The sequence below is a fragment of the Equus quagga genome, chromosome 9 (genome assembly GCF_021613505.1).
Source record: "Equus quagga isolate Etosha38 chromosome 9, UCLA_HA_Equagga_1.0, whole genome shotgun sequence".
NCBI lineage: Eukaryota > Metazoa > Chordata > Mammalia > Perissodactyla > Equidae > Equus > Equus quagga.
Window position 1 is genome coordinate 58,152,841 of NC_060275.1, and position 576,716 is coordinate 58,729,556.

The following is a 576,716-nucleotide window of genomic DNA, read 5'->3' on the forward strand; positions in this document are numbered from 1 at the left end:
AGCTTCAGGAAAAATACTCAATAGTGAGTCTGAAGAGCTTTCATTCTTCTGACTCGTTTGCCTCATGCAAATATAGCTGTTAGAATCACACAATTTCAAAGTGCTCTGCACATTTTGCTCTTGATCCTAGCCACAAACTTAGCTAACATTCATTAAGGGCTTAGCGTGCGGCAGGCTCTTACCTAAGCACTTAACGTGAAGTAGTCCATCTAACTAGCAGGATAACACAAACACACAGGTGCTATCAATATCCTCGTCCCGTGATGAGGAAGCTAGTAAGTGGCAGGCCAGGAGCCACCCAGGCCATCTGACGGCAGGCCCGTGCTCTTGATCGCTGCACTGTACTGTCTCCTCAAATACGCAGCAAGCAAGTTTTCTGGGCCAGGCACTCTGCTGGGAATTGGGTATGAAGGATGAAGAAAATGCACATTTGCAGTCCTCATGGGGCTTTCAGTGTAGAGCGAAAGACAGATGTGAATAAACACACGTGCACACACACACATACAATTTCAAATAGCGGGAAGTGTTACGAAGGAAAAGAACAGGGCGCTGAGAAACAGGATAATGGGAGATCAGGGAGTGGGCACGGAGGCGGCCCACTAGCGGTCAGGGAAAGATTGTCTCAGGTGGTGAGCTGAAGCCAACACTGAAGAATGAAAAGAAGACCTTCACAAGAAGACAGGGAACATGAGCCTTCTGGAGAGAGAAACCAGATGTGTGAAGCCGTAAAAAAAGAACTTGGTCTTTTCATGTAGAAGGAAATCAAAACCATTTTCCAACTATATGTCCAAGGCATTCAGCCAATATCAATGCCCACTTCTAATCATTTTTAATCTGGAAAGTATATTATAAACAATACACGTTGTCCTGGCCTGGATTCATGACTACTCTGTCAAACCACATTTGGGCCACCTTGTGGGACAGGATTGGCCACAACACATTCAATCAGAATGGCCCAACTCCTGGCATCTGTGTGAATCTTGCAGAGCAGCACAGTAGACCTAATTGGAGACTATCCACCTGCTCAAGGAGAGAGCTGCTGTGAGGATTCTCAGGAAATGCACCAAGTCAAAGAAGAGAGAACACTGGCTTTGTGACCCAACACTTTTTGTGCGGGGCCTGGAAGCAAGCCAGGTGAGGTGACCTTTTAAAGGTTCACACTGGACTGGACATAGGGACAGAGACTCCATGGTTCACCACTGTGCGCCCAGAGCCAAGGACAGTGCCTGAAATATAGCAAATGCTCAAAAGATGTTGCATAAGTTGATGGATAGGACTTAGACTAGTGGAGAGAAGGAGGGAGAGTTGTTCAGCCATTGTGCTTTGAGAATAGTGGGAATTTTGTAGCTTTTATTGAATACCTTGTTTCCCATGACTGACTGATTTATTACCTTGTTTTCTGAGTTTGTTTATTGGTAGCCTCTTCTTATTAGAAGAGAAGGGAAGAAGCTCTGGTGAGGAAAGAACAAGCCCCCTGAAATGCACGTTCTGAAAGAGACCACCAGTGCTTTCGGTTGCAGGTCACTGGGCAGGGCAAAAGGTAGCACAGGGGTGTTCCTGGCCCCTCGCCTTTATCCCCTCGGCAGGTGTGCTGTGAATATTGGCTGTTAGTGGTTGCAGCTGCCCCTTGCCACAGCAGGGCCCTGGGCTGAATGAGGGCCACCTCGCCAGGGAGGTTATGATCCCACCACACGCCCTAGACAATGCATGGCTGGTGACAAACAGACAAGGAGGTACAAGAGCAGCCCCCTTTCTTAAAGCAGGACCATCTCTGTGCTCTAATTTGCTTTTCTGAGTGCTCCCTGCGACCAGACTGATACTAGTCTCCACCAGAGTCACCATCTTTCCTTAGCTTTTCTCCCCCACCCACCTGCTTCCCTCACCCTCTTCTGGTAGCGCCCTTCAATCAAGCACTTGCACCGAAACCCCTGCTCAGGCTCTGCTTCTAGGGAACCTGACTAAGGCAGCCAGGGGTCATCATTCTTCTTGACAAGGCTTTGCTCTCTGCCTGGCCTGACCCCCCCAGCTGGAGGTCCGTCTCCCAAACTCTGTGAGTCTGGGCACCTCATCTTTACCACTTTATCCTTGTGCCAAAAACAGCTGTCAAGGGAAACATCACCTCTAGGAATGGTCTTGCTAATGCGACCAAATATTGGCGGTGTATTCCTCAAGTCTCCTTTGCTATTGCAGAGTGTTCATTTTGTCAATGGAAAATATTGCTTCCCGTTCTCCATACTTCTCTATTCTTTTTAACTGGCATATACCCTCTTTAGATCTATTAATCTCTGATGGGTAATCAGACCATGTTGTCTTGTGCCTTATTTTGTGTATTTAAGGTGTCTTTGCATATTTCTGACCTCATCAGTTTTGTGTTGATTGTATAGTTAGCTCTTGAAGGGAATCAGACTCTAATAATTGCCATGTGTTGGGGGAGAAAGCTCACTTTTATGTATATTAAATATGTTATTGGGTTTGAATTTCACTGGTTTTCCATTTCACCTTTGGGAGCAAAACTTCATAAACACTTTCATTTATCAAGAAATCAACGGAGAAGACTTTTGTTACAGTAACGTATCTTCTGAAAGGTATGCGTTATTTTAAAGATAATAAGAACCTGCGAATTGATCCCCCCTGTGTATGATTGGTGTCCCAGTACAGGTACGCACAGAGAAGCTGCCCACTTGCACAGAGAGAATGTTACAATCTTTGGCTTTTAGTAAGTGGTAAGTTAGAAACTTTCATTTGGCTTCATTCCTACCTAACTCCCAGGAATGATTTGCAAAGTAATGAGATAATGTCTGAGAAGCACTCTGAGCTCTTAAGAGAAAGGACCCAGATAAATGCAAGGGCTCCTCATTATAGACCCTATATTCTGCCTAACTTTCTCACTTCTGGGAAAATAATTAAGCTGCTTCTTCCTTACCAGCAGTTTTTTACCCAAGTGGCCAGATCCTGCTTTCCAGGCAGATTGTGAGTTTACTGCTCTCTCTGGCCACAACCCACCTTCGTCATTTTAAGGGAAACAAAAATAGAAAATTTTAAGTAACTTATCCTAGGTCGTGCAGCTTCTAAGTGCACAAGCTAGGATTTGAACATAGATCTGTTTAACCTCAAATCTCTTCCACCCTCCCCGCTTTTGTTTTTCTACTGTCAAGGATGAGAAATAGCTCCTTGGACTCCCCGAGTTCATTATGAGGAGAAACTGGAAGAAAGCTAATGAGGTTGAATAACACTGGGTAGCGATTCCAGCATGGCCAGCATTTTCACCTGGTAGTGAGGGCTGGAGGCAGGGCGTTTCATCTCACAATGTGGGTTCAGTTCTTCTCAATGAATTCTTTAGTCCGTTTAAATCTCTGTCTTCAAGAACTGCGGTATTTATGGTGATGCCGAGATGTATGCTGTGATGGATGCAAAGATGTATGCTCTGGGGGATTTGGAAACATATGCTGTGGGGGATCGCAAAGGTCAATCCGAGATCATGGGTGCTGAGGCTGGGGCGCACAGCCCATGGCCCCTACAGAATTCAGTCAGTGCCTGCTATCCCGGAGCCACTGTGGGGCAGTGGAAAGAACTCTGGTCCAGTCTGCCGAACTGGCTGCTGGTCCTAACTCTGCCCCATGCTAGCGAGGAAACCTTGAGCAAGTCACAAACCTCTGTGCAGCTCAGGTGCCACATAAGTTGGGAAGGAGGCGAAAGTACAGTTTGGAAGCAAGGGAAAGGAAGACGGAGTCACCACCTCTTAAGCTTTTTCCTCAAAACGCACCTGGAACACACAAAATGCTCAGGGAATATTCAGCTTCCTTGTCACTATTCCCTTCTTCCAGCCTGGCAAGGAGACTGGGACCAGAGGTGGAGCTGCCATCTTGCACACATGAAAGTCACCAGAAAGAAGAAAATCAGTGGCTACGATGACAGGAGGGAAGGGCCAAGGTAACCTGAGGTGCTGAGACGCCGGCGCTGCCTTGCCAGCCCGGGACCCCCGTCTCAGGACACCTGGTTTGCAAGAAAATTAACTCTTGTTTGGTTAAGCCACTCTTGTAGGGTTAAAAGCAATTATCATTTAATCAGATCGAACAAGAATTGGACAAAAACATTCAACACTGTCGAGAAATGTTTGAATTATGTCTCATTAGTGATGACCCTCTGCATTTATAGTGTGCCTTGATTTATGACGTAATAATAGAGATATATGTATGTATATATATATACATACACATATTACACATATGCAAATATATATAACATATTACTAAATATAGATACCATATATAATGACTTACATATACTACTACATATAGTTAACACATAATATTTATATATAATTTATAACTTACAAGTATTTAATTACTTATAGTTGAGGCATATGTACAAACCTTTTTCTGATGACTGTGTGTGATCCAAAAAGCATGGGGACCATTTTTCATAAAGTGTCTAAGCTCTGTGGTGCTAGTTACAGACAGCTTTGTGGTATATAGTGCATTCGACCTTCATAACAACTCTGAGAAATCAGGATTATTAATTGTATTGCTTAGTTTTTGTAGCTGCTGAAGCCCTAATTCAGAACGTTTCTGTGGCTTGTTCCGTGTTTCTTGGCAAGGAAGCTGTGAAGGCAGCCCCGCACCCAGACTTTCTGGGTTTCCAGCTCCGCTCCTGTCCGCTCGGCTGTGCTATTGTTCCATTCTGAATCAGAGCTTCTTCCTGACATTGCTAACAACGCTGAGCTGTCTTGGAGACGGGCTGAGGAAACATGTTGCTCACTGCACAAGGAAAAGAACACCCTAAAGGCTCCTCTCCCACATCTAACCTGGTTCCGCCATCTTGTCGAGTCCCGTAGGATTTGCTCTTCCAGTGCATATAATAAATGAAATGAAGACTCATGCAGAAAAATATCTTTGATGCATCTTGTTTGTTAGAGAATTCTTCTCAAAGTGGTAACTTAAAGTAAACAACAATTATAGTAATGATGATAACGATATTACATATTGGTTTACATTCCATAGTTTGTAGCTTATTATGTTCAAATGTGTTTCCTCGCTTTATTTTTACAACAACCTTGCATGTTAAGTTGGGCTTGCTTATGCCAAGTCACAAATCAGTGTCACCACATAATTCCTGAGAAAATCAAATGAGGTATCAACTTAATCACAATAAAAAAATTGTGATTGCCCAAGAAACACCACAGAATGTTGCTGCAAACCAAGATAAAGGGGGGAAATGCTACAGTCTGTCATTGAATGAATCAAACTGTGTTAATTTGTTCTGTTGTTTAGCACACTTCATTTTATACACTGAAATCATAGCTTAGCTGGGATTTTGAGTTTTCTAACATAACAGAAATGTCTTGCAACTGATTTTTTTATAATTAAAATATTTCAATACTATTCTATGAATAACCTATAAATGAAATTTATTAATCCATTTCCTTAATGATAGATAATCAGGTTATTTCCAGTCTTTCAACTATTATCAAAGAATACATATATTTTTTCCTTTGTGAGGAAGATTAGCCCAGAGCTAACATCTCCCATCAATCCTCTTTTTGCTGAAGAAGACTGGCTCTGAGCTAACATCTGTGCCCATCTGTCTCTGCTTTATATGTGGGATGCCTGCCACAGCATGGCTTGCCAAGCGGTGCATATGTCCACACCCAGGATCCAAACCAATGAACCCTGGGTTGCCGAAGTGGAACATGCAAACCTAACCACTGTGCCACAGGGCCAGCCCCAAAGAGTATTTTTTTTTTATGCATTAAAAAAAATTTTTTTATGCTTTTTGGTGAGGAAAATTGGCCTGAGCTAACATCTCTTGCTAATCTTCCTCTTCTTTTTTTTTTTTTGCTCCCCAAAGCCCCAGCACATAGTTGTATATCCTAGCTGTAAGTCATTTTGGTTCTTCTATGTGGGACGCCACCACAGCATGGCTTGATGAGCAATGTGTAGATCCACACCCAGGATCCAGGAACCAGTGAACTCTGGGCCACCCAAGCCGAGTGCATGAACTTAACCACTTGGCCACGGGGCCAGCCTCTCAAACGATGTTTTAATGAATATTTTATAATGAAAATTTCTTCCTTGTTTTGGACTAGTCCTTTTGGATAAGTTTATGGGATTTATGTGGGTTATATATTCCCACATTCCTTTATAAAAAGAGTCTTCAAATTTACATTGGATTAAACAAGAAACAAACATTTCCGTTTCACCATAATTTTGCCAACACTGGTTACTACGTTTTAAAGTTAATCATTTGTTTCATGGGTGAAAAGTTTTGCTTCATTTTGGTTTTTATTTCTCTAATCTTAGTTTTAGTGAAGTTGAGTATCATCTTCCCATGTGTTAGTTTATTTTTCTCCTAGGTGAATTTTGTGAATGATTTAAACAGCATGGAGAACAACTGCAACTCATTGTCATACATGTGGAGATTCTCCTGAGTCTGTTGTTTTCTTGCAGTTCATATTTTCATGAGGCTAATTCTTCTTATATACTCATTTTTGTCATTGAATGGTTAAAGTCTAATAATATGGAAACACTTTGTGAGTAGGTTTCTGCAAGCCTAGCTTCTTGCCGGTGTATGTGGAGGGATAATGCAGAGACTGGAGCTCTTGGGTGAGAACTATGATGGGGAGAGCATTTCCTGGGCCCAGGCATGCTATCAGGGACCCCGTGAAACATACATCTTTATCTTGGCCGGTTATTTAGAGCAGAACCTGGAACTACGTAGCTGAGCCCTAAGGGGAACAAGCAGGTGGACTCTGAGCAGTTTCCATCATATGAGTGGGTGGAAGTCTCCTTGGAATGTAGCGTGATGTCCGGGTGAACCAACAGCAAGGACCACACATGGGCACACAGCGGGGGAGGAGGAGCTGACTGAGGGGCCAGGGAAGGAGGGTGCCTCCTCACTCATCCAGGGCTGGCTGCATGGCTGTGCCACCTGACAGGTCACACGGCCACTCCCCATCATCCCCCAGGAGGGCCCAGTGCTTGGTTTAATGCTGTTTTTCCTGTCTCAAAATTTTAAATAATTTTATCTTTGAACCTGTGTTTTGCAAGTCACAACGGAGCATGATGTGAGCAGAGGAGATACATACAATATGCATGTCCACTGTTCCTTGCCCCTGCATCCGCATTTGACATTCCTGATCCCTTGAGCACAGAACTCCAGTGGCCCCACGATGCGTGGGAGGCCAAGGGAGTATGATACAGATGACTGAGGAAGGCAGGAGCACTGGCAGCCCCCAGAGGCCACCCTTTCTGCTTGAACCAGAATCTGCAGTGGCAGACCGTGAGAACCACCATTGCCCATGAACACTATGGATCCTGTCCTTTCTCATATGACTCCCGTGTCAGCTATCCACTTACACTGACAGTGATGACAGAGGGAAGGAGGAAAAAGCCAGCCCCCGGTTCCTTCTCCTTCTAGTCCTTTCTCACTCATCAGCAAACAAAAAGTAGAGAGGGTTGGTAGCATGTGAGTGTACCAAGAAGTGAAATGAAAAGAGTTGAGTTAGTTTTGTGCAGCCTGTCAACAGTTTGCTAAGAACAAAAATACGAAAACATGTACAAGCTACAGAACAGGAATTGTATGATTTCATTGGTTCTGCAGGTGAGTTACAAGCTCTTGTATTTGCACTTCAAACTGGCACTGCAGAATATAAAGATTTATGGTTAAATTCATACTGATAATTTAATATTTTAACTTTTCTTTGCATAGAATAACATTAAATGGCAAATAAAAGATGCTGCGGCCGTTTGAGAGAAAGATGCGGAAGAAAGGAAAAAGCTTTATATTTCAGTCCGCTTAGCAGCCCTTCTTCCTTGCTTTTCGAACAAGGAGTCCACTTTTAATTCTGCACTTGGGCTCGCAAATTGTGTGGCTGGCTCTGGACTCGTCTGAGGGGAGAGCAATTGTCTTGGGGCGTCTCAGAAGGCTGCATTGTTTTGAGATGCACAACATCAGAAACTCATATTTAGGAAAAGACACTTTATACCATTGGTGGTTCATTCATCTTTATTTTGTGGCATGTTTTGTTTTTAAAATGTCTACTTTTCTCAGCTTTTTAAACAGAATACAAAAAGAGGCATGCTCCCCCCACTGGAAAGGGCCGGCAAATGAGCCCCAGAGCTGGCTGTGTGGTGGTGAGGTGACGGCCCTCTCCACGGAGGCTCTGCCTGGAGCTCTTGCTTCAGACGCAGGGAAAGGGGACTGCTTCTTACGTTTATGTTAGTAAGAGGGCCGTTTCCTTACATCCCAAAACAAATAAGCACAACACTTGTTTGAAGGACCTAAAAGAATCTTGGAAAAGCCCCTGATGTTTACCCCATCTCCAGGCAAGCCGGTGGAAGTGTCGCACTGATCTGTGGAGAAAGCTCACAAGACTCTTCAGAGTCAGGACGCTCAGCAGCAGCGTCTGCTTGGCTGGTTTGGTGAGTGAGGTGAGGTATCGCTCAGAACCGCCAATGCCTCCCACCCACTGAAAAGTAAAGGGCAACGTGAATAAGTTCTGGACCCAAAGAGTAGCATCTCATAGGCTACAGTATTGCCACAGGCCCAGAGAACACATATAAATATGCTCTCTCTGCATAGAGATTTAAAGGAAAGTGGCTTAGACACACACAAACCGCAAAGTGGGGAAAACCCCACAAAATCCAGAAGGATCAACTGACTTATTTGGCATCGTTTCAGCAAGACATTGCTGGAGCTGCAGTGACCCAAGACTGGAGACTTCCAGCATCAGTCTCTGGCTGAGTCAGGTCTGCGGTGAACAGGAGCAGCGCAGAGATGGGCCGACATGGACTGGTAACCTCCCCAGGTTTCCACGGTGACTGCCCCTGTTCCCGTAATGTACCTGGCTGTGTCCATTATTTTACTTGTGCCTAATAGGTGTTTATTACTGTTACAATTGAATTAAAAAGGAGATAGAAAGGATGTGAAATGGAAACCATATGATCTAGAAAATTGTTTAAGCCACAACGGACGCTTAGTTGTTAGAATGCGGAAATTTACCGTGAGTGTCTCATAATTCCTCTACCACATCGTGCTCCCCTCTGCCTCCAGGGCGCTGGCTGTTCTTCCTGCCTCATGACGTTATTCCTTCTCCACTCACCTGGGGGACTCATGGAGCTTGCACTCTGGAGCCTCCATGGTCACCCTTCCAATCGCAATAAACACCACCTTCTGGAGGAATCTGTCCATCTGGGACTCCCCGGGAGTGAGTTAGGGTCACCGTTCACCCTCTCCCACAAGGCCTACCGCTTCTGTTTAGTCCTCTGCACGTGTTTATTGATAATTACTTGATTAACATCTTTACCGGACGGCGACTTCATGAAGGCAGGCTGTGCTGTATTTCTGAGCCTATCAGCATGTCTTGGCTGCAGGAGGAGACATTTGTTGATTGCGCCTAATTGCTTGCTTTTTACTGTCTTTGTATTTTTTCAACACACTTTCAGCCAAAAGGTGGCACTGCAGGAGAATAAGTGAAGGAAGCTTCAACCTAGCTGACTCAACGGTCATTGGATGGGTCCACAAGTCCCAGTAATAGGCTAATGTTAAAAATCAGAAATAGCCAGTTCAAAACTTCTACACACCCACATGCATACACACATCTGAAATCTCTTAAGACCAATGAAGGAAAATCACTCAGGCTTACTAAGCATATTAAGATGTCCATGGCCATTGAAGAGCCCCTGATGGAGTTACAACAGACACAAGTGAAATCATTCCGAAATGTGCATTTATTAGCTAGTAAATAGCTATTAGGATACAGACAAGGAGGCTTTTCCTATTTTGGTAGCTAGACGTAAAGAGAAAAACTTGTAATTTTTTGCTTAGTAACTTGCTTTGAATTTCTACATTTCACTATTAAATTGTTCCCTCCTTAAAACTCTTCCCAGAGTTTGATAAGCCTTTCTGGATGAAGTGATGTTAAAACCAGCAGCCTCTTCAAAGGCTCCCAGAGCAAACACACAGCTGTACAACCCCTGAGATAAAAGTCTGCTCATGGTGTTGGCTGTGAATAATGAATGGCGGTTTCCATATTTTAGTGTCAGCCATCTGGGTGCCTGTGCGCCCACGGCAAATCACCAATGTCAACAGAGCAGCCTCCCGTAAGTTCATCATCTCTTCCTTTATGTGTCAACCTCACCACAAAACAAACAAAATGTTACATGCTGCTTTATTTCCATGTGAGATCTTTCTGTGGTGTAAACCTTATGTCCACCCAGCAGGAAGACTTCGTGGAAGGGCCAGACGTCAGAGACGGTGAGCGGGGAACACAAACAGGGTTTTGTGCCTTTCACTGTGGATGACTGTGGAAGTACGGCAGGGGGCGAACCTCCCTAGCAAGATATTGTCTCCTACATATTATCAGGAGTCATCTAGATTTTTAGAATTTGGAGAACTAGAAAATATTTCTGCTGTAAACATTAAATTGACAGCTTAAAAAAAGTTGCAGCCACAATATATGAGCAAAAAGAAGAAAGGCTTCCATTCTGTTTCCAAGTTTTCTCAAGTATAAGACCCAAAAGTTATGTGGCTCCTAAGTAAGATAACTTCTAAACAACGATTGTGATTTATAGACGCATATAGAAATGTATATATCTAAACATGTCATTCAGCGCGTGTGTAAGGAGAGCACGTCCCCAAGGCTGGGGACATCTGCAAGCCGGCGAGAGACACCACCTTCTCCACAGGCTGGAGGGCGCCCGCGGGCTTGACAGATTTCACTTGGAGAAGACACTGCCAGGTTGACAACGTCCATAATCCTCTGGGAAATACCGTTTGGTAAAGTTACCATTTGAGACGAGATCCACCCCTGAGATCTTCCAAAAGAAGCCAACCAAGTATTTGAGGAAATAATAATCGACATAGGACAAAACATGACATGGGACTGAAAAAGGTTATTAACTCTGTGTTTGCATATTAAGCATGGGAGAGAAAATGCACCGGGGACAGAGATGGTGTTTCTGAATGATTTTGTCCATCAGTGTAGCATTAAACCAAGTTCAGAAGAGGTAAAAGCTAAACCAGTGGGATGAAACCCACACAAGAACAAAGTGACATATGCTTTAGGGCTAAACATAAACACTTAGGAGAAGGCCTATCGCTCGACTCTGCCACGGTTTCGAACAGGTTGCTAAGAGCCAGTGCTCCTTTCTCAGCATCGCAGCAGGCTGCTGTGTCTCAGCGTGACAGTTTCAGAAACGTGGGACCAGCCCTTGTTTTCCAGTAATGACAATAAAACAGTAATAATAGTGGTAATAATGGCAGCTGATATTCACTGAGTGACGACCACGCACAGGCACATGTCTAAGCACTCTATAAATTGCCTCTGTCTGCACAGCACTCCACGTTAGGTCGTTTTATTACTCCCTCAACTCACAGATGAGGAATCCGACGCGCTAAAGTCCCAGTAACGATGGAAAGAAGCCGGCGATTGTCCGTGCAGAGAGGCGGGGGGTGGGGGGGGAGGGGCGGGGCGGAGGGCTGGTGCTTAACTCATTACCTGCGCTAAACTTGTGGTCCTCTGCTTTAGGTACTCACCAAGTATCGAAATAATATGTTTATGAGTGTTCTAGGTAGTTGATTTTCTCCCCAAAGCATTTTCTATCTCCTGCCAGGCTTTAGGCAAGATCATGCTCACATGGAGAATAAAGCTCTCTAGGCAAGCAGGGCTTCTGACCAATGGGATCAATCACCCGATGGGCTGGAGAGTCCTTAAAAACGAGCCCGTCTAGCTATCAGATACCGCTCCTCAGATTAGGAGAAGCTTAGGGTAAAACAGCCCCTGTAAAGACAAAGCCACTGGCTGCTGATATGCACGCACATGTAACCCGGTGTGAAAACACAGCCCCAGAAAGGGGGATTTGTCTCGGCGGCCCTAGTTGTGAAAAGTGATGGCACTTTTCCCAAGTTCTGCCATGTGAAGGAGGACAGTGGATCTCCACTGCGGCAGCACACCTGAGAATTCCCCGCGGGCTTTCACAGAACCACAGGCATCGGTGTGGGGAGTGGATCAGAATCTCTGCGTGTGCAGACCGAGCATTAGATGTTATGAAAGCTCCCCGGGGGTTGCAACATGCAGCCAGGCTGGACAGCACCTTAGAGCTGTAGTCTAGACGACTGAAACGCCTTGAGTGTGTGCTCGTAAGACTAAGAAGTGGGATCCAGGTCTTAAAATCTCTAAGACATGAACAGCCAAACGGGCAAACGATGTGGCAGAGAAAGCAAGAAGCGTACTTGGTAAGACTGGCTGTCTGCTGGGAGTCTTGTGTCTCCTGACTTAAGCGTCCAAGACGGTTATTCTGAAGAAATCTAGACAGTTGTTAATATGGGCAGCCTACCAAGAACAGGACAAAATATTCATAGAAAACTGAGGCTTCCTGTGGTGACACAATATTATTTAAAATTCAGGAGGGCTTGTGGTCTCTCCAGTAGCTCCCAAGAACAAGTTGTACCAGAGAGAGAGAGAGAGAGAGAGAGAGAGGATGCCACCAAGGAATGTCCAAACGCTGGACTTGTAGGAAACGGGTACCGGTTTATGTCAGGCTTCTACAGACACAAAGCATCCCTTGGTAGCAGTCAATGATTTGCAGATAATTTAAGTTCCGACGGTCTCCTCCACCCTCTAGCCCTACTGTTGGGCTGGTGACTATATTGGGGATTTAGATATCTAGGCTTCTTGAGGGCTCCAGAGCACACAGATGGTCTAAGTTTCAGGATGTCTTCACACTATTTTGCTGCCTCCAGTTTTCACAAAAAAGCAATGATTCAGAGGCCACCAGTGGCACATATGGCTTAAGTTTGGTGCCCTCCACTTTGGGACCCTGGGGTTCACGGGTTTGGATTCCTGGGGGGAACCTACACCCTTCATCCAGCCAAGCTGTGGTGGCAACCGGCACACAAAATAGAGGAAGATTACTGCAGATGTTAGCTCATGGCCAGTCTTCCAGACGTTAGCTCAGGGCCAATCTTCCCTACCCAAAAAAAAAAAAAAAAAAAAAGAAGAAGGAGAAGAAGAAGAAAGAATGGTTCTCAGTTAATTTTTCATTCTTAGAGAACTTGTGAAGGCATCAGAGCTCAAAACACAAACTTACTAACTTACTGTACCTTAAAAAAGGGAAGTTAACAAAGAGAACCAAGGGTTACATAATTTTCCTCAGTAGACTTTTCCGTCTCCAGCCAGTTCAAGCCCACAATGCTGGTGCAGGATGGAAGGCGGTTCCTCCCTCTCTGTCCTCTTGATGGAAACACCACTTCTGAATGGTCCTCCCCGCAGATGGAAGACCGTCTGCCTTCTGGTCAGCGTTCCAGCAGACCTCCCTCACACCCGGATAACCGTGAAATGAGAGACCCAGACACACGGGCGTCTCCCAGGCAGCATCACATTTCTCTAGATCTTACCTAGAGAACAAGAAAAAAGCAGATTATTAGGAGAAAAGGGGAACAATATACTCTCTTTCCCAGGAGCCATGACAAGCAATAAACTGAGGTGAAAACAAGAGTTCTCCAGAATGCACAAAGTGGATGCATATCTGAAGGAAGATGCTCATTCTTGGAAAGAACCCGGGATTTCCCAGAGCCCATTCTGAGTTGAAACTTCTCACAAGGGTGAATACGGACAGGGTCACTGGTCTGGGTTAATTCCGGTTCTAGTCTTCCTGACCAATGGAAGCGGGTACCTGTGGATTTAGCACTAGTGACGACCCCACAAAGTTGGTCAAGCCCCTGACTCCTCTCATGCTGCGTCTGCGCAGTTTTCCTCGAACAGTAAACGATTCCCTGGGTTTGGGTAAGCTCAGGGGCACGCCATGTGCACAGGATGCCAGGAGGTGTGCATTCTGTGTCTGCGGAATGACAGGACCCAGCAGGGCTGCCGGTCTGCGAGAGCGAGCCGCGGTGGAGGGCGCAGAGCCGGGGCGAACTAATGCGTAAAGCGCACGGGGTTGGAGAGGCCCAGCTTCTCCCTGCGCGCGGGCGCCGCGGGTGGGGGCTCGCGCCCGCGCCGACCCGGAGCCGCCGTCCCATTGGCCCAGAGACACGCCCGTCCCCGAGTGGGGCTTCCAAAGTTTCATTGAAGGTGGAGGAGTGCGCGCCCGCCCGGGAGCCGGGGCTGCGCGCAGGGGCGAGGCTGCACCGCGGCGGGCGGGGGGCGCGCTGGCATCTGCACCGCGTTCGGTTTTCATTTTATTTTTTTAAATTGAGGCCGTGGAGGAGGGAGTTGGAGCCTGACGCACTGCTTGTGCGCTTTCCTCTCGATTTCTGCCCACGCTCGCACGGTTCCTCCTAGTGAGGGAGGGACTCGCAGCGCCACCCGCGGACCAAGAGCGCGAGCCCCGGGCTGTGGGGGATGGTTCTGCGCGCCTGGCCGCTCCCGCCCGGGTCCCTCCGGCCCGAAGCCGGGGGGTGCAGAAGCTGAGCTGCACCGCCGCTCGGGGACCCGCCGCGGGGCCGCTCGGGGCGCGCGGGTGGCTGCGAGAGCCCGGGCCGAGGGCGGAGGGCGGGACGGGCAGCCGAGGCACGTCGGCTTCAGAGGGGCTTCCGCGGAGGAAACTCCTTCAGCGCCCGGAGCGACGCCCCAGGAGCCAGGCGAGAGGACAGCACGCCCTTCTCGCCCCCGTTCCTCGCCGCGCCGCCCCGCAGGACCCTCCCGAGTGCCCCCTCCACGGCTCCCGCCCCGGCCGCCCGCGGAAGAAGCCTCTGCCGCGGGACTGGGGATTCTGCGCTGCATGGGCCGGCCGCGGCGGGTCGGGCGCCTGGCGAGGGGACTGCCGAGAGCCTGGTGAGGGGCTGCGGAGAGCTGGGTGAGCGTGCCCTCGGGGCGGACAGCGCGGCGGCCCTTGGCGAGGCGATGCCCCGGCGGCTGCGAGCCGCCGGCCGCAGGAGGCCCTAGGCGGGCATGGGCCTTGCGCCCCAGCCCTAACGACCCTCGAGCCTCGCCCCTCTGCTCGGACTTGTCGGACCGACGCGATGGCCTCGGAAGTGGTGTGCGGACTCATCTTCAGGCTGCTGCTCCCCATCTGCCTGGCAGTAGGTGAGTGTGGTCCTCTCCCCTAGGTTACTTGGGAATGGTGGAGGGGGCTCCTGGCGGGGGAGGGGGGGTCCGAGCAAACCAAAGTTAAGGGCTCTGGGATCGGTTCGGGAAGCCCGCGCCGCGGTCCGGGTGCCAGCGGCGTTAGACGCGCGCTGTCCCAAGCTCCACAGCCTGGCGATCTCACTTCCCGCGCTGGGGCGCACCATGGGGGCTCTCTTAGCCGTCTAGTGGCAGAGTCTGGGTGACCTGGGGGGGGGGGGGGGGGGATCGGCATGTGCTGGAGGCTGTGATGAATTTGCTCACACGTGGATTTTCTTTCGTGGAGTATTGACTTGTGCACAATGGATGCAAATCTGCTGCAAGGCGGTTGTAGGTGCAGGGCAGGACCATACTAGAACCCCCCCCCTCCCTCGTCGGTCCCCAGACGCACAGCGCGCTGTGCATCCAGAAGGTACTGAAGCCCTCTCTCCCCCTCCCCCTATCCCAGCAAGTGTCATGGAAGAAGTGGGGGACTGGCCGCTGTAAAGAGTAGAGGAGGGAATGGGTACAGGGAAACAGTGCTTTCAAGTTTGTTTGTTTCTTTCTTTCACCTCCACAAAAGCCCTGCAACCAAAGCGCCGCACGCTGAGGCTCTAGACCACCTAGACCGGTCCCGCCCCCCAGGCGCCGCCTTTCCAGATCTTTAAAGGGCTGGAGAGCGGGACTGGGGCTCCCTGGGACTGGCGAGAGTTAGGGGCGGGCCGGAAGGGAGCCTCTGACAGCTGCTCCAGGATCTCTATTTCTGCAGGGCTGGCAGAGCGGTAGAAGCAACTGGGTGTCAGGTCTGAAGACACTGGCAGCCGCTTGGAGGGAGGGAATTTCTGAGTTCCTCTCTTCAAAATAGGCGGTGCGAGTAGCATTGCGTTTAGAAAGAGAGCGTGGTCTTCGAAGAAACCACCTTTTTGCATTTTGCCTGAGGTTGAGGACTCAAGATCACACTTAAGCGGAATGTTTTGAGGTGCGAGTGATCCAAAGGGGGCCCTGGACTGTTTCGTGAGGGTGGATCCCAGCTACCGGGAGGATTTTGTAGTCAGCATGAACACGCAAGAAACTTCCGCGGAAAACCCGAGAAAGCTCTCAGAATGGAAACAGTCTGTACGTCGCAGGGTCCTGGGGCAGCAGGAGGGGCCAGCGCGCGCGTGCTGGCCTCGTCCTCTACGTCACCGTTTGTCTTGAGGCAGGACCACTTTTGCAGGGATCTTTGTCCTTAATATCAGGTAGATGAGGAGCACAGCTTCCACGAAGCTGACGTGGATCTCTCTCCGCTTGTTTAAGTTTGAAAAGAAAAAAGGTTTCGGGAAAGCGATTTGGTTGAAACAGCGCCGGGCTGCTTCTGGGGCGTTACCCTTAGGTCGTGTCACGGTCTGGGACCGTCTCAGTGCCTGGAGCGCCTGCCATCCTGCCTGGCACATTGGCTATTTGCCGAATGGAAGCTAGTGCTTGCTTAACAAGGGGATTTCAGCGTGAGGACCTGTTTGTGGTTGGCAGTGCTGATGGCGGAGGAGGGCTAGGCAGTGGCACTGGGTCAGGAGGCACTGTTTCCTCTCCCGCAGCCCCTCCACGCCCCACGTCACCTGCCCCCGCAGTCCCTTTCTCCCTCCACCTCCACCGCACTTCTTCCCCTCCCTCCCCTCTCCGCGGGGTGGCAGCCTGCCGTGACAGTCGGAAGTTCGGCAGGTGATCGCCTGTGCCAGCTTGGGCCACTCTGTGACTTGCACAGCTGACTGAGCGACAGGCTGACCGCCAGAGACCTCGCCTGAGCTTCAGCTCTTGCAGGACCCAAGCCCACCTGGGGTTGGGGCCGTGTGGTGCCGACTGGTTAGGGTTGGCGGTGTGCTCCGCAACGCCCTTCCCTGGAGCTGTGGGGCTCTGCCCTCCTGACGGGCGGGACGGGGCTCCCGGGAGGCGCGATGGCTTCAGAGCGGCCGGGAGGCTCCCAGGGGCGCAGGGCGGGGCAGGGACCACTGTCCCGCGGATGGAGTCCGGACACAGCCTAGCCCCTCTCCCCCCGCCCCCTGCCCCCTAGCTTCTTCCTCCAAGCCCCGCGGGCCCCATGCAGTGTTCCCCGCCCGCAGGCAGGGGCCCGGGGGTAGGCTCCGCTCAGGGTCCAGGACGCGCGCCGCAGCCCCGACCTTCCTGGAAGGAGAGCTGCTTCCAGGGACTCAAAGATGTCTGCCCAGCCCGCCCGCCCGCCCGCTCGCGGTCCTGCTTCCTGGCTCCTGGAGCAGCCCGAGTTGGCCTAGAGGAACCTTGGCCGCTTTCCCTTTCCAGCTTATTCCCCTGGATTCCCACATGTCTTCTGGGCACAGGGAGGCCAACCCGGGTGTGAGTGTGAGTGTGTGTGAGTGCATGTGTTTGTGTGCGCGGGGTGGGGTGGTATTATCTGTGATCTGGCCAGAGGGCGGTGGAGGCCCCCAGTTAGGTCTAGAGCCTGTTGCTTCACCTACCCTTGTGGAAGGCTGACCTAGGGGAAGGGGAGGAACATGGCCTTGGACCTACCCCTGCCTGGAAGAGATCCAGAGCTCCTGGGAAGACCAGAGGTCCGACCCCTTAACGGAGCCCCTTACTTGTTGGCCACTGCTTAGGAAAGGCCACCCGCTTCCAAGGGTTACCATTGCCGTTGCCTTCTAATCATTGTGATTGTAGGGACAAGAGGGGGCTGAGTAGGTGTCCCTTGATTTGAGCATTCAATTCTCTTCTACAGGAAGTGGATATTTTCAAGGTTATTGGAGGGTTTTCAGATCCGCCTATTTCCAAAGTGCTACTATATCAAATATTAAGGTTTCCTTAACATCCTGGGCATGGGAGTCAATGATCTGGTTGCCATTAGAATCGATTTTTACATTTTAGCCATCTATTTTTATATCTGGGCGAGGCAGCCTTCAAGGCCAGGTCTTTGCAGAAGCTCGTGTGTTCTGTTTAAGCCCATTTCTCTAACATTGATGTGCACATTATTTTTCACAGAGATGCCCCAGCCTTTTCACCTAAAGATGGATGTTAAAAATTAACTGCCATTGTGTTTAATCTGATGCTTAAGGTTTTTCTTTTTCGCTGTAAAAGAAGTTCACAGAGAAGTGATAAGTGAAATCAAGCCTCTTATGTGCAGGTGTTCTGTGGCTCTTGTGTGTTAAAACAAAACCATAATATAATATATTGTTTGCTGTCCAAAGTGAACATCTAGTAACAGATATTCCCACATCAATAGAAACTGGAAATTTTAAGGATCTCCAAAATTGTCCCTGACCACTTGGGTAGTCATTCCGATTTTTTTTTTCATACAAATAATGTGTGAAAAAAGACAAAACCTTCCATAATATTATGCAGTCTTTAATGATTGATTATAAAAATATCTGATAATTGTTGAGCACATTAGAAATATTTGTATATTTATTTTCTTTTAGCATGATTCTACTGTATATAATACAGTATACGGATATGATTGAAGTTTATGTTTTGAATTTACTCCTGGCTCGGCAATGGATTGGTGTATTTCTATTCACATGCTCCTGACCCATTCATTCCATCTTGCCTCATGTTGCTTGGAGTTCTAGAAGAGCTGACTTACCCATTTTCAGGAGGAGAGGAGGGAGCCTGGTGTGGACAGACAGACTGTGGGAGTATCACCGGTTTCTGCTTCTCCCAATAAAGTGAGTGGGGCTTAGGAAAGAACAGAGCAGAACAGGAAGCTGTGTTGCACGCAAAAAGAATCAACCAACCAACTAATGCTCTGAGGGAAATCACCCTAGGGTAATAGTGCACATCCAAGAAGAATCTCTAAAATTCCCTGTAGAGATAGTTGGCTTAAAATCTGAGCAGAAATATGAAGTCACTTTTGAAATATGTTTGGTATCGCTATCTAAACATTATTTTCTTTTACATAGTTTCTTTTCCGTGTGTAGCATATGTCATTTTGAAATCACACTTACACACACCCGAGAATTACAAATGAAGCCTAATCAGAGGTCAGAGGCTCCCAGCAGTGGGGCTTTCAGCTGCTGAAGAAGGCGTTGACAGCAGTCACTTCTGTTTCTGTCGCACCTTCTCAGGCTTGTATAGGTAGATCATATTTATCACTTTCAGAAAGGAAAAAAGTAATAGTGAAAAGCATTAGAAATTTAGAGTTTAATTCTAAAATAAAATAGTCTGTAAACACAGATGGGCTTGATCATTTTGTCCCCTGGGCTGTGGAAGCTGGAGCTGGGTGTATACCCTGTGGGTGGTCAGCGGGCGTGTCGCTTTGCAGGCACTGTGCACTTGCTAGTGGCCAGAGATAAGCAGAGGTATTGGGTTCACCTCTGGGAGAGGAGGCTGATGTGACTTGGCAATTTAAGAGCCCTCAATTCATATCCTCTCTCTGCCCTTGGCCGTGTGGTCCTAGTGGGTTCTCTGTGTGTGTGTTTGTGGGGGGGATTTGTTTTTTTGGATAGTTGTGAATAGTGTGCACTACACACCTTGTCACGCCTGCCGCACTACAGGTGCTCAGAAAGGGAGGTCTTATTACTGCATTTATGAAGATGATGAGAAGAGCAGAGATGTTTGAGGAGTGTCTTAATAGAAATTAACAGACTAACAGGTAGTAACATGAGTCATAAGGAGACTGAACAGGTACGTGGGATTCATATGAAAGCATTGTAGTACCTTCCTAGGGCCAAATTATGCAACTGAAATTTGGTATGTGTGTGTGGCAGAAGGATTTTTAATTATCAAGATTTTCCCACCAATTTTACTCAATATTCTATATATCTGCAGTTATATTCCAGTTAAATGATATGTTCTCCCTAGAACTATACTGACAGTGTTTACGTCTGTCTTTCTGACACTACACCATAATTTTCAGAGTCTTTATTAATGTGATTTTATTTATCTATTTTTATGCGGCATTTTCCTTTTAGATTCTATGCTACTTACAGTTAATTGTATATGAAGTTACATAGTATACTTTTTTCCATAAATGTTCAGGAGAACTTGCAATAGTGTAAGCACACCTGGATATTTAAGAGCAATTGATTGAGAACACTATGATGATACAATGTATATAATGTAAAACATTAAGTTTCATAAGAATTGTAGGTTTAAACAGTTGTTTTGAGGACGTGGAATCCGGTAAACAAAATAAAGCAAATATCCCATTGAATTGAAGGTAAACACAAAGTTGTATTAGAAAAACATTTGAAAAATATTTGGCTGTAAGAGGTAAGCCCGTATGAAGCCTATCCCATCCATCAGACCCTCCGAGTGGTCTTTCCGACCCGTTGGGGACATGGCAGCATCAGGAAGGATGGGGAGACAGGAAGCCACATACGAAATAGCTGTGAAGAGAGCATCAGACATATAGTTTTTAACATCTTCATGATTTCTGAAGTGACCAATAATTATCTAATGGGCTTAGAGGTTTTAGCTAAGTCATTTTTAAAATTTAAGAGTGATAAACAATTTTTAATTTTGTTTATTGGTGGGGTTTTTTAAAAAAACTATGTATAATAGCAATTAAAAAAATGTTTTTCCAGGATCCTGCAGAATATACGATTTTTGTTTGCCTTGTTTTATCAGATAGGATGGTGATGTTTTCTGATTAATAACCTGCTATTTTTGAATTCTCCTTTCTTGCTCTATTGGTAGGCACAATTCTGTATTAAACTAGGATATTATGGATGGATGCATTTAAACTTTTTTGTATATGAACTTCAAATTTTAAATACATTTTATAAAAAAGAATGGATTTGGTGTATCTGTGTGGTTAGTTCTAGCTTTCTGTTGCAATTTCATTAGTCATCTGGGGGTGACGGTTTTGCTAAGACTATAGTTGCTCTCTTAGGGAGTTATTCATTCCATTGCCCAAACTCAAATGATTCTCCCGTCAGTATTTTTCCCAACTCTGAGCTCTCCCCCCCCCCCCCCCCCCCCCCCCCCCCAACCCCGTTTAGACCTGACTCGGTCGACACCAAGCATTTTATCTTTCTCTGCAGCCCTCTCTGGTGTGCTTGGTGCTCCATATCAGTCCACCCCTCCTCTCCTTAACCCACACATGAACAACAGTGTTGCCGCTGCCGCTCAGGTGCAGGTGCTGTGCAAATCGAGTGCCTGCTTTTAGATGTTTCTCTAGTTTTGTCTGTGCTTCTTCATCTTGGTCAACAGAATTGTTGGCTTGGGCTCACATTCTGTGTGTCCTACAGTGCTGGAGAACCTCAAGCCTCCACCTTGGCATCTTGCCCCAGTTCCTCTTTCCCATGTGCTGAGCCGCATGTGCCTTCCACGGCTCAAAGTCCCCCAGAATCTGGTCTGCACTTCAGAGTACTTGGTGCATTTCTCATTCCAGCCTCCCCTCAGTCAGATCAGGCAAACCATCCTTGCCATCCCCACCTTCAGTACCGTGCTTGGCCGTCAGCACAGCACATTTGTATTACTGTCCTGGTAGCAAGTTAATTCTCTTCTCCAGGTGATAGATGGTCCTCTCAGTCAGTTCTAAGCAAAGATGATTCTGTTCTTCACAAGTCCTCTTTTCAATATAGGTCAGGGTAATGATGCTTAGATACGAAAACTTTCTTTCTCTTACATGATAGTCAAGATGTAGGTGATCCAAAATTGGTATGCGAACTGTGCTCTGTGAGGTTGCCCAGGGATGCTGTCATTGCTCTGCTGTCTTGCATGTATTGCCTTCATCCCCGTGGTTCAACATTGCCTGTTCCCATGTCCCCATCAAGCTGAAGGATGGACGAAGCAAACACAGAATGGGCACTCCTTCCTCACCCTCTAAAAACACAACCTGGAAGTTGCATGACTCATTTCTGCTCACATCCCATTAGTCTGAATTTAATAATATTATTCACTTACCTAAATGCAAGGGAAACTGGGAAACGTCATCTTTATTTTGGCTGGCTATGTGCTCAGCTACAAATGGGGGGAGCGGTTCTGTTGCAGTGATAGAGAACAGATACTAGCATACAAATGTCAGTCTAGGCCTCGTGTAGATGAAGGTAGCTTAATGTGCCTTGCAGAGACTCTTGATTTTTCTACCCCACGAGCCCCACTTTGCTTCTAGACCTATAACTAGGCTCAAGTCCCAGCAGGCTCCTAAGTATGAGGTACAAAGTGTGGTCCATGAGGAGGTGTGCTACACTTCAAAAGAACGGCTTGATTTTCTCAATTTATACAGAGAGAAATCTGAGAAATGTGTGGGAAGGGGTATTAAGGGTGTGGGATAATGGTGGAAGGAGCGTAAAGTTGGATCTGGCCAAATTTACTGATATGGAACCACTATGCAGAGATTCTGGAGTCAGTGTTGTTACTCCAGGGCTTAGAAAGGGCTCTAACTGGTTGGTTGGCTGGAACATGGACCAAAAGGTGACCTACGCCAAATGAAGTTGAAGTGTCAGACCTACCTGGCTATACTGTAGAGGAAGGGATCCGAAAGTGGAGGGAGATTGGAATGGCAGAGTGGATTTCTCAGGTAAGACCAGCTCGCCCACCTTGGGAGGGCCCACAGGACACACCCTTCTCCACAATCGTGAGATATTGGTTTGGGAGGGGAGCCCCAACATCCTTGAAGAACTCTGTAGGTCAGAAATTACAGTGGGAACTCCTGCCACTAAACTGGGGATCCTTAAATATAATGAGGATATTTGGATCCCATGCACCAAGTGGCCCACTTAATTGCCAAAGGCGAGGTGGGTATAGTTACCATCATGGACAGCAGAGTCAAAGCAATACTCAGAATAGTCTGACTCGCAGAGACCTAGGGCATTGGCTTGTTGTTCATGGCGTTATGAGAAGCGAAATAGATCAGCAGTCTACTAAATTCTGACTTGATCTGTGTAAGTGGAAGAGTTCTACGTCAAGTGAACAAAAGTCTGATTTGAATCCCCAACACAGAGAGTCGTGCCCTCTCAATCAACTCCCAGACTTGCTCCAGTTTACAGACTTAGAACCCCTTGAGCGAACGGGAGACTAGGTCCTCCTGAGGAAGGACCTGCTACGCTGCCGGTTACACTTTCATTTCACTTTTCCCTCCCCATTTCTGTGAGTAACAAATCTCTTCTTTTAAAGTGTAAATATTTGTGGAAGGGTGACTACCTGTCATCTGTATGCCAGTGTAAGTTAGTTCACATAGCTTATTTTCCTCCTATCACCTGGTTGAGATGGAATAGACATTTTAACTGGGTGGGGACAGAGAGTTGTTCAGTGGTGAATGCAAATATGGTTTGGATTCCGGGGATATTTTTTAGGGACTCATAACATCACTGGGCATTTAAGGGCTTACCAAGAAGAGTTCCAATACCAAAAGTAACACATCTTTCCTAAGGCTAGCTCTGGACACAGGAAGAAGAACATACAAATTCTTTCTCTTCCTCCTTTTATTTATATTGGGGTGTGTGTGTGTGTGTGTGTGTGTATGACTTCTGACATCCAAGGGGACACATACTGTTTCAATTAAGAGCCCAAGCTCTAAAACCTGGTTGTTTAAGTACAGATCTTGGCCTGTCATACTAGCTGTGAGACCTCGATCAGGTTATTTGACCTCTCTGTTCTTCAGTTATTTCACCTGTAAAATGAGTTGATAACAGTACCTAGGTAGGGTTGTCGCAAGTCTCAGATGGCAGTGCTTGTAACATGGTTGGCAAAGTGCCTGACACATGGTAAGTACTCAATAAATCTTAGGTTTAATTATTAATTCTAGACTCAGAATTTAGGCATTATTATTAGTCAAAGGTTAGTTTGAGCACCTGCTCGTCAGGAGCAACGGTTTCCACGGGTGGATAATTCAGAATCCCAGTCAACTTCCAAGGAAGCTTTGGGACACAGCCTTTTGTTCTAAGTTGTGGACTGTCTGGTCCTTCCCAGCCCTGCCCCCACGCCATTGGCTGTGCTGGAAGGCCTGTGTGCTTTGTTCATTGTTACCTTTGAAACAGCGTGGCATCTTCTCACCTTCTTCATTCTCCTTCCCAGGCAGAATGAATGCTTTCCTCTGTTGTTCTAGGGCACTTGGTTCAGAGTATCACAGGGTTTTGTATTAGTTACATGATCACTCTCTTCCCTTTTATGCATCTGCAAGCTCAGGGACCCTGTGTAATCCGTTTTGATTTCCCCAGCACTAACTTACTGCCTAACATTTAGCAGATGCTTAAGTTATATATATATAGCTGTAGGTTTTCTAGCTGCAAAGATTGTGTCCGATTGTTACACTTCAGCAGTCCAGCAAGGGCTATGACACAGTGAACACTGGAGAAGTATTTGCCCGTTGTTTAATTAGCGAATTCATGGACAAAATTTTTTCTCTTGAATAGCACAGAAGTCTGAAAATAGGGAAATAGAGTTAGGTCTAGCTCTTATAGCGATTGGTTTTTCTGTCTTTGAATGTGAAATTCCTAACAGTCTAATTTACGCACGGTGCAACCTTCAGAAATGTGAATTTTACAGTATGGTAATTCATACCTTTACTTGCTTTGCGGTGAACAGAGAAGGAAAACCCATCTGATGATGGTAAAGCTTGACTGGAGCGTCGTCCTTGAAGTGCATATTATTTTTTAAAATGTTTTCAGCTCTCCTGGAACCACACAAATCGATCTGTTTTCTGTTGTGGTCAAATCTACTAGGTCAGCAACTTTGCCTACAGGAGTAGAAAAGGAGGAAGAATGTAGAACCTTAACAACCTGATAATTTTGAACCAAAGTTCCGTGGAAATGAATTGTATATCTGTGCAGAACTGAGTCGTCCCTGCTTCTGCCATTTCTTCCCTTCTTCTGCCATTTCTTCCCTCCTTCTGCGTTCCACAGACTGGACCTGCCTGCCTGCAGTGTTCTGCCTCAGCCTTGCCTCAGGAATATGTGCCCCTGCTAAGAATCTGGGCAGTGAATATTCTGGAAAGGGCCTTGGTCTGAAGGTCTAAGAAACACGTCTTGATCCTGTTAATAATGAGCTGTGTGACTTTGCCACGTCGTGAAACTCTGTATTCCTCAGTTACATCATCTATGAGATGAGGTGTTCAAGGCTAAGAAATATTTTCATGATTCTCCAGGAATATTTGCACATGTGCCTTTTTTTCAATATTAGAAAGTATTACTGTAAAGCACTGCGTTTTTGCCAACACACCAGAATTTTTATATCTAAATTGTTCTGTTCTCTTATTAACTATCGTATTTACATTGTTTCACATTTGACCTCAAAGAAATGTTAGCAACTGCTAAGGAAACTAATTTAGTATCACGTTTGGTATTTGACTGAGGATTTTCAGCCCAGTGGTATGAAGGAGAGACAATCTAGTTAGGTTTTATAATCCTCATATTTCGGTGATAATCCCTCTCTTGCTCCAAACACAGAACCACACACACCACGCATCATCGGTGGTGATCATAACGAGAACAGCAAAATGCCTGGTCAAATTTCCCTTAGAATTGGCTGGATGTGGCTTTGCAGAAATAAAGGAATTTTACCACCCATACTTTATGATCAGACATGCCTAAAAGGAAAAGCAAACCACTTAGAATTATTTATTGAAACTAAATGAAATGGTAGGGACATAGAAATATAAGCAAGATTTAATTCAGAAAAAGATGTTTTGAGTAAAATATTCATTTTTATCACAAGGTATAGCATTTCAATGACATTGTCAATCTGATCAGTTCTTAGCTGGACAATTCTATTATCCAGAAAGCGACTAGGAGGAGCACAAAATCTACAGATGTGTAGGTCAGAGTCACAGCTGAGGGCAGGGGCCAGTTCCCACATGCAGGTGCCGCTATCACCTGGCTTCAGAGGTAGCTATGGGAGTGGGAGCTTCCTGCACTTCCTCGCCTCCACTCACTCCTCCTCTTCCTCCTCCTCCGCCTCTTCCTCCTCCTCCGCCCCTTCCTCCTCCTCCTTCTCCTCCTCCCATTCCTCCTCCTCCTCTGTCTTATTTAAACTAAAGACTAGAGTTTGCCCAGCCAGGCTAATCCTGACTCTTGTTGGCCCTGGGGCCTGAAGTCAGTGCAACTGGTAAGCAATGAAGGTTCTTAGCTAGAGCCAGGCCCCCCAGCCCTGTGCCAGACAGAGTTGCTATGGTACACGGCCCCTGGTGGGTCATCTTCAGGCAGGAGAGAGGATTAAAGATCAGACGACAGGCTATGGGAAGAGGGATAGTCATAAAATGGGATTTGTTTCTGGGGAGCCAGTATTTTCAGAAACCTCCAGCTCCCTGGAGTTTTTCATGAACAACCACAAACTTCTTTAGCAGTAATTTTCAAAGCATCATCGTTTTTGCTCTTGCATTTCCTTAGAGTCACATTGCAGTTTTGATCCATGTTGGCATTGCCTAACAACTCTACCTCATTCGTGGGGCTCAGCTTATAATTACTTTGGGCTGTGTTCAAGCATTAAAACCACCTTCAACATGCAACAATTTCCCACCATCAAGGTTATTTAAAAGGGATGTGGCACAGGTCCCAAAGCATTTCTTAAATTGGGTATCAAAAAGTTTTGAGCAGGGGCTGGCCTGGTGGTGCAGTGGTTAAGTTCACATGTTCCACTTTGGCGGCCCGGGGTTCGCTGGTTCAGATCCCGGGAGCAGACATTGCACCACTTGGCAAGCCATGCTGTGGTAGGCATCCTACATATAAAGTAGAGGAAGATGGACACCAATGTTAGTTCAGGGCCAGTCTTCCTCAGCAAAAAAAAGAGGAGGATTGGCAGCAGATGTTAGTTCAGGGCTAATCTTCCTAAAAAAAAAATTTAAGCAATTATCTTTAGAATAGAATACATCTTCCCACGGTTATTACCTAGAAGGAAACAACTCTCAGATATTATCTTGCCCTTATGACACTGTTGAGTTCCGATATTCCGATATATCCATACTTCAATTTGCATATTAGATCCACTCCTGGAAAGTATATTCTAATGTAGTTCTGGCCGTCAATGAGGGAGCAGAGTACTATGTCAGATAAAATCTGTTTAGAATATAAATTTGAATATGCACATAATGTATTTGCTTGAGAAGAACACATTTCAGGTGTAGTTTTAATTGTCCATTGGTGACTTTGTTTCTTTCAAACACTGTTTTTTTATTATCCTCTGATTTTGAGCGGCTTTTCTTGTTCCCACCTGCCATGAGATCCATATACATTTTCCAGAATTCACTAAAAGAATACTGTAACCCAAGACTGTTCCATAATGTGCCCAGCTTTTCCTATCTTAAAATAGCACTGACTTTTTGTTTACTCCAATGTCAAAGAAAACTCATGTCTGGTTTTTTGTTGATTCACATCTCTTTATCACTTTTGACATTATTGCTTTCTAGGTTTCTTTTTTGGCTATTGTCCAAGAGGAGTCTGACAGTTTTTAAAAATCTCATCTTGAAGTTCTCTATGATCATTTATATCTTCCCATCTGTGTATTTCTGGCTCAATTATTGGCTTTCATCTCCATCTCAATTCTCAATAAAAACATGAGAAGATTTTTTTTGGTTACCTAATTTCTTCTGTCTCCTTAAAAATTAAGCAACACGGTGACAATGTCAAGGAGAGACTTAGAAGTTACTCGTGGTGTCTGAGCTCAGTGCTGGCCCCTGGGCACTGGTTTTCCTTGCTTCTTTCCTTACAAGATCACTCTGCACTCCGCACTGCGTGCCATGTGAGGGGTCTCAGCTCTTAGGATTCTTGTTTCCACACTAACAATAAGCTATTAGATGTTTGTTAAAGGTCTTTGTCATTTATTCATTCATTCTCGTGTGTGTATTTCGAGCAAAAGTAATTAAATTGCATTGCTTCGTAAACACTCATCATTTAGCACCACGGTTCTTCTGTCTTCTTGATGTTGTTCCTTGAATGAGTCCAGAATGAACACGTGTTTTGGTTTGTTGTCAGCAGTTTTCTCTAGAGAGCGCCACAGATGTCTGTCTGATGTGTGGCTATGTAAATACGGGGAATGGCTGTCTTTTATCAGGTGGAGGTTAAGGTTTATAGACGCTCGACCCAGAGCCGATCCTGGGCACAGATGTGACATGCACACACACAGTTCAGCACCATCCCACCACCCCTTCCTTGCCCTTCAGTAACAGCTGCTTCCCCAGCTCCTCTTTCCTTTCCCTTCCTCCGCAGGCTTCCAGGGCTTTTCCAGGGAGGTTGAGGGGTGAGGGGAAGAACCTAGGCTTTTGGGTTAAGCAGAGAGGGTTTCAAACCTTTTTTGACTGCTCATTAGTGATAAGATCAAGACAAGTTGAAGTTGTAGCTTCTCTGAGCCTCAGTTTCCCCATCTAAAAAATGGCAAAAATTGCATCTATCTCAAAAATAACAGTAAGGAGTAAATGAAATGATGTTCGTCAGGCGCCTAGCACAGTGCTGACAAATTAAGGGCTAACGGAATGTTCTTTTGCTTCTCGTCCTTTCTCTTCTGCTGCCTGGGCCCCTCTACCCACCTGTCTTCTGGACACTGTACCCTGACTGTAGCCTTGGCTCTCTGGTTTGGAGCCTTGGGGATTCATAAGGCAGCGAAGGAATGTGTTACTGGCTCCATATGTTTGCCTCCCAGGAGCACCTGGTGTTTAACAAGGCAACAAGTTGTTACCAGAAAGAGAGTACTCCTGAGGATGGAGTTCAGTGACTGATGAGGACAAAGAAAGGCCAGTTCTGTTTCCATCCATGGTGGTAAAGTTTTCTGAGGTACTTTAATTCAGTTATAATTCTGTAAAGAGATTAGTTGGTAAAAATATACAAGGATAGGAACTAAGGTGGTTCTGTCTTAAATAGTGGTGGGCTGTGGATGAAGGTTATGGAACAGTATCTCAGGTTTGCTATGTTAGGTCAGTGGTAATACAATATGTAGTAAAGAAAACCTATTTTCATGGCTCATTAAATAACAGAGCTGTATATATAATGCTTGAGTTGTATTTCTTTTTTTTCTTTTAAAGATTGGCACCTGAGCTAACAACTGTTGCCAATCTTTTTTTTTTTTTTTTCTGTTTTTTCTCCGCAAAGCCCCCTAGTACGTAGTTGCATATTTTAGTTGTGGGTCCTTCTAGTTGTGGCATGTGGGACGCCGCCTCAGTGTGGCCAGACAAGCAGTGCCATGTCCTCACCTAGGATCCCAACGAGTGAAACCCTGGGCCGCCGAAGCGGAGTGCGTGAATTCAACCACTCGGCCACGGGGCTGACCCCCTGAGTTATATTTCTTGGTTGATTTTTTTTTTCTTATTTTATTTCGGACACTGAACTTAATAGTCATAAAACGTCTTATATTTTAAGTTTTAGAAATCTTATTTTTCCTACCTGATTGTAATTCTTCTGATATTTGAATTTAGTAAACATATTTCCAATTTGAGATTTAAATAACAATCAGGTAATTTCATTAAAAAACTGGGTGAAGTTGAATAGTTTTCTTTGCCTTTTGAACCTGGTTTAAACTGAGTATGTTAGGTGTCAGACTAGCTCCAAAGAGTATTTTTTACAATTCCTTTGAAGATGGCTTGTTTAGTTGGATAGATTTAATAATTATAGTTCTCTGATTTAAGCATTTTTAAAGAACTATTTAAGAATGAATGATTTTATAATAAAGTGAGCCAAATATTGAGAATTCTAAAACAGTATAAAAAACTATTATATTTTGCACAATTAAAAAAAAGGAAAACTTTGAAGACATGATACAAATTTGATTCTCTGTTTATCTATAAATATAAAAATTAATAATTTTGTAATAAGTGGAAAGACATTAAACAGAGTAAATAGTTTTCAGTGTTTAATTATTTAATCTTATTTTCTGAAGATATTTTAAATACTTTGGGGGTGCAAAAACTTTTTCCTCATAATAAGGTCAAAATTCCTGCAAAGAAGAACGTTTTCTGTTATGTGTCAGATTTCTAGTCCCTGTGGGCAGTGGGCTCTGCTTGTCCAGCTCCACTCCTCATACAGTTAGAATGAGCTGTGTAATCAAGACTCCTATGAAGTTCTAATACAGTAATTGCCCCCAAGTTTGAAGCTGCATTTGCAATTCCACTAGGTATCTCGTACAACCTTCTTGTCAGTTCCATGGTGGAACCTGCAGGCACATTACAGATGTAGGATCCTGTGAATTTCCAGCAAGGGATGTTAAGGGGTCATAAGTCCCATCACAGATCTCCTGTGAGGTATTAAAATCAGTGGACAGACTCACTGAGTGCACAGGTTGTTCTGAATTTGTTTATTAACATTTGCATATGTAATAGTTATCTACCAGATATTAGCTAATTTCTCTATGTGGGAAAATAATGAGCAAATAAATGAAGCAGAACTTTGAATATTTAATCAGTGTGAACGAAAAGAATTTGTTAATTCAGACTTGATGCCTTAATTACAGTAATTGATTGACACAATCAGGAAATGCGAACATCCTTGCCAAAGTTACCTATTTTTATAAAATCATGGCCATTGATCTAGGTGGTTCCCAAATGGGTCACATCAAGGCAGACTTTGATTCTGCTTAAGAAAGAAAGTGACTCACCTGTGCTTCTCACACTCTACTGCACTATTTTTCTAATTTTTCCTCTTTATTGTCAATTTCATACAATGCCATGGAAAGTCACCACACAGAATTAAATAGTCACCATTTTAATGGCAGTAGAGCATCTGGTATGGGGCCAGCCTGCCTTGATCTGATCCCAGCTCTGCAGCATGGAATCTGTGTGATGTAGGGCGAGCCACTGTCCTCTCTGCAGGTCAGATTTCCCATATGTAAAATGGGGAAAATTATAGGACCTATCTGATAGGATTGTTAAGAGGATAAAACTTAGAAGTGCCTGGCATATTTTAAACCTAAATGTGTAAAATGCCCACAATTTATTGTATGCTTATTCTGTGGAAAATTTGAAGAACCTGAAATAGGGAAATTGCTTGGACTAGTTGACTGATTTATTCAATCTTCTAAAAAATTTACTAAGTGACTGCTTTGTGCATATGACTGTGCTAGGACTGTGAGGAATGCCAAGGAAACAAGTGGGCTCAGGTAGAAACCGCCTGGCACACGCCAGGGGGTAACTGCAGTGGAAGGTGGCCACAGTAGTGTTTCCATGGGTTTTGTAGACCAGCTGGATTCCAGGCATCATCCTGTCACATACTAACTTTATGATCTTGGGCAAGTCTGGTCTTGAACTCGTAGCCAATAGAATATGGGGGTTTGGCTGTCGACCCCAACTCTAGTGGCCTGTGACTCAACTGTTCACACGGAGAGTGGGAAATGCCACCCTAGCCATTTCAGGGGTGACCTTGTGGCTCGGAGAGAAGGATGCTCATGAAATCATCTACTGTTTTTCCTTCCCCAAGGGGCTCTTTGAATTTTATGATGTGTTTCCTGTTGGGAAATATTTCCATTTTGCATAGACTTTTAATATTTTAATCCAGCATTTTATGGCAGTGAGATATTAAGAAAGAATTTTACGATTAGATATTTTTGAGAAATGCTGAGCTAAATAAATGTAAATGTTATTTGTGGCACGACTATACAGAGCTTAGTATTTAATGCAAATTGTGACTTTCTAAGAGTTTGGTATAACATGCAGTGTTTCCCAGACCTAGTTGACCAGAGGACCCCTGCTTGCTTCCCTCGGCACTGGTGTTCTGGGGAGCGTACACTGGAAAATTCTGTAGGAATTTTGAACTAAATGGTAGACCAGGGAAAGAGAGTACTTTGGGATAAGGGACCTTTCAGAAGACCCCAAATCTATTTTTAGGTGTGGACATGAAACCAGCCCTGACTGGTGGTCACTGTCAAACCTACTAGGGGATAGAATACACCTGATTATCCTCTTCTTCATATGTTTGCTGACTTATCTTTGTCCCATCATTTATTTTAAAAGCAAAGTGGTCAAAAGGAGAGAAGCTGTTTTAGAGACTAGATATTCCAGTGTTTGTTGAATACCTGCAAATTATAAGGCTATCAACATTTCCAGTCCAGCAGCAGCATAGTGAAACAGCAGTGAGGGCGTTAAGATGAGCAGGACCGCTCTTGCAGCATGCCCGGCGTCCTCTCTGGTCTGCCCACTGCAGCAGCCTCCGAGAGGCTTCCTGCTTCGGAGGCCTCTGTGCGGTCCCTCCTCCACAAGCTGTCGCCTTGATATTTTTAACATTTATGTCAGAGGTCATCCCTCTGCTTTAAAACCTCCAGCGCTTTCTCATTGCATATGAAAAGCAGACACTAAATCACTAAGGTGGCATAGAAGGCCCATGGTGCCTGCACCCTCTAACCACACTCCGAGTTATTCGGGTTCCTCAGAAACAGCTATTTTTGCTTTAAGGCCTTTGCCCTTGCTGTTTGCTCTGATGTGCAGTCTTCCTTTAAATGTCACTCGTCAGGGACGTCTTTCCACACCACCTAAACATCCCCCCGCTCACTCACTGCCACATCACACTTGTGTAGTTGTCTCCACGGTGCTTATGACGGTCTGATTCCTTTCATGTGAGTGAGTTTGTTCATCATTATCTGCTTCCTACCCCTTCAGTTCCCTTCCATGCTCCCATTTCAGCATCTTTAACAGGCCCTGCCTGAAGTAAGAACACAGTTCAATACATTACATTGATGTTTACACAACAACCTGGGAAGTGGCGTCACCACCTTCATTCATTCCTTCATTTATGTCCCAGTTTCCTCTCTGTAAAATGGAGATAATAATGGGACCTACCTCAGAGGTGACTTGTAAATTAAAAAATTAATGTATTTAAAGTGCTGTCAACACAGCATCTGATGTAGTAAAAATTTAATAAATATAAATAATTATTATGATGCTGATCTTTTATTGGTTCATTCAACAGTCATTTATTGGTCAACCAATTTGGCTAGATTCTGCACATACAGAAAATGTACAAGGAATGGTTTCTGTTCTTGAGATTCTCCTTAAACTTTAGGTAGTCCACATTCGCTGTGGTCCCCGGAATGGGAAATTGCTAATGGTGTCCATCTGATTGTGTAATGCCATTAAATATTTTGAATAATGGTGAGAGGTGACCAAGAAACTGAACCAAAGGCAGGAAAAGGAGTTCCTGGTGTGTGAACAGTGGCTCTTTCCTCAGCCTGGCGACACTAAGATGAAAAAGTCAGAGTACTTGCCAGTGGGAGCTCGTAGTCCGGTACGTGCACTGAGATGCGTCCTAGAGTGAGTTAGAGGACGAGGGGAACAGAGGATGGAGGGGAGTCTGCTTGACTAATCACCACCAAGACCCACTTTCAGAAAATGGTATAATATAATGATATAATAGAACTGTAACTAAAAAAACTTTGTGTTGACGCTTCTGGAAATTTTTACTTTAAAACAGGGGAGTAAAGACTTTAAGCCAGAGTCTCACTCTGGACTTTTACGTCCGGTTATTTTGCTGTAGGCCTTCTGTGGGCAGGACAGAGAGGAGGAGGCAGGGTCTCCCAGCTGCTCCTGGTGTCGTAAGGGCTCGGCTGCCCAGCTGTTCCACTTGTAAGGCAGGCCCAGGGGTAAGTAGAGACTGAAAGCTGGCATACTTGGGAAAATAACAGAGTTACACATACTTTGATTTGGGGTGAGGACAGCACTCCATGGATAAAACCATTGGCACTTCTTGCCTGTCCATCTTTTGGTAGGCTGTCTCTCTCCTCTAAAGTTGTACAGCAGACCTGCGCTGAGAGTCCCTGCGTTAGGGGATGTAAATTACTCTCTCTCTATTTCTCTTGGCTTATTTTATCTCAGACATGCTTAGCCACTTCATGCAATCAAGTTGATGAAGAGCCAGTGCTGGCAAGGACATCTAAACACTTCAGAAAAATTGGCACTGCTCAAAGAGAGAATCTGAAGTTGCTGTGAGCCAGGGCTAGAAGGTTGTCCTGTCTGGGGCTAGAGTCTCGCTCTCTCTCTCTTTTTTTTTTATTTTGGCATAGAGCTACTTGATACTGGCTTTGAAGTTTCTTTCTTTCTTTCCTTGTGGTTACAACAGGACTTCATAAAACCAGAAGGCTCTTCCCTGAAGGGTAATCTTTTATTTAGAATGAACTGTGTCTTGGTTTCCTCACAAATGTTGCGGAAACGATGCAACAACTTAATGAAGTGTGCGGGTCTTTTAGCACTAAACACGAGTTTTGTCAACGAAATAGAGTGATGTCGTTGTATGTGTGGTAAGAATGACTTATTTCCTTCCTCACGTATTTTAAGATAATGGCAAAAGTTGGATTTTAAAATTGTTGAAAGGCCTCATTCATTATTGCAAGTGCCGTAACACTGCTGACGACTCAGTAACAACGTCTTTTACCTGCCGATACATTGCAGTTTATAAAACACGTGGGTGTACTATTTGCAGTATAAGCTCAAGGAGGACAGGGATTGTGGTTTTCCTGTTCATTCCAGTATCCATCCCATTGCCCAGTCTGGATGCCTGGCAGATACAGGGCTTTCTGTGTATGTGTGTGCGCCGACGTATGTATGCCCAAATACTTAAAGATAGGGGTTCTTTCTCTCATTAAAACTTGCAAATGCTCTGTGAAATAGGTATTACCATCTTGAATTGACACACAAGGAAATAGAAGGAGGAAGTAGGTTTTACATGAGAAAATGAAATGTTTAGCCACAGAAAAAGTGATTCTCAAAAAGTACTGACTCTTGTAAGTGTTCCTAATCTGGATCTTTCCATCTCTCTTCTCCATTCTGCCAGAGTGGTCTGTGTAAGCGCACGTGCAGTCCGATGCATACCATGTCACATTAGCTTTTAGCCTGGCGTGCATGGTTCTTCTGAGGGGCAGGTAGAGGGGCCAGGGCTGCCTGCTGGATCTTTCCTTACTCCACCAACAGGAAGGGCAGTGCTGGTGTCTCTCTGAGGGTCTTTTCCTGGGGCTTGACCCTCCTAGAGTCAGGTTTCTGTCACCGCACTGGCCTTGTGCTGGCCACTGTCTAGAGGGGCAGATGGTGTGAGGTCATGATACTCCCGCTTTAATAACTGTCAGCATTCAGAACCTTTGGCTTTAACTGCTAAGTTTAAGGTGTTCGGCGTTCTGTGCATTTCTTCAGGGGACGTCTGTACACTAACTTGTGTCCTATAGGTGTTTTCAACTAGCATTTTTGGATTGTTTTTGTCTGTTGCACGTTGCTGTTATATTTCTATGGCCTAACACAATAAATGATTACTTGAGTATCACAGCAAAGGCTGGGAGGAACTAGGAGTTAATTTCATTAATTCATTGTCTTCATTCAACTTGGGTCCGTATATGGTAGCTGTTGTGATCCTAGAGGAGTAGAAAGTCGCAGAATGATCTCCTCTCACGTGGCTCAGTCTACTAGGCAAATATTGAGTAACTTTCCCATGTTCACCTGCAGTTAGCCTGAAATGAACCTTATTAGACTGTTGCTCATTCATTGATTCAACAAATACATGTTGAAGATATCTGTCTGCCAGGCACAGTACTGCTCTGCTAGATATATCTACGCTCTGATGGTTTTCCTTTACAGTGAATGAGACTGTGTGGATCTCTGCATTGTGTAGGCCTTAACTTAGATCTGTTTGTATGCTTGAAAATGAAAGGATTTGTTCCTAAGTATTCCGTGGTCAGGCTTTATGCTAATACTGAGTGGTCGCTATTAATTAACCTAATTTAGTGAAGTTTTACTTGTCTACAATATTAGCCAGCTTTAATTTTCAGGGAATTAAATGATTAAGACTTGTTAGCTTTAAAACCCCAATATCGAAGGATTTTATAGAATTAAACTGTCAGCATATTAGAGTGACCATTCTGGCTGATCTTGGATGGATCAAATTTTCTCCAAGTGTCTTGTAGAAAAAATCTTGTTGAATTTAGGGGCAAGGTCTCTGAGACTTTCCCTCCTCATTAATGTAACTAATAAGTTTCCCCTCATTTTTATTAATAGAAAAATCTATTTGTGAATAATTATTTTAAAAGTTTTACTTCAGAAATTTGGCTTGTTTTCTATACAGTAAAGCTGCTAATTCCCATGATGTTAGAGCTCAGATACAAGGGCTGGCCATATGAGATGGAAGCTATGTGTGAATGTTTGCTCTTAGGCCAGCGTTTCAAGAAAGGAAAATTATGATTTTAGTTTTTCAGATGACATTTGTGAAGTAAAGTCATTAGTGAGGGCATTCATTGCCATTTGCGTCTACTGTAGGAGGCTACCAAGCGATTCTTGGCTAATTGTCTAAATCGAGACTTTTGGAAGGTAAATCTTGACAATATCTGTCAGTGCTACTGGAAAAGTTGAAAAGTTCTAAATGATATTGAAAGAAGTCTTATTAGTTGAATGATTGTAGAGTGAAGTTTATACATTCATTTTACATTATAATTGAAATCGGTAATTGAACAGAACAATGAGAACATGTCTACAGATCAATGAGAGGTTCCTTACATCTATATTTTGGTTATGGGAATATGTATAAATATGTCTTCTCATTGCTGGATCTAATACTATAACAGAGATCATTTTCACTGCCTAACCACATTTGGTATCAGAGAAGGCCTTAACTTTTCAGACTGTAAAATCTTTTGGAATTCAAAGGAGAGACTTTCCAAGAGATATTTGAGTATGTTGGGGAGCATGAGCAATTATTGAGCAAGCTGAATTCCTGAGATGTGTGCGAATAACATAATACTCCATCAACTTTATTGATTAATGGAAAAATAGAGTTGACATGATGTTTTGCTGAATTTTGTGTTTTTTTTGTGCTGAGGAAAATTAGCTCTGAGCTAACATCTGTTTCCAATCTTCCTCTTTTTTTTTTGTTTGAGGAGGATTTCCCCTGAGCTAATAACTGTGCCAGTCTTCCTCTATTTTGTATGTTGGTCCCTGCCACAGCATGACTGACAAGTCGTGTAGGTCTGTGCCCAGGATCCAAACCCATGAACCTGGGCCACCAAAGCAGAGTGTGCTGAACTTAACCACTATCCAATGGGGCCAGCCCCTGAATTTTGTATTTTTAATATAACTTTATATTTCTTTATAAAGGTGAGTTGTTCAAATTAATATGTGCTTTAATTTGCATATATTCATCATTTAAAAAATATATAAATAAATTATGAACTGAAAAGATATATTTCCTCTCAGACCACAGGTCCCAAGACTATAGATACAGCAGAAATAGGAACGTCGTGGCCTTACAGAGTTAGGTATTTGATTCCTGTTTACATAAACATCCTCCAAGCCCTGTAGTTAGGATTATAGAGAAGTTTCCTTAGATTCAGATTTCATTTGGGTAACTACAGTTTCCATAAATTGCTGCCTCTTTTTTGAAGTCTTCTTTTTGTATTTTATCCTTTTCTGGGTTTGGAGTTACAGACTGCTTAGCAGTCTTCCAAGCCGCTGGCGGGTGGAGTCAGCAGCCTACTTTCCTACCTGGTGGCCTTCCTGGCCCCCTGGCCCCCTGGCCCTGAGCACTTACACGGTAGGTGTTCAGTACAACCTGTTGCATTGTTTTCTTTCTGCCAGGTTCCTAGTTGGGAACCAGAAAGCGGGCGAGCATTTGTCCTGTTAAATGCTGCGGTGCCTAACTCTCCTCAGGATGTGAAGAATGCACCCAAGAAAATTTAGCTAACAATGTCAAGCAACAAAGCATGTCTTTTTGAGGAGAAGCTATTTTGTGGTAAATATCCTTCATTAAAAAGATGCCCCTGAATGTTCGCCCGCTCGGGTCCTGGTGATGGGGTCTTGCTGGTGCTTTGGAAGAGATGTGAAGTTAACCACAAGGGACTTGGTGCGCTCTGGATTGCTAGTGACTGTGGCTGGTGGTCGTTTTCAGCACAGAAGGTCTGGAACACTGATGGGCAGCGGGACTGGAGCACGGCCGTGTGGATGGGAGGCTCGTGCCCCAGGCAGTCCTGACTGGTTCTCTTGGACGTAGTCTGACTGTCTTAAAATAATTACAAATTAGAATACGGAGCAAACCCCACCCCTAAACTCGCATGTTGATTATCAAAACCACCACAATTTTAAGAAATACCAACTCGTTAGTAATTCCAGGCTGTGCTTGATCTTTCCTTGCAGTCACATTCATGCAATTGTTTATTTACTGTAAGAAACTGATGGTTTAGTGTATTTTAAGCCGCAGAAAGGAAAGTTGTTTTGAAACAGTCCCTCCTACATTCATTCCCTGGCATGATCGTTCTCTGTGTTTGTATCAGGGAGCTAGACTCAGTGCCTGCAGGGGTCCGGATGCTGCATTTACGTCTGAGAACCACGCTTCTTTGCCTTCTCCCTACTCTGCAACTCTGCTACCTTCGTACTTCGTTGTTAATGTAAACCAGAGAGACCAAATTAGCTTTTAGCAGAGAAAGCCGCAAATACAGTTCTTTTAAAACATAATTAGGCAAAGAGTTATCAGTTATCATGTTGATGAGTTTTTAATTGAGCCATAATAACTTGGTTTTATTTGTAATCAAATGCTAGTGTTTGTTCTATTGCTTTTTCCCACATCCACCCAAAGAACTATTCTTTTTATATTTTCCATATTGTTATAATCCATGAGAGTGTGGATTGGACTGGCCTAGCTTCCTCTTCACTCCCAAATCATGGCACTTTAGAGGTTTTACAAGAAACTGCAGTTATGCCGGGCTGGCCCTGGTCGCCTAGTTTTTAAGTTCAGCGTGCTCTGCTTTGGTGGCCCAGGTTTGATTGCTGGGTGCGGACCTATACCACTCATCTGTCAGTGGCCATGCTGTCTGTAATGGAAGCTCACAAACAAAAAGAGGAAGATTGGCAGTGGATGTTAGCTCAGGGCAAATCTTCTTCAGCAAAAGAAAAAAAAAAGAAAAAGAAAAGGAAAGAAAGAAACTGGACTTATGTATATATGACTACATGACAGGATGCAAGTTTCCCTAGCCATAGATTTATGTGCTTCAGTTGTTCTCAAGGTGAAGAATTTAAAACTCTCCTGTGGATTAGTATTGATAAAATTTCTTGCTCTGAGTCTTACTCTTGTCTGTAATCACATCTAAGATGTTTACTTGAACTACAGATTCTTCTAACAGGGGTAGGTGCTTAAGTCTCTTTTTGGTATAACTAACCTCATCTGATGGATGAGTGATTTTTATTTGACTAGTTCTTTAAGTTGAAAACTCACTGTGAAACAGTATACCCAACCAGAATTTGTATGAGTGCTTTTTCCTTAGGAAACTATTTTAACATAAAATGAGAGCATGTAAGGCATTTCTCCTACTTCTCATTCCACTTCTTGGTGGTATTTTTTTCTTTTTATGTTATTTCTATTATGAAACATTCTGGCATTGTTTGGCGTTTGAATGAGATCCAAAGGTTAGGTGCAATCGATCGTGCCTGACTGCTTTGTCTAATGTTCTAACGCTGTTTGGAATAGTTTGTTCTCATCTTAGGCCAGTTGGAAATGAATGATGCTAACACAACTCGGAGTTCTCACTCCAGGCATCTCAACCAGTTGTGAAATGAAATAAAAAGGAAACAGATATGAAAGAGGACAAGCCTTGGACAGTACCTGTGGCCCAGAGCCCCTCCTGGGCACAACCTCAGAGAGTCGCATGGTGCAGTAGTTAGGATCATGCACTGTGAAAAGAGAGCACTCGAGTCACGTCTGGCTGTCGGTTGTGGGCACTTTGTCTGGCTGTGCCTCAGATGTGCCCATTTGTAGTGACTACAGTACCCCAGGAAATAATTTACACAAGTAGAATGAGTAGATGGTGTAATTAACAGGGGTAAAAGTAAATGTCAGTTCTGTGGAATGTGTCAAGAATTTTATGGGGATTGGAGGAAATATAAAAGCTGTTACATGTGTGCTGACAACATAAACTTTTAGCCATCCAACTAGTAAATAAACAGAGAGCTTAGTATTCTGGGTCAAAGGAAGAGAAGCAGAGGTGTACCTCTTCGGACTGTCCTTGAATGCAACCTCTGTATCCACTGGCATTGGAGCGGCTGTCTTTGAGCAGGAAGATCCTTATGGAATTCAGTCTTGGAAGCAGAGGGCACTGACTTCATGTCCCTCTCTTGGACCTGGTGATGCTCCTAGTGAAGACTGACACCTAAAGAAGAACCCCATTGATTCCACAGCCTCTTCCCACTCAATCTTTTTTTGAGGATTAATTGGGTCTTTCAAGTAGTTGCCACATTTTGATCTCATAGACAAACATCCAAGGTAAATTTTCTGTCTCAACTACAAATATTTAAATTCTTAGACTTTGGAAAAAATTTTAAGACTTACTAATGTAGGTGGAGAGTAAAATGTAGGGAAAACATTCTAAACAAACTTGCATTATTTGAGGGTTCTGAAAGACTAAAACATATGCTCGCCAACCAGTCAGACAAGTCCTTTGTGTTGGCTCTTTACAAATCAACTTGTGAAATCTGTATCCTGGAATAATTTTTTATAGTGTCCTTAGATGGTAATGTAAACATTTTTTTCTAGGTCCTCAATAAAATAATGTAACTTCAGCCATATCGAATCTTTCAATCCATTTAGCTTATCAGCATCTGTTGCTTCTTGAATTCTGAAGATTTTCAGGTTTGAAGACTTCCTTGGGATTTAACCAGAGCTCTTTTAACTCTGGGTATCATATTTTCTTCCACACAGGAAGTAATTTTCAACTCAGTACCATGGGGCAGGAAAGTAAGTTTGCAAATTTTATTCATTCACACCCAAGGGACGAATCAACCAGCATTATGGGAGTGTATTTTCATGCCTTCTGGAAGCCACCTTCTCAAAGTTCCTGTGTACGTCTTCCATCAGTATCTCTGGGGCTCAGAGAAACTCTGCCCGTCTTGGGAGCCCCACACTCTTCGAAGTTTCCAAAGTCCAATCCCAAACAGGATATGTACGGCCAGATGTGGAAGCATCGGCACACTTTGAACATTGGTCATTTTTTCACTTTTATAAATCTTTTAAAATCTGTTATGCTAAATGTTGGAAAATAGCAATTATTACAGCTACTGTATTTTTACAGGGTACTTTCTCAAGCTTATTATTATGTTTATTATTCAGCTCTAAACATGGTGAAAATACTTTTTCTTTCAAGTCCTTATCCTTGTTCCTAAGATAACTCTGAGAAGGTCTTCCCAAATGAATGACAAAGTAAAAATATCTATTGATATTTAAATTTTCTTTTCAAAATGTCCATAAATGTTTGTATTTCGTCATTTTGAGGAATAAAGCTTCTTTTTCTAGGCTATGATGCTCTTCTTTACCCTTACCCTCTCCACTAGGACACAACCTTGTTTAAATATAGCACTTAAAATAATTAGATTGCTTGTAATTTAGTGCAAGCATTTTGTCTAGTATTAGAGCTGCCAAATAAAATACAAGATTCTCAATTAAATTTGAATTTCAGATAAGCAATGCCTATTTTTTTAGTATAGTATGCTCCTTGTTTTTCTCCATATTCGTATATTTTGTGCATATTTGTTACATTATATATATGTAAATTTTACATTCTTCTCTTAGTCTTATGTCATAATATTTCTATTTTGTTGCATAGTTTTTATAGTTAGTATTTGGATGGCTGTAAACTGTTAACCTGAGTGAAATCACATGCCTGTTTATATAAGTTCCCTATTTTGGACAATTAGGATGTCTCAGCTGTTTTCACTTGGAGCAGTAATCGAAACTTTCTTGACCTCAAAGAGGTTTAAAAAGTGCGGCATGGGCAGGAATAAACACAAACATGGATTTTCATTCTTTTTTTGGTGACATTTTCTTAAGATACTTTGTAGACTCTTTTAAACTTAACTATTCATAAAAGTTGCTTTTCAGTTACCAAGTGTGTGATAAGTGAACATACTTTTTAAAACAATCTCAAGCACTTAAAATATGAGCATTTCTTTCTGAGTTCTATGTTTCCAAGAGCAGACATTTAACTGTCTGTAACGAAACCATCAGTCCTAAGTAGGCGAGTCTGTGTGTACCCCAAAGTTCAGAACTCGTAAATGTTATGTAGAAAGCAATTGAGTAACCTGTAAGACATTATTTTTGGGGAAAGATAGAAGAGTAAAAGGAAAATAAAAGACCTTAGTAGTTATGAGTTTTTGTGTTTGCCCTTATCTATAGCTAGATTACGTGATATCAAATCTCCTGACCTGTTTAGTTCTGAGTCAAACTAATTGCTCCTCTGTTGTTGACTAAATAGCTAAATTGATCAAAGCTTTGACAGGTTTAGAAATGGTCTGTGAACTTCTTTGGGTTTCTTTGATTGCTTTGAAATCCACCAACCTTACTTGGTGATAATTTACGATAATTCATTACATTTTTTACGTTCAGGAGGGAACAGGATAGCCTAGCTAGCGTTGGCTGCCAGCTGCCTCTTTCAGTTAAGTGGGGAAGAAAAAAACAACTCCGTCCAGACTGACATTTGACAAAAAACCTGACAAAGCCTTAAGTGGAATGGATGTTTACCTATTGTAAGCAACAGGAAATACCATGAAGACTTGTAACAGGATTTTATCTTATATAATTATATAAAATATATGTTCCATACATATGTATGAGTATATACATAAATAAAATATAGATACATATATGTGCGCATATATATTCAGAATTTTGCTGAAGTATGTGTTTCAGAATTTTGCTGTCCATATATTAAAAAAAACTCCTGGAGTTTCCTGATATCTATGAAGACAGAGGGTCTCAACTTCTGAACCAGCAGCATCAGCATCACCTCAAATTAGATAGAAATGCAAATTCCCAGGCTCCACTCCGGACCCACTGACTCAGACACCTGAGAGTAGGGTCAGGTGCCTGTGTTTTGCCAGGTGCCCCAGGTGATTTGAGAAGCATTGCACTAAGGTAAGCTTTGCCAAATTTTTCTTATCTCAGTTGAGAACTTTTAGGACAAGAAAAACACTTTTTTTTTTTAATTGAGGGATAACTGACATAGAACATTATATTAGTTTCAGGTGTACAACATAATGATTCAATGTTTCTATATATTGCAAAATGATCACCATAATAAGTCTAGTTAATATCCATCACCACACATAGTTACAATTTTTTTCTTGTGATGAGAACTATTAAGATCTGCTCTTTTAGCAGCTTCCAAATATACAATACTGTATTGTTAACTACAGTCACCGTGCTGTCCATTCCATCCCAGGACTTATGTATTTTATAACTGGAAGGTTGTACCTTTTGACCCCCTTCACCCATTTTGCCTACCTCTCATCCCCGGCCTCTGGGCCACCAGTCTGTTCTCTGTTTCTGTGAGTTTGGTTTTTTTCTTTGTTTAGATTCCACATACAAGTGAGATCATACGAGGTTTGAGAAAAACGCTTCTAAACTCATTGTTACATCTTAGCTTTGCAGGATTTAATCCATGTCAGGGCGTTCAAACTGTTACTCAACTTTCCGACTAGAGGAGGAAGGAATTTGGGGGAGGAATTCGCGTAGCTGAGGTAGAATAACTTTAGGCAGGCACTTTTTGCCTGGAATTTGGGATTTGGGGCTGTAATTGGCACAAAAAGATACTGGAAGATGATTTAATATCTACTCAGATACCTGTTTTTCATAATAGTACATCAAAAATTTGTTTCCTTTTCAGTAGACTTTAGTTTTTAGAGTAGTTTTAGGTTCACAGCAAAAGGGAGCAGAAAGTAGAGAGTTCCCGCATCCACCTCACCCTCACAGCTGCCAGCCCCGCTATCCACATCTCCACCAGATGGGACATTTGTTGCAGTTGATGACCCTACACTGACACATCGTTATCACCTAACTGGCCCACCACAGCGGGCCGTTTGTTACAATTGATGACTCTACATTGACACATTGTTATCACTTAAAGTCCACAGTTTACATTAGGTCAAATTTTAAGAAATTGTAAATAATATATTAACTATTAGAATGAATCTTTCTTTATTGTTACTGTATAACATGGTTTTTTTATATAAACTATATGTATTTTTCCCTAGGGAAAACATTTAATCAAGTTTTTGTAAAATTATTTAGAAAGTAAATCTCCTGAGACCGTATAAAAGTTTGATAAATTTACCCTCCACAACTAGAGTTTTAAAACATCTTTATACCAGATAGAAAATTTTTAGGTCTGAAATATGACTCACATTTCAATTTGTTAGGGAAGAATCTGAAAATTTGAAGTTGTCATGAATCAAGATTTAGATTTATTTGCCTAAACTTTATAAGCAAAAGGTCTGAGTTGTCTCTTATTCAGATGCATAAACTTTGTCTTAATTTGAAATGGTGTTCTGATATATTTTTGTGCCCTATATTTAGAAGGATTAAGTTCTTTGAAATACATTTCAACTATATATTAAATATTTTCTGTGCTTCTATGAAAATTAATTTTAACAATGAATTTTATAATGTCATCTTATTCCTAATTTAACTTAGTTCTTTCAATATTGAATGTCCTTTAGTCATTTCGTTTTCTTCTCATGGAATTTATGAAGAATAATTAGAACTGAGCCTTCATTCAACACAGGACATCATAACTTGATAGCATTTCATACTGTATGAGTGGGTAACTGCAAATTTACTAAAATGCTTTTTTCTTTCCAGAGTGTTGTTACAGCACGTTTCTCCCCATTCCAGAATTACTTCAACAGTACAAAATATTTCTATCGTGATGTGCTTTTTTCCCCGACAGCCTTCCCTTTGCATTAATTATACTAAAATGATTGATGAACATGTAGATCCGGCGGTGGTCTAGTGGTTAAGATTCGGCACTCTCCCCACCACAGCCCAGGTTCATTTCCTGGTCAGGGAACCACACCCCCATCTATCCGTTGTCATACTATGGTGGCTGCATGTAGCTGTGATGCTGAAAGCTATGCCACCGGTGTTTCAAATACCAGCAAGATCACCCATGGTGGACAGGTTTCAGCAGAGCTTCCAGACTAAGACAGACTGGGAAGAAGGACACAGCCACCCACTTCTGAAATAATTGGCCATCAAAACCCTACGAATAGCATCAGAGTATTATTTGAGGTCGCACCAGAAAGTGAGAGAGTGGCAGAAAAAGATGAGGCAGGGTTCCACTTTGCTGCACACAGAGGCACTAGGTCGGAATCGACTCGACTGTGCTAATGACAACAAAACTACCTGCAGTGTTTTCTTCTTCATTTCTGGCCATTCTTGTATATAATGTTGAAAATATGCTCCTATATTGCTCCCTTGAATCTTTTCAGGAGAAAGGCAAGATGTATATAAAGAAGCAAGTAATTGAAAGATAGTTGGTGAAGTGAGAGAGCTCCATAACTGAAGGATGATACACATGAGGCGGCACCAGCTGGTGTCCACAGCGTGACGCAGGGGTTGGGGAAGTCGCGGGGCTCGAGGCGGCAGAGAAGCAGACCCTGGCTCCTCTGGCATCGGGGCTGGGTTTAGGGGTGGAAAGCAAGGCAGGCACAGGAGGCAGGACTTCTCCCTGAATCCATCGTCTGTTCAGGAAGTTTCTCCCCGAGGTCAGTCTGTTTCAGGAGGCCGCTTGGCGAGGGCAGCTCTGCTCACGGTGAGTCAAGTGTAGGCCTGTGTGGGGAGGTCTGACTAAAGTTTGGTCAAGTCAATTAAGTAAGTGGGTGTTTTGCCTGGTTGGTTAATGGGGACAAACAGTTCAGCTAATAATTTATGAGGTAAAGAATGGGAATGTGGAGGGTCTGTGCCTGGCCTTGGCATAGGTAGGCGGGGGCCCTCTGTGAGTCTCGTATAAGTTATAGGGAGAAGGGTCCTTCTTTCCAGTGAGCCGTTTCCTGGAACACAAAAGGGTGGGGGGAATTCTTCTTCTTTTGGATAATAAATCTATTTTAATAACAGCACTTTGACTACTATTTGTACATGTCTTTAAAGGTAGCTGGCTCCGTTTCCAATGAGGTATTGAAACGTCCTTGCCAAGGAGTGAGAAAAGCTGTTCGCATCAAACTTTGCAAATCCCACTGTCAGAGAAGGGCTGTTTTACAGTGTGTTGCGAAAAATAAGCATTTAAAATTTTCATTGTATACTTCTACGTTGGCATAGATCAAATGGCTCAAATTAAATAAATACAGAGCGATTTCGTATATACAAAGATTATATCATGTATGGGTATATCATATCTATTGTAAAAGGATAAAATTTTGAAGTTTGATTTTGCGTGCATGACCCAAATTTTCATCTCACCCCATTAATCCCAAAGTGTGAGTAGGCTCCCAGCGCCCTGGCGGATGGAGGGTTTCTTAACTGTTGCTGGTTTCCAGGAGCACAGGGCTCGGGTGAGGTGGAACACTGTCACTTTGTTTATACCACAGGTGTACTTTGGCATGTCACAGGTCAGCCAGTTCAAGCCAGCAGTTTTTGAGCGCCTCGACTGTGTGGGGCATGGGGTAAGGTGCAAAAACGAGTAAACAAACCATGGTCTCTATGTCCAGTCTAAACCTGGAGACGAGACTGACTCTGAGGAGGCCCTGGGGAGGTGGTTGTAGGTGCATGGGCCCAGCATCTGAGATTGAGAGTCTCCAAGGATCAGGATGCTTGAGCTCTGGGCAGCCTGGCCTGTTCCTCCTCCTCTGTCCTGCCCCTTTCTTCCTTTATAGGCTCTGTCTAAAGAAGACGAGACAGAGTCACATTTCCAGTCCAACCCTGGGCATGATGCATTTTCACAATAGATAGTAGAATACGATATGCCCTTTGCAAAATTCTCAGAAAGTTGTTTAGGTTTTCTTTGGTACCTAATTTGGAAAATGTTGGCTTACGACTAAATGTGTAACCCATGTTCACAACCATAGGAAGACCCTGACTAATATGAAATATTTATGTGGTTTCAGTCGCCATGGTGAGGCTGAGCTGTGAGTACCTTGTCCATGGACAGTAGACTCTGATCGGTGCCTGATTTGGAGACTCGAATCCCGGTAATACCATGTAAATAAGTGATGGCGCTGGGGGCCTGTTTGGATCGTGACATGTAGATGCTGAGCTTGGAGGCCTCTTTCAGTCTCGTGGTGATTGCAGTGTTGAGGACTTGCCGTCAGTGTCGACATGCTTGTGCCCTTAGTTGGGTGGACGGATCAGGAAGTCTCAAATCGACCAAACCAGTCCTTTCAAACAACTGTTTTAACCTATTTTAAACTCAAACGATCTTCCTGATACCAAAGAAAAAAAAAACCCCTGTTTATTTAGAGTTTAAAAAGTCAACTTTATCTTTACAAATATTCAAATATCTGATCCTTAGATGCTAAGATCCTGTAGAACATAAATATAAATATGTGCATAAATATAAATATCTGGATATTCATAGGAATTCATCATAATCCCAGAAATCCTATCTCCAGAGTTGAATTCCTTTTAGTCTGTTTTAATCCTTTCGGTTGTGAAGAGCTCTGTATTCACACAGCTACTGTCAGGAGTGTGAAGCGTTCAGCCTGGCTTCTCAGACTCAGTGAACAGCTTCACCCTTCAGTGACAACAGCTGAGGGCAGCTTGTGAGGATCCATGAAGCGGCCAGCCTAAGATAAAAATTTCCCTGACATATGGTGTTTTATCCTAAAAGAAATATACTTTTAATTCTACTTTATAATTTATCCATAGTTGTTTTGATATAAAAATATTCTTTTAAGTTACTTCTCATCAAGAATAATAAAATAGTCCAGAAGCCTCAGGCTTGGTGGCCACGCTTACCCTGTGGCTTTGAGTGCACAGTGGGACCCGGTTCAAGACGCTGTGTGAACTTCCAGTCTAAGTAGGGATTTGACGTCATCTGAGAACAGGGGCGAGGAAGTGGGGCTGGCAGAAGAACTGGATGAGGACTCTCAAGTTCAGGTGGCTGTAGGGACCAGGCAGGTGAAGGTGGTGCCGAACGTGGCCTCAGTGTCACAGATTTGGGGGATGCTGGCCCCTGGAGGATCCATACTTCTCCAAAAGGGCAAGTTCTGGAGACATGACTGCCATGTGGCATATGAGCCTAGTTCTGCCAGATGATATAATTTAAAAAAAAGAAATTGGAAAACTAAGTTTTTATAAGAAATCTTCTTATGTCAGCTCAAGATTTGCCAGGAAAACAGAAGCCACTGTATCTGTTTAATTAACAGAATTGCAGGTTTATACCACTTGGGAAGGATGTGAATGCAGGAAGTTCTCACAGACACTGCAGGTCTCTCTCTGTGGTACCAAGATGCAGCCAGGCATCCTCGGCTGATCTCAGAACCCTCTGGGCAACTCTGGGTTGGCAGCCCCAACACTTCATGAGCCTGAAGAAGCATTTGTAGGCCGTCTCAATGCCTACAGCACTGAAGTGGTCATTCCCTGGGTCCTCAGGGTGGCTGCCAAGTCCTTCATGTTTGTCCTCTGACCTGTCTGCCCACGTGTCTGTTTGCAGCTGCTCTGGAAGCATCTAAGCTTCTCCTCCCTTCCAAATTCGTGCAGGGCCTCTCATGGCAGACTCCAACAGGAAACCACATGGAGTGGAGGGTTCTGGGCAGAGCAGTCCTGGACTCACCTCGGTGGGCAGAGAGGGCCTTAGAAGGGGGTGGTGCTGACGGCAACTGGACCACAGACAGTCCAGCCCACTCCCAGACTTTGTGTTTGGCAAATAGTTTGAATTTAAAACACTGTACTGGACAGCACTGTGTGTTCCAAAGAAAATGCATGTGTGGGCCAGAACTGCCTGTGGTCAGCTAGACAGGAGGAATGGCAGGAACACAGGACCCAGGACGGGGCAAGAAAGCATTAGGAGGCAGACCAGTTCAGAAGAGATGGCAAGGCTCCAAGTCAACTTGATTGATTGAGGACTGGGCCATGGGCTGTCCTTTTGAATCCATTTTGCTCCCCTCTCCCCAACTCCCAGTATCTCTGAGAAATTGTGGAGCAACTATCATTTTTCCCACATCTGTGATTTGTTTTATTTGAAGAAAGGCCCAGATACTTAATAGGTCCAATGTGTGTTTTTTCCATCACCACCAAGCAATTAACTCAATTCTGACACTATCTACCTGGAGTAGTGTGCCAGAAACAGGAACAAAGACCAATATACATTTCTTATTATAAATCACAATATCACCATAGGGTAAGTGATTGGACTAAAGTCGCATGGGAAACCATTAAATTTGTGAGGATTCGAGTCTTCAGTGCCCATCAGAAAGGCCTCTCAACTAGAATGTGGCAAAAGGCAAGCTCTTAGCACAGAATGATGGCTTTCCTATTTTCTTCTTAAGTAAAATAATTACTTTTGTAGAAGAAGAAACAGAATTGAGATTTACCTTTGAAGACATTTCATGTGTACGTTTATTAGAAGAGTGGGGATGGAAGGCAGAAATTCCGGAACTGTAGTCTTAGGAAAATGAGGAGCTTCCAGTGACTCCCACACTTGCCGTGCTCCGACCCACGGCGGTGCCAATGCACGGAGAAGGAGCACAGTTTCAGGACTTACGTTGTAAAAGGGGTAATTTTCTCTCAATTCTAGCCATCTACTTTTCTTTCCAACTTCTGATTTTAAAAAAAAATTGCTTTGTTCCAATTTAGATGCCTATAAAGTCAAACCTAACTAGAAGTTTTAGCAAAAGAAATACAAGAAAGGAAGAATCTGTAAACCAAGATTTCAGCATCTCACTTGTATCAAGAATTGACAAATGCACACAACTTTTTACTTCTTGGCATTAAATTTGCTGTCTCTAGCTCCGTATTGAACTAGAGATAGCCTCCCTCCCTCATAAACCTGCCAAATAAATAGCCAAAGGAGCAAGGCCATTAAAATACATGCTGAGAACAGTGATTTTCATCTCACACAGACTTGCTAACACTGATTAATTCAGCAATACTGTTACCCTACCAGGTTCGTTTTTGCCTATCGCCCAGAAAGGCAAACACTGAGACGATGAGATTGCAGCAGAGGGAGGGTTTAATCACAAGGCAGCCACGTGAAGGAGCAAGAGCGTGAGTCTTAAGTCTGCTTCCCCGAAAACAGGGGCTCAGGGATGTTTATGGGATGGGGGCAAGGTGGTCTGAAATGTGGAGAGAGGTGATTGGAGGTGAGGAGAGGTGAGGTAATTGATGATCTGCATAAGCATAGTCAGACTCCATGCCTCTTCATAGGACCCACGTTCACAAAATGGTGGAGCATGATCTGAGAGTGGAGCTTTTAGCCTCTTGACGTCAAAAGGTCACTTATCAGACATCCGCATGGGCCCAGTTGATGAGTTGGGATCTCACCCAGCCTAAAGTGGACAAGGGGTTCTAATTCCTGAAAAACAGTTCAAACATCCACTACCATGATGACCCAGGCTCCAGAGAGATGTTATCTATAGGAGCCTAGTGGGAGTCAGATAGCATATTGCCTGAACAGCACAGTTAACAATGGGGAGGGAACAACTAAAAGCTATGATCACTAATTGTAAAAAGGAAAAAGACCTTTAGTTCCTAGCTAGTTAGTCTTCAATGGTTGACTGTTTGCCAGTTTCAATCCCTCCTATTCTTTGGTATTCCTCATTCCTGAGTGATTCGGGCCAACAACTGATCTCGCTACTTCCTGCTGAGTTGGGGCATAGATCTGGGTTAGAGGAATGAAACTGTTTAGTACTCATTTGGAAATATTCCCTTGTTCCCAGCTTCAGGTTGATATTTTGCATTATTGGAATTCTTGTCTCTTGCTCAACAGTTTTGGAACACCATCTAAAGACACATTTTATAATCAAGTATTGGACTGGAAGGATAAGAATTTTATAGACAACCTGAATTTTAACAGTCCCTGAAAAATAGACCTAATCCCAGTGGGGCCTCCATCTGATCCCCAGGTGGGGGCAGACATCTGATCTTAGTTCCTGATGGTCTTCTATCACACTGGATGTACATCAGAGACGGGAGTGATGCCTTATACCCTGATCTTTCATTTGTCATTGATGATGGCTATCAACATAGACTCTCTGCTTGGGGGTCATCACATTCCCAAGGAGCTCAAGAGAACAAAGTTATCAATTTATAGCAGCTGGGAACATCCATAAAATCTACAGAGCATGTCTGGGTTAATTAGAGTTCATTCAAAGTTACAGTATGGTTTCTTTTCTACAATATAGCTTCCCTTATGTCAACCTTGTGTTGAGCCAGTATCAATAGCTCTGGCCAAAGAAGACTTTGACCCTCCTTAAAGGATTGTGTGGACCATAAGGTGCTAATGAAACCTCCAGCTGCTCTGGTGTGAGGTTGTTGCCTCAGTGGAGTGGGGAGAGGTGGTTTGTGAGCCCCGCAGACTGTTTATTCAGTGTCATTACTATTCCCTTACATAATGTCACCTTTCCTAGAGTTCCTGGTGCCAGGATGCCTGTGGCAGCTGCAGATGTGGTGGGCTGGTGGGTCACCCCACATTGGTGCCGGCCATGCTCTGTCCAAGGGAGGGCACCTTGTTCTGTTGAAAATCTCTTGGAAAGAGTTCCTGTGCAGGATGAGATCCACATGACGCTGTAACACTTCTGCAGGTGGTATTTATCTTTTTGCCAATGTGTTGGAGGGCAGTGTGGTACAGTAGAGAGAGCTGGTCTTTAGCTGGTCTTCAGCTTCCTGGCCTTGTGTTCCACTGAGCCCCTGGGATGTGGACGTTAACCCTTGACGCCTGAGCCTGGGACAAACCTGCCTAAAACAGGACAGACAAGACCGACCCCACAGGGCTGTTGTGAGAATAAAATCAGGTGATATATATGAAAATATGTTATAAACTGTAAAACTAAATGTCACCTGTTACTCTCGCTGTTTTCGTTTAACGACTTTTCCTGGTCAGCACTTTGTACTGTGATGTTTTTCCCTTCTGAAATTCTGCAGGTAGAATCTGGCTATTTTTTAGAATCAAAATATCGTGATTTTTATTTCAGGCCACAGATCTTAATGTATATGTTGAATATGCAATATTCTGTTCTGTATTTCCCTTGAACAAATGCAGAGCACGCTGAAACAGTGGGCATGGAGTTTGAATGAGAACTTTACATAAGTAATTTCAGTGGCAGAGAAGTGGCCCCAAGTGTTTTATTAATAGTATAATAGAATAAATACCAGTAGATGTGAATACTTATGGCTTCTTTGTTTTTGTGGAACCCAGTTGACTTAGATTTTCTCCCAAATCTACTCTACTTGTAGGTTAAGACAGAGTAGGTAATATAACAGATATAGTTTCAGTGATGTATTTTGTGTACTTGAAGCCACTGTCAGACGAAAGGTGTGTCTTTTGGATTTACACCGTTTGAAGAAACTCGGAGGGAGAGGGGTTTGTTTTCCATTGCTGCTGGCTTCAGTGTTAACTTTCATAATTAAACAACGCTTCTAGCCTTCCCCATCCAAACAAAAAATTACCTTATGATTTATCTAACTATAACATGAAATCGAAGGGACTTTGAGTGACGTCCTCAAAACATAGGCAGGCCAAGCTTTCAGACTTACTAGAGTTTGGCGTCCAAGGTTTTGATTGCTCTCTAATGCCACAGTGCAGAAGGATGTCTGTGAAAAGACTCCACCAACTATTGCCCAGTAAATCACATACTATTGCACATAAAATTTTACAGATTTCTAACTGGACAGCCACATGTAAAAGAATGAAAATCAACCATTCTTTTTCACCATTTACTAAAATAAACTCAAAATGGATCAAAGACCTAAAGATTAGGCCTGAAACAATAAGTCTTCTAGAAGAGAATATCGGCAGTACACTCTTTGACATCAGCTTCAAAAGAATCTTTTCGGACACCATAACCCCTCACATGAGGGAAACAATAGAAAGAAGAAACAAATGGGACTTCATCAGACTAAAGAGCTTCTTTAAGGCAAGGGAAAACAGGATTCAAACAAAAAAACAGCCCACTAATTGGGAAAAAATATTTACAAATTATTTATCCGACAAAGGGTTAATCTCCATAATATACAAAGAACTCACACAACTCAACAATAAAAAATCAAACAACCCAATTACAAAATGGGCAGGAGACATGAACAGACATTTCTCCAAAGAAGATATACAGATGGCCAATAGACACATGAAAAGATGCTCATCATCACTAATCATCAGGGAAATGCAAATCAAAACTATACTAAGATATCACCTTACACCTGTTAGAATGGCAAAAATGTCCAAAACCAAGAGTGACAAATGTTGGAGAGGCTGTGGAGAAAAAGGAACCCTCATACACTGTTGGTGGGAATGCAAACTGGTGCAGCCACTATGGAAAACAGTATGGAGATTCCTCAAAAAGTTAAGAATAGAAATACCTTATGACCCAGCCATCCCACTACTGGGTATCTATCCTAAGAACCTGAAATCAGCAATTCCAAAACTCCCATGCACCCCTATGTTCATCACAGCATTATTCACAATAGCCAAGACATGGAACCAACCTAAGTGCCCAGCAACTGATGATTGGATAAAGAAGATATGGTATATATATACAATGGAATACTACTCAGCCATAAAAAAGGACAAAGTTGTCCCATTCACAACAACATGGATAGACCTGGAGGGTATTATGTTGAGTGAAATAAGCCAGACAGAGAAAGACGAACTCTGTATGACTCCACTCATAGGTGGTAGTTAACATATGGACAAAGAGAACTGATCGGTGGTTGCCAGGGGAAAGGGGGGTGGGGAGAGGGCACTAGGGGTGAAGTGGTGTACCTACAACATGACTAATAATGATGTACAACTGTCATTTCACAAGGATGTTAACTATCATAACCTTAATAAAAAAAATTTAGAGATTTCTTTTGAAAAACTGACTCAACTGAGTTTTTGAATGTTTTACTTTGGAGAAACAGAAAAATCCTCTCTTACCCACTAGATTCTTATATATTATTTTATTCAAATACTTAAATTTTATGTTTATTTTCCATTGATTGTTCCCCCCCAGAATTCCTGATGGTTGATAATCTAATAAGGTTTCCTGGTGTAATTTCTCACACTTTGAGGACAAAGTAAGCTTCTAACGATATGTTGAAGTCTGATGATAGCAGACACCTCTGCTGTGCGTATTGTGGGCTAGCTCTGTTCTAAGCCCTTCCATGCGCTTAGCCTCACGACAGCCCATGGGGCGCATCCTATTGACGCACCTCTCCTCTCCCCTAGAAATGGGATCTATCTTTAAAATAATTCAGATGGCATTTTTATCCACCCTCTGCTCAAAAACAAAAAAAATTGCACGGAGTTACAGCAGTTGAGTTCAGAGGCCAGTCCACTGGGAAGTCAGCCAAAAATGGTTTGTGCAGCTTTCCTTGGTTCCTAGACCGCTCCCCAGTGCCCCGTCTTTCAGGGTCCATTTCTGAGCAGCGTTGCGTGAACCATTCCCAGCCCCAGGACGCACAGCCGGCCCCGAACAGTGTGGAGAAGAGCCCACTCTGGAAGCCGTTTCTTCCCTGGCCTCTCGGGGAAGGCTGCTTTGACGTCACCTCCCAACCTACTTGTGAAGGCGTCCTCTGCGTGTCACCCCTCCTGACAGCTTACTTCCCAGAGACAGGAAGGCTGAGTGGGGCCCCCTGGTTGAAGGGTCATGAGGAGATAGCCTGTTGATAAAAACAGCTGCCACGTGAGTTTGGGTCTAAAGTGGCATTTTCAGATTTTAGGCATGATGACCAAAAGATATTTTTAACATTTATTCATGAATGATTTTTCCTCCTGCGTGTCAAAAAATGAAGCTTAGACTTTTCAAGTAAACAGAAGGGTTTGGTGCTGTTGAGAAGCCCTTGGGATGACCTCTTCAGTCCGATAAGCCTATAGCAGAGGCATAGACGTTCGGGAATGCGTGTGGTCCATTAGGCCGCTGATGCTTCCGGGTGAGTCTTGCCTGGAGGGAAGATCAATCTAAATGTGTTGCTGGTTGTTGTCCAACATAATTTTGATTATATTTTATAGCACAATTTTTATGCAGTTGTGGAGCTTTTGTAGTCAAACCTCAAGAAGCACTGGCATTTGATGACATATTCCCCAGTTCGGGCTGTCGCAGGATGCTCAATGCTGTAATACTGTTTTGTGGCTGCTTTCAGACTTCTGTGGGAGCGTGTGAGTCAGATGCAAGCACTGTGCGAATGACTATGTCTATTTTGTTGAAGCTGCTCACCTAAGGCTTCCTAAGCTTATAAGAAGCTGAAGAAACTGTGATCAACCAGGCTAGAGCCACTTGCCGGGTGGTGGTTCTAAGCGTGGAGCACGTTGCGATGATGACGTGAAGTGCGGGAATGAGTTTCTGAGTCAAGCTCTTTATTACCTATCTCTAGAAACACTTTACAAATGGGGCATAGTCTTATCAATTTAGAATAGCTTAGTCCCTGTCTGGTCCACAGGCTAGAGGAGGAAGTCTGGTTTGCAAGTTCCCTTCCACCTAGACACTGATTGTCAGACAGGGTATGTGAGTCTGTTTTGGTTTGCAATGTTTTGGCTCAGAACTATAGTTTTGGGTTGCGAGTTTCAGAAACAAACAAAATCTTGATTAAAGAAAGTGAGTGATTTATTGGCACTTCCTCAGTCATGGCAAGGCCTGGGGTCCGAATCTGTCTTCCTTTTCTCCATTTCCTGGCCTCGCTTTCTTCGGTATTGGTGTTATTCATAGGCTGTTTCTTGCCGAATGATGGCAAGTGGCAGGTCTAACTCTAATAGACTTGGAACTGACGATTCCCATGAAAAGGAAGTATCTCTTTTCCACTAGCTCTAAAGAAAGTTCAGAGCTGATGCTTAATGGTCCTGCTGGGATCCCGGTATGGATCATTGTGTCCGGGTGGCCCTCCTCTCTCATACAGCTGGTTAAGCAGGTCACAAGGTCAAGCTTGGTGTCAGTGAAATGGGTCATGTGATCCTCCTGCAGTGGGACACTTTGTGGCTGCAGCTACGACTGTGAACAATAATACAGTCTACTAGAAAGGCCGTCAAAAACTGGCACCTAGAAGTGCCCAGACATCTGAGAGAAGCTCCCCAACACGCCCTGGGGTGAATGGCACAGGTATACAGCAGGCTCTGCTGCAGTGGACTCTCCTGCCACAGTCGGTCCTGAGGCCCACTCTTGACGAGCTTGTAGACCAAGTGAGGTGCGGGGAGCCAGGAAGAGTGAGAGTACCTGGGGTCTTGTAAGGTAAGTTGTAGCCTCTGGAAGGGCATATCTAGCCATGGAAAAGACCGTGAGCATTGCTTCTCAACATCTGAAGGGCTCTCAGAATGAGACGGAGTGGACGTGCCTTCTGAGACCTGTGGGTTAGAATTAGGACCAGGTGATTGGAAAGAGGCTCCAAAGGGATTTTGGCTCAATGCAAGGAGGAACTTCTTACCATTTAAAGCTATTTGAGATGGAATGTTATCTGGGCAGATCTGAAGTTCCCTTTTCCTAGAGAAGTCTGGTAGAGTGGAAGGATCCCACCAGAGGCCGGGAAGTTAAGCTCGATGCATTTTTTTTTTTTTTTTAAGATTTTAATTTTTTTCCTTTTTCTCCCCAAAGCCCCCAGGTACATAGTTGTGGGTCCTTCTAGTTGTGGCACGTGGGACGCTGCCTCAGCATGGCTTGATGAGCAGTGCCATGTCCGCACCCAGGATTCAAACCAACGAAACACTGGGCTGCCTGCAGCGGAGCTCGCGAACTTAACCACTTGGCCACGGGGCCAGCCCCAAAGCTGGATGCATTTTAGGGTCAGTTCCATACTGAGAACTTTGTTTCAGGTCCGTGGCGTTGGATTAGTTTTTAAACTTCATGCGCACTTGGCCAGTACTTTGAAAGGCTGAAAAAAGAATTTTTGTAACGCATTTCAGGTACTGTGAAGTCTATTTCCTGTGACTTTGGCAACTTATCTCCCAATGCGCTCACTTGCCTTTCCCCAAGACTGTTCTTCCTGAAGCTACTCTGCTGTGAGTCCCCAGAGCCTCCTGCCGTGGAAGGACAGGTGGGAGAAGGGAGGAAATGGCATTTTCTGTGTGGCGTTTCCCGGATTCAGAGCAGGTACATGGCTCCCTCGAAGTCACACAGCCAGCATGAATGTTTGGTTTACTTAGACTCTTCTTTTTAATATCCAGAACTCCTGTCAGTCATTGTTCTCAGAAAATGACTGTTTGAAGAAAGAGAATTCTCTAAATAGGTGTTGTGGGAGCTAAAAAGAACTGGCAGAATGGGAGATTGCCCATTCAGGTTTGCATATTATAGATGAGGACACAGAGGTTCTCAGAGGTGAGCAGGCCTGCAGAGTTCCTCCCAGCTGGCCAGTTCAGGGGTGAAACTGGATCCTTGGCTGACTGACATAGCTGTTGCTGTTCTAACCATCATCTGTGAGTAACCACTCAGAGATGTTAGGTCTGGGTCTGGTGTGTGAATGACCACATCAAGAGTGACCTCTTTTCACTGCTTGCTTTCATGAGTCTTAATTACTTTTATAGTTCAGTAGGAATGTTCTAGATGTCAATATAGTGGTGTGGTAACTAGACATAATTTGAACTCAATCCCGCCTTACTATTTAGAACAAGAAGAATGTACAGTTCAGTTTTGCCACACAGAAGTCCATAAATCCTCTTGGTTCCAAGTCACAGCTGTATAACCCAGGCTACTTTAGACAAAGAGAAGAGAATTCTGGAATATGTGTGTGATTGCAGGGAGATCAGGAATACAGTTGGCATGGGGGAAATTGGGGCCAGGAATTCCACTGCCGCCAGGATTCTCCTTTTACTTTTTGCATCTCTCCTTCCCTCTCTGGGTAAACTCTGCTATCTCAGATTGTTTGTAAATCCAGAAACTTGGCTGATCCCGCCCCAGGGCACTGCACTTCCCAGTTTTTCCCCTGGAAAGGGATTGAACCTGTTTTCCCAGCGATAATTAAAAAGAGAAAAACCCAGGGAAAGACTCACTGGTGTTCTGTGGGTCAGGGCTCTGCCCCTGGACTAATCATCCTTGGCCAGGGCCAGAGTGTACGAGCATTGAGGCCAGCACTAGGAAGAAATGTTTGGGGAGGGGTCTCAGGGGATGTGCCCCCAATAAAAGGTGCTGATTCTAGAAGATGAGAAGGGAGACGTAGAAGCAAACTATGGATTTCTACTACATGACGTCATGGGATTGTTCAACTCTGTGCTTTTGGAAATAGAGGTTATATGTTCTGTAAACTTTAAATTTAGTAATTGATGCTTAAATTAATTCAACATACAACCCATAAAATTCACTTACTTTTGATGGCTTTTTATATATGATTCATGCCCTTGAAAACAATTTTATTTTAATTATCAGAGAGGTTTTCATTTGTCAAGAGTGATGGAGACATGACTTGCAAGGTCCATTCACGCAGAATCCACCGAACAGGCTCAACCGTGGGTTTCTGCTGCTAAGCCGTTTAGAATGTGAAACTTTAAAAAGTCTGTTTTATAAAGAACATTGTTCTGGGTGAGCTAGGCCTAAACCAAATGGAGAATACATGCTGTAAAATGAAAAGCTTAACTCTTTTATGTTTATTCCTTTATAGCAATTGATAAAACTTCACTTTTTACTGAAAATTTCCAGTGTGACAATGATCAGGACAGGTCATAGGACAACCACAATCCCTCCCTCAGTTTTGTGCCATGGGTCTAGAACACATACTGAACAGAAGTAAGGAAAGCAAAGGATGAGTGTCAAAGAATTGTAAAAAGATGTGGCTTTCATTGAAAAAGACAGGTGCTTGACATATGTTTTCCTCACTTTCAAAACATTGATGTATGGTTTTACGTTTGATAGCCTATAATTAGGATACTAAGTATGAGAGTTTGTGTGTCCTAGAGAATTAGCTCTGGAGTACCAGAGGCCTTCTGTCCCATGGGTATCTGCATGGAGGGTTCCTCAGGGTAGTATCAATGTAGCATTTTTTACAGTGACCTAAGAGGAAAATGACCAACACAACTTACCTTAAATAATTTAGGAAATTCTTTGTGAGGATATGAACACTGAACATCATCATCATTTTTTTTTTGGTGCCAAATTGACAGATGAGAAATATAATTTTGTGGGGAAAATATCACATATTTTTCGTTTAAAAGATTTCAACTCTAGTTATAATGTGTTTTTTAAATTATTGATATGTTAACATTTTTGGCAGCTTTTTTGTTTTCTTACTGGTACATAAAAATGATATTGTGCTTTACAGTTGATGGTTTCTTGTATAAAATGGTCTAAGAAAGTGAGAATTTGCTGAAGACAGGCATTTTTACATTTTCTTAGAATTTCAACAGAACCACTTCCATTTCTATTATCAGGGCCCTCTGAGAGAGGTCCTGGGGCCAGCAACGGGTGCATGGAGAGGTGCACGCCGCTGCTCCCAGAGCCTCTGGATTGACTCGGTCAAGTCCCTGGACTCCAGAGGGGATTTAGAGGTCTCGAGAGATTTTTTTGAGAATTAGGGAAGGTCAGTAGAGGGCTTGAGTTGGCTCAGTTGGGAGGAACCCAGTTGGGCTTGAGTAGGACAAAGCAAGAGTGGGGACTCCACTTGGCCTTGGGGAAGTTTGTGAAAAGTGTGAACCAAACCCAGACCCTAATGAACTCCTAGACTCTTGGGGAGGCCACTATCATTAAACACTCTCTAAAGTGTGTCATAGGCCATGCCATCCCATCCCAAATGAACTCTTGAGTTCACTGTGGCCACTTGAAATTAAGTTGGTCCTCTCTGCCCACCTTCCTATGACCCAGGATTCCCATGCCACTTGTTGGAGCATTACAAAAGTGAAAATGTGGCGAGCATGACCCCGGAAAGAATCAAAGGGGATGTTATATAGAGTATAAGGAAACACCTTTTGACACGATGCAAGTTGAAATTCTCAATGGGCGGGACGGACTTTTAAAATGCTGTTGTCCTTGGCATTTAGGATGGAAGCCAGCTAAGTTCCAGCCAGCTGATCATCTAAATCATCACTTTAGTTTCCATGACATTTGACTGTATTACATGAGTATTTGTGTGATAATTAATTCTATTTCTTTTTAAAAAGCATTCAAATGGGAGGAAAAATCAAAGGGAGCAATCATTTGAAATATCCGTTGTTTTAGCAAGACAATCAAGTGATTGTAGATTTAGGGCAATGGGTGTATTCAATTAAAAACCTCATTCTTTTTCAATAAATACGGAAATCTCTTCCAAGTCTAAACTTTTAAATCTTGCCTGCAGAGCAAGAAGCAAGTTAATACATAGATCAGTGAGGAAAAAAATTTTTGGTCTACGTATTGATGTTTCAACTTTCCGTTTTATGCATATCTATTGAAAGCCTTATTTACATTGATCCATTTTAAAATACCCTTAATTTTCTTAAAGTAAGAATAATAATTAAGAGGTTTTTTTAATAGTGAAAGACCTCATAAAGAAAGTATAAAGGCAAATGATAAACTAGGAGAAAACATTCGTAATGTATATAACTACGAAGTTTGGCTGTCTATAATATATAGGAGGATGTAACAATTTAGCTGGAATAAAACAAATAGCCTACAAAAAATGGAAAATGATATTTATCTACAACTTATGAAAGGAGTACAAATTATGAATGTCATACAAATATAAAATCAAACTCATAAATAATAAAAATGTATATTAAAATGATAAGATCTCGCAGCTCACCTATTGAAAAAATAAATGGACTGATTTGGTATTTCTGAGGGTACATTTAACAAGGACCTTCTATATGAACCATATGTTTTTCATCTGTTTTTGGAGGAAATTTTGGTATGATGTATTGAAATTTAAAATATGCCCATTTTATCTTCCAATAGTTTGTTAACCTACGGAAATACTGGCACAAATGAGCAGAAATAGGTTTGTAAGATTGTCGAATGCAGGACGGAAACCTAAAGTCTAGTCGTAGGGGATTGATTCCATAAATCATGGGAACTATGGAACTATGCAGTCTTAAAAAAGGAATACAGTACATCTATATGTACTGACATAGTAGATTGTTTACTTATAAAGGCAAGTTATAGAACATTGTTAATAATATAGTCTTGCTTTTGTAAAAAAGAAATTGGTTTGGAACAATACACATTGAAAGTTAATAATGAGTTCTTGTGAGGAAAAGAATTCAAAATAGGCAGTGGGGAGCTTTCTTTTTATTTTACGAGCTTTTTAATGTTGGAAAATTTTATAAAGAGCACATTACTTTGTAAGAAAAACTAGAAAATAAGGAAACATAGGAAGAGAAAAAGATCACCCATAGTTTCACTGCCTACATGTAACCATTATTAACGTTTGAAATAATAACTCTCATGTTTGCATTTCCACACATGTGTGTGCAAGTATCTTGTTTTCTAATTTTCCCATGGATCAATAGTTTCGGAAAATCATGTTTGATAGTGGTTTCATGATGTCCTCAAGAGCAATGTCATAATTAATTTAGTTATTCCACATTGTTGGATATTGACTTGTTTCTAATTTTTAAATTTTACAAATAATACTAGAATTACCATCATGACACATAAATTTCTGCCTGCAGCTCTGATTATTTCCTTAAAATAAATTCCTGGAAGTAAGCCTACTGGATTAAACTATATGAGTGAGCATTTGTTTAATTACTAATTCATTTTATAATATAATTAGTGTATTTTAATTTTAAAAATCATAGAACAGAGGACTAGGAGGTGAAAAATAAAAGGCTCACATTTTTCCTCTGTTGCCAACATGTAGCATTTTAAATAAGGGCAAAACGGAGAAGTCCACAGATATCTTTAGAAAACAGCTGAGTGGACAGACTATTTCGGACCAAGAAGTATTCTTCTACTGTGCAACAGTATTTCCAAACATTTAATAACAAAATAATCTTTCTAATGGGTAGACAAAGCTGTTGAAAATAGAGCTAACACATTTATGTTTTAATGAGCTGAAGGGGACTTGGAATGAAAGTAACAGGCAGGGAGGAGAGGTCAGGCGAAGACCGACTTTGGTGGTGGGTGGGCTGTTTTCCTCTTGTATATCTCCTGCTCTCCTCAGACTGTAAAGCAGTTCTGGCTGAGCCTGTGTTTCCTTGTCAGAGGGCCCCCAAGCTCAGTGCTTGCTCTGTACTAAATTCTGGACTTGATCCCTCCACGTCTGGGATCGACACACCTTTTCTGTGAAGGGCTGGGCAGTAAATATTTCAGCTTTACCCACCACACAGGCTCTATTGCAACCACTCTCTTCTGCCATCGTAGCAGAAAAGCTGCTGTGGGCAGTATTGAAAAGAATGAGTGTGGCTGTGTTGCCCTCAAGGTTTATTTATGGACGCTGAAATTTGAATTTCATATAATTTTCACATTTCATGAAATACTCTTCTTTTGACTTTTTTCCAATCATTTAAAAATATAAAAACCATTCTCCGCTTGTGGGGCGGGGTTTGGCCCCAGGGACGTAGTTTGCTGACACCTGTTTGCAGAAAATGAAGTGGAGCTGGAGCGGGAACCATTTCCAAGGAAGGGATGAAATTGTCTCATATACAAAAGAAATGTCCTGCCCTGTGACAGACTTAACTCATTAGCTATTTTTGTCTGACAGTTTCCTAGAGGAAAAATCTTGTTGACTTTAGATGTTAAATCTTTCTTAGACAAAAGCAAGTGAAAATCTGCCAGCGGCTCTCATCTCCAGGGCTGGGGATTGGAAGGAGGGCAGAAGCAAGTCTCCAGTTTTGCCGGCAATGGGCAGCCTGACACAGGAGAATGAACGCTCCTTATGTCACTTTGTTGTTCCTGAGATGTGTAGGTGACTGTCCTTGCTTTTCTTCTAATGTCTTCCTCTTCACTTTTCAGTCAGCCTTTGTTGGAGTGATAAGAGGTAGCCGTGAGGGGATGCGGGTAAAGGGCAGGAAAGAAGGCGTCCATTTGAGAAGTTACGTGTAAAGATATTCTGCTTTCTGTTCTCCTTGGAAATCTTGCTGACGAGAACTGGAAATGGGCACATGGATGCTTAGGAGAGCTTCTGCATTTTATCGATGAGGAAATGGAAACAGCGGGGTGTGTGTCTCAGGCTGCCCCTCTCTCTGTGGCAGAAGCAGGGCTTGAACTCAGAATTCAGGCCCCTGCATTCCTGCTCTGCGCCTCCACCCCTTTGGACCGGGTTCAGCATTAAAAACCAAGCAAATATCACAGAAGCCAGTGAAATGGTGTTTGGTAGCAGACCTGGAACCTAGTGCCTGGAGCCCACAGGGGCTGTCTGGTGGACAGGCTTGGTTGGACAGAGGGCGCCGTGGCCCCTCTCCCGCGGCTGCTTCACTCAGGCCATGCCCATGTCCAAGAAGACCGGGAGCCTGGGGGCGCCTCAGCGCTGAGCTGCTTCTCAGATCTGCCGCTGCCCAGGTACCTTGGGGATTCAAACAAGGGACTGAGCCGGCTTGCTGGCTCAGAGATGCGAACCATTTTAGGACAGCTCCACTTTTCCTGGGCTCTTCATGCCTGGAGTCAGTGGGGCGCTGGGTCAAAGCTCTGTTGCTCGCATGGTCTTCCATTCAGCGCAAAAACAAGAGAGGCTTTTCAGTGTTGCATTTGGAAGGACGGACATTTCTCCCTCATGGCATCTGAGTTTAATTTATAGTCTTCTACTTCAACTAACTACAAATAAACCGAAGGCCTTACCGAACAGCTGGACCAGAGTATTATTTTTGGAAGTCATGGGGACTAGTGAAAGGAAAAGGAGACCGATTCATGTCTCTCTCCCTAATCTGCTGCAGGGGATTTCAGGGCTATTTAGCCCAAATCTTCCAGATTGGTTGACGTCCTGATTTAGGATCCAGGAATCACATGAAAGGGGTTCATGTTGAGGTTATTAACTTTTTTTAACCACAAAACAGGATATGCCTATTTCTTTCCCACTCCCATTTGATTCTCGCTCGGTATGAATAAAATAATTTTCACTAGTGTTATATGAGTTTGTTATGTTTTCTGTATTGTTCAGAAATGTCTTTGACCACATACTGAATTTTTTAAAAATGGAAGGAGGCGCGCAGGGGTGGATGGAGTCAGTGGGCGCTGGGTGATATTGACCTGGGTTCTGGTTGAGTTCTGACCTGGGGCAAGTCACTTCCCTCACTGCGCCTCAGTTTCCTCGCTTTTAAAGTGAAAGCCACCTCTTAGTTCAAAGACGCCTTGATTCCAAAGTGCAGAGTCAGGGCATTTTCCTTTGTAAGTAGCCTGTATCTTCTGTCATGGCAAGGAGGGAGAATACTGTTTTTTCCTCTTTGGGCCCCAGGAGAAAAGGGAAGGAGGCCAGCGTCTAGACTCCCGCTCCAAGGGCTGATTAGGTTTATATTTTTCGTATTGATCTACAGGTGGGAGAGGAATGGCTACTCGTCCATGAGTCTCTGCAGTTAACAGCCTTGTCAACTTACCATGTAGCAAACTTTGGAGTCTCTCTCCCAGTCTGAAGTCCCTTTGTGGAGGTGGGGGCATGGGCAGTGGCTGGGGAGTGGAGCAGGCTCCCCTGCAGCCCGAGTGTGAGGCCACACAGCTGCGTGTCCAGTTGGGCCTTGGACTCCATTTCAGTGGATGTTTTTCAGGTTGCTAGGAAGAGCTGATGAAGCCGATGAGAAAGCTTTCAGTCAAGCCATCCCTGTGACGATTCACTTGACATTTTATTAAGTGCTTCTAAATTTGCAGACTAACGTTTACAAAGGGACTTTTTTATGAGAACTGGAAAAAGATCCCAAGCGATGTTTAAAGATATTTTATAATTTATGCAGAATAATCAGCTCTTCCTCCCGTTCCTATTTTTCTTTCCTGTTTAGAATCTGTAGAGAAAAATTGAGAAGGAATGTCTTCACTTTATGAAGAGAAGCAAAGGACCAGCTGGAGTTAGGTAGGGGCGGGCTGGGGTGCCCGCGGCAGTGGCTGATTGTGTCTGTTTTGCGAAGGTGAACAGCAGGGCTCCCGAGCACCTGCAGAAGTTAATTGATTTTGGAGAGTTGCAGGAATGCTGCTGCTACCCCAGCACCTGTGGCTGTGCGGGGCTCCTGGGGTGGGGCTCTGGGTCTTTAAGAGAACGAAGTTGCTTTGCCGACTGAGGCAGCTGAAAATGGTGGAAAAGTCATCAGTTTGGAGTCGAAGGCCTGGGTTTGCCGCTTACTGATGCTACTTTTTCTTTGTGTGACTTTACAAAAGTCACTTGCCCACAGATTCCTCAGTTGTAAAATTTTAATGGTAAATGGATACGCTGGTGGTTTGGGAGGGTTAAATGTTACATGCCTGTGAACAGCTGAACACAAAAGATCTGATCAAATTATTAGAGTGGAAAAGTTGAATTATTTCAGCCATCCAATCCACTAAACAGCTGTACATTTAGCATTCCGTCACTTAATACCCATTTATTGAGTGTTTACAATGCACTAGGCTCTGTGCCAGGTGCTGAGTGTATGGGGGGGACAAAAAAGGTGTATTACATACCGTCATGGTACTTAGAGGCAGAGAGAAGCCTTTTATTTAGCCCACTAATGCTAAGGATTTAAAACTTTTTAAGTTTCTTTTAAGGTGGTTCAAGATGTTGAGTGAACAGATGTTATACCAAAGAGAAATCCATCTTTTGGCACCTACCCAGAATCTGTAAAGGGAGAATCTTGCAGAAGAGAGTATCTGGTGCCCCAAAATTAAGTTGACTGTAATCATCTGGTTACATCATCAGAACAAGCCTGTTTTCTTCTTGGTAAATTTCTATGAAGTCTTAGAAAGTTAAATATAAAAACAACCCATATTCAGTTATCATTTGTTTACTAAATTGTATACATTAAAATGAAGTGATTTTAGAACTGTTTCAGGATCTTCAAATTGGATCAACAGTGTTGCCATGGAGGGTGTTGGTTGAAAACCAGCTTGATTGGTGAGGTTGGGCCACTGTCCCAAAATGGCAGCTCTGCTTAATTCAGGCTACATAGTACTTCTGGAGATGGCAAATCTTCTTATAGACCAGAGAGAAAAGATGTTTTCCTCTAGGATACCTAACAATCTAGTCCATATTATTTTTTCTATCTATCACTAGTAAGCAAAGCTACTGAAGTTAGAATGTTTCCAGAAATCATTCTTTGATTTGCAATCTTCGGAACCAAATGGTCCTGACCTCAAACACATTCAATAACGTAAGCGCTTGGGCTTGTCAGGCCTTAGGGTAAGTGAGAATGATGTGGGTTTAAAGAACACCTCAGACACATATTAAGCCAATTTTTCTGAGAACAAGTTTTGACAGGGAAAGGCAATAGAAAATGTGACATCTGTTACTTGCTCCGAAGATAGGTATGGGGATATTGTGGGGTTGGAAGAGGTGGGCTGAGGAGCTCCACACGTGTGATTTTCTCAGTTCCAACCTTGATGACGCATGCTCAACTAGTAAAAGGCAAAGACTGAACCTCATCCGTGAGTCTCTCTCCTGGTTTTACAAAACGCTTTCTGTTCAAATCTCTTCAAGATCCAAAGTTGAATCCCGATTGCCCTGCCCAGTAAAGTTTATTCTTGGTTGTAAAAAAATTGTGTCTAGGATTTTTCCATTGGAATTAAAAAAACTTTAAAATTAATAACTTCTTGGTCACAAGAATAATCTATATTAATTCTAGAAAATGTAAAAACAGACTGAAATCTGTAAATACAGAATGCAAATCAATTGTGATTGTCCTACTGAGTGATGATGACCGCTGCTCTTCTTCATGTCCCCTCACCCCAGCTTTGATCAAGTGAATATTTAGATGTCGCTTCATATGATGTCTTCATAAAATTGAATCATATGCTGTATATTTTTGATAATTTGCTCTAATTATTTAACAGTCTCTTGGTAAATATTCACTGTCAACATGATTTCAAGTGGATGAGCAGTATTCCACAATATGACTTTCCTTAGTATTTTTAACCATTTTACTATTGTTAATTCCAGTTCTTTGCTTTTGTCAGTAGGGCTTGAGATGATGTGTTTTTGATCTTGGACCAGAATATATTCCATTAATCTTCATTCTCAAATCTCTTTCTCTAGTCAAGGTATCAGACAACCTCTTGGAAGCTGACTTTTTAGCCACCTCTCTGAGTGAAATTAAGCCTGTGTCAAAGACTGTATTTGCTACAGACTCCAAAGGGTCCTTTATTGAAATAATGTTTCACTCATAGCATGGGGAAACCCACTGGTCTACCCTTTATAGAACTGGACAGCAGAACACGCTCTGTTTTAGGAGGTTGTTCAAGTGGAAGAAGGACTTCTGACTCTGTCTGAGCAGTGACTGACGAGTGAGACCTGCTTTGTGTTTGAGTTGGGTCTGCTGCCATTGGGAGCTGTGTTCAGTTACTAATCCCTGATTCTGGGAGCTGAATCAAGGATTGGCAGTTAACAAATCTTTATCCCAGTGACCAGCTTGAGTGTTGGGAGGAGATTTCCAATAACAACCAGGGCATTATGAAAAAGAGCTAACACTTTCGTAGTGCTCACGGTGGGCCAGCCCTTTCTAGGTGTGCTCATGTCTTATTCAGCCCCTCCGTTGTCATCCATGAAATAGGGAGTCTTCTTATCCCAGTATTTTAGATGAGATAACAGAACCAAAGGTTCATGCCACAAGAGCTGTTAGTTACTAAATTACTTGTTAGTTAAACCATGTTTGTCTTGGAATAAGTTTTCAGTAGGAGCATCGCTTATTAATGCCAGTGCTCCAAACCTGCCGTTCTTGTAATTTTTCTCCACTATACCTAAAAATTTATTAGGGGATATTTCTTGTTTAATTTTAACCAGAGGTTAGACAGTTAACATTTCACGTACGCTAACACAGGGATCCCTCATGTTAACAAATTTAACTTAACAAATTTATCTTCTCCATGCAAGTGTACTGTCTTTTGAAGTGCTGTCTCTTGAAGAGAAATGTGCCCTGTGCAGACTCCTAAAGAAAGTAGGGGATGTGGTTGTGAAACTCTGATTGGAAAGATAAAATGATTGTGAGTCTATTTTTACCTTGTATTTATACTTTAAGCTTCTTGGGCAGTTTGCCTAGAGGTAATTGACTTCCCCTGCCCTCTCCCTCTGCTCTGACCTCCCCCCGCACCCTTCAGGTCCAAAGTAGGTTTCCACAGTGTTTGGTCCAGCCAGTCAGTGGATGCTGTGAAGCCATTAGACTGTGTCAGATTCGGTGCGTCCCTCATTGAGTGGTTTCACATTCACTTCCATTTCCAAGCTTAAAGCCATATATAAATGCTTATTTTTCAGTTTGTTTTTTGTAGGGCAGTTTGTGTTTCTCCCTCTCCTCTCTCTCTCTCCCTCATACCTCCCACTCTCTTCTTCCTTCCTTGCCATTTAATCTGGTAGGCCAAATTTGGCAGCCAGCTTATCAAAGGTCAGAGGGGACTTCTGCAGTCTGTTCCAGGAAAAGGGCACCGTTAAAGATGCCCTGTAATGGAGAATCGATAGAACAGAAAAACCTTGGCAAGCTGAACTGAACACGAGGCACAACGGACAGAATCTCAGCATCAGGACTTCAGGTTTCCTGCTTGTCTTCCCATCCTTCTTCTCTCAGAAGAGCTCTGCCTGGCTGCTCAATACCTTGAGGCCCATCTTAGGACTTCAAACTAAACTCTTTTGTACACTTCCCTTCCCTGTGATGAGAAGAGGAATTGGAGAATTTTTGTCACCTTTTGTCATGATTTTATGATTCCTTTTGAGACCCTAGCTCATGAGATCAGTAAGTTCTCTTCATAGGACTTGACATTGTATGGGTTTCTATCAGAGCTTTCATGCTGGCTGCAGTGAAGAGCTAGGACAGGAAGTGCTCCTTGCACAGAGCTTGGAGAGATCCGTGTTTGGAACACTGCTCACCTCCTGAGGCCCTGTAGACATAGAGAGGAAAGTCTCCCCCTCCCACCTAGGACCTCTGTGGTCAGATCCCATGGTCAGATGGGCTATTTGAGGAGATAGATGTACCTTCCACCTGTCAACATTCATGTGCTGTCAGGTCAATAAACCATGTGCCAGTTAGAAAGTTCTGTGAGGAAGTTTATAGGGTCTTGACAGGGCACCTAGGGCACAGCTGGTGTTCCAAAACACTAGATGTGGCTATTATTCCTTGGAAGAGGAATGGTTCCCCCACCCCCATCATTTGACCTGAAATTCGCTTACACAAGCTTGTCTCTTAAAAGGAATTTCAAGAGTTTAGGGAATCAAACTATTGTACATACATCCTTTCCTTCTTGTTTTCAGAGTCCTGGGATGAAGGCATTTTGTAGCTTTTAGAGACCATCAGTAGTTGCATACAGAGTCACCTGTCATCCCTGCTTTGGATTCTTATCTCTTGACGAAGTAATTGATTTCTTGAACTCAATTATGTCTTTTCTATTGAAAATACTTGATTATACGTTGTGTTCTCCTGTTTTTGCTCAATTCAACAACAGGTTTTAAGTCTTAGTAGGTAGGTCCTCAGTGTATCCTATTAAGCATTCTATTGTCAAGATAAGCTAAGATGAATTAATCTCTGAGAGCTTAGAGGGGTGGTTATCAACCATTATGTGCATTTAAATTGCCTGGAATGCTTTGGAAAAATTTAGTTATTGAGGGACTACTCCTGAGGATTTGGACTCAGAGAGTATGGATGGGACTGCCCAGAAGATTCTGCCATGTAGCCAGTTGTAAGAGCCACTGACCGGTGAAGAGGATACACACCTGTCATTAACACTAGACATACTGATAATTGCTATAATTGATTCATAAACAGTACACTAGGAAAGCAGTTTCTATGATAACTCAGTAAAACTAAATGTTATTTGTGTAGTCACCTGCTAATTCTCATGCACTGTGCATTTCTCTGCACTTGCTGGTCTCTGTGGAGATTAGTCACAGTGTTGGATATTTTCCATTTGCTCCTCCAGACCAGTGGCCCCCTTATGTGCACTGGGAGGCTGCCCTGCATTAAGAAGCTTTTCTGCTCTTGCACTTCTGGATGATTTGGCCAGTGAGAGGTGCAGGCAAGAGATTGAAGGGCAGGAGGAGAGAGGTCAGGTGCAAGTGGCTCCCCACTGTTGATAGCCCTCTGGTTCTGTGCTATGCTTTCTCGTACCTTTTTGTAACCCAGACTATACCCTTGCATATAGTGCCTTCATTACACTCTCTTCAGTTACCTAGTTTGAGTGGACTACCTGCGTTCTGCTAGGATCCTGGTTGACATGGTTTTCTTTATCTGTAGCTAAGAAATGGCACATATGGTAAAGAAAGCAATTACTAAATTGATTATGCTAGGGCTCAAAGAAGATAAAAATCAGAACATAGCAAAACCTATCAACATAATTCACTCAGAGTCTGCCAGAACCTTGAAGGGTTCTCATCTGAACATTCCTTATTTCTGCACTGTAGAAATGAAGAAGTGTTGGCTAATGTAGGAATCCAATAAATAGAAAGTCAAAGAATTTTCTGGACTTCTCATTTAAGGAAATGTGTTGTAGTACTTCCAGGTTTCCTCAACCAAGCAGTTATTAGCAGAGTGTCAAGATGGGAGTTCGTTATTCTGACTGACATGGAATTCTATTCCGTGTGTTCATTTCAGGACCTTCTCTGTGTTAAGTTCCTGGGGATGCAGGAATGAATAGGACACAGTTGATGTCTCCAGGCACTTACACTTTTGTGGGGGAAAAGACTTGTAACTAGAAAGTCCCAGTGTTGTGAATACACATAGAGGTCTGTACAGGGCCTGGTGGGAACACAGCCAAGGAAGTGCCTCACTCAGCATCAGGCGTTCAAGAGATGACTTCCTGAAGGCCGCTCTTGAACCGATCACGGAGGAAACACAGGAAGCAGTATGTTCTAGTTCAAAGGCAAAGAGAACCAGAAAAGAAGCCACAGCAATGGGGGCTGCCAGCAGCGGTTGTGCCGGAGGTTCTGAGTGCGCTCGGAAGGCGGTTGGGTGGAGAGGCAGGAGGGACAAGTCTCGGGGCTGCATGCGAAGCCCTCATACTGCCACATCTGCTTCAGACCCGGAGTAGCTCGCCTCAGAGGAAGATGGAAGCTTGATGTAGGTGGCAGAAGCACAAATGAAAACCTGATGTGGGGTTTTATGTGCTCTTGATGAAAAGTTGTGGAAAGAGTGAGGAAGAGAAGGTGAGCATAGTATGATTATGGGATATGAAGAGGTACATGGACAAAATGTGGAATAAAATTACCTGTGCCCATAGAAAGCACCAGAGCATAAAGCTGATCTCTTCTCACTGTACATCGAGGTCATAAATTCCTTGAGTGGCAGCACCATGTTCTTATTAATTTGCAGAGGAAAAACACTTTCGTTATCTAGAGTCAGATAAATATGTTTAGATTGAAATGAAGAAAGAACAAGTGTATTGCTTGGGAGGGAGAGTGCTTGTGTCCTCAGGACTCTGCCCACGGAGAAGGTGGATTGGCCCTGTGCTAATGTAATCCCAACTCTGACGCTGCCCAGGGCTGAAAGTGACACTAAAGGTGGATTTGGCCAATGTCCTGACATGCCACAGACAGGAGTGGCCATCTTTATTCAAAACATACAAGACTTACTTTATTCCCTGAAAAAAAACCTTGGGGTTTGAGGTACAATTTTAAATTAAAAATCTTATTTCGCTGAGATATGACATTTTCAGCTCTTTCACCTCTTCCCATTAAAAAAAAAAAAACTTGAATTATTTATTTGCCTCATTTTTTTGATTATAAGAAAGTTTGGCTGGAGAAGCAAGGATCCATTATCACCACATAATTGTGTTTTTTGTATCTATCACTTCCTTTAGAATAGTTACTGGCAAATTTGTAGATTTGTTCATATTGTTTGGATATCCTATAATAACATCATTTTCCTCCTATTTATTTTTTCCACTTACTTATTGGTCTCATTAACTTGTTATTAAGACTTCCGTGTTGAATTTTCGTATCATTAGAATAAGCAAGATGATGCTTTTAAAAGTCAGCTTCACATTAATTAGTTTTTATGGCAACTGATAATTTTAATATTTCCCACTATTGACATTTTATCAATTTTTAAAATCTGTGTATATCATAATGAATATTATTTTCTTGCGTGTGATGTCAGTCCAGTTCAGTACAACATACCTTTTTTGACACCTCCTTCCACGCCAGGACGATGTACTGGATGCTGGGAATGCACGGGGATACTTGATGGTCTCTGTCCGGGGTAGTTCACAGGGCTTCAGAGCACCACATACACCACTGGGGTTTTCATGATGGGAGGTATGCCTCTTCCTCCCTCCCTTTCTCCTTTCCTTTCTTCCTTCCTTCCCAAAGCAGTATTTTTTGTGTGCCAGAAAGCATTAAAATTCAAGTAAGTTTTTAAAAAACATTTTCCTTTATTTTCATAGTGATATCTGCTGTTCCATATTTAGCCTCCTGTTCATGTCTAGGAAATTACAGCCTTAATAGAGACGGGAGGAGAGGACTCAGGAAGAAGGAGGGGTAAGAGATTCATTTCATAATTTATCAAGATAGGAGTACTGGCTCATAGTTTACGACCAATAAACAGTTTAAAAGCAAAACCTGCATGCACTAAGAGCCCCCAAGTCATGGGGGCGGGGGGGAAGTGGGAGGGAGGCTGGGCTGGAGAAGCTTAGTCAGCAAATGGGCTTGGAGCTGGACCCATTGAAGGGGCAGGATGAGGAGGGGCATTCCAGGAAATTGGACAGCGCGTCAAAAGGAAAGGAGGAGTGAAAAGTCGTGGAGTATTTTGAGGAAGCAAGTGAGTGTCTGGAGTTTGTGGTGTGGTGAGGCCTGAGGCTGTGAGATGGGTTGTCCAGATTTTAAAGGGTGTGGAATGTGGATGAGAGTTGGTGTGAGGAAGTGGAAGGAGTCTGAAATTGAGAGCTTGATCTAGTTTGATTCTTGTCCTCTTGTCTCCCAGCTACTGACATGACTTAGGGCAAAATATTTATCCTTTCAGAGTCTCATTATGTTCATCTTCAAAATACAAATGACAATACCTCGTGAAGATGAAAAAATATTTTCATGTGTTAGTTCATTCTGTTTTCCACTCTTTTACTTAACAACTGCTATGTGGCAGCCTCATCTAGAGGAAGGAGATAAAGCAGATAAACTAAAGAGCCAGAAAATGTGAAGTCTCTAACATAAGGGCAACTAATAGATGATGCACTGTGTATGCTAATAATTTTGATTACTGTTACTCTCCCACAACTAGTTGAAGGCAAAGGAGAGAGGTGATCACATTTGTATTCTAGAAAGATGATTCTGGGAGCATCTAAATCCATTCCACCTCAAACCTGAGTTCTTGAAACTCAGAATCGAGAAGCTTAAATTTGCCAGTGGCGTGATGTCTAGTGGAGTTTCCACCATCTCAGATTATTAGAATGGAATTCTTGGTAGAGAAAATAGCCAACAAAAGTAGAGTCAGATTTGCTAAGGGGAAGTAAAATTAAATCACTCAAAGACCAAAACTCAAGCCAACTATGTGCACTCAAGAGCAAGGGATGAGAAAGGAGGAAGCCAGCAGGACCAGGTCGCTGTGGTTGGGTCTCCATGGCAATGGGCAACCAGTGTGAGAGAAGGAAAGCTTCTGGAATCCAAGGTTTGAGTTCTGGCTTTCCATCCTAATCTTTGTATGATCCTGGGCCCTGTGAAAGGGGAGTGATGACAACTCCTACTTCACAGGACTCTAGTGTATCAGTGAGATAAAGGCTCTGTAGCCTGAACAGTGCTGGCAAGTTATTTTTCCTAGCACCTGGCATGCGCTCTGTAAGATTTGATTGATTCAACAAAGGATTATGAAGAGAAAAGTAACTCTATCAGATATCAAATAAGGGTTCCCTTTCCAACCTCTCCTTTCTTCTCATTGAATTGACTTTTTAGTCAAAATGGACTACATAGACTGCTTGTTTTGGTGTCAAACACATATACAATGGCTGTCCTACGGAGCTTTCCTCTTCCCCTCCCCTCAGTCCCAGTTGCACGGCCTGTGAGAGCCCAGAGCCCTCTAAGGATAATTTCTGTAAATTCCCCAAGTCTTCCTGCCTTGGAGCTTCCTACATCTGTGTCCAGCTTCGGTTCTGCCTCACATCACGTTGGACGCAAAGTGCAGCCCTTTCAGGCACTTGCACCAAACCTCCCATGAGTCCTGTGTGTCCCAGGAAGAGGCCTCGGCATGTCCTACGGGACCTGCACGTCTGAGTGGCTTCGCCTCCATGCTCAGTCTTCTCTGTTTCCTCTCCGCTTTGAAGCCCAGACAGCATTACCCTGTCTGGCAGAGCATTGCCCTTAGCTGGACTCCTCGGATCTCTCATTCTACCCCAAGAATTGATCACGGAAAATGTCCAAACAAATATGGTTCTCTTACTAAGAGAAATTCTGTTCCTAGCTACTAAATGAATCAAAATATTTCCGTCTTGTAATAAAACACAACAAATCAGCTTTCTAGAGTAGCTGGACATGGCATAAAGTTAAAACGTGTAAGTCATTCTGCCTTAGAGTCTTCATCTGTGGAGTGAACGTATTCACACTTACCTAAGTGAAAAGACTGACCTTATACCAGCTGCTGGTTCAGAATGAGAAGGAAGGAAAAAGATGATGTGGGCTCGATGTCAGACGGTGAATCTTGTGGGCTGGCAGGAGGAGTGGGCGACCGGGCCAACCCTGAGTGAATCTACAGAATAAAGGAGGTAATGGCCACTAAAGGTAACTTCTGTGACAGACAGGGTCACCTCTGCTTCATAGGGAGCTACAGCTCGATTCAGTCCAGCGTGTTTGACATTCCTCCATCCTAGTACATGTGTTTCATAGAATTTTCTAGGACCACGTTGTGGTCTTCTTTCCTTTGATGTGCCCTCCGTTATTGCAGCCTCAAAGAGGCCTGAGGGAGGAGCTTTGGGCCCCAAATGTATTTCTAAAGAAAAGGAGGAAGAAGAAGAAGAAGCCTGGAGTTCGCTTTCCTTTACCCTCCGGGCTGTCTTTCTAGGCAATCTGCTACAAAAATTAACAGGTTCCAGATGATCGCTGAGAAAAAATAACTTTAGTTCTTTTTCTTAGAAAAAAAAAAAAAAGCAATGAATTGTTTGCTCTTCAGGATTCATTCGTGCCAAGGAAGGGCAAAGAAAACTACCTCAAGTGGTGTCCATCCAAATAGAAGATGATTTGTGATCTCTCTTTCCCTCCCTCGCCCTCAGGAATTCAGTTATTCCTGTGAAGTTTTAACTGGATTTACTTCATTAGTTCTTACTGGTGAAGGGGTTGGATGTTACCAGTGGATTGTTGGCCATTGTGTAATTTGCCCCCATCGTTTAAGTTTGGTTTGGAGAGGCTCCTCTCCATTTTCACCTGAAGGGGTCACCTCTGGCTCCCGGCACTCCCGCTCTGGCCTTCCTCTCCTCAAGAGCAGTTCAACTCCAACCCGTAAGTTGGGCTCTGAGCCTCGCTCCTGGATCACCCCGGCTGGCACTGTCCCAGCTGGGAACTCAGTCCCGCCAGCAGAGAAGTGGTCTGAGGACGGCTCAGGGAGGTCTGTAAAGTCCTTGCAACTCATCTCATGTGTAATTTAAGCACTTCCGATTGAACTAGCCTCCAGTGGCATTAAAAAATTACTCCTGGCATAATTCCATTTTGCAAAGGGAAGTGGAGTCTTGGAGTTTTCATGGCTTTGCTTCTCACAGCTCTCCTGGGCTGACTGTTTTGGTTTCCTCTTCTAATTGCCACAAATTAGGAGTCATACTGTGGCATTCAGTGTGCTCAAGATGGACAGTGGAAGACATATTTCCCCACTTTCTTTGTGTAGCATGTAAGCTTAATAAATGTCGCATCACTCCTGAAAGCTGACCAAAGCCTTATAGAATCTCTTGTGATAAAGTAAAATTTTGCCTTGACTCCATTTATAAGAAAAAAGTGGTTAAGATTTGGAGTTTCACTTTATACACCTTTTTCTTCCAAGAGGAGCTCCCTGGAGCTTAACTTCTTTGTGACAGAAAAGGTTCATGATTCAAGAGGCTGTCTTGTTTCTTGTCTCTTCCTGGATGCCTAAGTGGAAATTATTACCCAAATATTATTTTTCCAACAGACTCTTTCATCTCAGTTCTTTTTAATGTTGCTGTAGCCGTGTCATTGTGTTAGCCAGACGGAGTATTGCAGAATAATCTATTTGGTGAAAGTTATTGAACATTTACACCACTAGTCAGATATGAAAGCTTTCCTAATGACTTTTCTGTTTTTAAGGGCAATGGGAGTTCAACTTTCATTCCTTTATTCATTCTGCACAGTCATCACATGCTTCTGATGTGTGAGGTATTATACCGGGTTCCTGAAGACACAGCGATGGCAAAGCCCTACTCTTAAGGGGCTTATAGTCTAATCAAGACAGGAACATGTTTGCATGGTGAAATGCTACACAGCCATACGTTGTCAAGTCATAAGAATGATAAAGCCAAAATGTTATGGGTATTCAGAAATGGAAGAGACTACTTTTTCTTAGATTTAATTTTATTTTAAAATGCAAACTATACACATATACATTATGAGAAACTTTAACATTGTAAGATAAAAAGCCGCTTTCTCCCTCCTTCAATACCTCTTCCCAAAGGTGACTGCTGTTAATAGTCTGATACATTCTTAAATATGTTTCCTGTGTGCAGAAGAAGGTAGCAGAGGGGAGTGGTTAAGAGTAAGACTCTGGAGACAGCCTGACTGGGATCAAATTCCAGTTTCACCTTGACCTGGGACAGGTTTATCCTTTCTTTTTTTTTGAGGAAGATTAGCCTTGAGCTAACATCTGCCGCCCATCCTCTTCTTTTTGCTGAGGAAGACTGGCCCTGAGCTAACATCCATGCCCCTCTTCCTCTACTTTATATGAGGGATGCCTGGCACAGCATGGTTTGACAAGTGGTGTGTAGGTCAACACCCTGGATCCAAACTGACTAACCCCAGGCCACCAAAGCAGAACATGCAAACTTAACTACTGCGCTACTGGCCCGGCCCTCCGGGTTTATCCTTTCTGAACCTTAGTTTCCTGAAAATGTAGAATACTATCTCATAGACCTGTCATATACTATACAGTTTTTTAAACTAGTTTTTTTTTTTAACCTTTTGTATTGTGCATATCTGTCAGTGTTCATTCACATGTGCACCAGTCATTCTTTGTGGCTCTTGCATAGAGTTCCACGGTGTGGCAATCTTTATTGAATTATTCCCTTATTGCTAGACATATATGCTTCTTTATTCAGAAAAGATACTTTTTATGGAATGGTGAGGGCATTCTCTGGGAGGAGACGAACATTTGAGCCAGGTTGAAGGATGCTTAGGAATCTGCAATACACTGTTGGGCAGAGGGCATTACAGGTTGGCAAAGAAAGAGGCAGGAATTTATTTACTCTTTTAGTAAATATTTACTGAATGCTTACTATGTTTAGAAATAGAAACTAGAAATAGAGTGAGGAACAGGAAGAAGCCCCTGTTCCAGAGTGGCCTCGGCCTGGTGATACTCATGTTTGATGAACTGGCTAAGAGGAGAGTTTGGTTGGAATGGAGTGTATTTAAGGAAGTGCATTGTTGCTTGAACCTTTTCAGGGGATGGGCCAAGAGTGGCAGGCTTCTGCAACCTCCCTGTCCCCAACGAAAATTTACAATGTGACCTAGCAAGGACATTTGTGGAGGTAACCCAACTGCTACAGAATTTTGATATGAACCATCCAGCTTAGCCTCATAAGCTTCATAAATCATATCTACTTTTTGGAGATAGACTAGGATGCCAAAACAGTCTCACTTTTGGGGAGTTTGGGGAAAGTTCTGACACATTAGGCATCATGTGGTAAATACAGGGTAGAGCAACAGGTCGGGAAAAGTGAAACATCAGCTATGCCTGGAAATCCAAGACTTCTTTATCTGTTCACCAAAAGTCAGATGCCCTCTCAGTCGAGGCCGTGAACTGATGAAAAAACCTATAGTAAGCTCAAACGTGTTCCTGGAGTTGTTACTCTAATGCTCCGAACAGAGCATCCCACCAGCAATTTTGAAACTTCCTTAATTTTATAAGGCAGGAGGATGTGGTATTGAAAAGAAGCGCAGTGAGAGGGCACAGAAGGCTGAGGCAGCCTGGGGAGGGCATGAGGTGGGTGCGCAAGCCTGAAAGCCTCTTTAGTTTGCTCACTGCGAGGATTCTTTTGTGCCTGCTCCATGCTAGTAACACAGACTCTGTGTGTGAGTAGCATTCGCAGTGGGGAGAAAAAGAGTGAACACAAGGTCGAAGACTGAGTAGTTAGAGACCAAGCAGAGAGATCTGCGGAAGAGCTAATTTGGGGGCATTAGTCCAATTCATTGCTATTTTGGATGCTGTTCTGGGAGCAAGGATTTCACACTGTGGTTGGAGGCTGTTCCTCATTAGTGTGGTATCATAAGCATAAACCCCAGACACAGTCGAGGGCTGAATTCATGCCATAAAAGGTGTGTCTACTTCTCTAGCAACTGAAATATTTGAAAGCAATAGGATAGCTCCATAGATGCTGGGGAGAAGGGTGTTCCCAGGAAGAAGCAGGCAGGATGTAAATTAATCAGGATCAAAAACATCATTTTTAATCAACCTTCAGCCGTGTTAGTTGTTAAACAAGATGCAGTGTTGGGCAGCATCGTGTGCTGAAGACGGAAGGTATATGCCCTCATCATAGTTAGCTGAACTGATTTCTTTTCATGCTAATGTGCGCATCAGTCCAGGGAGGATGTGCTGCCAAGAATAATGTAGAATATTCTAAAGCCTACAAAAAAAGTCTCATCTTACTAAGTTCTTGAAAGAAGGAAACTGTGGCAGGCAGTAAATTAATCCTGTTGTTAAAAAGCCACTGCCTCTACACAAAGCCCACAGACCTACCTGCATGCACATATATATTCCAGCCCTCGCCGCCCCGCTTCCCCATAACTGCCTCAGCTGCTTAGGGATGAGGATGGGGGAGGCACTTGAACATCAGGGGATAGAACAGCATTGCAGCTGATTTCTCTTATTTCTGAAATGGAAGTGACGTTTATTCTCCACTTGTAACAGTCCTGTAAGCCAGTCCCAATTTATTTCAGGTTGAATCATATGGACTTGCTCATATTTAACCAGTTTGGCATATGAAGCTGTCAATTTCAATGGTCCAACCTAATACTTTAGAGATACTGATATCAACATGATGGAGGGTAACTTTCCAAATTTGAAATCTTGTTGAGTCTCTACAGACTGTGGCCTTAACACATTTAAGGAAGCAGAAGTCCAGGAAGCAAATCTGCTGTATTACTGGGGTCTGAAGCACTTCTCTTAGGTTTCTCAGAAGACCAGTGATGTAAAAATCAAACCACAGTGAATGTGTAATATAGTAGAATTCATATATATTAAGAAGACAACCTCTGGGAAAATTACAGAAAAGTAACATTAATTAAAAATAAGATAGAGTTAATAAAGAAAGTTAAAAATAAAGAACTGGAATTAAAAAGTTAGTAGAAAATTAAATGTGAGTGATAATCAGCTCTGCTACTTTAAAAATAATGTTTTTACTGAGGAAAATGTTTTAAATTCTTAAAGATTAATAGCTCTTTACAGATTAAGGCTTAATTGTAATGAATAATTAAAGACCTAACAGATGACCTGCATTCTGCTAATAATAGACTACTAGCGAGTTTTGTAAGTTGTTGAATTATGTACAAGTGAGTGAAGACTGAGTTAAAGGTGCCTTCGTCACATGAGCATAAATGTGTGTATGAAGGATGACGCGCAATTTCTCAGTCAGTCAACACCGTGACACAAGCCTAAGGAGCCAGCGAGGTCTTAACTTTCAGTCTCCCAGTCTACAAATACTGACTTCCCTCTTCAGTGGATACAACAGCTCCTACATTGGTGGGTGCATAGACGATTTTCCTGCTTGACTTTTCTCAGCATTCGCTCACCCTCCCTTATTGCTTCTTGATCTCAGTGGTGAGAGAGCAAGTTTCATGTTGGGCAGGCTTAGGAACTGTGGATTTCAATGCAGGGCTGTTCCTACTCGTAATGAAATAGATCTCATTTCTAATAGAATTTTTCGGATAGCTTAAGGAATTATCTGTTAGTATAAAAGCTTCATTTCCTCATTTGCAATCAGGAGAGAGAATCCGTGCTGTTATTCTCTCAGATCATGTAGCATGAGTGTGGTCAAGCTGGAGCAGAAGGATTTGCAGTTTTAATATGACAACTTTGTATAGGCAAACTTGTAAAATGGTGAATACATATTAAAAGATTCTTTTTTTGAGGAAGATTAGCCCTAAGCTAACATCTGCCACCAATCCTCTTTTTGCTGAGGAAAGCTGGCCCTAAACTAACATCCCTGCCCATCTTTCTCTACTTTATATGTGGGACTCCTGCCACAGCATGGCATGCCAAGCGGTGCCATGTCCGCACCCGGGATCTGAACCAGCGAACCCAAGGCCGCTGAAGCCGAATGTGCATACTTAACTGCTGTGCCACCAGGCCGGCCCTTAAAAGATATTTTTAAAGGAGGAAAAAGTTAGCGCTGTATACTTTCTTTAAAGTTTATTTTATGCAAACTGTACAATCAGTCAGGATAAGTTTAGAGGACTCAGTTAAACTTTTAATACTGTTAGTAGTATTCAATTTGATAGATATTAAATAAATTAAAATTAAAGGCAGAATCATACCTTTTTATAATAATTAAAAAGGCAATGAATTTTTAGAATCACAGGCTGAAAAATCGAACTAAGATTTTAGTGATCACCTGGGTCAACTCGTATTGTACAGACAACCCCCAGGTTGTTTGGGAAAAGTGGGAAACTCAGACCAAAGGCTTTTGTCCTTTATGATAAAGAGATGCTTTCACCCAATTTTTCCTTAGATTGGCTTAAAAGTTTTAGTAAACTGAGTGGTAGTTATGATTTTCTGCTAATATAATTTGATTCTAAGTCTTTTTAAGCTCTTACCCTAAAAGTATTGTTTTCCTTGAGGCTTTACTCTAAAAGTACATTCTTTTAACCAACTTAATAAAATTAACATATTATATAATATTTCTCTTTCTTTTTTTCCCAGCTTTATTGAGATGTAGTTGACATACCATTGGGTAAGTTTAACGGGTACACATGTTGATTTGATACAATTACATGTTGCAAAATGAGCCCATTGTCATTAACACTCCATCACGTCACATAATTACCATTTCTTTTCTATGGTGAGATCTTTCTATGTCTTGAAGTGTGAGAAATACATGACTGATGGATTCAGTTTGTGTTGACAAACTTCCTGGAACCAAGTCGGCTTTCATACATCTCTGGATAAAAATGTAATGTTAAAATATAGGGACTGTCCCTAAATGTGTAGCATATTTTCTTTCGTGTCACAAATGTGTGGAATCCATGTGGGATGCATGAAGAATACAGTGCAGGTGCTACATGATAAGAGTAAGTGTGCAAGCTTGTGTCTTGCCTTTCTGAACTGTAGTGGGAGAGACTTTCTGGTATCATCTTTCTTGCAGAAATAATTATTGTAACTTTCTGAAGGAAGCACATGGCGCAAGACCTCAGGGGCATGTGGAGGTCAAAGGTAAAGGAAAAGGGAAGAGAGCACTTTTGTCTTGACTGTCAGCTGTTCTGAAGCACCACCACTTGAGACATTTATAGCTTTAACCGGATGTAAAACACAGGAGTATATAATGAGGGAAAGAATTCTACACAAATAGACAATGAATCAGTGACATAGCAGCCTTTTTCCTGTCTCTCTCTTCTTTGATGGTTTTGCTTCCTTAGGAAAAATCTGCGATTGTTTAATTTTTTTCTGCTCCATTGTACTTTGCAGCTTTTTATTTTGTTATTTTTTTTAATATAAAATAATCAGAATTTTGAGAGGGCATCCTTTCAAAAGCAGTTGATTGCTTCAGAGTACATAAGGAAAATATTAAAAGTAGAAACCAACCCAAAATTTCCAGAATCACTGAATAGACACAATCATTTTGTCACTTGGTATTGAAGTGGCTTACTTTGAATAATGTGTGTCTACTGCTCTGGCAACTGTTAAAATAAACAAAGCTCCTTGAGGCTATAAAGAGCATTTAGAATGTACTTAGTTGAAATTTCTAAACATCTCGGGCACTGTCTTCCCGGCCATTAACAGCGAGATGTTGCTTGGCCTTGCTAAAGGGTAGGAAGGAAGTAGGAGGCCACATCTTGCTAAAAATTCAGCTCTAAAAGCACTTACCTTTAATAATATAATCTAAAATTATTACCTTCAACTAACATGGAAGGGTAAATTAAAGTGTGCATAAACCTCTCCATGATCGCCTTGTAGTAATAGGGAAATTTTTATACATGTATTGCAACTTAAGTATTCTTATAAATGTTATGTGGCCATCCTAACAATTTCATACTTGCAAAAGACTTTCTCCCTTTCTGTATTGATAAACTCTAAGTTGTCAAGGTCAAATCTTATCATTTTTCCTGCTTGGAGAGTTTTTCCAAAACTTCGTGCCAACTTTCATCTTTAGAAAATGAAATGCGTTAATGAAAAGAGTCCAATTGTTACAATTCAAATGGCAGTATTAATGTGTACAGACCTCTTCTCTTGATGACTTGTTATCTCAGAGTTTGTAATTGTGAGCTCTCTGGGCCTGGCAGGATCTTTTGTTTGGGAAATTCCTGTCAACTGTTGTCATCCTTTTGGGGAAATTACCATATAATTTTAGATGACTAAAACCAGGTAGGAATAGTGGAAACTACCGTGCATTCTTAGCTGAAGGAAAGAATCTTTTTCCTTTGAATACCTTGATCTGCATTTTGGAAACTGCTCTGTCAACAGCAAAGTTCTTGAGGCAGAGGACAGACAGCAGTCCAGGTGACTGATGGTCCGTGAGAGATGTGGGATGTCAGGGGAACATGGTGCAGCCAGAGTGTGGCAACTCATAATGGAGAGTAGTGAGTGTGCTCTGAGTGTCTCCAGGTCCTGAGCACAGGCAATGCCACGCTTGACAAAGGAGCATTTGCAGTGTGCCTTCTGGGCTTTTCTAGCTTGAATGTGCCTTACTGATAAGTTCAAAGGCAGATTCTGCCCTAGATGGGGATAAATCACTTAGATATGGCTTTCAAAGTCCCCATAAGGTGGGTGATTCCTGGGTAGCAGCTTCACACATGTAAAGGAAAAGCAGAGAATTCAGCAATCTGGCTACTGTCATCAGTCAAGTGGGATAATTTCAGACAAAAATAAATGAAGTTGGATTTTTAGAGGTTGCTTGATGTTGTTTAAAGTTTGGGTATTACTCATGTGTTGCTGCATACAAATTACCAAACATTTAGCAGCTTAAAGCAACAAACACTATCTCAGAGTTTCTGGGAGTCAGGAATCCAGGTGGCTCAGTGGGTGCCTCTGGCTCAGGCCCGCTCACAAGGCTGCAGTTGAGGAGTCATTCAGGGGACGCAGTCTTAGGAGGACCTGCTTCTGAGCTAACTCGTGTGGCTGTTGGCTGGTGAGGGCTGGCTGCTGGCTGCAGACCTCAGTTCCTTGCCACGTGGGTCTCTCCATGGGACAATTCACAGCCTGGCAGCTGGCTTCCTTCAGAGTGAGAGCGAGACAGGAGGCAGAGGGGCCCCCATGATGGAAGCCATCCGGTGGTATCCTGATACTTTTACTCTCTCTGTTCACTGGAAGAGAGTCATCACGTCCAGGCCACACTCAAGAGCAGTGGATTACACACGAGCGTGACAACCAGGAGGCAGCCTTTACTAGGGACCATTTAGAGGCTGCCTACCAACCCGGATTGTCTTTAACCTCCTCTTAAGCTCTTTGGACTTTACTATAAATAATGGTAACTCAAGGTTGTGATGTGGGAAACCGAGACCAGGCCCCTCTCTCCCTCCTCCAGAGTTCATCTTCGGGAATTTCCTCAGTGTATGCATTTCCGCTGTGCATTGTACAAAACCTTACAGAACAAGGTGATAAAAATGAAGCAGCCGAACACGTGCAGAGTGTTTCGCCACCCTGTGGAAGGAAGGCTCTGGTCCGCGAGCCCTTGGCAGTTAACTGGGGGACAGGCAGACAGGTTAGGATGTGGAGCAGCGCTCAGGCCTCGGAGCTTCCTGGCAGCGGCACAGACTCAGGAACTGGAGTCCCAGCTCAAACCGCAGCCCAGCTACTTAGCTGTGCTTCCTGCTCGTGCCTGCTTTTTCATGGGTAGAAAGAAAATAATGACAGTATCTATAGAAGGGGCTAGTAATAGTATGAGTTAATATGTGTGATGTGCATAGTCAGGGCCTGACACATAGTAAGCATACCAGTGTAAGCTATTACTGATGTAAATTAACAGTGGATAAGTACACTGTGGAGGCTCAGTAAAGTGATACAGTCATACAAGTGAGCTCTGTTTTTCTCTTTACCCAGAAATATACAGAATTAGATAATTTTACTGCACAATACACATTAACGTTAAAAAAAAAAAAAAAAAAAAACCTAAGGCTGAAAACAAAGAAACATTCCAGGTTACTAAATGTTTATCTTGGACAGTGTCAATTGTGATGTTTCTGTGCTACCAGAAATGCTGTACACCTCTGAGACCCTGATTTCCTTTTCAGATGCCCTCACGTCTTGTTTGTTCCATTTCATTTGTTCACTCACGGTTCATTCCTTTTGTGAGCATGAACACCTCCTGTGCACTGGCCACTGGAGACGACAGAGATGGTCACAGACACGTAAACAGATGCATGTGACATGAATGAGAAGTGCTCTGGAGGAGGCACCAGGAATGAGTGCACCTCCATCTGTGGGAGGTCGTGGTCATGGACAGCTTCCCAGAGGAGGAAACGTGTAAACTGTGTGGGAATATGTCTGATGTAGAAAGTACAGGAGGGTGTTCTAGCCGGGGGAATGGTGCTTGTGAGGCTAGAGGCAGGAAGCAGAGAGCATGTGGAAGGTGCTGGCTGTTTAGTTGGGCGGCAGTGGCACAGAAGGCAGGGTGCATATTGGGAAATGGAGCTGCAAGCAAAGGCAGGAGCCAGGCCTGCAACCTTGATCCAGCTGTCGGTAACAGACCTCTCACAGTGAAATCCAAGTCCTCTGATCTCTTGCAAGGCCCCCATGATCCGGCCCCCTCCTGGACTCTGCTGGTGTGCTGGGCTCCCCGTGGGGTGGCCTGGGGCAGGTCAGACAGGCCCGGCCTGCTTCTGCTTCTGCTTCTGCTCTCGCGCCTCAGCATGAGCCACTGACCCGCTGGGACGCTCTTCCACGGGATGCCTGGGTCAGCTCGCTCACCTCCTGGCTCACATCTCCCCTTCTCTTTGAGGTCTACCTTCAGTGCTCTGCATGAATGCTGCAGCTGGCCTTCCCTGTCGCAGGGGCCCCTTTCCTGCTGACTTCTTGTTTATACAGCACTTACCTTCCAACATACCTTGTATTTGAGCTTCTACTACAGTTTGTTGTTCCTCATACACCTCCCCACCAAAATGTATGCTCCCAGAGTCAAGAAGGGCTCTTTGTCAGTCCCAGCACATAGTACATGCTCAATAAATATTTATCGAATGGATGAATAAACAAATGTCTTTGGATTGTTTTTAAGGAACTTCAGTTCTGGATGAGAAATAAGAAGCAGAAGGAAAAATGTACTACAAAGACAATTTAAGCCTCTGTTCTTGTTCTTTGATATTGCTTCGTTCATATGTTTTCCTGCTGGTCCAATTGATAGTGTGAAAGTTTCTTCCTGCTTTGGATCTTTCATAAAGGAGATTGGGAATGTCGGTGGTGTTGTATAAAGCTACAATTATGTGTACAACCCTTTGGGATAAAGAAACACTTTTTGTCAATTCCTTCCTCCCTACCACACCATCCTTACTTGCCCCATCTTACCTCTTTCACTGCTGGTTTCTGGAGTAAGCCACCGAAGCTGGGCACCCTGCGCTTGCATGTGCCATATGTCTGTTGTTCAAATTCTATCTAGGGATTAGCGCTTCTTGATCTGGTCTCCCTGTCTGGGTACCCTGTCTCTTATTCCTGATTGCGTCCCACACTGGACCATGCCCAGGTCCCAGACCCTCCACACTGTGCGACCAGGAGCAGCCAGGCTTTGCCCATGCCACGTCTTCCCTGCTCAGCCCTCTCCGTGGGCTCTGGACTCCTCGGAACCCCCTGGACTCTTGCTTCCTGCTCCTGGTTATGATAGCGCCTCCCTTCTGTTTCCATCCCTTGACTTCCATCCTTCCTCTGGGCTGAACCCTTGCCTTGAGGCCCTTGAGGACATCCTTACTGACGATGACAGACAAGTGCCGCTCTCTGTTATAGTGAACTTCTCTCATGAAAACTTTTCCTCTTGTGAAACTGCGCTTCCCTGCTTTTTCTCATGTGAGTACCTAAATTTTCAGCTGCCTTTTTCTTTCGTGCCTGCCAGCTTTTCCTCCCCACCCCACCCCCCCGCCTCATATGTGGGCAACAGCCAAGGCAGATGCTTCCATCTTTCTGCTTCTCTTTATTGCTCCTGCCTTTGGAGAGTTCATCCCTTGTTGTTCTCTCAGCTAACTCCTCTGCTCAGGACTCGTCTCCATTCCCTCTAGAGTCACGGAGCACAGACACTGTCCTCACTCTCTACTCACTGTTTTCTCAGACCTGAGGCCCATGATTTGGTTCCATGAATGTGTCTAAACTTACCACTTTCTTCTTAAGTGTCTTTATTCCATCTACTTCTGTTTAAAGTTACCGTCATTAACGCGCCATCTCCAGTCCTCATTTATACCCCAACTACTCGGACATTTAAGCTTCACTTCCCGCCGGTCCAGCTCATGCACGAGCACCAGGTTCATCTTTCTGAGGTGTTTTCTCCTGATCAGAATTGTCAGTGACTAGTTATTTTTTAACATGTTGACTCCATATTCCCTGCCCTCCATTTTCTCTCCTACTAACTAACTTTTATTCTAGCCTTTCTCCATCCTGTGACATCCATCAAATTGATCTCCTCACCCTGCAAACTCATACTTACTCCCTCTCATCTTTGGTCTTTCTTTATTCATCCAGTGAATTTATTTTTAATAGCTGTATGTGCTCATTTTCTTTCTACGTGGAGTACTGCACACTTTCGCCTCCCTGTCTAAGAATGAGGATGCTTATGATAATTGCTATGTTTTTGAGGGCTTCCTGTGTATAAGGACTCTGAGCCAAGTGTTTTAAGCATATTATTACAGTTATTCCTCAAGTTAAGTCTATGAGGTAGAGCCAATTATTATACCCATTTCAGAGGAGGAGATGGGAACCTGGAGAGGTAAGGCATCTCTGGGTTCTGTGCTACCCATAAGATGCCTGATACAGAGGAAGGAACGTGGCCTTGGGAGCTGGCAGAATGAGTTCCACTCTGACTGGGTCAGATCCTAGCTGGGGGAATTCAGGAAGTGATTGAGTCTCTCTGAGCCTGAGTGTCCTTACTTATAAAATAAAGATTAAACGAGATGATTAGTGGAAAGCCCTGTCATAGAGCATTTAGCAAATATTTTTCTTCTCTTGACTTTCTCTTCAGTCTCATTTCTCCCACTGACAGCCTTACCTGACTATCTCAAACCCCTCCAGTCCCATTGCCCTTTGTATTTCTGTAGTAATTTTCATCTGCTCAGCTTAATTTAGGGCTAAATTATGGCCTGCCTTCATTCAGATATATTGGTGTTGCCTTCCTGGTTGAATTTTAAGAGGAGGAACCATGTGTTTTAACTCTCTGTTTCTCATCATGCTCAATATAGTGATGAACACAGAATAAGTGTTCAGTTTTTACTTTGTAAATTGCCATGTCTACTTAGGCAGTGATACCATTTGATCCAGCAATCCCTGATGCCGTCACCCACGCAGCCGTGTGCACCCTCCCAGTCAGCCTGCCATTATTAATGATTGTCCCTCTCTTCTCTCTTCCCAACCACAGCGTGTGCATTCCGATACAATGGGCTCTCCTTTGTCTACCTCATCTACCTCTTGCTCATCCCTCTGTTCTCAGAACCAACAAAAGCGACGATGCAAGGTAAGAGACGTTTACTCTTCTGTACCAAGTCTGAATGCGTTTCGTTGGGCTCCCTGGATTTGTCTTTATCTGATAGGAGAGATGCTGTCTGTGCAGTATGCTGGTTGGTGGGGAGCGAGTGTCAAACATTGGAACAGCTGCATCAGGCAGAGCAGTGTGCAACCTGTTGGTGACTCGTGTTCTTGTCAGTTACACAGCTGTTCTCTTCATACAAGTTCCCGGCGGGTCGTTCTCAGTGGGCTTGCCGTGTCTCTGGAATGTTTTGGCTAGTTAAGATGAATCAGTGTGATTGCCAATGAAATAAGGCAGACGGTTGACAACATTGACAGCTGATCTGCATGTTGGATTTCTGGGGAGAACTTGGTGACAAGTGGAAACAATACAGAGCAGTGTCTTACATTTATTAGCCACATAGCAGGAGAACTAAGTCGGAAGCCGGGTCCCAGTCACGGCTTGTTCAAACATCAGTTGAGAAACCTTACATATGCCTTAATCAGGTCCTGAAAGAGAGGAGTCTCAGTGAGGGGTGGTTGCTGCAGGGCATTACTGCAGAACTTGAGATCTTTTTCCCGTTGCTCTACAAGAAGCTGGGGGCCTAGAGAGGAATGGTGACTCCATTTTCTGAGGCTCTAATTAGGAAGCATGGTCTGGTTTGTTAATTTATCTACTTGACGTTCTCCTACAAGTATAAAAATTAAACCACACTGAGATAATTTAATAAATTCTTTTTCAAAACAGTACCATTACAAGAAATAAGCACCGTGCCAAATGTGTCAGGTGAGCCTGATGGCTGTATGTTTACATGAAGGGGACAGGGAGCTGTGTTTAACGCAACGCAAGGAGAGATACGGGAAAGGCCGTTGGTGCATGCTGCCGACTCACGGTGGTGACTCTTCAGGAAAAGAAGTAAAGATCTGGTGTATACAGAGCAGCAAATAATGACTCTACCTTTCCCGTTCTCGGCCTCGACTACTAAATTCGTAGTGCGGTTATGATCATTCATCCTAAGGGTTGTGACTGCAGATGCCATGTTGGTTTTCCTCCCTCAGGAAGAATCCACATATAGCTCTTCTAAGTCTCTTAGATCTTTAACGTAATGTTAAGAAGGGTTAGAGAAATGTGAATTTATGCAAATCCTCATCAAACCAACAATAGGCCTTTTATGGGACCCCACCCACCCTATCCTCATTCCTAGCGTTCAACATGAACAAAACCATTTAAACAGAATAGCTTCTGGCCTCAGAACCAAGATCATAACATACAGGCAGCCCGTATTTCATAGCTCGGAGCTCATGTTTCACAGAAAGACGATTTCATGCACATTCAGAATAAAGTGCTTTGAAAGTGAGTACTTGTGTATATTCAATTAACTTATCTATTGCTTTTATATCAAAGTATCCTCTTATTGTTTTATCTGGAAATTAGGTAACTGGGATTTCCCTTTTCATACTCATGTGACAATGGCTGGCTTTGCCTTCTTCCGAGACTAACCAGCCCGGCTCTCTGTCAGGTTGCCTCAGTCCTGTATGGGTGGCACGTGCAGCTCTGTCAGAAGGGCATGCTAGTGGGTCCATCATTTCGGCCCAGGTGCACCAGGGACCGACACCGTCAGGAAGCTCATGGGGGAAGCATAAAATCAAAAGCAAAGAGCGTCTCCTCTCCATGTAAAGGAATATCCTGAATTAACAAAATGTGCAAGGTGAGAATGTGGGAAGCGCACAGATGCCTGCTGGTGCTGCTGCTGACGGGAGAGGACGGAAGGGGCCCACGGACGTCTTTCCGGTTACTCTCTGGAAGCAGCCTTGTGATTATGTGTCTTCCTCTTTCCTGCGTTTCAGTGCCAAGCAGCAGGACTGACATTCAGCATAACTCATTTATTTGTTTATGGAAATGCAGAGGGACTCTAGGAAACGACGACCCACGTATTTTTTCTGAACGTGTAGGATTCACAGTCTAGGTGTTTCTAAAGTCTGCATTTTACGATATCCCATGTTACGCATTTCTAGCAGTGTGTGGTCCCGAGACGTGCCCCCCATGTGGGGTAGATGCACACGGGTCTGGAGGAGTGACTGCACGGGGCCGTTCAGGGACACTCAGGCTCAGACACACTTAGACTTTCAAATTTATCTTCACACACGTTTCTCAGAAGTCAATGAGAAAGTACACTGGCAAACTGAAGGAAACTCAGCGCCCTCTGCACCGCCTGCTCGCAGGCAGTCTCCCAAAACAGCACGTGAATCCGAATGGCCTCCGGCACCAGTGAGGCCTCTGTGTGTGCTGCCGGGACCAGGTGATGGTGTGGACTCCCCTGAACCGGGAGTATGGTGCACACATCTGAGAGCTGCTCCACGACCCTCTGCCCTCCGTTTGGTCTGTTGGATTTTCTTTTCTCGGTTGATTCTGTTTCCTAGGAGTGTACCTGTAGAGGGGCCCGGTACGTGGAGAATTTCGTGTCGTCACTTACAGGATGGTTCTTTGGCGTGGTTCTGGGATAGCGCTAAGTGTAAAATCCCACTGTCTCCACCGTACTTGTAGGCCAAGGATAGCCACTTATTTTGGTCACAGTGCCATCATCAGGACACAGAACATCTGGGTGTCGTTGAGGCTTTCCCCCTGCCTGTGATAAACAAAACTGTGCTGTGAGGCCAGGAACGACTGTGTTGTAGAGGAAGGAAGATGGGCAGCAGTTAGTGATATGCTGAAACGTCATCAAGTTAAAAAGAAAGAGAATTAGAGGGAGGGCAATTGCTTGGGGGCTCAATGCACTTCACTTAGGTGTGGGGTCATCTGATGGCAGGAGTTGGAGGAGCTCTGGGAGTTATCTAGCATATTCCAGCAACCAGTGGTGGAGTCCCTTCTACAACGTCCATGTGGTCTCTTCTTAAGTACTAATGGTGCCGGGGAGCTCTCCATCTCTCCAGGAAGTCCTAGGCGGTTCTTTCCCAAATAGACTTGAAGTCCACCTCCCTGCAAACCCAAACCATTGTTTCCAACCCAGAGCGCTGACGGAAGATGAACAGAGACGAGAGGATTGCTTTACAATAATATCGTGGAGGGATTCATCAAAGATAGGGGACTTGACTAAATGACTTTGTAAGTCTTTTATAAGTCTAGGATTTTAGAATTCTCATTTTTTCTATTAAAGAACTTCAAATGTAGTAGGATTGTATCAATCAGGATCCAACCAGAAATCAAGAGCCACTCCAGGTGTTTTAAAAGGAGGAGATACAGTAGAGGGGATTGGTTACTAGAGGTGATGGAAGAGTTATGTTGAGGTGACCTCAATACCACCAAAGCAAGAAGGCTGGGGAGGAGCCGGAGGTGTCATGAGCAAAACTCAGAAACAAGGGCCATCTGTGAGTTTCTGGAACCACGGGAGGAAGTCAGGGAATGGATCTGTGCAGACAGGCATTGACTGGCACTCTTAACTGCTAGTTATGTCCACCAGTGACACAGTTTCACGTTCATTGTCCATAAACTACCCATTGCTTTTCAAATGTCAGTGGGGAGGAGGTGGTCATCTTTCCCTTCACGCTGTTTTTCACCAGATAGAACATCCCTACTTACTCAATGGTGTGATTTTTCAACGGTTGCATCCAGACAGACTTCCTCTGGAGGCACTTCAGTCTGTCAGAACGTCTTCTACAATGCTGTATGCAGGATGCTGAGGTGTAAATTTGGAATCTGCTTCCACGACTGAGGCTCCATTCCCCAGCTGTCAGGGGGCTTTGTCTGTGACAGCTTACAGCTGTATCCCCCCCCGACAGGAGCTCCCACACACAAACACACACACACACACACACTTTCTCTCTCTCTCTGGAGGAAGCTGGTACCCAGTGATTATTCAGCATGGGGTGCAGAGGCCTCCAGTCTGGAAAGTCTCTGCAGGGCCATGCCAACTCCAGAGCACCCATCGGCTGAGGCTCCCATTGTGAGCACATCACAATTTTCTCTCTCCCTCCGAGGAGTTCTGCTGCCCTCACTCCCTGACAGGCGTTGCTGCTCAGAGCACTACCCACAGAACCTCCTGCTGGGCGTATCCACCTCAGCATCTGCTTCTAGGGAACCAGACCTGGAATGGTCCCTGAAAAACAGCTGGGACCACTGCCTCAGACGTCTGATCAGTTGGGAGAACATGTGTTTGTGGAAGGCTAGGAGCTCAGGTGGCAGAGGAGTTGAGCACGGGAGATGAGACTGCCATCCAGAAACAGAGTTCACACTCCTGTGTGAGGGTATGAATACCCTGCCGAGGGCCACTGCCAAGGCCAGTGTGGCTGCGAGTCCTAGCCTGCAACTAACTTGACCCGGATGTCACTTCTTTTGGCCAGGTTTCCTCTTTTACAAATGGGGACTCATCTTCTGCACAGTTCCTAGACCGAGTGGAAGTCACAGGAGCAGCTATGAGTTTTAAACATGACATAAGATTATTGCACAAGCAGTAGCTGTTATTGGTTGTAGAATTAACATAGTTTGAATTGGCATGTGTGTCCCTCCACGGTTCCCTCTGCCTGGAGTGCTCTCCCCAGATTTCGAATGCGTGGCCTTTCCTCAGAATTCAGATTTCTCTCAAATGGCACCTCTGTAGAGGCGACCTCCCTAACTAAAGCTGTCCTACCCCATTCCCACCTTATTTTTCATACTATGAACCAGTTTTGTTTTTCTCCATATTTATAGCTACCCGAAATTATGTGTGTAGCTAATGTGTAGCAAGACTCTGAGGTCCCAGCCGTGCAGCTCTCCTGTTTCTTCCGTGTGACATTCCTGCAATCTGCTTTGGGGGGCGGATCCTCCCCACCCCTGGGTGAGATTCTGAGCAGGCCACAGAGCTCACCTGCTAACACTTAGGTGGTAAATTGTCTTCTGTCACTCATGTGCCCCAGGCAGTCTTTGTTCAGTAATTATGTCCCCAGGCCAGTGTAAAATTAAAGCCATAAAACATTATATAAAATGTTATTGAAAACTCTGCCAGTGTGTGCCCACTGCCTGCAGAAGCCTGGAGAGGGAACAGGGGTCCTGGAGGCTCCTCTCTGGACCGCAGCTTGGGCCTCTGGCCCTCCCCACCGTGGCTGCCCCCCCCCTGAGCTGGGCTGAATCTCCCTGGCGTGTGCTCACCAGTAGGTCCCAGACAGGTGGGGCGCTCTCCCCACAGGTTCGGACTCCCTTGGGTCTCCTGGGTCTTGACCACTTTTTCCTTTCCCATTGTCCTTTGGGAACAAAGTGACTTTGAGTTGGCTCCAAGAGGGTCAATTCTCTGTGTCTCTCTCTTTCCTGTGTCTGTCTGCCTCTCTGTCTCTGTCTCTGTTTCTCTCTCTCTCTCTGTCTCTCTCTCTCTCACACACACACACACACACACAAACACACACACACACTGGCGTGTGCACTCAGGGCATGGACCATAGGCACCTTTTACCTCCCATTTCTCAGTCTGCAATGACTTCTTCAGTGGGACCCTCACCTCAGCTGTTAGAGCCGCTTCGGCCAACCTCTCCTGTTCCTCCTTCAGCTTCCCAGGCCAGAGTCATATTTCAGTCTGGTATGTCCCCCAAGCTCACAGTGTGGTCTCATTGAAGCCTCTCTCACTAGGCTTGGATTCTCTCTACAATATCCAACTCTCTCAGCTTCTCCAACGTTCTCTTTCATATCCTCCATAGGGCAAGAAACCATGGGTTGAAAACAAACATCCTTTGCCACAGTGCTCACTGGAGAGTGAGGGAGTGTTTGGCACTAAGGTTTGGTCCCTCAGTCTCTTAGAGTCTCACCTCAAACTGACCCAGAGCCCCCTTTTTTTGCTGAGGAAGATTAGCCTTGAGCTAACATCTGTTGCCAATCCTACTCTTTTTCTGCTTAAGGAAGATTAGCCCTTACCTACCATCTGTGCCAATCTTCCTCTGTTTTTTTGTACGTGGGACACCTCCACAGCATGGCTGGTGAGTGGAGTAGGTCCACAGCTGGGATCTGAACCCACAAACCTGGGCCACCAAAGTGGAGTGTGAGGAACTTTAACCATTCAGCCACAGGGCTGGGCCCCAGGGCCCCATTTTAATCCATTTATTTATTGAGTCTCTTTCTCTTCTGATATGTAAACTTCAGGATGGCAAGGATTTTGCTGTTTTGTTTACTGCTGTGTTTCCAAGACCCAGAACAATGTCTGGTGTATAGCAGGCATTCAGTAAATATTTATGGAATGAATGAATGAATGTATTTCCAGAGCCTGCAGTTCTAGAAGCATTTATGAACACGGCTTCAGTCCTGTGCTTACTGCGGTCTCCATAGCAGCAAACAGCATACGATAGTTTATTGCATATGCCCGGCTTCTGGAGACAGAAGCTTGGGGTATAATAGGCCATGGGCTTTTGCTATTTTTGATTTAATTGGCAACAGAGGATCATGATTAATTGAAGAAATCAAAATGTTTTGTTCTTTTACTTACAATGATAGGCATTTTATTTCAGCATATAATTCTACAGGAAGAAAATAAATCTTTTCTTGCTGTTCACTTAACAGTGTTCTTTGCAGTCTGGCTGAGACCGCACTCCATTAAATTCGTTAACTAATATATAATTAACTTTAGGTGGCCCAAATGTTCCCAACTGATGAGAGAAGAGGGTCACATCCTCGGGTCCCTATACCTGATGGTGTACGGAGTACAGCACACTGCTCAATATGGTGGAAGACTTTGTATTTTGTTTGGATGGAATATAAGTAATAAAATGGATGTGATGTGGAGGAAAGCTGCACCAAGCGCTCAGGATATATTGGTTGATAATAGTATTATTATTATTTGGAAGTACAGCATTATTAGTTTGAAAACCGGAGTGAGCTAGATTTAGAAATCTCCATCTCCTGTGTATGACCATAGCCAGCCTTCCCCTCAGGACTTTTCCTAGAGCTCTCTAAATATCAGCTCAGAATTATGTGGTTTCCAGGGTTTCTTGTTAAATAATATTTAGGTTAAGTAACCTATTAATAGAGAGCCAGTGGCACTGCCTACTAAGTACATATTATTATTTACATGCATCAACATATATTAATTCTTACAATGACCTTTTGAGGGAGCTCCTATCATTATTAAAAACTATTATCAAAATCCTCATTTTACACTTGGAGACTGAGTTCCAACTGGGTTAAGAACACACCCTAGGATGCACATGTGGTGGTGCTGTGTGCGTGGGCCACATGCTTCGCTACTGTGTTGTTCTGACTCATGACGAGGACAGAACAAAGTTCTCTGGGGATTTGCTAGGGAGGAGAGAAACCTAGCCACTTGTTGGCTGATAGATTACCAGGCCCCCGGGCACAAGGGTCTGGAGAGAGAATTTGAGTATAAAGAAAGGAGATATTTTAATTTGCATTGGTGCAGATTGATGACATGTGTATGCTACGTGGAAAACACCTCCTATTAAGGGTGACTGGTTATTTCTTTCAACAAATATTAATTGAAAGACTACCCTTCGCAAAGCACTGTATTTGGATTTGTGGAGAATAAAAAGGAGAAAACATAGTTCTTCACGGAAGGGCCTCTCAAATACGTCAATCTTATGTATCCCCTTGAGTGGTAAGCTCTCTCTAAGAGGTTGCCTTTTGGGAGCCACATGCTTATTCCAGCGATGCCATCATTTCTCTGAACTGACCTCAGATTCCTCCTTTACGTTCACCTTAAGAGCTTGCCTTGAAGAGGCCCAATGGTGGCAAATCATTATCCTTCTAAGGTGGGTCTGATTTGTGTAGAATCTGGAGTCAAACTCAATGAGAAAAAAAAACAACCTGGCGATGAAATTAGTTGTATCAATTTTAGAAAAGAAAAAAGACAAAACCTAGAGTATTTAGTATAAGACAAAGTGTCTGAAGGTCACTCCTCACTATAAATGATGAGGTTTAAAGTTTGTTTGAGTGAGAACACCATAGTTGGCACACATGAATGACAAATACACATGGAACATCTTTCCATGGTGGAGATATATACACCCATATGGGTATAAGTGATCTAGGATGTTATGAAATGAAATACCCAGATGAGAGGGCAGCATCCTGAAGGAAGTATTGATTAACTAGATTTACCCTGAAGTCTTGACTATAATAGTCAGGCAGTGCCTACTTGACCCACCAGAGATCCAGATGTAATATCTGAAGGGGCTTGAGCTGAGGATGTTGATGATAATAAAAGTTGCCAGCTTTGATGTCCCATTTCCTGTTGGAAGCGCTCCCTCTACACTAACTCATTTAATTAGAGGACAGAAAAAGGATTTATTGAAAAGACAGAACCTCCGTTCTGGAATGAAAAAAACCGCATTTATTATAAAGTTAACTGGGTTATAAATCCATTTAATAAACTAGGAATACTCCATAGAGAGGTACTGATTTTCATGCTCTCTCCTCCTCTTAAGGAATTGGTGAGAAATCTACGTTAGTGAGACTTAGTTGCATTTCGGCCAGTCTGGACTCCCGTTCTCCTTTTGTCATCCCACTTCACCAGGCCTTTCCATGCGTCCATGGAGCTCCTTCCCCATAAAGCTGGGATAGACTGCCTCCTATCATGTACCTGATCGTAAATTCTTAGCTTTTGATTCTGTAATTGTTCTGAATCTAGTCTTTTTCAGTCGGTTTCAACAGAAAGTTTTACATCGTTCCATGTACTCCTGATAAATGATAGTTCTAATATTATCAGTAAAGTGCCCGTGGTTTGGGATGAGAGAGACACACATTTAGCTACAGTGTGAAATTTGCTATTTGCTGAAAATTGCTTCCGTCAGCTTGCTTGGTCCCGCCAGCAAATATCTTTGTTAATGTGTTCTCTTACAGGCTAGGGTGCATCAGGGGGTGTTATCCGTTCTTGTGGGGGTAGAGTCGTTTACTTATTGGGGGCTTCTTGAAAAGGAATTCTCCAAATTACAAGACTACAACACTTCCTGGCAACATTGGCCGTTGAACTATGCAAGAATATCTTAGAATCATCATCATCTAATCAGTTCACCTGTGAAGTGTTTATGTTACACGCACATGCTCAGGGATACAGAGAGAATTGTCAAAATGTGTGATTATTTCCAATGACAAAATTGTCTTCTTGTCCAAGGAGCCATACTCATTCTGAGAGCCTTCATTCCAAATGTTCTCTAAGATTGGACGACGCTGTAGGGGATGAGAACAAGCTCCCAGTGGGAGAGGGGAGGGAAGGGCTTTGGGTGCCTGTGTGAGTCTTTCTGAAGTCTTCTCTTTTCAGTTATGACAGCAGCTCCTCCTAGAGTAGGGGAAACGCAGACGGCGGGCCAGTCAGATCGCCAAAGGAGTATCAGCAGAACCGCACACTGCCAATCCTTTCAGCCTTTTCCCTCAAAATATTTTTCAACACGTGGTTTTGTGGAGAAAATTTCCTCCTTCCTGTTATGAAAGGAGTGGGTCTCGGGAATATCTTCATTTTTTTCCTAATCAACTTCACTTTGATATTTTGAGCAAGGTAGAAATTCCTCCAATATGTTTGCTTGTGTTTACATTTTAAAGTTACTAAGAATTTATTTTTTCTGGCTATTGGGATTCTTGCAACATTTGAAGGGGTTTAGAATTAGAAAGGGGTAGTAAAGGAGAGGCTTAATTGTGCTTCGGTATCAATAGTGAGCAAGTGAAATTTTTGGCAGGCCAAGTTAACTTTGTAAATTGTTGTCAAAATTATTGTAAATGATAGGGATAAAAAAGATGCTTTACTCTCTCCAGCTCTGAACAAGGGTCCTAGTTTAAGAAGAAGTTGTACTTATGTAGCCATAAGTAATCGTAGCGTGTGGTATGTGTGTGCGAAATAATCACCAAAAGGGCCTTGTCCGGAGGTTGTGACCCGGGCTACCCTGTACCAGAATCACTGAAGGCACCCTGAGAAAAGCAAAAACGTGTTCAATTTGCTCCATGAAGAGGCAAGGAGGTCTGTAACTTGTAAAGGTGTGTTTAGACATCAGGGAGGAAATAGTAGCAGACCTTTAAAACTGCTTACATCTGGTTTTCGTTAAAAACACTGTTAGCTTTTATACCATTAAGCTTATTATTACTGTGTTTTATTATGTCATAATAAAGCAAAAAGCAAGAAAATATTCTATTGAGTAAATTATTAGGTAAATGTTTTATTATCAATATCAGCTTACCACCAAAAGAAATGCTAGCAATAATAATTACATGCTTGTTTCCTGAACTTTTGAATAAATTAATTATAGGTCTTCTAGGTTATTTTATCTGTCCCTTTTTTCGGGTGGTACAATGTAATGTTCTGTTGTTTTAAATTTGGTAAACACTATTCAGTCAGACAGAGGGGGTTTCAGGCAACATATATAATTCTCAGCTCAGGAAATATTGAGTCATATTGTATGACGAAGGAAAGGTTTTCAGAAGTCCCTAACTGTTTGCTTTATTTGGCTGTGATAAACCAAATCTTCAGTGTGACCTCACCTGTTATTTAAATGCTGCCCTGTCATTAGAGTGAGGTAGTGCACCTAAACTGATATTAGTTTGTTGATCTACTCTTCAAATTACTATTCTTTTGTTTATTCATTTGACAAACATTTACGGTGACTGCCCTGTCGGACATCCCGAGGTGAATGGGACAGGCTCTCTGTCCTCAGGATGGGAGCCCAGCTCTGCTGTTGATTGGCTGCGCGGTCTTGGGCAAGTTCCTTAGATGCTCAGAGTCCTGGTTTCCTCATGTGTCAGTCCTTGGCCTTGGTCCTGGGCAGAGCATTAAGAAATCTGCGTGTGGGCTTCCATCACGGGTACCTCGTCGCGTGATCCATGCTGAACAGATGGAGAAAGGGCTCCAGAGGAGATCACAGCTCCTTTCTTCCTTTCTACATTCATTTTCCCTTTGAAAGTATTCGACTGACTTGTGCTTATGTGTGTATTTTGAGTCAATTTATTTCAGTTTTGAAACTGGCTTACTTCAAAGGCTGGACAAGACTAATTTCTAATCGATTCATTTGTTAGAGTCTGGGCTTTACTTCATGTGTGACTGTTTCTCTTAAATAGATCTGTATGTATTTGCACAGATTCCTGCAAAACAACCTTTGAATGAAAACTTACATTCAACTTTCAAACAGTGTTAATTATTGATTATAAGAAAGGTAAGTAGGTAACACATACATTGCTTGCGATATATATGCCAGGCCAATCTCTCAAGCCTTCTACACGGTAACTCGTTTAATCCTTACGCCACCCCTCTGAGATAGCTATTACTACTCTTTATGTTTCATAGATAAGGAAACTGAGAAACACACAGAGGTTAATGAATAATTCCTGAAACAAATAATTTTTAGAATTGATTCAATGAGTAAAAGCTTCTAATACAACTAATTCAGTTATTTACATAAACATTTCCCTCATTTGACTGTGTTTTATTATAAAATTAATATAGAGTGAAAATAAGTGTAGAAATTATGCATGTTGTCCAAGTGCCTTATGATCATAGAAGTAGACAATTTTTGTACTTTAAACCACTTTTTAGTATATTTCTTCAGCTTGAAGAGGAAAGAGAAATAGTGAGTACACTGAGGATACTGACACGAAATTTGCATTCATTTTCCCCTGTTCACTGAATAAGCGTTGCTGAGTGGCTGAGGTGCACCAGGCAATCCACTTGGTGCTACAAGTAACCGTGACTTGTCCTCTCAGTCTTGTAGCCCACCATTTAGTCCTCCTGCCCTCCTCCCTCCCTCTCTCCTTCCTTCTTCCTTTCTACACTCATTCTATTTATTTCTCTTAATTAATTCTGCATTTCAACTTCTCAATACGATGTCCACTTAAGGACTATTTGGGGAAAGTCATTAACAGCCTCTTCAGGCAGCTGGGGCCAGAGGCACTGAGCTGTGAGAGGTGGCGCATGATGCTGGTGATCTGGCCTCTGCAGTTGGCACAGGGTGGGCTGGCCTGGTGCCCCGTCCAGAGCCCCGGCCTGGCAGGAGGAAGGCCTGGGGTCTGTGGGCATGTATGTGTCAAGGATTGCATATGTATGTTCTGAGTGGTTTCAAGTCATCAGGATAGCTTCTTTCTTCTTCCCCTGCAACCTGGCTAGCCATGATCTGTGTTAGAGGATCCCTTTGCCTTTGGGTACAAAGGAATGTCACCCTCAGTATTAGCCCTTCATGATTATAGCACGTTCCTTTGGATTTAATGGAATCTGCAAAATGAAAATTTCTCTTTTAAAATGCAAGGAGGCCTGGCAAGGTAGTCCTCCAGTAGTCAGTGGGGAATGCCTTAACTCTCTTTGTAGTGGATCTGTAGTGCTCTGTGCAGATTCTGTACCCCCAAGCATACATACCTCTGTGGGACCAAGGCACTGATTCCCACTGTTGACTGGTGTGGTGGTGGCCGAGGGCTCACAGCCATGTCTGTCCATCTCTGAGAACTGTCTTAAGCTGAAAGGATCTGATCCAAGGTTTGCCCCCTCCTGGTGGTGGGTGTGGCCCTGATTTCTGTGAGTGGTCATTGTTGGGGTGTAAAGGCCCTGCCCCCTTATCTTGCTCTTGGCAACTCTGCAGTGCTGTCTCAGCTCCAAAGCTTCCCATGGGGAGCCTGGAACCTGTGCTGTAACTGCATGGCGCCCCGGTGGGCCCTCTATCCACCCTGCGGCCCGCACTCCCTCACACCCCGCTCTTGAAGGCACTCCTGGGTGGAGTCTCCTCCAGTAACCTCTGAGCCATTTGTGTCGCCTGCCCTTGGAGGCCAAGGATGGTAATCATGAGAGGCCCCACAGAGCATGGCGGGACCCCCAGATAGGCCTGCTGAGGGGACACGTGCTGGGAAATGGGGCAGCTCAGAGAGCTCCAACAGGCCACATTCCTCACGGGGCCCTGGCTGAGAGGGTACGTGAAGGCTAAATTCTGGCCCCTGTTTTGCTTACCCAGAAAATAATATTCCAGGGGGCCAGCCTGGTGGCATAGCTGTTAAGTTCATGCTCTCCACTTCGGCAGCCTGGGGTTCACCAGTTCAGATCCCAGGCATGGCCCTACATGCCCGCTCATCAAGCCATGCTGTGGTGGCATCCCACATACAAAATAGAGGAAGATTGGCACAGATGTTAGCTCAGGGCCAATCTTTTTCACCAAAAAAAAAAAAAAAAAAAACCCAAAAAATCACTCCAGCACAGAATCACATGCTTCCAGAGGACAGAGGGAAGGAGTCCCCTGGGTGGTCTAGCAGTGGCCCTGCAGGAAAAAATAGTGGAGAGCACGCCAAGGACACATTTTGGAGCAATATACAATTTTCCTAAAGACGAGTAGTCCTATCTTGCTCAAAATGACCCTGTGAATTCCCCTCCTAACTGCCTCAACATTCGTGAGAAATGCCATGCGTTGATTACAGGGCAGGCTCAGCCATCAGTCAGTCTGTAAGATTCCTGCCTGAGGCTCCTTAGAGCGATCTTGCCACGCACAGCTAAATGGTTGAAATGACCCCTCCCTGCTTTCTCACGTGTTGAGCGTTAAAAAGCAGTCAGGTTGTTAAGAGCATGACAGCGAGCAGAGGAGTGGCTAATGGTACAGCAAGGTCCTTGAGGAGCTGAGAAATGGCCACAAAGCTGCAGAGGAGGCCTTCCAGGTCATATGATGTGTTACGACCGTCCCCTCTTTCTTTGTTACACAATTACTTGCTAGGGGACCCTGCCATAGATGAGGCTTAATTACCTGTTTACTTCCAGGATCATTCAACACGCAGGTTATAAAGGCCTGATCATGGACCCTGCTGGCTACTTTTTCATAAAAACGAATGTTTATAAAACACTTGTCTATCTGAGTGAGTTGACAGCTGTGACAAGGCGCTGACTGGGCTGCATCTGTCTTTGAATAGCAGTAACTGGTTCTATCGTTCAGCCACATGTTGCTCATCAAATATGCAGCACTGAGAGCTTTTACGAAGGCTTTTTGTGGGCTTGTGCACATGCCGCAGGGAAGAGGGAGACCCAGCTTCTGAAAGCTGTGTTTGGCTGGCTTTTTTGTTTGGAGATGGGACACAAGCTAGCTGAAAGGAAGGAGAAGACTGGGGAATTGTTACTTGGGAAATTTAAAAACATTTGTGGTCCAGAGTTTTGCAGATTTTGTCAATTTGGGTCTAACTCCCTAACAGAACCTGAATGAACAAGTCTCCTACATTTATTCATGGGACAACTTATCATAAGAAGATGTAACTACTTTGAGTGACAGGACTGCCTGAAGTGTTGATTCATTCATTCATTCATTCATCTGAGAAATATGTATGAGGTATTTACTCTTGCAAGTAATGTGTTAAGAACTGATAATACAACAGTAAGCAAAATTAAACATAGCCCTACAATCCAGAAATTTACTAACTGGTTGGTAATACGAAAGTGTAAGTTTAATTCTTTAGAATACTTTCTAAAGTCAAGTCTAATTACAGTAGGTCCTCATTATTTGCAGATTCTGCGTTTGTGAATTCACCTACCTGCTGAGATTTATTTGTAACTCCAAACTAATGCTCACGGTGCTTTCGGGGTCGTTTGCAAACACGTGTCGAGTGGCAAACGTTGGAGTTCCCAGTTGAGGAAGAACAAGATGACACCCTGCCTTCCTGTTTCAGCTCTCAGGCTGTAAACAAGTGTCCTTTCCACAGTCTCTTTAGTGCCACCTTCTCCACATTTTTGTTCTCTTTTTTGGCGATTTTGCTGTTTAAAATGGCCCCCAGTGTAGTGCGCCCTACGGAGAAGACACAGGTATCAGAGAAGTGTCGTCTGTGTGTGGTCACAGTGCTGTGGCCCTGACGTCTTTGTTAATGAATCAACAACACCTGTTGAATAAGGTGTCTAACAGACGTGCACATAAAACAAGCTTGAGTATTGATCTGTTGAAGAAAATATTGTAACCAGAGGCTCCCAGGAACCTAACCCTGTGTTCCTGTAGGAGCATCCACGGGAGCAGCGGCTCGGTGTTCACTCATCTGTGTTCACAGCAATGTTGCAGAACGTAACTGCCTCGAGGAACGAGAACTAACTGCCTACATTTCGCATTAGCATGTGAGGGTTGGGATTACAGTGGCATGGAGCTTGAAGCGGGAGAGCGTGACTGTCGTCTTGTGTGGAAGGGACTCCTTTGACACTGCACTGAGCATTTTCTTTGAGGGGAGTTGTGTTGTGACAGTGGAGGAGAGCCTCTATGAAGTTGTTACAACTTTCTCTTTGGTGATGCCTTCTCCGTGTTTGCTTTGCAATTAGCAGTGTCTTTTCTGAATTGTTTTCTTACAGGCCTGGAATTTTAAGCTTGAGACAGAGATCTACCTCTGGGAGTGCCACGCGATGTTAGATGTGTGTCATCCTTACAGGTGTGGTGTACAGGGATGTGAAAGAAGCTTGCACTTTTAAAGTGTTCCATGTTTAAATTACCCATTAATTTAATAATGATGATATTTTCACATTTCACAAAGACTTTTTACTTTCATTATTTCTAAAAGTACTCGCCACAATATCCTAAGAGATAGGTATTATTTTCCCACCTTACAAATCAGGAATAGGCTCAGTTTAACTTGCCAGATGTTTGTCAGATTTTGTTTATATATATATGTAGATATAATTATATATTTAATATAAATATAATATATTAACATAATATAATATGTATAATTTTCTTCTAAATTTTGGTATCCCAGTTATGGATCTAATGTATCGTAATTATGAAGTGTGTGAAAGGAATGTTAGCAGGAATCTTGGATACTGTCAGTACTAACATATGGTAGTCCCCCCTTATCCCAGGTTTTGCTTTCTATGGTTTCAGGTACCCAAGGTCTAATGTAGTCCAAAAATTCCAGAAATAAACAATTCATAAGTTTTAAATTGCACGCGCCGTTCTGAGTACCCGGGATGAAATCTCTCAGTGTCCCACTCTGTCCTGCCTGGGACATGACTCATCCCTCACTTCAGCGGATCCGAGTAGATGCCACTCGCCATTAGTCGCTTAGTAGTCGTCTTGGTTACCAGACTGACTGTCAAGGTATCGCAGTGCTTGTGTTCAAGTCACGCTCATTTTACTTAATAATGGCCTCAAAGTGTAGGAGTAGTGATGCTGGCAATTCAGCTATGCCAAAGGAAACCCGTAAAGTGCTTCCTTTAAGTGAAAAGGTAAAGTTCTCAACTTAAGAAGGAAAGAAAAACATCATATGCTGTGGTTGCTAAGATTCATGGTAACTTTGATTACAATGTATTGTTATAACTGTTCTATTGTATTATTAGTTATTGTTGTTAATCTCTTACCGTGCCTAATTTATAAATTAATCTGTATCACAGGTATGTATATATAGGAAAAAACATAGCATATACAGGATTCGATACTGTCATGGTTTCAGGCATCCTCTGGGGGTCTTGGACTGGATCCCCCAGATAAGGGGGACTGCTGTATTGATGAGACAATTTTCTCTTCCATTAGTATTATTTAAAAAGTGTCAGTAAGCTCTCTGTTTATTTCAGGAAGTATATACGGTTAGGGAGAAAATGGATACTTTTTTTCATGCATTTTGTGAATTTTTCTTATTCTCAGTTGTTCTTTAACCTATAGATTTCTTCTGTCTCCCACCCTCTCTTCCTCCTACACAGACAGAGAATCTCCAAAAATAACACGCAAATTATATATAGTCTGTACATACATATGCATATATAATAATCATGATTACTAAATAAAATAGAATATACCCAGTTAAATTTGAATTTGAGATAAGCAACTAATAATTTTTTAGTATAATTTTGTCCAAAATTGCATGGAAACGTACTAAAAAATTAAATTGTTCATTTTTTATTTGAAATTCAAATTGAGCTGGATTTTGATTTGCTAAATTTATTCTGGAAACCCTAATGATACTCGTACATGCATGTGTGTGTGTGAAGGGAGGAGATATCCCCTCCTTTTTCACATCACCATTTGCTTGGCTCAGTGTGGGCTCCATAATCTCTGCTTTTCAATGTAATGTGAAAGGTGGATCTATTCTGTCAGCTCCTCATTTATACGGATTTAATATGTTAACAGCAAAACACATTGGAAATTTGATCAGGCTGAGATTATAGTTACCTGATTAAACTTGTATCTGGAATACCACCCCCCTTTATCTGCCAAAAACAATTTTTTGGCTAGAGCCAGTTTACTGATAAAACTAAAAGTTATTAGCAGAAGGATGCTCGAAAGAAGTATTTTCTGTATCTCATTTGATTCTAAATTTGATTCAACTTAGAAGGTTGGTTAGGGTCCCTGTTGAGGTACCTACTGACTTTTTACAATGTACACCAATGCGGTGGGTTTTATTTCTGGCATTCCTTTTCCTGCCTCCTGCAGGTGTGTGACATCTGAGTGAAGCCTGCATCACACACACCTGTCCTGCTGATGGTGACAACTGGCTTCCTGATAGATAGCCTCCTCTCGGTTCTCAGAAGGTCCACATCTGCTGGACACAGGTCATTCCTGCCCCTACCCTCCAGACTTTTCTCTTAGTAAATCTCAGGCAGCTTTACCTCCAGGGCATCATTGTTTTGCCGGCAAGCCTCTGACTAACCGTTGGTGGTGTTTATTCACTCTCAGGCGAGTCTTGGAATGCTTTTATTGGTGAAGCAGCAGAACTTCCTTTTCCCACACTGGCTATCTGACACTTGGCCACACAAAGGTCAGCGGGGGCTGTGTGTACAAAGTGCACAAAGTCAGTCCCCCAGCCAGGAGCCATTCGTGGTGCGTGAGTGGGATGCTGTCCCTGTGTGACTGAGCTGTGAAGGCTGCAAATCCTCCTGAGATTGGAGGGGATGATGGACAGCTGGGGCTGACACCCAGGGTCTGTCCTCTTGGAAATGGTCTCTACAGTACACATTTCTTAGCATCTTGCTTTCACAGGGACGGGTTTTTTCCAGATTGACCTGAATGAAAACACATGTTATAACTCTCAAGGGAGATGGTTACAGAACGCTCCGTATTGCCTTCCCTCAAAACACTGCCGAAGGACAGTATCTTTCTGAGAACATTTGGCTTTTAACAAGTAGTGTGAAATAGTTGTAATGGATAGAAGATGCTAGCCAACCAGGAGCTCAGATGAAATGGCCATCCAGACAGAGACAGGTAATGGGTGAACACGCACTCCTGCTTGGTTCCTCGCATAGTTTTTGATGTAGCTGGATTTTGCACTAAGTGGTAATAAAGATATTGAGAGAACTGACGTTACTCTGTTGGAAAATTAGAAGTAAAAAGTAGATTAGTTTCTTATAGCATTTTTTACTCAATTTTCCAAATTATATAGTGTTTACATTTTTATAAGTTGTATTAAAGCAACAATTTGTAATGTTTTCTCGCATCCAGAAGACCCATACATTTGACATAGCAGAAAAATGATGAACAAATTTAGTCTAAACACAAAAAGACCACAGATGTGGGAAGATAATATGGTAAAATAAACAATGACTAATATCATGATTTCCTCCAGTTCCAACTATTTAGTTTAAAACCCCCTGACCTTTAGAAACAATGAGAGTAGCTGTCTGGAACACAAGATGGATTCTATAATGCTGTTTTTGCTCTGAAATCTGTCTTTGTCCATTCATGCCCTAGGGCCAGGCTGCTCAGCTCCTTTCTCCTCCTATCTGCACAGACCTTTCACGGCTGCTGAGCTTGGTATTTACTTGTTCTTTGTCTTCACTCCTAGAGCTCTGTGATTAAGTTTGGGGAACTTGTGAGTCACGTCATACCATCTGCTTAGTGGCTGGGAACAGCTTCTCTGAACCCCGTGTGTGTGTATTTTTGCCTGCCCATCACTGTTTAGGGTGTCCCTAGCCAGTTACTCCAGAGGGGGGTGGCAGTGATTAGAGCAGTTTAATTGAAGGCAAACCATTTAATGATTCAGGTTTTAGAATTTTTTGTTTTCTCACCTGCCACGGAGTCTCAAAATACCAACAGCACACTCTTCCTACTTGCTCTGAGATCTTCAGAAGACATCCCAACGTTCTAGGTTGTGGAACAAGTCCCTTCCAGAGCAACGGTTCTCTTTCCACCAGAGGGAGCCACTCCGTCCAAAATAGTTCACCAATTGTACTTGAAGGCCTTTCAGATAATTCCCACTAACCCCATTTAATTAGCCTCGTTCATACTTCTTTCTAGAAAAATAAACATAATTTTAAATAATCCGTTACTGTGAGTATTATTTGAATTTAAATTGTGAAAACACAAGAATATTTTTGGAAAGAGGACTAATGGACTCCAATTTCGTGAAAATGAAACTTACTGGAAAGAAAAATAGCGTTAATACAAAAACTGACTTAATGATAAACCAAGATATATGTTTTTTTCTTCCCACATTGAGGTTAATTATGGGGATGAGGATCAAAGGATGGAAGAAAAGATTTCAGAAAGGGAAGTACACTCCTATAAATATAGAGTTAAAAGTAACCCTTGTATGTTGGTACATAGATAAGATTAGATCATGTATTTTCATTATGAAAGATATAATGCTGAACATTAGAGAGCATTCCAGACCAAATCCTTTATGCTGTCATTCAAGAGCAGCAGCAAAACACTCACTTATGTAACTAATTTTATTATATCACAGACATGTGACATGATTATTTTATCAATAGTGGCAATGACAGTTATGTGCTCATCAACATACCCATTACTTCTGGAGTCTTTATTGGAGATTTTCTAAGTTAAGACTTAGGAGACAAAGAAATAGAAATAAACCAATGTCTTTAAACTCAAGGAATTCACAATCTAATTCTGAGCTTATACTTGGAAATAATGGTAAATAACTAAGTGCAACGTCATGTCAGTAATAGGAATAATAGCACGATAACTAAAGTTTGCCGTCACATAACTAAAGAGGGTGGCCTGGTTCTGGACGGTGGGAGCATCTACAGAGGCTCTTGTGTTAGTCTGCCCTTGTTAGTGCTGAGCCCTCTTCCAGGTAGCGTTTTGCCGACAACAACTCTATGTGTTTTTGAGGCTTCTCCTGAGAAATGGAAGCAGGTCCACACCGTCTGTGTGGAGACGTACATATGACTTTCCAGCTGCCGTTTACCCAAAGACTGTTCCAGCTTGTCTAGCTCTCAGGTAAAAAGTGTGAGTCTGTTTGGGCGTCTCTCAAGGGGAGGGAGGATTCGGGAGGTTAATGCAGTTGTATTTCCTGTTCCTAATAAAGCCTCAGGAAGAGAAATCCTTGGGGGATCTTAATATATCAAGTGTTTTAGGTTGTTTTTGCTAATTTTTAATCCTGAAGGTGGTGCTGGAGAGAGGAAGAAAGTGTGTGTCTGAGTGTCTATGTGTGGGAGTATATATATAGATCCAACTTTAGAAGATGCTTATTTAGGTCAAGGGAATGAGAAGAAAGGGGAGAATGAGAAAGCTAAGAGAATTCAGAACAACTGCCTGAATATTTGGAAGGAGAGAAGTACTGTTCTGTAGTAAAAGCCAGAAAGTGGAGCATAGCCAATGTCCCCCAAAGCAGACTGGTTTTAGAAGAAATCTGTTAAAATAATGTCTCTAACATATTCTACAACTTGGCACAGCTTTTTTTTCCTTCCTGCCTATAGAACGTTCCATTTGTCTGAAAAAAGTGTAGTCGGTGCGTGGGTGTTACTTTCTGCACAGAGCATGCTACTGTCGCCTAATCATCGGTGGAGGATAGCGCTGCTCCTGGGCTCTCGGCGTGCAGACCATGCCGATGGATTTCCCTTCATTACTCTAAGCTCTAGACTCTCCTTGCTTCCTCCGCTTCCTTTCCTCTCCCTCCTCTCCTCCTTTCTTTTCATTCTCAGCATGGAATCTCACCGACAGCATGAGTTTTGTTAAGACTAATTCTGTAAGTTAGACATGCTTCTTATAAACAATGTCCCTCGGTCGCTTATTTGTGTAAGGACGCATCCAGCACCCGTCCACCTACTTCCAGTCAAGGCTGCAGTGGTTTCAAAGTCATGATCCTTCCTGTCTTCTCTGTTATCTTGAAGAAATGGAAAAGCTAAGCACAGCCTTTTATAGTTTTTAAAAGTTTCATATGGTATCTAATTTGTCCCTCACAACTATACTTATGGGTTGCATGGAGCTAATTTCATTTCATTTCTTTCCTTTTCCTTTGCATTTTACCAACAAAGAGATGGAAATGTAGAGAAGTTACATAATTTATCTAAAGCCACAAAGTAAGCAAGTGGTAGAACCAATATAGGAGCCCACATTTTTGAATTCTAATACAGTGCTCTTTCCTGACTACCGTGCTGCTTTGTAACTGCAATGTGGTACCTCTACCCCACAGGGCATCCAGTGTTCACGCAGGAGGTTTGCATAAGGAGCACTCTATCTCACGTCTCCACGCACGTTGAAAAACAGTGGGCGAGGAGGAAAACTGAATTGGACCTAAAGCTTTTGGAATGGATAGAGACTCTTAAATAAGAGCTTAAACTTACACTTGGCATGGAATGGTTAATTTTTAATTTCCTGACATTGAGAAAGTATGGATTAAAAATTAGAGAAACAAAATAGAACAGAATATTGCTCAGCTAAGTAGTTTGAAGGCTTGCGGCTTTTCCTTGCAAGTGATTTACATCATCCAAATATAGTATGATGAATTCTACGTGAATAAGTGGTATGATTTTTCTGGCTGTGTTACTGTATAGTGATTCTGGTGCCTGGGATGTGGAGAAGAAGAGAAAAGTTATACAGATTCTAACATTGCAAAAGCACTGTTGAGGCGTGCTGAGCATCGTACAGTGTTTGAGCCAGTGAAAAACAAGTGTGATATTGTTCATCTTGTTTTATGTCTCACCCAATTTTATTTAATTTAGAAGTCCAGGTGTATGTCAATGTATGCGTGTGTGTGCTAAAGGGACATTCAGATTCTTATTAAGAGTCTTATTTGGATCAGAAGTGTTTTTATTTGGACAAAGTCAAACTTGGAAAGGAAATTAGTTTGCAAAAATTATTTAAATGTTTTACAAGCCTATTTGGATAGAAGAGTCAGAAAACTTTGCACGTTATATGGCCTTCGAGAAGGTGCTGATTACCTGGGTGTTCCCAAATCCTCTGGTGCTTCAGCACAGAATTATAAACCCGGAAGTAACCCAAAACAGGTGATGAGGCTTTATCCACTTCTTCATCTTTCTTCAGGTAGGACACCAGGTGGAACAGAGTGCCGGAGGAACTGGCCTGTTGTCTGCCTGCATTTGTGAGCCATGAGGTGTGGAGGGAAGGGCTGGAAACACGGAGGGTCTTTTCAGAAACAGAAGAAAAGATGTTACCTTCTATGTGTGTGTGAAATTCCCTGTCCCCGATACACAATCAACTCTCTCTTCCGAACCCCTAAGGGACATAAAGTCCGACCCTCACAATTGAGGACTCCTAATCTGTCTCTAACTGTTCGGAATATTTTGATGAATGTAAATTGTGTCTCCAGCTAGACTGTGTTTTCCCTTGATTCTAACCTCTTCCATAGGACGGAGTGAGAGCTCGGTGATTTTTTCCGTTTAGCTTGTTTGCAAACTGATAAGTTATCATTACAAGTTTTCATTTCTGCTTCCTATTCTCCCTTGTCATAGGTTTTCTAGGATACATTCTTTCAAGCTGAAATGATGAATTGTTGTGGTAAATATGTAACTTATCTCTGCTGAGTGTTACAAAAAGATTCTGTATTAGACTTTGCTGTTGTATAAGTTAGATATAGGCCAAGGATGTTTTTAAATGTTCCATCTGCAAACATGAAGTGCCTGGAGTTGAGTAAAGTCTCTATCTGCTGCAGGATAATGCAGTATTTCGAGTCATCATTCTCATGGTAGGATGGAACAGTGATTAGTGAGTAACCTGGTCTGGTATGCAGATACCCACTGTTAGAATAATTCAGCATCAAGAAGATATCAACATAACTAATTTTGTCATGATTTTAATGATACTTTCTCCCAATTTATCCCATAGGACAAACTTAATTGGACCATACTGGTTATACTGGTGGAACCAACCTTCAATAATTCAGTGCCTTCAAGGCTGTCAAGAGTTTTGTATAAATCGCTTATATATTTCTTATCAAATGTAAATAATTGATTGTTTCTTTATATCTCAGTTTATTCCAAATAGGATGTAACATGGCTTACAAAAATGTATATAGCATCATACATAGTATGGGAAAAAGATTAATCCAGGGATAAAATTAATACCCAAAGTTCTACAGACTTTAGCAGAGGTGGGCTCATAGGAAACTCCAAGCATTTTAGCAGGCAAGTCACAGAGGGAAATAGTTATGTGAAGAATTCAGGGTCTCTAATGAAAACTCTTGGTTTCTCAGAAGTATAGCAATTCTTATTGCTCCGGCTTGGAGTCAATGCTGCTTCTTCCTCCTTAGGAAGGGGACACCCTGAGATGCTCTGAACCCCATGCTTACAATCTCTTCCGTAAATAAAATAACCACAGCTGTCTCCTTGCTTATCTTATGCATAAAATAAAACTAGTAATCTCCAAGGGAACAGAGGATTGCATTTGCTCAGGCTGAGATTCTCCATGCTGCAGTCACCTTAGACCCACCTGGGGAGCCTGTGCCTGGGCCTCGCATCAGACCCAGCGTCTGGATGGGGGAGCCTGTGCCTGGGCCTCCGGTTAGACCCAGCGTCTGGGTGAGGGAGCCTGTGCCTGGGCCTCAGGTTAGACCCAGCGTCTGGATGGGGGAGCCTGTGCCTGGGCCTCCAGTTAGACCCAGTGTCTGGATTGGGGAGCCTGTGCCTGGGCCTCAGGTTAGACCCAGCGTCTGGATGGGGGAGCCTGTGCCTGGGCCTCCAGTTAGACCCAGTGTCTGGATTGGGGAGCCTGTGCCTGGGCCTCAGGTTAGACCCAGTGTCTGGATTGGGGAGCCTGTGCCTGGGCCTCAGGTTAGACCCAGAGTCTGGATTGGGGAGCCTGTGCCTGGGCCTCAGGTTAGACCCAGCATCTGGATGAGGGAGCAAGTACCTGGGCCTCCAGTTAGACCCAGTGTCTGGATGGGGGAGCTGGGTCTCCCAGGTCCAGAGCTCAGCCGGGCTGTGCCTTTGCCTGCAGGCCGACCCCCAGACATGGGCTCTAAGGGGCACTGGGAGGAAGCCACAGAGAAGGTGAGTTTCTGCCCTCTGACACGTATCTGGAGTACAGATAGTATTGCTGCTCGTAGGAGAGAACCCCATGGGCTTTCAGAGTCAGGGGCTCACGTTCTTTAGAAGTTAGCTTATTTATAAGTATGTGCTGCGTGTGTTCAGTATATCCTCCCACAGGTGAGTGGTTTTGTGAACTATTGATTTCCTCATTATTGCCTTACTTTCTAACCCTCCGTGGACATTTTTCAGGGGTAAAAATGACTTCCTACTCATATTGGAAGTCTTGGGTATTTTTTTTCTGCTCCCTGATAATGACCCTGTACCTGCCCGCTCTGTGCACCTGCGGTGTATGGCCTCTGTGACCACTTCTAGCGGGACGGCTCGTCAGCAGCCTGGGCCTTATCCCCATCCATGCGCTCTCTAGTAGATGATTTGTTCTCTCAAATGGACTGGCTTGCTATGCACTTGAGAACAAGGGTCACTTCTGCTTTTGCTCCACAGGGTAAAGAAGGTCTTGACTTACCTCCTGACTCCTCAGCTCTCTTTTCTAGTGTTGGTGAAAAAGGGATCTACCTGGGAAGTCAGGACGTTGCAATTTGGTGAACACACTATACACGATTTCATAATGATTGTGCCTGCCAGATACTTGATACTGGCAGAGGTTTTTAAGCTCACAAACGCCTGTATGTTTGTTTCAGTTTCACTAACGGGTGGTGGTAAGACGATCGGTACAACCGAGTCGGGGCAATCCTAAAAAGATGGCATATTTAGTTTAATGAATAGACTTTACTCCTCCTCACTCCTTTTGTAATAGAGAAAATAATATTGCTCCTGTTTGAGTCAGAAGACAATAAAGTAAAACTTTGAGTCAGATATTTCAGGAGTGAGTTGCAGGACAATAACAACTTATGCAGAACTAAAAAGTGGGCATCAGCTCCAATGCCCTCGGAAATTTGCACGTACGCCCTGGGTGAGGAGAGGCCGCTGAGGAAGCCTGGTCAAAGTGTTGAGACTTATAAAAAAGCATCAAAATTAAATGTGTGAGTTTTTTTTCTCCCTTCAATATCCATACAACACAATGTTAGGTTGTTTTTCAAGCGTTGAGTTCTAACTCAACCCAGTAAAATCTGCAGATAATATTTTTGGTAGGATGTTGGGAAAAAATGTTACTTTGTTGGCTTTGCACATTCTTAGCAGTCAGTGATTATGTGCCTAATTATGTTGAGCATCCCAAGCCTGGTCAGTTGTGTGCCAATTTTAAATCAAATTTTGAGTCCCTCTGAGAGCTTGTGTGAGCAATGCTTATTCTCTTGGTATGGCTGGTTCACATGACAGAAAGCGTTTCGTTTCTGGCATGCACTATACACGTCTGACTCTTGTTATGTTGTTTATATTTTGAGGCTGACTTTTTCAGTGAAATTCAGTTATTTTGACGTTAGCCATCAGAGACAGTTTCCAGGAGTCAAACATTTGTGATGGAATGTGCTCCTCCAACATCTTGTAGGTAGTGCTGGCAAAAGCCATGGCGAAATATGCCTTTCTCTGAGTCAACATCATGCTAACTTTGACATTAATCACTGTAAATACAATGACGCGACAGATGGAACGCGTGCACAGAGCCAGTGTGCCCTGTCTGCGATGGATGGGCAGGAATGCGCAGAGGGCCTCCAGTGGGAGCCAGAGTAAGCCCTAAAATTGCTGGCAGTCTTGGTCTAGACTCAGGAGTTACATGGACTTAGAATCAAACACTGCCTCCTGCACTGACTGGCCTTAGGGCTTTTGGTAAACCACTTTGTGCCGTCCCTAAACCTTAGTTTGCCCATTTGTGAAATGAAGGTAAGAACAGTGCCCACGCAGGGTGGTAGAGAGCATTCAATGACAGAATGTCAGGCTCACAGTGGATGCTCACTAGTGTTGGCTGTTATCATTCTCCACCTGTGTGTGTCTGACAGCTGGAAGAGGAGCAGCCAGGTGCCACTGGCCACTTGTCCCCTTATTCCTTATGCTCCTTGACTGCGTTGAGCACTATCCTGGCCTGGAAAGGTCTCAGGCATTCTCCCCTCTCTCTAGTGAATCACCCGAATAATCCATTCCCAAGGCCTGTTATGTGCTTAGGGTGGGTTCCTTAAAGAGGCAGGGTCTGAAAGAGTTCTTAGATATCTGACTTCAGAAGCATTTAGGGTGAGTGGTTTGGAAGAACATTCTTTCTCTAGATAACTCTAGGTCTGTGGGTGTGCATACACACTCACACAAGTGTATACACTGTGCTTCTGAGTACAGGAGCGTTTTAAAATGGAAAAGCATTTGCCTTGTTGCTTAGATCATACTGCCTTTTTGAATGAACATAAATCCATCCTGTATATTTTAAAATCATTTCAGCAGCATTGGTGTTTGCCCCTGGCGTTCTTAAGACCAGGGTAGCTGGAATTCGCAGACTAGCTAAAGGATTTATGCTTGTTCTAGGGAAGTCCAAGAATAGCTCTCTATACTAAGAGACATGGGCTGGAATTCAGCACGTCTTTATTCCCAGGTGAGGTAAGGATATAATGGGCAGATGCTGTTACCTTCTGTCTGCAGACACGGAAATGAATGACAAGTGGCAGTGTAAATATCGTTTATTCCTTTGCAGAAATCTGTGTGGCCTAGTTAAGACACCCCTGAGCTTCATTTGTTTCAAAGGCAGTCTTCTGTCCTTTACACCATGCTCGAGACTTGAAAATCAATGTTGGGGCGGAAGTCTCTGCTGCTGCATTCATTTGGGTTTTAAATTCCTGCCATTCACAAAAGCTTTTCACTTCATAGGTTTGTTGCTCAAGTTAAATAACATGATTAATGTCAAGTATGCCTGGCACATGACAGGTCCTCAGAAATGTTAGTTCTCTTTATTATTGGTAGTGTTATTGTCATCATCTTTAGAATCAGCTATAAATATCTACATGGGAGAGACACAGAGAGAGAGTTTTGTCTTATGTCTTGGATGTATGATGGTGAAAATAAAGGGTTGGGTTGATATTAGCTGGCATACACCTGTGCAGCCAAATGGACAATAGAATACTCAAATATGCCCAATAGGTCGATCAAGAGACACTTCCCTGAGCTTGCCAGCCCCCATTCCTCTCTGCCTTAATGTCCCAGCCCCCGTCTCTTCCCTGAGGACTACAGGATCACCTTACCATACAGCAACTAGAGGGTTACACCTGACTTATGTGGAGGCCTCCAGGACCTACCCCAGTGGTCAGCTAGCATTAGTTCTGAGCAGTTGGTACCTGAAAGTCAGACTGATGATTCAATATTTTGAATATTATTCCTGGAAAGATTATAAAAATAAATGGTACAGTTTGAATATCACCTCTGTGAAGACTATTAAAATGTCAAAATAGTATAAATCCTAGAGTTGTAAATTTCAGCTGTTTTTGAAAGAAATGACTGGGACAATTAAAAAATTCTAGTATTTTTGAATTGGTATTTAGAATTGATGTTCACTAATTGTTTTTTCCTCATGTAAAATCTGAGAATTAAGAGTGGAATATAGGGGCCAGCCCGGTGGAGCAGCGGTTAAGTTCGCACATTCTGCTTCTTGGCGGCCCAGGGTTCGCCGGTTTGGATCCTGGGTGCGGACATGGCACCGCTTGGCAAAAGCCATGCTGCAGTAGGGGTCCCACTCTATAAAGTAGAGGAAGATGGGCATGGATGTTAGCTCAGGGCCAGTCTTCCTCAGCAAAAAGAGGAGGATTGGCAGTAGTTAGCTCAGGGCTAATCTTCCTCCAAAAATAAATTAAAAAGAGTGGAATATAATTTTAAAAGTCACCGTGTATGAAATCTATTGTTTTGGGTTTTTTTGCAGGGGAAGTTTTGTCCTAAGCTAACGTCTTAACATCTGTTGCAATCTTCCTCCTTTTTTCTCCCTCCTCCCGCCCCCTCCCCCCTCAGTCCCAGTACATAGTTTTATATTCTAGCTGTAGGTCCTTCTAATTCTTCGATGTGAGCCACAGCATGGCCACTGACACGTGAGTGGTGTGGTTCCGCACCTAGGAACCGAACCCGGGCTGCCGAAGCGCGGTGCAGCGAACTTTAACCACTAGGCCATCAGAGCTGGCTTGAAAGGTGTTTTCCTGGAGACAGAAAGGAAGCTTACTCAGGATCCTGATGGGCCAATGAAAACAATTACAGGAGTGAGATTTCATCAGAGTGAAGTGGTCTGTTTGAGATTGCTTCTCAGATCCTGCTAAACGAATAAATGCATTTTGCAGCGTGACTAGAGCTAAACCCAAGTTAATAAAAAATGTGATTATTTGGTGAAATACCTTTTTTCTAGATGTGCATCTTTATGGGGCTACTTTATCATCTGGATCAATGAGTCATCTTGAATGTGCCCAGCCCTGGACTAGGTGATGCCAGTAATCCTCGAGTGGGCGGTGCCCCCCTGCCTGGGCAGCCTGGGTCCTCGCCCAGGACCCAGAGGAGACCAGGGTTTCTAGCTCTTCAATGGGTGGGAGCCAAGCTGACATTGTGTTTGGCTTTTAGAAACCAGGACGGAAGTGAAACTTAACAGAGATACTGGGTGAATAAATCCTAGAGCTTTCTAACTGGTATCAGGTCCTCCCAATAACCGTTGAAAGGTTGTCTGACCTCGGGCAAGCCACTTATTTGGGCCTCTGTTTTCTCATATTTGAAATGCAGCCCCAAAGCTTAAGGAGGTTTTATAGAGAATAATAAAACAAGTACTGTATTTTCTTGATTCCTGGATACTTTTTCCCTCATTTTGGAACTTTTGAAATTACAGAACATCTGATAACTGAGAAGTAAATTGCCGTGTGGTTCTCGTGTCCATCACACGTGTGTACTTGGCCCTGGGCAGTCAGCGTCTCTTCAGACGCTCGGCTCCTTGGCGGAATTTGTTTACGTTAGTAGCGCTACCAGTGGTTGGTTTCTTGACTGAAGCTTCAATGGTAATTTGTCATTTAAAATTCTTCAGAAATCTCATAGTATGAGAAGCATTGAAATTAAAAACTGTGTATGCAGAACACTTCCTTCTCATACTACTTAACGGGAGTAAAAATTGCCAATTTTTCAGAAGAGATAAAAATATTTTCATGCTGGTTGAGGTTGTTCAGATCAATTCGCAGAGCTTGCAACTTAATGAGGGAGACAGATGATAAACAAGGAGAGTGGCAAGGATGTAATTACAAACTGGGCTAAGTGCTGTGAAGAAAATAAAGGTGCTGGAAGAGAGGAGACGGGTGACGGAGGCACCTGCCTTTCCTGGGGTGTCGGCTTAGGGCTCCCTGAAGAAGGAAGAAAAGCTAGCCTATGAAGAATGGGGCAGAGTGAGAGAAAGGGAATCCTCAAGGTGAGAGAGTTGTCAATGCCTGCTGGCCTGTTGAGGAGGTGAAGGAGGGCAGAATGGCTGGAGCGGACAGAACGAGTGAGATCCTGAGAGTTGAGGTCTGAGGGGAAAGCAGTGTCTTGTAGTCGTGGCAAGGGGTTTCCCTTTTATTCTAAGTGCGGTGGAGAACCATAAGGGGTTTTAAGTGGGAGAATGGCATGCTCTTATCTGTTGTTTAAAAGCTCCGTCCGAGGCCAGAGTGGGAGGGGAGGGGAGCTGGGAGCCTGCTGAAATGAGATAGGGGCTGGGGCTGGCGGAGAGGAAGACCATGCGTTCAAATCTGTTTTGGAGGAAAAATCAGCAAGACTTGCAGATGGATTTGATGTGGAAGGTGGGAGGGAGGCAGCGGAGAGGAATTCAAGAAAAGTCGTTGGTTTCAACCTGGTTTTTAAAAACTTGGTTTTCAGTAACTGGCTGGGTGGTGGTGCACATTTACTGAAATGGAGGGTAGAGCAGAGCTGATGGAGGAAAAACCGGAGTTCCCTTTAGGACGGGATGTGTTTGAGTTGGCAAGCAATCCGCCAAACAGAGCTGTCACGTGAGCCAAATTCAGATATATTTTCAAATTGAATATCAAGAAGGCCTAGATTAAATTTTAACCGTGATTGTGAAAGTTTAATGTAACATCTTGGTAATCTTACACTATTGTAAGTTAGCAAACTGTTACAGCTCACATGATGTTCCCCTACTTATTAAATCATTGGTGGTGCAGCTGGCAATTGGTGGTGCTTTAGATGCGAGGTAAAATGTTCTACTCCGGCATAGCTACAAGTTTTGTAAAGTTTTTTCCTATGACGCTGAACATGGCCTTTGGCACGGAGGTGCTCGATGAATATTTGCTGAAGAAATGAAGCGATGGATGTGCTGACAATGTGCCAAGCCCATGAGAGACCAGCACTGATCGTCTTCTCAGCCCTGCGGCCAGCTCCATGTGGCCACGTGTTAGTCAGAACTGATTAGACTGTCGGTTCTTCTCCCTCCAGACTCTGTGAGGACCCACCCAAGGAAACGCGTATCCCTAAAACTGCAGACTGTCAGTGTGTGCACTGCACTTTGTCACACACTCACAGGAAACGTGGAGGCAACCCTCAAGGGCAGTGTCTGACTGTGCGATCAGACGTGCCTGATGCTCCTTCCGTCCATGACATGCCCAAATGCAGCAAAGCCTAATTTCTTTACTGGCATTTGGTTCTGGAAGCAGAATACCGACTAGAGTTTCTCAGACTTACAGCCCACGGCACCCCTGCACGTAAATATGAACATGAGCATGGGGTCTGTGAACGTAACTCACTCCTGCTCGTCCTTCTGTGACAGCGCATGTGTAACCACAGGGACCCAGCGGGTCACCCTGAACTAATCATGACTATCAGGTCTCCCTGTTCTGTGGTGGCCTTCTCAGGTACAGTTTCTGAAGAATTTATCAAAAAAGACCTTACTTTAGGGGCTGGCCTCGTGGCCTAGTGATTAAGTTCACATGCTCTGCTTCAGTGGCCCGGGGTTTGCTGGTTCCGATCCTGGGTACGGACCTATGAACCCTTCATCAAGGCACACTGTGGCAGGCATCCCACGTATAAAATAGAGAAAGATGGGCACAGATGTTAGCCCAGGGCCAGTCTTCCTCAGCAAAAAGGGAAGATTGGTGGCGGATGTTAGCTCAGGGCCAATCTTCCTCAGCAAAAAGAGGAGGATTGGCAGTAGATGTTAGCTCAGGGCTAATCTTCCTAAGGAAAAAAAAACCCCTTACTTTAGTAAAACTCCTTTAGTCTACTTAACAGTTATATTTGTCTATTCTCCTCGTAATAAAAGAAAATCTTTCAAATGGAAAAACCACTTACTAAGTCACAAATTGAAATTTCAGTATTGAACTGAAACTCCATGATATATGAAGATCATGGTCACTCCTGGAGTTCCAGTGAGTGGCTATTTTCAGTTAATGGTAATGATTTTCACATTTATTTGTACAGCATAATTGTGAAAGAATACCCCAGAGGGAACTTGAACCCCACTGAACTCCCATCTGTCCATCAACCAGTTACCTGAGACAGATGTTTAAATTAAATTTTCTCTAGTAAAAAAAAAAACAAAAAAAGACAACAACAATGGTTTCTGAAAAAAACCATACGAATAAAATGTGAAGTTGAAGATTATTTTAGATGACTTTTAGGTATAGCTCTCGTGCAAAGCCTGTATTATCTTGAAAATTAAATTTTAAATGAGATTTCCTGTTTCACTGTCAACTTGATGCCCCCTTTTTTTCTACCTCTTGAGCCTTCTTACCAGAGCTCCCAGCATGGGCGTTTGCCCTGGCCCCGTGGTCGCTGCGCCGTCTGACTCGTTGCCTGTTGGCACAGGTCTTTCCTGTGTTCCTACCACACTCAGCAGAGCTCAGGGTTCAGTTTGCTCCTTCTGTTCCTCAGTCTCAAATGTTGTTTGCTTCCATCTCTCCAAGTTTTACCTACACTTTGAAGCCTGTTCAGATTCCATCCCCACCGCCCGTGAATTCTGGCACCCTCTTCAGTTTGTCTGAATCTCTCTCTATGATTAAAGTGCGCTGGAGCTCACACTCCTTCTCACACAGCTGAGAAGTTGGCTACTCTGCGAAGTTTCATGTTATTGGTCTTGTGTCACCAAACGGTTTGTGAAATAGTCTCTGGCAGAGTCAAGTTTCATAACCGTGAATCCTGTGCAGAGCTTGGAGGGGCTCGCCTCAGCTCAAGCGCTGCCGTAGACACTTACGGCTGGTCGTTTCCAGGGCAGAGGTCTTTCCTTTCTCTGTTCTATCCTTGTGCATGATTCAGTTCCACACGCATTCACCAAATGCCTCTTTTCCCCTCATCCTGTCTGAGAGCGGAAAATACGGAGCTGAATGTGATGTGGTCCGTGTTCTAAGCCACTTAGGAGCTAGTTGGGGAGACAGACACACTAACAGATAATTTAATGCATAAGTAAAGCAATAGAATTTTGGAGATGGTGTTGGGGAAACAGCAGTTGGGCATTGAGCCTTTGGGAATTTGGGGACACGATGAGCAGGGTTGAGCAGGTAAGGGGCAGCACAAGGTTGTTCCAGGCAGAGGAACAGCCTGCGAGGCCGAGCAGTAGTTTGGTGTACAGAGGTCAGCCCACATCGAGCGCAGGCCAATGAGCTGAGAACAAAATGTGTACGTGTCAGCGCCTGGCCCTTGGTTCGCTTTTGCCATTTGCTCATGGATGCAAGACAAGGAGTCCTGAAAGATGGAGATGTTGGGAGATCAGGTCGTTCTCTCAGAAACACCTAGACCACATGGATCGCCAGCTGTCTGATACCTTTGTTGAAGGGAAAAGAAAATATTTTCTCCAGAGTAGAGGAGACGAGGAAATGAGGCCTGAGAGCCTCACACTGCCATTGCTCTGTGAAAAGCCAGTTTGAACTCTTTGAGGGGGGGCGGTTAGCCATCACCTTGACACCTGCGACCAGCACCTTTCAGTTAGGCTGGGACTTTTGAGCTGGTGGAGATGATTAGAGTTTCCTTTATTATGAACTGGAAGGTAGTCATAGACCACTGGAGGGGTTTGGATTTGTCACCTACCCCAGACACGCTGTTTCCTAAGGTGTAGCCACACGTGTCGGTGCTTCTCTGCTAAGCAAGTATTTCCACTCCAGGTAATGAAATAGTTTTTAACCCCCATCTGCTTTCTTACCTTTTCACCTCCTGTACTTCTTTGATTTTTTTAGCATTTATGTTTGTTTCTTTTGTTTTTCAGTTTGAAAGATAACAAGAAATCACTTGAAGTATAAGATAGAATACAGCAGCAGGATAGTAACTTTATTATAAAACAATGAATTTCATGTATTCTTTTTTTTTTTTCTGAGGAAGATTAGCCCTGAGCTAACATGTGCTGCCAATCTTCCTTTTTTCTTGCTGAGGAAGCCTGGCCCTGAGCTAACATCCGTGCCCATCTTCCTCTACTTTATGTGTGGGACGCCTACCATAGCATGGCTTGCCAAGAAGTGCCACATCCACACCCAGGATCCTAACTGGCGAACCCTGGGCTGCCAAAGCGGAACGAGTGCACTTAACCGCTGTGCCGCTGGGCCGGCCCCAAATTTCATGTATTCTTAAAGCTTCCTGCCAGGCCTCAGTCTTCAGGAAAGGATTCTATTAGTGAGACCAGTTAATTGTTTAAGAAGAGCGAGCTCACTTCGTAAAATATAAGGTATCGTTTGTCCCTTCTTCCTAACTTCTACTTAGTGGTTGGCAAACTGCTGGAGAGCTGTGATTCTAATATTTTCAAAACACCACTCTGCAATTATGGGGCAGTGTGGACAGCAGTTGTCTGCCACGAGCTTGTCCACAATCCCAAGAGTTGTGAGAGTTTATTTTTCTAGAAAAATACAGTAATTCCTCAGTGCCAGGCATAGACAGGAAAACAACTGGTCTGCAAATGTGCAAATCAGAAAGACCTAATTTTGCATTTTGACTTGAACTAATGATGGGAAATAATTGTACCCCAAGTGCCAGTTCAGTTCAAGTCAAGCAGAAATGTTATTGCAGGAAGCTGTTTGGTGAAGACTGTTGAATCATCAGGAGCCCTGGAGCCTTTGCGCTCTGATGGCGATTCCAAGATGTGAATGGAGCCCGCCAGATGAGAAGGACTGGGGTCAAGTGTTACAAACTATGGCGTTGCATAAAACACAATTAAGAGTCACATCTGATCTTTTTAAAAGTGATCTCTTCTGTGTTGTTGCAGAATTGTTTCTTTTTTATCTTAAACCAGTCCCTAAATCTGAAACTAGGAAACTGAAGTTGAAGTTTCTAATATGCTTCATAGACAGCATTCTTTAAAAAGAGTGCATATTGGGTCAGATGAAGACTAGCTTAGATCAGCCCCCACAGGAGTTCCTGCCTCTATCACACAAGCCCCTATCGTGCTCACTCCAGGCTCGGGGTTAGGTTCTGAGATATGGTGCTGAGATGCTCCCGTCTTCATGGAATTACTCTCTAGTGAGAGCTACCACATGAGGAGAGAATCAAGTAAATAATTCCATTACAAACAGCAATTACTAAACAGGGAGGTGAGATAGAAAGTGTATCAGTCACCTTTTGCTGCAGAACAACCAATCATAATACCTCAGTGACATACAGAAATCAGCATTTCTTGCTCACTCATGTGCCTGGGGGTGGGGACATCAGTGCACCTCCCATCGTGAGGCACAGCAAGGATATTGATATCAAACACTGCCACGAGGGAGCCAAGAATGGGACAGTTCAAGACCATGAGAGAAACTAGAAAAAGGTTTTAAATGATGTGATCTTGGAAGGCCTCTCTGAGGAGGAGACATTTAAACTGACACTTGAGGGAGGAAAAACAGCCAGTCATGCTGAGAATCAGGATGAATTTACCACCCAGGAAGTGCGACAGCTCTCGGGGGTAAAAAGGCATACCTGTTCCAGCAGTGTGAAAGGCAGCCCGTGGTGGGTATGACAGCAAGTTGGGAAGGTCAGCACTGGGGGCCTCAGGACCTTGGGGCCTTGGTAAGGAGTTTTAATTTCATTCTTAGTGCTGTGGGAAGCCTTGAAGGGTTCTAATTAGGAGAGTATATGAGAAGATCTGGGTCTTTAAAAGATCTCTAGGGGAAATGCCTGGTGAGGGAGCAGAAGGGGCAACAGGGAGAGGCTCAGAAGGCTGCCTTCGGCGGGCCGGCCGAGCGGTGCGGGCTTGGCTGGCTGTCGGTGGACGTGGGGAGGACATGGATTCCCGTGCGGCGTGGAGGGCAGTCAGCAGGTTTTGCTGATGGATTAGATGTGGACTGTGGAGGGCCAAGAACAATCACAGATTTCTCCTGAGTTTTTGCCTTGATCAACTGAATGGACTGTGGCGACATTTACTGCAATGGAGAAAAATGGGTAAGTGTTTTGGGATAGAATTAAGAGGCTCATTTTAGATATGTTATGCTTAAGATTCCTGTTACAGGTTGAACTGTGTCTCTGAAAGAGATATGTTGAAATTCTAGCCCTGGGTACCTCAGAATGTGACCCTATTTGGAAGTCAAGTCATTGCATATGTGATTAGTTCAGATGAGGTCATACTGGAGTAGGGTGGCCCTAACCCAATATGACTGGTGTCCTCACAAGAAGAGAGAAGAGACATGGAGACACAGACACGTACACATAGGGAGAGGAGGGTGAATGGTTGAGGCAGAGACCGCAGTGATGCAGGTGTAAGCCCGGGAACACCGGCCAGCCCCAGGAGCTGGAAGAGGCCAGGAATGATTCCACCCTCGAGCCTCCAGGGGGAGCACCGCCTGCTGACAGCCTGGTTCTGGACTTCCAGCGTCCAGAACTGTGAGGCAAGACGTTTCTGTTGTTTTAAGCCAGCCGGTTTGTAATGCTTTGTTATGGCACCACAAGAAACGAATACAACGCCTAGAGAGGGGGTTTGACATGAGTCTCTCTGCACTCAGAGAAGGAAGTCTAAGTCTGAGGATGAAAAGAATCCATCAGTGCAGAGACCCGAGGGGAGAGTGTTCCAGGCAGAGGGAAGAGACTCCTGTTTGTAGCATGATGCTATCTCATTTATACTTGAGTCATTCTGCAATGCAACTTGCATAAACACTGAGAAAACAAATAGGTATGAAATCTTATAGCATGCTTTCCATTCCTGGAATGATCAAAATAGATATTATATGATTATATTATATTACATTATGTTATACATACCCAGTGAATGTAAGTGAAAAGCATTCATGGGGCCCACCCTGTGGCCAAGTGGTTAAGTCTGCGTGCTCCGCTCCAGCAGCCCAGGGTTTCGCCGGTTCGGATCCTGGGCGCGGACATGGCATCACTCATCAGGCCACGTTGAGGCAATGTCCCACGTACTACAACTAGAAGGACCCACAACTAAAATATATACAACTATATATTGGGGGGATTTGGGGAGAAAAAGCAGAAAGAAAAAAAAGATTGGCAACAGTTGTTATCTGCCAATCTTTAAAAAAAAAAAGAAAAAAGCATTCATACTTTACTAATGATTGTGCTCGCATGTAATGAAATGTGTTATGGTGAGAGTCATCTGCGCTTGTTCGGAGTATTAAAAATACCGTACATTTTCAGAATTGTAAGGGACGTCAGAGGTTATCTCTAGAAGACCTCTCTTAATGCTTAAGTTTCCGACATGACCAAGAACACATCATGCAGTTCCTGCTTAGACACGTCCAGTAAGATAAGGAACTCACTGACTTCCAGGGCAGCCCATCCACTTGACATTTAGAAATTTTGACCCTACACAGCAGAAAACCGTTTCTCAGTGACTTGAGCAACTTCCCTGAGTGACATTCCCTGAGAAATCTCAAATTCCATGCGTCATCGCCTTGAAAGGTGTTCAGATGCGTGGGGGCTGTCGGCCGCTTTCTGGTGAGCCATTTCTCTGGACTTCCATCTGAGATTGTTTGTAGCTCCTACCAACTCGGTGGTGTCCCCTGGCCCTCCCTTCTCCTTGCCCGTGTCTCTCCCAGCTCCATATTTAAACATCAGCTGGTCAGAGTGTCCACGTTAACAATCAATAACGAGGGGAGAAGGAAATGACAAAAGGCTTTGGGCATGAAAAGATGAACATCTCCCAACTATACATTAAGAAGAAAAAGCGAAATGAAGATATAAAATCTGCATGCATGTGGACTAAACCTGGACGGGAATATGTTCCAGTGAAAACACAGGACATTCTTTGATGTTGTTTTGAGAAGTAAAAGTGAGTTCTTCAGTCCCATGCATCTGTTTTCTGTGCTTCTGTGTCCCTTTCCTCTTCACCAGATCACGTGTCAGCATAGATGCCTTGTGCCCTCTGTTTGAGGACTGACTGCATTCCTCTGGCTCTCCTCTGTGCAAAGCGCTCTGGCCCCCAAGTTCTTGCAGAGGCCCCAGCATTCATTTTCTCTCCTGGCCTTGAATCATCTGGGCTTTGGTTGGTTTGTTCATTTAATACCCCCAGTCTACTTTGTGCATCTGGATCTCGTCCTTTATCTGTCTGTGCCTATTTCTTTGTTCTTACTTCCTACAGCTTCACCATTCACATCTATCCTGTTACTATGATGCTATCCACTGCCATTCTGTCCAGCCTCTTGGCCACTCTCCCTCTGTTTCTTTCCCATGTGAGTACAGCTCCCTGAAGAGTCATCCACGGCTCATTCCCTTCCTCTTGCCATGGCACTCGTTATATTTGCCACACTGATGCATAAACATAAGCTAATAGAAAGTTTCTGTTGTCCTCGTTGCTTTTGGTATGCAAGAGTGATGGGGAAAGAGGGAAAGGTACTGAAGGAGGCAGGGTGGAAAGGAAGAGCAGGGCAAGGAGAAGAGGGGGACTCGCCAGAATCGCCCCACGCATGGCTGTGTCTCACTCGTGCGGAGTCGGCTTTCAGTTACTGAAGTTGTATCACAAGATAGTTGGAAAGGTTTCCATTTTCAAAATAGTATGTAAAACATGAAGTTTAACATGCATGCTCCTGTGATCAGTTCTGATTTAAACTGTTTGTCTTCAAGGGTTTGTGTGTGGGTGTGTGTCTGGGTTTTAATTTTCTGTAAGAAATTCGAGTCTGCTGTAGAGGGCCATGCACATAGACAGAAATGAAGTATACGTCCCAGAGCTGTAAGCTTTTTCTCTTCTGTAGCTCAGGGCACATAGGAATTGTGCCCACTTCCCCTCAGGGTCACACAACCAAGTGAATAAGGGAGGAAGCTGGGACATCTTTATTGCCGGAGAATATTCTTTTTGGATTTCTCAGTGAAATCAGGAAGGTGTGGTGATGCTTGGCCTCTGAGGTATGAGGAGGGGCCCAGATTTCTGTCACTTGGATTTACAGCAGCACCTAGAGCAGGTGATGGTGCCTCTGGGCTGCTAATGCCAGCAGATGCTGTGATTTCATTAGGAACTGTAAGTAGATGGTCTCTGTATTCATAACTCAGTAAACCGTCGTCTGCCTTTTTGTGCCTCTGGGTTTCTCAGCCCACTTACAACATTCTTAAAATCACATTAGCTCTCTTGTATCACTTCTAATTGTAATTGATAGTAATTGATGTAATTGATGATCTGTGCAAGCGTAATCATGCCTCTTCATAGGACGCGTGTTCACAAAATGGCTGTGTTAGCATGATCTGAGGGTGGAGTTTTTAGCCTCTTGAGGTCAAAAGGTTGCCTATCGAGGCTGGCCCCATGGCACAGCAGTTAAGTTCACATGTTCTGCTTCAGCAGCCTGGGATTCGCCGGTTCAGATCCTGGGTGCGGACGTACACATCGCTTGGCAAGCCATGCTGTGGTAGGCGTCCCACATATAAAGTAGAGGAAGATGAGCACGGATGTTAGCTCAGGACCAGTCTTCCTCAGCAAAAAAGAAGAGGATTGGCAGCAGATGTTAGCTCAGGGCTAATCTTCCTCAAAAGAAAAAGGTCACCTATCTGACATCTGTATGGGCCCAGTTGATGAGTTGGTGGTCTCAACCAGCCTGGAGTAGACAAGGGGTTCTAATTCCCAAAGAACAGCTCACACACCCATTACCATGGTGACCCAGGCTCCAGGGAGATGTTGTCTATAGAAGCCTAGTGGGAGTCAGATAGCATGTTGCCTGAACAGCACAGTTCACGATGGGTGGGTTAAACAGCTAAAAGCTATAATCAGTAATTGCAAAAAGGAAAAAAACCTTTAGTTCCTATCTACTTAATCACCAATGACTGACTCTTTGCTGCTTTCAATCCTTCCTATTCTTTGGTAGTCTTCATTCTTGAGGGTTTCACGGTGATGACCGATCTAGCTACTTCCTGCTGAGTTGGGGCGTAGATCTGGGTTAAAGGAATGAAACTGTTTAGCTCTCATTTGGAAATATTCTCTTGTTCCCGGCTTCATGTTGACATTTTTGTATTATTAGGATTTTGTATCTTGATCAATATTTTTGGAACATTTAAAGCACATTTTATAATCAAATGTCCAACCAGAAGGATAAGAAGTATGGACAACCCAAATTTTAACAGTCCCCGAAAAATAGAACTCATCCCAGTGGGTCCTCCATCTGATCTCCAGGTGGGGGCAGACATCTGGTCTCAGTTCCTGACAGTCTTTTTGTTTTACTGGATATGCAGAGACCAGAGCAATGCCCTATACCTTGATCTTTCAGTTGTCGTTGATGATGGCCATCAGCACAGACTCTCTGCCTGGAGGTCATCACATTCCTAAGGAACTCAGAAGAACAAAATTATCAATTTATAGCAGCTGGGAGCATCCATAAAATCTACAGAGCATGTCTGGGTTAGTTAATCAGAAGTCATTCAAAGTTACAATATGGTTTTTTTTTTTCTACAATATGGCTTCCCTTATGTCAACCTTGTGTTGACTGGTATCGTAGTCTTGGGCACCATTCAGCTGTTCAAAGCCTCTTTGACATGTTCTATCTTAGTATTGGGTTTCCCATACCACCACTTTAAAAGGATCATTTAGTTTCTGATTTGGTCCCACATCAGACCACCCACATGGACTGTAACATTCTTGATGAATCAGAATGTTGCATCCCACTGTTTACTCTTAGGTGATTAGCTCTGGAAAATAGGTAGGGGCAGCCACTAGTCCATCTGCTCTATTCACAACCTCCAAAATTGCTTAAAAATGCAGATTTTTTGGTATGTGGATGACCTTGAATTAGTGACTAAAGTGCAATAGAATGGTAAAATCAGTATCAACTGTTGATGAATCTTTACATATTAATTTCCTATTGCTGCTATAACAAATTACCACAAATTTGTCTTAAAACAACACAGATGTATTATCTTATGGCTCTGGATGTCAGAAGTCTGAAATGGGCTAAAATCAAGGGCTGTAGTCCTTACTGGAGGCTTGGGGGAGAATCCATTTTCTTGTCATTTCTAGCTTCTAAAGGCTTCCGGGACATTCCTTGCCTCATGGCCCCTTCCATCTTCAAAGCCAGCAATGGCTACTCCAGTCTTCTCACAATGCCATTTCTTTCCTGTTCCCGTCTGCCCCTTGTACGGACCCTTGTGATGACATTGGGCCCACTCGCATAATCCAAGATTGGCTCCCTGTCTCAAGATCCTTAATTAAATCACATCTGCAAAGTCCTTTTTGCCACGTAAGGAAACGTATTCTCAGATTCTGGGGATTAGGGCGTGGACATCTTTGGGAGCCATTATTTTGGTAAATAACCTTACAAATGGATAATGAAAAAATAAAATATTTAATCAGAAAATTTTATAATATATGAGTAACAATGTTTTGAAAGAATGTATTGATAATCAGTTCCAGTGTAGGGTAAAATCAAATAATGCACTGGTTTGTAGGCTAATGGATAGAAAAGGATGGTTGCCTATATTCTGGATTAAAGATGTTTTTATTTGCATAGTGTTGTATAATGAGGAATGGAAAACATCAACCTAAATCACCACCTAAGTGGGCATCCTAGAGTGCACAGCGAACATCAGAAATTTACATTTAAATTGCCCACACAAGTGTCTACATCTATTTAATTATTAAATAGAAATTAAGCTTAGGTAAAAGTTATAAGAATCTAGAGCAGTGTAATAGGCTTTTCACAGTGTCTCTGGAGATTAGATATGTGATCAACAAGGACTGAACGGCCGTCAGTGTCCTGGGTGCTAGGAATACAGACGATTCCTGGACCTTTAGTTTATAGACGTGCTGCACTTGAGAACAGCTTGCTCATTAAACAGTGTGGGGAAGTGCTTCAGCTGACATTTAGATGGTTTAATGGAGCTCTTAAGGAAGTTAAAGAGGATGCTGAAATGGTCTTCCAAAGCTGTAAGTAACAACCATTCAGTTTATGCACCCTTGAAAATATTTTACATTCAAGAATAGAGTACAACCTACTAAATTCTTCCCTAAAGCTTCTTTTTTTCCTTTTGCAAAGAGACAAGAGCAATAAACCCCATTGATGATGTACCTGTATTCAATTATATGCATGTTTATATTTAATTATTTTAGTAAACCTACATGTATCAAGGATTGTGGATTTAATTTCCCTTGGAAATTAAGTCAGAGAGCAGCTACCTGCTTTTTTGGTGGTTGTTTCTCCTAAGGCAATGGCATGGGCTGTCCGGGCTGTGAATCTTTCTTAGGAAGTTATAGCAGTTGAGTGATAGAAAATGTGTGATAGACAAGAAATATGAATGCCCATTGCAAAGTTTTATATTTTATTTAAAATAGAATTCTATTATATGAGTATTAAAGTAAAATTACCTAGCATATCTTAAAATATAAACATTGTCCTAATATATGCAGTAATACGGTCTTTCTTAGGTATGGGAAGGAAATACTTAAATGTATTTAGGTTTAAATATACTACAAAAGGAAAAGGATTAGCATGCATTCATGCTCCAACTTACATGAGAAAAGAAAGTCGAACTCTGGTGTTGTAGATTCCAACCGCCAGGAGAGACTGGTGTGATACTGGTATTTACAACCTGAACCCCGTTACATTTTTCAGTTGTTGGTAACATAATTGAATTAAGATTCTTTTAAAGTATGGTTTTAGGAAAAAGGATCAAATGTAAACAAATCCTTGTCAAATAGATGAATGAATAAAGAAATAAAAGATTTAATTTGAAAATTAAATGTCAAAGAGAGACAAAAATGTATTTTGAAAGTTCCATGTCCTGCGTCCTTGCAGTACGCAGGAAGCTCCTTGCAAGTTATGACTGAAGGACTGAATGTGACAGCTTGTGGGCAGGGGCCGTGCCTTCTCTGTTTGTTCACACTACGTGGCATAGTGTCTTGTCTTTTATAAATGTACAACGAATACATGTTGCGTGAACAAAGAAATTCAGTGCATTTAAAAACGAATCTAACGTTTCAGCTCATTGTTGATTCAATTAGAAAGACGTTCATAAATACTTATTCTTTAAAAAAATATTGACTAGGTTTCCCCTTTGGGCCAAGTACTTCTTTAGACCAAGTATATAGATACACAGAAAACCAGACATGAGCCCCACCCTCACGGAAGTTACCATGAAGGCAAAATAATGCTCAGTATACTCAGATTCTTATGTTGTTTAATGACCCACAGACGTCCATTTACAGTTTTGTTTTTCCCCGTTTTTTCAGAGCCACCCATTGTTGGTGAGTTCTTCAGAGAAAACAGAGTTAGAAAATAAATGAGGGTTAGTGAGTAGAGACCCTTTGACTCTTGACTTGATTCAGGTGCCCTTTGAGTGAAGGTGCGGTTCGTTGGTGTGCTTCTGTTCCCAGAGGTTTTGGGGATGTGTGGGAAGTGTGTGGAGCCGGGTTCCGGCTTCCAGAGGATTGCATGATAAGGTGTCTGACATTCCTGGTTTTTGTACAGTGGGTTATCCTGCTCAGAGCATTTTATGAGCATTAAATTACAATTAAATTAATTAAATCAATTAATTGAATTAAGCGCAATTGCAAGGACCCTGGCAAGCAGACAGGCAGCATTTTGAATGGCTCGATTTTACTACTTTGGAAACCAAAGCAGAGAGGAAGGATCTCTTTAAGGGCCTTTATTTCCCTCTGGTTTATATGTTGCTCAAAGCAGGTGTTATCCATAGCACTGACACAGCGCCGACACCTGGGAAGTATTCGGTACCTATTTATTGAAATAAAGCTACACAGCACTTTGAAATGTGTCCTTTGGTTAGAGATCTACTGATCAAGAAAATTTTGAAGTTCCTTCATAATCTTTCTTTTCTGCTCACGCAGGGCCCACCTGTGTCCATTTGCTAGGGCTGCCCTAACAGAGTCCCACAGAGTAGGGGGCTTAAACAGCAGGAATTTGTTTCCCCAGTTCTTGCACTGTTCCCTGTCACGTCCGCATGGCCCCTGTCAAGTGAGGCAGTTAGAGCCAGCGGGGCAGGGCAGTGGACTCGTCTATCTCCTCATATATTTACCGTTTCTGTATTCTTCATTCCTTCCTGCAGGTCTGAGTTGCCATTTAGTGTGATTTTCCTTACCTGAAGAGCTTCTCTGAGCATTTCTTATCGCGCAGGCCTCTTGGTTGTGAATCCTCTTGGTTTCTGCCCAAAAATGTCTTTATGTTTGCCCTCTTTTTTGATATAGAATTTTTGGTTGGAAAATTTCCGTCTCTGTTTCAGTACTCTGAATATGTCCTTCCAGTATCTTCTGGCTTCTGTCGTTTTGATGGTGTTAGTCATCAGTCTTATCACTGTTGACCTTTACTTAATGTGTTATTTTTCTCTGGTTCCTTAAAATGTTTTCTTTTTATCTTAGACTTAGTTTGACTGTGACGGATCACAAAGTGATTTCTCTTCGAGCTTGTTATGCTTGGGGTTTGTTGAGTCTCTTAAATCTCTGGAAGGGGTGAGAATTGACTGCAAAGGAGCATGGAGAACATTCTGGGTGAGGTAGCTGTTCCAGATCTTGTCATGGTGCTTTCACAGATGCAAACATTTGCCAAAACTCATTAAATTTTATACTTAATATCTATGTGTTTAACTTTATTCAGCCTAGCCAAGTGACTTAAAGCTTTATTATATGAAGAAAAAGTGTTCCCTATGGAAGTAGATGTATTAATTTTCTCTAATAAGAAGTCTGTTATGACTAAGTCTGGGAATCAGTTTGCCATTTTGTTTCTGAGGACACTTTTTAAATCTCTGCGCATATTTTTGTCTTCTAAATGATATAAGTTCTGGTTAAAAAATGAAAAAGCACCCATAGGTAATGTAATAAAAAAGGAAGATACTTTAAGATCATTTTTAGACCATTACAGAAGGCTATTCATACTAAGAATACACTCAAGCATCAATAATAGATAAAACTGAAAGAGAAGCATCTCAAGATATGTGTGTGTGAGAGAGAGAGTGAGAGAGCGTGGGGAAAAGGAAGGGAGGAAGGAAGGGAGGACGAGAGGAAGGGAGGGAGGAAGAGAGGAAGGGAGGGAGGAAGAGAGTAAAGGAGGGAGGAAGGGAGAGAGGGAGGGAGGAATGAACCTGAAGGTGCTGGGAAGGTGGGATTTGTGAGTTTGGCTGCTCTGTGTCATAGCAGCTGTAGGAGTGTGAAGGCAAAGCTAATAGGCTAACAGTAGGTGAATTTCTGAGCTCAGTGAACTTAACTCTGAGGAGACGAGTGCAGTATATTCCCTTCCGTGCCTTACACTAATGCCCTGCTTCCCTCAACCTTTTGCCCTGGTGAAAGTTAAAGATTTTACATCGTGTAGCCCAAGATTGTAATCCACATGGCTGTGTTAACAGGTGTAAATTAACATATGACTTATTAGTTCGCCTGTTACATTTCATTCGTTTGTTCATTCGTTCACCAATATTTCTTGTGTGCTAACTATCTGCTAAGCACGTTTCTGTGCATTGGTAATATAGTGGTAACTAAGCAGGACAAATGGGAGCCTTGTTCTTTGTGAAGCTTACATTTGAGAGAGAGAGAGAGAGAGACAGGCAATTAAAAAAAAGAAATGCATCAAATAAGGTAATTACAAGCAGGGAGGTGTGTACAGCGGGGTGGTGTGGTAAGGAGCACCTGGTGGCCCATTTTAGCTTGTGTCCATTTGGGACAGTGTCTGTTGTAGCTTGAATGACCAGGGAGGGTCTGAGAAGTTAATATCTGATCTGAGACCTGAGCAGAAGGAAGGAGGTAGGTATATATAATCTAAAAAGGGAAATTGCATTGTCTTCTTGCCAGTTTCATAGATAAATGAAAATATACCATTATAGCAATGAAGAAAAATTGATTAAATGTTGGTGTTTGAAAATGTGCTAGGCTTTTGCTGGGGAGAGAAGTTGAGGATAATATATGCCTGTTCCTGGAGACCCTCTTTGCAGATGAGTCACTCCCGTGTTGCTTGTGAGGGCAAACAGCAAACAAAAGGCTGTGCTGGCTGACAGCCTCCCGGCCTGGCTCACACAACATGGGAGGGAAGCTCGGGGTTAGAATAAACACTGCAGGTCACCAGGAAGTTAGTCACAGTAACCTGGTACGTGTTCCCTGTGGGAAAAACAAGAAGATAACGGCACAAAACATCTCTCCTGATGAGCCAGCCGGGACAGAAAGACTCCCGGCCAACTGAGCTGGGCATCTCAAGCCAATAAAAAAGCAGATGTGAGAAAAGCTTGCTGCGGGCGATGAGCACCGGAAAGCAGGTTGCCAGTCACTAATCTACACCTGCCTCTGTTGTGGTGATGCTCCCCACACTCCTGAGGTTCTGAATCTCCCTCAGTGTGAAGCTGGAGGCGCTAACTCCTCCTCTGTGCAGTATTCACGCCTGAGGCTCAGTACCTGTGGAACTAAACTAGAGTTCTTGAAAAGAGAAGTGAAAGAAAAAGAAGACAAAGGCAAAATTAGATGAGGCATAAGAGAATGGAGTGTAGCAGGGCACACTTTTTCTCAGAGTCAAATTCATTGTTTTCCTAAAGGAATTGCAGGATAGTTCCTTACAGGAGACGTGAGAGCTCATTGCTGGAAGAATGCTCCACAGGGAATAAGCCTCCGTGGAGGGGATGGACTCAATAACCTGATTGTTTTGCCCCATTCGTTGCCATTTCTAGGTCCCTTGGTACAGAGTTTGGCAAACTGGCCTAATAAAATAACAAGTCTGAAGACTCTTGTTGGCTTGATGCGAAGTTTTCTTGCCAACGTATACTGAGACCAGTCCACAAGGACCACCTTTTCTCATTTATGTGATTTTCATTCTTACGTCCTTTCAGTACCCATTTAACGGGGTCTCTTATGTGCAGAGTGCTGTGCCAGACGCTTGGGAGTGTCTAGAAAGGTGTAATGTTTGGCTCCTACCTTCAAGAAGCCTACAGTCTGGTCAACATTGGGAAATGCAGGGTCAGTGACCTGGAGCGTGACCCAGCTGCGCCGCGTTGAAGGCAGCGAGAGCTCAGGGAAGGGCACATTTTAGAAGGGCACTTTTTCTTCCCTTGAATGACGAGTTATTAAGATAACTGAAGTTTTCAGAAATGAGACCCATTAACCTCCAAATTTCTTCAAAAAAGATTCTCTCTTCTGATTTTGACAGTTTGATCAGCAGCGCAGATTTTTCTTTGTATTCTTGATTCTGTATTTTCTCCTTTCCATATCCTTTGTAACTCAGCTCCCTAAGGCAACTAGGCTGAAAATAAATGTATAGACATCAAACCATACTTTTCATATTTTGAATCGTCTAAAAACTGACCAAGGCTTTTTATTCCCAAATGGCTACTTCCTGATCCAGATGAGTTTCTGTGCAGTCTCTTTGGGAGTAAATGTGAGGGGCGACTCAGTCTGAGAAATCTCCAAAATCCCAGAGCCAGAGGAGGACTGGGGCAGTGTCTCCAGTCAGGACATTTCAAAGCCGTATCTGGTAAACATCTAAGTTCCTCTCTTTTCGCTTCCCTCTGAAGTTGGCAGGATTTCCATCTAGAGGGAAGCAGGGAGCAGTATGGCTGTCCCCCGCCCCAGTCCCCCAGCGCTCAAGGCTGTGACTGCTGACAGCTCCTCGCCCTGTGCCCAGTGCAGATGCCTGGGAACTTGCAGGGGTGCGGGTGGGCGGGCGCGTCTGCAGTCAGGGAGTTTCTGCACTGGGCAGGCCCACACTCCCACCCTGCTCCTCTCAGGCCTTGGCAGAAAAACATGGAAACCATCGGTTGATTAGGGTCAGAGTTGCAGAAGTCATAACATGGTTTAAAAAAAAAGTAAAAGCAACAAAAAATAGTGACTAACTCTCTTCCCTTAGTTCTATAGTTTGTTTACTGAATTGGCAAAAAGCCCCAATTCAGAGGTTTCACTTTACATGAAAACTTTTCTCAATGTTCTGGTAAATACCATCCACAGTCTCCAACCTCACTGTATCATTCAGCCTCCAAGTGCCCAGCTGTCCTCCAGAAGGAAGACCTGGAAGAAGGACAGGGCTCGTGGCGGTGCTGGCTCTGCAGAGGCTGGGCAACTTGCTGTCTCCAGGGCTTGGGTCTTTGCTTAAGCCTGCCCTTGACCTCACGCAAAGCACTGGCCCTTCAGCGAGGAAGCCTCCGTGCTCACTGTGCTTGGAAATGCCTCCCTCTGGCTGAGTGGGCCTGGTTAATCAATCGACCCTGCTCAGGAACGTTCTTCATATCCACATTGGATGTTTGTATTGGCCTGTTCTCTGCCAAACCCACCCACGGAGAGCCATGAGAATGTGCAACGAAAGCCATTTTATTTGGGTGCTTGAACTTGAGTTATTCAGTTCAGTCTCCTTTCCATAGTTTAGCTTTTCAGACTTTAGCAGGGAATTTTAAGTGTGCTTATGCAAGGTTCTGGGTGTATTCATACATTTCTACCTGAACATCTTTTTTTCCCCACAATAAAACATCACAACAGAACAATACCTCATGATATTAAGAATTAAGCATAACTTTGCAACTTGAGTTCTGATTTTTGGCTGATTTCCTTTTGGAAATGGTGAAATCAGAGAAAGTGAAAGTGTGTGTGGGGTCTTCTCCAGGGAACTGAGCCACGTGAATGCAAACAGTGAGCGCCAGTGTTTGCGAGCTGGTGCGGAGGCGTCAACACCTGCTCGTTTATTCCCCATGGATGGGGAATGACTCTCAGACATCATGCAATGCCCACTAGGAGATTTCTTAAAAACCGAAGCACAGTCCTTTTCATTTCTCTGTTCTTAGGAACATTTTGCTTTCAAATGTGCTTTCCTCAACTAAGGCAGGAGTCAGCCAGCTGCAGCCCAGAGGCCAAGTCTGCCTCTGCCCACCACTGTTTGTGTATGGCCCAGGAGCTCATTTAAATGGTTGAAAAAAAAATATTTTATGACATATGAAAATTACCTAAAATTCAAAGTTCAGTGTCCATAAATAAAGTTTTACTGGAACACAGCCATTGCTAACTTGTTCATGCATTGTTGGTGACTGCTTTTTACTACAAAGGTAGAATTGTGTCCTCGCCTAAAATATTTATTCTCTGGTTCTCGGGGCTAGAGGACCTAAAATTTCCAATTCTGCTGAAAGCTTTGGCTCCTTCTAGCCTTTCCATGCTTATGTGCATGTCTATTTTACACATATTGTTTCTAAATAATTTAAATAAAAATTTTGCTTCCAATTTCTTTCTAATTTTTACCACCTTTATGATGCATCTAGCATTTTCTCTGCTTCTCAATAGGACGCATGATCTCAGGAGAGCGATCTGTTCTTGTTTTGTGCTTGAGACTGTGAAGTCTTTACTAAGATGTCTCTCCCATAGTAGCTGTGAAGCAAGTGTTTGCTTCATGAATAAATTAAATAAATGAACAGAAGACAATGCCTCAAGTATTTCTTCCACCATTTATGCTCCTCTTCTGGAATTCCTAATGATATGTGTTGAATTCTTTCAGTCTGTCCTCCGTGTCTCCCAGCCACTGTTTTGTGTCCTCTTTGTTCCTTGGTGCTGAATTCTGGGTGAACTCCTCAGTACTGTCACTAAATTTATCTTTGTCTCTATCCAATCTAGGCTTTACCTTATCTATTGGTTTACTTAACTAATTAAATGACTATATTTTTAATTTCTAAGACATATAGTTGCTTTTTTTTTGAGTGTCATCTGTTTTACTTCATTTCTGTCTATTTTTAAAAACTATTTTTGGGTCACTTTTCAAGACTTAATTTATTTATCATTTTGAGGATCCCAGGCAACTTAGTTTAAAGTCGTTTTTAGTATGTTTCAAAATTTTTCGTTTTACCTTCAGTGAATTCATATGCTAATTGTTTTTTCTAGCTTTATGTTTCTCCCTGCGTTTTGAATTATAGTTGTTTTATTCATATTGAGCAGGAAATTGTCCTTTGTCTCAGTCTCTCCCTCTTGCTCTCTGTCTCCACGTCCCTGCGCCCATCTCGCTTCCAAAGGCATTGTCAGTTCTTTCCACCTGACCCATGGGACCCCCCTTGGATATTAGAGATATGTCCTTTGATGATGTTGGGCATTTGGACTTGCTCTGTCTGACATATCTATGTTCTCCCCCCTCCCTTAGCACACATCTCCTTGTAAACCATGAATCATAATGTGGTCAGGAGCAGATTCTTTTCTAGCATCCTTTCAAAATCTGTAACCCAAACCCTTGTTCTAATCAGTGTTCCTAATGATGGCTTCCTTATGTACCCTGAGCATGTGATTAAGTGCTCACCAGGAAACCAACTTCCGTTGTCGTTGCCTGCTTCAAGGCCAACCTGCACACAGCTTTGCATCTCATGTTTATTTCTGGCCCTTAGAGATGTTTATCTTATGCTAGTAACTGGTTGTGTCTTTTGGGTGATCTGCTTCACATTTTACCTATTATTTCCATGTGTTTAGAGCAAAAGAGGTACCTCAAACCAAGAACTACACTCTTACCTGGAAGTTCCTGGTCCCCAGTGTATTCTGGATGTGGAAGGCCTTGCTGTGTCACTCCCTCAGAACTGCTTCTTGCCCCACAGTTATCTCCACAGGATCTACTGAGGGTCACCTGCAACTGCGTCGCAGTCCAGCTTCATCCTGGGCTCGGTCCTGCGTCCCTGAGTCCCCTGTCAGTATTGTTGCCAAGAGCCGCCCCCAATAACTTCCTGCACACCAGTCTCAATCTCAGAGTCTGTTGCTGCTAACCCAACCTAGGACAGCAACTAACATTATAAGATGTATATTTCCCAAGAATCAGATACACATTATGTGACATAGGAGTCAGAAAGAGGTCCCTTTGGGTCAGAGTGGTAAGGGAAGATGTTGTAGAAGCAGTGAGACCTGGTCGTGAATGATCAGTTGAGAAGGAAGGATGCAGTGGACACTTGTGATGCTGGCATCTTCAAGTCCTCTTCCCTTGTTCCTCAGCTGCCATTCCCCTCCATGCCCAGAGCACCATTTTTCTCTCTCATTATATCAACTGCATTGTGGGGAACCTTTTAGAAGAAATTACAACACTTTAAAAGTTATTAAATAATAGCACATAAAGCCAAGGTAATAAATGATAGATCCAAATGGGAAGGGAGAGGAAAAAAAACACCAAACTGTTTTTTTTTTTTGGCTCCAATCATATACAGCAATAAAAAAATTGGAAGTAAAAAGTTGAGCTTTTGCAAGGGAGGGTTACGAGGTGGGTCCTGGTGGAGAATCGCACATCCCACTGGAGACGTGCACAGGAAGCTTGACTCCAGTTTGGGAAGGTGGGAGGAGCTGTGGGAGATCATCTGTCATTTATTCTTCCACTAGCCTTTGTCGTGTTCCCAGAAAGGCTCTCTGTGATTCATTCTTTTTCGCAAAAATGGGTTTTGAGAAGTGCTGCATGATAACCTCAATTTGATTTCAATAGAATATATAGTAGATGTGTATCTTTTCTCTCCATTTGTATTAGTTTAATATTAATAAAATGGCCATTCCTGTAATTCAAAATGGTTAGTAATAGCAGCTTCATGTACTCATCCTAAAAGCTTGATCACTTGGTTGATTCTGAAGTCTCCATGTACTCTTTCCAACAAATAGGTGTCTATATTTGACCTCATTTTGAATTGAAAAGAAAACTCCCAGTTTTATACCAACTTGGTTTTCATTTTTTCCATCTGGAGATTAAAATTGTAGGAAATCCTTTAAATATAAATACTTGCTTTCCCAGGTATTTTTTTCTAAATGCCACATTCATTGGCTACATGTTTCTTCTACTACATCTTTCTAATCAAGTTTTAAATAAGTAATAAAACTATCTTGGAGGTAGGCAGAAGGAAACTTTGAAAAATAGATAAAACTCTTCTTTATAGAGAATTTGCATTTGATTCATTAACTTATCTATAAACAAGTATCAATGAAACTTTTTGTGGTTTCATTTTCAACAAAAAGAAGATTACCACAAGGCTCAGAGCTCTCCTTTAAGAATTGATTAGATTTTAGAATGGATTGCTTCTTAAGTGGCAAAGTTCAGAATTAGCTTACAAATATTGGTACAATCGTGAGAACCATGGATCTTCCACATTTGCATGTCGCATTTAAAATCGCTTGAAAGCTAGAGAATTAGAAATGTTGGCTAAATTAGTAGGCTCTGAATTACTTTCAAAAGTATAATAAATGAGGAGTTAGATTTATACCTATGTTGAAATCCCAATTCCTGGATGGAATCTATGAAGCAGCAGTGGTGTTTTTTTTAAAAGCTCTACTTAAGGAAGTATATTAGAAATAAAATTGATCAATAAAATCCAAGTTAAAATTCATTTTAAAAATTCTACTTATTTTTCTTATTTATTCCTTCTGTTAATATTGAATTTCTTCTGCTTTGGCATTCTAACAATCAGAGAAAAATAGTTTATTAATATACGGTTTGGTACCATGTCCTTCTGTCCATAAATGACCTATATTGTGAATCTGCTATCTAGGTTACCTTTGGAAATCATCTTGAAGCTATCATATGTATTTTTTATCTTTTTTAATATATGCCCCATTTTCTTATGTTTCTAATTACAAGTGATATTTATTAGGTGACATATCTTTGGGTAATTCATATTTCTTGTATAAATAAGAGTGACTATTCAAAACACATGGGCAACATAATACCCTCAATTATTTCTCTACACACACACACAATACTTCCAAAACCAGAAAAACACAGATCATTTCTAGAAATGCCATGAATCAATTGGAGCATGGCTGTAATTAGGGGTGTGTATGTGTGTGTGTTGGAGTGTGTGTGTGAAAACAAATATATTTTTATCCATTTCTGTCACTCTCCTTTATGACTGAAGTTTCAAGTTTTCCTTTGGTACCATTTTCCTTGAGCCTGAAGAACCTACTTTTAGGGGTGATCTGCTGGTGACAAATACTCTTCGTATTCTACCATCTGAGAATGTCTTCTTTTTGCCTTCTTTCCTGAAGGATATTTTCACAGGACATAGAATTCTAGGTTCATAGTTCTTTTCTTGCATAACTTTAAAGATGTTCCACTGTATTCTGTCTTCGTGATTTGTGATGAAAAATATGTGAGCATTCAAATAGTTGTCCCTCTGTATGTAATGTGGCATTTTTCTCTTGCTGTTTTCAGGAATATTTCTCTACCTTAGATTTCCAGCAGGCTGGTTATTAAGTGTCTCAGAGTGGTTTCTTTGAGTTCCTCCTATTTTGGGTTTGCTGAGCTTATTGAATGTGTAAATTATGTCTTCACCAAATTTGGGGAATTTTTAGTTATTTCCCAGTTTTTTCTACATCAGTCTTTTCTTCCTCTCCTTTGATAACTCTAATGACAAAAGTAACACAAACAATAGACCTTTGATCCTCAGATCCTAGAGGGCCCATTAATTTTTCCAGTCTTTTGTTCTCTCTTATTCATATTGGATAATTTCAATTAATCTCTTTGAGTTTACTGACTCATTTCTTTGTCATCTCCATTCTACTATTGAGCCAATTAAGTGAATTTTAAATTTTAGATATTGTATTTTCTCAGTTCTAAAATTTTTGTTTTTTTTTTTTTTGTACTTTCTATTTCTCTGCTGACAACTTTGATTTTTTAATTCAAGATTGTTTCACTTTGTCTCATGGAGTGTGGTTGTAATGGATATTTTGAAATCATTTTCTAATAATTCCAACATCTAGGAAGTTTTAAGATTGTCTTTTTTTCTGGAGAATTGGTCAAATTTTCCTGGTGCTTTGTATGTCAAGTAATTTGTGAGTGTATCCTGGTCACTTTGCATATTATGTTATGAGACACTGAAGCATGTTAAAATCCTCTGGAGAATGTTGGGTCTTTGTTCTTTGTTTTCGCAAGCAGTCAGTCTGGTTGGTTTTAGGTCACAAACTTTGTCCCACTTTCTGTGGTTCCAATGTCAGTTCAGTTCTCGAAATCTTTGCTTTTTTATTTAGGTCTGCCCTGCGTGTGCACCACTCAGGGATCAGTCTGGGACTTGAGTGGTTCTTTATATCATAGTTCAGTTCTCAAAGCTCTTTGGGTCTGTTCCACACATGTGTCATCTGAGGGTGAGACCAGGACTTGTGTTGGTTTATAACATAATTAGAGGACCCCCCCCCCCAGCTCTCTTCTTGCCAGGATTTCCCCTTTAATCTTTAGCTCTTGGGATCCCTTTCCCCGGTTCCTCTGATCAAAGAGGTAGAATTGGGGGGGCAGGGACTTTAGATGCCTTCAAGGCAGCAGCAGCAATGCAGCCTTGCAGCTGGGACAATCTTTGGAGCAGGATCAGAAGAAATAAAAGGCTTTGAAAGAGTATATATATTTGATGATGTTACATTTAATTAATTCAATCTTCTTATTGATTAGCAGAAAGTTATGGGAATGGAGTAAGACATTACTGATGGCCTTTGGTGTTATTACTTAAGTTGGATTTAGTTTTTGTGTTTCGTTTTATTTAGTTAAATACATAATCATCTCCTATTCAATTAGTTTAAATGAATATATACACACACAATAAATGAAAACCAGAAGTTGGAATAAAAAATGTTTTGAAACCAACAGAGGACATCAGTGAAAATGGCAGAGTAGGTAGCTCCAATGGCCTTCCCTCCACAGAAACATCTAAAAATCAAGCAAAAACAGAATAAATTTTTCAGAACTCTAGAAAACAGTCACAGATTTACAACAACAGAAGAAATGCTGAATCAAGAAAGAGGAAGCTTAATAATGGCAGGATAGTGTTTGGCCATTTTTATTTGCCTTTTCTCCATGCCCATATCCATCATGTTGGTGATCTTGAAGACAGCAGCCAGTTTTTCCAGTGTGAGACCCTAGTTGCTGGTTCCAGAGGGAAGAAAGCAGACTTTATTCTCAAAGAATTGTGTTTGTCTATTCTACCATGTCTGGGGACTGCCTGAAAGGTTGATACAAGACACTTGACTTATTTCACCTGAATGGGAACTTACTCAGGGCAGATAGGGGCAGACATTCCTTAGAAACATTGTAAGGAAAGTTAACAACTCATAGCTGCCTGTTACAAAAGATTACAGTTAAGGTAAAAAGTAGAGTACTGAAAGCCTTAGAGAGTTTGTTTGGGAAATTATGGCATCCCAAAGTGCCCATGTATACTCGGGAATTTACAAAGTCATATAAGGATGCATACTCTGAAAAGACCTGAGAAGACTCCAAGCTTTCATCTCTATATGATCTCTAGGCTCAGTGCAAGTAGGAAGTGCAGGCTAAGGCAGAGTTGTAAACAGCCTGCTCTCTCTCTGTCAGCCCCTGGCATTCAAAGAAATCTCTAATGGACTTCAGAGACCACATGTGAAAAAAGATATAGATTTCATAAGAATAGTTTAGAAAAGTCACTAAACAAACAAACAGCTACAGCCTACAGAAATGCACAAAAACAAATTTTGAGGGGGCAGAATCTGATTTCGAGAGCTACCATATGATAATATGCAAAATGTCTAGTTTTAAGCATAAAATGCAAAGAAACAAGAAAACATGGGGGCTGGCCCCATGGGCTAGTGGTTAATTTGGCATCTTCCACTTTGGTGGCCCGAGTTCACAGGTTTGGATTCCAGGTGCTGACCCACACCACTCATCAGCCCTGCTGTGGCAGCAACCCACATATAAAATGGAGGAAGATTGACACAGATGTTAGCTCAGAGCTAATATTCTGAACCAAAAAAAATATAAATAAAAGGAAAAGAAAATATGGCCTGTTGAAGAAATTAACAGAAACTCTCCTTGAGGAAATACAGGCATTGAATTTATTAGACAAAGACTTTAAATTGCCCGTCCAGGCAGCTTAGAGTCTGCCTGACCTCAAAGAGCTAAAGAAAGCCATGGAAAAAGAGAAAAAGGAAATGAGAACAACATCTCAACAAATAGAGAAAGTCAATAAAGAGATGAAAATTATAAAAGACAACCAAACAGAAATTCTGGAACTGAAGAGTATAATAACTTAAATGCAAGACTCACTGGAGGGTTTTAGTGGCAGATTTGAGCAGGCAGAAGAAGGAAGGAATGAACTTGAAGATAGGTTGATTGAAATTATCCAATCTGAGAACAAATAAAAACGAAGGAAAATTGACAGAGCTTAAGAGAATTCTGGGATGCTGTCAACACACTTATAATGGGAGTCCAAGAAAGAGAGGAGAGAATGAAAGGTCTAGAAAGAATATTTAAAGAATTAGTGACCAAAACTGGATAAGTTTGAAAAAAGACATGAATCTACACATTTGAGAAGCTCAATGACTTCCAAGAGGGTAAAACAAATAGATCCACAGTGAGACTCATTGTAATCAAATTGTCAAAAGACAAAGACAAAGAGAAAATCTTGAAAACAACAAGAAAGAAATGACTCATCACAATTGAGGGATCTTCAACAACATTAAGAGCAGATTCTCAGGAGAAACCATGGAAACAAGAAGGGACTGAGATGATACTTCTAAAATGCTGAAAGAAAATTTTAAAAAAAGAAACCTGTTAACCAAGAATCTTGTATCAGGCAAATTTATCCTTCAAAAACAAAGGATAATTTAAGAAAATCCCAGATAAACAGATCTAATTTGTCACTAGTAGGCCTAAGGGAAAACCTTCAGGCTGAAATAAATGGATGTTAGACAATAACTCAAAGACATTCAAAGAAATAAAGACCTCCCAAAAACATAACTGGAGGATAAATATAAAACTCAGTATTACTGTATCTTTGGTTCATTACTTCTCTTTTTATATCCTGTATGATTTAAAAGACAAATGCACAAAGCAATAATTATAAATCTGTACTAATGGACATGCAGTGTAAAAAGATGGAAATTGTGATAATAACTACATAAAGAAGGGGGATGAAGCTGTATGGAAACAGAGTTTTTGTATGATATTGAAGCTAAGTTGTTATCAATTCAAACTAGATGGTTATAAATTTAGTATATTAGTTATAATCCCTATGGTAATTACTAAGAAAATATCTAAAAAGTACATATGGGGCTGGCCTGGTGGTGTAGTGGTTAAGTTCACACACGCCACTTTGGTGGCCCAGGGTTCGCTGGTTCAGATCCTGGGTGTGGACAAATGTACTGCTTATCAAGCCATGCTGTAACAGACATCTCACATATAAAGTAGAGGAAGATGGGCATGGGTGTTAGCTCAGGACAAATCTTCCTCAGACAAAAGAGGAGGATTGGTGGTGAATGTTAACTCAGGGCTAATCTTCCTCAAAATAAATAAATAAAGTACATATAGAAGAAAATGAGCAGGAAATGAAAATGTACACTACAAAAAAATAAACACAAAAGAAGGAAATAGCGGAAGAAACGAGGAACAAAAAAACATATAAGACATATAGGGAAAAATAGGAAAACGACAGAAGTGTATCCTTATCAGTAATTATTTTGATATACATGGATTAAATTCTCCAATGAAAGACAAAGATCATAAAATGGATAAGAAAAGATAATCCAATTATATCTCGTCTACAGGAGACTCACTTAAAATCCAAAGACAAAGTTAGTTGAAAGTAAAAGAATGGAAAAATATTCTATGCAAATAATAACAAAAAAGTGCTGAGGAGGCTACATTAATTTTAGACAAAGTATACATTAAGTCAAAAACTGTTACAAAGAAGGACATTATATATTGATAAAAGAGTAATTCATCAAGAAGATATAACAATTATAACATGTACTCACCAAACAACAGGGCCCCAAAATAGATGAATCAAACATTGGCAGACTTGAAGAGAGAAATTGATGAGTCTATAATAATTGAATACTTCAGTAGTCCATCGTTAATACTGCAAAGAGCATCTAGAATGTAGATTAATAAGGAAAAAACTGACTTAAGCCAATACTATAAGCCAGCTAAACCTAAGAGATATATATGGAACACTCCACTCAACAATATCAGAATTCATATTCTTTTCAAGTTTATGTGGAATATGCTCCAGGATAGACCTTATGTTAGGCCATAAAAAATTCTTAAGCAGTTTTGGAAGATTTAAATCATAAAAAGGGTCTTCTCAAACTACAATGGAATGAAGCTAGAAATTAATAATGGAAAGAAAAGTGAAAAAGTCATAGATAGATGGAAATTAAACAATGCATTCTTTTTTTCTAGAAGCTGTATAGTTTTAGCATTTATATTTAAGTATATTATTCACCTTACATTAATTTTTGAGTATGGTGTAATATAGGGATTGGTGTTCTTTATTATATGTGGATAGCCAGTTCTAACAATATGTGTGGGAAAGATTTCGAAATGAAAATCAATTGACTATGGAAGTGTTGACTTACTTCTACATGATCTATTCAGTCCATTTGTCCATTTATATTTCCTTATCTATGCCACATTGCCTTGGTAACTGTAGCTTTAAAGTAAGTCTTGAAGTCTGATAGATATATTTTCCAATTAAAACTATGTGTTCTTAAACACCAGTGGGTCAAAGAGATAATTACAAGAGAAGTTAGAGAATACAGATAGACAAATGGAAACAAAACACAACATATAAAACCTTATTGGATGCAGTGAAAGCAGATCTCAAAGGGAAATTTATACCCATAACAACTACATTAAAAAAGAAGAAGGATTTCAAAGCAATAAACTAGATTTACACCTTCAGGAACTAGAAAAAGAAGGGCAAACTAAACCCAAAGCTAAGCAGAAGGAAGGAAGTTTTAAAGATCAGAGCAGGAGCTCCGGGTCAAGATGGCGGCATAGGCGGACTCTGACCTCTCCTCCTCCCATGAACACAACCAAGATACAACTATTTTTGGAACAATGACCCCTAAGAGAGAACTGAAAACTTGATAAAAAGAACCCCTGTAACAAGGGACAGTCCTGACTGAGGCAGAAGAGGCAGAAATTCCAATCTGGAGAGAAAAAAGTTGCCTTCACCTGCTGCAGAGCTTCACAGCTGGGTGGGAGCAATCTGAAGGCACACAGCCTTCCCTGGAAGAGTGGGGGACCTGAGCTGGGGAACGTTACCATTATAAGCATCTTTTGAACTCAGCACAAATGGGATAACTATCAGACGTCTGCAGAAAAAAGCCTGCCCTTAAAGGGCCCATGCACAAACTCACCCATTTTGGAAAGCAACCTAAAATCACCAGAAAGAAAGGTGCACAGTCCTTTGGTGAAAAAAGATTCACCTGATAGGCTTTGGGTATGTCTTGGTGAGAGGTAACACCTCTTCAGGGACTGAGATATTGGTGGCAGGCATTATTGTGACCTAGTACAGGCACGCTGACACAGATGCTGGCAGACGTCATTGGAGTTCTTCCCCTGGCCTGTTAGCCTAGGGTCTGCCCCACACACTAGAGCACCAATTTGATTTAATCCAGCTCAGCCAGGGCAGAGAGCCCGCCCCAGAGATTGGCCCCACCCAACAGCAAGCCGTCGAGCAACTTTTTGGCCTGCATAAACTGTGTGCCTGGATCTTCTGCAGGTAGGTGAGTGGTTCTGTCTCTGAGGGACAGGGTGGGCATGAGGAATGGGTGGCATGTGTAGGGCATTGGTGGAATGTGTGGGGGCCTATGCATTGGGGCAACTGGGTCTGATCCAGGAGGTCATGATTTGTGTGTGGGCTAGGACTGTGTTGATGGTGGGTGTGGACTTGTGGGCTATGGGGCTTATCAAAGGTAGAAGACCCATGTGCTTCTCAAACAGCCACATAGGGGATTGGCCCTACCTTCCAAAGCCTGAAACAATTGGGCACTCCCGAGCCTGGGGCCAGCCCCACACAGCTGCAATCCTAAGAGAGCTGACAACAGCCTTGCAGGCCAGAGGCCTACAGCAGTTGTAAGCCCCTGAGCCTAGCAACCAGCCATGCTGGGGGCCTACCCACTTAACAGAAAAACTGCAACAGGAATGTGCTACTAGACCTTGTAGCCAACTGTGCTAGGGTTCCCCATACCTGATAAAGTGACTGAAGGGTCCATAGCAGCCACACGCAGCTGAGAATTAGAACCGGCCAGCAAGGGGGACAGCCTAGCCTCCCCAGGCACCTGCAGCTAAAGCAACCTTGCCATAACAGAAGGACACACGTAGCCTACACAGGGGTCACTCCTGGAACATTTGGAACTGGTGACAAGAGGGAAGCACACTGCTAGGCCTCAAAAATGATCTCCTATATATGGCCACTTCTCCAAGATCAGGAGATGTAGCTGACCCACGTAATACATAGGTATAAGCATGGAGAAAGAGGCAGAATGAGGAGGCAAAGGAATACATTCCAAGCAAGGTAACAGGACAAAACTCCAGAAAAAAACTAAGTGAAACAGAAATAAACAATCTATCTGACAGAGTTCAAACAAAAAGTAGTAAGGATGCTCACTGATCTTGGGGGAAGTATGGATGAACACAGTGAGAACGTCAACAAAGAACTGGAAACTATAAAAATGAAGCAATCAGAAATGAAGAATACAATACTGGAAAGGAAAACTCACTAGAGGAACTCAATAGCAGAGTAGATGACACAGAAGAATGGATGAGCAAGCTGGACGAAAGGCTAGAGGAAATCACCCGAGCTGAACAAATCAAAGAAAAAAGAATTAAAAAGAATGAGAACAGTGCAAGCGACCTCTGGGACAACATCAAGTGCACTAACATTCAGATTATAGGTGTCCCAGAAGGAGAACAGAGAGAGAAAGGGGCAGAGAATCTATTTGAAGAAACAATAGCTGAAAACTTTCTTAACATAATTAAGGAAACAGATATCCAACTACAGGAAGCACAGAGAGCATCAAACAAGATATACTCTAAAAGGCTCACACCAAGACACATTATAATTAAAATTTCCAAAATTAAATATAAAGAGAGAATTCTAAAAGCGACAAGAGACAGGCAAGGGAAATATAAAGAAAACCCCATAAGGCTATCAGCTGACTTCTTAGCTGAAACCTTAAAGGCTGGAAGGAAGTGGCATGATATATTTAAAGTACCGAAAGGAAAAAACCTACAGCCAAAAATACTCTACCCAGCAAGGTTATCTTTCAGAATGAAAGGAGAGACAGAGTTTCCAAGATAAGGAAAAATTAAATTTTATCACCAAGAAACCAGTTTTACAGGACATGCTAAAGAGACTTATTTAATTGGGAAAGAGAAGACCACAAAGAGGAATAAGAAAACTATCAAAACAAAACAAAAAAAAGGCAATAAAACCCCTGGTATAGGCAAAAATACAGTAAAGGTAGCAGATCAACCTCCTATGAAGATAATATGGAGGTAAAAAGACAAAAGTACTAAAATTAACTATTTCAATGATAAGGAAGTAATGGGTACACACACAAAATTAGAGGTTGGATATGATATCAAAAACATAAAGTGTGGGAGGAGGGGAGCAAAAAAGTAGAGCTTTTAGAAAGAAGTCAAACTAAAGGACCATCAACTCAATATACATTGCTATATACGTAGATTATTATATATGAACCTCATGGTAATCACAAAACAGAAACCTATAATAAATACACAAATAATTAACAGAAAGGAACCCAAACATAATACTAAAGAAAGTCATCAAACCACAAGGGAAGAGAGGAAGAGAAGAAGAAAGGAACAGAGAAGAGCTACTAAAACGCCCAGAAAAAAAGTAACAAAATGGAAATATTTATCAATAGCTACTTTAAATGTCAGTGCACTATATGTTCCAATCAAAAGGCATAAGGTGGCCAATTGGATAAAAAAACAAAGCCTCATATATATGTTGTGTACAAGAGACACACTTCAGACCTAAAGACACTCACAAACTGGAAGCGAAAGGATGGAAAAAGATACTCCATGTAAATGGCAATTAAAAGAAAGCTGGGGTAGCAGTACTTATATCAGACAAAATAGACTTTAAAACAAAAGCTATAAAAGAGACAAGGGCACTATATAATGATAAAGGGGAGAATCCAGTAAGAGGATATAACACCTGTAAATATCTATGTACCCAACATAGGAGCACCTAAATATATAAAGCAATTATTAAGAGACGTAAAAGGAGAATAGACAGTAACACAGTAATAGTAGGGGACTTTAACCCTCTACTTACACCAATGGATAGGTCATCCAAACAGAAGATCAATAAGGAAACACTGGCCTTAAAAAATACATTAGACCAGAGGGACTTAGTGGATATGTATAGAACATTCCATCCAAAAACTGCAGAGTACACGTTCTTTTCAAATGCACATGAAACATTCTGCAGGAGTGATCACATATTTGGCCACAACGTAAGTCTTAATAAATTTAAGAAGAGTGAAATAATACCAGCATCTTTTCTGACCAGAAAGGTATGAAACTAGAAGTCAACTATAGGGAGAAAATCAGAAAAGCCACAAAAATGTGGGGATTAAACAAAATTCTACTGAACAACAGTTGGGTCAATGAAGAAATCAAAAGCAAAATCAAAAAATACCTGGAGACAAATGAAAATGAAAATACGACATGCCAGAATCTGTGTGATACAGGAAATGTGGTTCTAAGAGGGAAGTTTATAGCAATACAGGTCTACCTCAACAAACAAGAAAAATCCCAAATAAACAATCTAACAGTGTGCCTAAAGGAACTGGAAATAGAAGAACAGACAAAGCCCAAAATCGGTAGAAGGAAGGAAATAATTAAAATCAGAGCAGAAATAGATGAAATAGAGACAAAAAAAAAAAAGAAAAAAATCAATGAAACCAAGAGCTGATTCTTTGAAAAGATAAACAAAATTGAAAAACCTTTACCTATACTCACCAAGAAAAGATATGGAAGACTCAAGTAAATAAAATCAGAAATGAAACAGGAGAAATTACAACAGACACCTCAGAAATACAAAAGATTATCAGAGAATACTATGAAAAGCTATATGCCAACAAATTGGATAATCTAGAAGAAATGGACAAATTCTTAGAATCATACGACCTTCCAAAACTGAACCAAGAAGAAATAGAGAATTTGAATAGACCAATCACCAGCAGGGAGATCGAAACAGTAATCAAAAACCTCCCCAAAAATAAAAGTCCAGGACCAGATAACTTCCCTGGTGAATTCTACCAAACCATTCAAAGAAGACTTAATAACTATCCTTCTCAAACTCTCCCAAAATATTTAAGAGGAGGGGACGCTTCCTAACTCATACTATGAAGTCAACATTACACTGATACCAAAACCAGACAAGGACAACACAAAAAGGAAAATTACAGGCCAATATCACTGATGAACATCAATGTAAAAATCCTCAACAAAATACTAACAAATTGAACACAACAATACATTAAAAAGATCATACACCATGACCAAGTGGGATTTATTCCAGAGATGCAGGGATGGTTCAACATCCGCAAATCAATCAACGTGATACACCACATTAACAAAATGAAGAATAGAAATCACATGATCATCTCAATAGATGCAGAGAAAGCATTTGACAAGATACAGCATCCATTTATGATAAAATCTCTGATTAAAATGGGTATAGAAAGAAAGCACCTCAACATAATAAAGGCCATATATGACAAACCCACAGCAAATATCATTCTCAATGGAGAAAAACTGAAAGCTATCCCTCTAAGAATAGGAACCAGACAAAGATGCCCACTTTCAACACTCTTATTTAACATAGTATTGGAAGTCTTAGCCAGAGAAATTAGGCAAGAAAAAGGGATCCCAATTGGAAAGAAAGAAGTGAAACTGTCACTATTTGCAGATGACATTATTTTATATATAGAAAACCCTAAAGAATCCACTAAAATTACACTTTTAGTAATCATAAATGAATATGGTCAAGTTTCAGCATAGAAAATCAACATACAAAAATCAGTTGCTTTTCTATACACTAACAACGAAGTAGCAGGAAGAAATTAAGAATACAATCTCATTTACAATTGCAACAAAAAGAATAAAACACTTAGGAATAAACTTAACTAAAAAGGTGAATGATCTGTACACTGAAAGCTATAAAACATTGTTGAAAGAAATTGAAGAAGACACAGAGAATTGGAAAGATATTCTGTACTCCTGTATTGGAAGAATTAACATAGGTAAAATGTCCATACTTCCTAGAGCAATCCATAGATTCAGTGCAATCCCTATCAAAGTTCCAACATTTTTCACACAAATAGAACAGAGAATCCTAAAATTTATGTGGAACAACAAAAGACTCCTAATAGCCAAAGGACTCTTGAGAAAAAAGAACAGAGCTGGAAGTATCACACTTCCTGATTTCAAAATATACTACAAAGCTATCATAATCAAAACAGTATGGTACTGGCACAAAAACAGACACACAGATCAATGCAACAGAATCGAGATCCGAGAAATAAACCCACACCTCTATGGACAGCTAATTTTCCAGAAGGGAGGCAGGAACATACAATGGAGAAAGGAAAGTCTCTTCAATAAATGGTGTTGGGAAAACTGGACAGCCACATGCAAAAGAATAAAAGTAGACCACTATCTTACACCATACACGGAAATCAACTCAAAATGCATTAAAGACTTGAATGTAAGACCTGGAACCATTAAACATCTAGAAGAAAATCTAGGTAGCACACTCTTCGACATCAGTTTATTTACAAGTGCCACGTCTGACCAGGCAAGGGAAACAACAGAAGAAATAAACAAATGGGACTACATCAAAGTAAAAATGTTCTGCACAGCAAAGGAAACCATCAACAAAACAAAAAGACAACCTACAAACCGGGAGAAGATATTTTCAACTCATATATCTGACAAGGGGTTAATATCCAAAATATATAAAGAACTCATACATCTCAACATCAAAAAAACTTCACAACCCAATTAAAAAATGGGCAAAAGATCTGAACAGAGATTTCTCCAAAGAAGATATACAGATGGCCAACAGGTACATGAAAAAATGTTCAACATCATTAACTATCAGGGAAATTTTTAATCAAAACTACAATGAGGTACCACCTCAGTCCTCTCACAATGGCTGTAATTAACAAGATAGGAAACAACAAGTGTTGGAAAGGATGTGGAGAGACGGGAACCCTCATACACTGCTGGTGGGAGTGCAAACTGGTGCAGCCACTATGGAAAACAGTATGGAGATTCCTCGAAAAATTAAAAATAGATCTACCATATCATCCAGCTATTCCACTGCTGGGTATTTATCTGAAGAACTTGAAAACACAAATGCATAAAGATACATGCACCCCTATGTTCATTGCAGCATTAGTCACAATAACCAAGGCTTGGAAGCAACCGAGGTGCCCGTGAAGGGATGAATGGATAAAGAAGATGTGGTATATATACATAATGGAATACTACTCAGCCATAAGAAATGATGAAATCTGGCCATTTGTGAGAACATGGATGGACCTTGAGGGTATTATGCTAAGTGAAATAAGCCAGAGGGAGAAAGTCAGATACCTATGATCTCACTCATAAGTGGAAGATAAAAACAATGACGAACAAACGCATAGAAACAGAGATTGGATTGGTGGTTACCAGAGGGGAAGGTGGGAGGGAGGAGGGCGAAAGGGGTGTTTAAGCACACGTATGTGGTGATGGATTGTAATTAGTCTTTGGGTGGTGAACATGACGTAATCTACACAGAAATTGAAATATATAATGATGTACACCTGAAATTTATATAATTTTATAAACAAATGTTACCACAATAAAAAAAAAGATCAGAGCAGAGCTAAATGAAACAGAGAATAGAAAGACAACAGAGAGAATCAGGGGCCGACCTGGTGGTGCAGTGGTTAAGTTTGCACGTTCCACTTCTCTGCGGCCCAGGGTTTGCCAGTTTGGATCCCGGGTGTGGACATGGCACCACTTGGCACACCATGCTGTGGTAGGCCTCCCATGTATAAAGCAGAGAAAGATGGGCACGGATGTTAGCTCAGGGCCAGTCTTCCTCAGCAAAAAGAGGAGGATTGGCAGTAGTTAGCTCAGGGCTAATCTTCCTCAAAAAAAAAAAAAAAGAGAGAGAATCAAAAAAACCAAAAGTTGGTTCTTTGAATAGATCAACAGAATTGACAGAACTTTAGTTAAACTCACAAATCAAAAAAGAGATGACATAAATGGTAAAATGGGAAATGAAAGTGGGGACAGTATTGCCAACATTACAGAATTAAAATAATTATATGCGAGTACTAGGAACAAGGATTCACCAACAAATTAGATAACCTAAATGAAATGAAGAGATTTCTAGAAACACACAGATTATCAAAATTGACACAAAAGGAATTAGAAAATATGAACAGATTTATAAGAGTAAAGGATTGAATCAATAACCAAAAACCTTTCAACAAAGACAAGTCCTGTACCAGATAACTTCACTGACATAGTCTATCAAATAATTAAATAAAAGTTAATACCAATACTTCTCAAAGTTTTCAAAAAATAGAATGAGAAGAAACACTTCCTTAACTTCCTTATTCATTCTGTGAGACCAGTATTACCCTGATAACAAAGCCAAAGACAACACAAGAAAAAGTAAAACCAACTGCAGACCAGGATCCCTTATGAATATAGATGCAAAAGTTCTCAAATGAAATACTAACAAACCTAATCCAACAGCACATTAAAAGGATTAAACACTGTGACCAAGTGGGATTTATCCTAGCATAAAAGGGTGGTTCAACATAAGAAAATCAATTAATGTAAACACACCATCTGAATAGAACAAAAGGGAAAAAAACCCCATGATTGTCTCAATTGACCCAGAAATAGCATTTGATAAAATTCATCTTACTTTCTTGATAAAAGCACTCAGAAATCGAGGAAAAGAAGGAAACTTTCTCAACCTGATAAAAGCCACATATGGAAAAGCCACAGCTAGCATCCTTCTCAATGGTGAGAGACTGAGAACTTTCTCCTACTATCGGGAGCAAGATTAGGATGTCCGCTGTTATGGGGTGAATTGTGGTCCCCCAAAATGCATATGTTGAAGCCTTAACCCTAGGTATCACAGAATGCATTTGTAGATAGAGCCTTTAAAGAAGTAATTAAGTTAAAATGAGGCCATTAGGGTAGGTACTAATCCAATCTGCCTGGTGTTATAAAAAGAGGATGTTCGGATGCACTCCAGGGATGCACTCACAGAGAGAAAGGACCATGTGAGGACACAGCTAGAAGGCAGCCATCCCCAAGCCAGGGAGAGAGGCCTCAGAAGAAATCAGACGTGCTGACATCTTGATCTTGGAGTCTGGCCTCTGGAACTGTGAGGGAATAAATTTGTGTTGTTTCAACCACCCGGCTACGGTTGGTACTTGGTTACAGCAGCCCTGGCAAACTAATCAATCTGCCTTCACCACTGCCACTCAATATTGCACAGCAAGTTCTGGCCAGAGAAATTAGGCAAGAAAACAAATAAAAGACCACCAAATTGGAAAGGAAACACTCTCTCTATTTGCAGATGGCATGTTTCTATATATAAGAAGCCCAAAGAATCCAGAGTATTGCTACTAGAGCTAATAAACAAATTCAGCAAAGTTGCAGGGTACCAGATTAACACAAGAAAATCTGTTGTGTTTCTGTACACAGGCAATGAAAAATCTGTAGCAGAAATTAGGAAGACAGTTCAATTTATACTAGCACTCAAAAGATAAAAATACCTAGGAATAAATTTAACCAGGGAACTGAAAGACTTGTGTGCTGAAAATATTAAACGTGCTGACAGAAAGAAGATCTAAAAAAATGACAAGACACCGTGTGCTTATGGAATGGAAGATTTAATATTGTTAAGATGTCATTACTATTCAAAATGATTTATGGATGCAATGCAATCTCAATTAAAATTCCAATTGCCCTTTTTGCAGAAATAAAAAAGCTAATCCTCAAGTTTATATGAAATTGCACGGGATCCCAAATATCCAAAACAGTATTGAAAAAGAAGAACAAAGTTGTAGCACTCACATTTCCTGGTTTTAATACCTACTACAAAGCGACAGTGATGAAAACATTGTGGTAGTTCCATGAGGATAGAAATATAGACCAATAAAATAGAGTTGAGCGTCATTTCCAAAGAAGATATGCTTATGGCCAAGAAGCATATGAAAGATGCCCAATGCCATTAGTCCTTGGGGAAATGCAAATCAAAACCACAAAGAGATACCCTTTGACATTCACTAGGATGACTATTATGATAATAAATAGTAATTTTAAAAAACGAAAAAGTAACAAGTGTTGGCAGGGGTGTGGAGAAATTAGAATCCTTGTACATAGATGATATGAATGTAAAATGGCACATCTGCTATGGGAAATAGTTTGCTCCTCAAAAGGCTAAACATATAATTACCATGTGATCCAGCAATTCCATTCCTGGGTATGTACATAAAGTAATTGAAAAAAGGTACTCCAACAAATACATGTACACACATGTTCAAACAGTACAATTCACAGTAGCCAAAAGGTGTGCACAACCTAAATGTCCATCAGCAAGTGAATAGATGAACACAGGTTAATGCATACAATGGAATAGTATTCAGTCATAAAAAGGAATGAAGTACTGATACGTGCTACAACATGGATGAACCTTGAGAACATTATGCTGAGTGAAAGGAAGTCAGACACTAAGGGTCACATATTGTATGATAACATTTATATGAAATTTCCATAGAGACAGAAAGCTGACATGGTTGCCAGGGGTGAGGAGGAGGAGGAATGGATAATAACTGCTTAACTGGTGCTTTTGGAGTGATGCAATGTTTCAAAAGTAGATAGAGGCAAGAGTCGTGCAACATTGTAAATGTACTAAATGACACTGAAATTTTCACTTTAAAACAGTTCATTTTATGTTATCTGAATTTTACCTCAATTAAATGTGTATATATATATAAATACATATTAGAATATCTCCAATGTATATCCATCCTTTTGCAATCAGGAAATGTTACTGTAAGAGAATACTTGACAAGCAAAACCTAATTGTTTATACAGCACTATTATACATTATTTGACTATCTTGAAAAAATTTTATTTCTGTGTGTTAATCCTTAGTTGTCCCCAATGGAAGCAATAAAAACTACGGTAGGATTGAGAACAAATCAACAGACTAATTCCCTTGCTTTCTGCTTCCATTTATTTTAAACTTTTCATTTTCTTAAAAGACTAATAAAGTTTAATTTCATTAAGCTATGTTTTTATTTAAGTAACTGACTACAAGCCAAAACTATATTATGTCAAAAGGTAGAAAAATATAAAGAAATGCATTTTAGAATGAAATATGCATTTTAATTATATTTTTCTTTCTGTTTATGACATTTTAGATCTCTAAGCTTCATTTTTTACGGCAATTACATGTTTTTCCTGAGAGCATTTTATGGGCTCCTCTGCCCTTGGTCCGTGTGAGCAGCGCTCACTGAAGCTTTTGAGTCAACATTAGAAACACAAAGATAAATATCCTGAGCTCAGAGCCTGGGGAGAGCCAGGGCAGCAGGAGCAATTACCATGGCGATAGACGAGCGTGGCTTACATCGTTGTCGAAAAGAATTAGAAATGAGCTGTGTGGTTCCTCGTGATACTGCACAGGCTGTAACGGAAACTCCCCTTGGGCTACTGAGAAATCACTCTCTCCAGCACGGGTTTGTTGAATGTACGCCCAAGAGACATTCAACTGATGTTCTCTCAATATTTTGGGTGAAGTTTTCAGTTTTCTTTCCTGACATGAGATTAGTAATACAGTCATTCAGAGTATACAAAGCAGTTTTCTTACCCCTAAACTGGGATTTTATGTGGAAATGAGATAACGTAACTTCTGATTAGATCTTAAAGATCTATGGGTGTGTTTACACATGTATTTTAAATATAAAATTATATCTATATCATATGCATATAGTTAGCTTATATGTTTATTATGTAAATATAAATATAAAATGTATTTATAAACATATAAATTCATAAGTATACCATATATTTATCATGTATATATTTGTCATATAAATAAATCTTATTTATATATAAAATTTTAGGGTTTCAAAGGCCTGGAGACTCATCTAATTAGGTCCCCAAAATTGCATGGCCAGTGGCAGACCAAGGACCAGAGTGTTGGTCATCTAGTCCAATATTTGTCTAATCCTTTCCATCTCTGGGTGAAGAGAGCTGAAACAATTTAGTCTTCCATTCACAGAATGGTTTTATTATAGGATCAGCCAAAGTGCTTCTCTTGCTTTATTGATTTACTCTTGTTCATATCATACTCGATTCTCATTCCTATTTTCTACCTTCCCGTATGAAACTACTCAGATATGCTTGACACATATGTTGAATACACCAAAACATATTTGTGTGAAACATACATGTTATTTTATCCATGTCTGTGTTCGTAATTTATCTGAATTATTTTGTGCTACGTGTCTCATCTTGTTTCTCGTTATTTTTAGCAAGTGTTTTTAAGACCCAGCTATGTTGTTCAATGTTCTTCTACCTTAATGCACCTAATGGTGCAAATATTTCAGACACATTCACTGCATTGTTACATAGCCATCCCTTCAGTGGTGGAAAATTAGAATATCTCCGATTGTCTGCTACTACAGACAATGACATGAATGTCATTATTCGAGTCCCCATGTAGGCCTGTCGCAAACCTTCCTCTGGAGTGTGATGACTAAGTCACAGAATTTCGGCCTCCTTCAGAACTCACATCCAGAAAGGCTCCACCAGTTCTGGCCTACTGTGAAAACATCGTTTCCCTTCAGAAAAACTCAATATTTTGAATTTTTATAATTTTTGCTAATATGATGGGTCTAAAATGTTAGCTCATTTCTGTTTTCATGATAATTTCTCTGCTAACAGCTTTAGCTTTTCTGTGTAAACATATCACCCACCCGGGTTCCCTGTAAGATGCTTGTTTAGACATTCTGCCCCCTTCTCTCTCAGTTGACCTGCCTTCTTCTTGTTGATATGTAGTCATTCTTTATCTGTTCTAAATATTAATCTCATGTATATCTTAAATGTCCCAACTAATCATCTGTCTGTGAATTTTATTTATGGTGGCATTTGTTTAATCTTTGATTTTAATACAGTCAAATTCGTCTTTTTTTTCCTTATAGCTTATGTTTTGGGGCCTAGTTTTAGAAGGCAAGCCTCCTAGCAAAGGCGCAAGGTTGTTATCCCATATTTTCATGTGTTAACTTTAGAATTTTATCTTCCGCATTTAGGTCTTTATTCATCTAGAGGTCACCTTGGTGGCAGGAATCCAGGGTTATTTTTGTCTGTATTTATTGAGCCGGTTTTCTTCTGCTAGATAGCTTATCTTTTTCCTCCTGACTTGTGGGGTAAAATTTGACATTTATCAAGTTTATATAAATAAATTTGTTTCTTCTGAGCTCTGTATGATATTCCATTTGACTTTTTTTTTTCCCTCTCCATAAGGAATCTAAGTTTCTGATTGTTTTGTCTTAACTTATGGGTGTATAGTATATCTTAATGTCTGCTAGGACAAACAACCACGCCCACTCTTGATCTAATTTCTCAAAACTTCAAAATTGACCTGGAAATTCATAGACTTCTTTCTTCCAAATATATTTCTAAAATAAGTTTGTTGAGTTCCTCAAAAAATCTTTTTGTATATATTTTGAAATATGTTTGTCAAAGGTCTAAAGTTTCTCCTGGTATTTTATTTGAAGTTACATTGAATTTGTAGACTAAATTTGGGGAAAATTGTCATTTTTATCATATTAAGTCATTTCATTCACCAGTGTGGCATATCTCTTCATTTATTCATGTCTTCTTGTTTTTCTCTTGAATTTTACAATTTTGTCCATAAAGATCTTGCACATTCTTAGTTAAGGTTAGTTCATAGATACTGTAATCAGTCAGGGTTCAACCTGTAGGAGATGATATATATATTATATATTTGTCTATATACGGTTTATTATAAGGAATTGGCTTATACTGTTGATTATGCAAGCTGGCTAAGAAAGCCAAAATCTGTAGGATAGGCTGTCCAGAAGGGAAAATCATGGTCATGGACAAGCCTAAATTCATAGGCACAGGCTGAAGCTAATGTCAACAGGGGACAGAATTTCCTCATTGTTTCTTTCTTCCTCCTGGTTTCCAGGCCTTCCAACTGATTGAATCAGGCCTGCCCAGATTATCACAGATAACATCCTTACTTAATGTCAGTTGATAATAGACTTTAGTCACTTCTATAAATTCACAAAAACATTTAGTTTAGTGTTTGATTGAATAATCAGGGACTGTAGCCTAGCCAAACTGACTAAAACCAAACCACCAAAACACTGGCAAAACCATTACAATACAGTTTTGGTTGCTAATTTAAGTGATGTCTTGTTTTCTATTTGGTTATTGCTAATGCAGAGGTGCTGTATTGACTTCCGTAAGATGATATTGTATCTGAATCATTTTCTTGTATTTGCTCTAATAGTTGGTCTGTGGTTTCAGTTTGACATTCTACATTGATAATATCATCTGTGAGTAATTCCATTTGATCATATTGTCTGCAAATAATTCTAGTTATTACAACTCTTTATTCTTTTTTCTTGTCTTATAACATTGGCCAGCACACCTATTGATATGTTAAGTGGCAAGAGTGTCAAGTGTCCTTGATCAATCTCTGACATTAATGGGACTATGTCTAAAATTCCACCATAAACAGATTGTTTGCTTTAGTTATGGTGTAAATCTGTTATCATCTTAAGAACATTTCCTTCTATTCCTAGTTTTCTGAGTGTTGTTTTCTTTGATGATAAATAGATTTTGAACTTTATGAAATGCTTCTTCTGTATCTATTGAGAAAATCATACTATCAGCCCTCTAGGGTATGACTTAGACTTATAGATTTATTAATGGTAAAAGACACTTGTTTTTCTGCAATAAACCCTAGCTTATTATATGTTATAATTTTACTATGCTATTTCAGTTGATTAGCAATTATATCTGTAAATAATTTGTGTCTGTGTTCATAAGTAAAATGGGCTTATAATTTCTTTTCCTCTTCTAGCCTTATTTAACTTTGAATTTAAAGTTACTCTAACTTCATGAAATGTTTTAGGCAACTTTCCTTTGTTTTTTACTCTCTGGAACTACTCTTATAAGATAGGGATTATCTGCCTTCAAAATTGGCAGAAGTCCCTTATAAAATTTTCTGGGCCAAGGACTTTTTGTGGTTTCATTTTGTGGTAACATGTCATATGATGAAGAGGGAAGCATCCTTCTTTTACATCGAGTTTTTAATCAATGTTATTTGTATAATTTTACAAAGGGAATAAGATAGCTTTTAGCTTTAGACTAGTAATTAAGAGAGTAATTGTTGCGTGTCATATGCTTTGGAGTCAGTCTACAGAGTAGATTATATAGAAACATGTTCCATGTGGAACTGTAGGAAGATCAGAATGGGTGTGTTTCATCCTAAGTTCTCTCACAGTCTCTGTTCTTTTCTCCCCTAGGACACACGGGACGGTTGTTGAAGTCTCTGTGCTTCACCAGTCTGTCCTTTCTGTTGCTGCACGTCATCTTTCACATCACATTGGCCAGCCTGGAAGCTCAGCACCGTATCGCGCCTGGTTACAACTGTGAGTATTATGGTGGTTTTGTTTCATATTAGGTATGTGCATAATAAAGTTATGTGTCATAACACTCATAGAAATCTATGTAATAATTACATTGTAAAATTCATGGCAAGTTTTGGTCATTTGGCAATCCAGTATACTATAAATACATATCAAGGAAGTCTGCCATGGAGAATTGGGTAGTGCAAACAACTTAATGAATGAATTTTCAACATATATTAGATCTTAGGCCCCTATCTGTAGGTAAGACATTATCATTGGGCTTAATCTAAAATATCAAGATTTGTGTATAGTTCTTGGAGCTTACAGTACAGCTAGTGAGACAGGACATGCACAATTTCTAACATGACAAATACGGGGACAAAAGTTGAATAACATTATATGACAGTGACTCAATCCTATTCTGAAGCATGAAGTTAAGATTTCATATGTCTTTATGGGAAAATGTAATGACAGGTATATTTGTTTTTCACATTGGGAGTTCTTTATTGCTATTTTTAAAGAAATATTATGTCTTATACATATTATATTTTGAAGTTTTAATCTGAAAAAGTCAACATGTGTGTGCTTTAGTGTTAGCTTTCTAAATTAACCCGCCATCAGATAAATTCTACTTAAGTTTTTGTAGAACGTGCGATTGTCATTTGAAAAACAGAAGCATTTCAAACAGAGACAATAAAATCCATGTTTTAAGTTAAACCTAAAGAAACCCTGAGATGCTTGAAATAGACCATAATAGCAGTTTTAAATTGTCAGTTTTTCTTTGAGGAATCCATTTGTGGTTTTCAAATTTCCTGATCATTCATAAGTGCCAGTACAAGTAATAACCTACCCCTCCCTGTAAACTAAAAAGGAGATCAAAACTCTCCATGAATCAAAGAGTATTAACATTAATATAGTGAGAGATTCTTTGGTAAAATCCATACTCATAAATTATTCAGTATCCCTTGCTGCCTGACTTTTAGAGAGTTAAACTTTACAGAGCTCGACTTTGTATTCATTTTGGCCACTTAATTGAGTTCAGACGTCCTTGGACAATAATGCCTATCAAAATGATTTTTAATTTGAGATCTGTGATTTAAGATATTTGAGATATAATTTGTGTGCTATAACATGTGCCCGTTTAAGGAATACGATTCACTGGTTTTCGTGTTGTGCACCCCCCGCTGCCATCTAATTCCAGAACACTTTCATCGCCTCAGTAAGAAACCCAGCACCCACGAAGATTACTCCCCATTCCCTCACCACCCATCCCTAGGCAACCATTAATTTACTTTCTGCCTGTTCTGGAGATTTCATCTAAACAGAATCATACAGTATGTGGCCTTTTGTGTCTGGTTTCTTTCAGTTAACGTAGTGTTTTCAAGGTCCATAGCATATATCAGTACTTCATTCCTTTTCATGGCTGAATAATATTCCATTGTTAAGATGTGGTTTTAATGTTTGGTAAAAGTCACTTTATTATTAAAAATTTGATAAAATACAGTGTTTAAATAATAGTGCTTTAGTTACGTTATAATGATAAAGAGGATTTACTACATTTGGCCAGGTTCAAATCTTTTTGGACTTAGAAATGTTAGCAGCGATATTTTATAGTGCTTCACAATAAAAAAATCCTTGGGTATTTCTTAAGAAGGCATTTCCAGGACCATAAGGAAGGATTTTTGAGCCGTAAGTGTTATCTGAATGAAAGGCTATTTCATGAATAATAAGTTCTCCATCACGGGAAATATTTAATCACAGGATATGTTACAACTCATCAAATTTTTAAAATTTGAGTTTATAAATTTCTGTCATGCCTGTTTCTACAGATAATTTAAGGTGCTGAGTGATACCGTAAAGAGGACTGTTCTGGAGGGTGTCTGGGTGAAGAAGTGAAATTCATCATTTCTTCTGACCCAGAGAGTCTAGGCATCCCTATTTTTATTAAAAAATATGATTTTACACAGTTTTATAAAAGTCAAAATAAAAATGTAATATGAACTGTTAAAACAATATTCCCATTTCCACATTTATAAATATATTTACTCTATGTATAGTCTCCCCTATAAAGTATAGATAGAGATAGACAGACAGAAAGAGACACAAACTTAACATACACCCCGCCCCACACACACACGCCTGCACACAGGCACACACACATACACACATACAGAGGTTTGTTCTTGCTTTGTCTCCTCTTTCCCAGGCAAGGATCCAAATTGCCTAGATCCCTTGGATGGTCCTACATGAGTACCGTGAAGAAGCCTGTGCTTCTCAGTGGTGAAGGGTGGAGGCCGTCTCAGGTGCAGGCGGAGCTGCCCTCCTGACCTGCCTCTTCCTGAGCATTCCTTGCAGCCCAACCTTGGGAGTTAGACCTGCCTCTCGTCGCCTCACAGCCTAGATAGTTGGGCGTCTCGATACCAAGATATTTCCGTGTCTGTCTCCGGGATATTTTCATTCATGCACAATTGCCCTCTACTGTTATTCTCCACTGCAGTATAACTGGAACATGTCCAAATCTGATGTCCCCATGTAAAAACTCTATTCTATTCCACAAAGAGCCAATCTAATAAAGTCATAATAGTAAATGTTATTTCTACTAAGTTGAATTCTACTTTGAAGTTTATTTCTGCAAAAGTTAACATTCCAATTTGAAGTTCCAATACTTTTGACGAAGTAACCAACAGAGAAGGGATATGCTGAAGACTGAGTTAGAAAAGAACTTTGAGCTCTTTGCTTCCAACCATAGGCGCCTTGAAAGTGAGTTTATAGAAATCATAAATTTTGTCTGAAAAATGAGTGATGCATGCAACAGGATTGGCTCATCAGGTGTTAGAGATTTGTTTGGTTCAGTTTCATGTGTAGCATTTAAAGTAATACATTCCTGAAAAGGGATAAAAGAGAAGGGCAAACAAACTTCAGAGCTTTGCAAACTGGTTTAGTCCAAGATTGACACAGACCAGGTTTTCAGCCTAGAGCATTTTTTAATGATCAAGTTATATAAACTCCTGCAAACACTGTTAGAGTGGGTAATGGAAACACTGACTTTTAATTTAGAGTTGGCTTCACCTCACTAATGTTATTGTTTCTGCAGCATTTGAAGTTTCAATTACACCGTCAGAGTTGTAAACACACTCAGCTCTTTTGATATCCCCTAGTGGAAGTTTAGGCGTTTTTGGTATCTACAGATGCTAAGTAGCAAAATTTCAAATAAAAAGACAAAAAGTATCTTCCTGTGCATTTTGAATGTTTTCCCCACGTTCAAGATATTGGTAAATTAGAGTGGAATAAGCCAGACAGGTGAGGTCTCGGCCATTGTCAGTGGTCTCAAGTCCAGGACCTCCAGGCGCTCCCTTCTGCGTGTTTGGCTTTGTTTCCCAGCTCCTCCTCTCCCCGTTTAAACTCCTGCTCCCCACCCTCATCATGGCAGAAGCTCCCAGCGCCCCTCAGGAACCTGAGACACGTGTCTGGGGGCAACAGTAGCATTTATAAATTGGAGTCACTGCGAGCTCTCGTTCCCCCAGAGCCCTGTGCTTATTAACTGCCAGTAGTAAAGGCTTTTCAAACCACCCTGTTTGGCTTTAGAGGAGCTGGCAGGTTTGTTAAAGGTGCCATTATGCAGAACTGAAACTCAACACCCCTCCCTCTTTCTCCCTCTCCTTTTTCATTTCCAAATGGCGCTCTTACAGGTAAGTGAGGAAGTCGGTGGGGCAGGGGGAACCTCTGTAAATTTTCCTCAAACATGTGTTGTGCCGCTTACTAAAATATTTTCATTCCATCAAAACTATACTATTTAAATAAATGTGAACCCGGTCTCAATTATGTCATTACAGATTCCATAGAAGTAGTCTGTTTGACTCGGTGGTGGATGTGTGGCAGTGTTAGTGAAATTTCAAGGCCAGTCTGGATTCTTGGGCTGTGCTAAAGCATGCTATTGATTGAAAGGAACCTTTGAGTTCAAAACTCTGAAGGAAGGATTTGTGGTGATAATAGCTGCTAGTTATAGAGTGCCTACTAGCTATCGGACCCCAGGGGTCATCATATCCCTTTTCCAATTAATGACTCCCTTTTTCTTGTTGCAGATTGGCTCCAAGATTCTTTAAGTAGAGGACTCCAGCCTCAGGGTCCCATCCCATTTCCTAAGCAAGTCTTTAGGGTGGGTCGGGCTGTGCAGACGGCTGGGCATGGCCTGCAGGAGTGGCCTGAGGGGGTGAGTGGGAGCTGTGCTCCAGCTGAGGCTCTGATCACCCGGCTAGACGCCCTCTGCTAGGCTGGATCCAGCTGGAGACGGGAATCATTTTATTCCTACAAAGAGGCTAGTCTACTGGCCAAACCTTGCCCCTCTAGGGCTGTGCCTTTTCATGATCTCTCTTCTCCAAGGAGGTGCCTTTCTTTTGTATAAATACAGCACCCAGTCTGCACGTCTTGTTGAGGTAGGGATGAGAGTGTGATGGAGGAGGTAGGGATGAGGGCTATGATGGAGGAGGTAGGGATGCAGGTTATGATGGAGGAGGTAGGGATAAGGATTATGATGGAGGAGGTAAGGATGAGGGCAGTGTTGAGGGTGATGATGGAGAAACAGGCTCTGGGAGAGCAAGTGAGTTGCCCAAAGCCACCGTGTGTCTGAGCTGGGATCTGAGCACTAATCTGTCTGACTTTCCACTCTTTGTAGAAGTCCTTATTTGTCATCTGTTTAGGATTGTTTCTTCCATTACACTTTGTAGTGTTACCACACAAAACTGGGATTCTCTTGCCTGATGTGCATTAAAAAACCCTCAATTATTATGGCATCAGCTTTTGGGAAAAGAAATCAACTTTATTCTGTGAGATCAATCTGTGGGGGGTGGGGGGCATGTGTGCCTTCAGATCTGGCTCCCCGATTCAGGATTTGGGGCAAAATTTAAGAGGTAAGGGAGAACAGGCTGGCACACAGAAACCTGGCAGGACAGTTTTGATGGGTGGGCTTTAAACGTTTATAGTAAGGTTCTAAACATTTATGGTAAGACGGGGAAGGAATTTTAACACTGGATCATCCTGAATGACAGAGGCCTCACTTCTGATAAGAGTCTAACTTTTAAGTTCCACTCACGTCCTGGTCCTTTGGTTCCATGGGGAGGAGAATCTTTCGTTCTGCAATCATTTCAGGTCAAGATTTCTTCTTTTGTGCACACTCCGGCTATGTGACTTTGCAAATTTTCTGAAAGACAATTCTAAATCAGTCTGTTGATAGGAGATGGGGTATCTAGAGTTCCAACTCCTCTCATTCTAAGAGTATGGGACACTCAGACCAGAAGTCCATTGACTGAAATGTTGTTCTAGGCCTTAATCCTTTATCCTGGTGCACTTCTGTCCTCCAAACATATGAGGCTCACGATGCTGAGACTCAAGATTTGAAGCATCAGCACGTGACAAGAAGTCTAAGGGACAGACATGAGCCTAGCCATTCAGCCCCCAGTCCCCATGTCCCCATGACTGTGGGCTGGACACCTGGAGTGAGCCACTCCTGTGGCTCTGCTTTCTGGGGCCATTGCTGACTTGTCCCTTGGCATGTAGCCAGAAACTTGGTCCCATGCTTTGCTTACCATGGATCGTGATAACTGGAGAGGAACCCCTAGATTTGCAGTCATGGCAGGTCCATCCTCATAAAAATAATTCCACAGCCTAAGAACATTTTTTATTTTTATTTTTTATATTTGACACAGTACTATGGAAGAAAGAATTAATATTTATGAAATGGGAGACAAAATATGTAAAAGGCAGCTAGCCCCATGCTTGCCTGAGGAGTCATTCCCAGGATCACTGTCTGCTGCCCGCTTTCTTATGAAGGGTGGCCCCAAGGCTCCATGAGGCGGCGTCTGGGAGGGTCTTGATTCTTCTCATCCCTCTCTTCTGCTCTCCCCTGGTAGCCTCCTGGAAGCAGGTGCTGCTCCTCAGGGCAACAGTTAAAAATAAACCAACAAACAAACCTGGACCACCTTGTAATTCTTCTTATGGCCATCTGTGCCAGGATGAGGACACCAGTCTCATTTTCTCTGAACTAAAATAGTCTAAAACCATCTGGATTGAATATACACCTTCTGATCACATTTATAATAAGAGAAATTAGACTTAGGTGTTATTTCCCTCAGCCCCTGGTAAGTGAGGCAGATTGCTTTTCCCATCCACTGACACACTTAGGCACATGCCAGTCTGCAATGGAGCCTGACGTTTGGTGCTGTGGGCAAGGCTGCTCCAGTCTAAGATGAATTTATGATCAGTAGACTCTGGATGGAAAGCGTTGCTAAAAGAGAACTCTGGTAACCTGATATTTCATGGAGTTGACTTTCTTGGAATAATGAATACATTCAGTTTTTACCGCCAAAAGCTGGACACAGCCAAGAAGGAGGATTGAGAGGGTGGCACCCTGTGAAGAGAAACCCCATCAGGGTGAAAATCTCTTAGGCCGGTGCCTTGTTGATATCTCGACTTTGCTTAGAGTGATAGTCATACAGTGTTGTTCAGTTTACATAGCATTTTTCAAATAGAATATCTCGTTTTATTGTGAGAAATAGTGTTCATGAGAATTGTTTATATTATGCAATATATGTGTAAATTTAGGATCTTACATGGCTGTGGGCAAATTACTCATCCCTGTGCTTCAGTTTCCTTAACTTTAAAATGTAGGTAATAACAGTCCACCATCTCAAAGCGTTGTTGTGGGGGTTGCATTAATATAGTCCGCGTACTTAGAACAATGCCGGACCCCTAGTAAGTGCTCAATAAGTACAAGCTATTATTATTGTTGTTGTTATTGTTATAATTATTATTATGAGAGGAGTCATATTTCTTGCCCAAGGTCACATACAACTACAAGGTAGCAAAAACAACTTGGAATCAAATCCCGTCTCCAAATTATACACAATCACGTGGGAAAAACTTGGAAATTATGAGACATATGAAACTTACATGGTACCAAATAATTCTCTATTACAGCCTTTATCTCAGTTTCTTATTAATTCTGTTATATTTGGGTTTATACCTACTCTATGCTGTGTGTTTGAAATGCTAGGTAACAGGGTGAAATGGTGCTGGCTGGAAGGTGGTGTCAGTGAATGGATCTTTAGTGACCCTCTACTCTCCTTCCAGTCCTTTTTTCTCTTCTTCAGCAACTTCCCCACCCGGGCACTCTCATCCCCCTGCTCCATGGCTGCAGTGTTGGGTCTGGCCTGGACTTGTGAATACATTATGGTCCTCTCCTCATTCCTTCATCTACCCCAAAGCTTGTTATCCATCCCATGCCCTCCAGCACAGAGGAATATATAATATATGTATGATTCACTATGTATTACCCTTTCTATATTATAGAATTTTAGAAGAAGGAGACAAAGGATGAAAATGTTAGGGAGAGGAGGAGCTAACATGTCTTTTGTAAAGTAAACTAACGGTTTGCTCTCATTATCTCCCTTTTCCTTACTATGTCTCTTAAAAAGGAGGGGCTCTCCCTACCATATTATTCACAGGGAAGTGAGGACCAGAGGCCATTAAGGGTCTTGACTTACATCATTCAATTGGGGGCAGAGCCAGGATTCAAATTGAGGTCTCCTGGACGCCATAGTCCATATTCTTTCCAGTACATCATACAGCCTTGTAAGTTTGCTGGGGAAAACTTTATGGAGAAATTGGGCTTTGGTTAATTAGATGTTGAGGAATAGGTAAGATTATGATATGCAAAATTTGAAGGATGTGTTGGGTGAGAGGATAATTAATCTGATTACTAACACTAGGTAAAGTGTTAATGGTTGATGAGGACTTAGTATGCTTTACTTGGTAAGTATTGATCTTTAAGAATATCTTCACCCCAAGGCAGTTCAAGATGGTGGAGTAGGAAGAACCTGAACTCACCTCCTCTCACAGACACAACAAATCTACAGCTCATACAGAACAATTCTCTCTGAAAAGAACCTGAGAACTAGCTGAACAGCTACTCCACAACACAGGACAAAAGGGCCACATCCAGACATGTAGCAGAGGCAGAAACACAGTCTCACAAAAAAACCCACCCCCAGTGTGACAACCCACAATCAGGAGGGATCTCAAAAGAACCACAGAGCGACTCCCTGAGAAGCAAGGCGTTTGTGCCTCACATCAGGTGCCCCAGCCTTTTGGAATCTGCATCAGAGCGACTAGCCTACAAAGCATCTGGTTTTAAAGATCAGCAAAGCGCACAGCCAGGACCCATAGGGCTGTAGGGAATGGAGGTTCTGCTCTTCAAGAGCTTGTGTGCACACTTGCTTGCCCCAAGACCCAGCTCAAAAGCAGCAGTTTGAAAAGAGCCTAGACCATAGGTGACCATAGGTGAAGGGGATTCATTTGCTAATCTTAAAGCATCTGCCAGAGGCGCAGAAGTCTGTTAGGACTCCTTCTGGGGATGGAGGCACTGGTGGGTGCCATTTTTGTGTTCTCCCTCTACCTTGCTAGTGCTGGCACTGGTGGGCACCATTGTTTCATTCTCACCCTAACCTGCTAGCTGAGGTGGTCAAGCAACCCTGAACCCCCAACACTGCTCCCAGGAGCAGCCGTACCTCCCCACACCACTTCTGTGAGCAGCCCCAACAGAGGTGTTGGGCAAGCATCTCTGCCCCCTCACACTGCTCCCATGAGTAGCATTGACAGACAGCAGGTGAGCAGGCTGGTCCACCCAATGCCGCTCCCATGAGCAGCCCTGACTGAGGCAGTGGACGAGCAGCCCCTCCCCACACTGCTTCTACGACCCCACCAAAGCCCTTGGGTGCATGCAGCCCACACAGGTTGTGCCCCTGGAGCACCAGGCTCTGGTGGCCAGACGGGATTGCATTTGAGGCTCCACAGATCTAAAACCATCAGAGAGACAGTTCAAGAGTCAATGAAGAACTAGGGCAAGGTTAAACAATTAGGTTCATCTCCTGCACAGGGCCACTCCGTCACAACTGGGAAAGATAGCTGTTTCATCTAACACACAGAAATAAATACAGAGTCAAGCAAAATGAAGAAACAAAGGAATATGTTCCCAATGAAAGAACAAGCTAAAACTCCAGAGGGAAAAAAAACCTTGATGAAATGGAGATAAGTAATTTACCAGATAAAGAGTTCAAAGTAATGGTCATAAAGATGCTTACTGAACTCAGGAGAAGAATGGATGAACACAGAACTTCAACAAAGAGATGGAAAATATAAGTACCAAACAGAAGTCACAGAGCTGAAGAATACAGTAACTGAACTGAAAAATACACTAGAGGGGTTCAGTAGCAGACTAAATGAAGGAGAAGAAATAACTAATGAGCTGGAAGACAGGGCAATGGAACTATCCAATCAGAGCAGCAAAAAGCAAAAAGAATTTTAAAACATAAAGGTAGCTTAAGAGACGTATTGGACAACATCAAGCAGAATAGCATTCACGTTATAGGGGTCCCAGAAGGGGAAGAGAAGGAGAAAGGGGCAGAAAACTTATTTGAAGAAGTATTGGTTGAAAACTTCCCTAACCTGAGGAAGGAAGAAGACATCCAGTTCCAGGAATCCCAGCAAGTTCCAAACAAGATGAAGCCAAAGAGACCCACAGCAAGACACATTAGAAAATGTGAAAAGTTAGAGAGAAAGAAAGGTTCTTAAAAACAGCAAGAGAAAAACACTTTGTTACATATAAGGGAACTCCCATGAGACTATCAGCAGATTTCTCAGCAGAAACTTTGAAGGCCAGGAGAGGGTGGAAGGATATGTTCAAAGTGATGAAAGGAAAAAACTTCTAGCCAAGAATACTCTACACAGTAAAGTTATCATTCAGAACTGAAGGAAAGATAAAGAGTTTTCCAGACAAGCAAAGGCTGAAGGAGTTCATCACCACTAAACCAGACTTACAAGAAAAGTTAAAGTGACTTCTTTAAGTTGAAAAGAAAGGGCACTAACTAGTAACAAGAAAGCATACGAAAGTAAAAATCTCACTAGTAAAGGTAAATATATAGTACAAGAAGTGGATTAATCATCTATAAAGCTAGTGGGAAGGTTAAAAGACAAAAGTAGTGAGAATAACTATAAATATAATAATTAGTTAAGGAATGCACAAAATAAAAAGATATGAAATGTAGCATCAAAAACATAAAATGGTGGGCCAGCTCAGTGGCATAGTGAAGTGCGTGTGCTCTGCTTTGGCAGCCCGAGGTTCACAGGTTTGGATCCGGTTGTGGACATATACACCGCTCATGAAGCCATGCTGTGGCGGTGTCCCACACACAAAATAGAGGAAGATGGGCACAGATGTTAGCTCAGGGACATTCTTCCTCAAGCAAAAAGAGCAAGGTTGGCAATGGCTGTTAGCTCAGGGCCAATCTTCCTCACCAAAAAACCCAAAAAACATAAAATGGGGGAGGGAGTAAAAGTGCGGAGTTTTAGGATGCGTTAAAACGTGACATGCTATCAACTAAAAATAGACTGTTATATATATAGACAGTTATACATGAGCATCATGGCAACCACAAAGCAAAAACCTATAATACATACACAAAAAATAGTGAGAAATGAATCTAAGCATAACATTACAGAAAGCCATGAAATCACAAGGGAAGAAACTGAGAGAAGAAGAAAGGAACAGAGACGAACTACAAAAATCCGGAAAACAATTAACAAAGTAGCAATAAATACATACCTGTAAATAATTGGTTTAATTGTAAATGAACTAAATTCTCTAATCAAAAGACAGAGAGTTGCTGAATGGATTAAAAAAACAAGACCCATCTATATGCTGCCTATAGGAGACTCGCCTCGGATATAAGGACACACACAGCCTGAAAGTGAGGGATGGAAAAAGATGTTTCCTGCAAATGGAAACCAAAAGAAAGCTGGAGTAGCAATACTTATATCAGACAAAATAAACTTTAAAACAAAGACTGTGATAATAGGCAAAGATGGACATTACATAATGACAAAGGGATAAATCCAACAAGGAGAGAAAACATTTGTAAATATTTATGCACCCAACATAGAATCACCTAAATATATAAAGCAAATATTAACAGATCTAAAGGGAGCAATTGACACCAACACATTAATAGTAGGGAACTTTAATACTCCACTTACATCAATGGATTGATCATACAGACAGAAAATAAGGAAACACTGGCCTTTAAAGACACGTTAGATCAGATGTACTTAATAGATATATACAGAACATTCTATCCAAAAGCAGCAGAATACACATTCTTCTCAAGTGCACATGAAACATTCTCCAGGATAGATCATATGCTAGGCACAAAACGTGTCTTAATAAATTTAAGAAGACTTAAATTATATCAAATGTCTTTTCTGACCACAATGGCATGAAAGTAGAAATCAACTACAACAAGAAAAGTTACAAAATCACAGATATATGGAGATTAAACAAGATGCCACTGAACAAACAGTGAGTCAATGAAGAAATAAAAAAATACCTTCAGACAAATGAAAATGGAAATATGACATACCAAGATCTATGGGTGCAGCAAAAGCTGTTCTAAGAAGGAAGTTTGTAGCAATACAGGCCTACCACAAGAAAAAAGAAAGGCCTCAAATAAACAATCTAACTTTACACCTAAAGGAACTAGAAAAAGATCCAAAGAAGCCCAAAGTTAGTAGAAGGAAGGAAATAATAAAGATCAGAGCAGAATAAATGAAACAGAGACTAAAAAGACAACAGAAAATATCAATGAAACTAAGAGCTGGTTCTTTCAAAAGACGAATAAAATTGACAAACCTTTAGTTAGACTCACCAAGAAAAAAAAGCAGGGAGTTCAAATAAATAAAATCAGAAATGAAAGGAGAAATCACAACTGATACCAAAGAAATATAAAGGATTGTAAGAGACTACTATAAACAGTTATTCATCAACAAGTTGGACATCCTCAAAGAAATGGATAAATTCCTAGAAACATGCAATCTTCCAAGACTAAATGATGAAGAAAGAGAAAATCTGAATAGACCAATTACTAGTAAGGAGATTGAATCAATAATCAAAAAACTCTCAACAGGGTCTGGCCCAGTGGTGTGGTGGTTGGGTTTGCACACTCCACTTTGGTGGCCAGGAGCTCCTGGGTTTGGATCCCAGGCGTAGACATACACACTGCTCATCAAGCTCATCATGCTGTGGTGGCATCCCATGTACAAAACAGAGGAAAATTGGCACAGATGTTAGCTCAGGGACAATCTTCCTCACCAAAAACAAACAAACCTCCCAACAAGCAAAAGTCCAGGACCAGACAGCTGCTCTAGTGAATTCTACCAAGCATTCAAAAAGATTTAATATCTATCTTGCTCAAACTCTTCCAAAAAATTGAAGAGGAGGGAATGCTCCCAAACTCATTTTATGAAGCCAGCATTACCCTGATATCAAAAACAAAGATACCACAAAAAAGAAAATTATAGGTCAATATCCCTGATGAACACAGGTGCAAACATCCTCAACAAAATATTAGCAAACCAAATTCAACACACAATACGTTAAAAGGATCATACTCCATGATTAAATGGGATTTATCCCAGGGATGCAAGGATGGTTGAACATCTGCAAATCAATCAACATGGTACATCACATTAGGAACATGAAGACTAAAAATCATATGGTCATCTCAAGAGATGCAGAAAAAGCATTTGACAAAATTCAACATCCATTTAAGATAAAAATTCTCAACAAAGTGAGCACAGACAGAAGGTATCTCACCATAATAAAGGCCTTACGTGACAAGCCCATAGCTAACAATCATATTCACTGGTGAAAAGCTGAGAGCTTTTCTCCTAAGATCAGGAACAAGAGAAAGATGCCCACTGTGCTGCTTTTATTGAACATAGTATTGGAAGGCCTAGCCAGAGCAATTAGGCAGGAAAAAGAAATAAAGCACATCCAAATTGGAAAGAAAGAAGTAAAACTGTCACTATTTGCAGATAGCATGAGTTTATATATAGAAAACCCTAAAGACTCCGCCAGAAAACTGTTAGAACTAATAATCAAATTGAGTAAAGTTGCAGGATACAAAATCAGTATACAAAAATCTGTTACATTTTTATACACTAACAGCAAACTTTCAGAAAGAGAAATTAAGAAAACAATCCCATTTACAACTGCATAAAAAAGAATAAAATGCCTAGGAATAAATTTAACCAAGGAGGTGAAAGACACGTATGCTGAAAGCTATATGACTTTGATGAAAGAAATTAAGAAGGTGCAAATAAATGGAAAGCTATTCGGTGCTGAAGGATTGGAAGAATTAATGTTGTTAAAATGTCCATAGTACCCAAAGCGATCTACAGATTCAATGCAGTCCCTATCGTAATTCCAATGGCATTTTTCACAGAACTAGAACAAATAATTCTAAAATTTGTATGGAACCACAAAAGATCCGGAATAGTCAAAGCAGTCTTGAGGAAGAAGAACAAAGCTGGAGGTATCATGCTTTCTGATTTCAAACTATACTGCAAATCTATAGGAATAAAAAGAGTATGGTATTGGCATAAAAAGACACACAGATCAATGGAACAGAATAAAGAGCCCAGAACTAAAGCCACGCATATATGGGCAATTAATTTACAACACAGGAGCCAAGAATATACAAATGGGGAAAGGACAGTCTCTTCAGTAAATGATGTGGGGAAACTGGACAGCCACATGCAAAAGAATGAAAGTAGACCAGTACCTTACACCATGCACAAAAACCAACTCAAAATGGATTAAAAACTTGCATGTAAGACCTGAAACCATAAAATTCCTAGAAGAAAACATCAGTGATAAGCTCCTTGACATTGATCTTAGCAATGTTTTTCTGGATCTGACTCCAAAGGCAAGGGAAACAAAAGCAAAAATAAACAAACGGGACTGCATCAAACTAAAAAGGTTTTGCACAGTGAAGGAAACCATCAACAAAAAGAAAAGACAATCTACTAAATGAGAGAAGATATTTGCAAATCATATATCTAATAAGGAGTTAATATCCAAGATGTATAAGGAACTCATACAACTCAACAACAAAAAGACAAACAACCCAATTAAAAAATGGTCAGAGGATATGAGCAGACGTTTTTCCAAAGAAGACATACAGATGGCCAATAGATGTTCAGTGCAGATGTTCGAAAGATGTTCAACATCACTAATTATTAGGGAAATGCAAATCAAAACCACAATGAGATATCACCTCACACCTGTCAGAATGGCTGTTATTAAAAACACAATAAATAAATGTTGGTGAAGATGTAAAGAAAAGGGAACCCTTGTGTGCTGTTGGTGGGAATGTAAATTGGTGCAGCCGCTGTTTCCATAGAAAACAATGTGGAGTTTCCTCAAAAAATTAAGAACAGAACTACCATATGATCCAGCATTTCCGCTTCTGGGTATTTATCCAAAGAACATGAAAACGCAAATTCGAAAAAATATGTGTACCCCTATGTTTATTGTAACATTATTCATAATAGCCAAGATATGGAAACAACCTAAGTGTCCATCAATGGCTGAATGGAGAAAGAAGATCTGGTGTATATAACAGTGGAATATTATTCAGCCATAAAAAGAGTGAGATCCTGCCATTTTTGACAACTTGGGTTGACCTAAGGACATTATGCTAAGTGAAATGGGTCAAATGGAGAAAGACAAATACTGGATGATCTCACTTATATGTGAAATCTAAAAACCAAAACAAATGAACAAAAAAAGAAGACAAACTCCTAGAGAACAGATTAGTGGTTACCGGAGGGGAAGGGGCTTGGAGGGTGTGTGAACTAGGTGAGGGGGTCAGTTGTGTGGTGATGGATGGGACTAGACTTATGCTGGTGATCACTTTGTAGTGTATACAAATATCAAATTACAGTATCATACACCTGAAACTAATAGAATGTTACATACCAATTTTACCTTAATAATAATGATAAAAAGAATGTCTTCACCTCTCAGAGTGAGCAATGTGGACACTACAGGAGCTGCATGGCTGCGTGCATGGATCCACATGTGTCATTGGGGATGTGTATTTCCTAGTCCTGCCTGATCCCACTTCCCTTGCCTACCTCTCTTCAGGTGGGTCCATAGGCCCTGTGTCAACTTGATAACAACCAAGGCCTTCTGGTCTGTGAGTGATTTTAATCTGTATTTTAAAATCTGAGAAAATTGGAAACTTTTTTCTGAAGATGTGAGTCAGTCAATAAACCAACAAGAACGTATGTGATGGCTTTTGGTGTGCTGAAGTCTACTTCCCTGAACTGTGAACCCCTGAGATCCGAGATCCTGAGGCTGTTTCCAAAACTACATGTACAGCGTCTAATCCTTTCTCTACGCAATAGTCTTTCAAATATTTGGAGACAGCTGTGATGTCACATCTAAGTGTTTTTTCCGGATACATCTTGAGTTCCTGTCCTCTGCTATCTGCTCAGCCCATCAGTGTCTCATGTGGATAATCAGGTGAGAGTGTGTCAGTGTCTTATCAGGTGGGGTAGCTGTGGCCTCACTAATGCCCAACGTCACGGGGCTGCAACTTTCCTTTTCTGGTAACTGTCTTTCTTCCCGTCAGCTAAAATTGTGGGTCTGTCACATATTGTATGTTTGTCATGTAGATTTGTTCTTACCTAAAATATCAGATTTGTTTCTGTGAGATCTTGCTTCTGATTCTCTCATCCTTGATTTGGGATTTTGATTTTCCCTATGCGTGGAGCCTCCTTCCTTACCACCTGTCATCTTAATCTCAGCCCTGAGTGCAGTGAACATTTTACAGCTCCTGGCACAGATCAAGCACTCTGCACGTCTTAGTTTCTGTCATTCTTGCTCCTGCCTCACCATATCTCAGACTTAGCTTCTTCTTGTTTGTTTTTTTATATATATAACACCTTTTTGGTTCTAAATTTTTCTCTAAGTCAGCAATGATAATAGCTTGAATGTGCAATTACCCATCACAGGCCAGGCACAGTTTATTTATAATATCTCGGTTCCACATCACAGTTCTGTAAGGTACTTGATGTTTTATTCACATGCAGATAAAGAAACTGAGCAGCACCAGCGTTAAATTCTGCTTAGATAAAAAGTGAGAAAAGTGACAATAGCATGCAGCATCCCCAGGGTGAGTGATGGGTCCTTGCTGGCCCGGGTGCCTACAGGTCAGTGGGCCCATCTAGAGGGGAAAGAAGTGCAGAGAAGAGGGAAGACGACCTCCCAGCTTAATCTCTCTCCCTCCATGGCTGTTTTCACCTCCCCCTCCCAACCCCTCAGCCTTCCTATTCCCAGTCTGTACATTCGCCCTGGTTGTTCCCCTGGGAGTGTGTTTCACCCGCACCCCGGTCTCTCGCTCCCTCATCACACCCATCCCTCAGTGCTGACCACCTCCTCCAGGAGCCCAGGGCTGGCTGGGTCAGGTGCCTTTGGGCTCTTCAAATACTCTAAGCATCCGTCATTGAACTTCTCATGCTGAGTTATGATCACTGATTTTATGTATTCTCCCATTAAAATATGATCAGATTGAAGGTGGGACTGTCATGTCTTGTTTATTTTTATTACTGAACACCTACCACAGTGGCCCGTGTAGAGTATACCACCCAATAATTGTTTGAAGAAAGAATAAGTGAATTAATAACAGTGAAAAAGGAAATGAAAGTGTGATGGAGATGAATTGGCTGTCTCTCTTGTTTTGTGACCAGTTTTCAGTGGATCCTCACTCTCTGGTCTGTAGCTAAGCCTTGCTCTGCCCTCAAGTGCAAACTGAAACCTTACTCTGACAGTTGTCCCCACCCCCGTCTTCTCACTTCATGAGGAAATATGAGAATGACATGGTAACTGGAGGGCTTCTATTTCTCTTTAAAAAGTATATATCAAGTAAAGTGACTTGGTATTGATTTCCTTTGCCAAAAGAAACTTGGATTTCCATTTCGATTTGGGGAAATTAGGAGTGAACAAAGCTGGAAGCAGCAAGGAGGGAAGAGAGAGGGGCTGTGAGGGTAGCTGTGCTGCGTTGATAATCAGGGAGGGAGAGAAGCTCCAGTTGAAGAATGGTCATGCCGTTCTCCTCCAGCACGTCTGCTCCCACCGCATGCCCACAGTCCTTGCTGTAGGAGAAATCACAGTGCAGGAAATTTAAAATGATTTGGGATCGATTGTGTTTGCTTAAGTAATAGTTTCCCTAACCTTGGTTTCAAGAGGCAGCATTTCTAGTGCTATTTACCGTAAAAGCACTAAGGCAAGTCCATGTGGTATAGGAGTAAACTTAACCTCAACATTATAGACGGGCAACACAAAGCTAGAACTCCAGGTTCGAATTCGTGGCATCATGGAAGGGTATTTCAAGGGCATAATGGAAGCAGCAAAGTTGGGCCAAGTATAGTCATGACATTCCAGGAAATATTAATTGTATGATACAAGTTTAGTTATTCTTCAGACTTGCAAAACTGGTGTATGTTTTAGGACTTAGGTATCTAGACTCATAAATGAAACCCATTTCTTCCTATAAATAGAAGTTTGGACTTAGAAAATTCCTTGTGATTTCATGTGTTATAATTATATTTCAGGGATATAGAAGATTGGCAAAAACATTGCTAATATAATTTATCTCTTACACTCATTTTTAGAAACATTTAAACATTTCCCATTGCAGGATATGTGTATATATAGGATATTAATATTAAAGATATTACTATAAAATATTATAATACATTTATAGACAAATGTTTTGCATATTGCTTTATCATTTATTTTCTGAAAAAGAAAAGTATTTGCTTTGTAAACTTGTGTGTCATGTTGATGATTATGGTTTCAAATACTTTTCTTCTACTACCTTGCATTGTTATTTAGTTTGTGTTCTCAAGTTTTTAAATGAGTGATCATTCTTGAAGAGCCCAAGGCCATTGTTAAGAAGCAATGCAGTGGAATATGATCTGGTGGATGATTTCCAAAAATTTTCATGTGGTGGGTGTATCTTCTCCATCGCAAATGGATAATAATAAAAACCAAGCATCCATGACACATAAGCCACATTACACTAATCAGGGTAGAGCACGCACAGATTTCCTTTTCTTTAGTTTTGCAGAATCAGGAGGATGATATTTTCACTACAATCTCATGTTTATTTTTGTATGTACTCCTCAAAAAATACTACCCTGAATTTCCTAAATTGAAAAATGTGAAAGAATGTTATATTTAGATTATAACAATGATAATTATGATATCTTGGATTGTTAATTTTGAAAATGTTTTTCCATAAAGCAGATATACAACCACCACAAAGGAAATTAGTTTTAAAGAATTCGGGTTACTTATAATCCCCTAGTCCTGTCATATATTAATTTATTTGATAACTAATTATTAAATGCCTGCTGTGTGCATTCACTCTGTTAGGTGCTTAACATGCTGTGGCCAACAGAGATCACAGGGCCTGCCCACAGGCTCTGCAGTCCACTGGTGGAAGGCTGAAGCAGACAAATAAATGCACAACAATAATAGAGTCTGACATAGCGCCGTTACTGAGGATGCACAAAGAACGAGGGAATATCCATCACAGGTACCTACTCTGGTCTGGGGTAGAAGACCCCTGGAGGAAGTGATGTTGAAGCAGAAACTCAAAGGATGACTGTGTGTAACCTTGCCAAAGAGAGTGGGGAGACTATTCCCCACCGAAAGCAAAGCAAGTACGAAGACTCCGAAGCCAGAGAGATCGCAGCGCAGTTGAAGACTTGGGAGAAGGACAGCGTGGCTGGGGCAGGGAGTGACCAAAGATGCCGCGGAGACTTAAGGAGGAGCCACAGCCCAAAGGGCCGGATAAACCTGTGGGCTCTAACCTGATTGTGTACTAGTCTCACCTGCCACATTGCTTTTTAAATACCCACGCCTGGGCTTCACCCCAGATCAGTTCAAACTCAGTCTCTAGGATGGGGCCTGGGCATTAGCATCTTTTACAAGCTCCCTTGGTGATTTACTCTGCAGTCAATATTGAGGACTTCTAATGCAAACCATGTTAAGAACTATGGGTTTTTCTTATGGGCAATGAGATGCTTTGGCAACTTTTAAGCAGGGGAGAGAATTGTTAGGGTTTATGCTTTAGAAAAATGCACACTGGCCATTTAAGTGGAGAATGGGTTAAAAGTGGCAGAACAGAGGTGGGAAACCATTGTGTAGGCTGTAGCAGCAATCCATGCAGGAGACAGTGGTGGCTCCAGCTAGGGTGGTGATGATGGAGCAGAGAAGTGAAGACGGTGGAGGGATAGTGAGGAGGTGAAATCAACGATTTGGTGAATGAAGGGCTTAGGAGTGGAGTGTTAGGGAACAAGGAAGGGATCCCCAGGTTTCTGGCTTGGGGCACTGGAGAACAGGGAATAATGAATTCCAGTGGGAAGAACAGCATTTGGGTTGAATTCCAGATGTTGATGAGAGACCTGGTTGGATATTTTCATTTTTTCATGTTATTTTTCATGTGCCATTTACATTTTGATTTACATTCTGTATTTGTTGGTTCATTCCTTAACATCCATTCAGTAGAAGTTTATTGAGAACGTGCTATATACTAGGTGCTGTTTTAGATTTGGAACACTTTAGTGAGCAAATCAAAGATCCTGCCCTCATGGAACTTACGTTCCCTTAAATCGGTGTCCCTATGACTGGCGTCAGACCTGGGCCACCTGGATGAAAACCAGAACTCTTTATTGCTATATGTTATGATTCTCCATTTCAATACAGTCTTTATAAATACTTCATTTCTTGCATAATCTTCCTTCATGTTGATAGACAAGAATGTTTCACATTTTTCCTTAGGTGGTTTTAATTTTTGCTGTTCAGTATTGTTGTGAGCATTTAGACATGTGCATCTATTGTTTATTTCATCAGGATGAACTTCCAAGAGTGGATTTACTAGGGCAAAGTATTTGAATATTGTTTTCTCTCTTCCTCTACTGTACCATATTGCTCATCAACATGCTTGTACCTCTTGGAATGCCACCTGTAAAAATAAATGAATGGTTGATGGATGGATGGTAGGATAGATAGATGGATAGATGGTAGATAAAGAGATAGATAGATAGATAGGCAGACAGGCAGACAAATGCACACAGATTTATAAAGTGTATCCTAGGCTCCAAAGCCTTGGGGCTCCTCTAGGCCTCAGAGAAATCTTCACTCACAGCCTCCTTCTAATATACAAATTGCCAATGAGCACATAAAAATGCTCAACCTCATTAGTCATTAGGGTCATGCAGGTCAAACCTGCACTGAGCCACCACCTCACGCTCACTAGAGTAGCTACAGTAAAAAGGAGACAATAACAAGTGTTGGGGAGCAAACGTAGAAATTGGAGCCCTCATACTGCTGGTGGGAATGTGGAATGGAGGAGCTGCTGTGCAACACGGTCTGGGGGTTCTTCAACATATTAAACACAGAACTACCATATGACCCAGCAATTCTGCTCCTAGGTATATACTCAAAAGAACTGAAAACAGGTGTCGTGACAGATACTTGCTCATGAATATTGATAGCAGTATTATTCACAGTAGCCTAAAGGTGGAAACAACCTAAATATCCAGAAAGGATGAATGGATAAACAAAAGGTGGTATAGGCATACAATGGAGTATTAAGTCATAAGAAAGAATGAAGTTGTTGCAGGCTACAACATGGGTTAACCTCAAAAACATCGTGCTAAGTGAAAAAGCCAGACACAAAAGTCTGAATATTGTATGATTCCGTTTATATGAAGTATCCAGAATAGGCAAATCCATGGAGACAGAAAGCAGATTTGTGGTTGCCAGGGGTGTGAGAGGGGCAAATGGGGAGTGATTATTTAATGAGTGTGGGGTGTTCTTCCGGGGTGATGAAAATGTTTGGGAACTAGGTAGAGGTGGTGGTTGCATACCACTTTGATTATACTAACTGCGCTGAATTGCTCATTTGCACATGGTGAATCGGATGGTGTATGAATTTCATCTCAACAAAGGAAAAACAGAGTAAGAAAGTGTACCATAATCACTGAAATTTCATTGGCATTTGGATAGCAAAAAAACATTTTTGCCACTTGGGTACATGTTAAATAACCCAGTGCTTTTTCTAAACATAATTGTTAATGAAAACATTTTTCCATATGTTTGCTATTTACATTGATTTTTGTGGAAGACTTGCGCATATTATTGCTCATATTATTCTCTGTAAATATATTTTGCAAGGTTGATTTTTAAAATTGACTTTCATTAATTTTTATTGCATTGAGTTTCATTTTTATTATTATATCCATCATTCCTGTTTTTTCTTATTGCTTCAATGCTGTAAATTTACAAGTTGGATATGTATTTACTCTATTTTTTGCTTTTTTTAGTAATTTAAAATATGTGCGACTCTTTAATTCATCTGGAGTTTATTTTGCATAGAGACTTTGGAGAGTGGATTTTTTTTCCAAAATGGCTGCTAAGTTTTCCCATCACCAATGACTAAATAATCCTTCCTTTGGTACCAGTAGGTGAGCTTTTCTCGATTCCCTGAGGTCTGGCAGAAAGTTGGTTTCTTAGGTATCTTGTAGAGTCTGTTTCGTTACTATATATATTCCTCCCCCTTCTCTTTCTCCTGCTTTGTGCTCCCCCCTCCCAATTTTTTTCATTGTGAAATTGAGGTTCTATTTGGAGAAGATTCTGAATAGTCTGAAAAACTGAAATGCAAGTAGAAAATGTAGTTCTTGGAGGACTTCACGATGTAGACGGTGACAGCCTGAACCGGCATTATTGACACGCGCAGTCAGCTTCATTTCAGAGTAAGACAGAAACTGTGTGTGTCTCAATCCCAAACCATGAAATCGATAAATAGCTTCTGGTAAAGGTAATATTATATCATAGATTTTCAGACTCAGTTTACTGTTAATTTGTAGGTGTTTTTATCTATCATTCTTCCTTAAATTATGTCAGTACAAGCAAGTACTGCTGTCCATTTGGGGAACAGAAAATAAATGTAGGAAACCAATTAAATTTTTTCTTTCTTTTTTCCCCACTCTTTTTTTTTTCAAGATTGGCACTTGAGGTAACTGTTGCCAATCTTTTTTTTTTTTTCTCCCTAAATCCCCCCAGCACATAGTTGTATATTTTAGTTGTGGGTCCTTCTAGTTGTGGCATGTGGGATGCCACCTCAGCATGGCCTGACGAGCGGTGCCATGTCTGCACCAGGATCCAAACCATTGAAATCCTGGGCTGCTGAAGCAGAATGCATGAACTTAACCACTTGGCCATGAGGCCGGCCCCTTAAATTTTTTCTTCTTGTTATATCTAGTGTAACCGACTAACATGGACAGCCGTCTTTGACTTTTTCCAGATGTTATGCATCTGGTCAATATCTTGACTTTGAATTTGATATGTATTTGGTGGAATTCTTCAATTAGACACTAGGTAGAGATACAGAAATGTTGCTTTTAGTCCATAGAGTAAATGCTCCTATTGTAAGGGCTGTCTAGTATCTCATAGTAAACTGATTCTAAGGATATTTCTATTTAATCTTTATTGGAGGAATGTTTCTGAGTATGTTTATAGCCACAGAGCAAATTCTAATCTTTAGAGTTCATGAGATGATAGAGGTGTTTGCATTTCATGATAGAATGGAGTTTTCATGGTTGTTTCAACAGATATCTCTCACGTTATAGCTCAGTGGGAAAAGTAATCCCTTATATTTCTAAGATATGCTCATAGAATGTGAGTGCTCGAGGGGCCCTTCCGTTTAAACAGGCTCAGTGACTGACGTATCTTGGGGATGGAATTACTAGTCCAAAAATTGAGATGGTATTGCATCTCAGGTAACTGCTGGAAGTGCATCTATGGAGAAAGGACAGTAGAAGAAGGACGGCAAATGTAGCACAGCTGAATGAAGCAGAAAAGTCTGGTTCCGGAACAACACAAAATAAGGCCACCTGAGCTGGTGGATAGATTGACAGAGAAACCATCATAACTGAGAAACTGGGTGAAAATTAACCATGAATCCTGAACCGAGGAGCAAGGGGTGAATCATGTGTGCAGCTCCTGGACTCCCAGTCTTTACGTTGCCCCACTCACAGCGTGCTGTGGGAAAATTGAGAATGCATGGGAAGAAAACAGCACTCGTCAGTATGAAGCTGTGGGAGAAGGAAGGCAGTGAGTCCCAAGGAAAAGCTGTGGGCGAGCAGAGGGGAGACGCCAAACAGACGAGCAGGGGGCAGTGGTTGCCCGTTACCTACTGCAGGCAGCCTGGGATGCCGTTCTTTTAAGCCTTTTGAGACTCTTTCATTGAACAGAGCATCTGGAAAGAATTCTAATTCAGTTGCAATTAGGGGGATCAGTATAGGCCCCTAACATAAAGAGTTTGTTGTCCTGTTAATGTTGTTGATTATAGTCTTTGGTTGTAGGTTCTTGGACAAAGTGTGGCTGTTGTGAGATTCAGGAGTGTGTTTCTGGAAGGCTTTGCACCTGGATTTGTGCACGTCCTCAGGGAAAGCCAGCACACTCCCAGGCAGGTGTTTGGTTGTGAGATGTTTTCAATAACAATCTCTAGGGAACGTCCTTATGTCTATTTCTTTGTTAGTTGTTTAAATTTATTTCCTCTCAGACATAACAGCCATCTAGCCATATTGACTTTCACATTTAAGGTTGGCTGAGCGTGGCCTTATATGACTCATGAAAAAATCCTTTTCTACTGAACTCAAATTCCGTCTCTGGAGTTGGACCCCCAGCACATGAGTGCACAACTGCCGTATTCATTGTTAATTTAAGAGGATATTGGAAGCAGCATTCTAAACAGGAACTTCTTAGGAGTTATATTATATATATGCTGACTCGTTTTTAAATGTCTATACCCACTCAATCATGGGCTCTTCTACCAAATGGGATGTTAGCAGTCATCCAGTCCAACCTTTTCATTTCAGGGATAGACAAACGGAGACAGTAGTTGTGTGCCTTTCCCAAGGTCATTGAGAGAGCTGATTGCAAAGATTGCTCCAGGACGCCTAGCCCAATGCTCATCTAATAATATTTTTGAGAAAATCTAGAGTACAATTTTAAAATTAGGGTTAGATTTTTTTTCTAGTCTGGGTCATCAACTCAGGAAAAAAATTAGTAACACACAGCTGATCCATAAAAATCTATCAAGTAAAAACAGATGCTCACCATGGAGTCAGAAAATTCATTTTCTGTGGCCATGGCAGTGTAACTGCTATGATTTTATTGCTTCTTGATGTTGCTGAAGGTCTTACCATATACTGTGTCTATAAATGAATTTTTTTTTTAGTGAAGCAGATTGGCCCTGAGCTAACATCAGTTGCCAATCCTCCTCTTTTTGCTTAAGGATGATTGTCACTGAGCTAACGTCTGTGCCAATCTTCTTCTATTTTGTATGTGGGACACCACCACAGCATGGCTTGATGAGTGGTGTGTAGGTCTGTGCCTGGGATCTGAACCCTTGAACCCTGGTCCACTGAAGCAGAGCGTGCAAACTTAACAACTACACCAATGGGCCAGACCCTATAAATTTTTAGGGCTGAAAATGCCACCCTTTATGTTTTTAGTTACTTTTTAGAGTTTGAATAGGATAACCAATAGTATAAAAACAATAGTATTTAGGCTAGAGAATTCCTACTTATAGAGTCTGGCTTTCGTGTTTCTTGAAAAAGATCTTAAAAATTGGACATATAAGAAGTTTTGCTTCTTGCTATCATACAGCGAAATCTTTTAAATCTATATTTAGCATATTTTAAATGAGTTCTAGAGCATTTGGTTGAATAAAACAATGTTAATATTTAAAGTACATACTCTATTGGTTGGGCAGTTTTAGGATTTTCTAACTTCGATAAAAAGATAAAAAGCAGTAACCACATTTCTGTAAGATCAAGCTCAGAGTCTTATGATCTCGAATATTCCAAAGTTGCTAGAAAGCTTCATTTACTTCAATTTGATAATTTTTGGAGTTTTACAAATATTAAAAAGTATTTATTTATAAAATAAATTTAAGATTCTCTTAAACTAGAAATATGGTAGCTTTAACCATTATTCAGGAAACAACAGTATTTGTGACATGAGAGTCATCTCTTTATTTCTTTATTATTTCTACCTGAGATATAATAAAGACTTATTAATATAAAATACATTGTGACGAGATTAAAGTTTATGTTATTTACTTGACTTTATTGAAGATGTAACGAATGAATATTTTACTTAAAAGAAATGTAGATGCTTGTTATATTAGAGCTATAATTTAAAGCAGAGGCTCTTGTCTAGGTCTGAAAATCTTCTGACTCTCTGCCTTTGGATGAGTCACTGTCCCCAGCAGACTTTGTCATTTCATGAAATAAACAGGTGGCAGTGGAAGCATATGAACTGATTGGATTTCTCAAAGCAGGTGTTGGTACGCACAGGTGGTATTGAGAGGCGGACAGAGTGAGATGCAGAGTCTTAATAATAAATTTTAAGAATGAATTCTTTGTTTCTGCATGGATGTATCACAGGACGTCTCGTGTCAACCGTACCTGCAGTGGCTTACCTATGTGTGATCTTCTGACAGACTGGTAATGAACTTGTGTGTGACATTTCCCTCGATCCGAACAATTAATTAATCAAAAACTTAAATTACTATTTAAGAATCTGCCTTTAGATCATTGCAAGCTTAAAATGAAGACAGGAAGTCAAGTTTCTGGTGAAATCTCTATAAGGTGATTTACCTTTCCGTTACCTCAGATGCAGGTGAGCACACTCTTCTCTGAAGACTTTGAAAATAAAACAAAACAAATACATGTTCCATTTAAAACAGCTCTTTGGTGCATTACTTCATGCTTTAAAACTTGAATCAATAAGCTAGTGAAATGCAGCAGCAGGCATATCGCTAATAAAATTGAATACTTAACATATCTTTTTTTGTTGACAAAATATAGTCAGTATCTTCTCTCTGTGCTTCAGTTATAGATAGAGCTTATTGTCAACAGTAACTGGCATTTATTTTACTCTAGGAATTATTTATTCTTGGGTTTGAGTCATAGCAGTAAACATTCTCAATAATGATGTAATTTTAAAATTTATTATGTTTCAGTAACTATACCAGTAAACTTTATACTCAGTAATAAACAATTCTCATAAGAGTTGGTATTTTTATTTATGTTTTAAAGTCAGAGTGACCAAATTTATGCCCTAGAATATGTCTACATTTTTATGGCCTTAACACTTATTTTAAATGATAGGCTGTCTGAAGTACATGAATGCACTTTTGGGGAAAGTAGCCTTTTTGTTTTTATTATAGTGAAACCAAGGGATATTATTATAAGGATGCTGGGGTTGGTTGAGAATCATGCACCTGGATCCTGATAAAACTCATCAGTCAAAAACTCATTCTCAGGTAACTCAGTCACTCACGGTCTATATATTAATCCTGTGAAATAATGATGGACTCTTAATAAACAGAGAGAGGATGCACCCCCCGCCCCAAGGATGTCAGAGAATCATGGAAAGCACAGCTCAAGTTCCTTCATTCATCCAAAACATATTTACTAGCCATCCACTGTGTATCAGGCACTGTTCTAGATGCTGGGGATATATAGTAGCTTAAAAACAACAATGAAAACTTAAATCTTTGCTCTTGAGGAGCTGATGTTCTGGAATGTGGAAGACATAAGTAAGCTTTATATTGTTTTAATGGTAATAATAGCTAATAAAAAAATGAATCCAGGAAGGTAGAAATGAAATGTAGAAGTCAGCCATGCTTGAAATTTTAGGTAGGGAGGCTGTGGAAAAACAAAGTGGAAACATGAAAAACTGTGGCAGCAAAGTCTTCCTCATGGGTCTATTTTAGTTTGTTTCCAAAGCACGCACTCTATGTAGTTGTTTATGGAGCCGAAGTGTTAAGTAGATTGAAGAAAAACACTGAAATATGAGCCCTTCTATTCTAGTGATTGGATTAGTGATTTTCCCTCTCACCTCAGGATCCCCAGATAACAGGTAACCGAGAGGAAAACTCAGACAGAATTAAACAACTTGCACCAGGCGTCCCGGCAGGGGCCTGGGCTCCCTCCACCCTCTCCCCTCCTACTACAGCCCGCCTGGCTCTTCTCCTCCCCCAGGACCTTTTGTCTGTGAGGATTAAGGCTAATCTTGTTCTGAATGTAATTTGGACCGAACTGCTGGAAAATCGTTTCTGTTTAAACCTGCACGTTTCAGTTCTACCACGAAAGACAGTGTCAGGGGACGTGTCCTAGAGCTTTTGAAGTACAGCCAGCTCACGCCCCTGTCAGCTCTCCCTCTGCTCCTCTTTCCTCTTTTTGCGCTTCCTCCTCCTTTCTCTTTCTTTCTGTTCTTTGCTCCTTGTCCCTTCTCTGGTCTCTTTCCATCCTTCTTCTCTTCTGTTGAATAGTTACGATGTTTAAAGTCATATCTAACACACTAGGAGAACTTTAATGAACCTAGCAAATATCCTTCTCGTGAAGTCTGCACTCCTTATGGAGATAAAGAAAAACGTCACTGACAGGGACTCATAAGGAAGGACAAAGGCAACAGCACCCTGAGGGTCTCTAATGTTAGGTATCGCTCCTTCTGTGTTGCTTCAGGTCCTGACTGGGTCAGCCACAGCTATCACCATGGCAACCAGTTCTGAGTGGGCTGCTGGCGCAGTCGCTCGGGCTGGGACCGTGCTCTTCTGCCGGAAGGGGAAGGTTTTCTGTTGATATTGAGGCACGAGATGCTGGGAAGCCTCTGGGAGATGAGGTGTGTCACCCACGAAGGGTGTGGGGATTGATACCTCAGGAGATGCACCTTCCATCGGGATAGTCAGGAGCTGGAGGGTAGATTTGTCCCCCTTGCTCAAAAGTGGCTGGTCCTGAGAAGCAGTAACTTGCATGACCTCTTGGAAGACGGTCCTGTGAGGTGGAGCAATTGGTGGCACCAGGAGGTTGCCAGCGCATCCCCGTTTTCCTGCTTCACCTCCCTCCTGCTCACTCTTGCTCCTCGAGCTTGCACTCCCGAGTGAAGTCCCTCTGGGTCTGCTCTCTGGGGAATGCAGGCTGAGACAGCCATGCCCTAACTTGCTGTTCGTAGTTCTGAGGCTGCTGGTCATGACCTCTCTCCTGTATGTCCCCAGGTTCAAGCACTTACAGCCAAACATTTTTCTCAACAATCAATCTTATATATCCATTTATGGATGTAAGACATCTCTAGAAATTCTAAAGACAGCGTTCATGTTTGGTTACTTAAGTAAACCAAACAGAGATGTGTTTCTGCCAGCCTCCCTGTGCAGAGCATGGACTGGAAGGGTGAAGCATAGCTTTCTGGACTATTTCATATCGCCCTGATTGCTCTGCCAGATAATCCACAGAGAAGGGGCTCTATTAGACGCTTTAGTAGCTCTCATGACTCACCCACCTGTCCTGATTTGCTTCAGCTTTAGAGAAAAGCTAGTGTCATGAATTCTTGAAAGGTTTTGAAGATTTGGAAAACAGCCATAAATTATTTTTATTTCTTGACAATAAATAAATAAGCAGAGAGTAAGATGAAAAGGTGCTTCTCCTTCTTCTTCTTGTTTAGTGACTGAGTCTCTGGAGGGAATTCTCTCTATAGATGGCTAGGGTCCTGGATTCCCCTCAGCCCGTCAAGCACTAGGTACCTGCAGAGCAAGGTGTGGACAAGGATATGTGAGCAATTGGCTCAGCCTCCCTGGCATCTAATATGTGCTTCTAAACTGCCAGATGGGCTTTTGTCCAGGATGTGAGAAACGGAACCACTTGATTCCAGGCTGTTCCCGCTCTCTCACGGGCTTTTCACTTGGCTCCAGTCTACCTGCTGTCATGCCTCAGTCGTCACTAGTCCCCAAGCTCTGAATACACCACAGGTGTGTATGGATGGGGCCAATAGGCCCAACAGATTCCCACTCTCTCTACTGAAGACAGAACAAAACCTGCCTTCAAGTAACAGTTCGGAAACCTGATGAAACTCCTTCATGTCACTCTGTCACTGTTTTCCCACTGTTTGTTTTTGTTTTCTGATTAAGCAGCATCGTTGCTGTGCAGTACGTGGATAAATGCCTCTCATACCCGTGTAGACATGTACACAGTCAGGATCCGCATCCGTAGAAAATTCCAAAAAATGCAGGATACAAGGTCAACATACAAAAATCAGTTGTATTTCTACATGCTAGCAATCAACAATTGGAAAAAGAATTTTTTTAAAAAAAGTACTATTTACAATTGCACAAAAAAATGGGAAATACTTTAATGTAAACCTAACAAAATATATGCAAGATCTTTATGTTGCTGAAATAAACAAATGGAGAGGTATATTGTGTTCATCGACTGGAAAACTCACTATTGTTAAGATGTCATTTCTCTCCAAATTGGTCTATAGATTCAACACGATGCCAGTCAGAATCCCAGCAGAGCATTTTTGTAGAAATCAACCAGCTGATTCTAACATATATGTGGAAAACAAAGGAAGTAGAAAAGCCAAAATAATTTTGAAAAAGGAAAATGAAAGTTTAGGGCTGGACCAGAGGCGTAGTGGTTGGGTTCGTGTGCTCTGCTTCAGCAGCCCAGGGATCACAGGTTCAGCTCCCGGGCATGGACATACACCACTCATCAAGCTATGCTGTGGCAGCATCCCACATGCAAAATAGAAGAAGATGGGCACAGACATTAGCTCAGGGCCACTCTTCCTCAAGCAAAAAGAGGAAGATTGGCAACAGGTGTTAGCTCAGGGCTAATCTTCCTCACTGCCCCCCACAAAAAAAAGAAAAAGAAAAATGAAAGTTTGAACATTTACACTATATGATTTCAAGACTTACTTGGGTCGTGTAAGGCTTAAAATTTCATGTGCTGCCTTGACATCTCTGAGCCTCACAGGATCCCCCAAGGCCAAACTGTGAACTCCCCTGCTCTACCAGACACTCACCCACCAGCCAGAAGGTCTCCCCACCTGGATAGTTCTGTCAGCTGGACCAGCAGTCCACTTGTCTTCAACTTAACAGGCTTCATTCCCTGCTAGCCTACAAAATCATTCAAACAAGCCAATCACACTTCCCGTGGTAGCCAGGGCTGACACTATGCTCTTATGTTCCAAAGCCTGCCTCCCACGGCCCCGCTCATTCACTCTGCTCCTGAGTGCAGCCCTGTGTGGCCCTGCATGGCGTGCAGTGTCCTCCTTCCTGGGGTTGTGATTGTGTGTGACTAAGAGACGGCTGCCAATCTGCCCTGCCTAGCATCCTTGTGCTGTGTGTTCAGCCACCTTATACTATTTGGGGCAGGGCATCCCACCGTCAGCAGCAGCGTGAATAGGACATGCTCAGAACCCTATAAAACTACCATAATCAAGCCAGTTTGCTGTTGGTGAAAAGACAGACATATACATTAATGGAACAGAATAAGGGAGTCCAGAAATTGACCCACATGTGCATGGTCAATTGATTTTCAGCAGAGATGCAAAAGCAGTTTTGTGGAGAAAGAAAAGACTTGTCAACAAATGGTGCTGGAACAGTTGGGTATCCATATCAAAAAAAAAAGGACTTCAATCCTTACGTTGTACCATATACAAAAATTAACTCTAAGTGGACCAGAGACCTAAATGTGAAAGTTAAAACCATAAAACTCTTCAGAAATATAGGATCTTTGTGATTTTAGGTTAGACAAAGAAAAAGGTTTCTTAAATATGACACCAAAAGCATGATTCATATGAAGAAAATTGATAAATTGGACTTCATCATAATTAAGAACTTCTCCTCAAAATCCACTAAGACAATAAAAAGGCAAACCACAGATTGGAAGACAATAATTGCAAATCACATATCTGATAAAGGACTTGTATCTAGAATATATGAGGAACTCTCAAAACTCAATACTAAGAAAACACACATCTCAATAAAAAAAGAAAACGGGCAAAAAAATTTGAGCAGACGCTTCACCAAAGAAGATGTACAGATGGCAAATAAACACCTGAAAATATACTTAACGTCATTAGTTATTGGAGAAATGCAAATTAAAAACGCAGATTACCGTTATACACCTTTTAGAATGGCCAAAAAAACAAAAAAAGAAATGGATAATTCTAAGTTCTGATGAAGGTGCGGAACAACTGGAATTCAAATACATCGCCATAGGGAATGCAAAATGTTACAGCCATTTTGAAAAACAGTTTGGCAATATATTAAACAATTAACCATATACTTCCTAGTCAACTCAGCAATCCCACTATTGGATATTTGCTCAAGTGAAACGAAAATTTAGATTCACACAAAAATCTTGAAGTAAATATTCATAGCACCTTTATTTGTAATTGTCCCAAACTGGAAAAAGACCAAATTATCTTTCAGCTGGTGAATAGGTAGCACATGGTGGTCCCTGGACAGAATACTAGTCAGCAATAAAAGGTAACAAACTACTGATAGACACAATAACATTGTTGAATCTCAAATGCATTCTGCTCAGTAAAAGAAGCCAGTCTCAGAATGCTATGTACTATATGATTGCATAAGTGATGTTCTGGAAAAGGTCAAAGTCTAAGGACTGGAAATAAATCAGTGGTGACCAGTGTGGGAAATCAGGGCAGTGGTTGACTACAAAGGCCATGGGGATTTTGGAGGCTGATGGAACTGCTCTGTATCTTGACAGAGCATACCATATTTGTCAGAACTTGAAAAATTATACACAAAAAAGCAGTGAATTTTAATTTATGTAAATTATACCTTAATAAGAAAAATGTTTCTTAAAAAGTCAGTGACAATAGTTCGAACAAATTGAATTTTTATTTTTGGTGAGGAAGATTGGCCCTGAGCTAACACCTGTTGCCAATCTTCCTCTTTTTGCTTGAAGAAGAGTGGCCCTGAGCTAATGCCTGTGCCCGTCTTCTTCTATTTTGTATGTGGGTTGCTGCCACAGCATAGCTTGATGAGTAGTGTATGTCCATGCCCGGGTGCCAAACCTGTGAACACCAGGCTGCCCAGCAGAGCACGCTGAACTTAAGCACTGTGCCACTGGGCCGGCCCCAGTGGAATTTTTCCTCACTGTTTGTTTTGGGACTTTGTGGAGGGATCAGAGCAGTGGATTCTGGTTCTAACTACAGGTTCTCAAGGTCATGATTACTTGTTTCAAGGGCTGTTGTGAAGACCAAATTAGATAATGTTTTTGAAACAGTTTTGTATCTTACATTTTCTTCATTCATTTATTCAACAAATACTTGTTGAATTTATGGGCGTACTGCATCCCAAGAAGTGTGCCAGCCTCAGGGAATCACAGGTAAGTAGCTACAGCGCCCTGCCCTGGGGTGTTCCACATCTTAAGATAAGAGGTAGGCATATACATAAATAAATTTACATAAATAAATCCCTGCGGGAACATGTGATGAAGCTGTCCTGGAGATAATTATGATTTAAAGTGGTCCTCAAAAGAATGAGTGAAGAACTCCTCCTGCATGGGGCCGTGGGAGTTCAGAATGTAGCCTATAGGTAGCGGGAACCACTGAGCGTTTTAAGGAATGGTAGAAACATGAGTAAGTAATGTTTTATATCATTCTGGCCACAAAACATTCGAATGAATGTTTTATATCATTCGAGTGGGTGTGTATGTATGTGATGACAGATGGGGGCAATGGAAGCGGAAAGGTCAGTCGGGACTGTTGGGTGAAGTGATAAGGATCTGAACTAAGGGGATTGCAGAGGAATTTTAGAAGAAGAGATGCTTCAAGAATATGATTTATTGTCTAATTCAGTGTGGAGAAAAGAGAAAGAGAGGCTGAGCCAGTGGACAGAGGCATCATTTAAACACTGTGAGGACCGCTTGAGGAAGCTCAGATTGGATTTAGGGGAGGGAAGATGTGTGTCAGTTTAGTGTTTGAAACCCTGAGATCGATGTGTCTGTGGCATGATAAGTGGAAATGACCAATAGGTCATTGTGTAAATGGGTCTATGGTTCAGAAAATACATCTTCTTGGAAACAGAAGTGGTTGTTCTCAGGGTACTGGGAATAGATAAAGCCACATTTACAGTAACTTACATTTCCTGCTCCCTAGTTGAAAAAAATAGCTGAAGACATAAGCAATATTCAGTTGGCGATCAGAGATCTCAGCTGAAGTGACAAAATATCACAAGTTAGTTTTCAGTGTCTTTCATTCAGTCCTCCTTTTCCGTTCTATTGTTCAAGCACCTGTTTTATGTGTCTTTGTGTCTGCCTCTTCCATTAGGTTGAGAAATCCTTCAGAGCAGCTTACTTCTCTCTTACCTTCAGCTTTAAGCAAGGTGTCTGGCACACAGTAGACAAACTTTTTAAGTGACACAATGACGGGTATACTATCTATTAACCTTTCTTCAGTCTCATCATATAGAGCACACTAATTTGCCACAGAAAAAAAGTGGTTTTATCTGTGCTAACGCCCTGGCTGGGGTTACACTGTAACTCATCATTTATTCTCAATATTACCCTCATTAAAATATATGGGGCGAAGCCAACATTTTTAGAAACTCTTAACAGTATAAATTGAGTTCAATTCCTGCTTCCTCAATTTAAAAAATTAATGTTTGTTTTCCTAAGATTTAATGAAACCGTTACTCCTGCTTCAGTGTTACTCACCCAATATCTTTTTTGTGAAAGCTTTGAAAATTCACCTGTCCTTCGAGAACACTGTTGGAAAGCATTTGGTCCAGAGGAAGCTGCCTCCTTCGGCTTCTGGGTTCCCTTATCATTCATTCATTTTAGAGGATGTAAGCACTTGACCACATCAGTCCCTCCGTCACCTGAATGATTTTCCCTTTCTGTTTTAAGTATGTGATGATGTCTTCTTTGGGTCCCTGGGGAGAGAAGCCCCTCTCTGCATGCCTCTTGGGTGCCCTGCGTGCACTGGCCTTGCTAGCCGCGTGGAGGCGGGAATTCTCCTGCCAACTGTGGCTGCTCTCAGGGCCAGTTTCAGCACTTTCCTGGAATGTTTCTTCCAGACGGAATAGAAAAGCTTCGTGCAGGGCTGGTGTGTGGGTCCTGGGGACTGGGATGGCCTGTTGTTCTCCCTGAAGCCCCCTGAACTCCTGGACGCGGGGCGTGCGAAGAGGGCCTCTTGGAGCTCTGCTCTCACCCCTGGGCTGGAGAAGATGGCCCTTGGACGGTCTCTAGGAGGAGTATTTGAGAAACGGGACATCTTTAGCCCCATACAGTTCTTGTTCTGCCTCCTTTCTTTAAACAGTATTTGAGCATATTCAGGTTGCTATTGATGTGATTTGTTTGATTTTTCTTATTCTTGGAGGGCTGCTTCTATCTCTTAAGTGAAGGGCAAATGTACATAGACTTTTCACTCATATCCTGCATTAGTATTGATTTAGGCTGCTACGAAGCAGCAGGAAATGAGAAAACAATGTTTCCTATTTCTCAGTCAAGAGCCAATTAAAAAATTCAAAGCTTAGGTTATTGCTTCCTGGGAAATTTTATCTTAAAATAGATAGAACTACCATTTCTACTAACCAATAAATGATCATCTCTATGTTAATACTCAGTGTTCTGTTATGCAGCGTTCTTTCAAGGACTTTTGGCCTTGCATTGAGATGAGCTATTCCCTCTGTTTTCTGGGGCAGATAGTAGTAGGTAGCTCCATAACATCAACATGGGTGCAAGAGGCTGGCTTTTACAATAGGTCATCACCCCTGCACACACATCATCATGAGAGTGAGTGCTTGCATCCGTGAGCATCTATACAGAACACACCGTTTAACTTATTTGTATACTTTCTATTTCTGTAACACACACACAAGCATGCAATGTGCAAACACTTATGTGTTATAAAATAAAATCTAAGGTCAATTCTCTGTAAGTTAAAGTTGGCAGAGAGGATGACATCTTTGTGAATTACTATTATGAATTGAGTCGACAGTTTGGAAAAAGAATTGACTGGGCTTTTTAAGCTGCTTCAGATATTTTCCCCCTTGGGAGTGTAAATCTTCATACAGTCCCACCACACCCTCAGTATTTCTGGTCTGCACCACACTGAATCTTGTCATTTCTCACCCTCTCAGTACCCATTCCAATCAGGAAACAAAAAATGTGTCAATCTTAAAAAATCAATGCAACAATTTGAGAACCAGATCAGATCTTATTAGGATTATTTAATATTTGCTGGCATTCAAAGATTGCTTTAATCAAAAATAATGCGTCGTAGTATTTTTGACTACCTCTCATATAGAAAAATCTTCTAGTTTAATAAAATTAATTATATCTCATGAAGAATCTTTGATAAATAAAGAGCTATGGGTCAGAATATAAAAGTAGTTCAATTGTATATGCATGAATATTGTTACAGTAATTTTTAGTATGAGATTCTATGAACATTTCTATGCATATTTTAATTTTAATATATATTTAAATCATGTTTAAGATATAAAGATCAGCAATACAACTAAAACATTCCTGTATCTTGGAAGTCTCAAGCGGGCCCCCTCCGCAGGCTTGTGACCATTTACATTTAATGTGATAATTGGTATATTTAAGCTTATGTCTGTCATCCAGTATTTTTTTTCTATTTGTATTATCTCTTCTCTTCGTCCCTTTTTGTTTTCTACCTTCTTTTGGATTGAGGATTTTTGAAATTTTATGCCATTTTGACTTATTAGCTAAAATTCTGTGTTTCATTCTTTTAATGGTTTTCTTTTTCTCCCAGTTTTATTGAGATATTTTTGGCATGTAACATTGTATTTGTTTTAGGTGCACAACATAATGATTTGATGTATTTATACATTGCAAAATGATCATCACAATAAGTTTAGTTAACATCCGTCACAACATAGTTAAAAATTTTTTTCTTGTGATGAGAACTTTTGAGATCTACCCTCTCAGCAACTGTCAAATATATAATACAGTATTGTTAACTATAGTTGCTTTGCTGTAAATTACATGTACACGGTTTTTTTGGGTTTCTAATATTCACCCTTAACTTGTCACAGTCTACCTTCATGTGATGTTATACCATTTCACTTATTAGGAACTTGCTGTAGTATGCTAGAATTTATTTCCTCCTAGCATTTGTGCTGTTCTTGTCGTATATTTCACTGACATAGGTTATAAGGCCCACAATACATTGTTATTCCTTTTGTTTATACAGTCTCTTTCAATGAAATATATATGCTACATAAAATGTCTTATATATGTACTCATGTAGTCACTATTTCCAGTGTTCTTCATCCTTGTGATAATCCACATTTTCACCTGATATTGTTTCCTTCCACCTGAAGGACTTCCTTTCATATTTACTATAGGGAAAGTCTGCTAGTGAATTTTAGCTTTTGCATGTCTGCAGAAGTTTATTTCACCTTTGTTTCTGATTGACGTTTGCATGGCGTATCTTTGTCCATCCTCATATTTTCAACCTCCCTGTGCTGTATTTAAAGTGAGATTCTGTAGACAGCATGTTGTTGGATCATGTTTTCCTTTTTTAAAAATTTATTTATTCACTCTGCCAATCTCTTTTAATGAATGTCTTTCAATCATTTATATTTATGGTAATTACTGAGATACTAGGGCTTAAGTATGCCACCTTGTTCCTTGTTTTCTGAGGTTTTTTTTCTTACCTTCCTGTGGGTTACTTGTGCATCTTGATTTATTTATATATATATATCACTTAATATAGTTTTCTTATTGGTTGCTCTAGGTATTACAATATACATATATAACATATCATAACCTACTGGTATTGATGTTTTAACATTTAAAATAAAGTGTAGAAAGATTCCTTCCATTTAGTTCTCTTAATTTCCTCATTTAAAAATATAATTGTCTTAATTACTTCCTTTACAATATATTGAGCACCATATCAAATGGTGTTATTGATTTTACTTCAGTCATCAAATATGATTTAAGAAACTCATTAGAAGGATAGTATATTCTATTTTAGCCCTATTTTTACCCATTCCATGTTCTTTTCTTTCTGAAGTTCCAAGCCTTCTTCTGTTAACATTTCATTTCTGTTTAAAGAATATTGTTTAGTCATTCTTCAAAGGTAGATTTGCTATAAATAAATTCTCTTAGTTTTCCTTCATCTGAGAATACCTTTATTTCCCCTTCATTCTTGGAATAAATTTTTGCCAGGCATAGAATTCACGATTGACAGTTTTTTTCTTTTAGTACTTGAAAGACTGTGTGCCACTTCCTTCTGGCCTCCATGGTTTCAGCTGAGAAATCTGTTCTAATTTGAATTGATCTTCCCCCACAGGTAACGCATCATTTCTCTCTGGCTGTTTTCAGAGTTTTTTCTTTTCTTTAGTTTTCAGGAGCTTAATTGTGGCGTGTTTTGGAGTGGATTTCTTTGGATTGAACCTACTGGGAATTTGCTCAGCTTCTGGAATCTATAGGGTTGTCTTTTGCCAGCTTTAGAAAGTTTTCATCCATTATTTCTTTGAATACTTTTTCAGGCTCACTCTCTCTCCTTTTCATCTGAGACTCCATGATATGAACATTAGCTCTTTTGTTCTTGATCCAAAAATCCCTGAGATCTTATTATGCTTTTTTTAAATTCTATTTTCTCTCTTTTTCAGATTAGGTGAATTCTATGGATTCTTTTCCTCAAATTCATCATGTTGGCTCTATACTCCAACATCTCCACTCTACTACTTAGCCCATCTGGAGAGTTTTTAAGTTTTGGGTTTGTATTTGGTTCTATAATTTCCATTTAGTTCTTCATTTCTATTTCTTTGTTGAGATTTTCTGTTTTTCATCTTTTTCAAAGTAATTCAGAATTTTTTATTAAAGCATATTTTTGATTGCTGATTTAAAATTCTTGCCAAATGATTCCAAAGTCTGATTCATCTTGGTATTATTCTGTGTCAATATATTTTTCTCATTTGAATTGCAGTTTTTCTGGTTCTGACTAGAATGATTGATTTTCAGTTGTATCTTGGACATGTTAGATATTATAGATGAGATTCTGGATTCTACTTAATCTTTTTATTTCAGTTGTACCACAAGGGCCAGGTGAGTGTGTATGTTCATCTTCCCATTCAGCACTGCCAAAACCAACCCAGAAAAGTGGAATGCTGCCTTGTTAGAGATGTGTGAGGTTGGAGATGATGAAGCTAGAGAGATGTTAGAGAAGTTCAGCTCCCCGCTCACCCCACTGACACCTTCCTGGTGAAAATGGAAGATAGCCTTATACCACCTTATCACCTCGAGGTGTAAACTCAGCTGCACGTGCCAATGGAGGAGGGAATGGAGAAGCAGAGGCCTGACATGCACTGCTTTGTTGCTGCTGCATGGGAGTGAAATCACAGTTCCTCACTAGGCATCCCCATAATTCTTGAAAGGTAATTTGCAGGGTATAAAATTATTAATTGATAGGGTTTTTTCCTCTAGTTCTTTAAATACACTACTGCCTTCTCACTTCATTGCCTCTGATAAGAAATCTTCTGTCCTTCTTATCTTTGTTTTTCTATCCGTAGCATGTCTTTTGTCTCTGGTTGCTTTTAAGATTTTCCTTTTTCATTGATTTTGAGCATTTAAATTATGATATGTCATAGGGTGATTTTCTTCATCTCTCTTGTTCCTGGAGTTCGTTGAGCTTCTTGGATCTATACATTTAGGATTTTCATCAAGTTTGGAAAATGTTTGCCATTATTTCAGAGTCCAGTTATACGTATACTATGCCACTTGAGGTTGCCCATAGCTCAATGATGCTCTTTTCATTTTTGTTGATAATTTTTCCTTTCTGTGTTTCATTTTGGTTAGTTTCTGATGCTGTATCCTCATGCTCATGAACTTTTTTTTGCAATGTCCAATCTGCCATTAATCACATTCAGAGTATTTTTCATCTCAGACATTATATTTTTCATCTTAAGAAGTACAATTTTTGTTTTTTTAATATCTTCTATGTATCTACTTAACTTTTTGAACATATAGAATGCAATCATAATAACTTTTAATTTTATTGTCTGCTAATTTGAACATGTGTGTCAGTTCTGGGAGGATTTTGATTGAATTTTCGGCTTGTTATAGGTCATATTTTTCTGCTTCTTTACGTCCCTGGTAATTTTTGTTTGGATGCTTACCTTGTGGACTTTATCTTTTTGGGTGCTGGATATTTTTGTATTCCTATAGATATTCTTAAGCTCTGTTCCAGAATGAAGTTAACTTATTTGGAAACATCTTGATCCTGTTGGGTCTTGTTTTCAGTATTTGTTAGGCAGGACCACAACAGCATTCCGTTTATGGCCAATTTTTCCCCACCACTAAGGCAAGACTCTTTTGATTATTCTACTCAGTGCTGGCTGGCAGGACCTCGCAGTATTGCTGGCCTTGTGAGAAAGGTGGGTACTGTCCCCTTTAATCCTTTCAGGTGGTTCTTCCTCAGGTTCAGGTAGTTTCCTCACATACATGTGCAGGCCACCCCTTGGCTGAGTACTCAGGTGGAACACTCTGCAGGTGTCCAGGCTCCTTCTTCTGTGCTGCTCTACACTTTCTGGGACTCTTCCCTGTGGACTGCAGCATCCTTGGACTCCCTGGACTCAGCTCTGTCTCCTCCACTTGGGGAGGCTACTGGACTCCGCCCGGCTCACCCTCCCCTCTCTGTGCCACGTGCGGACACACTCTATGGCAGTAATCTGGGAGCAATTGTTGGGTTCACATAGTTTGTTTTCTTTTCCTCAAGCTTCACTGTCTATTGTTGCCTGAGATTCAATATCTTAAAAATTGTTGTTTCATAAATTTGCCTTTGGTATATTTTTTGTTTTGTTTCGTTTTTTGTTGTCTCAGACGGAAGAATAAATCTGGCTCCTGTAACTCCATCTTGGCTGGAAGCAGAAACTCTCATCACTTTGAAGATATTACTTCACCCACTCTTGCCTCTAATTGTTCCTCCTTTGTAGATAATCTTCCTTTGCTCTTAGGCTGATTTTAAGATACTGTCTTTGTCTTTGGTGATCTGTACTTTCATTAAGATGTTTATCTGTGTAAATTTCTTTTAAGTCATTCTGATTTGTGTTTCATTGGATTGTCATAACATGATTCAAGAACTGATATCTTCATTCAAATCTGGAAAATTTGTACACATTATCTCTTTGAATATTGTTTCTTTCTTGTTCCTTTTAGAACTCTGATTAGGTGGAACTTTGTCCTTTGTGTTGTATTTATGGGTAATTTTTTTTGATCTTTCATTCTTTGATAGCCTCTTCACTTGTGCCTAAACTGATGATTACCTCATCCGTTGATTGTTTTTGATATTTATGTTTTCATTTCTTTTCTAGTTTTTGGTTCTTTTTTAAACCCTCTGTTTTTTATTTTAGTCTTTTCCTACCTACTTCATTTTCAACCTTTAGTTTGTTTATTTAAATATATTAAACAAATTTATTTTACATTCTGCGTCTTGTCTTATAATTCCAGTATTTCAACTCTCAATGGTTACTTTTGGTTTCAATCATCATGCTTTGGATTCTTGACTCTTCTATTATTTTTCTTTTCATCTCTTATTCATGGGAAATTTGTCTTAGAGGAATACCTAGGGGCTTAGGTTGAAAGTGTGTGCCTTTCCAAGAGAATTTGTTTGCTTCTACCAGGCACCTAGGGGCCCTACCTACCTGACATCACCTTAACATAATTCTCAGTTAGTAGCTTTGCAGACCATACAGGTCATATGAATGCAGGCAGCAAACCTATGTGTAGGCCAGTGTGTAGGAGTGAATTCTCAGGAAAAATGTTTTTTCTCTCTCGCCTTAATAGAGACAGGCAAATTACCTTGCCATTTCCTTCTGTGTTGGGTTATTTCCAGTTAAAATTCACACCAAGGTGTAAGCATTTAGGGTCCAACTTTATTCAGAGAGCTCTACTGGGCTCCCTAGAGTGGGTGGGACCTGGGGTTGAGAGCCTTTTCACAGTGCTCTCCATGATCGTCCAGTGTCACAGGGTAAGGCAGACACTTCTAGAATGCAGGCTGACTTTTCACTTATTTTTTGCCTTCCGAAGATTCTTTACATTTTTTTCAGGTCAGTGATGTATTTAAATGTCCTTTAAAGTGTTTAACTCAATATTTTTTTTGTCTTTTTAATTTTTCAATTGGAAGAATTGTTTAGGGTACCAAGTTGGCCCTTATGCCAAAGATGAAAGTCTCTTAAGTTTAGAAATTTAAATTTTGAGATACTTGGTATTTTTAAGTCAGTGTGTCAATGTTGTAAATGGACCCAAGTAAATTTGGTCTTGCTTAACCATTAAGTTATTTTCAGTAAACAGCAGTAGCCCTTGATATTTAGAAAAAATTTAGGACCATTCTCTTTACACCCTTGCTACTAGGTTACAAGTACCCAGACTGAATCTTACAGTATCTTGGATGGAATTCTTTGAGAGATGTAAATGTTCATTATCAGCAGGCACAAAAGCAGTAACATCCTGTCCTGTCCCATTCTTCACAGAGTCCCAGTCCCTAGTCCTAGAAGGAACTTTGAGCACACCTTGCTTGAAATGTTACTAGGGGAGAACGTGACAATATTCTCCAGGTAGGATTCAGTTATACTTGTTGCTGTAGACCCAGCACTGAGGCAAAATCAATTCTCCCAACTGAAACTGTCCTAGGCTGGGAGGAGGTCACGGGGAAGAGCTCCTAGGTTCGTATTACCTGTTCCTGCTGGGGCTCTGCCATGCGCTCGCCGGTCCACAGAGCCTGACCCCACTGATTTCACCAGCGAACACTCCTTAACATTTATTGTAAGAAATGACAAATCCCTGTGTTAATCAGAGATAAAGACGTCCAACGAACCGGCAGCCTCCTCTGGAGAGTGGCTTGTTATAGGAAATGCTGAGTAACGACCCCTAGAGATTGTGTCTCTGTCGAGGGCGGCTGACTGTCCCCAGGTATATAAATGAAAATAACCTCACACATGTACCTCACCCAGCTGACACCAAAGTATGTTTAGCATAAACTACAGAGCCCTTACCAGCTACACACTTTCTGTTAGTCACCGCTTTTGTGGTGTATGATGACTGTTCTGCCCGGATCCTCACTGGCAGTCCCAGCTCTTCCACTGGCATAAACGTGCATGCGTCCAAGACCTGAAAAGTGCCCGGGAATGAAATTTTCGGCACAATCTAAAATATGATATTCACTAAGACTCCCACTTTTTCAAGAGAGTCCTCTTGAAATTACGTTGGAGTGTAAACCCACTTTTGAAATGTGAATAATTGTTACCTAGTTATCTTTTGTGTGTGTTGAGAATTTGCTTTTTGGAAAATCTTTGTTTATAAAATGCATTAAGCATTCTCTTTTCTACTGTCATGAAGAATCTTTCAGTATGTTTTTTGTCATCTATTAGAACAATATGTTTTATTCATGGCATGTGAGCCTAAATAATTAATTTTTAGTATTTTTCTGGAGTTGTTCAATGCTAATTAAAGTGAAAGCTAAAAATGTTGAAATCTTTGCTGACTTCCTAAGGAGGCTGCTTAAGGAGACTGTTTTATTTATGGGCCTTTCCTCCTCCATCTGGCCCTGGATTTTTGGCACGAGTCAGAGCTTAAAATAGGTGTTTGCCTGTGGTCAGACTTTGCTGCTATTAATACCTATTAGATTCCCAGTATATTAACTTTTATTCAATATTTTGCATTTCTGTAGCACTGAGCTCTTTGCAAAGCACCCTTGACACTATTTCAATTTAATGCTAAGAACCACATTAAGCAATGTTATTAACCCCATCTTACAGATAAGAATGCAGAGACCAATAGCCACAGACATGTAATTAGTCCATGGGTTGAATTAAGATTTGACCACGGGTCTTCTGATCCCAAATTTGCTCTTTCTATTACTCCATAGATGCCGTACTTCCCATTTTTGTGAATTATAAAGTGGAATTAAATATAAAATGAGAACTTTACATGCCCTTTCAGATGGGCTAAATTATTTGCATATTAAAAGCAAAACATGCCTTACATATATAAGGCTTATTTGACATTTATCTGCATGAATTCTTCTTGGAAGTCATTTCTTTCACCTCTGCTCTGCTCTCTGAAATGCACTATTTGTGTCACAACTAATTTAATTAAATAATTTTTTTAACAGAACACTCTAATGTGACTTAATTTACCATATTCTTAGATAACCACCGCCAAGGCAGAGCCTTCGAGAAAATGTCAGGGAAGGAGATAAAGAGATGCACATCCTGAAGATGGTAAATCGCACTGGAAGTTTAGGTACTTGGAAGGAAATTCCCAAAATTTGGGAAGTAGAGCACTAGTAAAATGATAGGAATAAAGAAAAAACCCAATTTTGTGGAAACCTGAGTTTGACTCTAATATGGGGCTATTTTTAAATTGCTTTCATCTATCACGTGGAGCATAAAGACAACATTATAATGCACTAGCTCTGTACATAGGGGAGATAAGATATAGACATTTAGGGAAATCTGCCAGAATTCCCCAAATCTGCCCAGTGCCAGGCACAGGGTGGATAAGGGTTGACCTTTTCCTCCCTGTGTGAAACTCGCCTCCAGCCTTATAGGCTCAGGACATGTGGAGATGCTCGCAGGCACAAGCTGGTCCCAAGAGCATCTCTCCAAAAGGATGCCTCAGTTAAGATGCCAAACTCAAAGTGAGAAAGGAATTAATGAAGCCTTCTTGCGTGTGTTACAAAAGAACGCTGAAGTCCGTAAAGTACTAAACAAATGGGAGATTGCCTTTCATTCATTCATGTAGTAGCTCCTGGCATTATTGGTTCCATTCAGCTATTTGGAGGAGCTGTGTTTAATTTTGTGCCATCTCCTGGCCATTACATGTAATTTTCTAGCAAATAGTTTATTCTTCATAAACTAAATATTCATTTCTCTTGATGACAGTAAGCTGGATTGTCTGTTTTAGGAGTTGTCATTGTGGAGAAACCAGAATAGACTAAAATGAACATTCCAAACGTTTAAAAAACTGCCCATCTTGTATAAAGTAGAGGATGATGGTCATGGATGTTAGCTCAGGGCCAGTCTTCCTCAGCAGAAAGAGGAGGATTGGCAGTAGTTAGCTCAGGGCTAATCTTCCTCAAAGAACAAAAAAACAAAAACACTGCCCAGCTCTCCAGGGGTGGAAAAGAGAAGACCTGGGGGCGTTTGCAAGAAGAGAGCTCTGAGTAGCCTGTGGCTCTCATGCTGTCACGCAAAGCTGGAGCAAAGCTGGAGGGGAGACCTTGTTCTTTACGGGATTTCCTGGCAGAGCAGCCGCACCACTTACAGGAGTGCTGTTGGCTGTGTCCACACAGCCCTCAGACAGAACCCAGTATAAGCCAGCTTGCAACGTTTTGTTTTTCTTATCTCTAGCAAAGGTATATTCAATCGGGTTAAGTTTTTGAATGCCTGGCCTGTAGCGATGACATCTGACTGTTTCCTTCCTACCTTCAGGGACTGACATTCTAGCCTCAGGTATTTTAGTCTTGGCAAAACTTCTACAATTTAGCTGTCAAGCCTTGAACGTGCGCTGGCAGCACAGCTAGCCTCCCAGCACGTCGGCAGAAATGAAGGGATGGCGGGGCAAGCTTCTTTGCTCCATGGCCCTGCGCCGAGGGCTTGCCACAGCCTGGTTGCTCAGGAAGCCTCCCTACCATGCTCCTAAGACTTTCTTCTTCTTTCTTTCTTTTTTGAGGAGTGTGTTAAAAAGAATCTCAATGAGGACAGACTCCAAGAGACATTCCAAAGCAAGCTCCACCTTTATAAATCCAATGAAGGTTTATGAGCTGGAAAGTTTGCATTACATAAAAAAAAAAAAAGATTGAATGGAGACATTGCAATTTCAGAACTCTGATCTTAAAACTAGTCCAACAGAAAGTAAGGCAAGGCCTTAAGGAGGATTCATGCTTTAAGAAAGAAAGCATCATTTTTAGCTCAAGAAAATTGCTGGGAAGGCAAATGCCAGCTTATAGCACTAAAAGTCACCTCAACAGAGCCTTGCTTCTCTTGCTCTGAAAAAGTATTTGGGATTTGGTCCCTGTGCAAAGACTTCCCTGGATGTCTCCAAAGATGCCACCTAGGGATGATGCGTAGAAGAGAAAGTTTTGAAGGGTACCGTTTTAAATGAATCACTTCCGATTAGGACACACTGCTAAATCTTTCCTCAAAAGTCATCAAAACAGGAGAGGACTGAGCGTGACACTCTCCTTCAAAGCAGACGTGGAGTGCAAGCCTCAGGCTCCACGGGGACTGTTACCGCCGACTGCTGGGGGCCGGGAGGCTGGGGGGTGGGGCTGCGGCTGTAGGGTGATAGACAGTGGCTACAACTGTGTTGGAGGTGAGAGAAGGCTCAGTAAACAATGGGGGGTGCTTTACCAGCAACAGAATTGAGAGTCCTGGCTCTTGAATAATCAACCCGAGTTTCTCTTTTTTTTTTCCTTTATTTATTTTTTTGAGGAAGATTAACCCTGAGCTAACATTTGCCTCCAATCCTCCTCTTTTTGCTGAGGAAGACTGGCACTGAGCTGATGTCCGTGCCCATCTTCCTCTATTTTTTATATGTGGGATGCCGGCCACAGCATGGCTGGACAAGCAGTGTGTAGGTCCGCACCCAGGATCTGAACCGGTGAACCCTGGGTCCCCAAAGCGGAACATGCAAACTTAGCTACTGAACCACCAGATTGCCCCCTCCCCTCCAGTTTCTCTTTTTGAACAAAGTTTGCTTTAATCGAAGCCAAGATTTGTTAGTAGTTCTAATTCAGCAGGTTTCTTTTATGTGTACTAAATCTCTTTTTCATAACATCTTAGCTTCAGAAGACCTGAAGGAGTACTGTGCATTGTTCCCTCTACCCTTACCATGGATTTTTTCTCCATCACCATTAGCAGAGTCCTTTCTCAAATAACTGAGAACTGTTGTCCTATTAGAGGGAGCCAAATCAACCTCTGTTGTTTTCATCCACGACTTCTAATGCTGTCCTCTGGGTAGCACTCACCAGCCTAACTTCTCATCTGATAGCAGCATGGAATATTTGAAAGCAGTTATCAAGCCTTCCATCCTTTGGGTCCACTACAGGCTAAAGAATCCAGGCTTCCTCCAGCCAAGCAAATTTTCTTAGTCATAAGCATGAGCCATCACGGTGAACATTTTCTGAGAGCCCCACGATGAACTGTCTCAAAAAAAAAAAAAACCCGAGGAATTCTACCATGATATTCTCCTCAGTTATAAAAAAAATGGCATACTTTTTCTTCATGGGAACAGCTATGTATAGCTTATTGGAACTGGGTAAGGACCAAAACATAAACTGCTTGATAAGGGAGGCAGCATCCTTGGATAGTGGTTAGGGCACAGACCCTTAGAGCCAGACGGCCTGCCTTGGAATCCTGGCTCTTCCACTTAAGGGCTGTGTGACCCAAGGCAAGTTAGTTACCCTCTCTGTGGCCTCAGTTCCCACATCTGTAAAATGTACATAATAATAGTCCCTAGCTCACAGAGTAGATGTGAGGATTAAATAAAATGAGTTAATGTTTACAAGGCTTACAGTAATGCCTGGTACATGGTAAGTGCTATATAATTACTTATGCAATAAAAAGAAAGAAAGAAGGAAGGAAGTCATTTAAGAAGAAAGAGTTTTGTTTCTTTGGACGCTGATAGGTAACAGTTAAAGAATGGGCTCGTAAGACAGACGCAGGGTGAAATTGTCCTGTTACCTCAGGTCTCGGATGAGTGAAGAGTGGGCATGACGTTAAGCCCTTGGTTCTGGTGTTTGGGCTTAGGCACTTTGGCTCTGCCCGACGGACCTAACACATACTTAAAAAAATTCATCAGTGGAGGCATTGTATGTTTGCCAAAAGTAATACATGGTCTGTAAATATGTGTAATACATATTCATATAGACTGACAGCTCCTATCACTGCTTATTTCTAATTCTTTTCATAAGACTGAAGCTTCACCCTGAATCAGTCAGAGTTCCTTAGCTCATCAACAAATGCTTTCTGTAACTGAGCAGCGCAAACTAAGGCGGATTTTCTGCCCGATTTGGGTGGAAGTGGGATCACAGAAGCCCCTTTTCTCACTGAAATACGTTCACCATGAGAGCTGCATGGAGTTTGCGTGCACGAGGGCCGCAGTGCTTGACTACTTTTGACCCGAGTCCGCTCCCTGGGGGCCACCTCAGTGGGGGCTGAGCCTCTCCCGTGACATGGAGACGTCAGTGCCACGGTCCCTCACGCAGGTATTGGGAAATTACATCAGTTGATCCTGCTGGAGGACTTTGAACGTGACAGGCTTTCAGTGAACGCTCAATAGTTTTCTTTATGAAAACACTTTAATGGCACCTTGTTGGCAGCGTATAACAGCTAATGAAGTCCTGAATGACCTGAATAGGCTGACTTTTTCAGACTTTGAAAAATACTTCTATTTTTCATGCCATCAGTTCACCTTAACGAGAACTCAGGAAAGGATCCTTATACGACATGTCTGCATGACGAATGGCGGTCAGCTGCAGGTTCTCAGGTTCCTCAGAAGGGTGTTCGGTGGATAGAGAGAAGTTAAAATTCCATCATCTCAAGTGAATGACAGGTGACATGTCCGATGTGGCTTGTTCCCCGACAGCAGGGATCTTTGTGGCATGTAGCACCATACTTTGCACAAGGTACCCACGAATTAGCTACATGTTGGAGGGCAGGTAACAAGTGGAGAAAAAGATTGCAAAATAAATGAAAAATTGTTAATATTCTTAATATGTAATCTTAGAAATTAACAAGAAGATGATTACTCCAATAGAAAAATGGAGAAAAGACAAACATAGGCAATTGAAAAGAATTTTAAACGGTTAAGGTAATGTAAAAAAAGTTCAGTATCATTAGGATTAAAAAAATGTGAGGTAAAGGAAAAATTAGATCTTGTGTTTTTTTACCTATAAAATCAGTTAAGTTGTAAAAAGCAAATGGCCTCTCCTCTCTCCGACTTGTAGCCTGCAGCCTTGTGCCTGGAGTACCACGTCCCCCCACCTGTGTTCGGTGGGCTCTCACATGTGTTCATGAGCACCTTTGCCTCCAGGTCCTCTCCTGCCCTTTCCTCAGTCTGGAAGGTCTTTCCCCTACTTTTCGTCCTTTCTGCTTAAGCGCCCCTTCCCCTCCGGATTTAAAATGTTCCCCCTCTGTCTTCTCCTTATTAAAGCTTGCTGTAATTTTTAGTCATATACGTGTCTCTATTGCTTCTCTTCTCTACACTAAACTGCAAATGGGATGGTGTACACAAGGATTTATACGTAGGGCCCAGTAGGACGATGTTTAGAAGGCAGTGGCTGCTCCACTCGTGTCATCCAAATGAACAAGTAAATTAATGAAGTGGGGTTATTAAGACTCCTGGTAAAAAAGGTCATATTTATGGTATGTTGAGTCATATGAAATTATTTTCATAGGCAAAATTGGTCAACTATCACCAATTTCATAAGGTTCAACTTATAAATTGACATGATTTTCAGAGGACATTTTTAGTTACAAGTATTAAAAGACACAAACATATCCATACTCTTGCTACTTCTTTATCTAAGGATGTGTGTCCCCCTGAGGACGTGCAGAGGGGCAGCCACACCCACAGGCTTATCCATAATTTAGCAAGACAAAAAAGATGGAAACAGTCTAAATGCCCAGTCCTGAATAATTAGCTAATTAAATTAGAATACATCCATACACTAGAATGCTTCGTCACTGTTAAAAATTGTGCTTTTGAAGAATCTGTATTGAAAGGACACATTTTACCGCATGAAGTTGAGAGAAGTCCATTATGTAACAGTGTATATGATTTCCCTCTCCCTGTCTCTCTCTCTCTCCCTCTCACAAACAGACACACACAACAAAAGGAAATCAGAAGGATATATACCAATGTATTAACAGTGGTTAATTTCTGGATGGTGGAATTACTCATTATTTAAATGAATATACATTATTTGTGTAATAAGGAAAAATCCTTTGAAAATATTCAGTTCTAGAGCCTATTACAATTGTAGATAGATATATGTTTAGATAGATGACAGATAAATAGGGAAGAGACAGAATGATGATTCCATTGAGATCTACCCCTCAGACCAAATCACAAGCAACTTGTATGTCATCCAGTTACATAGCGGAGTCCCTAATTTTATAATTGAAATCTAAGGTAGTAACTGTGAAGTTCTACGATTTAAAATGAGCTATTCTGTAGATATTTTAAACTAAACAGGCTAAGAAAAGTCACGTGAAGCGTGCTGACCCCTCCGCCCGGTGCTTTGGGGCACACAGTGGAGCTGACCTGCAGGGACGTCTTGTCCCTCTTTCTCTGAACTGAAGGCCATTTGCTCTTTGTGACAGAATTATCAACCCCTTATCTTTAATAGCTCCCTGGACATTTGTTTTTGAAAAAGATATTTTAGAATGATAATTTTATTCTCTTTAAAGTATAGAGAGAAACTGAAAAAGCAACTGTGATCAGACAGCGCAGGTCCCCAGGTGGCAGCAGAATGGGGCTCCAGAAATGTCAGTGCCCTCCGTTGCCCCAGCTGTAAAGGGAGCTTCTGGGGCCAGTGTATACACTCTAACATTCTGTCCATTTACCAAATTGTCTCAAACTCCATTACACACTCTGGAAGAGTTTTAAAAACCTGTGGACCAGAACAGGAGCCTCTGTCAAAGGGCTGGCAGGGAATACTCTCACAGCCTCGAGGATGGCGTTCTTCCCGCCCCTCAAAGGGGAGAATTATAGTTTACAGTAAGCAATTAGTAAGAGCTTTTTCTGCTTTTGTTCAACCTTCCAATCTTAACTTGAAGATAAAGGAAAAGGTGTAGAAAACCAATCAAACTAATTCAGAATTTCTTTGCCCCTGTGGTGATTCTGCACCATTCTGAATTACTTCAGTAAAGACAGCATGATGGGGGGGCGTCCCCAGGTCCCCATTCACACCGCCCCGGGATGTCTTGGGGTAGCCCGTGAGCTGTGAGCCTGCGCAGTTCGCTCCACACCTTTCCCTGCTTTCCTTTTCAGAGCTCCAAGCTTCAGCAGGGCGTCAGTTGAGGTGCTCCAGCTCATCACATAAACAAGACCACTTTCTGTGGCTCTAATTGACGCTGCAGCTGCGGTTAATGCTGCGCGTGTTTACATAAAGACTGATGCATGGATACCTTTTCAACAGCAGCTGGGAGCCTGCAGTCAGCCAAAACCTCAGCAAAGTACTGTAAATCTTTTTGAGTCAGCACTAGGACAAACCAGGAATCTTTTTTTCTCTTCCCGTTAATGCATCCGAATTAAAGCATTAAGCAGGGATGAAAGTGAAGTGCTGTTAAAGTTCCACACAAATAGGAAAGGGCAGTGTTTAGCTTTGAGACACTGTGACCAAACTTGTGTTACTCTGTGCCTTTCATCCCGAAAGCTTCCCAGGCTGTTTCCAAATGTTTCTCCACTTTGAGTTACAGCCTGGAAGAGACGTTCGGCCAGAGAATGGGAGACAAATGGATGCGCTAAGAAAAGCGGCCACAAATCTCTTTAGGTCACTAATAAATAAGGGGAGCTTTTGGCTATTGTAATGCTGGCTCCAGAAGAACCTCCTGGTTTTGCTCTGTACCTGTGGACTAGAATGTGATGGCATTAGGGCCAAGGACTTGACTTGGGAAACCAGTTTTTCCTTCTTTATCACATTTATTCATTTACGATACCCCTTTTTCATATTTTTATTTAAAGCATGCATGTGCTGTTTAAGAACTGGGGATTAAATAAATAGAATAAAGCTCTGCCTCCTTCCTCTCCAAAGGGAGGTCAGGGGCACTTGTGGAGCAGCGAAATCACAGCGTAGGAAATCGAGCGGCGCAGTGATCGCCTCGTGCAAGTGCCCGCCGTGACTGTTGGGGCAGCCCCTCTGCGTGGAGGTGCTGCGCCTCTGTTCCTCTTTCCTTAAGACTGCTGTCTGCCGGGCTCGCTTTATGAGAAGCTTTCCTATGTTACACTGCACCCTGGATCAGAACTCACAGATCTTTGCGTTGAAGACTTTTGGGTTGACTTCATAGGCCCCTTTCCCTTCCTGTAACGTGGAAACATTGCCATTGGTCTCAATGCCAAAGGCCTGGGAGGTTTGTGCTCTCTCCTGCTGTCTGTGAGTCGGCCCTGTTACTTCCACGTGGCCTCACCTCAGAAAGGCTGCTGGAGGAACTGTGGGTCACCCTGGGAAGGTCTGGTATTGCTATTAAGAAGTGAATGCTTATGAAATCTTGAATCCTCCCTAGACTAAAGACGTTAATCCACGTCTAAGTTCTTTGGGGTTTGGTCTCCTGCCCTCGTCATACACATTTTATCCCCCTAAAAATGCAGTTTTTGTATCTCCAGTTTGACCTGAGCATAGAGAGTGCACAAGAAAATAAAGGCAGCCTGCTGTAGTTATCAGCTCCCAGAAAAGCTTGTGTCTGCAGCAGGGTCGTCTGGCTTGGCTTGAGCTGGGCTACTGGAAAACCACAAAGAGGGAGGGAAGTTCTGCAGTTTGTCCAAGAAAGCTTTACCCTTCGTTTTAGGTACTACTGAATACCTCAAATTTGAAAATACTGTATGTACATAAACTTTTAAAAAGTCAGATATTTGCTTCGTACTTTAAATGTGTATTGATTGCCTTTCAACTGGTTCAAATTTAAAACTCAGGGATTCTGCCCTGTGCCAAGAGATTAGTCAGACATTCTTATATGTGAATGTAATGTTCGCAATATTTATCAGTAAAAAGCATGATTCTGAAGAAAAGTCTTGGCCATTGCAGAGCAGTGTTACCTCAGCTGCTCTCCACAGCCTGGGGGGGGGGGGGGGGCCCGAGGAGCCCTCCCCAATTTGTGGCCTGGAAACTCCCCATCTAACCAATTTCAAGTTTTGTGTGGAAAGCAAAGTCCCCCATGGATGCTTTTTTGGGCCAAGAACTCAAGCTCCAAAAGGGATCTCTGTCAAAAAAGTAAAGAAAAGAAAGGAAAATCCTGACGTCTGAGGGAGTTGACAGGCGAAGCAGATAACAATGCTTGGAAAAGTGGCCTCGGTCTCTGGAGAGAGCAGAGATGCAGAGGAAGACATTCAGGAAGTGTGCAGCTTGCCTCCTTCTACTGGATGTGACCTCGAGGACAGACGCACAGCTGCCCCTTGTTCCTTGTGGCTGCTAAGTGAAACTAGCAATGAGTACAACATTTTCGTTCTTTGTTTCACAGAAGCAGATTGGATGAGGGCTGTGTATGTTTGGCTCTCGGACTGCATAGTTACTCAGTCATTTCCAATAAAACCTCAGGAAAAATGAGGACTAGTTCAGTAGGGGCTTCAGTTTGTGTTTTCTAGTCAACAGACAGTTAGCTTTGTAGATCCCTGCTGCCGCACATCTTTGTACGATGCCCTCACCTTCTTGCTCCAGCAACAACTTCTCAGAGTCTCGATGGCTGTTCATCTTTGCAGACCGGACCTGGAGAGAGGATGTGGTTATTTACTGAATGTGCAGAAATAGCCTGGACACCGTCTTTTTCATTAAATCTTTCTTTCAGTTTGTTTCATTTTCAATTATTCCTTTTTCCCTAAAAGCAGAGAACTAGAGGGAAAAAAAATGCCTAGCTTCCTATCAAATGAAAGTCTGATTACTGAAGCTTCTACCTAGTTGAGTTCACTGTAAACCTGCTTTTCTCTTTAGTTGATTTATTGGGTCCAGATTTTCAAAGCCTCCAATTTTAGCCTGTTTCATCTGCCTGATAGAGTTGAGCCTTTTCACTTGCTAAAATAGTCACTAGAAAATATATCCCACCCAGTGGTACACTGGGAAACAACCAGATTGTTAAAGGAAAACCTCCTGGTTTGTAGTATTTGCCAATTTCCCTGGCACGAATGCCCCGGCTGGGGTGGATTCCCGGCTGTCGATGTGATGCTACCGACCATGGAGTTGGGAATACGTCTTGATCAGGTGCCTCCATCACACCCCTGCTCTCTAGGCTGTGGTCAGCCACAAATGCCCCTGAGGGTCCAACCCTCACCTTCTGCATCCTCCCTCAGGCTGGCATTGGAAGCCACTCATCTTCTGTACCTTTCCCAGTACAGGTCTCCACCCCGGAATACAAACTGAAGCAGAGAGGGAAGCCTGTCTAGGGGGGCACTTTCTAATATCTGAAATTAAAAAATTACTATTTCTCTAAGTGATGGCAGCCAGTTAAAGAGGGCGTGTTAGCTTAGGATGAGTGAAGGACGCCATGTAAGTCAAACCTCAGATTGTAGTTCATCACCCACCTTGAATGTGGCTCAAAAAAAACCCAAACAAACTTAAAAACTGGAAAAGTTTCACTTCATTTTAACTATCTCCCTCACCCCACTCTCTTCTTTGTTTTCTCCTTAGTATGTATGTGTGTGTATATACATATAGCCTGATTGTTTTTGCTCCTTCTCTCCCGGTAAACTGTAAGATCCGTGTTTACTGCTATATTCCCACTGCCTAGCATATATTAGGGCTTAATAAGTATTCATTGAAATAATATCTTACTTTTACCTGTTTTCATGGATGTTATTAAATTACAAGTCCATTTATTTTCACAATATTAACCCAAAGATAATATCTGACATTTAAGTGCAAAGATAATTACAATAATTATAGAATTGAGTATTTAGACATATGTGGTATTTATTTCCAGGAATAAAGTAATCTTGAAATCAAAATTCTAAAATGTGTGACAGATGGTGAGATGAGATTTTCCTACATACATTTAATATTTTATGATATGTCACAGTATATATTTTTCTCAATTATATTACAAATGAAGAATGACAAAGCACTGGGCCCTCTATGTAATAAAGAAGTATTGCAGCCTTTTGTCTGAACTTTATAGGTGACCCACATTCAGGGAAAACACAAACTAAGCTGCTATTGTAAGTTTAAACTAAATATGCTTCACGAGTTTTTCTTTTTCATAAAATTTCCGTCAATCAGAATGTCCGCCAGTGTTTCTTTATTTGATTTGTACAAGTGAGCATCACTATTCGGCACACACTTCTGGCAATGGGGAGTTTGTAGTTCATGTAAAGAGAGCCACAAACCATATGAAGGGGCTGTAATGCCATAGAAGATGCACAGAGGAGCATGAGCGGGACCCTCATCCTGTGAAACAAAGCACCCTCCCCTGAATACCCGGCAGCGTTCTATAAATACTGGCAAATAGGAAAACGGAAGTTACGTTTTCTTCTTCCTCCTCTCAAAAGAATGTAAGTGCATTTTTATTGGAGAAAATGCAGTTGTTTTTTTAAGACAGCTTGCTGGTCACCTTTGCGCTGCATCACTCTGGCTCCTTTCTTGTGGTCCACACCTGGGACTGGCAGCGTAGGAGCTCTGCTCTTTTTGTTCCTGCAGAAATGACAGGATCCCTGATATGCAGTTCACGTTCTCATGTGTACTTTTAAGGGACAGGCTCATAAACACCAATCTGAATAATTTTATGAGCTTGGTAAGCTCTTTATGAAGGACTTAAGTTTAAATGAATGAAGTTATTTGTGGGTTTAACCTAACTACACACTCTATGCCATTCCCGTAAGATAATTTTAGGAGTTTTGGCAAACACACAGTAAAAGCAAAAGTATATATACAACATAGATTAACTGAAACAAACCACAAAACATAACGATGTGCCAAATTAGAAAGAGAAACGATGCCAAAGCTTATTCTCTATACATTTTAATGCATGCCTTTGTTGAAGTGTGTGTGAGTGAGTGTGAGAGTGTGTGTGTGTGTGTGTGTGTGTGTGTGTGTTGGGACAGGGGATGGAGAGGGAAATTGGGCTGTGGCTATTGTACGTAGTTAATGTTCTCAGGCCTCCCAGTACTCCCTACATGGCAGCATTATTCATTTCAAATGCTAGTTGAGAGCCTTATATTAGTAGCGGCTACCAGTTATCCACCACCTACTTCATGCCACACGCTGCGTAAGGGCCTCAAATACGTGTCCGCACGGTATTTGTGTGAAGGTGCTGTTGATGCTCGTTTCAGAGATGCCTTGACCAGCTCAGAGAGCTAGAGCGTGTGTCCGCCATCATAGCTGACAACAGCAAGGAGTGAGGAGGGGTGCAGGCCAAAGTTGTTCTGGTGCAAGAGCTGACTTATTGCCATCTGCCCTGCTGAAATGTCGGGTACTTTATTTTTGGTCTTGAGCGAAGCCTGACAGCCTGAAATAAAGGGAAACTAGCATCTTTGGTGTCATCTACTCAAAGTATATGAAATGGCAAGCTAGTTTAAGAAAGGATAAAAGCTGTGTACCATTAAGTGTAAAATTTTGTATGTGAGGCCTAGAAAATAAGTGGACATGAATTAAATATGACCTTATAGAGAAGTGGTGACATAGGGATCAAGATTTCCAGGCTCCTGGTGCCTCAGTGAGGGGATTCTCTAGCTTGGTCTCCTGCTAAAACTCAGGCCTTGCTTCTGACGGGCTGTTCATGGATCATCAGAATGTTGTATCCCCCTGTATTCCCAAAAGCTGAACACCACCAGAAGTGGATCCTAGACTGAATTTTAACAATTAGCACTTTCAGATGACTTTCCACTTGTTAAGTGATTTTCCTATAGGTCTTTATCTCATTAAATTTTTATCTCAAGCCATATCATGAAGTTCATGTGAGAATGAGCAGGATGGGATCTTATGCGAGCATCTTAGAGTTTCAAGTAAACAGCATTGATGCATTATAGAAGTATGGCATTTTAAAAGTCTCAAGTTGAGTTTAAGCAGTTTTCTGGGCAAATGTAATAATTACGAGACTGCAGGAAACTCCCATTCATCTGGCTTCGAAACAGCTGAAATTACAGTTCCTGGAAATGGCTTCTGTAGTCAACTTTCTATGAGAAGGAGACAGAAAACAAATAAACAAATGGATATCAGAGGTTTATTTTTTAAAGCAGATTTCAGAGCACGTCATGGGGTCAATTCAGAGGCAGCCTAGCTTTCCAAACTTCTGCAATAAAAATTTATTCTTCCTAGTGAAGAACGTGGCCGGTATCCTTAAATACCTTCTAAACAGTCTAAAACAGATGGCTTTATTTTGCATAATTTTGTTGTGCTATATTTTATAATTTCTTGAAAGGAGTCATCTGTATCTAGATTGTGTAGTAACTGCATTTATCCAAATAGGCAACAAACCAGGATGCTTTTTCATGTACCCATTGTTTACATTCCTCACTTTCCCTCCCTCTTGAAAGAGCACTGCTTGGACCAGCTGAGTGGTGTAGTGGTTAAGTTCGCATGGTCCACTTGGGTGGCCTGGGTTCATGGATTTTGATCCCTAGTGCGGACCTACTCCACTCATCAAGCCACGCTGTGGTGGCATCCCACATATGAAATAGAGGAAGATTGGCATGGATGTTAGCTCAGGACCAATCTTCCTCACCAAAAAAAAAAAGAGAGAGAGAGAAAGAGAACTGCTTTAAGTGCCCAACCCCTGCTGCAAATGTGGTTGCATGGCTTCCTCCCTGGTCTGTCTCCTCTGGTCTCAGAGTCCTCTGCCTGCTCCATCTTCTCCTCTCTGAGCTACTAAGGAACCTTGGAGTATCCTTCCTCTTGTGTCTTCCGGCTCATGAAGACGCCTTGTGTCTCAGCCTGAAAGAGCCACAGTCCTCTTGGCTGGCCTTGTTTTCCAGCTCTCCTCTCAACCCGCACCTCCATCCACAGCCCTCCCTGTGTCAGTATGGCCTGGCTTTTACAAAGAGGAGTCTGCCTTGCTGTCTCCACTTCCCAACCTTCCGTTTAGTTCTCACCTCACTGCCCTTTCACACTGTGTTGTCTCTAATTCCACTGAAGCTTTGCGGACACACATTACCAGTCTTCCCCCCTCTTGTGGACGTTGGCCTCTCTACTGTATTTGGCTCCCTCATTGCTAAAGTTCCTCCTTTCACATCGCTATGCTTTCTTTTTATTTCTTAACTGGAATCTTTCTTAACCTGCTCTTTAAATTTTGTTAGTTTTCCCTAGATTCTATTCTTGACCATCTTGTGTCTCTAAACATTCTTGCTGAAGAAACAGCAAAAATAATCTGGAGTCATGGAAACCTGGATTTTAATGAGTGTGACATCATGTCAACTATAACTTCCATTAAGTTATATAAAGGTTCCAAGTCTCTCAGTTATCTTATTACTTTTTATCAAAAATCTAACTTTATCGTGCATACTATCCCATTGTATTTTATCCAAATAGCGTATGTGTGTAATTACTGCATATTTAGGCTGGTTCCAGTGCTCAGGGTGGGGAGCTACCAGGCATTTTGAGACCCTGACTAATCTTATAACTGTTCACTGATGAGCACCATGTGTCCCCAAAACACGGGGCAGTGGGGAGTTGGTGCCCTTACCTCCTGCCCATCACTCTACACAAACATACACACAAATGTGCATACACAGAAGACACAAATACATGCACAAACACAAATATACACACGTGCAGAGGCAAACATAAATACATACACACACAAACTTTATTGTCAATTGTTTCTGAGTGTTGCACTAGATATGGAAAGATAACTGAAGGCAGGGAGGATAGGAGAGGGGAGGGTGATGATGATGATGATGATGATGGGAGCAAAGTCTGGCTTCCTCAGAAAGAGGCATCCTGTCCAGAGAAGGCACAATTGTCCACTTTCTGTTTAGTGTGGACCTTGTGTTTATGAACCAGGAGGCACACAGTGAGGACAGAATGAAACATACTCTTGTCTTCTTTAAGACTGGCTGGCTGTTTGCTTTCCATGGGAAACATAAGCACAAAACACTACGAGTTGAGTTTCATAATTCAGTTCAGTTGACCTCCTAGTGCAAGTTCCTCCCAGATTCTTGAAGATAGATTTACTGTGTGTGTGTTTCTCTTTTCCAGTGTGTCCACAGCTATCTTCATGGGAATTTGCTAGAACAAGCATCACAGACTGCCAATCAGATCCAATCTCAAAGCAGAAATTTTATAGTCAAGGATTATCTTTAAAAATCCATTATTTGATGAAGAAATTAACTATTTTGGGTTTACATTTCATTTTAGAGTAATTTGAAAGTAATTTTCATAGGAAGATCTTTTAAAATGGTGTAGTATCCCCCACTCATGGACGAGTGTGGCATGTTTGTGAGCAGACTTGGTGATCTGTGAATAGCTCGTCTTGGTCTCTGCAAAGGGTGAATAGAGCTGATGGGTGTTTTCAGACTGACCAGTCAACTCAGAATGAGAGTAAAACATGCGTTATGCTCATTCAAGAACTCCTGGAGTTGAGATGTTTGGATATTAGGGGATTCATGAGAATCAAAGAAACCAGTGTAACATTTGTTCCCACCTGCTCGGGCAACAAACATGTAAACCTGAAAACTGAAAATGATAGAAATTAATTTATAGTGTAAATATTCATCAGTTCTATTCAGGAAAATAAAATAATTAGATATTGAAATTTTGAACCTAGAAGACAAATGTATTTGCTGAAGACATGCCATATTTGAGATTAGTGACCCTGATATATAAAGCATTCTTAAAAATCAATAGGGTAAAAGACAAACCTCTAATAGACAAATGGACAATGAGTATGAAGAGGCAAGTCATGAAAGAAAATGTTAAAATTGCTTATATACCTAAGAAAACTTGTTCAACTTCATTACTATTTATGAAAATATGTTGAAATAAAATGTAAAAGATAAAAAGAATTCAGAAAACCGAGTTCAATCAAATACATGTATTTGAATAAAATTTTGATAGTCAAATTTTTACATATGCATATATAATGATGCAGTAATTCTACTTTTAGGAATTTATCCTAAAGTAATTGAACAAATGTTCAAAGATATATGTAAAATGTGTTCAACACATTGTTATGTATGATAGCAAGATGTAGATATAATTTATATATTAATGAATAAGGACTTGCATTTTGTTAAATTATGGAATACTGTATGGGCATTAAAATGATTATATGCCTATGTTTATTGACGTGGAAAGACTTATATATTATTAAGTGATTAAAGCAGGTTTCAAAACAGGATGAGCCCTATTTTATATGTACAAGCATGGATGTGAGAGTCTTACTGTGTGGAGACATTTTTGCAAAAATAAAAGATTATAAGTATTCTTATGTTTTGTGATGACCTATATTATTTTACAAATAAGGAAAAACGTAAAAGTTGCTCATTTTGAAAAGCACACCGTGATCTGTATATTCTGCCATGTTGTTGGTGAGACTGGTGAATCTGACCTTCATCTTTTATGAAGTGATCAGCCTTAGATGATGGAAAATTAAGACATATTATGAAAAGAATTGACAAAGGATAAGTGGGATGAAATCCAAAGTGTGCAACTTAATGCCAATTATTATATACATAAATGGGTGTCATCTAGATGTTAATGATCAGAACAGGAGATAATTGACATTACAAAAGCAGAGGATTAGGTAGAGGTGAAATGATGCTTTTAAAAATATTTGGTCCTTTAATATGAAAATTATTAATTAAGGGATGGTAAAGAATGTTTTTTCTCTCTCTTTTACAGTTACTTTTGACCATTAATGACAAATCTCATCTTGGAATTATGCCACAACTTCCAAAATTTTGTAGATCTCACCGTTCAAGCCAAAATGCTGAAATTGCTCATTGGCTGGGAAAATTACAGTACTTGGGTATATCTCATCCATTAGAGCAAGTATTTCTGGGGTTAAATGGATTTCAGCTATAATTTAACACAAGAGCATCTTAATTTTGCAAAATGTAACTATAAGTCAATTGAAAGGAATTTATTTTTCCCTTAGAATTTCACATTATGTTCCATGTTCAAGGCGTGGTAAAATCTTGACTCTTTGGGGGTTGGCCCCGTGGCGGAGTGGTTGGGTTTGCACGCTCTGCTGCGGCGGCCCAGTGTTTCATCGGTTCGAATCCTGGGCGCAGACATGGCACCGCTCATTGAGCTATGCTGAGGCGGTGTCCCACATGCCACAACTAGAAGAACCCACAACTAAGAATATACAACTATGTACTGGGGAGATTTGAGGAGAAAAAGGAAACAAATTGAATCTTTAAAAAAAAATCTTGAATCTTTGATTGGATGTGGAAATCTGATCCTTTCAAGAGTTTGAAATAATGTAAAGGAACATCCGCCAGAAAACTTATATGTGGTATAATTTCCTGATATTTGAGTGTTTCATCACCAATTTCTGTGCCAGTTTGCATGTTCAGCCACTTAGCAGCCCCTATGATATATGAAAATACTTCCATTTTTATGGGAATATACTGGCAAAAGTCCACCACTTCTCTGAATTATTAGTCCTTTTCTGCTAGTTATTTTGAAAAAAGCAGAGATGCAGGTCCAAGTTCAAGTGGCTCTCAATGTCTGAGACATACTTGGTGTAAAACTGTTGAGTTAGAAGAAAATCTACGCCTCATTTGACCACTCATTATGAAACCTATAGGAAAAACTGTTACTTTTTTTGTATTAGAAATTGAGCAACAAGTTGATTGAAAGAACGATTGTGTAGGGGAGGAAGAGATTTCCTCTACCCGCTCTGGGTCCTTCTGGCGGGATATGGAATTAAATTCACATGAGACAGAATAACAGGAGAAAATTAAACACAGCTTTATAACATGTATACATGGGAGAGGCTCAGGCAACCTGAGCAACTCACCAAAATGGCTGAAGCCACCACCTTAAATATCATCTTCAGCTAAAGACAAAGGAGGATGTTGGGGGTGGGGGGAGTCAGTTACGGGAGGTTACCAGGAAAGCACCGTAAACAAGAGTCAGGTTATTATGCAGACTTGAGTCCTTGCCTTCCACATTGATGAGAGTTTCTAGAGATAAGGTCATCCCCCCTTCTTCCTGGTACAGAGAGGGAGACGCATGTACAGATGGAGATTTCCTTTACAATGTAAATCTCTCTTAACAAAGGGTAGGTAAATTCTACTTTTCAGATTTTCTTTCCTGTCTGCAATTTTTAAAAGTAACCAGCCCAAAATAATCCTCCCTCATGGCAAAGAGACATATCTTGGGGTGGCCAATTCAAGTCCCCCACAATTGATAAAAGTAATCAGTGAGGAAACATGATAATAGAGTGAGTAACCAATTTACAACATAAAGATGGAGATTTTTGCATTTTCAGTAACATTTCTGAAAACATAGAATGACAAACTGAAAGGGACCTGACAAACACTTTTTAACATGATGCCAAGGAAAGAGAGACCCATGAGCACCTTGTCTAAGGAAATATGATGACTAGAGGCAGAGCCATTAGAACTCAGATGTCTGCTTTCAAGCAACAGGCAAAGCTGTTGTTTTAAACCATTGCCACAGAAAGATGAGAAGACGTAAGAAATGATCAACCCTGTTTCCTCATCTACAGTTTACATGTTGGCAATGGCCTTCTGTCTGCATGTATTTGTACACACTGAACCCCTGCCAAGAGTACTGAGTGTTGAACGCAATTAATGCAGGAAAATTTGTAGGTCCTGGATGAAAGGTGGTGTGAGAAGCGCTGTGGTGACAGATAACCTCTGCTGTAGGCATGCCCATGCTTCTAAAAGTAATCATCAGACACACAAAACTTTGGGGAATTTAAAATAATTTTGAATTCCATATAATAGTCAGATAGGGGCGAGAAGCAATTGATAAGAAGGAGAATGAAAGGAGGACGGGAACATAGCCCCCTGTGTGACAGCACGGTAAGGGAGGAAGTTGAGACCCTTAGCTCTGGGTCCTGAATCTCTCCAGCCCTCAGTTTTCTCACCTGAAATGGGGATATGATAATAGTACTGATTTGATGGAGTATTTGCGAGGATTAAATTAGCTAATACATAGAAAGTTAGGACCTGGTAAGGGTCTAAGTGTAAGCTGTTTTTATTGCTATGTTAAGTTGGGGGAGAACGTCCGCTCTCTTGATTTAAAATATGGCAAAAAATGGCTAGAATTTATTTAACATGCTTTCATTCCCACCTAAAATTTGGATCCTCAAAGCATGGTTAAAATCTCATTTTCATTGTTCCTATTTGGTGCTCTTTGAGATGCAAATGTCAAAGTTAAAGCTAGAGGTAAGACTAGAGTAAACAACACAGATTATGTTTGCCTCTTGTAACTGGAGTGGTGGGGAGGCTAGGGCATCAGGAACAACTGCGCACAGAGACAGGGATGCCTTCAGGAGCCCTCTCTCTTTCTCCCAGCTTACCTCTGCTCCTGGATCCCTCTTTCCTCTCACACAGCCTTTCTCTGCGTGGCGGGACCATGGCCACAGAGTGAACGTCATCAAGGCCGGGCTGGCATGATTCCTGGTTCTCTGACAGGCGAGCAGTATAGCCAGCCCAGGACGGGTTCCATGTTGGCCTGACCTAGCTGGTCACGTGCCCGTCCTTATCACCTGTGGCGAGGGAGACAGGGTGCTGCGGGGACTGGCCACATCTCCCCGCCTCCCCAGCCAGGGAGGGAGAGGCAGTGTGACTGGAGCCCCAGCAGAACAACTCATTGGCCTGGGGAAAGCAGCTCCCAAAGAAAGGAAGAGCCCGTGACTTCTTTCTCTCGTGGAAAGAGGAGGGAATGTGGAACCGGCAGAGGCTGATAGGTAGATGGGGTGCAAGAGGGAGGGTGATGAGAATGGACAGACAGAGCTTTGTGTATTTTGTAAAGGGGCAATTGTTGATTGATTTATCCCAGGAGGACGTGTCCTACACTTCCATGTGGTGGTTCCCCCTGGAGTCATGGGAGTGTCAGCGTTGAAGGATAGTAAAAGGTAGTTTGTCATAGGGGCTTATATCCTGAAACTTACTCTGCAGACCAAATGACATTCAGAGGGTTTGTTTCCAGCCCCTGGTCTTTGGGATCCTTCACTCTAGATTTCAGTTCTGTTCTTAGGATGCCTGTGCTATAGGGCAATTTTTTAAAGTGAAGAATCACAATTCATTATTTCTAACTACTTCTTCTAACGTTGGAAAGGAAAAATCTGTCTTATGAATTATGTCTGTTTCTCTATGCTGCGTATTTTTCTTTTTGTTGTTGCTGTTTGCTTTTTTCTGAAGAGTGTAACATGTTTTAGACTTGTCCATATTATAAATCTCATTTAAAAAGTGTTGAATCAAAGAAGTCTGCCAGCTGCTTTTGTTTTCTCTGCTTTTCTCCACTTGTTGGACAGCTCTGGCAGAGGAGAATAGTATTACCTTACCGTGTAAAGCATGGTTAATGGCTTTAAAACAATTCCCCAGCAACTGAATAATGGGCTGCTGAAAATATCCTTGGTGCCAAAGGACCTGAATATGTCTGTTCCATTTATTGTGTGTTTCTCGTTTCATCATGACTAAGTGCTCACAAAAGACATAAAAACCCAAACCTCTAGGGTATGTGGTGTTTGAGGGCAGAAACCATATTTTAATCTAGTCAGTCCTCCACCTAACATTTCAGATGGTTAGTAGGGGATCAACAGCAAATACTGATGGATGCCTATGGTATGGAAGACATTCAGTTTATTAAGTTGATTTCTCGTGACTAGAAGAAAGTCGTTGTTCCACCAGCTCTATTGTGCTTGGTTGGTTGGCTTAGTAATATTTATCTTAAGGAGTACTGGAAGTTCTGCACCAAAAAATTTTAACTTTTCCTGCCTGTTTGAATAAGCTTACTTTTCTCAGAAACAAGAAGATGGAACCTATTTCTTATTTCCTAATAAAAGCTCCATCTTCTAAAAGCCTTTCGGTGCAGTTTAGCAAAGTCGTTTATCTTAATTTTACCTTGATAATAAATTGAATCTATTAAAAAAGGGGGTTAATCTTAAAAATTTATATAAAAAATCAATTTAGGAATATACTGAGAAGATCTAGGGGAAAAAAGGTAGAAAAATTTAAAAGATGCTTTATCACTGGAAGCAAGGGATGGCAAGAACAGTGGCATCTGCACCCCCTCGGCACCCACCTCCACCTTCCCCAGACCCTGCCCACTTGGCCTGCCCCAGACTGTCTGGTTTTCGCTTGGCGGGGCACTCAGTCTCTCCACTTCTCACCTTGGGCCAGCAGTTGGCAGCTGTCCTTGAACACAGTGTGGATTCTGACTCAGGTTGTGTATTCTTTGCCAGTGTCTTAATTACTAGGATCTCAGAGGCAGGATAATTGTCTTCAAAGAATTCCTGAGATGGAGATTCTCAATTGTTTCACATGTGACTCGCAGCACAGATGGAATTCATATGGGGCCCCCTCCCCTGGGCCAGGGGCCATGAGAAATTCCTGGGCTGTGACTGAAATTCCGTGTCTTTCACTCCTACTCAGCAAAGCATTTTGGAATTCACTTGGATCAGAAGTGACTTCATCAATGAGATAAGCCTGAATCTGCTTTAAATTTGTATGTGCATATATATGTGATTCATATCTGACATTTAGTCCTTGATTATTTATAAAAATTATTTAAAATGCTAGATCGTAGCCAAATAGTATGAACCCAAACCCTGTGGTCAAACACCATGCTTGTGCTCTCTTGAGACTGGTTCAGGTCTCTGAGGGGGCCCAGGAAGCTAGTCTTGTATAATCTCCTGCCTTTCCAGAAAGTCTGCCTAATGTTGAGGAGACACTGAGTGGCCACCTGAAGATTAAGCATGTGAGGCAGAGTTCTCAAGAAGGCACCGTTAGCGCCATCCTGGTTTATCGTGACTTTAGGAAAAGAAGCTGGGTAGGTTTTTAGCTGCCTCTGGAGACCATTGCTGAATCCACTGCTTCCTGTTTGCAGAACTAAATTGCACAAAAAGGCAGTAATTATCTGCTGTGATTATCAAGCGACTCGTGCACAGCACAATTTAGGACTAGGTGGGTGTTTCTTGAAATAGTTACTGACATCAAAATATTTTTGCCACTGACTGAGCATCAGGAAAACGTAAAACTATGGGTTAAGCACAACTTGTAAATGTGGAATTTTTATTAGAATAGTCTTTGATAAAAATTAGCACTTTTCTTTATATCGAGTACTCAGAATGTTATGATGTCTATAATGTAGGGAAGAATTATTGCATGGAAAAATGATAGAAAATCCTTTTTATACCCAGCTGTACTTTTGTGGATTGGGTCTACTACTCTTCAAATCCTGTCACTTGAAACAGAATTTCTGCCTTCAAGAGACTTCTGACTAAAATGTTTAGCTTTAAAAAAGGGGGAAATGTCCACCCTGTGCTTCCACCTTGGTGAGATAAAGACATGGTGTCTCACTGAGTTGTAACTTCAGTGTGTCGTTTAGCTTTCCATGTGCTGCACAAAACTAAAAGTAGAATTTTAGAGAGTACAGCGTACAGTATGCCATTTCATTATTTTTGACAGCAAAGTGTTGCTCCCCTTATTCTGAAACAGACACACTTGGCTTTTCGAGAGTGACTTAGTGGCCTACTGCTTTCCCAGAGGAATGTGGAGCAGAGCTTTGTGGCCTTGCAGGAGCTATGCACTTAAATCCTTATGTGGAATGTTCTCTAAAAGGCTGTTTGGGGGCTGGAGGTGAGGAGTAATCCATTTGAGGAAGAACAAAGTCTTCCACTTAAATGTAAAACCAAATACCTAGCAGGAGGTGCAAAATCAGGACAAAGCTACCTGGACAGTTGATGTGTGCTGACCATGTTTCTTCCTTCATTACAGGCTCGACGTGGGAAAAGACGCTTCGGCAGATTGGCTTTGAAAGGTAAGCAGGGGTTAGTGTGTTTCCACTTTTATCTACTAATGTCCTGTTTTAGTCTAAGGAATTTATTGATGATAAATCAGTGATCTTGCTGCCACTACTTCAGGAATGTGTGCCCTTGAATAGGCCATCATTTTGCCCCCTGAGACTCAATTTCTTGGTAAAGTAGAGCTTTACTTTCTTTATGAAATGCTTGCCTGCACACAGAGTGGACAGAAGATTAAATGGAGCGATTTATTTGAAAGTGCTTCTTAAACTGTGTAACAGTATAAAAGGTAAGTTGTGTAAGGAGAGATTTACAGGAACTAGAGTTTACTCTCTCCTAGCTTATTCAGCTCATATGTTGTGTTCAGTTCTATAGTTTTAGTACAGAGACATTTATATTTATATTGATATCTTCTCAATTATTAAAATTATTAGGTCTTATTAGCTCTAAGTGAAAGGCTGAGATCGTGTTGCGCTTAGCTAAAAGCATTTCTATACCAGCATCTCCCCAAAAGAAAAGAAAATGGACTCATCATAACGTGAGAAAATGTGGAGGAAGGGTCAGTAAAGTTCCCAAGCTGTCTGCTCTTGGAACAGAATGGCAGCGTATCAGATCGATCTCTCCCAGTGGCATTTAGCATCTTATATTGAACTTGCAATGTAGATACAGCTATTGAAAGGGAGAAAGGTAATTTTAATTTTTCTTTCTTAGTCCAAAAGTAGACTTTGACTAGTTCTTTTCATCATATTGGAAATACGTTTTTATGTGCATTGATCAAGCTGGCAGACTGCTTAGAGCATGTAAAAGAAATAATAAAATACTTTAAGATGCATGATTTCTCCAATAGCAAGCGAGAATAGCTCATCACCAGGTGGACTGTGATAGCATTTCCTGTACCATTTTTTAATTGCTTCAAAGATTCATTTATTTCTCTGCCTACATTTCCGGTCAGTACCATCTCTGTTAGGTCCCACAGTAAGTTCTCATACTTAGTTCTTAAAGTTACTGGCAGAGGCTGGCTTGGACAGGCAGATCCCACAGGCCAACTTAAAACAAGGCATGCAAAATCAGGTGCAGCTTCACTTCACATGAAAGAGAGAGAGCGTCTTTCGCTTGATTCTTCTTCCATATTAAGAAAAATGTCAAAATACACAAACGGAGAGAGACCAGCAAATTGAACATTTCCCAGCTTCAGTAAGATTTTGCCATACTTGCTTTAGCTTTTTTTTTTTTTTTTTGGCTGAAATATTTTAAAGAAAATCTCATATATTATGTCATTTTGTCCCTACATAGGTCACTATACATCTCTGAAAAATATGGGTGTTTTCTTCCAGAATCATAATGCCACTATCATACCAAACACAAAAAGTCCTTAGCATCCTTTAATACCCAATCGGTGTTAAATTTCCTGATCATCTCAGAAATGTCTTTACAGATACTGGTTTGAATCAGTATGCTACTAAAGCCCATACATTCCATCTTGATCTGTTCGGCCTCTTTATTTAGATGGTTCCCCTCAATTCCCTCCCAGCTTCATTTCTCTTTCTTAACGTATTGATGTCTGAAGAAGCCAGGTCACTTGTCTTGTAGAAAGGCTTACATTCTGGATTTGTCTGTGGTATCGTTTAACTTGTTATTCTGTCCTTCTATTCTGTGTGAACTCAGATTGCTCCCTTTGGGTCATGGGGAGCACGTCATGTTGACTTCTTGTCTGTTTGACACAGGCACTGGTCTTTTATAGTTTCCATGTTTCTAGCACAACTCGATGTACCCCACCCATCCAGGATTCGGGCCTGGAGTCAGCCAGTCCTCCAGGGCGCCCGTCCTCCTTTGTGGAGAATGGTGTTTGGAAACCACAATCTATAAATCTGTAAATACTAGAGATGCTCATCAATTCTGGAGCGGCGTGGTTTCTGGGCTGAAACTTTTCAATAGATGGAGCTAGGAAATACTTTTTTTAAGAAAAATAAATCCTAAACTCATAAATATTTCCAATTCAAATATAACCTTATAGAATTTTTAACTTCTCTGATATTACATTTGTATCTCTTTTCTTTTTTAGTGAAAATTTTGGTGCTTAACAGAACTTGTTTCACTTTAATATATTTATAATATTTTAAAAATAACAATAATACCAATGTTACCACTAATAATAAGACTACTGAAAGAAGTTTTAAAAATTTTCATGAAATTAAAAATTTTATATTCCATTAAGGACGTACAATCAAAAGACTGAAAACTAAAGTTGCTTGAAATTTTTTTTCTTTATGTGGCCATATCCTAAATTTTACATACAATTTGGCTCATTTGTTTCAGAATCCTTTTCATTTCAACAGATTTTTTTTCCTTTTGATTTCATTTCATTTTTGAATATATAACATTTATATGTCTCTAAGCACAAATTACATGACGAAGTTTTTTCAGAGAAATGTCACCTTCGTCCCTTTCCCTTGTGCTCGATTCCTTCTTTCTTCCACAGTTACCATGTTTATCAGCTTTTGGTTTAACCTTCTGATGTATATTTCTGCGTATGCAATCCACTACTTATGTATATCTACAGCCTTGCCCTGTTGTTGCATGAAGAGTTGCATATTATATACAGTATTCTGCACTTAGATTTTTCACTGAGAGTGTATCCTGGAGATGATTTCCATCAGTGTATACAAATGTTTGTCACTTCTCTCACCGGCTAAGCTAACACAAAGAATGAGATGAGTCAGATCCAGGGTCTTGTCCAGTATGGAACTCTCTAATAATTTCAAGGATCCAAGAGACTGAGGGACACTGGTAACACAGGGAGAAATCCAGGCTATCCCATGTGGCTCCCCAGGTCCTTCTTTTTCACCCCAGATCCATGCTCTCTGGTCCAGTGATCGATGAGGTTTCTAATGAGGTTGGCAGCTTCCTCACATCGCAAGGAGCATTTAATTTTGCAGCATCTCCAGTTAATGCCTAAGAAAGTTGAATAGCTCCTGTGACACTGTCCAGGCAGTCATGCCTCATAAATCTGTGGGTTGAAGATTTGTTTACCATAACATCTTAAACCAGGGATTTCCTGCTTGAAGCACTCCATTGATCAGGACTCTCTCCAGAGCAAAAACGCTCATTAATCTATTTGCCCTGTCATCTAGTCCACGTGTTTCCAAGGAGCGTAAACCAGGTCACCTACCTTCTTGCCCCACCCCAGTGTCTCCTTGGTAACTGGGGATGGATCGCAGGCTGCTCGCTCTAACACTTTCTCCCCCAGTACCCTACTGGTGGACACTGAGGCTCCTTCCAGTTTTTTGCTCTTACAGAAAAATACTGTAATGAATAACCTTGTGCCCCTGTGTAGTTTTGCTGGCTGTCTTGGGGATAGACACCCAAGTAAAGGCAAAGATTCACAAGTACAATTCATACAGAACTTTGCTAAATATTGCTAAGTTTCTCTCCCTAGAATTTCAGCAACTTGCACTCCCACTAACAATGCATGAGAGTAACCATTTCCCCAGAGCCACGCCAACAGAATATGCTGTCACCTGAAGCTTTGCCAGTCTGATAGCTGAGAAATGGTCTCTCGGTGTCCTTTTAATGGGCATTTATCCTGGGTCATTTTTCCGTAAAGAGCAGGTAGGGTCTTTGCTGTCCCCTACGTGAAGCACCTTGGGGAAGAGTTTCTTCTAAGATGGTTAAGAATTCATCTGTCAACAGGATTTGGTGACTAAAACATTTTCTTCCTAGCTTACATGACCTTAACCTTCGCTGACTTGAATAATGATTTCATACAAACACTGACCATGTGCTGAGCACTGTGTTAAATAATTTCTAGTCCATATGACAACTCTATAGACGAAGGATTGGCACACTTTTCCTGTAAAGGATAGATAGTAAATATTTCAGGTTTTACAGGCCATGCAGTTTCTGTTGCAGCTTCTCAGTTTTGCCACTGTAACAGAAAGCAGCCATAGACAATGAGTATGTCTGCGTTCCAGTAAAACTTTATTTACAAAAATAGGCACCTAGCAGGCCTTGAGTACTGGCTATAATTTGTTGACTCCCACTGTAGACTGGTCGCCGTCTCGCAGGTACAGAAATTCAGATCAAGTAGTCTGCCCACTCTAATTGACCTGTGTTCAGTTCCGGGTTTGCCTGGCTCCAAAGACTAAGATTTTTACACCAAAACACACTGAAGTCTTTAATTTTAGGCCTCTTTTATTTTGTATTGTTTTATTTTTCCTATCCTTGTGGCTCTGGGGACATAGTCTCAGGTCACAAGTCTTTTTGACTGTTCTCATTTTATGAATATTTTGAATAAAGCTGGACATTATAAACTCCATATTACAATGCCTTGTTATGCTTCCAAGTAGATGTACACATAAAAATATTCTTAAGGGATATATCCAGTGATACGCTTTATTTTTGCACAGTGCTCTCAGTTTGGTGGTCAACCTGAATTTTAGAGGTCGTCTTAAAATAATGTCATCCTGTGTTTTCCCATACCATCCCATGTGTTCTCATTTAAGGGCGGAGAATATTCTCTGCATTGCATCAAGTGTCTTAAATATAGAAGTTATTGATCTTTGAGTTTATGGTGCATTTACAGTTGCAAAGACTGTGTCAAGCAGAGCTGTTAAATATGGCTTTGCTTTTTATTCTTCTCAAGTTTACCTTCTTCTTTCTCCTAAAGGAAATTCCGATTATCTCTTAAATGAAGCTGTCTGGTTCTTTAGAGCAATTGTAAGAGATATTGATCCTTTCAACACTCTGTCCTTTGAAGTTTGCCTGTCAGTCTGTTTGCTACCAGATAATTTTTAAGTGGTCACATCTAAAGGAAAAGAAGCGACTGTGTCAACTAAAGCTGCAAAGCTTTCTCCAAGAATAAGAAAGCAGAGATGTCCTCTGTTGTACATTTTGTAACTGAAAGGCCTAGGGGTTTCCTCTGCCGACCCCCCCTGCAGGAACACTTGCCATGAGATGATGTTCAGCCATTTCCTCTCTGGAAACTGTGATCGTATGCATTGTCTCAGAATAAATGCACATTGTCCCAGTTTATATGACTGAACTCCTGATGATATGGTATAGTCACCTCACAAACAATCCCATTGCCCTCTGTGGGGGATGTTAGGAGTTTGTTTTAGGACTTCACTCTAGGAGTGTGTTGTCACACAGGAAGGATCTAGGTTCATATATCTCGCCTGCCACCTCCAAGGCTCTCTTCCCACTCCTGGTTCTACAGTATTGCTATCTACAGAACACAAGAAGACTCAGTTGTGTTGTGTTGTTTTGTTTTGCTTTTGTTTTGATTATAGAGAAAAAATATTATGCCTCACATGTTTTCATTTCAATCAGAAAGCTCAACTTTCTGTGCAGATTTTTATGCTTATGACTGTAACTATTTTGAAGTCACAGTCATTCATTAATCCAGGTTGAGATGACGCAGGTGGGCGTGGCTGCATAAATTCATTGATCCTCTGCATGTTCTAAACAAGTGGATCAGCTAGGGAATGGCCCAAATTCTCATGCGCTTACTACAACAAAGGTTTCTTTCTCACTGGTGCAAAATCTGATGAGGAGGCAAAATCTACAGGGCACCTTGCCTCTACACGTTGTGTTACTGTCTGGCTTCAACCTGTGACACTTCTGTCTCAACATGGTGTGTCTGAGTTTGCTTAAACGTGGAAGGAGACCTTGGAGGAATGCACACTGGATCTTAAGTGTTTCCACTTAGAAGGAGCATTTGTCACTGCAGCTCAGGATGCAGGGCCCGGAGGGAGTCGTCTTGTTAATTTGGGGGAAGGAGAGGTGTCACTCTGCAGTGTATGCAGGAAGGGGACAAAAAGTGGGAATATCAGAAAGCTCTAGTAATGTCTACCACAATCACCTCTGAGCTAGCTCTGAACGTGGCTTTCGCTTTCCAAAGCTACATTTTTCATCCGAGAAAAAATATTTCAGCAAGTAAATAGGCTCATGCATAGTAACCTGCCAACAGAAATAAAAGTTCCTGCTTTCTGGGAAATCTTACTGCTGCCTATTTAAAAATTACAATCTTTTACTGATCTCTCATCCCTTTTTACTCAAAAAGCAAAGAAGTTATTCTTAACAAATCTATATAATCAGCGCAGTACCTCAGATTACATTATTATTAACAAAATTGTACTTGATTTTATTTCATGCTCTACTTGGATCGTGGAATGAAATATCTTGCCCTTTCAAAGGATATTTTAAAATATAAGTCACCCAGAAAACAGTCTGCTATGATGAAACACACATATTCCTAGGCTTTTTCCCTGTGTAGACATAATTCAGCCGGCACGACTTTGTCTCTGGGAGGCTCTGCAGCCCCCACTGCCTGGCTGTTGTCAGGCCCATTCCCCTGCATCTGTTCCATGGAGAGCTTCCCCCATCCTTCAAGTTTTAGACATAATGGCTTTTGTGAAACCTTTCTGGATGGATTACTCCCAGGACTCCCACCTCTTCTTGTAACACTTTTTACATTCTTCCATTATGGCTCTGGACATACTGTATTAAAAAACTTTCCCCCTGTGTTTCTCCTTTGGGATATGAAGGATGAGGCTGCCTTGATATTCTGGTGCCCAGGGCATGCTAGCTGATCAGGTTTTTGGTGAACGCTTGATTGAGTCGTTGATGGGGAAGCGTGCGGGGGTCTGGTTGGAGAGTGCTTGTTAAAGTGTGGGCTCCTGAGAAAGTCAAGAGCCCAGACCCCCAACATCTTTTTGTCACTACATTGTGGCAGCTTGTAGGAGGGGAGGGATCTGCTGGCTCACCCAAGAATAGGGAGGAAGACGTGGCTTTCTTCTGTGTGCTGGTGTGAACAATTGCTTAATTCTCTGACCTTCATTTCAACAATGGAATATTTCCAGATCTCAAGACTCAAGCTGCTGACTCTGATGTTCTGAGTTGGGCACTGGCTGCTCCCATGACAGGATCCCTGTATTGAGATGGAGAGCTCTGCCAGGGCAGGGGCCGTGTCTGTCTTGTTAACTGAGGCACCTTGCACCTAACCCGCTCAGGGAGCAAAGTGAAATGACTGGATAAAGGAAGATGTGAGTGAGGCTGAGCAAGTGTCTTCTTGCCGTGTTTCATGGCTGCCCCATTCCTGCTTATGGTTCCCTTCAGGTCTGTTGTTCCAACCCCCACCTCCTTCCAGAACCACCACCCCTCTGGGTCCCTCTTCTGCCTTCCCATCACCTCCTATCTTCTCGTAGAATAAAGTCACTTGATGTGGTCATATTCTTGTACGTACCTGGCAGTGTCTACACTAGACCTGTGCTTCCAAGGGCAGGACATATGTCTCCCATCTTACAACCTGTACTGCCGGCCCAGCTATTGGCAAATAATAGGCCTTTAATAAATGTTTGATAAATAATTGGCCTTTAAAATAAATATTATTGTGTCATCTCTCTGGGGGACCAGGCCCCACTTTCATGAAATCTGTGCTTGATAAATTCTAGTCTTTGTTGGCCTTTTCCTTTGGAGAATGAACAGATTCCATGGGACATTTAAGGCCAATTTTAAATTCTTTTTTATCCTCTAGCTTTATGTATAACTCACTAGCTGTGTACTTGAAATCAGTGCTGTTTCTTTAGGTATTGTTGTGTAAAATGTTGAGAAATAATGAAAAGGTAGATTTCAACAATGGTTTTATGATGGGCTTCTCTATAAGAAAACTTACCTTCAAGAAATGAGATCGTTAAGTGAAATCAATTGTGATAGAAACAAAGACTTTAATTTCTGTAGTTACTGCTATATTTTTCTGAAGTTTTTAAGTTAAGGTCATAAGTCTATAGGATAAAATGGATAATTTGAATACCCATTCATTTGGATCAGACGAGCATTTCTTTATATTGCCTCTTTGAGAAGCATGCAGAAAGGAAGAAACATTACATTCAAATCACACCGTCCCTCCAGGGCTGTGGTCTGTGGAGTTAAACAAAGGAGGTCTCAGATGGGGCTTGGTGCTGTGTTGTCAACCTTGTAGTTGTAGCTGTAAGCCAGCAGGACTTTTGCACATAGAGCCACACAATACATGTTTCTTAATTAAATGATTTAACCTGTTCTTTTGCTGGCTTCCTGAAAAATGAGCTTCTACATTCTTTAATTCTTTCCGACTGTATATAAATATTCCTGGAAACTTTAGGAAGCTATTTTGAAACAATGATAGAAAATTTTTGTCAAAGTAATTTATATTCAGGAAATGGCTAGAGGAAAAGAATGTTTCTGTATTTTGGTGTTTAAAATTAAGCCCAACTTATTTTTTTATTTGAACATTTAAAAACCTCCACTTTGTGCCCACTCTTGGGCTAGATTTGGGTTTTCACATGAATATGATGGGTGAAAGGAACTTAGATTTGCTAAAAACCTATCATGTGCTGGCCTCTCTGTTGAGCACTTTGCTCATCTGATTTATTGAATTTTCACAACATTCTAGAGTTGGATTCTGCTGACTTATGCTGGGCTAACTGACAGCCTCATATCTCAGCGACTTACAAGACCAGAGTTCTGTTTCCTCCTCATGTTAAATGAGAGCTGCAGAGGCTTTGGATCGACCACGGCTCTTCTCCAAATGCCTTCTTCATTTTGGGATCCAGGCTGAAACAGAGCCTTCATTTGGTATATGCCTTCCTTGTGGGTGGGGAAAAATTGCTGTGGCCAAGACAAGCAATGGCTCTTAAAGCATTTGCTCGAGTGGGACAGAACCTCTATCTGCTTACTTCCAGTTGCCTAAGCAGGTCACATGGCTGATCCCAAGTCCATGGTCAGAGAAGCACAGTCTTCCGATATGAGTGCACTGTAAGTCCCGTGGGAAGGGGCAGGGATGTATACTATTGTCACAGGGAAGGAGACTGTCTAGTTAGCAGAAGTAATATAATCAACTACAGTATACCATGCTCATTTTACAAATGAGCAAAGTAAAATCAGAGTGGCCAAGTATTTTACTCAAGATCACACAGCTAGTGAATGCCAAAGACAAGATGTAAACTTAGTTTTATGTGACTCTACCTTCCATTCGTTCACAGTCCACCATACCAGTGTGTGTGATGCTTCATGTTGACAACATTTGTTGAGCAAAAGTTATTATAACTATGCTGGGGGCTGGGGGTAGGGGGATGGTCTTATAGAAGATACCAATATGTAAACACAAAATAGAGTAAGCTACATGCTGCCATTTAGTGCAGTCATTTGAAAATGTTTCTTCAATAGCTACTATGTACCAGGTACCATTATAGTGATCTATGTAGTACAGAAGTGGAAGAAAGAAAGGCTGGGTGAGTGTGTGTGTGTGTTGGGCAGATTGAGATAAGGCCTGGCTGCCTGGCTGGAGGAGAGGGGGTTTGTTTGTGAAAGCTTGACTTCATGGGCTGCCTGGGCAGGGTTTTGAAAGATGGTTACATTGGAGTTCATCCGTCTGATGTCAGACATGGAACATGAGGGTTCAAATTAGCACAGAAATGAAACAGAGAACAAGGTAAGGAAAACGTCAGCAAGTACCTTACAGACAATGCCAAGAAGTTTGGATCTTATCTGATAGTACTGAGGAACCACTGAAGGTATAAAACCAAAACCAAAGATATTGTTAGATGTGCTTCTAGAAATGCCACAAGGGCAGCAATATAGACCAGAGAATGGCGTAGACAGGCAAGGAGACCAGCTGGAAAGCTATTGCAGTAGTTCAGGAGAATGACTACAAATGTCTGAATCGAGGCAGTGACAATTGATGGGTATGGTAGAGAGGATGTATTCCAAATGTGCTTTACGAAGTAAAATTTGAAGTTACACCTTGGTGAATAGTCGGATGTGGGTGTGTGGGAGGATTCCGGAGTGGGCCACAGCCAGCTGGTTGATTCCACCCTGTAGCTGCTATCTCCTCATCTACTGCCTGCAGCTCTTTCCCTCTCTGCCTAAGGGCTTCCTCCAGTGCTTTGGAAACTTGCTTCTCCCACTTGCAAGGCATCCTGGAAGGGCCTGAGATGAAAGCCCCAGATGCATCAGTGAGCAACAGAAGTAAGTGGAGAGCTGCTCCAGCCTCCCTGTTCAATCCCTTGGGCAATCCACGGCATGTTCTCTACGGGATTCTGCAAAGGCTTCCTAGGAAGCTCTTATAGCATTGACCCACTAACAATGCACCTTAGTGAGCCTCTCTCTCTGCTCCATCCCTTGCTGTCACATTCTCTGCTTGTACTTTCCGGGAAGGCTTCCCAAATAAACTACCTGCACCCAAGGCCTCTGCTCAGGGTCCACACTTTGGAGGACCTGGACTAAGACACCAGTACTAAACTATCTTAACTAGTAGTAAACCAAAGAGCTTGGATTCCAATTTTAGTTTTGTCATGGATTTATTTTATGAAAGTTCAAAGACATTATTAGTACTTATAATATTATTTTAATCAAAATTATGAACCTTTAGAAATCTTTGGTTCATAACCTTTTTCGGGGGCATGGGTGTCATGTGGCAGATCCCTAGAGAATTTGATGAAAGTAATAAACTCACTTTCCAGAAAAATACACATATGCACATAAACAAAGCATTTTACCTGCAGTTTCAGAGGATTCAAAGACTTCAGAAACACAGCACAGTCCATGAACCTCAGTTCAAATGCCCTGTTTCAGATGAAGACACCCTTGTGTTTCTTTCTCAAATTATGACGTCTACAAATGTTTGTCTCCCTCCTTCAATTACCTGGGAGCAGATGGGAAAGAGGAGTTAAACTTGGGCCACCGAGTCATGTGATTTGAGAGCTCCAGAGACCCCAGAGAGAACCTCTCCCTTCTTTTGCATGTGGTTACGCCGAGGCACAGAGAAATTAAGCAGGAGAGCTGGAAATGGGAGTTTTTAAAATCAAGATTGGTTAAAATCCAGATCTGAATTTGTGTTTAGTAAATTCAATGAGATGGAATTTTATTACTAATGAATTTGTTTTGCCAACATTTAATAAGAATAATTATATCAATAATGACAATAATAATATTGAACTGAGAACTGTAGACAAGATTGTGCATGCCTCATCTCTATGAAGCTTCCCAGCCCTCTGAAGCGGCTGTAACGCCATACCAGTTTCTGGATATAGAAACCAAGGCTCAAAGCCCCTTCACCCAGTGATCACGAGGGTTACAAGTTGTAGACAACGGATTTCAACTCTGAACACCACCATTCAACCTGCTGTTTTGCCTTGATCAGAGTGACAGTTGTCAGAAATAACTCTGTTTTCCTTTACTCTTAATGCCCCCTGCTGTGTGTGTGTTTGTGTGTGTGCACACATGCCTATATGTGTGTGTGTAAGCATGCATGTATTAACAAAAGTAGAGATTTACATTCCCTGCTCCACACCTTTCTGCAGCTCATTCACAGTACAGAGTCCTTGCTTATAACACCACTAGAAAGACCAGACAGAAGCCCGAGGGTTGGAGAGTGTCCTTCATGGTAGAAACAATTCTAGTGCTTTACTCCTTATAAAATAGAACCAGCACCGTCACTCCTACGTTGGCACAATGAGGCCAGCTTGGACACACAGCAGAGAGTCAGATGGGGTGATTCTTCCTGCATCCCACCATCGTTCTTTGGCATTTGCTGAGCTTTTATTAAAGTCACAGAATTTATTCTCTCAGACAAGGATAGGGTACATATATCAAATATTCTTTGGCACTTGTAGCCTTTTTTTTAATAAATCTTTTCTTCCTCTCCCTGTCCTCTTTCCTTTCAAAATTTCTCATTATATAAAGATCAAGCACAGTACTAAGCAGTAATATTGTTTTCCACAAGCATTTATCCAGGGAGCTCAGATTCATTGCTAGTGGCTGACTGGAATACTCAATTAAAAGGATTTTAGGCAAAAATGAATGCTGTGGTCAGGCAGGAGGGATCCTCATATCCTAGCCTAGCCTGGCAGCATGTCAGGGTTTGGGATCGAAATGTGTGCATCACAGATTTGCAAGGACATGGTGACTAGCTGTCCCCTTAGGCACCATTAGAGAAAACTACTGTGTTACAACTGAGAACAAAGTACTGGCTGCCGAAGCACACCTGTCAGATGACCAGAATTCTTCAGATTTAATTTAAACCCGCTGTCCTGAGAGTGGCATGTTTCATCATAAGAGAGTAGACAGAAGTCTCATTCCTTGTTGCTATAAGCACTTACTAAGTGCTGACTTAATCGTTCAGGCTACTATAACAGAATACCACAGACTGTGTGGCTTAAACAGCAAACATTTATTTCTCACAGTTCTGGAGGCTGGGAAGTCCAAGTTCAGCGTGCTGGCAGATTCAGTGTCTGGTGAGGAATTGCTTCCTGGTTCATGGATGGCCATATTTTCACTGTGTCCTCACATAGCAGAAAGAAAGCAGGAGAGCTCTCTGGGGTCTTTCTTATAAGGGCACTTATCCCATTTATGGGGGCTCCACCCTCCTGACCTAATCTCCTCCCAAAGGCCCCACCCCCAAAGCCGTTACAATAGGGGTTAAGATTTCAACATGTGAATTTTGAGGGGACACATTCAGTCCATAACAAGAGCCTGTAACTCCCACCAAGCAGAAGAAAAGCTAGAAGATCTTACATCTGAGGCTCTTAGATCTATGTGGTGTCATTTAATCAGTCTCATTAAACTTTTCTAAGGAGGTGATTTACACTTCTTAGGGTGTTGAGAGCTTTACCTAAGGCTTTCACTTCCAACTTGAAAAGTACATAGCTTCACCTTTTTTCATTCAAGCATAGTGACATCATTCAAGAAGTATTTGGTGAACAGGTCCATTTTTCCTCTAGAAAAATAAAAGACGTAATCCTTCATTAATACTTCACTTTCTTTGAAGACATGGCTGGAAGAAAAGATTTTCTGATTTGTAATCGCCATCTTTGCTAAATCGAGTCATTATGACTAATATAAACAGTGATCGGGTTAATGAGCGATAAAGTCCCGGTCCTACAGAGAACATGCATGCTTGAACTGAAAACTGAATCCCTGGGGGCTACCTTGGCACTGTGTTCCATACACAGTCAGGGTACCAGCAGGAACGTTTAGATTTCATTAGTGACATGAACAAATGAACTGTATAATATGTCACTTAAAGATTTCAAGTCTTGGTGTAGACAGTGTGATGAATGATAGACAGGAAATTCATGCTGTTTGATGTGGAGGTAAAATTTGGATGTTGAGTCTATAAAATGGAATGTTTTGGAGAATTGTGCTAATAGTCAGATACAAGCATAGGTTTCAGATTTCTTATTTGTTCTGCATCTTACCTTTAAGTCTGAAATTAGGTCTCTCATAGCTCGAACTTCAGTAAAATGTCTTGTCCATTGCTCAGCCACGTAAACACCTTGGCTAGGGAGCAAGAAATTATTGCTTGGATAAAGTGACAGTTTATATTAGGCGTATCTCAGGAACTGTTTGAGTTTCCCATTGGGATCCTTGGAAATGCATCATCCTAGATGAATACAGTGGAAGCAATTCCTCTGGCTCTTCTTTTTCCTGACCTATCTCTATGCATGCACACGGCCACACAAACCTCTTTAAATTTACGCAAAATATTTGAAGTAGCACACATTTACAGTATTCCACCATTTTTGTAGGTAACATGTAATGAAGATTCAAAGAGGCTAAGTAACTTCTTTACACACAAGCGAGTGACGGTTAGGTCTTTCTGTTTGCAAAGCCCGTGCTCCTTCCCTTTGCTTACCCTCTGTGGAGGTGGAGAAGGTCTTCTTAGTCGTCGGGTACCATCCTGATGCCTGAGTGGTGCTTCTGTGTAAATATCACTGGCTGTGTTCTCTCCTCCCTCCTTTTTTTGCCGCAGTTTATTGCACCCCCGGTTGTTAAGGGGATTCAGGGAAACTTCAATCAGGCATGACTCCCAAGCTTCCTATGCCCATGTGCTCCTTCCTCTGGCCCTCCTCTTGGCTCACTCCCCTACCACGCTGATTTCCACCTAGGGGAGAAACTCTTTACTACCTCTGCAAGGCTCTGATGTCCACTTGCTCCTTGCTGCACACTTCTTACCATCTTCATTTAGGTTTAGACCCACCTTACTCTTCCCTGGGAATATGAACCTTCCACCTTATTTTACTGCCCTATTCCAATTTTTCCACAATCCCTTCCTGCTAGACTGGAAAACTAAGTTGTTTTTACTAAAACAGAGATATAATGAAATTATTCACTTGCCTACTGAATTAATTTCTAAGTCCCCAACCTAATTTTCAAAACTCTCCCGAATTAACCCCCCCCACACACATTTCCAGTCAAATTGTCTCTCGTTAGTTCCTTCCACACACATCTTAAGTTTCCTGATGATTGAAGTCGGAATTCTTCCCAATCCTCTATTTCTGTCTAAAACACTCTTCTTTGCTTCCTGCCTTATTGTCATAATCTTGCCATCTTATAGGCATCCCCTTATATCACTTCACCCCTTTCTGACACCTCTCTGTCCTGATTTTCCATATTATACATAGTTTGTCTTAGGTAAAGCTTATACCTTTCGGATAGCATCCATGCCAAAACAGAGGATTATAGTCATGACTGAGCACTTAGCACAGTGCCTTAGGCAGAGCAGATACAAAATAACGTTGGTTGCACTAAATTTCATAGATGATTTGTAAGCTAGAACTTTATCTAGAAGGATTTCATCTACATGACTAAGAAGGGCTTGCAGAGTTTGCATCAAGCTACCTAAATATCATTCTATAGCAGAGAAAGCTTTAAAGATGGAATATTTTATGAAGACTGAGTAAGGAAGAGGAAGAGGACTTTAGAAATACATACAAGAGTTGTGGCCCTTGTTTCAGAAGGAGCATATAAAATAATTACAATTTGTTGGTAACAGATGGTATTTTCCTTTGACCCTAAGAGAACAATTGTAGAAGTCATCCATGTACATTGAACATGTCTTTAAAGTTGGTGGAAATGAAGAAAATTCATGAGTATTATTCACGTAGGAAACACTTATCAGTAGGCATGGCCAGAGGAGAAAGCAATGGTATTTAGTATTCCTAGTTTTCCACAAGAGAATCTTGGGACTTGGGAATCTATGTGGCATCCTTCCATTGCTGCAGTGAATTAGGAGTGGCTCACCTCATCCTGAGAGGCTGAGAGATTTTTTTCCTGCAGAAATTGTGTTGGAGACCATAGCAGAGAAGCAAATAATTCTGGACCCCATCCCCCAACAAGTCTTGGGGCACAGTAGGTGGTGAGCAGAACAAACCACAGGAACCTGCTCTTCAGACCAGGTGGAGACAGGTGGTGACAACACCCCCGGCAGAGCAGTGAACTAACATCTCATAGTTCTGTCCTTATCTCCTAACTTGTGAGCAATAAAAACCTGAGAGCATGTCATTCACAGAGCAAACAGAAAATGCCGATCAATTTACAAGTCAATAGCACAGGGAAGTATAAACATTAAGGAAAGAAGTCAGAGAAGCCACAGAGGTCGCTTCAAATGGCTTGTACCGGATGCCATTCATTGACCTGCTTGCCGTAAACAGAGAAAATTGTTTTCACTTGATCATCATGAGAAATGTTTGGGTTTGAAATCTTCTCTGCACTATGCTCTGACCGGCAAAATATATTTGCTTAGAAATCTACACAGATAATCGAATTCCATAGGAGAAGGAATGTAATTTCTGTGAATTTGCTTGTGTGTTGTATTAGAACACTAATGGATGTAGACCGCGTTGTGCAGGGGGTAAGGAGGGGCTTGTCCTTAGAAATCTGAAGCTGAATGCTTAGGCTTTGCCCCTAGCTGTCAGATGGTCATCAGCACTTTCCAGAAAACAAGTATTTAACTTTGTGAAGGAAAATGGTGGGAAGAAATGAATGTTGTTCTTTTTTTTTTTTAAAGATTTTATTTCATTTTTTTTTCCTTTTTCTCCCCAAAGCCCCCCAGTACATAGTTGTATATTCTTCGTTGTGAGTCCTTCTAGTTGTGGCATGTGGGACGCTGCCTCAGTGTGGTTTGCTGAGTAGTGCTGTGTCCACGCCCAGGATCCAAACCAACCAAACACTGGGGCGCCTGCAGTGGAGCACGCCAACTTAACCACTCGGCCACGGGGCCAGCCCCCCTTTTTTTTTCTTTTTTAAATTCCCCAGGCTGAAAGTGAAATCCTTTCTTTCTTTTTTTAAAGATTGGCCCTGAGCTAACATCCGTTGCCAATCTTCTTTTTTTCTTTTCTTCTTCTTCTTCTCCCCAAATGCCCCCAGTACATAGTTGTATATTTTAGTTGTGGGTCCTTCTAGTTGTGCTGTGCGGGACGCTGCCTCAGCATGGCCTCATGAGTGGTGCCATGTCTGCGCCCAGGATCCGAACCCACGAAACCCTGGGCCGCCGAAGCGGAGTGCGCGAACTTAACCACTTGGCCATGGGGCTGCTCCTGAATGTTGTTCTGTTTGACTCATTCAGTATTACTAGGATGCATCAGCTGAGTGGTTGGTGTTTGTCCCCAACTCCATCCCCCCAGGAATGCTGATATGTTTTACCAGTCTTCCATACATTGCCCTGAGTTACTTTTAGCTAATAACCCCCACAAAACAAACAAACAAACCAAAACCCAAAAACCCACTCCATCTGCCACTGAGAGGCACTGGGTAGGGATTAAACCTAGGGGTCAGAGGAGTGGACCCCTTCCAGTGGCTAACACTGGGGTGGTTCCCTAACCTTCCTACCCTTGTTGTCTGAGTTAGGCACACCATAGTCACCAGTCCACTTGGGCCCTGACCCTGCACATGTATTTGACCAACCGCGCCATCCCCCCCGGCACCCTGTTCTGTCAGCGGCTCTGGCGTGGGAGCCAAGCAACCTCACAAGAGATTGGCTTTCTCTACCAAACAAGCGGGAGTAGCCCAGCTGGGGCTTGCAAGTGCCTGGAGGACACGTGACAATCTCTCTGGGCATACAAAAGCCAACTGAGGCTTCAAGGGGAGGAGAAACCAGGTAGAAGCATAGGCCAAACTCTTTTCTCTATTAGAGAATTTCCTCTCAGGAAGGTAGGGGAGGGATTGTGGAATCTACAGACATGCGACTTTAAAACACCCATGTCCCAGGAGGAAGCCCCAGAGCCGTGACAGTGCCTTGCACTTCCTGGGCACTCAAAGAATATTTAATTGAAGTGCTTGTTATAAATTGCATGGTAAGTTGAGAACTTCAGGACAGCATAAACAGCCATTATGGAACCTTCAGTCTCACCAGATTTATCAACTATGAAAAATGATGATTTCTTTACAATTCAATAAAGAGATATTTATTAAGTAAATAACTTATACCCAGCTTCGAGGTAGACATGAAGAGGCTGGGAAAGAAGCATAAGAAATGATATCCTGAATTGCCCCCCTTTTCTCAGATAGACACCTGAAAAGCTCAGTGTCAACATGGACAGCATTTGTGTTAGTGATCAAGGCACCCAAATCGAGACCATGGTTCTGGACTGGAAGGGAGAGACCTAATGTGGGAAGCTGGTTTCATCTTGGTGGATCAAAGGGAGAGGGGAGAGTTTGTGAGGGACAGTGACAGGAATAAGGATGCGAGTGAGTGTGCCCTGCGTGAGTATCTTTGAGAAATCCGGCCAGGCTAGAACAGAAGTTTCATATCCTGAAAATAGGAGAGAAACACGCACTGTTCAAATCTGTAGGCATTCAAATCTCAATGGCCACAGCTCACTCTAGGAGTGTTTATTTTATTTGTTTATTTATAAAAGTAATGAATCTTTGTTTAGGAGTAAGTCTCCCAATAACTTAGCCATAATCCCATAAGTCAGTGATTTTGTAATAGGTCTTAAACTGTTAAAACATAATTTCCCAGAATTTCAAGCAGAGGGATTCACGACAGAAACTGTTTCCTCTGCATCCAGCAATGTTGATTTTGTCCTTGCCATAAATTTTTCTCTTAGGGAAATACCCTGGGAAGAGAAGCCAGTGAGGCAGCTTCTGTGGAAATACCGCAGTGAAACGCTCAAGGACGTGCGGGACCATCTTTCTTTCTGAATGTTAAGAGTCACACGACAGTTTCTGCCGTTTGGTACACTTTCTGTGTTATTTTCAATAGTTGCATATTTACAGATGCAGCTTGTTTACAGCATGACGTTTGTATCAGGTGATGGGTCGGTTTGGTTGCTGTTGTTTCTTCATTTACATTGTCTCAGATCTGGCTTCCCCTCTAGCCCTGCTCCATCACTCTAGACTGCCTTTGTCACTTCATGCTGGATTCCTCCAGAGGATGTGCTCTGTCTCTCTCTCTCTGTTTCATCGGGTTTATTGAGGTATAATTTACGTTCAGTAAAATTCTCCCCTTTCTAGCGGTGTAGTTCTTTGAGTCTGACAAACATATACAGCCATGTAACCACCACCACAATCAAGATATAGAATATTTCCATCGTCACAGAAAGTCTCCTTCTGGCCCTTTGTAATCAATCTCCCCTCTCTCTCAGGCCCAGGCAGCCGCTGGTCCAGTTTTCGTTTCTGAGGTTTTATCTTTTCCAGATTGTCATTTGAACAGAGCATGTGACCTTTTGTGCCTGGCTTCGTACACTTAGCATAATGCTTTTTAGGTTCATCCATAGAGTAGAAAGTATCTGTACTTTAACACCCCTTTATTGCTACTATGATTCAATTGTCTAGACCACCACAATTATCTATTGCCCACTTGGTGGATGTTTGGGTCATTTTACAGTTTTTAATGATGGTGAATAAAGCTGCTGTAAACATTTGCATACAGTTCTTTGTGTGGACATATATTTTTCTTTCTCTTACTCCAGGAGGCTCTTAATTGTCAGTTCTGCCTTCAGTCTGCCTGCCAGTCAATCAATCCTGTGTTACTCAAAATGCTTGCTGAACAAACTTTTGAAAATTAAATCACATTTTAAGTGCTTGGGGAGGTATATTTAGAGATATTCTTTGGCAATTCTATTTGCAGTGTAGGCCATCACGTTATAATTTTTGCTCTACAGATTTGTATCTTCATTTCTTGGGTTTACTTAACATAGGGTACATCTTTTGACAGTTAAAAATTCAGAGATGCTTTCCACTCATGTGATTAATATTTCATTCCTGGGACAATTTTAATTTATTTTACCGCTTAGTACTTCTAATTTGTTATGATAAGCTTGCATACATATCCACTTCCTTCACCTTTCATCTCAAAATCGATAATGTCTGAAAACTGAACATTGAGCCTAATTTTTTGATGGCAGAACCTCTCCTGACCTGAACTCACCTGGTAGCTCAGGGAAGACCACGGCAGTTCGTGTGAACTGTCCCAGGCATGTGTACCTGGTGGGGGCACTGCCCTATGCCTGCTGCCCGTGTTACATCATATAGTAGAGGTACCTTTCTGAAATCTGGAAGAATAAGCATTTTGAAATGCATTGACTTTGAGAGATTTGGAGAAAGGGTTTGTGCTATCTTTGTCTGTGCCCTGCACAACTGCCCTGCCTGTTTGATAGAACAGAGTTGTGCTAGAGGATGATTTTCAGATTCTTTTCTGTGACCACACTAAGAAATCTATTTTATGTCATGATCCAGTATAGTGAAAATTTGTAAAATTTCAAAAAGCAATAGCTACTCTTACCACATGCAATGCACACCTATATTTTTCATTCCGTTTTGTTCCACTGCTTCATGTAAAAGAAAATGCTGGTTGATGGCCACTAAATTTATTTTATTTTGTTTATTTATTTTTGGTGAGGAAGATGTCCCTGAGCTAACATCTATACCAGTCTTTCTCTATTTTGTATGTGGGATACCACGACAGCATGGCTTATTGAGTGGTATGTAGGTCCACACCCGGAATCTGAACCCATGAACCCTGGGCCTCCAAATCTAACCATTATGCCACCAGGCTGGCCCCCTAAATTTATTTTGTAGTAAACGAGTAGTCATGACCTGCAGTGAGAAAACACTGGGCTGGAGAGTAATGTCCAACATGATATACAGTAAGCAGATATACTTGGAAGCAGATGAGAAGTTTCTTCCCGTTTTAGCTGCTTACTGTGAGCCATTCCCTGCAATGATGGCAAATGCTTATATTTCATGACATTTGCAGACTGTCCCATTGACAAATGATAACCACTCGGCCTCAGAAATATGTTGGGGGGGTAAGATTCATAATCCTCACATTTCAGGTCAAGCACACGGAGACCCCAAGACTATGTATCTGCCAATAACCTGGCATAAATCACTCACCTCCAGAGTGTGGACTATAGTTTAGACAGAGTAGATTTTTCTTGCTTCCCAATTTGCAATAATTTACAAATAATTTACAAGAGCTTTGCAAGCCAATTAAAGAATTACAATCGGAGTGTGTCAGTCAGGGTTCTGTGGGGGAGCAGAGCCACGCTGTTATGAGATAAAGAATTTATTCTAGGAAGTAGATTGTACACAGTTGTGGGCGGTGCTGGGGAGGTGAAGGTCCAAGAGGAAAGTGGAGGTGAGCCAGTCCATCTGAGAAGTCAGGTGCGTCAGCAGGTGGAGGGGGTGCTGCTGGGGTGCTCGTGGACAGGTGCTCAGGGAGCTCTGTCCTCTGGGCAGCTATTGCTTCTCTGGATCTGCAGCCCAGCATCAGGTGCTGGGCCAGGTCTGCTGGGCCTGGCAGCCAGCTCTTGGGAAGAAGGGCTGGGCATCGAGTGGAGGAGAAGCAAGACAAGCAGAACGTAGCCCATGCCTCTTTGTCAGCCCCTCACTGCTTCCAGCTCTGAAGAGATCAGAAAGAATGGTCCTCCTTCACCTGCACGTTCCAGATCATGCACAGGTGTCTCTGGCCATTTCTAATTCAGAACCATGCAGGGTCAAGATTCTGGAAACAGCCCTCACCTTAACCAAACTGATGCAGCATAAGCCAGCACCTCAGAGGTTACTGCAAACTGCACATTATTGTTCTGCATACTTGTAACTGTTGCCGTCAAAAAATGTATTTTAACTGCATATGATTAATTTCTCTGGTTAGCAAAGACATTATAGTCACATAAATAATTCATATCAAAACAAAAAGATTTCTCAATCTGAGCTCATCAAAATACTCTGAGTTCTGTCAAATAGGGTGTGGTTCAGATTAATTCGCTGCTATTTTCCTTAAACATTTGCTTAGTGGTATTTTATTCCCAAGACAAGTCACAGACAGAGGAAGAACAAACACTGAGAGTACTTGGGAGGAATGCAAAGCTGGATTTGGAACTTGGAACGTTGCAGGTGACAGAAGTACCTGTGCGCATATGGGCTGACTCGAGCGTGTTCTCGTCTTTCCTTACCATCTCCTCTTTTTAAATCTCCCTGCTATCAAGAATCAGTGAGGTCCTTTTCCATCTTCCCTTGCCTCTGCATTTTTCTTTCCTTCCCCTTCCAATTAAGCATTTAGATATTGGTGTCCACAAACCACACAAGTTAGGAGACTCGGTGCCACCTTGAAGTCCCAGCCGCAGCTGCATACCAGGCGTCTGAGGAAGCAGGGTGATGGGTGGGGGCTGCAGGGAGATGTTGGTGAGAGCACCCCCAGTATGAGAAAGACACCCTCTACCAGGGGTTGCAGAAGTGGCAGGTAGATGAGGTAGCTGGAATGATTTGGAAATCAGTTACATTAAACAAAAAATTGGGCGTATAACTAAATATATTAAGGATAACAGCAGCCAGGTTTCTCACTATCTGAGCAAAGATTTGTAAGTATGGCAAGCGGAGACAAGTAAGAATTGTGAGGTGTTAAATTGAAACAGGAAGTATCAGAATGAACTCATGGGTTTTTAAAATTTGTATGCGCAGAAAGACATAGACATAGTTATAAATGTATATTTGTGTGTAATAAGATAAACACAAATATCTATTTCTTACCTCTGTCAAGGGAGAGGGCCGAGAAGCAATGAGCACGCCAAGCGTCAGACCTCTGAGCGCCCAGTTCTGAATACCATCTCCACTACAAATGAACAGGGCTCTTTGGAGAAATGGAACCCAGAGGAGAGAAGGGCTGGGAGCAGAGGGAATAGACGATGGGCATGAAAACCTTACTGTATCAGAGAGCAGGGGAACACCTCATTAGTGATAGGGGCATGTCACAGGGGCCAGCTTCCAGGGGCTCTTCCAACTCAAGAGCAATCTGAGCTTCAAAATAAATAATGGTTTCAAAGTGCAACCCATCCAGTAAAACAGGACTTTATGAATCCACACCGATATTAGTTAGCTAAGAATTAATTAATTGAAGATAAGGGGAAGTGCTTGCTTGCAGTAGAACACCAATTAATAATGATGGACATAGCTAATCACCTTTGGCAGCTGTCCTAATGGTAGTTGGTCCAGGCAGGAGTTGTTGAGGACGGCTAAGGGTGGTGGCTGGACATGGTTGAGGTGGGACACGTGGGGATCTTGTGCCCCCAGCTGGTGCACTGAGAAGAGCACAGCATCGTTTCTGTGGTACTTTGGCAAGAAGCATGAGCAAGGTTGAGGATCATCCTACGGAATGAAAGACTGCACTCACAGAGACTGTCAAGGGCGTGAAAGATGAAGAAAGAAAGACTGAGGAGCTGTCCCAGATGGAAGGAGACTGAGCAGCCATGACAGCCACATGCACCGCTGCTCGTGGGGGGCTCCAGGCCCAAAGGAGGACGAGACATTGTCAGCACATCTGGTGAAATAGGAGTGCATCCGTTATTGGGTGGTAGCGTTGTGTCAACACTGGTTTCTTGATTGGGAAGAGTGCAGGGCATGGCGGTAATGCAGGAGAGGGTCCTTTTTGGGGCGAGTACACACGGGTGTTGAGAGAAGGGGTGAGAAGAGATGGAGATATCTTATCTAGACTCATTGTACACAAATGCACAAAACACATCAGCACATGCCTTCTGCACCTGGACTGAGCTCCCGCTCACTTGATTTAGCTCATTTGCAGAGTGTGTGTGCATGTGTGTGCACATTTGTGTGCTCGCATGTGCGCTCTGATCATTTTGTCAGTCTCTGGGCTGCCTGTTCTGTTTACCCTTCCCTCTTGCTTTGAGTTCTCTTCAGATCCTGCATTTGTTCTCCACTGGATTCCTTGGAGCTGACATTGTGAGTTTCTAAACTCACACACTTGAATAGGAACAAACACTGGTTCTTTTTTCATCCCAGCACACCCCACTGTCCTCTCCCAAGTCCAGCTTCTGCCACTCACTCAAAATTTGCCCAGCAGCAGGGGGCAGAGGGAGGGGCACAATAAACTTCTCCATTTATTGTCACACCCTGATGGGGGAAGTAATATTTTCTTCTTTTTATAACTTAGGAAACTGAGACGTTAACTTGCCATTTGTTCAGATAAAAGCAAGTGGCTCATAAATATTGACCAATACCTCTCTGAATGCCTTGGCATTGACCTTTAAATGTTCAAATGACATTCAAAGTCCTCCTTGGCCTGGACCCTGGTACCTTTCAAACCTACCTCCTACCGTTTGTTCTCATCTTTTATATCACAGCAAAATCAATTTTCTTACAATTCCCTGGACACACCATGCTGTTTCAGACATCCTTCAAAACCTATCTCACACTTCTCTGAGGTTACTGTCCCTATTATCCACTTGACAAATAGAGTTAATTATTCCCTCTTTTGTGCTGAGCCTTCAACATGCATGCAACGTTGCCTTCATCTGTCTGGGGAAATTGAGTTGCCCTGTATCATGCACTCCTACTATACAAAGACCTTGTTACGAATGGTCCCCGTGTCTCTCTCAGCACTGCCTGCCTAGGACCTGGCAAAATGCCTGTGATCTGATACTCATACATATTTGTTGAATTAAATTAGCAGAAATAGGGTTCAATTTGAGGTCTTTGAAGTCCAAAGTTCGTGCTATTTTCTTTACTCCATGCAATCTTCCAGTGGTGACACACAATGCCTCGCTTTTTTCTGGTCCAGTGTTTATGAAGAGGATAAATGTGCTACTCCGTTGCAACCACCCATTGCATGTCTTGTTTTCTTTTTAACAAAATTAAATTTTATTCATTTTCCCCAAGCTATTCAACTCAGTAATTTAAGCAGGAAGGAACATCTGATATGACACGTTGTGTTTATTGCCAGTGTCGTTTAAGGATGGAAATTTCTGGTTGTTTTTAATGTTGTCCTTATAACCCCGCCACCAACAGAACCTGGTAGCTCACCAGCTGGACAGTGTGACCAATGCTTTGTTTTTGACTTGGAAGGCAGACTACTTCAGGATGCGCGCCGGGTGGGGCAGCTGTTTTTATAAATGTTATGACAGAGTTTTCTCTTTTGTTATGAATAAATGACTTGGGGACTCCAAACAATGATCTATAGGAATTAGTGTTGTTGAAGGAGGACAGAATATCCTTTGCAAACTCGGAGAAAGTAAGTAAGAAAAAGCCAAATGCAAGAGGCAGGGCATAAGCAGTTCCCCAGCATGGAGTAGAGGACAACCAGAGAAAGTCCTTGGGTCACCACATTTGCATTTTTATCATTATTTTTGACAAGCAATAAGAAAGCTTTTCTGAGGGGGTTTCACCAGAACCTTTCCTTGGTGGTAGCCTTGTTGTGGTCGCAAAATAAATAAAAGTGAAGCAAGTGAGGAGCTCTCAACTGCCTGCAGAAGTTGACAAGAGGTGAGACTGGCGGACAGAATGTATGACCTTTTACACGAATGTTACTATCAACAAGTTCAAAAGAGCACACGTGTTATTTTTGATTGGGACAGTGTGGAAGAGAAGGGTGAAAACTCAAAGTGATTGAAACTGCATCTGTAAAGATCCAGAAGTTGGAATGAATCTGTCACTGTCATAGGATGGGGAGGAGCCTGGAAGAAGGGGTACAAGTTTACAAGGAACAATAACTAAGGTTGAGGATGGGGAGCCTTGAACTCCAGGTGGAAGACTGTGGATTTGATGCTATCAGATTTAGGGTAGTTTTTAGAATCTTTCCCAGGAGAGTCACATGGCAGAGGGAGTGAGTTTTATTGTTACTGTTTTAGGGTTTTGTTTTATTTTGTTTTTTGTTTGTTTTGATATTTTGATAGCAACAGTGGTATGCTAGTACATGTTGAACAACCAGCTCTCTGGGGTGAAAGTACCTGATTTGCAACTTTTGCCAATTTCCATGACATAAATACTCCCGATGTGGTCAATTTCAAGCTAGTAATATATTGTTCCTGAACACAGAGCTGGAACCCACCAGCTCCAGCACACTTCTCAACAGCCGAGCGCAAGGGGGCGAAGACGAGACAGTCCCCTTAGCCCTCGCTTCCCTTCTCTTCTCTTCCCTTCTGGGAATGTCCTACCTCAAAGCCAGGACCTTCAGGCTCTCCAGACTGACCCTCTGCCTCATAAATTACAGAAGTGAAAAGCCTGCAACACACTGGTATGGGAATGAAGTGTGTGTGCTCCAAATGGAAAGTAGCAACTTATATCACATTGAGATAAGTGGGTTAAAATATTCCAGCAGAGTTGGAGCTTTAAAGTACTTGACACAAATCCAGCCACTAATGTAAAAAAAGAAATTATCAAGAAAATCCTGCACCAACTTATGCCTTTAGATACTTAGAAATTGGCATTTAATTGCTATTTTAGAATTTTATCTAAATTCACAGAACTGAGTTAATTCTTTCACTTCTCTAATGCATCATCAACTGGGGAACCCCTTGATTTGAATACTGAAAGTAATTCTCTACAAATGTTGCCTTTCTTTCCGGAGTTTCTAATCTAAACCTTTTTCCATTTACATCAAACATATTAGTCTTGCTATACATAACTTGCTATATGAGGTAGATTTTAAATAAAAAGAAAGCCTTGGTATGTATTTTTAAGACATATGTGGGAAGCAGTTGAAATCAGAGTCCTATCTCTTTCATTGTTTTTACTATTAGATACACATTCACTTTGTCTGCTCTTAAAGTGATTTATTAAATCTGAGTGACCAATGGACCTGAATTAGATAGAGTCATATTTAAGAAACTTAAGAAAAACAAAAGTAGACTCCTAGTTCGTGAACTTCAGAGGCCGCCAGAGAACTAGGTACAACCATTTCAATAGTTCATATTCATTTACATAATGCTCATTTGATATTTTAATCATTTTATTGGAATTCAATTGAAATTTACCTTCCTACCAACTCTAAACCTAAGGACTTGCTCCCCAAAAGACTGGCCTGAATGGAATTGTTTGTTTTGGGTTTTTTTTTAAAGATTGGCACCTGAGCTAACAACTTGCCAATCTTCTTTTTTTTTCTGCTTTTTTTCTCCCCAAGTCTCCCCCATACATAGTTACATATTTTTTAGTTTTGGATCCTTCTAGTTGTGGCATGTAGGACGTAGGACGCCGCCTCAGCATGGCCTGATGAGCAGTGCCATGTCTGCGCCCAGGATTCGAACCCGTGAAAACCTGGGCCACCAAAGTGGAACACGCGAACTTAACCACTTGGCCATGGGGCTGGCCCCTAGAATTGTTTGTTTTTGAACTTCTGAAGATGACTGTGGTTGTGTTCATACCTGGATGCTCCTTGTTGGCAATACCTGAAATGCCTGTTTCTTCTTTCCTGGTCTCATCTCAATTTCACTGCCTCCTTATTTTGGATTTTTCTAGTCAAAATAAAATTTTAGAGTTGGGAAGACACTTAGAAGTCATTTTGTCAGTGAGAAACCAAAACTTAAGAAAAATAAAGTGGTTTTCCCATGAATATACACACCTGTCTCACTTCTTCTCTGGACTTTGACAGAAGGGTAGTAATTGAATTTGATCAATGAGTAAATCAGACCAAATATAATCATGGCCATTATGGCGTCAGTTGGTCATTACCTTTCCCAGGCAAGGTAAGTGACTTAGTGTTTTTAACATATGTTCTACACGAGGAATTCCAAGCAGTATGACTGTTTCAGCTTTGAAAAATAGTATGAAACATTAAAGAGATACTTTTGTACCACTAATCAGCTTAAGAACTTGAACGTTACCGACACAGGCGATTGCATCCCCCTGCCTGGGCCCGGAAGTAGGTATTTGTCATTTTCATGTAGTTCTTTGTGGACAAATCCCTAAGCGATCTATATTCTGCACATTTGCTACTTTTTTTCTTACTCAACACCCATATTTATATATGTAGATCTAGGTGACATGTATTCGCACTAATTTATTGATTCGTAGTATTTATTTTATTTTATGGATATATCCTAATTTAACCTATTCATTCTCCTCCTGATGGATGTATAGGTTATTCCCAATTTCTAGCTTCCTCAGCTCCCTTTCAAGAGGTGTAATCGCTCTGAACAAATAAGATCAATGTGACTGTAACAAGATTGGAACAGGAATGTTTGTCTATTTAAGAGAACATGATGTGCTAAGCAGCTTAGCATATGCTTTTACATATGAGAAATGTAATTGTTACATGTCTCAAAAGCAGCACTATCTAGGATAACATTTTATGGGAAAATGTATACATCTATCTGATTAATTTATTAAAACGGGACTTCTACTCAAAACCTGGTTAGCCTGATTCCAAATGCAGAATTTACTCCAAATAAAATTTAATTTATTGTTAAAAGCCCTTTAATGTATACTTATAATTAGTTTAGAGAGCCTTACACATATATTTACTCTATGCCATGCACTATTCCTGGACAGTCTAATTTGCTGTATTGACTTTAGCCAACATATGTGAGAAGAAAGCTCTCCAATCTACCCCTTCAGCTGGGACTCCACTCCCAGACACAATCCAGTGTGGCTTCCAGCATGAACTATTACCTGTGCACCTAAATGTCCTAACCACACCTCACACTTAGCATGAAAGCACCACTTCCACACCTCACCTCACGAAACCAAATCACCATCTCTTCCTCGGTCCCAAGTTTCCTTCATGATTATGTTCCTCCTTTACTCCAAATCCCTCAGTTCTGGTTATATTAATTCTTTGCCAAAAGTTCAAGCCAAGTAGGACCTGACTGTAACCCATCTTTCTGCCTTTATCTCCCTTGCACACCTTTGTAACCAATGTTCAGTGCCCAGAGACAGTGCCTGGCACATAGTAGATGCTTAATAAATACTTTTTAAATGAATGAATAAAAAATTCTGCCAAATCAAGTGATTTAATCTTCAAAAGATACACTTCATATCTCTTGTTCTTGAAATGTTTTCTCCAATGTATATATTTAATAAAACTGAATATATATATTTTAAATTATTTATAATTTCCCACTTTGACAATTAAATCTTCCTGCCCAAATAACTGAGATGTTACTCATGACCTCCCCCGATCTCCAGCCATTCACTGGACAACAGCAATGTGTCTTCCCATTTGTGTTTGCACTTGATCTTCCCTGAACTAAACTACAGGGCCCTTTGTAGCAGACATCTTGTCTGATTCTTCAACAGTACTTTACACAAACTAATGTCGTGAGAAACAAAGAGTAAATATTTGGAGATAGCATTCATTCCACCACCCTTTACTCAGAGCGCACCCTGCTACACACACACACACACACACACACATATAGTGTATGTATATACATGCATACATAGTCCTCATGGATACAGAGAGGAAACAGACAGGAGGCTCTGTCAGGAAGATTTGTAAATAAGTGAGTGACGTAAATTGCTCCACATTTTATGATCGAATGTGTGCAAGTATGGCAGACATCTAAAGGAGGAAGTGGCCAATTCTGTTACAGGAAGGGTGGCGAAAGAGCTTCACAGTAGACATGTGGGAGGTGAGTCTTGAGAGATGAGGAGAATATAAAAGTATTGTGGGAGAAGGGCATCGTTGGCCAAGGGAAAAGATTGAACACTAGCCTGGAGGGAAAACACTTGCATATTCTGGGTATATGCATTCAGGATGGATGGCCTTTGAGGTACACGGAAATCACAGCAAGAGATAAGGCCAACAGGGCCTGGAACACAGAGGGCCTCGTAGGCTATGCTCAGGAAAATGGACCTTGCCTGTAGGCAGTGCAGTTAACATGCTCAACCTTATGCTTCTAAAAATTAAACTCTTACAGTAATGTGGAAGCCTGATTGGCAGAAGGGACAATCTAAGACAAAATAATAAAGATGCTGTTGCAGTAATCCAGCAGCCAGAACTGAGCTGTAGAGATAAGAGGAGGCGAGGTAAGAGAAATGTTTTTCAGTAAGAGAATGGCAGGGTCAAGATTCTGTCTTTATTGCTAGATTGACAACAGCACCATTTTTTGAGGTTAGGAATACAGGAGGGAGATCAGATTTTGGAATAAAGGTAACATTTGGTTTTGAAAAGCTATGGAAAACTGAAGTGAAGACATCTGCTAATGTGTCTCGGGGACACAACGGACTGCGTTTGTAAATCTGTAAGTCATCAGATAGATGCTGATTGGAGTCTGGGGGGTGGACATATCATTCAGGTTTCCATGTAGAGTTAGAAGAGAAATAAGTGGGGAGCAGAACCTTGCAGACTCATCAACATTTAAGGAGGAGGTGGGGAAGTGTCTGTTGGGTACAAAACAGCCCAGCATTTCTTAGGGGAATTTCCTGGCAATGTGAGATTTCAGGGATACTCACAGGTAGGAAAAGAACCAGAAGAGAGAGGTGAGAAAACCAAGGAGAGTAGATCTGAGAGCAGAAGGGATTGATCTTGCTTGTTAAATGCCGCACAGGGGTGGACCATAATGAGAACTAGCATGAGTTATTTGGGCCTTGCATCTGGGAGATCACTGGTAACCCCTAACAGTGCATTTTCTGAACAGTGTGGGTGAGGAAGCCTATTGCAGTAGGTAGGAGATGGACGAGGTGGGGACAGGTACAGTGAGTGCTGGCTATACTCAGAAGACAGCTCAGAGAAGAAGGTGCTCTCCCCCTAACTGTGCAGTTGAGCCAACCCTTTAACCTTTCTGCTGGTTGATTCATACAACCTGTAAGATGAGGAGATAGACTAGACTATTTCTGGTTCTCTTCCATCTCCGTAATTGCAATGAGTTACCGAGTGAATGTATGGATAGTTGGGTGATTGGATGAGGGAACGGAATGAGATGTCACTGACTTCTAAAATTGTTAAAGGCCTATTGAAAACCAAGTTTATAGGAATTGGCTACATATTAGTATAGTTTCCAAATTGTCCATTTATTTCCATCAAAAATCTAGACCAGTGAGCAGACTGTAATGCATCATTTCCTAAAACTGTGCTGTGAGCACTCGCTCAGCAGAATGTATTAGGCATTGGATAAAATGTTTAAGAATGGTTTGTGATCAAATAAATCTGGGAAACAGAAGCTTAAACAAACTCAAATTTATTGTTTTACTATAGAACTTCTCAAGTCCTTTACTGTAAGCAATGTGCATTGTGGTTTTTCTAACACTTAGTTGACTAAGATCTTTTTCTTTTATTTTGTCTTGTTTTGTTTTAATTCACACCATTTCTGAAGACTAGTGTTCTGATTACTGTACTTTAGTAGACACTGGTCTAAACAATGAAGAAGGAAGCTTTATCGATAAGATGGTCCCTAAGTGACATATCAATTAGACTATGACGTGTTCATCATACATGCTCTTCATTATATTCTTCAAAAGTCTCCTTGTTTCTGCAAGGGCAGTATTATGAATACATTGCTTTGTTAACTCAGCAAGCCAAGAGTAGTGGTTATAGATTAGCACCTCTGTGGCTGAAGGATTCTATTCTAAATTGGATCACAGCCCAACCCTGGATCCAGTAGCTGAATTCTATTGGGTGAAGTGATTGCTTTTGCAAACTGCATTCATTTACTCCCTTAATATAGGCATGCTGGGAAATGTCTCTTTGGGGACCAAGAAGCACAAAGCTGAGACTGTTGCCTCAAAGCGACTGTTTGCAAATCGGGAGCTTAATGGAGTCCGCAGGTGGGAGAGACTCCACTCTGGTTTCCTGAGTCTCTGTTGTGGTGCAAGAAGCTGCTGAGGCCACAGCTAGAGCTCTGGTGACCTTTCCTTTAAGAACTGCTTTCCCCTCTGCCCCGCTTGGTTGGTGCTTTTCATAAAATGCCACAGTCAGTTCGTTTTCTGTGAAAGAGCTCTGAGTCTATTCCCCGAAATCCACCCGAGGAGGACCAGCAGGCTCTCCTGACCTCAGCCCCACACAGGAAACACCCACCCACACCTGGCTTTTGTTCGCTGGTCTCCCTCCTTGATCCCCCTTTCCTCCTCATTCTCATGACATCACTTCTCGTTTGCTCTGTGATCATGCTAGCCATGCTTAAAAAGCATGCAACGAACCTCAACATTCTTCCTGTGACCAAATCAATCATCAGATGTCCTTATTATAAATTTAGTTTGGATGAAGCTTTCTTGATTGAATTCTCTTACTCTTACCCCAAATGAAAGGAATTGTCCGTTTCTTAAAACCTTTCACACAACCACGTTTGTCTTATTTATGGAGGTAAGGGGATCTGTCATTACTTTCATGCTTCTCTGTTCAGAGAAGTTTAGAGCCGTTTGTAAAAACAGAGCTTGTGCAGGGCACGCACTCTGCCAGATCATCGTTTGAAAAAGCCAATTAGACTGGTCTGAGGAATTTTTCCTATAACATTCTAGATTAGAAGACTTTTTACTTGAGATTTAACTTTTATTTATATTATAGTAAGAAATAGATGGAAATGTTCTAAGTGTACAGCAGTAGTGGACTAGTTAAATAAATACCGCCATCTGACCATGAGCATGCTGATGTCTAAACATCAGCAATAAGTTGTGGAAATTTTAGTGATATATTAAATGATCAAATCCGTTTCAAAACAATAGGTAAGGTATGAGCTTAGTTTTATTAACTCTAAATATGGGTGTCGATGCAGAAAGGGAGACTGAGGAGAAGGCCGTGTGGATGCAGCCATGAGAATGCAGTGGTTGACAGCATAAAATTTGGACTTAAAGGGAGCTGGAGTGTAATTCTGTTCTCACTCTGTCTGTGTGACTCTAGGGGAGTAAGTTTATATTTTGAAGACTTGGCTTTTCATATGTAAAAGGAGGATAAATAATAATGCCTAACTCTATGGTGGTTGGTTGGATTAAACAATGTGTGCCAAGCTCTTAGCGCACAGCAATTGCTCTGTAAGTGGTAGATATTACTAATAATTTTTTAATTGACCAAAATGTTAACAATGATTATCTCTAGGTGATGGGGGTCTTGCTGTTTATGATATTTTTATGTTTTTACTGAAATATATAATCTATACAATATAAATGATTATAGTATGTATTTAGTCACATAAAGTATATATAAAAAATATATCTTTATATGATATATATTCCTATCTTTTGCTTCCTGTCCCTAAACAAGTTTTATCTCTAATAAACAGTGACTCACTTTCATTTGACTCAAATGAGATGAAGAAGGCGTAGTGTTGTCTCTTTGGCACAGAGGAAGACCATGTGACCCTGAGAAGTCCTCCAGTGGAACTCAGCCAGGCAGTGTCATACTTGCCCTTGACCCCAAATCTAAGTTCATGGTTAATTCTCCAAGATTCAAGGAAGAAACGTACTAGATCTACCTTTCTTGAACAGTAGGGAAAACAATCAACCAAATACTTAAAATAATGACGAGTTCCTGGCATCAAAGATTACTTTAACGTCTCATTTTTCCCTTCCAGCTTTGATGTACATCGAAGGTAAAATATCTCCTAGCTGCTAGTAATGTCTAGTTTTTAACGGCTTTAGCTAGATTGCAGATACCTGTATCTGTACTCGACATGTGATTTATTTAATAACAATATAGTTCACTAGCCTATTTTAGGAGTGAGAATTGGTTTGGGATTCTTCATAATATTTCTGAAACTCCAGTGAAACCCTGGAACCCTCCTGAATTTTAGTAGATTCCATGAGATTCTGAGGTCAATGCAAAGCTTTCTGGTACCATCGAGGCAGAAACTGACATCTCTTATTCTAAATCATTAAGAAGATGCAAACACATTTTAAGACAGTTTAACCACAGAAATGTAACAGAAACTAAATTTCCTCTGCCTTCCTTTTCCCTCCATAGCTTAAAGGGAGCCGATGCTGGCAATGGGATCAGAGTGTTTGTACCTGACATCGGGATGTTCATTGCTAGTCTGACCATCTGGCTCGTCTGTAGGAACATTGTTCAGAAACCGGTGACAGAAGAAGCCGCACAGTGTAACCCGGAGTTTCAAAATGAAGAAGTGGTAAATCAGACTTCATGTATCTTCTTTCTTTGATTTCTGAGGGCCTTGACCCTTAGTAGCTTACGGAAGTGTAATAGTAATAATGAAGTGTGCATAGCGCTTTACGCTTTACCATGCTTGGCTCAAATGTTGACAGTTACTTCGCACAGCCCCCTCGTGTAGTCCTGATGGGCAGACATTCTCCTCCACACCTTGGCCACAAGGAGACAAGTCCAGGGAACGTGAGTGCTGCCCTCCTCCGTGGGGCCTTCAGCCCGAGGGCCAGGACTTGACTCAGTGTTCTTTTCACTCTCCCAGATATCATCTAGTATCATCTCAGATGTTTAGCCTTTGAAATTCACAGTATTATGGTCCGTTGGTCTAGATACCTTAGTTATTGCAAAATATTTAGAGAACAAGTAACACCAGGTAGTTTTAGGAGAGAAAAATTAATTCCACCTTGAAGGGAAGCTTTCTTCTGTGCACCTTGCTCTTCAGAGTGCAGTGTGTTAACCCAGCGTGCTTTGATCAAGCTACTTTAAAGCGCTCCAGAGAAAAAAATACATACACTTGGAGAAGTGTAAGATTTGGAAAAAGTAAAAATAATGAGTAAAATGTATGTTCATTTTTAGCTATGTTTTCTATTGGGAGGGTGTCAGAAGTAGCTGTTGGATCAGAGACTGAGTCAGACTTCACTCCTTGGCGTATGGGAGCATGTCAGACAACTCATCACCCTGTCCCCCGACCAGCCTCAGAACACTGCTTTGTTCTAATAACTGTACTTTCTTATGTAAGTTTAGGTGATATTGATTTAAAAAGTAATTGATTTAGTAATTGAAGGATGACATTTACAAAGAAAACAGTTACTAAAAAGACTTACTTTGAATATTTGACACAAGACACAACTACCAAATGTTTTCATTCATAAGCTTTGGCAAGAAATTAAACTTTTAAAACTGGAGTTAATTGAAATTACTTATTTTAAGAATGGTAACCACGAAGGTGTCAAAGGAAGAAAATTCAGAGTTACGGCAAATGACTTGGGTGCTTCACATGTATACTTATTAAAAACAAAACAATAAAGAAAGAGAGGATATAATTCAATAAGTCTATGCAAAATAGAAATGATATTATTACCTAAAATCCTTATGGGTAAAAGATATGCAATCACATTGTGTATCAATATTCTGCTATTTTTAAGGTAAACGTTAAAAAGGTACCTGGTCTAAAAAATAATTATATCAAGTTAGTAACTAACCACATCATGCATTCCAGTCTACGAACTGTACAAGGCTTGTCAGTGTCCCAAAACAGATAAAACCTATGAAAGCGCTTTTCTCTTCTTGTTGACTTTACAATTTTGACAGAAAATTAAAAATTTTAATATCCATTTTTACATTTGAATTTTATTTTATAATATTTACAGCTTTGAAAATAATCTGGCTTAAATAATCCTTACCATAAACTGTCCGAGTTCAGTGAAAGTAAACCTATTAACTCAAACTCTCCAGACTTAGGATTTTTCATTATTATTATTCATTGAGGCAAGATTGTTTTTCAATTATCCTCGTATTATAGATGGAGGGTAAAGGATATTTACTGGAAATTGAGTGGACTCTGAAGGCAGACTTGGAAGCTACCTAATAGTTGCTGTGTGATGTTGAGAAAAGTGATTTCTCTTTCTTCTTCTGCAAAGTGGAGATAATAAGAACCCCACGTCGCAGAGCTGTTGTGAGTAGGAAATGAAATGTCAAATAAAATCCCAGGCACAGTGCCTGCTCATTTGGATTGCTTGATAAAATGCTACTTGCTCTCCTCATGTTGTCTTCTCCAATTTGAGAGCAGTAGAGCAATTTCAAATGGAAGGTCGTCTTACGATGACAGAAAGTTGAGTTGGATGGTGTGTTTGAGGCCGACCTACTCAGAAAAGCATCCCTTCTGTGCCATTCGTAACAGACAACCACGAGTGCATTACAAAGCTTCTTATAGAAAGGACTTGTCTCCATGGACTAGGATAACCTACATTGACCGATGGAAGGTAACGGATGTTAGGTTACCATTAGGGTCACACATCTGGTGAAGAAGAGACACAAAGCCATTACACGGGTTAGTTCTGAAATCAAGTTTCCTTTCCTGACTTCACTCAGTTCTTAAAGATCGACTTATAGTACCTCTCTCCCACTTGAAATTTGGTTAAATATCTGTGCCCCATATTTTATTAATCTCATTATTTATTGATAACAATAAGGGGGATAGCACTCTAAATATTATTTATTTGGGGCTTTGAAAATAAATACATAAATATCGTATTCTGAGGTTGATTTTCCTCTCAGTTAAATTTGTTTTGGCCTAATTTAGCTATTAATTTCCATTCTCTTGGCACATTCCCACCCGCCAGGTGGCCCATGAGGAGCAGGCTGGTGTGACTCTTCTGAGATGAATCCACAAGGAAATATTTCTCACATGTGGATAATCTGGCTTAAGTCTGAAAATAATAGAAGCACACGGCCAAGAGAAGCAGGGGAACTTATTTTATTTTTGAAGGCCCAACATGCTTCCTGCCGCTTATAAATCTTAGTGTTGGCTCTGTAGATTGTTTGGTTTCTGAGGATCCTTTGTAAGAAGAGTGTTTGCTGGCATCGTTTCTTCCTTCATTTATCTCAGTGGAGAAATGGCAAGATTAATCCACTGGTGCCTGGGAGAATTCCTTTTCCAATCCAGCCTGGTTTTAAAGTAGCAACTAATCCCTGGGGAAGACTCGGAGTCTTCCCTAATCTTCATTGACTCACTAATGAGGCTTCAGTTTGCTGTTTTAAAGGGCACCACAAATCCGAGGACTGCCCCTGAGTGCCTTGGGCTGGGAGACGAGCCGGCGGTGAGAGTCTGCCTGGCTCCTGCATCCTACAGAGAACAGTCGACTCCTCAGGGACTATAAAAGGTTCTTTTTCGACTGACACATCTCTGGCCTTATCTTTCTATTAATTTTAATTCAGAAGCAGATCTAAAAATCATAACTGGGAGAAAGATTCCTATTCTCAAATCTTAAAAACATATATTGTTAATATGTATACATATTACTAAACCAAATTTATGATAAATGTTTGTTCAACCAGGAATTATAGTCATTACTTGCTCTGCTTAAAGAGGCATCTTCTAAAGAGTCTGACAAATCGAATGTGAAGGGTAAAAAGAATATTCCAGTGTAAGTCATCACCTGTCTGTTAAAAATTCAGGGATGCAAAATTTAGGTCCTGCTAACGTTATTTGGAAATTCATTATGAACTTTAAAACCTGCCCCCTCCTTTCTAATGTCTCATGTCCGTTAGGCTGCTGGGGCATCCGCCTGCTGGGCCAAAAAGTGACCGACTGGGCTATGCTTCAGATTTCAGCTCTGAGGTTCAAGTTACTAGTTTTTTTAGAAGAACAGGGAACAAGGAGTGGAAGAAGCCCCTCTTTTTATTGTCGCCTACTGAGCAGCATCCGACATCTGCTCAGTTCTCACCTGAGACTTAGTCGGCAGTCACCTGCTTTACACCCTCCAGCTCCTATTTTTTCAAGCACGCAGACACGATCCTCTGAAACACAGAGTCATTCAGAAGGGGAAGAAGCTGGATGGCTGCCCCCTGCAAACCTGGCCCTTCATGACTTTTGCCTCCTCTCAAGGTCACTTTCGGAAACTGGGCAAGAACTTACTGTTGCATGTCCCGCAAAGCGCAGCATACTTGGCCTGACTTCTCTGGGCTAAACACATTCACAATTTGAGCACAGCTTTTAATTCAAGTGATTTCAGATGCCATTAGTTTAAATAAAGAAAGTTTTTACTTGGAGGAAATCATTAGCCTATTATCTTCCAGAAAGCTTCAGGCAAGCTTCAGTGTTACAGTATGAGCCTCAGCATAACTGTTTATCGTGGAGACTAGTTAACTTGGGACCCATGACTAACTTTCTCCCCGCAGTGTCTTCCTGTTAATCTCACTGGACTCCCACGGGTCCTTTCCTCTGATAAAGACCCTCCTGGGGGGCGGCTGCAACAGTCGTTCAGAGGCAGCATCATCACAGAGGAAGGCAGGGATGTCTTGATGGGCATTGTGTTAACTGAGTGAACTTGGCCTCAGCTGGACTATCATATGTGCCTGATAGTAAAAATACCTTAAAGAATGAGCAATTAGGAAGTCAGTTCAAATATCTTTAAACTATTAAAATGAACCTATTACAAATTAAATATGCCTTCATTTCTGTCTAACCCATTTGTTAATTCACATAACATTTAATGGTGTGTACCAATTCTCTGATTTTTTTTAAGGAATCAAAGCTCCAAAGTAGCCTTTTGCCTTTAACAATATTTCTAGATCATGATTTTAGAAATTCTCAGAGCATTTTGTTCTGTCCTTGGAATATTCGATAGGCAATTTTGTTCATTTGAACTGCAAATAACGACAAAACACCCACATGGAAATCATGTTGGGGAATCAGAGAGCCCGTGTCCCTTCGGTGGGGGTGGAATAGTCAGGCAGGTGCTGAGATGAGAGGCACAGGGTGCCCACTGCTGCCACCAGCTCCAACACCAGAGGGTCTATGTCACCGCAGGAATCCCCGTCACTCCTCTGAGGGCGGTCGTGACTTCCATCCCTCTTTGAACTGTGGAAATATTACCAACTTAAAGCCAGGCAGCTCCCATGTTTCTTTCCACATCTTGGCTTTGCGTTTGGGGACAGGAGACACAGCTCCCGCCCTCCCTCACCCAGCCTTCCTCCTGACTTCCCATCCAAGTTCAGAGGCGCAGTCTCCACCCGTGGCTGGAGCCAGGAACCTGGTGTGACGCTTGATTCCTTGGACCCCTTCTCCATTACCATCAGCAAGTCCTATGGGTGCTACCTTCAAATTTTGTCTGAAATCAGCCTACTTTTCTCCATCTCCACTGCCGTGATCCCTATCCCGGCAACCACCGCCTCTCAGCTAGATCCTGAAATAAGTCTCCCTTCCAGCTTCCGTTCTCACCCTGTCCCACTCATGGGACACTAAGGCTGGATTCTGCCTGTAAAATTATCAATCCAGCTATACCCCTTCCCTAGATAAAACACTTTGTTGGATTCCCATTAAGTAAGAAGAAAATTCAAGCTCCTCACCCTGAGGGCCACGGCTCTGCAGGGTCTGGCCACTTCCTGCCTTTACGCCCTCGCCTGTGCTCCTTCCCACCCGCTTTGTGCTCAGAAGTGTCAGGCTTTTCCTTCTGCCCTGCCGTTCACTCCCTGCTCACTGCATGGCTGGTTCCTCCTCCATCATCAGGTCACGTCCTTCCCACGGAGGACTCCGCTGACCACCCTCCCAAAGTGAGTCCCCCAGATTCTCTCTCTCACTGTGCCCGCTCTGTGGTGTTGACAACACTTAGCACAACCTGTAATTAATCTGTTCTGTAATTCTGCTTTGCTTCCTTGTTGACTGTCTGTCTCCCTCCCTAGACTAGAAGCTGCACGAGGGAAAGGATCACGTCTGTCTTCTCTGTTGCAGCAAATCTTAAACTAGCAAAGTAACTTAAGATTGTACACATAGTAATACTCATGTACTTGTCGAGTTAACTGAATGAGCACGATTGAAATAGAGGCTTGCGCAAAGCAATCCCAAGTGTGAAACTAACGTAAGAAGGCAGAAGGGTCAGCCTTGGGCCAGGCTTGTCAGCAGCCCTGTGTCTCCCCAGACTGCCAGAGGATTTAGCAGGGCCGGGGCGGCCCCCACCTGCCTTGACCGATCTTGCTGCGACAGCAAAGGGGTAGTCTGCTTATCTGGGGCCAGGCTTATTTACTCAGCACCTACTATGTGCCAGGATAGGCAAAACTACCCATCATGTTTTATCTTCTGACTTTGCTTTCCAAGACCTTTGTCCTTTTTTCCATTACATTTGCTTTGGGAATACTTGGAACAGGGCCTTCCAAATCCCTGTAGTCAGATGCAATCCCTTTTTCCTCTCAATGTTCTAAAGCTCTGATATACTCATTTTATAAACAGTTGTGTATTCCTGGTTTCTTTCCTCTGAGTGACTGCAGACCTCTGGGGTCCCACGGTGGATCCACATTTGTGTCCCACCCTAGACCTGGCTCAGTGTTCAGAGACAGAGCTCAGGCTCCGTAAAGAGGTTCCCGATGGGAGGGAGGAACAGGAAAGGATGGACGGGGAAAGAATGCTGTGGATTTCAGAGGAGCTACAGCACTGCCCAAACTTTTGACATTTTAATAACAAAGATATGCATTTTCTTTGCATCTTAGTCCATCGCAGGCAATTATATGGGTCCTTAGCTGGGATTCGGGGCCCATCCCAGACCTATAAATAAATCAGACTCTCTGGCAGGCAGGGGAATGCGTGAGGTGGACCTAGGACTGTTTTTCCTAAAGCCCCGCGGATCCTGCTGTCCCGGCTGAAAACCACTAACCCAGTTGGTCACTGTCTGCCTGTTCAGATTGTCTTCACCTGCCCTTTATTGACCTTTCATCACTCTGTAGAAGGTGGTTGAAAGCATACGTCTATCTATATGCTCCCTTTTCCAAATGAAACAGGGCTCTTATTTTGGAAAATTAATCTTCGTAAGACAAATGTAGAAACAGAATGCAACATTTGGTGTGTCTGTACAATGCTATCACGTTAGGTTTGCACAACATACGTGACACCATGCAAACAAGTCCCTCCTCCGCCTCCGCCTGCCGCCTGCCGCCTGCCCGGGAGCGCTGTGAGGCCGTTTATCTTCAGCTGTGACTCACAACACTTGCCTTTTCCTTCCTTGGGCTCTTCTGTTGAGATGAACCCATTCTGTTAAGATAAATTGTTAACTTTTAATAATAAACAATGAATAAACAACTAGTGACACTTTAGAAAAATGCTCCCTCTGCCTCCCAGATCTTTTGGCTCCTTATATGTGACTGTGATACACTCCCATTGAAATGTTTTAATAGCTTGGTTTTAACCATGAAGAAGAGGAAAATGGATTCAGTGCATAAAAAGCTCTGGTCTAATGTCTAAAGGTTGACTGAAACCTGAAGGAGGTTCTACAGATGAATTACTTCAATGTATTTTCCAATTAAAGAGTCAGCCTACGATATGATTCAAACAAAATATGGCAAATTTTGCCTAGTCACCTGAATGTAGAATTATGACCAGGGGTTGCAGGTGTCAGCCAGCGCGTGGGTTCTAGGCTGGCTGCTTCACACTCACCCAGAGCCGCTCTTCAGTCATTCAGACTCCCAGGATTCGCTCCTCCAATTTCTGGTTTAGGAAGTTTGAGGTGGAGTTCGGTAATCTGTCCTCCTAAAGACTCCAGGCCATCCTTAGGATTTCTTCCAGCCCACATCGAATCTTTTAGTGCTTGGGGGTAAAGAAAAGCGGATGTTTGGGTTCTACAAAAGTAGTTTATTGCATCTTCTCATTTCAAAATTGAGCGGAAACTGCTAATTCAGTGCATTATGGGGATGGGGCCTATGGGTGACAGGCAGTTGTGGGAAGACATGAGAGGTAGCCTTGCCTCTCGGCCTGATCCAAGATCCGAGAATAGTAGGACCTTGCACATGGATGATTCCAGCGCACTTGGAGCTTCCTCATGTGAAATGAGAGATGATCCCGTAGTACATGCATTTTGAAGTCAGGAACTTTTAAAGAAGGTGAGTTAAAGCACTTTGTTTCTTCAAATAAGTTTTAGATTTTTGACATGGACAATAATGATATGGAATATTTTGTTTGTTTTTTTCAAAACTGTAAAGGGTTCTCTTTGTCCTCAATTTCTGAGATAGCTCAGAAACCAGGGGAATTCAGTCTTTATTCACAGCTCCTCCTCCTTAGCTTGGCTCCCAGAGTCCAGCTGCGTTCCAGTGCAGGGGCTGATCACCACTCCAGCAACAAGGCTGCTTGTTAGTAAATATGTTAAGCGACTCGAGGCTCTTCCAGAGCGTCGGTGTTTATGCTTCACCAGACAAATCTTTTAGGGGGAGAGAGCCCGCCCGTTCATAAGCCAGCCGGCCGTGACTAATGGCAGTTCTGGCCCCAGCCTGGACTGAGGGGCTCACAGAGGCAAACCCCGTCTCACTTTCGGCTCTCTCAGCTTGGCAGGTTTAGAAAGCATTTCCAACTCAGGGCGTCAGGGATTCTGGTACAAAAATGCTCAAAACTTCAAGTGCATTGGAATGTTTATAAAAATCACCGGGGCACCAGTCCCGCCTAAGAGAGGTCAGGGAAATGCATTTGTCTAACCTCACAAAGGTTGTTGACCAGAGATTTCTATTTGATTTAATCTACATCCGTAGCAATTCTATAATTGAATAATAAGTCATTTATTATGAAAGTTACACATGTGTTTCTGACAGTGACCCAAACAGCTCTAGCTGTGTTTTCTCTCCCTATCTCCTTTTTTAAGTACGGTGATTGAAGGTTTTGGCCAAACTTCCTTCCTCAAGGAGGATTATTAATGTGTCAGTCACCCATTGTGAGGGGGATATTAAGCAACAGATGCTCCATGAGCAGATTGTTCGTATGTGGATGGCATGTGAGTGCCAAAGCAGGGGCTTCACTGGATCAGCCACCACAGTGACACTGCTGGGGGAAATGAAGCCGCCTGTAAGCCGGGCCTAAGCCTGGGGAAGGGATCTCCCAGGGTGAGAACAGAGCCTGTGGACTCTGGGTAAGTTTGGGGAGATGGACTGGTCCCAGGGTGTGGCAGCACCTGAGAGGCAGCAATCTCTGTATTTTTTCCAGGTAATCTCGTTAGACCCCCAACTTTTAAAACCATCCATATGCCCGTGGACCTCAAATAGACCTCCAGGGCGTCAGCCCAGTGGCACAGAAGTTAAATTCACATATTCTGCTTCAGTAACCTGGAGTTCACCCATTCAGATCCTGGGTGTGGACCTATGCACTGCTTGTCAAGCCATGCTGTGGCAAGCGTCCCACATATAAAGTAGAGGAAGACGGGCACAGATGTCAGCTCAGGGCCAGTCTTCCTTAGTAAAAGGAGGAGGATTGTCAAAAGATGTTAGCTCAGGGCTAATCTTCCTCAAAAAATAAAAAATTAAATTTTAAAAAAAAATAGACCTCCAGTTCCCACCTCTCTCCAACACTCTAGATTCCTATACTAGCTGCCCTCATGATGCCTCCCGCAAGAATGCCGGAAAGCATCTCAGAATTGAATTTCCCAACCCCCTCCACTCCTGGGTGTCCCCATCTCATCAATAAAAACAAAAATACAGGAACTGTCTTTGGTTCTCCTCTATCCCTCCTCCATCCACAATAAATTTATCAGCTAGTCCTGCTGACTCAACCTCCAAGATAGACTACAAAGGCAGGAACCTCCTTCAGCTTCACCAGCTCCCCTCTCCTCAACCATAGCTCTGGTCTCTGGTCTCCCTGGGAGTCACTTTGTGAAACAGATCATGTCGTATCCCTCCCTCGGTGGAGTGGTTGGCAGTCAAAGTCCTATTAGAGTGGGTTCAAGAGAAATTAAGTGTAGGGGGAATGGCGCCATGCATCCAGCCAAGTCTTGGAGAGTTTCTCTTTGAGAGGCAAACGTGGGTTGGGAGGGTTGTGTTTTCCTAAGGTGAGATGGTGAGACGTGTTTGTTTGTTGATGGGGTGATCCGGGAGAAAGGGAGCATGAGATGATACAGGAGAGAGGGAAGGATGACCAGAGCCATCCTTCTCCCTGGTGTCCCAGCACGTGCAGCTCATCCACAGTCACAGGAGGGGGGACCCAAGTGCCTGCTCCACAAGTGGGCTTTAGGTAGATGGACTGATGTACTGGTCAGAGCTCGCCCCTCTTCTCTCAATGTAGTAGGAAGAGGGTCATCAGCTGACAAGGAGAAAGATGACTTTGCGGAAGAAGCAGGTTTGGGGACACATGTCTTCTTTCTGAACGTACCATAGAGCCTTTGACCAGCTCTTCCCTCAGTCTCACATGCTCTTGCCTAGGATTTTCACATGGCCTAGGATTTTCCATTGCCTAGGATTTTCACTGGTGACTGTGACATTCAAGTCTTAGCTTAAATGTCACCTCCACGGAGAGGCTCTCCCTGACCTCAGGATCTAAAATAGCCACCCTGTCACTACACTCACATGACCCTATTTTAATTCTCTGAGTAGCATTCATTACTCTGAGATATTTAGCTTGTTAATTTTTTGCTTGTTTACATGTTTATTGCTGTATCTCTTGCTAGAGATACTAGCACACACTAGGCTCTAAACAGATAGAAAAATCTTTATGAATAAGCTTGAGGCATTCCTTTTCCTTCAGGGAGGAAAAAGAAAAATGTGTCGTGATGGAATACAATAGAACCCAATTTGGATGTATCAACTTGAATAAGCCTGGGATTAAATCCCTGAGAGAGAGAGAGAGAGTGGGAGTGTGTGCATGTGTGGAGGGTGGGGGTACACCCTGTAGCCTTGGCTTCATCATTAGCCAACTTAAGTCACACGTGGTCTGTACCCCCCTGGGCAACAGAAGATCTCTGCGTCCCCAAGGCCACTCAGCATGTGTGGGACTTGCCTGCCTCCTCCAGTGAACTTGGCATAGTTAGAGATGAATATTATGTAAATATCTGAACTAAGTGTATCAGGAAAGAACCTTTAAAGTGGGAGCATGGAGAGGCAGAGCTCCACTCTGAACCCTTAAATAGCGTCTGAACTGCGCTGAAAGACCCTCTGGCTCTGCCGCCAGCTGCAGGCCTTTCGGTGGGGCTGGAGATCCGAAGTTTGTTGGCCTAGGGACAAATGCGAGCAAAGTGTCATGCATCTAAAGCAGCCTCCTTTTGTCTTAAGGTTTATATTTGTAGTTCTTTTGAAAAAATCCTCACCTTTCTAGGGAAAGATTCTAAGTAGTCCAAAAAAATTCCTGTGTATTGTTTCAAAACAAAAACACCTTAGTCTACCCATTTTGAAACAATCCGCGGAAAAATGTGTATGTTCTGTACATGTGTTTCTTCCCTAAATCTCTAAGGATGGCACATAGCTGCTGAATGGTCCAGACTGAAGCAGTATATCATTCTCTGAAAGGAAAGGCAGGAAGCGACTGTATGTTTAGCCATTACCCCGGGACCACTCATCCTCCCAAGGTCAGGAAACACTAAGATAGTGAGCAAAGATAAACTTCAGGAAGACAAGGGATTTCCTAAGCACCGACTTGGCCCACCCTTTCAGTTAAAAGCCATGGATTCTGTAATCAAATCTTGGTGCAAACTCTGGAAATTTGAGGAACCAAATCCACACTGATGAAAGCTAACATTATTAATAGATGTTTCAGACAGTTTCTTCCTCTGCCTGTAAAGAGTGAGCTCTCGCAGGTAAGATGCCATGCTGTTAGGGACCCTGTGATTAGTGATGTTTGCTGTTTACTCCTTCAGGAAAGATCAAAGTTACCTAGGCTTTATAGGAACTGTCAGAGACCTGGAGGGCCTTTGGTGGTTGTCTGCATTTTTTTTCCTGATTTGTGAAATTCACCTCATTGACGGACCCATAAATTACAAACCATATAATCTGCCAGGCTGATGGGCAGAGTTCTGGACTGCAGTGTTTTCTGTTTTTCATTTATTTAGGCTGGAGGAGAAAAAATAGATCCAGAAGAGGCACTGATCTATGAAGAGGATTTAGATGAAGGAGATGGTGTTGGAGGAGAGTTGGAAGACAGCACAAAATTAAAAATGTTCCGCAGGCTTGCCTCTGTGGCTTCCAAGCTTAAGGAGTTTATTGGAAACATGATAACCACCGCTGGAAAAGTTGTTGTGACAATTTTACTGGGGTCATCAGGTGAGAGTTTCTGCGTGGAACACACGTAGCACTTTGGTGAATAATGACTCCAAAATAATAACTATAGCTTTTGTAAAACTAGCCACGTGTACAACCCACACACACACAAATAGTTTTCTCTGTTTTGTTCTAGTTTTTATGTTTTTAGATGATTTCTGTTAACCTCTGTAAAACAAGCTTTCTCCATATCTGTTAAGTGACCTCATTTTCTATGTGTAAATTACAAACACAACTATCCTTCTCCCGTGGAGCCTACGAATGGCGATTGGCTGCAGTGGACAAGCTGAATGTGCCCATCGCGAGCGGCACATGTGTGTTCTGAAAGCACGTCTGTTTGCACTGAGTTGTTAGTGATCTTAATTTAACTCTCCAGGATATACTATTTTTCTTACTAAGTTAGATTGTAATCTTCCAGCATAGACACTCACTTCCTTTAAATTTTGGCTACAGACTGCTTATTCCATAATAATGTTATCTTGGTTTCCCCCCTCCTTCCATTCCACTCCTGAGCTACTGTGAGGTTTACTCCGTGCTGTTTACTTGAAATGTCACGAGATGAAACCACTTAACTGCTTTTTAATAGGAAAATAAAAAAGTGCAAAAGAGAATAGAATTTCTCAAGGAATATAACCCAATATTTTAACAAGGAGTCATTTCAAAATGCCATGCAAAAATGTTTCTAAATGCCTATAAGGAATCATGTCATTGTACGTTTCCCTTGTTGGTGATAGTGCAGATCAGAGTTTGTTGGCAGGACAAAGTCTCAGTGAGACTTCAGCTGCCACACAATGGAATGTTCTTACAAATCCTGCTTAGCCAAAAGAATCATTTTTAATGATTTTATGTCATATAATGTCATTTTATAATGATTTTTATAAGTCGTTATAAAATATGGTATCAGGGAAAGTTGGAGTGGACGTACAGCTATCCCTGAAAAATGTGGGGGCAAAATAGAAAGGTGGAAACAGGCCAGTAAATGTGCCAAGTCCTGCTGGTATGAAAAGTAGATGTTTACTTGACTCAAACGCCACAGGGAGACTTTCTTCCTCACCTGGTTATTTCTCCATCTTTACAAATATCATTTTGTGTGTGACTATTTTTTACAATAAAAATAGTATTCTGAATTTTATAAATAAAATGTAATTAATGTTTTAAAAACCTGATCAATACCTAAAGCATATGAAGGAAATTTGCATAATCTCCAATAGTTACATTTGCTGAGTGGTAAATGATTTTCCAGTCCTGTGCAGGTGTTCATGATCGCGTTTCTTCTTCTTTAGGTATGATGCTGCCATCTCTGACCTCGTCTGTGTACTTCTTTGTATTTTTGGGTCTGTGCACCTGGTGGTCCTGGTGCCGAACGTTCGACCCATTGCTGTTCAGCTGTCTCTGTGTTCTGCTGGCTATTTTCACAGCAGGGCACTTAATTGGACTTTATTTATATCAGTTCCAATTCTTTCAAGAAGCGGTTCCACCCAATGACTACTATGCAAGGTAAGAGAAATGGTTCAGACATTTCAGGGGGAATGCCCCCTCCATGACCTTGTCTGAATGTTCAGGGGTTAATCCTCTTGTGGGTTAAGCAGAGATTTGGTGGGGGAGGGGGGGAAGCAGTCTAGTGCTTTAAATTTATTGAATGACACAGTCTAGAAGGAGGTAGACAGTCTCTTCAGATGGGGTGCTGCTCGGACTCAGAAAGAGGAGAAGCCGCTGTCTTAGCAAGTGGAACAGACACATGGTCTCAGCTGTGGAAGGAGATCCAGGAAGAACATTTTACATCAAAGAATAATAGCAATGGGTTAAAGCCTCCAGCTACAAGGAGCTCTCATAGGACAGAGGACAAATTGAGTACCAAACATAATAACTGATTGTAAAAATTTAAAAGTAAAAATACATGAGTCCATGTTGTGAAAGAGAGAGAGGAAAAGAAATATCTAATTTCCTTCAATAGATGACCATTACACCAACTCCTTACTATGAAAATGGGAATTAAAGGCAAAGATTCCAGCATTTACTTTGATTTTTTAGCAGGAACTCTAGGCCATTCTCCGTTAATGAGGGAAATTCCTCGCTACAGGATCACAACAGCTAATGAAAGGGAAAGAAATAATAGAATTAGGAAATTACTATTTATCAATTCTTAATGAAATGCTTGATTCTAGTCACAAACTGTGACCGTTAGTTAAAAAGGTTGTTGGGATGAGGGATGTTTGCAACAATGACAAAGTTTAACCTCACTGATTATTTGCTAATTGTAAAGGGAAAAAATCAAACTTTACTGTGGTGGTCAACACCTTAACTAATTGATCAAACTAACATTACCAAAAATGGGCTAGCTCAAGAATGTGCACTTGAAGATGTGATGCCATACGAGGTCTGGGGCATCATCCTGTGAAGTCTTTAGACCCAACCTCCAATTCACAGGAAATATAAAGGAAAAAAAATAATTTCAGTGACTCCAGAGGATCAGAAAAATTCAGAATGTAGATTCTATATCAAAGGGTCTGGTCTCTTGAAAAATCAGCATCATGACAAGGAAGTGCATGGGGTGGGGGTGGGGGCAGGGCTGTTCTACTTTAAAGGAGAGCTGAGGAAACCTTGCAAACACATGTGAAGCATGACTCTAGGTTACATTCTGTTCAACGGCAAATCTCGAGAAGACATTTTGAGGTTAAATGGGGAAGTTTCAACATTCATTGGTTATTAGCTACTATGATAGAATTATTGCTAATTCTTAGGTGCATGAATGTATTATGGATATACAGGAAAATGTCATTATTTTAGGAGACACAGGGTAAATTAGTTAGGGATGAAGTGTCATGATATCTGCAACTTTCTACTGTTTGCCAGTAAAGATAAATAAAATTATTTAAGCTAGGTGATTGGCATTAAGTTATCTTTGTCCTATTTTAACTTCTCTTTTTCTGTGGAAAAGTTCATAATTGAAAGTTATAGAGAAAAGAAAGGTGACAGAAATGGTAGGAGAGAATGTGAGGTCAAGGAGAAAACTGTGCCAGAATTCCCCTCTCTAATGTGTCTCTGGGAAGTGGTGTTGGTGCTTCTTGTCTTCTTGTTGAAAAATGAGGAATCTGTGTTTGATAAGAACATGAATAACATTGTCATGCTGACAATATAGGTTTGCCTCCTTCTTTCAAGAGGTGCCAATGCAGTTCATAAGTGACAGTAAATATGAAGAAGCTATGTGTGCTGACCCACCCTTCTCACTTTTATTCATTCGTGTGTAAATTTGTCCATAATAGAAGCTAGTTTATGACTGTGTCTTACAATGCTTTAAAAAAGTGAATCGAGTCCTAAAACCACTTATATTCAGTTAAAATAAGTTAGTACTCAACACACACATACAACCTACCTAATTCTAAATCCAGTTGGCTTGACCTGGAGGCTTAACAAGTGTAATTCTGTCTGCAAAGAGAGGAATGTTACATAGACTCATTAAAACTGAGAAGCCAAGACATGGAAACAAATGAAGTGTCTGCCGATGGGTGAATGGATAAAGAAAATATGTTATATATACACAGTGGAGTATTATTCAGCCATGAGAAAGAAAATTCTGCTATTTGTGACAACACATATGGACCTGGAGGGTATTATGCTAAGTGACGTAAGTCAGAGAGAGACAAGTGCTGTATGATGCCACTTGTATGTGGAATCTAAACAAAAAAGTCAAACTTGTAGAACCAAAGAGTAGAATGGTGGTTGCAGGGGGCTGGGAGATGGGGGAAATGGACAGAGGCTGGTAAAAGGCTACAAATTCAGTTGTAAGATGAGCAAGTTCTGGGGATCTAATGCACAGCAGGGTCACTATAGCTAAGAATGTTGTATTGTATACTTGAAAGTTGCTGAAAGAGTAAATCTCAAGCATTCTCACCAAAAAAAAAAAAAGTAATCGTGTGAGCCGATTGATGTGTTAATTAGTTTGATTGAGGTAATCGTTTCACAATGTATACTTGTATCATCACATTGTACACTTTAAATATATCACAACTTCATGTGTCAGTTGTACCTCAGTCAAGTTGCAAGGGAAACTGAGAAGCCCCTTTAATGGTACAGATTTATGTAAGATTTATTTTAGGCAGGAGTGAGTAGATACTAAATTTCAGTACAGATGCTAGTTCCAGACTAAATGAATCCTTTGGTATTTTCTAGACATTTGATTTTTGGTTATCGAACACATGTAGAGAAAAGGTTCTGTGCTGTTGGAAGGACTGACTTAGGAGACGGTCTGATTGGAAAAGTAAATAGCTTCTCCTCTGGGGTAGTAGTTGACACCCCTCCCCAGTTTAAGGATATTTTATGCCATCTAGAGACTGATGATAGAAAATACAAAGAATGTTCAGAACCACCTTGCAAACACTTTTTCTGTAAAAGATGAGTGAGTGAATATTTTAGACATGCTGGCCTATTCTGTCGCAATTCTTTCAAGAAGCTGTCATCGTGCGAAAGCAGCCATGGGCAAGATGTAAAAGAACAAATGTGGCTGTGTTCCAGTAAAACTTTGTTTGTGGACACCAACGTTTAGATTTCATATTATTTTCACATTTCATGAAATTTTTTCTTTTGATTTTTTTGAACCAATTAAAAATGTGAAAACCATGCTATTAGCTCACAAGCTGTACCCAAACAGGTGGTGAACCAAGCTTGCCAACCTCTGGTATAGATAATAACGATCCTAATCATATAATAATGTATATGTAGTTTTCATTTAAATTGTTCCAAACTTAAAATTATAATTAATTATAATTTATTATAGACATTTTGCAGATAATCCCTTTAAACAGTTTAAAAGGTCCGTTACTATAATCTCATAGAGTAAGTCATTAAAAGTTGGGTTGCTTATCAGGGTATAGACACTTTGAGCTAAACAGTGCAGTATAGACATATAAACTGCCTTGTAGATTCCTCCCCAGTAACTTGGTGATGATAGGACATTGCATCTTAGTCCTGGAAAGCTTGGAAATTTACATCTTTAAAGCTATTAAAACAATCGCTTTTTCATAAGGAATTTCAGTGCACGGTTATTAACCCGAAATTCTGAGTTGGAGGAAAACAAACTGGAAACTAGCAAAAAAAGAAAAGAAGAAAAAATCATCTTGCATGGAAATTTGCCACTAATTTTATAACCGCAGAACCTCTAGCTTTGGATGTGGCTTTCTTCCGAAAATGACGCAAAACCGTTTTTGTCTTGTTGTAAGTTTTCAGGTAGGCTCTCTGGTGAAAATTACCTTTCTTTTTAGAAAAATTGTTTTGTTTATCATTAGTATAACATGTTTGTTGGTGATTATTTGGGAAAATATAATAAAGAATAAGGAAAAACACTTTTTAAAAATGTAATCCTAACTCCCAGAAATAAATACTATTTATTTTTTGGTCTATATTCTTCCAGTATTTTTCCTATGCACAAATGTACTTTTGTCTTTTTAAAAAAGATTTTATTTTTCCTTTTTCTCTCCAAAGCCCCCCGGTACATAGTTGTATAATTTTAGTTGTGGGTCCTTCTAGTTGTGGCATGTGGGATGCCACCTCAGCGTAAGTGTCACATGAGCATACAAAACAAAACAAAATTCAGGGCTCATTATTTGATAGTTACAAGTATACTTAGGGGAAGATTAAGACACTGTGCCTGAAAGTAGGATTATTCTTCCCAAATATGAAATGCTGTGGTATATTATGATCAAAAAAAAATTAGCGATCACTCTTCTGAAGTTGATCCCACAAGATAAAGCTTCAAAAGGAATCCACATAACTAAATGCAAGACAGGTAATACATCATTCGCCGTAGTTTGTTCACTAGAATGAGCCCCGTTACAGCTGTCATTCTGGAGGTCTCCCTGAGGATGACTGTGAGCTATACAAAATTTGCCTTAGCTAATCCAAAGTGTAGTCTCTTCCGAAGGTTTTGTATTTTCATAGGGAATTTCTGTAGACAGGCAAACGCCTTAAATTTTGAAAGACATGAAGCAAGAATTAGAGGTGGTGGGTCAGCGTTCAGGCGCCTCCAGTTACACATGCACGCACCTTTGCCGTTTCTTCCTTGTAAGGCTGGTGGCGTTCCTGAAGCTTCGAGTCTTGGACGGCTTGTGTCCCGTGGGTCTTCTGTGTTGAAAGTACAGCAGGTGCGTTGGGCAGAGGATGGGGACAAAGGCAGTGACCTGATTTGTTCTTCATTATCATGAAGGTGAGACGCCTTGAAGGCTCTCCAATGTATGGGCATGCTATAAAATTCTCCTTATTGGTGGCGTGAACTAAAAGCCAATTTTAATAGTTTGGCAGCACACCGCTGACTGGGTTTCCTTGTGAAGAGGATACCCAAAGTAATTCTGAGGTGAACTCATCTGAAAGCAATCTCGACAAAAATTGGGTTCTTTGTAGAAGTTCTGACGTGGGCGGGGTGGCGGGCATGGCAGGAGTCGGAAGTGCCTCTTGTTTTCTTAAGCACGATGTAGACTCTAGCAGCCACACATTTGTCTCTCAACCCTCTCAGTGAGCATTTGTGTACATTAAGCATTGCGATGACTATGTGACTGAATAATTCTTTAAGTTGCCTTTTCTAATCTTCAACTGGCTTCCTTTCCTACTCCTGAACTTTCTCTAGAACATTCGAGGAGTTACTGCAGGGATTGGATTTGTTTGCTCAAATTCGACTTGTTGTTTTGCTGCTTTTTTCACCTTAAATTGTAAAGTTTAAAGATGAAAGAGTGGGAAGGAGTGAGAGAGAGTCTCGGGCCATTCTCTATGAAAGTGGTATTCTCTATTAAATAATAGACAACGACTTGTCCTCTGTTACCCTTTCTATGTCCTATTTCAATAAATCATGATCATAAGAAAATACATTATATTTAGTGAAGGAAAAGCTGATATTTATTTCAGTGTTAAAACAATGTAAAAAAGAAAAAGCAAAGCCTAGAACTCCAGCATCACGAGTTAACTATTTTATGACAAATGAGAAAAATGTTAAAAAAAACAGACACAATATCATTTATTGTATTTATGCTCTTTTTATACTAGTTATAGCAATGTCAGTAAAATGTAAGGGGTGATAAAGGTCTCAACACAGCCTGTCTTTTTCTTCTAGTTCGGAGAAGCCAATGGGTCCTTTAGAAAATGAAACAGTGCCGCCGACTCTTCCTTTAGGGCTGCGCGGTTTGCTATGCACGCGATTATATAATCCAGGCTATTTATACGCATGCCCTTCTGCAGCGTCGCCCAGGATTGCTATCTCTGCCTGTCTTGTCACAGGGTGATCTGAGGTTTAGTAACAGAAACAGTGCAGAAAGACTAAATTGTTTTTAATGGAGACCAGTTGGCAAGAACTTCCCTGAAAGCAGTCCAGTGTGTGGGGAAAAATAGATGGAGAGCAGGTCATTTTAATGTGAAGGAATGTAAATTAACCCAACCAAGTTAAAGCTCCCTTTACCTTTTTGCTAAAAGATGTCACTGGCTGTTGTTAATCCATCGAGTTGTCTAATTTGTAGAGTTGGTAGATGATCTAACAATGACCAAAACTTTCGTTTCATTTTGAAAAGATTCTTAATGGTTAAGTGACTTGTAGATCTCAGACAGACATCATTGGTGCTCATCTGAAAGGTGGGAAACAGGAGCCAAGAGATAAATTAATTGACGTTCCACAGATAAATGAAAAATCAATAGAACTGAAATACTTGAACCCTGAGTCCATTTGGGCAATTTGCTGCAACTTGTGGCCACTTGGGGCCATAAGTGGATGTGTTATGGACCAGGATCCCTGGGAAGTGGTGTGTGCTACCCTGCTGTGGCACCTAGCATTGTGTGCAAAAGCAGCTGCTGCTTCCGACCAGGCCGCCATGCCTTTGCACAGGATGCCTATCTAACCCAGAGACCTAAAACTTCCCAACCCACCTTCCAGAATTCCAGCCTTGATGAAATGTTGTGGACCAGATAGCTCATTTTTTGCCTATTGAAGGCATCTCCCCTGAGGGGGTCTCCCTTTCAGTTTTCATGGAGAATCTGCCATATGCTCTGCGGGGACCTAGAATGCTCTTGGTTGACCTGACAGTGCAGACTCATTCTTAGAGGGTTCATATTTACAAGAGCAGCTCCCCTGCATACATGTTGCAAGAGGTCAGGACCTTGCTGCCGGCTGCTTTCCCAGCTATCAAGGATGAAGTGGGGGCCGCTCTCTTAGAGTGTGATACTGAGGGGATTATACTAATGCTTGCAAGCTCCTTCTCTGCGGTCTGACAGCTCAGGACTGAGTCTTGACCCTGCTGCTTTCTAGACAGAGCACCTGGATGCAGCCTTACCTGATACTGTGCTTGTGTTTCCTTATCTGCAAAATAGTGGTGAAAACAGTGCCTGTCTCAGAGCAGAGTGTGGTATTAAATAGGAGAGTGCATGTCAAGTGCCTGGCCATGTGGGGCTCTTATTGAAAAGGAACTGTTCTTACTGTTGCAGTCATCATATTAACACACATAAAATACTTTTCTGATTCAGACCAACTTCCCCACGTCTAACAATTGTAGCCTCATCTGGCATTGCATGTGTAGTTCCCCGAGCTCATTAAACTCCTCCACACTTATGCTGTCTCCTTCCCTAGAAATATCCTTCCTTGGCTTCCTCATCTCACTTATTCCTACTCTTCTCTCAAAACCTAGCAAGAGCAGCTCCTTCTGGAACCTTCCATGTTTCCTTCTATGAGGAACAAAAATTATCTTCTGGGCAATTATCCTATGCAAACTCACTTCCTAGCACTTGCTGCATTGTACCATAATAATCTGTGTGTGTGTGTGTGTGTGTGTCTGTCTAGGCTCTGGTTTGGGGCCCTCGGCTCTCTCAGGGTCTAAAACTGCTGCTCACACAGCGGGCTTTCAGGAAATCCCTGGCCGAGCTAGTTTTCTCTCTGTCTCCTAAAACCCTTGCATTTTGTCTCCTTGTGTATCAAAATAATGTAAACTTATTTAGGTTTTTCCTGAACTCCCAGCTCCAGCTGTGTCCTTGGCTATAAGATGTATGAGAACATTATTTCCCAGAAAGATCACCATCAATTTTAATGCACCCACTGCATGCAGTCCCACTGCCATGCTCTGTGCTACGTGTCCTCCAGTTATTGAATAAGTTCAGCAGGAAACTAAGCAGGCTATAGTGTACTTGGTTCCTTAAGTGTGGTGTGCACAAATATTTAGTTTTTGCTTGAGAAAAATGATGGTTTTAAATTTATTTATACAGAAAACTCAAGAATAGCTTTCTCCCTGGTGGTTAAAATGAACACGTTTAAAGTAGTACGTAGCTTTCACTTTTGAAGAAATTAGAGATGTCAGTTCACATTCAGTGTTTCTTGGGGACCCGGTTTACCTCTTCTTGTTGAGAGACCTTGGGTAGTGTTTTTGGATTTCTTTGGCCTTGCCTTAAGGATGAGCCCACTTCGCCTGTGCCAGAGTGCCGTGGTGACTGTGGAGATGATGCGCACCGCCTCTGCCCGGGCCTGGTAATCGGAAGGCAATTAAGCAGTTAGTTCTACTTTCCTTCTGCAGTTTTTTTGTGTAGAAACCATACACAGTGTGATTTAATTTTTATTAAATAAACTGTTCTATGTGGAGGTTAGTAATGATGTTTTTCTGTATCTGCTGATTTACAATTGATATGGCATCCTGTAGTTTAGTAAAATCCATTCCAATAAAATAACTCCTCTTTTGCCTTCCCTTAAAAGTCTCACCGCCATCATCGTATTACTGGTTAAAAAATTTGTCCCAGCTCTGGGAGGATTTACTGCTATTTAATTCTTCCTATAAAACAAAACATATTCCTTAAGCAAACCTAATTTGAAATTTTACGTATCTATGTGTGTCTATATATATAAAATGGGGATAATTATAATTATAATAATATCTTCCCTATAGGTTTTCCCATGAATATTAAATGAGTTAATATTTGTAAAAACGCAGTTCCTAGCACATGGTAAGAACTGTGAAGAGGTGTTTATTAAATAAATTTGTTAAATAAGTTGTCCTAATACTTAATTAGGTATTCAAGCCTTTGATTAGAACTTTAATCATTAAGATATAAATATTATTAGTCTTATTATGATTACCACTAGCCATATGATTAGTTTTATTATTATTACTATTAGCCATACTGAGCATGAGCACCTTCATAAAAGCAGAGCCTGCAGTCATTTTTCCACCACCTTCCTAGAATGTTTACGAATAATCCCTTCATACTACCAGGTTCCAAAATGACTTTTTGGTGCCCCAGCCTTGACCCTTTTTTCTCCCTCAGAGGTCCAGGGACTTTGTAATTGGAGCGCTATGAGGGACGTCTGTAGCCATAGCAACATGGTGAGGCAGCCCTCTGGTGTGGACCTACTTGGGTGCACTGAGCTGGGCCTTCTGGATCCACAGCATTTGGCCCCGGCAAGGAGCAGTGTGAGAGGACTGACTAGCACCATAAAGGCAGAAGCACATCTAATTTATCTTTGTGTTCCCTCGGTATCTGGAGCCCTGCCGAGCATGCTGCAGCCTCCAGTGAACACTCTCTAGTGAAAAAATGACTCTGCGTTCATTTAATCTTTCAAAATATGAAGAAGAATAAAGATTAGGCATAGTTCACAGTTTCATTTTTCCTAAATTTGCTCCAAATGACTGGTATTAATGAACATATCGCAAACTACGCCTGGATGGTACATTTAGGTTCTTTCAACTTTAAAAATTAATAGCAAATTAATGGTGGTAGAATTTCTTGTGGTAGAAAGACGGATTGTTCCTTCAAGTTAGGATAACAGCTTATGAAAAATTAAATCTAAAGCGATCTTTTCAGAAAGGGAATTTTGGAACAAAACAGTTATTTAGCTATCAAACTTTTTATTGGAAAGTGTGACCATCTTGTTTATTAGAGTTAAGATTCTCATGCATGATCTCATCTGGACTTTAATTGATTGCAACAACATCTCATTAATTTTTTAGTTTGATTGTAGATAAGCCAACTTGGCTGACTGATGAAGTATTTTGAGAATAAATATACTGAACGGTATTGCCTCCTAACAGCTTGGCTTACTGAAGTGCAGAATATGGCTTATGCACTGACCTCTGCTATTGTATCTCCGTTTTAGTTCTGAGCAACTCTGACTCAAGGAGAAGAGATTAGCTCTGAAAAAGAGAACCAAGATGCTTTGATTTTCTCTTCAGAATTTCTCTAAAGAAGCTTTTTGCTGAGAAAATTTGACAAAGGTTTTCTCTCAAACTTGCTAGTTACTCATTATTGGTGTACATAGTGTAACTGTTCTTCTTAACTGCTTCCTTGAGGTATAAATGATATGCAATAAACTGCATATATTTAAAATGTAAAAATGATAAGTTTTGACATAAACAGGCATGAAACCATCGCCACCACCAAGATGGTGAACATACCCATCAAACCCAAAAGTTTCCTCATACCCTTGTCATCTCTCTCTCCTGCCTTTCATCCTCTTCCCATCCCACCCCCAGTTAATCACCGATGTGCTTTCTATAACTAGATTAGTTTACATTTTCTAAGATTTTGAATAAATGGGGTCACACAGTGTGTACTCTTTATTATTATTGTTATTATCAGCCTGGGGTGTGGGGGGCAGGGGGCAGGTCTGGCTTCTTTCACGACCCTAGTTGTTTTGAGATTTAGCCGTGCTGTGGTGTGAGACTCAGTTTTTCCACATCCTCACTAACACTTAGCGTGACCCATCTTTTTTAGTCTTGGGCATTCTAATAGGTGTATACTGGCAATTCACTGTGGTTTTAATTTAGTCTGCATTGCCCTGATGACTGTTGTGGCTGAGAACCTTTTCATGAGCTGATTTTACATTCATATATCTTTCTGATGAAGCATCTGTTAAAACGTTTTACCCATTTTTTAAAAAATCAGAACTTTTTGTTTTCTTGGTATCGATTTCTGAGTTGTTTAGAAAATCAGTATACAAGTCATTTATCAGATATGTTTTTGCAAATGTTTCCCCAGTCTGTGAATTACCATCTCTTAATAGATTGTCTTTGCAAGAGCAGAGTTTTTAATTTTGATGAAGTCTACTTAATTGTTGTTCTTTTATGAGTTATGCTTTCGGTGTGGTAGTTAAGAAATACTTGCCAGACCCAAATTCACAAATGTTTTTTCTGCATCATTTTTTATTTTTTTCTAGTCTGTTAATATGGTGAATTGATTTTTGAATATTAAACCACCCTGGTGTTCCTGGGATAAACCTCACTTGGTCAAGTGGTATTGTCCTTTTATATATTGGTGAATTTGAATTGATAAAATTTTGTTTATAATTTTCACATCCATGGTCTTAATAGATAATGGCCAGTAGTTTTGTTTTATTGGGTTGTCTTTGGTTTTGGTATTGGGTAATGATAGCTCGTAGAATGACTTTGGAAGTATTTCCAGTTTTTCAAGGATCTGAAAGGACTGGTTTAGAATTTGTGTTATTTCTTCTTTAAGCATTTGGTAGAATTCGCCAGTCAAACCATATGTACTTGAAGTTTTTTTTTTTTTTTATGGGAAGGTTTTTTAACCACAAATTCAATTTCTTTTATAGACATAAGACTACTCAAGTTCTTTTTTCTTGAATGAGTTTTGGTAGTTTGTGTCTTTCAAGGAATTTGCATGTAAGATGTCAAATTTATTGGCATAAAGTTGTTAACAATATTTACCTAATTTATCTGTATCGATCTTTGAATATCTGTAGAATATGTAATGATATTTAATTTATTCCAGAGATTAGTAATTTGTGGCTTCTTTCTTTTTTTCCTGTTCAATCCAGCTAAAGGTTATCAAGTTATCACCTTCTTAAAGAACTAGCCCTTGTTTTTTCTATTGCTTTTCTATTTACTATTCATTGATTTCAACTCAGATATTTTTAATTTCTTCTACTTCTTTTGTGTTTAATTGACTTAATTAAACTAAACTTCAGGTTTAATTTACTATTCTTTTTATTTCTCTTCTCTGTTGCTATTCCAAAGGTGGAAATTGAAGTCATTGATTTGAGATCTTTCTTCTTTTCTAATATGAATGTTCAGAAACACTTTAATTAAATTTAAACATAAATTTCCACCTAAATACTCCATTAGTGGCATCCTACAGATTTTGATATAGTATGTTTTATTTTTCACTCAGTTCAAAATACTTTTTAGTTTCCATTGGAATTTCCTCCTTGATCTATTAGCTATTTATATATGTATTTAGTTTTTCTGGAGATATTTTCTTTTTATTTTAATTTCATTCCATTGTTATCAGAGAAAATAATTTGTTTTGTGGTCCAGAATATGGTCTATTTTGGAAAATGTTCCATGTGGCCTTGAAAGGATAATTTTTTTAATGAATTTGTCTTTTAAATCATGTAGAACATTTAAAAAGTGGAGTTCCAAACCAAAATTACAGTACTACTGGATTTTATAATTGCCGTGTATTTACCTTTACTGGAGAGCTTTCTTTCCTCATATGGCTCCCAGGTACTGGAGCCCTTTCACCCTGCAGGCCCCCTTTAGCACTATCTCAGGGCGGGTCCAGTGGTAATGAACATATTCAGCTTTTGTTAGTCTGGGAGTCTTCATTTCTCCCTCATCTTTGAAAGACAGTTTTGTCAGATATAGAATTCTTGGTTGACAGTTGTTTTTCTTTTGAATATATCAATCCACTGCCTTCTGGACTCCAAGATTTCTGGTGAAAAATTAGCTGATAATCTTGCTGAGGGTTGCATGTATCTGACGAGTTGCTTCTCTCTTGCTGTTTTCAAGATTCTCTCTTTGGCTTTGGACAGTTTGATTATAATTTGTCTCAGTGTGTGTCTTTTTGAGTTTATAAGCTTCTTGAAGATTCACGTCATTCATCACATTTAGGAAATTTTCATCCATTATTTCTTGAATTATTCTCTCTGCCCCTTTCTCTCTTTCTTTTCCTTCTGGGACTCCTGCAATGTACTTCTTGGTCCATTTGATGGTGTCCCACAGGTCCCTTAGGCTCTGTTCACTTTACTTCATTCTTTTTTCTTTTTGTTCCTCAGACTTGATAATTTCACTTGTCCTATTTTTTTTTCTTTGGGGGAAGATTAGCCCTGAGCTAACTGCTGCCAATCCTCTTCTTTTTGCTGAGGAAGACTGGCCCTGAGCTAATATCCATGCCCATCTTCCTCTCCTTTATATGTGGGACGCCTGCCACAACATGGCTTGCCAAGTGGTGCCATGTCTGCACCCGGGATCCGAACTGGCAAACTGCAGGCTGCCGAAGTGAAATGTGCGAACTCAACCACTGCACCACCGAGCCAACCCCCCTCTAGTGTATTTTTCATTTCAGTTATTAAACTTTTCAGCTCCAGAATTTTTTTTATGGTTTCCATCTCTTTATTGATATTCTCATTTTGTTCATACATAATTTTTTTGCTTTTATCTATGTATTTGTTTAGTTCTTTGATAAACTTTAAGATAGTTGTTTTTGTTTGTTTTTTGGTGAGGAAGATTGTCACTGAGCTAACATCTGTGCCAGTCTTCCTCTATTTTGTATGTGGGATGCTGCCACAGTGTGGCTTGATGAGCAGTGTGTAGGTCTGCACCTGGGATGTGAACCTCAGAACCCCGGGCCGCCAAAGCAGAGTGCCCAAACTTAACCACTACACCACTGGGCCAGCCCCTAAGATATTTTTTTTAAAAGTCTTTGCCTAGTAAGTACAGTGTCTGTGCGTCTTCAGGTGTGGTTTCTGTCAGTTTACTTTGTTCCTTTGAATAGGTCCTACTTTCCTGTTTCTTTGTATGCCTTGTGATATTTTATTGAAAACTGGACATTTGAATCTTATAATGAGTTAACTCTGGAAATCAGATCCAAAGTTTGCTGAGTTTTTTTTTTTTTTTTTTGACTGTCGTAGAGAATCTTGGGTGGGGATCAGCTGAAGGTGAAAGCTTAAGATCTTACCTGGTCTTTTCTGAGTCTGCCTCTATCCCTGAGCATGTGTGGTAGCTTTCTAAATTTTTCCACATACATGGTTGTTCTTGAATGTCCAAAAACAAAAAAAAAATACACGAAGTAGCTCCTTTAAATCACCTGAAGCTGTTTCCGTTGGTGGAGGTTGAAACAACAGTGGCCAGCCTCTGTACCTGCACGTCAATGACCTTAAGTGACAACCTGCTATTCACATATGAACCCTGATATTTGGAGGACAAAGTCCTTATTGCCCACCCTGGCTCATGTAAGCCACACCAGGAATGCAGGTTGCCATTTCCACTGCTGCCTGCCATGGGCCTGGAGTGTGGTGGATGGGTAGCTACTAACACACTAAACGTTGAATTTGACCAGTATTAATGTCATTTCCATCCAAGTTTTCCTGTGGAAGCTTCAAGCCTTCAAGTACACTCCAGAGTTCCAACATAGTTACTTCAGACAGTTTCTGCTAGTACAATTGTTGTCTAGATCAAGAGACGGACTTCTGGTGCTTTCTGCTCCATCGTTCTCCCTGACATCCAGAATCTGCCTTTTAGTTGGAGGTATTTAGACTCATTACATTTAATATGACTATTAGTATTTTCAAGTTATCTATCACCTCTCCAGTATTTTTCTTTCTCATTTATTATTTCTTTCTCTCTTCTTCTTTTGCTGTATAAATTAAAATTTCTTATGATTCCATTTTATTTCTTTTGTTAACTTATTAGCCAACTCTTTGTTTTGGGAAATTGGTGGTTGCTTTAGGGCATCATTAATTCAAATTTAAGTGGTATTATACCATTTCGTGTAGTATAAGAACTGTTGAATGATAAACTACAATTCCTCCCTTCCCAACCCTAGTGCTCTTTTTGTCATACATTTTATTTTCGTATACATTATAAATCCTGTACTACACTGTTTAAGTGGGTCAATTATATTTTAAAGATTTTTAATTAATAAAAACACATATTTACTCACGTAGTGTCACGTCTCATGCTTTTTATTCCTTTATGTATATATCCACATTTCCATGTCTTATTATTTTCCTTCTTTATGAAAGAATTTCTTTCACATTTTTTACAGTGCAAGTCCACTGGTGTTAGATACTTTTGCTGGGTATAGAATTCTAGAGTGATGGTTTTGCCTTCACTGCTTTAAAGCTGTTGCCTCACTGTCTTCTCACTTATGTTGCATCCGACAAGAATTCTGCAGCTCCTGTTATGGTTCCGCTGTATGTAACATGTCTTTTTCTTCTGGCTGCTTTTAAGATTTTCTCCCTATCACTGGTTTTGACTGTGGTGCAGTTTTTCTTTATTTTTCTTGTTCTTGGAGTTCATTGAGTTTCTTGAAATTTTCATCAAATCTGGAAATTTTTTAGCCATTATTTATTCAAATATGCATCCACTTTTGAGAAATCCCTTAACACATCTGTTAGACCAATTGAAATTGCCCCTCAGCTCACTTGTTCACTTTTTTGTTATTCTCTTTTCTGTTTGTGTTGCATTTTATATACTTTCTGCTCCTGTGTCTTCAACTTTGCTAATATTTTTCCTGCGATATCTAATCTATTCTTAATCTTATCCACTGTATTTTTCTTCTCACGCATTATAGTTTTTATCAATAGAAGTTTAGTTTGGGTCTTTTGTCTTTATAGCTTCTATGTCTCTACTTAGCTTTTTGTATATATGGAATATATCTATCTGACTTTGGTTGCTGATTTAACACCTCGGTCAAATCTGGGTAAGTTTCGGTATTAATTTTTCTCTCCTTTATTAGGTCATAATTGCTTACGGTCTCCTATGCATAGTAGTTTTTGTTTGGATGCCAGACATTGTTATTTTTACCTTTCTGCATGCTGAATATTTTTATTCCTAAAATTGTTCATGAGGGGTGTTCTGAGAAGCATTTAAATTGCATGGAAATACTTTGAGCCTTTCAGGTCTTATTGTTAATATTTGTTGGAAGGGACAAAAGCAGTGGTCAGTGTAGGATGAATGGTTCCTCACTATAGAGGCAAGGTTCTTCTGTGTACTCTACTCAATGCTCCGTGATCCTACAGGTTTTTATTCTGTGTGAGCACCAGGTTCTGTTACTGCTAATCCGCTAATCCTTTGGGTGGTACTTTTGCCAGTCTAGAGGAGTTTCCTCACATGCATGCACCCAACTGTACTCTGCAGAATGTTCAGGGATGACCCTCTTTTGGCCTCTGGAGTTCTCTCTACGTACAGTTCCCTCCTCTCAAGTGACTCTGTCCTCTGGAATTTAGCTCCTGTGTCCTCCTTGAACACTCCTCAGGTACCAGCTACGTCTCTTCAACTTAGGGAACTGGCCAGACTCTGCCTGGGTTCCCCTCCCAGCACCAGGGGAGGAAATTTCAATGCTGGAAACTCTCTCAGTGCAGTGAGCTTAGGCAATTTTAGGGATTATTGTGTTTCCTCTTATTCCTCAGAGGTTACTTTCCTTCATTCCTGGTGTACCGTGTATACAGTATATAAAACAAATCATTGTTTTACTTATTTTTGGTTGTTCCAATTAAGAAGGTAAATCCAATCCGTGTCACTTACCTTGACGGGAAACACATTATTGGTGCTAATGACAGAAGTTCAGAATGCTGTTTATCTCTTCCCCTACCGTCATCCCAGACCTTGATGCTGGCAAACACATGAAGGAGCCTTTCTCTATCAGCCACATGCAGGCTGTCCTCACATCCCCAGTTTAACTAGTGTAAATGCATCATCACTGATGGGAAGGAGTTGGATAATAATGTGAACATCCAGTGAAAGTTCACTGGGCAAGAGAAAGGTATGTCTGTCACATTTCCTGGCTGCTCTGGAGGATCTGCTCTACAGCCCCCAAATGTAGCTGTCAGGAAGATCTGGCCACTGTGACAGCTGTGAGCCTGCTTCAGATAGCAGAGCTAAACCGTTTGTGTAGCGTAACTTTTAAAGTGACTTAATGGATTCAGTGCCAGCACTTTCCCATCATACCTTTTATGAGAAAGGGGCCTTTCATTGTCAAAATTGGATATATGGGGTGCTTGTTTACAAACTATACATAGTTTACTTTTATTGAGCTAGATTTTTCCCACCAGTTATTGAAAGGACTGGTTTGACTTCAAGTTGTGGAAGAAGTCACCCCTGAAGTTAATGTTGACGAGAACTTGCTATAGCCAGGTGCCTTCCTGATCACTGCTGCCCTGAAAGAAAAGGAAGCGGCTCTGACTCTGTTCCCAGGGTTCCTTCGGTTTAGAACTCTGATGTGACCACTGGGCCAGTATTTCACTCTTCCTAACCTTTTAATCCCGTCTGACACTAATACACATGAGGTGAAAGAGTGAGCTGCATATTAATTTTATTTCTATGACAGCAAACATAAATAAAAAGTTATCTTAGAACAAATTGATAATTTACTTATAAGGCGTTTATTGATGGAAGAAGATTTTTTTCATAAAGATGACTTTTGTCTTTCTTTAAAGTTACTTCGAGCTATATTTCATGATATATGTTGTACATTAAAATATGTTTATGTGTACCTAAAAAGGGAATGCCCAAGAGTGGCCCATTCAGTGTGTACTTTTTGTTGGATCACGTTACAAGGATATTTCATTGAAAGTTATGGCCATTTCTTCCTTAGAAACTTAGAACTTTATCCCAGAAAACAGAACCATTTTACCTGGACTTGCAGCGAGAAGATGAGGTTTTGGTTAGACTTCAGCCAGTTGTTTCCTTTCCTAGATAGGTTTGTTTCTTCCTTGAGTAGCTTCAGTTTAGCTACAACTTTTCTTACAGATTTATTGCTTTCCACTGCTAGAGCAGGCCTCCATAAATGGACTATTCAGTCTTTTTCCTGATATTTCTCTGACTTTTCTGGCACTAAATGAAACTCCTTGGTCATTAATTGGCAGGTTTCTCCTTTGTGCCCTTCCTATAAAATAAAACGCAGGAGCAGACAAGCAGCTCCACTCCTGGGGAGCGAGATCCCCTCCTGTGGAGTCGGCGAGGAGCCCCTGTGCCCTTCAGAGCCAGCTCCTGTTGCTTTGCTGCTCTGAAAGAGGCGGGGCCCATCAGTGATGCTCCCAGCCGCCTCCCAGGGAAAGCAGTTCTATGGGAAGACAAGCTTGACAGCCAAGGTGAGCAGGTCAGAGCCAGTTTCCACCATATTTGAGTAACATGCCCTTCAGAGCATGGTGCTCTTTGGTGACAGGAATGGGATCTTATTGAATGGGGCTCCCCAGCACTGGCCAGAGCACCTAACACAAAGCCGAGACTCAGAATAGAAAAGGATGGGCCAGGAAGTGAGTGCTTTAGTGAAACTTCCTGTGACTAATGCCCTTCCTTTAGGGTCTCCTGATACTCTTAGGTTTCTTATGTCACCATCTAAGAAATGTGATTTGAAGCCAGCAGACCCAGACTTCTAAGCCTCACCACTCACTACCTTCGGGCCTTTCCGCCTGAGATCCCCATGTATAATGGACACACTAGCAGAAACCCTGCAGAGCTGGCATGAGACACTTCACACAGCACCTGATTCATCGGAGGAGCCCCTTACCGGGCGTGGGTCTCCTTCCCTCCCATTTTGTAACTTTATTGGTTATTAACTATGTAGGATAACACTTTAAAAAGAAGTATTTAAATCCGTGTTTGTATTATAGGTACTTACGGAAAGTTATGTTTGTGTGTAATAGTAGTGCCTACATTTACTTCTTATCTTGTGCTCCCCACTATTGAAGGTTGCACGGTGTATGTGTCAGGCTTGATCTTGTTGTCATAGAAGCAGTACAGGAAGGAGCCTGGACAAGCAGCTGGTCCTGGAGGTCCTGGTCCTGACTCATTTCTCACATTTGTCTCAGAGGTGAAAATGTGTTCGGGCGAGGGAAATAGACCATAAATTTAAAACACTCCTAGAATATAAACGTTCTTATGAACCCTAGATGTGACATCAGAGAGGGATAGAGTGCCTTTAATAGTTAAATGGAAAGGAACTTGCAAACAGCCTCAACTTGTCCATCAACAGTCACAGTTCTGAAGACAGCACACCTTCTACCTGGGGCAAAATTGTTGTTTGAACAGAATGCTTGTCTTATAAGGCAGCGTTCGGCACACGTAGCATAGAGCCCCATTACGGCAAATTGGCAAACGGTTAAGACACATATGTGCCACAAAAGACTTCAAAGCCACGATGCAGAGCCCAGGGGACTCAATGAAAAGTTTTTCCAAGCTTAAGAAAACAAGGTAGTGTGAAACCTGTCAGATTTCAATTTTCCCACACACACAAAAGTGTCTACGGGTTTGGCATGGAAACGTGTTTAAAGCCTAAGTAAGAAACTAATGAATAAAGATGCTTAAACATTGGCCGTGTTTTTCCTATGATGCAACGCGGAGGGGAAGGGGCATTGGAAGCCAGAGGAGCAGAAGCTCGTGTGTGAAAAGCAGTATTATACTCCCAGGGCCGGATGCCATCAGAAAGAGGGCGTCTCGCTGGAAAGATCACTTCAAGATCGATGCAGGCTTGTTCCAGCAAAGACGTTTGTCTGACATTGAGGATGGTTTGTAAAAGGGTTGGAGACACAAGCCTCCCTTTCTGGGGACAGCCGATCTCCCCTGCCTTTTTGAAGGTCTGTCCCTGCTTTCATTTGTACATAAAAGTGAATTCTGTTTCCCTCGCCAGCAGTTAGATTTTAGGCCTTTACTTGTACTGATTGCACCAGAAAATTTTGTATTGAGAAGAGATTCTGACACCATCTACTGGTGGTTCTCAAGCCACCTTGCTGGCCCCAGCATTCTCAAGGATCGTCCTCCCTCGATACCCACTGCACCACCCATCCCAGAAATTCAGGACTGCAGGACATTCTGCAGGCAAATGTGTTCCAGTGATGGGGGTGGAGGATGGGAGCAGGTAAGGTGGGTGATGTTTAAAAGGGGACCCCAGAAGATTTTGTTTTGTCCCTTTAGAGGGGACTTCTTTTTCTCCTTGAGGATAACTGAATCCACAGAGATTCCAAATTTTAGACTTGGAAAATCGTAAAAAGTAAGTTAGCGAACACTTGAAATCAAGCCCACGAGAGGCCTCAATTCCCCCATCTGTCGGTTGTCATACTGTGGTGGCTCGTGTTGCTGTGATGCTGAAAGCTATGCCACCAGTATGTCAAATACCAGCAGGATCAGCCACGGTGGACAGGTTTCAGTGGAGCTTCCAGACTAGACAGACTAGGAAGAAGGACGTGGCCACCCACTTCCGAAAAAATTGGCCATGAAAACCCTGTGAATAGCAGCAAAGCACTGTCTGATGTAGAGCAGGAAGGTGAGAGGATGGTGTGAAAAGACGGGGCAGGGGCTGCTGTGCCCAGAGTCGCTAGGAGTTGGAATCGACTGGATGGCACTGATGCCAGCAAAGGAGTGGAGGGGGAGAGGTCAGGGACTGCTAAGGTCCTTTTCAGCTCAAAAATATTTGTGATTTGAAATAGATCTCCAGGCCCTAAAATAAGTGAGTCGGTGGACTTTGGATCGCTCACTGACGGGGGAGAGGTTTTATTGCCCGCTGAGATATAGCTTTATAAATTCCAGGAATAATCAGTCACAGGGAAAAAAATAGCATAACTCAGGACTCTTAAATTTGGAGATGAGGGGAGTGATTCCAGAGAGTACTTAAGTCTGGCTGAGAGTTATTTTTTTCCATTTTGTGGGAATTTGTTGGTGTAATCCAGTAACCGGGAAAATCTCACAAAGTGTTTACACAACCAGAAGTTTCCTTTTACATTCTAATAGGAAGAAAATTGAAGCGTAAGTGACCTTGGTTTATTTTGACTCATTTATATCCGTTTCTGACAATGACATTAATTACACTATCAGAGTAAGCAAATGTTTTTCATGAAGGAAATTGATATAAAAGCTTCCGTCGGGTCTTTGTGATGGAGTACTTGCTAAGATACTGCTCGTCAGAATTACGATTTAGTGAGAATTACTAGGAATGTGAATGATCAAAGGACAAACTTGGTTAGGAGTTTTACTGTGTGGTTAAGTTTTGTCAGAGGCATTTTATACATATATGTGTATATATACATACATTATTTACGTTTTAAAATGAAATGATGGTGTGAAGAATGCTGGAAAAATATAGAGCAGATATCTGGAAAGTTTCTCTGTCTTTATAGAAAGATCTGTTTTATATTTGACAATAAACACTCTTCAGTGGCTTCTTGCTCAATATTCTAAATTTGGAACATCCGTTTCTCATTCTGTGTCTTCCATCTCCGTCCCAAATAGACTGAGGTCATTTGTGCGGCCTTCAGCCCAGGAGAGCCTACAATGTAAAAGCGAAAGAGGTGGAGGCAGGTGTGAGAAAAGGAAACTGGGGCCTTCTTGCTCAAGTGAGAAGAAAAGTCGTTCTCGTGCAACTGTTCCAGCAACCCTGCCTTTTACTGGCAGCTTGGCTTCATGCGCGGGAAGGACTTGGGAATTCACACAGGCCTGGGTTCCCAGTGACCTGGCTCTCTCACGGGCAGACTGTCGGTCATTTAACCTCTCGGAGTTTTGACTTCTTCATCCTGTAATTGGTAGAACAATGCCCACATCATGGCATCAGTGAAGTGTTGGAACAGGTTATGGACGTACAGTGCCTGGCATCGGATAGGACTCAGTCACTCTCTTGCATTTTCCCAAGAAGCTTCCGTGACTCTGTGAAAAATTATGAGAGGAAAACCAGGCCCCTCCCTTATAGAGTGGGGCTGGGCTCGTAATTAGAATAGTTAAGGTTTAGTGAACACTTACTGTTGTCAGGTTCCGATTTGTCCATTGAATCCTCCTGACGACTCTCTGAAGTAGGTTCTATTATCCCCATTTTAGAGATAAGGAAACTGACGAGTAGATAAGTGATTTCCCCAAGTCACACGATAGGCATGGTGAAGCCGGAGCTTGAACCCAGACCTTGCTCTGAAGCCTGTCCTCTCAGTCGCCCCTTCCACCGCTGTCCTGCTGCACAGAAAGGCTCTGAGCTCTTAGAGAAGCAGTAAAGACACGGATGGAGAGGGGAGCATTGGCTAGGGTGTGTTTACCAGGGAACCTTCAGTGAGGGAAGGCGAGTCTAAGGTGTTCTCCAAACACAGGACTTGCAGATAGGTTTTTGTAAGCAGAGTCCTGAGGCTCCAACCGGAGGAGCGAAAGCAAACTTGACCTGAAGCTGAGGGGAAAGAAGGAGGGGTCTCTCCAGAGACCTGGGCAGCTTGAGGAGCTTGCTCTAAGGTGGAGGCTGGAAAGAGACTGAGACAGTAAGCCTGGTTCTTGAAGCCTCTGTGAGGTGATGTCTTCACAACTTGCTTCGTTTGTGTACAATTCGTGCTGTAGAGTCGCTCATCCTTGGAGTAAACACAGTCACAGGTGAGTTATTCTCAACTCAGATTGCAAATAAGAACTCACAGGGGAGTTTGGTAAATGTTCTGCCACCTTCAGCTCTACCCGAAGAGATTCTAGGTAGTCCAAGGTAGGGCCAGGTACAAGCGCCCCTTGTGGCTCTAACTGGAGTGGGGAGAGGCTGCAGGTGTTTACAGTGGGTTTGAAGTACCGAAGGAGAGGAGTGTGCAGGAAAGGTGACTGCCGGAGCCTCAGGACCCTGGCCCACCCCTCAAGCACCGTGGGCTTATTACCCTGGACCAGTGTTCTCCGAGCTCTCAGCATGTCCCCAGTGCTGCCTTCACAATTCCTGCCACCTCCTCAGGCCACTGCACCCCTCGGGTGTTGCCACGTCCCAGCCAAGCAGAGCCACAGTTGTCCATTCTGGGCTGAAATTTCTCTCTAAGGCAAGTCTGCCAACAGTTGCCAGCAAGACAGTTCTAAAGAAGATGCCTCCCCCTCCCTCCGCCTCTCTGGGGTTGTGAATGGGCTCATCAGGGCCGGCAGTGGGCTGAGCTACATGCACACCTGGTGGGCCGGGCAGCTCCCAGGAGGAGACGTCAGGTCCTCCAGTGTGGGGAGCCGCCCATCAGGGGCTTTCATGCTTTGATGCACATGGGGATTACCTGACATACTGATCTGAAAAATCTGCTTATCCCTGGGCCCCACCTGACTTGAGAATCCAGAATTTTCAGAGCAGGGGTCTGGGAATTCGCATTTTAGCAAGTTCTCCAGGTGTATGAGAAACCACAGAGAGAAGCATTTTGCATCGTATTACCATGGGCAGGAGAGCCCACCACGTGGCCCACGTTGAGGGAATTGATAGAAATACAGAGCTTTAAGTTCCTCAGGTCCTTCCTTCCTGCTTTTGTTCAGTCATTCAACAAATATTACTATTAAGCATCTACCATCTCTGTTCTTACTGAAGAAAACAAAACACCTCTCCCCTCTTCATAGGCCGATTTGGTCTGTATTCAAGTGCTACTCAGCCAGTTACTAGGAACTACGTACATTGGGTGCATTATCCTCTCTATGTGTGATTATCCTTGTCTCTAAAATTAGTGCAACAACAGTACCTGCCTCGTGGGGTGCAGACAGCAGGTCTCTGAGAGCCTCAATAGAATAAAATAAAACATCCGTGTTGCTTCTCCAACACCTTGTGTGCACGTAGGAATCCTTTCCTCCACACATGTTCTCCCTTTCTTTCAACTCTGATGAGGAATTAGAAGTTGGAAATGTCCTAGATCTAATGAGAATGTTTCCACCTCCATTTACGTTGTATCTGTTCAGCATTGTTTTAGATGAGCGCTGAGCTGACGCATGCTTTTCAAACTTTGGTGGTGTATGACTTACTGGGGTCGCGGACTGAAGATAAGTGCTTACCCCTGGCTTCCCCCAGACATAGGAACACAGGATACCTAGAGCTGGGATATGGGACCCGGCATTTTAACAGCTTCTCTAGGCGATCAGAAAACATCCCCCTTGGAGAACCATGGAGTAAATGCTGTATGATGCAAAGAAGCATAAATTCTTGGGAGAAGTTCCGCTATCACTGAGAAGACAGCTCCAGCCGTCCCCAGGCAAGTGTAAAATTAACACCACCAAGTAAGATAAGGCCTGTGAAGTAACTTAGGGTGCAAATCACAAATGACCATAAAAGTAAAGAAGGGCTCACCACTTGAGTCAAGTAAGGGGTGCACAATTGAAAGAAGAGAGACTAAGGTGGACACCACGTGCTGTGGGAAAGCCTCTTGGAGGAGGCGAGCAACCTGAACCAGGGTTAGGGTTTGTTAGGGAGAAAGGAGGAAATTCCACGGAAGAGGGACAAGTCGGAGTGCAGCTGTGAGAAGGCTCTGAACTTGAGCTGTTTGGGGCAGTGCGCATGCTTCCTGCCCAGGACGTGGGTTCATTTTGGGGAAGCAGCGGGGAGACGGTGGGACTGAACCATGAGCTATGGAAGGCCGATGGAAAACAAACTCTCGATAGTGCTCATAAAAAATAAGTTCACCGGTGCACTTCTGCCTGCCCTTCTGGTGTTTATTGTGGCGTATGCTGAACTCATGGAAGCATCAAGGAGCATCCTCCATAACACCAAGGGGGCAACTCTTGGGCACTGATAGGAATGACACGGAACTTCCAGCTTTAGCTATTAAAGGAGGGAATGAATTGTAAGGCTCTGATACATTTATGGATGATCAGATTCCAGATGATGGCATTTCTGTGCACACATGACCCAAAGTTGTCCCCTACATGGTGATGAGATATAAGATGTGTAAGTTGTTGGTAGTGCGAAGAACCAGAGTTCACAGGTCACCACATGAGCCCCGGGATCCTGCCTGGGCATCAGCATCTCTCACACTCTGCAACAATCTTATAATCCACCTGGAACTCCTTCTGTCTGTATACGTGTTACCTTCACTTCACAGTTCCTCCAGCAGCATGGAGGAAACAGCAGAAAGGAAATTTGACTCTTTTAATCAAAAAGAGCAGTCACAATGCACCCAAACCGCCAACCATTTATTAAAATGGGGATTCCTACAGGGCAGAACCCCAGTTTCTCATTTTGATGAATTTTATTGTCCAATACCCAGTTTAGTTAGTGGGTATCCAAACTCTAAGAACTTTAAATTGTAAAGGCTTGGGAAAATTTTCCATTTTTAGTGAGCTTTTAAGAAGGTGGGAAAAGTTTATATCAAGTAATACTTTGACATCCTGTCTCAGACTAGTCTATTAAAGTTTGAAGTTCAGTGGCATCATGACTATCTACAAGATTGGTTTTACTTTAATTAAAAGTATGCTATTTCGAGTTTTCTCAGGTTTATTCACTGTTAAGCTTGCCTTGGGGTAGCAATATTTTATACTTTTATTCTATCTTTTGCTTATAAAATCTGTTTACATAATAACCTGTCCATGAGAGTTAATTGTTTATATTTTAATTTTTCACATAGGAGAGTTTTTCTTTTTTACCAGAAACTAGTTTTTCTTTAGACATTGTCAAACAAACAAACAAAAAAGTTGAAATTCTCAAATAGAGGTTAAAGGCTTTATTCAATTCACGTGCATGAAGAAGCCCCTCAAAATCTCAGCCCCCTAAGCTGATGTAGGTTTAGAGTTTTTCTGGGGCAGAGAGAAGAGAGGGGCACGTGGGGTCTTGTCCGAGGCTGCAGTAGTCTTTGTCTGTAACCGCTGCGAAACTTGTAGTTGAAATTGTTAGAAGATGACACCAGTTTTCCGTGTCCTTTTCTCAAAATGGTTGATGCAGTCACATTTTGGGAGTTCTCAGAGTTGTTCTTTTGAAAACTATCTTTGTAAGCCTTATGTGTTGCCTGTTAACTGTCTAATGCCAGTCAAGTTTCAGGGGACGGGTGATACAAAAGGAGAAAAAGGGGAAAAGATCAGAGAGAGAAAAAAAGGAAAGGAGGCAAATGTTGGTCTATGTAAGGAAAACTGGGGTCAGTTTTAATTTTTTTAAACATCAAAACATAGGCAAAGGGTATGATAGCAGTTCTAGGTGTGTTCTGTATATATTGTAAACGTTTCTAATAAAAAAATCATTGTATCAATTATAGAAGTAAAAATCTAAAAGAATGCAAGGACATGAACAAAGAAGGAAAACAAAGGTGGCAGAGAATAGAATATTTTGTAATAATCTTTAAATTACAGTGGTAATGCATGCTCACTGGGCAAAGTCTAAGTCATCGAGAATATATATAAGAATAAAATTGAAAGCTTCCTCCCTCTAACTTGTTCCTACCCCTAATTCAACTCCTTTCCACCAGAGATAGCCGAGGCCCATAATAAGGATCCTTCCAAACACTTTTCCAGGATATTTACGCACACATAGGAACATACACATATGTCAGAGTAAGCTTGGGAGGAAGAACCTTAAATGCATATGGCTCAGTGAAAAAGCCAGTCTGAAATGGCCACATACTATGTGATTCCATTTATATGACATTTTGGAAAAGGCAAAACTACAGAGATGTTAAATATATCAGTGGTTTCCAGAAGTTTGGGGGGTGGGGTGGGGTGTTAGAAGTTTCAATAGGTGAAGCATGGGAAATATTTTAAGGTGGAACATTATTCTGTATGATACTGTGGTGATAGATACATGGCACTATACATTTGTCAAAACCTGTTAAACTTTGTAGCATAAAGAGTAAACCTTGAAGTCTGCAAAGTAAAAAATAATCAATTAGGAGATTGAAAGATCCCAGCATGGAACGCAGACTGTGACAAAAGCATCTAACTGTGTCACAAGTGTTTGCTCTAACCTCACTGAGGGGAGCAGGGAGAAAGGTGCTGACTTAAGTGACTTTGGAAATGAGTGATTATAAGACTAAAGACAAAAGGAACTGTGTGTAAGCCCTATGCTCTAGAGGATGAAAGTTGTTTCCCATGGAGTATAGGTTAATAGGTACAGACGTAATAGGTTACATACAGAAATATGTACAGATAGATGTATATGCATGGATAAGGATGCACACATATATTTCCTCGCTCTGACAGCAGAGAGGGCATAGAAGCAGTGACACCCCGGTAGCAACAAGCACACCGAGTGCCCGGATCTTGGTTTCTAATACCATTCTCCAATAAAAGGAATCAGCACTCCTTGGAGAAATGGCTGACTCTAAGCTTTGGTTAGACAATATACAAAATAAGACTGGAGTATCTTTTAGTGCCAGAAAATAACAAAATGATGGGATTTGTCAAAGGAACACAAGAGCTGACTGAAAGAGCTTCGAATGATCTGAACTGGAATAATATGAGCAACAAAATTAATAAAGCAGTATTGGATTAAAATCCAAGGTATAAAAATACATAATACATACTTCTTTGAGTGTGGGCTATGCATGGTAACTTCCTTCCAAACTGTAGAAAATGGAAGGGAGGAAAAGAGTAAGTTTATATTAGAGAAACCTAACAAACAGCCCACCAGGTGATCAAAGTCAGCGTCATCAGTAATAAGTCGTGTTGATAGCTGTACCTTTGATATGATGTGATGAGAATGGCACTTTACCTCTGTGATCTTCCTCCCCAAAATCCATAACTCCTATTAACATGAGTAAATAAACAAACGAACAAACCAAAATTAAGGGGCATTCTACAGAATACTAGATCAGCACTCAAAATTGTCAAGGTCATCAAAACAAGAAAAGTCTGAGAAGATGTCACAGTCTAGAGGAGCTTAAGGAGACAGGATGATTAATTGTGATGCTATACTCTGGATGGGATTCTAGAACAGAAAAAAGGACATTAGGTAGAAACTAAGGAAATCTGAATAAAGGGTGTACTTTGGTTAAAAACAGTGTATCAGTATTGGTTCAGTGGTGACAAATGAACTATAGTAATGTAAGATGTTAGCAAGAGAGGAAACTGGGTGTGGGAAATTCTCTGTACAATCTTTGCAACTTTCCTGTGAATCTAAAATTATTCTAAAATTTAAAACTTATTTTAAAATATGCCTTGGAAAGGTTTTCTATGTCAACTATATGTAGATATTCTTTATTATTGTTAGTGGCTGCATAGTATTCCCTAATATATATGGATATGCCGTAACTTATTTAGACATCCCCATCATTATCATTTAGAATTTTATCAGCTTTGTACTATTACTGTCCATGCCTGGTAAACATCCTTAAATATACATGTGTGCACATATACAAGAATTTGTCTGTGTCTAAAACATAAACCCTAAAGAAGCTTGAAAAGCTCCAGTAGAGGAAGCCACATATGGGAAGAAAAGGCTCTGAAATATGAAGGTCTTGAAGCCCTTTATGTCAGCTTCATGTTGCCTTTATATTTAATACATTTTTTTCCCACAAATTAATGATCTTGCATCTTTCTATACCTGCAAATTATTCTCCGTTTCTGGATTTCTAGAGTAGTTGGTTTATTTATGCAATGAAATACTACCTAGAAATTAAAATGGACTCTATTATGTATGTGCATAAGAATAAACACAAATATGACCATTTATATAAAGGCAAATTCGTATAACAATAGTATGCATTATTTCTGGGTGCATACATATGCAGCAAAAGTGAGTAAATGTTCATGGACGTGAAAGACACTATCCTAGAGTGTTTGGCGAGGAATGGGGAGGAGGGGGTCTTTAGCTATGCCACTAACTTTTTATTTCTTTTTAAGTGTGAGAGCAGAGGCAAATGTGGCAGAATGCTAATATCATTTTAATCTGGGCAATGAGTATCTGCATGTATGCTTTATGAGTCATATCTTTACATCCAACTTTTAAAATTTAAAATCGCTTTTCCTATATATGGTTCAGTTCAGTCCCTTGCATTGTTGACAAATTATTTTTGGGTTCTTTATCCCACTGATACCTCAAAGACAATCTTTATCTTTCCTGGATCTGCACCTGTTCATTGCACCTAAATTTATTTCCCTCTCTTTCTCTTTTCTCTAGACACTTTGTTCTTTTCCATTTAAGCACGGCCATACCAGAGAATGAAAACTAATTCAAGGAAAAAGTTGTATTCCCTCAGGCATTCACCAAAAGAGCCCCCAACTCTGGGTCTTTCATTTCCCACATGTCCTGGGTGATAGACGGTGCTTTAGTGCCATCAACAGTGTATGTGAAGAAACAATTCAGGGCTATATGTCGTATTTCTCTTAAATACTTTTATTGTTGAGTGGACAATTTAAAAATGTATCATAGTTATGAAAGGGTTAAAAGAGAAGCTGCAGGTAGTTTTTATTAGAAGGAGTTTCCAAAATGTACAATAATAATTCAAAGTCACTATGCAACAGAAAAGTTCCTACTTATTCGAAATTAAATAATCTGAAAGCTCAAAATAATTGTTTTTCATAAAAAAGACAAAAATGCAAGATGTAAATTAACAGGAACTTTTCTGTCTAAGTAGAGAACTTCTCAGATATCTCAGAGGGCCAGTGCAAAGCCTTACAACCTCTGTACCTCTACCAGTGCAGTACCATATAATGGAATTGATGGCCCTAACATTGGCTGCAAGGTCGTGAAATATCATAAATTACTTCTGAATCATGAAAAACAGTTATACCATATTCAAAAACATCCTAACATTAAGATGTACTCTATTTATTTAAAAATAGTGACCTGTGTAACATATAAGAGGTCCACAGATTTCAATCTAGCTGAATTCCAAAAGTTTGCTGAGCTCTGATTTATTTGAGTTAGAGATAAGTGTTAGCTTCCAAGTTTAATCTATGAAAGCTGGTTTAATACAAAGCATTGGGCTTCTATTTTTTGGCTGTGTTTTGGTTTGTAGTCTCTTCTAGAAGCTTGGGAAGTAAACGTTAATGAGCAGCTTAGTGCTTTCCAATCTATACACATGAAATACAAAATTGCAAAGAGAAATGCTGATAATGCCCAACAGGAAGTGTGGCAAGCTGGCTTCAGTTAGCATGTTCCTTAGTCACCAGGTCCACTCTTTCTTCTTTCCCCTTGACAGCTGATTCCATAGGGTGACTAGAGGCCAGAAGATGCTGGCCTGGTTCCTTCCATACTTTCCAGGGTCTGGGACTTACTAGGAAGTGCTTTTCTGTGCCAGCCAGCATTCCTTTTGAAGTGCCAGATCAGGGAGCTTCTCTTCCAGCTAGCTGTCAGACACCCTCAAGGCATGGAGCACAATAGAAATATGTATTGTTGTTTCCTCAAAGATATTTTGAAGCACCTCCCCCTAGACATACATACATAAGGAAATTTTAATCACCATCATTGATTATACTGCTAGTTTCAAGAACATCAATTATATTAGGAAGAAAATTTTTTAGTGTTTATTTTAAATGATGCACCTGGAGAAAAAGGTTAATTAGAGATGGTCAAGCCATTAGTAAGAGACTATTGACAACATTCTGACAGGGACTTCTGGAGACTCCAAGTCACTGCTACGCCAAATAGCAGATCAGTGCTGGTCCATGAATTATTTGAAACAGGTTTTCAACAAGTTAAATACAGAAATTGAGAGAAAGCATGTAAAACTCATATAGCAGTTTGACATAGCTGTGACATTCAGGCATGTGATCATTTTTCTACTAATTACTTTTTATTGTATTTTAGAAATGTATCAGTTCACAATGGATAGGGGTTTTTTAAACGGTCCTCAGAGATCGCTTGGGAAACACATTTTAGAAAGTGATGAGATTTGTTATTCAATCTGTTTTCATTACAAACGTGTAACTTTTGATTTTCCCTGACACTCACTCATCACCAGCACTACTGCACTTAGAATTTATAACTTAAGTCACTCTTGGATTTACAAATAATGTGAAGAGAGAGTAAGGAGAAAAGAAGAAATTTTCCTACAATTCTTTGGTAAGAGTTGAAGACAGATGAGAATGTAGAAGGAGATGAAAGAGCATGTGTGTTTTCATGGAGCACGTGTTGTGAATGGTAGGAGACAGAAAAGAAGCAGGAATGTGCTGAGGGTAAATATCTGATGAAGAAGATGGTGGTGGTTATACATGATTACTATTTCCTGATGATAACAACCTGGAAAACTTTTGGGTTGTTTCTGAAATGAGTTAAGAAGAGAAAAAATGAGGCAGGATAGAATCATTCACTTTTATATATTGGCTGTTTGCAAATAGATGCTTATTATTCAGGTTGTGTTTATATGCAGCAAATCTATCATAAAAATTTTCTGTTAACTAGAACACCCAACTTCTAAGAAGATGGGTAGATAAACGATTATACAAGAACATATGTGTATTAGTAAGGCAGATGTTAAAAAAATATATAAAGTGTACTGGACTAGCTTTCCTCCCATAATCAAGGAGAAGACTAGATAACATATGTTAAACAGCTGTTTTCAGACATTGGAATATTGGAAGTGTAGGATTATGATACTTGAGAAAAGGGAAACAGGCAAGCTAAGCTCAGTGGTTACTCCAGCTTTCTACCTGGTAGCATTTACTGCATGTCGTAGAGGAAAGGGAACCCAAGCAGAGCACGGAGTTCTTGCTGGGCTGTAGAAACAGCTATCAGTTTGGAGAGGCTGAGTGGGCTGGAATTTGTGGCACAGACTAATGGAGAGGAGGAAAAACTAGGCAGAGAAAGAGCTCCAGAAATGTGCATGGGGTTGCCCAGATACTTTAGCTGAGTTCTATGCTGTGCGTGCAGAGGGTGAGACGCCATGAAGTCAGGCAAGGCAAAACTCCAGGGCAAAAAACAAATATTGAGGAACTGTAAACTTAATAACTCTCAAAACTCACATAGAGTTGGGGAAACATTTTAGTTCTGGCCAATCATAGTGGCCAGAGTAGATTACTCTACTCAGGCTAAACTAGTTGTACAGTAAAGGCCCACTCTAGGCCCACCATAATAAAACTTACAAACAAGCCTTCTAGGAAGAACTGATCTGCAAATAACTGCCTGTCCAAACAAAACTCCACGCTCTAAATGAGGACGTCAAAATCCAGACACTCAGTAATGTGAAAATTACAATGTCTAGCATCTAGTTGAAAATTATTAGATATATGCAGAATCAAGCAAAAAAATCAATGAAAATTGACCTAGAAATAACAAACTCTTTGAAACAGCTCTTTTAATTATTTTCAAGATCAAAGAATAGGAACATAATGAAGACAGAAGTAGAATCTATAAAAAAGAACTGATGAACAAAAAGAACAAATGGAACTGGGAGAGGTAAAAAGAAATACCATAGGTGAAATAAAAAATTCACTGAATGGGCTTAAGAGCAAATTAGACACCACAGAACAAAGGACCAGTGAACTTAGGAAGGGTGATAGAAGCTATCCAAATTGAAGCACAAAGAGAAAGGAGATTGAGGAATAATAATAATAAACGGACCACAATGACCTGTAGGATAATTTCAAGAGGTTTAACACAACTATAATTGGAATCTTAGAAAGGTGTGTGTACAGAAAAGTAAAATATATATATATATATATATATATATATATATATATATATATTTGTGTGTGTGTGTGTGAGGAAGATTGGCCCCGAGCTAACATCTATTGCCAATCTTCCTCTGTTTTTGCTTGAGGAAGATTGTCACTGAGCTAACGTCTGTTCCAATCTTCCTCTGTTTTATGTGGGACACCACCACAGCACGGCTTGATGAGCTGTGCTAGGTCTGCACCTGGGATCCAAACCTGCAAGCCCTGGGCCACTAAAGCAGAACATGAGACCTTAACCATTATGCCACTGGACCAGCCCCAGAAAAAAAAGTTTTAAGAAATAATGGCCAAATGTTTCCCAAATTTGATGAAAAATATAAATCCATAAGTCCAAGGAGTTCAACAAACTCCAATCTAAACAAACACTAAGAAGATCTCACCAAGGCACAATGTAATTAAATGTTTGAATACCAACAGTAGAGAAAAATATTAAAAGCAGCTCAATAAAAAATACATTATAGGCAAGGGAATAATGATAAGAATTATCACAGACTTCTCACTAGAGATGATGCAAGACAGAAGGCAATAGGACAACATTTTTAATGTTCTGCTGAAAGAAAGAAAAAAAAACCTCTCAAGGTATAACTTTATATCCAAGGAGGTAGGTGGAAAAAATAAAGGTCAAATAAAGACATTCTTAGACAAACAAAAACTGAAAGTATTTGGCACCAACCGACCTGCACTACACAAAATATGACAGAATGTTCTTCAGACTAAAGGAAGTGGTTCTCCGTAGAAACTTGGAGCTACAAATAAAGATCTCTTGAAATAAAATTCCCCTTTTCTCTGCTCTCAGCGAAGCTTTCTGAAGATACTATGTCTGAAGTGCAGCACTTATCTTGCAACAGTCAGAGAAAAGGTGAAGGTGAATGTTGACAGGGCGCTGAGAACAGAAAGGAAAGGAGAAAGCACTGGGACCTTTGTCGTTGGGCTTTCTGTTAAGTGAAACATTAAACATTGATGGAGCAGTCAAGGTCAAAATATAATCCAACAAGCAGGCAGTTTCAAGACCTTCATACCTGAGTCCTTGGAATAAATTTACAATGTTTATGTCTGCAGCATTAGTTTTGCATTGATTATATGAATGAAATCTAAAATCTTTCATTATTGATTGGTATTTGCAATGAATCCTGACAAGTTATTATGAAGACTACTCCTAGGGCCACCCTTGTAATAATTCTGAGTATAGGCTATGCTTAGAAAACTATTGTAAGTCCTATAGAGGCTGCTAAGAAATACATGATTTTGACTCTTAAGGAGTTAACGGTCTATTTCAGGATACAGCACACAGACATAAGAGAAGACTAGTAATATAAGACATTGTGATCTGTATATAAATGACGACTATAGACATTACACCAAAATGTCAACCACACACGACGGTTGAGGTGGTTCTGGGGCATGGATGGGATTCATATTTGCAGAGATCCATGGGTCATGAGAGACTATGGACAGCAATGTCCCTCCCAGCAAGAAGATCCAAGAGCTGCCAGCAAGAGACTTACTTGTCTGTCTTCCCACTTCCTGTCTAGCAGGATTTGATGGTAACTACAGCCTGGTGGTGAGGTGTGTTTCCCATACTCCCTATTTCCAAGTGGGAGTTTTGCTGCAATTATTATGTTACTACTCCACTGAAGCATATTGGGTGCAAATTTGTGGAACTCTAAGGAGCTATATCCTGAACTGTAAGAAAGGACCAAGCATCAGCTAGGAATCCAGCCAATGAGTCGGGTAACTGTGTAGAATTTTGGAATGGTTTTCCTTAGGGAGGAAAGAGTATGCTCTATGTGTGACAAGAAAGTATATGTGAATATTTAGATTATAACCTGAATGTACCATCGAGAGATGCTCCATGTATTCGCCATTAGCAACACCAAATCCAAATACTAGCTATGCACACTGCTGTCCAAACGACAGCTATATCATTCCAGCTTGAACTATCTACATCTATACTTTTATATGATGGACATTAATATCCACCTATTTTGAAAAGAAATTTCATGACCATCTCGCTTGCAATCCCAAACTGTTTTACACAAGGTATTTCCAAATCCCATTTCAACAGCTCTAAGTTGAACTGGCATGAGAAGGATTTCCAAAAATTTATGCCTATTATTTCTAATCTTCAGAGTATCTCTTCAAGATATAGTATTTACTAGTCTCATTTTCCAAGTGAGGAAATTAAGGCTCAGAAAAGCTAAATGCCGCACGCAAGGTCACGTAGCTAATAATACAGGCGGGATCTGAATCCCTGTCTGGAATCCCGTTCTTTCCATTGAGCCCTACAGCCTCTGATTTTTTTCAAGTTTATTATGAGTTCATGCTAAGGCCATTTGATTCAAGAGATGCATTTTAAAATCAAAATATTAAATAGAATATGTGCCATCTGAATCTCTGTTATTTTTTTAACCTTTAAAAATAAAACATGTTTTGTTATGCTTCAACTTCTGGCCATCGAGGTAGGGAAAGAGTGGGCAAGGATGGAAGAAAAAGCAAAGGCAGTTATGTTTAGGTGGTTGGTGATTTTCCCGCACAGTTGCTTTCACAAACTTCTTCAGGGAACCCATGTCTGCTCTGGGTTAGATCCCGGGACCTTCTGTGGGCACGGGCAGTTATTGCTGGCTTACGCCGTCAAACAGTCAATCCAAAGGTTCTGTCCTTCCCTCTGAACCCCCAGTTGATTACAGAAATGAGGCCTCACTGCTTTCGTCTGAAGGCCACTCGCTGTTTTTTCCTGGATCCTTAGCTGAGTCAAATGAGTGCGTGTAACTGGTCAATGATTGCAACCACTGAGTCATTTGGCTCCGTCTATTTCATGAACCTCCTGAATACTCAGCATGGGAATCCTCCACAGGGAGCCTTGGGACCATTGGGGTCTGTCACCAAACCCCTTTGCAGGGAAAATGGTCTGAGATAGAAAGGACTAAGCACCCTGGAGGTCTGACAATGTGAGAATCTCCCGTTGATGGAGCCATGCCCAGCATCAGCAAGGCTGCTCCCTCTGAGCCTGGTCTTGACCTAGAGCCCACACTTTGCACTTGGACTCTGAGAAGCGTCTGCCTCTCCCGTGCTTCTGCCCTTTCCCTTTCTTCCCTCCATTCAGCCCCTCATTGGTTTTATCTGAAGGATCTAAGATTAAAATGAGAAGATTATTAAAAGATGTTTTCTCTAGGGGATTCTTTGCCCCAAAATAATCATTTTACCCTAGTTGGAAAGAATATATTTCCTGGCTTCATAAGAGGATTTAAAACCTGCCTAGAGTTTATCAACCTAACTGCGTACTCATCCATTCTGGTTAGTGAATGCTTATTTAGTTGAAGAATGTGCCTCTCTGTATCATTATGAGAGGCCTGGATCAGAAAGAGCTCTGAGCTCTTGAGAAGAAAAGGCTAAATTAAAAGTGTGGTGTCCAACTTTACACCTATTAGGATGGCTACTGTCAAAAAACAGGAAGTAAGTTTTGGTGATGATGTGGAGAAATTGGAATGCTTATGCACTGTTGGTGGAAATATGAAATGGTGCAGCCAGTATGAAAAACAATATGGTGGTTCTTCAAAAAATTAGAACTAGAATTACCACATGATCCAACAATTCTTCTTCTGTCTGGATATATGGGCAAAAGAATTGAAAGAAGGATCTTGAAGAGATATTTGTACACTCGTGTTCATAGCAGCATTATTCACAACTGTCAAAAGGTGAAAGTGGCCATCTGTGGAAAAAGGGATGAACAAAAGGAGTCTATACGTACAATGGAATATTATTCAGCCTTAAAAATGGAAGGAAATTCTGACACATGCTACAGCATGGATGAACCTGGAGGACATTTTTATAAGTGAAATAAGCCAGACACAAAAGGACAAATACTGTATGATTCCACTTATGTGAGATCCCTACAGTAGTCAAATTGATAGAGACAGGAAGTAGAATGGTGGGCACCAGAAGCTGAGGGGAGGGAGGAATGGGGAGTTATTGTTTACTGGGTACAGACTCAGTTTTGCAAGATGACATAGTTCTGGAGATTGGTTGCACAGCAATGTAAATGTTGTTAATATCCCTGCACCATACACTTAAAAATTTAAGATGATAAACTTTATGTGTATTTTACCACAATTAACATTTTTTAAAGTGTGGTGTTATTTTCAGTATTACGTACTTCTTGCAAATGGCTGGGTTTCTGTATTACTAGAAACTGAGCAGATGTGGTCTCGAGTGAACCTGAAAACAGGTGGAAGTTCTATAAATCTGCCAACATGTGCAAGTAGAAACAAGTACCCTGCCAATTCATAGTCACCATATGTTGTCAGATGTTACAGTGCTTTGGAGGGAGAGAGGAATACAAAGCAAGTGCTCCATGCGAGGTGGAGAGCCGTGTATACTGAGCCCGTGGAGCCCCAGAAGAGCTGAGAGGGTCAGCTGTTTGCTTGGGCCTGTGGAGGAGGAGGAACCAAAGTGATGTGTTGGAGGAGATGCTTCCTGAGGCTGTGACATCCTCGTCTATCAGAAAGCACAGGATGCATTTGTATGCATAATACTCAGAGGAAGGTGCAGTTGGAGTATCTTGAAGAAGCCACCCAGGCTGCCCCATAGTTTGTTCCTCTTCGATGCTTGTGTCTCTTATTGTTTCTTAGTTTTTTATATATAACTTTGTATATATGTATATATAAACCTGGATTCTCAGGTTTGAAAGAGGAGTGTTATTTCTTAACTATGTATATTGATTGATTGATCCATCCAGAAGGTAAAGTTCAAGATTCTTATTGACAGCCTATGGAGAACATGGACAATTACCTGCTATCTGTGACCTAAATCGACTGTAGATAAGTTAAAGTGTTGTCATGGTGCCTCTGTTACGGTCTTGCTCTGTGTTCTGATTTCCCAGACCAAAAGCACTAAAATCGTGGATGTCAGGGTTCAGGCCACAGTGATGTTTCTCTAAAAATTCTAGAATGCTCTTGTGTATCTACAGTTCCTTTCCATCCTTCTTTCACTGTTTCTATTTCAAAGCAGGACCTTTGCCATCCCTCAGTAGAAACTAACTCCTGCTGTAACCAGGATCACCTACTATAACTTAATGGCATAACTTAGTCTCAGTGCTTTTAATTCAATTAAGTAAGCTTACATTTAAAGCCTGCTATATACTAGCCACTGCCATTCAGGCAAGATGACGAGACACATACCCTTTTTTGAAGGAATTAGAATCAAACTGAGCAAAGAAACAAGCACATAAACTAACAATAATAGAACTACAAACTATGACTACAAGTATAATTGTTGTGGATGCATAGAGCAGGACAAGTCGATTCCTATTAGGAGAAATCATAGGAGGTTTCCCAGAGATGGTGGCATGGGAGCTCTAGGCCTTGAGGATGGCGAGAATGTCCAACAACAGCAGAAAGGAATAGGAAGAAGCAGCCTGATGAAGAGTGTCAGAAATTGGTTTTAAGAGCATCAGTGGACATCAGCTATAAGGCATATCTGGACAGAAAGAAGGAGTGAATGCTTATGGCAAAGACCAGTTGTCACAAATTAGCACAAGGGTTTGACGATAGGCCATGGGAGAAATATAATTGTGTGTTCCTGAACCACTGGTGACCTGGGTGACTGCTGCAGTAATTTGGGATGGTTGAGTGTTCCTAAGAGGAATACAGTGATATGTATATATTATTGGATGAAGTTGGGGGTGGGCCTGGAGTTGTCCTGTGAGATGCGAAGCCCTGCCAGCCCTTGGTTTGCACTGCCAAGGAGTGGACACAGCTTACCTGGTACCTACACCCCTAATCCTTGATTTGGCAACCCCAGAAAAGTCACAACCTCCTGGAAAGAATCCTGGTAAACAACGAGTAGCAAGACCAAAGGAACTGAGATTTTATGGTGAACCCCAGAGAGTCCAGTGTAGCTTGAATTCAGTGTCTTGGAGAAAGAAGAGGAGCCCAGCTTGTTAAAGGCCTGGAGGATGCTTTGCTTGGACTTGGGGTGATGACCCAGGCGGTAGGCAAATAGGAAATAGGAAGAGGAAGGTGACATGCTGAGCCGGAGTTTCCTGAAGGTGACTCTAGCAACGGTCACAGTCCAGGGGCGAGAGAAACTAGAGACTGCCCTTTACATTGTAATTGTCCAGGAAGAGAAGTTGAGGACCTGTTCTGTGGACAGTGATGTTGGCCATGAAATAGAAAGTAGAGCAAGACAGCCAGGTACCAAAGCAGAAGTGTGTGCTCCAAGGGTCTCGACTGGGAACTGACCATCACTTGAGGACCTGTCTTCAGCCATCCTCTAAGAAATAGAAGAGTTTTTGAGATCTTAAGCATTTATCATAAGATCTTCTGAAAAATGTTCTTTCTTTGTCCACATACTTACACTTCCTTCCCACTCCCAATTCTATTAGATTTCATAAGGAATTGAACATTCAGAGACAGTGAGCCACCTACCAAATGCACCTGTGTCTGCTATCCATAGAACTGGGCCTCGGGTCCAAGATAAACAAAAGATGTTCCAAATACGTAGAAGAGAAAGTTTTATCTTTCTGGTTCTAAATAAGCGATAAATGGAAATGCACTACTCCGTTAGTTGTGTCTCCTGTACTTCTCAGGCAAACAGATGTTTCTAGGGAAAGGTGTAAGGTAGTCATTTTTAAGGGCTTTTAATGACTCATAAAATTTAATTTAAATTTAATTTTTATTCCAGTTATTTTGAGTGCTAGACTAGGACCACTGTAAAGACACTAGCAGTTATGTGGGAATCTTTAAAACAGAATGAAGTTTACAAATATCCAATAGTGCATAAATAACAAAATAGAGTTTTTGGTCTCCTTGTACCCAATTTCTGACCCTTTCTTCCCAGCCCAACCTCACAACCTGGCACTCTCTCACCAATCCTTCAGGATTTCTCTTTCCTCTTATTTACTTATCTACCCTTTTTGGACCGTCCCAACATGCAGCGTTCTTCGTAACTACACTGTCCAGCACAAATCCCAAACACCCACAGACAGAAAGGTTTTCCGTAACAGCTTGCTCTCACCAAACTGACACATCACGTCATTATGCTGGATGGAGAGTGGGTTCCTGGAGGGCAGGTGCTATGAGATCACTTTTCCATGTGTTATCAATATTGAGAAACAATCCTGGATTATGGGAGATCCACAATAAAAAGTTAAGTAAATTGAATAATAGTTGGATATTACATAGTACCTTAGATTGTAGTGCCAAAAAGGCTGTGAAACTTCAAGTACAAACTTTCCATCTTACATAGGAATTTTTTCTATGGTATCCAGCTTCTTAAAAAAAGGAGAGAGGGAAGTCTTAGGTCTGACAATATTTGCGTATCCCTGTTAGGAAAAAATTCCCTGCCATTACAACAATCTGCCGTTCTGTAGCTTCTGCCCTTGTTTGTTAGTCCAGACACTGGTTAGTACAAAACGTGGGACCGAGTCCTCAGTGTTCTGGTGGAGATGTGCGAAATCAGTGGGGAATAAGCTGTGATCTCAAGGATAAGGTGTGGAGTGTTGATAAGACACAGTCTGTTAGGAGGCACACAGTTCAGTTTACAGACAGCTGCAGAAGTTACTGCTAACCTTCTGATGAGGCAAAACAGGTGTTTTTAAGCTGACGATTGATGAGTTTATTTCCAGCCAATGTGCCAGGCATCCGTGAGAAAAGGGAGGACTTGGGAGCGGAAACCTTCTGCTCAGATCCATCCAAAGACACCCGGCTCGTCTGATTCTAAATCTAAAAGCTTTCAGTCCATGTTCTTTATACAAGAAATTTGCATTTCAGTCTAGGACTGCAAAATAAAACAACGTTCAGAATGTCCCACCCTTCTAAGGGGGATGTAACTCTTTTGTTATCAGGAAGTTTTTCTTTCTAACGCTAACTACAAAAAAATCTGCCTGGACCCAGAAGGAAAGACCTATATGTAGTAAGAGCAAGTTCTAGTATAATGTTTTTTTCCTGATAAAATTGAAGAAAGTCGCATTTCTATTTCGCTTACTTTAACATCTGTGCTCAGCAGTTCACCAGTAAGTGTACTTGCCTTCTGATGGAAAACAGTGCTAGGCCTGAGAGGTTTACGAGGGAGGCCGTGTCTTCTTGGAAAGCCTCATAACTGAATGAAGCCTGTAACTGCAAATTAAAGGAAGTTCACACAAAGATGGGAACAATAGAAAGATATGTGATGCCTTAACATGTAAAAGTTGTATTCACTTAGTAGATTCCTTTCTTAGAAAAAATCCATATAAAAGTGAATTTCAGTGAATCGTATTTTACGCAATTTCCCATTATATAATCAGATACAGAAATCAACATAAAAAAACCATTTCAGAATTTAACAAGTCTCATAAATTATATTTCAAAGTAAATAATCAATTATAAGGCTCTGAAAAAATTAAATTGTCTATAAATAAAATTGGACAGCAATATATCTTACAGAAACTCTAGTTTACAATATCTGGCTTTTATGGCTGAATTGTAGAACTGTGTCCAATTTCAATATTTGTCCAATAATATCAACACTAACTGAATATCTAATGTTAAATCCTGCCGGAAACAAAACATGTACTTATTTGGCTCGACTTAGTAACACATTACTACATACCTCACATTTTGATAATGCAGGGTTTTAATAGGACTGATTGACAATTACAACATAATTTTCTGTCTTTCTTTCTTTTATTTTTTTTTTGCTGAAGAAGATTCACCCTGAGTTAACATCTGTGCCAATCTTCCTCTATTTTTTAGTATGTGGGCCACCAGCACAGCATGGCCATTAACAGTGGTGTAGGTCTGCACCCTGGAACCAAACCCTGCAGAAGTGGAGCACACTGAACTTAACCACTAGGCCACCGGGGCCGGCCCAAAACATAATTTTCTAAAAGGTGTGCAAAGATTTAGTATTAGCTAGATTTTTGAGCCAATGTAAAAGATCATCTGGCTAGTGTTGACATCAGTTTTATACACACACACACATATATATAATTTAAGGATATATATATTATATATGTATTGTATATATACATGCATATATTATTTAGATATGTATGTATGTATGCAGCTATATATACGGAAAAGTAACGAAATACCTAGGATAGGATGAATTAACCAGGACTAGCTCATGAATGCAATAAAAACAAGATGTTTTTATTTTGTGTTAGAGACACAGATCTTTGTTGCATCTTTTTAATATTTTTCTTTGTTTTTAAACAGGTTGTTTGGTATCAAATCAGTCATTCAAACAGACTGTTCCAGCACGTGGAAGATCATAGCGAACCCAGACCTGTCCTGGTATCACCACGCCAACCCCATCCTCCTGCTGGTGATGTACTACACGCTGGCCACTCTCATCCGCATCTGGCTGCAGGAGCCGCTTGTAAGGATAAAGATTTTCACAATCTCGTCTGCAAAGTAACCTGGAAACTCCAGGTGAAATCGTTCACTCTTATTAACTGCTGACTAACTAGTACTATAGTCCAAAACAACTGTAGTGTCCTGGTTATGGTGTTCTGATTCTGCAGAGACTGAGTGAATACAAATAGTATCAGAACAAAGGCTAGCTTCCCTTGGGAAGAGCCCCACGTGCCACAAAGAATGGTAGGTGGGGAGGAGAACTGAGACTCACTTTGCTGATCACTTCCTAGGTGGCGGGCCATATGCTAGGCTGCTGACGCACGCTGTCTCATTCAGTCCACTGCATAACTCTGAAGAGGAGGTGTAGTACTCTTCTCAGAGACGAGGACATTGAGGTTACAGAAGTAAACTGGTCTGAAGTCACACCCTTCTGGAACGGTAGAAATCAGATCAAACCCGTGTTTGACAACAAAGCCAGGGCCTCAGGAACTACACACCCTCTTATCCTGGTGACTGGAGTTTTCCAAAGCTTCTCAGACCTCTGACTTCTGATGATGCGATAGGGCCCTCCCAGCTCTCAGGGGTGCCTATAGCCCCCTGAATATCCCACTGCGAGGCAGGGGGTGAGGACATCTCCTCAGGCACATGCGAGGACTGGTTTCTTTCCCTTGGGAATATTAAGAAGGACATGGCACTTTTGAGCTCAGGACCAGAGAGGGTGTGTGACTTCTCTCTTTTCCCTTTCAGTGATAGAAAACCTCAGTCCACGTTGTTTCCTCCTCTAAAGGACTGTAAGAAGCTCTGTTGTAAGGTAGCTTATTGGCATGTGAGGGAGGCAAGTAATGTACACAAAGGTTGTCATACCATCCGTCATCCGCCAGTGGAGGAGCCCAAGCTAGAAGCCAACTCTAATGAGCACGCTGGGTTGAGGTCTCTGGGATCCCATCATGCCTTCTCCTGCGTCACTTCTAGCCTGGGCCCTGGTGCAATTGTATACTTTTCCTTTTCTGTCTTCACACCCACAAACTATATCCACACATTCAGTCAGTCGGTCAGTCAGCAAACGTTTGTTGAAGGCCAAATGTCTCAGACACTAACCTAGGGGCTGGGGATAGAGCATTGACACAATAGGCAAGGCCCCCACTCAGAGGAGCTGTACATTCTTCAGAGAAAAAGCATCCGAAAGATGTAAGCAGGATCTGAATCCAAGTCAGATAGTACGGTGAAACTGGGTAAGATGCATGTCTCTGTCCGTCCCTGGTGGAAGTGCCACTTGCAGAAGGGGCTCTGTCTGTCCCCACTCCTGTGCGAACCCTCCTGCCCATTGCACGGACAGGCCCGGTGATGAGGGCCACAGAGGTCATCCTCATCACAGGGTTCTCCTATATCTTCTGTCTTTTGGGCCCACTGATGGCAGTTGCATAAAACAAAAATGCTCTATGGGGTCACACAGAATCCAAATCATCTTGTGTTACATTTTCTCCAATTCTCTTCCAAACTTTGAATGTGTCAGTAAAATCCTTTAAAATTTTTATTGTGTTCTCTTCCTCCACAAACACACATAGAGATATGTATATACAGACAAATAAAAATGTGTGCAAAGGAAGTTAAAATGTATGATGAGAACTATTTCTGAACAACGTCTTCCCAGCGATGGAAATTGCTTTGAGGCGCCCTGGGCAGTAAGTGTTCCACGTGCCCTGAGCTTTCTCTGTGATGTCTCGGGCGGTGTGCGGACCGGGAGGAGCTTGTGTCCGCATGCGCTCATGCTGTCATGAGGGGCGAAGGCTGTGATAGCCCTCAGGCTCAGGAGGCACACAGCTGCCTTAGCCGAGGGCCGTCTGGGGACAAAGGGAGGTGGAGCGCTGGGAAGACGTCTAAGTTGGAGGCGGCACAGTCAGCAGCAGGGCTACAGATCACTGCGTCCGAGGCGGGTGTGGAGAACAGGCCCAAGTCATCCACGAGTCAGGTGGTCTGCATTTTAAATGGCTGGAACGCAGGACTTTCTCACTGAGGCAATGATGGAAGACAGCTGGCTGATTATATCATAGTTCCAGATGCCCAAGCATATTTCATGAAAAGTGTCTGCCAGCAAATATCAGTTCTGAGGTAAAAAATACAAGTTTGAGAAACAGAGAGGGAGAGCAGCAGGCATCAAGAGTTAAGTGTAATATGTGGGCTCCCACCTGGCGAGTATGAATTCCCACCCGGGGCGTCAGGGTGCTCCCCATGGGTGCTCTACGCTGGCCCACCAGAACCCAGGAGCTGGGCAGTAAGCTAAGTCCCCTCCCTCGCTCCAATATCGCTGGTGCATTAATGCCCTTTTACTGGGCTGTCTTTGCTGGGAAACCATAGGAGGTCACCCAGGTGCCTTCTGCTCCTTATCCTGTCTCCCAGACCAGTCGTCTGACTGAGGCCAGTGTCTCATTAGGCAAGGCAACAGCTTTGTGCATTAGATATTTTCCTGCTTAATAGTGTGTGTAAGCTCTGGAGGATTCTGCCTCTAATGAATTTCTTCTTAATTAAAGATTGCCCGTGACTGGCTTACACAGTAACTGTGCATTTTCGGAAAGCTCTTCCTCTAAGAACCATTTGCACAACTTCTTTCCAGGGCAGTTGAGAACACATGTTGAGAAGCGGCGGATATTTACCATTAGAGCATATTCCTGTAATTTACGGGTCTTAGTAGGAGTCAGGAAACATTTAATATTGATGTGCTGAGCATTTACAGGCAGCATTTTTGTCATTTTTTTTAAAGTGTCTTGATAAAAGCCCATATATTTTATACATTAACTTTAAAAACTAATCATATTGAGGCAAAGATGAAAGCTTTCTCCAGGGGTCACTCAGGCCACTGAGGGAACTGCTCTGGGAAGCAAAGCTGGTCCTGTGGTTATTCTGTGTCTCAGGTGCAGGATGAGAGGACCAAGGAAGAGGACAGAGCCCTGGCTTGTAGCCCCATCCAAATAACGGCCGAGAGGAGGCGGAGCCTGTGGTACGCGACCCATTACCCAACTGACGAGAGAAAAGTAAGCCACGAAGAAAGGAATTTTCATCTCCTAATTTATTTTCCTATTTTTATATTATATCACTGAATATGAGTCATGTAGTATCATGTGCAAAGTCAGATTGCGCATAGTTTATAGAAATGGTTTGGTTTTGAACTCTTAGTACCAGAGTGCTCTCTTCAGAGAGGGGAGCCCAGTGCTTCTGAAGGAAATACTGTGGTTCCATTCTACCCTACCATTTTACATTCCAGTGCTTTCTGCTGAAATCTTAATCCGAAAAAGAAAGAGTGTTCTCAATTTTTAAAATTAATTTTGTATTTAAAACAAACAAGAAATACCAAAGCGATCTGTTAGCCCTGGGTGGTGAAGTCTCAGTGTTGAAATACATTGCAGACAATCATTTCACTCTTTTGGGTAGCGAGCCACAATATTAACTCAAGGAACCACTTAGAGAGGTCAGAACTGTCTATATGAATATGATTAAGTGTCTCTTACTACCTTGAACAACAATACGAATTGACAAGGAGATGTAAGTGAGTTACAATTGGGCAATTCATATAACCTTCTGATCTTTTACTGATCATTTTGAATTCAACTCAGTCAGGCTATATTAACTTATTTAAAGGGCTTATTTGCAATATTGTAAAGACAAATACTCTTATGATTCTTGGATGGGGTCAGCATCTTGCTCTTCAGCATGTTAGAGAACTGAGGGGTAGACTATCTGATTTATTTGGTGGCAGGTGAGTTTCTCTGGGACACATAGTCTTATCCTAGGCATGACTGTCCTGTATGGAGAGAGGGTGACACAGTAAATGAGCTGGCTTAGGGATGACAGCATGTGGAGCTCATGTGGTGCCCTAAGAGGGCCGAGGATTCCCTGGGGCCCTTTCTCTCTCTCATTACACCACGTTTCAGATTATGCTGCCCATTTCACTGCATGGTCGATATCAACAGAGGGTAGCACAGCAATTTTCAAAGTGAGGCCTTAGAACTCTCAGGATTTCTGAGGCCCTTACATGGAGCCACAAGCTCAATCTGTTTTTGTATTAATATTTAAAATATTTACCTTTTTCTCTGTGCTAAAGTTTGCTGCTATGGTACGAAAGCACAAACCCCCATGGGTGTGGCCGTGCCCTTGATGGCCATGCACTCACAGAAGGCAAAGCAGACAGGATGGTTCCACTGAAGAATATCCTTGATAAACCAGAAATGGTTATTAATTTTCTTAAATCTCAACCTTGGAGCACAAGTCTTTTTAATATTCTGTGCGACAAAATGGGAAGTCTGCATCAAGTGTCACCTACTGAAGAATGACGATCATCGTGATGGACAGCACTTAAGTGACGGTTCTAAGTGTGAGCTGAACTAGCTGTTTCCACTACACACCAGATTTATTTGAAAGGACAGCTGATGGACAAATTATAATTATTCCAGTGTGGGTATTTGGCAGACAATTACTGGAAAATAAATGAAGTGAGGTCGTCGCTTCAGGACATAGGCATTTGTTGCCACTGATAAAATTTGAACTTTTTTTTTTTCCTCCCCAAAGCCCCAGTGCATAATTGTACATCCTAGTTGCAAGTCCTTCTAGTTCTTCTATGTGGGACGCCAGCACAGCATGGCTTGATGAGCGGTGCTAGGTCTGCGCCCAGGATCTGAACAGGCAAACCCCAGGTCACTGAAGCAGAGTGCACGAACTTAACCACTATGCCACCTGGCCAGCCCCGAAATTTGAACTTTTGTGTGAAAATTAGAATACTGGAAAACTTGCATCCACCACTGAGAGCTTGAAAACGTCCCAATACTTAAAGACTTTTCTGATGAGATCAGTGGTGATATTAAGAAATATACTTTTTAAATATTATACAATGAAATGTGGCAATATTTGGCAGAGCTGTATAACTCACTGAAGCTAATCACCAACACATGATACTACCACGCGTGGGTGAAGGTTCCAGTCAAGGTACAGGATACGTCAGTGGGTTTTACTGTAAGTGTGAAAAGTTCACTGAGACGGTTTCAGTGTCCACATTGCGATTAACCTTTGAGTTACCACACTTGCTGAGTGTGGTGTAGTATCAAAGAAGACTATCCACGATTATCTGGATCGACTCAAGAAATACTCCCTTCTCCACCTGCATAGCTCGGTGAAGCCAGATTTGCTTCACGTGCCTCAACCAAAACAACATAGCGCAACAGACTGAATGCAGAAACAGATAGGAGAACCAGCTGTCTTCTTTTAAGCCAGACATTTAAAAGATGTGCAAAAGTGTAAAACAACACCACTTTTTTCTCTGTTTGTTTTTTTAAATATAGCTATTTGGATAAAATTATTTGTGTTAACATGTAATGTTTTTTAATTTTTAGTGAATTAATTAAAAAAATTTTAAATGCTTCAATTTTAAATTCTAGTATGGTAAATATTGATAGACAGAACCCACATAAATAAATCTCTTTGGGACTCTCAGTGATTTTTAAGAATGTAAATGAGTCCCGACCCAAAAAACTTGGAGAACAGTTGGCACAGCAAATGTTTACTGATTGAGGGGAGTCCAAACCACCTGGCACCAAGGTAGTGAAAAAGCAGAGTCACAGCATAATTATTTTCTTGTACAATATGCAAATCTTAAAATAATCTCAAACCACACTACAAATCAATTTTTCTTTATTATGAAACCTCTATTTCCTGAAAAGTCAATACTTTCAGATTTCTGCAGATGTCTTGAAGGGTTCTAGGAGTGTAAAACTAAGCAGCTTATTCTAGGAGAACAAAACATGTGGAAACATAATCACCTTTTGTGTCATGTAGTACATGGCTGCTAAGATTTGCTGTTCTAATGAAAAGTTAACATGAGAAGCTGGAAAACAATTATAATAAACAGCAACGTCCAGTTCAATTATTTGTCATTTTACATTTTGCATGGCAGTTTTAACATACTAGCATCCATCTAGTTTAGGAGAATGCATATGTGTATAGTGAAAATTTATAGATACATGTAAAGGTTCCAGTGCTTTCTGCTTGCATATTAACACTGTCCTGCTTTGCTTTTTGCAGCTTCTATCCATGACTCAAGATGACTACAAACCATCTGATGTTAGTATATCCTTAGAATTTTATCATTTATGCTCGTGTAAGTGATGTAAAAGTGACAGAATGGAATTAGCTCCTTTGAGTGTATTTTAATGATCTATAAAATTGCCACGAGTTTTCAAATAACTTTTTTTGCAGAAATTATATCTGGTTTATTGCTGTTAAAACACTGACTCATATAATATGAGCTCGTGTAATCATGCAAAATGTATTTAAACTTTTAAAAAGCCATGTTAGAGGGTTTTTTGAAAGCACTTGGCCTGCAGATAGGCCTGTTACAGAGTTTGAATAGGAAGTCTTGCGTGTCCATCGACACACACACACACACCTATATGTGCACGTGTGTATGCTTGTATGTATATGTACACCTCAGAAATTGTAAAGCCGAAGAGACAGAGGGGAAAAAACAAGACGTTGCCCTCAGTGTACGAAGCGTGCAGTAAGGGAATTGCAAGCTGGCAGCATCAGGCAGAGATCCTCAGAGGAGGTGCCGGCTAACCTAAGACTTTGGTTAGTTCTGGGTGGAGCTGCACTAGCTGTGGGACAGGACAGGGAGGGGGCAGCAGTGCTCCCAGCCAGGGTCCCAGGGTCCGGGAAAGGTCTGGAGTTCTGTGTAGCTGGAGGGATGGCCGGGAGGAGGACAGCCCTGAGGCTGAGGCTGAAGAGGCCATCACACCAGATCTGAAGGCTCAGTCAGCCTCTTATGGGGCTCACGCTGAGAAGAGAGGCTGCGTTGCATGGTGTTCAGCAGAGGTGGGTTGGGACCGCTCTGGGAAGAACAGATTTGGAGAGGGAATGTACGTGATTCGTCTTGCTAAAGTGGATGGTTGACTGAGTTGCTCAGCTTCACTGGTTCTTCCCTGCTGAGTTCCGCTTACCTAGCGTGAGGGAGGGAGGCGGGATGTGCATGTTGCAAACCGCGGCTGCTGTCACAGGTGTGCCTTGCCCCGCACTCCCCCGGCAGGGTCTGCTGGTGACTGTGAACGGCAATCCTGTGGATTACCACACCATCCACCCCAGTCTTCCCATGGAGAACGGCCCCGCCAAAGCTGACCTGTACTCCACCCCGCAGTACCGGTGGGAGCCCTCCGACGACTCCTCGGGTAAGGAGCCCACTCCAGGGCACGAGGCACACCCGGCCTTTCATTTCCTCTCATGCATTAGCTGGGCATCTTTCTGTCTTTTGTTCATTGTTTATTGAATTTGGTTCTTTTTTCCTTTTTTTTCTAACAGAAGTGTTGTCTTCCACAGTCAGTATAATTAGGCTTATTTCCTTAAGTTCTGCCTATATTTTGCCCCAATAAATTGTTTTGTGTATTCTATCCTTGTATACAAAGTAAGTGGCATAATTGGGGTGAACTTTGAAAAATAAAAGGTAAAAACATTATTTTAAACATGTCAATTTGTGTAGGAATAGTATTAAACCAACATGTGTATATGTGTTTTAGTCTTTCTATAATTTGATATTATAATCATGGTCAATAGTTTTGCTGGTTAATGGATGAATGTTTTCAGAAAGAGTTCTTTTTGTCTATTTAAAAAAAGAGAGGGTCAAAACTTGTACTAGACGTTTTTCCCTTTTCTCCCAGTGTCTTATGTTAAAGGAAAGCAAGCTTACTGGAGATGACAAATTGGTGGCTTGGGGTGGAGATGTGGCCCTCAGACTTGTTTTTTTTTTTTGGCCTATACGGTGTCTTCTTTAAAAAGTTAAATAGTAACCAACATTTAAAAAGCTGCAGCTCTGACCTAGAAGTGGAAATTTCTGGAATCCCCTGAAGAATCTGAGTATCTGGCACCACTAGCCCCCTGTTTCTGCAAGGCAGCAGTCAGCTCAGCCTGTGTGTCCTTGCTCCATCAGAGGCCACGCCAGTCACCATGCCATGAAGACAGAATTCGCTCAGTTTACTGTTGAGAGAAATAAAGCAGAATACATGCAGGTGGCAGCAAAGCGGCTGCAAAACCGTAGTGGGTTTCCTCTCTGTTTGTGTGGAACTGAAGCTCGTGTTGTTACACATATCCTGCCTTTAGGAAACAGCCAGCAGCTATTCCATCTGCTTTATTGGCACATTCAGCTTACTCTAATGCCCTTTTTCGCATAATTCTTTATCAGGCTTATCCTAATGTGCTGTTCTCCGTAGTTCTTTATCAGTGTGTCCTGCAGTTGCCCCTGACAGTGCATCTACTCAGCAGTGCACATGCTTAGCCACGTTTCCCAACGTTCCTCAGTGAGGTCAGACCAAGTTCAGCGCCCTCCTTCCCATCCTCCCAGCTACGCCAGCCCCAGATGGCAGCTGTGACGTCCGCAGAGCACCACACTCTACAGGGTCGCTGCCTGTTTCTGCTTCTGCCATGCATGTGTCTTAGTTTGCAATTCAGACTTAAAGGAAGGTTTTCTCTCACTGAGCATCTCAGGGAAATACAGTCTCTTCTAAAGTGTGGCTTCTGGAGCTTCCACGCTGGAATCACAAAGGGCGGCCCTGACAAGCAGCGTTGTGACTTCCAATGCTTGAGATGTTCAGGTCCCTGCCAGATAGCCTCTGTTTACACCCTGCTTACGTGGGAAGGAACGAATAGAATTATGACTGCTGAGAAGGTGGACCCTAAAGGAAAACAAAAGCTGGAAAATTTCTTTTTATTTGAATCTATATATGCAAAAAATGTCACGACCAGAGAAGTTGCGTGCCCGTAACTGCAGAATCCATCGGATTCAGTTTGTTCATCACTGTGTCTGATCCATGGGCTTCCCCATCTGAACCCCGGGCTTGTCTGACCCACACGCTGAAGGAGTGACGGCTTCTGCACGAGGAGTTGCTGCAGCCTCTCGTAGAGGCTGCCTTCCCAGCCTGCGTGGGGTGAAGCTCAGGGTCGCTGACTTTTCGGTAGTTAATACGTCCTCCTCATGGTGCTAAACAACTCCCTAAATGGGATGCACCCCATTTATGTGGCGCCCATTTAATTTAAACAGGAAAGGCAGAAAGGGCATTTTACTTAGGTGTGTCACTAGTTACTTCATCTGTGCAGTCAAAGTAGCTTCCCTGAGCACTGCAGGAGGGTCCCTCCTGCACCCACGCCAGCACTTTCCTCGTGCTGGTCTCCGCTTCCTCTCAGCCCTCCGCACTTTCTCTCTCTTACTTCTACCTGATCTTTCCATCCTCAGTAAGACTTTCCTGCCTCAGCATGACCAGGGAAACCGTGGGACACGGAGATCACTCTGGCAGAGTGGTTGGTTGGTTGGTTGGTTATCTGCACATTCACTCAATCCATACTCAATATCCTCATTGTATAAGTTATCTATTACTGAGTGACAAATGTAGCAGCTTACCCCCAAACTTAGCAGCTTAAAACAACATTTAGTGTCACACAGGTTCTGGGGGCCAGGAATCGAGTGTGACTAGGCTGGGTTCCTCTGGCTCAAGGTCTTTCATGAGGTTGCAGTCAAGCTGCGGGCTGGGGCTGTGGTCTCATCTGAGGACTTGCTGCTGGAGAATCTGCTTCCATACCCACTCACATGGCTATTCGCTGGCCTCCAGCTCTTGCTGACTGTTGGCCAGAGACATCAGTTCCTTGCCACGTGGGCCCCTCCACAGGGCAGTTTACAACATGGCAGCTGGCTTCTCTCAGAACGAGTGAAGGAAGGAGAGAAAGCGAAAACCACTGTCTTTTTTTACTTAATCTTGGAAGTGATATTCCATCCCTTCTTAAATATTCTGTTTGTTAAAAGCCCATCAAAGGTCCTACCCACACTCAAGGAGAGAGGGTTTCACAAGGGCGTGAATACCAGATGGTGGGAATAATTGGAGACCATCTTAGAAACTTTCTTCCTAAGGTTTCTGAGTGCTGAGTTCCATTACACTTATGAGGCAGAACTTATCGATGCTGTTTGAATTCTTAGGGCTTTGTTAATTGGAAATAATCTCTGAAGTCTTAAGTAAAAGGCTATGCTAAAACCATTCAAGTATTGCACTGCTTGGGACATCTATATAAAATTCACATAGTTGCATAAAATATTTGTCCATCTAGAAAAGAAAGAGGAAGAAGAAGATGAGAAAGAAGAATTTGAAGAGGAAAGGAGCCATGAGGAGAAAAGAAGTGTTAAAGTTCACGCCATGGTCTCTGTGTTCCAGTTTATTATGAAACAAAGTTACATCTGTGCCCTTATTGCTATGATGGTATGTATGGGCGGCGGCAGCGTGTGCTGGAGAAATGGTGAATGGAGCTCCAGGGGCTCCAAGCTCCACCATCCTCTCATGGCCAACACAAATATCTTCATGTTCCCAACATCTTGGCAGAGAATGGTTGGTTATGTTAATTTTTCCTGGGATCTTTATGATATGGATTTCAAAATCCCATCTTCTACTCTGTTTAGCCTCCTTCTTTTTTTTTAAAGATTTTATTTTTTCCTTTTTCTCCCCAAAGCCCCCCGGTACATAGTTGTGTATTCTTCGTTGTGGGTTCCTCTAGTTGTGGCACGTGGGACGCTGCCTCAGCGTGGTCTGACGAGCAGTGCCATGTCAGCGCCCAGGATTCGAACCGACGAAACACTGGGCCGCCTGCAGCGGAACGCGAGAACTTAACCACTCGGCCACGGGGCCAGCCCCTTTAGCCTCCTTTTAAATCTCAATACATTTCTCTCAAATTGGCCTATCGAGTCAGACCGTCCCCTATTTTGCCAATTTAAAAGGCCACTATGGATAGTTTTTCTATGTGGTATTGAAGGTATTCAAGATTCACATAGACTGCTTTTATTTCTTTCAGATGGTGAGAGTTGTATTCACCTTATCTTAGATTTGAGGGAGACTTTATTCCATCTTAACTGCAATAAATTTTGACCGGTATGAACATCAAGCAATCAGAGCTCCCAAGAGCTTTTCCGATGTGAATGCTCGGTTTATATATGTTTCTGCTCACCTCTTGGTACATCCTCCATCTGTAACATCGCAGCTTCAAAAATAGTCCTTGGGCCTATAGATAGACAATAAAAATTTTAATTGCTACCCTTCCTAAAAACAAATTTTCTTGGGAATTCTAATTTACTTTTTAGAAACCTAACACTTATTTAACACAAAACTCTTCCAAATTTTGTGGCCAATAGTGAGATACCATGGACACCTTTGATAATGAAAATGAAAATATTGTATAACTTTAGGGGAAACAATACCTAAACAAGATTTCCCCAGGTGCTCAGTCAAGATGCCTCCTAAATGACCCTGTGTGTAACTCAACTTCAGTTTCTAGTAAGGACTACTGCCAGATCTGAGAGAGAGTTTGGAAAGAGAAAGTTCCTTGAAATTAAAGATGGGTGATTTAGGGATTGCAAACTCTGTTCTCTAAATAATATTAATTCTGTGCTCTTTGGGTACTTTTGGATATTTTCTAGGTATCAAACTCTAATTTAAACTACAGCAAAACTCTGATTTTAAAATATCAAACATATTATAAATGCTATTTATAGTTTTGATTATGAACTCAAAAAAGTATACACTTTTTCTCTCTCTTGCTCGCTCTCTCTAAAAATAAACCAGACAAATTTTGTCTTTTTTTGTAAAGAAGTAGAGCTTTAAGAAAAACTTTGAATACACATTTTGTTACTTAGGAAAAAATCTATTGTGAAAACAACGTAAGTGAGTAGATCCTTCATGAAAGACGTGCCCCTGTCTGGTGCCACTTCTGTTGTTTTAATGGAGCCACAATATTAGTGTTTTAAAGCTGCCTGCCTTCCATGGATGCACCCTCCCTGCAGCAGACTTGAATCCCAGACAGAAAGAGAAGTCCTGAGGAGCCAAGTCTGGGAGAGTGATGCGTGTATTTATGCCAAAGGACAAAGTGCTAAACTGTCAGACAGTCCGGAAACTGAACATCGGAAGCAACATAATGCAGAGCCGGCTTCCCAGCCCCGCAGCTGAAGGCGTGGGTGACATAGGCACTAAAAAAGAAAGAAGGTTTTATAAAATCCTCATAAGTTTTCTCCCTCCTCCACCCTCACCCTCCCAAACAAGAATTGTGTGCAGGGAAAAAACCCTGGAATTATAATCTCTGGGAGGATTATTTTCCTGGGTCTCACACACACAAAATGGCAGTCCTGTGTGCATTTCATTCTGGGATAAATGTGTTAAATATGTTATTTAGTGCAAATACATTAAATGGTACCTAATCTTTGCTAACCACTATTTCCAAGAAATAATATTTTCATGAAAATAATTCAGCTTGATAATAGTTGTCAGTCACTAACAATTTTAATAGAAGCAATTTTAATTTCCAGTTTGTACTTACCATGTTTTAATCAACAGTTTTAAATAATTCGCCACTTAAAAAGCTAGCTGTGCTTTGGGACAAATTTGCAAATTGCTGAGAGTAAATATTTGTTACCTGTTGACTTCATTTATCTTATCTACTTAGCAAAAGCAAAACAGACTTGTAAAATATTTCAAACTTGACAACTAATTCTTGATGATTTATGATATTCAGGAATATGGTTGATTTCAGTTAGCCCCAAACATATTTAAAAAGTGTTTTTAAAGGTCTTTTCACAAAAATTTGGTATCAGAGATTATGGTAAGAGATGATAGATTTCCTGAAGCTAATAATATTCGTGAACCTAATTTACAGATGGTTCTGGTAGCTGCCCTTTGAGGTACCTTTCTGATTCTTTGGAAGTTTAATGCGAATGGAAAAAGATGTATTGTTTGTCCAAAGGGTTCAATGGCTCTTTAGGCCTAGCCCTTACAGGACAGAAGTATTACCGAACAAAGGGCACGATCTGCTCGCTGCAGGACAAAAGCCAATCATCAAGGGGCAAGATGCTGGCAGAGAAAGGGCATTTTATTATAGCTTGCTAGCAAGAGGGAAGATGGCCAACAAATGTCCAAAAGAACCATCTTAAGGAGGGCACAGAATCTTGAAGCAGTGATGTAGGCCAATGACTTACAGGGGAGGGGGCTAGGAATGTTGAACCAGGAGTCGCCACACCAGACCTTTCAGTTGTCATTGATGATGGCTATCAGCATAGACTCTCTGTTTGTGGGTCATCACATTCCTAATGAACTCAAAAGAAGAAAGTTATCATCTTATTGCAGCTGGGAGGTACATGCACAAGAAGTGGTCATAAAATCTACAGAGCAGGTGCATCTCCTGGAGGGTACATATCCAGCTGGGATAGTTAGGCAGAGGTCATTCAAAGTTACAGTATGGTCTCTTTCCTACAATATGGCTTCCCTTATGTCAACCTTGTGTTGAGCCGGTTTCAGAAGCTGAAGCTGCCCTTTAAATTAACTTGGCTTTATTGTTTGGGGCGACCCACAGCTACCTTGTGTGAATTTTCCAATTTCTATCATGTGTGTCTTCTGGGATAGTCGACTGAGAGTGGTCTCTGCAGCCCAGCTGGTCTGCCTGGCCTAGTGCTTCCCGCAGCCTCCACTCCTGAGCTCAGCCAGGGCCCACACGCACTCCACACTGCATTGCTGACTGCAGGCTAGTTTGGGAAAAGAAGGGAGAAAGCACTTATGGTCGCTTTTAACCCTGCAAAGTAGGGTAGAGATGAGGCATAGAACTTGGAATGAAGACCCCCTTGCCTTAGGCTCTGTTCCCCTAGGAGCTTCAAAAGCAATGTGATTCTCAGCAGAATCAGTCTTTCTCTTCTCTTCCCTCCCTATGCCTCAGGTTGGGATCTCTCTCCGGGATTTCACCACAAGTCTCTCCTCTCTCTAGTTTGACCCTAGTTTGAATATCATTGACTTTTTCCTTTTAGATAACTTACTAGAGCGGGGACAATACGTTGAATTGACGCTGATTGTTTTTCTCTCCCTCTCTCCCTGAGGCTTGGAGCATCACCTATCACAGCTGGTTGACCTTCGTGCTGTTGATTTGGTCGTGCACTCTTTGGATGATTCGCAACAGGAGAAAATATGCCATGATCAGCTCTCCTTTCATGGTTGTTTATGGAAATCTACTGCTGATATTACAGTATATATGGAGTTTTGAACTTCCTGAAATTAAAAAGGTCCCAGGATTTTTAGAAAAGAAAGAGCCAGGAGAACTTGCCTCAAAGGTAAGTGAACAGGGAAACAAGGAAACAAAACCACGTGATCATAATAATCATCTCTAAGCAAAAACTTACACAGATAGCTTCCAAATATTCACTGCTTCACAGAAATGAATAGATATGAAACTATAAGAAATCATTTATATTGTTTAGAGATCTCTATAATTTAAACACGAACAAATATTACACCATGCTTTTAGATTTTATTTTAAAATGACAATGCTTTCCACTCAATTATAGTCTAAGTTATATTTTAGCATAAATTACAGTACAGTGGACGTGGAGGAATAGGCAAACACAGCGTCAAATACGTCAAGGGGGGAGAGGACTTTCTGGGATAGGCAGCAGTTTGCAAAACAGGCCAAACACATTGCTGCTACAGAGAATCATTGATTATTAATGAGAACATTTTTTTCTCCACTTATGTCCTAAAGAAAATTTTAGCAGCAAAAATTAAGTATGACCCTTGCTTTTGTTTCTTCTACTGACTTTATGATATGCTTTCATCTGTAGTTAGAAAGTTCCTCATCTTTCACTACTCATTTATTTTCATGGTCCATTTTAATAGTTACTATTTCAGAAGATGAGGTGCTCCAACTTTTCTGTCTGTTTTGTGAACAGAATGGCAGACTCTAAGCACACGTTCTCTTTGTGTCGATGGCTTTGTGTTAAGACAGTAAAAGCAACATCATGCGTAAATACTGAATGAGCCTTGAAAATCTTTCTCCTCTTTGCAGAGAGGAAATTTAGTATCTCTGAAAGAGACATTCATTTACGTCACATGAAAGCCACCTTTCTTGGGAGCAACCCCCTTTTTTACAGGTTACCAGACACCCATTTGCAAGGGAATCAGGTGTAAGTGGGGGTGCTGAATAGACTTGACCAAGGGCTGGTCCCTATAGCAGGTGTTTGGTGAAGGCTATTGGGGTAAAGGAGAAAGTCCTAACAGACAAGTGCTAGTGACAGAAATTAGATCATCATCCCCTGTGTTCATAGACCAGGGCAACTTCATTCACTCATTTATTCACTCATTTGTACAAAACTCCCATGCCTACCCCACTCCCAAACCTTACTCCGTGCTGAAGTCCCACATAAGACTCTCACTCGCAAGTCACCTTTATCTGACGCTCTTCCTTTTCATTCTCTCCCTCGTCTTTTCCCTTAAACACACACACAAGACTGGTAAGTTGGTCTTGTTTATGAGAGAAGTCAGAATCTTATCCTTTGACTGTGTAAATCCATTACAAACTGGCTCAGCATATCAGTGAGATATCTAAAAATGCATGCCAGCTAGCTAGTTGAATTCCCATTCCTGTCTCATTCAAAATTAAGAGCTCTTTGCGGGGAGGGGCCATTTGGGGGGAAATAAATTTATTAATTGTAGAAAGAAAAGAACAGTATTATTCTGGGGAAACTAGAGTCTGCACTTAAATTTTAATATATGCAAGAGTGCAAAAAAAGAAAAAAAGCGAGGGTTTGTTAGATGATAACAACAGACCTGCAGGATCATAGCATCTCTATCACAGTAACATTCGTCACAGCACGTGATTAAACACACACTGCAGAGTACTGCATGGCTCACTGTGATGGAAATGGGAGGAAGAAAGCGTGGGGCCTGGGTCCTCAAAGTTCAGAACCCTCTGGTGGGGCCAGACTGAACTACTTTGCAACATTCTTCATCCCCTGGAGCATCTCCTTCCCGGCTCCATCAGACCACATCAACTGCACTCTTCCAAACCTGGCTTTTGACTCTCCCTTGCCTGGGAAGGATGGCTGCTGTGCCCCCAGGGATTCCTCAGCTCTCTACATATGCGTTAGAGATACACGTTTCTTTCCCAAATGGCAGCTATAGTTCAATTTGCTGTGACTTCCAGAAGTTTAATGCCAGGTTTTCAGAAGTGTAGACACTCTGGTTCTTATTTCCTTAGGTCCTAAGCATGTTTACCAGGACTTATTGGCACCGGTTTATGTTGAAGGTAAATGATAAGTGAATATTTACGGATAGTTAAATGGGCAATTATTCAAAGTGAAAATGACCCATTCATTGCTTATTTATTCAATGCCTATTTATTTTTTCATTTCTTTGGCAAATGTTTATTAAAATCCTATTATAAACCACAATGAGATACCACTTCACACCCACTAGGATGGCTAGAATAAAAAACCAGATAATAACAAGTATTAATGAGGAAGTAGAGAATTTGGAACTGTCATACACTGCTGGTGGGAATGTAAAATGGTGCAGCCACTTTCAAAAACAGTCGGTTCCTCAAAATGTTAGACATAGAATTACTTAAGAGCCAGCAATTCCACTCCTAGGTATATATATCCCAGAGAACTGAAGACCTGTGTCCACACAAAAACTTGTGCATGAATCCTCATAACAATGTTCTGTACACAAAAGAATAGTAACAACCTAAATGCCCATCACCTGATGAATGGATACATAAAATGTTGTCTGTCCATCCACTGGAGTATTATTTGGTAATAAAAAGGAAAGAAGTACATGCTACAACATGGATAACCTTTGAGAACATTATGCTAACTAAAAGAAGCCACTTACGAAAGAATGCTATGTAATTCCATTTATATAAAATGTCCAGATTAGACAATCTGTAGGGACAGAAAGTACATCAGTGGTTGGCTAGAGCTGAGTGGGGACAACAGGGTGTGACTGCTCTGGGGCTTCTTTTTGGGGTGATGAAAATATTCTAAAATCAATCGCAGTGGTATTTACACAAGTCTATAAATATACTAAAATCCATTGAATTGTACACTAAATGGGTAGATTGTATGGTATATGAATTATATCTCAATAAAGCTGGTATGAAAAACTACCGAGTGCCGGGTGCCATCTTCCCTGGAGAACAGAGCTCCCCGAAATCATAAGCTTTTTTTCCCCAGTCCTCAGGAAAATGTTAATATACAAATGTGGGCACTTAGAACAATTCTTCCTTCAGCTTTGGGAGATGAATGCAATATTAAGGGGTCCTATTTTCTGGGACGAAATGTTCTTTTTCCCATCTGTGGAATTCTTCAAAATAAGGAACATTGCAGAGGCAATGAGTGTTAGAGAAGAAGTATGTCTTCCCCTCCAGCTATGTTGATGTCACCGTCAGAGCAGGAAATGAAGGACTAGCACCTTGAGAGAGACCAATTGCCAAAACTGATTTCCGGCCCAGATGGAAGTAGTTTGGCCTTTCCACTGCCTCCTCCCCTGGGCCTCGCAGGGTCCCCACGTGTGCTCGTGTCCTCAGGAAACAGGGTTTAAAGCCAGTGACTTTCAGTTGAAATCCAGTGGGTGCCTGACTCTGTCTCAAATGGGAAGGTTTGTTTATTGTGCTCCCACTGAAATGTGGAGCAAATCTTCTATTTGTTGAAATGTGTTTACACTTCAAATGGCAGCTTAATTCTTGTTTTGCAAATTCTCTGCTTTCAGATACTTTTCACCATTACTTTTTGGCTACTGCTGAGGCAGCACCTCACAGAGCAGAAAGCTCTTCGGGAAAAGGAAGCTCTTTTATCTGAGGTCAAAATTGGGAGTCAGGAAAATGAAGAAAAAGGTAAATTAGTGTAAACAGTGTGTGACTGGAGGTTTTTGTGCTCAGCAAAATTATGGGGAAAAAGCCCCCAAAATACATCAGAAAGTCTCTATGCTTCAGACTAGATGGAAGACAAACATTAACTGGGAGTGACAGATAACAGCATTATAGTGCACAAGATTGGTAGTACACAAGATTTAGAGCGGTAAGTAACAGTATTACGGGACACAAGGTTTAGCGCACATGTTGGGGTTCAAAGGAGCTTTTGAAAGTGTGTCATTTGATTCTCACAGAAGTGATTCCCACTTAAGAGAAGAAGAAACTGAGGCTCAGAGAAGTTAAATGACTCTTCAAGGTCACACTTTTAGAGCAACAAAGCAACCAGAATTTGAAACCAATATAGTAGTTTTGATTTGTGTTATTGCTGCCTGTTTAGTTTTCTATATCCTGCAGTACTTAAAGTTATCATTGGATGTTGGAAATGAAATAAGTGTTATAAGAAGATTAGTATAAAATATTACCAAATTTATTTCTTTTAAACTATATTTTAGGAAGGTTATAAAAGCTGACTATGGTTAGTTATAAATGCTGCTTGTTTACTAGAAGAGTCTAAAATTATTCAAATCGTGTAGTGACATATAAAATGCATGCTCTGTGTCCCACCTGCAATACCTGGTCACTTGTGGCTCTGGTCAGGGAACGAGCTCAGTACAACAGCACAGTTTTCTGTTTTGAAGTTGATGAGCAAGATATACAGGTGGAAGGAGAGGCGGAAGAGAAGGAGGAAGGAGAGGAAGCAAAGCGAGAGAAGCAGGAGATAAAGAAGGAAGAGGAAGAGGAAGTGGAGGAAGGTGACGATCAGGATATCATGACGGTGCTGGGCAATCTGGTGGTGGCCATGTTCATTAAGTACTGGATCTACGTCTGTGGAGGGATGTTCTTCTTCGTCAGCTTCGAGGGTAAAATTGTGATGTACAAAATCATCTACATGGTGCTGTTTCTGTTCTGTGTGGCCTTGTATCAGGTAGGTAAACGATTGTCCTCGATCTTTTTATCCTCACACCTGGCCCAGGAGTCTATGTGGGCTTCCTTTGATGAGAGGCTGAGTTACTATAATCCCATGAACGTACCAGATAAAGTGATTGATGCAGTTCAGACATCACGTATTCGGAACCCTAGAATGGGAAATGACTATCTCCAGCTGGTTCATTACTTTGAAAATGTAGGTTCTTAAAAAGTCAGAAAAGCGCCTGGCCCTGTGACCAAGTGGTTAAAGTTCTGTGTGCTCCAACTCAGTGGCCTGTGTTCTCGGGTTCAGATCCTGGGCATGGACATACTCCAGTCACCAGCCATGCTGTGGCAGTGTCCCACATACAAAAAAATAGAGGAAGATGGGCACAGATGTTAGCTCAGGGCTACTCTTCCCCAAGCAAAAAAGGAGGAAGGTGGGCAACGGATGTTAGCTCAGGGTGAATCTTCCTCAGCAAAAAGAAGAAGAAAGTCAAAAAAAAATTCATGAGTTTTCCAAAAGTTCTTGATAAAAAAAGACACCCGTAAAATTAGATTAATTTTTGAGTAGTGATTTAAGAACAGTGGCTGGATAATCTAAAATACTGGATGACACCTAGTTCCCTCGTATTTCAGACTGTGGAATCAGAAAACTGCGTGTGTGTATGTATATATGTATAATGCATCAACTGCTATAATTAGAATTTTTATAACAGATTATAGTAAAGTGAGTTAGCCTCTCCACAGATTCAGTTTTAACTGGTGATAGAAGTTTTAACCCACAATAGAAACAAGGACGACAGTGAAATATTTGTGCAGCCACCAACAGCACAAATGAACCACCCCAGTGAACGAGAGCATGAGGAGAGAAAAATGTCTCAACATTTTGAAAGCTTTGAAAAATTCAAGGTAGATGTCCTCTTGAATATCCGCAGGCACATAGTAAAGAGAGAGGTCTCCTCTCTGTGGTGGTTTCGCATTTTTATTCACATGGCACCACTTTGAATTTCAACCTGGGGCAGTTTCTCCCAGCGGTAACCCAAGGACAGCAGCCTCCGCCATGCTATTCCTTGAATGCCGTCGACAGACTAGATATCGTGCAGAGAGCCTTATAAAGATTATCATTTCATCCTCTTAACAACTCTCAAAGTAGGTGCTTAATGGAGGAGGAAACAAGCTCCATAGGGTCCAGCGACTTGCCCAAAGACACAGTTAGCAACTTCTGGTAGACCTGGGATCCCGGTCCAGATCCATCCAACTCTGTGAGGAGCAGAACCTCAAACACTAAAAATGAAACAGATTTTATTTTCAAGTATTTGCAAATGTCATCACCTGTCTTAGTTAAACAAACTAGATATTTTTGTGTTTTACTATAACTGATTTTTCTCTTGTTTTTCAATGTCTGATTCACAGGTGCACTATGAATGGTGGAGGCGAATTCTAAAATATTTTTGGATGTCAGTGGTTATTTATACTATGCTGGTGCTCATCTTTATATACACATATCAGTTTGAAAACTTCCCAGGCCTATGGCAAAATATGACTGGATTAAAAAGAGAAAAGTAAGTAATTTTGGTGTACGATGGGGTGTGAAAGAGACGCCAGGATGGAGATTTGAATGCATGTTGTTCAAAACATTTTTATGGAAGATTTTAGTAAAACACGATGTCATCAATGTCTGTAGTCCCTTGAGAACAGCATTCATGTCTTAGTCATTTTGTGTTCTCTCTGCCTAGCCCTGAGATTGGCACAGAGTAGGTACTCAATGAGTATTGACGAAAAAGTGAATTTTCAGCCCCATTTTAATGAAATAATTTTTTAATGTTAGTTTCATGTGAAACACACCTGCCTAGTATTTGGCCATTCACCCTTTCTGTGTTCCAAACCAGAGCTCACTTCAGTCCATCAGAGTTCGTGGACTCACGATACAGCAGCAGCCTCTCCTCGTTCATGCAGCTGGTGCTCAGAGGCTGAGGAGGAGGTGGTGCCATAGACGTTTCTACCGGTGTTCCTAGAGGAGTGATGATGAAATGACTTTTCCTGTGCATGTGACTGAGAGTAGTCTATCTTTTTCTCATTTGCTTCTGTAAACATCTGAAATTAGTTTAGAAATCCAACCAGAATTGGGCATAGAGCTGAATATACTGAGGTGGCTAAGAGAAAAGCTTAAAAAGAAAGGATTGCCACGTAGCTGGACTAACACGTTCAACAAATATTTATTAGATGTCTCCCCTGTGCCGAACACTGGCTGGGCCTGGAGACACAACAGGAAGCAAGTCAACAGAGCCCAAGCCCTGTGGAGTCTATATTCTAGTGGATGAGACCAATAAGAATCCTGCTTAATGTGCAAATAAATTAATTACAAATTGTGACAAGTCTGTGAAGGAAACAAACAACAGGCTGAAGTAGTGACCAGTGGGGGATACTAACTATAAATGGAGTGATCAGGGCAGGCTTCGCTGAGAAGGCGTCATTTAAACTCCACCTGGAGGATAAGAAGGAGCTTGTCTTTAGAAAAGTGTGTGAGTTGGGAGCTGGGGTGCAGAAGAGCATCCCAGGCAAAGAGAACAGCAAACGCAAAGGCCCTAAGGCAGGGCAGAATTTGGCACATATGAAGGACTGAAGGAAGGCTGCCCTGCCGGGAGCAAGGGTCGGAGTGGAGAGAAGAGAAGAGATGGGAGTGTTCAGCCAGGCATCCGGGACATACATGGCTTGTAGGTAGTGGTGGTTGGTATTTTATTCTTGGTGAAGTTTTTAGAAGTCTTTAAAGAACCCTGGACTGGCTGAAAAAAAGTGATGTATGGGAAGGCAAGAGTAGAAACAAGACCATTAGCAAGCAATAGCAGTGGTCTTGTGAGAAATGATGGTGACTTCACCTCGAATAGGCGGCCACAGAGATGGATAGCAGCAGTGGACAGAGTCAAGAGATGTTTAGGAGGTTGAAGGCAACATGGATGAAAAGATGTGAAGGCAAAGAAAAAATCGAGAAAGACTTCCTGGTTTCGGAGTTGTGCACCGGGTCAGAGGTTATACCAGGGAAAACTAGCGTGGGGAGAAGCAGATGGAGAACAGCTTGGCTAAGGAAAATTGGGAAATCAAGAATATTGTTTTGGCGGGGCTGGCCCCGTGGCCGAGTGGTTAAGTTCGCGCACTCCGCTGCAGGCGGCCCAGTGTTTCGTTGGTTCGAATCCTGGGCACGGACATGGCACTGCTCATCAAACCACGCTGAGGCAGCGTCCCACATGCCACAACTAGAAGGACCCACAACGAAGAATATACAACTATGTACCGGGGGGCTTTGGGGAGAAAAAGGAAAAAAATAAAATCAAAAAAAAATATATTGTTTTGAAAACACTAACATGTAATAACTGTGAAACAACCCATTTCCAGTGGACCTTGGGGTATGAGAGTCCACAGGAGAAGGCTGAGCTGTAAATGCACATTTGAGTCGTTGGTGTGGAGATGGTATATGAATGCACGGGACAAGGTGAGATGACCTAGGGAGAAAGTAAGCTAGAGGAGAGACTCAGCACAGAGTCCTGAGGATCTTTCAGCATCTGGAGTCCAATAGACAAGGAGGAGATAGTGACAGAAGAGGAAAACCAGGACAGTGTGGCGGCCTCCAGACCATGGTCCTTTCAGGAAGGACCAGAGGCAGAACTGAACAAAGATAGAGAACAGCCCCTGGATTTGGCAGTATCGAGGTCGTTACTGACCACTGTCAGAGCAGGTTGGCTGGAGTGGTGGAAACCAGAGCCAAACTGGAGTGTATGGGAGAAAGGGGTGCAATAAACAGTGTGACCGACAAAAGTGAAAGACTGTGACATGATTCATAGTGGAGAGTGTGTCTTCATTGCCTAGGAAATGTTCTTGCTTGTCGTTTTGTCTTGTTTTACAGGCTTGAGGATCTTGGCTTAAAGCAGTTTACCGTGGCCGAACTATTCACTCGCATATTCATCCCAACCTCCTTTCTCCTGGTGTGCATTTTGCACCTTCACTATTTCCATGACCGGTTCCTGGAGCTCACAGACCTCAAGTCCATTCCCAGCAAGGAAGACAGCGCCATCTACAGGTGAGCGAATGCCTGCAGCACATGCCTCTTGCTGTCAGAAGGCAGCCTTGATTCTCCACCTGCCCACGGTCACCTTGCCGGAAAGCCTATTGTCTAACTTAGAATTTCAACCTTGAACTTCCCATGAGTATCGACCTGTGAATGAAAAAAAAAGTGAGAAATAATTGTGAGGTATTTGATGGCACTTTCTGGAACAACTGGTAGTGACTTATGACTGGTTAATAGAAAGTGATCTTGTCATCTGAGTAGTAGATGCAGGGCAACTCTGCAGACTCAAATGCTTAGGGGCTGGCAATGTGTGTTTTGTGTCTAGGCTGGTTATGCGTTTTTAGAACATTTCCAGAATCTGGCTAATTCAAAGGATGAGTTTTCTGTTGTGCTAACAACCAGTACAGAAGTCACTGTAAATGAGAGCATACCGAAAAATGATGGGCAGAATTTTCCCTTCCGTTTTGGAAATGAAGAACCATAGCTAAAAGGCCAGAGTCTACAATCTAGTGCCTAGAATAACATTTGAGAAGAGAAAGTGAAGACAACATCAGCTCCCTGTTGTTGTCTTCTCATCAATAAGTATAAATTGTTTACAGGCAACAGACGGGCTCTCACTCTCCCCGCCCGTGTGTGTGGAAACCACAGTGGATTATCGCACACCCCTCAGTGAGCTCCATCACAGGGAAATTACAAGCATTCTTCCACTGAATGTTAATACTGATTTTCCTCTCTGCTTCATATTTAGCCTATGATTCAGTTCTTGGAAAAACACTTGTGAAGCAACTAAGGGAGCAAAGCGCTCTGTTAAAAGGAGTGCAGATGCCGCAGCTGAAAATCCCCCCTAGCTTTTTTGACTTCCCCTTAACGCTTTTTCAAGGGAAACAAAACGAGTACATCAAAAGAAGATGAAGTAGTATTTCATTGTGCACAGTTTGTGAAATACTAAACTTGCGATTTTCTGCTGTAGTAGGGGCAGGGAGTATGGATAATTCTAAAATACTTTTATTTGGTGATGAGAAACATTTTATAATCTTTATGTATTTATGTGTGACCAGCAGATTCATTTCCCTTGTTACGTTTTGTTGACGCTAAGATTACATTTCCTTTTCATTCTGGGTGTATTCCGGAGGACTGTAGCGTGTCCATGGCTCCCAACCAATAGAACCAAGAGGTATCAGCCAGTCATTACTTCTTATCCTATCTCGCCACCGTAAATATCAGGCTCAGCTAAAACCTATGTTCTCCCAACACCCCGGCAGGGGGAAGGGCACAGATGGGGTCAGTGGCTGCCTTCAGCGCTGATCAAACATTGGGAAAAGTAGTCATTAGAAGTTTGGGGACCCCCTAGGAGAGAAGATTCATAGGACTTGTCGGCAGGAGAAATAATCCTAACATTAAAAGGTACAAAAGCAATGCCTGCATAGAAAAGTGATAGTTGTCAATAATTTAAAAAATTATTATTTGATGGTTCTTTTGACATTGCTCTGATCCCTGTGGCTAAAACTAGTATTTGATATTTAACTCTGGCAATGTAATATGCGTTATTTAATTGCAAACCCTCATCAGTTTTTCAAAAAGTTATGTTCAATAACCAAAAAGACCTTTTAGTTGGCAGAGTAGATTTGTATGTTTGTGAAGAGAATGTAATTATTACTAATTGCTAATGATGCCTTTTAAAAATTCTTTCTTCTAAATGCCTTTCTCCCCTTGCATCTTCATTTTCTTCTCATGAAAATTTCCCGTAGTATGTGTGAGCTTTTCCTTGCCATTATTCTTATTATCGTATGTCTGAGTCTTCTGTCACACAATCACAAAGAGATATAGGTCACAATTTTTCCAGAAAAATAGAGATTTTTCAGAATAGTTTTGTAGAAGATAATACAGCTCAGCAAAGATTTTACCAGCCTAAAGAATCACAGTTTTTGAGACAGAAGATATGTGAAAACTGAATTTGTTCCACAGAGTTCCTTCTAAGTATATAGAAGATTGTGGAATTATGTAGGTTCTGGGGAAGGGCTGCAGCCTCCTGTCAAGGGGTTTTCTCCCTGTGTCCTCAGCCCTCACCCTCCCGCCAGGATAGAGAGGAACATGGAAAGGATCCGTGGCCGTGTGAGGGCATTGCTCGCCTTCCTCCCACCGTGGCTTCACCCTCAGCACTCCCTGAACAGTTAATTTCCCCATCAAATTTAAAGGGTGAGGAGAGAGCGTAGGAATAGAAAACTCTCCAGCCATCTGAAGGGTTTAGGCACATGGGATTTCATTTTCAGTTCTGTGAAAAAAAGTCTTTAGAACCTTAAGGAATTTGAAGGACTCACTCCAGTTTGGTATTTTGGGATTTCATGCGAGAGTTTAATATAAAGTGCCAACATTTTAACTTTGAACATATGATATATAGCCCATCTTTTTAGCGACCCTTCCTCATTGTCATATTTTCCTTACTAATAATGGCCGCCTCACAGTAATTTTTGTCTCTGGAGTCCTAAGGAATGATTACATTAAACTCAAAATGATGAAGAGAAAGAAATATTTTCTGAGTTGAGATTGACTGCCATCCTTTGCTCTCTCTGCTGCTCCCTTCTTAGTAGACGCTTGACAAACATTGGCCCACAAACTGGGAATAATCGAGGCGTTGTATTCCTTCCATTGATTCCAGCTGTTGCTTCTGTAAATATCCAGCTGTTCTCCCGTTTTGTCCATTGTTTGTGTGCGTATCCACATACGCAGTGTAGGGAAATGTCCACTCTGTTGGCGCAGAAGTGATTGTGTTTAGCCTTACAGAATTTATAAAGTTAACATTATGAAAAAGTTTTATGCTACACATAATAAGACACTATTATTATTTTTACGTAGGCATTCTCAGGAGTAGCATTTCACTTTTATATTGATAAAATATGTAACATTATAACATAATTATAATTATATAATATATACTTAATAATAATGATGTACTAAATATGCATTACTTATTTAAATATCCATCACTGCAATTTGTCCATAGTTTGTTTTAGAAAGTATTGTGATGCATACAGCAATAAAACGACTTTTTTTGCCTCAGTTTTAGAAAAGCTTAGAGAAAATATATTGAATATGGTTACCTAGTAGTAATTTACTTTTTTAACTCTGAGAAAGGAGTAAGAATTCATCATTCACGCTGTATTTTATTTGATAAATGTACTCTGAAAATTTAAACATTGCAAATTTTTAATAAAGTATGTGAGATGGGGAGGGATGAGAAGAATGGAGAGACCTGTTATCTTCAAGCATTTTTCCTGAATATGTCTAATTTCATGTTGCTGCTGAATCTTGCTGCCTAGACTCTTCTTCAGTGCATGAAACGTGTCAATGAGGACCCACCTGATGACGTAAAGCTTACAAGACACGTCTACTTCATTCGTCTCTGTCTAACAATCTCTTCTTTCTCCCTCCAACCTGTCTGCCCGTTGCCACCGCATGCAACCTTGTGCTTCCATCTCTCACCTCATAGCCATGCCAAAGTCAATGGGCGCGTATATCTAATAATAAATAGGTGGGTACTTCAATGTTTTCTCTCTTGTTTTTGTTAAAAATGGTCTCTTGGTGTGTTAAACACTTTACTGTTTTGTAAATGAAAAATTATGACATCAGATAGTGGATGACGGTCTTCGGCTATGCTCATGAATGTATTCTGCAAACCAAACCATTTGGTGTTCATACTGGATGGTCCCGCCAAGTGGATTCGGAGGTTGCCAAGGGTCTTCAGCTGGTGCTCAGCCTTTGGTCTTGGTTCAAACATATGCCACATTAATTTCATTCTTGGCTAGAATTAGTTCAAGGCTTGCCTGAGAGCTCATCTCCCTCTTGAACACCTAATTGAGAGCTCAGCTCAAGAACCACCTCCTCCACAAGCCTGCCCATAATTGCCAACTTCCCGCCAGCAGTCATCTGTCCTTCCTCTGAATTCCCATAGCACTTTATCATCGCTGCCTCCTGACATTTGCCTTCCAGCCCTCAATCTGCCTGCTTGTCTTATCTCCCTTGTCAGAGGCATCAGTTCCTCAGGCCTGGAGTCCCTGTATAATTCATCAGTGTGACCCCATATCACTTACCTCAGGGCCTTACCCATTCGTGGACCCTCAGTAGATATTTCCTGAATGAAGTGATGATAGTCACAACAATATATGGTTAAAAGAAAATTAAAACGTCAATTTCTTCAAATATACCTTTACTTGAAAAGTCAACATATCGAAGAAGGATATTTTGGATCACCAGATTTCACTATATATTTGCTTACTGCAAAAGCTGCAAAGATAGGCACTGAGAGCTTAGATGCATGTCGCCTGGCTGGGGAGATAAAACATGCGAATGACCACACATAATAAAGAGTAAGCTTTGATAGTGTTGTGTGTAGAGTTATCCTCAAGTGCTCTAAGAGTACAGAGAAAAGATCCTTTGGGATCTAATTCGCTAAATCTATTCTTCCTTTATTAATCAGGTGAATTAAAATACCGACTCCTATAACTTCTTGTCTTTAGTAATAAAGCCAATAATTTAGGTAATAGAAACATGTATTTTGCAACAAATTCAATTAACAAAATAATCTTTGAAGGATTTGTTGGTTTTCTATTCCATTATTCTTATTCCAGTAGGGTTAAGTAAAATCCTAAGGCCGACAACCAAATAGCAAACCCGGGAGGCAAGACTTCTAGAAGGAAGTGTGAAAAATTGGTGCAACACTGTGCAAATCGCTGAAGAGGGAGCTTCTCTCTCTCCCTCTCTCTGTCTCTCTTTTCCTCTCTCTCTCTATGCTTCTTATAAAGTGTTTGCCATTTGCTTTATGAAGAGATGGCTGGGACACCGAAGAGGGCAGGAGTTGCTTTGATGGGCTCCAATGGTAGAGGCTGATACAAATTTTGGTCTCGATTGTCCCAGACTTCTCTCTTGAAAGAAAGCCTATGCCTGTTCACCCAAGTCACAAGGCCAGTAAATTCACTCAGGATTTCTTAGAATGATCAAGATTTAAAGTCATCTCAAACTGAAAGCATTCTACCATTAGTATTGTCTTCTTTCCAGTAGAATCTCTCATTTTTGCCTGAAAGTTAACATGCTAAGAAGGGCCAGAGCTAGGCCCCAGGGAAAATGTTACCCAACAAACTCATCCCTCGCTTGACAACATGTGCTTCTGAAAGGCTGTATGTAAAGTGTGTCCAATTTTTAATAGGATCTTCTCTTGATTAGAACGATAGGCTGAATCCTTTTGTTATGTAACTAAGCTTTCTTTGTCCCATAATTTATTTCTTTATGCTCAGTATTGTTTCATAGGGAGAATAATGTATTTGTAAATGTGAGTTCTGGATGAAGGAGAGGACATGCCTACATTCAGCTTCTGAGTTGATTAAAATTTAGACACGACCTTACAGGTGTGAGGTCGGGGGCGGTGTTGAGGATGGTGGTGACTGATAAAATTTGATGAGGTGAATAACTGTGGGGAAGTTCCACACCCCATCACACCCAATCCTCCCTAGTAGATTTTTTATAGGAATTACTACCACTCACATTTAAGATGTGCTATTCAATTTACAAACGAATTGCTCATCAGAGAATGCAGTCTTCTAAAAGTCTTCTAAAAGTGCTTATCAGTTCTAGAAAATAATCTTAAACAGTGTAAATATTCTACTTTAAATGTTACTTATGAACCCTACAAATTTGAAAAACATCTCCTTTTTTTCTAATAGTCTAACGAATGGATAAGTGCAGTTTATATTACCACGTAATCCAAATTAGAATAGTTATGAATAAATGGTATTTAGACTAAGGAGATTTTACAATTGTACAATTTCCATTTTCTTTAATGGAAATTAGCTTAATATGTGGCTTTTCAAAGTCAAATTCTAGTACAGAATTAAACCTCTTCAACTCTCAATGTAACATAATTTGTTTCTTCTGTTTCAAATAAGAAGACCTCTCCAGTGCATAGAAGTCACAAACATTCGGTGAATCATAGTGTATACCAAGCACAATGCTTCCTTTTGCAAGGGGAATGAGTGGAGTAAGACTGGATTTCTGCCCTGAAGGGGAGAGTGCCCAGGGCAATAATTAGAATGAAATTGTACAGAAATTCACATATAGAGAACTGTACAAAGCCCTGGCAGCATGAAGGAAGGAGTGGGCGGATAAACAAACGGAAGAATGTTATCTGCTTTGTTACGATGCAGCAGGAGAGGGCCGTTTTGTTTAAGAAAGAGTGAGAGCCTGGGTCATAGGAAACGAAGTTACAGGGATGGTTAGAGAAAATGCAAAGAGAAGAAAATTAACTCCCGGAGGGAAAGGCTTCCAAAAAAGTGGGATTTGGAGGGGGCCCTGGGGGCTTGTGTTCTGAGAATCCAGTTTGTCACCAGGTCTGTTTGGAGTCCCAAAATAAACCCCTTCATAAGATGATTAGATAATTTGCACATGATGGTCACTCAAGAATTACAAGTATTATAAATTGCATAGCCTGAAGTTTCAGGGGACCCTTTTTTTTTTACTAGAATGTGGTTTTTCATTTAGTTTTTGCAAAATCGGGATCCCTTTTTTGAAATTTGCTAGAGGAAAGAAGCTAAATGAAGGTACCCAGGCTCTCCTGGAGAACTGGCACAGTTTTTTGTTAGAGCAAACTGGAGGCTGGTTCCGCCAGTGAAGTCTGCATCGCAGCCAGCCCGCCTCTGCAGCAGGCACCCGCTCAGAGAAGGCAGTGGGGGGACTGATCTGCAGGCAGCAGAGTGCTTAGAACGTTGAGAGTATTGGAGATAGATTCTCAAGGAAGAAACCTTCGCTCTTTTTCTTCTGAATGGCCATTTCAGTACTCAAGTTCTGTTACAGAACGTGCTGATGACGGAATTATGCTCCAAGTGGAGGGCCTTGTTGCTGCGTGCCCCTTGCAAGGCAGGTTTCCAATTCCTCTTCTTCATTAGCATGGATTTATGGCACGTTGATCCACACAGTCTATGGAAATCTGCCATTAGCGGAGGGCTCCTTACTCTAAGAATATTCCTGTGTACCTTATAAGCACTGTGGGACGTGCTTAACAGAAATCACCTGAATTTTCACAACATCCTATGAAATGGGCATTGTTATTCCATTTTACAGATCAGCAAACTGAGACTTAAAAGACAGGGTGAGGAGTTTTGCCAAGTCACCAAGGGAGTAAGTTATCTAGTTGAGGCTTGACTCTAAGTCTTTCTGATTCCAAAGAGCATGCTTTTAACATTATTCTGTATTGCCTCCAAAAAAATGCTATGATAAAAATGAAAGGATTCGCACGTGTCTTTTTCAAATAGTATACTCCAATCATGCATTGAAAATATTTTTGTCTATACACATTTTATGCCTGCAGATTTTCTCAGTGAAATTTCTCAGAGAGTTAACAAACTCCTGGATTAGTAAATGACACCCTGATACGTGTTTTCCCTTTTTTCTTTGTTGTCATCCATTGGAAGCTCGTGAGGTTAGACTGCTCCAGAGGGCATGCACCCAGCTGTTACATGCCCTGCTCCCCCATAAGGATTATGTCAGAGGGCAACGAGCGGTGTCAGACACAGCGACTCGCTTCTCTTCGCTGTCAGCATCATCAAGTCCCACATCTCTTGTGGACTGTTACAAGCTTCCAAAAGTAGAGCTTCTGCACATACTTCCAAAAGGCCTCCTCTGGAGTTTTTCTTTGATGCCTTATGCCGTGACCTCCCCTCCGTATGCCCTGGCTGTATCCCCTGGCACTGGGGGCCTCCTTGCTTGAGGACTTTTTGTTGTGTAGCCATAGTGGCAGCTGCAGAAAGAGCCACTTCTCTGTAAGTTTCCCTCCATAAATAACACTAATTATTGGAAAGCTATTTTCTTGTCAATGTGAAGTCGTGGCAGTGTTGAGGTAGACATTAGAAATGCACTCTGAGATGGTCATACTTCCACACTAAAAACTACCAAATTCCTGGCACAATGAAAAGTGTCTTCTCACTTATAGCACGCAATCCCCTGGCAGTGCTGAGGAGAACACATAAATACTGACAGCCGTGTGACACCTGACTGCCTTTGCACTCAGTACCATGTAATGTGTGGTGTCCTGACGAAGCAGGTGCAGCAGATGTGGGCCCCGAGGTGTGGCGTGCAGTGCTGTCTATAAGATGGGGCATTGCAGCTTCAAGCCTGCGGCACTTGCCCAGAGACGGGAGGGTGAATGGACCACCTTTAGAAAATGAGAAAGTATTAGGTCAGCATAATTCCTTCCACCAATGTTGAACCATCCTGGGAACATTCTTTCTTCATTCAATCAGCAATTTGTTTCTGGCATTCTATAATTTACCTACTTGACACCCTGTTAAAAGGAATTCGTTTTGAATGACAATGTCTCTAAAAGTTTAAGGACTGTACAAATTCGTTAAGCAGTTAGCCAACCTCATAGGTATGTCTCAAATATAAAGCCAATGATTTGCAAGGAAGCTTAGATTTTTATCTAGATGAACTTCCTCATTTTATAGAAAATTAATTCCAGAAAGGTTAAATAATTTACTCAGAGCCCATAATTATGTAGAAAGAATAACATTATTAATTGTCCATCCTGCTACAAGCAGGCTGAAATGTGTAGATGAATTATTGCAAATGGAGAAGACTACATGTGTTTCCAGTAGACCTTTTCCTAATATCCACTTTATTGCCCACGGATGTTCCTTCAAACATTTGTTTGGCTGTGAATGCAAAGGTACGATTTTAGAAATTCGGGAGAAAGGTCGTACTTGTTCTTGTCCACTCTGAAATGGGCTGTAACTCTCTGGTTGCGTCCCCTCCCTCGGCCTCGCCCACACCATTCTCTCCTGACGACTGGTCCGGCGGTTCACAGCGGTGCCCACGGACAGGGCTGGCACGCTGACTTCTTCCCCTGAAGGCGTTCGGCTTCCCCTGCATATGCTTTAGATGGCGGCAGAGTGGGATGAGTCTAGGCAAAGGTTGACTGAAACACACATTAGTTAAGAATTTAAATAAAAACCTATTTAAAATGTGGATGACTTGATTCTTGTGGGGTAGTTTGCTGCATAACTAAAAGAAGCATGACATAATTTGCCTCAGTAGTCTATGTGTCCTCTCCTTTACAACCTGCAATCCTGTCCACTCTCAAATCAGCTGCCAAGCCTAGGTCCCCAGCAGAAGCACGCTGTTGACGCCCTGCTGGAATGCGTTTGGCATTAGGACTTCCTGCAGCCGGCCTACAGGAATGCACTAGTGGATGATGTGTAGCATGATGTGTGATCTCTGACATTCCTTATAATTCTTCTGTTCTCATCTCCTTTTTTTCCTCTCTATTTCAATTACTTTGAGCAGCATCAAGAAAAAATTACCAATCCACCAAAATGAGTAAGTCCCCCTGTGAAGCCATGAAATGCTTGCTCTACATGGTGCCATTTCATGCTTCTGCATCCTAAACTCTGGCCATTTTCTCCTCTGGGAAAAATGTCAAGTTTAGGTGTCGATAGCTCTCATTACTGACTAATCACTAGAATATGAATTGGAAAAGCTAACAAAACCTGAGTTGACAGTTTGTTTATAGAAAGAGCTTTAAAAAAAAAGTGACAAGACGCTAACAACCCCACATTGCAAGGCCTGCGTACATGCACTGATTCTCATTTCCGTTTACCCCCCTTTTCCTTGCCCCTCACTCACGTCTCTCCTGGCCCCTTCCCGTTCTGACTCGGCTGCTCTGCCAACAGACTGGCGCACCCTGAGGGAAGCCTGCCGGACCTCGCCATGATGAACCTGACCGCCAGCCTGCAGGCGCCGGAGATGGGGAAGCCGGCAGAGCCTGGTGCGGAGAAGCTGGAGGGGTGCCCTGAGAAAGCTGAGAAGGCTGAGCTTGGGAAAGACAGTGAGGAGGAGGAGGAGGAGGAAGAGGAAGAGGAGGAGGCAGGGACGTCAGGTAATCTGCTCACTACCAGAAAATGCTGGCTGAGACTGAGCGAATGCAACACTGACTTACTCCAAATGGATATATATTTGACCAAGTTGTGAAATAAAAATTGGGGTGTGTTTTATTTATTTCGGTTGCTGGAGTCATAACACTCCTGTTCCAACAATTTTCTTTTACTTCTGACTTAGAAGAAGAGAGCAGATGGCTGGTTATAACTATGGATCCACCAGTGGTGATCCTGGCGAGATGCCGGAGGGCTGGCAGTTACCCAATACCCAGTCAGAAAGCTGAGGCCGGGCAGAGCAGAAACAGCAGCTGTGTAGAATTTCTGAAAGTTCTAGACGTGGCCTTTTCAAACACATCCTTGAAGAAATCATTCTGAGGCTTTCCAGGAAACTGATCATTAAGAATATATTTCTAGTTCTGTTCTTGTGTTTTAGGACATAGGAACCAGAGGAGAAAATGAGCAATTGGATAATGATCATTTCTAGCCAACTCCTAGAGATTTTTTTGTTGTAATTGTTATTTTAGGTTTTCCCCTCTTTGTTCTTTAGGCTCGTCTTTCCTATATTTATTCACAGGCTTGAAATTAATGTTTTAAGAGGGCCTGATGAGAATTAGATGTCCTTGGTGATCAGGACACATTATCTGACAGAGAGTATAAAAGGTGAAGAGTTTCATCTGTTTGGCAATTCCCAGAAAGTCAGGGAGGAAGCAGAGAGCATGGCCTTTGGGGGCGTTGTCCTGGGGCTGCCACAGTGAGATGCTGTGCTTGTCTTTGCTGGTGCTCTGTGCTTTACAAAGTGGACAATAAAAGAGCAGCGTGAGGTGGAAGATCCCTGCCAAAGGCAAGCTCCCCAAAGCTGGCCTCCTTTGCCATCATTTCAGAAGACCTCAGGAGAGGCCCAGAAGTGCTCTCTCCGTGTCTGAGCATCATGGTTCCTCAGTGAGATGGGAGAACCCAGCTCTGCAGGACTGAGGACTCAGGCCTGGGACTTTGCTACACTCCTTGAAGACAGGTTTGGAGCTGTACTAATAGGATCTCATGGAAAACTGGACTGCACCTTCTCCTTGCACTCCCTCTTGTACCTGCCACCCACACCTCCAAAGTGTGCTCAGTTATGAACTGAATCTTTGTACAGATATCTGAGCCATTTTGTAAATAAGCATTTTTCACAATAACTAAAACCTTACTTAAACTTTCAGAACCAAGCACAGTGACTGTTCCAACCACCCAGCCATGTAAAGAAGCTACTGAGAGACACTGGGGTCCTATCTGCCTGGGCTTCTGAGCCTTTGTTGACAGATGTGGTGGTGTGCTGATTCCACAAAACAGCCCTCTCATGACTGTCCTTCAGATTAACCAGGACGGTCCTTCCAGACAGAAGCATGAGGCTAGTCTACAAAATAAGACTCCCTAGCACAAGGGGGAAAGAAGAAAATTATTAACTCAATTAAAAGTTATGATTAAGAGGCAGCCCTGATGGCCTAGTAGTTAAAGTTCCGCGCTCACTGGTTCAGCGGCCCTGGTTCGCTTCCTGGGTGTGGAACCACACCACCCGTCTGTCAGGAGCCAGGCTGTGGTGGCAGCTCACACAGTAGAACTAGAGCAACTTACAACTAGGACACACAGCCATGCACTGGAGCTTTGGGGAGGAAACAAAGAGTTATGATTAAAATGAGTGTGATCACATTTCGTGAACTGAGACGAGTCGTTCAGATCCTCAGTGTTCATTTTCAGTTGCAACAAGGAGCCAGCCCTTCCTGCCTGGCTCACTCTTCCAAGGTGACTGGTGAGCTTGAGCCTCCCCCTAGTTAAAGAAAACTGACACTTCTGCAAGCACTGTTTTGGCAAGAAAAATGTCATTTAGAGGGAGCTCAGTTACTTAATCTTCTCAGGAAATTAGGGCAGTATAGCTCAGCCTTCAGAGTAAATAAGATCAAAATTATTCTTCACACTAATTTAATTAAAAGGTGGATAAAAGTAGCCTTGTTCCTCAGAGTCTGAGTGTGTGATGTCCAAGTCATCATCATGCTGTGGGCTTCTTAGACTCCCCTGCCTCCAAATGTTGGTATTCTTAGAATTCTTCCACTACTGTTATTTTGCAGCATCTCGTTCCAATCCAAATGCTATGAGATATGCTTTAAATAATAATAATTTAAAAAAACACCTTTTGATGCTCTTTGGTGAATTTCCTATTTTGCAGATTTAAGGAACAAATGGCACCTGGTGATTGACCGCCTTACTGTGCTCTTCTTAAAATTCCTGGAGTATTTTCACAAGCTGCAGGTGTTCATGTGGTGGATTTTGGAGTTGCATATCATCAAAATCGTTTCATCGTACATTATCTGGGTTTCTGTGAAAGAGGCAAGTGCACGTTTGCTGTATCGTCAGGCCAAACAGAGCCACAGTAGGTCATCATTTTCCTTTTCCCACTGTCCATGGTTTTTTTTTTAAGTGTAATTCCCATTACATTAGAACACCGAGGTTCTAAGATAGGCGCATACACTTTGTCATACAGAAAACCAAAGGGTGGGTGTCCTGAGAAGAGGGGAGCATAGTGGAGAAGGGGGCTCCTGGCTCACTTGCTGACTGGCTTGGTCACAGTGCACGGGTTCTTTCTTTTCATCCAGCCTTTATTGAAGTGCGTGAGAGCAGGTGCCGGTCTGACTGCACATGGGAGTCTGTCTCTGCAAATTCTTCTGAGGAAATCAGTAACATTCCAGTGTGTGTTACCAAGGAAACTCAGGTTCCAAAATTTAGTAAAATCTTTAGTGGAGTTCACTCTGTTTATTACTGGTTTTTTTCAGACAAGGCACACAGTCTTTCAACATTGTAATTGCACTTCTGCTTTCTCATCTGGAAAGAGGAGAGTCATCATTCAGCCAGTAATTATTTGATGTTCACTGTGGAGAGATTAGCGTTCTTTCAATTTATCAGCAAATAATTTTCACATACTTCTAATGTCCCTGGACTATTTGTGAGTTGGTGACAATTCAAAGAGTCTGTGCCCACTAAAAATTAAGTCAGGGAACCACTGCCAATAATTTTCAAAAAGTTAAATAACAACATAATGTTACAACTATAATACTATAAACCCCAAAAGTTTCACAAGTAGGTAACTAAGGGATAAACCTTAATTTAAATGCTCCAGTCTAAACCGGAGCTTTCTCCCATTTCGTACAAATCATCTGAAATGGATGGGGGACCATTGCCAGGTGGGAACAAAGCAGAAACCACTCTCCCTGTGGGACTGGTGGCAGAAAATGACATATGCTCCACTGTTAAGTAACCAAGTCCATACCTTAATCAGAACTGCAATCTACCCTATATGTATATTAGTTGAAAACGAAAGAGCTTAAGCATTTTAACTGTACAGGTGAACTGACCAATTCGGACAGAATCTGAGGGTCAGAATATTAAGGAGCAATGAAATTAAGATTAAGAACAAGAGAAGGCATTTGGCTAAAAATGAGCAAATGCCGTTTGTAAATTAACCAAATCTGATGTCCAGATGATTGTGACGGCATGAGAAGTTGTGTTGCAGAGTTGTGGAGGCGTATTAAGGCAATTTGATGATGGGAGTGTTAAATGAAAGAGAAATGAGCGCTATTAGGGCACAGAAAGTCCACTCTCAGTGATCCATCCTAAAGAGTTCAGAAAGACAAAGAGGTGTTCAGTGACACCACTCTCTTACAAATCCTAAACAAAAGGCAGACATAGTTTTTTTAAAATCATCTTTAATGAGCCTCGAGAATATCTTGTTAATAGGCTGTCAAGACAGTAAAGTCTCATGACCTATTCATCCTATTACACTATTAGAAAAATGGCTTTTGATCGCATATGAGCAATTCCTTCTCTATGATCCACACATTGTGCAGACTTCTGGAATTTTCATTCCTAATTCCAACTCTCTCCTCTATAACTTTAAAGCATGTCAGAGACTCATGAATCAGAGCAATTGTGCTCCTGCTGCTACTTGCATCTGCCGGAATCCCATTGTTGTACGATGGTTTCACCCCCATGTGTATCCCCCGAGTTCCATATGATGTCATCCCACGCACCGAAAAGGTTTCCTCACCCAAGCGGGAGTTACTGCAGGATCCTCGGATCCTGTCACCACTGAGGTCTGTCCCCTCCCTACACTGACTTTGGACTCTGGACTCCAGTCAACATGTTCACAGCTAACTCTTATTAACGTCCTTGGAGCACTGAGTGATGGGAACATGTGGGGCGTAATTATAAAAACAACTTTATTTCAGGTCTCTACTGTCGCTGTAAAATGTATTCCAGAGGGAAACTTTTCTCCATGCTCCTGAGTGCAAAACACTTTCTTATCATTCCTAGGACATGGAAAGTCCTCTAGTTACCGTAAATAGCAAGCAAAAGCTCACTTCATTAATTAAAATTGTCCAGCCACAGGAAAGAATCAAAACTCTGCTCTCTTACCCAGCTAGAACCATGTCCTCTTCTGGCTGCTTCTTTCTTTCTCCCATTTATCTCCCTTCCCTGCCTCCCCTGCTCCGGTGAACTAACGTCTGTTACCAGACTCCCGGCGAGTGGGTGAGGTGAGAATGGGGGATATTCTGATTTGACTTTTGCTATCATAGGATGGCCTCACACTCTGGGCTGGCAGCCGATTAAACCTACCTTTGTCTCATGGAGGCTCCTCTTCAGGGGCCCCAGCAGCACCTCTGGGGCTGTGACCCATCAGGCAGCCCTGGGTTCCCAGCATCCTCTCCTCCTGGACCCTTTCTGGTGAAGCCCCATCACCCTGGCAGGCAGTCCCCTTGAGCAGTACTCAGAAGAGCTTCTGAGGCTCTCTGCCTCCCACATCAGGTCCAAGGGCAACATTTACACAGCCTCTGTCCTACTGGAGCTCCTGGATCCCAGTGAAGCCGCCCACTGTGTTCTGCCACCACAGCGGCCGAGGTCTCCTTGCCAGCTGGATTTTCTGGGTAGAAGTTGCACACCAGTACACAAACTCTGTGCCCAAACTCCAGGATGCACACGCTGAGATCTCGGAGTGGTCCTACTTGAAGCTCCTCACTTGGGGCTTTGGGTGGAGAATGTTGCATCCCTTTCTCCCCACCCCATTGTCTTGTGGTGGGGATAGACAGAAGCACCTCTCTATGAAGAAATCACTTCGCGCTCCCTCCTGTAATCCTCACTGTCTTGACTCATTTGTATCCTCCTGGAGGACTTTAAAGACCCCTAAATGGTTTCTGATGAACTGTTTTGAACTTTCCACATGGGTGGCTAGCACCTCGTTGTGGAAGCTTCTATCTCCGTCTCTTCTAACCTGGTGCCTCACGGCACTTTGATTTGACCCCTTTCTCGACCCAGTACAGTAGGGGAAGAGAGACAAGCACTGACTCTTGTGTTTGGTTCCTGGAAGGAGCCATATGACAATCCAGTGTGTAACGTGTCTGAATTTTATCTGATTATAACAAAGGCGCACGTGCCGCCGTTCGCATCAGGGTGCCTGTGTTGCACAGTTCCGGGGACACTGTTCACCCATGACCAGCAGCCCCCAAGGTTGTGCACCTCTCAGCTGCTGATTTATACCTGCAGGGGCCTCTGTGCTTTGGAGGCTTGACTCATCCCCAACTGGAGAAGCCCGTCAGCAAGGGCAGGTGCTACATATATTTGCCATTAATAGCTTATTAATTTTGATTAACACAAGAAATATCCTTTCTCAAAAATTGCTGATCAATAAAGGGCAAAATGAGAACAAAGTAATATCCGCAGTTAAATCTTAAGAGGTGTGGCCACCTGCTTTGGGTTCAAACCATCCCCATCCAAGGCCCTCAGGAAGGGTGCTTGTTTTCACAAACATTCAGGGTGATTTCTTCCGAAAATATTAAACCTTTCAAAGGTTATCGTCCTGGGCATCTGAGGAAGAGGAGCCTACTGGGGAAGAATTTGTCACAGAAACCTTTCTCTTATGTCGGCATGTGTTACTCAGAGCAACGCCACTTTGGAATGACCTAGATTTAAAAGTATATGTAACATTCTCTTCTCCTTTTTTATATGCAGCTATGTTTCTAATTTCAAAAGCTTCCTAGAGAGCTCTGTGAGATCACGTTATTCCTTGAGGAAGGAGGTCATGCCTCATTTCTTTCAGTATCCTCAGAAACTCCCAGAGGGCTGGCCAATTGTGGAAGCCCAATAAATACTGACTGAGGGAAGGAAGTAAACAGAAGAACTCTGCGAACTTGAGATTTCTCCTAGAAATCAGTTGCTGTTTCATTATTATTACAACTTTCTCTCTCGCTGAGCATTCATTTAGCCTTTATCATGTACTTGCCATAAATTACAATCAACTGAATGCTTCCACTGTGCTTGGTGCCAGCGTGCGAGCATGACAGACACAGGTCCTGTCTCAGCTCGCAGTCTGATGGCCATGGCTGGTAAATAAAAGCAAAAGACACTTGAAGAGCTGGGTTAGAGGTGTCCCCAGGAAGCTCTGGGTGCACAAGGAGGGGGCACTCCTGTGAGTGGTTGCACTGGGTGGGTGAACATTGAAGCTGTGGGTGCTCTGAGGGAGAGAGGGAGGCCGGGGAGCCACAGTGCCCAGAGGCTCCTCTCTTAAGATAGTAACCTCAAGAATAATAAGAATCACCTGGTCACTTGTTATATACGTGGACGACCAGGTATTTCCCTAGAAATCCCCAAGCATCAGGTATTGGTTGGGGCCCAGGTATTTGTCTCTTTGATTTTAATGTACATTCCACAAGATTTCTGTCATCAGCGAAATGATGAGACCCTCATGAGCCATGTTTGCATGGAACGAAGTGTCACACTTGTCTGAGCGCCAGTTTTCCTATTTGTAGAATGATGAAAGTAAGAATGCCCACCTCACGGAGGTTTTTCAGTCCTTATCTTACTTGAGTCTCTCCGACGTTGGATGTCGGTGATGTGAGCATTTGTTCCCAGGTCAGCACGCGCTTCTGGCCCTCTGCTGCCAGGGTCCTCGCTTTTCTTCTCATTCCTGGGCTGCTGCTCCTCTGCCAGCTCCTCTCCAGGGTTCTCCAGTTCTATCCACAGCCCCTTTTGTGATTCCAGACCCTCCATGGGTGCCCTCCTCCTCTCCTGTGGTTTACTTGCGGTCCACACGCTGTGGGTCAGAAGTCTGTATCATCGGTCCAGTCCTCTCTTTGAGCTGCAGACCTGGGCATCTGAACATGACCTCACTTCTTGCATGTCCGCAAAGCACCTTTACCTAAATATCTCTAAAACTAAGCTCCCACCTCTACTTCGTTTCCTTTTAGAGCACTCTAACAGATTCCCAGGTCTGCTGGAAGGAGAAAATTTTTCCTTCTTCCAATATGTATTCCATCATGTGGCCAGAATCATCTTCCCAGAGTGTAAATATGATCATGATAATCCTCTACTTGAAAACTTTCAACAGCTCTCTCATCCTCACAATCCCATGATATAAGACCCTTATCATCTGGCCCTGGACCACTTCGCCATTTCCTTCCCAGACACCCTGACCACTTGGTGGATTTCAGAGTCCTCCAAATGGACTCAGATCATAGTGCTCTCATGTTGGCCTCTAGCTGCCCCAAGGATGTCCACACCATGCTGTCCCTTGCCTGTAGGGCCTTGGACCTGCAGTCCCTCTGCCTGGCTCACTCCTGTCTGCATGGCAGGTACTCTGGGCAACCTTCCCTGACCCTGGCTGAGAGGACCAGCTGTGCGGCCCCGTGCGCCTTGGCCCAGCCCAGGCCGGCAGGGCTCGTCCTCCATCATATGGCCAGGCTCTTCATGCAGCTCTCACCAGCACTGCCCCAGTATTTCTGGAGGGGAAGGATCCACTTGGGATATGTCATCTTGAACCTAGTTTGGACTTGATAAAAGATATTATCTTTTCTTCTCTTTCTCTATCACTCAAAAAACTGAAAGTTCTATGTAAATTTATTGTACTGTTTTTATACTCACTGCCTTACATACATAATAAAAGACATAACAAAGAGACTTAATTTCAGAATATCTTTAATGGGAGTTGCTTTTTAACATGCCAATTAGCATGACACTTGCCAATGACTGAGGAGGAGAATTCACCCAGCTAACCAAAATATGTGCTTGTGAGTGCTTTATAGTTTACAGGGTACTTCCCTGTACAGTATTTCTTTCATCCTCAATTAATTCCATAAGGCAGCTCTTACTACCCTAATATTTCAGCACTTAATTCTCAGAGAGGTTCCTTGCCTTGGACAGTGACAAGCAATTAAGTAGAAGAGTAGAAAGGTAACAAATGGCAGAACTAAATCCTGCCCTGGAGTGTTCACGTTTCGTGTTTATAGTTTTTGTAGGCCAAACAGGCACCTGTGCTTCTTACAGCCCACAGTGTGTAGCACGTGCTACATGTTCAATTTTATCAGTTGAGTGCATGCTGTTATTTGCACCTGATAATATTAAATCTTCCTAGGATATTCTTTTAACACTATGTAGAATAAATGGACATTTTCCATGGCTGAAGAAGATGGTGGTGCTTCTATACCGTTCAATGAACTGTTAGCTATGGAGAACTGTCAGAAGTGACTGGACACTTCATCTGATCAACAAACACACACAGTCTAAACCCAGTTGAAGTCATTGCCTTCCCTCTGGGCACCTGCCCTGAATCCAGATCCTATCGCAGTAGTGGCCCTGTCATCCGCTCAAGGCTCTGGCTCCCAAGCCAGAAACCTGGGAGGCATTCCTTACACTGTCTCCCTTACCACTCCCCACTTCCAAGCCAGTCACCAAATCCTGCTATTTTTGCTTCCCATCTCCAATCCACGGTTCCCCCGATCTCTGCCCTACTGCCCGAGCTGGGGCCCTTGTCATTGAGCTGCTAGGTCATTGCAGCACCTGGGAACTGGCCCCCTGACCTCTGGTCTAACCCCCATTGGTACACCTCCATTCTTCATGACACTTACCTAAATAAAATGCCAATCTTTCTTTAAGATTTCCCAGTGTAAATCCCTTCAGTGGCTCTCAATTTTCTGCAGAAGGGGCTCATGGGCCATAGCATGATTTAAAGGGGTCCACCACAATGTGGCTCCCAGCTGCATCTCCAGCCACACTTGCTTCTGCAGTTCACTGCTTTCAACTCTAGAATTGCTAATTGTTGGGGGTCACCTCTTCCCACCACTCTACTTCCTCCTTTCCTGTCTTTTCTCATATCCTTTACCTGGAATGCACTTTTCACCTTTCTTGGCCTGGATAATTTTATGCATCCTTCAAGCCTCAGACCAGACAACGTGTCTTCCAGGAACTGCTGCTGGAAGCTCCAGATTGGGACAAGCACCCTTCTGGATAATCTCACAGGAGCCTGTTCACATCTCTAGTTTAGCCAATGCTACGTTATATTGACATCATCTGGTTATACATCTGTCCGCCACCCAAGACCTATCTTAGTACCCCTACACTAGAGCAATGCCTTGCACACGTGAGGAACTCAGTCAGCCTTTGCCGAACTGAGCTGCACTGAATAAACCAAGTTGCCACATTTTGTGGGTGTTATGCTGTGTTACGTATTCTTGTCCCCATTTCTCATTTTATGTTTTCAGGTGTCTCTGTTCAACTATGTATTTTTGATTTCTTGGGCTTTTGCTCTGCCATACGCCAAGCTACGCCGTCTGGCTTCAAGTGTCTGCACTGTCTGGACGTGTGTGATCATCGTCTGCAAAATGTTGTACCAGCTGCAAACCATTAAGCCTGAGAACTTTTCTGTTAACTGTTCCTTGGTGAGCCTCAGATGGGGAAGCTCCTTGACTGGCCTTTAGCCAAGTGAGGCAGATAGGGGGGATCCTGCCTCTGCAAGCATGTTCTCTCTGGCCTTTACGTCACTAGTCTCACCCTTAAGTCACGAGTCTCTTCTCATGCTGAGATTCCACCTTCCCATCCCCTCCCATGTCCATTTGCTCAAAGCTCAAGGAGAATAATCTGAACTCTTCTAATCCATGGAGCCATTTTTTACTCCCTTTTCTCTTCTTTTCAGCCAAATGAAAACCAAACGAATGTCCCCCTCCAGCAGTTGAACAAGTCACTGCTCTACAACGCTCCTATTGACCCGACAGAGTGGGTTGGCCTGAGGAAGTCCTCCCCTTTGCTGGTCTACCTGAGGGTAAAGTCTTCATCAAGCTTAGTTTGTGCCCCTGCACAGTTGCTGTCTGGAATCCATTCCTTGAGACCCCTAATATCACGTTGGAGGGAACCTCAGCTTCTTACGTGACATTTGGAATCACCTTCGAAACAAATGACTAAATCAGTATTGCATTGTGCTGAAAAGAAACTGATCAAGTAGTTTGAGATTAATTGAATAAAGTATGACAAATATATTAACTGGAACATTATAGACCCACTAAAAGATTGACGTAGATTGATAATATCAGACATTGAAAGATGCCCTAAATGTATTATTTTATTTTGAAAAAAGCAAATTTCAAATGCCGTGCATAGTATGATCTCTTTTAGACACAGAGGAAAAAAATTGAGTAAAATACTCCAAATGGTCAGTAGTGATTATTTCTGAGAAGTAGGTTTAGCATTACAAGAAATTTTAGCTGTCTAAATTTTGTTTCTCTACAAATTTTAATAAAGAGCATACATTACATTTAGAAGTAATCAAATAAAAAGAGCATATCTTTGAAGAAGGAACTCTGCAAACAGTTGTAACAAACATAATGAAAGCAATATACTTCAGGTATTCCACACTGTACTTTGATGGATAATCTGAGCAGTCTTAATAATATTATTCTGACAATGCACTTAAAAATAAAAGATTTATGCTCAACACCAGGAATTTTTAAATGTATTAAGTGTCTCATTTTTCTTTGGCCGTGTAGCTTTCTAGTTTTTCCTCATATGGCAGATATCATTTGTAATGTACAAATAGTATCTAGCATAAAGAGCTGTTATAAGGATGAAACAAACTTATATTTGAAAAGGGTGATTAGAATAGTGTCTGGTCCATATGGTTCCATAAATGTTAACTAGTTTATTATCCTCACTATTACTATTATTATTTTATTGTCCTCAGCATGCTCTCTAGCCAGATTTTGGAGGCGTACAAAAATTTCCCCTCTAACGTGGATCCCACACTTCCAGCTTAGTCTCTTTGCACGGGTGTCCTTGTAGAATGCTGTAGAAGTGTTTTGTCCTTCTAGTTGCACATAGGCTGGCCCATTCTCCCAAAGTCACTGGACACAGCTGCCCAGTACAGAAATAGGAACATGCATCACCAGTCTTTTGTCTGGAGATTCCAGACCCTGTAATCATAGAAATGAGCCAGACTTGCATAGTGGAGATAACTCTACCCTTGTTATCTTAGAACAGAGAAAGTGAACAAGGAAGTGAATTCAAGGCTCATATTTTATAGAGGAGGGATTTTTATAAAGCATTGTCCTTTTAGACATCAAGAATGGAATAAAATGATTTATTATGAGGATTGCTTAAAATTACCGTGTCCTAAAGCTTTTGGCTTCACACAACTATGTTCTCTTGCTTCGTAGAATAACCTCCTGATGCTGGCCATTCTGGCCTTCGAGGTTACAATTTACCGCCATCAGGAATACTATCGAGGTCGGAACAATCTCACAGCCCCCGTGTCTAAAACCATCTTTCACGACATTACAAGGCTCCATCTAGATGATGGACTTATTAATTGTGCCAAGTATTTCATAAATTACTTCTTCTACAAGTTTGGCCTAGAGGTAAGTTTCCTTGTTGATGTGTTTTCTTTCTCATTTCTGTGAAAATTCCAGTAGCTGCTTTTGGCCAGTTGGCCACAGGAGCTTCACTGTGCATCTCCATGCCGTGATTTCTGTCTTCTCGGGATCAGCGGGAGGAGAGCCCTGAAGGGTTAACCTGGCCTGGTTGACAGTCTTCCAAGACCAGGTGCCATCGCCCCCGCTCTGCAGTGGTGAACTGGGCCACTCTGCATCTCTGTGATCTTACGGATGCGTGGTTATTACTTGACATTTTAACTGGTTTCCTATTAAGAATAAAATGTTGCTAATCTTCTTTCTGTTTTATGCATTCCGAAAGTGTAACCTTAGCCAAATGGACTGTTAGGACGTGCAATGGCGTGGTGGAGCCCGCCCTTTAATAGAGTATATTTGGAACACTGATGTTTCATGAAGAGATCGTAGCTGGAGTTCTCAGCACCATCTGAAGTGGTTCTTAGTGACCTAGTCATTTGTACAGTATGGCTGTCCTCACAATGAAAGACACCCAAAAGAGGCAAGACTTGGCAAACATAAGCAGAGACCTGCCCTCAGGGCTGACAGCTGACGCCACTCCCCTTCCCTGAAACTCAATTTTTGTGCCTCTTTTCCTCCTCATGCAGACCTGTTTCCTAATGTCAGTGAACGTCATTGGGCAGCGAATGGACTTCTATGCCATGATTCACGCCTGCTGGTTGATCGCTGTCTTATATCGACGCAGAAGAAAAGCCATTGCGGAGATCTGGCCCAAGTACTGCTGCTTCCTGGCCTGCATCATCACGTTCCAGTACTTCATCTGCATTGGCATCCCTCCAGCCCCTTGCAGAGGTGAGCGGCTTCCTCCCGGAGCCAGCTGCTCTTACCCCCAGCCCCTCCAGCGTGGGCGGTCAAGCGAAGGGCAGTGAACAAGGGTATTGATCTTGCTCTCCACCACTCCCCTCCCTGCAGATTACCCGTGGAGATTCAAGGGTGCCAGCTTCAACGACAACATCATTAAGTGGCTGTACTTCCCAGACTTCATTGTGCGGCCCAACCCCGTGTTTCTCGTCTGTAAGTGCTGCGGCCCCAGGGCCGCGGGGCGCTGCTGGTGCTGCTGCATTTGCTAATTCGTCTTCGTGTGCTGTGCTTTAGCCCCTCTGCTTCCTCACCGCACTTTCTGACCACGCGAAGGCTTATCTTGATGCGTTAGCATCACAAGTCGTTAATGGCTTCTTCTTGCTCTATTACATTTGCCAAATTAATAAATAAACATTGGAAATACCGTATTCACTTTCATAATTTCACCTCCCAACACACACCCACCCTCCGCTCCCCACTCATACCTCTACACACCCACCTTCTAGAAGGCAGACTGGAGAGGCAGGCCTTGTATTCTGTGAAGCAGTTGTTTCTGGTTGCCACCATAGACAGACTGAACCTACAGATAAGCCTGTGTCGGCGAAGAAGATACTGCCCAAACTGCAGATGCTCTAGAGCTGGGCTGCAGCCCCCAGCCCTGCCGAGGGCAGGCTAATGATCCACCGGTTGCAGCAGCCCCACCTATAGAGTGTGCTGGGTGCTCTGAAAACCAGGGAGTGATTGTGCTGAATTCAGGTTTAATTTAAAAAACAATGAAGCCACGTGGTGCTGGAGGCTGCCAGCTCGGCTGGTGGACTACGTAAGGCCTGTTCTGGGCAGTCGGACGCGAGGACAGCTCCACCAGACTCTCTGCTCCCACGATCACCCCACCATCTCCCCCTGCCCTCACCAAGCCTTCACTGCGGTGTCTGCTCTGGGAAGAGGCTTTAGTGGGGAAAGTGCTCAAAGGGCCTCCTCAGAACTTTGGTGGGAGGTAAATGCAAATAAACATTATCATATAAGCGAGTCCTGGAGACTGGTAATTGCACCTGATACTTTCAGTCACCACTGTGCAGACAGAATCCAGGGGCTCTCACACTAGGAGCACCAGGATGTCTGTGGTCCCTCCTGCATCACCCATGGTGGGGAAGGTGGACTTGGCCCCGACATTGGAATCCGGGAAGAATTGCCCTATGAACTTTGGGAACACGACTCCCTTAGGAGCTCATACCATGTGAGGACTCTTTTTTACATTGTGTAAACCCAGAAGATGAGAAGGTGGTTTAATTCTGTCTCTGTCTTGCCAGATGACTTCATGCTGCTTCTGTGTGCCTCCTTACAAAGGCAAATTTTTGAGGATGAAAATAAGGCTGCAGTGCGAATCATGGCGGGAGACAATGTCGAGATTTGCATGAACCTTGATGCAGCCTCTTTCAGCCAGCATAACCCTGTACCAGACTTCATTCACTGCAGGTAACGGTTGCACAGGTTTCAAAGCCACTTTGGTGTGTGTATCTCACTTAGAGTATCGACCTCTACTTCCAGTTTCTCTCTGCTAGTCTTGGGAAACTGATCAGCTGGTTGTACACGCTAAGCAATAAATGCAGACAGGCGGCTCAGTAGTCTAGAAGCCGAGACTCTGAATGAGAGTTCTGCTTCTGTATTTTCCAGCATTAACCAAATTTTTTGGCCTCAGTTTCCCTCCTCTTCTTCATACACAACTGACTTCGTGCCCATAATACTGCTTCCCGGCAATCCAGCAGAGATCCCTCATCTTTACCCTCTGTCTCTCCTCCCGTCCTCATCCCTCCTCCTCGTCCCCTCATCCTCCGTCCTTCCTCCTTATCCCCATATTCAGTGGACACCGAGGAGGACTGGTCCCCACAGCCCACCCTGTGCTGGCGCTCTCTCGAGCGGTCCCCTCCGTGGCTGTGTGTGGGCTCCCTTCCTAGCACCATTTCTGCCTTCCACTGCCCTCTGCAGTCTGGTGACAGCTGATCTTGGCAGTCTGCTCATCCCCTCCTCAGAGTTCATGTTTAAACCAAACTACATTTCTTGCTGTGCGTTCCTTCTGCCTGCTCTGGGTTCCTAAGTCCTCATCGTTTATTCGTCTGACGCCCACTTTGTGGAGGGCACTGCCATCTGCCTCTCCAGCCAGCTCTGCAGTCCTGTAGCGCCTTTAAGACTCAATTCAACCACCAGCAGTAGGAGTCTGACAAATGGGTCTGATTTTTTATGCCTCCTTTACCAGCCGTTTGTCTTTGGAGTAATTACCAAACCTCTCTGATCCTCCCTAGTTAGCATCCATCTTCTAGTACTGCTGTGAGGATCTGGTGAGTGGCTGCACATTCATGCACATTCATGCACAGTGTAGAGAAGGCTGTTTTGTACAAGCCAGTGGGACTCCCCACTGAAATTAGCTCTCTGATTCTGACCTCCTAGAGCATGGTATTTGCACGGTATTATTTTAAGAACCTATCTTACCCCCTCAGTCTAAGGGATAGGCAACTTAGGGCAGAATCCACTTCTCACTTATTTTTGTACTTGTCGCCATTCCCCAGCCATATGAACTGTTGGCCTCCAGTGCACATCACAGGGTTAACAGCCGGCGGCCACTGGGGGCTTCCTCTGTGCAGGCTGTGTTTCAGGCGCTCTGCGTGGATGCAGCATTTCACCCCAGTGACTGCCCTCTGAGTGGGAATATTACCCTCCCTCCTTCGTGGATGAGGAAACTGAGCAAGGGTTTGAACCCGGTCACTGCAGCTGCAAAGACTGCGTGGTGTGGAAGCATCCGCGCCTCTCGGCAGCGTAGGAGGCTCCATATACACTGAGTAAATAGTCCGTGAGTTTGCTTTGATGCTGTGCTATGTAGACTGGAAGATTCTTTCATGAATTGAGGACCATACTAAACACAGCAAGATTTCTGTTTTTACCTCTTCTCTGTGGTCCTAAGAGAAAAATCAGTCCAGCTCGCCCTTTTCCCTAAAGCAAAGGGAGAAAAATACATACTCAACCCTACACTGTATGAAGGGAAAACCACATACCCACTGGAAAGCTTTTTTGCACCACTGATTTTTAAAGCTGTATCTTTTTTAAATAGAATTATTTCAGGATTTTAGATCTGTTTCTCAATTAGGACTGTCAGAAAAGCGACCCCTCAGGGGTCACCTGGGAACTACCACAGCCGTGAGCAGGAAGCGGGTGACGGCTCTGCTGTGACACCGCCCGTTGTCCCACAGGCCCTCTCTGCGGCTGCATGCTCCCAGCGGCTCTGCGGAGCAGCCAGGGCGCCCGCGGGCTGTTCAGGGGCCTCCAGTCCTAGGTACAAGCCCCGAGGGCTCGCTCACCTGCCCAGGGGGCCTTGAGGCTGGTGTTACTAGTGTTTCCCATGCTATTCTCACAAGTTTAGGTTTATGATTTTCAAACCTACACAGGTTAAGTGCTGAGCAGTGGGGCCGGGGCTCCAGAGCAGGAATTAAGAACTGCAGGCAAGGAAGGGAAATTTATAGAAAGCACAGGGTGCACTAACACGCACATGTGCTTGCACACACATATACACACACACTCAAAAATGCCAGCAGCCCAATTCTACTGACTTCAGACCACACACGTGTTCCCATATTATGGCTACACTGAATCACTAACTCTGGTGATCCTGGGAGACTGAGAAATACTGACGTTTTATTCACTCTCCTTTGCGTACGAAGTCAAGGAAGGGTGTGATATATTTTAGGAAAGTATTCTGTAAAAACATTTAAAAGTATTGAGTATTTTACTCTAGAAAGAGTAAAGTTCGAAGGTTCACTTATCTGACAATGTACCTTTAAGGCACAACTCACCTCCCAACCATGCTGGATACTGTAGTGCATATTTTATCAAGAGATACTTATTAACTCTTACAAAGTAACTCCTTAGTCAAATAACTCACCCAGAATCGGTTCTCCTGTGCTTCTCCTCAAACCTGGGATGTGGAACAGTCAAAGCAAAATCTCCAAAACAAAGAAGCTCTAATTAAGCAAATACAGATGGGACTTGGCCTGTGGGTACCGCTGCCCCGGGGTCTCCGTGACCCCAGAGGGAGACTCCAGCAGCTGCAGTTTATGGACTGAGCCTGAATGCGGTCTCGCCTTCCGTCAGGAAGGTCATAGGGGAGGAGTGGCTCCCAAATAGGCATCCTGACTCCACCCAGGGACATGCAAAGACAGGGTATTGGAAAGATCCTCCAAACCTCCCACGCCCCCCTCCCCCCCACACTGTCACTGCGACGAGTTACTTCTCATCCCCAGGGAGACATTTCATCTCCAGTCTGTAACGTGGGTTTGTTTGAACCTATTCATTTCTAGTTCCTCGAAAGGGAGCCGTTCTTCCCCATTCCCTTGCTCCAGGAGGCATCTGCATCTTAGAACCCCTGCCGCACTGGGATCCGTGCCTCTGTAGCAACGTGGGGACAGCTTTTGAGTACTCAGGTAGTAGGCAGAAAATCTTGCTGTTTGTGGGAAATTTGGCCCAAATATGCTGATGATAAACATGCACACAGTGTTTTCACAAACTTACCTGCTGGTCCGTGAGTGACTAGGTTAGGATTTCCTATAGACCAGGCAGTGTTAGATGAAGGATGAACACAGCGCTCACAGTGTGACTTGCGTAGCGCTGTCAGAGAGAGTCACAAGTGGGGTATGAATTTTTCCCCTGTTAAAGGAGGATCTCCTGACTCGATATTTTTGTATGAGTGGGCCGTTGCCCTCTGATGGTTCCGTTTTGTCTTCCAGGTCGTACTTAGACATGTCCAAAGTAATCATCTTCAGCTACCTCTTCTGGTTCGTCCTCACGATCATCTTCATCACTGGGACCACCAGGATCAGCATCTTTTGCATGGGTTACTTGGTGGCCTGCTTCTATTTCCTGCTTTTTGGGGGCAATTTGCTGTTGAAACCCATCAAGAGCATCCTGCGCTATTGGGACTGGCTGATTGCATACAACGTTTTTGTGATTACAATGAAAAACATACTGTCAGTAAGTGGCTCCCACCGTATAACACATTTGTGGTTTGAGTGCGAGAGTAAACAGTCCATTCAGTGGTTATTAAAAGCCCATTGCTCATCACACTGCTCTCTTAAAAGCCCCAAATAAGATGCTGCAAACTCAGAATTCAAATGACCATTTATTACTCTTTGTCTTGCCATCTTAAGCAGAATCCTTTTTGCTCATTTCCACCATCTCAAGGTCACATGACAAGAAGATGTGTATTCATAGGAATAAATTCTAAAATGTAGTTATTTATTAAAATCCTATCCCTTCTGAGAAATAATTTGTCGTCACTCATAGTTTGTCCTACCAAATGGCCCTTTTACAAGTTGAGTCAGTCATTGAAGCTCTTCAGAGTCATATCACATTGGGTTAAAGCAACCCTCTTACCTGGAAAGAGCTGTGGAAGTATGAAATAAAATGAGCACGCTTCTCTATAACACTGGGGGGGGGGAAGGCATGAGATGGTATACGCTGTTGAATGCATGGATGTTTTAAGTACCCATGAGGTGTGGTAAACACAGAGAAAACAGCTTCCCAGTTGCCTCTGAGCACAGATGCCCTGACCTGGGCAGAGCTAAGATAGCAGAGGGCTGAGGCAAAGCCACCTCCCTCCGCTAGAGTTCGGCTGCCCCGCTCTTAGATTCCCATGTTCCAGGACACAGCTTTTTCCCTGACCTGGTAGGTAACTCAAACTCCCTACTATCATCTCAGAGTCATAGAAGATCTTTGGGGCCACAGGGACAGCATTTAAGTTATTTATTGTTTCAGGATATTAAGCAACAACTTTTCCTGAGCTGAAGGAGTTAATCCATCTGTAGCTGGCCCTGACTTAAAGTTAGTCCTTGTGCCCACTACTCACAGGCTATAAGTGATAGTGCATTAGGAGCACAGAGATGTAAGGATTTCCTGCCTCTGCCCTTCCTAGCTACTTAAAGATGAGCTCACCAGGCAATTCAACTGTGAAAGCATTTGGTTTTTTTTTTTTCCCTTGGCACATCCATTGCTCTGTTTAGAGGCCTTGGAAAGTCAAGTCTATGTAACCATGAATGTGTATTTGGATAATTTATTTTGTCTACACTCCGTTGAAATGTTAATTTTCTAGTTGATAGTAAAAGTGACTTTTATTCATCAATTTTACCCCACTAATATTTATTTACATTTGGGATAGTATTGAGAATTGTTGGAGAGGGTATGAGACAGCACAACAGAATGGCATTTCATTCTAAAGTCAGTCTGATGGTGAAAAATCCGTTCCCAGAAGCTGATCCCTACAGCCATTCCTGGAAAATGTATGGCTACAAAGTCCATTCATTCATTCATTCCCTGTGTAAAACTATATTGCAGAACTGTTCTTTGCAGTTTCATGTCTCAAAGAGCTAGCTAGTACCCAGGTTTTACTCTCAAGGAACTCTTCATCCTAAAAGGGAAGATAAACCTACCTATAAATAATCATAATATGATCTGTTAATGCTAATTATCACAAATTTTAGAAAAACAAAAGGGTTACCGAATATGTAATATCTTGCCTAATGAGTTGGGAACAGGCTTCTTGGAGGTGATGCCCTTTGAACCCATCAGAGACTTGAGAGATAGACTCAGAGGTGTCCTGGGAGACAAAGCGGGAAGGATATTCCCAACCAAGAGAAGCTGAGCCAAAGCCTGGCTCCGTAGGACTGAAATATTAGTTCAGAAAGCATGTTCTGATGGTCAGGTACTCGTGCTGGCTAACTGCTGATTTAGGAGCAAATCCTAATTATATCCTCCTACCTCACATGTTCCCAGGAAATAAACACGACTCAGCCATCACCTTTATGTGTTAGCTTGCAATGATTAATGTTTGTTTAAACCTATTCCCTCTCAGGTTGTGAACTTAACATAACTGTGACAGGAAATCGTTATTATCAGACAACCACATGCAAATCAAAAAGAAGATTTCTTTACCCAGAGAATTGGCCAAAAAAAGCCTCAAAGCACATACTCTGTTCCTATTCTAAGGACTATATATCATGCTGCTTATGTTTGTGATGATCTCCTGGCAAATAGCATAGGTTTAATATATGTGACTTGTGAGAAAGCAGCTCTATCAAAATCAAAGTCCTGGGATTCAGTGCTCACCCATTTGCTATCACAGAGTTGAGCTGGTTCCTACAATAGTCCAGATTTCCTCTTAGAAAAAAAGGGTACTCCAAGTGCAGGAAATTTCACGCTAAAGCTCCTCCTTTGCTCATTGGGTTTCATTTCCCTCAGGAAATGATGGTTCTCCTGAAGCATCAGTTGCACTGCCCCATGGTGACTGAACTTTTAGGTTCTGTTGGCACTTTCCACAGTCATTGGCACTGAGACTTTGTGAATTCTTGCACATGTTGGGATCACAAGCCATCAACCTCTTTTTCTGGGTGCAGAGTTTCAGAATTTGCCTTCCCCATTTGTTTTTTCAGATAGGAGCATGTGGATACATTGAAAAATTGGTTCAAAATAGTTGCTGGTTGATCCAAGCTTTCAGCCTGGCCTGCACTGTCAAAGGCTATAAAATGCGTAAGTATGAAAAGCAAATTTGAGAGTAGATGGACAGAGAAGGAAGGACAGTTGTATTGCTCTAATTTAAAAATTGGGCCAAAGCATGTAAAGAAAAGAGAAAAAAGTGGAGCTCAGTTCTGTCTCTGCTTGGAGGCTATCAGATTGTATTGCACTGTGAATCTGTTGTCCGTAACATGGCGTGTCCTTACTCAAAGCATCTTTGATTGTCCTCTAGAAACTTCCCAAGCCCTGGCAGTCCTGGGGATGGGGTTGTGGCCTACGAACTTTTTTGAGCTACAATTAGAAAGGGTTAGAGAAACCCACTCAAACCTGTGGTTGTTGCAGTTAGAATCTTGGGTCATCAAAATAATTCTGCCTTCCAGGCTGTTCTTTCCTCAGGAATCTCAGAGAACTTCAAACTCAGGAAGACAGTCAGGAGGAGCACCAGGGTCTCTGTAGTTAGGCTCTCTCCGGGCCCGAGGCAGAAGTCCCATTCCCATCCCTCTGCTTCTTGCACTGGAACCCAGGACAACACCACACAGCGTTCTCCGTGGTGCCCAGAATGGGGGCAACTTGAACATGACGCTTTCTTCACTGTGGCTTCCAGTGCAGGCCATGCTTTGCTGAGGCTGAAGAGTCACTGGGAGTTGTCTTGCCTTAGGATCAGATGTGCTTCTTCGAGTAGACCATACTGCCTTAACGGCTCTGAGGCTCACCCTTGGGAGAGCCCGTTCCCAGAAGGGGTGCTCTTTTTGTACCAGAGTATTTCCTCTGACCCTGGGACATACCAACATTATTTCTCCATGGCCCTTATTAGGAGAAAGGGTCTTTTCTCCCTAAGAGAAAGAAACACTCAGGAGCCCTCCTTGGCAAAGAGGCCCCCCTGTGCCTTACATTTTCAAGAGTTCCCTTTGTGGTCAGCCTTATGAATCAGTGTCAATAGTGGATTTGAAGTGCGTGGCCTCCATTGTAAATAAATCCACTCATGAATGAATTGATGCATCAGAATGTTATTTTATGCCTGTGTGATCTCCCAAGTCTGATCATATCGCAGATTTTATAAAATAACAATGAAAATGGATGTTATTTTTAATTTTTTCCCACTTTTTTTGCCCCAGCTGATGACGATTCCTCATGTAAACTGCCCAGTGGTGAAGCAGGAATTATCTGGGACAGCATATGTTTTGCCTTCCTCCTGCTGCAAAGGAGAGTTTTCATGAGTTACTATTTTCTACATGTCGTGGCAGATATAAAAGCTTCACAGATCCTGGCGTCAAGGTGGGTCTGGCTTGGGAATCAAGTGGATCCTCTTAAGAAACCTGTCTGGAAGGAATACTGCACTGTGCTCTCTGTCTGAGCTTACTTGTAGAACCCACAAAAAATTAAGAAATTCCTTCCAGGAAAATCAATCCAAGATGGCTTTAACCTAAAGCCTTTAAGATCTAAAATAGGGGCGTAACCAGAAAGTCTGTGGAGCCGAGGCATGCTTCACAGGAATGGGACAGGCTGCAAGGTCAGAGTGCCTGGCGGTCCAGAGCCCTCAGTACCGACCCCTCACGAGGAGGCGCTCCTTCCGGCCTCAGTCAAAGCAGCAACATGGGTCGTGTCAGGCTACAGTCTGGCCCATCTTGCCCCTCCCTGCCTCTATTTCAAGAAGAAACTCCTGAAAATAGAGGAAACATAATCACCTCTTATTCCTCAGGTCTTAGATGAGGAGTTTGTCCCTGCAGCCTGCTTCTAAATCCTTCTTCCTTGTCTTTCCTTCTCCTTCCCTCATTTCGCTCTCTTTTTCCCCAACAACCTGATTTTCTCTGCTCTGGGACGCTGGAACTACTGGGTTACTGCCTTTCTCTGGTTTCTGTCCCCAGTCTTGTGGGTTTACGGGAAAAAACCGGGAAGAAGACTAGATGTTACAGGGAATGCCATTGAGATGGGGGCGGTCAGTGGCCAGGTGCGCGATCCCCTGGACTGCGGGGCACCTCTCAGAGACGCTGACCCTGCCTAGATCCCCGCCTGGGTCCCATCAGATCCACGGCACTAACTAGCCTGATAAACAATGGGTTGTATCATATGAAATTGCCAATATCTATCATTTTGATTTGTAGTTTAAACGAATACATCTGTGTTTATACCACCAGTGTTCCTGGAGTTCTCTTTCCCTGCCAGGATGAACAAAATGTTTATTTCAAAAGTCTATTTATATGGAGGCAATTCCAAGTCCTTGTAATTAACTTGTAGCCAAATACAAAGAGGACCTAGGAGAGGACCTATGTTTAATCCAAGGAGCCCTGTGGCACCCTTGGCCCTCACTTTGTAAATGAACAGTGATTTCATTTAATGTACAATATTGGCCCTGGAATTTACCATTGTAATTATTTTACCAGTATCCAAGACATCGTCTTCCGAGCAGAGCACAATGTCTCGTCCTGTGCCGTCAGTAACCTTGTTTACTTATGTATATCAGCTGGTATTTTTGCTGGTAAATGCATTTTTTTTGCTTCTCATACACATTTGGTACTTAGGGGTCCTGGGCAAAATAGGAAGCTGGTATCTTTTCCTCAAAGTTGTCACAGTTATTTATGTTACAGAAAGTGATGGCTTTGGTTAGGAGTAGAGCTCATGTCTAATAAGCAGTGAACTCACAATGGACTTTCTGAAGAATAGACATTCATTCATTCATCCATTACTCACCGCCTACTCTGTTACAACGATGGATGCTTGCCCTGCCCTCACAGAGCCTACAGACTGGTGGGGAGAGAGACACCCCAATAAGCAATCACAATCCAAAGTGGCTGGTGTGATGGGAGGAGACGTTCAGGAAGCTGTGTGATTGTATCAAGGACATATAGCCAACCGCAGGGGCAGGGACCAGGGCAGCCTTCCATTGTGAGCTGCTGTCTGAGGGGTGACCAGGAGTTAGAGGAGGAAGGTAGGGAGGCAGCCTGAGTGAAGTTACCAAGGGGAGTTTGGACTGAGGAATTGTAAGAAGCTCCGAGTGGCTGAAACACAGAAGTCTGAAGATGAAGATTGTGAGTGGTGAGAAATAAACTGGAGATGTAAGGAGAGGCCAGATTATCAGGGGCCTCATAAACCGTGTTTATGACTTTAGAAGTAATCTCACAGACAATAGGAAGGCAGGCTGTATTTGCGTTTCAGAAGCTCACTCTGGTTGTGGTGTGGAGAATATATTAGGTATAAGCAGGACTGTAGACAGCCGGACCGGCTAGGTGGCTGCTCTGATGATCCAAGATAGAGATGATGGCTAGGACCAAGATGGGATAAAATAGAAAGGTATTGAGAGGTAAAATTGGCACGACCATAAAGTTGATTGGAAAGGAGGGAGATGGTGATAGAAAGGGAAGACTAGAGGATGACATGCCTAGGATTCTGGCTTAAGCAAATGGCGGTTCCAATCCCAAATGTAGAGAACCTAAGGAGCTGCACACTGGCAGAGAAGGCTGCCTGCCGTGGGGGGTTGTAGGTCTCGTGGGCATGTGAAATTCACCCGGTTGGGAAGTGCAGCCGGCAGCTGAGTGGACAGGGGTGGAGATGTGAATAGACTTGAGTGTCATCATTACACAGATGGTATTGCAGCAGATGAGTGGTTGGAGCTGCCTGGGGAGGATGTGGAGAATGAGAAGAGGGCCCTGGGGAGTGTTCACATTGAAGAGATGGGCAGAGAAGACCAGGAACTCTGAGCCAGAAAGGAAGAAGGAAAACCAAAAGAGCAGGTGCCGAAGGAGCCTGAGGAAGGCTATTTGAAAGCTGAAGTTCAGCAGACGGGACACAGAAAGACGAGATGAAGGTTGAACAGCACAGTCAGTGACCTCACAGGTAGAGGGGGCAGAGCCAAACACCGATGAGCTGAGGTTGAAGTTACAGGCTTGCAGAAGTGATGGCAAGATATTTGCCTATGCAGGGACAGGGATGTAAGGGCATACATAGAAAACTGTCAGGTGTACACAGGTTCTTTTTCTAAGGTTAGTAAGACCTGAGCATGTTTGCCTCTTGTAAGCAGGATTCAGTAGCAGTGCAAAGGTTGGAATGCAGGCAGAGAGGATGGAGTTCCTCAGGCTGAGGGTGGGGAGGGACCTGAGCACAGGCAGGCGTTGGCAGGAGAACGTCACCTCTTCCCTGTCACTGCAGTAAAGGCTGTCCGCAGGATAGGTGGCAGGAAGCTGAGCAAATTATTGCTTCATGACTTAGGTTCTCTGGGAAGTAGGAAGCTGGGTCACTTACCAGGAGAGAAAAGCCCTTGACAGATTTCGAGACTTGAGAAATGTGTGGGCAGTTTGAAATAGCGCTGTAGAGGAGCAGAAGAATCTCCTGTGAGTGTAGGGGCGCAGCGGATAACCTGCCCGGTCCTGCGTTTTCTGCACTGCTGACACAGCCGATCCGAGCACAGGACTGGTGCGCACCATTGGGTTCCTACAGACTTGGGATTTGCCAAGCGGATGTGACGGGATGACAATGGGACAGGCTTGAAGGTATTAAGAGAGGTTGATGAGATCTATGGAGACCCTTGAGTTGGCCTGAAAAGTGAGGAAGAACAGAAGGGCGTGAAAGGATAGGAAGAAGAGAATCCCACTGATGGGCTTGCCCTCCACCTTTGCATGTTCCCTTAAGGAAGCCCCAGCTCAGTGCACACCCTTTCCTGCTTACTGAGTAGAAAACCAGTCTGAATTCACTCCTCCTTTCGAATGTCCCCTCACAGGACAACCATAAAAAGGTCAAGTTAGTGACCCTTCACTGAGGTGTAAGCTTCTATGGGATGTGTTGAAGAGGTTGAAGAAGTGTGTGGCCTTTAATGCCATAGAAAACACAAAGCATTTTCTTTGTGCCGACCTCCCAGGGTCGTGAGCAGCCCACTCCCTGCCAGGGGGAGGCTTGCCTTGTTGGTCCCCTGGAGGAGGCTTTGAGGCAGGACCTTGCAACACCCGCTACCAGCCAGGAGACTCCATGTTTTCTCTCCCTTTGTAATCATGCTCGAGGGACAGTGAATAACAATGATAAAACTAATTTGTTCTGTTTCTGGTTTTCCTTTAGAGGGGCGGAACTTTTCCAGGCCACAATTGTGAAGGCTGTAAAGGCCAGAATTGAGGAGGAGAAGAAGTCAATGGATCAGTTGAAGAGGCAGTAAGGATGCTTTGTGTTATTCTGCTTCTCCTTTCCTTTTATTTTTGGTTCGTGTGATCCCATTAAGCCGGCTCCCAGCTGCTGGGGAGCCTCAACTCCCTGAAAATCCCATTCAAGTTAACTTTCCCAAGTATTTGCCCTTGTGTTGGGGCAGTGGTTTATGCCCGCTAGACTGAAAACGGAAGTCTTTGGAAGAAAGATACCTGCAAAATTGTGGAAAAGGAGCCTTTGGGATAAGATGAGTCAAGTCTTAGTTCAGCTGCTTACTTTGGAAACTTGAGCAAGTCGTTCAAATTCTCTGAATTTTAATTTCCTGTTTTAAATCGGAGTTCACAATCCTGTCTGGGTTTTTATGAAGATTAAATAAGTTGATGAATGAGGCAGGGTCTTGCCCAGTGCCGGGCACTTGGAGTGGACGTGCGTTACATCTGTGCGTTAAGGGAAGCAATGCAGAGTCCTCGCTTTGGAAGGAGCTGTAGAGATACTCGAATCCAGTCTCTTCAGGAAGAAGCTGATGACCCATAATATTCAATGACTTAAAATCCACAACTAACTAGAGGCAACACTAGAAGTACAACCCGTATCTCCCTATAATCAATTTGAAGCCTTTGCCAGCACACCTTTCCGGAGAAGTCAAGTAAAGGACTGACTCCACCCAGGAGATTTGAGAATTCCTTTTTTTTTTTAATTAGCCCATTGAAAAAGAATTTTCCTGGAGTAAAATTTCCAGCAGTGAATGGAACTTTAGAGGATTAGTAGTGCTGTATATGTTTGGGGCCAGGTTTAAGAGCTGATGGCCATAGAACTCAGAACCTAGCTACTTTCCCCAAGAAAATGCAGACACCAGGAAATTTCCCCAAGTTTGCAAAGACAGCTTCATCTCTCTCTGACCTCATTTCCCAGCTTTGTTCCCCATGCAAAAATATTTGCTGGTACAAATTTCACTATCCCTCAGCATGGGTATTTTCACAAAGCTACGCATTATATAAAAAACACATATATAATTCAAATACAGTGTGGTATAACTGTTGCTCTTGTTGCTTCTAGCTAAATTGGGTCTAGAGAAATAACAAATTTATACCCACATTTAAAGTGTGTTCCTGATTTCCCATTAGTGAGGCCTGTTACTGTAATTTTCACTGAATTTTTCCATTTGTTTAAGAATGCGAAAGCTGGGAGAATGAAGGACTTATATTTCATAATATGCTGTGTTCAGAATGGCTGCAGTACAAGATATAAATGAACGTAAAGTACTGTGTGTCACCTTAGCATAATTATTATTGATCATATTATTGAGTAACATCTATGTAGTGCAAAATAACATGGGTATTTATAAAAAAGCAAGGAGATACTCATTGCTAGTAAGCAACTATTCACAATTTTCAAATATTGATCACTTTGTCCGTGATTTTGGCTTTATACATAAAAATAGAAACCCAACGTGCTGACCATGTGATAACTGTGGGTGTGTTCCTGGCATTGCTGCTGCTGCTTTATTTTGCAGGATGGATCGCATCAAGGCCAGACAACAGAAATACAAAAAGGGTAAGGAGAGGATGCTGAGCTTGACCCAGGAGTCAGGGGAAGGCCAAGACATCCAAAAGCTCTCTGAAGAGGATGATGAAAGTATGTGGAGACATTTCCCTCCTGTTCGAGCACCTTGACGTTGAATCATAGCATGATATTGGGCAGGGCTGTAAAATAACGTTACTTTTCATTCCGCCAATATTTTCAAAGTATTTTTTTAACTTAGAAAGTTTTACCTTCCCCTTGTGAGTGGGATAAGTTTGTTCCGTAAAGTACATAGTTAATGAATCCATGATTTTACAAGTATCGACCCTTCAGCAAGACAACTTTAATCAGCATATAAGCTAGCTTCTGTGTCACAGACATGTGTTTTTGAAGAAAATGGGTAGGAATTTGCTTAATTTGTTCCTTTACGGAATATTTCAGATATGCCGTCTACTGTTGTCTTTGATTTCTAAAATTTTATATGAAAATGAAATATGTATGCATACTTTATGTGACATCTGAATGTAGTAGTTAGGATATTATTCATTATTGTCTGTTCCAATGAAATTAAGATGAAATATATATTTATTATATCTAATTATAGATTTATTATATCCAATTAAGTTTAGAGGTCTTCTTATAGATGTTTACATGCTTTTCTATTTGAAAAGAATGAAGAAATAGTGCCTTATATTTTTCCAGTACATAGTACGTATTAATCACCAGTAAATTTATATTTTTCCAAGAATGCATTAAAATAATCACAGGAAAAATTTCTGGTTATTGGAATGTATGCATTTTAACAAATTATTTGCCACTAAATTGTTCTATAAAATGTGGATGATGCTTCTTTTCTGTTAACTCAATGGAAAATTCAATGTGAGATCTATTTTTTACAGAGAATCCCTTCTTTTTTATATTTCTTTATATGCCTCAGTTACTAAAAAGAAAGTGAAAATGTGGCATAATGTTGCTATAACACTTAGTATTTACCTTGTGAACCCGCCTGCTAATTCATGTAAACTTTTCAGAGTCAGTGTAATTCCTTTTCCTGACCCCTAATGTACTTTTGCAACTTAGCTAGATTTTGACAATTGCATTGTTGAAGCGTGGTTTTCAAAATTTGTTTTCTTGCTTTATAAGAATTAATATTTGGACGTATTTTATTTTAGGAGAAGCAGACAAACAGAAAGCCAAAGGCAAAAAAAAGCAGTGGTGGCGGCCTTGGGTCGATCATGCTTCCAGTAGGTTTCCTCAATCCTCTTACAGTTTCATCGATTCTAACCCTTATATCCTTGACCAGAATTCGGGTGTCCCCGTGACCCGTGTGTTCCATGCATGGTTTGATCCTTGTGACTTGATAGGGGGTCAGAGTGTAGGAAAATTGTGATGTAGAGGCTCTCTGAGCCCTGCGGATCAAATCTGCCAGAGGAGACAGCTGATTACCCTGCTGGCCGAAGAAAGCCAGACATGTGTCTTGCATCTTCTGAGCACCATCTCTGGGCTCAGAAAGGCAAGAAGAATGGACTGCCGTGTGATCCAGTTCTGAGGTCTAGAGCTCTGCTGATACAGTCACATTTTGTGGCTGCAAACTCTTACTAAAAATGAGTTTGGGCTCCTCCCGGGCCTCTGATTTCAGGAGAAGCGTATGTCCAAAGTGTCTGTGACCCTTTTTGTGAGGCACTCGGCGTGGATGCCAGGAAGCCTTCCTCCCCTCACTCCCAGAGCTTTAATTGATTTGCGTGTAAGATTTTTTGGCAATTTATTGACTATAAAAGTGAGGATAACTTAAAATGCCTTCAGTTTCTCACTCTGCCCCCTCCCCAGTTTCAAAAAGCCTCAAAAACTACACTACAGATCCAATCCCCAGCATGTGGCGTGGCCTCGGCACCACGTGCAGCTCAGCTATGACCAACACAGAGCAAATCAGAAAACAGTTTTTGAAAAGCAGAGCTTCATAGCCACATAGAATTAGTGCGTTTCTCTCCTGATCATAAAAAAAAGAGGAATTAGGGAATTTCATGGCTAAATTTGTTCTGCTTAGCAAAGGAAATATCACTCATTATTGGCCAATGTTATTATAATGGAATGATCCCTTTCAATTTAACCGTTCTTAATTTTTTTAGAATATGAATAATCATTAATTATTTTGCAAATTAATTGTAATGTCTTCAGTCTTTTATGTCTTATACTATGTCTTGATAACTATAGCTAATGCAATTAGATAAAGGTTGGCACCAAGGCCCATAACACCACACGATGATGCGAGCGCCTCTACTAATAGGATATTCAGAATCACTAGAAGGTCAAATCAGTCAGGGTCTTTTCTCCTATCTAGTTCTTAATGTCACCTAGATCTGGCATTGGCCTCTCTCACCCAATAAATAATTTTCTAAAATCAGCAAGCCAACTGAGTAAAGCAATATTCAAAATTTGCTCAGTATACCTGGATGTAATTAAATTTAACCCAAATATTGAATTTTGGCATTATGGCCAAAAAAAATCCATGAGTTATGAAGAGTTTCATTTCATTTGATGTTCATGTCAAAAGACAAGAATTCAAGTGGAAATTTTGCGTGACTCTAATTTGTTGTCCATTGGCGTGTTGGTCATGCTAATGATCTGATAATGCAGTGCACTAGCTGTCTATTTCTATCAAGTCACAAGTAAACTATGCCTGTCTTTCTGTTTTAAGGGCCCTTTGCTGGTTTAGAGAGACCTATCCATTTTCAAAATTATGTTACTGAATGTTTTGTACCTTCACCTGGAGTAAATTCCCATCACAATTGTTGTGGTTGTCTTTCCTTTTCTCACCTGAACGTTGCATTTTGGAAGGAATTGGATATGGTCTTTGATAATCATCTTACAAGTTGGTAATACTTTAGAGAACTTCCTATAAGGGTTATTGACTTTAGATTTTCTGATTCATTTCACCCTCATTATATCAAGTTCTTGAAGACTGATACCAGACTAAATGTGCCTTGTTATAATACCTTATGGGGCAATAATGCAGGAATGTGTGTAATTCATAGCTTGGAATCAGATTCTGACAGTGGTGTTAAAATTTTTCTACAAAATGTATTTCCTTTTATAAGTTTGTGAGGAAAGGAAAGGAATGAATATGTGGTTTATTTTCTAGACTATGACAAGTTCCAAAACTTATCATTAGATCTAGAAGCACTTTATTAAAAGCCCTTATCCTGATCTCTTGAGTCACTGGGCTTTTAAATAGATATTTCTTAGAGGTGCTGAGCATAAGAGTAAGTGTAGTTGGAATACCCTTGAGTAAGTCAATTGACAATATAACGATGTTGCTAAGTTGTTCATGTTATTAGTAAGCATTCAAGATCTTATCGTCATCTGTAGGTGACAGATCTCCCACTTCCATCCCTATGTGCACACATGCGATTGCATTATTGCTGTTCAATGATACCTTCCACTCCAGAGCCGTTCGTCTCCAGGTCAATTCAGTACTGCCTACATCAACACCAAGTCTTACTTTACTGTTAAATATCTGAAAAAAAGGGCCAAGTTTCTGTGCATACAGGTGGTGGGACTTTGAAAGTTGTTTTCACACTCAGTTCTCAGCAACAGCATCAACATCCATGACATATGTACGGACACAGGCTGGAGGCAGGATCTCTGTCTGAACTAACAAATGTATATGTAAGAGCTTCTGTACTTATTATTAGCAGACAGCACTAAAGAAAATATTGTCTATTACTTTCTTGGTCTCATTTCAATAACATTTTATAAAGGAATAGGAGACTTTTATCATCTTTTTTTTAATGTGTTAATTCGATTTCTCACATACAAATTGCTAAAGTTTTTTAAATGATAAAATCAATGTTATACTACTTGAGATGAAAACTGGGCTTACAGTGTCTGCATGAATAAAGTTACAGAAGGTATGATTGAACACATTTAAGCTATTGTTGATTTTAGAGCCTATAATGAGGGTAAAATGCTCAATCTTGTAACACTCTGTTTTTACCAAATGACCATGTGACGTAGAGTCCATGCGACTTTCCTGCAAATCTCTGAGCTTATGTGAAGGCGTTACTTTAACGGGCTTCCTCACTGTCAAACGTAATGCTGTGACTTTGGTTTGTTCTCGCTTATTCTTACCTTATGTTGTATTGCATTTATTTCCTCAGGCCTGGGTTCAGTACTCTGAGCCCGGTTCTTTCTTCAAAGTAAAAATGACAGACGACAGTGCTTCTGTTCAAGGATATAAGGCCCAATTCATTCACTCTGCCTCTTCAGGAATGGAGGCTGCACATATGTCTGAAGTCGTGGGCGAAATTCCTGACCTTTTGACCATGTTTAGTGATATTGAAGCGACTAACTTTAAACAAGCCGAGGTTTTCCATTACTTTACAATGTATAGGTCCAACCTGACAACTGAAGACACCCTGTTAGTCATCCAAAAGATACCTCAGCATTTGAAAACTTGAATGTAACTTGAAAATATGAGTATGTTTTCATGCAATAGTGGTACAGTTCTTATAGCATCAGAAATGTATATGCTGGGTCTCTTTTCTCTGGCAACTTAAAGTAATGATCAAAATGATAAATATTTGATTCTCAAAATTCTTTAAATCTCTGGACATTTCGGCTCTCTCTGTTTCCAACTCTTAACACAGCAGTATGTTCTGCAGGGAAAATGTCAGGCAAGGCAAGGTGGTCCATACTGTTTGTGCTCTGTGTCTTATGGTCAGTACAGTTCTCCTCAAATTTTAGAAGCAACTGGGGAGCTCCTGGTTGACCAGAAGCCCAACAGTGGTAAAGAGTATGGACGCTGTCGGCCGTGCCTCAGTCTGTCCCATGCTACGCGTAGAAACAGCCAGAGTGGTGGTGGTGGTGGTGGTGTTTTTGTGGTTGTATTTTTTTTATGTTACCTACCCATTTCCTCTTAATGGAAATGTGTGATTTTTTAAAAAACTCTTTCAAATATCTTGCCATGTGTGTTATGTCCCTTGTGTCACATGTGGAGAAGCGAGGTCTACACAGTATAAAGTGAAGTAGAAAGTTGGTGACACTGATTCTTGGTCCTGAATCATCCAGATTGGCTTTTCTACAACATTTTGGACCCACTCAGACAACACCAAATTCTCCTATTCACTTCGGCCTTGTCTAAAGGACCAAAATTTCTGAATTGTGAAACAATAATAATTTTCAGTTATTTTGGCTGTCTTGGTAACAAAACTGGTTGCTGCAGAGTTGACCTGATGCATCTGTGTAAAATTTACAATGAAGAAGGAGGAAAATGCCAGATGCGCCTGGTAGTAGCCAGTTCTCTTACGTGGCATAGACAAGGCCTCGTGCTGTGTAGACCCAGTCATGCCGATACCACATAGTGTTAGCCAGAATGAGTTCTCTTCATCTCTTGTTTTTTCCTCCCTGCCAACATTTCTTGCTGTGGTCCCTTTGTGGACAATTTGTGTATCTTTGGGGGGGCATTTCATTAATAAGCCCCCAATTATCTCATATCGCTTTCAAGAAATAAGAAAATATTTTGTTTTGCTCAGTGGTCAGGAGTGGAGATTATTATTTGTTTGAAACGGATAGTGAAGAAGAGGAAGAGGAAGAATTTAAAAAGGAAGAAGAAGAGCCTCCAAGAAGGTCGGCCTTCCAGGTAATGACAGGGTTGGGGAAATCACGTGCTTTACTCGTTGGAAGACTTTTTCTCTGTGACAAACCTTAATTGCAGGCCTAGACTTCTTCTGCCATGTTCGTATGTGATATAGCTCCCAGAAGCTTCTAATTTACATCTGAAGTTGTTTATTTCTCCTTAAAGTGTAATGCTGCTTGCTCTCAGCATTGTCATACTTACTGCCGTGCAAGTACGATGTTCCAGTCAGGTCTTCATTCACTGGCATCAAAACATTTTCTGATGCTATAAACAAAAAATAAAGCTTCCTTGGGCGAACTTTATTTTTCTGTTGCAGCTAAGAGTGAAGAAGACTTCTGTGGCATTGCTTTGGATTGCTTGAGTGGACTTAGATTTTGATAAGTGAAATTGCTGGTCATGAAAAAAAAAATACTTGCTTCATTTTGAAATAAATGGTCATTTAAATGTTGCCTCAAATTTTCAAAATCAGTTTCATTTGTATTTCTAAAGATTTGAGAATTTATGGGAATAATGAAAATATCTAGCACAGTTCAGATCTTTTCAGCTTAACTGCCTTTCTTTTTCAGAATCTGCCGTATCATTTTCAGCTGTATGACTCACCAGTCTAATATAATGTAGCCGGTGAATATGTAATTAACACTTGTTAAAGAGGAGGCTTTGTCAGTAGAGTTACGTATGGCATGAAAGCATGGTATATATTTCTCTTATCAAGGAGCCCCCTCCTAGGACTGGTGTTTCCCATTAGTTGTACTACAAGGCACATAGAATGATGTCTATCAGCTACATGATGTGTCCATGCTAAGCCACTGTCACTTGCTGGCCAGGTCTTCTCAAGCTGGCAGGTTACATCCACCCCATCTTCCCAGTGAAATGGAAGAACTTAATTATCCACGGGGACACCTCGCTCTGGTGCTTTCTCACTGGCTCCATTGCTACCTGTGTGTGTTTCTTGATGACTGTGTCTGTGTGCATGTGTGTGGCTGGCTTGTCAAATACTAATGAGTTAACTTGTTTATTTTTATTCTAATGAATTTTTTTCTAACCATCACTCATCATGCAGCAAAGGAGAGAACATGATCATCTTCACCATATGGATTACAAGCAATGATTGACTGTATTCTTTATTCCTAACTTACAAGCAGAGCACAATTTATTCTAGCTTTCAATGATTGGCACATTTTAACCTAGTTGATGTAACTGTAGAGACAAACTCATACTGACGTCATATATTAAATTATTAGTTTTTGGGTTTTTTCTACTAATCCCTCTTGCTTTGTCCTTCTTTTAGAGAGCTATTGGGAAGTTTGCATCAGCCATTTTAGCCTTGCCAAAGTCTGTCATTAAACTTCCCAAAACTATTCTTCAGTATTTAATCAGAGCTGCAAAGGTATTTGATGTTTTACTGGTGTGTGGTGTGTCGCCCTCCGCTCCGTAGAACGTTAGACAAGCAGATCCCCGTTGTCCTGTGTCTGCATTTTCCCTGTTCTATAGATCGCTCAGTGAAGGAATTATAATAATTTACAGTATTAGGCAAACCGTTCCAAAAAGAGTTCTGAAAAGCCAAATTTCTTATTTGATTCTAGTTTTTCGGTTGACACCAGAGCCTATCAAAAAATAGAAAGAGAAAATGCAGATACACATACTTTCTGTCCGTCTCATAGTTTTGCCTAAATCACATCTCATTTTAAAAGGGTCACATCTGGTTGCATGCATCAGTTATGATGTGTAAAAAGTATGATAAATTTTCTCAGAAAGCTGGTAAAATTACGAATACACGAACGAAAGACTCGTTTCTCTCCAGAGATCTTTTGGGCTTCCATTTACCATTCTGAATTCACCCAGTGCCTTACGGGCCGTGCTGCTGTGCACAATCTGTGTGCCCCTCCCCGCACGCCCTCGGTTATAGTGCTGAGGAAACTGTTGAAAGATTATTTCTTAATGAATCTAATGCCCAAAAGAAATTATCTAGCTACCTATGTGTAATCTCTTCATTACTGAAAATCATAAATAATGAATTACTATTCTTGTGTTTTGTGGAAAGCTGCTTCTCCTGACTTAATCTGGGGCAGACACTGAAACTCTGAGGTCTTCATGCTCCTCAGGTGTTAAGCAGGTGGTTTGGATAGTGAGGGGGACCAGGGCTTCTCACAGTTTACCTGAGGTTTTATTTAAATGCAGGTTATTTAAATTCAGCAGCTCCAGTGGGACCAGAAATTCTGTCTCTCTCTCTGGCTCCCAGGTCCACCCTGAGCAGCGGGGTCCAGACCACTAGCTTCCTTCCTTCTTGAAATGCCAGGCTTCTGGTGTTCACTGTGATATTCACTGTTACCACTGCCCCAGAACCCTTTTTCTTTTTCGTTTTATGACTACCATATGAGTCTCTCCATTCATCTTTGATAATTCGTGTGAAAGATTGCAGTGGAATTATCCTCCATCTTACTTTTAAAAAAATCCTCCAGACAACATAAAGAAAGTCCTGGATTACACCTGAATCAAAGGACAGTTTATAAAACTTAACCATTTTCAGTTAAGGATCACCACTTCAATAAAGTTCTCTCCTGTTTTAAAAATTAAATACTTTTTGCATAATAAGTTTTCAGTAAAATGAATCCCATTTTTCCCTAATATATATGATAGCATTTAAGATAAAGGTGGGAATACATGATAGTGGCAGTTTGGAGAAGCCAAAGGTCATTTATGTACATTTTTATGCATTTTTCTACTTATTCTTACTAGTACATGTGTTTAATCCCCAGAGAAACTCATAAAATTAGATGATAGTTACAGTTGCAATCTAAGAATTGAAAAGTTTCAGTAAAGATCCTCCATTTCTTGACTCAGTAAGAATTGGGATATTTACTCTTATTCCTTCATTATCAATGTTTTCCTGAAACAGTCAGACTGACCCTGGAACTATAAAACGTTTGTATTTCCAAACATCAACATTAAGATAATTTGCCTACAAATAAGGACTTGTCATAAGAGTCCCTCGCCCCCCCCCCCCCGACCCCTTTTACTCCTCTTACTTGCATCATCTAAATTCTCATCTCAACAAGAAAGCACGGATGGACTTAATCATTTAGGGATCATATATAGAACCAGGAGCTCCCTTTCAATAAGACAAATTTTTCTGGCACTCACCCTTTCTACAAGACCTCTTCATTTCTATCCTAAACATCCTCTTCTCTCTCTCCTTCTCACCCTCCCTCCCAGTGATTTCATTTTTCTTCAGAGCAAAAGAATTCCTCCAATTTGCACTCCTGTTATATTCACAAATGCTGAATTACACTTTTATTTTCTATTTTTGGCATTCTTGCATTATCTAAAAGCAAGAGTATAATAACACTTTTTTTTAAAGAAAATGTCATTGTATGTTGCTCTTAAGCCTGAAAATTTCTTATATTTAGCCATTCAGTTTTTTTAAAGAATCAATATTTTGCTAAAGTGAATTTGCTTATTAGTGTGCTAAACCTCAGAGATATTCTTGATAGAATTCCCGATTAACATGCTCAATGTCTAGACATTTACCATGAATTCCCTAATTTGGTGTTTCTCCTTCAAATTCCAGTTCATCTTCACATTTTTCAAAGTATGTTTTTGGCATAAAATAGGATAATTTTTTTGCCTCGTGGGTTTGTTATTCAGAAATGATACAAGTGTTACATGGTTAATTGCCCATAAGATTCAGATTTCAACCAGTGAGAAAAAAAAAGGAATGTTCTTTCTGGGTAACCTATGACCTTTGCATTTCCCTCTATGCAAAAGTTGAATCCCTCTTTATTCTTACTGACATCCCACTGCCAGTGGTTTGCTTACACTGTGCTTTTCAAAGACTTCAGAAATCTGAAAATAATATAGAATCTGGGTTTACAAGCACCCCCACGAAACATTCCTTTCACTTTATCATCATAGTAGAAAACCCAGCTTCCCTGAGATGCAGGTGTGTTTGTGGGTGCATGAGGAGCATGTCTGCTTGGCTTCGTGATCACAGATGGCTGACTTTGTACATCCAGGTTTTCTTTGCGTTCATCCTGCATGACTTGGGAGGCTGTTGGTGGGGGGCTGTTCAAAATTGCTCTGTCGTGGTTATTGGTCGTAATATACTAATGCAACTATATTTCAGCTCTTGAATGAAAATGACAAAAGGCAACCAAAAGCACCATAGTTTTCCTTCTATACCATTCTGGAATAACTCTTTAACCTTAAAATCACATTTTTTTCCTTTCCAAATCTAATCAATCTACAAAGCCCTTTCTCAAGTTACTGGTAATAGCTGTTATTCACAAGAGAGAGTCTCAAATATACAAAACTGTTTTCCCAAAGTAAATGAGTAAAACATGTTATTGTGTTTTTGACTCAAAGTTTATTCGCAATGAGAGAAAACTATTCAATTTTTACTTAGCGAGGCTTCCCGTTTATTCCTATTGTGTGTGATGCAAGAGAATCAGTAACTAAGTCTCACAAAGGGTGGTGCCTGCGAGGACATTTGTTATTCTCAGAGCATCTCATGATTACCTGTGATAGTGAATGAAACCTATTCCTACAACACTGTTTGCATATTTTATTTCATGATAATGGGAATAGCACAGGCCAGCTCAGAATACTGAGGATGCGGGAGAGGGGTATTTAGTTTGTACTGGGAGAAAAAAAACATATTTCTGAAAGTCAGGAAGCTTGGTGTTGGTTCCTTTTCTTTTAATTCAAACTATTAAAAAAAACAGAAAATAATTGAACTTTACCCCTTCAGTTTGTTTATCAAGCCTGGATTACTGACCCTAAAACAGCACTCCGTCAGAGGCGCAAAGAGAAAAAAAGATCTGCAAGAGAAGGTCAGAAACGAAGGAGAAAGGGATCTGGGGAGGGTGAGTGTCACGTGGGTGCAGCAGCCGCTCGCCAGCACCCCCATTTCATTTCTGTGGCCCTCGACTACAAAAGAGGAACTGCAAAGACAGAAGCTTTGGAGGAATGAAATTCCTAACTTCTAAAGAGTGCAAAGGGTTTTACCTGTACTTAATTGCTCGTGTCCCACACTTAGAATACATTAAAACCTGAAATTAAGATGCATTTCATGAAATGGGAAGAGAGGGGGCAAAATAAACCCAAAGAAAGTAGAAAGAAAAAATTAATTTTTTAGGTAAATACTGTCATAGAAAAGAAATACAAGACCAAATCATTAAGTGAAAAGCTGTTCTTGGAAAAAGCTACTAAGAAAGATGAACCTTTGAAACTTTGATCAAGAAAAAAAGGGAAGGCACACTTAGACAGTGATCAGGAACCAGAAATGGAACACAACTACCAATGCCACATGCAACATGATACCGAAACACTGGAAAACATACAATTGGGACACATTTCTCAGGGTGAAATCATTTCAAACCACAGCGAAACACAGCAAAAGCAAAGTTTAAGTACAAGTGGGGCACTAAAGAAAAATATTTTCATTATATATATCAGACTAAAGGTTAATAATCTGGATATACTACAAACTCCCAAAAATCAGTAAAAGAAGAATTGTACCCAATAGATGAATGGATATGAAAAACAATTCGCAGATCAGAAAATAGAAATGGCCAAAAAGTGGTCACCTTCACTAGTAATAAAAGAAACATAAACTAAATATTTTGACATATTATTTTTTTACCTATCAGATTGGCAAGAACCGAAACATTTGATAATATCGCTGTTTGGAGCTAGTAGGAAGATAGCTGTTTGCAAACACTGTGAGCAGTGTTATAAAGTAGGACATCCACTTTGAAGGGTAATGAGTCAGTATCTCGAACATTTTAAATGTACGTGTCCTACTACAGATCTGTCCCACTTTTAGGTATGTGGCTTAACCTCAAGCAGTGTTTGCACATGTGCACAAGAATCTATGTCCCAGAACATTCACCAAACATTATTTGTTAATAACAAAAATTTGGAAACATCCTAAACGCTCACATAAAGAAGAGTAAGTAAATTATGTTACCAATATATTATAGAGTGCTACTCTAGTTTAAAAAGTGAGATGGGTTACTTTGAACTGACTTGGAGGAGAATTCCTGATGTATTGTTGAAGGAAAAGCATTATGTTGCAAAATGGCATGCACATTATGAAACCATTTAGGAAACAAAGGAAACCAAAGTATCTCATGACAATGTTTTGCATTTTTAATGGGTTCATATAATAGTGTATAAGTGGGAGAGAAATATGAGGAAGAATATTTAGCAAATTAGTAACAGTGGTTACTTCTTGGGGTAGGGGTAGGGAGACTGAGATTAAGTGGCATGCTTAAAGGGAATTTTAGGCTTATCTGCTATATTTTGGATCTTTACAAGGAAGACATACAGATAGACGCCTTGTGAAATTAAAAATCTATTCCAAAAATAAAAGAAAAGGAAAATATAATTTCTAATGGAGCTTTAATTGCAAAACCTCTCTCCTTTTTGACCATTCTGCTCCCTGCTACCTCCTGGTAACTTTAATTTTATTCTACCTTATTGGCTTGAAAAGACAAAATTAAGACACAGCTGATGTAACAAGTCAAGCAGTAAAGAAGTAGATGCGCAAGCTGCCTTGGAAACACAGCCCCGGAGGCGCCAAGTCCTCACACCATGTGGTGCTCACTTCCGTACCTTACTGGCGTGCATACATATGTGTGTGCAGGCATGGTGTCCTTTGTTTGTCTTTCAGAAATGAGTTCATGCTGTACAAAGTACTATTGCATGTCCATTAGCAGTGTATCGTGAACGTTTCTCCAATTAAGTATTCATAAAACTGGATCATTCTTTTTTAATAGCTGCAAAATATTCTATAATATGGATATGAATAAGTGCATAATTTACTCAACTATTCCATCACAATGGACATAAAGTTTGCTGGCAGATTTTTGCCAGTGAACAATGCTAGCATAGATATCCTTGCACAAAAATTTGTAAATAGTCCTACGTGTGTGTGTATTTAAATGCATAGCAAAATGACAAGAAGAACATGCATTTTCCTCAGAATAGATGATCAAAAGTGAGATTACTGGGTTAAAGGGTCTGCCTTTTTTTACTTTAATAGATAGTTTCCTGCAGGTTTTAGTAATTTACTCTCCAATACGTAAGATACAGGAGTGTCCATTTCCCTGTAGCTTTATCCCAAAGGGTATTATTACTGTTTTTATAGCTTGTCTTTCTTGGGGATGATAAACGGCTTTTATTTTCATTTGAATTTTTCTAATGAGACTTAACATTTTTTATTCTCTTGATAATTTGTACTTCTAAATCTAAGATTTAAACACTTTTATCATTTTCTGTAATATCGTTTTGTTGGGTTGTTTGTCCTTATTAATCTAAGGAATAGTTATATGTTAGGGATATTATCCTTTTTTCATGTCTTACAATTACGTTTAACAACCCAATGCTTATCTTTTGATTTGGTTTATGGAGTATGTTATCTAAAGAATCCTTAATTTTTTCTGATGTCAAGTAGGCTACATTTCTCTTGTGGTTTCCAGGTTTCCGTCTTGCTTAAGAAAGTCCTCCCTCCAGATATTATGCTAATGTTTTCCTATATTTCCTCCTAATTTTACTTACATTTTGAATCTTGTATATTTCATGAAGTGGAGACCTAGTTTGTTTACTTTTAGATGGATAGACAATTATGCTATCCTTGTTTATTAAATGATTCTTCCTTTTTCTATTGCATTTAAATGCTGCCTTTGTCAATATTAGGCTCACATTTATTCTCATGTATGTTTCTGGACTCTGTGTTCTGATCCACTGTCCTATTACTGCTCTGGGTGTGTCATCTGTATTTGAGTCCAGTAGCTATAGAGTTAGTTTTAAAATTTAGTTCCAAACTCCCCTCACTAACCATTTTTCTTTCCAAAATTGTGTTTGCTATTCTCAGACATTTGTTCTTCCAAAATTATTTGACCAGTTCTAAAACTGTCCTCTAGTCATCTTATAAATATCTCATTCCTCTGTATCATGAAAACTATTTCAGGTGCAGGTGCACCACTGTTTACCTACAGATCAAAGGCAGCAATAATTCAATGATATTGGGACTGAAATAAATGTTTATTTAATCCTTTAATAAATATTTATTCAGCACCTTCTTGGTACAAGGCATCAGCTCTTCTCCGTCTCTTGTGGACAGATGAAGCTCGTAGATTCTGTCCTTCCCAGGAGCCAGGCGCTGATGTAAGCGCTCTCTGTATGGGAACTCATTTGATCCTCACAACAGCATAGGGGCATTTTATTCTCCTGGCCCTACAGGGATGAGGAAAGGAGGTTCCTCAGGGGGAAGCCACTGCCTCAGGTCACACAGCCATTCAGTGAGCCGTGGGCCTCAAATTCATACCAGGCGTCCTGGCTCTCGACCCTTCTATCTTAACCAGTAGGGAACACAAGTATAAGGAAAAAAATCTCTAATGAAGGAAACTACAAAGTTCCACTTGAAAAGTAAGATGAAATAGCGTGGGACCAGAGAGAGAAAAGATTACTGGTAGCCACGAGTGTAAAGGAGTGCAATTCTTCATGAAAAAGATAGCATTTGAATAGAGCCTGGCCCAAGAAAGCAAGACCAGGTATGAAAAACAAAGAGTCGCTCAGCTTAGCTGGTGAAGACAGATGAGAGACAGAGTAGAAAATAGCACAGCAGGAAATAAGTCTGGGAAGATTAACTGGAATCAGATTGTGAATGGTTTTAGATAGTGTTACCAGATAACTTCAAGAAGCCCAGTTAAATTTGACTTTTTTAGATAAACAACAAATAATTTTTTAGCTTAAGTATAATGTGGGCATATTGCATGGAACTTACTTATACTAAAAAATTATTTGTTGTTTATCTTAAATTCAAATTTAATTGGGTGTCCTGAATTTTTCTTTGCTAGATATGACAACCTTAGCCTCAAATAAGAAGCTAAAAAATAAAATGAAACTTTATGATGCCATTTTAGGGAGTGACAAACTAAAATCTGTAAGGTTATCCCAAGTTATTCAAAATTAAAATTTCATAGTTTGTATCAGGAGCTGGCACACTTTTCCTGTAAAGGGCCAGATAGCAAATATTTTAAGTTTTACAGGCCATAAGTCTGTGTTGCAACTCAACTCTGCCATCGTTGGGTGAAAGCAGTCACTGACAATATGTAAACAAATGGTGTGGCTCTGCTCCTCCATTAAAATTTGAATTCGTATGATTTTCACAAGTACGAAACGTTATTCTTTTTTAGATTTTTTTTAACTGTTAAAAATATAAAAACCATTCTGAACTCACGGTCCCTTTAACAACAGGAAAGTGACAAGATCTGACCAGCGGATTATAGCTTATCACCCCAGTGTACATGATTCTTGTTCAAGAATAGAGTAAAGATAATCTGAAAGCTATGAATTCTTACAACTTTCTCCCAGGAACTCCTAAATAGGCAGAATGCCCTAGATTAATTATGAAATCTCTTTTAATCCAGGAGAGTAGTGTTGGTGTTCAATTTACCTTAAAAGGATCTAACTCATGTTTGTTGAACACATTTGGCAGGTCCTGTGGAGTGGGAAGATCGAGAGGATGAACCAGTCAAAAAGAAATCTGATGGCCCAGGTAACAAATGAGGACAAATACGACTGGGGCTGTTTGACAATGACACTTGCCCGATGGCATGTAGTGGAAGGGTGCCTAAGAATGATCAAATACCGTTTCTGGACCACCACGAAATAATCAGTGTCCCTTGAAATCTCCTCTCTAGGGGGGTTTCAGGTGACTCCCCCAAGTAGATCTGACCTTCACTGTGGGATTAGAGTTGGTTTGTAAATTCCTTTATCCAAGTACCTATGAAAAGGGGTTTTAGGGAGAAAATCAGAAATGTCTCATGGAAGCCCTCAGAAGAAAGGCACAAAAAATATTGACAATTAATTTTAAAGAGCAGAAAGAAGGAGTTAAATGAGAGCTAAGTACAGTTGGGGAAGTGAGAGGTCCTTTAGAAGCTTGAGCCAACCTCCTCATTTTATGAGGGGAAAACCAAATCCCAGTGAGTTTGCTCAGGATCCCACAGCGGCTAAGTGACGGAGCCGGGGACAGAATCGCTGTCTTCTCACTCTCAGCCCTGTCCCAGAGCCCTTTGGGCTTCACGCAGTATGTGTTGGGAGGAAGACTTATCCATGCAGGAAAAAACAAAGGCAAAACAAAAGCTTCCAAATGGAATGAACTTAAATGCCTCTCTAGTTGCACAGATATGCTGGCTCCTCTGTCTCCTGGGGTCCGAACGCCTGTGACCATCATCTATCAGCAGGCAAGATTTTTGGGCTCTTGCTCTGGACACAGTGCTTCCGAGGAAGCCATCTGCTGGCACAAAATGAGGCTGTCTAACACCATGTGTGGCACAATTCTTAAACCTGGCCTCCATTTCCAGATAATTTGACTCACATGTATGCAGAGCCAGATATTCTATAATTGCTGCAAAGTTTTATACAATAATAGTGGCTGACACTTTAAATGACACATCTTCTTGGCCAGGTACTTTTCCAAGAGCTTTAGGCTCATTAACTTGTTTAACACCCTCAAAAACCTCCTCCCCATTTAACAGATAAGAAACTGAGGCCGAGGAATATTAGCTGACTTTCCCAAGTCTACACAACCACTAAGGGGTAGAGTTGGGATTTGAACCCAAGGAGTCTGAATCCACAGTCTATGCTGTTAACCACTAGACCCTACTGCCTCTATGGTTAAAAAATAAATTAAAATAAAATCCTAATTTCACCTGTGAGTTTGTGATCATCCAAGTTAACAAAGTGCATGTTATGTGTGTCTCCAACACGGCGATTTTAGTTTTACCATCAAGACCACCATAAGCAAAACTGTGAGATAAGTGTTTATCTTTACCACCTATAAGAAAATAATTGTGAATATGAGAAAAACAATTAAGTTGTCAAAAATACAAGATGCCACTAAAATTTGTTAATAAGTGTAACTCCAAGTCCTCCAGCCTCCAGGGGCCAAACTTTCCTTTTATGTCTGCACAAAACAGCTAGAGGGTCTATCCAGACTCCTGTGGGAAATGCATACCTTACACAAGATTGAAGCGAGAACAGCGGTGTGGGGTCAAAAGAGAAGTTCAGGTGGTCCTCCCTTGCTCAGAGTTGCTCTTCTGTGGGACCTGCAGCTCCTCACTCCATCCGGCTTCGTGTAGCAGCTGTTGCCTTCCCGGGCTTCTTTGCTCAACAAAGGATACTCTTTCGTGTCCCTACTTCCTGAAGTACACCTCATGTGTGACTGTTAGGTGTGACACAGTTTTACAGAGGTTTGGGGGACAATGGGGTAGTGACAGCACAGCCAGGAAACAACTTCACAGGGAAAGTCAGCCATCACTCTCCCACCTGAGCAGATCTCTCACCAGCTGCTTCCCCGGGGGCCTGGGGTCACCGCCGGGAGGCTCAGGGACCCTTCTCACTAGATGGTTCCCTCATCTCCTTTTGCAGATTCTCATCTTTCTTCTCCAGGTACCAGCTGGCAACTCCAAGATTCCTGTTCCTTCAGTAGGTGAACTGTTCAACTCTTCTTTGTCTGTACCTTACCCATCTGGACTCTGTTTGGAGGCCATCCCATTCATAGCTAAACTTCCCTTTAATGATTTTCCTTTTGAAAAGAGCAAACCTTTAACTTGAGAGACATTCTGCCTTCCTTGTAGTCCCCTCAATTCACAAATAATTTTTTTTTCCCCATTACGAAGTCAAACTCTGATTCACACTGTGGTGTCTAAAGTAGAGAAAGAAGGAGGGTTAGCAAAGAGCAGGGGAGAGTCAGTCAATGGTCTATCTGATTACACCAGATCAGAGGTCAGGAAGCTGTACCATGCTGGGCCTAATCCCGTCTGCCACCTGTTCTTTATAAGGCTTGTTATCTAAGGATGGCTTTTATATTTCTTAATGGCTGAAAAAAAGGCAAAAGAAGAAGAGTATTTCACGATATATGAAAATTATGAGATTCGAATTTCAGTGTCCATAAATAAAGTTTTATTGGAAACCCAGCCATGCCCATTCATAGACAATTCATTCATTGTCTCAGGCTGTTTTCAACCACAACAGCAAACGTGAGTAGTTGTAACAAAGACAGTGTGGCCTGCATAGCTGAAAATATTTACTGTCAGGCCCTGCTCACAATCGTAAATGCTTATGCCAGTGAATTTTGCCCTTTTCTCCATGGTATATTAATGATTTTAAATGATTCCAAACGATAATCATTAATCATAAACTCATTAAGATTTTACTATAACACTTGAATCTGGTTTTCTTTTGCTTTTTTGGTGAGGGGAAGAGTGAAGGATACGAGCTGTCTTTCTTGGTGGTGTTGGTGGTGATTTGTTTCTCTTTTTTAATAAACAGTAAGGCAATTCTTAATTCATTGTCATGTTCCATAAGTATTCACTGTATTGCAGTCAATCTTTGAAATAGTTAATAAAACTGAAATTTTTAAGTGCCAAATAAGAAAATTACACATTGATTGAAATTTGGTGGCACATCTTGAAGGATTCCTTGTGTAGCAGTTGAGAAACCAATGGTTACACAAATGAATGACTAGGTCAGACAGTTAATATGGGATCTTCCCTCTTTTATTTTGATTCTGACTTAAAATAAATTAGGCCATAGCTATGGAGCCTCCTCAGATCTCATCAGTGATCGAGGAGCTCATGGTGAATTTTCTGTGGGCACCAGAGAGGAGCGTGCTGTGTGGAGACGACGTTGTGGACGTGGTGGCAGTCTGGGCTGAGCAGCTTTCAGGGGCTCCCCAAGTCACAGCCACAGATAAGGAAGAGAACCCCAGGACATCAGGAATCTCATGGCTTCTGCTGGAGAGGACTGATCCCATGTGTAGAATTTTGTCCTTAGCACAGCTCAGTACAATTAAATAAGAATGATGAAGATAACACAGTGGTTTAGATACGCTCTTCATCCGTGTACTTTACAAAATAGCTTTAAGGTGATTTAACTGAAACACAGCTGCAGTGGGAAACACTGAAGGCCTCCTGAATCAGCAGAACTGTTTCCAACAACAATTATTAAAGAAACTTACAGAAAAAGCATTAAAGGACCCGGTTACCTGGATAGATGCAGACTGTTTCTATCCCTGTGTCAATAACAGAAACATCCATGAATGCAATCTCCGCTTTTAATCAAACCTGTTGTGTGTATGTGCACCTGTTCTGACTGATGTTTTGACCAAAGGGTAAAAATGCTACCCTAGTTTGGTTTTGATGCTGCCAGTGCGTGTGTGGGAATACCCGCCGACAGCCTCCTGTCCTGCAGCTGTCCTCCATGGCCTGTCTTGCTGAGTGTCATGTGCCCCACCTGTAGCAGGTCACAGCCAGGTCTGCCTTTGGTAAAACATCACTGTGTCACTCAGCAGCAAAATGATTGATGGTACTTTGTTTCTTTGAAATCTTGTTGCTTTTCTTCCTCCCAGATAATATCATCAAGAGGATATTTAATATTTTGAAATTTACCTGGGTCCTGTTTCTGGCAACGGTGGATAGTTTCACAACTTGGCTTAATTCCATTTCAAGGGAGCATATTGATATATCCACAGTTCTGAGAATTGAAAGATGCATGCTGACCAGAGAAATTAAAAAGGTAACGCTCTTGGTATAATTTTTTTTGCTTCTTTCCACATTATAAAGGTTTTAAAAGTCAGTATCCAGAACTCCAGGTTGGATAAAATAAACCCTTTTCTTTCCAGAGTCTTTGCATAACCCCATTGCTCTTCTGTATAGTTAAATCTGTTCCATGCTTAGAATTAAAATAATCAGAAACTACACGAACACACAGAGTTTAGGGATAATGTCCAGTTTATTCATTCTATCCCCTCCCTTCCCCAGAGTTTACAGGTGCACACACTGTCATGTCTCATAAAGGATGGTGTTGTTTGGTCTGGAAGTTTGATTTGAATCTTCTCATAAGAAAAATTAAGATATATGGAGAACAAAAAAATATAGTTATATGTAGTTTATAGATTGTACTTTAATGGTTCATTTCTGGAAAAGTTGCTATGACTTAGCAAAATCATCTACATATAAGAGGGGATTTCTTGTTTAGCATGACCCAGTAATATTGGGTACCATTAATTCAATGAGGTGACAGCAATCCCCGACTTCACTAGCTTTGTTTTAATCCTTATCCAAGGTGTGCATGACGGCTGAGAGTTCTCGGCCTTGAGAAACGCCAGGTGGCTGCATGGGCAAGTAAGCACTGTGGCACTGTCTCCCTCTCCGCAGGGCAACGTTCCCACTCGGGAGAGCATCCACATGTACTATCAGAACCACATCATGAACCTTTCCCGAGAGTCTGGACTGGACACCATCGACGACCGTCCCGGTGCTGCTTCAGGTGCACAGACAGCCCACAGGATGGATAGCTTAGATTCTCATGACAGTATCTCCAGGTATTTCACGTTCTAAACCATGGGTTTGCTTTTGACAAAAGTAAAAGCGGTGGACTTCATCAACATGAGCAATGAGTGGACGAGGTGCAAGTTAGTCAAAAACTTCCATGGACGCCCACCCTCCTCAGGCTGTCTCCATGTGTACAACAAAGCAATAGGAGTATGTCCTCTCCTCGATCCTAAATCAGGAATTAATAGTAAACTCTTAGAAATGCCCACATGATTCACAGGCACAGGATAGAGATTTCCAAGCTGGAGGCAAGTAAGAATGAGCCTTCCCTTTCACAAAATTACTATTTGTATCAGAGCGGCATCTGTAATGCCTTTTAAAAATGCTCCTTCACAAGTATCTTCTCTACTAGAATCATCTACCATCTGTTGCTATCCTTGATCTTTTCCTTTCAGAATTGTTACTTTACGGTTCATGATAAACATTGGAGAAGTGATTTTGTCAGCTTCCATCTTCCCTGAGTTGTGTGACCAGTTGCTTTGTTTCACAACAGGCACCGTGCATTGATCATTCATCATGGGCCAGCACTAAGCACCGTACAAGGGTTATCTCACTTTATCTTTATAAGACCCTATGAGAGACATACTATTATCACCCCCGTTTTACAGAAGACTAAGTTCAGTTACAGAGAGGTTAAGTAACTCTCCCAAAGTCTCACAGCAAAGAAGTATATAAAAGCGGGCCCAAGACTCAAAACCACATAGTTCAGCTCAGAGTCCAAGCTCTCAACCAGCACGGTATGCTGCCTCTCATTGCCTCTTCCTGCACTCCAGGCCAGCTTTGAGAATTGACCTGTTTTTCTTACCGCCTATCCCAGAAAACCTTCCGAATTCTTTGCTCACAGTGTTGTAGAAAGCTACTGTCGATCGCACAGAGCTAGCTTCTGAGTAAAGCAGAAGTCTCATCTTACGGAGATTAGCTAGGCTAGATGAATGACACCTTGTTTCCATCTTTATAGATAAAGAATTTTATCACTGAGGGCAGTCATGTGTTTCTGTTTTCATTAAACATGTTAAAAAGCATCTATTCCATGCCAGGCCCTGGGCTGAATTCCGGGATAGACACATAAAGATGAGTCATCTCTAAGTGGTTTGAGCCTGGGAAGAACCTCTGGGCTAGGATTCCCCACTGGAGAAAGACAGCAGAGATGGGCTGCGTCTTGACTGCTGGTGTGGAAGCTCTGGATTACTCTGTCACACTTCATACGCAGAGCAAAGCACCAAAGGCCTAGGGGACAGTCACCCTTCACAAATACTGAATGTGTCCCAAGATGAAATAGGGAGGGAACTGAGACTACTTTATCAATACCAAACCCAAAATAGATAACTAGAAGTTCAAATTGCAGTCTGAACAGGGAGATGTGGGTAAAGAAATGTTTTACCTTGAAGTGCTATTTTTAGCTATTGGCTGAATTGCTGTATTTGAGCTTCTCCAGTTGTGCCTTTCTTTTGCTACTCAATAATTATTTATTGACGCAGATCTATATTTATTGGTAGGAAAGATATTCATTGTATACATATATATATTTTAGAAAAATTCAAGTTTTAAAATAGAATGGATGCTAAAACCTCATTTTTATTTTTAAAAAGTATGTGTATTCATGCATACATAGATTTAAATATGATTTTTGTACAGATAAAATTCTGCATGGATATATCCCCTCCAGCCCCCCAAAATAGATATTGATTCTTTTAAAGTCTTTTGAGGGATAATAAAAGACATTATATTTTCCCTTAAATTTGGGAATAGTTTTTGCTTATTTATAAGTTCTAAAGAATTAGATATATTATAGCTATTATATATTTTTATGAGCAGAAGAAACACTTAGGACAAAAGTCTTAAGCATTTCAAGGTCAAAGCATTTGTTTGCTAATTGACATCCTGTTCAAGAAGCTTTTAATCCCCAGAATGAAATAATTACTAGAACAATGGGCATGGTAGTAACTCTTTCTTTCTCATTCTCCTTCTGCCCAACATATGCACATTTCTCAAATATTAATTTCTGAAACCGTCAGTAATATCAAAGTTACAAAGTGACTATTTAATATTACGTCCTTTGATTGGCAGGTACCAATGACACCTCCTTGTGTGCCTTCCTGAAAAGTCTCACAGTCCACAGTTTTGAAAGGGGAGCTTCAGTCTCCTTTGACAGACTCCACTGAGACAAAAAGTCATTATTGTGTACATTTCATTTTCATTTTTTGCAAACCATAGCAAGTGTCCTATTTGGACACTTATTGGAAGCTCCCAATCTTCTTAAATTTGTTCTTGTTGCAACAATTCCCTCTATATCTATCGATCGATGTATTTAAACTGAATTAATTTCTCTTTAATTCATATTCATGCTAAAATTGAAAATCCATGTGCACCGCATTCTACCCAGGCTCTTACATATTGCAGGTTATTTCATGGTAGCTATTCCCTTCCCAAGACACAGAGACCACACGGGCGTCTGTGCAGAAGTCACAGGGGGGTTGGGGGTGGGCAGGCGAGGCAAGATTTGTCTGAATGTAGTGAGTATTCAGGATGCTGACTAATGCTGCTTCCTGGTTACAGGGTGAATGAACGTGAACCGGGGAATCTAAAAGTTTCCAATCCATCCACTTTATAACCTATTCATGACCAAACAACCATTTTTCAAAACAGAGAAGAATGGTAGGATGAGAAAAATACTGAGATACTCTAGATGTACATTTTCCAAGATATATTTATTTATTTTAATAAATAACTATCTTTTTGTAAGTAATGTCTTTATAAATATCTTTTATTGATGTGTTGGTTTTTGCGTGGCGTGGACCAGTGTCCCACGGCACTCAGCTTTGGACAGCGCTGCTCTGCGTTTATTCGATGTGAACAGGATGTAAGGCAAACTGTGTTTTCCTCTTTCTGAACTCCAAAATAAAAGCTTCCGGACAGTTCTGGTTGACTGAAAGTCATGTTCGTATTCAATTGGAATTATTTCCTCTCACATACTGAAGAATGCAATTATATACATGCATAATGTGTAATTTCATTATCACATGTATGCATCTGTTCTCCAAAAAAATATGCTGCCCTATAATGTCATTTATATTTTTTCAAATGAATTTTTTTACCTCTCTTTTTGCCTTGTTTCATAATACAGAGATTTTTTTTATTAGCTGGATCCCTCAGCTTGGCAAGTAAAAAGGAGAATGGATGGAATAACTTTCTTCATTAATTAGCAATAACACTAACAGTGGTTGGTAAATTTTTTCATGAACTTTTGAGATTTCATAAAGCTATATACTATCTCCCAAAGGGGAAAAGTTCACATAAATACAGGTTTTTCCCATAACATTTCAAGGGTTTCACAGGCCTCCTGGATATTATCCATGGGCCTGGCTTGAGAATAGCAGCTGCGGATCCAAACTCTGAATCAGACGAATCCAAGAGAATAGCAGAAAGTGAATTGAAAATAAATTTTCCACAAAATAAACTTACATGGTTCCTATATTAGTAACTTTTAACTGCATAACAATTGAAAATATGTCCAATTAAGAAACTAACTAAATATTATAAATCACAGTTTAGGAGGAAAAAAAATAAGAAGAAAGACTAGTTAAAATAAAATCAAGTAACTCCTTTAAATCTGACCCAAGACGGCAAATATAAAACCGTTCCCATGGTCACAAATCGTGAGGGAGAGGCGTTAAACCCACTGACTGCTTTTTAACAAAGACTGTCGAAATTTAAAAATGGTCAATCAGTAAATTTGCTAGTAGAAAACTAGTACCTTTAAAATTAGTTTTTAATGTATTTTTACTTTTTATTTTCAACCTAAAGAAAGTGGGGGCACAATAAGGTCCATCATGTTGTTAGTAAATGAGCTCACATTTGCCGTTTTCTTAATGGCTGAGCTGCATTCCTGTTTTCTTTGCTTTAGGAAACTTTCAAATCTGCAATTATTTGTCTACACTGCAGTCTAAGGAAGCCAGGCTGATGGCTGCAAAGACAGTTATCTTCCTAGAAGGGATTCCGAGTGTGGAAGCTCTCTCTCAGACACCTGTGTCATTGGGCAGGGTCTAGTGTCCTCTTCCAGTGGGGACTCTCATGCTCAGTGTAGCCCCACCCCCGTCGCCAAGGACCCACCCTGGGTGGAGCCATCCCACCTGCCACAGCTCCTGCTCTGGCATCCATGTCACCCATTTTTACCTTTGGGCATACAGTAGACAAGGTTGGGGTGGGAGCCTACCAAGTGAATTTGTCTTCGCTTTAACCTTTTGGAATAGTCACAATTTCCTTCAAATCCAGATGCAAAATAGCACTTTGTTTTTTAATGGTTGTTTTATGAAATCAGATATCATCTATCTTCCCAGAAAACAAATTAGTTTGCTGCAAGAAACATTGGTGACATTCTAAGGAGCATTCCTACATGAGAAGGGAGTGATTATCATTTGAGAAATGTCACCTGCAGGCTGCTCTTTGCCCCTGTGGTAGCTCCAAGTGCAGACCTGGTTAGTGAGGTGACAACCACTGTCCATCCCTTTAGGCTTGGCACCTGGGCCTGTTCTTGTAAAGTTCCTCCTTGTCCCTTTCACTTTTAAAACTGTCCTGGCTTGGCTGACAAATGGGTCACACTGTAAATAACCCAATTGTGTGGGACTGTCTGGGGTCTAAAGGTGGACTGATGCGACAGGAGAACTCTCCCCAAGAATTAGCAAGATAAATAGAACATCAGGATTAGAACCAGGGTTCCCTTGAGAAAACCTGAGCAGTGAGGCAGGAGAGGGCGCATAGTATCTTTCTGCCTGCACACTCCTAAAAGGCCACGGGGTCGCACCTCGAAAAATAGGAAATTAATACAGAAACTCAAAGATCCAGTTCCCTTATCTCAAAGATGATAAAATTGGGACTCTTCGTTGGGTCCTATCCAAAGGAGTTAGGGCCTTCTTACAAAGTCAGTCTCCATGCCCTTATTAGAAACCATCTGATTGCTTACATGCTCACTTTCCTCATTGCCCTGCCCTTGACATGCACAGCAGTATGGCCCTCCTAGCACACGGTGTGTGTGGGTGGGTGGGGGGGGGGGGGGCTTTGAGCTAAATCCCTTGGAAGCTGAAGAGCCCTTTAACTGGTTCTATGAGTGAGTGACTCAGAGTCCCTACTCCCCACCCCAAGAGGATGTTACCTCCTGAATGGTTCCCATTCCATCCGGGCCTCATAGCTACCGCCTGAGGGCATCTGGCGGTGCAGGTTAGCATGCAGTAGGCCTCCTAGTGTGGTCGCTTGATGATGATGTTCAGCCAACAGTGTCACCAGGAATCTGTTCTGTATCCCAAGAGCCTGTTCCCCTGGGTCAGCCAGGTCACTAGCACTCAGGTTGGAAGATTAGTATTCCAGTAGCTGCCCTCAGAGGCTCTTTGGGGTTAGACTAGATGTCTGAACTGAAATCACGCCCATGCCATAATTCTCTTTGCTTCTTCTCGTTAGTAGCCTCACGCAGTAGCATCTCAGTCCTGATTTGGCCATCTTTCCCTCCCCAGCTGTTGCTCCATTGGGTAACAGGAGCTGGGGATCTTAGCCAATGGGTTCTCGCCCGAATGACATCTGCCAAGACCTAAAGCATGATCCAGAAGAAAAAATGCGTTAGGCAAAATGAAGAGTTAACAGACAAAACGTCCCTGCCATTGCTAGACATCCTTTGTTGTTTTCTTTGTGCCATTTTATTTCTTTTTTTTGATGTTGGTTTATATCCAGTTGCATATCAAACCGGCATCTCTTCTACGTGCAAGGCATCTAGTTTGGCTTAACTGAATATCACTCAGAAAATGGGGTGGAAAATTCAGTTTGCTGTGGTCATTCCTGAGCTTCCCTCTCTCATTTTGGAGATTGTGTTTAAAAAAAAAAAACACAAAATTGAAATCTTTTATATCAGTTTTACATGGGCAGAGATTTCTGCTTAACAATTTGGTTACAAAATGCTCTCAGTGAACTCAGGATTGGAAGGTCCATATAAGATATATTGTCTCTAATTAAAAAAACACCTCAGTTGCAAAGTTATAAAGATATGCATTCTGCTCTGTGGGAGAAATGTTGGGACTTATAATTATTCTATGTCCCTGTCCCACCCATAGAGTGACACTTCATAATTTACCACTAGCCAATGTATTCTTAAAAATCCAGTACTGTTGTGTTTCATTGTCCTGCCAAACAGGTCCTTTCCTGTCCTTGAGCCCCGCTGTGGTGGTCATCGTCAGTGGTGTTGGTGTCGTGTGTGGTCTGCTGCATGGCAGTGTGTTGGTCAGTCGATCCATGTGTAAACTGATGTACCACTGGCATTTAACACTGTGTCTCTGTAACTGTTTGCGCTGCTAGCTGCTACACCGAAGCAACCATGCTGTTCTCAAGGCAGTCTACCCTTGATGATTTAGATGGACCAGACACTGTTCCTAAAACAAGTGAGCGTGCTCGACCTAGGCTCCGTAAAATGTTCAGCATGGATGTGTCCTCCTCATCAGCTGACAGTGGCAGTTTAGCGTCCAGGTGCTTAACTTGTGCATGCTTTGTTCTGTAATTTTATCACCTTTTCCCCCTTCATGTCATTGCAAATATAAGTTCTTGTGATGTTTTTGGTTTTTGTTTTAAGAATTTGCATGACTAATGAAAGCATAACCACCGCTCCTTCTGGGACATAACTGGTCGGTCCCAAGATGGCATTCCATTAAACTAACTGCTCTCTGGTCTTTGTCTGTTAAGAGTTTCTTAAAACTCCTTACTACAAACATTGTCCTCCATTTTGTAAGTATTTCACACGTTCTGCTTTCAGAGAGATGAGCACGATTCCTCCTTGATGGGGAGCTCCTGCGGGCAGTCCTCAGAGGGGGAAATGTGTCAGGAAAGGTGGAAACCTTTTTCTCGGGAGTTCATCAGAAGAGACATGCAGTAGGAAAAATCCGAAAATCTGCCCTATGTAGTCATTTTCAGTTGATACGGAATAAATCTGTCCACATTTTAAGTGCATAACTGACATAAAAATCAGAATATATTTTACCATTGGTTTTTCTAAAGAATATTATCATGCAGTAAATGCGTCACCTTTGGAGACCATAACTTGTTTTGTTTGGAAAAGATTACTTTGGGCTTAAGTGTTCTCATTGAATCCTACCATAAAACAGTAATCATTGAGAAATGAAATTATTTGCATAATATCCAAAAGCTCTTTTTTGAATTGCCTTTGAATGGTCAGCAGAGGCACAGAGCATCAACTACATTGTGCTTATCCTGACGCCAAAATAACCCGATCCAAAGCTGATTTCAATTTTGGCAAATTAGCAAGGTGTCAACTTCTTTTTGCTGGCGGATATATATGTTAATACAGTGCTGCAGGACACTGCAGCCTGGCATTGATGGGAGTGCCTTGGCCATCGAAGATGTCCTCTGGCAGGCACATGCTGTGCCATTCCACTTTGTTGATTCCTGAAAGTACCAGGATTTGTTGAATGCCTTCAGGGCCAGACCAAATCCAAAGCCATAGAGAGCATGTCTGTCATTGGCTATAGTCCAACTGGACATAAGACTTGGTATGGGGTTGGCTCCAGTGGTCTGAAAATTCCCTGGGGTGACCCGTCAATTTCGTGGCCTTCTTAGGAGGCTGTGTCTGATTGAGGTAAGTCTTGGCAAAGAGCCAGATTGGCTTGGCATTCCAGGAACCTTCCATGTGATGTGCTCAGTTAGGGCTAAAGCCCTGGGAGTATTACATCGCAGAGCAGGGGCCAAGGGCTCATGCAAATCTAGTTCTTTAGTCACAGGGTTCAGCCAAGGCCCTTTTATTCATTCATGCCTTCACTGATATGTTTACACCAGTGTCCATGACAAGAAAAACAGGTACAATATGCATTTGAGAATCTCTCTGTTCAAGGACCCTAGCTGCTCAGTCTATGTCATTCAGATAACAGTACAAATTTCAGAATCTAACCAATTATGGCCCTACATCCACCAGATTCCCTCTCCCCTTCAGGCTGGATGTCTCTGGGGTGGGCAGTCATAAGAGGAATGACGTGAATTTCACTGCTGTGGCTGCTGTGTTTTCATTTCTAACTTTTCCTGCACAAACCTGGCAGGAGATGTTAGAAGATGAGGACTAAAAGAAGGAGAGGAGAGATGCAGGAGAAAAGAACAGGACACCCAACACAGTGAAGATAAGTAGAGAAGCTGATGGAAAATGAACGCTAGGAGGGGTTCAGTGAGGAGAAAGTAACTGAAGGCGTTGGGAGGAGAGAGCGCAGGCGTGCACCCTGAGGGTGGAGCAGGCAGCCCCAGAAGAGGCACATGGGGAGGAAAACCTGGCAGGTGTTCCCACATGTAGAGCAAAGGACTCAGTGGGAGTTGTTTGGGGGCTGAGAGATGGTGAAAATTCAGTCACATGTCATAGCAGCAGTAAGAAAAAGGCAGAGGATGGAAGAACAGGGAGGAGGGCCAGATAGTGAAGAAGGATGCCATTTCTTCATACAGCACACAGCTGTTTAGCTTAGCCAATATCCTGTCATTCCTGCCATCCTTTTACGGGTCTGGGCGGGTCCACTGTGTAGAGTTGAAAGTAGAATACATCTTGGCCAACACCTGCAGACCCATATGCGCCCTTCTTTACAATGTATAGAAAACGGTAGGTATGCTATGCTGTGTCTTGATTTGGAAATAAACCCTAGAACCTATGGCTGTGAATCTTGATATGATTTTCAAATCCTCTCTGCATAGGTGGGTTTAGCAACTTGTGAGCCACGTGACTTGCTCTGGTTTTCAACCGTGTATGTGCCCTGTCAGCTTTTGCGTTTGCGGTTTCTGCAGACCACACGTGAATATCCTGAAGGAGCAAAGCAGATGGAATGCAGTGGGGGAAATGGGGTATTTCGTTTTCTCACGTGCCTTGATGTTTTTATTTGGGAGTGCTGAGAAAGTGTCTTGGGAATCCGGGAGGATTCGAGGAGCTGATGCTAAGACGAGGGTCTGTGCCCGCCTCTTTTTTCTGACAGCGAGCCCACCCAGTGCACCATTCTGTCCTCGCGCCAGGGGACCACGGAAACCATCGAGGAGGTGGAGACCGAGCAGGACGAGGAGGCCGAGGGGGACGAGGAGGCCGGGGAAGCTGAGGAGGCGGGGGTCGGCGACCCTGACGAGGCGGGTTTGGAGGCCCCAGAGGATGGCGAGGATGGCGACGAGGAGGCCCCGCCGTCGTACAGCAAGGCCGTCAGCCTGGAGCGCCTGTCCTTGGACTCGCCCGACGGCTCTGCAGGCCGGAACCACATGGCGGTCAGCCCCGACGACAGCCGCTCCGACAGGCTGGAGTCTAGCATCTTACCCCCGCTGACTCACGAGCTGACGGCCAGCGAGCTGCTGCTGAACAAGTGAGCGAGCGGGGCGCGCTGGCCCGGGAGGGAGCCCTGGAGGCAGCGCCTCAGTGGCGCGCGGTGCTGCTGCGCAGGGACCTCGCCCGAGAAAGCCTCCTGCACGCTAAGGCGCTCGGACACGATTCCCGGGACGCCTCGACTGCAGGGGCAAAACCGATCTCACTGCCTCCATCAGTGCATGCTAGAACTAGCAAAACCTGTCACTAAAAGGGTGTGCTCTCGTTTCTTTCTATACGCGTGTGATGTGAGGTTGTCGCCGCAAGAAATCTGGAGACCTTGGAAGAGGGGGCAGGACAGGAAGGATAATGCAAAATGGATATCAGTCTTTTGGAGAAATTAAAGATAAAGTTATTATCATGTTGTTTATTCTAACAGGATGTTCCATGACGATGAGCTGGAGGAGTCGGAGAAATTCTACGTTGGCCAGCCGCGGTTCTTGCTGCTCTTCTACGCCATGTACAACACCCTGGTGGCCCGCTCGGAAATGGTGTGCTATTTCGTCATCATCCTCAACCACATGGTCTCTGCCTCCATGATCACCCTCGTGCTTCCCATCCTGATCTTCCTCTGGGCCATGCTGTCTGTCCCCAGGCCCAGCAAGCGGTTCTGGATGATGGCCATTGTCTACACAGAGGTAGGCTTCGCCCTGAACCTTCCTGCAAATCGCCTTGGGAAGTCTGTCTAGGTGGGCCTGCCCATCTCCCACTTTCACACAGAGCAGTCAGCTGGATGGCTACTCTCAGACAAATGAGTATAACTGATGGTTATCTCGTGCTGGTAAATGTATATGTCTTTTCACGTTTCATACCTCACACAAGATAGGTGCTAATATTCTGTTTAACAGATGAGGAAATGGCTTTAGTGAGATTAATTAATTGGCCCAAAGTTACCCAACGGGCGAGTGATAAAGGTAGGCTTTTGAAGCCCTATGACATTAACCATTAAGATAACAAGTGTTACACAGAAACAAGCTCATGCCTGGTGCCAGTGGGTGTTCAGTGAATGGACGCTGACTTAAACAATACAGGAAGCACTTAGAATACAGTTTGATGCAATACGTGTATTTTCCATTTTTAAACCTAAGAGCCAGTTTCCACACATCAAAACCCAGTCATGTAAGCACCCACTTAACAACCTGAATGACAGAAAGGGGAAGTTGCCAGCCCATTTTCTTATGTGTGAGGGGACAAGAGGCACTCCACCCAACGATGTGGACCTGCTTTTCTCCCCTGCCCTGTTAAATGCATGGAAGATCACGAATTCCCACCACAGCCATCAACTGGGACTAATAGAGAGCTCTGAGACTTGGCGTCCTGGCTTATCATGGTGCTTTGTGTTCTCAGGTTTGTGAAGATGGCGAATCTTTTTACCGGGCTCATAAGGGAAAATGGTCCCTTCCAGTGGTACTGTAATTGCTTCTTAAAGGATAGTATCCGTGGTGGATGTGCAGCCAGAGTGTAGAAATTTTGTAAATGATAAATCTTTATAAAGAATTCAACAGTGAAATTAAAATAAAGTTATATGTTAAACCATCTTAAAAGTACTCAGTTTAAAGTACTAATATTGTGTCTTATTTGCATAATAAAAATAAAAGATGTAGGGACCAGCCCGGTGGCGTAGTGGTTAAGTTCACACACTCCGTTTTGGTGGTCCAGGGTTTGCAGGTTCAGATCCCAGGGACAGACCTAGCCCCACTCATCAAGCCACATTGTGGCAGCGTCCCACATAAAATAGAGGAAGACTGACACAGATGTTAGCTCAGCAACAATCTTCCTCTAGCAAAAAGAGGAAGATTAGCAACAGATGTTAGCTCAGGGCCAATATTCCTCACTAAAAGAAAAAAAAGACGTAAAGCCAAAAGTATATCTATTACTTTAATTAGCCTGTCCATCACAATCTTGCCAAATTACTTAATCTTCAATATTACTTCTATTACATCACTTCGTGACCCAGGACACATGACTCCTATTTTGGTACATTCTCTACCACCTCTGTATGAGGGAGTGTCTTCCTAGGAGGGAAGGAGGAGCAAAAAGGAAACAAGAGCTGCTTATGTACAGCTTTCATCTTAAAAGTAAAACCTTCCTGGTTAAGTTAAATTGGGGGTCTCCATTTTCTCTGTCACACTGAGGAGGGAAGGAGTAGGAAATTAAGTTGACGTTAATTCACTCTACAACTTGGATGATGTGCCAAAACCCAAGAACTAAGCTAGGCAAGAGAATCCAAAGATAAGTTAAAAAAAGATGTTTCTATTTCACAATGGCTCACAGACTAATGTGGCAAACAGATACGATGTAAACAAAGAATTGTCGTCGGTACAATATAAAACTGCATTAGAGACAGTACGAGAGTTAGGACGGATGCTGTGCCCTACGCAGCCTGGGTGGGGTGGAGAGGTTATCACAGTGACTTCTCAGTGGAAGCACTTAGAACTGAGTCTTGAAGGATGAGTGTAAGTTCACCAAAGGACAAAGAGCAGTGACTCCAGTCACTGCAAAGAAACAAAGGCGCAAGACAACCTGGCATGTGCCAAGAATGACAGGCGGCTCATGATGGCTGGAAGGCAGGCTGTGTGTGGCGAGCGTAGCAGGAGGAGCTCGGGACTGTCCACAGGGCTTCTGTCAGCACGTTATCCCCTGGTGTTGAAAGATTGGAACAGGGGCGTGACTCCATCAGGTTTGTGCTTTACCAAGTTTTATACAGAATGAAAGTGGAGGCACGGAGACCAGCCAGGACACTATTTTAACCATCTGGGTGAGAAATGATAAGGTCTGAACTTGAAGGCAGTGAGGTTGAAGAGGAGTGAGTAGATGAGAAGAGTTTTAGTAACTGACTAAAACCAGCTGGGGTGTGACAGAGGGGGGAGAGGCGAGGACCATCTCCAGGTGTCAGCTCTGGCCTCCCTCATGTGGGGATGCCCTTCACCAAGATAAGAAACACGGCGCTGTTCTTTGCAGAAGCTTGGTCAAGAAAAAGAGAAGAGAGAGAAGAGCTAAAGGGAGCCCACAGTTCAAGAGAGGACTTTTGAAAGTGTTCTTGTTGATGAATTGTGTATATTGCAGTTAACTCCTGATGATCTCGCCGTCAGAGGTGTGCTTCAGTGAGACTCACCAATTCTGCCACGTTCCCTCTGTCTCGGCGTACCACCGCTCTACAACACTTAAACCCTGAACCAGCTACCAGCACAGCTGGCCAGTGTGTTTCATTTACCTTTATTTCTTCTTGAGGAGAACTTCCAGTGAGCAATAAAGTGGTGAGAAGAAAGAGACTGGAGGAAAGAGAAAACTCTGTACATCAAAACTGTGTGATATGCTTATAAAGATTACAAATTAAAGCACTGTGGAAAATAGAAGCATCCTTCTGTTCCAGTTTGTCCTAAATACCATATTTTCATAGCTGAATAATTATACAAATATCTAATTAAATCAATGTAAGTTAGCCGACTCCTCAAGAATAGAGGAAATCATTTGAGCAGAGTCCTGAGTGGCCCGCTGGCCCTGATCCCCCCCAGTGGAAGGCTCCTGTGAGAGGAGGATGAGGCGCTCGTGCTGAAGTCAGTGGTCCGTGCGAATGATAACGTTATTACTCCACGTAATTGTGTATGTTCCTATCATCAAAACTGTGAAATGATCTTTTTCTTAATTTTCTATATCATTGTTTCTCATATATAACTATTCTTAAAAGGAGTAATTTTCTTTTTAATTTCTATCTTCCATGTGTAGGTGGCAATTGTGGTCAAGTATTTCTTCCAGTTTGGGTTCTTTCCCTGGAACAAGCACGTGGAATTGAACAAAGACAAACCTTACCACCCGCCTAATATCATAGGAGTGGAAAAGAAAGAAGGTTATGTCCTTTACGACCTCATTCAGCTCCTGGCTCTGTTCTTCCATCGATCGATTCTGAAGGTACTGCACGTTAGCATTAGGCAGCACACGGTGACCCCTGCGGCCCCTGGCTGGTCCCTGGAGAGCCTGCACACCAGGATTGGTGATGGCTGTGCAGCCAGTGTATGGCGTCCACTTTTGTGCTGTTTCTTTTTTTAACAGACAGTTCTGTGGACATTTTCTCATACACTGTGTGCTCAATAATAAAACTTGTAATAAATCTGGGAGAAAATTTCCCCGTATCTCTACCCGAGTTGAACATATCATAATTAATCCACATTTATGGAATTACCTGGATGGTGTGCAGTATATTAATGCCTGACGTGCCAAATTCTACTCCTGGTTTAAGCCAGAGCATCAGAGAGCTGCAGTGTGGGGTGAATTATAGTGTCTTTCATCTCCATTCCACCCTCTCCTCATCTTCGTTTGGTAGAATTGCTTTGATTGGTATTTCTTGTCATGAAACCATTAGCTTTACTGAGGGACCATACATTGAGTGGTCCGGGGAGGCCAGGGCTGTGCTCCTGCAAGCTTACTGTTGACAAAGCCGTTCATTACATGCTCTGGAAACACCTGTCTGCAGGATGACCCGTCTCAGGCTCAGGAGCCCTCGTCATCCTCCTGAGCAGTGTGTGTGGGGGGGGGGGGGTTTCTTCTCCTGCACTGTGAGTTATAAGCTAAGCTTGTAAATATGCCACTCAGCTCTAAAAGTGAGAACTCACTGCACAGCATACATCGTATAGACTGATGTGCCTATTGTCACCACCTTCCTTTCCTTCTCTTATTTCAACCTTGTCTCCTTTTATAAAATATTTTCAATTCGTGTGATCAAGTAGTATCTTTATTAGTTCTTTTTACATCAAGTTTGGCCTGGTTTAATGCACACACACATGCATGCATGTCTATGTAACTGTGTGTACAACTTCAGTCCTGCTCAGGGGCTATTTCAAAGTGGGTTTCATCTGTGTACACCTTTGTCAAGATCTTCACTGTGCCTCTTGTATCACCTTGCAAAATGCCCAAGCCCCTAACCCTCCATTCAGGGGGAGCCTTGCCTGGGTCACTGGGCTGTGGTAAGTTTGCAAAGGTATGTTATGCAAGGAAACCAGTTAGCCAAAATTGAACTTGCCTACATTTTCCAGTTCTTCTGATAAATTACTGAATTTATCCAGTTTACTAATTCTCATTATAAGTATGTTAATAAATGTATTAACCTCATGTTTTTAGTTCTAGAAATTAAACTTTTAAATTTCAGCACTTAAGACATGACAGTATAATAGTAATGAGGTATGACTGAGGTATCAATTATACCTCCATAAAAATAGAAAAGGGCATGATGGTATAATTTGGGCACTTCAAAACTTCTCTTGCAACTTTTGTATCCTTTTTCATGTCGTTTAAAAAATTTGTATAAACCTTTAGGCATTTTGCTATTTTTTCATTAACATTTAAATGGTTTAACAGCTATAATTTTATATTGAAAGCATACGATAAACAAAATTTTCATGTTTCGTATTAAAATACTTACTCTTATTTCTTCTTTGAAAATTTCATATATATGGTGAATATATTTGAGGTACCATTATGCTGAAATTTTGACTGATGATATGAAAAATACTTTTTGGGATGATAAATCTTTTCATAAGAAGACAAAACCACTCTACAGCTCTTGAAAAAATAACCCTATTAAACAATGCTGCTCTGAAAACCAAACAATTAAAACTATGAGGAAATTTCAAAAGTGGTTAAAGCTTTCTTATTTAGTATGAATTGCTATAAATTTTATAAATAATTGGAAGAATTCACAAACAAATAACATGCTACTAAGCAGTAAAAGAATCTAAGTATGTTCAAATGTTGGCAAAAGAGAAAACTTTTAAAATGATTTGAAAGAAATCAATATAAATTGAAAAATCCCATTATGAAAATCTAAAATGTTTGTTATGAGAATATGTTCATTGAATGTTTAAAAATAATATATCTGTAAATTAATATTGAAGGATAATCTGTAAATTAGGTGACTTTGTCTTTTGATGAATTGATTATTCTGTGAGTTGGTTTTTGACCAACTAACTTTTGGCAAATTGGCCTGGAGCTCTAATCCTCTGAAGTAAGTGTCAGAGGGCAGACTGGCTGAGGTCCTGGGGAGGAAACGCATAGCCTCGCGGTCTGAGCACTCAGGAGGCAGCGAGCTCTTTGGGGAGCCTCGTGCAACAGCAGCAAGGTCATCATAAAGGTGACTTGTGGTCCAGGTAGCATCTCACCCCAGCAAGGTCCCTGGTTCTCAGCCTCCTCTTCTACTGTCACTCCTCCCCTCTTTATCGGCCCCTTTTACCCCATTTCCCTGAAGCAAACTCCAGGCTCTGCAGAGTGCATCATAATCTGTCTAATGTGGGGGCCAACTCTTTTTGAGTAAAGTATTTGCAGCTTTGCTTCTGAGTCAGCCATGGATGATTCAAGGACCCCCATCTTGCTTTACAGCCTGGGGGAGGGATAGCACCATTACTCCAGTAGGTATTTGACTAACACGGGGTGGTGGGGCTAAATTCACTTATTGATACTTCAACTTGATACTTCAAATGCTGGTTGTAAGCACAGAGAGATGTGTTCTGGAAGGTGCTTTGGCTCAAGGAAGAAACATCATCTGTCTCCATCTCAGTTAATGAGCTAAACTCTTGTCATCTGTACCCACCTGTCTGCACTCTCCTGGGACATCATAAAATTATGGATAATAAGCTGTTTTAGAATCCCTTCCCGTGCCCTGGTTTCTAATATATTTTTTTTCAATTTCAGCTTTGTTGAGGTGTAATTGACAAATTGTAAGATATCTATGGTGTGCATCCTGGGGATTTGATAAACATTTTCATTTGAAAGGATTCCCCCCAGCTACTTAATTAACACATCCATTAGCTCACCCGTGTATCTTATTTTTTCCTTTGGTGAGAAGATTTAAGTTCTGCTCTTTTAGCACATTTCAGTTATACAATACAGAGTTATCAGCTATCCTGTTTTACATTTGGTTCTCCAACCTTGGGGGACAGTGTCTTGGGTGAGATATTGGAGGGTGGAATACCGATCCCTCACCTGAAACGCAGTCTGAGCTGTCCCTTCCCACTTTCTCAGTGCCACGGTTTATGGGATGAAGATGACGTCACCGACAGTGGCCTAGACAAGGAAGAGTCAGATGACGAGCTCTCCCTCAGTCACGGCAGAAGAGCTTCCTCCGATTCTCTGAAATCCATCAACCTGGCAGCATCGGTGGAGTCCGTGCACGTGTCCTTCCCCGAGCAGCCGGCAGCCGTGCGTAGGAAGCGCTCCGCCAGCAGCTCCCAGATATCCCAGAGATCCAGCTTTTCTTCAAACAGGTCCAAAAGAGGTAGCGTCACGTGATCCCTGGGCTGGAATAACCCCCCACACTGTCTCCTTTTGCTGGTGCCAGTGAGTCTGAGCAGGGGAGTTTGTTGGGTGCTACAAAGAGAAAGAGATTGTGATGTGAAAAAAAGAGCTTTGAAATCAAACAGACCCAATTTCAAATCCTGGCTCAGCTGTGCGTGTGACCTCGCGCAGTCACATCATTGCTCAAAATGCCTGATTCCTCCCCAGGACGAGGATTTCAGACAATTGTGAAACTGGCCAGTACACTGACTTGTTCCTAGTAAGTGTTGGGCGCATGATAGATTTAGAATCATATCCGGAGATTCTGCTGGGCATGTCCAGAGTGCTGTAAATCACAATTTGTTTCAAAAATCGATTTTGATTTAGTTGATGGGAACTTTTAGCCAAACTCTCTAGTCAGTTCCTCAGCTAGTGACTAATTTCTTACTAAACAGTGAGTACAATCAGAAAGCAGACATGCCTTACAGTTTCCACCGTGGAGTAAGTGTCTTTTGCATTTATAGTGCTCCTGTCTGAACCTTTCCAAATGCTTGCGTATTCATCTTCAGAATACACTTTCCAGGCAGACACCAGCAGGTCATCTCATATTTGTTTCACAGTTAGAGAATTTAGGACATGACAAAAGTGGTCGTGGACCCAATCTGGAAAACCTGCGACCTGGGACCCTGTGTAGCGCTATAAAAGCTGTTCTTGTAATGTCTTTCTTCCTGGGACAAAGATTACGTAACCCAGGAAAGAGCCAGCATGGCGTGTACAAACCCACAGATGAGTTTTACTATGGCCATAGAGACAAGATGATAGGTTCCGAATCCTCAGTGTCCATCTTCAGCATCTGTGCACGCTCACCCGCTAAAACAGTTTCAAGCCGTCCCTCTGCTTTGTGGGCTCCAGGGGCTTCTGCGATATTCGTGTCAACAAACCCATAACTCACAGCCCATCTTGGTTTCTTTTTATTTCTAGGCAGCACAAGCACCCGAAACAGCAGTCAAAAAGGAAGCAGTGTTTTGAGCATTAAGCAAAAAAGCAAAAGGGAGCTTTATATGGAAAAGCTTCAAGAACATTTAATCAAAGCAAAAGCATTTACTATAAAGAAGTGAGTGTGTGAAAACACTTGGGTCCTGTATTTTACTTTTGGGCTGGGGAATTGGTGTAATTATTTCACGTAAACCAGAGGCAAAGAGCATAGAAGTGACTCCTCATATCACAGATATCATCTGCTAAGGCAGAATAAAATGACCCATTATTATATTGTTTTTAAAAATCATTTTTCAGTAAGTATGATTCATTTTTACATCCATTGCATTTATAAATACACTTTTTTGTTTGAACAAGGTAAATAATTTCAAGGGCTCACATTGTGTAATTCCAGGCATTATCATGGTAAAGCCTAACTGGACAGAGAGGAATTCGATGTCAAAGTCGGAAGGGCCTTAGAAATAAACTCTCATCCTAGAGAGGGGAAATTGAGGCCCATGGCAGGGAATTGGTTTGTCCAATGTCACACAGCCAGTCTCCAGAAAAATGCACAGGTTACCCCAGGTGTCAGGGACGCAGACAGGCAGCAGACGAAGAATGGGAATCGAAGGCACTGGCTGGCAGCATCTGTCATTCCTCCCATCCTGCCCCCGCCGAAGCAAGTGAGTGGGGGTGTCTGTTTTGCAGGACTCTGCAAATATATGTGCCCATCAGACAATTCTTCTACAACCTCATCCACCCCGACTACAGCGCCGTGACCGATGTGTATGTGCTCATGTTCCTGGCCGACACTGTCGACTTCGTCATCATTGTCTTTGGCTTCTGGGCCTTTGGGGTAGGTTGGGGGTGAAGGCCACCACACATCCAAGAGTGATGCTGGGCTGTGAAATGCCACTCGGGCCTGAACCTGTTGTCTCCTTCCAGAAACACTCAGCAGCTGCAGACATCACCTCTTCGCTGTCCGAGGACCAGGTCCCTGGGCCATTTTTGGTGATGGTCCTCATTCAGTTTGGAACCATGGTGGTGGACCGAGCACTGTACCTCAGGAAGACTGTATTGGGAAAGGTCATTTTCCAGGTCATCCTTGTGTTTGGGATTCACTTCTGGATGTTCTTCATCTTGCCTGGCGTGACTGAGAGGTAAGATCTTCAGCACTGGAGGCAGGGGCCCACTCTGATGCAAATCTGTTTCATAAGGTAATCACCCCAGGCGCTTTGGCACAGCGAAATCGCCAGTCCACGCAGGGGTGTGGCAGAGCAGCACTGCAGGTAGGAAAAGGGAGAGGTTCCAATTCATATTAAATTCACTGTGAATCCAAAATGTGAACTGAGTCCTCAAAAATATTTTCATTGCATTCTGATATGCATTTTTAGAAGTAGGGTTTTCAGAATAAGAGAGGTGACAGCCCTGATGATCAGAGCAGACCTAGGTGTGCATGTTGGACTGTCTCCACATCTTAGGAGATTCAGAGATGAATTGGAGCATGGCCTTAGGAGCATTATTAAGAGGATTAGATGTCGTGAAACTATGTCATATGAGAAGTGGATGAAAACATGGAGACTGTTTAACTGGTAGAAGAAAATATAGAGGGATGGTGGGGGACAAATGATAATAGTGTGTGCCACAGAAGGTGGCTCTGAGGGTTACATTTAACAGCATTTGGCAAGCTCCGGGCCTGGTCTGGTCTCGACACACAGGGAGGGAAGTCCGTGACTCCAGGACTCTGCTGCCGTTAACACAGCTATCGCTGCCGGTTCAAATGGGTCGGGGGGTGAAAGGAGGGAGGATTTAAAAAGAGCAGCCTGCAGCCTGAAGTTCAGAAGGGAAATGGCTGGTAAGATCCTTGAGGTGGCTGCCATCTTTCTCTCCGTGACCTTGAGCCTCTTCAGTTCCGAATGGGCCGTGTCCTCCTGCACCTCAAAGCCAGACTGTTCCCTCCCCTCCTCTCCTCTCCAAACCATAGTGCTTCTTCCTCCTCACTCTTTAGAGCTCAGGCCAGATGGCATTTCTTCCCACCCCGTGCCTCCCCCCAAGACGGTACTTGGGACCAAGTTTGTGTTAATGCAGGAGCCAATGAAAGGGACAGTTGATAGCAGAGAAACAAGGGAGACTGCAGAGACCAGAGATGGCTGTTAGGTGTGAGGGTAAGGTCTGCAAAGGGGAGGGTGGAAGTACCCATATGATGTCAGGGGAATGGTCATTGTAATAAACATGTTATTAAAAACTCTTCATGTTTAACATTAATCTGATCCTTTTACCATAGCTCGAGTCGTTCATAGACAAGCTTTATGAATAACATGTCGATCAGGCTGGCTAACACCATTTTTGGAAGTGTGAATAGAAAGTAGGGAAAATAGATTTTACTTATGTGGCTCATAAACCAACTCAAATGTAATTCCTAACGAGGAAATCCACATCTTTTCTAACAATGGCTGGAGCTAAATGTCTGTTCTCACCTGACTGTTGAGGCTCCAACTTTCTGATTTTAGTATAAGAATTGCTTTGAAATAATCAATGGTGGCAGTGCAAGATATTTTAAAAGGAAAAATCGAATTAGGATATTTTTTCCTGAGTCTAAAGTAGAACCAACTAAATAAAGGATTGTTACTCAGAAGATCCCTAAGAGCCCAGTAGTCTGCTGTTTTACACTTTATATTGGGAGAGTAAACATACCTCAGACGATAAAAATAATTCAGATTAAGACAAGCTGTTTGTTAAAATATTAAAATTTGTTCATGAGAATGTTATTTGTTAGTCTTTAAAATAGAGTAAGTATAATTTTCTTTATAGTTATGTAATTATAGCTACGTCTCAACTCAGAGAAATAAACCAAGTTCAACACCCTTGGTAGCTGGATGATGAAAGTTGATTATTTAAAAGCATCAAATAGCCATTCTCCACCAGCCTTCGTAGAAACTCTTAATTTCAGAGAAGAAAGAGACCTTAAAAGCTTTCTCAGCCTACTGTCTAATTGTACAGATTGAGATAGGTGAAACCCATAAAGAAGAGTGATCTTTCCAAAGTCACTCAGCTAATTATTGGTGAGGCCAGATCCCAATCCCAGGCCTCTTGGCCCTACTGTATACTACCCCCTCACCAATGGGAAGTGTCTCGCACTTGCTTCCAAGCAGGTTTTTTAAAGTGACAGAGCCTGCAATTTCATTGTGCAGTGTGAAAAGGGTGTGATTACTCCAATCGCAGAAGAGGACTCCCAGCCCCAGAGCATGGATCTTTGCCATGTCCTGACAAGGGAGCCCCACAGAGACCAGTGCTTCCAGAAATATGGTGATAGCGAAGCCACGGAGAGTCACTCTAGTAAGGTCAAATCACCAGATAGCTTTGCTTTTCCTGCTTGTGTCAGTTTCCTATTGCTTCTATGACAAATTACCACAAACCTAGGGCTTAAAACAATGCAAATTTATCATTTTACAATCCGGTGGGTCAGGAGTCTGCCACGGGTCTCACTGGACTAAAATAAAGGTGCTGAGAGGGCTGGTCCTGTCAGGAGGCTCTGGGGAGAATCCGCTCCCTTGCCTGTTCCAGCTCCTAGAGGTGCCCATGTTCCTTGGCTGGTGGCCCCTTCCTCCATCTTCAAACCCAGCAAGAGGGGTTGAGTCCTTTTCCCATTGTGTCTCTCTAACCCTTCTTTCATGGTCACGTCTCCCGCTGACCACAGTGAGAAAGATTGTCTCCTTTAAGGATCTGATTAGCCTGGGCCCACCTGGATAACCCGGGCGATGTCCCCATCTCAAGTCCCTTAACCTTAGCCACATCTGTAGGGTCCTCTCTGCCCGGTAAGGATGACGCGTTCACAGGTTCTGGAGATTAGCACGTGCACGTCTTTGGGTGGGTGCATTTTTCTGTCTGCCATACTGTTTTGCCAGGCTTTTGAAGAGATTAACCACGTAAGAAAACACCTGCCAAAGCAAATCCTGCTGAAATGTTTGTTATGACTGATTGCATGAAAGCTTCTCCTGTAGTGACTTATAAAAGCGTATATTCAGTTCAGTTTCACATTTTCAGTAAATGCACAGCACCTCCTGTGTCCAGGGCAGTAGACCAATGTGAATGAGGCACGGACCCGGCCCCATTTGGGAAGGCCCACAGAGTGTTCCCCAGGGCTCAAGTCACTATGACAGTCACTAAAGCTGTGGCCACAGCGACCATGTCTGCCTTGCTGGATTTCACCAGTGAGCCTCACCTAATGGCCATTCCTAGTGCAATACATTATCCTATCTTTATTTTGAGATATTTAACACGAGATATATTAGCACCAGCAAGCCTTCTGTCTTCGTTGCCAGCATGTCATTGGCAACATAATTTACTGACATTTCAAACCCTGCTGCCATTACTTAACATTCAAAGTTCATTTTTCCTCCTTCAAATATTGTTACTGAAAATTTAATTCATTATTGTTCATATTAATTTAGGTCATATTGTCTAAATCCTTTTCAAAACAAGAAAAGAAGAAATAAACAGTCTTTTTTAAGCTATACAGAAGAAAATTATGGCTACTGATCAGAATACTGAGCATCAGGAAGCTCCAATATCTTGAATAATTAATCTGATAAATGGTTTTTGCTGTGTTCGTGCACGTCGTTTGGTCCACAAACATTCAGTAGTTGCCTACAGGCTACAAAGCACCGTGTAAGTAGGTGCCGTGGGAGACCCAGGGAGGAGTAAGGCGTGACTCCCACCTGCACTGAAACACGCAGAGACGCCAAGGAGAAACTCTTGCAGCACAGGACTCCCTCACCGCCCCTCGTTACAGTTAACATGACCACTTCAGGAACTACAGATTAGCTGTTCCTTATTCCAAGGTGACACATTTTAAGGTTGTAGGAGAGCAAATGTCTACTTTTTTTAATGAGTAAAACATGGATTGGTCCTTTTATAAAGAACAGAAGGTAACACAGTTTTGTGTCTTTGACTATAATTTTGATAGATGCCGAATAATTTTTTCCCGTGCAGTTTTCATATTAAGTCTCTGTAAAATCAAAGGACATTTTCCTGGAGAGCTAAAATAATGTTCTTCTTAATGTTCTACTGATACAGACAGTTCCTGGAAAGAGCAGGAGGATGGATAGTTGACATGGGCTGTCTGTAAAATATCTCATATATTTGTTCCTAGCTTGTCAAGTTCTAGGTCATGGTCAAATATAGTTGAATTAATTCATTAGGTCCTGAGGTACCAAAGCTGGATTTCTCTACAGGGGAGACATTCATAAGCAATATTTTTGAGATTTAGTTGTTGAGATCTACGTAAAGATGCCTGGGCTCCCCAGACATGCAGGCCCACACGTTCCTGGCTTATTCTTAGATCTTGTCAACTAAAGAATAGCTATTTGAATTTTAAAATAACACGTTTTCTTCTAATAACAAAATTAAAAGTTAATAAGACAAATCCAAAATACAACATAAAGAGTAAAACACGGCTTGTGTAAAAAACTTCCAGTATTGCTCTTGAGTTTAAACACAGGGGAGATTATACTAGGTCTTGCTGAGTCACAAGTCTTATTTTTTTATTTCCTTTTTAAAATGTGTACTGGCCATGTTTAAGACTCTTGCAGAATGCTGCATTTATCCAAACTGAAAAATGGCCCTATAGCTCATCATTCTTTAAAAATGGTGTTCCAAATTTTTTTCTATTGTGAAATTTAGTTCCATTAAGTTTTTGCTCTGACTTACGCTAGCATTCATGAACTGCACGACACATTGGGTCTCTTCACGAGTTCTTCACCAGGAGAAGGGACTACCGTCTCTATTTTTGAGGACATCATTTTAAAAAGGAAGGTTAGATCATGGAGTCATCGATTTTCAGAGTTAGGGAAAATTTTCAAATAAAGACATTGCTGTCTTGAGAAATGATGGCTTGAGGAACAAACCCCATATCTTGTAAACAGAACTGGAACCAAAATCCAGGTGTCAAAATTTTGTTAATCCATTACCCATCTTTATAGTTGTGTAGCAAAAAAGAATTGGGAGTTCACATCGCAGAATTCTTTCTCTTACATCTTCCAAATTATGTTGTCCTTTTAAGTAAGAAATCCATTTTGTTTTTTCTGTGTCAGGCTTTAATTTGGACCATGGTAGCAGCAGCATTGACATTGGAAGAAATGTTTATAAGTAAATTCACTTAGTAATTTCTTGTAATCATGGCCTAAACAGTGAAGTAATACACTTCATAGTTGTAGATGTACTTGTTAGTTGGGAGCATCAATCACAGGAATTTTTTTAATTATTAGATTTTCTTACCCTACACTTAGCCTTTGAAGTTATGCACTATGTGTAGAGAATTCCCTACGGTTGACTGAATTGACTTTGAGTGCTAGAGGGGCAATTAGGCTTTTTTTAATACTATGCTGGTGTCCTTTTGCACCAGGAGAGTATTCCATTGCTTCACTTTTCTGATCTTTTACATTTTAGGAAATTCAGCCAGAACCTGGTTGCTCAGCTTTGGTACTTTGTGAAGTGTGTTTACTTCGGGCTGTCTGCCTACCAAATCCGTTGTGGCTACCCAACTCGTGTCCTTGGAAACTTCCTCACAAAGAGCTACAATTATGTCAACCTCTTCTTGTTTCAAGGGTAAGGACTCTCGGCACGCACGTCGCTCCCAGAGGGGAGGCTGGGGCTGAAGGGAGAATGCTGATGGGCAGCAGTGTAGATCCGCATGGACTCTTACAGTGCTTCACAAAAGAACAGTTACACCTCTTCAAACCCCTTTCCATGTGTAGTTGCCACACACCCAGCCACGATATTGTTCTAGGTCATCCACGAGGATTAATTTTCTATTTCTGTATCCTACATACTTACTGTGATAATATTGCAGGAGGAAAATAGATATACATGATCCTTAAGTATTAATACTTCTGCAAAAATGGAACAGGATAATTGGAATCTGGACTATTCCAAATACCTTCGGCATTTTAAGAATACAATAAGTTCACCCATTGAAGAGGGGCATTTATTCCACCTGACACCAACCTGAATGCCACACAACTTGCTTGTTGCTGGTTGTAAGTTAACTACTCAGATGAAGCATATTGGCTCTTCCACGTGAGGATTTCACTTGTAGTATCTCTCCTCTGTTCCCTCAGAAGTTATACCATGATATAGAGGGTCAGGCTACTCACGGCACTGCTCACTCCCTGGTGGCACCAGACCTGGGGACTGGTGACTTAGTCACAAAAGGGTGTTAAACATTCTCAGATGTTGTGAACTGTCATGAGTGGAACGATGTTTCACTTAGTGCCATCCTGGGTGGGGGCCTGACATTTCTTCTAGGGGTTGGGTTAGTGTTCCTCCAACAGAGCTGAGTAGCACGGGGTGCTTTCTGAGTGGTAACTCCGCCACTGTGAGGACCCAGGGATGAACCCCGGTTCTCCAGCTTGGGAGAAGCTCTGTGTCACTCAGGAAATAATGATAAGTCCCCAGACCTGAGAGGAGCCCAGGCCAACCCATTCCCAGCTGAAACACAAGAGGCTAACCAGAGTCCTGTCAGCCTTAGTCCGCCAGCTGTGGGCCCTCCCGCCTCCGCTGGTGAGGACTTCCTCTTACTTCTCTCATTTGCCCTCATCTTCCACTTACCTGGTGAATAGTCTTTCCCAGCTCATTCAACAGCAAAGCCCCAATAATTGACCAACAGATTCTCATAACATAAACAGATAAATGTTTAAAAAAGTGAAATTGTGGTTATTTGTAGATGATATGATCTTGTATAGAGAAAATTCTAAAGACTCACCCAAAAAACTGTTGGAACTAACCAACAAATTCAGTAAAGTTGTAGGATATAAAATGAACATACAGAAATCAGTTGTGTTTCCATATACTAACAATGAAACCTGAAAAAGAAATAAAGAAAACTCTCTCATTCACAATAGCAGCAAAAACAATAAAATACTTTGAAATAAATTTAACCAAAGAAGAGAAAGATTTATACAATGAAAACTACAAGACTTTGATGAGAAAAATTGCAGAAGACACCTTCAAACTTCTTTAAAAAAGGAATCCAAATTTATTAAGACATCTGCCCAAAAGAAAGGAATGGAAAATACCAAACCCTATATTGGACTTACAAAGAAAATCAGTTGTATTCCAAGTTGGATTTTACCATAAAGATCACCTTGAGAATTTTTTCTGTCACAAGAGCTAAAACAATAAGGAACTACATGAGCTGCCAGCGTTGGCCCGGTGATAGGGACCATCCCACAACCGTGTAACAATACGTGGTTTCTGCCAGGTTCCGCCTTGTTCCGTTTTTGACTGAGCTGAGGGCCGTGATGGACTGGGTGTGGACAGACACGACCTTGAGCCTCTCCAGCTGGATCTGTGTAGAGGACATCTATGCTCACATATTCATCCTGAAGTGTTGGCGGGAGTCAGAAAAAGTAAGTCAATAAAAATGCCTTATCCTTGTTTGTTTCTCTTAGATATATGCTGGTTATAAGATTAATGTGAGTTTCTGCAAGTATTATGGTCAAATAAATGGAGACGGGGCAAAAACTACCAGGCCCTATAAAAGTCCCATTGCTTTCCACCCTGCTGGAGTTGGGAACTGGGGACTTGCTGCTGCCTTAGCCAGCAAGAGCATCCAGATGTGCTCTTCCTTTGGCAACTGTACATTATAGTTATTTTAAAAGGAAGAAATGATATATTGGTGGATGACCCAGTAATTTTTAAATGGCTCACCTGGGAGCAGGAGGGAATGTGGTATGTAGAGAACTGTGGGGGCAGGAGACTTGGACTCTGGCTCACCTTCTCATTTACTCTGCGATGAGGGACAATTTAACTTCTGTGCAAAGGAAATTGAAATGCAAATATTTGCTTATTCTAAGGTTCAATTATGGGTAAAATTACTATTGTTTATTGGATTTTTCAAAACTTTGAGATGTGAAACAGGAGTTTTTGCACAATAGCAATAGAAATACCCAAAAAACATTAGCCAAGGTGGTATGAAATGTCTTTTTTCCTCATCTTGAGAATACCCTCTTTGGAAAATTCCTCCCTACTCCATATAATTTCCGGTGTGTTCTGCAGCTTCTTCTGCGAGTTTCAGCTTTGAAGTCATGGGGCCCATTGTACTGTGGCCTCTGTGTTAATGGGGTTTGTGGGAGTGAAGAGGATGGGGATTGGCAGTATACTTAAAATCATACTAACTCGTCCTGATTTTTAAGGAGCAAAAGAGTTGAGACGATGACAGAACATGAGAGCCAGTCTACCAAAGGGACATTGAGGGTAGCAATCAAGGTGACAGTGGGTCTGGAAATCATGACATATGAGGAAAAGTAGGAAGAACCAAGAGTCATTCAGTCTGAACTAGAAAAAAGTGGGGGGAGGCAAAAATAGTAGCTGTTTTTAACTATTTGAAATATTGGAAAACAGATGAAAAATTCAAATTAGGTTGTGAGACTCATGAAAACAGAATTAAGACAAGTAGGCAAAAGCTCCAGTAAGTCTCAATGGAACATGAAGAACTTTCTAATAATCAAAGCTACCTCATCACAGACGGGCCACCTCTGGACGTCTCCCTCCAGTTCCTGGAGCCATTCATTCAACAGGGGTTGTATCAGTTGTCGATTGCTGCCAACAAATATCTCAAAACTTAGTGGTTTAAAGATAACCATTTTTTCTGCTCACAGTTCTGGGGGTCAGCATTTTGGGCTGGGTACCACTGGGCAGCCTTGCCTGGTGTCACTCCTGTAGCTGCCATTTTGGAGGGAGCAATCATAGGCAAGGGAAAGGCAAGAGAGAGAATCAGTTCAAGAGAGGCAAGTCAAGAGGATGATTTCAGAACAAGAGGATCTGAACCTTTCTGAGATGGTAAGCAAAAGACCAGAAGAAAAAAGAAAAGTAAAAGTTCTTAGGATCAGAGGCAAAGGAGGAAGATCCAGATGGGGATCCGGAAAGTGTAGAATCAGAGGCAGGGAAATGGGTCAGCAGTGAAAGAGGAGCTGCTGTCCCACGAAGCTGAGGGGTGGAGGGCGGCAGCAGTGAACAAACTCATGCCAGATAGCCTGTCTTCTCCACAAGTAGACAAGTTCATCTGTTGAGAGCAAGAGTGAGAAAAGGCATTCTGAGTCCCCAAGCCTGCCCACAGGGTGCCAGAAACGATGAGGCGTCTCTTCCCCTGGATGAACGGGAGCGGGCTCTTTACAAGTGGGTTTCTGAATCCGAACTCCTGTAACTCTCCCACACAGAGGCAGGGCCATCTTTCATGTGAGCAGCTATGGCTGCCCTGTTCCTTGGCTCATACACGATTTTCACCGCCTTTGAGCCAACAGATGACAACAGTCTTTTTTTTTCTCCCCCTCAAAGCCCCCAAGTACATAGTTGTATACTCTACTTGTGGACAACATTCTTAATACTGTAGTGAGGCGGTCACACCCAATGCCCGTTCTCCTTATGAAGGACAGAGTCGTTCTGGCCCAGAACACTAGGCATTCTCGCCCAATTGAAGACTTGCAATTATCCTTTTTATTTTATCTTTAAGAGGTAAAAAGCCTCATTTTAATGCCTCACATCTACTTAAATATATACTTCTGTCTTAGGCTAAGTTGATGGCTGTTTCAGAACATCTGCTTTTTAAGTCAAGCATGGTAAAACTTCCTGAAAAGGGTACATATTAAGGGAGTCTATGGGCATCTGGCACTAGTTTCTACTCTACGCCATCAGAGACGAAACATTACCAGTGACAATCACTTGTCTAGTACGAAGTGGAAGAGTCAGCTTCTTTTAAAGTCAGTTTTGGGGGATTATTCCATGTCGACTGTAATATGCTCCTGGGACTTTATGAATATACTTTCTGAAGCAAGGACAATTTCCTGAAAGGCAAATTGCTCGCATGAGCACACACAATGCAGGCCGCTCGCTCCTAGTCACATTTTACAATCACTCCACGTAGCCATCTCCTGAAACATTGCAGGAAGCTGGCTGGAAGTGTAGCCCGACAGAGACGCAGGAGAGAGCTGACTGTCCCAGGAAGGGGAGGACGGAGCAGTGCAGGACGTGAAGGGGCAGTCTCTTTGGAAAGTGAGGGGAAAAGTGGCCTCATAGTTATAGACAGATCTGAAGGCCTTGGCCCTGTTCTCTCCTGGGAAATGCAAGGAGGGTTGAGCAGGAGGAGGGACGAGATGGGTGGGGGTTCTGGGGACTTGGAGATGAGCCTTCAGGAAAGCAACTGTGTGGTCCCACTTGAGGCAGAAGAGGAGACCCGAGCTGCTCTTGGCAGAGATAAGACAAATCTCCTTTAATTCACACGACTCTTTGCTATGGAATGCAGGGGTGCTGTCGGAGTGGGAGGAGTGGCCTATTGTCTAAACTTGCCTCACCGAGAAAATCATGAAAGAGCAAACCTACATGTGTGTGTATGCATATAGGTGTGTGCGTGTGTGCATTATGTGTATGAATATATATTTCAAATATTTAAATAGTAGACTCTAGTTTTTCTTTCAAAATAGAAAATTATAACCAACAGTATCAAATTCCAGAGCAAAAATATCGAAACACACTGCTGTGATCTGAACTTCACACAGCTTCCACAGAGCAGCGTCATCTAGAAGCATTATCTTATGTGCACTCGGTGTATTCTGTTCCCCATCCTGGCTCTCCTCTGCCCTCCACTGCAGCCCCCTGTCCTCATGTTTCCAGACCCATCTCCCACAATCACTAAGTGTCGAGGCTCGTAGAGCCTTTGTAGCAAGGTCCTTTAAAGTTCTTGAGAACATCTATACTGACTCCCAGGCCTCTCTCTGAGTTTGTGACCTAGCGCTCAGTGTCTCTCTTTCCTTACCTTAACCTATTGAAACGAACCGATCTCCCTGAGGGAGTGTGAGCCCCAGGGTAACAGGCCGGGTTGGGGAGTGGGGACGGCCACCATGCAATGTATATAGCCTAACCTCCAGGGTAACCCTGGAAGAAAACTGGTCACTGTGAAGCCACAAAGAACTAGGAATGCACGTATAGATCTGAAGTAGCTTTAATACCAGACAGCAAGCTAGCTCCTTCCACCTTGTGCAGAGTCTCTAAGCTCAGTGCTTGGTGAGTCCTTAATAAAAACAATAGAAGTGATTCCAGCCCTACCAGCACACTGCTCTTGTATGAGAGAGCAAACCCCTCGTGTGACACACACACCTACCCCCATCAATACACACCTACCCTCCCTCCAACACCACCCCCCAGAAGAGCACCCAGCGAGGGCCTGTGCAGAGTCACGGTGGCCCAGAGAAGGCGCTTCTGATCCTACACATCTTATTGTAGGATGTGAAAAACAACATCTTGGACAACCTGTGTCATGAGTAAAATTAAAAATGTTTTTCCACCCACCAAGGGCAGGAAGAGATCAGTTGAAAGGCATAGCTTTTGAATATTCAGAAATTTAAAGTCAAATGTCTTTCTCCTGCATGATCCCTTCAAAGCAGAACTACCGTTCAGCAGAGTCCTTGACCTGTGGGCCACCGGCATGACCCACACGGCCATTTTAAGGAGAAAGGCACTTAGGCTGTGGCGGTCCCTAGTGGTACTTCCTGGTACAGCGAGCTCATTACAGCCTCACGTCACTACCTAACTTCCTACCAGGTGGGGACAAGGCTGCTCTCCCCAGTTCAGAGCAGGCAGAGCAGAATCGGGACTGAATCCAGTCGCCCCCCTACTCCCCCTGGGATGGCACTGAGCCTTTGGGAACTCTTCCGTTGCAGAGATACCCTCAGCCTCGGGGGCAGAAAAAGAAGAAGGTGGTAAAGTATGGCATGGGGGGCATGATCATCGTGCTGCTCATCTGCATCGTCTGGTTTCCTCTTCTCTTCATGTCCCTGATCAAGTCTGTCGCTGGAGTGATCAACCAGCCCCTGGATGTCTCCGTCACAATCACCCTGGGAGGGTACCAGGTAATGGCTGTGCACTTCTCCCGGTCTCACCTACCTGCTGGCACCTCACCTGCCACAGGTGTCTTTCCTGATAACCACCCACAGGACGTGTGGTTAGGTTTTGCAATTCCGTATTTCCTATTTCAATTTTGACTATGTGATGTTTGAAATAAGGTGCACGAGACAGTGAAAGAATAGCTCTGTTTTGTTTTTGAGCACAGGCATAGTTCCTTCCAAAAGAGATCTCTGAGACCAGTTGCTGTTGGGTACTCAATGGGTGATATACGTGTAAATGTTTTTCTTTATCCCAGGATGCAGAGAACAGCTTTGGAATATTGACAACACTGTATACCTTTGTTTTCCAGCCTATTTTCACGATGAGTGCCCAGCAAAGCCAGTTGAAAGTTATGGACCAGCCAAAGTTTAATAAATTTATAAAAGCTTTTTCTAGGGACACTGTAAGTAAATGCATATAATAGATCTCTATGAAGATCTTTCACCTGGGTGAGCGTCCTGGTTGTCATATTTGTCACTGTTTGCCATGCCTGTGGTGGTGGGAAGGACTTTTCAGAGATTATCAATTATACCCAGCAGCTTCCTGGCCACTGGCCACTTTGATAATCTGAGACCTTATATCTATATTATTGAACAGAGTGTTAACAAACATAATTTTAATTCAGAACATTTTGATGTAAGCACAACAGATGTTGATTCTTTTTAAATTGTGAGAGATATGGATCCCTTTGACTGGTAGATCTGCCCTGGAAATCTATCTTAATGAAAGAATTCAAAATATGGGGAAAGCTCTGTGCAGGCACCTGCTCCTGAGAGCATTCTCTGCAGTAGTAAAAACCAGCAGCAACTTGAGGGTCCAACAAGGAGGAGCTGGTTGAATAAATAACGGCAGGTGTACTTCTTGGATTTGATTGGCACTGGCTTGTGGGGTGTTCGGTGGGGGAGAAGGGGTAGCACTTTTTATTTTATTTACATGCCATGCTGTCTGAATATTTGCCAAGCAACCTGTCTTGTAATGAAAAATAATCATTACAAAGACTACACATGGCAGGAAAATTTGTCAAGATAAAACGTAAATGAAAAGGTTATACAATATTATTTTTAAAATGATAAAAAAATCAGATACTCATCTCTTGCTGCATAAAACAGTGATAAGATTCTGGTGGCAGAGTTGTGCCCGATGTAATTCTTTTCTCTACATCCCAAACTTCTAATAATATGCTAACATGATTTTTCATAATTAAAATTTACTTTACAAGTAATGCTTTTTATTTAAAGAAAGTGATTAGGCAAACTTTTCTCTTTTGTAAAATTATCCGCCTATAATGCACACTGTCAAAACTAATCTTGAAGAATGAACAGCTATGGGGCCAGGGCCAGGATGTCCTGGGTGTGTTAAATTTGACTCTCTCACAAGAGACGTTCCCCAGTAGTTGATAGATTTCCTTCTTAGTGGGGAGGAAAAGTGACACTCAAGCATCTGACTTTTCTTTACTGTTTAATTAGAATGACTCCACAGCTGCATTACTGTGGCAACACCACCCCTGGGTTTGGCGACGTGACTGCCCGTACCTGTGGGAGCACAGTTAGTACAATGGAACGCCGAGACAGTCCATTATAGAGATTTTCCTTTCATAGGAAGAAATCCTCTCTATTCAGTCAGTTACAAGGAAGAGTGATCACTTTCCTTATGTATCATCACGTATGTGATCTATTTATGCATGTATATTTGTGCGCATACAGGGTGCTATGCAATTTCTGGAAAATTATGAAAAAGAAGACATAACAGTAGCAGAACTGGAAGGAAACTCAAATTCTTTGTGGACCATCAGCCCTCCCAGTAAGCAGAAAATGATACACGAACTCACGGACCCCAATAGTAGCTTCTCTGTTGTTTTTTCCTGGAGTATTCAGAGGTAGTTACTGTGCTTCCATGCATAATTTCCCCCTTTCCCCCATCTAAACTCAGGGCGGGGGTGGGGTAGAAGGATAGAAGAATTCCGGTAATGTGGATCTTGGTTGACACTGCATCTTGGGAATACCCATTTGATGCTAAAACTAACATTTTTATTTATTAAGTAATGACTTGCTTGGGAATCATTGACAAAACTAAGAACTTCTTCAGTTTCCCTTTTTTCTGCTAACTTCAGTTTTTAAAGAGAGGCTGGCAATGAGTTCTGCAAACAAGAGAGAGAGGTAGAAAGAAAAGAAAGAGGTGATGATTATAAAATGAAGCAGAGTCTGGGTGAATTCTAAGATTTCTCTGAAAGGTTGAAGTTTTGTCTTAATAATAAAGAACTTGCAGCCTCTGGAGCCTCGGCTGCTCACTCCACGCCTCCGACACCAGGGAAGCCCTGGGGGATCTGTCCTCCAAGCGTGACTGTGAGAGCAGCCTGGCAGCCCCAGGATGGAGAGCTGAGGAGCTTCCTTTCCACCTAAGCTGAGCCCGTGGCAGCATGCAGCCACTGCTTCACTTCTTTAGACAGAGCATGTCTTAGGAAAAGTTCTTGCAGCCAAAAGCTGGACACGTTAACAGTGTCGCTTGGGGGCCTCGAGGCAGGACAGGAGCCAATGAGTTTTCTTTCTGTAATCACACTCCTGTGACAGGGACTCTGGGCAAGCTTATTTGGTCAGGGAAGTGATAGGTCCATTTGGGTCCACAATACCAGCTTCTTGGAATTCAGAAAGAATCACGATAGATAGAGAATCAGGCTTTTCCAATCTACAGGGAATTTACAAGGAAACGGTAAAGAATATTTCAAAGTGAGCTGTTCAGAATTTAAAGAACTCCTTCTTTAATCTTATTTTCTCCTTTCAAATGTCCCCAATTCCTCACACGGAATTCTGTACTGCCAAAAATTTACTTCCTAGCCTTTTCTTTGAAGAGCTACCAAAACAAGAACAATACCAATGAAAATTAAAAATCACCCTGATTGAACAATCTTTTTAAAACATGTGGAGACTAGCTTGATGGGGTTACTGTAAACAGTGTTGGGAAACTCCTGTCAGAGGTCAAGATGGTTTCTCTGTGAGTCAGCGGACTCTGTCCTCGCCCGCCTCTGTTCTGGAGGGGTTTGTGGCCTCCTGGGGTTGTACTAACTTGGTTGTCTAAGAGGCTGGACATAAAGGTGAGGCAGACACACAGGGTTGGGTTGACACTTGTGAACCCAGTGAAAACTTGGTGAGATTAATAAAATGAAGAATCACGTGAATTTTTAAATCTCTCTTCCCGACTTCTGAATAATCACTGACATTGAGCTCTTTTTTTTTTTTTTTTTCCACAGAAACATGAGTCTGGGTGCAAAAGCAGAAATAGCAACAGATAAGCTTTCCTTTCCTCTTAAAAATACTACCCGAGAGAATATAGCTAAAATGATAGCTGGCAACAACACAGAAAGTTCCAAAACACCTGTGTAAGTTGACTGTTGCTATTAACACAGCTTCAATAGATGTGTCTATCTGGTACCTAAGCTCCATCTACAAATGCTTGTGTTCAAGAACCTCAGTAACTGAGCGAATTTCTGTTTGGAAGCCTCATTGTGCTGGATTAAAGCAACTCCATTTCTTCCTTCCTGCTCTCCGTCCACTCACACAGGGAGGGTTGATCGCATCTCTGGGTAGCAGGCCTTGCTGAATCTGACCATAAGCACCAGAAGCCAGGGAAAGACCCTGTGGGACCCTCTGCTACTGCTACTCCTGCTGCAGGGTCACTGGATGCCTGGCCAATGAATGGGGGATGAAGGAAGCCAAGGGGGAAAAGGAAATTCGGGGGGAAAAACTACATTTTAACATATTATCCTGCCGTACAAGTACTCCACTTCAAACAATCCAAACCGTGATGTATAGATTCTGACATGAGAACTAGCAAGAGAAAAAGATGCTATTGGCGTAAAACTGCCAAGTGGAATATTCCCGACGTCCCCCAGGCTTGCCCAGGCTGCCCTCCAGTCTGCCCGGCCCTGTTTTAATGCAGTGACGATAGGAAGCGCCCTGATGCAGTCCTCAGATGTGTCCCCAAGACAGCCCTTGTCAATCGTTAAAGTGGAGGGGCCCTTGAAGATCGTCCAGTCCCTGCATCATTTCCGGGTGAGAACACGGGTCTAGAGAGGCGAAACGGCCTCAGGCCAGCTCGCCCACCGCAGAAGCAGGGCCGAGCCGGGGTCAGCAGGTCTCTTCTCAGCCCTCACTCTGCGTGAGCAACTCATGCAGGCCACTTGATTATAGATATTTTTGAAATCCTAAAACTTAAAATTAGAAGAGTGCTCAATGCGATTGATGAGAGTTACAGGATCCTAGCAAGAAAGAGCCCTGAGCTTCAGGAACAGTCACAGACAGGGGAAAATGTCTGTAGCAGGTTTTAAGCCATTAACTAGCTGGTGTACAGAGTTCACACGAGGATCTGGAGAGAACCTGGTGAACTCGCTCAGCCTCAGAGAAGTCTGATTATAATGGAAATGCATAAATTATGATGACTACATGTTGCGTAGATGTATGAAGACTCTCGCCATTATTTGTTTGATACGAGGTCAAAAATAACAACAAAAAATCAACTTTATGTGGGTAAATCAACTAAAACTTAATTACCTCCTTTTTTTTCTTAATGCACAGGACTATAGAAAAGATCTACCCGTATTACGTGAAAGCACCCAGTGATTCCAACTCAAAACCTATAAAGCAACTGTTGTCTGGTAAGAATGAGAAGGAATTGTTTCAGAAATTTTTTTAGTCCTTCTTTCATTCAACTTCTACAGTTTGCATTTTCAGCCTTTATCAAGCTCCTTTCTGGTTTATTTCCCTGTGTGACACGGCTTGCAAGAAGCCTAAGACTGCCAGCTGCCTTCGCCAGCCAGAAGGAGTCATGTGCTCATCCAGGAGCCATATTCTTCATTTTCATTGATATAGAACACTCTGTCTTTCATTGATATACAACAGGATTGGCTTAGATCCACGTTTAGTGACTTTTACTACTGATTAATCTGTCTGTTTACTTGTTTCTGTTAGCAGCCATATTTTTGGCAGAAAACTGTCTCATACAGTGTTAAATATGAAGGCTCCCTCCCTCCCCCCAGCCAATAAGAACAATAAAAAGACAGCAGGAATGTACTTGATTCAGCCTAAGGGTGATTAAATTCAATAGTCCTACTCTGAGGACTATATCTTCCCAATATAACAGTGATGGTAGCGAATTGGTATTTTGGGACTCTTAATTATCGAGCACTGTGTGACTTAATCAATTACCTGGACCAGAGTAGATGTATACACCTGGGAAAGGTAGAAGGACAATGCAGTTATCCAGTTCATGTGCATTCATTGCCGACATGGATCACTTACTGTCACCAGGCAGTGTGCTGGGCACTGGAGACCAGCCTCTGCATGGCTCGCGTTTAGCTGGAAAGACAGAGATGTAAGTAAACAGTCAGAATCCCCATGGAGATTGCCAGAAATAGAGGCAGGAAAGAAGGCCGGCGGAGGACAGCACTGGCTGGCCCCCACATCTGTATGCTCTTCTTCCTCGACGGTAAAAACATATGTCTTGCAAGGTAATTGCAAGATGCATTGAGAACCTGGTACAGTCCTCCCTTGGTATCCGTGGGGGATTGGTTCCAGGACCCCCAAGGACACCAAAATCCAGATGCTCAAGTCCCTTATGTAAAATGGGGCAGTATTTGCATATAACCTACCCACATCCTCTTGTTTACTTTAAATCATCTCTGGATTACTTACAGAGCCCACTACAAGGTAAATGCTGTGTAAATAGTAGTTATACTGTATTGTTTAGGGAATAATGACAAGAAAAAAAGCCTGTACACGTTCAGGACAGATGCAACCATCATAGGCCGTTTCGATCAACCGTTGGTTGACTCCGCAGTTGCAGAAGCCAGGGATACAGAGGGTCAACTGTATTTCCCTTTCAATCTGGAATAGTTCTAGAAATGTTTGGTCTGACATTACAGACTGCCTCACAATCAGTCATTACCCCTGAAACGGTTCTGTCCCTCAGCAGGCTCTGCCCTGCCGCATTACCTCAGCAGGTCATCTCCTCCTGCCTTCCCAGTGGGTTCCAGCCGGCCAGGGGCCACTCCTTCAGCCTCCTTTCTCTTCTTGGCAAAACATCTTGTATTTTCACAGACCCCTTCTTTCTTCCCTTCAGCCTCAAATAAAGATGTGTCCTCTCTCCCTTGCAAGGTCAGCCTTTCCCTGTGCCCTGGGTCCCATCCCCTTCCTGCCTTCATCCGTGCAGCATCCTTTATCCACCTCCTCTTTGACCTGTGCTGTGCCTCTCCTCACACTGGCTTGTCTGCCTGTGAATGATCTAAACTCCAACCTACAAAGTCCCTGTTCCCCAGACCACCTGGCTTTGGTGTTCTCAGATCCTGCCTACAGCTTATCTGATGAGCTTTACTGAGGTATTTCTGATCTTGACCACAAGGTATATTTAGCAGAGGCTAATGGTTATCACCAGTTTATGGGTGAGGAAACTGAGGCTCCAAGTGTGAAGGTTATACAACCGATATGTGCAAGAACCAGATCCAAACTTGGCCTATCTGGTCCCGGGGCCAAATTTCCCCTCAGAACTGTCTCTGGACATCAGAACCAACATTATTCCTGTCCCTAAGTATTCCGAGTGGTTCACATTCTTCCTGGGTGAGGACTTTATCTTTCTCAGTTTCCTGCCTTTCTTCACTCTCCATGATCCATCCATCTAGCCATCCATCCATCTAACAAACAGATGTTTATTGCCAGGCACTGTCCTAGACTCCTCTGATCTAGGAATTTGGCGTGAGATAATGCAGACTTGGTTCCTGCCTTCATGGAGTTTACAACCCACCGCCATGTTTCTCAGTGGAGGCCCTATTATCATTGGTAGGGGTGGCTCTTCTTAGAAAGACCTATATAGTGTAGTTCTAAGCTGTTTCTTTGCCTTATCTTCTACTATTCTTTCACAATCACCTTATGCTTCAACAAAAGCAATCATTGATCATACATTAGGGTTTTCAGAACTTTGCAGAACTTCATGCCATCAATCTTCACTGAAAGGGTCTCCTCTCCCCACTCCATCTCCACCTATTGAAGTTCTCACTCAGCAAAACTCAGCTCAGAAGGTATCTCCTCTGGGAAGCCCTCATGGGTCATACCAACCAGGAGCGATCTCTCCAAGCTAACAGACCTTGTCAGTCCAGGCCCTTGGGTGGTTGCCACATGCCCTTAAATTGTGCTCATGTCCATGGTCTTTCCCACTGAGATAAGGAACCATGCTGTATGCAACTTTGTAACCTCTAGCACCTAGCCTTTCTCCTAGAAGACACTCAGTAAATCCTAGTAATATGTATGAATCAGTCAATTCAATCAAGAGTCAATGATTTGGGTTTTTAAATGTCTAAGTAGTTATTTGGAATAATTAGCACAGGGGGTCTTTCACTGCCCCCCTGTGATTTGGCTGCCATGCACATGTAGCAACAGTGACTAACCTCATTAGTGAACAAGAGAAACCCCGTTCACCCCTAGTGCACGCTCTTCCTTTTCCACTTGCATTGCTAGCGTGTCCATACGTCCTTCTGTCCTGGAACCATGTGCTTTGAATGATAACTGGGTTTGGGCATCTGAGAACTGTTGATGTGCATGAAATCCTAAACTTCTCAAGCTAGCTTGATTTTATTTTTCTCCTCTTCCAGAAAATAATTTCATGAATATCACCATCATTTTGTCAAGAGATACTTCAACTAAATCTAACAGTGAGTGGTGGGTTCTCAACCTGACCGGAAACAGAATATACAACCAGCATGCTCAGGCCTTGGAGCTGGTGGTCTTCAATGACAAAGTCAGCCCCCCTAGCCTGGGGTTCCTGGCTGGCTACGGGTAAGGACTCATTTAAGGGTTAACGGTTACAAGAGTCTACTTCTGTGTCCTATCAAGTTGAGGATGGTAGGCCTTTTATCTTCTTAGAGTTCTCGAATTTTATAGTTGGAATATTAAAATTCACATCTCTTTGGCCCTTCATTTTAAAAAATAAGGGAACAGTGTCCCAAAGAAGTCAAAATGCCTTGTGTGAGTCACACCATTAATGACAGTACTAGAAGCCACATTTCCAGCTTCTTAACTCTACACCTTTCCTGTTATAGCATAGGTTGATGCATTCAGGGTTTAAACTTAGAATTTGGCATCGATTTCTGCTTAGATTTCCTTCTGACCTTAGCAGATATAGGATCAACTAGAAATCACAGTTTTGGACATAACCAATGTTACCATTTCACCACGTTCTGAGGCTTAAATCTTAGGACACACACATTCCCTACAAGATACAAGTGGAAAGTTTTCTGTTTCCCAGAACAAGCCTCTTAATAAATCATTGTCTATCCAGGATTTTATTATACAAATGAACCTCCATACAGTGATGGATGGCAATTAGACTTTGAGTGGTGAACGCAGCTTAGTCTTCACAGAAATTGAAACATAAACCTGTTAAAGTGAAAAGTGCGAGGTACAAAAAGTGTATGGTGCATTTGCATTTCTACCAAATACAGCATGTGGTCTATGCATACAATATATGCAGAAAACCAGCTGAAGTTCATACGTGAAACCGTTAGCATTGATTATTTCCAGGAAGTGAGATTTCAAAGGACTTTCATTTTTCATGCCTACAGTTCTATAATAGGTCAATGCTTTTTTACGAAGAACATAAATTACCTTTTTAATCAGAAAAAAAATAAATGTTTTCACCAAAGGGAAGAAATTTAAGCTTTCATAAGTTTATCACATCTTCTGTGAAGTTTGAGGAAAATGTTATTTTTTCTTTTAGACACGTCCAATAGTACACGTTTAACTGCTAAGTACAATTTCTACTTAATTTTTTTTCAGTATCATGGGACTGTATGCTTCGGTTGTCCTCGTGATTGGGAAGTTTGTCCGTGAATTCTTCAGTGGGATTTCTCACTCCATCATGTTTGAGGAGCTTCCAAATGTCGATCGAATTTTGAAGTTGTGCACGGATATTTTTTTGGTTCGAGAGACAGGGGAACTGGAACTAGAGGAAGATCTCTATGCCAAATTAATATTCCTGTATCGTTCACCAGAAACCATGATCAAATGGACCAGGGAAAAAACAAATTGATACCTTACGACACAGACTGCAAGTCAAGTTAACATTTGAATTTTCAGAAAAAAACAAAGCACAATATTCTCATAAGAGCTAAACATTTCTAGTCTGATGGAAATGGTTTCTCTTCTGGCAGGTGGCCAAAAGGAGTCGACTTCCTTTTGCAGTCCAAGCTACCTTGCAAGTTAAGGCGCTATTGAAAACGTTATTTGTAATTCCATTTCTCTGCAGTCAGGGCTACTTGCTTTATGTTTAGTCAACGGTGTCTTGCGTTCTGATTGACTGTGTGAAGGAATCATTTATGGCTCTGCTCCCTCAGAGAAACAGAAGAGAAGAAGGAAGAGGAGAGACTCTCATGTTCTCCCGTGTGGGCTCGCACCCCTCCTGCAGAGATGCCGTCAGGCGGTGTACAGGGCTCTGTCGCCCAAGGGGGATCTGCTGGGAGGAGAACAGATGGGCCTTGGCGCACCCAAAAGGTCACAGCAATAGGAGGCTGAGAACTCCTGAGCAATTCTGAGGGGAGAGAGGGAGGGAGCCAATGGCCGTGAAGATGCCCGTGGAAGGACAAGCCTCATTCTAAGCAAAAAGATAACATTAGTGACACTCTTACTGCCTTATCTTAACTGAAGACTCATAAGACATCTTTCCATTAAACACCAGTGACGTCTCAGGAAAAAAAAAAAAGCAGCAAAACAAGTATGTGGACACCGGCTTTGCTGAGGCCCAGCTGGTGACGCCCAGCAGTGGTGGTGGCTGTTCTGCCTCAGAGAGTAGCCACTCCTCGGCAACACGGACACAGGTAGACAGATACGCGTGCTGCCCCGCTGGACCTGGAACCCTGCGACTTTGTAGGTTTGCTCCCTGAGGTCCTGAGCTCTCCTACCTTTCCCCAGCCCTCAACACGCTTTTCCCCATTTCAATGATTTAAGGCAATGGTTTTTCCAATATGTGACATTTTCCTCCCTGTTTTTCAGGTATATCAAAGAGTTTACATATTCCAATTCACATTTTTACATCTGAGACGGGTTTTTTAAGTTCATAATTATGAAAGAAATATGTATATTGAGCTTGGGGAAATAAAAAATGGCCTTTTCTTAAATTATTATTATTATTGATAATACAACCTCTTCATTAAATAGCAATGTAGCATGAAAACTTATGATTGAAATGTAGTTTTCATTCCATATTAAAATACAGTTTCTGAGAGGAATCATTGAATGGACTAGAATATGTCAAAGAAAGGATCTTATGTAGTCTGGGTTCAGGACTGACTTAAAATAAAGCACATCTTGCAAAGTCCTTTTAAGAATACCCCTCCTTCTGCCTTTTTTTGCATGAAATAGGAAAAGTAATTGTTTTCAGTATTGTGTGCAAGGAGTTAAAAAAATTAACTGAGATAAGAATCCACTTCTTGTTGTTGTTATTGATTTTCACATGTGGGTGCTCTATATGAACAGTATGAAGAGGAAATGACCAGTAACAAATTGATTTCCAAACAGGAAGCTATTACAGTGAACGTGGAGCTTTAAAAAAGTAGCAGAGTACAAATGGTGCCAGTGTCTTCTAGAGAATTAGCGCGTATTTGTTCTCAACCGTGAAAGCCGGCGCCCTTCCACCCTGCCCGCAATAAACGCTTCACTCATTTTAACAACAAATCAGACCACTTGGGGAACGCGTTCCGGTTTCCGGACAGCAGGAAGCATCACTGTGCATATTTCTGGTTGTGAATTCTTTCTTTTAAAAATGTCAACAGGGAATTTCCAGAGAGCGTGTTACCACACATTTAGGAAAGAGGCAAGTGGGAGGGTGCTGCTGAGAAGGAATCTGAAGGTCAACGGACAGCAGAACGGGCACACTCCTCAAGAAAATGCTTTCCAGGGCTCAAGACAAAAGCTTCCTGGCATGTACAAGGGGAAAATATAGAAGATAGAAATAGAGACACGTAGAAGGAAAGCACTGCTTCCAGGGAGGCAGGCTGGAGTGGAATCACAGAGAACGAGGTGGCGGCTTCCGGTCCTGCTCGGCCACCATCTGGTTGGGAACCCGGGCCAGCAGGTCGCTTCTCCTCTCAGCCTCATTTATCTAATAACATGAAGTAACCATCCACCTTCTAAGCCTCAAATGAGTGCCTGTCCTGGCCCAATGGATGCCCCTTATGAGGGAGGCCTGCCACCTTAGATGGGGTTCTCTAGAGAGAGTCTCTGGGGGGGACAGTCACCAGAGGACATTTGGGCGAGTGGACCTGGGGTTACAGCAGTCGGTGAGGAAGGCAGGATGGGGCAGAGGGACAGGCTGCCTCGCCATGCAGCTGCAACTGAGCTTCACCCCACCCTGTGGGGCGCTTGGGAGCTGGGTTGGCCTGTCCTTGTCCCGAGTGAAGGCATTGTGTCTGGATGCAAGTTACTGCCACAGCCACTCCCTGAGCGGGCTGTCCCCTTTGACAAGGCAGTTCCCTGCAGCAGGAGCTTACTGCCTTTCAGGGGCACAGTCGTGACCCATGGGCACCGATATGTGGGTGTGCAGAAGGCATCAGAGGAGATCACAGTGTCCATCACCATACACCCTTGGGCCTCTCAGACCCATTGGCTTCTTATAATCAGAGAGTAAGGTCTATTGCCCTTACAAGAGAGGAGTCAGATGAAGGAGCTGCTGTCTCCACTGCTGCGGCTCTTTCAAGTCCATTTGTGATTCCCACCATCCATGCCCTCCACATACATCATTTGTCCCCCTCAACCTCACCTAGGACCTCTGCGGATGGCACGGCGAGCGTGGGGCTGTGAGCCAGACCCTCAGCCCTAGGACTCCGGTATCCTGAGCACCAACAGTTTCTTCCCACCCAGCTGAATGACCACAGCCCTCTTTCTGACAGCCCAGGTCAGTCACCCCGTCTGTAAGGTGGCCCCGTTCCTTGCCAGAACTGTTGTGTTGTCCTTGTTTAGTCATCCTTTCTGAAATAATTATTTTCCTTTTTTCACTAGTTTTCAAATTCTGATTTCTATTGTTCTTTAATGTCCTCTGTTATTTTCTTAATTTATTATAGTTCATTTTGAAATATTGGATTATAGTTTTTGCCCATTTTGTGGGCGTATCTCGCTGGTAAACTTTTCCCATCTCTAAAGACCTGATCCTGCCCCTTATTCTTTTTTTACCGATAAGAACTCGGTATTGGGTTGAAGCACAGTCCTCTTCTGTGGCTCCTGTGTGTGTGACAGTTTCCCTAACTTGGGGGTGGAGGGATGGCTCCTCTGGCCCTGTAGCTCTGGAGCCCCACTCCTGTGGTTCTGAAGTGTTCACAAAGGCGCCCTTCCCTTCTCAGGCCCCGCTCTGTTCTCCTTAGCTACCTTCATATGAGCCCCGTCTTCCCAATAGGAGCTGCTCTGCTCCATCTCTATTCCCAGCAGATTCTCCTCAACACGGAGCCTGGGCCTGGAGGGAGTGTCAGCTGGTTATACGAGTTCAGCCCGTGCCCCTGACACCCTGCCCTCCCTGAGTGGGATGGGCAAAATCCCCTCTGAGCGTGTCCAGGGGTCGATGTGGCCTGGGTGGGCTCCTGATCCCAGCTCTGCTAGAATATTCATTGCTTCACTCTTCTTTCTCCTGCATAAGGGGCGCCCCCATCCACCTTGGTGCTATCACAGACTCTGTGGGGCTTGTCCCTGCTGGCCTACTTCTTACTTGGGGTTTTGGGGAGGCAAAGAGAGGATAGAGAGTGATGGAGGAAGCTGCCAGTGCCTTGACCTGCCCTGATTCTTCTAAACACAGTGTTCAATGAGGAAGAACACATGTAATTCCACAGAGGTACCAGTCTTAAATTTGATCGGCTTAGTAAATTGGTTAAGGATGTGGCATGACAGCGCTTTGGTGTAACCTGTGTGTGCAGACGATTGGTTCTCAGAGCCTACATTGTTTAGAATAAAAGGTATTTCTTAAACATAGAATATTTTTAATTAAAGCATCATTTTAAGTCATAAGTATCTGTGGTTATGCTCTTACATCTTTGTATTGATCACATTTGCCTATTATTCATCTATCTTAGTATTTGCAAGGAGTGGTGGGTAATCTTCCCTATTGTTTGTCTGCTCTCTAGTTTATAAATCTCTGTTCCTGCCTTTCTTATTTCTTCTTTGCCTTCTTAGTGTTATTCTTTATTCTTTTTCTGACTTCCTGGGTTGGATCCAGAGCTCCTTATTTTTCTTTTCTAATATGAACATTTGAGGCTATGTTCAGACTGTTCCAAATCAGAAGTGTAAAATTCTCCGAACTTACAGAAATCATCCTTTGAAGGTTGAATTATATAAATATTGTACACTTACCGAGCTTTCTGAAGTCTAAATATTACACATATTGGTTTGTGCTCCACATGTGACAGTGTCAGGTTGGCCTCTCCCAGACCGGAGGCTCCTGGAGGAGGCTTCCTAGCTCCCTCTGGCCTCCATCTGACCTGTGGCCGTGGGGTCATGGCAGACAGTCCTGTAGATTCTTATTCTTGAATGATCTGCAAATGCAATCTTTTCACTTGCTGCTGCTCAGTTTTTGCAATTTGAAGATTGACTAGTACCACTAGCACTAGAAAGTGGCTATTTTAAATGCAATGGGGAAGATATTAGTATCTTAAAATATTAAATTGGCCTCCAGTGTTGCCTTTTCTAAGTTGTAGCCTTCATACTTCTAAAACACTTCAAGGTTAGATCCGCAGTACGACTTTGGGAGCCTGCGTTTCTTCTGTGGAAAACTAAGCTCTGTGCTAGACACTTTCACAAGTGGGGATTCACAGCATTCCAGAAGAAAGGCATGGATCGACAGCAGAAGTGGGACCAGAGAGGGCAACGAGAGGGGAGGGAGACACTGAGGGGGCCGTAGGAGCTGCTGAAAGAGAGGGACTTCCGAGACCGTCCTGGGACTCTGGCCCGGCAGCTGGCTCTGTGTACAGTGCTCAAGGAAAGCCTGAGTAAAGGGTCATTGACCTCCCTGCCCGCCCCTCACTGCATCCGGGGAGCCCGGACAAGACGGCTGGAGTGAGATGCGGGAGCGGCTGGGATAGTGACGATAACAGGAGTAATCCGTCAGAACTGGCTCTCATGCTGTGCCAAACCCTGTGCTGAAAGCGTGAGGAACCAGAGGCATGAAGAAGCTTAGAGACCTGCCACAGCTCAGGTGGAGCCAGGAATTGACTCATGTCCCTCAAAACTGCTTGCCCTGCTGGCACCCCAGCCTCCTGCTGGCACAGCCTCTCCACTGAAGTCTCCTTTGTCTTCAGCCTCTGCCTCTGCCCAACCTAGCCCTGGTCAGCCCTCCACTACGTCACCCACGTGAGCACTCTCACTGGTCAGACCTGCTGGACCCCAAGATTCCCAAACAGCTTTTTGGTATATTTAGTGTCAGGTTAGGTAGTACTGAGCAATTTGTAATTAAGCCCATCTGTTTGTCTTCAAGAATATTTTCTCCCCAGGCTACCCAGTTTCTGGCAGGGAAATGTACCATGAGACGCACCCTTTTCCACATGGAGGCATCGCTGAATTTCTCGAGTAACGGGAGAAAGAGGCCATGGCGGTGCCCCCACACTGCACCTCACCTGGCTTTCTCTGGAGCCACTGGCTCTGAGGGCAGAGGGCCAGATGGCTGCAAAACCTCAGACTGTTCAAATAAGCAGAGAGCGTGAGAGAACACCAGGCTAAAGTGCCACCCAGGTCAAACATGGGTGACTGGACAGCCCTCCAAGGAGTTTTAGGATCTCAGTTTCCATTTTAACCTAAGAATCTGGTTTTTGTGTTTGATGGCCTGGTCTTTCCATATTCCTTGATAATCTCATAAATTAGCTCAGATAAACAGGATAATATTACAGATATGGGCAATCTAGAAGAATATTACTGTTATAGGATCAATGACTTAATTTACTACATTCTGATGTTCTGACTTCTGGTAGGATCAGTGATTTGATGGGCTACATTCTGATGTTAGGACTTTTCTATCACCATCAAAATGAGACTGGGGGAACGTGTTTGACGTTGACAGTTGGCTAAATCTTATATTGTCCTTCACCAGTGACCCCATTTCACTGGCACTAACAGTGAGCATACACGCTCCAAAGCCAGTGGTGTCAAAGGAAAGACAACTTCACTCTGCTCCTGTCCCAGGAGACACTCTTGTCCTATGCTCCCCTGGGTAAGCCAAGCCCAGGGTCCTTCATGCTTAGGTCACTTCCTCTCGACCACACATAGGAGACATGCTTTCCTAAGCCACTGAGATGGTTGGCCACGCCTTGGGAAAATATGCTCCTTGGATCAGCCAAAAGGCAAGGAGGAAAAGCGATCTATCACTTTCCAGAATGGGGGTTGTCTCTCTGTTCCAGACTGTGAGGGACTTTCCAGAACATTTTTGTTTGAAAATGAGGGTGAAGTTCTCTTACAAGTGGCTTTCTGGTCCCTCCCTCCTTTACCGTGCCTTCTAGAGAAACAATCACCATGTGTTGACATTTTCGTGGGGGCAGGCCCCTTCATGTGGGCTGCACATGGATTATGGCTTCTAGTTCTTGGAGCAAACCAATGGGGAGGGATTCTTTTTCTCATGTTATGGATGAGGAAACTGAGGCACCAAGAATTTAAATACTTTCCCCAGTGTGGCCTAGCCAGTGCTCATAGCCATCCATGCTTCCCTCTGTACTCAGAACCACCTTACTTGGAACCAAATCCCCAAAATCAACTTTCTAGTTACAAAGAAAATTATCATGAAGATAGAGAATGGACAATATCGGAAAACCTGGAAGAAGATCATTTGCAAGTCACTTTTTTGCACCAGGAATAAAGTACTAGCCTTAATCTCATGATAAATTATAAAATATTCATCTCGTTCTTAATCGATTCTTGTATCCCAGACTATTTTTCCTTTTGTGTTTGCATGTTTTTAACAAAGGAGTTAGCTGATCAAGATGGGAATGTAAATTTACTTGAGAAATGTGGGTATCTGAACAACAAGGTGTTGTGATTTCTACAGGTGTCTATTATTGAATAAAAGCCACGGGTGAAATAAACAAATGTCGCTCATCTGAATCAAAGCCCCTCCATCCAGGTATGGGAGAAAGTAACAATGTGGCATATCTGGACCTCCCACCATCAGCCAGCCTCCTTTCGGAGCTGGTAAACCACAGACTGGAGAATGGGGTCGGTCCGTCTATCATGATGGACTTGGCCATGGTCACCACACTCCCTGATTTAGGCAGCAAGCTTCCTGGATATGCTTCTCAGCCCGCCAAACCTCTACCACTTCTGTCGTGCTCTTATATCCAGGCTTCTCTCCTTGCTACCCTTGCAAAAGCCTTAAATCTTTTTTTTTTGTTTTATTGAGGTCATAATAGTTTATAACATTGTAAAATTTCAGTTGTACGTTATTATTTGTCAGTCACCATATAAATGTGCCCTCACTCCTTGTACCCTCCCCCAATGCCCTTCCCCCAGTAACCATTAAACTATTCTCTTTGTCCGTGTGTTTCTCTTCCACACATGAGTGAAATCATGTGGTCTTTATCTAGCCTTAAATCTTTGACTGCTTTAGTCTAGTAATAGACTGCTAGTCTCCAGTCTAGTAATTAGAACCCCATGAGATCATACAGGTTGTGTGCTCTGGAGTTGGTCTTATCAAAGGGTGAAACCACTAGAATTTGTAAGTCAACAGTTTTAGTATCTTTCAAATGATTAGGCTTTTAGTTTCTTCCTATTTTTTCTAAAATCAGAAAGTCTGAGACTCATAATGGATGTGTGATTGAATAAATAAAACAGGAGTTGTGGTCCTAATAAAGCATGGATATCAACTGTGATCAGGCTTTCGACCTCTAACGTCAGGCCCCACCAATTCCTGAATTTATTACATAGTGCAACCTTAGCAGCCCGTCAGATAATCAAGTGGAGTTTACAAAAATGAAATGCCCAGGTTTGCGTTCACCTCGGGACTTGTCAACCCAAGTCTGAGCATGTGGGGCCTGAGCACACAGAGTCTTAAAAGCCCAAAGGGTGACTGATTTTTCCATAAGGTTGAAATTACTGGCTCTGGAGAACCCTGCTCTCATGGAGGTGACTTCTTAATGAAAAACAAAAAACAGCAAAAATATGTGCCACATGTGGAGGATTTAGGAATGCCCACTAAAGAGCCTGTGTTGTGCCTTCTTGGGCTACGCAAACAACTCTGAACCAAGAGGAAAGGGAGGGGAAGATGAGAGACTAAAACGTCACCTGTCTCCTTCACAAAAATGAACTCAACATGGACCTAAATATAAAACACAAAACTATAAAAGTCCTAGAAGATATCTCAGGAGAAAACCTAGATGACTTGGGGTATGGTGATTGAGTTTTTCAATACAGCACCAAAATCACAATCCATGAAAGACAGGATTGATAAGCTGGACTTCATTAAAATTAAAAACTGCTCTGTGAAAGACACTGTCAAGAGAATGGAAAGACAAGCCACAGACTGGCAGAAAATATTTACAAAAGACACTTCTGATAAAGGGCTATTTCTAAAATACACAAAGAACTGTTAAAACTCAACAATAAGAAAATAAAGTAACTTGATTTAAAAATGTGCCAAAGACCTTAACAGACACCACACCAAATAAGATATACAGATGGCAAATAAACATATGGAAAGATGCTCCACATCATATGTCATCAGGGAAATGCAAATCAAAACAGCAACAAGATGCCATCACACACCTATTAGAACGGCCAATATCTGGGACACTGACAACACAAGTGCTGAGGGGGATGTGGAGCAACAGGAACTCTCATTCGTTGTTGGTGAGGGTGCACAATGGTACAGCCACTTTGGAAGACAGTTTGGCAGTCTCTCACAAAACTAAACGTCCTCCTATCATATGATCTATCAGTCGAACTCCTTGGTATTTACCCAAAAGAATTAAAAACTTACGTTCACACAAAAATCTGCACATGGATGTTTATAGCAGCTTTATTTATAATTGCCAAAACCAGGAAGCAACCAGGATGTCCTTCAGTAGGTGAATGGTGCAACCAGACAGTGGAATATTTTAATTCAGCGCTAAAAAGAAATGAGCTATCAAGCCATGAAGAAAGCAAGAAAGAACCTAAATACTATTGCTGAGTGAAAGAAACCAGCCTGGAAAGGCTACATACTGTATGATTCCAACTATATGACATTCTAGAGAAAGCAAAACTATAGAGACAGTAAAAAGATCAGTGGTTGCCAACGGTTAGAGGAGAGGGAGGGACAAATAAGGAAAGCGTCGAGGATCTTTAGGGCAGTGAAAACACTGTGTATGATACTATAATAGGGGACACATGTCATTATACATCTGCCCAAACCCACGGAATGTACAACACCAAGAGTGAACCGTAACGTAAACTACGGACTCTGAGTGATTATGATGTGTCAGTGAAGGTCATCATTTGTAACAAATGGACCACCCTAGTGGGGGATGTTGACAATAGGGGAGGCTGTGCATGTATGGGGCAAGGAGTATACAGGAAATCTCTGTACTTTCTGCCCAATTTTGCTGTGAATCTAAAATTGCTTTAAAAAAATAAAGTCTTAATTTGAAAAATGTCACCTGTAATATTGATAAAAGCTCAGCTGGGGGAATGAATCTGAAAGTGAAGAGGCCAGGAATACTATGGTGATGATAATCCTCCCAGTCGATAAAACCGTACAGAATAGGGGGAAAAAGTCCTCCGAGTTTTTTGTTCTTTAAACCCCTTAGGCCTAGTCAGCAGCCCCTCGTGAGCCCAGAGTGTGGCCACCCCACGAGAGGGAGGAAGCCAGCCCAGGAACCCCAGCAGCCCTCCTGTACCCACATTAGTGACTCCATCCTTCAACACCAACCACACCCCTCCTTGGGATTCCTCATGGGACCTCATGGTCAGTCTAGATTTTGTCCCCAGAAGGTTCTGAAATAGCTTAGAATACTCTGTTAATTAGTAATTTCTACACCATTCTATACCTAAGACCAAAATTTCAGCCTCTATTCAATCATCACCAACTATGTCCAGGCACTTTGTCCAATGTCACCTATGTGAGGCTCTGCAGTAAAGTGAAATGACAATATTAAGATACTTCAAAAACTAACTGCTAACATGGAAATGTTCCAAGTTTAAATATAAACCTCCTCTCATTATTTTTCAGGGAGAAATGAAAGTTAAAATATTAAATCAAGATAATGTCCAAGAAGCAAAGAACATTAATTAAATCCTCTTACCTCCATGAGTAAAAGTCAAAGAGATTAAAGGCCTCCCCCAATTTATGACTCTGGTCAGTCTGCACGGGAGGCGTTCTCACCACCTTAGAGGACCTGAGGTCACCACAGGAAAGCGGCCTGTGCTGTGTTGACAGAGCCCTTCAGTCCTTCAGACGTTAATTCAATTCAACACCAAGTTTCTGATTGTGCTTCAGTTTTTAAAGAATCTAATATCAGTAGGACTGCCCACAGGGACCCAATTCCAAAAGCGAGACAAGTCCCTGCCTCCACGCTCATCCCAGGCAGAGCTGTGTTCTCAGAACTGTCAGGAGTGTTGCCAAAACCCAGAGCAGGGCTCCCCGGTGCTTGAGCGAAGAGAAGAGAGAGAATCCTCTCGGTCCGAAATTTTCTGCTAAGCCAGCCAGGCCAGGCCCAGCACGCAGCATCCATGACCGTGACCTTAACTCGGGAGACACATCCCAGGGGGTGCTTAACTTTGGCTTGGTGCATTGGCCAAATTGATGAGAAATCCACATTTGCATCCTGTCCCCTCTCTCAGAGACGTGGCTGGCAGGGGCCCGGGGCTGCCTTCCTACAGAGTGCAGAGATCTGCCACGATGGCAGCTCCAGCCACAGGATCTGATTGGGGATGTTCCTTCCCACCCAATATCTCAGGAACTTCTTAATTTCCGTTCCCACTTTCTGCCTCATGTTTCTACATACTAAAATGCAATTGGGTGTACTTTCTATTTAATCACAAAACAGCAGTGTTAGTCCTGAGCCATAGTAACTGCTTTCAGTGTCCTTTGTCATAGAGTTGTTTGGACCTCCAAAACTGGCCTCCTAGGAAAGGACTCTTCCTCATGTGCTATTAATTATCCAGACTATAAGGAGGGGGTTGACTCTTGAGTGTGTGGACCAGCTACTTGAATACAAGGTTAGCCTCTCCACAACCTCCTTCCTGGGTGCAAATGCAGACTGGAATTTGGTGGCAGCTGATGTAGTGCCACCACTGTATGGCTATGTGTCCCTAGCATTCAGTGGTGCCCAGAGAACACAGCTGTCTCGCAGTTCTAAAGCAGCGCATACTGCTCCCCGGTGTCTCAAGACCGTAAAGACTCTGCCTTTGCAGCACTCCTTGGCTGAGAGTGTGATGCCCACGGGGTCTACCAAGGTCCTGGGCAGCCCCTCACGTGGGCTAAGGTCAGCACTACCAGCCTGCCCTGAAGATGCTACACTGACCAAGGCCGCCCATATGACCTACCCTGTGCTGAGGCCTGCACACGCATCTGAAGGCAGGCTCAGGCCAGCCCATGGAAGATGAAACCCCTGAGCTGAACTTGTAACCCCAGACTGAGCAGCAGCAGCCACATCCTGGGACCACATGTGCTCATGAACAAGCCCACCTTGCTGAGGCTAAAGAGGCCGGCCTCTGTGGGGCCTGCATGGCCTGCATCTTAACCAAGCCCCCCGGAGCTGAGGCCTTTCTGAGGCCTTCACCCCATCCCATCGCCTTAACTTCTAAGGCAGACACGTGGAGCCCTGCTTCCACAGAAGCACAGAGCAACTGGAGCTGGAGGGTCCCACCGAAGTTAAACACTGCGTGTGCCACTCATGGATTAAGACTCTGGCCTCTTTGCACAACCCTCTGAATCTATCTGGTGCCCTGGGAGGGCCACCGAGATGCGAGACAAGCTGGTAACGCCAGCGAAGAAGCTGAACTTTCTTCAGAGGCTGAGCCTGCACTTTGTCATCCTGCCCGTTCCTGCAGTTCAGACAGTACAAGAGGATGGCAAGAGATGGGTGTGGCCCAGAGGTCGCACATTAGGGACCTACCCCTTGGTCTCCTCACCCGGACTGGCCTCACCAGGCCCTCCGGAGGACTGACCGTAAGGCTTCTGCTTCCCTGGGTGAGGACGTGGGGTTTTATTTTGTTTGTTTTTAAGAAATTTTGTTGCTCAGAACTTTCCCCCCTTGGGTAACAGCAAGAGCTTTGGAAACCAGCCTTTGGGGACAGAGCCAGAAGTACCAGGGCAGAGTGTGGCACATTCAGTCCACTATCCTGTGTGGAATATGGCGGGGGTGGGTTGCAGAGTCTTCTAAGGACAAGATGTGGACCCCTTGGGCAAGGATCACATGCCAAAGCAGAGTAAATGAAGTTGGCCTGGCTTGGGGTGAGGGCTTAGTGCCCCTTGGTCTTGCCCTGGGGTCGCTGGACCTCCAGGAGGCTGAGCACCATCAGGCCCACTTTGATGGCATGCATGGTGACGCAAACAATGCAGAAAGCATAGAGCATTAAGGACAGACCCAGAACAGACCCCGGCAGGATGTCTGGACTGCTCGAAGAGGAAGCCGGCCCCCTGTGGAGAGACCCTTCTGACCCACAGGCCATGGACCAGGGGCACTCAGCAAGCAGAGGGCAGGCTGCCCAGGCCACACTCAGCGACTGGACTGTGTTCCAAGAGGGACTGAGGACCACCGGGCCTAACACTCATGCTCTCCCAAAGTTGTCACCGATTGAATCTTCTCATTGTAAGGAAATGAGGATTTGTTCAACTTCAGAGACAAAAGTCTGTACTCTGGTTTTCCAAGACACAAAAGCACAGCCCTTCAAGGCTCTACTTCCAGATGCCTGTGTTTTTTTCCAAATATTCCTTGCGTTCCTTTTGAGGATGGCAGTCTGAAGTCAGACAGTATTTGTTCACCAGGAAAGCAGAAGCCCAGGGGTTGGTCCTCCCGAGGGCTTGATGAGGCCAGTGGGAGTGATGATACCAAGAGGGCAGGCCAGGGCAGGTCAGGCTGTGCCCCAAGGCATGACCCCTTGGCCAAGATGTCAGCTTTTGCTCAGAACTGTCCTCAGGACTTCACTGAACACTCGTGAGTGATGTGACATGTGCAGGAAGGTTGAAGCCACCCATGGTCATGTTGGTTGAAATATCTAAGTTGGCGTGTGTGTGTGTGTTGGGGGGTCCATACCTATTTTAATGATCCATTACAACTCCACAACTCCATCTCAGATTATTAATTGATGTGTTCAGAAGATTTTTGATAAGCATTTAAATATTTGAAGACAACAGCAAGAGAGAAATACAACTTAAAATACCTGTGAGGTCATATTGGCAAGGAATACAGAGACTTCCAGTTCCTGGCGTTTCAGAGAGATGTAGAGAAATGTCTGTTCTCTCACCCTGCCTGTGGAGGAAGTCGGCGTGTCCTTTCGTGAGGGCCATTTGGCACGGCGTGTCAGCTCTCATAGCCCTGCCTTCTCGTAGGTCCAACAACTCTACCTCTGAGATTTCGCCAAAGGAAATAAGCAGATAAGCTTACACACAGACATCTCCAAAGATGTTCACCTCAGTACTGTTTACGATATTTAAACACTGGAGAAAAAAACGTCCAAAAGCAAGGATTAGAACACAACATATCCACAAAAATTATGATATACACCTATAATTATTGTGTAGAAAGATGTTCTTCAATATATTGTTAAATACAAAAAATAGGTTATAAAGCAATAGTCACAGTGAGATTTTTTTGTCAATACATATAAATAACAATAACACCATATTTATTAAGTGCCTGCTATGTGCCAGCCACTACAGAGCTTCGCAGAATATTTATTTATGTAAACCTCCCAAAAATTCTATCCTAGATGAAGAAACTGAGGCATGAAGGAAATCAAGTAATTTGCGCAGTGTTGACGCTGCTGGCAAATCACGCAGCTTGGTGGGTTCCTTTCAGTGAGCTGAGCAGGCGTGGTGGCTGGAACCCAGGCTCATGTCAGCAACCATGTGGATTCTAGAGGAGCATTTAGTCAGTTTACTACCTCCAGCAATGTGATGCACAGAGACAGAGGCCCAGAGGGCTTGAGATTTGGAAGAGGCCACCTATTCTGTCCCACAGATCCACGGGCTTGGTGCGTGGCTGGGGTCTCAGACACCTGAAGCCCCGGATGGCCTGGCCCACTCATGTGAGGACCTGGGATCATCTCCTGCACACGCTCCACCCCCTCCCCACAGCCTCTCAGCCCTGTCAGCATCTTTGCTCCTCACCAGGTCCCGTCTCACAGGTTCTTCCCCACCTTTGGTGTGTGTGGCCTTCATCCTCTGCTAGATCCAGTTTCAGTTGCTGTTTGGGAGAGAGAGGAGCAGGCCTGGAAAGAGGCTGAGGAAGCAGGCTTCAGCTTTTCAGAATGGAAGGGAAAAGAGGCCCTCGCCGCGATCTGAGCTCGAGGCAGAACCCCAAGAGATCACGGGACTTTCCCCGCCGTGGGGATTCACATCCCACTGGCATATCTCCTGTGTCACCTTATACTAAAAGAGTTTCTGTTTCCTTCCCAGTTGAGTTAATTTTTAAAAAGACTTTTTTCCATTACTCAGAGCTATCAGGCTCTAGGCTTATGAAAGGCATTGTTGCCTTGGGCGTGAAGCGGGTACTGCCTAGTCTGCATATCTGAGAGATGAGCCTGTTAGCTCAGAACAGTCCAGGAGCCTCAGGGTCACGGAAGAAATGTAAGGGCCTGGCTCTCAGTAGAGGATCAACCCTGTGAGCTCTTCCTCATCAGTAACGCAGTCAGCCAGCAGAGCAGACCTGCGCTCACAGACTCCCACGCACCCAAGATACGGTCAACCTTTGAAAAGCACTTAAAATCAGCCCCGAAAGCCTTCCTAAGGACCCATCTTTCTTCTGATGGCTCTGTCTTTCTTACCAAGCTCACTTTGGGGAGGATGAATGTCACCATCGGTGACAAATGTCATTCATGCCCGTGGTTTTACTGCCCCTGTCAGGCAGGCAGCTCTACGTCTCTAGTCTGACTTCTTTCCTTACTGTCACTCCTGCTCCTTTCAACTGCTCAGAGGGATTCCAGATTAATAATCCACTGGCCCTTCAAATTCAATATTCAAACCGAAACCGTGATTTCCACCTCCAGAGCCCTCTTTCTCTCTCCTGCCTTCAGTTTGTTAATAATGCTCACTCCCTTGGGCTGAGGACCTCAGGCAGTCTGAGACTCACTCAGCCCATGGAGTCAAGCAGCTGCCTGTCAGGTCTAGTCCCTGAACTTCTGCCCCTCGTCCCATGGTCCTGCCCTGGCCTAGTGCAGGCCATGCTTGCTGTTTACACAGCTGCTGCCACCTGGGCTTTCAGCTTTCTCCTCTCCATTCATCTGTTCCAGGAGTTTCCGTACCTGCCTGGTCATCAGAATCAACAGAAGAGCTTTGAAAAACTATTGATTTGAGAACCCTACAAGACTCACTTGTTGGGTCATCTAGCTCTTTTTCTCACAGTCCCCGCTAATTCTAAAGTACAGGTCATTGATTTGTGTTTGTGGACACTATGTCTAACCCCCCAGCCAATCACCAGAACCACCTCTGGCTCTTGTTACCAAAGACAGACTGGTGAACTTCAGGCTGCCCAAGACTCTGACTTAGGGGCCAGCATCCAAGAATCTATATGCATTCAAACCCCTCCAGGTGATTCTGCCATTCAGCCAGGTTTGAAGACACTCCCTTCCCATCCTGTTTCTAAGGGAGCCTTGCGGGTTACCTCTATACCTAAAGTATCATGACACCGGATGGAAGGTGTTCAGTCAATGTTGGTTCTGCCTTCCTTCTGGCCAAGCTGGCCATCTGCCCTGCCCAGCTCCACAGCTGTGTCCTCAGCACCCCCATGAAGGGAACGTCTAAAGCAGTTGAGAAACGAAGGTTCCAGAGATGGAAGGTACAATCCATTTCCCCTACATTCACTTCCTAGTCATTTATACTTTCTCAGGTGTTGGTCAAATGTCTAATGGGGAAATTAGGTCAATTTTATTGAGAAAAGTGAAAAATTCCTGCAGCTTTATAAAAATGATGGCTGGCAAGGGAAGTCTCTAGGCTCAGAACCAAGTAGCCAATCATTGCAAATGTCTGGTCAGCCTCATTAATAAATGATAATAAATGATGTATGACTAGCGGCCTCAAGCCTGGTCTCTAAGCTAACTGGAGAAGGCAGTGAGTCACTCACTTGGTATGGGTTCAGGAACACTAAGAAGGCTCTCATACCTCATGTGGAATCATTCCCCTCCCATCAGATTATACTAGAAATGATTTTGAACAGAAAAAATAAATTTGCCATCTTTAGCTGGAGAGAATGCCTAAATGTAAGCACACTGGGAAAAGCTGCACATTGCCTTGAAGTTATGCTAAGGGGTAGACCTTTGAGAGTATGTTCTGACATACGGATGGCAGGTGAGTAATAAATATGAGAGAATGAGGGTAGAGGGACTGGAGTTACCCAGGGGAGGACACTGCCGGGGACGACGTGCAGAGCACCTGGATGAGGGCAGAGCATGTGCATTCTGACTAGTCTACAGGATGCAGTATTCAACAAAAGACACAAAAGTTAGGGACTACGACAGCTTTTTATCAAGCCTGAAACAAAGCCAAATCTGAAGTACATATGCTTCCAAGTGTGGAAATATGGACATTTAAAATCTCACTAAGTAAAACTGGTTTTCATCTCCCAGCTCTTTTTCATAACTCATTCATCTGTTGATATTTTTGGTACAATCTCAATCTCAGCAAGGTTCGTTCTGGGAAAATTTTACGTCCACGAATGTTGTTCCATCTCCGTGTAGGAAGGCTTCATGCAAAACAGAGGCCAATTAAGCCATGGAAAGTTCTAGGGTAAACTCTCTGGACTCCCGGCGCCTCTGGCTCGCTGACGTGCAGCCTGCTCTCCACACCCCAGCCCAGAGGGGCTGCCCAGAGCCTGACCTCTGAGGCTGCCAGCACATATGCAGAGCGCTCCCGGGCCAGACCTTCCTCAAGCACTAACGACGCAATGGGGAACTGTGCGCCAGCAGGATTAGTCTATGAAGTATGCTGCTTCGTGGCACCCAGACTGGTGCAGGCAGCGAAAAATTAATGAAGCTTGCAGACGGCTGAGTCTCGCATTGTTCAGCACTGCCCCGAGCCTACAGCAGTTAATAACAAGCAGCTTTTGTCCTGCAATATTGCACTTGGGACAAGAAACCCAGAAAATATTTAATAAATAAAACAAAAAACCCCACAACAGATAAAAAAAAAAAAAAAACCCAGAAAACATAATAAAGCCAGAAGACAGAGAAAAAAAGTCTCTGGTGTCAGTTAACATACTGAAAATAAAGCCTTTCTGTAGAACGGGGAGCAGGGGTCCTTGCAGACAGCAGGCACTTTGGGAGCCTACGTACCCCACCAGGCCACCAGACCGCCTCCCCAAGCTGGGGTCTAACCAGAGACAGAACCCCAGAGTTCGGCTGGCTCCACAGAAACACCAAAGGGGAACTGGGCCAAAAGGTTCACAAGAGAGAGCTATGACCATGAATGAGCAGACCCAGGACTGCTTTATGGGACTCTTCATGAGGATGACCAGGACGTGGGGTACAGAAAAGGGAAGGAATTAGAAGGAGGTAGGTTTACTAAAGAGCTAAACAGCTGATACTCCATTCCCCTCCCTGTCCCAGTTGCTAAGCTCCACGCTGTGCCAGGCACTAATGGTGTACCGGGAAGTGAAAGACACGTCACCTGCCTCCAGGGAGCTGCCCTTCAAAGTGGTAGAATGGTAAGACTTGGCGCTTGAACAGCGAATTTGTAGTACAAAGTGTTTGCACCACAGAGATCTGCCAAAACAGCTTCTGGGGAGAACGGGTCTTTCAAAATTGTTTTGGCCTTAAATGTTGGCTTGCCTTTTCTGAAAGCATGGACTGAGGAAACAGCCTGGCCTTTGAGGTTCTAGTCTGGGACCCATGTGCTCAGGAGTAAATCAGGAACGACAATACTGCAATGACCTTACAATGATGCTGTAAGGATAAATACGATCATGTACGTCTGCTCTGAATAACTACCAGTGCCACGTCCTGTCAGTTAGTGAAAATGGCAAGTGTCGGAAAATTACGTACCCTTTTGGCTAACATTTTTCGTCACTTTTGCAGAGAGAGAGATACAGAGCAAAAGTAGCTAGTAATAAATCAGACCCAACCGCATCACCTTCAAAATATATAAACATCATTGTAAGGAGAAAACAACAAAACCAAAGTCACAGCCATAGTGGGAAATTATAATATAGCTCTTGTACAAGCTCATAGACCAAGTGCATAAAAATAAGGTCTGAACAAATCAGCTAGAAGGTTGATGTGTCAGTTATGTATAGAACACAACCTTCTAAAATAGAGAATATATGAACTCTCCAAGGATATATTCACAAAAGTTGGCCAGGTAGAAAAATGGTATCAATAAATTGTTAACAATTGTCATCATACTGTGCTGTCCGCCCAACACAGTTCTCAACTGCATTTCCTATCACTGCCTCCCTTGTGAATGCGTGTGACTGTGTGATGAGTTCTGGCCAATGACTTGTGAGCAGAAGAGAAACGTATGACTTATGTCTTGGATCATTCGATTACCCAGGGGAAACCCTTCAAAGCTTTCTGTCTTCCTCTCCCTCAACCTTTGACGCAGCAAACGGCAACATTCGAAATGGTGGCTGCTCCATTGACCTGGGTGTCTAAGTAACCACAATGAGCAGATCCTACCTGCCGAACTTTGATGGTCATGTGACCCAGGTAAGACACAAATGTTACTTTAAGCCACAGGGACTTGGGGGTTATTTATCACGGCAGCGTAATCAAGCCTATCCTGACTAACATGTTCTTACACCAAAATTAAATTAAATGACAATGACTAACCAAAAACAATTCTTAAATTATGGCAGGAAAATATAAATTCCTATATAATTTATGAGTTTAAAAAAATGAAATGCAAAACATTTAAACTTTTAAAAATAAAACTGCTACAAATCAAATCTTGTAAAATGTAAGAAAGGTGCATGAATCAATGAGACTGAAAATAAAAGAATTAAGCATTTTATAAATTAAATGATAATTTATTGAATTAAATGAAATTAAGCACTCAATTCAAGATAGACTAGAGAATAGATAGAAAGGAAACCAAATAACCAAAGGAAGTAAGATGTAAAAAATAATGTCAGAGAGACAATACATGAAAAGAAAAGCAAAAATGCAAGAGAGTAAACTAAAATCAAGTTTTTTCTAAAGAAAATAAAATCATAAATAAAGCTGGATGATAAGGAAAAAAAGAAAGGCAAAGCATAAATAAAAATAAATAACCATAAGGAAATGTTATAAGCAACTATGTACTAACGTACTTGAAAACTTAGATCCAATAGAAAATTATCTTAAAATGAATATATAAACTATAAAATTGAACACAATAAGAAATAGACATAGAATAAAGCAATAAACTTTGATTTCATGGTGAAAACCCCCTCCCACCCTGCAAAAATAAGAAACATGCCAATCTTGTGAAACTTTACAAGAGAATTTTGCCAAACTTTCAAAGAACAAATAATTCCTATTTTACACAAAATATTATAATGTCAAGAAAAAGAAGGTAAATTCTGTAACAATATTATAAGGCTAACATAATCTTGATTTCAAAAAACTACAAAGACAGTTTAAGAAAAGAAAATCATGAAATATCATTTATAATAAACGTAAAAATAATGAGAATCAATTTAGTACTATATATGTTTTGAAAAGAGATAGTATATCATGATTAAGTATATTGTGACTACTTCCGGTAAATACCATGAATTCAAGGATGATCCAACATCAGTTAAAGTGAGAAAAGCAGTTAAAATCATCACAATAGATACAGAAAATGTGTTTAATAAAAGTCAATACCAATTCATCATTTATAAAAATCTCTTCGTGAACCAGGAACAAAAAACAAATTCCCTTAAGAGGATAAAGGTTATCTAACAAATGTAAGAGCAAAGCTTTAGGGAATTCTCATTAAAGTTATGAACACAAGAACACCCATTATTAGTGATTCCAACAAATATTGCATTTGATGCCCTAGAGAGAGCAAAGATAATAAAAGAAATGAGAAGTACAAAATGTTCAGGGATAAAAAAAATACTGTCCTTATTGGTATGATTGTCTATCTAGGAAATCCGAGAGAATCCACCCCAAAACCAATAAAACTAATAAGAGAATCTGGCAAGGCTACTGAATAACAGATTCACCCACAGAAATCAATAGTATTCCCATCAAACAGAAATAACCAATCATGAAATGTAACAGAAAAAAAGGATAACACTCAAATCATGCAAAACAGGAAAGAAACCTTGAAGGTACCGGGCAGTACATCTAGGAGATGGTGTGTCAAACTGCAGTGAAGAGAGTCTAAAATGTGCTCGAAGATATGAAAGAAAACTAACAGAGAGGTACAACCTGTTTGTAGATAATACCACAGACCAACAACATAATGGGAAGGTAGAATTTTAAAATGAGTGAATTTGAAGATAGATAAATAGAAATTATCCAATCAGAAAAACAGAGGGAACAAAATGATTTGAGAAACATGGAGAAAACATAGAAAACTGTGGACAAAAATCAAGCAGCCCATATACGTGTAATAAGAGTTCCAGAAGAATAAAACAGAGAGAAAGGGGCAGGAAAAAAATATTCGAAGAAATGCTAGCTGAAAGCTTACCAAATTTATTAAAAAAAAAAAAAACAAAAACAGTAACTTACAGATCCAAGAAGATCAAAATCTCTGAAATAAGATAAACACACAGAAAACTACACCTAGGCACATTATAATGAAAGTTCTGGAGCCAATTATAAAAAGGAGCCATTAAAAAAATACAATATATTCAGGGGAATTAATGATACGGTTAACAGTTGACTTCATATGAGAAACAAGAAAGGCCAGAAAAAATTGAAATGACAAGTACAAAATGCTGAAAGAAAAACCTGTCCAGCAGGAATTTCACATCAAGCAAAACTACACATCCACAATGAAAAGACATTTTTCAGATAAATAAAAATAGAGAATTTGTCAAAAATATTTTTTAAAAAGTCCTTCAGGCTGAATTGAAATGACACCAGAAAGTAACCTGGCTGTGCAAGAGGGTCAAGAGTGCCCGCAGCGGAAAACGTACAGGATAAACGGAAAAGACTGTATCTTTGCTTTTATTTTCTAAACGTTCACAGTAAAATTTATAATACCGTACGTTTATTTTTTTGTATTTATAATTTATATAGGTATATACCATTGGAAGATTCCTATATTTTAACAGAAGTAATTCAGTATTAACTTTCAAAATATTTGGATAAGTTAAAGAAGCTCATTTAATCCCTAGAGAAACCTCCAAAATAATGCAAAGAAATAAAGCTAAAAAGCCAATAAGATAATTTGTTTAACACAAAAACAACGACAGTAAAGGAAAAGAGATGCACAGAAAATATATGAGACAAATAGAAAACAACAAAATGGCAGACCTAAATTTATACATATGTGATTAACTATATAGTTCAATTAAATAAATATAAAATTACATAAACACATGATCAAATATAAATGAACTAAACATTCCAATCAAAATCCAGAACCTTTTGGACTGGATTTAAAAGCAAGACCCAACTATATATGCTCCATAGAAGAGATGAGCTTTCAAAAATAGACACGAAGGGGGGCTGGCCCCGTGGCCGAGTGGTTAAGTTCGCGTGCTCCACTGCAGGCGGCCCAGTGTTTCGTTGGTTCGGATCCTAGGCGCGGACATGGCACCACTCATCAAACCACGCTGAGGCAGCGTCCCACATGCCACAACTAGAAGAACCCACAACGAAGAATACACAACTATGTACCGGGGGGCGTTGGGGAGAAAAGGAAAAAAAAAAATAGACACGAAGGGGTTAAAAGTAAAAACATACAAAAATATATACCATGTAAGCAAGTAACATAAGAAAGCTCAGAAGGTAATCTTAATATCAGACATAATAGACAATAAGAAAACAAGAATTACCAGAAACACAGAGAGACATTACATAAAGATGAAAAGGCTAAGACAGCAGTACACTATTGTCATTATAAACGTGATATATACATATATGTGTCTAATGACACAGCCCCAAGACACAGGAAACAAACGCTGACAAACCGAGAGGAAAAACAATCCACAAGTTATAAACACTTTTTTTTTGGTATTTCAATACTCCTCTTTCAGTAATTGACAGAATAAGTAGAAAAAAATCAGTAAGGATCTAGAAGAACTGAACAACACTCCCAACCAACTGAACCTAACTGAGCTGGAGAGAACGCCACCCAACAACAAAATACACCTTCTTCAAGTAGAACATTCACCAACATAGACATGACATCAAGCCATAAAACAAGACTGAATACATTTACAAGGAACGAAAGCATGCAGAGTATGTTTTATGATCACAGCATGATCAACCAAGAAATCAGTAATTGAAATATATCTGAAAATCCCCCCCAAAACTAATAGATCAAGGAGGAAATCACAAGATAAATTACAAAATAACTAGAAGTGGATGTTAATGAAAACACAACATGTCAAAATTTGTGCAACACAGTTAAGCCAGTACTTAGGGGACAACTTTAACTGTCTCTATTAGAAAATAAGAAAGGCGTAAAATTTACAATCTGAGCTTCTATCTTTAAAAAATGGAAAAAGAAGAGCAAATTCAACCAAAATAAAATGTGAGGAAAGAAATAATAATGTTAGGAACAGAAAGCAATGAAATAGAAAACAAATAACTTTTTAAAACACCACCACCAAAAGCTGATTTTTTGTTTTGTTTTGTTTTGAGGAAGATTAGCCCTGAGCTAACATCTGCCGCCAATCCTCCTCTTTGTGCTGAGGAAGACTGGCCCTGAGCTAACATCCAGGCACATCTTCCTCTATTTTATACGTGGATGCCTGGCACAGCATGGCTTGACAAGTGGTGCATAGGTCCGCACCTGGAATCTGAACCAGCGAACCCGGGGCCACCAAACCAGAAGGTGCAAACTTAACTGCTGCACCACCGGGCTGGCCCCCAAAAGCTGATTTTTTAAAAAGACCAATAAAACTGATACTAGTAATTGAAAAAAAAGAAAAGATACAGTAACAACATCAGGAAGGAATGAGGAACGTCACTCTAGCCTCTACAGACTATTAAAAAGACAATAAGGTTATAAATATCAGGAATACATGTAGGTCAATAAATTTTACAACTTAAATAAATTGGAAAAATTCCATGAAAGACATATATTGAAAAAATTGACTCAAATGAATTCTTTTAAAATGGAATAGCCCTACAGCAATTAAGGAAATTGAATTGATAATTGAAAAATTTCCCACAAAGAAAACTCTAGGCCAGAAGATTTCTGGCCAAAATGTAGGAACAAACACCAATTCTTGCACATATTCTCTCAGAAAATAGAGGAGAAAGAAACATTTTCCCACTTATTTGATAAAACCAGTGTTACCCTGATTCCAAAATCATCAAGGACATCAAAAGGAAAGAAAAATACTCCTCATAAGCATAGACACAGAAATTCTTAACAAAACATTAGCAAACAGAATTCAGCAGCATACCAAAAAAAAAAAAAAATCTGTCATGTTCAAGTGGCTTCTATCCCAAAATGCAAGGTTGGTTTAACATCAGAAAACATAGCATCATAATTCATCATATTAAGAGAGTAAATGATGAAAATCTTATGATCATCTCAAAAGATGCAGAAAAAATTTGAATGTATTCAACATCTTTTCATGATAAAAATTCTCAGCACACTAGGAAGGGAAGGGCATTTCCTCCACTCGTAAAGAATACCTAAAAAAACAAAACAAGCAAAATCCTTCAGCAGACAGCCTACTTAGTGGTAAAAGACTGTATGTTTGGCCCCTGAGATCAGGAACAAGGCAAGGGTGCCTATCTTAACCACTTCTATTCAACATTGCACTTGGATCTCTAGCTACTGGAATGAGGCAAAGGGGAAAAGACATACAGATTAGGAAGGAAGAAGTTAACTGTCTTTATCTGCAGGCAAAGTCATTTCGGCATAGAAAAATCCTAAGGACTTTGAAGTGAATATTCATACCATCATTGTTCTTGATAGTCCTAAACTGGAAACAACCTAATGTCCATCAACTGGTAAGTGAACAAACAAATTGCGGTGTACCGGTGCTATGGAATGCAACTTAACAACGACAAGGAACACTATTGTTTGCATCTGGACCTTCACCATGAACTTCCTTGTGTGGCTGCTTGAGGCATGTGTATGTTCTATCCCCTCCACTAGATTGGAAACCTCTAGAACAGAGATTGGCAAATTTCTTCCGTTAAGGGGCATATAGTAAATATTTTGGCTTTAGAGGCCATACTATTTCTATCACAACTATTTAACTCTGCCATTGCAGCCCAAAAACAGCCAGAGACAGTACTTACACGAATGATCATGGCTGTGTTTCAATAAAACTTTATTTTCAAGAACAGTGTTAGCCTCCCATTCGGTATGATGGCTGCTATCAAATGAAAAACAAAACCAAGAGAAAATAACAGTGTTGGTGAGGATGTGGAGAAATTGGAACCCTTGTGCACTGACGGTGGGAGTGTAAAATGGCGCAGCCACTATGGAAAATAGTATGGAGGTCCTTCAAACATTAAAAATAGAATTACCAAGTGATCCAGCAATCCTACTTCTGGGTATATACCCAAAAGAACTGAAAGCAGGAACTAAAACAGATATTTGCACACCCATGTTCATATTCAAAGCAGCATTCTTCACAATAGCCAAAAGGTGGAGGCAACGCCAGCGTCCATCAATATGACACTTGCATAAACAAAATGGGGTATACACATACAACAGAATATTATTTAGCTTAAAAAGGAAGGAAATTTTGACACATCCTACAATATGATGAACTTTGAGATTATGTTAAGTGAAATAAGCCGATCCCAAAAGGACAATTACTATGTGACCCCACTTATATGAGGTTCCCCAGAGTAACCCAATTCATAGAAAAGCAAGTAGGACGGTGGGCGCCAGGGGCTGACGGCAGCGGGGTCTGGGGAGCTGTTGCTTAATAGAGACAGAGTCTCAGTTTTACAAGATGAGAAAGTTCTGGAGATTGGTTGCATAACTGTGTGAGCATACTTAACACTACTGAATTGTGCACTTGAGAATGGCTGATGTGTCTTTGCCACAATCAAAACTAAATAACATGTGCGTGTATTGAAATTTTTAGGACTTTTTTTGGACCAAAAAAAGGGAGCGGGAGCAATGCAGTCCATAAATATATTTAAAGAGTGGTTTCTTTATCTAGAAGGTCAGAATATTAATGCTTTAGAAAAGAAAAAATAGCCAATATACATAAGCTTTATGAAGAAATTACTACTTTCATACACTGCTGGTATAAAGATTAAAATTGCATGCATTAACTTCTATAAAAAGAGAATAATTCAAAACATGGAATGACACATGTACGATGATGTTCAGTGTAGCATTAGTTACAATGAAAAAGCATTGGAAATGAACAAAATAAATGTCCAATAACACTAAAATGATTAACGGTAGTACACAGGGCCCAAGGCTGTAGTTCAGGGACCCCAGCTCTGGAAGACAGGGATGGTGTCATCTTTGGTCCCCACGGGCCATAGTGCTGGACACACACTGATGGAGCTCTTGAAGGACTGCCAGGACGCTGGGACAAAGGCCAGAAATACTAGAAGTGAAATTGCTTGATATACACACTGTGACCCCAGCAGATGTGTGAGGGGCTAACAGAACGACAGGATCTTCCCGACTTTTCCATGCTTTCCTCCAGGGAAACCCAACTGAAGCCAGTTGACAATGTGTCAGGGAAGCTGACGGCAGGCTTCTTGCTCTGTTTGTTTTTCAAAGTAACTTGCACGCCTCAGCTACTTACATCCATCTAGGCGCCTAATAAGTCAACCTGGCTGTTCCTGCCGCCATGGAGGTGCATTATTGATGAAGTGGGGACCCTGGATGAACACCCAGGGTGGGCGGCAGTGCCGTGAGAAGGGAGATGTTGTGAAACACCCAGCGTGTGGGCAGTGAGAGCCGGAAAGCAGGCAACAGCAATAAGCACTGGAACTTTCCCCCTGCAGGAAGAAGGAGAAAAAATAACTGCTTAGGGACGGGAAAGCTTGGCAGTCAGAGACGAGAGGGAAAGGATTGCATTTTCAACATTTCCATGGTGCTAAGTCCAGAGAGCATTACTTCCAAAATGAAATTCACTACAAATCTGCCTGCTCTGCAGCCATCAGAGCTGCAGGAGATTTATCATAACTTTGTTGACAAACTTAGTTTGACTTTTACAGCGAACACATCACAAACGCTGGTGGATCTCCTTGGTTCCTGACAATGCTCTTCTCACAGTTTGAAAGGTATGGGCTGTGAGATAAAGGAAATTTCTGTGGGCCAGATGCCCCCTTAAAGATGAGTCAGGGCTCCGGCCAGGACCAGGAGAGGTGGAGTTGACATGGTGAGGATTTCTGCAGGTCCCACGCCTGCAGTGTGCTCGGTGGCCCACTCCAAGGGTAAAGCTGAACTTTGACTCGGTTTTCCTTCTCAGTGGCCAAGTTTCTATCGATAAAGCAGATGCCTCTCTTCAGGATTCTTCAGCCTTTCCAGGGTAATGGGTGTCAGTCCTCCCATCTCTCCCCACCCCCATGATGGATCACACAGCCTGGTTTACGAGGGAACATCTCCCTAAGTGCCCACTGCTTCTCCAGGCCATGACTCCCTCCCTGAGCCTCGCTTGGTCACCGCCCACACGTCCTAGCTGCGGCCTGCACCACAGGAACTGCAGTCCCCTGGGGGTCCTCTCTGCAGCAGCTTCTGCAGTAGGGGGTGGGAGGTGGCAGTGGCAGCAGCTTGGGGAGAGCTTCACACATGGCACAGGTCTTCACTCCTGCAATGGCCTTCAGGATGTGTCCACGTGGCTAGGCTGCAAGCCCAGTTATCCAATCAAACCTTCCTGCAGGACGTCGCTGTGGAGGGACTTTGTAGACGCGACCAAAGCCCATAATGAATTAACTTCCAGGAAGGGGAACTGGCACGAGTCAACCAGCTGGAAGGCCTTCAAAGAAGAGCCAAGCTTCCCTGAAGACGACGAAAGTCCGAGTGTGGACAGCCTCGGTGCCCAGACTCCCAGCTGCCCTTCCTCACCTGCTGCCGAGCAGTCCTGGCCAGCCCCGCAGTGCTGTAAGCTGACGCCTCGGAGTACATCTCCTCACAGCGTCTCCTACTGGCTCTGCTTCTCCGCGTGAACCCTGCCTGACTCACCAGCACTTCCTCCCTTCTCTCCTTACTACCTGACACAGAAGTCCTTACTGAACTGGGGCAAATCTCAAGAAAATTAGAGCATAACTTGTGAAAGGAGAGCGTGAATCCTTACATTTATGCGGTCCAAGGGAAAGTTACACAGAGTTCAACCTTTCTCGCACGTCCCCAACTCTTCCCTTCTCTTCAATGGAGCTCTTTCTTCAAACGTCCACCATCTGTACCTCTACCCACTTTTGAAAAAAATTAAGCACATATACACACACATTCCTAAAGACAAGCATTAATTCTCTAAGACAGCACAGCCCAAACTCAGAGAAAGGAAAACATAATCCTAGTTGCCTCATAATTCACAGGGTCATCTCAGCCCACAGGGTAACAGGTACTAATATGCATTTTGGGTTTAGTTTCTTTCCTTCATCCCCACCACTTCCAGGCGCCTTTCAGACTGTGTACCCTTTCACCTGTAAGGCATAAAATGAGCCATGTACCTCTCACGGGCTATTTCCCTAGCTGTCACAAGACTGACCAATGTTTCAATCACAGGGACAAAGGCCTCATGAAGTGTCCAGCAGAGGGCCGGGCTTTCTCAGAGCCTGCTTCTGCTGGCACCTGACACAGTGCTGTACTGCAGACTTTGTTCATATGCCTGACGTGCAATTTCAATTTCTTTACTCCCACACTAAAAAAAAATGTGGTCACCTTGACAGCAATGAACAGGTCTCTCCTTTCTCTTGCTCTCCCAGCCTGAACTCTTGCCCCACCACAAAGTCACACTCAAGCAGTTAGCTCTAGGACTCCCACAAAGGCGACTTCATGCGCTTGCAAATTAGTCCTTTATGGGTCCCCTTGGCATCCACCAGTGTCCTCTCCTCCGTGAGGGAAGTCTGTGGGGCTCCAAGGGAGCCCTGCACTCCTTGGAGGCTGTGATGCCCGAGGCCTGGGTTCTGGTGGGTGTGCAGGGAAGCCCGTCGGCCCCGGGAGTCTTCCTTTGCCCGTGGGAACCGCTGTGGTGCTGTTGGAGACCAGCGTCCACACAAAAGCCCCAGAGCAGACTCCTCAGGTCTGTTTTGTGTGCCAGTTTGTCTGAGTTTCTCTCCCTGGCACTCAGCTATACAGCCAGGAAAGGCCAGGCAGTGAACACACGTGCGAGAGCTGCTCTGTGCCACCAGAACTGCCCTCCTGTCTTCTGATACGGCCGGGTAGCCCCGCCAGGAAAGCCCTTCCGCAGGCGCCAGCTGTGAACCACTGGACAGAACATGAGGACGAGCGGGAGCAGGGAGAAGAGAAACCCAGCCTGAAGGAGGGACCAGCAGGGGAACCAAAGCAGGCCTGCACCTGGGAGATGGGCGGCAACGGCAACGCCAGCGTTAACGAGCTCCAGCTGAGGTCGGAGCAGTGACCACAGTGATTCCAAACCTGTCCTCCGGCCTGAAGAAACTGGCCGGGGCTCAGGGCACCAGTGAGAGGAGATCCCAGAAAGAAGAGAGCCAGAAAAGGTGAGTCTCGAACTCTCTGGCCACTTGGAACTAAGCATGGGTGGAGAGGCGGCAAGCAGCCCAGTTAAGAGGGAAAGAACTACACTGAGACTGGGGCTGCTGCTCGAGACAGAGTTTGAAGTCTGAGACCAACCAAATTAATTTCGATAAACCAAAACATCACACTCATTGGAGGAATGTGCCAGAATCGAAGTCTCCATAGCAGAACATTCACAATGATCAGGACACAAACTAAGATGACCTGAAACACAAAGAAACTAGAAAATGTGACACATTCTGAAGAGAAAAGGCAACAACGGAGACCACACTGATATGACCCAGATGTTAAAATTAGCAGACAGGGATTTTGACACAGCTGTGGGAACTCTGTTCCATGAATAGCAAGCTCCTAATGAATAAAAAGAAGGAACTCTCAGTAGAGGAATAGAAAATATTTTTTAAAACCATCAAAATTTAAAAAATGGAAATATTTGTCAACTTAATGGAAATAACAGAGGAAACAGTCAGTGAACTTGAAGAAGGATTAGTTGAAACCATCCAATCTGCAGAGGAGAGAAAATGAAAGACTGACGAATTAGATAAAATGGACAATAGAATAAAACTTGAAAAATAAAACTTGGCAAAACTGGCACAAGATGAAATAGAAAATTTGAATAGCCATAGCTATATTAAAGAAATTGAATTTATTATCAGAATTTTTCCACAAAGGAAGATCTAGGCATAGACGATTTGACTGGATAATTCTATCAAACAGTTAAAGAAGAAATAACACTAATCTTACACAAATTCTCTCAGAAAAGAGAGAAGGAAAAAAAATTTCCTAAACTTGTTTTGTGAGGCCAGCATAACCCTAATATGAAAATGTGACAACACATCACAGGAAAAGAAAAACATATATCAATATCCCCCATGCGAATAGACACAAAATTCCTTAAGAAAATACTAACAAATTGAATCCAGCAATATATTAAAAGGGTAATACATTACAACCAAATAGGTTTTATCCCAGGGTTGCAAGGTTGAAATTACATTCAAAAATCAATTACTGTAATCTAACAATTTAAGAAAATAAAAGAGAAAACTGAGATTATCATTTCAGCAGAAGCAGTAAAGTTATGTGACTAAATTCAGCATAATAAAAACTCTCAGCAAAACAGGAATAAATGGACATATCCTTGCTATAATAAAGGGCACCTATGAAAACCCTATAGTACCAAACTATGAACAAGAAAATGCTTTCCACCTGAGCCAGGAACAAGGTAAGGACATCTATTCTCTGCACACCTCTTCAACACCATACCAGAAGTCTAAACAATGCAATAAGAGAAGAAAAAGAAATAAAAGTCATGAAAATAAGAAAGGAAGAAGAAAACTGTCTCCAACAGCCCAGGTGATCACCAGTAAGAGGTTGGGTGGATAAGATGTGGTGCAATCATGCAATGGACACTGCTCAGCAATAAAAAGTGGTGAATTACTGATATACACAGCAGCATAGTTGAACCTCAAGAACATTGTGCTGTGTGGAAAAAAAAGCCTCATGTAAAACAGCACATACTGTGTGCACCCATTTATACAAAATTCTAAAACAGGCAAAATTAATCTATGGAGCCTCTGGGTGGGTACAAATGGGAAGCTGAGGGAATTTTCTTGGGAGATGGTAACAATGTTCTACATCTTGATAGATTCATGAATTTTATTTCATATTCAAAGAAACAAAAACAAAACTCTAAACAAATATTGAAGTTTAGTTACTAATGCCTGCAATTTACTTTGGAATGCATCCCCAAAAATAAGATGAATTGTAGATTGAGAGAGAGATGGATATATGACAAAGCATGTGTGGTGAATGTTAATGATCGACTCTAGATAGTGTGCATATGGTGTTCAGTGTAAAATTTTTTCAACTTTGCTATCTGTTTGAAATTTTTCATAATTAAATACTGGAAAATATAAGAATTGTTCCTCCCTTCTGACAGTCTTATTATTGAGATAAGCTTGCCTCCTTCTCCCCCTCTTCCTCAATATTCATTCATTCAAATGATATTCAGCACCGACTGTGCATCAGGCACTATGACACGGGTTGCAGACCTAAGAGTGAGCGGGTCAGCCAAGATCCTCGCCCTCTGAAATTTAAATTCTAGTGCGGCTGACAGGCGATCTCAAAAAACTGGAAATAACCTTAATGTAAACAATAAGGTCATTTTAGAAGACAGATTATGGTATAGTCATATGAAGAAATACTGTGCAGGCATTAAATTTTATGTTTTCTAAATGTTTTTACTGACATGGTAAAATGTTCACATATGTAAGATTTTTACGTTGGTTACAAAGCAAAATGTTGGCAGATTCCCCTTTATATAAGGGAGAAACGTATTACAAATACACAAAATATATAAATTCCCAATCAACCATGGAAATCATCGCCTTAAGAGTTGTGTGATTAAGCCATGATTGACAAAGTCGGGGGTTCCTCCCCCCAGAGAACTAGCACACACTTTCACAGGCGCTTGCACAAGAAAGGTGAAGTAGCTTGTTCAAGGAAGAACCAAAGCGTGATTTAAGCAGAAGGCCACAGATAAGGGCCAAGCTGGGTGAAGAGATTACAACATGAAATGCAGTGGAAAAGGCTTGGGTCACCGGTAAGAGACAAAAGCTGAGGCTGGCCGAGGGTTTCCTCCGAGCCCCTTAGAGCAGGTCGGGAGGCGGCGCAGCGTCCTGCCTGCCGTTCCTGGCGGGGACGGGAAGCGCAGCCCTGTGGGTGAGCTGGCTTTGAAGACTCAGGCTGGAGCACATCCACGGGAACTTTCCCTGATTCCTACGCCAAAATTCCCTCGCCCTCTGGGCTCCTCACCAAATACCCTGGCTCCCCAGCGCGTGTGTAATCCTCTCCAGGCTCTGAGATAGCTCCCCTCCAGTGTTTTCTCTTCTGCCGGGTCCAGCGGGTTGCAGCGGGGGCGGGGCGGGGATGGGGGCCTTCAAGGGCGGAGATGCGGCCACCTTGGGGTGGTCGGGTCCCCCAGATGCCGCCCCCCACAGAGAACGTACCGGGGACCCTGGACCACAGGGACTGCGTCGTCCCCTAGGCCCTGCGGGACCAATAAATGGAGTGAAATGTTAACGCTGGAGGAACGAACCTGGTTGGAGGCCATACAGGGATTCTGTTCTATTCTTGAAGCCTTGTCTAAGTCTGGAATTTTGTCAAAATGAAAAGTTAAAGAAAAAAGAAATTGATAATAAAATACGTTCCTCTGATCTCCCCAGCCTGTGGTGAGGATTCATTAGGGTGATATGGGTGTCAGTGCTCTGAATGCTGTGGTGTCCCAACAAACTCTAGGTGTCGTATTCTGTGTCAGGGTAATGGTCCAGCGGGAGCACACTGTGATCGCCCCCGCAGTGGAAGGGTGCTTACCCACAGCTACATCAGTACAGAGTGTGCAGCAAATGGAAATATTTTATCTGTATAGGAGAAAATAGCCTAGGGAATCTAAGCCCTCTGTGGGGACCTTTTCCTCTCTACAGCCCCTAAGACCCAGTTTTATATCTCCCACCTACAGAAAACCCTCAGTAAAGGGGTGCTGCCATACGTACTCTTTCCTGGATTCACCTGGCACTGCTCTCCCTACCCTTGCATTCATTCATTTTGCGAACATACATGGAATGCCAACTATATGCCAAGCATGATATTAGGTGAACTCCTAGTAAAATAGGGCGGTGGAGGGCAGGCAGATAGATGTGTTATAACGTGTGTGTCAGAAATAGGGCAGAAGGATGTAGGGAAGAGCAGGGGTTCAGCACTAGGGCCATTTCTCCCACTTGAGTCCCCTCCTGCAGTTGCCTCACTGTCGCCCGAACCTTTTCTGTTCCCGTCCTCTTCGTTCTTAAGGTTCAGTCCAAATGATTCTTGAGGCACGAGGCTTCTTAATCTTCTGTTTTATTTTCTTTTGAACTCTGTGCTTTCTTTCCCTAACTAATGGTGCTCAAAATATTTGTAAGATGAATGAGGGATGGGTCAATGGAAATGAACCATCCTTCAACTCAGTACAAGCTTCAAAATAAAAAACAGAGCCTTCTAGAAAAATCACATTAAACTCTCCCTGTAACTCTTCTTTATACCTCTTTATAATCCACCTAACTAACTCTGTAGGTTGTGATGGTAATGCTGTAGGTTGTGCTGGTAACTGTAAGTTGGGACGGTAACTCTATAGGTTGTGATGGTAACTCTGTAGGTTGTGATGGGAACTATGTAAGTTGTGAAGGTAAGTTGTGTAGGTTGTTCTGGTAACTCTGTAGGTTGTGACAGTAATGCTGTAGGTTGTGACGGTAGACCACATGAAGGAAAGGGAGACCATGGCGACCAGACCTCTCCGTTCATGACTCCACACTTTCTCTTCAGCAGACATGCAAAAACTCTGCGCTTCTGGGTTCCCACAGTGCCTCGTTCACTCTTGCTCCAAGGAAAGGAGCTAATGAAGACTTGTCCACAGCCTCATGGCTGCCAAACCACACAATGACTATCTCCTCACTTCCACAAGGAGTGCCAATGACTTAACAGATTGGCTTCAGGTTATCAAATACTCTATTCTAAGAGATGGAGCTGCATTCCCAGAATTTTGGGAGCACATGCCCCTCTCTGATAAAATGCAAATGTAATTAATGCTTTGCCCTTTAGTTTGAGGCTGTACAGGTGTATATTTTTCTGTCTCGGTTGATTTGTTTTTGTTAGTTTGACAGTTTTCTTCCCACACACCAGAGTGTTAGTTGCCAAGGCAAAGAGAGAGAGAGAAGGGGAGAAGGGGAGAGAGAGAAGGGGGAAGAATTGAAAAGGGGGGGAAGAAAGGAAGCAAAGAAGGGAAGACAGAAAGAAAGAGGGAATAAGGGAGGAAAAAGAAGTCAGGGAGGGAGAGGGAGAGAAGGGAAGGAAAGAAAAGAAAAGGAGCAAGGAAACCTAGGAAGAAAGAAGCTGGAAGGAAGGAGGGAGAGATGGAGAAAAGACAAAAACCTGGATTGATTTTCATGGTCCCAGGCCTCTTATCTGCAACCTAGTCCCATTCTCATCCCATGTCCGCCATGCAGCCCAGACATCAGCAGCCCGCAGCGGGTCGGATCCCCACTGGGGAGATGAAAGCTCTGAGGAGTAATGTGCAATTTGTTAAGGCTAGTGTCTCCTGTCACCTTCACGTGACTTCCCCATGTGTAAGTCTCTGGGTTCATATATAATTCACAACCCTCTTCCAGCTATTCATCATGTTTTTTAAGCCAAACACAGGATTTACTATCAAAAAGCTTTTTAGATGTGAAAGAAAAGTCCATTAACTTGTTCTGGGGTTAGTCCAAACTGCATTTGCCAGACAGCACAACTTGAGTTATTTTCCCTTGAGTTTGAAAAAAAAAATGAACTTGTATTTTCCCAAATAAAGCAAAGGAAATTATCTGTGGTTAAGTGATAGGCTAGGGACCTACATCTTGGTCGTGGGGTTCATTTTCCCGAGATGTTCAGGTAAGTCCCAAAGTGATGGCCAGAGATGAGAAAGACCTTCCACAGGAGAGTTCATCGATTCCCAGCATTTATCCAGAGTAAACTACATTAGTTTTCAGTGTTTATATAGCTGATGACATGGGTGGCAGGGGAGTGTTCCAGTCAGAGAGAAAAGTCAAAGGAATCTTTTCATCATTTGCTTTCCTAGTGAGGAGACTCAGCATAAACCTGAAGCCATGAACATGTTGGACCACACAGAGCCATCCTGCGGTGCTGAGGCACAAAACGGCCACCTCTGGGTCCCTCTGTGCCCACCACTGCCCTACCCTCTCTACATCTGCTTTTCCCACAAGCCCACAGCCAGGCTTGATGACCTCCTTTGCCCCGGGGCTGGCAAACCAACCCTGAAGTGAGACCAAAAACACTTACCCCACCAGCCGGCCATCAGGTGAGGCTTTCTTTTAAGACCCTGTGGAGGAGGGAGGGGAGACAGGAACTTTCCTGGCTTCTTAGTGCAGCACTGTCACTTCTCAGCTGAGTGGTCTTAAGCATTACTTAGCCTCAGTTTCCTCATCTGTCAAAGTAGAAATAGTATTTCTTGTTTTGAAAATTGTGTTAGATGAGGCAATGTACACAAAGTGATGATCTCTTCTCCCCTTTGCATCTTCCTAAAGTAAGTACCCTGAAGAATATTGATGTGACTACGTAGGATGGTATGTGGGAGTGTGCCCTGGAGGAGTCACCATCAAGGTTCTTCTCCGTGTCCACGGGGCAGGATATTCAAGGAAGCATACGCTGATCTTGGAGGGCTGAGGGATAATGATCCTTCCCCAGGCTACCCACCTCATTCATGTCTAGCCCGATTCATTTCTGCAGTGCAGTTGCCAGCAGGAAAGCTGTAAGGAGTGGTCTGGCTGTCCTCTCCCTACTAGAGGAGGGGGTAGGAGGTGGTGCTGACCTTAGCTTTTCTTATTGCCTTCTCACTTCACCCTGTGGCAGCCACATGCTCTTCTGCAAGCTGACCCAGCCATTCCTCCATCGAAAAGTGGGATCTAATTCCCCTCTCCTTAAATCTGGGCCGGGCTCCATAATTTGCTTGATCAATGGAATGAGGAGGAAATGACATTTTGGGACTTTTGAGCTTAGGTCATAACAAGCTTTGCAGCTCCCACCTGAGTCCCCTGGAAGGGTGTCCTTGGACACTCCCTCTCAGAACACAGATGTCATGATGTAGAAAGCCCAACCACACCGAGAGGCCATGTGTATGTGTTCCAGTTGACAACTGCATCTGAGCCTCAAGCCAACAGCCAGCATCAAGTGCCAGCTGTGGAGGGAGAGTGCCAACTTTGCTATTCAGCCAGCCAAGCCTTCATCTGAATCTACCCTTGGCCTCCTTCCAGCTGCAACCCAGGAGACCCCAAGTGAGACTGTCTCATTGAATCTAGTCAATCCACAGAACCAGGAAAGATGGTAAAGTACTGGATTAAGCCTCTAAATTTTGGGGTGGCTTGTTATGCAGAAGTAGATAATCAAAACATACGTTCACCCCCAAGTCTGTGGCCTTCTTGAGTCTGACTGGCTCAGAGGGAGCACATCCTAACCCACAGAGGTGCTCTTCCTGCCACAATGCCCCCTTTCTGTTGACCTCCAGGTAGGAGAGTCTGACTTCTCTCTCAATTCTATTCCGTAGACTAGAACTGTTAACAGGAGCAAATCTCCCCGGGTCAGCTAGGTGACTAAAGCAAGCTTCCACAGAGATCATGCATTTGCTCTCTCCTGTAAGCCTCTCTCTGGTTTCCGTTTCTTTGGAAAAGGCCCCACCTGACGAAGGAAGGGATGAGGCTCCGGGCTCGGGGCTACCGGCAGGTCAGCCAGTGCGCTTCAATCGCACTGCCTCCTCTTACTGACATTGCACATATGGTACTTTGTAGGATTTTCTCACCAGAGTCCAAGGATGATGAATCAAATCCCGGAGACAGCTCTGGAAATATTGACAGTCAAGTAATACTGAGCCAATGGAATAAATCACCCGCAGGGTTCAAGGATGCAGCTGGCAGAACTCGGAGAGCAGAAGCTGGATGCTTGCACACCTTAGAGATGAGAGAAACACTAGCTGCTCTCCTTCGCACGCACAGAAGCCACGCTCAGGGGCAAACAACAGGTCTCGAAGGCGATAACTCCCTCCCCACGTAAGTCTTGAGTAAGACTTAAAGATGAGTAATGATCAGGAAGGACCCCACATCGGACCTAAATATTTTTTAAGTGGGACACATGTGTACAAGACATACCGCGTAAGAAAAAGAGGCAGAATTGAGACGAAGAGGTCTCCACAGTCTTAAAGAAATTACACATACAGGAGCTGTGACACGGAAAGAAAAAGATATTAGGGTTCAAACAATCTTCTCAAGGAAGAAAGAGAAGACAAAAACAGATTTTTAAATGATGAAATGGCATTGGAAGTAACACACACACAAGCAGTGGAGACGAGGTAGGCGGGACCAGGAGCCTAAGAGGCCACTTAGCAGATTATCATACGGTGTTATGGATGGCCTGAAAGGAAACCCAACACACTCACAGTGGAGGAAATGTAAAATGTAACATTGGAATCCAGCATGTTCCCAAAGAAGAAAGAAAAGCAGATGGAATAGAAAAGAATCAAAATTATAAAACAGCTAATGATCAATCATGGCAGATGTAACGTGTGCCTGTAGCGCTGCTCCCTTGCAGAACGGTACCCAGAGGAGAGTGAAGGAAGAAAGCAGGCTAAAACTCCAAACAAAGGAGAATGCTGAAGGGACTGAATGTGGTAAGTGAGAGAGATTAACAAATTCTGCAGGTTGTAAAGTCAGTAGAAGAGAAGCACAGAGAACACCGAACCTTAAGTAGCTGTAGAAAGCGATGGCAGCAAGAAGGGAGCCAGTCCACCCCGCAGCCCGGGAAAGTCTAGCCGTGCCAGGAATCAGAGAGACGAGGTAAGAGGTGGAAAACAGAGAAACAGGCCCAAATCCCGGCTAAGGAGCAATTTGATCCACATCTTCCCTGGCCTGCTGTGCTCCGTTAGTGAAAATCTCTCTCCTCCACAGGGGCTCAGGATCCGTGGAGGCAGGCGTGAAGGGTTCTCTTGGAAGGCCCAGTGAAAGTGCATGGGCTGCCCCTTTTCCCGCTGGCGCAGAGAACACTGGAGGTGTCTCCTCTGGGCAGACCGAGGGACCCAGAGAAAAGACCTTCAGGTCCTGAACATCTGGAGATCCCCCAAAGAAGCTTCTGGATGCCTGTCTAAACACCCTACAGCACAGCCAGTCCATCAGAAAGCCCAGCCCAGCAACAGCTCCTCTCATTAGCTTTGGTGTCTCCCTTTCAAATTTAAGGAGTCACAAAGTCTCACCAGACATTTGGGGAGTGCCCTCACCATGAAAGACAAGGCCAAACGTACACACAGATGGAACTGAACACACAGATGGCAGCATTTGAAAAGCACAATAACTAACATCTTCCGAAAGATAGTATCCAATAGTACATTCAAGAAATAAAAACAGTTTATGTTGGGGGGAAAAAAGAAACAATTAGAAAACTAGTTAAGAAGAAAGGGTTCAGCGGAAATTAAAAGTATGAGAGCTTAAAAGAAAAATGCATGAAAGATTGGAAAGATAAAATTGAGAAAATCTTCAATTATGTAAAGCAATAAGATGAAAAATAGGAGCCAACAGGTAATAAAACTAGAGGATTAAATCGGGAAGTGCAATAGGAAATCCAAGAAGAAAAACAGAAGAGCGGAAGTTATTTTTAAAAATTAAAAAAAATGAAGAGCTTGCTTTTCCCGGCACAATCAATGACAGGAACCTCGCCAAGGCTCAGCGTGGCGAAATTTCAGAATGCCAGAGTTGAAGAGAGCATCCTAAGTAATTTCAGAGAGAGGGGAAAACTATCAGAATGGCTATGGACTTCTCAAAGGCAACATGGGAACTGGAAGATAATGGAGCAATGCCTTCAAATTTCCGAGAGAAGAGGATTTCCAACCTAAAATGTTTGTCCCAGTCAAGTCACAAACATTAGAGTGAAATGGTTCAGACATGCAATAGCTCGAACAGTACCTCTCCCCCCATTTTTCAGGAAATTATGGGCAGATATGCTCCACGAAAATGAAGGCATAAGCCAAGAAGAAGAAGACTGGGCACCAGGAGCAGGGCCAGTGGGGGAGGGGCACAGAGACGTCTATGTGAGAGGGGCGTCCCCCCGCAGCTGTTCTCAGTCCTGGACGCGGACACCGGAGAGGCTGTGCAGCAGGGGTGAGACCACCTGGTGTGTCATTACAACAGGTAGAGACAGTATTCAGAGGGGGTTACAATGCCTTTGGAGGTTTTGGGAAGGGCCAATTATAATTACATAGAAATGTAAGCAAGTAAAAAATGAGGCAATGATTAATTCCAGGCAATTATTAATTTGGGGAAAAACAGAAAGATGCACAAGAAAGAATCTATAATCACAGCAGTCTATTTTCTCAGCATTTGCTTATTTATTTTTAGATTTAATGAGTAACCACTTCAAGGCAAGTCTGGTTCTAGGCCATGGGCACGAAGCAAGAACAAAACAGATCAAGCCCCTGGATGGTGTTCTCCAGGGGAGGAGAAACGAGAGAAGGTTATGAAAAGACAGTGGGAGTCAGGAAGCTGGGGATCCTTCGGGTGTTCAGGGGAGGCCTCTGAGTTAGGAGGGGCACGTGAGATAGGCAGGAGACATTATTGACGGACTTAGAAGAATGAAAACACAAGGCACCAATCAGCCACAATTGTTAGCTGAGGGGCGTACAAAGAGCAAGAGGAGAAATCTCAACTTTGACCAAAGGACGTTAGTCAATAATTTCTAAAATCTAAAAATCAAGAAAGAGTGTTATAAGACCATTATTTAGAAATATGAAAGTACACATATAAAGAAACAGAAAATTTGAATTTGGTCATCTCTGGTAAATAGGATTCAGGCTTGGGGAAGTGTGGGGCAGAGGATATTTGACTCAAGTATGTGCACGTATTTGATGAAAATAATAAATTCATTTAGTAGAGTTAAATATTCCTGAAATAATGACAAACTTGATTCTACAGCTTAAAAGAACACAACATGCACTATAAATATATATATATAAATATACGTATTTATATAGATAGATTGATGTAGAAATATCAACATCCAGAGTGATTACTGAACTCCAAGGGTACAGAAAGATTCTTATGTTCATCCAGGCAGAAATCCACATGAGATGCGTGGGAAAGACTGGTGTGGGCTCAGCTTTCATCGATGTAGTATTCAATGCCAGAAGTCAGGGAAGTAATATTTACAAGGTTCTGAGTGCAGTAATTGTCGCCCAGGAGTTTCCTTCTTAGCCAAGTAATACATGAAGTGAAAAGACAAAAAGCAGATGCTGTCCAGTTGGCAATAATTCAAAAAATCCATGAGCATTTCTTGAGAAAAGAATGATGAAGAAACTTAGCCATTCAAGGGATGAATCAAAATCATTTTTTTAAAAAAAGAAAAATGATAGTCAGAAACTGGTGGTGAACTCTAAACTCATTTAAATACAAAACAGACTAAAAAACTGAGGAAATTACAATTAAAGAACAGAATGTAAATGTTACAAACCTTGAAAATGGAAAACCAATAACATAACTTTAAAAAATAGGACACATTAGGGAAAACGATGCAAGGGCATGAGGTTGTGCTAATCTCCCTGGAGGTCAGAGCAGGCAATCAACAGAAAATGTCTAACGCTGAAATAGGGGTACAAGTGGAGGAGTCCGAGGGATTTTGAATTTGAAAGGAATCTTATGGAAATGGATCCGTTTTGTGAAGAAACATTTATCTGAATTTCAACAATTCCTTTGGTTTTTCTTCTCTTTCGCTAAATTCCATGAAGATTAAGTGTGACCATTTTATTTTAAAATGGCAAATAGGACCCCAGACTGTCAATCATTGTACGTCTGTTGGTCCATGTATCAGTTCACACAGAGGACTCAGCGATCATCACCGAGGAAGAGTTCCTTTCTGAATGTGGAGATTTGAGAGAATTTTTTTCCTTTGTCCTCTTTGAGTTGCTTGCTGTGATTCGTTTTTTAAATAAACCAAAAATTGTAAAATTTCCATAAAACAAGAACCAAAAAGAAATGTTTACTGACTAGCCGTCTAGCCGTTATTTTGTGTGTGATGCTGCTGACTGCTTGAGCTCTACAGGAGTCAGCTGTGGGTGGGGTCCTCCTGTGTGGTCTCGATGGACAGAGACAACTGCTGGTGGTGAGGGTGATGAAATTACTACATAGAGATAAATACGTGATAAATAATATGGGTCCATAATGCACAGAAAGATAGTCAGCCAAATAGATAGAGAAGTACATAGCACAGTAATTCATAACCAGAACACCTTGCAATTGCATCTGAGTTTACCATCAATTTGTCCAGTAAGGAAAATAAAAGCACAAAGATTTTCTCCATATTGTGATATTGTCTAGCTCAGTTAGGGAGAGATGAAAGATCCCTACATGGGAGCTGTTAGCTATTAAGATATTTCTCTAATCCCTTCATCCATGATAGCATGTCTTATTTGAATAGAATGTTATGCTAATTTTCAAATGGGATATACTGGGCAGTTTTGATAAAGACTTTTGAAAGATTGTCATATCCACCAATCAAAGGAGATATGGCCATTTTTCTTTTCAGTTTAGTTACACATGCACGAAGGACGCGTAGCTTTTCAGACCAAGAGGCCATTACCGCCAGTCATCACCATTACCTGTGACAGGAAGAGGGAGCCCAGGAGAAGGGTCCGAGTGGCCGGCGCGGAGGAGGGCGCCCTCGGCAACACAGCTCTCCACTGTCCTCTGCCACAATGCGCTCAGAAGCCAAAGACATAAAATTCGCATTTGTCTGTTTTACATCTCACCTCGTCTGCATTCGTCTTTGTCCCTTGTTCACAATGAAGGTCTTCCCTCCTCGTACCCTGGAGAAAACATTCTCCACAGCACAGGCGCGAGCTCACTCGTCTCGTCCCCAAGGGAGAGCTCCAAGCGATGCAGAACTGAAAAGCTCCTTCGTGTATGCTCCGCAGCTATGCTGCTCTGCTCAGAGAAGTGAGCGGCCACGTGCCTGTGACAAAGCGCTGTCCTGCTGAGAGTGTCATTAAAGCCTCCTGCACACTGGCCATGTCTCATTACCTTATGAACACAAGAAATGACGTGAATCTGGTCATGGGCCAGGACACATCACCAATTGGAATAGAAACAAAGTGGGTAAATTACTGAAATGCCCACATGCAGATAGCTCGTTCAGGACTGCTAGTTTGAAAGCACATTTGTCTTTTCTTTCTGACTGTGACAGTTTCATGTGGAATTTTACAAAGGACAAAGTACTTTCCTAGAAAGTAGCACAACCGTCTGTCCATCCGAGGAGTGATCACTAATTCCTAAAGACGTAGGTCAGATTCCTCCTCCCCTGTGAGGTCCTCCCTGATGCCCAGGAAGAGGCCCCTTCCTCTGGTCCTATCACATGGCACTTTCCAGACTATTTGATAAATGCTTATGCAGCAGGACATCCCAGATGAGCATGTGCTGGAACTCAAACCAGGGTTGCTGGAAGGTGGAAGCAGGCAGCTCCTTGGCAGATCTGCTTGCATGAGCTTTATTTTGGCCTAGCGAAGAAGGACAGGCAGAATTGTCTGAAAGACGAGGCAAGGCAAGTTGCACTGGTGCCGCAAACAAATCGGTTAGCTTGTCTTGTCCATCTAACAGGAAGTCTGGGCAGAGTTGGAATGCAGTGATGCAGTAGCTTAAAAATATCACCAAGAGTTTGGGCACCCTCTGCTTTCTGCTCACACATTCTTAGAGTGTTGACATGCTGTCCGTGAGAGCTAGACGGGTGCTAGGTCTTCAGACAGTGCTTCCACATTCAAGGCTGGAAGAAGGTTGCAAGGGAAGGGAGCCAAGAGCTTTCTCCTAGAAGACTTTGTGTTTCCTTTGGTAAGGGCGGCCGCTCCGGCACACCTCCATGACGCGGCATTGCCTGTAACTAGGTAACAGTCCTGCCTTGGGTGAAAAGAGATGAGCTGACCACGCCTTCCTGAGACCAACCATGACTCACGCCCTGGGGCCGAGGCAGGGCCTGCCTTCCCCGAGATGAAGTACTGCTAACTGGACAAGTGCCTGTAGTCTGGGCAGTGGACAGGATAACGGCCTGGCTTCTGACCCCTCGGGTTTTGTGCCTTAATGCCTTAATGGAGACAGTGAGGGTAGAGAAAGAGGCAGAAGAAACTGTTGTTATTAGATCGTTTGTGGGAAGCTGAGTCCCACGTGGTGCTGCTTTGAGGCCCCCAAATGAGACACAATGCGTGGCAGCAGATCTCCCACACAGAATGTGTAGTAGTTATCTAACGCTGTGTAACAAATCACCCTGAGACCTAGTGGCTTACAACACAATACCCCTTATTTCTCATGGTTTCCACGGTCAGGAATTTGGGAAGAGCCTGACAGTGGTTCTGGCTCAGGATTCCTGATGAGTCTAGGGTTAAAACACGGGCTGGGGCTGCAGAGCTGAAGGTCTCACTGAGACTGGAAGAACGCTGCCAAGATGGCCCATCGCCGAACGGGAAAGCTGGTGCTGGCTGTGGGTGGCAGGCCTCGGTTCCTCTCACATGAACCTCTCTACAAAGCTGCTGGAGCGTCCTCAGAGCGTGGCAGCTGGCCTGCCCCAGAACGAGCGATCCCACAGACCAGGGGGAGGCCCCAGTGCCTTTTAGGACCTTGCCTCGGAAGGCGGATGCCATACTTCTGTGGTCTTCGGTTGGTCCCCTGGTAAGCCCTACTTCTGTGGGAGAGGACTGTGCAAAGGACGTGAAGACCCAATGGCAAGGGTCCCCGTGAGTTGGCCTGGAGGCTGGCTCCCCCAGCATGAGCGCCAGTTCGCTCTGGCAGCTTTGAGACGGCAGGAAGCTGCTCTCTGGGGACTCCCAGGAATAACGGTGGGCGGGTACTAGCTGGAGGAAGGCCTAAGAGTTTGCAGTTTGCAGGTGCCGTCTAAGAAGTCATGGTGGACGTTAGTGTTAACGTGGTGTCATTTGTGCCCCAAAGTGGACAGGGCTGGGGACCATGCATTTGCATTGTCTACAAGGCTGTGTCCTGTGAAAGAGCACAACTTCCTCAGGGCAAAGGCCTGTTCATTCATCTCCGTATTCCCTTCACAGAGCACGCGGATGTGGAGAGTGCTTCCCATGTGTTTGTTAAATGAAGGGCTGAATGAGTTGATGGGATCATTCGTAGACCACATTTTACAATGACCCTTGACTAGAGAGCACTAAGGAAGATGGGACTGGCACTGGGCAGAAGAGGAAAGATTGCAGCCCCAAGTCCCCCCCACATCGTGGGGAGCAGTGCAGGAGGGAGCAGGAATGGGCAGAACCTCGAGGGGCCGCCTTGCCCTGGCCCGTGCGCTGCCAGCCACCCAGAGCCAACCGCCACTTCACCATCACTTCTTGGGGGCCCTGACACTCGTTCCTGAACTTGCCATCCCAGAAAGTGAAGAGTCAGGGAAGGAGACTGTGCTGGAGTAAACACCACGAGCAACAGTGCCTATGCCTAGTGATGTGCGTGCGCGAGGTCTCCCTTGTTTCAGCTGTATCATTGTGCAGCCAACCTGCAGTGACTGGCAGCCACATGGAGATCACCTGCTGCCGGAGAGGGCCTGTCAGCAGCTCCTGTACACACCACAGGAGGAAGGGAGACAGCCGTCAAAGCGAGTCTGTGCACCTCTGACCGAGAATGAGAAAGCTTCATATTATTTTTTAAAGTTACCTAATAGCAGAATGAAGTGTGAAGTAGCTTCAATAAGCAAAGGGGATTTAGAAGAGCTAAGCCGTCGAGCTCTGTTTGCCTGGCATGCTGTTCGTTCTCCAGCCCCCTGAGCATCTGGAGCAGCACTGTTGGCTTGCAAGGTACAGCCAGCAGCACATCCCTTCCACCCCAACTGAAGGACCCCCAGCATCCGTGCCTGCATTCCCGCTCCCAGCTGCAGACAGGCTCAGACAGACAATGGGTGCTGCCCGTTTGTGGATCCCGTTGATTTATAGCAGTGACCAGTCCTGAGGCAGGCGCGGGCTGTGTCAGAAATTTGTTCAATAAACAATTCCTCTCACATCCAGGTCTGCTGGGTATGTCCATGGGACGATCCCTCCGTCCCTGGTGCCACAGCTTCAGCTTTAATATGTGGCGCCTTAGAGCCAGGAAGGGGAACACGGCTTCTGCCAAGCGTGTCTGGGGGTCTGCACTCAATGAGATGCCCTGGGTCATTATTAGCCCTACCGCTGATGGTGAGTCTACCAGAGGTGGGTCACATGGCGCAGATGAGGGCAGGGCCAGCGGGGACAGAGGAAGAACTGAGACGCCACTCTGAACCTGCATAAATTTCCCCTCTAGCCTCCGAATACTAGCTTCCCGGGCACTCTGTGCAGAGCACTGTGAGCTCCGAGGCAGGGCACGGCAGGTTCTCTTGTCCCCAGTGGGACATACATTCTCCGGGACGTGAAGATATCTACCAGCCCCCTGAGTCCCCATGGCCAGTTTCAACAAAAAGCTTACATCCTCTTCTCCAATCAAATTGATTTTGACCCAATGAAACTGAATTCCTAAGCACAGAGGTGAGACTGGCCCAGATTTTCCTGGTTGTTGAGGGCGCCCCCGTGTGCTGGGCCTGCGCAGTCACAGCTGGACGTCCAGTCACCATTGCTTTCCCGCCACACCAGGCTAACCCCATGGCACTAAATGATTGCTTCCACCGTGATAGATGAACCAGAAAAATAATACATTTGGAGCTTAACTCACTCCTGTATGACACAGCTTTAAAGGTGACGTCGGAAGCAGGATCTCCACACTCAAGCAACGTGGCAGTTGAATCCACACAAGAACCTTTTTTAAAAAATAAGGTAGAAAACCAATCAATTACTTCAAATCAGTGTAGTTGAAGTACTCTCATATAGAACAGTTATTTTGGCATCCTAAAAACACAGTCTGAATGCTATTAATTTCACTGATTGAGCTGAAATCCAAATATTTTCCCTAAATTCTGCAGTCATTTGCCTAAACTAAAGGACCTTGCTCGTTTGTGGAGATCAGGACAGCTCAACTTCACTGCCGGGCCAGGACAAGGGGGCGCTGGGGTGGGGACTGCACCGGCAGGATGCTGAAGCAACTAAGATGGAGAAAAAGAGAAAAAAACGGTCTCCACGGCAGTGGGTCTTTATCTGCTCAGATGGGCTGCCCTCGCTTTATGTGCCTGCCACTGGGGCATCTTTGCCTGTTTCTTAAGCAGCTGACACGTGGGGAGGAGAGACTGCCGGAGAGCAGATTCGGAGCCACGGCGGGAAGGGGCAGCCTCAGAGCTAACGCTTACTCTGCATCTTAGTGGTCACTTTTCCTGGCCCCTTTTGAGCAACTAAAAAAAGCTCTATTTCTAGAAAAACAGCTAATTAAACTGTGTTCATATAGGTTTCATGCATGTGATCAGACCTAAAGTGGAAAATTAAAGCCGTGAAACTGAGGTTACAAGAAGATAAAGAGAAATGGAGCCCAAAGGTGGGAACTCATGGGAGGGAAGTCAGGTCAGGGCTGCTGGAATCGTGTCCAGATCCCTGAGGACAATCACTTCAACTCCTGTTCCTCCAGTGCAGGCACGCGGGCACCAGGGTGACGAATCTCAAACATCTCTGACCCCATTTCCCACTCACACCCAGCGCGCAGCCGTGGGGGCCGGCTGATGGCAGAGGTCTCCCTAGGGCACAGACGGGCTGGAAGGGGGGCTGCTGTTGGTGAAAATACGTGAAAGAAGCTGCCACCCAGTGCCCAGCCCAGTCCCCCCCAGGACCACCCCCGAGACAGGCTACACCCGCTACCTGGAAGAGGGTGATAGCCGGGGAAGCAGGAGAACGTGGAACTGGGCTGCACAGGTCTCGCCTATCCTGCTCCCCCTGGGCCAGATGGCGGGTGCAGGAGCCCCATAGACCCTGGTCCTGGCCTTGCGTGCCCATCCTGACCCCTGGCGTCAGGAGATTTGCCACAAAGGCGAGATCGCTGTGAGAAGTTCAGGGGCAGGGCAAGTGCCTGAGGGCAGCCTCCAGTCTCCTGGGGGTGTCAGGAAGGGGCTCCAATCAGGGAAGCTGGCGATCCTAAGAAGGGCCATGGTCAGCGCTGGGAACCACACAGAGTGACCTGTGAGCCTGACTCCAGGGCCTGGGGTGAGATCCTAGAGGGCTCACTGGAGGCTGCAGCGCCAAGGGCAGACACCTGAATCCTCGGGCCTTTGGGAGTGGACCGAGGACACGCCCTAGGACAGCGAGAACAAGTTATACCCGGAGCAGCATATATTGGGCTAAGGAAAACATTTTATTAAAGTTGATTTCACCTGTTTCTTTTTACTTTTTAATATGACCACTAGCACAGTTAAAATTACATATGTGACTCACGTTGCTTTCTATCAGACAGTGCTGGTCTCAACTGTTTTCTTCACCACACTGAATGGGACAGCAAAGTTAGAAATTACTGCACGTTCCATATGAAATACAGAAAACGTCAGTGCTGCGCCCTGGAAGCGAGGCCTGTGGAGTTCCCACTCGACACACGCCAGTTCAGCTCCCCTGGCGAGCCTGCCTCCTCCAGTCCACGCGGACTTGATTCCTGCAAGCGGTTGGCACGAACCGAGCCTGGAGACATGGATGACCCTTGCAAACCAGATGAAGAAGCTGAGTCTTTTCCAAGTGCGAGGACGGGCTATCAAAAGGCTTTAAGGAAGAGCAGGGCGGGACTTCACTTGCACTTCCAGAAACCTGTTCTTGCTGCTGGTTGGAAAATGGATTGAATATGTACAGGTAAAAGACGGTAGCTGCCCCAGTCGCGTTCTGGTAAAATGTTTAACATCAGCTTTTTGGAGAAAAGAAAAAAGAAAAAACCCTGATTGGTAGCCTTTGTCAATTCCCTTGGTGGAAATACTCCCACCGTGCTGATTTCAAGGTATGAAGGTGAAGTTACAGAGGACAAAGTTGGGAAGAGGCACTCATAATGAGCTCTTGGGAGCAAGAACGAGCTATCTGCAACACACCACGGCCTGGACAGGGCGGGAGCCGTGAAAATGGAAGGGTGTGGATGGCTGGATTTTGAAGACAGAGTTGACAGGACTTGCTAATGGACTAGACACGGGCAAAGGAGGATTCAGGGAGAATTCCCCGGTTTATGACACTGGTGACTGGACACAGCTATTTGCTAAATGGGACAGTGGAGGTGGGGACTCCAGATTTCTCTTATAAACGATGAGTTTGAAGCATCGAAATGAGAGGGATCAAGTAGGATGTAAAAGACTAGAACTCAGAAGAAAGGTCAGGCCTGAGACTGAAATTCAGGAATCATCAGAAAAACAAGGTCTTTTAATCCATTGGAAAAGATGTGCTTCCAATGAGGAAGGAAAGAGAAGGGAGGAGCCAGCCTGCCTTAGAGAGAAGGGGCAAGGGGGGCGGGTCGGGCGTCCTCCTCTGCACCTGTGCCCTCTGGAAGGGACAACCTCCCCGGAGACGTGACCCTGATCGGCCCATCCAGCTCCCTGAGGGAAGCTCAGCTCCTTCTTCCTCGCTGTGGAAATGCAATTACTCTCTGGGCCCGGGGCCAGGGTACTCTGGAGGGCCCTCGGTGCGCCCAGATGCTCGGCCCAAGCATGGAAAAAGGGCAACATTTCAGCCCAGGGAACGCCAAGCTGGGACCAGCAGAAAAAATAAGATTCCTGGGCAGAGGACGGGCCTGCAGAGTCTGCCCAGAGTCAGCCCTCAGCTCTGCTCTCCTGCCACGCTCACTGGGGTCAACACCAGATGTTTCTTCATCATCTGTTCCTTTGAGGGCTAGATGTTTTCCTTTGGAAATTAGGAATCTCAAAGAGCAGTCTTAGCGTCTCCATAAACTTTCGGATCCTGCTGTGCCATACTTGCCAGACCACCACCACGCTCCTCCTGGCCAAGTGATTTGGAACTGCCAAGGTCTGATTCGCAGCCAATGCCCTTCCCAAAACTGCCCCCTCACCCCACTACTTCAGCTCACTGAAACATGCCAGGCATCATTCTAAATGGTTCGCACATAATGCCTCCTTCAGTCCTGCCGACAACTCGGATGTGGGCACTTATACGAGCCCCATTTACGAATGAGGAAATGGAGGCCCAGAGAGGTGGGGTTACATGCCCAATGGAGCTGGGATTTGACCCCCAGCAGAGTAGCTCCAGGGTACTCTGTCTGCCTGTTGAGGGCGTATGTCTCATTCCCTCTTGGGCTTCTAAGTTCCTCGAAGTGTGGACTGTGTCACCCCCTCTTCCATGTTAGCACATTCTTGCCACGACCGTCTAAAGTAGGAAGTATGACCAATGAGGGAGTAGAGGCTCAGAAGGGTTTAGTAACTTTTCGAAGATCACACAGCTCTAAGTGAGAAATTTTGAATTTATTTATTTATTTATTTATTTTAAATATTTTATTTTTTTCCTTTTTCTCCCCAAAGCCCCCCGGGACACAGTTGTATATTCCTCGTTGTGGGTCCTTCTAGTTGTAGCATGTGGGATGCTGCCTCAGCGTGGTTTGACGAGCAGTGCCATGTCCGCGCTCAGGATTCGAACCAACGAAACACTGGGCCACCTGCAGCGGAGCACGTGAACTTAACCACTCGGCCACGGGGCCAGCCCCAGAAATTTTGAATTTAAATCCTCATATCTTTAATTCCAAAGGCTGTGCTCTTAACCACAGCAAGAGAAATAGACTTTTACCTTGTGAATCTGGAGGGGAGAGCTAGAACTTATGAGCAGAAGAAACGGGAGGGCAAATGCCGTTCCTGTGAGCGGTCTGGCGGAGAGGAGAGTGCCGAGGACCTGGAACACGAGAACTTCTGCTTCACCAGCTCCGTGATCAGGGCAAATCACTGAACTTTTTTGGACTCCCTTTCCCCTAGTGACAAAACGTCCTTCTCCTCTCGGGATTGCTAGACCTGCAAACACGGGTGACGCCCTTTATGGGTGTGAGGTGCTGTGCTGCTGCCCTGAGCTTGTCAGTGACAGGAGAAGCCTTTTCTGCCGAGGCTGGGAGGTGATAAAGTGGCCAGTTCACTCTGGCAGAGCGTGTTTCCGGGATTTCTTGAGGCAGGCTCCTGCTCAGGCTGCCCTCCAGAGGGGAAGCCTGAGGTCAGAGCTGCGTCACAGGGGCCTTGGGGCCGGGGCTGGGCGGGACCACCTGGGGATAATCTTGCACGTCACAGCTGTGTCTTCGAGGGACCTCATCTGCAGGATGTGGATGGTGTTCAACCAGAGAAGGTCAGTAGGGTCAAGTGCATCAGGAAAATGGGGAGTTCCACAACATGCAACTGTTTTCTTGTTGGGAACTCCTCAGAATGTTTAATATGCTATAGGGCACCGTGAAGTTCCAGAAAACGTTACGTCGAGTTTCTTAAACATTTTGAGTTGTTTTCTTGGAACTGTTTTGTCAGGGAGCATCTCATGGGACTAACAGCCTGTGACACACCCTGGGACGTGCTACATGCTGGAAAGGTTTAAGAAACAAGGAGCTGAGGAGGAAGAAGTATTGGGTGGGCCCTCAGCTCCCCAGCAGGCTCACATCTCCCCGCAGGCCACCTGGAGCTTCGCCTTGCCTCCGGGAGATGTTGGTCTGATTTGAGGCATGCCTCTCTCTCGGCTGACAGTTCCTGCATCAGTGTTGCTTGCTGAAGCGACTTCGAGGCCCCCGCACAGGCAGGTACTCTGGAGCCCTGCCACAGTAGCTCACTGAGGACTGTGCCTGCTGCGGCTCCCCAGCGCCCGCCCACCGCCTGATGCGTTCTGTGCCGCGGGTCCCCGTGTTCTCCGTGGGGGAGAGGGTATTTCTAAAGCTTTCCATGTCTCTGGGTTGCTAAACTAGGAAACCCTCCTCTAATCTCATAATTCAGTCTGAAAGGAAAAAGAGAAAGAGCCAAGGACTTTGCATTTAGGTGACTTTGTGAATTCTCAGGAGAGAATAAATCCAGTGAGGTAAGACAGAGAAAACAGAAGTTTCTTGGAGACCCAGACAGTATGTCTCCTGCACCAGGCAAACCTTAGACTCCAGGGTCAGACGGAGGGAGCCAAATGGAGGGCACCAGTAAGCCAGGCTCCAGAGCTTCAGAAACAGACACTGAATCTGCTCTGCCTGTGCCTGTGCCCTGGGCACGCTGTCACCCCACACACTGCCAGGGCCGAGCAGGAGCCACTGCACCCACCCTGGATCCTCTGAGGCCGTCTGTGGCCCTGGCTAAGACAGTGCTCAGCTGCACTTCAGAGGGACCACCTGGACTGGCACTGTCCCACGGCAGGTTCTGCCAACGACAGAAAGCTCTACGTGTGCTCTGCCCAGCACGGTAGCCAAGAGAGCATTTGAGATGTGCCATGTGACCCTATGAGTTTTTATTTTACTTCGTTTTAATCAAACTTTCAAAGCTCCCTGTGGCTATTGTGTAGGACAGCAAGGTCCCGATGGCGCCGCTGTTGTTCTGACGTCATGCAGTGTGTAGGGGGGCAGAGAGGGACAGTGTGTTCTCAGAGCTGTCCTGGTTCCCAACAGGGACAACACCCCCCCACTGGGGGGCACCTGCGTGGGTGCGAGGACGTTGCTGGTTTGTCACAATGCTTAGGGGACATACTAGCATTTACTGGGCAAGAGCCGTGAGGCGAAGCGATCTGCGCGGGTGGAGCGGGCTCGCACAGAGGACGCCCAAAGCGCCACCAGCAGCAGGACAGAGTTCAGCAAAGGCCTGGGCCGGCCTGGTCCGCTACAGAAGTTTATGTTTATGCGGCCGGGAGAGTGACGACAGGTAAATACAATCAAGTGTTTGCACAGAGGCACCTGGTGCGTGCGTGCACGTGATTCCGAGAGAGAAGACCCCACGGCGGCAGGCTTCCATTTGACTGGGGAGTTTCGGGCCTGCTCGCCCATCCTATGGCTCGTCCGCTGTCAGCAGTAACTTCAGGGCGAGTCGCAGACAGCATCCTCCGCCAGCCGTCTCCGCCTGGCCAGCTCTAGGCTTGCTCTGCAGCACCACCTGGTGGCTGGAAAAATTCTGACACTGGAGCCCCGAAGAAGCTGACTCTCCCTGATAAACCTAATGATTATGCCAAAAAAGGGGAGGAGAGGAATAAACAACAAATAAAGGTGGCTGCATTCCAAAAACGTTTTCTGGTGCAGAACATCAGGAGGTGGTTTCGCAGCTCTGTTCCAAGCTGAGATCTGGGGAAGAAGGTCTCAGAGGAGCGTCTGTCTCCACGAGAGAGCTGACCCGGAGGGCGCCAGCCTCCTGTCGCCCCGGGAAAGCCCGGACAAGGCCGACTGGATCCACCCGCTTCCCGTCTCCACGAGGGCTTCCTCAGCCTTCCTCCGTGGCCTTCCTCACCGACTGCCCTTCCGCCCGTCCTCTGAGTTCCTAACCTGGTAGCCACGCGGCTCCTTCCAGATGGCCGTGCGGCGGCTCCTCGGTCTGCCTTGCCCCCGCCGTCTCATCTCTGAAGCGGGGATGGCTCCTGGGCGGGCGTCAGACGGTTTGTGCGCACAGACCCAGGTCGGGGCAGGGCGGCCGGCGGCCGAGGGGGACATCTCCAGAGGGCACCCCAGAGGGCCCGAGGCGTCATCGCCAAGCCAGCGTGCTCTGCCCTTCAGAAAGCACAGCAGACAGAACGCGAACGACGAGGAAGGCTGTGCAGACCGCCGAGCCAGACTCGCGGCGGCTGAGAGCGGCGCCGGGCCTGCCGGGGGCGCCAGCAGCTCGCCTGGGGGCCCGGGTTTCCTTAGACCCCTCCGCTCCCCTCCCCGCCGCGGCGCCTCTGAGCTTCACAATTCCAGGAAGCGGGGTGATGAGAAGGGGTCAATATTAGCCTGAGAAATGCGATTGGCGTTTGTTTACTCGCAGTCCTAAAGCCTAAAGGCTTCGGCCCACCCCTGCTAGTCAGTGTGCGGGCGTCTGCACCTTAGGGGTCCATCGTCACCGCCTGCGGGGACAAGAACTGAGGCGCCCGGGCCGGGGAGCTCCTCCGGGGCTGTAAGAGACAGGCGGTCCAGGGACTCCCAGGTGCACATGCCCACGGGGAAGCCACGCCTGCCCGCTGCCCCCTGCCCCGCTGCCCCGGGTCAGGGTGTGGCTCCGACGCTTTCGGCTTTTGGCCGGCGACCAGCGCAGCTGCACGAGGCCCGCACTCAGAGGGCTCACGCCTCCGGTCAGCTTGAATTTCTCAGTCATCTTATCTTTGCATTTGTGTTTTGTAAGCAAAGTCCGATGGGACAGTGGAGGATGTGCCCCGGGCTTGGAGCCTGGCTCGTGCGGGGCCCACCCCCCATCTCCCCCCGGACGGCTCTTCGCAGCCGGGGTCCAGCTCCTGCCCAGCAACCCGCTGCTGCCGTCTGCCTGGTGGTGACCTGAGTATGGGGAGGGTCTGAGTCAGGCGTGCACCTCTGTGCCAAGTTGCACGGCAGGGCCCAAGCCCCCAGGAGCGTTTGCTCCCGAAGGACAGACATTAACTAGCAAATGCAAACGCCGTGACAGGCGGAGAGAGACGCAGAGGAGAGGAACGAGTATTTTCTTCCAATTTTTGAACGAAGGGTGCTGCATTTTCATTTTGTACTGGGCCAGGAAAATCAGGCAGCCAGCCCTGGCTGGCGAGCACCTTCGAACTCTGAACTCACTCCTGGCCAGAGCCGGGGATGAGTCATGAGGACCAGGTGGGATGTCCAGTTGCAGCGAGGAAAAACTTGGCAGTCCGGAAGTTCTAGGTCATTCAGGAAATGGCGTCTGTGTATATCCCGGACCAGGATGCTCTGCAGCTCAGAGATGACACACAGCTTCCTCCAGGTGCTCAGGTCAGTCTGACTTCCACTAGGTCAAGTATTTTTTTTCTTCCTTTCCCTACTCTCACTTGAATTTGGTGACCATCAGGGCAATCCGTGCCCAGGAATTTTCTGTCTCTTCTGCAGCTGTCCACAGGCACACAGCTGATGCAAGAGGATGCAGGAAATGGGGAGGAGGGCCAGAGTCTGCTAGATGATGGTGAGCTCCCACCGGGGCCACAGTTCACCATTCTTTGTAGCCACACAGTAACATCTCAACCCACATTCACTGGATAAGTAAGGAGCGCTGGTGTCAGAAGCCTTCAGTGTCCCAGTGGCAGTCAGGTCTTGATAAATCATCACACTTCCATCCCATTCATTTCCACTTTTGTGCCTTCTACACTCTTCTCTGATTAACACAGCTATATGAATTCGCTGTTTTTGCCAAGAGAATCAGTGGGATTATGGCAATAATTTATTTAAGCCAATGTTCAGCCCTGAAAATAAAAGTCTGGATATCCCTCTTACAGGTATGTGCAAGATGACAGGGTCGTCTGGCTTCCTGTGGGGCGTTCGTGTGTCTCCAGGCACACATACACCATGGCTATGGACCTGGAGCTAAGCGGCTTAGGTAGAAGTGGGGGTGGGCAGTCAAGGAAATGAAGAGACCGAGGAGCCTGTTGAAGATGTCAGAAATGCCGCTCAGCTACGAAACCACTTCCCAAAGCTAGGAAGGTATCAAAACATGTGTTGCTAATTCTACGATGCTCTAAACATGACAGTTTAATTGTGAGCTCACTTCGTATGCTTGACTTTAGCCCTCAAGTTAAAAATAGTCCTCAGCATGGTTCTGTGAGGGTGTCACTCTGCCCAGTGACATTCCTGAAGCATCCTTAATTAAAATCATATTCAATCAAATCCCACGTAACATTTGCTAAAACCACAGTTAAAAGAAGGAGTTATTGGCAGCAGGATTGTACCTAGCCACACTAAACAGGTGAAACACTAGTTTAATTTGGAACAGAAATCTTCTGAAAGGGGAATTCCATAGGCTATCGCTGCAACGAGCTACCGCCATGTTGACTGTTCTCCTGGTCTTCAGTGTAGAGAATGGAGGCTGTAGAATGGTCCACTTCTTGACCTGGGAAGCCCAAAATCCAGAAAGGGATTAAGAAGTGCTTTCAGTGAAGAGGAAAGGCAAGTCTTCTGTGTAATATTTGAACAGGGCCATTCAAACCAATTTTGTTTCACCTTTCTTTTTCTCTCCCCATCACCACCCCTCCGATGTATTGCCCCTATGAAATTACAGCCAAATCGCATCTAAGCTTCAAGCAATAAACAACTTTATGGTTTGGCTCTGAAATTTGGAAAACCTGGGACCCAAGAATCACCCCAGGATACCCTCGCTGGGCCCTGGGAGGCAGGTGGCTGAACGCATTTCCATGAGTTCACGTATTTCTCAGAGCACGTTGTTAGATCCTAACTGCCTTGGGCTAATAATATCTAGCAGGGCATGTTCAGTACCTCTAAATTACGCATGGAGAGAGGGGCAAAAACAAAGCATCCCATAAGTTAAAGAATATTTTCATGAACTTATTAATGCTACATCTATTTGGTTTGAAAAGTGTTGGATGAATACTGGTTAACAGAAATTAAGAATGACAAAGAGCATGCCTAGAGACCAGCCAATTCCAGTAAAAGCAAACAGAATAACATTTGTTGAGTGCTTTTGTTCATGTATTTATGAATATTTATTCCATGCCTACTGTGTGCCAAACACTGTTCCAGAAGGTTCACTGCTGGGGAAGAGAATCAAGGCCCTCCTCTTATGGAGGTCACATTTTAATTTAGTGAAGTTCACATTTTATTCCACACTTCAGATAATACACACATAAATCCATAGCATAATTTCAAGTACTGTGAATGCTAGGAAGTAAAACAAAACAGGATGAAGAGAGGGAGCAATCTGGACAGTGAGAGGAAATTCTAGCGTCTCTGGAAGGGACCCCAACTTGCTCTGCTTGAGTGAGAAGCCTGTTTTGGAATCAAACGACTGTGGCCAGGACCGTGGGGACACTGAGTCTAAACGTGACTGCGGGCCTGGCAGGTTGAGAGGTAATGCAGCCTCCGAGTACAGGAGGGAGCCCTCACCGCCAGCACCCGCAGGGGCAGAGCTCGCTCCTGGTCTACAGGCAGGCAGATGTTGGCCTCCAGGAGATCACAGAGCAGAGAAGGATCCAGACAAAAACCTGGAATGGGAGGATGGGCAGTGATCTGGATGCCAATCCTGAGGGCTAAGGCCCATCAGTCACAGGCATCTCACTGGGAGGGGCCAGAGGCACAGAGACAGGAAGGTCCTCGGTGGTAACCAGGCCACGATAAAAAGAATGAGGTCCTAGATAAACTGACTGACACTCTAGTCTGAAATGCCCAAGTTCCCAAGAAAGTTCGGCTGTCAAATTGGAACTACTAACTGACCTTTTCTTTCACAAAGTTCGTGATCTCATTCATCGTCCTAAGATTTATTGAGTATCTACTACTTGCCAATTACTCTTTTAAGTGCTTTGCATCTGTGAATTCATTTAATCCTCAAAACTACTCTTTAAGCGGGTGCTATGCTCATGTTATTAAATGAGGAAATGAGCTTGCCCAAGATGCATGGCCAGGCAGCTGGAATCACAAAGGCAGAAACCTGGCCCCCAGCACTATGCAACACATAATACTGCTGTGATCAGCTTCAATGAATTCTAATGGCAAAGTGATACACATTTTTTTTTCCTGCGGAAGATTTGCCCTGAGCTAACATCTGTTGCCAATCTTCCTCTTTTTGCTTGAGGAAAATTGGCCCTGAGCTAACATTTGTGCTAGTCTTCCTCTATTTTGTATGCGGGATGCTGCCACAGCATGGCCACAGCATGGCCACTGACAAGTGGTATAGGTCCACACCCAGGAACCAAACCTGGGCCACCAAAGTGGAGCACACTGAACTTAACCATTAGGCCACAGGGCTGGCCCCATACACACTTAATTTTAAAAGACCAATTAAAATAGTTTACAACAAAATGTGCCTTACTCCAGCTTTATAGTCTCAAACATGGGGAAAGTAAAAATTTCTTGAATAGTCAGTGATAGTCAACTTACACCCAAATCCTGGGATATGCTTTACGTCCTAAGATGCACCGGAAACCTTCCTCATTTTATCACGCTCCTTCTGCAAAGTGACTTCCCAGTCCACCAGGCACTGATTCCAATGTTTCAGGTGACACAGTTTGTTAGCACAGGTATGCCTCAGAGATGGTGCCAGTTCAGTTCCGGACCACAACACAGCAAATATCGCAATGAAGTGAGCCACACAAATTTTCTGGTTTCTGAGTACATATAAAAGTTATGTGCAGGGGTTGGCCCCGTGGCCGAGTGGTTAAGTCTACCGGCTCTGCTTTGGCAGCCCAGGGTTTCACGGGTTCAGATCCTGGGTGTGGACATGGCACTGTTCATCAAGCCATGCTGAGATGGTGTCCCACACGCCACAACTAGAAGAACCTGCAACTGGAATATACACCTATATGCTGGGGGCGCTTTGGGGAGAAGAAGGGAAAAAAAAAAAAAAGATTGGCAACAGTTGCTAGCTCAGGTGCCAATCTTTAAAAAAAAAGTGACGTTTACACTATGCTGTAGTCTACTAAGTTGCAATAGTGTTATGTCTTAAAAAACAATGCCCATACCTTAATTTTAAAAAGTATTTTGGGGGCCAGCCTGGTGGCGCAGTGGTTAAGTTCACACGTTCCGCTTGTCGGTGGCCCAGGGTTCGCAGGTTCGGATCCTGGGTGTGACATGGCACTGCTTGGCAAAAGCCATGCTGTGGTAGGCGTCCCACATATAAAGTAGAGAAACATGGGCACGGATGTTAGCTCAGAGCCAGTCTTCCTCAGCAAAAACAGGAGGATTGGCAATAGTTAGCTCAGGGCTAATCTTCCTCTAAAAAAGAAAAAAAAAATTATTGCTAAAAAGTGCTCACCATCATCTGAGCCTTCAATGAGTCGTAATCTTTTTGCTGGTGGAGGATCTTGCCTGGTGGACATGTCAACAGCTGTCACCACACTCCATCTCCAAATGTTTTGTCCTGGATTTCTTCGGGCCCCACCCCTGGCCCTCTGAGGGCAGGACATCCAGGTCCTGGGCATGCCTGCATTCCCGTGGTGCTGATGCTGATGGTTCTGGAGCCCCTGCAGGGTCCTGGCTGGCTCCTGCTCACACCACCCTAACCCCACCTGAGTCGTCCACATTTTACAGGTGAAGGAACTGGGAGATCCAAAGGGGTGAGCAGCTCTGGATCACACCCCTAAACTTGAAGCTCCTCCAGCCTCCAGGAGGCTGTGGTGATTTGGAACCTGGGGCGCAGATGAGTAGGCTGAGCAGCGGAGGGTCCCAGCACTGGGACCACACATGCGCCCTCTGACCTCTGCCGCTCAGACCCTGCCCAGTGTAGGAGACCTGGGGTCCCCAGCAGGCAAGGAAACAACTGTGAAATGCTGCCTCTGCCTGTGGGAGGGCCAGCCCAGAGGTCCAGGTCCCACAGTGCCCACCCCAGGGCAGACCTTCACCAAATGTCACTCCTCAAACTGCACCTCCTCTGCGTCCTCGCCGTCTGACACCACATTTATCCCGTTAACACCAGCGTGAGCCACTTCCCCTCAGCTCACGGTTACCTAGACTCCACCACCCTCCCCACTGGCTCCTGAAACCAGCAGCCCTGGAAATGGCTCAGACAGGGTCCCAGTCCCCCTCAAGGTCACCTTCCCCCAGACCCAGCTTCTGGATGACTCTCCTCCCTTTAGGCCTGGCTGCTATGAGCACCACCCTGGGCCACAGCCCCAGGCTCTCCACCTCCACCTCAGCCTGAGCCTCAGGTGGCCCACTCATGGGGTCCCCACCTCACCTGAGCTCCAGCCACAGTCCCTGGAGCTGAGGGGCCCATCGCCCTGGAGGGCTGAGCCTGGAACCTTGGCCTCCTCCTCCCTCCCTGCCCCCAGCATCCAACTCATCACGATTCTCAGCTCTGCCTCTTGGAGAAGTCCCTCCCTCCGTGTCCACGGACACCTTCCCATCTCCCAATGCACCTGTGCCCACCTGTCTCCTGCTCACCTGCTCTGTCCCTCCACCCCAGCCCCCAGAGCATGAGAGCAAATCCCAGATCTCTCCCCCATCCTGCAGGTGTTCGTGGCCCTGAGCACGCAGCCCCCTACCCTGGCCCCCATCTCCAGTCCTTCCCCTGCTGCTCTCACCCCACCCACCTGCCCCAGGGTCAGGGCCTGCAGCCCTCGCTTACAGCGTCTCCCCACCCTGGTTTCCCTCACACATCTGCTCATCAAAGGCCCACAGCAGACAGGGGCCTGCGGGGGAGAAGCACCTGCTTCCAGGCTGGAGCTTGGAGCCGTCCCATCGGGGTCTGAGCCCACGCCTGCCACAAATCGGCTGGGAGGTCTCGGCCAGAAGTGGTCTCGGCAGAAACAGCCGGGTGCAGACCCGGCTCCGCCTCCTTCCCAGCAGGAGGACGCCCACCTCAGTGCAGCTTTGAGTTTCAGAGGAATCACCACGTGCGAGAAGCGCTGACGGGACGGGCAGGCTGTGCTCAGTGTCACCTCCTGTGGCTCCCGACTCCTCCTCAGAGCTGTGGGGACCCGTCCCTTCATGGCTCTGCTCTCAGGGTCAAATTAGACACTGGCCCTGCTGGGACTGGCCAGCTGGAGGATGAGACAGCTCGTGTGGTGGTGCAGCCGCCCGCGACACTTCTGCATCTCAACAGTTATTTAAAACCCACAAACATCATGAAGCCCATGCCAACTCACTCAAGGAGGGACCACATTCCACCCTAGCTCTCTTCTATGTCCTCCTGGGGCAGCCGTGTGTGGGGACATCAGCCCCTGGTACTGTGAAAATGTCGCCTGGAAGGCAAAAGCTTCCAGGAACCCCGCATTTCCTGGTGGAAGCTCCCCAGCTCACGGCCCAGTCCACTGCTCAGCCTGTCCTTGTGATGACGCCCTATCCTCTCCCCTCGGGAGGCCCTGTCCTCGGCCTCGAGGGGCTCAGCAGGGACTCCTCTGGGCTCAGGACCTGGTCTTCTCCGGAACTCGCTCATAATCCCGGTCATAATCTTCATTGTCCACCAAACCTCCATGTGGCGGCGCTGTCATTTTCCATCAACCATTTCATCCTCCCAACCACCACAGGGAAGAGTCTGTCAGGTTCTCCATCCTCCATCAACCCTCTTTACCCTTTTACCAACCACAAAGAAGGCACTGTCAAATAGTACTTGGATGGGGATTAAGAGAAATGCTGAGATTTGACAGAAAAATCTGGAAGATGAGACATAAAAAAAAGCAAAGGGAGGAAGAAATCCTAAAGACGACAGAGACCCTGCCTCAGCTCTCCCTGCCATTCAGGCACCAGCAGGTGCTGAGCATCTCCGAGCTCAGAGAGCACCTGGGTGAAAGTCACAAGTGTCAAAGCTAGACAACCAGTCTGAGCCAGGTCAGAATGTCTCTAACTGACAAACATTCACTTTCCTACTTAAAAATTAAATTAAAAGCTCAAACTCCAAGCCGGGCTGCTAAAATTATTTTTCTTTTCAAACAAATGATAGAAAACCCAGAAATCAGATCAAGTAACATCTCCATTAGATGTCTTACTGGCAAAAGGAGTAAATTAATTCCTCTGGGTTTGCTTACTCACCTGCAAATGGGGATAACAAAGGATGTCTGTCAGAGATAAACATGATGATGTCTATGAAATCACTCTGTATATGCAACAAGATGACAGCGACTGCCTTAGGTTGAACTTGGTGTTTACTCTTAAAATCATGAGAGTTAGGAAATTTAACAAAAAATAATTAATAATGGATTGCAAACGCTTAAGGCATAAGTGATTCGGTAGCCCCCAATGAGGCATATTCTCCTCTCCTTCTAGGCCCACAAGACGCTGAAGGTTCAGGCCCTTTTGTGATGAAGTGAGCGGAAGTCAAGTGCATCATTTCTGGGATGGACCACTTCTTGCTGGCAGGACCCTCTCTCGAGTTCCCTTTCCCCTGCCTCTGCGATCTGTAACGTTCCCTTGTCCTGCCCTCCGAGTGGAACATAGGGAGCAGAGCTCTCAGCTGACCTGTGAAGCACAGGGAGAATGAATGAAAACGAACCCTGTTGGTTTAAACTCGAGATTTTGGGGTTGTTTGTAACTGCATCATAACTTGCCCCTTCCTGACTGATCCACTTTTTAGGAAGTCATGCCTTCCCTCTGACCCATACCACATTATCAGGGGTGATAGTTGTTTAATTAAGTTTATCAAAATAATGCCTCCTGAATTATGAGTTTATCAACATAAAGACTTCTGAATCATGGCCTAAAATCCATGAAATATGAAAAGATGCAGAAACCAACTGGCAATAAAGATAACACTAGAATCCAAATCAAGTAGAGAAAGAAATGATCTTCAAACTAGTTATAGGTGCAGAATTCTATCTATCCAAATCAGACTACAAACACTGAAAGAAGTTATTTAAAAAAAAAAAAAAAACCCTGCATAGGATGAAGTTTCAAAAATGCCCAAAGGGTGTGTGGTCCACTGCATTGTGAAACTAAACCCCTAGCCGAAAGGCACAAGCTGGTGTCCTCCATTGATATAACACAAGAACCAAAGATGTGCTCACATGCGGTGTGTGCAGAATCATCCTGCAGGTATTGAGCACCCAACACCCACATCCTAGTCTCTGAACTCCAACTGTATCGTGGTCCCAATAGCATTTTGGCTCACCCAAGATGACAAATTTGTTCCCCTTAATTAGGTAAATTACTTACGCTGGGTAGGTGTAGAAATAAGTATTTCATATTGATAAAGTAAGCCAATCCCATGGTGGTAATTCTTTCTTGTTAGGTTAGGAATAAGTTTTTATAATCATTGTGATAACCTGTGTATGTTTATATTTAAGGTTTTTGAAACGTTTAAAAGAATCTGACATAACCTTTTGAGTTTCATTTTATTTTTAAAGATTGGCACCTGAGCTAACAGCTGTCGCCAATCTTTTTTTCTTCCTCTTCTTTTCTCCAAAGCCCCAAGTACATAGGTGTATATTCTAATTGTAAGTGCCTCTGGCTGTGCCATGTGGGACACCGTCTCAGCATGGCTTGATGAGCGGTGCTAGGCCTGCGCCCAGGACGTGAACTGGCGAAACCCTGGGCTGACAAAGAAGAGCGTGGGAACGTAACCACTCAGCCATGGGGCCGGCCCGATGTTCGTTTTAAATGTTTGTGATTAATTTGAGAATTTAAGTTCACAAACAGTGTTTGAAAACTTGGAAATGCAATTTATTATATGTACAAGTTGGATTTATTAGCTTTACAAGCTATTTGAGTGCTTACAAAGATTTTGAAAGTTAAGTTTTAAGACTGCCCCAATTAGGCCCCTTGAAAGCTTTGGGAGAATCAGATATAAAAAACCTCTAAATGTAATTTAAAATGTCCAAACCTTAATCTCTAAGGGGATTTAATTAACCTAGTTTGTAATCAGGGCTAATTATTCCGGGGAATTTTACTCAGTGCCCTTGAACGTTAATTAAAAGCCACGTAAGTTCTATGCACAAATGTCTCTTGGCTATTTTACAAAACACTCAAATGAAACAGGTTTGCTCTCTTTTTTCAAATTGATGTTTGACTCAGCCCTCTTTTCTTTCAAGCTATTTTTAATATCCTTAAATTTATCATCAAATTCAAGCCAACATTCAGCCTTTTATTAGTACTGACCTAATGAAAACAACGGTGTGGGGGGCGGGGTGTGTAGAGGGAGATGCATTTTGTTTATCCTTCTTGCTGTCTCATTTTAATGCTACAAACACCAGGGTGACCACAGAGCACACTCAGAACGCTCCAAGGCGTCCAGAAAGAAAAGCAAAACTGCACTACATCCAGGAGCCACTCCTTCTGCTGCATTATTTCTATAACTTACTGCAACTTCCACCAAGTCCAGGTATCAAATCATACTATCAATTCCCATTCCACGAAAGACAAGGACAGTATTACATAGTACCAACTCAATAAATGCTTCATTAATTCTAAGTAAATCCACCGGTGATTAAGGTGCTAACGATGTACACATGCAGAACAATGCCATTTGACAAGTGTTTTCTTAGCCTCCTAATCGTGTATTTTCACTTCACTTAATGCAATGGAAGAATTATTCTCTTGGAAGATACATTACAGTCTTCCGTCTCATCAACTAGCAGACAGGACAGTATCAGAGTATCTGGATGCTCAGTATCTTAAAAAGCTCAACTAGTTTAAAGTAACTCCCAAAGTTACTTAACTTACTCCCAAAGAGCTGAATATACAACTTCAGAGAACAAAATGCTGTTCTTGTATAATATAGCTGGAATCATACAAATAATTGAGACTCTGTCCTTGGAAAAAAGGAAATAAGAAAGCAAAGCAAAATGAAGAATAATAATAAGAATCATACATACAGATTTTCAGATTTTATTTTCATAATTATCTTCCTATAGAAGCAATAATCTACATTTCCATAACAACACATTTAATATTCTACTCATCAAAGAGCTGGAAAAAATAGGAATATAGCCCAGATTCCATACACAAATACCATACTCTGCATATGTACAAATAAATTCAATATATTAAATATATTTTGTAGATTTCACTTACCATATAATAGAACACTGACTATTTTCCGAGCATATTCATGCAGACTTCCACTTTGGTAAAAGTGATCACGTGAGTTCTGGAAAATAATTTTTCCTGTTGTAAACACCAAGTTTTCCACTTCTGACTGTACCCTCAGGACAAAGACTTACTAAGCGGAAAAATAAAATACGTAAAGGTGGAACAAATGTTCTTTACTAGACACCACGCAGAATAACGCTGACACCACAAACATCGCCAAGTGCTGCACGTCGATTCTTACACGCAGGCAGGAGGGTGGGGAGGCTGCACTTGTACAAAGCCTTTTCCGTTGTTTAAGGCTAGGTGCATTACTGCTACAGAACGCATTGAAGCATTCCTCATTTTTGTTTAATATGTAAGAAAAGAGTAAAGGTAAAAAATCTTTTCCAAGGCTATCATGGATAATATGGTCCATAATGGATGGTCTATAATATGGTCTAAAATATCTTTTAAGTGCTGCCAAGTCTGTTTAAGCAGACGGTTAATTAACTCAAATGAGCATTAATTTAAGACTCCTGAAGTCTCTGACTGGATCTAAAGGGTATGGCAGCAATGATGGGATCTTTAAATATTAACATGTCATTAAATACAAACGCCTAACTACACCATTATTGAGACTGTTCAAAATTAATCTCCATACAGTTATTGAAAATGAGCTGCTACCCATAGAACTATGCAAGTAACTTAAGGAATCAAAACATTAAATTTACTAGTGTTTTGAATCAAACTTTCAATAAAGATTTCTATCCTAACATCCACTCACCCAAGCACACCTGCCAAACGAGGCTGGTATTCCGTCGAAGCTCTCCCACGGAGCCAAGCGTGACTAAAACCACTGTGCTCATCCACCTTAGTGTTTCCAAGAAGCCCGCGAGACCCAGCATAAGGTACATGCACGAAGCAGGGCTGCAGAGACAGGGCGGACAACAGGAGACCACTCTGGGTAGCACCTGCCTGCAGAATGCCCCCTACTGGGCTTTAGAGCCTCTCCAATGACAGATTGGGAGATGGGTCTAAGTCGTACAGCACGAGAAAGGAATGCTTCAAAAAGACCCTTTTAGGAAATACCAATAAAGGATTAAAACATCGACAGCACAGTACTTTAAATATAAGTACTTCAAAAACCATTCTTCCCTTTCAGCTAAATTTCTGTGGTATACAGTATTTCCCATGTGAAGTCACTATCACATTACAATTCTAAATGAATCAGAAATTACTGTGCAGGGAAGAAATGCATATATACACCAAATTGATGGGAACACTGCCTCTTTGTTAGAATGCATAAAAAAGGTCCTCATTAGTTCCCAAGACCTAGTCAAGAACCAAGTAGGCGTGGAGACAGCCACTGTGTTTTTTTAGGTGGAAAAAATATCCATATTTCAGAGAGAACAGAAGACATTTATAGAAGGACTTTAACATGCTACCTTCAAAATTTTCAAACCTTACTGGGCTAAATAACATTGTAAGGCTCAAAATAGCTTCCTGTCCCAATCTTACCTCTGAACAGATTTACTAATTTAAATGTATCTAATATCATGGAGGATAAATTTCCTTTTCAAAATAAAACAAACATTCAACATACTGTTTTGTTTAACCAGTAAACTTCACTTTTAGCAGCAATTAAATAAAATGCAAAGAAAATTCTTGAATAATAAATAGTGAGAGCCTAAGAGAAAAGAATACCTACGCCTATTGTCCCTTTTGTTTAGAATGTAATTTGTCTAGAATTTGGCTTGCAAATTTTAAAATCAACTGTCTTAAAATGTCACAGTACATTTTTCTGTTAATTCCTGCTGGTGTCTTACAAAAACTCATATCACTGAAAGGAAAAAAAATGCTTCACAGGTAGTGGGTACAATGGGTGATTTGGGGAAATGGTAACTGAAAATGAGTCTTTATTAGCATTCAAAACCAGGCCTGCAATGAAGCCTGGACACCCTAGACAAGTTCCAAGTCCCTGAACAGTGTATCAGGATTCCCCTTTCTTTCTGCAGAGCAAGCTCCTAGCACAGCCCTCCTGCATATTCGTCGTCCTCTTCCTCGGCAGGGGCAGCAGTGGTGCCTTCAGGTGTGGCCTGTGGTGTTGCTGCAGGTTTCTTCTTGACTCCCCCTCCTGGAACCACCAAACTCAGGCCCAGCTTAGCATACTGTCAATGACAAAGCATGTTCTCAAAAGCTGGATAACGAGAATCTTGACGTGCGGTGTCTCAACAATAGTTATCTATGAAAGACAGATCCTAGTTCTCTCCCTCATGAAAACCAATACGGCCAGTAGCTGGAAAAACAACCACAATGAAATTCAACATTGCTCTGCCGTCAGCTGGCTCATGACCATGACGTGACAGTTGCGCCACGAGTAAAAGTATCAATTATACTCCAGACTTAGGAATGAGATAACCGGGACATACTGAGCTAAGTAATATCTGTCGTACTTGCAAAATAGAGAGCTGCGGGGTAAATGAAGAGTGTAAGCTAGAAGTGGGATTCCAGTCTACCGAACTACAAAGGCCATTACATGCTGGGCCTTTCAGTCAGCGAGCCTAAAAGGAACTTAATAAACTAAGCAACCTAAAGAGGCCAACAGATGGAAGGAGGAGCTGAGAAATGGGGCTGAATTAAAAAATATACGTATGCTCAACACAGTTAGATGGATAAATAAATGGCTGTAAACCCACATAGTTGACATCCAAACAATCTTAAGGTGAAATTCAGTGCAAACGCCAAGTTTCTTTTTTGACAAGTAGCTTGAGGTGAAAAATTGAGAAAGAAAATCTCACAAGTCCATGGGAGAAAAATCATCTCACTAAAAGCCTCTTCCTTTCAAGAGAAGAGAAGAAAGCTAAGCAAAGGCCACTTACATCATTGTCCATGTACTTGAAAAGTGGCGAGTTGCAGACCTCTGACACTTGATCTTGGTCTTGCTGGTCATATCCTTCGAGAAGCTGTTCCAGTGCAGCACAATCTTCACTCCCATTGAACCCTGGAATGCTACAGCAAGCACAAGTCACACATCTCCACCTGTTCCTTAACAGAACACTTCACAACCAGAGATGATTTTGCCCCCCAGCAAATGTTTGGCAGCGTCTGGAGATATTCTTAACTGATACAAATGGGCAGGACCCAGGGATGTGGCTAGACATCCTACAATGCACAGGACAGGCCCAACAACAAAGAATTACAGAGCCCACCACGTCAACAGCGCCCCGATGGAGACTGCTCATTGTAAACATCTCTAACAAGAGACTCCCTTATTCTGATCTTCTGTAACATACAATCTGAGAACTTTTCTGTACTTTTATTTTTTAAAAGGCTATAATAAAATCATTCAAGTCATTCACTCCGATGGAAGTCCCCAGGAAAAAACACAATTTGTAAAAATCCTGCTATAAAGGCTGAAATAGTAGTCAAGGGCTTCTACTACGAGGAAATTTATTTTTTAAAAAAAGTTATCACGGCCAAGAATATCTGTCTAAGCAGGAATCTTAGATTAAGAAACAGAAATATTAAAATTGCAAGTCAAGTCAAGGTCTTACCTGTAGCTCTCCCTGACACATCTTTCTGCAGCCACATAGTCATTTCTGTGGAGATGAACTAAGACTTGAGCAATTGTTTTCTAAAACAAAAGAGGTGATTATAGTCCAAATTTATATCTATCTAATAAAGTCAGTTTTCTGACATCCGGAATGCACTTTCAGACTCTTGGTTTATATATAGAGAGAAGTATAAATTCTGTAGTAACTCCCACAGGACATCTGAGGGAGGATATCCTAGAAGAGCACATCTCAAATACTAATGTGCACACACACCACTTAGGGCTCTTGTTAAAATGAAGACTGACTGAGAGGCAGCCTGAGAGGCTGCTGCTCCCCACAAGCTGCCAGGTGGCCCTGCACCGCAGTCTGAGGACCAGGCAGTGAATAACAAAGCAGCCACACATTTTAAAGAAAAGTACTTTTAAATAGCTTTATAGGTTTAATATTGAAAAGAGAATAAGAAAGAGGGGGGGACCCAGAACACTACAACCGTACTTTGGAATTCTTAAAGAGATATGAGGAAAAAGATGAATGAATGAAAACTGTAGATGACAGAAACAATGATACTACTTATAGACCAACAAAAGCATTAACAAGATCAAAGATACAACTGATAAGATCATATCGGCAAAACAGTTCTTCATAAAGCATTTTTCAATTTTTTATCTCTGTTTTTCAGATAACTTTTACTGATCTATCTTCAAGTTCACTGGATCTTTCATTATCTCCATCATCAGATTAATAAGACCATCCAGTACTTTATTTCAGACGTTGCTTTTTCAGTTCTAAAATTCTCATTTAGTTCACTTTAATAGTTTCTATAAAAAAACAGTCCTTTTGTCCACTCATTTCACTATGTTTACCTTTACATCAGGGAGCGGTTCTAACAGCTGCTCCCAAGTCCTGATCTGGGAACGCCAACATCTGGGTCATCTCTGGGTTGGCGCAGTTGTCTCTTGAAAACTGCTCCTGTTTCCCTGGTCCTTTCTAGGCTGACTAACTTGGATCGTAGCCGGGATGTTGTGAAGGTGATGCCACAGAGGGCCCCCTCTTAATTCTCAGGAGAGTGTGGCTCGCCCAGTCAGGCTGTGACTGCATGTTCCGTCTGCTCTACGGTGGGCAGTGGCTCTCGTCTTAGTTCAATCCCTCTGCTCTGCCCTACGCACGTGCCCTGGATAGGGGTTTAATCTTAGTTCAGTTCTCAAAGCCTGTGCTTTCCTGTTCTGGGTCTGTCCCCCACGCACATAGCTGGAGAGAAAACCCAAGACTTGTGCACATCCCCCTCACACACACTCAGGGTATTTCCTTTTCCAGCTCTCCTTTCTGGAGAAAAGGAGATCTCTCAGCTCATCTTCCCAGTTCCCCTGGCCAAAGAGACTGGGTTTCTTTGGGTGTTTTACCTGTCTGTGTCACCGTCACAGCTGTAGCTCCACAACTAGGGCTCACTCTCACAGCAAAGTCAAGGGAGAAAAAAAGAGAGGAAAACTAGGGGCCTGTTGCCCCAGTTCCTCTGGTTAGAAAGAGGGGCAGATGGGTTCTTTGGGAGTTTTAGCTACTGGAGCCTCTGATGCCCAACTCCATGACCGGGGGCCTCGCTCAAGGCAAGGCTGCAAGAGGAAACAGGGAAAAACCCTGGAAACCCACTCCCATGCTGGCTGCTTCTGCACATGTTACCCCTCCCCAGTCCTCCTGCTCTCACTGACTTTTCTGAGTCTGCGGGTAATGGCCTTTATATTTTGTCCAGAAGTTGTGGCTATAATCAGCAGGACAGATATGCTATAGTGGGCTTACTCCACCTTGGCCAAAAATAGAGGCCAAATATACAAATATCCTTGGAATCCAGTCTTAGGTACATAGTTATACCAATGTGAAAAATTATCTAATGTAAAGCCAAAAATAAGCACTTTCAAACCATACCTTATAACAAGTTGGATAATTTTCAATTTCCTTATAAATATTCTTTTCTTTCTGAATCGAGAGTGCTGCTTCATCAAACCTAAAGACAAAACAAAGCAATGTGAAACAAGGCAGGTCTAAGGGATTTGGAGCAGAGGTCAGTCTTGTCATCTATTTGATATGACAAATTTTAGAGAAATAAAGACATCAGATATTCCAGCAACTGTTCCGTAACCCAGGCTTCCATGAGCTCTGCTCACCTGGCTTGTCTTGTTAATGTTCAACTCACCCTTTTAGGCCTCAAGCAGACAGACAAAGCAGAAGAACTTAAGGGTTCATTACTTCAGATGGAGAGTTTTAAGTCTTGTAAGGCTCATCCATTAATGAGCATCAAATTCAACCAACTGCTTTGTGAACATTTGTGAAAAGAATTAGACAATCCCGACTTACTCATCCTAGATTTCTTGCCTTCCACTGAAAGGCCATCCAGACACCCTGAGAGCCTGCCTCCCCGCTGAGGAATTGCTGCACCCTCCTGTCCCAGCCATCGCACAGCCCACTGCTGCCTCAGTGAGGCCAACAGCTCCTGGTGCTGACAAGGGCCGTTGAGGAGGGCAGACAGGTAGAGGGCTAGAAAAAGTCCTTCCTGCCACCTTTGATCCTCAACTCTCAACCTTTTTCATCTACTCTCACACATTTTCCTTTTCCATTCCCCTCAGGTGGCAGAATAAAGACAAAAGGGATCACCAAAACTGCGCCCAAACCCTCAAGGCCATGCCCCTCCTCCCTTCCTAGCCCTGACCCCATCAAACTCCTCAGATCCTCGTCTCCCAGCAAAGCAGCATTATATTCCTAATTCCAGGACTCCCTTCCCAAGTCTAGCTTGTGACTGGGTCAACTGAGTAGTCTTCACCCGTCTCTCCCATCCCAACAGCCAAAAAGGGCAAACAGTCTACAATGTTAGGATACGGAGAGAAAGAGGTGTTTCTGTGACCCGAATCAAAAACATAAAAACATTATACTGTATTTTTCTGTACGTTAACAATTATCTTTTAAAAACATGCATACATATATACACACACACAGTGACTTGGTTTAACTTACATATGAACTAAACTGAATTTTCATGGGCTGCATCTTGGCAACTTACTACCTCATAAAATAAGCCTCACTGGAGAAATACATTCTGAATTTCCAAAGCTCAACTCACTAAATTTTGGTAACAAAGTCACTTTATGAGTTGGGCATGACAGCAGCATTCTAAGATCGTCCCCCAAGATTCTTATCCTCAAATACTCTCCCTGCATAACATCCCCTTGAATGCTGGCAGGACCTCTGGATATGATGAGACTCACTCCTGTGAGTAGGATACTAACCAACTGACTTAGAGCCAAAAAGAAATTGTCTGGGTGGGCCCGCCTAATCAGGTGAGCCCTTGAAAGGTTAGAGACTGGAAGCAAGTCGAGAGACACATGCTCCTGCTGACCGTGAAGCAGCAGTAACTACCATGTCGTAAACCACCCAGAGGGCACATGCCAAGGAACTGCAGGCACTTCTAGAGCTGAGAGAGCCTCCGGCCAAGAGCCAACAAACACACACAAGTCTGTCCTACAGCTGTAAAGAAAGGAATGCTGCCCACCACCAGTGAGCCTGGAAGGAGACGGCAGCCCTACCTGACACCTTGATTCCAGCCTGGAAAGACCCTGAGCAGGGACCAGCTACACCATGCTGGACCTCTGACCGACAGAAGCGGGAGCAGCTAAGTCAGCGTGGCTTTCAGCTGCTGAGGTGGTGGTTCTTCGTTATGCAGAAACAGAAAATTAATACGGGAGGATTACCTCTATCTGTTATCCTTTCTAATTGTGACAATGGGCTTAGGACAGATTCTGTTTTACAAATAAATTACATCACAACATTCTGTGAACATAATGTCCAGACTATATTCCATTCTAGGAGGAATCTCAGTATTTTAAGCTTTTCACGTATTTTATAAAGGCTACATTCTTCACGCATGAATTATTTATTTCCTTGGCATAGAAATCGCATTTCTATGTGCTAACAGCTACCTAGCAAGACAGCCATCCAAGAGAAATACTGCACATTTACATGGGTTTGTAATCAAAAAAATGAATCAACTTTGTTAAAAGTCCATGAAAGTGACATATAAAGCATCCTCTCTTCAAATCTATCCAGGAAATTATTCATTACTTATTATAATGAAACAAAAAGGTAATTCTTAATACTTCTAACAAAACAGGTTTTACTGAAAAGAGAATTGTTACCTTCTTGTAATTCAAAAATAAAACAAAATGTAAGCCCCACAAAAATTGTGTGTGTATGACAGGAAATTGTCACAGGACCTCACTCACCCCAGCTTTCAATGGGCACCTCCTCACAATGACTCAAAACTCCTCCTTGGGCCCCACCCACCTCCTGAGCTTCAGAATATATTTTACCTACCTACAGAACTTTTCAGCCCATTCGTCATATCGCCACCTAAGCTTACCACCATGCTGATAAACCTGGCACCACAATGGACAGGACACAGTTACGCAAGAAGAAACCCAGTGGTTGTCCTCAACTAGTACCTCCCCGCATACACACACCCAGCACTCCCTGCACTCACAATCTAGAACTGTCTCGGCCAACTGGTGAGCAGGAGTGCTCTGCTGTGTAAGAGAGTCTTACAAGTGGGGAGCAGGGCAGGGCGGGGACGGTTCACTGACACGGAAGTCGACTCCCCTTACTGGGACCCGCAGCAAACCTTGGAGAAGGCGCTCTGGATCTGGTTCACTGAGAGCCAACCACCCAGTCCGCCAATGTGCTGAGGTACCTCAGAATTCTCCAGAAGGCACAGGAATGTAAGTCCCACTGGTAAGTCAGGTGAACTTCTTGGAAAGTCCTTTTCAAGGAAGGGACAAGGGCGTGGACGAGGACTGATTTCAGGTCTCCCAAAGCCTGCCTAAATAAAAGATGACTCACTTCTGAATTAGGGCCCTCCAGAAATGAGGGAAGAGCAGTAGGCTAGTATCTATATGGATTAAATAGGTTATTTGATTTTGCTATACTAAGATGTAGACTAAACTAGGATTAAATCTTACAGTCTCACATTAATGTAAAATATAAGCATATTAACTAAATATAACAAGCATAAAATTTAAAATTTCATGCCACATTCTATTGGTAGATGTTATTTGTTTGAAGTATAAAATTACCACCTGTTTTAGTTCTCTTAGGCATTCATAGCCTGAAATCAGATTATAAGCAAAGTACATAATCAAGATACTCAAATATCACATATATTATCTCAGTTATCTTTCCATGTTTTTCTTACCCTGCACTACATAAATTCCTGATAGAAGTAGTGTGCCAGCTGACTTCTACTTCTTTCACACCACACATACCCATGATACTTTTCGAAATACTAAATTCCTTAATAATCCTAAATAAATTTAAATCAATTTTTACACTGTTATATAATTTTTAAAAATATTTCCATAAAATTAATTTTTGTTCAAACGTTGCATAAATACTATCATTTTTTAAAGTTCTCTTTTTTTAAAGATTGGCACCTGAGCTAACATCTGTTGCCAACCTTCCTTTTTTTCCTCCTTCTTCTCCCCAGAGTTCCCCCAGTACATCGTTGTATATTCTAGTTGTAGGTCCTTCTGGCTCAGCTACATGGGATGCCACCTCAGCACGGCTTGATGAGCAATGTCATGTCCGCACCCAGAATCCAAATCCACAAAACCCTGGGCCACTGAAGTGGAGCGTGCCAACTTAACCACTCGGCCACAGGGCTGACCCCAATACCATCTTTTTTTTTTTTGAGGAAGATTAGCCCTGAGCTACCTGCTGCCAATCCTCCTCTTTTTGCTGAGGAAGACTGGCCCTGAGCTAACATCCATGCCCACCTTCCTCTACTTTATATGTGGGACGCCTACCACAGCATGGCTTGCCAAGCTGTGCCATGTCCACACCTGGGATCTGAACCAGCAAACCCCGGGCTGCTGAAGTGGAACGTGTGCGCTTAACCACTGCGCCACCAGGCCAGCCCAATACCATCATTTTTAAATGCATTTTTACTGAAAAGAATAAAAACCAATAGAACAAACTCACAAAGTAAATAAAAGACTTATTGGTTGCCCCAGATTTATAAATGTCCCCTTTCAAACATATCCACACAATACACCCAATCCTGCTGCTCATTCAATTCGCACTTTTTCCCCTCCACTGACACTGCGAAGAAAACCCAGTACTTGCTTCAGAATAATGGTTCTAATTGCACACGTCACAACCAACAGGTAACTTTTTCAAAGGATGGTGGCTACCACCCCTAATGGAGCCCTCAAACATTCCTAAGCTGACCCCCAAGGGAGATCCTGGCCCTTCTCCTCCCCTTTGCTATTCCCTAAAACACAGCTCTAGATGATCCACGGTTTGGGAAACAAACTGGAAAAGGTTATGAAAACCAGAAATACTGTGGGGAAGCTGGAGCAGAGCACACTCCCACCCAGAGCTGTTCTTACCTTCTGCCCCACTCCAACTTCACCTCTTAGGCCTTCAGTGGGGCCCTAAGCAAGGGGCTTAGGGCTCCGTGAAGGCACTGGGAGCCTCAGGGGAGGATCATTAGAGGTGGGAATGGATGAGAAAAGGAGGTAAAGCATGCTAGAAGGTGCCTACTATGTGCCCTGTAATGAGAAGAGTCACGGACACCACTCCTATGTCCACAGCGTGAGGCCTGCCCACCAGGGTCAGAAGCTGGGTGCTCCCTCACAGTTAAGCTCGTCGGCAACAGCTGGGACCAGCAGCACTGACAGCTCTGCTTCTCTGGGAACCCCCTTCAGACTAAACGGAACTTTAATTAGACCACCATCTACAAACCAGGAATTGCCATAGTGAGCATTCAGTTGTTCTGATTTCTGGGAAGCCAAGATTATTAAGATGAATAAAGGTAATGGCCCAAAGCTGATTTATAAATTAAATTTCGTCTCATGGTTTAATACAAAAGCCCTAATTTAAAAACAAAGTAAAAATGGCATTCCATTTAAACTAACAAAAAAATCTAATCAATGAAAGAAGGTCCTATAAAGTAGTATATCTAAATGAGAACACTAAATAGTTATTAATTCTGTATTTATTTTGATGCTACTCTAAACCTGATTGAACTGTATTTTAGAATCTGCAGTCTTCATGAACAAAAAGCTTAATTCAGTCTCAGAAAGGGTCAACAGATTCTTCAGTCATTTGTTTTTTGATTCCTTGACAAAATCTATCTTGGGTCTTTTCTGTCACTGGAGAGTTAGGGGCAAATGTTAGGGACAAATTTCAATTAAGATATCTATCTTCAGGGCCGGCCCCGTGGGCGAGTGGTTAAGTTCACGCACTCTGCTCCGGCGGCCCAGGGTTCGGATCCTGGACGCAGACGTGGCACCGCTCATTAGGCCATGTTGAGGTGGCGTCCCACATGCCACAACCAGAAGGACCCACAACGAAAATATACAACTATGTACTGGGGGGATTTGGGGAGAAAAAAAAAAGCAGGGAAAAAAAAGAAGATTGGCAGCAGTTGTTAGCTCAGGTGCCAATCTTTAAAAAAAAAATCTATCTTCAAACTTACAGTCTTCTAAGGGTGTTATCTTAAATATTACCAAATGAGGTCTTGGCAAGAGAATTTTATTAACTAATGACAGAAATTGTTTACTAAGCTTAAATTGTGGTAAAGTGAAAAACAAAAAGAAAACCCAATAGGATTCTAGGTTTCTGAGGTCCAGCTATTTGTGCCTTAGGTCATGTGTGTAAAGGACAAAACAGTAAATACCCTATTTAATGACACTGTTTCACTGTCAAGAGCCTGTCACTTTTCATGGGTGAGCCTTCACGGCATCCCATTATTTATGCCTACATAGATATTTCTCCTCAAGAGAGGCATGACAGCCTAACCAAGCAACAGACCAAGAAAACTGCTCTCTCTCACGCTGCTAACCCAGGTCTCAACTAATAAAGCACAACACGTGATACGTTTCAGCATTCTTACACTTTAGAAAAACAGCAGATCTTTTAATATTTAATTCAATCTGCTGTCTTATAGACATCAACTTTTCTACTGGGTAACCTGGCGTGCCTACAGCTTACACCAAAAAGATTCACAAGCCATTCCCAAAATCACTTAACAGCTCCAGATGGTCCACGTGGACGCCCGCGAACAGGGCTCTGTGCCACTCACCGGCGGCCTCGCACCAGCAGCCTGGAGGCTTTTCCCAGTAACTCAACCGCCTGTCGGAGCCGCTCCTCATTCTGAGGGAATGAGAGAAAAGACAGTGTGGGCCACTTCAGCGCAGGACTCTCCATCTCACAACGACGACAACTATTTGATAAAAAAGTAACAGCACTTGGGGGGGGGGCCCGACACACCAAAGCTGCTAATCCATTTCATTACTCTCTAACAGAAAAGAGATAGTTCAGTTGTGAGCACCAAGAAGTTTTAAAAAGTAGCCACTACATTGCTGTTGTCCTATATATGATGAATCTAAACATTCTAAGGATATTGAAAAGAAAGAAAATTCAAACTTACTTCAAACACATTAGCCGTCTGTTGATACAACTGTACAGCCTTTTCTGGATCTATATTTTCTATAAGCCTAAATTAGACAAGAAAATTTGGCTCATATGAGAAAGAGCTAACCTTTTTTTCAAAGGACTTTATTAAAACAAAAAGCCACGACTTCTCGGCAGACTTCTGCTCTGCACACTCACTTTCCAGCTCGCTCCAAGGCCATGGCTGCTGTGTCAGGGGTTCCGTTCTCTAGGTACATCATGCTGGCTTTCTCAATCAGCTGAACAGCCTCTGGTAGTTTCTGCATCTCCTTTAGGCAAAGGATATAGCATGGATCGGTAAACACATCCACTTAAGAAACAGAGTTAATCTAAAATTCAATTACCTTATTCCTAATTCATGAAAGTAAATGACTCAAAACCTTATACAGCAATAAACATATTTAAGATAAAATGCCTTCACATGGTTACTCTCCTCATCAAGTTTCATTTAGCTAAACCAAAAATGTATCAGTTAATTTCCACACAAAATCCACCACCACTTCACAGAGTTTCACGGAAACTATACAAATAGGAGAAACCAAAACACTTGCTCTTTACCATTTCCTAAGCATTCTTTCTAAGCATACAATTCTTTGAACATTTACTGAGTCTCTACTATATCAGAGGCCTATGTCAAAGGTTGCAAACTGATAGCCCCAGGGCTGTATCTCATCACTTTGGAAGCTAGACATAAAGTTTATCAGCATTATCTAGGTGGGGTTGACGTGTTGTATCTTAAATTAGGCTCCACAATGACATCTCAGGGTTGTTTTCAGATCTGCCTATTGAGTCCCTCGCTAAGTTGGAAAACTCTTTACAACACCAGACTGACGTTCTCATTCTTACCGACTTCAAAATATCACTTTTTTATTATTTAGCTATGGAGCTAAACAACAATAAAACAGACTGGAAGATACCATACAAAATAAAGATGCTATCATACTAAAGTGGAATGATATCAGTTACTATATCCTCAAAGCTCAGTGAAAAATTCTTTTTTTGTTGTAGAAACCAAAGGTCAATGAAAGAATAAAGTGTCTAGGGTATATGCTGAAGGCTATCTGAAGGGGAAGTAAGTCTTAACAAAATCCATTTCACCCACTTTAGTCCTCAGGGTCACTTGGGCTTTTACAGAGTAGTTCTTCTCCCAACTGACTTATCATTAAAGAAATACACAGTGAGCATCTCCAACATGCAAGACATTTGCGGGGATAAAAAGAAATCTAACAGAGGTACTATCCTTCCTGAGTTTGATCCTCATAGATTAGACACACACAGCAGTAACTGCAGGAGAGGGCAGTATGAAATAAGTACCATCTATGCCACACACTCAAAACCTAGTAAGCACATCTCCCTACTTTTGCATGAAATCAAGTGTGACTGTGACTGGCAGAGGCCCAACCACAATACTGATACCTCCATAAGAAGTGACGGGCTACCTACTTAAAAGTCACACTATCTTATACTCTTCACCATGTTCTTCTAGTACAACAAAATCATGAAGAAGAAAATTAAAATATGCCTATTTTCAGCGGCTTGTGTGCCTTAGTCACCTTATCTCTTCTGTGGAACAAAAAGGATGTAAAATTATAACGGCGTAAAATGACAGAACCAGAGGTCGACCCAAAAATCCCTGCATCTTCTCTTGTGCCTCCATCTACAAACCGTCACTTCCTGAGCCTCGTTGGGGGATGGATATGAAGGTCTGTGTGACAAATTGGTGGAAACTTTAGCCCACAGAATTAACTGGGGACCATGTAGCTCAGGATTCCTAATGCTGCTGAGGACTGTCCAAAGGCATTTAATTTAAACACAAGAGCACGCCAGAAAGCATTTTCTTTTGTCTTTTTCCCCACCCATTAGGTTTATTTTCCCTTCATTCAAAGCACTGCCTTTCAAATCCTCAGATTAAACAGATACTACAGCAACGGAAATAATGTCTGAATGACTTTTGATGAAGACTCAAGTCTTAGCACAGCTGTCAGAATAGAAACTGACACTGAGGATTACATATCGAGTATTCTGGCATTTCTGTACTAAGACAGTGTATCCTAATAATCCTAATGAAGTAAACCAAGACTACAAGAGCCACCCAGGAGCTTCCTAGTTCTCAAGGGACACTGAGACACGAAGTGGTCAGGGCAGACACTGTCTCTTTTGGCTATAAAAGAAATTCTAGTTGCCAAGGAATTGCTGTCAACAACCTGACTTGCATCACCAACTATCAATTTGGTTGCATGTTTCAGCCAGAAAAGCTTTATTACAAAGGGTATGTAACACTTCATCATAAGGAAGGCTCATAATTTATTTTAACATTTTCCCACTATTAAAAATTTAGATAATTGTCATTTTTTCCTTAACAATGTGGCAATAAACATCCTTATGTATAAATCTTTGCTATCTCTGTTTCTTTATGATATTGTCACAGAACTGGAATTCCTGGGTCAAAGGCTATGAACACTCCTAAAGTTTGATATACATCATGAAAGCATTTTTTAAATGATGTTAGACAATCTGCAAAAATAAGCTGAATGTAAACAGTAAGGTACAAAACTGTGTGTAGAGCATTATCTCAGTGTTGTGTGCATGTGTATACATATGAAAACATGTATATAGAAAAATAACCAGAAGGAAAAAAATTAAACATGTTAACATTTATTACTAACATTCTTTAATCTTTCCACTGTCTTGAAATGTTCTACAATGAGCACGCACTCACTTAAAAAAAAAATCAGTAAGAGTATCAGTCATAAATTTTTTAAAAAAGCTTTATTAAAGTAAAAGTTCTTAAAACTTTATAATAAATAATTCAAAATAGCTTTTACCAAAAACGGAAAGGAAAATGTTCTATTTCAATGTCACTTGGTGTACTTTGAGAGTCAGTGTCATAAAGTAACATGTTCTGTCTTACTACAACAGGATATTAACTCCCAACCTGCTTTTAAAGAAGCAGAAATATGAAAAGCAGCTTAGGCACTTTAGCCAAAATATTCCATTCAAAACCAACGAGAGTTAAATAGCAATAGCTTAAGTCTGAGGTTCTTTTCAATGCCAACTGGTATTTTTAAAACAAGTAAAAATCACTCCTTTTCATAACCTAAGGGTAGGAAAAAATATACACTTGTAAATTTTTACTATGTTAAGATGACCTGAAGTTCTTAAAATTAGGGAACCTCCCACACAGCTCTTTGTTTAACCGTCCACTCTCTCCTGGTTACAGAGTTTACAGCCTTGGTGTTCCCAGTTCCCTCAAATACAGTCTCTCTTAAACTGCACTTTTAGAACTCTCTATCTTAAGACACACAGCACGACCACATGGGGCCAATTAGGATTACTTTGGACAAGAAACATTACTATCTCTGGCCTTACAGCAAGGAGACTTTTCAACTTCAACACAAATTTACTTAACACTTTGTAGTTAATTCATTTTACCTACAGAACAGTTGAGACAACATTACTGACCTTCAACATCATGCCAGCTTGCTCATAAGCTCTGTAGAGAGAATATAATTTATTGGATGAGATCTTAATGAAATAAGGGGAAGGAGAAACTTCCTACCACAGATATGAGAAGTCACGTCAATTAAAACTGGCCCAGGCATATGTAATACTTAAGGCTTTCATTACCACACGACACCATTTTTTCTTCTTTTTATTTTCATGGGCAATAATGCCGTTTAAACAACAGACCTCTAAGTTAAAGGGATTTTATTTTGCAGATACAAACTTAAGTAAAGCTCAGAGAGGTAGGTGACTTTCCATTTGACAAACCTAAATCCAGGTTTTGAAACAAATAAGTGCACCCCACAAAAGCAGGAGAAAGCTTCCACTTCTCTCCACGGGCGCCATTAACTATGGAGAGAGGGAAAAGAAGATTCTAACTTACTTGCTTTTTCATAGATTATTGAACAAAATGGTCCCAAAAATATTATGGTGAATTTAACTTAAACACTGTATATCTTAGTTAGGAGTGACTTAGTTTTTAAGGTTCAAGCGGAAGACTGAAACAAATGGAAATGACAATTTTATTTAAATCAATACAAAATAATTCACTATTTATGAATTTATAAACCTAAGAAAAACTGACCTATGGAAAAACAGCCACATTTAAAACATAATAACCTGCAAACACATGAAAACGTGGAGAATATTTACTTACTTGGCAGCATGAAAAAGACTGAATGGATGTAACAAAGTCAAAATTAAGGAAAAAAAGCCAATCAACAGTTTCATTTAAAAAACAATGTTAATTAAATAACTGCCCGAGTTGGTTCCAAAAGACAAATCCTACAAACAGGTAAAAAAGAAACAATTTAATGCTTGTTGAAATCTCTTAAAAACTACGTAATTCACAAAACTGATGAAACACCACATAATTTTCAACCTATTTCCATTATGCACTATCTGAAGACTTTTATTAAAAATGCAAGGTTATTATAACTGTAATTTGCAAGTGAGAGAAACACTTTCTTAGTCAATCAGTTTTAAAATACCTCACAAAAATGCATTGTTTTAAACTACTTAAAAATTTTGTTTCAAACAGCTACAGGACTCTATTTAAACAATATTTACATAGCTGTTTCTACATTTCTAACACCTGGGCTACTTCTCCATCCTTCAGCACCTGTCGACAGATTTCCCTCACTTCATCCCAAGTAAAACCATCCTCAAGATTATCCAGAAACAGACTCTCAAATGCACCCTGCAAAACAGTGTGGCCCTGACGATTACAAGTCTCTCAATGCTCCTTCAGAGTTTAAAAACCCAGAATTTGTCTAATCATTTTCTAATTTAATAGCATTGTACTCCACATGTAGCAAATTTACAACAAGAGGAAATCATGAGTTTCTGTCAAAATCATCAAATTGCTGAATTCCTTTGTAAAGGATGAAAAAGATACGCCCTGTTATTCTCATGGGCAACAGCTTCTCTCAGGCAGGCATCCTTTGCTTGCTCAAACTGTTTGGCATTTTTAAAAGCAACAGCTGAAATAGAACAAAAAAAATAGACTTTCTATTTCCATCATTAAAAAACGGCAAATGAATCATTACCAAAATCTGCATCACGCTTGAAGTATTAGAAAATATACTTATTTTAATCAAATATTTAGGAAGTTTCATAAAACTATAAAATACTATTTTTTCTAAGCAATTTTCTTTAAACTTTTTTGATTATCAATGATTCAGAAGTATTTTCAAATATTTTTTCTTAATTGTAGACATTGGCAATAAATCAGCACTATTTCCACTCAAAACCAAGTCTTTCTAACACTAACGTCTAAGCTTCGAGAAGCTAAGACTGCATCAGTCAAAGCAATACTCCCAGAGAACAGGTACTGTCACAAGAGACAGTATCCTACACCACGAGGTCTACACTTAACAATAAAAACAGTGCTTTAATTATAGCTTGCTCCACCTTTTAAATTATTTACAAGCTGAAGACCAATAAACACAATAATCATTTTTATAATAAACTCTCCTCCTTTTTGGCACAATCTTTAAACAAATGTCTAAGAAATTAACAACACACTTTTTTAAATAAAGCTTTTACACTGTTTAGGGCTCTGTGAAAAGACACCGCACAGTCCAAGGAGCTAAAATACACCGCTCGTGTGTAAAGCGTCCTAACCAGAGCAGGACAAGTAGCAGCGGCGCTAAAAGGTGATCTTACAGATTCTGGAAAACTTACCAAGGTTGTTTACAAGCAAGTAAAAAGGATACTGCTTTAGGAAATGTTGTCTGTTGAAAGCAAACTCTTAAAATTCTCTTTAATAGAATGATGAAAATAAACTACTGAAACTCTTCTCATCTCTGAATTTCCACATTTTGTAAAAAGTTTATTCTACTGATTAAATGTATTTTACCTAACTCCTTAAAGAAAATAAACAAAGAATGCTTTAATGAGAAAAAGTGACCTGAAATATTTATTTTCGAAAGCAGCTCATGGTCTCAGATGTACATAAAACAAATCTGTGTTAAATTTCCCTCACAGAGGAGACTTGCAAAATGTTGAACCCTCAGTTGAAAAGTGTTCTTGAACAAGGTGCCCCAAAAATCCATCTAAAGTTTGAACTTTTAATAATATTCCTTCTAAATATGAGATACAAATAATTTGCATTGTACAACAGAGAGAATTTACTCAGGATTTTTGGAAAAGTGCTAAAGACTTGTCATTTCTTTACTCATCCAGAAAATAAATCCTATATTATACTGATTAGTGTCAATTCACCCAATTTCTTTTTTCTTTGGTGATACAGTAAAACTAAAGTTTGCGGGGCCAGCCGGGTGACGCAGCGGTTGAGGTCGCACATTTCGCTTCTCAGCAGCCCAGGCTTCACCAGTTTGGATCCTGGGTGCGGACATGGCACCACTTGGCAAAAGCCATGCTGTGGTAGGCATCCCACATATAAAAGTAGAGGAAGATGGGCACGGATGTTAGTTCACGGCTACTCTTCCTCAGCAAAAAGAGGAGGATTGGCAGTTGTTAGCACAGGGCCAATCTTCCTCAAAAAAAAAAAAAAAAAAAAAAAAATCAGAGTAAAGTTTGCCAAAAGCACATTACCTAGAAAATCTCTATACTAGACCAACAAATGTGATTGGGGCTATGGCTGAAACACAACAGCAAAATGTGTTCAGGCTACGTCAAAATTGTGTTATGCTTTCTACCCAAGATAATCATGGATATGCTGAAAGCTATCATTCTATAATTTAAAATGTTAAATTTTTAGTAAAATCCATGTTTGTTGCATATTTCAAATCATTTTTATCTTACATGCAGATAAATTTATTAAAATACGTATATAGCTTAAGGCTTAATGAATGTTTATTAGCCTATCTCAAAGTGAGGCTCATAAACCTGTCAAACACATGATTTGCAGATCTGCTTAGAATAAGGCTGAGTTTTAAAACAAGTTAACAAAGAAAAATCTTTATTCAATAATAGTAAGTTTAATAGAAAAATATGACAAAACCCCTGGAAGTAGTATGCAACTGACTCAAGTTCAAGAATGTATGAATAACGCTAAAACCTGCAGCCACACAGCACCACCCCTACCCATCTCTGCTGTCACGAGAGAGGCAGAGACAGCTGGATCTGCACCTGAGCACTCAACACCTGTGAATATAAGTGGGGAAAAAATGCGAAAGTTTGGGCAGGGTTTTTTGTTTAAACAATTAAAATCTGACAGGAAGCATTAAGAGTAAGCAGCATGCTGAGATGAAGTTATCACCTACTTTAAGATTACACATTAGAATGACGGGGCTATGGTCAGGTCACACGTACCTGCTTTTCCATATTCAGAGGCAGCACTGTCATAATCTGGCTTCCATTTTAAAAAACCAGTTTTCAGGCTAAAATGAAAGGAAGACACATTTAACAGAAGTTACCAACCACATTTATAAGTCAGAACCCTGCTTGTAATGACCTTGTAGCACATTACACCAGGTACAAAGTCCCCATCTCACCCACCTCCAACCAAACTTACTTATAATTACACAGAACCTCACTGCTTTCTCTCCCACTGTCACAGACGCGGTTTTTCTCCTTTTGAAATGTCTGTATAATATCCACTTAGAGTAGAGGTTCTCAATGTGGTCCCCAGACTAGCAGGATCAGTATGACCTGGAAGTGTGCTCTAAATGTAAGTTGTTGAGCTCCACCCCAGACCTACACAACCAGAAACTCTAGAGGGGCAGCAGCAATCCAAGCCCCGAGGGGCATTAACTCTTGAGACCCAGTGAAGCAGAGCATCAAGTGAGCAGCTGGATTTGTCGGACTGACGCTCAGGAGAGGCTAGAGATATTAAGTGAGGAGTCATCAGCATCATGCCACACCAAGGGCCCAGTTAAGATCCCCTAGGGAGACTGTAACGATAGGCAAGAAAAACTAAATACAAACATCCAGAAGAACAAAAAAGGCTGCGAATCAGCCGCCAGTGAACAGGAAGGATAACCAGAAAGACAAGGACATTATGAAAACAAGAGAAGCTGCTTTCCAGGATCACCACTGGCTTCTCAGATGCCAAACCAAAGGACAACCAATTTTGAGTCCTTATCTTACTTGCCCTTTCTGCGATATTTTCTTTCTTTTTTTAATTTTAAAATAATTTCAGACTCATAGTTTAACTCAGTGACTGTCAAACTAGGGTATGCATAAGAATTGCTAAACACTGTATTAAACTCTAAATTTCAAATCAGAGAAAGCCTGCTTACATATCATGATAGCTTCAAACGATTCAGGGGAGCACCTTAACTGGGAGATGGGGAATCCCCAGGAGCCCTCAGAAGTACGCCCTTCATTTTGTGACAGCTGTGTGAACTGCCCAGAGGCCCTAACTTCTAAGAAACTTTTTTTTGCCAATTAAATTTATTTAACAATTGTGTCTGTGTATATACTGTTATTAGATTCAAATTTGTGAGCAATTTTTCAAGCTTACCAATATTATTGCTCAGAAAAATAAAACCCTTAAATTGCAGCCTGTCTACTCTAATCCACAAAATTGAAGTAAGGAATAAAGCAAAATTCTAATCCTCTACCCTACGCCAAAGTGCTCACTATATTCTGTATAGTAACGTAATTTTTTAAATCCCACCAAAACCAAGATACAATCATTCAATTGTCTGACGCGCGACACATGCAAAGAGCTAGAAATTTTAAAATATAGTAAATCATCCCCAATCAACTAAACAGCTCAAATTAGGAAGAGAGAAGGCACTCTGGTTAATCTAGGTTTAAAGGCTTTACCTGTTAGTGCTTTTAACTCTTTTTGTTAAACAGTCAAAAAGGAAAATTCTGTTGAAGCCAACAGTTTGATCAATTTCCATAGGACCAAAAACCACAAAACCACCATCTGTTTGAGGGGATTAATTACAATTGCAAAACTACTTGGCAATATTGAGCCATATTAGCATTAGAAAATAGAGAAAAATCACATCTTCTGTCCTAAGCTCCTGTCCCACTTTTCCTGTCACCTCCTGACAACTGTCTAGAGGCACTTCAAACAACACATTCAAACCTGAACCCAACACCTCCCTGTGCCAGCTACCCAGCCATCACGTTTATTCATCTACATCTCCTCTCTCAGCCAAAGGTCCTCCTCCACTCCGTCTCCCAAGTTAGAAAGCCAGGAGTCAATGCTTTCCCTCCACACCCAGTCAAGTCATGCATGGAGGCTTTTCAATTCTATTTGACAAAAGTTGCCCAATCCTGCCCCTTGAACTGTCACTTTAACTCGGGCCCTCATCATGACAGCCTACTAATCTGTCATGGGGAAGTCACCTTTCCTGTTCTCCCCTCCCTTTCCATCTCTCCATCCTGGGATATTGATTTTTCCTTAATTTGTACCTCCACTGAAGCCACTGTATACTTCTGTTCTAGCATTTAATACCTTCTTTTTCCTCATCTGTTTACTTGTGGGCCCTCCTGTGAATTCTGTTCACAGAAAGGACCACTTTTGGTTACCTCAGTAACCCCAGTGGCTGATACAGATACACTGTGACAACGCTGTAAATGTTTGCTACCAAAATACGCCCAAGTTCCCACTCTCCTCTCCGCACCAGTCTATTCTCCACGTTGTCACCACATTTCTTCAGTCAAAAATCAGTCTCACCAGGTCGCAGTGGTTATCTGATCCTTAACACAGCTGAGGCTCAGGGCCACCGGAGGGGCAGCACCTTCACAGCCTGGCCCAACTCCTCTGCTCTAGCTCATGCCCTGGGACTGCATCTTCTCTACATTCCCGGCCCCCCAACACACTTTGAGGCCTGTGCACATACCACAGCCAGAGAAGAGATTCCCTCTCACAGGATTTTCCCTCTATCTAAAACATTTATTATTTTCCAGGCCCTGCTCAGAAATCACCTCTGTGAAATCTTCCCAAATTTCACCGGGCAGAATAAACTCCTCCCTCTGTGTTACCAAAGCACAGGTAACACAGCTTGATTACGGTCCTTACTGCACACACTATTCTAATTTGTGTCTGCTCCCAACAGTACTAAGATTGTTGTGGGCACCTTCTGCACCTAAAGAGCCCCAGCCCCTCACGCGCTGCCTGGAAGCAGTGTGGCACGACAGAAAGAGCTTGAGTTTTTGCACTGTTCGAAAACTAGCTCTGCCGTCAGCCTGGGGCAAGTTATTACGAGGCTTCCCCAAGCCTCATTTCCCCTTCTGTAAAATGAGAATCTCTACGGGGAAAGTTGCCAAGACCTCCAATGAGGTATGTGAAACATCTAACACACAGCACAACGTACACTTTCCATTCCCTGTAAGTGACAGAGAAAAATTCGTTGGGGTAATGAAGCCGAGGAGAGGATCCAAGGGATTGATGAGGCAGAATCAGTCAGTTCCCCAAGTATTTGTTGGGCGCCTACTACGTACCGAACCAGAAGCTGGCAGAACGCACGCATAAAAAGAGGCGCAGTTCTGCCCCCAGGAACCGCATAATGCGACAGGACAAGGGGTCACCGAGGAGCGTTCAGCGTAAATCTGTAGCCCCTCTCCAAGACAAGGGAGTCTTTCAGAGCAGAGGCTCTCGACAGGGCGCTTTTACCCCCCAGGGACAGTTCTGCTTGTCGCATAGGAAGGAGAGGTGCTACTGGCATCCGGGGGCAGAGGCCGGGGACGCTGCTACTCAGGCCACACTGCCCAAGACGGCGCCACATGCAGCCCAGAAGGCCGAGGGTGCGACACCTTTAGCGCGAAAGCAGCGGAGCCGCCCGCGGGCGCGGACAGCCTGGCTCCGGAGGCGCAGCGCCCGCCCCCCAGCCCCGCCGCCGACGGAGACCGGGCCAGGCCACGGCCCGCGCCGTACGGAGGCCGCGCCAGGGTCTCACTCACTACTTCTCGGCTTTGGCAAGGTGCTCCAGCCCCTCATTGATCTTCTGAGCCGCCATCCCAGGTCCAGCCGCGGTGGAGAGGTCGCCGGAAAGAGGCGAGGACGCCGCGGGGGACGCCGGGACCGCGCCACAGCCCAGCGACTACAGGGCCCTGCAGTGCTCAAACCTAACTCAGCAAACCCGGCTCGGGAGCTGGGCGGGACGCCACGCCGGAGACGCCACGCAGGCGCAGAGCGCCAGGGCTCGCCTGACCCTTGGACATCTAGCGCAGGCGCAGTGGGGTACCGCAGGTCGGTCGGTCGTCTAGTTCACGCAACAAGTGTTGATTGTACCAGACGCTGTTGTAAGCAGCGGAGAATCGGCAGGGAGTACAACAGACAAAAACGGCGCCCTTGTGGAGCCTTGCTTTCCCGTTCATGTGAAAACGCGTTGGCGCCGTAATTTATTGCATTTGTTCCTTAGCTGGAATAGCATTCATTCATTCATTCTGACTTTTGAGCGCCAACTGTATGTCAGTCAGCAAACAAACTGTCAGTCCTGATTGCTGTCAAATAATCACTCGACCAACACAAACTGTGGTGAGTGCTCTGAACGAAAAGTTAAGGCGTTAGGATCAATAGCCAGCAATACAGTGGACTAATGCGTAATCCATGTGATTTCAGTGTCCACATCGATGCTTCCTGCAGTGCCATGCAGCCGCCCAGTTTCTAACCCAACCAGGCAGCCACCTATCCCAGGTTAACACCTAAGCCTTGCCAATCAATCATTAGTAACAGGGGCTTCTAGGGTGTCAATTGCAAGCAGCCCACTTTACCTCCTGTCATCCCAGCTCACCCATGGTAGTGCCAATCATTCTTCACCTTCAACAGAACTCTCGCCTTTTTCCTCTCCTTCTGCTCTTACTCACACTTCTCTCCCTAGTCAGTGTAGATTCCGTGTTCCATCATTTTAGCTACTCTTTTGCATACCCTCAACTTCTTTGGCACCCCCTCCTTCCTTCCTCCTTGTCTGGAAAAACCCCAATTCTCTACCTGTTCTGGAACTGCTCTTGTGCAAGTGACTGTAGCTGGAGAAAAACAAGCTGGCATGCAAACATTACTCATTCTAATGATCATACACGTCATGGAGAGCTTCGGTGCTGCTGAGCGACTGTGCTACATTTTCCTGGTCAAATCACTCACCCCTCACTTGGACGTCTCTTCACACCTTCCTTCTCCTCCAAAGTCCAACAGGATCTCCCTGCCTGGCCCCTGCCAACTCTTACTGCTTGCTTAATAAAAAATAGCAATTGGAAGAGATCTTTCATTTCACCCCACTACCCCATCCACCAGTCTACCTGCATCTGTTCCCAAATATCTTGCATTTTCTCTGTTGTCAGTGGCTGAACTGGCCTTCGCCCTCTACCCATGTCTATCCTCAATCCTTATTTAGTCTCTTGGGTCTAAGCGCCACCCAGGCAGGAGGCCAAGCATCGTCTCATTGTCTAGCCTGAGCTTCCTTCTACTCAGGCTGCAGCCTTCCAAGAGAGTAAAAGTAGAAGCTACCGGCCTCATAAGGCCTAGGTTCCCAGGACCAACTCAGCATCACTTCTGCCACAGTTTATTGGTCATTGGGTGAAGCAAGACCAGATTCAAGAGGTGGGGAAATAGAGGAGTTGTAGAATATCGTGACCATGACTTCCAGTCCACCACAGCTCTGGGATGACAGGTTAAGTTTGAGGACCGTTACTGGGGCCTTTATGAGGAATCAGGAAAGCCTTACATTTTTAAGTGAATTCACACTTAATATCCACCCAGTGCCATCAACCTCTAAAACCATTGAAAGTGCCCAGAAGTTTTTCGAAGGGATCTAGACAAAAAGTCTATAGCCTCCTCCTCATTCTCCCTTGTTCACACACTCATTTATTATTTCCTGGGCAGCTACTCTGCACAAGGCACTGTGCCTACACACCCAGGACACAACCGTGAGCCAGGGAATGTAGGGGAGAAAAAGTCTCTCCCTGCCCCATCTTAGCTTCTCCAGCTGGGGCCTTGTAAATCAGACCAGCAAAGACAGAGCAACAGGAGGAAAGCATACACATTTATTTCATGTAAGTTTTACACGACATAAGAGCCTTCCTGAGGAAATGAAGACCCACAAAAGTGGCTAAACCTGAGTGTTTTTACACTGGGTTTGATGAAGGGTGGAAAGTCGCGGGAAAACATGATGGCACAAAGGGTATGAGTTGAGCGTAGTAAGCTGCAGAAAACTTAGCAAGGCCTTCGTTCAGATTCCCCTCGGCAGGCATCCCTCCTCTCCAGAGATAAGGATGCCCTTTCCTCCTGGTATAGGGAGGACACCTCTCACGTGAGGGTGATCGGGTTCAGGACGTGCTACCCCAAATATGGCACCTTGGTATGTGACTATTTTAAGCTGAAAATGGCAGGAACAGGAAGGTCACTCCGGCCTCCTCTCTCTCTGGTCCTTCTGCCCTGAAACAGATCATAAACCCCCATGGGAGAGGTGGCCTAGCTGTACCAGGGGAAAGGAGGGAGGCGGGAGGACTCTGAAGAAACAGGCCTTGCTCGGTCTCCCCCAGTGTGTGACACTTACCTCACCCTCCTTAACCCATCCCACTCCTCCACAACAGTCCACTCTTCACCAAACCCAGCAGAAAAAGACACAGGTCTGCTTCTTTGGGGTCTTCATTTTCTTATGAAGACTCCTGTGTCACCTAAAACTTACATTAAATAAATCCGTGTGCTTTTCTCCTGTTAATCTGTCTTTGTCAGTTTAATTTTCAGACCCAGCCGGGGACACTAAGAGGGTTGAGGAAAATGTTTTCCTCCACCACAGGGTCTTAAGACCTGCTTCAGGAGAGTAGGGAGAAGTCAGAGAGTGACTGTACCTGCTATTTCTCAAACTCCTTCGGCTTAAAATATTCAATATACCAACACGCCATATGTTGGGGTAGTGTGTTCTGGACCCGGTCAGGATAATGCCTGCCCTCATGGAATCAGTGACCTACGAGAGGACACAAATATTAAACCTAATTTTATTTAAGCATCAATACAGAAAGAATGAGAAAGAGAAAGATAGCCGTGACAGTCCCACGGCATTCAAGGGTTCAATGTTCCCAAAGACCTTTGACTGGGGACTTGTGTAAGTGCATGGTGACCACCCTCACAGGAAATGGGGAAGAGGAGGGAGAATGGAGACAATAAAAGGGTGACACAAATACCCCACTTTCTCCCACCCCCTTCCCTTCCTACCGTAAGATTGAGGTAGGGATTGAGCGAGGGGAATTTACGTGGGGAAGCCCGCTTGGATGAGCCAAGAATGGAAAGCTTGGACCAAATGAGGAAAGACTGAAAAGTGTAGTTTTTCAAACTAGACCTGAGAGCATAACCCAAGCCATGAAAATATTCTTGATATCACAGCAGCTGCTACCAGCACCTAAGCAAAGGCTGTCTTCATGCCTTCAACCCATCTCCTGCTTCCTCTCCGCCTTCCAAGCCGCCTCTCTCCTCCTCTCCTGGGCCCCTTCTGACACTTTGTGCCCCCCTACCCCTGGGCTGGCCCAAGTGACCCCTTCTGAGCCCATCCTCTCCTCTTATTCTAAAAATTCCTTTTCTTTATCCTGCCTCAATAAAAATGTACATTCCTCAGTGCTCTAACGGTGGGCTGCAGTCTGTGGGCGCTCTTTGCAGGTGAGTCCCCAGCGTCTTTGCCTACAAACCTGCCTCTTCCCCTTGTCTGCTCTGCTTCCAGGAAGCAAGATTCTTGGACCCCCCTTCCTCAGCCAAATGTCCAGGCATTTGTCATTGTCGGGAGAGATGGTTTGGTTGATAAATTCAATTTCAACACACGAATTGCACACAGGGAAGCACCAGAGCTCCTATATCTTTAACTTTCGTGTGTTTAATTACTAGCACCTCAGCAGTGCTGCTTTTGTTTGTTTCTTTGTTTGTTGCAAATACACTGTTACCTGTACAGATTAGATACACTTTTGAGACTTGGCCCAAGACTTTAACTGCGAGTCATAAAATCATTTCTCTGAGAAAATATATAATGAGTTACAAAAAAACACAAACCTACAAATAAACTTTTAGAACAAATCCTATCATAATTTAATGAGTTCCTCTACTTGGAATACGATTTTAGAAAATTATTCTTGGCATTTGTTGGGATAAAACTGATAGACACCATTATGATCTGTATGTTTTTAAGCATTAATGAATCCATTGATTAAAAATTCACCCCCAAATCTTTATGAAATTAATATGGAGAACTGTTTCTCCAGATTCTTACTTCCAAAGCATGCTCAACAGCTCCACTCAGAAGTCTAAAGACTCAAACATAACCTGCCCGAATCGGAACCCCTGATGCTCCCCAAACCTGCTCTTCCTTCATCTCACCCATGTTGGTTGATAGCAACTTCATCCTGCTTGTCACCCAAATATGTGGAGTCATCCTGGCCTCTCCTGTCTCGCTCACCCACCACATGCAATCTGTCAGGAAAGTCTGCTGACTCCACTCCAAAAGGTATCCAGAACCCAACCACTTCTCCCTCTCTACCGCCACAATGTTCAGTCACCATCCTGTCACTGCAGTAACCTTTGGATCCATGTCGCTGCCTTGTCCGCACAGGTACTTTTTCTCAACACGTATCAGATCAAACATGTCAGATCACATCACTCCTGGCTCCAAACCCTCCAATGACTCCCGTTTTCTCAGAGTAAAAGCCAAAGGCCGGCAACGGCCCGCAGGACTTGACACGTCGCACAGGCCCTGCCATTGTCTCAGACCTCTCCTCTTTCACTCCAGGCCCCCGGGCCCTACAGTTCTCACACACAGGCACACCTGCCTCAGGGCCTCTGTTCCAGCGTTCCCTCCCTTGAGCCCTATGCCCAGAGAGCTTCAGAGTGGATGCCTCCCCTTCTTCAAGTCTGCTCAGACCTCACCTGCTCTCGAAGCCTGCCCGCTGACCCTGTGGCTTGCTCCCTCTCCTGGCACTTTCAAACCCCCAACACTGCCCCACTTTCCCCCACAGTATCTGTCATCTTCTAACGTGATAGCATTTACTTGTTTCCTTGTTTTATTTATCGTTCATCTCTTGTCATGGAATTTAAGCTCCACGAGACCAGGTATCTTTGTATATTTTCTTTGCTGGTGTTTAGAACAATGCCCCACACTTAACAGGCACACAGTGCACACACGTGGGTTCACGGATGACCTGCTCCCAGGGCACGCACGTGGGTTCATTGATGACCTGCTCCCTTGCACCTGCGGCTAGCAGCGCCTTTTGACACCTTTCTGACGGTGGTTGACGGTTTGACGAGCCTGCCCCTACTAAAGTGAGAGCTTGGAGGACAGGGATCTGAGTTCTCAGAGTCCAGCTGTTGCTGCACGGGGTCGCGCTCCGTCCCCGCTGCGCTGAAATCTCGGGTTATTACGGCAGACGAGAAAGAGGAGCGAGGCTGCTTCCTGGGAGCCTGGGCTGGGGGCTGGCTCTCCTGCGCGGGGACTTCTTCGGCTTGTCGTCTGCTTCTCTTGGCTGGGCTTTCTCCGCGCTTCCCGCGGCCTCTCCTATTGTAACCTTCCACACAATCGTCATTTTTAATTTCTTCATATTCTCAAAAGAATTTCAGAAAGAGAGCAGGAGAGCCGTGTGTGCAGCAGAGCCAGGCCGGCGGCGCGCCCCGCGCAGGATCGGGTGCTCTCAGGCGCACGGCCGGCGGCGGGGCTGCAGGGCGCCGAGGGGCGGCGCGGCCGGGGGCCCGGCAGACTGGACGACGGGCTGGAGGGGCTGACTGGTCCGAAACGCGGCTGTGTGCGCCACCCCAGAAGTACTGCTATTATCCCCGTTTTCACACATCAGGAGACCGGGCTCAGAGAGGCTAATTCACTGCCTAAGGTCACACAGTCAGGAAATGGGAAGAACCATTTCTTCCGCTCTAAAATCTATACTCGTGCCACTATCATGGACTGAAAAGTGCGTCTCTGATTTGTAGTAGTTTACTAACGATTCTCACAATACCTCACTGAGTTGCATGGATCAATGATAGGTTTTCAGATGTTTTGAAAGAAAAAAAAGATCACAGTGCACTTTACTACATATCTGTTACTCTTTCGGAATGTCACTAAGAACAGAAAAATCAGATCTGGGAATTTATTGGGTATGACTGAAGTAAGTTGCCAAAGGGCGAGAAGAAATGTCCCTCACAGACGTAATGTAATGAGCTCCTCCTGCGTCCCTCGGTCTCCGCCTGTGGCCCTGTGGTCCCCGAGCAAACACACGGTGGCACCAGCTCCACGCGCACGCTGCGCATCAAACAAGCGCCGGCCCTGCAGAGGAGCCAGACGCTGGAGCGTCTTGCATTTGTAACCGAACTTGCCACATCAAAGTGATTCCTCTCACTGTTTTGTACACAGAGGGAAGCCGTGTTGCCCTAGAGTTCAGAGCACAGGAGAGCTAGAAAGATCTGCAGCATTAGTACGTGTAATAACAGATCTCTTACATCCACTGTAACCAACACAATTGTTCTGATGAGCATTTCTCTTAAGAAGAAAGAGAGAAGATGTAGAACTTGCTCCCTTAGTTATTTTTGAATAAACGCTGAAAGCAGTTCGCTGAGCTGGCTCAGGGGCGTCCTGCTGCACATTTTGTTGGACTCCTTGAAGATAACCCACCTCCAGCCTGTACCTGCTCTCTTTTAAAACTATATCCCATAGATATGCTAGTGAAGAGGACTTTAGCTGAAAATTGCAATAATTTAATTTTCTTGAAAGGAGAATATATTCATGTGGTTACATTTTGTGCAAATATAAATTACTCTAATTTTAAATAACAAAACAAAATAATAATGTCTGACTGTTTCAATGAAATTTTTAAAATAACACACTTATTCCAAATTAAAAGTTCCTCAAGAATTGCATAGTTTGAAGCTGTGGGGAATAAACAGTTGTGAACCAGGTTTATACTATTCACTCTTCAGGCAACAAATATTTACAGAGTGTTCTCCACTCTCACGCACTGTTCCAGGCTCTGGGGACACAGCTGCGAACACGACACACAGAAATCCTGCCTGGCCCCTGGATCTTACATGCTAGAGGAGGGAAGGGTGGGTAGGGAAGTGGGGCATAAGCAGGAAATCAGTCAGCTGAGACGGAATGCTAAGTGGGATCCTGGCTAGCAGGAAAATAAAGCAGGAAAAGGGGCTGAGACAGTGCATCTGTGTGTGTCGGGGGGGGGGCAGTTACCTCACTGGGCAGGTGACAACTGAATGAAGACCTGCGGGAGTGATGGCCTGAGCCAAGGGCTATCTGGACAAGGAGCATTGCTGAGAAAGCCACAAAGCACAGCAGCAGGGGGCTGAGGCAGGGTGTGCCTGGCGTATTCCAGGGAGTGCAAAGGGGCAGCGAGGCGGCAGCAGGGCGACCAAAACCAGCAGCCACCTGGTGCATGAGCCCACCCATGCCGTCTTTTGTCAAGATCCATCTAAAACCAAGCAAAGTTTGAATTGTGCTTGAAATTCTTTAGGAACATATATCTTGCTTAAAGACAACTTCCTTCTACTTGTGTGATTAGAAATTAATACAAGTTAATAAAGAAGCGGAGGAAGTACTCACAGTCTGTGACATAGAGCTTACTCCAACATGACAATTGCAAGCCCACAATTGCACTTGGATTGCAAAAACAGCTATCGGACACTTTTCCTCGACTTTCTCATGCAGCTGAGGAGATAGAATAAAAACTCTATAGTAGGACGCATGCTAGAAAAAAGATACAAAAAATTCAGAGAAGACCCATAATTCCAGTGATCCAATAGGGCCCCTGAAATAAACCCAGATAAAACACTGCAGGGGCACCGGTCTCCCTTCTGTCTGCTGTCGTGTGCCCCCACTGTGGGGAGCTCTTGGCCCACAGCTCACTGGAGGAGGGCGGGACTCAGAAATGCAGCCTTTGTATGGCTCACATTTAAACTGAGACCTTCCAGATTTGGAAAAAGGGGGAAAGAAAACAACAAACAACCTCTTCCCTCAGCCCCCAACAAAATCAGAGATGAAAGAAGACGATTTTAGCCTGGCAAATAAGAAAATAAACAAGTGCTTGAAATGGATGTTTTTTCTTTTAAATTTGTTTTTGCAAAGGGTTTTTCTTCCCTGAAAAATAAAATTCTAAAATAGCAAGTTATGTTTTCATTTATAAATCCTTCTCAAGAGGAAATCTAATAATAACAAGGGGCTCCCATTGGATTCCAGCTTATTTCATAATGTAAATACATTTCTATCCTTTGGGGAAAGAAACCTATCCTGAGCCAGGTAGTTCTCATTTAAATTGATGATTTTATTCATTTGTGTTTTTTCCTCCTCTTTTACCTTGAACAGCCTCCCAAACTGATGAGAAGTTGTAAATTCTACAGCTATGTATTGGACTGGGCCTCTTCAGTTGGTGATGCAGAGTATAGAAAGATGGTGGCAAAATGATTTACTGTGCTTTATCCTAAATCCTGTCTGAAAAGTACTTAGCCTCTCACCGAGTTCTGTCTCACAGCAGACATTCCCGTGTTGGGAGCAGGGCTGTGCACTGGGAGGAGTATGGCCCTAGCCTTAGTCATGCTCTCCAGCGTCAGCTGTGTGTCTCCTAAGACAGAAGGGATGTGGCTTCTTTGAGCTTCAGTTTCCTCCTGTATAGGAATAATGATAAGGGGGTGGACTAAAAATGGTAGTCAAATCTCAGACACCCCTCCCACTGGGAGGTGGAGTCTATGTTCCTCCCTTGAACCTGAGTGGGTTCTGTGACCATTTTGACCAATAGAACGTGGAGGAAGTGATGTTCCCTGGCCCAGCCTTTGGGCAAGGCAGCTCCCACTTCCTGTCACTCTTGGAGCCTTGAACAGTCTGACCCCTGTGAGGCCGCCATGATGTGAGGCAGGCTAAGCTCACCAGGAGAGGGGGCGTGTGTGTGGAGGGAGAGATGCCCAGGCAGCCCCCCGCCATGAGAGCCGTCCCAGCCGAGGTCCCAGCCGAGGTCCGAGACATCACGAAGCAGAGATGAGCTCCCCTGACTGTGCCCTATCCCAATTCCTGTCCACACTGTCATGAGATACAATAATAACAAATTGTTGTTTTAAGCCACTGAGCTTTGGGAGAGTTTGTTAAGCAGTGGCAGATAAGGGCACTAAGTGACTATTTTGTAGATCTATCAGCAATTTGACAAATAATCCTCATTGGATTATTGGTAGCCCAGAACCGACACATAGTGAGTGCTCAGTAAATAGTAGCCATCATGATTATTGTCATTTGTATTTTCTTTCCATAGAGCAGATTTTTAGAAATGCGGGCGGAGAACCTTCTCTGAGCTCACAGAGGACATTGAAATCCCTGGCAGCTGAATCGCATGGGAGTCCATGGGCTTTTGGATTGCAAATCCTCCCTGGCCTAAGTAAGTCAGGTGCAAGGAGAGCCACTAAGTCCAGCCATTGCTGGCACCTCCGTTAAGCACGTGCTTTCTCAGTGAGCAAGACGTGCTGGCCCTGCCTTCCAGGGACATCAGAGCGCCTACAGCGCAGCTCCATGCCTGTCTTTGATTTTTCTCCTGTAAATCTCCCTGACTACCTAAACTCACTAGGCAACTAAACACAACTGGGTTTAAAGGAGGCCTGGTGGCCTAAGAGATCTGTAACTGCAGCTGTTGGCGCCCGGGCTCCACAGAGGAGCTGCGAGCTCGCCAGCCGGGCTACAAGCCTCTCAAGCACTCAGGGTCCCTATGTCCCCCAAGTGACCTTATCTTTCAGTCACAGGTATTTAGGGGACACTTCCAATGATGACACTAGACCTCCTGGGACCGTTGAGGCCCTGGTAATGTTAGGAAATAAAATATTCTTAATGTAGTGAACCTGTAGAACGCAGAATCCCAAGAAAGTGCATGCTGATTCCTCAATGTCTCCTGTGTAGGCCAGTTGCTCTCCATCCCTGCTGCCATTGACACCTCTTGCCTGGACTACTGGTCAACCTGCTCTATCTGATTACTCATCCGGCCACCACTGCCCTCTCCAGAATCCATCATCCACTCTGCGGCACAGCCTTCTTACAGCACAAACGTTGCCATGTGATCACACCGCTCCCTGTTTCAATGGCTTCAGTAATTCCCCACTGACAGAAGAAAATGTCGCAACTCCAGGGGGTAGGTACCCAACCTTGCTGGTCCAGCCTCTGTGTCTGCCACACCTGCTCTGATGGCTCTGGTGATGCTTTGCCCATCCCCAGAGAGGAGAGGCAGTCAGGAGGAGTGTGGGATGAAGGAGAGGATGACACAACCTGAAGGTGACGGAAGCAGGTGAACAGCTTGGAGGTGAGGGGGGGATCTTTTGCTTAAGGCCTTCTTCCCATTTTTCACAATCCACCTGTGGATCCTAACCTCAGACTCTCAAAATCAATTACAGTTATCAGAACTGGAACAAACAACTTTGGATGATGTGCTTTCCCCATTGGTTCTTTGGAACCACTTGGACAAAAGGAGGAGTAGCTAAAAGCAAAAAATAAAAAAATGAAAACTGGGAGGGGAGACTTCCAGCCCAGACTCATGTTCCCCAGCAAAGCTGGGACCTGGCACTTCAGTTCTTATGCCAATGCTGCCTCCATCGCCATTCCCCGGGAGCACAGCTCTGCCTCGGCTCTCGTGTAGCCACTGTGACCTTCTCGATCCCCACCGAGAAACCAGGCTTCTATTTCCCTGCTCTGCTCCATGTCATTTTCTCGTTTTCCATGGTTCAGGTTTCCCTGTCACTCGAGCTCATGTTTTCAGTTCCTCCTTCTACTCACAGCACACATCCCAATATTCCCACAGGCCTGACCATGGCTTCTTCTGTTGACTGGCACACAGGTCCCAGTGCACTTCTGTCCTCCCCACTGGCCTCATTACTTTTGAAGGACACTCCCCACGGCTTCTTGTTGCCCCTGGTTGGCTTTCTGCCACCCACCAAGTATTGTTCTGGGGACAGAACGACAGGAGAGCTGGCAGTTTCCATCTGGTGGGCTACGCATGTAACCCTGAGAGCCTACGCAGTCAGAGGGGACCACTGTAAGGATGGAGTGTGCTTGTGGAGGGTTCTAGGAGTGTCTATGTTAGCAAGAATTCACTGTAACTCTGCGCGTCCTGGGATTAGTGCTGATCCTAGAGAAGAACAGAGAGAGGCTGCATCCCACGGTGCAGTGTGAAGAGAAGCGCTCTCCGCCTGAGCAAATGCGCCTCCTCGAGGCACTGCTGGAGCTAGGGTTGTAGAGTCGCTCTTTAGAGCGGTGGCATCTACCATTGTAAAACTTGAATCTTACGGTTTTGACTTTTAAGTCAAGACTGGACCTACAATTTAGGTAAGCACCGACCAGCAGGAGACTTCTAGTTTACACTCCAGGGTATGTCTTTGATATTCAGACTTTCAAATCAACTCTCTTAGTGAGTTATAATCTTCTATATCTTATATTTATTAAAAATACAAGTTTAGAAAAATGAAAAAACTTAGCGACTTTCACTTTTCCTTGTCAATTTATCAAGAATGTTCGGTTGTCGTCAGAAGCTCTTCCTAGAATGTGCCCTCCACCTTGCACTGCTCCATGTCGGCTCTGGCTGAGTCGCTGCTCTCAGCTCCCAGAGAACAGCTTCGGCTGCCTGCTCTTCAGGAATGGAACAGAGAAGACATAGATCTTCACAATTGTCGTGGGGATGATCTCTGTGTAATTTTCCCAGGCAAGATTCTTTGCTCTGCCTCCTGAGTAAAGGATTCCCTTTCTGTTTCTTAGGCAAGCATTGGATGTCTTTGCACAGAGGAGCGCTTACAATTTGCTCCTGACAATAGTTTTAGGTAGAGAATTAGATTAACATTCATCCTAGGAAAAAAAAGTCTGTATGTTTTATACGGAACCAAACATTCTGAACTGAATCAAAAGCTAGTTTTTTGAAGCTAGAGTTCTGCTGACTTTATTGCCAGAGCTATGATGAACTCCGTCTACGCTAGGTTCAAATTTTGTAATGCTCTGTAACTTTCAACTCTGTCTGGGGCAGTTTTTAATGAAGCCAGGCCTTACAATTGTGGGGGAAACCAGGCAGCACATTCAGTGTTTATTCACCCAGAGCAGACCGGCAAAATCCTGAGGACTTAAATTGAGGACTTAAATATGATGTGGACACAGCCTGGGACAGTCCCTTCCCTTGAGGAGCTCATTCTGTAGCAAAAGCGACAGATATTAAATAACATTTTTTAAGATTACAATATGGAAATTGCTGCCAAGGGGATGAAACCTTCCAGGCAGTGGGTGTGGGGTGCGTTAGGGAGGGATGGGCATGGGTGTAATCTCAAACAGCTCAGAAAAAGTTAGTGAGATGAGATTCTAAGGAAGAAGACACATCGGGTGATAAGCAAGTTCCTGAGACTGGGCCCCTGGTGCCCAGGGCCTCCACCTACACCATAGGTGTGGATGTGGGCCTGTGAGCGACCAGGCACTCAGTACTTATCTGCTAAATAAATGATGCTTCCTCGGCATTTCACAGGTTATACCTCAAATCCTGAAAACTTGGCAGAAAATGTGGAGGAATAATGATATAAGAATTAGGGGGAAAGAAACATTTGGGTAACTCTGGTATTTTTCACACTTGAAGACTGTTCTTTAGAATGATTGGTTTTTGAATGATCAGTGATTCGTATGTGACCATTGTAATTATATTAAGATGAATCGAGGAAACACTTTTATTGAGAGAAGAAAAGGAAGGACGGGAGATGACTGCAAATGGAAAAAGAGTCTAATTCGTGTTGATGCTTGCACTGTATGCTTCTTAACCCTACAGTGAAAAAAAAAGTGTTCATCTTGCAGTGCCAGGCTTTCATCTCGTGAAGAAATCTTCTCCAGCTCAGCTGGATTCCTGCTGGAGCAGAGGGCGGAGAGGATGTGTAGGACTCTGCTTTTAACTCATTTAGGGGCCACTTCTCCTCCTGTTTGGAAGCAGGCTGCGACCCAGCCAAGAAGGAACCTCCCATTAAAGCCCAGGACACTAGTTTGTAAGACAAAGCAAAAGCTTTGTGACTCAAAACACAAACACACACACACACGAGACACACACACACCTCTCTTAGAGAAAGCAGAGATTTCCCAGAGAAGAAGTTGGCCTGGATTAAGGACTTAAGAAAAAACCCTCTGCAAGAAAATAAAAGAAATTGAAGAAAAAGAGAAAAGTTAGGAGAGACTGCACGCCTCTGGAGAACTCAGCTCCGGAAGGCCTGTCGCTTCAGGGTGGGTACAAGGGAATGATTCGTGGCCGAGTCAAATAAAAATTCTATCTTAGGGTTGCTGATATCACGCCACGGCTCTGAGATCCAGCTGACTCTTCAGTAAGGAAATCTATCAAGGTCTGACATAATCGATCAGGAGTAGACTGTCTGGGTGGGAGGGTTCCTGGGGAAAAAAAAGATTCTCCCCTGCCAACCATTTTGTGAGAGAACTGGGCTGAAGGAGGGCGATGCTGACATGGATTAACTTCAATGGAGAGAGAAGGAAGTCCATGAGGCTGGCCACATCAAGACTCTCCAATAGTGGGGATAGTGAGATGAACTGCCTGATCACCACCCCACTCCCACTCCTCCTCCACAACAGTTTATCCAAGCACATCCTTGGAGATATAAAGAAAAGCAGGGAGCCTTCCACATAGCAGTTATACAATAAACGATTTTGCTATAAAGAAGCAGAGCAATTTAGGGTTTTAAACCTGGATAGGATTAACAAAAATCACCACGTCAAATATTCAACAGAATGTACTCTGCATGCAGACTGCATGTTTGGGCATTTATTGACACCCAATAATAGGATACCATAATTATGGGAACACTCAGGGGACAGATAATTAAGACCCTTTGATGGGAATGCAACCTCTGTGTTTATGACTTGTGTAACTAGGAGACAATCTGCCTTTCATTAGCACATAATAACATCTCACTTTTATGGAAAGTTCCTTCAGTTGATTTCCTTAATTAGATTTAACTAAAGGATGAAAGTCAAATTCTGCTACACAAAGCCCTGGAAAGGAAGACCCCTGTGTTTTACACGTAATTGAACATGAAAGCCACATACATCAAAGGTACACACAAATAAGAGAATTATGTTTTCTAAAGATCCCTGGGCCAGTGAAGGCTAATTTCAGACGGACCCAGGGTTTTAAATTTAAGTGAAAACTTCCATACTTGAACTAAAGGTAGGGCAGACCTGGGGTGTGCAACACAGGCATCCTTATTGCTTCTTCTAAAAGGTACACAAAATGGCATCCTGCCCAGTAGGTAGTGTGCAAAGATGATGTAGCTTCTACATTCCGGAATGGAAATGAGTGTGCTAGACTGAGGAATAAATAGGTGGATTCTTCTTTACTGAGTAAGTCTCCCAAAGGAAAATCTCTCTGCTTTCAGAAACAGTTGTTCTTTTTCCTAAGCAATTAATTTGTTCAAGTGACATGAAATTTAAAGCCATGGTACCACTTTGGCGTCTATAAAGCCTGGCATTAAACATGGCTCCCCCTCGTGAGGGGCTAAGCTTTTCTGGCACCTCCTAAGAATCCCTAGGTCAGGTCTGGATTGTTCTTATTTTTGCAGCAGCGCTACACTCTGTTTGCCCAGATGCACTCAGCTATTTTTATATTCTATTTGGTCTTGTTGAATTGTAGGTATTTCTGTTAGCTGCCTTGAATCATTTTTGGAATAAAGTGGGACAAAAATAAGTAAATAAAGAAACATTGAGTGCAAATTAAAGAACTCAAACAATTTAACCATACTAAATTAATGCAGTAAGATGTAAACTAACGCGGGAAGATGGAAGCCAAGACTACAGATCAACCATTCAAAAGCACAAATAATAAAGCACTAAAATAAGCAAAACACAAGTTTCTAGCCACTCCTCTGCTCTAAGTACAACCACCTGCTATCAAACCAAGGCGATATTCCCTATTTTATCTGCCTCTGAAAAGATATCCAACTCTTGGAGCTTTTTCGCCCTTCTTGGAAATGAGACCCAGTGGTCCCGTCCAGTGATTCTCAGACATGCCCTAAGGTTGTGCCCTGCAGACTGACTGGTTCTCCCATTACAATCAAGTGTCTTCTGTGAGCCTTGACAAACACTGAACCTGTCAAAGGTAAAAGATGTTCACAAGAATCTTCATGTGGTATCTATTTTGTGGGTTATATATGATGCATGACTTAGATGCCAGATATGAGGGAGGTAAAGTTGACGTTGCATTTGGATAGCTTCTGGATAGACACAACAAATACACACACAAATTATTTCTTTACAAAAAACTTTTCATCTTCTCAAGTTCTTACAGCAATGGTTTGTTGAGCCATTACATTTCTATACCATGCAACATAAAAGAGACAACCCCAGCTTATGAATCTTTAAGGACACCGAAGCAAAAAATGAATGTAAAACTAGACCAGAATTGGTCTAGAATAAGGGAGGTAGTTATACTAATATTATTTGCATTGGCCCATCTATATCTGTGATATTTTATTCAGTGTTATAAGACAAATGTTAACTTGTCAAACTGAAGCTAACTAAAAAAGAAAGACTGGAGCAGTGATTTGAAGCACTGTGTCCAAGTCATATTAGCAAAGTGTGGAGAAATCATACTAAAGAACAGAGTTGGGAAGAACAGTTATTTGGAAGCCTATCCAGTGAAGGAAGAGTCTAATTTATTCTGACACTAGGGCCATGGGTGGATGCACATCAATTTCAGCCAAATATTAGAAAAAATTTTTGAAGAATTACAAGTGTACAGAAATAGAATGACTGCCTTGGCGATTTGAGCAATGTCTCTGGAAGTGTTCAAGCTGACACTGGACGTCCTCGTCAGTTACAGCATTGAGGGGATCACTGCACTGGGGATGGGGCAGGACCAGATAGATTCAAAAGTTCTTCGAGTGTAAAATCACGTTTGTTGCAACATATTTGCTATTCCTAAATGGAGGAAGGCATAGCCTAATGATTGGTTTACTTAATGTCTGTCATGTAAAAATAAGCGAACAGCTATCAAAATAAAATTTGAACTTTAGAATAATTGATTTACATCACATCATCTAGAATTAGCTAGCCTGTATGCACCACTGTGTTGGAGCATGACTCCTAGTGAAACAGTTAGGCTGTGTAATTGGCATGAAGGAAGATGCTGGGACTTCACAGACCTTACAAGAACAGATTGAATAACTGTTTTCATATTTGTTTGTTGATCGATGTTCGTATGTGTGGCAGAATTTTGCATGAGAGCTACTTTCATTTTACCACAGTGCCTAGCGATAGGATTGCAGAATCACAGGTTGTGGGCGAGATTGTGGAGTAACAGACCACTCAAACGTGCCAGAAATAATCTGGCAGCAATAAGGAGCCAAGTCCCCATTCCCCACAGTTATTCTTGAGTCTTTTCTGAGAGACGGAATGTGGCAAAACAGTATTAGTCTCCAGCTTGTTGTTTGTAAATAATATCATTTTAAAGAACCAGGTCCTAAAATTTACTAGAAGCAAGGAAGGCTTGAGTTTTTAAGACATGGTCAATAAATGGATAGATTTTATTTTGAGGCAATCAAGGATTTTAAAAAAATATATGGAGTGAACCCTACTTCAGTGCCCCTTAAGAAAATACATAAAGAAAATTTGATTCAGAGGTTTAGCAAGGTTTTGGACTTTCAGCACAGAGATCTTTTCTGGGATCAGAATAAAGTGTGCTATTAAATACAAAACATGAATAACATTTCTAGAAAAATTTAGGTTAAGATGTTATTACATGACTGAAGATGGTAGAGAACTCCAAAAATACCCCCATCCACTAAAGCAATGAGTAAGCTAGCAAAACCTGTCAGAGTTAACTTGTTTGGACCTCTGGAATCTAATTTTAAAAACTACAGCGAGAAGAAAGAAGCTGCTGAAATTCAGTAAAAGATGATGGTGGCGTTTTGACCTGCCTGCCCATGACCTCCCACTCCTCCATGGCAGCAGCCATGAAAATGGGGACGTGGGTCCATGGTGCAGCTTACCGGAGCCAGCAGGAGCAGTGTGGACCCTGTTCTTGGAGAATTGTGTTTGTGGACATTGACCTGTCTGATGGCTCCCCAAGGGATTGCCCCAGGAGGCTAACCTTTGTTTTCCCACCTGGGAGCTTTCTCAGGGCTGGATGGCCTTCTGGGCAGCATTTGTCAAATATATTTAAAGGCAAATATACTAGCAGCAGCCATCAAGAGGCAAGCAGCAGACGGATGAAAAAGCCTGAGAAGGAAAATGCTGGGGAAGGAGATACATGGGTAAACAAGGGCTTTAAAAATCTCCCATGTATATCAGGGAATCTGGAAGGCCATGCTCATGTCCAGGGCTAGGTATGTGTTCAGAAGAGACCTGAGAAGACCAAGCTTTCACCTCTAGCTGACCTTGAGGCTCTATAAAGGCAGGAAGTGAAGATTAAGACAGACTTGCAGACAGCCTGGTTAGACACAGAAGGAGTGTACCAACAAAAGCCGATCTGCAAACCCAGGAAAGGAATTTTTTCTTTAGCTCCAGGCATGTGAGGAAATCTTTGTCTAGTGGCAAAGCTAATAGAACAGAGCATCAGTGAGCATGTGTGACAAAGAATACAGTCTTTACAAAAATAAATTAGAAAAGTCACTGGGCAAGCAACTCCAACCCGCAACTAACAGCAGCAACAAACCCTGGCGGAGGAGTGAATCTGTTTTCCAGAGTTGTCACATTATATAATTCAAAATACCCAATTTGCCACCAAAAATTATGAGGCTTGTAAAGAAACAGGAAAATAGGGTCCATTCATAAGAAAGAAAAGAAATTAATAGAAACTGTCCCTCATAACACCCAGATATTGGGCTCACTGGACAAAGACTTTGAATCAACTGTCTTAAATGGGCTCAAAGAACTAAAGGAAACCATGGACACAGAACTGAAGGAAATCAGGAGAATTATGTCCCACCAAATAGAAACTATAAATAAAGATGTAGAAATTATACAAAGGAACCAAACAAATATTCTGGATCTTAAAAATATAACAACTAAAATGAAAAATTCACTAGAGCAGTTCAACAGCAGATGAAGAGGCAGAAGAAAGAATCAGCAAATTTGAACATGTCAGTTGAAATTACCCAGTCTGAGGAGCAGAAAGAAGAAAGAATGAATAAAAGTGAACAGAGCTGAAGGGACATGTGGGACACCATAGGGCACACCAACATATGCATAATAGGAGCCCTAGAGGGAGAGAAGACAAAGAGGCAGAAAGAATATTTGAAAAATAATGGCCCCAAATTCCCTAATAATGATGAAAGACATTAATCTATACATCCAGCAAGTTCAAAGAACTCCAAGTAGAATAAAGTCAGAGATCCAATACTGAGATACATTATAATCAAATTGTCGAAAGTCAGAGACAAAGGAACAACCTTGAAAGCAGCAGGAGAGAAGAGACTCATCACCTTCAAGGGATCCTCACTAAAACTAACAGCTTATTTCCCACCAGAAACCACGAAGGCCGAAGTGCAGTTGGATGACATACTTAAAGTGCTGACAGAAAAAATTAGGGTTTTCCTGATAGGTGGTGTGAGCCAGACTCCTTATGGACGAGTCTGGGATGAGGGACTTCTGGCACCTGGGGTATCCAGGTGTTTCTCATGCAGGACTCTCTGCCGACCTGGTAGAACTCTCAAGATCCCACGAGTTCACGTTTCCTCTGGGCAGAGTGGTGGCAACTGCAGCTCCTTGGACCTGATTTGCTCATTCTCCGAGCCGCCTCTGATGCTTAGTGCATCCCAGCCTGTCCTCTCCCTGCCCTTCCATCAGGACCCGCACTTAACCCCTCACACAACGAAAGACACACGGCCCACACTGCAGGCTCCAGCTCTCCTCTGTTTGCCTTTCGGGGAAACCCCACACTCCACCCACCCAAACCAAAAAAATTTTTCTTTTTTACGAAATGCTAAGATTTATTAATTCTGGATGTTGTATAACCGAGCATTTTTATTTTTATATTTTTCTGCATTTAAAATATTTCTACATATTTGAAACACGTCATGATTTTAAAAGGATCAATAATTTAAAAACAACGAGTAGATATGCAGATGGTAGATAAATAGAAATGATAGCCAGACAGATGAATGGATAGTGACACGGGTATAGACTGACTCCTAGTTCTTCATTTAGCATTTTACTAGTCCTAAGCACTAGGGTCTCCTGTAAATCTCATATAATAATAGTAATAACAATTCACAAGTGTCCAAATGTTATAATTCATAAAGTGCTTTCTAAATCTATTATTTTATTAGACCTAGACAGCTATCTCATAAGGTATGGAGAACAATGATTATCATGACTTACCTATTTTTCAGATGAGGAAAATGAAGTTCAGTGAGTTTCAATGATTTGCAGAGGGTTCCACAGATAATATGTTGTGAAACCAGGATTCAAATCTAACAGATCCCCTTGCCACCCTACTCTACAGGAAGGAGGACGAGAGGTGGCGGAGGTGTGACCACCAGTCTTGCTGCCACAGAACAGATTAGGGAAGACGGGAGAAGAGACGTGGGTACACACACTGAGCCTCAGAGGGAGGGCTGCTCCATGCAGCCAGAAATTCCATATCCAGCAAAATTATCCTTCAAAAGGAAGGAGAAATTAAAATATTCCCAGATAAAGCTGAGGGAGGTCATCACCAGCATACCTCCCTACAAGAAATGCTAACTCAAGTCCTTCAGGCTGAAATGAAAGGACACTGACAGTACCCGGAAGCAATACAGGAAGCTATCAACCAACCAGAACTAACAGACACCTATAGCACACTCCACCCAACAGCAGAATCCACACTCTTCTCAAGGGCACACGGAACATTCTCCAGGATAGACCGTATGTTAGGCCACAAAAAACTGTCAAAAATGTTTAAAAGATCGAAGTCACACAAAATATCTTTTCTGATCACAGTGAATAAAACTAGAAATCAATAAGAGAAGGAAAAGTGTAAAATGCACAAATATGTAAAAATTAAACAAAACACTCTTACTCAATGGATCAAAGAAGAAATTGCAAGTGAAAATAAGAAAATACTTTCAGACAAAGGAAAACAAAAACACAGCGTAGCGACATTCGTGGGGGGCAGTGAAAGCAGTGCTCAGGGGAAACTCATAACTGAAAGCTGCATTCGAAAAGAAGGAAGACCTCAAGTTAATAACCTAACTGTGCACTTTTAGGAACTAGAAAAAGAAAACCAAACTAAAGCCAAGGCTATCAGAAGGAGGGAAATAATAAATATTAATACAAAGATCCATAAAATAGACAATAGAAAAACAAATAGCGTGAAAGTTAGTTCTTTTAAAAGATCGACAAAATTGACAAACTGACAAAGAAAAAAAGACAGAAGACTCAAATTACTAAAATCAGAAATCAAAGTACCAACCTCACAGAAATACAAAGGATTATAAGGCAACATTATGAAAATTGTACATCACAAATTAGATAACCTGGATGAAATGACCAGATTCCTAGAAAAAACATACTACCAAAGCTGACTGAAGAAGAAATAAAAAATCTCAATGACCTATAATAAGTAAAGAGATTGAATCAGTAATCAAATGTCTGCCAACAAACAAAAGCCCAGGACCAGGTGGATTCCCTGGTGAATTCTACCAAACATTTAAAGAAGAGTTAAAACAAGGCCTTCTCAAACTCCTCGAAAAACATGAAAGAGGAAGGAACACTTCTTAATTCATTCTACGAGGCCAGTATTATCCTGATACCAAAACCAGATAAACACATTACAAGAAAAGAAAACTACACACCAACTTCCTTTATGAACATAGATGCAAAAATCCTCAACAAAATACTAGGAAAATGAACCCAGCAGCATATTAAACACATCATCCACCATGAACAAGTGGGATTTATCCCAGAAATGGAAGGGTGGTTTGACATGAGAAAATCAACCAATGCAATACACTACGTTAATAGAATAAAGAAGGGGGGAAAAACCCATATGATCATCTCAATTGGTGGGGAAAAAGCATTTGACAAAATCCAATACCACTTCATCATAAAAACACCCAGCAAACTAGGAATAGAAGGGAACTTTCTCAAAATGATAAAGGCATGTATGCAAAACCATACTCAATGGTGAAAAACTGAAAGCTTTTCCCCTAATATCAGGAACGTGACATGGATGCCTGCTTTTACCACTTACACTCAAAATTTTACTGGATGTTCTATCCAGAGTAATTGAGCAAGAAAAATAAATAAAAACATCTAAATTATAAAGAAAGAAATGAAACTATCTTCACAGATGATATCATATTATACATAGAAAATTATAAATAATCCTCATGAAAACTATTAGAGTAACGAATCAGTAAGTTGCAGGACACAATATCAACACACACACACTCTATACATTAGCAATGAAAAATCTGAAAAAGGAATTAAGAAAATTCCATTTTCAACAGCATCAAAAAGAATTAAAAAGTTCAGAACAAACTTAACCAAAAGTGTACAATTTGTACACTGAAAACTAAAAGACCTTGTTGAAAGAAGCTAAGTAAGATCTAAATAACTGGAAAGACATCCAGTGTTCGTGGATTGGCAGACTTAATATTGTTAAGTTGGCAATACTCCCCAAACAGTTTACAGATTAAATGCAATCCCTATCAAAATTCCTATAGTCTTATTTGCAGAAATGGAAAAGCCAATCCTGAAGTTCACATAGAATTGCAGGGCGCCCTAAATAGCCAAAACAATAGTGAAAAAAAAGAGCAAAGTTGCAAGACTTATACTTCCCAATTTCAAAATTTACTACAAAGCTACAGTAATCAAAATAAGGTGGTACTGGCATAAGGACATATGTTAACGAAAGGTATACATGAGATCATATACATACTGATCATGGAATACAATTGAGAATTTATAAATGAAACTATACATCTATTGTCACTTGATTTCAACAAGGGTACCAAGACCATTCAATAGGGAAAGTATAGTCTCTTCAATAAATTGTGCTGGGACCACTGGATGTCCACATGTAAAAGAAGGAAGTTGGACCTTTATCTCTCACTACATACAAAAATTAACTCAAAATGGTTCAAAGACCTAAATGTAGGAGCTAAAGCTATAAAACTCTTAGAAGAAAAGATAGGGGTAAATCTTTATGACCTTGGATTTGGCAATGGTTTCTTACATATAATATCAAAAGTACAAACAACAAAAGAAAAAACAGATAAATTGGACGTCATCAATTTATCAAAATGAAAAAACTTTTGGGCATCAAAGGACACAATCAGGAAAAGGAAAAGAAAACCCAAAGAATCAGAGAAAACATTTGCAAATCATAAATTTGATAAGGGTCTGGGATCCAGAATATAAAAAGAACTCATAACTCAACAACTAAGGGATAAACAACCCAATTCGAAATGGAAAAAGGACTTGAATAGACATTTCTCCAAAGAAGACATGCAGGTGGATACTAAGTACATGAAAAGATGCTCAACATTAACAGTCATTAGGGGAATGCAAATCAAAACTACAATGAGATGTCAATTCATACACACTAGGATGGCTACAATTAAAAAAATGGAAAATAACAAGTGTTGGCGAGGATGTAGAAAAATTGAAACCCTCATGCACTGCTGGTGGGAGTGTAAAATGGTGCAGCTGTTCCTCCGTAAGTTAAACATACAATTACCCTATGATCTAGCAACTCCACTCCTAGGTATATACCCCAAAGAATCGAAAATAGGTGTTTAAACAAAAACTTGTACATGAATGTTTATGGCAGCACTACTTGCAATAGATAAAAGATGGAAACAACCCAAACGTCCAATGACTGATGAATGAATAAACAAATTGTGGTATATAATGGAATATTACTCAGTCATAAAAAGTAATGAAGTACTGATACATGGGACAGTATGGATGAACCCAGAAAACATGCTAAGTGAAGAAGCCAAACAGAAAAAGCGACATATTATATGATTCCATTCGAATGAGATTTCCGGTATAGGTAAATCAATAGAGATGAAAAGCAGATTACTGATTGCCCGGGGCTGGGGGAAGGGGCAACAGGAGCGACTACTTAAAGAGTACCAGTCTCCTTTTGGGGTGATGAAAATGTTCTGGAACTAAAAGGTGGTGATGGTTGCATAACATGAATGCACTAAATGCCACTGAACTATATGCTTTAAGGTGGTTAAAATGGTGAATTTATGTTATATGACTTTAAACACGATAAAAATCATTATTATTTAAATGGTTATTTATAGACATTGTCTTCATCTACGCCTCACTGTGTGTCAGATTTTTCTGGAAGTGTACTCACTATCAAAATGCACAAATAACACTTTGCCTTAAATGATCATTATTTCTGTTACCTTATTAATATTCAGCTGCAAACTCTTGGAAGCTGGAGGCAGTGTATTAATCTCTGTGTATTTCCCCCAGGGCGGCTTTCAGTGTCTTACACATAAGAGTTCTTAAAGTAAAATGCCTCATAGGGAGGAGAGAGGAGTCAAAGCCCCAAGATGCACAATGACACGCAGCATGAGTACCTCTAACAACTTCCATTTTTGAGCTCCTGCCCCAAACCAGGCACACTCGTCATTTCTAATTTTCACAACGATTCTGCAAGTTCAATACAACAGCATGCCAAGGGAGCGACAGCTGGTCAGCTAACACCAAGAGAGAGTTAAAGCAAGAATATCATAAAGGATGATCCAAATGTACCTTGAATATTTCATTTTAATTAAAAACATATAGACATACTCATCAATCCTTTCATAAGGAACCGGAGACATTCTTTGCTCATTGCCCACTGATTTCTTGCATACATCTGATGCATGGCCCACAGTTTCCAGTTTTGCTTTCCTTAATGAAAAGGGAAAACTTAGAAACACTGAAATCACTGGAGTTCAGACTCCTACATTTTTAGGAGTCCACCCCAACCAGTAATTTACAGTTGTCTTACTTAAACCTTACTCAGAAGCAATATTTTCTTCACTTTTCATATTGTCTAACACATTCAACTTGTATTTCACGGAGACAACAATTCTCTTTTAAAATATTTTAACAATTACTTTATTAATTTTTCTTTTTGCTTTGAAATTATTTATATAATTACAACCAAAAGAACAGCCAGCATAACTAAGTTTGGGAATTGAAACAACTTACTATTCCCGGGCATATGACTGAGCTGGTAGCAGCAGAAATGCTGGGTGTACTAGAGAGTAAACTAAAGCCACGCCTCTCAAACTTTAATGTGCACACAAATCATGTAGAGAGAGGTCTTAGTGAAATGCAGATTCTGACTCAGCAGGTCTGGAATGGGGCCTGGGATTGTGCACTTCTAACAAACTCCCAGGTGATGCAGAGCTGCTGGTCCACTGTCCAAACTCTGAGGAGCAGGGCACTAAGGCAGCCCATGAGCATCAGCCAGTACATTTTCCTGAGAGAATGAGACAGTTCGTTAGTCCGGGACATGGAAATACAGGTCTATTATGAAAGCTTCAGTTTTACTGGGTTATGATTCTCATTATGTAAGTGAGGGAGCTGAGCACAGAGAAGCTGAATGACTTACCCAAAGCGGGCAGGTGGGCAGTGGGTGGGTAGGAACTCAAATGCACATCTCTTTGGCTCCAACAACCATACTCTTTCCACTGCATGTCAAGGAACGCTAGAGCAGAGAGCATAAGGCACCACAGGCACATCAGGGCTGTAGAAAACGATGGCAATTCTGCCCCGCCTGCTCAGAGGAAACAGCAAAAGGAGAAAGCAGTTTCCAGGGCAAGATCTGTGACTTTGAAGCCTTCTTACAAATTAGAAGGGTCAGCTAAAGGTAAATTCCTTAAATTTATGTATCGTCATAAGAACTTTGGGCTTCCAGAGTTCCTATTAGTTTTTAATTATTTTTATCCTGGTGCTCTTCAAGTGAATTGAAACTGAACTTATTGGCTCTCTGTTGTCTGGAAAAATGATCAGAAACAAGGCAGGAGTGAACACTTGGGCACAATACAGCGATGTTAATGTCCACATCGTTCCCGGGAGAAAGGCTGCTTCAGAGACAGGAAGTACTGTTGTTTTTCAGTCAGGCTGCTCATTTGAATTCATATTCACTGCTTTATTATGCTTAAAATTGCACATGACTTCTTTGGATCCTTGGTCCAATAATCACTTTAATGTTTTATTTATTAATGCAAAAAAGGACTTGCCTTTCAAGTTTGTTATCTCTCACTTCAATGGAATTTTTCAAAGTATTAAGAAACTAGTTCCATGGTACCGTCTACCCAATTTGAAATTGGCACAAGATTCTGAAGTGTTCTTGGTGCTCCTGGGTGTTTCCTGCCATTTAGTTTCAAGCTAATAAGGAAATGCAGAGGTTGGCTAGAGTTTGCTATGAATACTGTAGATAGACATTTGTGCTGGAACACACTCAAAGAAGGTTCTTTAGAGAATGTATTTCATCCTACCAGGGACTTTATTTTCTTGGCTATTGAAATGATTTGTGTTTGGAAACCAGAGCTGTTTCTCATCTTTGACCAACTCTTTTGTGAAGTCTGAACTCCCATGTTTATGTAACCCATCTGTGACATCATTCAGTTGTTTCCATGGCAAAAAAGTAATAGTCAAGGAAGGGACAATATAAAATGTAATACATTTTTGGGGGGGATAAATATCTATTCAAGTTCTTTTCCAATTTTTTAAATTGAGTTTTTGCTTTTTTTTTTTTGCTATTGTGTTGTAGGAATTCCTTCTATATTTTGGATATTAACCCTGTATCAGATATATGGTTTGCAATATTTTCTCCCATTCCATAGGTTGCTTTTTCACTCTGTTGATGATTCCCTTTGTTGTGCAGAAGGTTTTTAGGTTTATGTAGTCCCACTTGTTTATTTTTGCTTTTGTTGCCTATGCTTTTAGAATCATATCCAAGAAATCACTGCCAGGACCAATGTCATTAAGTTGTCCCCTGTGTTTTCTTCTTAGAAGTTTTACAGTTTCAGGTCTTATGTCTAAGTCTTTAATCCATTTTGACTTGACTTTTGTGTATGGCCTAAGGATACAATTTCATTCTTTTGTATGTGGATATTCAGTCTTCCCAGTACCATTTGTTAAAGGGACCATCTTTGTGTATTCTTGGCACCCTTGTTGGAGATCACTTGACTCTATAATAGAGGGTTTATTTCTGGGCTCTCTGTTCTGTTCTATTGGTATATGTATCTGTCTTTATGTCCGTACCATATTGTTTTGATTACTGTAGCTTTGCAACATATTTTGAAATCAGGAAGTATGATGGTCCAGCTTTCATCTTCTTTCTCAAGATAGCTTTGGCTATTCAGGGTCTTTTGTGGTTCCATATAAATTTTAGGATTGTTTTTTCTATTTCTGCAAAAAATTCCATTGAGATTTGATAGGAATTTCACTGAATCTGTAAATCTCTCTGGGTTGTATGGACATTTTAACAGTATTAATTCTTCCAATCCATGAATACAGGCTATATTTCCATTTATTTGTGTCTTCTTTAATTTCTTTCATCAACGTTTCATAGTTTTCAGCATACAAGTCTTTCACCTCCTTAGTTAAGTTTATTCCTAGTGTGAAAGACAACCTATGGAGTTGGAGAAAATATTTGCAAACCATATAACTAATAAGGGGTTAATAATCAAAATATATAAGGAACTTCTACAACCCAACAGCAAAAAAAGACCAAATAATGTGATTAAAAAATGGGCAAAGATAAAAAGAATTATATATCACAACTAAGTGAGCTTTATTCCAGGTATGCAAGTCTCGTTCAACATCCAAAAATCAATTAATGTAATCCATCACATCAATAAGCTAAAAAAGAAAAATTGTATAATCATATCAATAGATGCAGAAAAAGCATTTGACAAAATCCAACATCCATTCATAATCAAATATCTCAGTAAACTAGGAATAGAGGACGTGATAGAGACTATCTACAAAAAACCTACAGCTAACATCATACTTAATGGTGAGAAACTTGAAGCTTTTCCCTAAAATCAAGTCCCGGGCAAGGATATCCCCTCTCACAATTCCTTTTCAGCATCATAGTGCAAGTTCTTCCTAGTGCTATAAGGCAAAAAAAGAAATAAAAGGTATATGGAGAAGGAAGGAAGAAATAAAACTATCTTTGTTCACAGATAAGATGATCATCAATATAGAAAATCTGAAAAAATCAACAAAAAAACACCTGGGACTAATAAGCAATTATGGCAAGGTTGCAGAATATAAAGTTAATATGCAAAAGTCAATTGCTTTCTTATATAAAAGCAGTGAAGAAGTGGAATTTGAAATTAAAAACATAATACCATTTATATTAGCACTCTAAAAAATTGCATACTTAGCTATAAATCTAACAAAATATGTACAAAATCTATATGAGGAAAACTACAAAACTCTGATGAATGAAATAAACGGAGAGACATTTCATATTCATGGATGGAAGACTCACTGTCAAAATGTCAGTTCTTCCCAACTTGGTCTATAGATTCAAGGCAACCCCAATCAAAACACAAGTGAGTTATTTTGGGGATGTTGATGAACTGATTCTAAAATTTATATGGAGGGGCAAAAGACCCAGAATAGCCAACATAATATTGAAGAAGAACAAATTTGGAGCACTGACACTACCCAACTTCAAGATTTACTTTAAAGCTGTAGTAATCAAGACAGTTTGGTATTAGCAAAAGAATAGACAAATAGACCAATGCAACAGAACAGAGAGCCCAGAAATAGACTCATAGAAATATAATCAACTGATCTTTGACAAATAAGTAAAGGCAATACAACAGAGCAACCAATGGTGCTGGAACAACTAGACACCCACGTCTGAACAAAAATGAATGTAGAAATAGAGCCTTCGTCTTTCACAAAAATTAACTGAAAATGGATCATAGACCTAAATGTAAAATGAAAAACTATAAAACTGCTAGCAGATAACATAGGAGCAAACCTAGATGAGCCTGGGTACAGTGATGACTTTTTAGATACAACACCAAATGCACAACCCACGAAAGAAATAATTGGTAAGCTGGACTTCTAAAATTAAAAACTTCTGCTCTGTGAAAGACAACGTCAAGAGAATGAGAAGACAAACCACAGACTGGGAGAAAATATTTGTAAAGACACATCTGATAAATGACTGTTATCCAAGATATCTTGAAACTCAACAATAATAAACAACCTGATTTTAACAAAAGGGCCAAAGGCCTTAACAGAAACCTCACCACAGAAGATACACAGATAGCAAACAAGCATATGGAAAGAGGTCCACACCATATGTCATCAGGGAAGCACAAATTAAAACAGCAATGAGATATGACTACACACCTATTAGAATGGCCAATATCTGAAACACTGACAACACTAAATGCTGGTGAGGTTGTAGAACAACAGGAACTTCCATTGCTGTTGGGAATGCAAAAGGGTACAGCCACTTTGCAAGACAGTTTGGCAGTTTCTTATAAAACTAAACATACTCTCACCATATGATCCAGCAAGCACAGTCCTTGGTATATACCCAAAGAAGCTGAAAACTTATGTACACAAAAACCTGCACATGGATGTTTATAACAGTTTTATTCACAACTGCCAAAATTTGGAAGCAGCCAAGATGTCTTTCAGTAGTTGAATGGATAAACAAACTGTGGCACCTCCAGACAATGGAATGTTATTCAGCACTAAAAAGAAACGCTCTATCAAGCCATGAAAAGAGATGAAGGACTCTTAAATGCACATTACTAAATGAAAAAAGCCAATTCAAAATGCTACAGCTGTATAATTCCAACTATATGACATTCTGGAAAAGGCGAAACTACGGAGACAGGAAAAAGATCAGTGGTTGCCAAGGGGTGGTAACAGTGGAGGGATGAATAGGAGAAGCACAGAGGATTTTTAGGGCGGTGCAAATACTCTGTAGGATACTGCAATGATGGATATATATCATTATATATTTGTTCAAAGCCATAGAATGTACAACACCAAGAGTGAACGATAATGTAAAAAAGACTTTGGATGGTAATGGTGTGTCCATGTAGGTTCATCAATTGTAACAAATGTACCACTCTGGTGGGGGATGTTGATAACGGGGGAGGCTATGCATGTGTGGGTGCAGAAGGCAGATGAGAAATCTCTGCACTTTCCCCTCGATTTTGCTGTGAAGCTTAAACTACTCTAAAAAAAGTCTTAATTTAAAAAATGGGCAAAAGACTTAAACAGACATTTCTCCGAAGAAAACATACAAATGGCCAATAGGTATACTAAAATCATTAGGGAAATGCAAATCAAGACCACAAAGAGATATCATTTTACACCTGCTAGGATGGCCGTTATCAAAAAAACAAGTGACAACAAGTGTTGGAGAAGATGTGGAGAAATTGGAACCCTTGTACACTGTTGGTGAGAATGTAAAATGGTCCAGGCATTATGGAAAATAATATGATGGTTTCCCAAAAAATTAAAACTAGAACTCCCATCTGATCCAACAATTCTACTTCTTGGTATTTATAAAGGAAATGAAATCACTATCTCAAAAGATATCTGCACCCCCTTGTCCATTACAGCATTATTTACAACAGCCAAGATGTAGAAACAACCTAAATGTCTATTGACAGAGGAATGGATAAACAAAATGTAGTATATCTATACAATGGAATATATTCAGCATTAAAAAGAAGGAAATCCTATAAAATATGACAACTTGGATAAACTAGAAGGACATTATGCTAAGTGAAATAAGCCAGTCACGGAAGGACAAATGCTGTATGATTTCACTTATATGAGGGATCTAAAATAGCCAAATTCATAGAAGCAGAGAGTGGAACTGTGGTTTCCATGGGCTGTGGGGAGAGGGAAATGGGGATTGCTATTCAACAAGTATATCATTTCAGTTACGCAAAATGAATAAGTTCTAGGGATCTGCTGTACAACATCATGCCTATAGTTAATAATACTGTAGTATACGCTTAAAAATTTGTTAAAAGGGTAGACCTCACGTTACATGTTCTTACTACAATAAAAAATGCTATACATGCTTATATATACACATACTTCCACTGTGTATATACCACGTTTTGCTTATCCATTCCTCTGTTGGTGAACATTTGGGTGGCTTCAACGTTTTGGCTATTGTGAAAGATGCTGCTATGAAATGAATATGCAAATATCTCTTTGAGACTCTGCTTTTGATTCTTTTGAGTACATACCCGGAAGTGTAAAAAATGTAACATATATTTTTAACATGGTGCATGTCTTGGCATTGAACTTTTCATATTGAAAATAAGAGTATCAATCAGTTCAAAGCCAGTGACTACATGAGTCATCTAAAGGAAGATTCATAGAGAACAGAGACAGAAAATAGCTTGGGATAAAAATATAAAATCTGATGTGAGTTAAATGATCAATTATACCCCTCCCCTAAATGGAAAGCAAAGTTTGTGTAATATGGAAAATATTTTTCATTTAACATGTCCTCATGGAATCTGAGCAGTTCAGCTTCTTGTTCACGCCTCTCCTCTTCTCCTTTGTCCACTCATCCTGTCCAGCAACTAACCTGCCTCCTTGGCAATGGAGTCTGTAGTGTGAGAGGGGCGACCACGTGTGTGGGCATGTGCCAGAAGATCGGATCAGCTAAAGAAGGACTTTACTGCTTACGAAAGGAAGCACCTCCCCAGAAAGGCTGCCACCAAATTTGATCAGATGCCCTAGAAGCACTAAGGCATCATCTGAAAAAATGATTCAAACTCATATGTTCCCTCTACTAAGATCAGATGTGCTACAAATAGAGAAAAACAAACTCAAAAGCTGATCATCAAAAGGGGAAAAAGATTATTTACAAAAGTATGTGCCAAAAACTTAGGAAAAGCAAGAAGGGCTAGTGCAGTCCTCTGAGGCTAGGAACCGTGGGGAAGCCTGCAGGGGCATGGGAGGAGGTGGTTACTGTACCACAGAGAGGGCAGCTGTTTGGAGAGGGCGGTCCGGTAGGCGCTGTGGCTCTGGCAGCCACCCGACAGTGACTCAGGAGGTAGACAGCCAGGGGAATAAATAGCCCTATCCTCGGCTGGGATCGCCGGCCCAACTGCCCATTAGGTGAATTCAGTCAGAAAGCAGAAGGCAAGGCAGCCCATTGCTGCAGTCTGTCGGGGAGCAGGCAAGGACAGTGAGGGCAGATCTGGAGAGACCAACGGGAGGTATCCTACACACTTGCCATGGAGCGCATCTCCTGCATTTTCCTCTTAGCCTCTTCTGCTGAGTGTAGCCTCATCTCCTGAGCACTTCATCCCAAAGACGTAGACGAGCCTGTACATCTGAAATGACCAAGCTGTGGCCTGGCTGGTACCACTATCCCACAGATGGGAGAATGATGAACATTTGACTTGGGTGCAAAAACTGGGAGAAATTATGGAGAGCTGAAGTGAGAGATTAACTGGGCAATGAGTTATTTAATAACCACAGGCAGACATGGCTTTACACGGAAGGCGTGATAAGCCAGGGCCAAGATGAAAGCGGCATACTAGGATGACAATTCACTGAAGTATACTCGTGGCCCAAAGAGCACAAACACCAGTGCACACACCTCCACCCAGAGGAGCCCTCACACTGCCCAACATCCGTCTTCTAAGGAGTTTCCCCGAGCGCATTAAACCTTTCTCCAGCTTGACCTGACGTGCTCAAACATCTGTCACTTGAACCTGAATATCAAGTGTGCTCGTGTGTGCACAGGAGCCCATCCTGAAGGCACCTGCACTCACTGGTCTGCAGACCTTGGACCAGGAAAGATCTGAAAGGAATCAATCTTGGCCTAGCTGAAGAACTGAGGGTCACTCAAGCCCAAAGATGTCTGGAAGTTGAAACTGCCCACTCACTGCAAAGAAGGCACCCGTTGTTCTGTCCCGATGGTTCCCGAATGAGGAGAGGCTCCCTCAGCATTCCCAAGCCTGACGGAGGGAGTAGGGATGGGGGCTTCCACTCAAAGTTCAAAGCAGAGACTGCTGCTGCACTTGTTTCCACTTTCTCTCTCCTGAAGTCAGGGACTAGACACATACTTTGTAAGCTTCGCTGTGTGCCCCCATGTTCTGAAGGGTGGGTGATAAAGGCCTTAAAGAAAAAGACGTTTGTTTGTAGATATTTAGGACAAGCATGTGGCAAACCATAACTAGATTTTTCAGTAAGAATTCAAAACTGTAAAGGTTGAATGCTAGGTTGTTGTGACAATTAAATAAGGTAATGTATGTAAAGAACCAACTATGATGTTCTATGTTTAGTGTGCATTCAAGACGTGGCTGCTGTGGCTGAGAAAGCCAGGCAGAAATTCTAGGCCATAGAAAGGAGAGCAGAGCAATAAAAGCTCTCTGGTTCCCTAATCCTTAACCTCACGGAGCGTCGCTCTTATCTCCTGTCACATGAGATTAATAATACCTTCTTGGTCTCCCTTCAGTGGGACAAAGTTTCCAGGGAATTTAATGCTCTATTCACTAGCCTCATTTTAATAAACATTTAACACCTGGTCAAATTTCTTGGGCAATGTAATCTGGAACACTTGGCAGGGAAGAAGTGATTTATACATTGACAAAACATACGTGTAATTGAAAAACAAAAAGATCTTCACATTGATAAAGTGCTGAAAAAGCACTGAAAATGGATAAAGGTCTACGCTGGAATTAGATACTGATGGCTTCTCCTTCTACCCAAATGGCAGAGAATTCGATAAAGAATGTTGCCGCTTTTAGTAGACCGCAGTACTGGCACTGCTGCACCCTCCATTTGATATGAGGAAGAGAGTTCATTTCCATAAAGCTTAATATGTGCAAAGGACTTTGAAGGCAAAGCAGCTCTCCGTGCTGCTAAGGTGCCTCTTATTTCCAGGTAGAGCAGGGCAGCAATGGTGGGGGAGAGCTACCCTCCTGTTACACTCCTGTTTCACAGAATTGTTGCCTACCTCAGTGAACCCTCCAAGCTGCTTGCTTCTAATATAATGCTGTATACCCTCTCCTGCTTTGAGACCCATTGGAGACTCTAGGCTCTTCTCAGGGACTTTGCTTCAGTGCTCTGCTTGGGAGCGATGAGTTCAGGATGCTATGAAGCTAATGAACTATTTCCTTTCACATAAACAGTGCTGGCACTGAGATATAATATAGCTTCAATTCCAAAATGAGCTGGAGGATAAAACCACCATGTGCACCAGATCTCTCAATTTTTCAATCTATGTAAATGGATCCCAGGGCAGATGTGTTACCCTGGGCCCAGCCTGTGAGAACCCGGACTACCTTATTTAGGGGACAGGAAGACATTCTGTAAATGAGCTCTCTTAATAACTGGTGGCCCTCGCTTGTTTACAATAACCTTGATTTCCTGAAGGTCACAGCCTCTCAATTGTCTTAAGTATGTTGCTTCATCAGCTGCAGAAGGGATTGGGCCTCAAATGCCTAAAATTCTTGGAAAATATACTTCCCAATCTTCTGAGGATCTTCCTCAGCCTTTAATATCAATTGAGAGGAAGCGATTTCATGAGAAATAAAAATGCTGGAGTAGTTCCCTAGAGGCCAACCAAAGTGCCAGTTGCTCCTCGAGCTCAGGATGAGGACGAGAGAGCTAGTATGGTGGTCAGAGGAGCTCTAGAGGCCCGCAGCTGCAAAGTGCAGCTCTCTGCGCTCACAGACTCTCACGCCTCTGAATTCTAATGTGAGGGCCACATGAGATGGATTAAAAGAAGGAGGGATGGAATTGCTCAGGTGGTATTCCAGAGGGCGTAGGGGCCTCGGAGGTGGTTGCACAACAGATGTCAGAAATCAAGAGACCAAAGCGAATCCATGGAAAGCACGGCCCTCTTCTTAGAATGGGTGGCCACGAGTCAGATCCTGAGACCTGCTCTCCAGTGCAATGGTGCATCTGAGTGAAGGAGACGTGCATTTGTCAGTCTCACCCCCTGGGAGGCAGACATTGTGGCGTCAGTTAGGTCTCCCATGTCCACTTCATCTCATCTTGGCCAATGGAGAAGTTGGAGGGCATAACTCCTCTAATATTTTTTTCTAATGATACTGTTACTTTTGTCTCTTGAAACACCAGGGAAATACAGGATTGTAATAAATAGGGACCCCATGTATATTCAGAGGTTGTTTACCCTGCAAGCCAGAAACCCTCTTGGATCATCATAGGGATCTGAAGAATTCAATTAGTATTTTAGAATATGTGATTCTCTTACTGGCAAGAAAAGAATGCTTATGCATTTATTATGAATCTAGAAATCAACAGGAAATCTTTATCCAAGCTTTTACTTGCTCTCGATGCAGATGTGTCGTCATGAAAGATGTTTGGACTCATGAAATCTCAGAGGTCGCAAAAAGGCCAGAGAAGTCTATGAAGGTTAGAGAAGTTCTCTGCCTCAGGGTGGGCCCACTCTCCCTCTAACCCCACCCAACACCCCTTCTCCTAAATAACCCGCCGCAGGATGGTCAGTATTTTCCTTTGAGGACAGTGTCCTAAAATGCCAACTTAGATGCTGTCTGTTGGTTTCCATGTTCCATTGCCAGGTACCCAGTATGTCTTATAGGGATGGATGTACCATTTTAAAATTAAACATTGCCTTGTTTGTGTGGACAGCTATGAACATCATCTTTGTTTCCAAGATATAAAGAGTAGATGGAATAGAAAATGGCTCTTCAATAAATTTTTGTTAAAGCTTTCCCTTCAAACAGGAACCACAAGAGTCTTACATTCTAGTTGTTTCCACAAGGTGTGTGAGGCCCTATTGAGGACATCCTGGATGGCCAGTCTCTCAAACAGGAGTCTTTCATGTAGGGCACTGCTGAGAATTATCCTAGGGGGCTACCACAACACTGAACGCTGTGATGGACTGTTTGGGATGGACATGACCTGGAAATCACAGACACTGGCATGATGCGTGCTCCATGACACATGGCCAGATCATCATGTCCGAACAAACTACCTTTGTCCTGTACCTGGGAGATGGGATTCCAGGAAGCTCCTTTCTGAGTCCAGGATCTACTTGGATTTTACAGAGTTTGGAAGCTGAGCTCACATTCAAATTTTATCATTGCCCAAAGAATATCTTTTTGACCCTACCCATTGTCAGCCTGCTACCCAGGAAGAGAAGTCTAGTTGCAGCAGGCCGATGAATTCTGGAGGAGCCACCCTTCATTTACTCACCACTTTCCCCAAACCTAGTATTCACAAGTAGAACTACCTGCTACTGGCTTAGGAGTAGACTTGCCAGCCCCCGGCTGCATATTATGGAGCATTTTAAGCTTGTTATGGAATATTCTGGAGTCAGCCATACCTTCGCCCAGAGAAAGCATCTTGGTCTTGAGTTAAAATTTCTGACTCTCAAAGCTGAATGACTCTTAAAAGTAGATCACTACGTTTCTTCTAGAGATGGGAAATCACTGAGGATGAAGATCTTCATGGGCTACATGGCGGGGGCTTACTTTCAGAGACCCTTATTTGTGTTAACATGACCTAAGCAAGATAAGATGTCATATACGTGGGTGATATAGCAAGTAACAGGCACAAATATAACTGTCAATAATTGTGATTAAATTATCACTCTGTAATGATTTATAGTGTATCAGAAAGTGATATGATCACATGAATTTCATGTCATCCCTAAGACATATACACATATATTCTGTACATGTTAATACCTATATATCTGGATATACGTATATGTGTGTGTGTGTATATATATACGCAGTGTACTCTTTAAAAGTGTGAATAGCTAAATCTAGGTGAGTGGCCATGAGTTAAATGGCTACAAATCTACAACCTTTATAGTAAATCACTGAGGTATTCTTAGCAGTGAACACAGTTTTTCATATAATTTTATTACATCATTTAAAGATAGAATTAGTATTAATTAAATAGATCCACAGGTAAAATGTATTTTGTGGGCGTATTTTTGACATCGTTGTTTATTAAACTTGGCAGACATTAAGTTAGTATTTTCATGTGAATAAACCCCCTCAGTATGCACCACAACTTAAAATATAGTCTAAAGATAATGCACTTGGGTGCTCCATGCCATCCTTACAACTCCGCACCACATCGAGTGCCACGGCCTTGCATGAGGTTAATTCTTAAACACAGGATGCCTTTCAACCTTGATCATGGTTTCCGTGCTCACTATTAGTCACACCAGGCTTTCCCGTTACCCACCGTCTCCCTCCAGCAGTCTCTACTGGCAATAACACTTGGTGTTCAGATAGCACCATTGGAATAATCCAAAGTAACAGGTGGCCATGGCTCACGTACCCTCCCGATGTCTGTCTGAAAGAAGCCCAGGGACTCTACGTAAGGCGGCCCTGAGGCTCTGCAGCCAGGGCCAAGGTAACAGCAGGACAGAGACCGAGCGAACTGGCATGTCCAATCATAAGGGGACTTCACATACACGTTGGGGTTGGGGTCTAATGGGGCCCCCAGCTTGGGCACCCCCTTGCTCTCTCTTTGAACAGCCAGGCCCTTAGACACCAAGCAAGGTCTCTGAGCATCTGTCTTTGAAGGAGCAGAGAGCGAGAGTGAAGCTCCATCCGCTCGGCCCCAACCAGATGCAGCGTGAGCCAAGAAGAGGGTCCCACAAAGAGGACACTGGAACGGACGGGCACCTTATCATTTATGGGGCATTTAACGCCCTGCCACCATGCGGGGCACCACTGCTCCTGTCTGTTTGCTAACGGGACTGCTTCTGGTATTTGCTTGGCCACCCTTGCCTACTGAGCACGTAAGAAAACAGCATGCATTCCGCAGCCACCCAGGAACCAGCATAGAACCAACGTCTCTTTCCCAACAAGTTAAAACAACAATAGCTTAAATACTTTGAAACTTTAATTACAGATACTTTCCTACTCAACATTTGAAAGTTTGGATTCTCTCCTGTTTTGCATAAAGGCGGTCAAGGTGGTTAAGTTAGACTTTGCGTCTTTTCCTTTGTACATATCTACACTCAAGTCTCTTCCTTATTAATAAAAGGTGTCTTGATCACATTCCCAAACCAACTCTGCACCGGATTCCAGGTTGTAAAACTCGGAGAGTAAATAGTTTCACAGGAGGACAGGAAACAACCGCAGGAAAGTGGCAGGAAAAGCTGAAGCTTAATATTTGTTTCTTCTAAGTTCAACTTGAAATATAATAATAAAGAGGAAGAAAAGAAGAGGCCCCAGCTGTCACCCTGATCCCTCTACCAAACACACCGGCCCGACACCCTCTGGCGTCTCCAAGTGCAATTTCTACTGTGAAGACGCTCAGGCCAGGGATCCGACTGGATGGAGTTCACAGCAGAAACTTCGAACAGTGCTGCTCAGGACCCAGGTGGGGAGGTGGCGCGAAGCAGAGGCGAAAAGGAAGACGGTTCTCGGGGGCTCAAGTGCATCAGAAGTGGTGTCCTTTCTTTTCGTAAAGATAATGTGTAAATTGTAAAGAACCCTGGTTTGGAAAAATAGAACTTTTTAAAAATTTCTATCTGAGGAGGTTCCAGGGCGGCAGAGTCAAAAGGCAGGAGAGGGCCGCAAAGAGCAGGGGACAAGCGCTCCTCCTGGGGGCGTGGCTCCCGGACGGGTGAGCCCTGTGGTCGTCGGAGAAGTCCTCAGCCCTGGGTGCAGAGGATGCGCACTGGACCAGGGGCATCTGGTAGGATGTGGCTCTCTTCTCAGGCCTGTCAGGACTGGACCCGTCACTGGGCCTCTGGCCGTTGAACAGCAGGTAGCGGCCGCGGGCGTCCTGCTCCATTTTGAAGATCTCGTATTCCGTGTGAGGTAGTTTGATCCCCAGTGCCACGCAGCCATTGGTGTGCGTCACATCCTGCTGGACGCCCACCTGCCAGGAGCCCTCGGCCCCACACTCGTTCCCGTTGAAGACGTTGAGCAGCGAGGCCGTGGCCGCATCCATGGGGGTGACCTTCATGTGAGTCACTGCGGAAAGAGGACAGTTCCGTGACCCCCAGGGAGTGAGCGTGCGGAGCAGAAAGCCCCGGGAGCAATACAGCTGCACGCCTCAGCCCCAAGCTGTCCGTCCTACAGCCCACGGCGCATGCCCGCCCGCGGACCTCAGACTGCGTCACAGCATCAGCAGGTGAGGAGGTCGACACGTTGATCTGAAGGGAGGTCACCCAAATGTACTGCAGGTGTGACTAGGAAAAACCTGCATTTGGCCTAGAAATGCTGGACCCAGACTGTAGCTGATTGTCCCTGTTATTGTGAAATCAAACTATCACACCAAGTGTCTCCCGGGAGTCGTCTTTGATGACACTGACTCTTTGGGATTGACAAAATATTCAACAAAAACTGGGATTTTGTCTATGTGAAAAGGTTTTGAGGGTTTTTAATAGTTTTGGTGCCAAATACCTCTTCTAGTTAGCATTCTTGCAAATTATTACTGGCCCATAAATCAGGCATCTAAAATAAACTAGGCTGCAAGCAAGAAAAATATGAGCAAATATATTAAACACAAGCCCAGCACTTGTACAGTTCTGCTTTTAAAGGCCCTCTCAGGGGACTACATTCTGGGTATACCACAAGAGCTCTGGGAAGGAATCAAAGACAGCTGTTTTCCTGGACCTTCTATCAGAGGTCCACCTTCCTGGAGCAAATCTTCCTTCCTAAGAGGAGGGCTAAGTTGTCCTGGGATTTATCTGGGTTAGAGAAATATTCTATATTAAATAGACTAAACATGGACTCCCGTCCTGGAAGGGGTCACACCAGAACCTAGGCCGTCCCTCTCGGCCATCCCAGGGCTGACATCATCTTACAAAGATGTCCAAGCTTTACAAAAACACCTAGAAATAGAGACCACAAGACCGCCCTTGCTGAAAACAGCATGGCGAACCTCAGCCCTCACCTCCCCAGCTCAGGGGATCGCTGTGTAGCCCAAAACTCCCACCTCCGAGCGCACGACACTGTCTCAAGTGCACAACAGACTCAGGGTTGGAAATGACAACTCTGAGCACCTGAGGTATGACTGACCCCTGCTCTTCACTGCCCACTCAAGAAAGCACACTGCATGCAGCAAGTAAGTGTGGCATCATCACAGGCCCGCTCAGCATCTGCCACGAGCTGCGCATAAAAGGAAACACGCAGACCTGAGACTCCCCTCCTAGTAACAGACTCCTTGGCCGCCCCTGACGCGGGCCGCAGTGTGCGCTGCTGGCACCGCGCCCTCCACCCTGGCTGGCCTGTTCCGAGCTCAGGGGCTGCTGTGAAGGACAACTGTGCTGCAGAAAGTACTCCCTTATCTCCTTCCCCACGTCTCTAGCAGAAAAGCAGCCCTTTCCCTCAGGCTCTGCTTCAACAAAAACGTCACAAAGCTGCTCACCGTCCCTGTCCCTCGCCCACTGGGCGCTCACTCGAGAATGGAGGCAGGAAGCCTACCTTTGAACACGAACTCCGTGCCTCCCATGACCCTGGAGGAGTGCACGCCCCGGCTGTAGCGGCCCTTGGCATAGATGGTGAAGGTAGGGTGCTTGCAGACGGGGTCGGAGTAGTGGTAGTAATGCCCTTCCCAGGTGTTGTTGTTGTCGTGGAAGATGAAGTGGCGCGTGAGGAATAGGACTTCGGGCCGCACCTCACAGCGCTGGCTCACCCACTCGCCATGCAGGCCCACGGTCAGGTCAGCCTTGGGGGGCAGGAGGGGCGGGCGGTGCTCATCCGACCGGTGGATGATGCGACAGGCTATGCAGGCGTGGTCATGATTCTGAAGTCAAGAAACAAGCACAAGGAAAGACCATCATCCTCATGACAGAGTAGTGTACATGCACTTCCTTCAAACGGGGCTCACCACAGCAGACTGGGCAAGGCACCCAGGGCACCATCTCCTGTCACCCAGGTACCTAAGAAGCACCTGGAGCAATGGTCTTGTGCACAGATGGGGGGTGGGGAGGTGTGCACATAGTGTGTGTGCATGTGTCTCTGTGCTCACAAGTGCACGCGTATTTAGCTGACATTAGAGACTTGCCTAAATATTTCAGCTGCGACATGGACTCTCTTTAGAATTCTATTACGTTTTCAGACCACATGTGCTGGACACTTGATTTCAAAAAGAAAGGCTGGCATCACCTCACATCCATTAGGACAGCTACTATCAGAAAATACAAAACAGAAAATAACAGTGTTGTTTCATATTCCTCCACAGTGAGGAGGTAGAGAAACTGGCACCCTTGTGCACTGTTGGTGGGAATGTAAAATGATGCAACTGCTGTAGAAAAGAATTACTGTATGATCCAGCAATTCCATCTCCGGTTTACACCCAAAAGAATTGTAAACAGGGTCTTGAATGAATATTGGTTCACTCACGTTCTCAGCAGCATTATTCACAATAGCCCAATGTGGAAACAACCCAACGTCCATCGACAAATGACTGGATAAACAAAATGTGGTCTATCCATACAACAATACCATTCAGCCTAAAAAAGGAAGGAAATTCTGATACATGTATAACGTGGATCAACTGTGAAGACACTATACTAATGAAATAAGCCAGACACAAAAGGTCAAATACTGTACGATCCCACTGATAGAGGTCCCTGGAATAGTCAAATTCAGGGACACAAAGTGGAAGGGTGGGTGCCGGGGGTTGGGGGCGGGGAAACTGGGGAGTTAGTGTGTAATGGGTGCAGAGTTCCAGTTTGGGAAGATGAGAAAGTTGTGAAGCTGGATGGAGGTGATAGTTACACAACAATGTGAGTGTACTTAATGCCACTGAACAGTACACCGAAAAATGATTAAGATGGTAAATTTTATGTTATGTATATTTTACCAGTTAGATTTTTTTCATTAAAAAAATTACACGACACACAAAAGAAAAAAGACAGCATTCCAGTTCCTCTGGCTGACAAGCGGGGCTGTCTAGTAAAGGCAGGGGTCTTTTCAAAGCCGGGAGGGAAGGACAAGGCCCGACAGAAGGCGGGAGCCACAGGCGTCTGGGAAATCCGCGCACACACCCTCATCGTTGTGTCCACTGGCCTCTCCATCTGGGAGGCTGATAGGCTCTTAATTAGCTTCCTGCTTTACAGCTCTAAGCCATTTAATTAGTGTGAGATAGCCGCAGCTCTGTCTTTCAGGAGCCTCTCTTGCTGAGCCTGTTTTCTAACACTCACACAGACCCTGGGCCAAGGGCTATCTAGGCTTGTGGCTTAGAGACTGCCAGCCACGTAAATGCTGTTTGCCTAGAGGTCTCGGAGCTCACACAAAAAAGGCAAGGTCTGGAAGTCAGGAAATCCGGGTTCACGGCCAAACCTGTCACTGCCTGGCTGTCTGACCTAAGTCACAGGATACCTGTGAGCCAGGGGCTGCCTCCCCCTGGACGTGGGGACCATCTTTCTGCTGGTCTCCCTCCCACCTAGAGTGTCATAAAGCCACCTAGGCTAACAGACACTGGCCACGCCAGAAGCATGACGCAAATTGGATCAGTGCTATGGTGGGAAGGCGACTTGTATCTCAGTGTTCAGGTAGACAGCTCGCAGACACCCAGCCCTGTGCGCCCCCTGCCTAGAGGTCTGTGGGGTGCAGCGGCTCACTGGTGTGGCCTCAGGCCTGCAGACAGGGACCAACAGGCAACCACCAAGGGCAGGCTCGAACTTTCGAAAGCTGGAAATTCAAATCTCCAAGGCTTTTTCGTTTCCAGCGCTCACTCAATGTGAGGTTGCTGTGGTGGTTGATGGTTAGGTGCTCTGCTGTCTTAGAGGAGGACAGCAGTGGGAGAAGAGGGCTCCCCTGCTGCCATCCCCCTGCATTCTCCTCCAAGGAGAACTCAGCGCTATCTTGTTGCTGTGCTCCCTAGATGAGCCCAGAGCTGTAATTTATGGGAGAGAAGGCTTCCTTTGCTAACGTCGTTTGGCTTGTAGACAATGAGACCAAATGGGCAGCTGCAGAGTGAGAAGAAGGCAGGGTGCTCACTGTCCTGGGGTCCTGGTGCTTTTGTTGGCCTATGGTTTCCTCCAAAGGGCTCTGTGGGGCACACAGGAGAAACTGCTCTGCGGCCTGTGGTCAGCAGTGAGCTGCTGTCTGCAACCTACAGCGAGCAAATGGGGAGGGAAGAACACCTGCACACAGCCCATCAGGACCGAGCCTAAGTGCACAGAAGGAGGTGGTGCGGGCCAGGGCCAGGGCCAGGGCCAGCCCCCCGCTTTTAGCAGCGACTGCTGCTTAGCAACTGGTGACCCTAGGCAAGTTATTAATCTCTGTTTCAATGTCCTCATGTATAAAATGGGATCATTCTACTTACTCACATAACTGCTGCAAGAAATGAACAGTAGATGAAAGTGGTTACCACCCAGCGCAGCAGCACCACTGCGGGGAGGAGTTCCTCAGAGCGGCGGACCAGGCGGGGACGCACGTGTGCACACGGACAGAAGACGAAATAAACGGCATGTCCCCCCTAAATGTGCAGTCTTTCGAAAGTGCGTTAGGGTGAATAAGATACAAATTTAGTTAAGAAAGCATCACTGAATTTAGTAATTTTGCCACTATGTGTTTTCTTAGCAAATTACTAGGAGGTGAAGGTTCCACATTTTTTACCCTAAAAGGGAGTTCTGACACTCAAAAGTCTGGGATGGAAAGTTAATATGACGTCTGTAACATGCCCAGCACAAGGCTCCTGCACCCAGGAAGCAGCCCCATGACCACCAGCGAGCATCATCACCGTCAGTAGCTTCATCAGACAGCACCTGCCGTCCCTGCCTGGCCCACACTCTGATGGAATCAGCCCCCTACTTGGATCCAGACCTCTGAGATCTCTCAGACAGGACAGTGGTATTCTGGTGCCGGTGTCTATGAGCAAGGCCACTGAGCTGTTCAGCAGACATCCGTGGAAAGAGAGGACCCTCTGGAGCACATGTCAGGTCAAGGTAAGAAGCATGAGCCGGAAGGCTGCCACATTGCCATGAGGAGCTCCGTGCTACTCTTGCCGCTCAGCAGCTGGCAGAGAAGCCTGCTAGTGACCCCACCCACTTGCCAGGCAGCTCCCAAACCATGCAAGTGGACTGCCTGTTTACTTATGTGCCAGCCCCGCCTCCACTGCCCTACTTCCCATTCCCCACAACTTTGTTTGCTGTCTGTAATTTGGGAATTTAAAAACATCAGTTGTGACTACTTCATTTCTGGCCATTCTAAGATGCTTCTCAATCCCTGAAAAGATTTGTTTCCTCAAATACCAGTATCAATTCAGGAACTGCCCAGAAAGCATCTTAGATAGGGCAGGGAAAGAAGGCGTCTTAGTTCTTACAACAACCACAGCTGGGGTATGTCAGGCTCAGGCTGTTCCAGAAAGGCACCACGCCCAGCTGGCAGTATGTGGTGTTCACTTGGTACTTTTCTTTAAGAACAAAGGGACAGGGGTCCTGAGCTCCAAGATGAGGACCTGGCTGAACTCTGGTTGCTTTAGGCATATGGTGGCCTTGGGCTGAAGTGTTTCTGTTCGGCGGCAGAGAAAAGCAGGACAGATAGTTTTAGGGAAGCTTGCTGTCCATCAGTTGGATCTGTGAGAATTTAGGGAGGGAGTGAGAGGAACCTGGCCTTTAGGTATTGGTCTTGCCAAATTCCTAAACTAGTTACATTTTTTATTGTGGTAAAATGTGTATAACGTAAAAACTTACCGTCCAAACCATTTTAAGTGTACAGTTCAATGGCATTAAGTACATTCACAGTGTTGTGCAACCATCAGTATCACCACCATCCATCTACAGAACCTTCTCATCTGCCCAAATTGAAACTCTGTACCCATTAAACACCAGTCCCCCATTTCCCCCATTCCAGCGCGACAACCACCCTTCTACTTTTTGTCTCTATGAATTTGACTACTCTAGGTCCCTCACATAAGTGGAATCATATGGTATTTGTTCTTTTGTGAATGGCTTATTTCTCTTAGCATAACGTCCTCCAGGTGCATTCATGTAGTAGCATGTGCCAAAGGCTGAGTAATATTCCACTCTGTATAGACCATATTTTGCTTATCCATTCATCCCTCAGTGGGCATTGGGGTTGCTTCCACCTTTTAGCTACTGTGATTAATGCTGCTGTGAACATGGATGTACAATCTATTTGAGACTCTGCTTTCAATTCTTCTGGGTATATATCCAGAAGTGAAATTGTTGGATCATATGTAATTCTATGTTTAACTTCTTGAGGAAGTGCCATACTGTTTTCCGTAGCAACTATACCATTTTACATTCCCACCAATAGTGCATAAGGGTTCCAATTTCTCTGCATCCTTACCAACAATTGTTATTTTCTTTTTTTGATAGTAGCCATCCTAATGGGTGTGATGTGGTATCCCACTGTAGTTTTGACTTGCATTTCCCTGGTGATTAGTGATGCTGAGCATCTTTTCATGTGCTTATGGGCCATTTGTATGTCTTCTTTGGAGAAATGCCTATTCAAGTCCTTTGCCCATTTTTTAATTGGGTTGTTTTGTTGTTCTGGCTGAGTTGACTAGTTACTTCTTTTTGTTTGTTTGGGGTTTTTTTTTTGCTGAGGAAGATTAGCCCCGAGCTAACATCTGTGCCAGTCTTCCTCCACTTTATACGTGGGATGCCACCACAGCATGGTTGGCAAGTGGTGTAGGTTGGCACCTGAGATCTGAACCTGCGAACCCCGGCCACCAAAGCGGACTGCACCCAACTTAACCACTACACCTTGGGGCTGGCCCAACTAGTGACTGTTTTAAACAACTCTTTAGCCGGCATGAAGAAACCAAACATCATAAACAAGGGTGGGATTTTTGGCCCTCTGTGCATACTGTCAACAAGGGGACAGTTTTAGCCATGGCTGGATAAGGGGGACACCTCTCTGTTTTGTGGACAGATTGTGCTCTTAAATCCCACCATCCTGGGCTTGAATAAAAACCAAAAGACCTATAGGGACAACTATGGTGGAGCAGAAATTAAGGCCTATATATTGTTTTGGCTCTAAAGTTTCTCTTTTCCAAGATGCTTTTCTTGAACAGTAGCCTTTGAAAATGAATAAATGGGAGGAGTTTTCAACATGAAGAGTGATTTGTACTGTGAAATATCATTTGCTTTATGAAGTTACTCTCTTTGTTCCACGATCCGGTACATGATTCTCATGTGAGGAGCTGTCCTGTCCCAGGCCCTCTGACTGGGCTTCCACATCATTCCCTTCCCCGCATCTCAGAAAGGGCCGGCGTAAAGCCAGGGTTTCTGCATACAAAAGATCTGAAGGTTAAAGCAGGGGGACTGGAACATGCTTCAGTGTTGCCAATCTATGAAAAGCTTCAATTCCGAAGAGGGGAGAAAAAAGATCCCTCCACAACTAATCTCTTAAAAAAATCAAGCTTATTTTAAAAATGAAAAATCGACCTTGAACTTTACGAGTGAGTAATGTTCTAGGCAGAGTGGGGTTCTGCCCACTGTGCTTCCGGATTCCCGCTCAGCACCCTGGTCACATGTTAAATGACCGCAGCTTGCATGCACAGAACGTCTGATTCTGAGGAAGTTCAAGTACTCATCTGCTTCAGCTTCACGGCCTCCCAGAGAGCACAGTGCACTTTACCAAAGCACAGAGAGACCGAATAACGTGGCTCAGGTGACTTTACAAGCCAAACATAGAATCTGGAACATAACTTGGTCCTGGGGCTTGCTGAGTGCTACCTCCTGGCCCCAGGCTGCCTTTAGGCTCAGATCCTGCAAAGAACACACATGTCCCTAACAACGGCTCCAGTGGCTGGAAAGGGTCTTCTCTGACGGACGACTGGTGGGGGTTCTCCAGGCTTTCTCCCGTTCCCTGCCAGTATTTATTTCTGGAGAGTTGGAGCATCAACAATATTTGCTGACTGCATCTTCCTAGAGTGGGAGAAATTACTTGATACGATCTTGTTTGTGTATAGAGAGGCAGGCTGAATAAAACATTTCTTCGACTCAAAGTTTTGCTCAAGGAGGAGGAGAAATGGGAATAGACGTTGGAAACTTCCTTTCATAGAGTTCTGTTCCATGGGGTAAAAAACACATTAAGTTTCTCAGAAAGAAACCTGCCATGGCCAGTGACGGATGTTGAAGGCTTTTTTGACATGTGTAATTCAACACGTGTTCGATTACATTTCTACTGCAGGTATTCCTACACGTCCATCCTTCCCGGGTCTTCTCCACTTCACTATAAGTTCTTTGAGGCCAAGACCAAAGCACTCTCCCTTTTTCCTATTTCCCGTGAGACGTCCAGGAGACTGCAGTGGGTATGAGAAAGGTTCATGACTGACAGAAAGCTGTCCCTGGGTATTTAAAAATATTAGTAGAGTGGGCCAGCACCCATTACAAATGACAAGAGCTGCCACCCTTGTGGGAGGGGCCTCTTGGGGTGCTTTTCAGTTCCAGGATCCTAGGAGTTTATAAACTCGGGGCTCATTCTGACCACCTGCAGGAATCAGGATGATTCCACTTTCAGAAGGAAGCAGGGTGAACAGCTGTGTGCATAGCTGTTAAGTCTCTTTAACTGCAGCTTTGGGGGCCACCGTCAGGAGCTGGCAGTCTGTCTGCCCTGCAGTGCAGCATCTGCTTCCACAGGGAGGGGCAGCCACGCCAGCCCCACACGTCACGCTTACTCCGCCTGGTCACTGCCTGCCGGGAGGCAGCATGCCCTCTGAGGGCAGAGGATTTGGCCTCACGGAGATACTGCCCAGCAACCCAAAGCCTGACACAAGGATCCATGAAGGGTCCTGAGCCAAAAGGACCATGGGAGAAAGCAAGAAAGGTGGACTGCCAATTCCTCGGGTTTTGTATTCCACTGCCAAGTTATTAGGGGGAGCAAAAGTCAGCTGAAAACTCTTCTGCATCTAAAGTTAAGAAGGGGACTTCGTAGGTCCTCGGGAGCAACACTACATTTCTCAAAATGAGTTTTCTTAGAAGTTTAGAAACTAAGAAGTTAGCTCACAAAGCCCTTTCCTGTTTTATGAGATACCAGTAAATCACACAGAAGAGAATTCTGCCTCCACCTCGCCCATATAGACACACTAGGCACAGACCCAACAGCTAGATAAAGAGAACTATAATAAGCTGATTCTTTAATAGAAATGACATTAAGGATGGTTTCAGGAGAAATTCTTTATCTTTACTTGTTTGATGGTTTCTTCTACTGTTAATTTAAATTCCTTTCGATAGTTAAACTAGACTCATCCTAATAAATAAATTTGCTGTAAGTGCAGGGGACCCCCTGGGCTGGCGCATTGCTCCCGTCTCCCCACAGTGCTGAGCCAGCGCTCCCACATAGTAGGGGTGCACACAGACCTTCTGAACGGCTGCTTTCCTGCACGCCCAGGCTTCTACTCTGTCAAGAAATTGCCTTTTAAGGGATGAAATGTTTACCACTGGCATTGTCTCTGACAACAAGTATTTCCTGGTCAGCTAACTCCTTAAACAAAGCAACCTCACATGCCTGTTTATCTGCTGAAAGACTCTGGAATCAAGAAATATAATGAACTGTTTCTGCAATAAAAGTGTATGCCAGTGGCTGTGTGGTGCAGCAATGAGGTGACATTTCATACACTGGCCCAAATAAAACGTCCACACAAGCAAGCCTTTCAGGGTCAAGACCCCATCATCTGACCCCTATTGACAGATCCCTTTATTCCCACAACATGCAACATCTGCTGCCTAATAGTGAACACCGAGCCCCAGCGAGCAGGTCACAGTGCTCTTCAGGAGTCACTCTCAATGCAAGATGGGCTCCTGAAACTGTTTTAGGTCTTGACTCCTTGGACCTCCGGAGGACCATCTACCACCTCTTCCGTCTCCCATCACCTCTGCAAATCCGTCTCCCTTCCCTCCACTGGCAGAAAGAGAAGGGATACAAATTCCTCCACAAGCACTTGGTTCCTTCTACTGTAATTCCTGCGACACCCACTCCCCGAGGAGCCACGCTAAGCCTAGGAGAGACACTTCCTCTGCAGAGCCATCTCCTGGGGCTGGGCTGAAAGGTTGCTGCCCACGGCCACCTGGTCCAAAGTCCCTCTGATGACACAGATATCAGAATGTCTCACAGTTACTAAGTATTTTTTCACATTCTCTGAAAAGGCTTGGAAAGGCAAGTTCCCTCAAAAATAAATGCTCATTCACAGCCTAGAAGTTTCTACAGAATTTAGGAGAGAAGGCACACAAGGACCGCCTTCTTGGTTTGCAGTGCTCAGGCCCGCTAAAACACTTTGGAGCTTTGCTTCCTCCAACGTGCAGCCCGCTGCTGTGAGCGCGCTGGGCAGAGCAGTTAGGATACACGCTGGGGAAAGTCGTCTGGTGTTCAGACAACCCCTTTGATTTACGACCCTGTGGCTAAATCAGCGCAGGATTTTGGAGAAAGACCAATTCCATTTGCTTACAAGTCTGGTCCTGAGGCTCTGGCGCTTCCAACAACCCCGCAATCATTTGCTTTTAATTACTGTTTGATTCTACCACGGAAGGAACGCACCTCGCTAACCCGTCCACTGCACAGGAACCCAGGCAGAGGGGAGCGTGGCCCTGATGTGAAACTCGATGCAGCCAGGCAGCCTCCTCCAGGGACACTTGAGGCGGTCCTGGTCTCTTAATGAAGGGCAGCCACTTCCATCCTGGAAGAATCTTCCCAGCACACCTGATTCTCTTCAAACACGCTTATTTGCCAAAGGACGCTGAACCTCACAGCAAAGCTGTATAAAGCTTAGAAAAACAAGTTGATTTCAAGTGTCTATTTTTACATGGTGTCCCATTTCCAGAGAGGCTGAGACTAGTGGTTTCAAACTCAATTTAGCATTTAAACTAATTTCCAGCCAGGCCTCTCCGGAGCGGCAATTAGGAAAGAGTTCAAAGAGGGAGGGGCGTGCAGTCTCTCCAGAGGGACAAGGGACGCGCTCCCTCCCTCCCGCCAGGGAGCACCTGGGGCTTTGCATTTGCTGTGTCTGGAAAGGCACCAAGGGCAAGTCCACTTCTTCCTCCTCAGAGCGATCCTGGGGAAGGATCTAAAGCCTCCTGACAACTCTGCTGCACAGTGCAGGCCAAGATGCATGAGGCCAGGGACAACATGAGAAGAACGGGCCCTTTCACTCCCAGAGCCACGTGGACCGTGGGGCCCTGCCTTGGAAGGAGCCCCCAGCCAGACCAGCCGGCAGTCCAGGCGGCGGAGGGCACACGCCGGGCCCTGGACGCCTGCCTGCCCCCTCCTCCCGGCCCTGCTGCCATCTTCAGCTGTGGCCACAATAGTCCTCTGAGCCTCAGAGTCCTAGCTTTTTAAAATTTATTTTAATTTTGTGTGGTGATTGTGTTTAGGTCATGTAAAATCATGACACAAATTGGAAAAGGTACAGAAAGCTATGCAGTGATGCGTCCCTGTCCCACTGTCCCAGCGACTCAGGTCCCTTCCTCAGAGACAATCGTCGTTTCCCCCGCACCTTTCCAGAAACACGGGTTCCTTGGTAAATGTTTCTTATCTTTCTTTTTCTTTTTAAAGATTGGCAGCTGAGCTAACAATTGTCATCAACTTTATTTTGATTTTATGTTTTTCCTTCTTTTTCTCCCCAAAGCCCCCCATTACATAGTTGTATATTCTGGTTGTGAGTGCCTGTGGTTGTGCTATGTGGGACGCTGCCTCAGCATGACCTGATAAGTGGTGCTAGGTCCCTGCCCAGGATCCAAAGCAGTGAAACCCTGGGCCGCCAAAGTGGAGTGCACCAACTTAACTGCTTGGCCACGGGGCCAACCCCTTATCCTTCTTTTATTCTTCTTCTTCTTTTTTTTTTTTTTGGTGAGGAAGATGGGCCCTGAGTGAACATCTGTTGCCACTCTTCCTCATTTTGCTTGAGGAAGACTGGCCCTGAACTAACATCTGTTGCCAGACTTCCTCTATTTTGTATGTGGGATGCCACCACAGCATGGCTGGACAAGCGGTGTGTAGGTCCATGCCTGGGCTCTAAACCCACAAACTCCAGGCCACTGAAGCAGAGCACACAAACTTAACCACTATGCCACTGGGCCAGCCCCCATTCTTTTATTCTTTACGCAATGGTACCACACTTCTCCTGCTATTCTGTACCCTTCTTTTTCACTTAACAGTGTGTCCTGAATAATATCTAAGATCCAAGGTTCTTTCCACTTTTAATATTTCTTGAATGCGGAAATCAGGCCTAGTGTTTAAAAAATTTACTTCTTAGGAATCTGGGTAAATGTTCCCTCAACTGCAGAGGAGGTGGTAGAACATGGGAGGAAGTGCTTTACAGCTAGCCCTCAGGAAACACTTGGAGGCCCCTGGCTGACCGTCTTCTCATGCCTCCAGGAGCCATCTGCCCAGAAGGGCTTCCTACTCCAGGCCTGGGGAGGCGGGAGCTGTCGCGGGGCCCTTTCCAACGCCAGACAGCATTCTGCACATCAACCCAGTCAATTCTTCTATTTTTACTATTTTTATAGACCAGAAAAACTAAGGCTCCAAGAGGTCTTAAAGCCCCACAGCTGATGAACCAGGACTGGACTCCAGGGCTGGCTACCAACTCCGAAGTCCATATTCTCCCCAATCTATCCAGACGGTGTTAAAAACAAAAAGCAACTCTTCAACTTTTTTGCTTATAAAAATTCTAAGGTCAGCCTCACAATGGGCATCCTTAATCCCCGTGCCAACGTTTAATAACTCACTTTCAAGACAGTCTTCCTCCAGGAGCCACAGGCGTGTGCCTTTGCTCCCCCAACAGACGGGCTGTGTCTCGTGAGGGACGCTGAGCAGAACAAGGAGGCCCTCCTGCAGGACCAGGGCTGTGTGAGAGTCTCAGAACACTGACTGGCCCTCTCAGACCTCCTTCTGAGGAGCCAGGCCACTCCCAGTACACAGTGAGTTGAGGGGGCAGACGCAGAGGCAAGAACAGAAAGGTGGGTATGCTTCATCCTTTTTTTCCAGTCCTAGAGTGAGCTTAAGAGATCGAAGAGCCTACATGGGTGTCAGCAGGTGAGGAAACGGACTCTGAACCTGAGTCGGTGCAAACGACCAGCCAAGGTCAGGCAGGGAGCAGGAGTGCGGTCCTGACTCCAGCCCATGATGCCCCTGACTCCGCCTGGAGCCATTTGCCTCCTTTCTCAGCCCTGCCTCACTGCATCTGGGCTGTCTGGCTGCTCCTTAGTGTCTCCCTGGAGGGTGCACAGGGACAGCGGCCTCTGCTCGGTTAGCAGACCTTCATAGAGGCTCAGGGTGAGACAGGGGCTGGTGCTGTGGGCTCGCACGGGGTTTCTGGATTATCTGTGGACCATTTGTATTCACGACAGGTGTACCTCCCATTACAGAGACAATTTAAAAGCTGGCTAGACTGCACTCCAAGGAAGCCACATGTACGTGCGCCCTCCCCTTCCTTCTGCTGCTGCCTCACACCAGAGTTCAAGAGCATGCTGTTCAGCTCAGCACTCAACGCTGACTGTGGAGGACGCTACCAACCGAAAGGTCCCGCCTGGAACTGGAAGCCGGGTATCCCTATCGGTTTTCCCAGGAGATGCACTAAAGCCAGCCCAGAAAGCACGCCCACTCCCAGGTGCCTCCCTGCAGCCGATTCTCCTCCTGATGGCTTTGCATCGACGTGAGGAACGCAGAGCTGCGGCCCCCCGACCCAACTCATCCTGCAAGAACCCCTAAGATCCCGCAGCCACCGGGATGGAGGCTGCCCTCTCCCTCTCTGCCCTGACTCACCGTTTCCTCCTCCGCGGGCCTGAACCTACACCGCGGAGCGAGCGCGGAGCCCCCGGCACGCGGCCCAAGCGCCGGGAGCCCAGGGGCTGCAGGGGGTGGGGCCCTCAGCCCTCAGTCGGCCTCCTCACGTGGGACGTCCCCGACGAGGCGCAACTTGAGGAAGCAGCCTCCCCCAGGCAGGCTTCCTCAGCAGATTTTCCAGTTACATAAAGGCACTGTCCTTACGCGAGCTCACAAGTAACGCAGATAAGGAGAGCGCACTGCGTGGTCTCGGCAGGGACAGCGCTCTGTGCTGTGTCCACCAATCATGAATGACTTAGGGGACTAGGAAGAGAAACGGTTTTTAAAAACGAATAAACTGCCAAACAAATGTCAAACAGGCCCTGCAATTAGAGTTGCTGTCTTGAGGATTCCAGAAAAGCCAAGCTGAGTGGGGAGCCACTCTAGAGAAAACGGCTGCCCCGGGGACCAGAGCCACAACCCCACCGGGCCCCGCCCCACCCGCCTCCAGCTTCCCCGGCTGCTGCTGTGGGCACGGGGGCGTTCCCCCCACACCGATCCTGAGCCTGTGGGAAGGAAATGCCTTGTGGGTTCCAAATACAACTGCTGGACCATCGTTCAAGAGAAGAACATTAGAAGGTTTTAATCGTTTCCTGCCGGCTCTGTGCGCCCTCCTGATCGCAGGAATCGACATTTCACAGAGTCACATGGAAAGAGCCTGGGGTCTGCAGAAGGAGGTTTGGGTTCAAGTTCAGGCACTGAAACTCACTAACTGGAGACCTTCGGTAGGAGAGTCAGCCTCAAGCCTTAGCCGCCTCTTCTGCCCAAGAGGGTGAGAATATCTGCCCTACAGGATGGCTGTGAGGACTGAAAGCAGTACTGTGGGTGGGAAGTCTTTACAGGGCCCACAGCACTGCGCTGTGCCATCAGCACTGTCCCTGTCACCTCCTCCAGGCCGGGGCCACCACTGCTGCTGTGTCTCTCCCAAATGTGGCTAGAACACCTCCACGCTTCCTCCATGCTCTCCTCTGAGAATCACAGAGGAGGTTCCTGGAGTGTTCAAGCTAAAAGGAGCCTCAGGAACTTTCTAAGACCACTGCCCTTTCTAGCCCCTTCCACACCACCAACCCGACTCCCACCACCCGCATCAAACAGGAAAACCCAGGCCCCCATCACTGAGCAAGCTGGTGCAACCCAGGTCTCCTGACTCTGCTATGTGTCCCCCAAATGCTTCATCCCCTCCACCTGGCAGCAGCCTACCCAGAAGGCAGGGCTCCCCCTCACTGGCCCCGTGACCCCATGGTCAGGCCTTCACGCAGGGTCATTCATCTTGCTAAATACAGAGGAAACCGCAGGCCTGTGGGAGGTACCTTGGCATTCTGCAGCGGGGGCTGGTAGCTGGACGGCCGGTAGAACACCCTCTGGGAGGCATCGGTGTGGATGTCACCAAGGAAAAGCTCCTCTACCAGGTGGTCCAGGTTGTGCTGCAGGTGCTGCTTCTCCACCCGGATGAGCTGCAGCTCATGCATGGCGAAGTTCACCGCCCGGGTACACTCACAGCCATTCTCCTCCCGCCACAGGTCGTAGGGCGCATCCCGCACCCAGGCGCCTCCCGTGGGGACAAAGCCGGGGCACGTGTGGTTCACCAGCTGGCCGAGCCGCTCAGCCACCGCCTCCGTGTGGCAGATGACCTGGACGTGGTGCAGCTGGTAGTCGGCCTCGGTGCCCCCGCGGATGATCCAGGAAGCCTGGCGCAGGCGGATCTTGCCGCGGATGACGAGCGTGTAGGTGGGGCTCGTGCAGCGGTTGCCACCGTAATAGAACTGGTAGGCCTTGAAGGTGTTGTTGTGGTAGAATCGGTACGACCTTGTGAGGAACTCGGGGCCCGACCTCACCTCACAGCTGAAGGAGAAAAGGCAAAGCAAAGACGTGTTGAAGCCCAAAGCCTTGAGGAAGAGATTCATTACAGTGTTAAGAAACAATGGGAATAACAACAAAATGTTTCCCCTGGGCCAGACACTATTCTCGGCCCCTTATAGACACCAATTCATTGAGTCCTCACAACTGTCTAAGAGTTAGGTAGGTATTATTATTGGCCATATTTAACAGATGGGGAAATCAAGGTACAGGAGATTAGGGGACATGCCCAAGGTCATGGAACCAGCCAGCATCAGAGCCAGACCACGAATCCGGCTGTCTGGCTCCAGAGCCTGGGCTCCTAATCACTCTACACCAGAAAGTCCTTCATTCACTTTACTAACAAGCCAGCAGGGCAGAAACCTGCCATCCTCAGTCCCACCTGTGGGCTTAAGCTACAGAGAAATTTCTTTCTTTCTGGTAGGATCAAGAGTATAGTGCTGGCCTATAAAAGGAGTTCCCTTAAGCTAGTTAAAAACAGGTGGTTTCCTAACACTTCCGTTTTATGGACCTTGTCTAGAGCAGACAGGTGCCAGATGCCCCTTGTCCTGAAATGGAATCCAGTCTCGGGAAGTGTCACTTAGAGGCAATTGGAAATTCACCCTCCCATCCAGTCAAAAATAATTTTCCCTCTAGCAGAAAAATAGAGGCAATTAGTGAAAGCACAGCTAACATAACAACAGAAATAAGGCTCCTTTTGTTTGTGCTGTTGACAATGACAAAATGTTTTTTCTGTGGCATTAGATAAATGCTAGATTCCTAGGCCAGAAACACCAGTACTGGTCTACAGAGCACAGACGGCTCGGCAGGTTTCAGCTCAGGCCCGTTCCTCCCACCACTCCAACTGCAATCACTTCATATACGAGCAGCACTGCCCACATCAGGGAGGCGGGGGTGCGGGATGGTTCTTCACTGCACTGCCAAAGAATTCGTGTGTCCGTAACCTTTAGCTAGATCCTAGTCTCAGGTACATCATGACTTCCGCCTCATCAATTTTTGGCTGAAACCCAAAAGGCCAGTGGTTCTCAAAATTGCTAATATTTCCATTTTTTAGTTAACAAACTGGTGAAAGATAAATACTATTTAGAAGTGGGCATCTTTTGCTAGGTAAAGATTGTCAGCTGATGTCAAATAACACTGTATGCACATAGAGCCCTCAGCAGAACTTTGAGTATCCATCATCTGTGAAAAAGGAGAGGAGACCCTAGATGTCCCCCCAGGGAGAGAGAAGTTCACTGTGAGCAGTAACAAATGTCTGCTGAGGTTTAGATAAGAAGCCACTTCATCATAATATGTTATCTAAGCACTGACGATATCAACAGATCTCACGTACATTGACTTCTCCATCATCCCTGCCCTGCCCTTACCCTAGCCCCCGTCCTCTCTAGCCGGAACTGGTATAACAGCTAAATTGGTGGGTCCCAAATCACTTTTTCTACCATCCATTTGCCACACAGCAGCCAAAGTTGCCTTTTAATGAAGTGGAATCGTCTTAAACATGGGCCTTACTTGAAAACTCTTCAATGGCTTTCCCACTTTGTTATATTAAAAGTCAAACTCAGAGAGGAGACCCGGCCTGCAGGTGCCTGGGCGCGGCCCCATCCTCCTCGCAGCCTCCCTGGGGCTGCTCTCCCTGGTTTACCACATCAGGGCCACAAGAGCTCCGGTCACTCATTTCTCCAGGCCAGACTCTGCCGGTTCTTCCAGAAGGACAGCTCTTCCCTCAGTCTTTGCACAGCCAAGGACATCTCAGCTCCAGTGTCCTCTTCTTCCGTAGCCTTTCCTGACCCCACCCTTGTCCTAAAATAGGGCCCTTGGTATTGTCCTTCAGCACCTGTTGTTTTTTTCCCTCTTCTTAGTACTTCTTTGTGGGTTTGTCTGTAAAATTCCTGAAGACAGGGACCATGTCTGTTTCACTGCTATACACACAAATCTAGAATAGTGCTGGCACACAGTAAATATTTGTGCACACAATAAATATTTGTTGAATAAAATGATAAATTATTTAAAAGTACATCACATTAAGATTGTGCAAATAATTCTCATGCAGTTATTTTGAGAAACCCCATTTTAGGGGGGAAAAAAACCTTCTGGGTCTTCATCATCTTATGAAATTCCTTTTTTCTCTTCTCCACATTCATCTGATCCCTCCCCAAGGTACTCAGGAGGCTGAAGGAGAAGTGATCAGATCCCAGAGTTAGCCTTGTTAATTCTCAACAACTTAATGAGGGGAAAAATTGTAGGTCTGTCTCTAGGCTATTTTTAAAAGCTCGAATGGAAGATAAGCCAGAGCTCAAATTGGGATAAATCTCAGCTCTGCAGCCTGGAAAAGAATCCAAGAACTACACCCTGGCTAGTAGAGGTAGTCTGAGTACCTTTTAACTTACTCTTAGAACCCTGAAGCCATGTATTAAATTACCAGAATATGGATAGAACAGTCAGACCATCAGAAGCTTGCAAGTCATGTTTCAGGGTTGCTGAAACACAGACTCCTAATTTCACTTGCTAATGGCTTCTTTTTATATACGAGTGGTCCCACAGAGTTCGGTAAACAAGGACCCATTCACTCACAGCGGGTGGTTAACAGTGGAACCGTATCACCTCTGCTTTAGCTAAGATTTCTAGGTGCTTAGCTCTGTTTCTTTACCAACCAGAGTTTCAAAGAGTTGCTTGGCTCTTAGTTAGAACTTAGCACCAAAACCAATGTAGGTTAAAATCTCTATGCACCTGAGAAACCTTAAGAAGAGCCTTCCATAGACGTACGTGCTCTCCAGGCCCGCCTGGCCCTGGCCGTCTTACCCGGTGGACACCCAGTGGCCCTCGATGGCAGGCGGCATCTGCACAGTGATCCTTGCACCATTGTGGAGATGTTTGAGCATGTGATGGCACTGTGACTCCTTGAATGCCCTCCAGGCATTCTTCTCTAAGGACCTAGGATGGGATCTGCTGTCTGGATGAAGGAGGGCAGAACCCTCTCCCAGCCCTGTAAACGAAGAGTGGAGATTAGCAGGAAGGAGAGCCGGCAGCAGACAGGCATCAGGCTGGAGCAGCGCCTCTGTGGCAGGGAAATCACACTCCTGCTCCACCAGCCTTTCGCTGTCTCTGCTCTCATAGAATGCACATTCCAAAGCAGGAAGTGTCCCGCGACATCATTCCCCAACTGAGAAAACCGAGGTCCACGGAGATAACGGATATGACTTGCACAAGGTCACTTTGCTAGTTCCTCACAAAGCCTGAGCTCAAATCCAAGCATTTATGAAACAGCAAACAAGGTCGTGCATCTAAATGAGCAGCTGAGCTGTGCAGACAAATGAATGTTAACAGGGGTTGTAGAAGACAAAAATGGACGTGCTCTAGAGTCACCAAAGAGTTGGAGACGGGACTGAAGAAACAGGTAAGAAAGGGGTCATCAGGAAGAGTGGACAAGTGCAGTGACACATTAAAGTGAGGAAGGGACAGAGTGAGGAGATCAGCCTCAGTGAAAAGGACAAAGATGGAAAGAGAAAGGCCCAGGGAACAGCTCGGAAGTCTCCCAACTGTGATGTGCTCTCTGCCTTGGCTCCCATCTATTCACACCAAGTCATGTATCTTCTGGCTTTCTCAGTCTCCAAACAGATACCCTCCACAGGGCTGCCCACGGCTGGGGTGCAAATCACATACTCCGCCTACAAAGGGGGAAGGGGGTCTCATGTTCCCCAATTATCTTCGAAATCCAGCCCTTCACCCCCACAAAGTCGGCAGCAAACTAAACATACATCATAGAGCTTAAAATTGAGAGTAACTAAAGAAGCCTGCACGTTTTAATTTTCCATGGGTAAAGGAATACAAGGACCAAGTTTATCTTCAGTATAAATAGTTCGGGTTGGCCAAAATCATTACATATGCAGAACTGCTCCCAGCCTGGTGTTCAGAGTAAAGCAACGAAAACAAAAGGGGTTATAATGGGAAACCCATCGGGTGCCTCTTCGGTCACTCCCGAGTGGCTGACAAGTCCGCAGTCTTCACTGTGAGCCTGCCACACACACTCAGCAAAGAGGACGCCAGTCAGACAAACATACGAAAATACAATACGGAGGCTAACTCAACTTACTGTGGTGATCGTTTCACAATATACATAAGTCAAGTCATCACACTGTACACCTTACACTTACACAGTGTTGCATGTCAACTATATCTCAAAACTAAAAGAAAAAAATTTATTTTGAAAAATAAAATTATTAACTCTCTTGGAAAAACATAAACATACACAAAACAACTAAAATGCATGTATTAGAACGCTACGTATGAGGGGGCAATGATGTATTTTTTAATCAACATCTGAATAACTTCATAGAGAAACCATGGTTTATGAAAGATCATTTGAAAATGATAAGTTAGACCCAGAATCTAGTGACTGACAGCAACAGAAGGAAAATCTACTGGAGAAACTCAGACCCGCAGGTTGATAACCTTCAGATATTTGTAAAATAGTCAGATTTTTGCCATGATTCAGAGGGTTGGACTAATCTTTTATTGAAAGTCTTTGGCACTGAGAAGACAGAGTCTCCCCATGGAACTCTCGGGGTTTCCTTGGAGTGAGAAGCTGGCCTTGGGAGGGAGCGACAGCCTCAGATTGCTCCTGCAGATCCTAAGTGAAGTGAAGGGCAACGAGGCAGAGACACCTATGGGTACAATTCGACTAGACGAAACTGTGAAAACAGACTCTAAAACAAGATGATGATGGCTTGCTCAAATTAAATGCAACTTCACCACCAGGCACTAATAGCCAAGTCAGTGGATTCAGACCCGAGCTAGAAAAAGGGAACACTAAAACTCAGAAATCCATGTCTGGTGGTGTTGACGTTGATCCTTGTGGCTATGAAGCGAGGAGCTCCTTTCCCTGGCCCGTGCGCATCCATGGAGGGCAGGCGCTCCCACGAGAGTGACACTTGGGGTGTCCTCTCCCCACCCCTCGCTCAACCCTCCCGGAGTGAACAGCGTGCAGGACAGAGAAGGAAACAAGCCTGCTTGACTCAGCCGTGTTTCTCTTTCCCTTTGCAAAACAAGCCTGTTCTCAATGCATGCCTTTTGATCAGCTCCCCACCGCCCTGCCCCATGTAGCAAG

At 42.7% G+C, this 576,716-nt stretch overlaps 3 protein-coding genes across 7 annotated transcripts in view; 1 reads left to right on the plus strand and 2 right to left on the minus strand.

The window, feature by feature from the left end:
- Positions 1-14,901: 14,901 nt before the first annotated feature.
- Positions 14,902-433,647, plus strand: PIEZO2 (piezo type mechanosensitive ion channel component 2). Of its 4 annotated transcripts, none has more exons than XM_046670819.1 (52): positions 14,902-15,025; positions 87,624-87,719; positions 160,322-160,447; positions 225,821-225,863; positions 258,728-258,890; positions 270,427-270,637; positions 271,918-272,131; positions 313,068-313,230; positions 316,118-316,237; positions 319,275-319,313; positions 320,275-320,413; positions 323,331-323,479; positions 327,124-327,354; positions 330,788-330,911; positions 331,628-331,914; positions 333,312-333,460; positions 335,797-335,970; positions 345,672-345,877; positions 348,076-348,236; positions 355,433-355,609; positions 355,864-355,989; positions 357,377-357,577; positions 358,213-358,417; positions 358,538-358,639; positions 359,734-359,899; positions 363,196-363,439; positions 365,893-365,989; positions 367,090-367,249; positions 371,018-371,107; positions 372,612-372,733; positions 373,792-373,863; positions 378,151-378,257; positions 383,002-383,116; positions 387,757-387,816; positions 391,672-391,838; positions 392,480-392,646; positions 401,647-402,018; positions 402,397-402,655; positions 405,744-405,926; positions 409,029-409,281; positions 410,262-410,394; positions 410,964-411,111; positions 411,201-411,415; positions 416,703-416,861; positions 418,516-418,663; positions 422,969-423,157; positions 423,502-423,594; positions 424,895-425,067; positions 426,436-426,564; positions 427,760-427,839; positions 430,825-431,008; positions 432,008-433,647. In XM_046670819.1, the coding sequence occupies exons 1-52, from the start codon at positions 14,962-14,964 to the stop codon at positions 432,258-432,260; spliced, it is 8,208 nt and encodes a 2,735-aa protein (XP_046526775.1). In that variant the 5' UTR covers positions 14,902-14,961; the 3' UTR covers positions 432,261-433,647. The 4 variants fall into 4 exon arrangements, 3 of the variants coding, with proteins under 3 accessions (XP_046526775.1, XP_046526776.1, XP_046526777.1); XM_046670820.1 differs by having other exon boundaries at positions 383,002-383,083; XM_046670821.1 differs by lacking the exon at positions 319,275-319,313.
- Positions 433,648-492,554: 58,907 nt separating this feature from the next.
- NAPG (NSF attachment protein gamma) lies at positions 492,555-518,153 on the minus strand. 2 transcript variants are annotated; one of them, XR_006890120.1, is made up of 14 exons: positions 518,023-518,153; positions 514,471-514,538; positions 512,090-512,174; positions 511,349-511,366; positions 510,652-510,682; positions 507,349-507,458; positions 507,167-507,233; positions 506,819-506,889; positions 500,614-500,692; positions 498,697-498,776; positions 498,022-498,151; positions 495,927-497,310; positions 495,146-495,221; positions 492,555-492,595 (listed from the first exon to the last, which is right to left on the minus strand). XR_006890120.1 is itself a non-coding variant. In XM_046671693.1 (12 exons), the coding sequence occupies exons 1-12, from the start codon at positions 518,076-518,078 to the stop codon at positions 497,167-497,169; spliced, it is 939 nt and encodes a 312-aa protein (XP_046527649.1). In that variant the 5' UTR covers positions 518,079-518,153; the 3' UTR covers positions 494,944-497,166. The 2 variants fall into 2 exon arrangements, 1 of the variants encoding a protein (XP_046527649.1); XM_046671693.1 differs by lacking the exon at positions 492,555-492,595 and having other exon boundaries at positions 494,944-497,310.
- Positions 518,154-553,882: 35,729 nt separating this feature from the next.
- The window catches only part of APCDD1 (APC down-regulated 1), a 33,436-nt gene continuing 10,602 nt past the window's right edge, over positions 553,883-576,716 (minus strand). The window contains exons 2-5 of the mRNA XM_046672065.1: positions 574,412-574,595; positions 571,066-571,597; positions 557,438-557,759; positions 553,883-555,982 (exon numbers count right to left, since the gene is read on the minus strand). Coding sequence (XP_046528021.1) covers positions 555,531-555,982; positions 557,438-557,759; positions 571,066-571,597; positions 574,412-574,595 — 1,490 coding nt within the window. The 3' untranslated portion in view covers positions 553,883-555,530. The remainder of the gene's footprint in view (positions 555,983-557,437; positions 557,760-571,065; positions 571,598-574,411; positions 574,596-576,716) is intronic.

What these genes read in the sequence shown, in the direction of transcription:
- PIEZO2 (XM_046670819.1), top strand. Translation starts at nt 14,962, where the DNA reads ATGGCCTCGGAAGTGGTGTGCGGACTCATCTTCAGGCTGCTGCTCCCC. An exon ending in CTTTGCTGGTCTACCTGAGG is followed by an intron (nt 355,990 to 357,376) that starts GTAAAGTCTTCA and finishes CTTGCTTCGTAG; the next exon opens with AATAACCTCCTGATGCTGGC. An exon ending in TTCAAACAGGTCCAAAAGAG is followed by an intron (nt 409,282 to 410,261) that starts GTAGCGTCACGT and finishes TTTTATTTCTAG; the next exon opens with GCAGCACAAGCACCCGAAAC.
- NAPG (XM_046671693.1), bottom strand. Translation starts at nt 518,078, where the DNA reads ATGGCGGCTCAGAAGATCAATGAGGGGCTGGAGCACCTTGCCAAAGCC. An exon ending in CTCTGAATATGGAAAAGCAG is followed by an intron (nt 512,175 to 514,470) that starts GTACGTGTGACC and finishes GTTCTATTTCAG; the next exon opens with CTGTTGCTTTTAAAAATGCC. An exon ending in AAGCTGGCATGATGTTGAAG is followed by an intron (nt 507,459 to 510,651) that starts GTCAGTAATGTT and finishes CTTTGCCTAAAG; the next exon opens with GAGATGCAGAAACTACCAGA.